Source organism: Phyllostomus hastatus, unplaced genomic scaffold (assembly GCF_019186645.2).
Source record: "Phyllostomus hastatus isolate PE091 unplaced genomic scaffold, TTU_PhHast_1.1 phas_scaffold_345, whole genome shotgun sequence".
NCBI lineage: Eukaryota > Metazoa > Chordata > Mammalia > Chiroptera > Phyllostomidae > Phyllostomus > Phyllostomus hastatus.
This window is the reverse complement of record NW_025334024.1, coordinates 17,095,506-17,601,555: the sequence shown is the minus strand read 5'-3', so window position 1 is coordinate 17,601,555 and position 506,050 is coordinate 17,095,506. Positions and strand designations below refer to the sequence as shown.

Sequence of the window (506,050 nt, the reverse complement as noted above, 5' to 3'; positions counted from 1 at the left end):
ATGTGATAGAGTTCTAAGCTTGGTATTGGTACCAAACAGGTCTAAACAAATCCTAAAGATGTCCGGGAAAGAGGTGGGGCGTGTCCTACTCTGGGGAATGGAGAAGGCGTCAATGCGGACTTGTTTGAGTGGAAGCTTGCAGAGCGAGTAGCATGGGAACAGGTAGAGGATAAGCAGAGCCTTCTCTGGCAAACAGTGGGAGAATCTGGGGCCCCCAAAGGGATCTAGGGCAAGGAAGATGTGGGCCATAGTACCGTAAGAGTATGTAACAGGGAGACCAATCCTAGCCTGGGAGGTGTGGTGTCAGAAAAATATCCACTAAAGTATGATCTCTCAACTAAGACCTGAAGAATGCGTAGAAAGTTACCAGGCAAAGTACAAGGTCTAGAGCAGAGGCCATGGGGAGAACTGCAGAGAGATGCAGCATATGTAAAGGCCACGGGATGGGAAGGAAGATGGTCCATGGAACCAAGGGGCTGAGAGGAGATAGGCAGGAGTGAGGCTGCATGGCTCCTCCAGGATTGCAGCCTGGGAAGGCAGAGGAGTGGCAGACTGGTGTTTGAGAAGCTTTCTCTGTAAGAAGAAGGGAGTGACGGTTGTGTGGAGTGGAGAAGGACCTGTGAGGAGCTAGAGAGATGAGAGAAAGGGCTGGTGAAGTCCAGACGAGGTTAGCTTTGGGCTCAGGCGAGGCACCATCTTTCTTTTAATCCTGGCTGATGGGGCATTCTAAAAGTCAATGGGAAAAGGTAATGAAAGTGGTACGTCTCTGCCTCAGAGTCACCGGGGAGCTGATGTTGCCAGAGGGCATGTAGAGGGCGAAGGACCGAGACCCAGTGCCGTGTTGTACTTCTTCATCTCACGTCAGAGAGAAGCAGGGGGAGAGATCAGATGCTTGTTTGCCCCTCTGACCCAGGGGCTGTGCAGGGCAGAAAAGCTATTGCCATAATAATGAGATGTGAAGATTACAGCTAAGATCACACATTTCTAAGTTATAAATCAAATCCATAGATTTCTGGATTTTATGTGGGCTCCCAAAGGAGTATGTACAGAGGAGCCATACACTTCTCTGAGCTGCATGGCTCTGAGGGAGCTAGAGCGAGCTTGTGCTCTGTGGGAACGCCAGTAAGAACGCCCGCCACTACCAGCCTCCCTTTCCTGGGCCTGTCCTCCAGAGAACCTGAGTAACCTTGAAGCCCTGAATGATCACATTTCAGGGTCCCAGCCCCAGTACACAGGGGAGCCTACTGGACAGACTGTTGTGGGGGAAAATAACACACTTCTTTCCACAACCCCAGCCCTCCCTTCCTTCCCCTGTGAACATCTGATAGTGTCGGCCCCAGAGCCTGTTCAGGGTAATGCTAAGAAGGAGCAAAAAGCCTGACCCAGACTGAGTAACTTTCCACCGTATTTTCTAATGTCACTGAAAGTGGCTGGCCCTGCCCCAGGCCAGGTACCTCTCTAGGGTGGATGGCCATCCCTGGGGAAGTCAGCTGTGTTTCTGATTTTCCTTGTGTGGCCCTTGTTTCAGAGGGCAAGGGTAGGGATTAAAGGTGTCAAAGAAGTGTTGGGGCTACGTGAGCTCAGCATGGAAGGGGGATGGCTCCTGACACAACAAGAAAACAACTGGAGAAGAATTCCTTGCTCAAGGCACCTGACATTATTGGGAGAAAGAAGGAAAGAGGGCTGAGTCCTCCAGGAAGTTCTGTGCCCAAAAGAAGGGGCAGAGCCACTCTGACAGATTTAGCCTTCCCACCAGCTATATGTAAAAGGTTTTAGTGGCTCCATCCCGCAGATCCCAACCACTCTTTCTGGCCCACCCGGCTTTGCTGCCAGAGGCTCCCAAAGCTTTCCACCACGGGGAGGCTATGGAGGGCGGTCACTATAGGGCCACGTGCCTTTGTACCAGATTCTGCTAGTAGACTCACTGGTCTTTAAGGTTCTTCCTCGCTCTAGGTGGGTCTTGATTTCCCTTGGGCCCCATGACCACTTTCCCAGAAGAGGGGGCTTTACTCCTACAAGGTAGTTTCAGGGTTCAGCCAGTTCTCTGTCTGGGTTCCTCTGACCCATACTGCCAGTCACCCCAGGGGCTGAGCTGCTGCTCCCCACATTGGATGGTACTCTCACTTGTAATTTAATCACTTAATAGCCTGGACCAATTTGCAACCGAATTAAATTCTTTTCACTGTGAGGATATTTTAGCAAGTGAAAGCCAGAAGGATTGGATTTCACTCCCATTATGCTCATTTAAGCAAGCTTCCGTTGAAACAAGGTCCCCAAGGCTAGAGGAATCATTTTTGCTGGTGGGAGAGGTAGGGCTCTCTGGAACTCTTCCCTGGGCAGTGCCAGGCAAGGCGGTCAGCTGTTCATCAGGGCTCTGCTGTGGCCAGGCGTGGATCCTCTGCCCTCCAGCTCCCGCCTCACCTCCCCGGCATCCCAGTCCGGAGCCACGCTATTCCTCTGCACCCCCACTCCCAAGAGAACTTAGGTTCAAGGAAGGGACTCTGGGGCCACGTGGGGCAGGAACATCCCAGAACAGTCTGTGGAATGAAGGAATAAGCTGTTGTGCTACTTTGCCATGTTAACAGGGCTGGGAAAGAAAGTATCTGTGAGTGTGTGCCTTTGAGCCTTTTCTAGCCCCCTCGGGAGCTGTCCTCTACTGGGAAGGCACTCAGTCCCATCAGCCTGTTTGTCAGCAGGAAGGAGAGCTGGCCCCAAAGCCTTGGGCTTGTTATATCTGGCCTAGCAACCAGAGCCTCAGAGAGGAGAAAGGTGAGCCCAGAAACTCCCAGGAGTCCTTAGGTCCAGAGAGGTCCCCGTACCCTCCCACCCTGGGATGCTGAACAGATGGCAGGGAGTCGGCAAGGAAGAAGCCCCTTCACTGTGGGATGCCCTGCTCACCTACCAAAGGCTGGTGTTGGGTGCCAGGCTCTGTCACAGGCCATCAGTCCCATTTCTGGAAGTTCTGTTGGGGCTTGCTGTGTTAGAAAGAGCCGGGCCTCGGAGTCAAGTGGCATGGCTCTGGCCCCTCTTCTGCAGAGGCCCTGCACTCTGGGCCTCAGTTCCCTCAGCTATAAAACTGTGGATTGGGGCCCCCAAAGTTCTTTCTGCATTTTCTGATCATCTGAGCTGGTGCCCAGAATGACTCGCCTTGGTAGCCCCCTGGAGTGGGGGCCTATCAGCAGGCTAACGCCAAGGCCTGGCACCGGGCACCCTGCCAACACTTGGCCCAGGCTGAATCTGCTGTCTCATCCCTCCTGCTGTAAAAGCAGAGAGGCTGAGGCTGAGGCCCTGACTGCAGGAAGGCAAGCTGTGGTGCCAGGACTCTGGGTCAGGCTTCAGGTAGAAGGCTGTGATTTCCCTAAGGAGCATCCTCAGGCAGTCCGGCTCCGTGCTGATGGAAGGGACCTGTGTGTCTTTTTCTGGGCAGGGCTGCCAGTGAGAGGATCAACAATGTCACAGGCAGGTAGGTGGTGACACTGAGGGGTCAGAGGGGTGTGAACATCATTATCCTCATTGTCATATATGTGGCCGGGCCATGTTGATACAAAAGGTGTCTTTATTGAGGTCTGGGTAAGAATTAGGCACTTGGCCAGAGCAGCAGCTTAAATATGAGGCAAGCAGTCAGGGGTTTTAGCCATGCCCGGGGCTAGGTTGGGGCGGTGAGGCTATAGGCACAGGCTGTCCCTAGAGGGACAGAAGTCATGGAGGAAAGGGGAAGGTGACACCGAGCAGTCTGGGTCAGAGACCTGGTGGGCTGGCCCAGTGGGGCTGGGCAGGAAGCTCTGGATGGCAGTTCCAGCAGGAAAGGGACCAGGCTCTCTTGTTCCACGAACCCCTTAGACCAGGCCTTAGCCTCTGGATGGGGCTGCCATACTGGGGGGCTCTTCCCAGGCCTCACTTCTTCACCTTGGCATCATAGGTGCCTGCATTCTTGTAGGCACTCACATAGCCACTGTCATCAAGGATGTCCTGCCGCCCAGCAATGCCCTTGCCCTTGCCACTCTCGTCGAAGCGTTCCTTGTGGGAGCCGGTGTACTTGCTTGTGTCCGTCAGCCGTTCCACAGCTCCCCCTGTTTTTGCTTTCTGTTTGGACAGAGTGCCCCCAGGAGCACCTGGTTAGGGAGCCCAGCCCCTCCCACCCCAGCTGAGATTCCCCACATGCCCCTCAGTATCTCCCTGAGACCAGCAGGGCACTTACAGTGACGCCCACGTTGGCTGGTTCCTTGCCTGCTACCAACTGGCAGATGGCATCGAAGGCCTCCTCCTTGCTCTTCCCCTTGAATCGCTTGGGTGCCAGCTCTTCCAGGGCCTTCTTGAACTCCTCATAGTTGATGACCCGAGCAGACTTCCCCCTGCCAGGTATGTGGGCACCGTGAGTTTCCCCCCTTCCTGACGTCCTCCCTGCTTCCAGCCCCTCAACTCCCACCTTCTGGGAACATCAGAAGCAGAGACTGCCTGGGGCTCACTTGACTTTGGAGAAGACGATGTCGACGTCGGTCCCTGTCACGGCCTTTCCGTCAGCCACCTTGCAGTCCTTGCACAGCTTGGCCCAGTTCTTGCCATTCATCTCTTGCCCACTGGCCTTGGGGTCACCGTGGATGGCAAACTTGCGGAAGCTCTCCTCCAGCCCAGCCACGTCCGTGCTCGCTGCCATGCCACCCTATAGGGACCCACCTCAGTCACCTCTGAGTCAAGCTGCTCCCCCGCCCCCAAGGCACAGAATATCACTACCTCAAAACCTGCAAGGTCTGAGTTGGGGGCACTCAGGATACATACCCTCAAGAGCTGCCTGCAGAGAGGAGCCAGCACTCAATGTTTCCCTGGGCCCCCAAGCCCTGAGAAAGAGCCCCAAGAAGAAAAGTCCTGTTGCTTAATGCTGCCCCTGGCTTGAAGTGGAGTTCAGAAGATGAAATCATGATGCCCACACCAGACTGAGAACAGAGTGGCCCTGTCCCGAAAGACTGTGAGGGCAGCAGCTGGGATCATGGCTTTGTGTGGCCCTGGCACAAGGCCTGCTTGGGTAGAAGTGAGAGTGGCAGAGCAGGCCTCCCTCCCTCCCTGGGAGTTCCATGCCAAGCTGGGTCAGGGCCAGGCTAGGCTGCTAGTTGGGCAGGTATTTAGTCAGGACAGTGTTTGTTAGGGTCATGAGGGCCCATCAAGACCCAGCCCTGGGTGAGAAGGGCGCCAGAGCACAGGCAAGGGTGCATGCCCTAGGCAGGGGAGCAGCTGGCCCAGCCAGGACCTTGTTACTATTTGCTGTTAAACAAAAACATGAGGGGAGCGGGAGCCTGGGGCTGGCCTGGCCACAGTTTGTGAAGCCTGGAGACGGTTGCTAAGGGAGGGTGGTGCTACTTGGAGAATGTTGCTAAGGGCAGGATGGTGTCAGAGTGGCTCAGGGAGAAGCTCCCATTGCTGCTGGGCTGGGTTGGGCTGGGGAACAGGGACCCACGGGTGGGGCACGCTAGCACTCCCAGCACCTGGGGCACAGCCATGGCTTCCTGGTCCCTTGCCACCCATTGGGGCTGTAACCTCCCAGTCTGTGGAATGGAGGAGGAGCAGGAGATTGGGGGACTAGCCTAGGGTAGGGGGACTAGCCTAGGGTAGGGGTTGTAGAGTTATAAGCCCCCAGATGCATGTTGATGAGTAGGACTATGGCCTTGGCCCTGTGATCCTCACGCCTACACCCTGCACCAAAGCACACTTCCCCAACACCATCAGCCCTCTGCTGAGACCCCTTGGCCATACCCTGAGCACCGCCACACCAGTCCACACTCCCATAGCTGTAGGCACTCAGCCCTGGCCCTCCACCCCCTCGGCCTTATTCCCCCGATCACATCCTTCCCCTGGTACTCAAACCTCCCTCACAACACCCACAGCACCCCCCTAAAGTGCTCCTCTCAGACCCTCCTACAGTCCCCTGCTCCCACCAGCTGCCCCGAGACAGGGCTTGGACCATTCTTTCAGCATCCATCCTTGACATATATACTAACAGCCCTGTACTGAAGACTTCCCCAGAAACATGCTCAGCCCTGCATTGAAGGGTGCCCCCCACCCCCACAGTCCCCCTGCAGTCCTCTGACCACACCCACAGTGCTGCACTGGAACAACCCAGCGCTGATGCCTCCCTGACCACACCCTCGGCCCTGCATTGTAGCTGCTCCATCCATGCACCCACAGCCCTTCCTGAGACCCCTAACCAGAGCCTTACACCCCACTCTCCTTCCACACACCCTCAGCCCCAACCACACCCATACACCCCCAACCTTGTTTGTACATCCACAATCATCTGGCCACACACTCAGCCCTGCACTGAAGCCCCCCAGTGTCTGCACCCCCAGACCTGCATTTTCCAGACTCCTAGGTACTATGTTGGGACACCCCCTGCGTTGAGACCTCCCTGAGCAAACCCACCTCCTCCACTACAGCCTCCCAACCAGTCATGTCTTCAGCAACCATCTTATACCTCTGCCTTTCATACTAGAGCCTCCAGTGACCGTGGCCTCGGCCTCTACCAACTACCCGCTCTTCTGCTACCACTGGCCAGTGACCACACTCACCCACCTCTAAGTCCCAGTTTCTGGAACTGGGAGCACCCACAGCTGTCACTTTGCAGAGACTCTGTCCATAATCCCAGTGCACACTGCACTAAACTTCCCTCTCCCTACACTGCAGCCTCCCATCAAGGACTCCACAGACCTAGCGCTTGCTCATGGAGTTTAGAGCCTAGGGGAGCTTCCATGCCACAGGATGCTGGTCCTAGAGACTGGCAGGCTCCTGAATCCAGTGTTCACTCCTTTCTGTGGGAAGATGCATTCTTGGTAATTTCGGGGCTGATCAGATAGAGCCAGGTCACAGGCTGTAGTCCCAGGGGCCTGCAGGCCATGGATGGAGCAGCCACGCCCAGGGCCACCAGCTTGCTCCCGCTGGGACAGCTGGAGTCATCAATCAGCCCAGCAAGAAGGTGGGGGTGGGAATGGAACGCTAGGTCCCAGGGCAGGGCGCTCAGCTGGCGTCTTGAGCTCGGTACCCTCCAGGGTTGGGACCCCTTCCGGGCGGCTCCCACCCCCACCCCTCTTCCTTATCATGCAGGATACTGTTTAGGGTGGTTGGCGCAGGGGTTCTCCTACCGACTTCTACCTCGTGGCTGCTCCTGCAGCCCGCGTTCGACGGACAGAAGGACACAAGAATGGACCCACGGACGCGGGAGACCGGGCGGCTCTGCAGCTCTGCTCCCTGCCGGCTCCTGGGCGGGACTGCAGCTCAGGCGGCTCTGCAGTATTATCCCCTGTTTCTCGGTCTCCATAGAGACGGCGAGTCCCACCCCCGGGGCTGTCTCAGCGGGAGAGTGACCAAGGTCAGGCTGGCTCCACCCACCGGACCCCGCCCCATCGACGCTGGGAGATTCGCGTGGGCAGAGCTGCCAAGATTGCCGCCTCCTTTCGCTTCCTGGGCAGCTCCGAGGCCTCCGCCGCCCGGGAGATCAGCCCTCTGCAGCGCTGGACGTCCCCGATGGCTTCCTAATGGGAAAGCAGCCCCCCATTCTGTGCTCCACCCTAAGATCAAGGCCTCCGCCTCCTACAGACAGCCAGCTTCCCAGAGCCACAGCTGAAGGAGGGGGGAGGGGGGAGGGGGGAGACCGGGAGGGTGAGGGGCGGGGCAGAGGATAGGAGGATCCCTTCCCTCGGCGCCAGTGGGTAGTGGAGGCTATAGCTGGCTCAAGACCATGGCTCTCCAATTAACGTGTGGCATCCCCGGGTCACAACTCAGGAGCACTGGGGAGAGGGGACAATGGGCAAATCAAGAGTGCCCAGTCCCACCATCCTGGTACACCTAACGGCTCATCCTTCGCCAGGATAAAGCTCCTGAACCTCCCGGGTCTCTGCTCTCTGCTGCCTCCCGCACGCAAAGCCTGCTTCCCCTCTGGTCTCCAAGTGAAAACGCTTATCTTAAAAAAAAAAAAAATAGCCTCCTCCACGCAGCCTTCTAGGATCTTTTCTAACCAGGAGCTTTGTGCCTGCGCACCTTGGGTCCTCGTTCACCTCCATATGACAATCTGGGTGGCCGCATACTATAAGGGGGCCCACCCCATCCTCGGCCCCTAGGCTGGCGGGCAATGGTCCAATTCCAGGAGGGCCCACGGCCCTTGCTATTCAAAAAGTTTGCAGTAAGTCCGCAAAAGCATAAAAAATGTTTATTGGAGCATCATGGCCAGTGGGGCAGGTATTGCTGAGTCGTGGGGGCGGGGGGGCCGATCCTGCCGGCAGTAGGGGCTCCTAAAGTGCACTCGTTCTGCGAGGGTGGGGGTGTTGCATAGAGAGAGTCGGGTCGGCCCGGCCGGCCGCTCCTCCTCAGCCCTCCTGCCTCTCGGCCCAGCTAAGCCAGGCCAGCCTCCGGGCCGCCCGGTGCCCCGGGCTCCCCGCTGCTCGGACTCACGAAAACAGCAGGCAGCTGTGCCTGCAGTGTCTGCAGCGCCAGCCCGGGTTCTCCGCCCCTGCCTCCAGGAACCGCCAGGGCGGCGCTGCCCAGGCGCGTCTGAGCCACGGGAATCTCATCCATGGACTCGGCTGACGCCGAGTGGTAGGTGCCTGCAGGGCCGGCAGCGTGTACCGGGCTAGCGCTGGCAGAATCCGACGAAGAGCTGGAGCGGTGGCCCGGGGCCTGGGGCCCTGCGGGGTGGATGGAAATGTGAGACTAGGGACCGCGACACTCTCGGGCCCCTACCTTTCCTTCCCTCGGAGCTCCCGGTGCAGGATCCAGTCAGGAAGGGCCCTCACCCGGCTTCCTCTTTTTCTGCAGAGACAGCAGGGAGCCTGAGTGCCCTTTCCCCAGGTCCCTCATCATCAAATGAGGCAGAGGAGTGAGGCAGAGTGGAGGCTTCGTTCCCATCCCCTTCCACCCCGGGGCAGGGGGCCCAGCACAGTACCCAGTACCTGGGGTCGGATCCCAGGGGGCAGAGCGAGAATCTCTGGGGAAGAGGGTGGTGGAGGCTCCTCTTGGCCGCTGGTGGCAAGGAATGGGGAGGAACTGAGGGTGAAGTGGGAAGGTAAACTCTGAATGTGGATAATCCCGCAAATCCCACCCAGATGGAGGTCCTCAAATAAGCCTCCCTTCCTAGGAGACAACAAAGGGGCACTGATCTGTCCAAGGCCAGGGTGAGCAGGATCCAGACCCTTGCTTTGGTCTTGGCATTGGCCTGCCCCCTTTCTCCCACCTCAGATGGCCCTGCCATGCCCATGGGAGATGCCCAGATGGCACATGTCCAGATCACACTCACTTGGCATTCACTGCAGCAGGCCTGGCCTGGCCAGGGGGCTCTGGACGCACGTGGCTGAAGGTCCGCATGTAGAAGTCTGTCCCCTGGGGAAGGTGGGGGTGAGGGGGGCTGGGATGCCAGGTGTGGACCCAGGGTCTTACAGGTCCTGAGACCACCCAGTCCTGGACATAACACCCTCCAACCAGGCCTCTGTGAGAGGTCTGGGTGCAGAGGTCTGCTGTTTTCCTCCAGGCTCCCCAGCTCTGCTGGAAAAACCCCTTTGCAGGACGAAGCTTAAAACACCCATTTCTGGACCTCACCCCATCCCCACAGACCTCCTCATTTCATCTAGTCAAACTCTTCCTCCAGGAAGCCCCCCAGCCTCATGGGTCCAATGCATCATCAAGAGCTGCTCTAGACAAGGGTGGTGACGGGAAGAGGTGCTCAGATCTGCCCTCTTGAGCTCCTAGCCCCTCCCAAGACTCCAGTCTCTAAACCGATTTTTCCCCAGCTGAGACATGGTGCAGCCGGCTGTGCACAAGCCAGGTGTGCACCCAAGGTTGTGTGCATGGCTCCACAGTTCCCGCCAAGCTGAATTCTCAGAGTACCAACCACAGTCTTGGCTGCTGGGGAATGCTCGGTCTCCCCCCACCCCTAACCAGAAAGGGAAGGCAGTGGGGTGGTAGAAAAAACAGCACCAGGACCCCATCCAGGACCAGGCTTATGGGTGAATTCTGTCTTGTTTAGAAGCTGATCCTAACAGCAACCCTGTTTGTTGCAGAGACTGAAAGCGGAGGGGCCTGAAGTTGGGATGTCACAGGAGTGACCTAGGCCTGCACCCCAGCAGGCAGGACGTGCTCCAGCTGCGTGCCTATGCGGACTGCAGGTGAGGAAACAAAAGCCAGGAAAAGGCAGCCTGGCAAGGCCTGGTGCCAAGGATGTGGGGCGGGGCCAGGACCATGACAAGGCCCCGCCCCACAGGGTAGGAGGTGGGTGGGAGGAAGGGGAAGGCACTGGGACAGCTGTCGCTTGCTCCACAGCTGTTTCCATGGAGACCCAGGCGTCCTGACTAATGCAGAGACGACAATGTAACAGCACACACGGTCTCTAAAACAAGGCTATGTTTGGGGGCAACGGCTCCAGAGTGGGGCCCCTTCCGCATTCCTGCTCAGGGTGGGGGTGGGGAGGCTGCCTGGGGCACTGGCAGATCTAGGGGACGGAGCCTAGCTGGCCACAGGCAGCTGCACAAATGCAGAGATTGAAGCCTCAGCAAGCTGCACGTCCAACCTCTGCCCAGGCTGGCCCTTGGGGTAGGAGTGTGGGGTGCCAGCCTAAGCAGAGGAACCCTGGGAAAGAGGAAGGGGTCTGAGGCCAGTCACAAGGACTGGGACCTCAAGGTAATCCTCCTTCCACATCTTTCCCCTTCCCCATTGTGAACCTAGCACCCCTCCAAGGCCTAGCAGAGAGGGGCAGAGCCTGCCCTGACGTCCCTGGACTCCAGAAGGGTTGGGCAGAGGAAGCTGGTAACCGGAGAGGATGGTCCCAGAAGCCCGAGGGGCCAGAATGGGACAAGAGCTAGGCCCTAGCTGGCTGGGGAAGTCTGAGGGTGTCACCAGGGTGTCCCGGCTCAAATCCTCCTCCTCTCACCACAGCTGTCCCTAGGATCCTCTGAGGGAGGTCCTTGACACGTGCACATTCTTGAATGGTACCGTGGCTCCTCTCAGCCTCTGCTCTCTCTCCCGCACACCCACTGGGAAGGCCTCCCTCAGGTCTTTCACAGATGACGCTAACTGTCCTTGCTGCTGGCACATCTGGCTTCAAAGTCTAGGTAGGTCGTGACTACAGGGCAGGGGACCAGAGCTCCGGAGCTGGGACATCTCAGGGCTAGCCCTGCCTCAGTGGGCACCGCTGTGCCGCTGGAGCCTCAGACTCCTCTGTGAAGCGGAGATGGGGATGATGCCCAGGCCCCAGGATGGCTGCCACAGTGCTGGCTCACACGGGGTTAGTGCCCAGCACCAGGGCAGGCACACAGTGGTGAGGAAGGGGGTCTCCACCAATAGCCACCACTGCCCCGGCCCTGACAGCCTGGCCCGCCCCCAGCAATGAGAACGGGAGAGGCAGGGTCCCGAACCCTCTCCCAACCCGCCCACCAGCCTGTGTTTGTGTCTAGTTGCCATGAGGACTTGGGATCTAGGGCTCAGCCTTCCCAGCAAGGACCTGCCTGGGCCCCCTGCCTTCCCAGTCCCTGGGGGCTCTGAGTACTGGGCCTCCCCTCCCCTCAGCTGCTGACCTCAGGAAGCCATGGGGCGTGGGAATGGGGATAGGCTGGGCAGCAGCTGGGCTGGCCAGGCCCTAGCCTGGGTTGGAGGGTTCCTGCTTCAGAGTGTCAAGACCTTAACTCTTCCCAGACCCAGCTTCTGTTTAACCTTTCTTGACCTCAGTGTGCTCATCTGCAACATGGATGTGGCCACATTACCTGCCTCGTGGGCTGGTTTAAGGATTAAATAGCGTATAAGGGCTCAGGGTATAGGTGGAAATAACTGCTGACCCAGTCACTGGTCCATCCCTCTCTTCCCCCGCAGCTCCAACCTGCCTGGTTCTGGGCTCCCACGTTCCCGACCCTCCAGCACATGCTTGGAGTGCAGACCGGCACAAACAGAGGGTCAGGGAAATGCAGGGCTCCTTTGTGCTGGGCCCACACTTGAGCAAGCAGGCATGTGCTCAGTACAGGCTTGGCTTCACCCCTGCTACCCGGCACCCCTACCCCAGCTGCTGTTCCAGACCTGCTTCCCTTTGTCGTTGCTCGTCACTGGCTGCGAGCTGCACAGCCCACCCCCCCGGTGCCCATCTCCCACCCCCTCAGCCCTCTGGGCCACTTCTGTACCTGAATGGTCCGCATCTTGGGGGGACATGACTCGAGCTGCCTGTGGGCCCCCCTTGCCTCCTGTGGTGGACGATGCTGCACGACGTACTCGTAGGTGGTGAGCTTGTGCCACACTGAGGGGTGAGGACAGGGCTCAGTGCAGGGGAAAGGGGACCCTGGTGTTCAGGAGGTGAGGGAGGGTCCCAGGTCCCAGGTCCCAGGCTGAAACCACTGTCCCCATACACACTAAGCCATGGAGTGAGACCAGGCCACCACAGAGAGCCAACAGTGGGTAGGGGCATGGCTTCAGGGCTCTACAGCCCAACTGGCACCTCCCTGCAGTCTAGGGGCCCCTACCCTCTGCAAGGCAAGTGTGCCAGGGGTTGGGGAGGGCACTTACTGAGATAAATGTGGAAGCAGAGCAGGTGGCCGAGCAGGGCTGTGGACAGCAGGCCCAGAAGGATGAGCAGGGCAGCCAGGGCCAGGATAGCAGGAGCCTGGGTCTCCACGGGGGCGGCAGGCAGGAACACGAACCACACATCGGTGTGGTTCTTCAGGACTGTGAGGCACAGGCAGCCTGTGCTTAGCTGGGGCTGTGACCAGTGACCAGAACAGGCCCGGGACTGAAGGGTGGGCGCAGGCCTGGAGCCCAGACTGACCTTCAAAGTGGTGGTTGGTACGCAGCCTCATGGGATTGACAAAGAACTCCACGAAGACATAAGTGGCCACCAGCACGAGGAGTAGGACACCCAGTAAAGCAGATGCCACACTGTGTAGAAAGAGCCTGGGCCCAGCCGTGGGCAGCTGTCAGCACCCAGGTGCTCCAGCTGGGTAAAGGGCCCAGCACTCAGAAGGACCCATGGTTAGGATGGGGAGTGAGGCCTCTGATCCCACAGGCCCAACTCCTCACCCAACTTAGGGCAATGGCAAAGATGGGGGGCCACCCCCCAGGTCCCCACTTTCCCCTGGTCCAGCAGAGGGAAGACCCCAAACCCGCCCTCAGCAGCCCCAGGAGGCAGCCATCAGGAGCACACAGAGATGCACACCAGCACGCAGCTCCTCCACAGACCCCCGTCCCCGCCCCACCCCACTGCAGTCTCAGTGGCCCGACTCACACTCAGACCCGCACATGCCCAGGCACCCGTTCAGCCTGTATCCGCTCTCACCGGTAGTTCCTTTCGCCCACACAGTTGTTGAGCCACTTGCAGTGGTGGTCGAAGCCGCACACACACTTGTTGCAGGCACTGCAGTGCTTAGAGCGAGCACTCCTGTGGGAGGGGAGGAGGAACAGTGCGATTGGCCCCCTCGTCCTCCCCTTTCCTCCCCTTGGCCGCTGCAGCAGTTGGCTGGAGCAGTGAGAGTCCTAGGCCTGGAGCGGATTATCCACCAGCACCTCCCAGGGACCACCGAGCTCGGTGCTGGGGAGCGTGCGCGCCCTCTGCTGGCACTGAGTAAGCGAGGCACCTGGAGGAGCCAGTGTTTCTGAAGAGCTGGGGACCCAGAGGCAGAACAGGTAGGGGGCACTACATCCTCCCACTTGGGAGCTGTGTGCCAGGTGACGGTGGTGTGAAACGGAAATGGGACTTCCCTTTCACGCAAGGACCCTTGTGCTGAACCAGGAGACGATGCAGGTGTGGGGCCAGGATGCAGAACAGAGCAAGGCTGCTAGGTTCAGGGCCTGCATTGCTCTTCCAGACACCTCCATTTTCCCAGTGCCCGTTTCCCTACAAGTCTATGGGACTTATGCTGGCATTCTTCCAGAAAACCTCAGCTTGTTGGGGCTCATCCAAAGGGCGCCAAAGGAAGACAAGCAAGATGACACCCAGGTGAACGTGGGGCAGTTCACCAAAGATCAGGTGAGGTCACATCAGGAATAGGAATCTCCCAGCCCCAGCGAGGGATTGGGGAAGCCCAACCGAGTGTGGAAGAGTGGGGAACCCTCCCCCAGAGCTGGACGGAGCGCTGGAGTGGGCAGCAACTGCCAGAGGAGCACCACGCTGACTGGCGCCTAGCGAAGGGAAGGACGGTCGGATGCCAAAGTCCTCAGCACCTTACTAATGCTATGGGCTCTCTCTCGGTCCTCTGCACAGGCCCTCTTCCAACAGGCTGCCTGCGTCTTCAGATCAGAGGCGTGGAGCTGCCCTCGGACCACACGCCCATGCCCAATCCTCCACCTGAGGCTGGGAGGCAGGAAGCTCTAGGAGCAGGGAAGGGCTCTAGGGAGGAAGTCTGGACCAGCCAAGGGGGTATGGGCTCCGCACGGACTCGTCTGCCCACTAGGAGTGTGGAGCAGGAGCAAGTCACCCGGCCTCTGTGGGCCTCAGAGTCCTCGTGGGTAAACGGTATCGGCTCAGGCACTAGGCAGGCTGGCAGTGACTCTGGCTCTGTTGCCCAATAGCCATATGACCTCAGGCAGGCCTTTCAGCCTTTCTGAGCTTTGGGCTCTTCCTCCTCTGTGGAGAAAGATGCTGCCCACCCTGTGGTGGTTGTTCACGAGCACTTGGCACACGGTAAGCACTCAAGTGTCAACTCCCCTCCTTGTCCCTATCTGGGAACGCTTGTGAGATTGGGGTGGGGGGTGGTGACTGGCCATGTTATTCATCAGAAATGTTTGTGGGTGTGGGGTCATGCCAACTGTTTCCTACTTTTACTGTTGGAAATGCTATTCCTCATCTTCTGTTTCCAATCACCTTCTCCTTACCTTCTCCTTCACCCAGTTCTCTGTCACTCAATCAAGATTTTTGACTGTATAAAACACATGTGTGGCTGCGAACCAAAGTGTCGCAGGTTCGATTCCCAGTCAGGACACATGCCTGGGTTGCAGGCCATGGCCCCCAGCAACCACACATCGATGTTTCTCTCTCTCTTTCTCCCTCCCTCCCCTCTCTAAAAGATAAATAAATAAAATCTTTATAAAAAAACAAACAAACACATGTGTTGTTAGGATGGCTGGAAAGCCCTGGGCATGCCCCTTCCCTCTCTGCCTCGAGTTCCCGCAGACAGGTTCCCCGGCACACTCATCGCCCACACACGCCCTTGGTCCACGTGAGCACTCACACATCCACGTCGCACAAATTGCAGTGCAGGTCTTCAATGACGTGTGCGTGTTGGCTGCGGTTGAAGATGGGCAGGGGCCCTGCGTAGCTCTTGTCCCGTACGTTGGCATCTGCTGGATCGATGGAGACAGCAGTCAGGTGCACCACGAGGTGGCCGGCAAAGATGGCGCCCATACACTCCACAGGTTAAAGGTTCACTTCATACACTGCCAGCTGGGAGCCCACCCCTGCTTCCTGTGGCCGGAGAACTGTTCTCCACCTCCATGTGACTCCCTCATTAAGAGACTCTTAGCCTGTGCCACCCCCTTCCTCCTTGTCAGCCCTCTCCAGCGCACCCAGCCCCCGAGGGAGGAGGACAGCAGCCATCTGGTAACAGAGCTCACAGGCCAGCACCGCCCGCAGCTGCCGAGGGGCCGAACACAGGGCCGTGGCCTCACTGTCCCAGGCTTGGCACAGGCCCTGGCTGGTCTGACCTCCAATTCTGATTTGGTTTCAGATTCCAAAATGAGAAGTGAGACTGAAGGAGACCATCCTCTAAGGTCAAGGGACCCAAAATATAAGCCCTAAGCTTGTTTGTCTTGCTCTCACAGGAAGTCTGTTCCGAGAGGGAAAAGGCCATCCTTTCTCAGTAGCTGGGCCCAACAGACAATCACTGCAGACAGGGCCTCACGCACCCACTGCCCCCCTGACCTAGATAGAGTCCAGGTACTTGGACCCCTGGGGCTGAGCATCTGGGACGTCCTGACACGTGCAGGCCCTGACCAGAGACAGCATATCTAATTCCTGGAGCTGAAACACAGCTCTTCCAGGACCTATCTGCTCAGTGATTGGACCAAATGCTGGAGATGAGTAGGCTGACAACGCACTGTAAAGTCTAACTGTTTAAAAACTCACCAACAGGTTCCACCCAGGCAGCCAACCATCCATTCATTTACCCTCTTGCTAGCCAGGCAAAAACATCATGCCTCCATCATTCATCTTCCATCCACCAGCTGTCCAACCTCCTTTCCTCCCTTCGTCCTCCTCCTCCAAATTTCCCTATATGTGTGCACAGGCCAGGCTCCACCCTGATGTGCGGTACATAGTTGAAGGAGACAACCCTGTGACCCACCAAAACCCCTCTCTGGCCCTGGCTGTGGGTCAGGCCTTTACCTCTTGCCTGGGCTGTTCCACAGCCTCCCGACTCTGCTCCTCCTCTCTCAGTCTCCTTGAGTCCGCCCTTCACTTGGTCCCAAAGTGAGCTTTGAAGAACTTCAACCTAAAGCCTTGCCCTCTACAATGGCTTCCAATGGCCCTCACGCTAGAGTTTACTCTCAGCTCAGTGCCCAGGCCCCTTACGCTCTGGCTCCTCTCAAACCCCGCTGGTATCAGCAACCACTACTCCTCCCCATTCCAGCCTCTCTTCCGACACGTTGAATGTGGGCAGGCATTCCGTTTCCAGCCTGTTCCAGCACTTCTCCCGCCCCCACAACCTGGTTCATTCATCCAACTGTTCACCAGGTCCTTCTCTACGCCAGGCGCTGAGGGGCATGGCAGGAGCGAAACAGACATGGTCCCTAGCCCCCGGGAGCCTGCAGCCTGCTGGGAAACGCAAATGTTCATCAAATGACGGGTTGATTACAGTGAAGACAGTTCATGGGACTGTGTGAGTTTGTGTGACCCTCAGCTAGCCTGAAGGGACCCAGAAAGCTTCGCTGAGAAAGTATCGTCTCAGCTGAGACTTGAAGAGGAATGGGTAACAAGGACCTGGCTCGTTACTGGGGGCAAGCAGAGTCCCAACCAGAGGGGTGACTCCGGCTCAGCCCAGGGCTGCCATGCGAGATTGAGGCCCCGCCCCCCCCCAAAAGGAACCAGGGTCCATGCCACCAAATTCTGGCTTTTCTAAAGGAACCAGAAATCTGGATTTTTATGTGAGGCCTCTTATTTTTTAAATGTTGACAAGGAAATAATTTTTTAAAACCCACCTGCCAAAGGAACATTTAAAATCTGTCCTTCTGTGTGTTAATCATCCCTCAAAATTTTAAAAATCTGTAGGCCAAACTGCTTTGTGGGCTGTCAGTTCTTGACCCCTGACCTAGCTGGGTGTTCGGGGGGAGAGAGAGGCCGGGGGCTTGCAGGCAGAGGCTGGGGTCACGGCAGAGAACAACGGAGGACATAGCATAAGGGGCTGGCGAGACAAGCAGAGGCCAGAACACAGCCTTGAGCGTCTGGACCCTCATCCCTCAAGGCAGAAAAAGAGCCATTAGAGGGTATGTAGCTGGGGAGCAACTTCGTCATGTCTGCTTTTTGGAAGGGCAGTGTGGCTGCAGGGACCCAGGCGGACTGGCCAGGGTGAGAGCGCGTGTCGGGGGGCAGGTTAGGCAAGGCAATTGTCCTGGAGAAAAGAGAGGCGGATGGCAGTGGGGGAAAGAGGGCGATTCGATGGCCATTTAGGAGGTAAAATCAACAGGACTGGATGACGGACTGGATACAGGTGATGCAGATAAGAGGCGGAGTCGAGAGCAACTGGACAGGTGGGTTAAGCACTGGTGAGGGGGGACGCTGTGGACAGCAGGCATGCGTCTGGGCCGGTGGCGATGCTGGTCTGGTGGCCCTCCTCCTGCATCCACACGCAGTATCCTCTAGGAGCCGTACCTCCACACTCACCACAGGACTGTCCCTGGTCTACAAGGCTTTCCCCAGCGGGAGGCTGAGCACCCAGGGCCGGGGGTCTGTCTTGCTAGGCTTTGCAACCCTAGGTCCCAGGCCAGATCCAGGCCCGAGGTGGGTACTGGGTACCTATCGTTGCCCTACCTCACCTGCGGGAGCCCGCAGAAGGACGGTGGCTTTGACGGAAGGAAGGAGAGCCATCCAGGCCTGGACGGGGTGCCAGACCTGGTGGTTCTGTGAGCCGCCACGTCACCCAAAGCAGTGAATGTGGTGAGGGCAAAACCCTCAAACCGCCCCGGAGCCTGAGGATCGCTGCTGGCCTCGCTAGGTACCAGCTGTGTGACCTCGGGGAGTCACTTAATCTCTCTGAGCCCCAATTTCTTAGTAGAATGGGAGGGATACCTTCAAACTATTGAGGGTCAAATAAGATAATCCTGGTACAGGGGTCGGCACAGGCTTCACACATAAAAGTGCTCAGCAAGTGACGGTTCCTTGTCTCCTGTTATTTGTTCCGATTGCACTCACTTCAGACCACATGGCACACGCCCAGCGGCTCCTGAGTGAGGGGTGTGCCCGTTCCACATCCCGAGAAGAAAATCCCACGAAGCATTCTAGTTAATAGCCTTGACTAAGACCTACTGGCCACCTCAGGGAAAGTCCAGTTTCCCACTTACGGAGCTGGCGAGGCCCAGGAAGTCCCCCAGCAATACTGCTGGTGCCCGAGGGTGGCAGCCTTCTCTGGAGTCCCTTCTCCACACACTTGCCCTTGTCACTCACCAGCCCAGCGCTCTGTTATTTCTGCCACGTGCCCCGTGCCCCATACAAGACAGTGTGCTCACAATTAAGGCTCGTGCGCTCTGGAGCTCAGACACACGTCCTCGCGTGCTCCCTGTCCCCACCCTGGAAAGCAGGCAGGACTCTTCCTGTCAGACAGCTGAGACCCAAAGAGCTGGCAGAAGCTGCTCAGCCTTGGGCAGCACTGAAAGGGCTGAGCTGGGACCAAGCTCCGCTGCTGACTCTACGTCTGAGGCATTCAAGTTCATCCCTGCGAACCTCCAGTTTGCCCGAGCTCTGCTCCCTGAGAATCGTCTCCATGAACCACACACGCCAGGGCGCATGCGCACGGGCGCCCTCTGGGCGGGGCACGTGTCCGCCCCCTGCGCTCCCATCTCTGAGCCTTGCGGCTTCGTCCACTGCAGTCTCAGCATTAGGCTCCTGCAGGTTCCTGTTTGTCATTGTTCCCAGGAGCCTCCAGGGCACTTTTATTCCCTCCTGTCAATTCAATCTTACCCTAAAAGGGCAGGATTTACAAAATCAATGAGTATAGCATAGCATAATAACCTGTCCAAAATAAAAACACACTTTAAATGTACCAGAAACCTTACTATGTACAAGAATTCTATGGCCCTTTTTGAAAAGTGAAAAATTATTTCATAAATGAAATAATTACTCTCTAACTTATTCCTTATTGAGCTCTGGACACAATTAACCTAAAGAGAGCCTTCAAGTGGTACCCTGGTTGACGGGGTTCCCTTCTGCTGTGGGGCTTGAAATGCTCCCAGGGACCTTAGTCTGGAGGGTCACCACATCAGGCAGAGGGGCCACATGGAGGCTGGAGGCCAGGCAGGGAGGCACCTGGTCCCCTCGCCCACCCCGGGAGGAGACAGCACCTGCCCGTGCTGCCTGAGGCTCCGGAGCCCACCCTCAGGCCTCTGCCATGTTCTCCATCCACTGCCCCCACAATCCCCTGCACGAGCCCGACACTCTCCCAAGGATACAGCATAGCCAGCGGGCACCCAGTTGTGAGGCAGGAGGGGGACAAGGACCCCAAAGCCGATCACAGCGAAGAAGAGGTACAGCAGCCAGGCCACAATCTGGAGCGGGTGAGGGGGCCAGCTCCACCCATTCCGGCGTGACCGCTGGCCCTGCAGCTCCGGGGAGGGTCCGCTGGCCTGCGAGGGCGCTGTCCACACACTCTTCTCAGGGGCTGTCTTGTTGGAGGGCTTGTTGCAGATGTTCATCTCCAGAGGGAGAAAGAGCAGAGGCAGCATTAGCCTGAGGAGGCCTGGGCTGGAGCCCGGAGCCCATGCCTGCAGCCAGCTTTCAGCAGTGGGGGAAGCAGGCTGGGGTGTAAAACCACCTCCCAGCTACTCTGCAGGGGAACCCGGTGCCCTAGCATGATGAGGCCGAGCAGTGGGGGAGCGTGGTAGTGGAGTGTGGTCTCAAAGCCCCAGAGCCAGCTGTGGCCCCGGCCCCGGCCAGTGCAAGGTAGCAGGGTCCAGGGTTTACTCAGGACACAGTGGGGCTGCCTGTTACTCCAAGTGTTCTGTCTCCACAGCCATCAAAGTTAAACCCAGTAAGACATGTTCTCATCTGGTAACAATATCGAGCCGGGGCCAGAGCGATGAGAACACATGCTGATTCTGTTACGATTAGTCACCTCTGTCCTGTGGCCCAAATGCAAGTGTCAGAGAGGGCCCCCTTACCATTTGTTAAGGGAAACAGGGAGTGGAGTTGTTCCGAAGGGGAATCTGCCCTCTGCCCCGGGCAAGCGTGTAATTCCTTTAGGGCAGGGAGAACCGAGGAGTCTCCCCTGTGCCTCAGAAGAGCTGCTGAGGATTCTTGGCTGGGGAGGAGCTAGCACACAAGAGCGAGGGGAGGGTTCCTCCTGGGTTCCCTCCAGCAGAGGAAATGGTCATGCTCCTCCAAGTAAAATCTGGGCCTGGTGCACTGAGCGCAGAACGGTGGGCTGGCCCTCGCTGGTGTGGCTCAGTAGATTGAGCACCAGCCTGCAAACTGAAAGGTCTCGGGTTCAATTCCCTGTCAGGGCCCATGCTTGCTTGGGTTGCGGGCCAGGTCTCTAGTTGGGACGTGCAAGAGGCAACCGATTACTGTGATCGGTTTCTCTCTTGTACTGGTTTCTCTCTTCTCCCATACATGGATGTTTCATGGATGTTTCTTGCCCTCTCTTTCTCCCTCCCTCCCCCTCTCTCTGAAAATAAATAAAATAAAATAAGGAAAGGTGAAAGGTGGGCTGACCTGAGGGAGCTCAGGGAAGGCCAGGCCTTGGCCAGAACTGGCCACCAGATGGCAGCACTACCACACAGCCATCCTTAGGCCCAAGAGCTGGCCTGGTGGCCAAAGTCACAGGCAGGGCGGGCAGGGTGGGCCTATCATTACAGGAAGAAGAGCCCCAGGCCCCCTAGTATCTTCTGGGCCTGAGAAGGGACTAGAGCCTGGATAGGCAGCACCATATCGGAGAGACAGGCCCAGTTGGAGTTCTTGCAGGGAAGGCCAAGAGCTGGAGACAAAGCCCTGGCAGCTGGACTCTCGGGAGTCCATGCCTATGCGCCTGCCTCACTTCTCAGCCCAGCAAATGGAACTTGACCCTAGGCCCACTGAAAGTGTCTCCTGGCGGGGGGGGGGGGGTACTCCAAGTGGAGCCAGGGCCCTCATGCTCAGTCTTTACCGGGCAAGTGGCTTTGCCATTTGGAACACTGCCATACCTGTGTGTTTGCACCCCCTGCCGCCCTGTTTCTCCAGCTTCCCCTAAGGGCAGTAAATACACTGTGATTCATTCACCTCTGCTCCCTACATGCCCTCCCCCAAGGACCCAGAACATACCTTGTACACAGAAGGTACTCAGTGAATGTTTGCTGACTGGAGAACATCTGCAATAAAAGGAAATGTGGGCACAGTAAATGGTGTGGAGCCCCGGCCCGCCCGAAGCCATCTGGCCCCGTCGCCCTGCCTCCAGTCTGCACAGCCAGCACGCACCCACAGCTCCCGGGTCCCCATGGACACCACGCACCCATGCCTCCTCCGCCCCAGCGCCCCTGCCCACTGGCTGTTAGCCTAACTACTGAACGCTCATCCCACCCGAGGCTCAGAGCCTCCTGAAAGCCAAGCCTGGCATATCTGCAGCCACTTCTGAGTAGCTTCATCTCAAGGCTAAATGAGATGATCCTAGTTTTCTTCCAGGGATTCAACTGGAATCCTTGGGTCATTGGCTTTGTCTTCAATAAGCAGCAGCAAACGGCAAGAAAAGGGCTCCAGCTTTGGAGGCCAAAGATCTGGGTTCAAGTCCCGGCTCAGCACCTGCTAGCCGAGTGCCCTGAGTTTCTTCCTCTGAAAAACGGGATCAGGGTTGCCTACCGCGGGCCGCGGACAGATCAGCGACACTGCAGGTGAAGCCTGCCACAGAAATGCTCCCTAAATGGTAGGCATCAGAACCACCCTTAAAATAGCCCTTCGGGTGGGCTGTTCTCACTTCTCCAGACTGAGGCACCTGATATCTGGCATTCTATGAGGTGTAAGGCCAAAGTGACGGGGTTGGTGGAAGTAGCTTTCTTACAGCAGTGGTCTCAAGGAACAGTGTCACAGGAGCTGGGCCGCGGGGTCGCCATTCTAACCCTCTCACCTTCAATCAAAGGTGACTAAAAAGCTGGCATCACTTTCTTTTGGATGTCCCCAGTGGTAGGAAAGTTTTATCCTTGGCCCTGGCTGGTGTGGCTCAGTGGTTGAGTGCTGGCCTGTGGGTCAAAGGGGCGCTGGTTCAATTCCCAGTCAGGGCACATGCCTGGGTTACAGGCCAGGTCCCCAGAAGGGGGCGCATGAGAGGTAACCACATATTGGTGTTTCTTTCCCTCTCTTTCTCTCTCCCTTCCCCTCTCTAAAAAAAAAATCAATCAATCTTTAAAAAAAATTGTTTTGTCCCTGATTTCTGGAAATAGTCAAAGGTGACCAGCTCAAGCCCAGTGAATACAGTTCAGCCGATGGTTCTGCTTGGAGGAGGGGCAAACCCCCAGGCTTGCACATCGCTTATCTGGCGACATCATCACCAGGGCAGTAACTTTAAGGGAACCCACGAACTAGGGTCCCTAAGTCCTGGCTTTCTTTTCTTTTCTTTTCTTTTTTAAAGATTTTATTTATTTATTTTTAGAGAGAGGAGAAGGGAAGGAGAAAGAGAGGGAGAGAAATATCAGTGTATGGTTGCCTCTCATGTGGCTCCCACTGGGGACCTGGCCCGCCACCCAGGCATATACGCCGACGGGGAATTGAACCAGTGACCCCTCAGTTCATAGCCCACGCTCAATCCACTGAGCCATATCAGCCAGGGCAGTCCTAGCTTTCTGTTTGCCATCTCCCCACCTTAACAGCCCTACACCTTGAGGGACTTTCTAAAGAAAGAAGCAGAGGTACAAGGCTGATATGCTCCTGCTGCCAGGAGTGGCCTCACAGTTACCACAGGCACCCCCAGTCCTGCAGCAGCCAGACACCCGAGGCAGCAGGAGGCACCATCTGAGGCCAGGAGCCTACGCAAACAGCCTCTCAAGTGGCTCCGACTCGAAACCAGGGCACCCTGGCCCAGAGAGGTACCTGGGTGAGACTGTGGATGAGGGGACAGCGCTGGTAGGTCTGAGTCCCTTGCAGCTGGAGCAGAAGTCTGGACACCCGATCCGGTCAGGAGACATGCCACCTGCCCCAAAGCCTGGGCTGGCCAGCTCTTAACTGATGACATTTGCCCTTGTAGAGCTGGTAACCACACATCCTTTTGGCCCAAAAGATTTTGATCAAAAAAACTGGGAGGTCAGAGAGAATCCAAAATGGGACCAAGCACTGTCACCTGACCCAGGGTCACTCTGGCCCCTCCTCCCCTCTCAGCACTTCTCAAGGAGACCAGAGTGAAAGATCCGTGGCTCTGCTCCTGGACAGTGTGACCAGCCTGCACACTCATGCCTTGGCCCAACCAGCACGTATGGGGGCCTGGCCCCCTATGTGCACTGAGTTTGTAAACACAGGTGAGACCAGGCTCCAGCCCTCTGGGGCTTGCTCTCTGGGTACCCAGACAGACGTCAGGGCAATGCGTGAAGGGGTATTTTAGCAGCTTTGCAAGGGTCTGAGGGCAAGGTGAGCAGGCAAGGGCAGAGAGGAGAGGAAAGGAGAGAGAGCGAGAGAGAGAGGGAGAGAGAGGCAGGCCCTGGGGAGCTGCAGGGTTAGATCCCAGGGGGCCAGGTGAGGAAGTGGGTACTACTGAAAGAGCCACAGGGAGTCACAGGAAGTTTAAAGCAGGAGAATGACAGAAAGGTGATAGGAGTTTTGGAAAGCTTTCTCTTTTTAAAAAAAATTATTTATTTTTAGAGAAAAAGGGAGAGAAACATCAATGCACAAGAGATAGGTTGCTTTCCACAGGCCCCAGCCCACAACCCAAGCACGTGCCCTGCCTGGGAGTCAAACCAGCGACCCTTTGGTTCACAGGCCGGAGCTCAATCCACTGAGCCACACCAGCCAGGGCTGGAAAGCTTTCTAGGCCCAAAGCTTTGACTTTGTGGGGGAGTGAGCACGAGCGAGAGAGGAAAAGGTGTGGGGGGCGGTAACACCACAGCAACTAGCAGCCCTGTACACTGGGAGGAGATGGCTGGGAGGTGGAAGTCAAGTCCATACGCTCCCTCCAGCCCACTGAGTCCCCAGCTGCATCTTTGGCGGCTGAGAGATACACAGGCCTTGGTAAGACTCTTCACATACCTTCTGCTGCCACGGAACAAACCACAGAGTCAAGCTGGCGGAGACAGAGGGAAGGCGAGAGGGAAGAGGCCCCATGGAATGTCAGCGCCAAAGGCAGCTGTCACCTTGGTAAGCTAAGGACCCGCCTGCCATCTAAGGCAGGCTCAGGGGTCATGCAGGACGAACCCCCCGCCCTGTCCCAACAAGGTGAAGCCCATTGCCAGGATGACAGTAATCTGTTCATGTTAACATTCAACTGCTAAAAGCCTGAAATAGCATCTCCAAATAAGGCTGGGCTACCTGGAAGGGGAATCTTAACATTTCGAGTTCTTTATGAGAACTGTAAAACATGCAACTATAGAATAGTTGCATGACTGATCCACTTTCCCCTCGCCACCTCCACTCCAACGGGAAAAACAGTGAGGAATGTGATTCTGCAGCTCAGGCGCAGAGTTGTCCAAAGAAGCAAACTGAGGGCAAGTACCAGCCCTGGAGAGGGCACTGCGGGAGTCCTGCAAGATGGCTGAGGATTTCCACAAGCGATTTCCACCAACTCAACTACCAAAGGGAGCTTGTGGAGAGAGGCCACCGGATGGGGAGAGAGGGTCAGAGGAGGGACGGAGTCAGAGGAGAGGTTTGGACGGCCCAGAGACCTGAGCCGCCAATGGGGCGGTGGGGCGGGGGCGGGTTGGAGCAAGGTTTGAAGGGCTAAGCCCAGAGACAGAGCCTGGTTCTGGACCCTGCACTGCAGCTCACAGGTTGAGGAATTCGGGCAGGGGGTGCAAATGTCACAGAGACACTCTGGGTTTCCCCTTCTCCCACCTTTCAAACACATTTAGCTCGAAGGCAATGCTTACCAAGCTTTAGAACACATGCACCTTCAGGCCCACATTTGTACAGATGTATCCCAGACGCACACTCACAAAGTGTACAAAGACACACTGAGTCTTGTTTGTAATAATAAAGGACAAAAAACAATACAAACAAACCATGGCACATCCACACAACAGTACTCGACTCCACATTAAAAACAGGGAGGAGGGAATGACAGGTAAGTGGAAAAGCAAGGTGTGCGGTGGCTGTGGAGCGTGCTACCGTGCGAGCAAACACAGAGGCGGTGGCCAGACATCTGTGTCCCCGTGTGTGCGGGTTCCCTCTGGAAGGAAACACAAGGACGCGAACAGAGGGTCAGCCTTTGGGAAGGGGATCTAGTGTCTGGGGGTGAGAAAGAGATTTGCTTTTACTATGTACTCTTTGGTACTGTTTACTTTTTTTTTTTTAGCCACGTGCATGCACTGCTTTTGGGAAAAAAAAGAAAAAACCTGTCAAATAATAAATAATTGCACGGTGTCACCTTTTGCCCTGCTGGCCCCACGAGCAGGCCAGTGAGGACCGAATGTGCTCGTGTGAGCCAGGGCCTGTACTCCGCCAAACAAACAAGGAGCTCCTGCCTGACAACCGGGCAACGTGAGTGCTCAGTTTCAGTTCAGCGTTTTCTCATCTCAAGAGCAGTTCCGACTAGTCCAGCTAAAGGGCCGTGAGCAAGCGCTGCAGAGCTCCCCACGGGCCGCTGGGGTCTTGTTCAAGCCGGAGGCAGACAACCAGGCAGTGCAAGGAAGGAGATGCTGGGTGGGACCTTGTTCTAGGCCTTGGTCAGGGGCCCACGCAGCTCCGAACCCAAAGGGAAGGCACGCGCCACAGAAAAGATGCTCCCGGCCTCTCCTGGTTTAGCGAGAGGGTTTATGGTTGCTGTGCGAGAGGTTTTCTATGGATATTTCTAAATAAGGTAAATGTTTTTCTCCCGGGATCTGCTTTGGAAATAATTTTCACCAAGAGTTAACAGATGCCCAATTTAACCACCTAAAGGAGGGCAGGGTGCCTTGTTTTACAGTGTAAAAAGTCTTTAAAAGGAACTTTGGGGGGCAAGTACTTTGTTGATTAAAATTCCCCACAGGTCCCAGAGAAGTCTGTGGCCTTAAAATTCTAGAAGGTGCTCTAGTCTGACTAAGAGATGCACACCACCACAACTCCCAGAAAATAAACTGGAGCTCCCAGCCGTTCTCATAGACCTGCCCCCCAGGCACCGGCCTCAGGGGAGGCTGGGCTTCTCCCTTTGACAACGTGCAGGGGTCCGATGCTGTGGCAAGGGGAGCTGGGAACCTCCGTCATTCCCGAGTTGATGTGGCCTGCAAACATTTTCTGTGCCATTCTCCTCCAGAAGCAATGGCCGCAAACTGGGGACAAGGACGGAGTGACAGGGAGCAGAACCGTGGCCAGTGAGTGGAGGCAAGGGTTGTTGACTTTAACCAGGAAATCAACTCACTTGATTATAGGGAGCAAGCCCTGAAGACCACCCGCCAAGAAACAGTCATTAAGAACAAAGTTGTGACAGAACAAAGTAAGAAAAACAAAAGGGGGGAAAAACTGGTTAATTAAGCACCGATATTGCTTTTATTCCATCTTATGAAGATTATCTGTTTATAAACCCGTCCCCCACGGTGAACCGCCAGCTCCACAAAAGTAGGGACCACCCTCCATCCACTTCTAAAGCCGCCTCTCCTTCCGTGAGGGAAGCTAAGCCACTTCTTACCATCTCCACGGCCATCACCTTAATCCAAGCCTCCATGATTGCTCCCCCACAGGGCTTCGATGATAATAACCACCGCTAGCATTTAGGGGTCACTTTGGTGCCAGGCACTGCCTTAAGTGCTTTGAAGGAATTCACTTAGTAAAACCCTCGCCACTCTCTTGAGTTACATCCTATCATTTCAATCTGTTCTCAGAGACCTCTCCAGACACTGGCCTCAGGGGTAGCTGGGCCCTCACTTTCTCTCTTAGAAACACCGTGCAGGGCAACATCCCCCTTTCACCGATGAGTAAGGACACCGAGGCTCAGAAAGACTGAGCAAGTTCACCTGGGAGGCACAGCGAGACTGGCAGAACCAGGATGACCCTCAACTGACTTCCTGGTGTGCCCGGTCGTGCCCACAGCAACCAGAGCGAGGTGAGCTTTTCAAAACTTGAAACTTCATCAAAACTCTTCAACGGTTTCCTCCTCCTGCTAGAACAAAGTTGAAACTCCCACCACATCCTCCAGGGCTCCCTCACCATAGTACTTGGCTGACTCCAGACCTTTGCATTTGCCTTTCATTCTTCCAGAGACACCCCTCCCCTGCTCACGATGCTGGCTCCTTTCCAACCTTCAGCTCGTACCTTCAGTCAACTTTGACAACAGACCCTCCTCGGCCACCTTCTTCCATTTCACCTCCCGAGCCCTTATCCCCACCTCAAATCACTTCAGTCGTGTATCTGGCACCTGTCCACCCCCGCCCCCGCCCTCCACGGGGTCTGGAGATTGGCTGTTTGGAGCCCCCCGTGGCCCCTCCCCTGCCACACAGTAGGCACTCAATGCAGATCTGTGAGCCTGGTAAATACTAGAAGGGAGCCCCGCGCTCTGACGGATCCCTGCGGCCAAGGCCGCGGGCTCCAGGCCCAAGCGAGGCAGAACACCGCTGGGTGGTGACAGCCGCAGCCTAGTGGCTCAGGCCAGGCTTCGAGGTGAGAATACCGCGGCGGTAGCTCCTCACCTGCGCGTCATTTAGGCCAGCCAGATCGGCCCCGCCAAGGTCTCCCAGAGGTTCAGCCCTCGCGCCTGGCCGTCCACACGCCCCCCTTCCCCGGGCGGCCGCGCTTCAGACCCTCGCGGCCCGGACGGCCCCCGGGAACGGGCGGCGGCGCACCCCGGAGCCGAGCCCCATCCCGAGCTGTGCGGCGGAGATTAGGACGGCTAGTCCTAGGGCTCCGGATCCAGGGGTCTGATGGCTGTACAGCCGGGCCGGGCCGAGGCTGGCTGGGCCTCGTCCGGCGCTGGACCCGTTCCCCTGGCAACGGCGCGAGCTACGGCGCCCCACAGCGGCCAAACCGCGCTGCCTCACTTCGCGCCTGCACCCCGGCTGAGCCGGCCGGTTCACCGTTCCTTTACAGCGTTTCTGCTAGAAAACTCATTCTCCCACCACTCCAATCCAGTTTGTCTTCTCGAAACCCTAAAACTTGTTCCAAAACCACCCTCTTCCAGCTTCTACCGAGACCACCATTTTCAGGGATATTCCTGCACATTTTAATGAGGCTGTGCAGGGCACTGGGTATACTGTGGAGACCACCCATGAGGCCCCTGCTAAGGGGACGATAGAACTAAGCAAATAAGTAAATAAATATGCAGGTGCCCCATACTATACAGTGTGAAGTATAAGAGCTTAAAATGTGTTGTGCAAAATACCTCCTTCCTTTATTTCCTGTAAATCAAGCATAAATCCTACTGGGAGCCCCCATCTTCCAGGCTGGTGGGAAATTCAATCTTGGTCTACCCTGAGCTCCTCTTACCCAGGTTATTCCAAGGATCAGGATCACCTATAGCAATAAACAGGCTGAAAAGTGTCCTGGCTGATGTGGTTCAGTGAGCTGCGCTCCAGCCTGAGAATTGAAAGTCACGGGTTCATCTTGGTTCAATTCCCAGTCAGGGCACATGCCTGGGTTGCGTGCAAGAGACAACCAATTGATGTTTCTCTCATACACTGAGGTTTCTCTACCTCTCTTTCTCCCTTTCCCTCTGTCTAAAAAATAAGTCAAGTCCTTTAAAAAAAAACTTTTTTAAACAGTCTGATAAGTACCCTCTAGGGCACCAAGGCCATAACCTAAGCCGCCCTGGGGGCTGACACGGGAGGCACCTGTGTCCTCTGGTCCAGGGCCTGTGGACTCTCTTCTCTCTCCCTGCCTGTGGACCTCCCTGTGGACCTGGTTTCCCTGAAAGCCATGAACTCAGGTAAAAACAAAACAAACAAACAAACAAACAAAAAAAACCGAAGAGCCTTTGTTTTCCACCAGCCATTGAATCCATATCTCCAAGGCTCTAGAGTTGTTCAGCAGCCAGCTGGTTACCTGCTCAAAACATCCCAGTCTCTAACATCTCTGCTCAACAACTGCTCTATTGCATGCCGGTTGAAAGTCTTGTGCAAGTGACTATCTCTCTATGATTGAAAGTCATGTTTCCAGGGCTGATAAACTCCAACTTGATGTGAAATATGTGTCAGTGCCTACTCTGGCCTCAGAAATACAAGATTGCTCCTCAGCTCCTTTGTGGAATGGAGAACTTAGGGTCAAACAGAGATGGTAACCCAGAAATCAAGGTGGAGAGTGAGGCCATGTATGCCCACAGGGAGAGAAGGCTCCAGGAGTCACAGCTGGGTCCGCCTGCCTCCTGGGCACCTCTCCTGAATGTCCCGTGGGTATCTAGAAGCAGTGCATCCCTACATGACCTGTTTGTCCTCGCCACAAACCTGTTCTTCCCCTTGGGCCCTACGAGGAGGCACTACCATCTACCCAGTCTCCTTCTAGTCTTTGCCCATCTAAGCCCAGCAGTTCCCAGGACCAGGCAATCCTCCCTCCGAAACATGTCCTGTGTTCGTTCTTCCCCCTCTACTCCAGCCCAAGCCATCAGCATCTCCCTTGCTGACTCCACTGCAGCCTCTGGGCTGGTCTCCATAACATCAGCCTGCCTGCTTCCAGTCCACCCTCCTCCTAGCTGTCAGTCTTTACTTTAACTTGAGAAAGTGGGTGGTAGTCCCTCTTTAACAAATTAACTCCCCAAAATAACAACCCCCAAAGATGTCCACATTCTAAATCTCTGAAACCTATGAATATATTATCTTACATGGAAAAAGGGACTTTTTTCCAGGTCTGATTAAGGATCTCGAGATGGAAGATTATCCATGTAGGCTCAGTACGATCACAAGGGCCCTGAAAAGAGGGAGACATGAGGTTCAAAGTAGGAGATACGACGTTGAAAGCAAAAGTCAGAAATGTGAAGATACTACGCTGCTTGCTTTGAAGAAACTATGCAGCTGGCTTTGAAGAAACTATGCAGCTGCCTTTGAAGAAACTATGCAGCTGCCTTTGAAGAAACTATGCAGCTCCCTTTGAAGAAACTATGCAGCTCCCTTTGAAGAAACTATGCTGCTGGTTCTGAAGATAAAGGAAGAAGCCACGAGCCAGGGAATGCAGGAGCCTCAGAAGCTGGAAAAGACCAGAAAGCATACACCCTCCCGGAGCTCCAGAAGGAATCAGTCTGCTGACACCGTGACGCTGGCCCAGTGAGACCCTTCTCAGACTTCCAACCTCCAGAACTGTAAGATACTAAACATGTTTGAAGCCACTAAGTTTGTGGCAATTTGTTTACAGCAGCAACAAGAAACTAGTAGAGTAGGTTTCAAACAGGGTTCAGTACACATGCATATAACCAAATAAAGCTGTTTTGTTTGAAACAAAAATCCAAAGGACAACTCAGATTCCCTTGATGTCTGTCTGAGGGCTCCCTCGGGCCAAATTTGTTGCGTAAAGGCAGTTTGATCACATTCTTCTGAGCCCATCGTTATCGCGTGGTCTCCAGTCCGGAGCCTGATACTGCCCAGGGCGTCGCCTGCAGAGTAAGGCCACACACTGCCTCCTCCCAGGCAGGCAGATGGCAGAAATGTTTCTAACATGAAAACATCACCTAATCAGTCTTTGTACCTTGGGACATTTGTGCAGCTCCTGGAACCTGCAGCGTTCATTCCCGCCCCGAGGCCTTTTCCCACCGCATTCCGTTTACTCCCGAGTGTTGTGGTTCCAACTCTTCCCACCCACTCTGGCCAGCTTCTGCGAAAATGTGACATTTTTCTGGAACAGAAGTCAGCCCCTTGGGCAGGAATCTGCTGCCCAGGGCCTACAAGGCAGGTCTGCCCTAGATGGAATAACCCAGAAGAAAAAGCCCAGCTGTGAGTGGGAAGGCTTTTGCACATGCACACACGTGTGGGAGAAGGTCCCAAGCTGGCTATTGCCAGAGGACACTCCTGGGTGGGCGGACAAAGGCGGCTCCTGCTGCCCTGGGCTGGAACCAGCAGCCAGTCCTTAGAGCCAGTGTATGCCTAGGTTTCCTGGGACTTACTACTTGTCCCAGGGCAGGCCGGTGCCTACTGTTTCAGTCCCGGTTCTGCCAGTCACCAGCTGGGCAAATTCCTCGACGTCGCTAAATCTCAGTTGTGACAATAGCTACTACACGCACGGGACTGTAACGTGACCTGGGAATGTGGCTGGGCCTCTAAACACACGGAATACTCAGGTGGTAGTAGCTGTTAGTACACATAATCCAGACCTGATTTGCCTTTCCCCAGGGAGGATGCTATCCATTTCATCAACTGATAGAATTAAGTTGTAATGATCAGATGAGCCTGGGTGGGATGTGGTCAGCCCCAGCTCTTGCCCTCTGAGTTCATTTCATCTGGGTCACAGTGCTCTCTCCGATGAGCCCTGGATGAGTCAGCCCGTCCACTTGGCTTGTCCCCATGACCACCAGCAGCTCTTGCCCAGCGAGCACAGTGGCCTCCTGACTAGTCTTTCTGCTTCCATTGTGAGCTCCCCACACTGTCAGCCCATTCTCCGCACAGCTTGTGGCTGTCGTCTTCTTTTTTTTCTTAAGCCAAGCCGATTATTTTACTTCCTGCTTACAACCCTCAGTGACTCTCCCCGCTCCCCCAGGGAGCAGTATTTCTATATGCCATAAAATTAGAATCAAAACCTCCTCCTCACCACAGCCTCCGAGACCTCCTTTGCCCCGTGGCTCCGGCTGACCTCTGCAGCCCTATGGTCTCCCGTTCCTCAAAGGGCCAGGCTCCTTCTACAGAGGGCCTTTGCGTGTGATGTGCTCGCTACCTGCAGTCACTGCCTCCGGGACAGCTTTCTCTGACCCTCCGAACAGAAGGAGCTGCCATAGCACCACGGGACTCTGCCTTCTAGATCCTTCTGTCAGGGGCTCCTTCAGTAAGGGCTGATCTGATCAGGGGCTGTCCCTCCAGCCAGCCAGCCAGCCAGAGTGACCACGAGGGGAGGAAGGATGTCTCACTCACTCACCGTGGCTTCCCAACACACAGTGTGTACCCAGGAGTCGTTTGCTGAATGAAGGAAGAAGGGCAGGGGAAAAACAAAGGACAGATAGGGCTCTTTAGAGGAATCCTTCCGTGAGGCCTTTCGTAAATACTACTTGTTGAATTATTTTTGGTGTAAGATTTACGTCCCAATGTTACCATCCCTTCATAGTAAATCTATTTTTTCCATGTCCCTCATAAAGTTTTTTTTATTTGCTACATTCAAGACATTTTCCTCCCATTAATTTTTCCTTAAGTGGTTTTTATGACCACTCTGTGCTTTAAGCAAGAACCGCCATCCAGTATTTAGACTATTGTACTCGCTTCCTCGGTGAGAAGGCTCTGGCTACTTTCCCACTGTTGACTATAACCAGGGCAGCTTGGAACACGATGTCACCCCTCCAGAGTGCTCTCGGATCTAGATAAAACTTACTCTGTGTCTCCAGTTGGGAACAAGGTGTTTGGAAACAGCACCTTATGCAACAGAGCTGCTTCAGGCCCGTCCCTTGGAGGCAAATGAAATAAAATCACGGTGTGTGGAAAATGTGTCCACGCAGTCCTAGGAACCAATGGTTTTAAAGCTTCTCTGCCAGTAATTCAGGTTTTTATATTATGTTTCTTGGAAAACCGAAGGCTTATATTTACCACATGTGTTACCTAAGATGCAGAAAAGGAGGACTAAAGGTGCCCTGGACTGCTCAGGATTTCCAAGGCAGCCTGGCAAGAGCTGCCCTTTTTGCGACAGACGTCCGCCCCACCCAGCACGTGCTCCCTGGGGAAGGGTATTTCCACTCGCCGTGAAACCTATCTCTTTGCCGGCTCGTTTCTGTGGGGAAGGGTGCCCACACGCAAAGATGTTGGCTATTCCTACTCTATTTCAGAAATGTGCAGAGCTGAGATACCTGCATTTTTCCTCGAATACTTTAAAGCAAATTATATGCGGGCACTTCTTAGGCCTGCTCCCGGTGGAATTTCCTTTGAGCATTCATGTCTCAAACGAAACCTTATGGAACCTTATGTAACCTGACACATTTCTCTGAAAAGGCTCGGAATCCAAAAGAAAAGTGTTCTGAGCTAGGAATGAAGGTCGGAGCTGGGAAAGAAGTGTTCTCCCCTGCCTGGGGACTGGGTCATACTTCGCTATGACGATGCCCAATTCACGGTCCAAAGAAAAATGCGAAGCCCCTGGCACTGTGACCTGGGGCCGCCCTTGCTTCATGTCCGTGAACAGGGAATTGCTTAATGAGGTGCACCGGGGACATAACAAAGCCCTCCACCTGTCTGGTGGTTAAAAATATTTCAGTAACCACCTTGAACAACTGGCCTTCCCAGGATGGAAATGAGAGTGGCTTGAGCCCCTTTGGAGGGGGCTAACCCTCTCCACGGGGTCAGATCAACCTATCCTGGAAATTGGGGTCTCCTGCCGGCAGTTAGCGCTGGAAGTGGCATGTATGTGGGGGTCTGGAATCCCTATTTTCACCAAGTGATCAGTCCAGGTGATTCCGGCTCAAGACCCAGCCCAGAACGGAAATTAGGAGATAACCCCACCGGCCACCCCAGCACCATTCCCGGGAGCCGTTGGGCCTAGAAAGCTTTTTTTTTTTCCACCTCCTTTTGTTTTTACTTTTAGAAAGTGCCGACCCTGCTCACTCTTTGCACACCAGCAATGAGGGACCTCTGAGGAGCAGAGCCACTGCTGGTAGGTGGTTGGCTTCTCAAGGAACTTTGCTGGAGAAAATCATAGGCCGGGCTGTGAACAAAGCCCCCTTCCATCTGGTTTCGGTTTATTTAAAAAAACAGCACACGCAGGCCTCCCCACCAGCAATCAGAAAACAGCCGCAGCTTCCCCAGGCCTGGTATTAGCCACCAGGCGTGGGGCTGGGTTATGTATATACAAATAAATTAAACCAGTCAGCCAACAGCAACTAATTTTTGTATCTTTTGCGGCTGTTCTGCCAAGAAAAGGCCTGCAACGGGGTGATGGAAGCTGTAAGGAAGCAGATTTGAGAATTAGTTTGAACAACTTGTCTTCATTCTACCGTTGGGAGACACGTTTCTCATCCAGGAGCAAATTTTAAGACGGGGATGGTCTCTGGCCCTGGTACTGCCCACTGCACAGTGCCGACCTCCTAGGCTGAAGGCCCGGGGCAGTGCTGCCTAGCGGTTAGGAGTGTGGTGTCTGAAGGACTGTGCGACGTGGAGCATGTCGTTTAACCTCTCCGAGCCCGGTTTCTTCTGTACAACATGGAGGTAGTGATAGCGGCTGCTCTATAGTGATGATGTGAGGGCAGGAAGTAAATAAAGTATGAGTAAGCTGGACACAAGGACCGGCATTCAGCAAACACAGTAAACAAGCAGCTCAAGGCCATTCAGCGGGATCCAAGAAGCCCGGTTCCACCTGGAGTCAGCCAAGCTCTCCCTGCAAGTGTCCCCAGCTGGGACTTGCCTTTCCCCTGGGACTGGCCCAGAAAACCCTTTTAGGACACGTTGTCTTAGTGTTTCCCAATCCTGAGGGCCCTAATTTCCGAACACCTGTCTCCAATCCTGGAGGCTAAACGGGAGCTCAGAGGAGGGTGCCACACACTGTCTGAAAACTCAGTGACGCTCCCGTGCCTCTCTTTCTCCTCCCCCAGGTAACCCCAGGTAACCCAAGGGCCTGATATCCAGGTACACAGCCTAGATAGGGTTCCTAAGAAAATGGGGAGGCAGTTCAGCTCATGCCCAGGGCATGAGGAAGTGAGATCTCCCGGGCTCCCAGGCCACGTGAGTGATATGCTGGGGTCCACAGGCATCCGGCTACCTCGGGGCTCAACCCTTGCATGTCCACAAGCACCTCAGGCTCAGTTTGTCCAAAAACAGACCTCCGCTTCTGTCCCTTGTCTGCATGTAGCGACAGGACTCCCAGCTTCCACTCTCCCCCCGCCCCTCCACTCTGCCCCTGCCTACACAGCCATTACCTGGCCAACCAGAGCAGGCAGCTCGTTTGCTCGAGGCCATCCCAGCTCTCCTTTCCCTCCCGATGCAGTCTATGAGGCCCCGCAAACAAGGCCCTGCACCAACCCAGTTGTCGAGAGCCCAGACTTTGGACTCGGGGACATCTGAATTTGAATCTTGGGGCTGGCCCAAGATTCATACTCAAGTGTACCTGAGTTTGAGACCTTGAATAATTTTCTTAGCTGCTGGAAGCCTCAGTTTCCTTGAATGTAAAATAGTAATAATGCTCCCTACTGCAAAGGGCCAGTGTGAGGCCTCCACACCGAACCGAGGCTTGACTTCAGAGCCGGAGGCTTGGAGTCTGGTTCGTGGAATGAAGAATAAGCACGATGCAGGGGGAGGGTGGCTGGCAGAAATAAGGAAGATGATGAGACCATCTTCGGCATGCTGAGTGTAAGGGGCCTATGGGCGTCCAAGGCAGGCGTCCAGGGGCAGCTGGACCTGTGGGCCTGGAGTCAAGAGCAAGGCCTTGGCTGGAGTGGAGCGTGGGAGTCACCGGCACGTGAGCAGGAGGATGAGCTCGTGCTGGGGGAGGGGTCTCCGCAGGCAGAGGTCCACCCAAAGAAGGAGAAGCTCCAGAAGAGGGGCCAGAGGGCCAGGGGGCCACCCGCAGCGATAGCTCCACAGGCACCCAAGGGAGAAAGGGGCAGGGGCACGAGGACCAGCCACAGGGCTGAGGCTTCCAGGAAGCCAAGTTTGCTGAAAGCAGAGAGGAGTCCAGGGTGTTTGGGGGGCCAAACTCTCATTTGCTGGTGACTTGCAGTGAGGTCAGGAGGGGAAGCTGGCTCCGAGCTAGACTGGGGGGAGGGGAGAGTGACGACGGTGATTGTAGACAATTTTAGAGAAAAGTGGCTGAGAAGGGTGGCGGCGTGGGCAGGGAGAGATGCATGAGAACAGTGTTTGAGGGAAGGGATAGAGGACGAAGATGCAAGAAGCTCTTTGCTGTGGTTACTGGCGGGAGAGGCCAGAGGCTGCAAGCATGATGCTGGGAAGGGGCCAGTGGTTAGCGTTCATGTCCACAGTGCCCAGCACAAGGCCTGGCATGCAGCAGGAACTCAATAAAGGTTTGCTGTCTCCCAGGCTGGGATCCAGAACCCAGGTGGAGGGACTGGCCACAGAAGCCCCTCTGCCATTGTGCCAGGAAGGAGGGGAAATGCGGTGCCAGGGGTGCCAGGGGTGAGCAGAGTGTGGGGCAGGGCCTCCCTGGGACTCGCTGCCTCCTCTGAGCTGGGCCACAGAGGGAGGCAGAGGGCAGTCAGGGGACAGAGCCTGAGCTCTTGAAGACTGTCACTTGGCACTGCGCACGCCGGCACTTTTGTTCCCCCATTCTCAACTCCAGCAGTCACCTGGGCTTTATCCCCTTTAGAGCCACGGCCTCCCCCAAAGGCCAGCAGATGGTGCCAGTGAGCTGATGGACTCTGCTGGAGCTGACCAGAGCAGGGGGGTGCCCCTTCCAGCCACCCTGTGGCCCTCCAGTGCCTGGTTTCTGACCCGAGGGAGCACTAATAATGAAGGGAGGCTGTGGGCTGAGGGCCTCGGGGTGGGGTGGCTCAGGGGCTCTGCTCCTTCCGGTTGCCCTTCATTCCTTTGCTCCTGCCAGGCCCTGCCTTATCTGCTGGGGCTACAGCCCCCCTACCCTTCTTTTCCCTAGAGGCCCCTGACAACCCAGACTCCTGGGTCTGGCAGAGGTTGGTTCTCTGGCCCTGGGCAGGGACAACCTGGCACCAGGCCTCAGACAGGGCTGGGCCAGCCACTCCTCACCCTGACTGCCTGAACCACCTTCCTTCTACTTCCAGAACATTTCCACCTGACAAGGGGTGAGGGGTCAGCGCACCCCTCGAGGAGGTCACGAGGGCTGAAGCGCAGACCCTAGGAAGGAGGCGTGGCCTCCTGGCCCAGAGGTGGGAAGTGTGTCAGGAGGGCATATATGTAAAAATGTGGCAGATCACCTAGTCCCACAAGACCCAAATGTTGCAGACTAACGGTCCTGTCCGAGGTGGCAGTGCCCCAGAAGCTGGGCTGCAAACACCCGCTCCCCATCCTGGCCATCCTGTACTTTGTGGCCAAAGGCATTTCCCTATAGCACCCCAACTCAGTGGGTCTCTCTCCCCATGGTGGACATCCCAGGGAGTCAGGATCCTTCCCGGTGCCTTCCTGGGACAGCGTAGGATCCCGTCTCTCAGTCTCTGCTCTCACCTTGCTTCCCCACTCCCACCTCCCTATCCTTCAACACCTGCTCTTGACAAGTGCTGATATTCCCTATGTAGCCTTGGCCTTGAAAGCGGCCTGGGATCCCCATCTCACCCTCTCCTGCACACCCTCTCCCCAGCCCCAAGTGAGCCTTTAATGGACTGAAGCTGGAGACACCACAGCCAGACTCTGTGTAGGAGACTAGAGCTGGAAGAGGGGCAGGTCCCTCCAATCTGGGCATAAAGCTCCGATCAGTGGGCCAGGCCAGGGGTGCCTACCTCTGTGTCTCGGCCATAGATTCAGGGCAACAGGAGTCAGCAGATTTGGGAAAAGAAATGTTTCCCTGAGTTTCCAAAGGATAACCCAGACCAAGGAAGAAAGAGTTACTTTACTGGAAGCACACACACAAATGTACTCACAGGCCAGCGTTACGGCACAGGGAGACACTGCGTGTACGCATGGACAAGCCACGGAGCCCGTGCATTTGAGTGCATATAAATATAGGCACACAAGGTCATGCGCCAAGGTCAGAAATGCACACCCTCTCAAGCAAGCCCTGCCTTCCATGGCCAGAGATAGTCTGTCATCTGTTCTTATGGGAGGAATAGACTGGGGCACAGGAGTGTTCTGGGAAGGAAATGGATCCTCACCCAAAGCCTATCCCCTTAAGTAGGTCTGGCTCCCAGCTCCCTTACTGAAAATGCCCTGGACCGCCAGGGGGCCATGCCTGGGTGGCAGAGAACCGTTGGTGGAGGCACTGCTTTGAAGCCATGGCACAGCCCGGGCACCTAAAATAGAGAATGGGTGACAGAGCTGGGAGGGGTCCATAACCCTCTAGCACCTAGTGTGGGCACGGATGAGACACCGGGCAAGGCCCAGAAGCCCACAGGAAGCAGGGAGCCTCTCTACCATAGGCTGCACCTACTGCCCTGGGCGCAGGGCCTGGCAGCCAGGTGCTGGCAACAGCTACTGCCTGGCAGAGCCCTGGCATGAACGCTAAGACAGGGTGCCAGACACGGGGGTGGGCAGGGTGGGGGGCCGCCAGGCCACACACAAGCACAAACCTTCATACACACAGGGAGGGAACTGCACCCACATTGACACCACTCACTTCATCTGCTGGAGAATCACCCTGTCCCAGAGGGTGCCCTCACTGACTCTCCAGGTGTCCCCACTGGCCTGACTCTTGGAGTCCCTGGGGTAGGAGTCTGGGCTAGAGGTAATGGGAGGCTTAGACATTTCCTGTGACTGCTATTCTGCCTTCCACAAACACCCACACACCCATAAACTTGTGCGGCAGGAGGAGGTGGAGCTGGTGCATCCCCAGGGCTGGGAAGGGGAAGGCAGGTCAAAGACGGGCAAGAACCCGGATGGTTACCTTGCTTCCCCCAGCCCTCGCCCCAAGCCGGTTTTGTGGCCCCAGGACGCTTAGGTGTGAGTGCGCGTCAGGGCGTGTGTGCGATGGCCCTGCGGCCGCGGACGGCGTGGGAGTGCGGCGCGTGTGCCGGCGGCGGCGGCGGCCGCTCTGCCGTGAAGAACCGGCTGGTTCCCCGCGGTGTCCCGGCAGGTCTGGGAGCCGCTGCAAGCTGTCGATGTGGGGTGCTTGCGAGGAGGTTGGGCGTGGCCTCAGTCGTCCCAAGCAAGCGTTCACCTGGGAGCGGTGGCTTAGGGGCGGAGGAGTGGGGCGGGGGGCGCAGAGGTGAACGGATGCGGACCACCAGGGATGGACGGACTGGTCCTCTCCCTGGCACCGCCCGTGGCGAAGCGTGGTCTCCCTCAGCCGCAACTTTGGGACTTTGTTCCGGCTTCTTCGAAAGCAGTTCTGCGGGCGGGGGCGGGGCGGGGGCGGGGGCACCTGCCCAGCGCGGGGGGCCTGGACCGAGGGGGGAAAGCCACGCCCCTCCCCGCCTCCGCCCCGCCTTCTCCCCGCCCCCGGGGCTCTTTATAAGCTCGGCCCGAGGGCTAACCGAGAAAGCGAGTATCCCTCCCACTCCTGGCTGGTTTTCTGCTGCACCCTGCACTCCTAGCCCCGGCCCCGAATTTCTCTTCCCGACCCGCATCCCAGACACCGCCCCGGCTCTTCCCAGCCCGACCGGCAGCTATGGAGCAATGGCTTTGGCCGTCGGGCGGCGCCTGGCTGCTCGTGGCGGCCCGTGCGCTGCTGCAGCTACTGCGCGCAGACCTGCGTCTGGGCCGCCCGCTGTTGGCGGCGCTGGCGCTGTTGGCTGCCCTCGACTGGCTGTGCCAGCGCCTGCTGCCCCCGCTGGCTGCACTCGCCTTGCTGGCCGCCGCCGGCTGGATCGCGTTGTCCTGCCTGGCGCGCCCGCCACGCCTGCCCGTGGCCACTCGCACGGTGCTCATCACCGGTGAGTGCGCGGAGAGCGGGGACTCCAGGCTCTAGGACGGGACCGGACACCCAGAGGGATCCCATGGGCACCCTAAGGCAAGGCGGGCCCCCCCAGCGCAGGAGTAGGAGGGTCCCCTTCTCCTGGGTGCAGGGAGAGAACTAAGTGGGAAACAAGGCACCTCCCCAAGCCTGAGTTAACTATGTGCCGCTGCGGGGATGGTCGGAGGGAAAATGAGGCAGGGAGTGGGCAGGTGCGCAGGGGAAACTGGTGGCTGAGAAAGATGGAGTGTTCTGGAGTTTGGGGCTTATGCTCTGCCGCTCCCCAAGAGAGCAATCTCTAAGGGATTTAAGAGGGTGGTCACCCCTTGAACTCTGTTAAACATCCCCATGTGGGATGGCCCCTCTCTTCCCTGGGGCCAGAGAAAGGTGCTTAGACGGGTAGTTGGGGCCCTCACCACCCAGTTGGCTGGGATCCTTAGAGTCAAGAAAAGCTCGAGGTCACCATGAGAAGCAGCTAAGCATTCAGCCGCCCCTCCAGTCCACTTAACTACCCTCACACTGCTGAGGTGGAGTCCAGAGTCTGAACCCCTTTCCCCATTCCTCCTGGTCCTCTGTGCCCAGGAAGGAGGCCTTAGAGTGGTAGGCTCAGGTGCCTCTGGCCGCCTGGCTGAGTCTCCTTTGTCTGGAGCAGGGAATAAATCTGTCACCAGATCGAGGGAAGGGAAAGGGGGAAGTGGGGAGGGGGAGAAAGGCCAGGGGGCACTGGCTCCATTGTAAGAGGGGAGGGTAGCCTAGTCTCCTCTCCAACCCCAGTGGCTACGGGCTGGTGCTCAGGGCCCTGCCTTTGCATTGGGCTTGGGCTGGGGGGAGCCACCAGACTGGTTTCTCAGAGGTCTGGGTCCAGTAGGGGGCCCTGCATAATCATATGGAGCTGGGAGAACTTCCCAGAGGAGGCCAACCCTTGAGCTGGGCCTCGGAGGATGGGTGGAGATAGGTGGAGTATGGAAAGTGTTTTGTATGAGACAAAGGGTGTGGAACAAAGGCTTGAGGCAGGAATGAGCAAGGTCTGAATAGGGGATGATCAGTAATCAGTCTGGCTGCTGAGATGTGGTGGGATGTGAGGTTATTGCCTCAGGTGGGGCCTTGAACGCTGAGCTAGAGGCCAGACCGTGCTGGGGCAGGGTGAAGGGGGCAGGTGGGCTTTGGGCTTCAAGCAGAGAGTAGAGAGAGCAGGGCCCAGCCTGGATGGGAGGGACCAGGGCTCGGGGTGCAGTGCGAAGCCTTTGGGAACCCCAGTTTCAGGGGTTTGAGGAAGGAAGATGATAGACCATCCTGGTATGAAGCAGGGACTAGATGGTGATCCATCCCCAGAGACAGGGTGGCTCCCACCCCGTGTCCTCAACAGGTCCGAGGCCTCTGCAGTGCTGGTGTCTCTCCTGAGCTCAGCCCAGGCTTTGGCACCGCTTCTTTGTAGCCTTGGGTGTGAGAGGGAAGTGAAAGGAAGGATGTCTTCCATGACCTGGGTGCCCCCATCCCTGGTTGCAAAGCTCCATGATGGGGGAGGGGAAGGAGACTGCCCATCCCCTCCCATCTAAGCATCAGATATCAGGCTCCAACTTCCCCTGTGCCCCAGAACTCTGGAGGTCTCTCACAATTTGAGTGTGAGACAGGTAGGTGACCAGACCCTGCCCCACCTGCCAGAGCTGCCACCCACCCCTCCCTGGGAGCCACTGGCCAAGGCTCCTCACTAAGCTCAGCCCTGGGGTCAGGGTTCGGACTGAGTGGCTGGGGGCATAGCTGTGCACTGATTGGGCGGCAGGGGTCTCATGGGAGTGAGCCGCTGTGGTGTTCATGGCTCACTGCAGGTAGGTTGGAGGTGTGTACAGGTATGTGTGTGCAGGTGAGTAAAGGGGAAGGGCCCCCCTCTGGCCTCCACAGCCTAGGCTGGCTGGCAGGCCCCCAGCAACACAAAGCCCAGCTCGAAGCCCCCTGCCCAGCTCTGCTGTCTGCGGCACTGCAGGGAGCGGGTGCAGAGCCATCCACCAGTGGAAAAGCAGAGTGGCTTTGCAGCTTCTGCTCAGGGGGAGGAGGAGGTTGTGTCCACAGAACCAAAATGGGAAGGATCAAGGAAGCAGGGCCTTATCGGACCCCAACTCTAGCTCTGCCTGGTTGTTTCTCTCTGCATACCAAAGACAGAAAGTTAAGCCTTCAAGAGTGATAACTGACCTCAGGTCACCCTTGGTGGGTGTGGGAAGGGACTGAAATGCAGGTCTGTTCTCCATCCATCATTGTCCCTGTCCTAAGGGCAAGTGGTCTGGAGCTCAGAGAATGCCCCACTGTCGCCACTGACTGAAATTCCAAGGGTGGGGGTGGGGGTGAGGTGGGGGTGGGCCTCCTGCTTGCCTAGAGGGTGGAAGGGCAGTAGGGTTGTCCAGATCAGGAAGGCGAGCTAGCTCAGGTTGGGCAGGGCCTGGAGGATGGGAGCAGAGGGCTCGGGCTTCAGCCAGCGCACTGTGGGCGCCTGGGGAAGGTTTTCCGCAGCCATTGCATTGTCATTTTTGGAAAAATCCCTGTAGCTGTTCAGGTAGAGAAGGGATTCGAGGGATTAAGATGGGACAGGGCTGGAGAGGGGGCTGCTCCAGCGTCCAGGTGGGCGGAGGAAGCCTGGGCGAGAACGGGGAGGACCGGTGAGGACGGCAGGGAGGCTGTGCGGCAGCCCCGCACGCGTTTGAGCAGAAGCTTGATGTCCAGCAGGCAGAAGGACGTTAGGGCTGGGACGGGGTCCCAGGCCGACCTGGGATAGAGTCCCGAACTCACTCAGCGCTGGCCGAGTGACTGTGCAAAGCAGCTTAGCATGACTAGATCTGTCTCCTCATCGGTAAGGTTGGGCTCATGAGGCGTGTCTGATGGGGCTGCCATTGGGAGTCAGGGAGACGACAGCTGTGAAACAGTTGACGCGCAGGTGCTCGGCCAGGGAGCACCGCCTGCCGGAGATGGAGGGTGGGCTGCGGACTGCTGGGAGTTTGGGTGACCAGGGTCCTGGATTCTGTCTGGACCCTGGTGATCCTAGGGTTGTCTCAGGCTGGACTGGGTCACAGTGGGAGTTCACTGGCTGCCCTGCCCTGGCCAGGCTGTGACTCTGGTTTTGGCAAGGAGGCGGCCAAGAAGCTCGATGCCATGGGCTTCACGGTGCTGGCCACTGTGTTGGACTTGGAGAGCCCTGGTGCCCTAGAGCTGCGTGCCTGCTGCTCCCCTCACCTAAAGCTGCTGCAGATGGACATGACCAAACCAGCTGACATTAGCCGGGCCCTGGAGTTCGCCAAGGCGCACACCAGCAGCACAGGTCAGTGGGCGAGGCCCCTCGAGGAGAGGGGTGGCTGGGTGGCTGCAAAGGGGCAGTGACTGTAGGTTCGCTGCAGGGCTGAGCGCCAGCTTCCCTCCCTGCCTGCTCCACCTCCTCAGGCTTATGGGGCCTGGTCAACAATGCGGGCCTCAATGACATAGTGGCCGATGCGGAGCTGTCTCCAGTGGCTACGTTCCGCACCTGCATGGAGGTGAACTTCTTTGGCACGCTGCAGCTGACCAAGGGCCTCTTGCCACTTTTGCGCCGTTCCAGGGGTCGTATTGTGACCCTGGGCAGCCCGGCAGGTGAGTGCATGCCCACACTGCAGCAGCAAAGGAGCCAATGGTGGGGAGGGATGCTGGAGCCCCTGGCCCAGGCTGAGCTGCCCCACCCCAATCCATCCCCAGGAGACATGCCATTTCCATGCTTGGGGGCCTATGGGACTTCCAAAGCGGCCATGGTGCTGCTCATGGACATATTCAGCAGTGAACTTCTGCCCTGGGGTATCAAGGTCAGCGTCATCCAGCCTGGCTGCTTCAAGACAGGTGAAGGTCAGAGATGGGTGGCAAGGGAGCCCTGGGGCTGGAAAAGAGGCATGGTCTCATGTGGGGGGAGGGTCAGGTCTATGGAGTGGGCGTGGCTTTGGCAGGAGGTGGGGCACTGGGGAGTTTAGCCTGGGTCTTTGGCTTCCCCAGCTGACTGGCTGCATGCTCATGCTGATTTTATCACTCCCCCCCGCCCAGGGTCAGTTAACAACCTGAACTGCTGGGAGCGGAGCAAACAGCTGCTGCTGGCTAACCTGCCCCAGGAGCTGCTACAGGCCTATGGCGAGGATTACATAGAGCACATACACAGGCAGTTCCTGCATTCGCTGAGCCTGGCAGTGCCCGACCTCAGCCCAGTGGTAGATGCCATCGTCGACGCGCTGCTGGCCGCTCAGCCACAACACCGCTATTACCCGGGCCGTGGCGTGGGGCTCATGTACTTCATCCACTACTACCTGCCCCGGGGCCTGCGGCGCCGCTTCCTGCAAGCCTTCTTCATCAGTCCCTGCGTGCCCAGAGCACTGCGGCGGGGCAAGCCTGGCCCCACTCCCGCCCAGGACGAAGCCCGAGAAGCAGACCCAAACCCAGGCCCTTCCCCCGCAGTGGCCGAATGAGCAGTGTGCACACATGGGGCCTAGCTGTTCCAGCAGAGGAGGTCCTGTGAGCCCCTCGCCCTCCCCTGGACATTGTGGCCCCAAAACCTGCCCTAGAGCCTGCCCCACAGGACCCCCAGCCCCATGGACTGCCGATGCCCCAGGGCAGGCCTGGTGAGGCTAAGGCTTCCCGGGGAACTGGGCCTCTCTGCTGTTTCTCGGCCCCAGACATGCTCTCCAGGGCACACCACCCCACCCTGTAGTGTAGAGAACCCAGCTGGAAGGGGGATGTAGTGCGAGACGTAGCTGTAGCCTTCGATAGGACCCCACAGTCAGTGCCTCTGCAAACTAAGACGTGACAGGGTAGGTTGGGCACCCCCTCAGGATTATTTCTCAGCACTGGTGCCTCAGTGCTGCGATTCAAAGGGTGAATCCCAGCTATTTCTTGACTGGCTCAAGAATCAGGGTCCCGACCACCCACCCCAAGCCACAGGGAGGCTGCATACCCTACTTGCCTGACTGCCATTTAAGAAATAAAGACACATTTTAATTTCTCCTAGAATGGGGTAGACACTGTGTTTGGGGGTGAAAGGCTGTGGCTGTGTGCCACACGGGGTACTGCCTGGGGGACCCCCGGGCTCAGCGCGGGGACGAGGCTCTGCACGCAGGCTCTGGGTCACAGCTGCCCGCCGCCTGGGCCTTGGGCAGATCTGGGCTGACCGCAGCGCTGGGTTTCCTCATAGTGAGATGGAGGCGAAAACCCTGGCCCGAGGAATGGCGGAGCTCAGTGAGCAAACAGGCCCGGGGGCCCTCCCGGCCACCCGGACCCATGCCCCCAGCAGAGGCAGGCGCTATCCTCCAGCCCTGAGGAATCTGCCTGCTCAGCAGAGCGCCGGCCCGGCGCTGCCCACCACGCCGACTGCCGGAGTTAGAAGGCTTAGGCTGGGCGGGGCTGGACTCAGTGAGGGTACATCCGAGGCAAGCTGGGGGGTCTGGGAAAGGGGCTAGGGTTCAAAGGAGACAGCAGACAGCTGGACTTCGAGAGAGGACAGTTTATTGTTCAGAGGGGCAGAGCTGAGAAAGGGATATGCACAGCTACCCACACCACACCCCAAGGACTCACACACACGCACACACTGCTTCCCCACGGCTCTGGGGGCGACCCACAGAGGGGAAAGGAGGCTCCCGCTACCCCCAGGGGTTCTCAGGTTAGGAAGGGGCACAAAAGTGACCACATGCTTCTCGGACAGATCAGTGGCTGTAACGGGGCTGAGGGGTCTCCTTGATCTGGAGGGGGGGCTTGGCCTGCCCTTGGTGGGGGGAGCAGGAGCCCAGCCCCTCGCAGGCCCGGAAGGAGCCTCTGAAGAGCGGGGAAGCTGGGCGGCCACTGCGACAATGCGCTGCCCCAGGGCAGGCACGTGAGCCGCGGCCTCGGTCCCAGCACACACAGACGCGCGCGCGCGCACACCATGGGGAGCCCCAGGCCAGGGCGCTAGAAGATGGGGATGTAGTTGTCGATCTTGGCGCGGTGGCGCTGGGCGATGCACTCAGCAATCCACACGATGTTGCGACACTCCTGCTCCTTGAGCTTCACAAAGGCGTAGAAGACACCAAAGTGGAACTGGTTCAGGAAGGCCAACTTGTTCAGTTTCACCTGAGGGCAGAGGCAGGCGTGGTGTGTGGGTGGCCGTGACCACGAGAGTCGGGCCTGAGCCACCGGCCCCTCCGTACGACGGGCAGGCCCGGTACCCACCTCGTGCTCAAAGAATCGATCCTCCAGGGTCTTGTCTCCGGGGTTACTGCCTGCACCCTCGAAAAGCAGCTTGTACTCCTGGCCCGGGGGCATGGCGGGAAGCATAAGCGTGAGGGGGCTGTTGGGTGTGGGGGGTGGAGATTCAAGCGCCAATCTGCCCACCCCTGGGTGCCGCAGCGGGAGCACTCACCGGGTAGTAGTCGGCCACGTTCTTAACCTGCTCGTAGTCGTCAGCCCGAGCTAGCTGGGCCAGGCCCTCCGGGTACAGCCGCCCGCAGTGTGGGAAGAGCTTGGCACGGTCTTCCTTGGACAGCTCTGTGCCGAAGGAATTGATGGTGATAATGAAGGCTCGGCGGTCTGCTTCAAACTGTAGGGCCGCGGCACAGCCAAGGAGAGAGGGAGGGGAGGGAGGCAGTAGCCAGTCAGTTGGCAGGGCTTGCTCGAGGCCTGTCCTCCCCAGGGGACCAGCGGGTGGGAGGGTGGGCAGGCACTCACCTCCAGGATGGGGCACATGGCGTCAGCCGTGGTCCCGCCCAGCAGCGTGCAGAACTTGTAGAAAGACTCCAGGTAGGCCTGTGCGGAGCATGGGGCTCGCTCAGGCCAAGCGGGAAGACTCCGTGGGCTTGCCAGGCCTCCTACGCATAGTCCCCCTCCCGGTCCCTTTCATGGTGAGTCCAAATGTCACACCCATGGTTTGGCCAGGGCAGCCCCCATGTGAGAGCCCACGAAACAGCCACAAACTCCAACTGTTAACCAGTCCAGCAGTGAAAGCTGGTAGCCTTGACCCCAGCCGAGGGGTGACAGCAATTTCTGGCCGATGGTCTGCTTCATGATGCAGTACCCCCCTCGCTCTCATCCCACAGCGGGCCAGGCTCGGAGGGGCTCTGTCATTCCCCTGCTGTTCTGCCTGCCTTTCCCCCGCATCTTCCCCCCTCAGCCCCAGAAAACCACCTGTCCAGGGCTGGTGCAGGAAGGTTACTCCTGTGAGTTCACAGAGATACGGGCTGGACTGGACGCCCTGGTCCCTCCTGGCACCCCACCTCACAGAACGCTTTCTCCTCCCCCCGCCCCCCAGGCATCACACAGCAGGAACCAAACGGCCTGCCCAGCCCCTGCAGAGGGACGACTGCTGCCTACATGGATGTCAGCCCTGCAGAGCGATGGCCAGACGTGCTGAGCGCCGGCGGGAACAAGCACTTCCCGCCCAGGCAAATTGGATCTGCCGGGCACGAGGAGGAGACAGGTCAGTCCAGGCCCCAGGCCCCTCCCGGCACTCACTCCTAAAGGCTACCAGGCACGGGCTTCCTCCCCATATCTCTCTACGTCCAGGAAGAGGGCTCCCTTCGCTCAGACCCTCCTGGGTCCCCCTGGTGGCGTGATCACAGAGCCTCTGGCTTCACAGGCTGGAGGCTAGTTTGGGGGTGAGGGCTGGGCAGCACGGAAAGCTCTCCACGCTAAGGTCCGCCCTCCAAGTGCAGAGACCTTTGCACCCACCGCCGGCTGACCTGGGCCACCAGCTCTGCTACCCCATGGGAGGCGGTGGGACAAGACCCGGGCATCAGCAGCCCAGGCTCATCCTGGCCGGCAGCACTGGGCATGCTAGGCTCAGAGAAAGGCCCGAGGTGACCACTGAGGCCACAGAAAACAAAAACTCTAGGACAGGTCAGGGAGTGAGAAGCTGGAAGGGGAGAGTGGGCTGTAGCACAGCGGGTCCACGGGAATCAGAGAGGGCAGCGAGAAACAGCTGCCAACCCCACCGTGGCTGGCGGGTATCGCTCAGTCCTAGCACGGTCCCCAGCCACCTCCCTCCCCGGATCCGGCCATCTAGCTGTGCCCAAATCCCCAGGCCTGCACCACCCAGTGGGGTCTGCAGCTCCTCCCTATGGGGGAATCCACCAGCTTTTGCAGAGAGGCTGACCCCAGGGTGAAGGAGGCTGGGGCAGCTGGAAAAGCTGGCAAGACCCCAAAGGCCCAGGTACCAAGGTCACATCCCCACTCCCACCCTGTGACCTGGAGGAGTCTGCCAGCTCACGGCTGTCGTGCCCGCTGCCTGCAGTTCCCACCCGGTACACGGATGAGGGTCTGCCTAATCTCCCATCTGTGGCCACTGGGCTGGGACGCTGCCGGCTGGGTGGGCGGTCTGGCACGGCGCCTGCAGCACTGGATCAGAGTTTACAAGCTGGTGCCCAAGCAGCCCCAGCCAGGGACTCCAGGCAGAACCAGTCAGGGCCGGTGAGGGTGTGGGTAAGGCTGGGGGGACAGCCACACCCCTCACCCTGTCTCAGGGCAGGGATCCCGGCAGCGGGCCAGCTGGGCGGGCAGGAGGGTGCGCGCACTCTCTCTGCCCACCGGCTGGCCTGCCTCCCTGCTAGCGGGTGGAGGGGAGCGCTTGCTCTGCAAACAGGCTGAGCCAGGTGCGATCCCCAGTGCTGCCGGTGTCTAGCGAGTGGCTTCGGGTAGCCCGCCTGACTTCCCTGGGCCCTCGGTTTCTCCTCTTACAAAGGAGAAGACTGATGCCTTCCTAGCTCCTAGGGCAGTCTTGAGAACTAAAGAAGCTGAGCCTTCCTCCAGGTCACAGGGTGGGAGTGGGGATGTAACTTTGGTCTCGTCCCCTCCAACCTTGCCCTCCACACTGCAGCCAGAGGGGCTTTCTGATACTTTGACCACCAGAACCTTTACTGGCTGGCCCTGCACACAGGATAAAGTCCAAACTCCGGGCCTGGGTGACTTGATCCTGTGCCTGCTTCTTTTTCCACCTGGAACCTGCCCTTCCACGGCAAACCTCACGGCCACTTGGCCCACGCTCCACGCTTGCTTCTGCACGTGCTGGTCCCCTGCCTACCCCACTGAGCCCCCAGGCAGGTGCTTCCCTACCACCAGGCCTGTCCTGCACCCTGGCCGAGAGCCCTGCAGGGGGACGGGACGGTCTGGGCACAGCCGGCAGCCAAGAGTCAGCTGCGAACTCCGACCAGGGCAGGCGAGGATCCTGGCTGTAAAGATCTGAGAGACGCCCTGGCTGGGCGACTCAATTGGTTGAAGTGTCGTCCCACACACCAAAACACTGTGGGTTTGATCCCTACTCGGGGCACAGGCCTCGGCTGTGGTTTGATCCCCAGTCGGGGAGCATTGTGGGAGGCAACTGATCAATGTTTCTCCCTCATGCTAAAAAAATCAATGAACGTGTCCTTGGGTGAGGGTTAAAAAAATAAATAAATAAGGATCCGAAAGACAGATGCTCTCAGGGCCAGGTGGGCAGGGCCCTTGGCCAGTGCCATCCAGGGCCTGGCCGCTGCTGACCCATGCTCCTGGCCACAGCCCGCCGGCGTCCTGGCACCACAACCTCACGCCTCACCGCACTCACAGCCCGGTCTGTCCCAGACAGCCCTCGCTCGTCCCTGGCTAGCCCTGCTCTTCACCTCTTTAGGCCAGGACAGCGCTGACCTAGGAATCCCAAGCCCACTCTGCCTCCACAGCCTCCAGGGGGTCGCCAGCCTGCGGCAAAGGCTGGCGGGAAGCGGAGGGTAGGTGGGGGGGAGGATGATGAGGCACGGCCCTGGCTCTAGGCCTGGGAATGTGACAGGGACACAGGGACACAGTGACCTGGCTACTCCTGGCAGGGTCCCTCCCCTGCCCAGAACAGAACTCTGTCGCCTCTGCTCCTGTGCCGGGCCTCGCTGGCAACACTCTAGGTGAGGTCAGCCTGAGAGCTATGGCCCAGAGGGTGGCTGTGACCCTCCGGGACTCAGCACAGCAGTCGCCCGGGAGCCAGCTCTGACCAGCCAGACTGCGGGGCACCTGCCACTCTGCGGATCGTATCCAGGCTCACCGTGGGCCCCTCGGGCAGAGAACCTGTTCCAGGCAGCCTCGCACCCATCACGGGAGCCAGAGTAAGTGGGTAAACCCCCAGGGTTAGAGCCTAGGGCTGCGCCCTCAGCCCCTACAGAAATCTCAGGCCCACCAGGCCCACAGCCCCCCGCCTGCAGGCCAACCCCCACTGCTCACAGGGTCGGGCGGAGGGGCCCTACCTTGTAGAGCGTGTTGCGGATGATCTCGATGTTCATCTCATCGAGGTCCTGCTCTGAGATGCAGTCCTGGAAAAACGCCGCTGGGGAGAAAAGACTCGGTGTGAGGGGTGAGAGAGACCAGGTCCGAGTTCTGCTGGTGTCCCACCGCTCCTGCGGGCACAGGGGCCCTGCCGCAGGTCCATCTGGCTGGGCGCGGGGGACCGCCCGCCTTGGTTATTGCCTTGGAAGTGGTAGAAGCAAGCCTCTGGACTATGTACCCTGACCGGAGCTTCTCCTGACTCTTTGCTCCTAAAACGGATTTATAAAGGAGGCAGCCAGCCATAACATGACCTAACCGCTGCTGGGGCAGACCCAAGGGACCACTGTTAGGCTGGAAGTAGAGATCAGAGCAGGATTAAGCCACCCCACTCCAAGGGGAACCTGTGGACTCACTGGTCTGTCTCTTTTTTAAAGATGGAGAAATGGAGGAAGCCACAAACAGCTCAGAACTACTGGGGGATTCTACGATAGATGAGGCCAGCAGGTAGGGCTCAGGCCTCTGTGTAGGACCAAGTGCAGCTTAGAGCCCAGTGGCTCAACCCCGGTGGCTTCTTGGAGGTGGTGCCCAGGGGACTAGGACTCTGGCTATGAAGGCACTAGCTGGTGACGGCCTTAGTGCCTTCCACCCAGCCGACACAGCAGGCAGGAGCCAGCACTGCCTAGGCAGGGCCCTGGGGGAAGCTCCCAGTTCCCCTTCCTTGGCCTCTAACATGAACCCTGAATCCAGGCCCCTGGGACCTGCTTGGGGAAGGCAAGCGAAGCCATCTGCTTCCCTCCTCTGCTCATGGGCGGCCTGTGGCTCCCACCCTGCTTGAGGCCACAGCCTGACAGGCCAGCACCGCCAAGGCTCCGGGGGGCCCAAGCCTTGCACACTCCCCTTGAGCTCAGCCCTCCTCTGCATTCTGAGAAATCATCCAATCTCTCGAAGTTAAATGGTCCGAGTTGGGCCCTGGGGGTAGCCTTCCTGGCCCAGCCAGAGCAACAGCAAAGGAGAAGGCGGGGTGAGGAGGAAGGAATGGGAGGGGAAGTCCAGGGGAACAAAAAGGTGAGCAGCAGGGGGCAGGCCTCTACTTCTGAGCGAGGTCACCCCCAGGGGTCCGCAAACCCCCCACTGAGGCGCTGACACTGATGCCCACCTCCTCCCTCCTCCACCACCGCGGCTCACCCAGGGGCGTGTCCACCAGAATGGCGTTGTAGAGCTCGGCAGGTGTCTGCGCAATGTTCACGGCCTCCATCTGCTCAAAGCTGCCTAGTGGGTGGCACTTGGGCACGAGCTCGGCGATAGAGCGCTGGTGCAGTGTGCCCGTGATGAGCAGGATCACATTGTCAATCATGTAGCTGTAACTGCGGGAGGAGGCACACAACAGCAGGCAGCCTGTCAGGGTGGGGCTGGAAGTCCTGATGCCTCGCCCCTGCCCCGCCCTGCACAGCCCACCAGCCCCTTGACAGCAGGCGCGGCCTCGAGGGTGCTGTGGGGAAGCGCCACGGGCTCCGCTCCCCACCCGAGCTCGCTCCTTTCTCCACTGCAGGAGTGGGAGGCAGGCAGGGCCCCTCCCTCGGCGGAGGGAGGGTGGAATTCAGGCCCCACCAGTGACTGCAAAACGGGTGTGAACAGTGTTCTGGCAGGACACGGGGACCATGGGCACACGGAGGTGAGGCGCCCCAGCCAGTCCAGGGGATGAAAGAGCTGGGAGATGAAAGCGTGTTCTGGGAAGAGGGAACAGTGTGTGCAAGAACCTGCGAGCATCCACTGAGTGACAAGACGCATTCGAGGAACTGAGCACGGCCGGGGCTGGCAGGAGGAAAGGAACCAGGGCAGTTCTGCCAGCAGGCTGCGGCCTGGAGACCGGTCCTGCGGGCGAGGCTGGGGGGGCCGCCTTCACTCTGGGCACAGGGTCCCACGAGCAGGACGTAAGCAGGGAGATCCAGTCCAGTTAGGGTCACTTTGGCTGCTGGGCGGGAACGGAAGGGAGGGGAGGATGGCAAGGGCAGGAAAGTCTGAGCAGTGGGGTGAGGAGGAGCTTCTCTAAGGAAGGTCGGAGGGGAGCCGGTGGGAAGGCACCTCTGGAGTGAGGTCCCAGGGCAGGCAGCGACGGGCAGGCAGACAGCTGTCTTGAGCACCACCTCCACCGTTAGGCCTGAGGCCAGGGCCAGACGTCTGCCCCGATGGCCTGTAGGAGAGAGACCCAGAGACCTGGAGAGGAGGCTGGGCTCAGGTCAGCCCCAGGCTCTCTGCTCTGGGGAGTATATGGGCAGCAGAGGGGGCTGTGGAGCTGGGGACGGGTGGGGCGGCCCCCGCTCAGACTTGGCAAGGGGCAGGCTCTGCTTCTGACCATGAAGACGATGCCACAGAAGGGCTGAGGCAAAGTCTGTGCAGTCACCTATGCGAGGATGGGGTGGAGAGTGGAGAGCGCTTCAAGGCCACAGTCAAGCTGCCGTAGCCACAACATTCCTCCAGCCTAGCAGCACCAGTGATGAATTCAGGGCACAAAAGAAAAGTATGAGGCCTGGAGGACATCCCCCAAGGCCAAAGTGGGGCTCCTGCTGAAGGGTGCAAGCTGGGGCGGAGGCTGCTGCCCTGAGTTAGGTGCTGAGCATGGGCCCCACCTGGGCATTTTTGTGCTACAGCCGGGCCCCTGCCCTGTGACAGCTATCTTGATCACCAGTGTGATGCTGTCCAAGGAAGGCAACCCTGGAAGGAAGTGGTCCCCAAAACCAAAGGAAGAAAGGGAAGGAGGCTGATGGTCCAGGCTTCAGCTCAGAGGGCTGGCCATTAGGGGAGCTCCCACAGGGCCCTCCAGGAAGGCGGCAGGAGGAAGAGGCCACAGCTCCTGTCCTGGTCTGACCCCCACTCCGCCTGCTTGCTGCTCCCCCAGCTCCCACCCGGCCCAGCGCCCTGCTACAACCTCTGCTCTCCTGGGCTTACAGCCAGGCAGCTGCCCTCCCTCCACCCCGAGTCTGGCTGGGTCAGCTACAGGATGTGCGCTAAGAAGAGACAGGCCCCCCTGCCCAAACCGAGGGCTTCAGGCAGGGCCCGTTTGCAGCTGCAAGCTGAGAGACCCAAATGGCCAGCCTTCTGACCCCGGCCTGACAGCTGGCAAAGTGGAGGCACCTCGGAGAGAGCTCTGTGCCTTGGTCTCTGGCCCCGGCCTGCATCTTCTCTACATTGGACAGCACTGATATTCAGTGCTGGTCCAGCGGCAATCCTGCCGCTGACGCCTGCAGGGTTTCAGGGACTCAGGACCACATGACACTCCACCTCCCGCGACACTCGGCCTGCACCCATGCAGCCGCATTCTAGCCAGCATGCTCCTTGAAAGAGCCACAAAGACCCCACCCCCAAACCTAGAATGCTCTTTTACGCTCTCGAGACCCTCTGGGTAGGGAGGGGGGAAAGAGTCCTCTCCATCTGACTCCACCACCACCTGCATCGCCAGCTGTCAGAGGAAATAAAGCGTGGAGAGTGCAGGCACCAAGCTTGTCATAGCACGAGACACGGCCAGTGTCCACTCACCGGCACCCTGCCCAGGGCCCCCGTGCCCTAGGGCTGTGCAATCCCCATCCAGCCCTGTCTTCTCAGAAGGATCCCCACAGGCCAGTCCCTGTTATCCAAGCAGCTCCACTCCTTGCTCCCACAGCTCAGGGTATTGGTTTGCACAGGGAGTGGGACTGAGGTCAGAGCCCAGGGGAGGTGTCTCAGGGTCCTGGCCCCACCTCAGAGGAGAGCCCTGTGGGAAGACTCTGCCGTCTGGCCTTGCTGTCATCCCTCCAGTGATGTGGAACAGGCCAATTATGACTCACTTTTCAGGCTTGACAGCAGACGGGGGTCAGTGGTAGTATCCCCTGGCTGCCCCCAGCCTCTCCTGCTAGAAGACCTAGCTGGGTACCAAAGAAAATGCTAAGCCAAGTAAGGGTCACTTGCGATCACAACCCCCCCAGGCCGTTCCACGGCCCCCTTCCAACCCAGGCTAGGCAAGCCCTGAGCGGTCCTGTGCCAGGCCCAGCACTTCCTCCCCTCGGGTCAACTACAGGGTTGCTGCAGCAGCAGCCCCTGGTTCTCTCCCTTGCCTGATGAGAGCCAGAATCTTCCTTCCCGGGAGAAGGAAGGCAGGGCAGGCCTGGTGGAGACAACGCTGGCCCAACTGTCTGCTTCTCTCCCAAGGACTTCGGCAGGCAGGGCAGTCCTCCTCTTCCTCCTCCTTGCCTGGCTTCAGCAGCTGCTTCCCAGCCCCCAGAAAGGCACTCCACCGTCCTCCCCTCATTTGGCCCCAGGAGGAGAGACCGAGGTTCCAGCTGGTCAGTGTCTCCCTCCAGAGGAGGACAGCTGGGGAGTGGAGAGGCAGCTGCCGCCAGGCCAGAGAGGCCCGCGCGGGGCGGGAGTGCAGGAGTCTGTGTTCCTCTGCCCAAAGGCTCCCCCTCACCCTGTGCCTGGTCCATTCCGCCTGGGCCCACAGAAATCTCAGGTTGGAGTTCAGGAAGACACTTCCTCCAAGGAGTCTTCAGAGTCCCCTAACCAAGCCCTGTCCTTCTGCTGTGCCCTTTAGCGCCACCTGCTGGAGCACCTCGGCTCCTACATCCTCACCGTCCATCCCCCTGGGGGCCAGCCTGGCCCTGGTGAGGTCATGATGAGTAGGTGCCCCTGCCAGTCTGTCCATTCACATCTTCCCAGCAGAAGCTGCTGCTTAACGGTATCTGTGCTCGGTCACATCTGAGTCCTTCAGGACCCTGCCCAAGGTGGAAGCTACAGTCTCAGCATGCCAACTTTCACACCCGCTTCCCTTCTGCAATCGGGGTGACTGTCGTGTGGCCCACAGCAGAACCAGGGAGGCCCCGACCTTCTCGATCGAAGCCTGCCCCAACCCCAGAGGAGCAGCTGGGTCCTCCCACGTGACCTGAGCCTTTGGGGCCTTGAAGGGCTCCTGTGTGCTCTTCCCAGGCTCGGGAAGACAGTGTGGTTACTGGCTCCCCCTCAAGGCAGGAACCAGGTCCAGCCCAGGACCCAGAAACCACAGCAGGTCTAGATCCCTGACCCACAGAGACCCTGCGTCAACGCAGAAACGTGAGTTGTGCACAGCAAGGGCTGGAGGGCCAGGACACGGGCGACCCATCCCGGAAACCCGGTGCAGCTGGGCCCAAGGTGGGAGTGAGGTGCCCTGGGGAGAGCGGCAGGTGTGCCACCCGGCCCACCGGGCACTCGAGGCTACTGTCCCGACACAAAGCTCCCTTCCAGCTGCCCACTCCAGGCTGGCGGCACTGCGGCCCTGGGCCAGGAGAAAGACGGTCGCCACGCCCAGGCTCTGCCAGCGGGTACCCGGGGTGCAGGTACTGCTCACAGGGAATGGCCCCCTTCAGGGAGGCTCACTCGTGTGAGAACAAGGGCTTTGGGGCCCACCCGGGAATCCCCAGAGACCAGACTCACTTCTCCCACAAGCGACTCTCCCAGCTTCGCTCCCGGGCCTGCCTTCACATGGGAAGCCATCACGGAACGGCCCAGACCAAGACCTTCTCCAAAGTGAAACACCCTGTGAGAGGCTCTATCCCAAGTCACACAGCAAGATGGTGGCTGGGCTGGAAGAAGCCCTTGGTACAGTGACATCTGTGACATATTACGTGTGACTGCACGGAGACCGAGCTCAATCACCTCAAGACCTTATGACTGATAACCGTCTACCTCGGTGCGGGGGGCCTCTCTCACTTGGGGTCTGCCTGCCTCATGCCTGGCAGTTGTCTCCGCTCTGGCCAACCACTCCCCAGTGGCCTCTCTAACCCCACCTGATCCTGGAGTCCTCGCGATACTGGGGAGCCTCCTGTGGCCCCTGGCTGTCCTGTGACAGCTGCTCACAGGCCTCTCCAGGAGCTGTTGACACCACCACTGGCACCGGGGCCACTGCATCCATGCATCTCCCTCCCTCCCAGCACTGGGCCTGGCCCTGGCCCAGAGCTGACATCGGTCACGTGTGGTGGCTGAAGGCTGGGTGGGAATCTGCAGAACCACTGGACACTGTCTCTAACTACAAGAAGGCAGAGAAAGCCTTGATCAGCTTCCGCGTGCACCTCTGCCGTGACCAGGAACTCCCCGCCCCCTGCAGAAGCCCGCCCCAGCCACGCCGGGGCAGCTCTGAAGGCACGGAGGAGACCCTGAGCGGCAGAGCTGAGGGCTGACCTCTCTGATGTCCCCAACCTCAGCCCTGGTGGGGCCAGCTTGGAAGAACAATGGCATCGTCCTTCAAGTCTTCACACCCAGGATGGCACCTCCAGCCGACACTTTCATCACCGGGGGGACTGCACTCGTCTCTCTAGGATATGGGGGCCCCGTGCTCCAGCTGCTCACGCTGGGTGTGTGGCTCCTTCAGTCTAGAATCCTGCTCCCCTAATTCCTCCTTTAAGCACTCTCCCCCTCAACCACGTAGCCACTTCCTCAGAGAAGCCAGTTCTGAGTCTCCAGACTGGGGAGGTCCCAGGCCCCAGTTCACCCCTTTCTGCAATGCCACCCCTCATTCCGGGTCGAGCCAGAGAAGACGAGGTGGAGGGGTGGAGGGGAGAAGAGCAGCCAGGGAGGCAGGAGTTAAGTCAGAGACACCCTGGGAGGAAGGAGACTGCTGCAGCGGGGGCGAGAGCGGGGTGGCTTCCGATTAGCCCTGGAGACTGTGGCCACATGCAAGTCAGTGGTGCCTCTAGCCAGGGCCTTGTGGCCGAGTGATGGGACTGTGGGAGCCGGCTGGAGACTGGAAGGGTGGGGAAGGTGAGGGAACAGACAGTGCATGTCTAAGTTTAGGCCCCAAGAGATGGGTTTTTAATGGTGTGAGATTTGAGGGTTTTTAGATGCTGATGGGAAGAATCGGGATGGGAAAGCGGCTGCACAGACAGCTGTGCCGATGAGCAGCCACTCGGGGTCCAGGGACTGGGGTGAGGGGATGGTGGACATCGGTAGTAGGGCCAGAGGCGTGCGCCTCTGCCACTGGACTGGCCTTGGAGGTGCAGATGCAGTGCTGGAAGACAGACCGGCCTCGGTGTCTCTGTGGAGCGGGAGGCGGGCCGTCAGCCCGGAGAGACGGCTGGGGGATGCGAGAGGGACGGCGTTTAAGATGGGGAGGTGGTCTTCCCACCTCTGGAGGGAGGCCACGGGGTGCTGAGTGGGAAAAGCAAGCGGCTGCCGGCCAGGGGCCAGCCAAGGCCAACTGAGCCGGTCTGCGTGCATGCCTGGCGTCAGGGATCACCCGCCCAGCGCTGCCGGTTTCTCCAGCTTTGCTCCCAGCAGCGGAGATGGGGGAGGGCGCCTCCAAGCTGGAGGCTGCTGGGATTCCTCCAGGGCTGGGGGGCTGCCAGCCGGGCGGGACCATGAGATGGGCGGCCAAGAGAGCTGCGGATGTTGGCAGAAGAGTGCTCGAATGATGGACCAGGGAACCTCAGCTGGGGAGGGAGGGAAATGAAGACAGAGGGGCAGCAGGGGAGGAAGCAAGGCCCCGTGTCCTGCTGAGTCCGGAACCCGCGTCCCACAAGGGACCACGAGTGGGCCGGAGGGCCTGCAGGCTGCGGGCAGAGAGGGGGTGCCTGACTCAGCGATTTCCAGGGCGGAGCAGTTCCAGGTGGTGACACGGCCCAGAGCGGCCACCCCTGGGGGCGGGCGGCTGGGGTGGACGGCAGAGGAGCGAGCCACTGGATGACGACGAGGTCACGGACCGACACGTGGCTGCTGAGCTCTTCCCGAGTGAGGGCAGGAGTAAGGGGACGGGGCGTCTGCAAGCCGCGGCTGCCCGTGAATGGACGGGGCGGGAAGTGACGGCCTGCCCCGGGACAGCGCTTGGCTGCTCTCGGCGCACTTGGTGCCTGCAGCCAACCTCCAGCAAAGAGCTGGCGGCTGTGCAGCCTCAGTCACGCTCAGAGCTTTCTCCGGTTTCATGGCCTGGCAGGCCGAGACCAAGTCTCCGAGGGCACCAAGACAAGCTACACAGGCCGGTGGCCAAGCGGGATGGAGGACATCTGCCCTCTGACCACTGGCATGGGGCTGGGTCAGGCCTCCTCTGGCCAACCTAGATAGAAAGACCAGAATGTTCATCAGGAAACTGAAGGAATCTTATGCAAACAAGGTGAAGGCCAGGCTCTGGCAATAAACACACTGTTTCCTTGTACGTCCTCAGCTCTGGCCTTGAGGCAAGGGATACACAGGCCCAGGCTAGGGACTGATTGACAGACAGGGTTCTGTGGCGTGATTCCCCAACGCGGCAGAGTGAGACACACCTCACTGCTGGCCTCTGGCCCCCGTAGGACCACATTGGCTGTACTTTGACTGGGGCTGGGGCAGTGATTGTGGGCCCAGCCAGGACAGCAGGGACACCTCTGGGAGGAAAGCCTGTGGCCAGGAGAGAGCCTGCTTCCCAGCCTGGGCAGGTTCTCTGAGTGGACCAGCCTACGACCCTCACATGAGGATGGTGCCCTGATAGCCGATCTTCAGAAAGTGGCTGCTCCTAGTGGGTGGGAGTCGCGGGGGGAGGTGCGGTATCAGGCCAGGCAACAGGAATCTAGCCCTGTCCCGGCAGGAGACAAGCGGGACAGGTATGTGAGGTCTCAAGGAGGAAGGTAGGGGCACCGCAGTCGGGCAATGGTAAAAGCTAGGTGGTACCCGGAACACGCACTCGCACTACCAACTCAGAGGCCACTGACACAAGCCAGCCACGGACCACACCTCTGCTCACCACGGTGTGAGGCAGCTCCATGGACAGTGGCCACCTCTGTCCACCAGGCCCGCGCTCATGGTTCCTGGGCCACCACCACCTGGGGGGTTCTCTCTAGCCCCCCGTTTCCATAGGTACACCTGGCAAGCAGAGGTTGCCCTGTCCAAGTGCAGGTCCTGAATCCTTTCCTCTCTCAGCAACTCCAGGGCTCAGTAGAGGCAGGGCTGTACCCCAGGGTCAAAGGGGAAACTGGGCACTCAAGCGTCACAAGCATCGAGGCCAGCCAGGACTTGGAAAGGCAACGACGTGTTCAGCCTCCCTAGTTCCCCGACCCCACCACCCCCTCTCCCTGCATAGCCCCCTCTTCCTGGGCTATGGTCAGAGCTGGGGAACGGGCCTCAGCCCAGACAGGACCAGGGCCAGAAAGCCTGAATGGTCCGTCCCAAGAACCTGGCTCTTCAGAGCTCTGTCCATCCCGAGCCCTGCCCTGACACGGCGGTTGAAAACCCGGTGAGTGTTCACTGTGGGTGCTGGAAGGTGAGTGAGGAAGGATCACCGTCACCCCTGGTCTCCGCACCCCAATCTCTGTAGCCCCCGAGTGCAGCACTACAACACGGGACACTCGCCTGCCCACCAGACTCCCAGCCAGCAGTGACGTGCTGGTGACCCTACTCCATGGGTGGGGGCCCGGAGGTCCAGCCCAGCCACCCAGTCCGGGAGGGCTCTACGGGAAGCTGGCCTCAGCCCGTGCTGGGCCAGGCCCACCGGGGACGGCTGAGCCGCCCGGACGGGGATGGGGTGCAGCGCTGCAGGGCACACTCACGTAATGAAGTCCAGGAAGCTGGCGAGCGGCTCGTAGGCGTGGTTCCTCATGTGGCGGAACTCCACCACCATCTTCTCCTTGAGCCGGTCATCAATGACGGACACCGTCAGCGGCGACGCCTCATTGGCCAGGAAGTTGCCGTAGTCAGTGCTCTGCAGGTGCAGCTTCAGGTCTGAAACCCATGGGCAGGGCGTGAGGGCTGGCCCGCTGAGTCTCCCTGGGGCCTCCCGGCCCCATCCCCACCCCGATTCCGGGGGCCCAGCTTCCCCCCTGGAGTCGTGTCCTGCTGCTACCTCGACTTCCTGTCTCCACTTCCTGTCCCCACTTCCGCCTCCCCGCTGGCCCCGAGACTGCTCCAAAGCAGCGAGCCAAGGCCCTGGAGATGCCCCAGACCCTTGGACCACGAGCCAGCCTACTTTCCAAGTACAGTGCAGAGTTGAAGCACAAGTACAGCCATTGTTCCTCCAAATGACAAGGCCTGGGAAACCCCAACTGGAGGTGCCATTCACAAGCCTTCGAGGCCTTTCTGCATGGTGGGCCCCAGCGTGACCCTAACCTGGAGCAGAGAAAGACACAAGCCGTGCCTTCCAGGGCCAGCGGAGCAATCCGACATACCTCCAGGCAAAAGTATCGCCCGTGAAATAAAGGAGAAGCCACAAGCCCAGGGACTAGAGTGCAGAAGGCACCCAGACAGGGCTGAGAGGGTGAGAGGGCACGCCAGCCTGGGCCACAGAAGACGCCAGGGGCGGGAAAACGCGGCAGCAAATAGCCAGGGGGGTGGTGTAAGGGGCGAGCGGCCTACAGGGCAAACGTGTGAGGGGGAGGAGGCTGGGAAAAAAGGCTGACCTCGCCCTAGGGGTGGCTGGGGGCAGACAAGCCCATCTCACAGACTCTCCTGCGCTCACAGGGACAGGTGTGAAGGAAGAGAGAGGAAAGGGCGGAGGCAGGACGGGTGAGACCTGGGAGATCAAGGCAACGACCTGGCAGTCTCCCAGCCTTTGCCCTTGCTTCTCACCGCCCCAGTCTGCTCTCCACACACAGCCAGCGTGACCTTCTTAAAACACAAAGCGGACCACGTCAACGGTCCGTACACCCTCACCCCAGGGCCTTCCCTGCCCCCTGCCTGCAGAGTGACGATCGTGCCGCCCCTCAGATACCCTCTGCGGAGGCCTCTCCTGCAGCCCCATTGGCCTTCACTGGCACCACTGTTCTCTGTCACACGTACCCCACCTCATACAGGACACACATGCACCATGACCGCAAGGACTTTTGGTCACTGAGGTGTCTCAGAACCTAAAACGGAGTAGTCCTGGTGCATCTGGACGCTCGGTAAATGGCTGTGTAATGAATGAAAGGCTGGGCAGAGGGTCACTCCTGACTCTGAAACGGGGACGCTGTGGCTGTGAGGGCACACCAAGGATGGTGGCTGAGAAGGGACCAGGTGTGCACGCACGCGAGTACCAAGGCCGGACAGCTGGGGCTCCTGCGGTGGGGGACGGCATGCCCCCCCGTGCCCTGGGGAAGTGGCCCAGAGGACAACAAGGAAGGTGAACACTTCTGCAAGCCCCTGAACAGGCCTTCCTGTGCGTCTGGGAGCCTGCGCCACCCTGGGCTGCTGAAGAGGAAGGGGGAGTGGGGCACGTAACCCATCCACAGGCTTGGGGGACCCCTGTGATGCCCCAAGAGAAGCACCCCAACAAGAGAAGAACGCTCCCAGCCTGGAATCGGCTGTGCTATAGGAGAGATGGGAGAGTATGGGGCGGGGGCGGGGGGGGGGAGGAGTGTGCATGCCGCCGGGGTAGACCCCTTCCACCTGCATCTCTGGGTGACACCTGGGGGCAGGCAGCTCTCGAGTCACACAGAGAGTGGGCTTTAAGCTCGAGAAGCCTGCAGGAGGCCGTTACCACCTGCTGCTTCACCGCGACTACCATCCACACCCGCTTGTCTCCCGTGGCCGACCGCAAGGGGGACAGAACCGACGGCCAGGTGGGACAGGGAGAAGCCCACAGCCTCCTGCTCTGCCCCACGGACCCTGCCGGCTGCCTGTCTGCCCCAAAGATGTGCACACTGTTGTCCCCGCCCCGGCTCTGCTGCTCCCCATCCTCACCACGGTCTCCCCCGCCACGGGAGGGAGAAGGTGCTTTGCTCAGCAATGCTGCAGTTGTTGCAATATCAGATTATCCACTCAGTTGTTACAGAGAAATTCTTAACTGTGACTGATGGGCGTTGGCATGATAGTGTAGATAGTGTATCATGATAGTGAATCACTTGTATTTCTACAGAAAGCAACGGGCTTTCTGTGATCGATGTTAATATTCTTGACACCAGGCGAGGGCATGAGTCATTTTAAAAGAAACTTGGTTGACCTGCACAAAACTGATCAGTTCTGAGAGATCGGGAATGCCACTGAACTGGCTTTTGTGGGGATGACACGAATGGTGAGAATATGAATTGGTCCCTCTTTTTATAGTATGAAGTCTAATTAATTTACTGAGTCACATTAATGCCCCGATTTTATATTCTTTTATCTATCAATAAACACTGTGATCCTTTGGAGGGAGAAAAAGGGGGCGAGGGTTCCGGTCCGGGCACAGGAGGTGCTCAAATCCCCACTGGGGAGGCTGTGGAGCACACAGCAGCTGGAAGCTTAGCACGACCCGAACCTGTCCACTCTTCTCCCTTCGCTCACTCCACAACCTCCCCTCTCCAGCCCCCACCCCACACCCGGCACTGGGCAGGTGGGAGTCAGCACCCCAGCATAAGACGGAGGCAAGACCACTCTAACTGGAAGCAGATGGGGCCCCGGTGAGCGCTCAGCCCCTGCCAGGGCATGCCCATTTCACAGACCGAGAAAACGGAAAGCAGAGGGAACGTGAAAGCCAACGGTCAGGCACAGAGGGGCTGAGATGCGGGTCAGGCCTCGTGGGTTCTGTCGGCCCCCAACTCTGACCTCCTCTCCTTCCTGCACGTCCTTGACCACACTCCCCCACAGACCTTGGCCCAGGACGGGCCTTTCAAACATAGACTTTGGTCCCAGCAGACTTTGGTCCCAGCAGAGCGGGCAGGTGGCAGAGAGGTGAGAGAGGGCATGACCTCCGAGGCAGCCGAGACACTCACTGTCCCCCTGACAGAGGCCTCGTCCTGTCACGACTCGGGGACAAGCCTCTGGCATCACTGGTGGTGTCGGCCGTTCCTTGAGAAGCTAGGAACGTGTGCACTTAACCAAGAGGGGCAAAGCCAAGGGGTGGGCTCTCCTTTGCCTGACCCCCAGCCCCCGGGGCTTAGCACGGCCTGAAAGCAAACACCCCTGTGTCTTGGCCGCCTCGTTTTGCTGACGCTGCATCTGGGGAAGCCACGGCTCCCAGCGCTGCTGGAAGGCAGACAGCCGGGTGGTTTCTGCTGGCGTGTGTCAGGTCAGAGCAAACCCGGGAGACTCTACCGAGAATCCTGCCCAAGGCCTGAGAGTCTTCCTTACCAGGAACTCATTTTTAAAAGTCCCCAGGGACGATGTCAAAGGGCCATTCCAGACCACTTTCCCTGGCCAAGCCTCGTGTCTCCCTGTGACCCAGGGAGAGGGGACAGCCTGCCAGCCAGGAAGGCGACTTGGATCCCTCGGCTCGGCCCACACAGGGCTTCTGAACCAGCTCTGACCCCATTGGAGAAACCTGGCGCCCGGGCCCAGCGGCTGGCAGCCCCGAGCCCTTTAGACCGTCCTCGGGGCTGGGACAAGGCCCATCAGAAACCTCCCCGCCACCTCCCACCCCAGCTTCCTGCTCTCTCTGAGGGTTGAGAGGAGGGGGGGAGGGGGTGGGACTGGGGGGTGGGATCTGAGCACAGGAGGAAAGGCTTGGAACTTGTTGAGAGCTTCGTGGGAGACCTGGCCACCCAGCCCTGGCCCAGCCCCCGAGGGCAGCCGAGGACACCAGGGGCCCTGGAAAGGCAGCGGCTAGTTCTGCTCTGCGCTCAGCAGCCGGACAGCCTCAGCAATGGCCCCAGAGAGCCCCAGACGTGCCTGGGCTGAGGCTGAGCAGTGTTCTGGTTAGCGCAGACTCGGGGGACCACTCTGGTCTACCCACATGCCCAGCTGTCTGCCCCAAATCCTCCCATCTGTGGCCGGCACCAAGAATAATCAGCTTGGGATCTCTCACGGCAAAACACTTCCTCCGAGGCTGATTTCTCATGTCTAAGAAGATGCTGCTGCCCTGGCTGGTGTGGCTCAGTAGACTGAGTGCTGGACTGCAAACCAAAGGGTTGCTGGTTCGATTCCCAGTCAGGGCACATGCCTGGGTTGCAGGCCAGGTCCCCAGTATGGGGTGCATGAGAGGCAACCACACATTGCTATTGTTTCTCTCCCTCTTTCTCCCTTCCCTGACTCTAAAAATAAATAAAATCTTTTTTAAAAGAAATATTTTAAAAAATGATAAAATTTTTTAAAAAGATGCTGCTATCAGGTAGTTCACTCTGCAGTCTGACCCACACCCGGGACCTTCCCATACCTCCTCTGCTTCCCGGTGTCGTTGGTCCTGACGTTCTGGCGACTTTCCCCACAACCCCCTTTCCTGGCCCCACCCAGGCCTCCGCACCGCCAGTGCCCTTTTGCTGGCCTCCTGCCCCACATCTTGGCTCCCTGCTCCGAAGTCCACTCTCCACACCTTTATGAGAATAAAATGCTCAAACTTGTCATTGTCACCTTTACCCAGCAGCCCCCGTGGCCCCAGAACTAGAGCCCCACCTCCTCCCCACAGCCCACGAGGCCCCATGCCCTCAGTCTCCGAGCACTGCCTCGGCCTCAGCCCTGGGCTGGCTCTCCACCTGGGGCAACCTGCCTGTGATCTCTGCCCCTGGCACACGCTCCAGGGAGGGCCTCAAGATGCCCTGAAGAGAAACCCTTGAAATGCAGGAAACAGGGCTGCTTCCTAGGCCCAGCGCAAAAGGCTGAGCTGGGAGGGCGCACCCCTAGCCGAGAGAGCCCCGCCCTCCCTCTTCTACAAGGCACCACTGTCCCCCTGGGGGCCGACTCCGTGAGAGCCCACTGCCCCAGCTTCAGCAGGACCCAGCTGAGCAGTGTGCAGGCACTGGGGCAGGTGGCAGCCCCGCCCCCACCTGGCGTGGCTCTTCCTCCCAGGGCTCCTGGTTAGGACCACACCAGAAGCAAGCTGGCCCCATAGCTTCCATCTGTCACTCCATCTCCTGGCTACTCCTCAGCCCAGGTCTTCTGGTCCAACGCCCCTCAGCAGCAGAGCCCGGGCCCCAGCTGGCATCTCTGTCATCACGCCAGGCCCTGGTTAACAGGAGGGCATGAGGACCCCTGGCCTGATCTTCACTCTTCGGGACAGAGTGTGAGCGTGGCAGCCAGCCGCAGCCAGGCCTTGAGAGGTGGCAGCTGGGCAGCCCGCCCCCCATCCACTTTCTAAAACCTCTCCCTGATCCTCCAGGCCTGGAAGTGATCTTTCAGCCCCTCAGGCCTCCCAAAGGCAGAAGGCACATGGCCTCTTTAGCCTCCACACCTCCGCAGCCCTTTCCAAGGGTCCCAGAAAGATAGGAAGGGAGGGCCTTGGCCCCACGATGCCCCAGGGGCCCAGCAGGCATGGAGGCAACCCTGGGCACAGTATACTAGGCGGGGCAGCCCCCTGCTCCACACTCACTCATGGCCCACGGAGGGACCCTACTGGCCAGCTGGCCGCATCAGAGTGTGAGAGGACAGCGTGTTCCCAGACTTTACTTCTGCTTTTCCAAAGGTCACTCAACGACACTCTCCTGGGGAGCTCAGGGGTTTTCAGGAATTGTGGCCTGCTGAGTGAAACCAGATGTGCAAACACGCCCCCTAGAGCCCGGCGTGCCCACCCAGCCACTCCCTGCAAGGCTGGCAGGGCTCTGGAGCCCGTCACACCTGTCTCCTGGGCCCAGGTGAGGGGGCTGCTCTGAAGGGCCTGGACCTGGGCTCTCGCTTCGACACTCACTCTGCCCCGGACGCTCAGATGCTGCAGCTTCCAGGGGCTCAGAGCAGGGAAACTCAACAGATGGCCAGATGTGGCCAGATGGCCAGACCAGTGGCCCAGTGGAGCCGGAGCCGCCCCCTCGGCAAATGTGCTGCGCCTGAGTCTCCTCCCCTGGCTCTGGGGGTGGGTGACAGATCTTCATGTCAGCTCCAAAGCAGATGTGTCCACTGGCTGCCTGGCTCTGCAGGGTCAGAGCACTGCATCTGGAATTCCCTGTGCGGGAGCCGCAGCACGGACACCATTAACCCTGGGTTTACCTGCAGCCCGCAGCACAGGCTGGGAGACCCCTTTATCTCCAGGGCCCTGCCAGGGCCCACCACGGGCTCCTTGCACGCCTCATGAAACACCAGCGCACTCTGGGTTTCGACTCTTCCTAGCAAACGTCAGCCCTTCCTCCCCTCTCTCAGGTGCCGTCTGCCATTCCACACCCAGAGCCCAGGCACTGACCCCGTCCCCAACGAAGGTGTCCGTGGCCTCTCTACCTGGCCGGAGCAGGGTCCACCCATCACCCACTGGGCGGCGGTCCATGCCACAGCCCCAGGCCCCCTCTGAAGCCCCATACCACTGGTTTCAGGATGCTGCTCCCCGGGTGGCTGAGTGGGCTAAAGGAGAGAAATCCTGGGCTCTGAAGCCACAGTCTGCTGGGCTCAGCCCCTATCCCACAGTCTGGCCAGGAGCAGCCTGTGGACTCTTTCTGAACCTAGGTTCCAGGCCGGTCACCTAGTGGAAGTCCCCATCGTGCCAGCCTCCCAGCGTACCCGCCACAGACCCTGAACAGAGGCAGTGTTGGACAGAGAGAACCGAGCACGGCCCACCGCACCCACCTCTCCTGGCAGAAAGGATCCTACCCAGGGCTCCACAGCTTAATGCCCTCAGCCCTGGTCAAGTGATCTCCATGCTTGGCTCCAGGCCACTGCTCAGGCTGTCCTACTCGGGGCTCCACAGAATGCCCCTGCCCTTCCTTCCCACGGTCTGTCCCCTTCCCCTCCCCGCGGGACTCCGGCACACTCTCCTCCCCACCATGAAGGCTGTGGGGCCTTGTGCAGCCTGGGCACGCGCACACACAGGCCCCACTCTATCTCCTGGCAAAGGAGGGACGGAGCTGGCTTGAAATTTGGGACTCTTGCCCCCAAGCCCACGTCTCACCTTACCTACCAGCAAGATCATGTAGAGCTATGGGCAGCCCCAGGGTCCTGGTCAGAGGCTAGGCCCCAGCTCTGCACCACCTGCTATACCACAGGTGGCAAACGCAAGGCCCGAGGGCCGAATTGGCCCTCCACCTTATTTCTACCAGGTGGCAGCTCCAGCTCCTTTCTCCTAGTTAGGGAGTAGTTACATGTATACAGTCCTAAAAGTACATTCGGCCCTTTGAAGGCAATCTGGAGGCTGACGTGGCCCCAGGTGAGAATGAGTTTGACACCCCCCGAGCTACACCCTGAGCTGCTGCCCTGGGGGCCACGGGAGCAAGCAGAAGGTGGGGCAGCCAAGGGCAACTTTTGCTCCATGGGAAGCCCCCAGGCCGGCGGGCCAGCAGTCTTGGGAAGAACCTGGAGTCTGCTGCTGGCACGGCCACATGCAAGTTACTGGGTTTCAGCTGGCGCAAGGCAGAGCTCCTGCAGGGAAAGGACAGTCAGTTCTCCTTCCTCGCTCCCCACACCAGCATTTTATTTCATGCTGGAGGACTCTCATCGAGGTGAGGCATTTGCGGAAGGGGAAGGGACTGAGCTGCAGAGATGGCCCCGCTGACGCCTGTGGCCAGCGGCACCACCCACCAGCATAGTAGACACAGGGAGCAAATGGGAGTGTCACTCCCCATGTCCAGGAGGCAGCAGGACGTCTGACCCAGGTTCACCACCCTTCTCCCTGTTCCGAGACAGGTGGCAGGTGGTGGCGGAGTCACATTTAATTGCCCTCCTGCTCTCGAGAACACCTCGTCCCTGTGGCTGGAAGAATAAAGCATCTCTCACATCCCATGAGGAAGTCAACCCATCCAACAGTCAGGAGGGTGCCAGGTAGGTGGCGGTCCCATGTGCCAAAGGGAGGGGCAGGACTGGTTACTGCTGCACCCAGGGCAAGTTCCAAGAAGTTATCCTCTGAGCGGAGAGCCACAGATCCGCCTGGAGAGGCCCTTACCAGGACACTCCACCCAGGCCCCGCAGCTCCACACCACATGTCCCAGGAGACGTGAGGCTCGAGGGGCCGTTTCCCTGTGTGTTGCTGCGCCACAGCCCTGCCTGGGACTCAGGAGACCCAGCCTCGCCCTGCAAGGCAGGGCCACACCTCTGCTGCTGTCCCGTACTTAGACCTTGAGCAAGCTCTTCATTCTCCAGGTTCGCCACTCCAGTTACAGAACCTGGAGGTTGGCGTGGACCTGGGGTTGTGAGGAAGAGCTTCTTTTCATTTTCCCAAAGACGCGTGTCTGCCTGGATGTGGGTGGAAGAGATGCAGTGGTCTGGAGTGGCCAGGTGCCGGGCAGCCAGGGCAGGCCAGCTGCGGCAGCAAGCTTGCTCAAAAGCTGGCCTGTGCCGCGTCTGGCCCCCGGGTCTGCTGGCACTCACCACCTGGGCAACCCTGTCAGCCCTTCGTGCTGGGTGTCCATTCCTCACACACAGGCCTCTGGAAGAAGGACACTAAGGAAAACTAGAGCTCACTTGGATTGCGGAGGGCAGCTGTGTGGCTCCTGGAGGCTGTGCAGAGTGAGAGTAAGCCAGGCCAGGCTGGATTCTGGCTGCAGCATCCTGCCATCCCCGTGGTGCCTAGAGCTAAAGCTGTGGAAATACTCATTTTGCCTAAACTTGGACCTTATGGATGGGCTCACAGAATCAGCCCCCTGTGGGGTTGCAAGCCATGCTGCTCTCAGCAGGAAGCCTCACCCCCTGCAGCTCACAGAAACTGTGCAGCCTGGGCCAGGAGCAGAGTTGAGCCATTCCCTACCTGTGCCCAACAGAGCCAACAGGCCTGAGCCCGGGAGGAAGTGGCAAGAGCAGTGAACATCCACACTGGCCCTGCAGAGGACCCCAGGCCCCTCGCACACCCTGATCAAGGGCATGGCAGAGCATGCACCAGGGTCACAGCAAGCGAAATGCCACACTGAGCACGGTCAGCCCAGTGCACGCAGGCCGGCCCCTGGCAAAGAGCTGGTTGCCTCACAGAAGAAGCTGGGTCTAAACGATGGAAGTAAGGGAGGAATGGCAGTGACATGGAGCCCGGGCCAGGCCTGAAGGGTAACACTCCAGGACCCTCATTTCTCCCGGGCTTAAACAGTTGAGGGTCAGAGAAAATGGAGCCACAGTCCAAGACCTGGAAGCCTCAGGGCCCTGCATGCCAAGTCACAGGCTGTGGCTCATCCATATTCCTCAACTGCCAAACCTTTCACCTCCAAGCTCGACGCCCCGTGGCAAGGCCTGGGTAACTGCAGGGGCCCCAGAAGCAGGGCCTCTTTCACCTAATCAACCCTTCCTGAGTTGGGGGCCAAGGGCACAGAGGCCCAATCCTTCAGTAAACGAACGGAGGAATGAATCAGAGAATGTAGGGATTCTATAGGAGGAGCCAAGATGGGTGTCAGGAGGCCACAGACAAGCCCTTGAACTTCACCTCAGCCCACTTCCCAGGTGAAAACAGAGGGGCCTGGCCAGCTCTGACACCCTACCTGGTCAGGTCCGGATCACACTGCTTCTCTGCAACCCCAGCTCCTGTGGGTCACTCAGGAGCTCGAGACGAGTCCAGAGGCCTGAGTGTGCACGGAGCAGCCCTGGCAGAAGAGCCGGGGGGAGGGTGGTGCAGGAGAGGCCTGGGGCTGGGGAGTATCTGAGCACCACCAGAGAAGGGGCAGGCAGAAAGGGCTGAGCTGCAGCGGCGAGGCACCTCAGATGACTCCTCAGAGGGGAAAGCCCCATCCGCCGGCCAAACACAAAGCCTCGGCTGAGGTCAAGGCCTGAAAACCGCTGCCTGACTGGCCAAGGTCTGGAGAAGTGCCAAGGGCCAGGTCAGAGCTGGCCAGGAAGGTGGTGCCCGGCACCCAGTCGGGGCTGTTCCTCCACACACCCCTTCCCCAGCCACGGTTCCACCTGCCACTGCTCAGGACTGCCGTGTGCACGCAGGGGCAACCTAGCCCTGCCCCCAGAGCCGCAGGGTGCACTGCAGCGTGCTGGATGCCGACAGACAGAGCAGGCATCAGGCTACACCACAGCAGCCTCGCCTACTAAGTAGTCCTTCAGGGCCTTGATTTTCGTACCTCTAACAGGGGAGGAATGCCCACATTCCAGTGAAGGATAGATATTTTCCTCAAAAACCATCCAAGGAGTGGTTGTTGAATGAGGCAGGAGCCAGGGAGGCCAAGTGAAATTGGGGAGCAGGAGGAGAACTGTCAATTACCCAATAACAACCCCATTCAAGCATGACTGTAACTACAGAACCTACAGAAGAGTGTGGGGTGCCTGGTGTGGACCTCTTCCCGAGTCACCCTATGTGCATATACCTGCCACACACACTCCTGCCTGTCCCCCAACGAGCCGGAGGAGACCGGGAGGAGTCTATCCTGAGGCTGAGCTTTCCTTCTCCTGGAGGGGCCGTGCTGGCAGGTCAAGGGCGGAGCCCACCTGGAGAGGAGGAGTGCTTCCGGGAGCCTGGAGAGCACGGCCCTAACCCCTCGACAGCCTCAGGCTTCTACTTGGTGCCCCCAAGCCCCTGGTTCATGGCTAGCACACAGTGCTGTAGCTGCTGCTCTGACTTGCAGAGCTCCCAGCATGCCTCAGGCGGAGGTGAATGAGGAAGGTTTGGTGGTCAAGGCTGGAGCAGCCTGCACTGGGCACCAGGACAGACAGTGTCAGGGAACTGTCCCCTGGCCTTCTCCTTCCCAACCCAGGAAGCTGGGGCACAGGGAAATGAGGGTGGGAAGAGATGGACACATAGGAGACCATGTCAGGAGCCACACTTAGTCTAAGAAGGCCAACTGGAACTTGCGTGAGGGAAGCAGGGCCCAGGGAAGAGACCACGCAGGGAGAGCAGCCTTAGACGGGTTCCCTGCAGAAGAGCAGAGGAGACTCAGCTGACTCGCTGTTCCACTACAACCCCTACCTAGCTCTCTGGCAGCTGAGTGGTCCTGGTGCACCCCCTTGTGGCCAAAGGGAGGATGGCACTTTCATCCTCTAGCTTGGGCGCTCTCGCAACCAACCCTCCAGTTTAATCACTGCCTCAGCCTCCAGGTCTGCATCTCCCCCAGACACCGGTCCCTGGAGGAGTAGGCTGCAGGCACCCACAGAAGCACACAGGAATGTGACATAAAGAAGAGGGAATGGGCCCAAGGTGGACATGAGTCTGAGGAAGCCAGAATGGAGACAGGGTGGGTTTGAGTCTGGCCGGGAAGGATTGGTGTGTCTTGTGTTGAAGACAGAGGCTTCTGAAACACAAGACTGAAGAGGATGTAGAGGAAGCCTGTACGTCCTCACCCTCTACGCTCTTGTTCTCCAGCTCAGCCAGACCCTCCCAGGTTTCCAAATTCCTTTATCCAGCTCTCTACCCCATCTCTACTGCCCCGTGCTGTATCTTAAAATATCAAGTGCTTAATAGCCCAGAAACAGGACATTCAAAGACATGGTGCACCTCTCCAGGATGGGGGGGTGCTCAGCTTCTCCTCCTTGGTACCTCAAAACCCGGTACCCTGCCAACACCAATACAGCACTGTCACTCATCTTATCATATAAATAGCTATTGAGCATTCACTCTGGCTAGGCACAGGCATTGTGCTGCAGAGTCCTAACAAAGTGCAAGTGATTTCTGGTTCATTCTGCAGGTGAGCAAATAAGCTTCAAGGCATTAAATCACATGCTTAGCCCTGGCTGGTGTTGCTCAGTGGATTGAGTGCGGACTGCGAACCAAAGGGTTGCTGGTTTGATTCCCAGTCAGGGCACATGCCTGGGTTGCAGGCCAGGTCCCCAGTGGGGGCCACGTGAGAAGCAACCACACATTGATGTTTCTCTCCCTCTCTAAAAAAAAAAAAATCACATGCTTAGCATCACACAGCTGGCCAGACAGGGAGCCACGGTCTGCCTGCTGCCTGGCCTCACAAAGAACTCAAGAAAGGCGATTCAGAGAGGCCCCAGGGTCCCGACCCTGAGTGGGGGCAAATGATTCACCAGAAAGACAATGACATCATGTTCATTCTTGATGCATGTGTCTGGCAGCTGAGCCCAAAGCACGAGAACAGACACAAGTAAGAAAAGGGGTCTGGGGTGCTGTAGCAGGCACTCTGACCACGGCAGGAAGGGTGAGGGGGCAGCCTGCCAGGGGGCCAGGCACAAAACTATTAGAGGCTGACCCGGGCCGTCAGGGACAGCAATTCTGTTCCATCTCACTTCAAGTCTAACAGCCCTCATGCGGGAACGGCTCTGTTATGTGCAGTGTATGCCACTAGGAAGGAGGGAAAGTGAGAGTAACACATTGTAGAAGTGTGTTATGCAGAATGTTTAAAATCAGGTGTTGGGCCCTGGGGTAGCTCAGTTGGCTAGAGCATCATCCCAATATGTCAAGGTTGCAGGTTCGATCCCCAGCCAGGGCATATATGAGAACCAACCAATGAATGCATAAATAAGTGGAAAACAAATCAATGTTTCTCTCTCCCTCTCTCTTTTCTCCCTTACTTTCTCTCTAAAATCAGTAAATTAAAAAAATTTTTTAAATATTTTATTTATTTATTTTTTAGAGAGGGAAGGGAGGGAGGGAGGGGGGGAGAGAGAAAGAGAGAGAGAGAGAGAGAGAGATACATCAATGTGCGGTTGCTGGGGGTTATGGCCTGCAACCCAGGAATGTACCCTGGCTGGGAATTGAACCTGGGACACTTTGGTTCCCAGCCCGCGCTCAATCCACTGAGCTATGCCAGCCAGGGCAGTAAATTAAAAATTTAAAAAGTAAATAAAATAAGGAGTTGGGGCCTTTTCCCCTCTGCCATGCAGAAACCCTGATTATCCAGAAAGCCTTATCATCTTCGAAGGTCCTGGATGGCTGACATCTGCCTGTGCACCTCAAAAGGCCCTAGGCATGAGTTCAGACTCCGGCGCCACCTCAGCAGCCAAGCCCAAGTAATCACTGAGTAAATCCGAGAGGAGGCATGCTATCACCCACTGGGGCAAGTTCTGACACAGCCTCCTGCGTAAAGCGGGGGGTTATCAGGTCTCCTGTGGACGGCTGCTGTCTTGACCATAAACAGCTCCCCAGACAACACCAGGCTAAATAATACACCAGTGCAAGATGCAATCTTGTAAAGGGAATGCAAGGCGTGGCTCGGGGAGGGGGGACGAAGGAGAGAGAAAAATGACCAGGTGAGAGGTAAATAGGGGAACTGCACCCCAACAGGGGCCTGGGGCTCTGGGGCCTGGGTGATGTGAAGTGTCCCGCCCTGGCCTGGGCCCTCACACACGGTCCCCAGGGCTCTAAGCCTTCAGCTGTCACGAGAAAGGGCCTGATGCAGGCTCCCTACGACTCAGACCAGCCCTATGAGGCTGCGGACCAAAGTCTAGAGGTCACATTCTCAGGGTCACTAGCAGGGGCCTCAGCTTGGACGGCTGTTGGTGTAACTTCTCTTTGTTTACCTTTATGTTCTAACATTCCTTATTTTAGAGGTCTTTATTAAATGTCTTAATCATAAAATATCTGTCTACTGCGATACATTCAAACAATGGAAGTGTACACAAAATGGAAATGGAAATATTCCCCTTTAGGCTGCCACGTTAAACAACTTGGCATTTATGCTTCCAAATGCTCTTCCACGGGCATTCACCTGGTATTCTTCTAAAATGGGAATATATTATACTAATGCTTTGCAACTTATCACCTAACAATGTATTTCTAAATCAGTCCTTATGGAACTTCATGCTTTTGAGTACATGCACAGTATTTCCTTGCAGGCCCAGGTGATGGTTTATGTAGCCATGTCCCTGTCGATGGACAGCCCGTCGGTTCTAACAGGTTCCTGGCACCTACGAGGCCGGCATGAACACCTCTGCACATGCCATCTAATGCTAATCTGGGGGTACAATTCTGTAAGTGGAGCCACAGAGTTACACAGTGCACACACGTGCAACACTAACAAGGTTTGAAAATCTGTCCTTCAAGGGATCCACACTGAGTCACTCTTCCCCCAACTTTAACTTTCGGGATTTAAAAATACATATGTTTCGTTTTTTAAAAGGTCACTGTGCCCAGTCACGCAGGGGAAGGCGTGGCAGGCACCGGGAGGGGGAATCCCTGGCTGCTGCTCTCCCTGTCCACTTGCCAGATTGGGCTCCGGGCCAGGTGTCCTTGTCAGGCAGGCCTGTGTCCGCTTGTGTTCACTTGGCCCACCGTTGAGGCTGCTCTCCAGCCTCCTGGCAGGACTCCTGGGCAGGACGAGGCTTCTAAGGGAGGCTTGCCCTGACCTCGAGCCAACAGATGGCCGGGCGTGGGCTGAACTGCCGCCAGCCAGCACGCTGATGACTTCCAGAGTGCCCCGGGGCCACACGGCCACCTCCCTCGCACACTCCGACGCAGCACAGCTCCGGCAGGACCCCTCCCCTCCCCCAGCCCGTCCACATCCCGAACCTGCTCTTCCTCTGGGGGTCCCCACCTCAGAAGCAGCTCGGGTCACTTATTCACCAGAAGCCTGGCTTCTAACCCCTCACACCCTCCTATCTAGTAAGAACTGGCCCAATCCAGCGTGTTCCACCCCTTAAGGTTGCCTGTGACTCAGACTTATTCCCCCACATGCGGCGCCTGCCCCAGTGCAGCCCACAGTCTCCCTTGGAGGCTGGAACAGCTGCCTGCTTCCAGCCTGCCTCCTTCTAAATCCATCCTCCAGGGCCCCAGACCAAATTTCTAGTTGCATCATACCATCAATCTCCACTCCCACAACTTCCCCCTTCTTCACCCACTGAGGGATCAAGTCCAAGCTGGCTCGTGGCAGCAAGACTTCCTTCCTGCCGATCCCTAGCTCCTCCCCTGCTCAGGCGCCTCATCCCCTTGCAGCAAGATCTAGCTGGAGAGGGACAAACAAGGCAGTAGGTTGCCATGGTCACCACCAATGATCCATGCAAGATCACTGATCACAGGGCATCAGGGGTCTCTCCATGCAGTGATGCCATTACCCAGGGTACTCGGGACAACACAGACCCTCAAACACAGAGGGAGAAACGTCAGGTATGTGTGGGGCCCAGCTCTCATAGCTCAGAGACTCAACCTGCTTGCTCCCTTCCTTCCACAGTTACCCCCTTCAACACGCCCTTCCCCCAAGGCCCCCTGATCCCTTTCTCTCGCCTGTGACCAGCGGATTGTCAGGACTGTGCTACCTCTTCCTCTGGACCAGATTTGACCCTGAGGGACTTTGGACTGAACTAAACTTGTGTTCCGTCTGAGCAGTAGTCACCTAATATCACCAATGTCAACAGTCTCCTCTACAAACAAAACAGAACATACAGAATGTTTCCAGGCAAGAACATAAACAGAAAGTCTTAGGCAAGATACTTCCCACACATTACCCTTGACCTAACTGAAGGGTATGTGTCTCTTTTTTTATTTTTATTTTTTATAAGATTTAATTTTTTTAGTTTTAGAGAGAGGGGAAGAGAGAGGAACATTGACGTGTGAGAGATACACCAATCGGCTGCCCCTTACACGCCCCCAACTGGGGACCTGGCCCACAACCCAGGCATGTGCCCTGACTGGGAATCAAACTGGCAACCCTTTGGCTTACAGGTCGGCATTCAATCCACTGAGCCACACCAGCCTGGGCAAGTCTCTCTTTTTAAATCATAGCCCTCATCCCTCCCGAGCTGCATGTCCTTCCATGACACCCACGCCCTTGCATGAACCAGCCGATGCTCCTCTCCTCGCTCAGCCCTTGCACTCCCCGGACACGGGCTCTCCTCCCTCTTCCCACTCTCTGAAGCTCCTGATCCTCCACGCAGCTTCCTGTTCCTGAGACTGCTAATGCCACTGCTTCCTCCCACCTCCTTGGCCTGGCTATTTTTTTTTCTATAACAGTTTTACTGAGATATATTTCACATACCATACAATTTGCCCATTTAAAGTGTACGATTCAATGGTTTTCAGTAGGTTTACAGAGTTGTGCAACCACCACCACAAGCAATTTTAGAACATTTGGTCACCCCAAGAGAAACACTAACCCTCTAACTGCCACTCCTCACATGCTCCCCGTGTTCCAAAACGTACCCTGCGCCCACTGTCCGTTCAATGCCGCCGAGGTCCGGCAGCCTGCCCATTGGACAGGGACACCTGCCCCCGAGCAAGGCCTGTGTGGCATGTTTTCATCAGGCACTCCAGGCCCAGCATGGCGCCTGCTCCCTCGGAGTGACAGGAAGGAACAACCATGGTGGGAGCGGCAATTTCTCTGACAGCTCACTCGGGCCCCCCCTGCCCCCCGGCCCTGTGCTTACGCCTCGCTAATATTCCACAGAGCTCCTACTGGCTATGTTCCCATTGTATAGCTGAGAGTAAATGACTGGCCCAAGGTCACAAAGCCAGTAAGTAGCTGGGCGGAGACGAGCTGATCGGTGAGCTCTGCTCTGTCTGAACGCCGAGCACTGCCATCAGCCACGCACTGCCATCAGCCGCCAGCCCCTCTTGCCTCTGTTCTCATTAAAGTTGCTAATGACCTTCGAATGGCGAGACCAGATGGAAGGCTGTCTGACTTCAACTTCAATGTCTCGGCCACGTTTGGCACTCCCCACCCCCTTCTTTTTCAGGTCCTCCCCGGTGGCTACCCACCTCTCAGGGGCTGCCTTCGGCCTGCTGGCAGACCATCTTTTTCCCCATCTTGCTTAGCTGAAGTCCTTCCCGGGGGAGGGTCTCGTGTTTGGCCTCTCCTCTTCTGACTTTCTGCTCTCTCTCGGGGTCAACGGCCATACTCCTACCCCGACTCCCCAGGCTGTCTCCCAAGCTCAGACCTCACAGCTGATTGCCAAAAACAGCCTCCAAATCTCCACTCGAGTGGCTCACAGATCCCTCAGTCCCGTCTTCTCACTCCTTCTCCAACCTGTTCTGTCTGGATTCCACCCGTAAGTCCACGCTGCCACCTGTGCGACTGCCTAAGCCAGGGATGAGGACATCAGCCCTGACTCATCCTTCCTCAGAGCCTCCTTACCCGGCCCTCCAGTCCGACCGAGTCCTCTTCCCGAAATTCCCCCACAGTGCTCCCGGACAACGCCTGCGGGCAGACTGCCGTGCCTCGGGCCTGGGTCACCACGGGACCCCGCAGACTGCTCTTCCCACCTCCGGTGTGGCCGCTTCCTCCAATCCGCTCTCCTTTTCTTTGTTTTGTTTTTTTTAGTAGACAGGCTTCCAGATGTTGAGTGCCAGGACCTTCTGCTCACGGTGAAAAAAAAATCCAAACAAATGCCACGCTCCTCTCCTGCACCTGCCACCTTCACCAGAAGCTTCTCTCCAACCCACTTGTGAAACTGCAGATGGCCCTGACTGGTGTGGCTCTGTGGGCGGAGCACTGTCCTGCAGATCGAAAGGCCACCGGTTTAGTTCCCACCCAGGGCAAGCGAGAGGCAACCCCAAGTGACATTTCTCTTGCACATCAATGTTTTCTTCCTCTTTCTCCCTTCCCCTCTCCCCAAAAATAAATAAATAAAATCTTTTTATAAGAAAAAAACTGCAGACACATTCTAAAGGGTCAGTCCAACAGTTTTACCCCCCTGTCAGCTACAGTCAGGAAAAAGCACGTCCTAGGGCTTTTGCAATCCTTCAAGAGCTGACTGATGTCTGTGTGACTTCCCAGTCCCACTCCTAGCCACACCACAACTGGTACGGAGTGACCTGCCACTCCCGGAGGACACCAGCTACATCGGCACCTGCAGTTTCCCTGGGCGAGCCCAACCCGGAGTCTCGCTTTCTTCTTCCCAGGTGAGACAGTCTCTTACGAAACAAGGCAGAAACGCCGAAGGAGACGCTGTGATGAACAGAAGACAAGTGCCTCTGGACAGAGAGGGATACAGTGTTCTGAAAGGCAGCCAGCAGATCACGCATGGAGCTCTTCACCCACAGTCCCCAGGGATCTAGCTCACCCCGCCCCCCCGGAATATTGGTGGTGTTTCTTCACAACAGGAAGGAGATGCCCTGACTGGCCCAAGCATCAGGTAGGGCCTCATTCCAAATTAGGAAGGTGGCATCTGATAACCATCCGCTGAGCTGTGGCTGCATAATCCAGCAAGCTATGTGATTTTCTGTATCTTCCAAGTTTCTGAGTAATAAATGAGCTAATCCATAGAAAAATCCTAGATACAACGACCAACCCAGTAGCAATGAGAAACCTCTGGACTCCGATCACGGTCTCCAAATATCGTATCTCAACACAGAGAACCAGGTCCCCTAAGAGAAACGGTGCCTCTAGGTCTGGGTCGGGAAATGTGCAAAGACAGACGAGGACACAGTGTCCTCCAGAAGTGAGGGAGCTCTCAAAGGGTACAAGGTTGTGTCAAAAAGGCTTGGCGGGCTGCTGAACATGCTCCCGCCGGCCAGAGGACACTGTGAACACCAGTCAAGTCAAAGGACTAAAGCACAACAAACACACTGAAGTACACGGTGCGTTATGATACCGAAACAAAAAGAACAAACCCACCTCGGCAGTCACCTTTGGAGGGTGTTGGAAAACCAACTCAATTATTTTGAAAGCTGGGAAATATGGACGAGGATCAGGCATTTACCCTGCCTCCCTCATATAAACTATTTCAGGACAACCGAGTAGTTGATTACTCCAAGTTTCCAGGTATAAAAGTATCCAAACTAGCAACTGCAGAAGGAAACGTGGAATACCACCATTCCGCAGCCCTGCTGAAATAATGATTCTAGGCAATAAATGTCCGTGATTCCTCATGTCACAAAAAGAGAGACAGCTAGACATTATGTGCCTCCCAAAGAAAGTACAAATATTACCTATTAAATATAATTTTTTTTCTTTCCTTTTTTAAAAAAGATTTTATTTATTTATCTTCAGAGAGGGGGAGGAAGGGAGAGAGAGGGAGAGAAACATCAATGTGTGGTTGCCTCTCATGCCCCCCTTACTGGGGACCTGGCCCACAGCCCAGGCATGTACCCTAGACTGGGAATCAAACCCTTTGGTTCACAGGTCAGCGCTCATCTGACTGAGCCACGTGAGTCAGGGCTAGTAAACATTCTTTAAAAAATGGAATCTAATCAAGCCTTTGTATCTAACTACTAGTTTACAGGAAAAACAGGGGACAAAGGAACATGTTAAACTAGATGACAGGAATGTAGTTAGCAACATTGAGATGGAGGGGAAATCTATAAATCAAATGACCTGGCTTCTTCAATAAGTAAAAGGAAAACTAAGAGAGACAGAGAACCTATGTATTAAAAGGTCAGAGATAGCTTCAGCCAACTGAAATATATGGATCATATTTGTATCCTGATTGAAATAAATGTTTTTAAAAATTTGAGTGAGAAATATGAACACAAAATGGATATTTGATGACATTAACAAGCTATTGTTGATTCTTCTATTTGTTTAAAATATTTTATTTATTTATTTTTTAGAGAAAGGGGAAGGGAGGGAGAGAAACATTAATGTGAGACAGATACATTGACTGGTTGCCTCTCATGCGCCCCCAACTGGGGAATGTGGGCCACAACCCAAGCCTGTGCCCTGACTGGGAATCAAACTGGCGACCCTTTGGTTCACAGGCCAGCACTCAATCCACTAAACCACAACATTTAGGGCTAAAGAAATCAAATCAGTAATCAAAAAGCTCCCAACAAATAAAAGTTCTGGACCAGATGATTTCACAGGTGAATTTTACCAAATATTCAAAAAAGCATTAAGACCCATCCTTCTCAAACTATTCCAAAAAATTGAAAAGGAGGGAAGGCTCCCACCTTCATTTTACAAGGCCAGCATCACCCTGATTCCAAAACCAAAGACATTACAAAAAATAGCACAAAATTAGAGGCCTATATCCCTGATGAAAATAGATACAAAATCCTCAACAAAATGTTAGCAAACCAAATTCAGCAATTAAAAAGATCACGCACCATGATCAAGTGAGATTTACTCCTGGGATACAAGGTGGGTTCAGTTTCCGCAAATCAATTAGTGATACACCACACAAGCAAAATGAAGGATAAAAATTACATGATCCCATCAACAGATGCAGAAAAATCATTTGACAAAATTCAGCACCCATTTATGATAAAAATCCTAAGCCAAGTGGGAATAGAGGGAGTATACCTCACTGTAATAACGGCCATATATGACAAACCCACAGTTAACATCCATGATACTCAGCAGTGAAAAGCTAAAAGCATTTTCCTTAAGATCAGGAGTGAGATAGGGACGTCCACTCTCACCGCTCTATTCCCCACAGTACTGGGAGTCCCAGTCACAGCAACCAGACAAGAAAAAGAAGTAAGAGTATCCAAATAGGAAGCAAAGAAATAAAATTGTCATTATTTGCAGATGATATTATACCATTGAGAGAGAACCCTAACAAGTCCACCAAAAACCAATTGGGAAACTGATCAGTTCAGTAAAGTAGCAGGATAAAAATTTAATATTCATAAATTGGTTGTGTTTTTATACACATTATCAGAAAGAAAAATTAAGAAAATAATCCCGCCCTGACTGGTGTGGCTCAGTTAACTGGGCGTCATCCTGCAAAGCACAAGATCGCTGGTATGCTCCTGGGCAGGGCACTCGCCTGGGTTGCAGGGCCAGCTCCCGGCTGGGGTGCAGAGAAGAGGCAACCAATCGATACTTCTCTCCCTCTCTTTCTCCCTCCATTCCCGTCCCTCTACAAATAAATAAATAAAATCTTTTAAAAATAAAAATTAAAAAATGATATTGTAATAACTACATATGGTGTCAGGGGGTGCTAGACTTATCACAGGGATCACTTCCTAAGTTACGTAAATGTTTGGCCACCACATTGGACACATGAAACTAACATAATAGTGAATGTCAACTGTAATTGAAAAAAACTTATTATACATCTCTTATCTATATTTTGTTTCCTTACATACAAATTAGCATTTTACATGCCAAAAACAACTGAAATACTATTTTAATAATTATATTAATTATATGGTTGTACCATAATCTACTTGATCGACTTTCTACCATTACTTATTACTTAGATAATTTCTAATATATAGGTGTATAAATAAATTGATTTTTAACTTAAAAAAAAGAGAACATTCAACAAGGTATCTCAGCTCTTATGGCATAAAATAGGCGCTCTGTAAGTACATGTTGAATGAATGAAAACATTAAAAGTCAGTTATACTGCCCTGGCTGGTGTGGCTCAGTGGATTGAGTGCCAGCCTGCAAACCAAAGGGTTGCCGGTTCAATTCCCAATCAGGACACATGCCTGGGTTGTGGGCCAGGTCCAGAGGCAACCACACATTGATGTTTCTCTCCCTTTCTTCCTCCCTCCGTTCCCCTCTCTCTAGAAACAAATAAAATCTTTTCAAAAAAGTAAGCTATATTGTATATTTTCTCTTCGTACATCTCTGACCCACCTCCTTTTGCCCACGAGCTGCAACCCAGCTCCCAGAAGGTACTCAGTCAGCACAACCAGAAACACAGAGCTGGAAAGAGCTTTTATGGCCATTAAGCTTTCCTGTCCCACCAACTCACCAAAGGGGTAGGACCTCTCCAGGTTCCTTATCCTACCTCGGAGAAGAGACAATCAAGCAAAAATGGACTATGGAGGACATACAGGCTTCGGAGATGCTGAGACCAAGAAGAGGTCAGAAGCAGACGCCCTGTTCGAGTGGCATCCGTGGAGGAAGGCCGGGGTGTGGTGGAGGTCTATATTTGCCCTGAATTGCGGAACAAATAAACCCCCTCTGACCAACATGCTGCACCTTCTGAGAAATGTCAAAACACTTGAAACTGTTCTTTGGAAATCTCATCACCTCAGGACACAGCTACAGTCTCACTAGGCACCACAGGCTTCCTTGGTCTCCTCTTCCCACCCCCTCTCCCTTCCCCTGGGGCTGGGGAGGCAAAAACATCCAGCAACAGAGGCCTACAGGACAGGCCTCTGGTGTCATCTTCAGAAGCAGAGAAGGCCTTTCTGTAGAGAATAAAATGGTGTTTCTGATCACTTCTTCCTGCTTCTGTTTATCCCCAAGCCCTGAAAGCCCTGAGCATCTCCAACATACACGGTACCAAAAACCCCAAACTCTATTTTAAGAAACGTCTAGAAAAGCAGCACAGACACCAGAGGAGCTGTAACTGGGTACAGAGGACCATATTCTAGCCTAGCATGGCCACAAAGAGGTTCTTAGGTGGGGTGCTACGGGGGCTGGGCCTTGAAGGGTGAAGTCACCGGGCTTCGTGATTCCAAGAAGGTAGCAGATGGAATGGCAGGTGCGAACAGTACTGAAAACAACTAAAATTTGCCCAGTGCTTACTCTGTGCTTGCTGCCACGCTAAGCATTTTACCCAAAACAGTTGATATCTCACAACCTTCTGAAGTAGGTACTGTTTAATATTCTAGATGAAGAACCCAAGGTCCAGAGGGGTGAAATAATTTGTCTAAGGTAATGCACTAATTGGAAGGCTGGGATTCAAACTCAGATTTGTCTGACTCCAAAGTCCACCACACTACATGCACCAAGAACTGGGGGCGTGGCTCGTGGGAGGGAAAGGAATATGCGTGAAAGAGCAAGAAAATCCCTGAGTGTCACGCTGAAGGTTCCTATGGCAGGCCACAAGGGGACCATGTCCCGAGCAGTGCTATAGGAAAAATGGAAGGTTTGCTGGGAAAATGGGAACCCTATGGCCCCAGAAGGTGAGGGGATCAATGGGCGGGGCGGGGGGATAGGGAGGAGTCAGCAGCAAGAGTGAGAAAAGCCTGGAAGAGGAACAAGTTTACCAAATGCCAGTTGGCAATCAATGGAGTCCGCCTCAGATTTAAGCAAACAAAGATCTTCCTCCAGTCCCAGTCAGTCCACGAAACTCACATTAAGTGCCAACTGTGTGCCAGGCCCTGCCCCACAGCCTCCCTGTTTCTCCTCCTTTTCCAACAGAGGACAATCAGGCTGCTGACAGGCTGCTACAATCCAGCACCCGACGTGCTCTCCTTTCCTTCCCCACCTCCTCCACTTCCACAATGGAGGTGAACCACCTTTTTTCCCCCACATATATGTTAAAACCATAAAATATACAGCCTGACTGGTGTGGCTCAGTGGATTGAGTGCCGGCCTGAAAACCAAAGGGTTGCTGGTTGGACTCCCAGTTGGGGCACATGCCTGGGTTGCAGGTCAGGTCCCCAGTAGGGGGCGCTCCAGAGGCAGCCGCACATTGCTGTTTCACTCCCTCCCTACCTTCTCCTCTCCAGAAATGAATGAATAAAAGTATTTTTTTAAGAAACCCTTTTAAATAAAAAAATAAAACCATAAAATATACTATTGTATTTTAATCTCAGTTTTAAAATTTAAAGGTATGTATCTTTGCATTGTTGCAAGATAAACAAAAACGAGTTTTTAAAATTGAGCTCACTTTTAACCTCAGTACACTTTTTATTTGAAAATTTCCTCCAGAGGGTGAATCACATCTAGTCATCTTCCCCCTCCAGCCACCACGAGACTAGCTCAAGAGTACACTTAGGGGTCAGGGATGGGGACTGACATCCTAGCCACAGTGCCCTTCCCTACCGCCTGGGGGACGGGGAGGAGGCGAAGACTGGAATCAGCGACATCTCCAATTCAGTAAATTTGATGCTCTGTGTGCTGTGAAGGGGGAACTCGGCTTCTCGCAATTCTTGTGCTAAGAAACCCTATCCCAACAAGCATCCTCTTGCTGAGGGTTTGCGTCTTACAGGCCAAATACAAGTGTATGATCTTCCAGACCTGTAGGGCCACGCCTTGCTCTCCCAAACACTGCCTTCGGAAGACTGCTCGGCCAGTGGTTCCGCGATGGGAAACTCTAAGCAGGCTCAGCAATTCCCCAGGAAGCTTCAATGATCACAAGCGCCTTGGTGTACGTGTTAGTAGGGAAGTGGGGGACTTTTCCGCTTTGTTTCCCCAAACGTTACCACCGGACAGCTCACTCTGGCGCCGTCAGGGTAAAGGGACTTACATGGGCACATCTCACACCGACCAACCACTCCCGAGAGACCTGAGCGGGTCCCAGCAGAGACGAACCACAGTGATTTTAAAGGCTTGTTTGCGTTTGGGTCTGGGCCGGGCCGCAGCTGGAGGCAGATCCCCCTCCAGCGCCTCCATCAGCCCCCGAAACCCCAGTGAGGCCTCTCGGACCCTTCGAGAGCCCCCACATTCGCCTTCCCTTTCACAGCCGGGCATCCCGGCCCCACGGCTCACCCTCGAGCGTCTCGCACTGCACCAGGTTGAGGTAGTCCGCCTGGCTGAGCACCCCGGCCTTCAAGCCGCGCACTAGTCCCTCCAAATAGCCATTGTCCACGTTGAAGTAAAGCTCCGGGAAGGACGACATGGCTGCGGCGGGGGCTGTGGAGCCGGAGAACCCCGATCAGCAGGCTCACAGCGCAACTCCTAGATCAGCTGACTCCGGGCCCGCAACCGACAGTCAAGCGCGTCAGGTGACCATCATGAGTGTCACGTGATAACGGGGCTGTTCAGAGCGGCGCTGGCCTTCCGGGTGTCATGGAAAGGACGCGTAGAGCAAGTGTGGGCTGGGACGGCTCTCTGGCGCCTGCGCACTGAGGATCTGCTGAGTGTCCCTAGCCCGCCGCGAGGTGGCGCTCGTAGCCGTGAAAATTGGATTGGGCCCTCTAGCTTTCCCGGGTCTGTCGAATCTGGTATTGTGGGGCGTGCAGAGTAAAGACGGGAGCTATTTATGCTTGGAAATGTTCCAGGCTGTTGAGTCAGCCTTCTCCCAAGGGGAGCTGAAGCATGGCAAGGGCGACCTTCGCTAGGTGTCACACATCGAGTTGGCTGCAAGCAGGCTCTGGAGCCTAATGCCTGTACGCCAGCCAGCAGTTGCCGGCCCTGCCCTGTGCTGTGTGCCCCTCACCCCTGCCCCTCATTTATGGTACAAGATTTTGAGGGCTGGAGAGCAGCTCTTCTCTTTTTCCCTCAACGGTACCTGGTGCCCTAAGAGCGTGCATGTAAGTCAGCTTGATGGGGTAACACAGGTCCTGGTGTAGGGTGTGTGGTTTCTAGGTTTGCCTGCATCCCCAACCCTGCCGTGACCTACCCCCTCCAAAGGCCACGTTCGAAATAATGCCACAGCCTTGGAATTGGTCCCAAACTTTATTCACGCCCCCCCTCCCAAATCCAACTCTGACGTTGACCAGTTAGGTGCGGCTGCAAGGGTTCGCAGAAGTACCCAGCTTGCGGCAGTAGCAGAAGGCGTTGAAGAACCGGCAGTAGCACGTGGCACATGGGTCACAGCATGGTACTTGTTGTCCCAGACAGGACTCATGCAGCCTCAGGCAGCGACGGGGGGAGCGTGGCTCGCGTCCTTCCGGATCTAGCACCTGCAGGGTTGCGGGAGTATGGGCCTCTGAAGGCAGGTCCAGAGACCTCACCTGCCCCCATTCAAGTGGGATGGTAGTGGAGCATGGGGGTCTGCAGTGTCATTCCATGCGAGGAGGGCACGAAATGGAGAATGGGGATGATGCCTGACGTCCCCTCCCCAGACCTGTGGCCTCACCCATTTCCCTGAACAGTTACCTCTGCCAAGTCCTTGGCCCCCTGCAGCAGATCCTTTTCTGCCTGCTCTGCAGTTGTCCTCTTCAGCCCAGGCTGCAGGCCCAGGCCTGGGACAGCAACGTGAGGGCAGAACACACGCACCTCCTCTCCCCCATGCACAAAACCCCCAGCTCCCAGCCAGGGATTGGGAAAGGAGAAGGACGGCTCTTAATGGGCAGAGTAGTTTGTGGCCAAAGGATTCCAGGCCCCACCCAGACCCACCCCTGCCCACACTGACCTGACAGCTCTGGGAACAGGGCCTGCTCAGGCCTTCTGATGCCCTCCGGGGGTGCCAAGCTCATCTGGGCGCCCTGCATGGCAGGTAGCACCAGCAGCAGGGCACAGCTCAGCACTGCAGTCAGCATGGCCTGGCTCAGCAGGAAGACCCACCACTTAGTCCCTCCTAGTCCCTGGAGAACCCTCTAAATGCCCAATCCCCAAGAGGGGTCCCCCAGAGAGGAGGCGTCTCTGCCCCACCAGGGGACTTACTTGTGCTTGCTGGGTCCTTGCCCGGAGAGTTCCTGGCCACCCCGTGCCCCCAGCTTATATAGCAGGGTCTAATGAAGGGCTCCCATGTGACTATTCCCCGCAGCCAGGGCATGGGAGGCCCTCCCCAGAGGCAGGGGAGGGTAAAACTTGGGCCTGTCTCTCTGGAATCTGAGTTTTGGGTGCTCTACTAGGTGACCATCTCCAATCACTGTCGAGGTCTCCAGGAGCCAGTTAAAGTTTGGAAACAAGTTAGGGTGCCAGAGCCCCCCAAATTTCTACAGGTCAGGGACCTGGGTAGGGGGGTGGCTAGGCTGGAGCCATTAGCAGTAACAAGGCAGGCGGCCCTGAGAGCTTAATTTAATTTGTGGCCCCGGAGATGCTCACTCAGACATTATGTGGCATGTTGTTCGCTTTGTTTACAGGAACATGGGTCCAGGACATTGAATTGGGTGATGGGCCAGTGGTCAGAGTGGGGTAAAGATGCGGTACAGATCTAGATTCTGGGTTTTTTGGGGAGGAGAAAGGGACAAGAGAAGCCTGCCTAGCCAGCACAAACCCTCCTGCTTCCCTCCCTAGCTCTGCCTCCCCTCCTCCTTCTCCCTCCAAGCTTCTCCAAGACCCCCACCCATTTTCTGGTCCTCAGATCCCTTTCTGCTTGGGGTTCCTGGAAGCCAAGTAAGCAGAACAGATTGTTCCCTGGGTGGGCGAGCAGCTTCACAATAAAAAGCTTTCAGGCCGCCAGCCTCATTAGTGCTAATGGTTGCTCCCATCCTTCCTGTGTTGTTAGGTCTCCGCCCACACCTGGTCTCATCAGCAAAGGCTGCAGTGAGAACAGCTCTTTCATGGAGATGGTGGGACACACGGGACCGCTGCCTTCCCTCAGCCCCCCGGAGGGCGGTTTATCACACGCCTTGCCCAGCAGAGAAAGGGGTGCAGTGTGAGTCAGCTGCAGGGCCTCAGCGTACAAACTGGGCCGGCCCAGGTTCCCACCAGATATTCTGACCAGGCAAAGACCTGAGGAAGTTCTCTCAGCAGCAGGTGGATGTCATAGGTTGTCATCTGGCAGCCTTTGGCCTGGCGTCAATGCCAACAATTGGTGTTGGGGTGCGGGGTGCCTGGGGAGGGGCCACCCTCTCCCCAGAGGGTGGCCTCGTGGCAGCTTCTTCCACAGATGGGCACTGGTGTCTAGTTCTAGGATCAGGTTGGCACTGGGCTCACTTATGCTTGGCTCACGGTAACGGTCTTGGGAGCTCAGAGGGTTACAGTGCTTCTGAGGGTGGGGCAGGGGACTGGTCCCCGGTTCTCCCCTGGGAAAGGTGCTGGCTGTTTTGGTGACAGTCACAAAGCCAACCTGGTGTCAAGGCCTCCCTGGACGTGGAGCTTTCTCTCCTATAGGCTGGAACAAGGCCTGGTGGTCACTCCAGAGCCTCCTCCTCCCAGAGCGGTGTGGGATGAAGGTGTCCGGCACCCGTGTGACCCCATCCTAGTGGGGCCACTTGGGGGTAGGGAGAACAATGCATCAAATACACTTGAGTCATGTTCCCCAAATCCTTGTGCCCGGGGCCCCATCTTGGAGGTTCTGGCTAAAGAAATAGTGGTGGGGAGGGAGCAGGGACTGTGGTGGATTTTAGAAAGGCAAAATCCGGGCTGGGTGAGTTACAGCGGGACTGGTCAGCACTGGTGCTAAGGACAGCTCTTCATCGTCTGGGGTGGGGCCTCCAACACTCAGGCACTCCCTGTCTTCACCAACTGCAGCACACTGACTGTCTTCACCTGGGCATGTGCATACAGGTGGGTCAGCCCCACAAACACGATGGACCAGCGCTGAGGCACTCACTTCTAAAAATGTTCCGAGGACTCATCTTTTAGAGAAACATAATGACATATTTACTGATAAAATGATAGGAAGTCTGGGATTTGCTTCAAAATAGCCCAGGGTAGTGAGGATAGTGGGAGGTGATGGAGATGAAACAAGGTTGTTTGTGAGTTGGTAATTGTTGAAACTGGGTGGTGGGTAGGATGGGTAGATGGGGTTTCCAGGATGAAAATTAAGAACAAAATAACATTTTAAAAATGCAGTGGGGTAAGTGCTTTGATTAAAGAATGTCCCAGGAGTGTGTGGCCTCAGGGTGGGCACCTACCCTAGCGGAGGGAGGGGGAAGGAAGTTGACTAGGGAAGGGCAGGGTAGGAGAGCTTTACTCAGCCATGATGCCTGAGGAGGAGTCGGGGAGATTCCAGGCAAGGGACACTGTTCATTTCCTGGATTTATAACGGGCACACAGTTTGTCAAGCTGCTACTTCTACAGCTCAACAGACACAGGCTCTGCCCCAGTCCTGGTCCCTGCCTGAAGGGCCCAGGCTGGGAAACAGTCAGCAGAGTTTTCTCTCTCCCGCAGTCAGGGAGTCAGCTGTCCCCAGAGCTGAGTCAGTCCCTGAGTCAGTCAGCAAACACCCATAGCCACCTTCATGGTGTCCAGCTACCGTGAGTGTGCATGGGCTCCGACCACAGCAGCACCCATGCCACCCATAACCCCGAGTGTAGTCCAGAGGTGGAAATCACGTTGGTCCATGCCCTTCCCCACCCCATCCTCCTTCTGTCCTCCAGCAGGCGTCACCCCTCTCTGGACACCACTGAACTGGCCCCAAAATGGCTTACAGGTTTCTCATTATAACTCTCTCAGTACATCTATCTATACCTACGTATATAAGTGAACTTTTCATTAACTTTTCAAATTTTGTTAGTTTTTGCAAATAACTAATCTTTGGCTTGATTTACCAGATTTTGTTACAATTAAGTTTCTATCATTTTCTGTTTTCCTTGGGTTTGTCAGCTGAAGAACATAGTTGCCTACCCGCGGTCGTCCGTAAGAGACCCCTCCTCAAGAGCCCCTTTCCTTCCTAACTCAACGAATGGGCGGTTTCACTGTCAGGAACTGACCCTGTGTCCCGAGTGCCAAGACTGCTCAAGAGTTAACAATGAGAGCTTCAGTCATAGTCGATAGGCTTCAGTGATTAACGCATGTGGAGAGCTGTCATTCCAGAAACTGGAATGAATGACCTGGCGACTCCAGGAGGCTGACAAGCAATTCAACCTTGTGCCCCAGGGGTTCTGCAAGGGATGGAGAGGGTGTCCGAGCCACTGTGTTCCGGGGAGGGAACATCTGTGACACAGACACAGAATTGCTGATCAACAGATAAAGAAGCACTAGGAAAATTGCCACCAGACTGCAAGTCTTATCCAGTTAACCTTTTCCCCAAACCCCTTACCTACACTTTTTTCTCCTTATACAAAGGTTGGCTTGAAATGAGATGTTAAGATAAGATGTTAAGAGGTTTTGAGGGTACATAACCCACTGTCTTCTCAGATTGCCAACATCTGAATAAAGTGCCCACGAAGAGTCAATCCTTGTCTCTACTTACTGGTTCTGGCAGTGACAGGCAGCATGAATGCCAACTTTTCCCGCTTCACCAGGACGATGCTTGTTGGCAAAAGGACCTTCAGAAATGTGTGGCATGTTCTGGGTGAAAGCTTTGGGGTACCTGGGGGGATGCAGAACCTATTTCATGAGGTTGGAAACCCCAAACATAAGGACCCTGTCTTCAGGAAGGAGAAAGGGGAGAGTGTGAATGCTCTGCCAAAGACCAAGTAAGAGGACAAGGAGAGGTGCTTGAAACCACCCCCTCTTTTTCCTCCTGCAAAGTAGGGTGTTGTTCCTGATTTGTCCAGCAGGGGACAGCAGAGCCATAAGCACCCAGTGGCTCTACCTAAATCCAGCTGCATTCTGAAACCCAGGTCCCCGCCCAGAGGGCGCTGCCCCTGCCCCTGTAGCTCATTTGTAAGACTTCCAAAAGGCAGAGGTTGCCTGGAAAGACAAGGTCCCCCAGTCATCGGAGGAGGGGAGCAGGATGGATAGGGGTTATTTCAGGCTAGTGTCTTGAGCCCGCAGCTGGAGGGGGTCCCACTGTGATCAGGAGCTCCAAGAGGGGAGAGTCATGTTTGTTGCATAAATGCCAGCACTTGCCATTCTCCCATTCATTCAAGAACTATTTACTGAGGGTATGCTACATGGCCAGCACTATGCCAAAGCATCTAAACTGAGACTAGGTTAGAGGCCATGGTGACCCGAAGCTCTTGCTACTGGGGTCAGCTAGGCCTTGTGGACTTGCCCGTGGCCAATGAAAGTGTAGGCTGGAGACAAGCCAGGGAGAGAGGGGTGAGGTACAGGACCAGCTGGTGGCAGAACACCCCTTCCCCAGACTGTAAAGAGGTCCAGGGATTCTGAGCCTTGCCGAACTCCCTCTCCCTCTCCCCCTCAATCCTGGAAATGGGGCCTCTGGGGGCTCCCAGAGCAGCCGAGCTGCGGCTGGAGTGCTCAGACGAAACTTCACAAAAGGCTCGGGATGACGAAGACAAATAGCCCAGCCAATCTGACTCATTAGCTATGACTTGCCGTCTGGATCAGGGGCCCCGCTAAGTCGGCAAAGGCCATCCTAAATTCCAGCCCAGCCCCTGCTGCAGACATCTGCCACCCACCATGTCCAAATCCTCAGAAGGTAGCCAGTCTTCCCTGCTGCCTGCCAGGTCCCACTTTTCTGGGTGCAACCTCGTTTCTGGGGGGTGTTGCAGCACCCTACCATCTGCCTCAGGGTGAGTCCTCACCCTCAACATGCCCAAAACAGGACATCAGCCCCCACCCTCACAGGAACCTCGCACAAGGCGGTGAGGGGCTTGTTCCATTCCAGGTGGTGAGAGGACCCCTGAGGGTTACAGGGTTTCTGGGGAAGTGCCTTTTGAGTGCCCAGCAGGCCCCCGCAGAGGCATGGCACTGTTGGGCTGGGGAGGGAGCACTCAGGATGCCCCCTGCATTGCTCCTAATCCATCCGCAGAGACGCGAGCAACCCTACTCCCTGAGGATATTCAGTGGCTCAACTAAAGCCCCAGGAACAAAGGTATTTGCACAATAGGAATTACCGAATTACCTGGAAATCATTCTCAACTTAGAAACCATTCTTTCTGCTAGAGATCCAGGAGCTCTCCAACCTGCTCACTCAGGGTCTGGGAAGGCGAGAACAGAGGCTGCAGGAACTCGGGACATAGGCTAGGAGGTGCTGCCTGGGGTGCGAGGCACAGGGATGAGTCAATGCCTGGCTTTCAACGGGTTCAAGGTGAGCTCAGGATCAGCTGGAGAGAGCAGAGACCTGTAGTGGTCCCCAGGGTTCTCTGAACCTTCTCCTTTCTGCTTTTACCCCATCCCATCCTCTGTGCTTTTGGCTGCAAAGCAGGCCTTGGATGTGGAGGTATGGGAGCCAGGAGGGGGTTGAGTCACACGAAGGAGCAGTCAGTCTGGAGCACTAAATGGAAAGAATAAACCAGCTTAAACCAAGCCCGCTAGGGCACAGCCATCTCCTCAGCACGAAAGCCCAAGCCCAGTATGGAAGGAGGAGCTCACAGGGCGCCCCCTCCCCTGCTAGCAGTAGGCCGTGCACGAACCGTTTACCCAGCCCTGGTAAGGGTCCTCCACCCGACTCCGCCCAAAGCCAGGCTGTGCATCAGGATCTGGCACAGAGGCAAGTTTTCCTCCCTGCCTCATTCCTTTACTTGCTACACGTGGCTCCACAGCAAGCTCCCCATCTCATACATTTGACTCTCAGCAGAACATTGAACTAAACGTTATCATCCCCGCTTTAAAGTTCAGGAAATTGAAGCCCAGAGGTTAAGTGTCTGCGATCACTCAGCTAGGAAGGGGCTTGCTTGCTTTCCTTTCTTCCTCGTATAGCCCAGGGAATGTTTTAATTTAGAGTTAGAGAAGGATGGGTGTGTGTGTGTGTGTGTGTGTGTGTGTGTGTGTCTGGGGCAGGAGGGTACATCAGACACCTGCTGTAAGGTGTCTCCCACCACACCTCTCAATTGTGGAAACAGTCCGCCCACCCACAGAGTTCTGGCGGGGAGCGATGCACAGACAAAAGCAAGCAGCCGCTCCGCCCACCCTCAGCTCATCCCCCATGAGGCAGTGGGCCGAGCTGGCTGCCAGAGCTGTGCTAAGTGTCCTTCTACTGTCAGAGACATTCCTAAATAACCCATGGATCAGAGAAGAAATCACAAGGAAAATGGAAAGTTTCAAACTGAATGAAAATGCAATACAATGTACCAAAACGTATGGGATACAGCTAAAGCGATGCAAATATTTAAATGCACATGTTGTAAAAGAATGGTTGAAAATAAATTATGTAATCTTCTTTAAGTGAGGGAAAGATGTTTTCAATGAATGGTGTTGGAGTGAGTGACTGTTTTACCTGTACCTTGCAGCCTTCACGATAGTTAACATGGACCATAAACATAATTGTGACAGCAAAACAATGAAGCTTCTAGAAAAAATATTTTCATAACTTTGAAATAAGCAAAGATTTCTTAAACAAGACAGAAAGTACTCACCATCACAGTGTGATAAATTAGATCATTTAAATTAAGACCTTCTGTTCATTAATTAAAGATAATTAAGAAAGTCAAAAGAAAAGAGCACTGCAATACATATACTCAAAAAACATACTCATGCAAAATATGTAAGGAATTCCATCATCATTAAGGAAAAGGACAAGAACAAGTATAAAGGACACGTGGATGAAAACTAGGTGGGGGGTGAAAATGGGGCGGAGGTGGGGAGGACTGGGGGTTGGGCTGGGATGGGAGTAAAAGGCAGAAAACTGTACTTGAACAGCAATTAAAATAAACAATAAATAAATAAAAATTTTTAAAGATTTTGTTTATTTATTTTTAGAGAGGGAAGGGAGAGAGAGAGATATCAATGTGCAGTTGCTGGGGGCTGTGGCCTGCAACCCAGGCATGTGCCCTGACTGGGAATCGAACCTGCGACACTTGGGTTCGCAGCCCGAGCTCAATCCACTGAGCTACTCCAGCCAGGGCATAAATAAAATTTTTTTAAAAAATTTTTTAAAAAAAGAAAAGGGACTTGAACAGGTCCTTCACAAAAGGGGATTTCCAAATGGCCTATAAGCATGTGGAAAGGGGTTCAACATCATGGGAGAAATTTAGTCCTTACAGAAATGCAAACTAAAACCACAATGAGTTACTACTGTACACTGACTAGATTGCCTAAAATGAAAAAGATTGACAATACTAAGTGTGGTCAAGAATATGAAGCAACTGGAACTGGTAAGAGGTAAATTGGCAAACTGTAGTGTTTACTGTAACTACTACACCTGACCTTCTCCCCAGCAAGTTTACCCTTTGATACAAACCCAAGAAAAATTAGTGCAGTGTCTAGTAAAAGGCACGTGTAGAATATTTTCAGCAACTTTACTCATAATATTCAAATACCCATCAAATGGACAAAGGGTATATACATACAACTGGAAACAAAAACAACTTTAAAATGAATGAAATGGTATACACCACATGGAGGAATCTCACAGACATAATACTGAATGAAAGATGCCAGCCACAGAAAGGTAAATAGGATACGATTCTATTTACATGATGTTCCAGACCAGGCACAACTATAATAGATGGTAATAGAACTCTGAATAGTGGCTGGGGGAGAGGAATGAGGAAGACTTCTGCAGTGCGGGAAATATTTCGGACACTGCTTGCCCCTTGTTTGGTGCTGGAAACATTTTGTACACTACTTGCCCCTTGTCTGAGGCTACAGTTTCCGAGATTTCAGTTACCTGCTGTCCACTGAGGTCCAAAAATATTAAACGGAAAATTCCAGAAATAAACAATGCCTCCGTTTAAAATTGCATGCTGTTCTGAGCAGCATGATGAAATCTCATGCCACTCCACTTCGTCCTGCCCAGGACGTGAATCATCCCTTTGTCCAGGGGAGCCACGCGGCAGAGCTGGCCGCCCGTGAGCAGCCAGCGTGGTCTGACGGAGCTTGTGTTCCAGTAATACTTGTTTTATTTAACAGCGGCCCCAGGGTGCAGCAGTAGTGATGCTGACAGTTCAGTACGCCAAAGAGAAGCCACAAAGTGCTCCCTACAGGTGAAAGTGAGTGCAGTATAATAAGGTGTTTTGACAGGGAGACACACGCTCACCTAACTTTTATTACAATACACAGTTATAGTTGCTCTATTTTATTATTAGTCAGTGTTGTTAGTCTCTTCCTGTGCCTGATTTATAAATTAAGCTTTACCCTGGGTATACACGTATAGGAAAAAAGCAGCACTACCCGAGGTTTCAAGCATCACTGGGGGTCTTAGAACGTATCCCCTGGGGATAAGAGGGAACTACTATCTTTTGATCTGGGTGGTGGTTGCACAGGTTTCCTTTCCATTGTGGGTTCTTTCCTGACTTTGCACTTGGGCATGACTCTTATTCATGCTTGAACCTTTCTCATTGCACCTCTCCTCAAAATAGCCCTTGTGTCATTTGAAAAGATTCTTCAGACACAGACCAAAAAATCACCCCGAGAGGTGGCGGCAGTGGGCGGGTGCTGGGAGGAAAAGGGCACCTACTCTCTGAGTCAGTGGCACAGAAAATGGCTTTCCCCAGCTTTCTGTCCTTATCTATGCTTGTCTGCCTCTTGTGACACTTGTTTTTCTTCCCTGTCCCCAGGGGTTGTCTTCAAGCTGTTGACTTCTGGGGTTTGCAGAGTTCACAATGTGGTACTACTTTTTTGTCTCTAGGTTATTACTAGGAGGGAAAAGGTGATAATTTCATAAAACCCATACAAATGTGAAGGAAAACAGTGTGCTAGTGGTTGTTGTGTTTTATTATGCCTCATAAAAGTAGTAAAAGGAAAAACAAACAGTACCCGTGAAATGATGTCAGTTGTAATGGACAGAAAATTTGATTCAAACTGTCTTAAATTAGCCCTGGCTGGTGTGACTCAGTGGACTGAGCACTGGCCTGCGAGCTAACAGGTCACAGGTTTGATTCCCAGTTAGGGCACATGCCTGGGTTGCAGGCCAGGTCCCCAGTAGGGGGCGCATGAGAGGCAACCACACATTGATGGTTCTCTCCCTCTTTCTCCTTCCCTTCCCCTCTCTCTAAACATAAATAATTTTTTTTAAAATCCTAAATTAGAAAAATAATTTATTGGCTCATATAATTGAACAATTCAGAAGTAGGGCTGGTTTCAGTGCCTCTTGATTTTATAAGGATTTGGTATGGCAGACACAGCTGGTTGCCTCATTTGCATCTTACTGACCAATCAGAACAGCTCCATCATGAAAATCTGGACGTATGATTCCAACAGATGAGGCCAGTGTTATTTGGACCAATCAGACTGTGCAGATTTGGAATCCTCATTTGCATAGAAATGAATCAGTCAGAGACCAGGTGGGAACTTCTCTATAAAAGTGGGCATTCCCTTTGCCTCTGCAGAGCACTTTCAGTTTCCTCTGGGAGACTGTCTCTCTTCAGTTTGCAAACAGTTTACACGAATAAAGATTCTCCTTTGACCACACCCCAGACTGGGGACTCCTGTTGGCATTAGATGGGTGGCAGCAACCTTTTGTTGACACTGGCAGAGGTGCCTCCCCCTTCTGCTTCTCTTCCCTTTGAGTTCCTGCCCAGAACATGAATGTATGCTTAGAGCTGCAGCAGCCAACCGTGAGGGAACAGCCTCGGGGACAGACTAACTTGCTCAGGATGGCGGACAAGAAAAGCGCCCTGCCTCCGTGGTATCGTAAAGCAGTCGCACCGACCCTGGTCTGTCCCCTCCTAATGGTATATTTATGAGACAAACAGGAGACAAAAATCTGTTTAAGCCATTGTTAGGTTTTCTAGAGAACACATGGTGAATTCCTCTGATCTGGGTGAAGCTTCATGGTACTGCCTTGACCTTCGCTGAGCCCTCCAGGCCCTAAGCGTCCCCAAAGGTCAGCCTGTGACTTCCACGAAAGGCCTGACCTCCATACCCTTGCCCCTGCTGTGTCCTTGCAGGTAGAGTGGGTCACCTGGGCCAGCAGTCTGCCCTTGGTAGCCAGGTTTAGCTTTCGGGCTGAGCAAGTATTGACTTTGGGAAAATGCCCAACCCAGAAAAAAAAATGATTTTGGATGTGGGATCTCATTCTCCCTCAGCACAACCTTGAAAGTCACGTGCTCAGGCGTTCTGAAACAAGGATAAAGAGTCGGACTGTATTTGAGCAACCAGGAAAGGGCTGCATTGCAGAGACATTTGAGTTTTGCCACAGTTTCGTGTGAGATCACGACATAAGTCACGGGACCGAGTGAGTCAAACTGAGGAGTCCAACGCGCCAGTGAACTTCCCCCCCGCCGCAGCCGTGATGCTGAGACACAATGGCGCTGGGCACCATACATAGACTTCTTAACACAGACCTACTTTGACTGTATTTTAAGTATGCAGGAATATTCTTCAATTCCACAAAGAAATGTGCCTGCTCCTGTTTTCCCTGAAGCACATGACCCTTTGGCCCCTCTTTCATGGTCACCTTTTTTTTTTTTCCCCAGAGACGCAGTTCCAGACAATTGCTTCTCTGCTTCAGCATTGGCCATGGTGCAGGAGAAACACTCGAAGCAGCGCTCAGACTCAGTGTTAAGGTGTGAGAGTGCACACTTCGCCTGCAAGGAAACGCCACTGATGACAGGCAGAGATACAGGCCCGGAAAAGCCAGAAAACTGAATTTCTCCATGCTTCACACTTTGGCTCGGAAAAGCGGTGTCAGGTTCCCACTGCCAGGGTAACGGTGCAGAACTTCCGTCCTCGACGTGCTTCTGGCCTGAAGTGCTGCTTGGAGACCCGGAGCGATTTCTCTCTTCCTGCAGTCCTGGTAGATTTCTTGGAGGAGGTGGTATTCAAGAGGGGCATTCCCAAAGGTGGAGGGAGCTTCCCAAAAGGAGAAAGGCAGGGAGTGACTTCCAGTGCAGCTTTTGCATAGTTGTTCACCGCAGGAATGCTAACGGGCCCTGCAGTTGCCAGCCTCATGACCCTTCAACCCGCGTTGGCCCAAACCCTTAGCTTCCAGGTTCCAGGCTCTAGGGACTCTGCCCGCTTCTGCCCTCTAGTTTTCTTCTTGGGAACCAAGGAACAGCCGGACTCCCAGGAGTCCTCTCAGATCCTCCCAGCCAACCTGCGACAGCAAAGGGAAGCCCAACTCTCAGGACCTTCCCCTTGACCCTTGAAGGTGGGGTAGCAAAGAGGAGGGAAGACAGCCTGAGGATTTCCCCTGAGTGAGAGTCATTTGCCCCAGGCTAGCGCTACTTTTCAGGAAGGCTAAGCCAACCAGGGTGGCCACCTACAGGCCACACTTGGGCAGGTGGGATGTGGGAGGCCGCACCTTGCTCTGTCTTCCGAACTACATTATCATCCAATTTCGACATCATCAATAACACAAGCACCTCCTACTATGGGCTTCCTGATGTGATGCAATAATCACCAGTGGAGTATTCTTGCCAAGAATGTGTAACCTGAATCTAATCTTGGGGAAGAAATCAGATAAGTCCAGAATATGATGCTATAAAACAGGCTGGAACTATTCAAAAAAAAAAAAAAGTAACAAGGATGCAGACAAACAAAGAGGCTGAGTGGGGGGGGGCAGGGAATACTCTTCTGCATCAAAATAGACTAAAGAGATATAACCAAAGGCAATACACAAACCTTACCTCCTGAACTAAAATTTAAATGCTAAAACGACATTCTTTCTCTCTCTTTTTTTTAAAAAAAAGACTTTCTTGAGATAAGGGAGAATGGTATCACCGAGTCACTGTCGACTTCCTTCGGTATGATGATGGTGCTGACCTTGTGGGAAGCAGGGTTTCTCGACCTCAATGCGTGACATGCGGGCCAAATGGTTCTGGGGTTTTAGCCGCATTTCTGGCCTCTGCCCACTAGATGTCAGGAGCACCGCCCCCTGGATTGCAGCAAGCAAAAATATTTTAGATAGTAATAATATTTGCATCATGTCATGAATATACTAAAACACTGGACTGTGCACTTTTTAAAACAATGAATTATATTATGTGAATTTTTCTCAATAAAAATGTAATTTAAAATGTCTCCATTTGACATTCTCGAATGTCCCCTGGGGGACGAAACCCACCCCCAGAGGAGAATCACCGGTCAGAGAGTGCGCCGCTGGGGGGCGGGCGATGCAGGCTGAAGGCTCTGGGAGAGTGATGTCTTGCTTGTAACTCACTTTCAAAGAGCAAATGTGGCAAAATATTAGCCATTGGTAAAAAGAGGTGACAGGTGTGTGGGTTGCTTATTTTATCATTATGTCGACTTTCAATAGATTTAATTTTTTCAAAACCAAATGAAAAGAATTCAGTTTCAAAATTTCTGTTTACAGCAGCCCAAGGGACCCATGACAAGTGCCAACTGAGTGGCCTCCTTTCGGAGGGGATTACTGGGTCTGCACTGGCCCAGCTGCTCGGGGCCTTCAGCCTAGGAGGGAAGACTCCTGATCTCTCATCTACTCTCCTCCCTCCCTCCCTCCCTCCCTCCCTCCCTCACCCTTCCTCCCTCTCCCTCTCTCTCCCTCCCTCCCTCTCCTCTCCGTCCCCCTCCCCTCCCCTCCCCTCCCCCTCTCCCTCCCCCTTCCCCTCTCCCTTTCCCTCTCCCTCTCTCCCTCTCCCTCTCTGTCTTCCTCAGCCCCCTGCTGCCCTGTCCTGCTCCAGGACTGCCCTGGACATTTCCGTCCCACGCTGCTCACTGACCCTTGGAGAGAAGGACATCCTCTGTACCATCATTCACCCAAACTGGGCACAGATGAGGAGCTATGTCAATTTCTTTTTGTATGATCTCCTGCGGTGGCTTTAAAACATGGCCACAAAGTTCTGTAGCAGTTGCCCCATTAAGAGATGGGGTCTGCATTCCCTCTTCTTGAATACGGGCTCTGCAACGGCTTGACTAGTAGATCATGGTAGGAGTGGCCCATTACCAGTATTCAGATGCAGGCTGTGAAAAACTGACATCTGCCATTTCCTATGTCTTTTAAAATACTTGCCCTTGGGACCTAGCCACCATGCTGTGAGGAAGTGCAGCCACCCTGTGGAGAGGCACGTGTGGAGAGTCTGGCACACAGCACCAACTTAAAAGCCCTGTGAGTGAGTCATCTCGGAACTGGATCCTCCAGCCCCAGCTGCTGCGGTGTGGAGCACAGACAAGCTGTCCCTGCAGAGCTCTCCCCGACTGTTGCAGACTTGTGGGCAAACTGCATGATTGATTGCTGCTAAGGCACTAACTCTTGGAGTTGTTTGTTCTCAGTGATAGGGAACTGATGCATCCCCCGCCCCGCCAAACTGGGGGCCCCAGGCTTGGAAGGTAGGAAATGAACCAGCTCTTGATCCCTAAAGCTAGGACCTAGGACCATACTTATTCCTTTAACCAGCACTTACTGAGTGGCCACCAAGTGCTAGGCACTACACCAGGGGCTGAGGAGTCAGCAGTGAAGGCGGTAGACCACCCTACCTAGTGGACACAGCTCAGGCGCAGTAAGGAGAGGACTGTAGCCTCAGGCTGAGGGAGGGGGAGTGAGAACTGTGTTCCTGGGGGAGGCTATTTCTGAGCTGACACCTGGCCCAGGAAGAGAAGTTGGCCATGCAGAGTGGCAGGGAGGGGACAGATGGAACACCATGTGCTCGTGCTGGGTGAGGTTGCCAGATTTAGCAAATAAAAAATAAAAATTTAACTCCCAGTTAAATTTGAACTTCAGATAAACAATGAATACTTTTCAAATATATGTATATCTGTCCCATGCAACATTGGAGATACACTAAAAAGTTATTCATTATTTCTCTGAAATTAAAGTTTAATGGGAGGCCTGTACTCTACCTTGCAACCCTAGTGCTAGGGCAAAAAAAAAAAAAGAGGGAGAGAAAATGTATGATTTCAGAGGAGAGTTCAGGAAGCTGGACGCAGCACAGGGGCCAACAGGGCATAGCACAGGAGGTGGAGGTGAACAGGAGCAAGAACGTGAAAGGCCACCTTTACAAGGAGCACTTTGAATTTCACCCTGAAGCAATGGGGAGCCATGGGCAGGTCTACAGCAGGGGAGCGACACAAGCGGAATTGTGTCTTAGGATGAGGTTCTGGGCGACCATATGGAGGGGGGTGGAGAGTCAGTAGGCAAGGAACGAGGGGAGGAGTCCCTCGCCCTGCAATGCCCTGCTCTGCGCTGGAACCACAAGGCATGAGAATGTTGGGGGACTCATCCCCACTTCGCTTTTTTTTCTACAGTGTGTTTTAGGCTATACATATTCCTCTACCTCCTGCTCCAGCACATTCCACCAGTTTTCGTATGTTTTGTTTTTATTATCGTTCTGCGTAGAATATGTTCTCATTTGTCTCCTTTGACCTATGGATTCTTTAGATGCGTGTTTTATAATTTCCAAATATTTAAAGATCTCATTGTTATCTATTTTAACTTCCTTCCATTGTGGCCAAAGAACCTCCTCTGTAGGTTCTTTAAATTGTATTAAAATCATTCGGAGGGTGAGCCTACGGCCTGCCATGGCAAAGGTGCCACGTTTGCTGGGAGAGAACAGGGCTGCTACAGCTGCTGAGTTCACTGTCCTATAAATGTCAGTGACCTCAGCGTCGTTGACAATGTCCCTCTGGCCTATGTATTTCCTCCTTTTTCAGTCTCGCTGTCCTATCCACGGGTGGGGGTGGGGTGCGAAAATCTTCAGTGATTTTTATAGATTAGTCTAGTTCCTCCTTTTTTTTTGTCAGTTCTTTTCTTCAGCTATTTTGAAGTTCCGTTATACTAAATATATACATATGTATGATTATTACGACTTCTTGGTGAAGGGACCCTTTATCCGTATGGATTTCCCTCTTTAGCTTGGGTGTCACCCATTCTCCTAACGTCTGCCTTCTCTGAGGTTAATAAACCCACTGCAGCTGTCCCGTGCTCACTGTTGGTGCGATGTGTCTTTACTCCTCCATTTACTTTTGTCTCGTTCATGTCTTTATATTCAACGTGGGTACAATCATAGACAGCACATAGGTGCATCTTGCTTTTTTATTCATTTGGGAATCTCTGCCCCTTACCTGGCATTTTAGTACATTTAGATCTAATCTTTACGTGTTTTTTATGATTGGTTTGGTTCTATGATGTTACTATTTGCTTTCTATTTTTCCCCCTGTTTTTCCTTTTACCTCTGTTCTTGTTTGGGTTTTAGAGGGAAAATTGTAACATTTTGGCTTACTGCTTAGATCCATTTTTCTCAGGTGTGTGGAAGGTTGCTGATTCTGAGTGGTTTCTGGAACAAGCGCAGACTCCGCTGCAGGTCCCGGCTGCAGTGTGAGCAGCCTCGCCCCTGGAGGCCGCTGACCCGGCAGGTCCCGAGGAAGACGCCGCAGGAGCCTTGGGCAAGGCCCAGAAAGAGAGTCACAGGCAAGACCTCTCACTCTGGCGAGGACCCGGCTGTCCGCATTAAAGAACTCTACGGCATTAGAAGAGTAATTCCTGACCTTGGTATTGACTGACTTCATGATCATGGGTTATCATGTGACCACGTGGCTAGAACTGACCGTCAGGAACTGAGTACAGGCAGAGCCACAACATCATTAGCTCAGCCGGGCTGAACAGCAAATCCGTCATTATTTAGATGTGCATCCCAGCTCAAGCTGAGGCAGGAACAAAGAGTACAAGTGCGGCGTATGAACAGGCGGCTCAGACACCAGTGTCACCCCCCACTGTCACCCTGATGCCTGTCACTCAGCTCACATCTCTGCCCGGTGGCAGATGTCTCTCGAGCTAATGGAGGGGGAGAAAGCCCAAGCTTAGTTTGAGGATGCTGCGTCTTGGTGTGAAGGAGACAAAACGAACTGCTCTCTGCTATGCCCCCAGCTGTGCGGGGAATCTTCCCGGTGGACAAAAGTCTGAGTGATGAGCCCAGTCGTTTGGAGGTGAAAGCAGGGCCCAAGGGCTGTGCAGTTACACAGGGCTCCCGGTCAGAAGTGTCCCAAGGTTGTTTGGGGTAAACGCTCTGCCGCAGCCATCTCGAAATTCATAATAATTTTGAACAGGGAGTTCTGCATTTTTATTTTGCACCGAATCCCACAAATTATGCCCCAGATCAAAGGTTCCAAGGCCAGGGTGGAGTAGAGGACTTAGGATTTACAGGACAGAAGGCTTGCATTTGCCATGATGCAGACTTGCATTTGCCTTGACTTGCATTTGCCATGATGCAGAGAGAGAGAGAGAGAGGGAGAGGGAGAGGGAGGGGGAGAGAGGTGTGTCTAGTACATATTAGGGCCTCAAAAGTGATGGCTATTGTCACTATATGTTGTTGATGATGATGACGATGAGGTTATTGGACTCCTCCGGCATTGTTTTTCAAACTTTATTTAAAAGCCTCCGCACTGTCTGGTGTGGCTTAGACTATTGAGTGCCAGCCTGTGAAGCAAAGGGTCGCTGGTTCGATTCCCAGGCAGGGCACATGCCTGGGTGCGGGTTCAGTCCCCAGGTGAGGGCAAGGCAGGTATGAGAGGCAACCAGTGGATGTTTCTCTTTCACATCGAATTTTCTTGCCCTCTCTTTATCCCTCTCTTCCTCTCTAAAAATAAATAAATAAAACCTTTTTTTAAAAGAAATGATTACAAATAGAATGCGCGTGTGTGATCTCTGGTGGCTAGGGAGGATGAGAAGACTTGGCACCTTAAAAGTGCACTGGAAGCCCTGGCTGGCGTAGCTCAGTGGATTGAGCATGGGCTGTGAACCAAAGTGTCACAGGTTCAATTCCCAGTCAGGGTACATGCCTGGGTTGCAGGCCATAACCCCAGCAACCGTACATTGATGTTTCTCTCTATCTCTATCTCCCTCCCTTCCTTCTCTAAGAATAAATAAAATCTTAAAAAAAAAGTGCACTGGATATATTCGTACAGTTTTCTAGATTTCCATGGAGAGCCTGAGGTTGTCCTTATGTGGAAGCTTAGCCAGGGAACAAAGGTGATTTTGTGTCCTTGTGCAGTCTGGGGATCTTGGAAGCTCTGCAAGTGCCCTGGGGTGAGCCCCTGGGGGTACAAGGACCCTGGCTTAACGAGGACTATGTCAAGGGGAAAACCAGCAATTTCACATCCTCTCAAGACACAACACACCCGGGATTTTAGATAAGAGCAGGGTGGGGGTGCAAGATGATGTCGCCCGATCCTCTCACATTTCCTCCGAGCAGTCACTGCGGGAAAGAGCCTCCTGCTTCAGTACGTGAGTCACTGGCTCTAGAAGCCAAGAGCGAGGGAAAGCAGATTCCAGGAAATAAGCAAGGAAGAATCTTGGGGAAGGTTCTCAGCTTTAGTGTGAAACTGTCAAGCCTCTGTGGTCTTGGGGGAACTGGAGGAGGAAAATAGCAGTGAGAAAGACTACAGGACTATTAATAGCAAGGAGCCAGATGGAGCTCAGGGGAGGACCTGTGCCTTTGGGCAATTTGGAATAACCAACCGAGATGACCGTGACTCAGAAAAGTATCCACGCCGCTTCAGAAAGGGAGAAATATCCCAGTGTTGTAAGGTCTGCAGTCATTCATAATTTGGCAGATATTAAGATATTTATTGAGCATTCTTCAAGTTCCTGTGGTGGGTGGACAGTGGGTGTGGAGTAGTGAGTGAGGCACCGTGGATCCTGGTCCTTCAAGGGAGTCATTGCATTTTGCTAAGTGACAAGGAATGGGGGTGGGGGTGCGGCCACTGTGGGGATCCTGGAGGGCTTCTTGACACCGAGGGTAGGATTGTCCAGACACGAAGAAGGACGACAGGCTAAATTTCAGGCCTGGAGCAGAGGAAGCAAGGCTGTTTGAAAGAAGTGAGAGGAGTGTAGTTTTGGGAACAGAGGCACCGGGAAAGATGGAAGGGGCCCTTTCTCTTCTCTCGTGTTTCGTGTTAAAGATGGAAGGGGCCCTTTCTCTTCTCTCGTGTTTCGTTTCATGTTTCGAGTTGTTTGTTTGCTTAGCGAATCTGGGGAGGCGGATCTCCTAAGTGTCAGGCGGGGGTTTGGCACTTTGTTTATTTACAGAGCGATTCAATTCACCAGTGTTTACTGAGCGCCCTGAGCACATGAGCCAGGACCAGCTCTGGAGCAGGCAGAGGGCACAGCGAGGCCAAAGGCCCAAAGGTGAGACCCCAGGAAGCAATCTCAGGGGCTGGCGTCCTCTGGCGCTGGAGCAGGTGAGGGAGCTGAGGCCCACGGGAATATCAAGATGGTGGTCTTCAGACTTCAGTCTGGTGGGGAGCGGGTAGGTCCTGGAGAGACCTGTGCCCTGAGAAGCTGAGGCCGAGTGGGGGACGTCCCACCTCAGCACATTCTCTTCTGCGTGACGTTGGAGGTAATTAGCCTGGGGACCCTAACAGCTGGCACCACCACCCTTCAGGAATTCTGGCCCTCCCTGCATGACATCTGGGCCACACTCCCACTGCAAAGCTCTGTGGGAGAAGGTAATCTCATTAATCTTTTCCTCAAATGTGCTGACCTGAGTCACCTGCATACCAGTCCCCTCTCTGAGAAAGCTTCTACCAGTACTCTGGGCTCTCAAGAGCCTGGGCTGATGGGCGCCTTCCCCCCAGGCCAAGAGCCTGCCAACTCTCTGCTGGTCCAGGTCCTCGTGGCTCTCAAGGATCCTGACTCAGCTCACCATGGCATCCAGGGCAACAGGTGAACCCTGGAGGGGAAGGTAAGAGTCTTGGGTCCCACCCCAGCCTGGCCACTGGCTCACTGTGGTGACCTGCAGGCATGGCCTGGTTCTCTCTGCACTCGATAACTTTTGAGATCCAGGACTTTTGAGATTGGGAATCAGGCACAGAGTGACTCGACCTGAACCTGGCCTTGGTGTGCGGCACCCTGAGGAGCCGTTGGCCCTTTCAGAAGGGGCTGCAGACAAAGGCTGTGATGGAAGAAGCATGGGTCATTGTGAGAGCCAAGAAGAGGCACCTGACCGAGCCTGGGGTCCAGTAAAGGTATCCCACAGAAGTGGTGTCTGAACTGATACCTAAAGGGCAGGCAGGAGTTAGCCAGGTGAAGGAAACAGGGGACAGATGCACAGAACAGCCTGTGCAGAGATGTGACGGCTTGGGAAAGCAGGGTGCATTCGGGGAACAAAGAAGTTCCGCCTGGCTGGAGCCAGGACCTCCGGAGGAGGAACTGGCCGGAGATGAAGGGCCGAGGGGAACCTGAGAAGGGACAGGGTCGGATACGCAGAGGCCATGCAGCTGCATGTGGAGAATGGACCGGGCCGGCTGAAACTGGGGACAGTGAGGGGCCAGACAGAAGGTGCAGGTGGTACCCTGGCCAAGGGTGGGATGGCAGGGCTGGGGAGGACGGGGCAGACCTGGTGGCTGATGGGGTTTCAGGGGGAAGGCCACCCAGACTAACATCAGGCCTTGGGAAGGGGAACATTTCTTAGGAGAGGAGACGAGGGTCGACTTGACACAATGAGTTTGGGTTGCCCAAGGGTCATCTTTTTTTTAAAGATTTTATTTATTTATTTTTAGAGAGGGAAGGGAGGGAGATAGAGAGAGAGAGAGAAACATCAATGTGCGGTTGCTGGGGGTCATGGCCTGCAACCCAGGCATGTACCCTGGCTGGGAATCAAACCTGCAACACTTTGGTTTGCAGCCTGTGCTCAATCCACTGAGCTACGCCAGCCAGGGCTCCAAAGGTCATCTTGAGTCAGGAATGGAATGAGAGATAGGCGGCTGAGTCTCAAGCATCCCCGTGGGGATAGAAACAAGGCCCCAGGAATTGTCAAGATGGCCTGGAGAAAAATATCAAGGTTGAGGGAAGGGGGCCCAAGACCCCGAGGTAGCCCACCGAGGGGCATGAAGAGAGCCAGAGAAACAGCTGGAAATCCAAGAGGAGCTGCCAGAGGAACCAGAGGGAGTTTCAGAAGTGGGAGCTAGTCTGCCTCTCTGTCCCGCACTCCTGGGACAGTCAAAGGATGGGAGGCCCCAGAACTGGAGGGTCAGGGAGCATTCGTTGACAAAGAGGCTGCAGAGTGTGGAGGACGTTTTAATGGTGGTGACAGGGTTCCCAAGGACCATGATCTGAGATCGGGTATGAGTGTGAGCAGGCACCACACGGGGCTGAACAGGTTGTGCAGGGCACACTTCAGGGATCGTCCATTAAGGGAAAAACTACTTGGGGCCAAGGGGAACCTCCTGGAGCTGGCCCGGGGTATTTTGTAAAGCCTGTAACTGCAGTGTGGATACTCCCCACACGGTGGCGCCAAAGACCAACGTTGTACTTGGGCTTGACTGGGCCAGGGATGGGGTCAGTTTGGGGGTCCTCTGCCTAGGGTCACCGTCAGATGGGTGGAGGGTATTACCAGATGCCCGTGGCTAGGACTCTCCCCACCACGATGGCCTCCAAATCTCTGTCAGAACAGTTCCTAGCAGTAGGAACTCAAAAATAGACGGTACAACGCACACTGCAGCCTTTGTCAGGGGGCACCCCACCCCCTCCGCCTGAAAGGGTCCCTGGGGAGCAGCTCATCCCATGATCTGAAAGAGGCACAGGCGTCCCTCCCACTTGTCCCTCAGGAGAAGGGAGTCAGGAAGGAAGGAAGGACGGCTGGTCCAGCCGGCAGGACACAGACACCCCACCCCAGCACGGCCCTGCTCACAGGTCCCCCTGGAGGCTGAAGCTGGATCAGCAGGGCCGGTAGGGACAACACAGCCCAGCCCGGGGCAGAGTCCCCAGGGAAGTCACCAGTAGAGCCTGACGACTCTGAACTAGAAACTTACACCTACCAGCTGCAGGGGCTGGCCTGGAAATGCCTGAATAAGCAACAGTTATGTTGTCTTTGAAAATGATAACATGTTCATTGCAAACCATTTTTTTTGTATAAGTAAATATGAAGAAGAAAATAAAACCGAGTGAAATCACAATGCCCAGAAGTGACAGCCACTGCTGGCTCGGGGATGAGCCTCCTGACAGCTCTCAGGGCCAAGGGATGCAGGTTGACCTGGGGAGACTCCTGCTACCGACCAGCCAGCTGCTCTGGCATGATCACCACTGCTCTGTGTCTGCTGTGTTGAGTGCCTTTCTCTACTCACATATAAAACCCTGTCTCCGCCCTGGCTGGTGTAGCTCGGTGGATTGAGTGCGGGCCTGCAAACCAAAGGGTCGCCAGTTTGATTCCCAGTCAGGGCACACATATGGGTTGTGGGCCAGGTCCCCAGTTGGGGGCACGTGAGAGCAACCACACATTGATGTTTCTCTACCTCTCTTTCTCCCTCCCTTCCCCCTTCTCTAAAAATAAATAAAACCCTGTCTAAAACCCTGTCTCCCTGCCCTCCCTGGCCTGACCCTGCCACCTCTCAGACCTCCCCTTCCTTTCTACTGCAGCCCCTGAGACTCAGCAGGCTTACCTTTGAGGTGTTGCCCCTGTTGCCCCCTCTGCCCCTGCTGCTCCCTCTGCCCCTGCTGCTCCCTCTTTATCTGGATTATTCAATGACTGCTCCCTCCTTGTTATTCTCGGCTACGACGGCACTGTCTCAAAGAGGCCTTCCCCGACCACCCTGACCAAAGTAGGTCCTCAGCCCTGTCACTCCACAGCACATCACCGGGTTCATTTTCTCCACGACTCTTCCTCTCTCTGAAGTCATCTTACTAACGCATCTCCTTCGGCCGGAGTGGAAACCCCTGAAGAGCAGAGACCTTGCCCATCTGGCCTGCCTCTGTGACCCTGGCATGCAGAATGACACCAGGCACATAGTAGGTGCTCAGCCCATGCTTGACATCCATTTTCAGTGCCCAGCGAGCATCTTAGGGTATGCACGAGCCCCCTGCAGCCCTCTGTCTCCCGCTGGAGGTGGTCGTCCCTTGATCCCTGAGTAAACAAGCCTTAAACGGATCTTTTCTTGCCTCCACAACTCTTTGGAATGAACTTCTTGAAATGGAACTGAAGGGTAAAAGGGGAGTTTGCCCTTGACATCCTGAAAATACTGCTCTTAAACACTCAATTCCCACTCTATTGGGGGGGGAGCTCACTCACACGTCACGTCCATCACTGCCTATCTCAGAGGCCCAAAACTAAGCGTGTCTCCTGTGGCTGTTTACATGTGCATTGTGCTGGTTATTAATGAGACGAAGTGCCTCTTAAAATTGCGATTTTAATGAGTGAATGGATGGGTGCGGTTATAGCATCAAAGAATAGAAATGGCTCCAGGAGCCACAAGGTGACAGTGGTGAAGGCAGGGCTTGACCGTGGGGCAGCATCCCGGCCCTTGTCCCTCAGTACACACGGTGGGAAGCAGGGTCCAGGCTGGGCCGAAGGTGGGCAGGGGCTGACGGCAGGTACAGGCGCACCCACAAGTCCCATGCTTACCCCTCCTGAGCCTGCATCTGCCCCCACCACTCACTAGAGCGCTCCAGCAGGGCACGGCACGTTTGGCCCTCTCTCCCTTACCTCTTGGTGAGCCAGTTGACCATTGTCCCCTCCAAAAGCTGTCTCCAGCTTCTTCCCCTACTCACACGTCCAGCTGCCTTCTGGACACCTCCTCCTGGATGGACAGTCCCCAGACTCTTCACATGCCACCTGCCCAAACCGACCACTTCACCTTCCCCTAACTTGATCCTCTAGGCCTCCCCACATCATTGTGAAACACCAGCATCTCCCCATCACCCAGGGCCCAAACCCTGGCATCATGTGGGCTGCCCCCCCTCCAGACCCCCTATCCCATCAGTCACTCCGTTCTGCTTTCCGAGCATCTCTCGAACGTCTCCTCTCCACCCCCTCTCCAAGGCCACCATGACCTTGGCTGGAAAGTGACAGCAGCGTCTTTTTGACCCCTACCTGCCCCCTCTGTGCTCTGCCTGAGGGACCCCTGCAAAGCACAGCTCTGACCACAGAGTTCCCCAGCTCACAGCGCAGGCTCCCCATCACCGAGGGTAGACTCCCCGTCACCTCAGCCAGTTCCCAGGGCCTCTCATGACTGGCCCCATCCCCGGCACAAACTCACACAGTTCCCCGGCCACATCACACTTTTGCTCCTGCCAGCAAGGGAGGCCTTGAACTGTGCTGTACTCTCTGCCCCAGATGCTCCTCCAAGAACGTGCTCCTCTGCCTGCCTAGGGAGCCCCAACAACTTGCCATGTTAAGGGCCCCTTCCCTACAAAGCCCTTCCTGACCAGCGCACACTCTCTCTCACACCCACACATGTGCACACAGGCACAGTCGTGACCACGCACACACTCGCAGTGGTGACAGAGGAGGGGCAGAGACTCCGAGATGTACCTGCCCTGACCGACAGTGAGCCTCCTCGGGCAGCGACTAGGTGGCCTCACTTCTGGCCCCCCATGACTGACCCCCCCAGGGTGGAGCACACAGCACCTTCCTTAAGTGCTTGCTGAATACCTGGCAATGAACCCTACACTTGGTCTGAGGCACGAAGACACGGGTGCCATCAGGGGCAGGCTTTCTTCCGTCCCCTCACAGAAAGCTGGGGGGCAGTTGCATACCAGAGGGTTGTAGCCATGGGGCCTGTGGGGCGGGGTGAGGGATGCCTCCATTTTTCTGGGATTTGGGACTTGAACTGCAGTGCTTCCAAAAATAGAACTAGCTGTGCCGTAAGTGAGGGCCATAGGTTCACTGTGGATCTCGCCACCCTCTGCCATCTACTGAGGAATTCTTCCGAGGCCAGAGCTTATCCCTGCAGGAATATGAACTGCTCGAGGTGGAAATGGTGAGGATGGGAGGTCTGCCCCAGCGCCCAGCCCAGCGCCGGGCAGGGCATATGCTCAGGGAATGACTCCTGACTCAGATCCCGACTGTTGAGGACTCAGTGCACTTAGCAGGAGCTCGGAGACCACCCCTTTCGGACGACAGGACCATAGAAAGACTCTGCCTTCCCTGAGCCTCAGGTGACAGTCCTGTGAAATGGGTTGCAGCTGTGTCCTTCCTCGCCTGGCTCACTGGTTGCTGGGGAGAGGCCATGAAGGCCTCCAGCACCCTGTGGCCCTCAGATGCTGTCCCTCACTCAAGGCCTCTGGACAGGCGGAGAGGGCCAGGTGAAGGAGTGTCCCGTCTGCTCGCTATAGCCCCACCATGCCTGGCCCTGGTGGCCACAGGTTGGGGAGCCAGGCCTGGTCACGGAGAAGGAAAATAGGCAGTGATGCATGCCTAGAAGGGGTGAATGGGCCCTGGCCGGGTAGCTCGGTTAGTTAGAGCATCGTCCTGATATGCCAAGTTTGTGGGTTCAATCCCTGGTCAGGGCACATACAAAAATCAACCAGTGAAAGCATAAGTAAGTGAAGCAACAAATCGATGTCACTCTCTCTCCTCTCCTCTCCCTCTCTAAAATTAAAAAAAAAATTCAAAAGACAAAAGGGGGGGCAGTGAGTGGGAAGCCAGAGCACAGGGGTTTCTTGGAGGAGGTGACATCTGAGCTGTTTCCCAAATAGATAAGGGAGAGCGTGACCCCAGGCAGAAGGGAGGCTGAGAAAGGAGGCAGAGGCCAGAGGGCAGGGCCACGTCCAGGGATCTGCAGGTGGGTTGGTGCAGGGGGACTAGAGAGGCAAAGGCCGGCAGGACGGGCTGGAGAAGAGGGGATGAGGCACTGAGGTGGTTGTGGCCGGATGTCCTGGCGCACCAGAGTCTGGACTTAGCCTGAGGGTGCCAGGGGTCAGCATGAACTGATTTATAGTTTGTTTGTTTGTTTTTAAGATTTTATTTATTTATTTTTAGAGAGAGGAGAAGGGAGGGAGAGAAAGATCAATGTGTAGTTGCCTCTCACGTGCTCGTGTAGTTGCCTCTCACGTGCTCCCCACCAGGGACCTGGCCTGAAACCCAGGCATGTGCCCTGACTGGGAATCAAACCGGCGACCCTTTGGTTTGCAAGCCAGTGCTCAATCCACTGAGCCACACCAGCCAGAGCTTTTTGTTCTTTCTAGGTGATGTGCAGTTCATTTTTAAAAAATTTTTCCATTGTTGTTCTATTATAGTTGTCCTCATTTCCCACCCTATTACTCTCCCCTGCCCTGTTATTTCTTAAACTCCCACCATGAGCCAGAAACGTGGTGATGAGGACTACCATGGCTCTCGCCTCCGCAGAGCTCAGAGACCCACAGTGAGGTGGGTTTGGGCACATGAGCACGTATGGGCACGCATGCTACCTGGTGGTGATGAGTGACACAAGGGCAGGAGTCCACAGGACACGGGGGCCAAGGGCCACGAGGAGAGGCTCTCTTCAGGCAAGGTGGTTGGAGGATGCCTGGCTGAGGTGGGCAGGAACCAACAACGCGTGTCAGTTCTGAGGGCTCTGGAGAGGTCCAGCATGCGGCTCAGGTGCAAGCTTGGGGGGACAGCAGTGCTTTGTAGGGGTACAGATGAAGGAAGAAGAGTCCCTCCAGCGAGGGTCAGGAGATCTGGTGGGCCACCCAGGAGCCCTGGAGCAGGAGAAGGCTCTAGGCGCACAGGGCAGCTTGGGGTGGATGGAAACCCTGAGATGGATCATATCTGGGGGAGGGCGGGGAAGAAGGAACTCAGGCCTGGGAAGCCGTCCCCAGGCCTGAGGACTACAGAGAAGGGAATGCTGCCAGGGGAGATGAAGAGGGGGCGCTGGAGAGCAGGGAGGAGGTTAGGCTTGTGCCTGGTAAGACCTGGGGAGGGACAGGGTGTTAGCGCCCTGCGGGCCTTTGTGCCCCTTCCCCCAGCCTCTCAGGAAAACATTCAGGAACCTCTCGGGAGTATACTGAGGAGCCTCTCAAAGCCCTCAGAGCACTTCTGGGTACGTCCGTGCTACTTCTGAAGGTGACCAGAGCATTCAAGGTTGAAGAGGGCCAGTGGCGTCTCATTGAGGGGAGGGGTGGGGGAGTGGAACTGGCCCTTTGACAGAAATGTGGGGGCAGCTCTCAGCTCCACTTCAACCCACTCTAGCGGAGTGCCAGTCAGCATTCCGGACCTCTCAGTGGAAAAAACTGGGCTCCGGCCCCCATGGCCAACAGGCGTCCCAAGCCCAGATAACTCATCCATGCTAAGAACAAGACCTAAGACTTCGCAGAAATCACACCCAGTGAGTGGCGACTGCATGGCCTGGCTAAGAGCCTAGGCGGTGGCAGGACGGCTAACCTGTCTCCACAGGAGAGAATCCCAAGCTGGCCTGGAAATCAGGGTTGAAAGGCCGCGTCTGGACTCAGAAGGGGTTCGAGGACTAGGATTCGGGCCTCCCTCCCTGTTCCCCTCCCAGAAACAGAACTGGCCCTGATTCCTTCTTCCAACCCAACCCAACCCAACCAACACTGGCAGCTCCAGGACCTGTTTCAGGCGGTCACTGAAGGGGGTTGGAGGGAGGGGCGCTGAAAGGTCTCTAGAGGCTACGGAATCTGAGCAGGGGACCGGCAGGCCGGGCTCTCCGACGAACCCGGTTTTGGGGTCTGCGTGGGAAGGAAGGGGACTGCCTTGGCGACTGGTTCTCGGGAAGCCGTGCTGTACCCTCCGATCCTGAGCGCTCCCGCCGCCCTAGCGTCCTCCAGGGTCCCGCCTACCCGCAAGCTGGTGGACTCCGGGGGCGCCAGCTGCCCGGCTACCCGAGAGGGTGGAGCGAGCTGTAGGCGCCTCCAGGGGTGCTGGAGCTGCGGGAGCGCAGGGGGTGGGGCCCAGAGGGCCGGGGGAGGAGCGGGACTGCAGGGCGGCAGGGTGCTGGGAGGGGCGGGCGCCGGCGGCGGCGGCGACAGCAGCTGCAGCTGCGGTGCGACCAGGCCGGGCAGCGAGGAGCGCACCGAGAGCTCGAGGTCCGCGTAGCCCAGCTCAGCCATGTGAGTGTCCCCGCGGTATCCGGGAGCCATGGGCCGGGAGGGGAGCTGGAGCGGCGGTTCCGGTGCCTACCCCGCCAGTGCCGCTCCGTAGGGAGATCTGTTGTCCCGGCAGCGGCCCTGTCCAAATCACCTCGGACCCGGACCCCGGCCGCGCGGTGTTGTTCCTCCCCTCTCTCTGCGCGCGGAAAACACAGCTTCGCCCCACAAAAGCCGCCGCCTCCGGGCCTGCCGCGCCCGGCGCTGCCTCCTTTCAACCCACTGCAAGGCCCAGGCGGCCGGTGCCCCGGGGCTCTGGAGTGGGCCAGGCCTGAGGGCGGGCCCTTGGCGCCAGCCTGGGCCCTGGCACGGTCTCTTTCCGGGAGCCCTAGCTGCCTTCGACGCTGGGGAAGCTGAACTAGGAGTGGGGAGGGGTCGACAATGGGCGCAAGTCGGCCTCCGAGATGAGCTAAGCTTCTCGGCCCTACCGGCCGGCCTAAGCCGCTTTGGGGCCCTGCCCGTGGTGTCCGAGCCTGGTCTGGGGGCCGGACTCATCGCCCAAGCCTGGTGCTTCTGAAGCCGGAGAGGATCGCTCCTGAGCGGTGGGAGGACAGACCCGGTCCCTGGAAATGGGAGGCTGGTGTGGGGTCTCTGCAAGCAGCCAGACCTGGACGCCCTGCAGAACTGGTTTGGGGAAGGGGCTGCTCACCAGGGCTAAGTCGGGTCTCAGCACCCTGTTTCCTCCTCTCCCCGATGAGGCCTGAAGGCAGCTTCTGGGGACTGACCCTTCCCGGCCAGTTCTGCTGGGTTGCTCCTAATGCGTGACTAGGCTGGCTGGCTGAGCACCTACTGTGTGCAGTCTAATATAACAACAACAGTGCCTTGGGCACCATCAGTGGGGCCTGGCCCTGAGCCTGCAGGGTTCAGCGCCGGCACAGCCTTCTTAGGAAGGTTATGACAATCTGTCAGATGCAGAAACAGGCCCAGAGAGGTTCAGTAATGACCTAAAGGTCACACAGCTGATTTGAGGAGATGTGGGAATTAGATCCAGATTTGAAATCTTGCCACTGCAGTGTCCACCTCCGTGTCATGGAGGGGGAGGGGCGGGGGGAGATGAGAATGAGACTAGGGAGTGAGGCACAGAATACTCCAGGAAGACTTAGAGCCCACTTCAGCCCTCACTCTGGTCCTGGATTCTGTGGGGCAGCAGCCAGAGAGCGGGGCCTGGACTTGAGTGGGGGTGGGAGGATCACAAAGGGCGCCAGGATGGTTCCTCCCGGGTGGAAAAGCCGGCAGGGGGGGGTGCGGCTGAGTCAGGCAACCCCTCGCAGAGGCTGGGACTCACGCCCCTGGCCTGGCCCAGGGGAGGCCACTAGGTTCCAGCATGAAGCCTGCCCGTTGGGGAATGTGACCAGCTGACCAGCGAGAGGGCCGGCAGGAAGTGAGGCCACCCGGCTGCCTCCGCCTGGTTCCGGGGTGGGGGGTCCCGGGTCCTGCAGCGCCCCCCTCCCTCCCGGTTCCCGAAGCTTGGCATGACGTCAGCCACCGGGTTTGGGGCATTGCTATGGATACAGGGGCAGGCTCAGGAGGGACCCCATTCTCCCTTACAGCCCCCCTTGCCCGGATTATTTTTAGCTTCTGTTTACCTCAGTCGGGGCTGGGGCTCCGCCGCTGGGCAGCGGGGCGGAGCTGGACTGGGACTCCCAGCCAGGCCATTGGCTTGGTACACCACTGAGCTGGGCAGTGCAGCTGGGGGGACCTCCTGACCCACAAAAGTGCACCAGTTTGGCGGGGGGGGATATTGGAGGCCGCAGGACTGGAGCCATGACGTGGCTGGAGTTCCACTGTGGGCTGCCCCAAGAGGCTGCCCTGCCGGCCGGCTCTGTCACCTTTGGGACCTGGGTCTTTTCACACGCCCAGAACAGACTTCAGGGCTTCAGAGTCCAGAGAGTCCACTGGTTCTTAACAGCCAGCCCCCTACCCCAGTTCAGGTGGATTCAAGGGGTTCAGTTCTTTCCCTCCTCTGCAGCAGGGGACATCCTGCCTATCCACTCTGTGAAATGCTCGCTCAGATGGATATTCTGAAGGTCATTTGGGAGGAGTCTGGGCCACCAGTAACACATCCTGGTCCCCGTGGGACTGGGGGGTTGGTGGGAGCAAAACCCCAGTCAGAGAAAGAAAATTGATGGGACAGTCAGCTTACTCTGAGTTCAGTGAACCCACTCAGTTCCAGAATTCCAGGGGACCCCCACCTTGCCTTGTCTCCAGGGAGCAAAACCTGACTTGCTGATACAATCAGGAAGTGGGGAAGGGACAAGGAAACTTATATGTGGGGTAGGAAAGTTAGAGTGGACCAGACTTGAACTCGACCCCTCCAGCAGCTCAGCCTCTGCTGTTCCTGGGTCTGGGCAGCCCGGGGCCACTCAGCCCCCCACACGTACTCTGCTCCCCACCTCCTTCATCGCCCTGGTGTGTGTCCAGAGGGTGCAACAGGGAGCCAGGCGGGCTCCAGCCCCTAGAGTTCACTGCCTGGGTGGAAGACAGACCCTAAAGGAGAACTGGCAACCTAGTTATGTGGCCTCAAGGATGAGAGGGAGGAAGCTATGAGAGGCCCGAAAGGGGAAACCAACCCTAGGCAGACTTCCTGGAAGAAGAAGTCATGGGGTATAAGACTTGAAAAAGGAGAGGGAGCTGGTCAGGGTGACAGTAGTCAGAAGAGGGTATAGGAGCAATGGGGGCTGCTGCTCAGATGCGGAAGAGCCTGACACGCACTGAGAGAGGGTCTCAGAGCTGGAACAGAAAGACCGCGGGGCGGCAGGGGCCTGGGAGGAAGGGGCAGTCTTGTGGGGCATGTCAGAGAGTCCGGACGTTTATCTTTGGGGCAGGAGGTTACCCATGGATGTTTCATAAGAGTCAGACTTGAGGGACACTGAAGATTGAGAGTCCTGGGGCTGGCCTCCTGGGTTCGAATCCTGGCACTGCCATTTACCAGCTGTAATATTGGGCAGATGAATACATGTTAACAACAGGAGTTAACATTGGTTGTGTGCTTACAGAGCGAGTGTGTCCACCCCAACTTCCATACCCCACACACGATTCTCCCTTCCCCAGATCCTCCCTTTAGAGGGAAGTGTCTCATTTCACTGGTCCAACAGCCCTGTGGGACAGTTGCTGTTGCCATTACTGTTAGTATTACCCTCGTTTAACAGATGTGGGCCTGAGGAACGAAAGGGCGAAGGGATGCCTTGCTCAAGGTCACACAGCCAGTTAGCTCAGGTTTCTCATCTGTGAAACAGGGCTGATGGGACTTGCCCCTGTAGGGTTGTTGCCAGAATTAAATGAAACGATGTTTGTTAATTAAGCCCAGTGTCCAGTCCATAGAAAGCACTCAGTAAAGCAGTTTGGGGCATTGTCAGGTGACTGGAATTTTAAGAGAAGCAATATTGTTCTTGAATAAAGAATGGGCCATTGTGGGTAGCAGTGGAGACACGGAGTCCATCAGGAAGCTACGGTGGGGTTCGAGGTGAGTTGGTGACAGCTTGGACCTGAGTCTTACCCGTGCAGGTGGAGGACAGGGGGCAGGATCCAGAGGTGGCAGGAGTGGGTGGCTCGGTGGAGGTGGAGGGTAACAGAGCCTGTGGCATCCAGGATGACTCCCGGTTTTTCTCTCCTAGAAATGAGTAAACAGATAGATGGCGGGTGGGCTGTTGTGGAGAGGGTGAGACTCGGGAGAGTCCAGTTTGGGGAGGAAAGTGGGGAATTCCGTCTGGGGACTCCCAAATCAGCGCATCCCTGATAGCCGGCCCTGCACTGTCATTCGGCTCCGGGAGGCAGCGGGCGCACAGCTGGATATACAGGCCTGGTGCTCAGAATAGCCATTTGGACAAGGATGCTGGCGACATTTGGATGACATTGAACTGTGGGAGGTGCACACAGCCCAAGAGCGGGGAGAATGAGCCCCACTTGAGGACAGGAAGGTCCTCTGTGGGAAAAATAAGATGTGCAGCCAAGGAGATAGGTGGCAAAGCAAGGTCACGTTGCCTTTTGAAATGCAAGGGAAGGAAGGGCCTAAGGAAGAGGAAGAGAGCCACAAAATGAAAAGCTTTGTGAGATCCAGCAGGATAAGGACTAAACAGTGGACACTGGGCTCAGCAGCAGGGGGACACTGGTGACCTCGTCCAGACCGTCGGGGGTGTGGGGGGTGCAGAAGGCGGTCCGGGATGGGAAGAGGAGTGGGTGGGCGTGGAGAGGAAATGGAAGCACACATCTCTTCCAGAAAGTTGGCTCTGAAAGGGGGTGAGGGGTGGGATCGGCAGAAAGAGACACGGGAGGGGCTCGTTTCTTTTTGTAGCTATTTATTTACCTTATATTGAAAATATAATACCCATACAGAAAGGGTATGTGTCCTCAGTAGTACCACTTGATACATCTTCACGAGGGAATACAGCCCTATAGGGTTAGGGACTAGGACCCAGATTAAGAAATAGAACATCACGCCCTGGCTGGCATAGCTCAGTGGATTGAGTGTGGGCTGTGAACCAAAGCATCGCAGGTTCGATTCCTAGTCAGGGCACATGCCTGGGTTGCAGGCCACAGCCCCCAGCAACCACACATTGATGTTTCTCTCTCTCTTTCTCCCTCCCTTCCCTCTCTAAAAATAAATAAATAAAATCTTAAAAAAAAGAAATAGAAATCGCCACCACCCTGGAAGCCCCCTTGTGTCCCCTTCCAGTCACTGTTCCCAAGGGTAACTGCTACTCTGATTTCTATCACCGTAGAGAGTTTTGCCTGTTTTTGAACTTCGCATCAAAAGAATCATACATATCCTCTCTCGTAGTTTTACTTCTTTCACGCCACATCACATCACGTCTGTAAGATTCATCCATATTGTTGCATGTGGTTGTACGTTCATTCTTTTTGCTTTAGAGCATTCCATTATCAACTGATGGGCATCTGAGTAGTTTCCAGGGTTGCCTTCATTCTTCTGTGTGGGAGAGGCTTGTGCTGGTTTGAGGCTGGTGGAGAAAGTCTGAAACACTCATTTCCTGTGAGAAGGGAGAGAGATGACTAGGATTTCCCCAGTGGGAAACAAGAGCCTGGCTTAGGCTGAGAATTGCTCTGTCGTTCCAGCTCAGCTCCTGGGCTAAGTAAGACCTCTGGCGGCTCCTGCCAGCCTGCGTGCAGGTGCAGAGAAGACAGGGAGTTGGGTAGCCCGGGGCTGATTTCCGCCAGGTAGGAGAGAAGCACAGAGTGCTGGGCACATTAGCTGCAGGCAAGTTGACAGAGTCAGGGCTGTGGATTCAGGCTGGGGAGGAGGGTGTGCGGGAAGGTAGGGAAGAGAAGGCAGGAGGGAGCTGGCAGGGAGAAAGGAAGCAGAGGCGGATGGTGAGCTCTGTGCAATCTCCAGTGGCTGGCACATGCTGCAAGCATGTGGGTCCTCTTCCCCGGAGTCTGGTGGTGGGTCCCGGGTGGGGAGACGGGGAGAGTGCTCAGCGCTATCACTCAGTGAATAGTGGCATAAATGAGGTCTCAGGTAGAAGGCAGGTGAGGTGGAGGTGATGGAGAGAGCCTCAAGGTTGTAGTCAGTGTGGTTGTGATTTAGGAAAGGAATATTCCAGAGCCAAGTGATAAGACTGTTGTGTCCTCTGGGTGGGGGGTGTTGGCTGAAGGATGGAGAGAGGCCAGTGTTGGGCAGGCATCCACTGCATGCTTACTTGCTGGTGTAGGGTGCACAGCACCCAGCTTTCAAGGCAAGAGGGTGGCATTTTCCAAACTGGGGTCCTTGAACATCTGGCCTCTGAATCTATAGGGGGTTGGTGGGCTTGTTGGAAATGTGGACCCCTGGGTCCACCCCAGCCTCATGGGGAGAAAGGCAGCCCAATGCAACAGAATTGAGCATCAAGAAGCAGGAGTGTTTAGGGGGTGGGAGGGCCCTCAGCGCCTCCAAAGGCATGGGATGCTCAGTGAACCCTAGGCACGGTGGCCTTTCTCCTGGCTGGAGGCAGGCAAGGGATATTCAAGGAAGAGATGCTGGGGGCAGGCAAGGGCTGGCACTAAGAGGATATAGCCCCAGAGAGCTGGAGACCAGAAAGATGGGACTCCACCGCAGGATGCAGCTTCTCTTAGAGGGGAGGCCCTGGTTGAGCAGCGGGTTCTCTTCCCGGGGACCTGTGGGGGAGGGACAATGCCCCGATGGAGTACCCCCTCTGTGGGTGTAGCTGGGGGTGGGCGGGGTGCATGCGGCTGTACCCAATTCTTTGCTTCCTACTCCGGGCAGCAACACAGAATAGCGCCACGCTTTTAGCTCCTTCACTTTCTCAGCCTCTCGGACCCCTCGCGCTCAGCGCCTGACTCTACGCCCTACACGGGCTAGCCCCTCCTCTCAGCGCGCAATCTCTTGTCTTCGCACTCCTATCCCCAACTCTGAGCCCTCTGTGTGTTCAGCCCTTTTCCAGCACCCCTCAACAGCCACCCTGTGAACCCCCTACTCTGTTCTCATTCTCTTTATTCCCTCCATATTCACGGCTCAACTCCCTTTACCCACACTCCCGATCCCAGCCCAGAAGACCCCCGTCAGTCCCTTCTCCGAGGGAACCCCCAGTCACCCCTCCCAGGGGCGGGGCAGGCCGAAGCCCTGGTGCCCCCGAGGTCCTCCCGTCCCGTCCCGTCCCGCCCCATCCCGGCGGGCTGAGTCAGGCGGCAGGAACTGGGCGGGGGGCGGCGCCGGGAGGAGCTGAAGCCTAAGCCAGAGTCGCTGGGAGCGAGCGCGGAGCCCAGCCAGGCGGGCACCGAGCGGCCCTGGGCCGGTGGGGACACGGCGGGGGGGCAAGCGCGGGGGGGGGGCGTGGGGAGCTGTCCCGGACCCACCATGAACTCCAAGAAGAAAGGTAGGACCCGGCCCTGGGGCTGCGAAGCCTCCGGGGCAGTCTCCAGGGAGTGCGGGCGGGATTCTGGGGGCCAGCGGCGCGTGTTTCTCCGGAGCAGGGTGGGGGTCTGCGGAAGATCTCATCCCGCTAAGGGCTAAAGGGTCTGTTTGTGACTCAGTTTCCAGGTCCGAGTTGCAGGAAAATGGAGGGGGCGGGGCACTTCTCGGCACTGCCCCCCACTCTGGGAATCCCCCGGCTCTCAGCGCCGGGAGGGTTCAGGCGTCCCGGCGCCTGGGAACTGGTGGGGGCTGGGAGGGAGCAGCTTACCCGGAACGGGGGGTCCCGGGCGCCAAACTCGCGCTGGCGGGGCCTCGACGACGGGCAGCTCCACTGGGCTCAAAGCGCGCACCCCGCCTGCCAGGTGACCTCCAGCGGCCTCGCAGGGTGCGGGCCGGGGCTCCTGATCCACTTTGGGTGGGGGGGGGAGACCAGGGGCAGGTCTGGGGAGCCTGCCCCGCCCCCGGGTAAACAGGCGCTTCCGCACATTCTTCGCGCGCCCCGCCTCTTTCCTGCCCCTTCCCAGCTGGAGGAGGGTCCCCGCGCGACCCCCCTTCCTGCCCCAGGCGGCAGGCGGAGCCAGCACCTCTGCAGGAAGTGGGGGCCGAACCGAGGCCACGCTGAGTCCGAGGCCGAGACGCCCGCGGCAGTCCTGTCATTAGCGCCGTGGCTGGCGGTGTTGTGGGACTGCCGGCGTCAGGCCGTGTCCGGCGGGACTAAGATACGGAGGATGGGCCGCGGGGAGGGGGCTTCGAGGGCCCGACTGGCGCTGGATACCCGCCCTCGCCACCCCCAGGGAGCCCCGCGCGGACTCATTCCATGATGTCCCTGTCGGTGCGGCCGCAGCGCCGCCTGCTCAGCGCCCGGGTCAGTAGGAGCCAGTCCTTCGCAGGCGTCCTCGGCAGCCACGAGCGGGGGCCCAGGTACGCAGAACACGGGGGCTGATGGGGTCACGAGTGTCTGGCTGGGTTGGAGCTGTGTGTGCAGTGAGGGTTTGGGGGACTCCTTCTTGGCCCTTTCTGAGTGCAGCGTCTTCTTCAGGAGCTTCGCGGCCTTCAGTCCCCCAGGGCCCCCACGGAAGCCCCCAGCGCTCTCCCGAGTGTCCAGGATGTTTGCCGTGGCACACCCGGCCCCCAAGGTGCCGAAGCCAGAGCGGCTGGACTTGGTGTACGCTGCTCTCAAGCGGGGCCTGACGTAAGCAGCTGCCTCCCAACGCTCTGTCCCAGGATCCCTCCCCTAGCCCCATCCTCTTTCTGCTAGTGAGAACTTTCCCCGATCTCACACCCTCTCCTCACGGTCTGTATCCTTGGCAACAGGAGTCTGTGGACGTAAGCTAATTCTTGTCACCCCTTTTCCCAGGGCCTATTTGGAAGTACACCAGCTGGAGCAGGAGAAACTCCAAGGGCAGATAAGGGAATCCAAGAGAAATTCCCGCCTGGTAAGTAAAGGATGCCCTGTATTACTAATGCTTTTTGCCCTTGGGGGGTTGGGAGCTGGGTAGGGCCAACCCTGGGTGACATCAAGGCTGTTTTCTTGATGTGACTTAGTCCAGGTGTGACTAGGAGAGGGGATGTCGGGAAGGGCTGGGGAGGTTTCTACCCCTCCATTCCTCAGGCTGTGCACACGTTCTGCCTGGGACCCAGCGCTTGCCTGTGGGAGCTTCCAGTGGGGTGGGTGGACCCCCACAGACATGACCAGCGGGAGATTATATTGTAGTGGCACTGAGGGAGAGCCATGGTTCTTCCTGGGGAGCAACAGCCCAGGCTTCCCAAAGGAGGAAACGCTTCTGCTGGGTCTTGACGGATGAATGGGAGTTTCCTGGCAGAGGGAACCACGCATGAGGCACAGAGCTCTCTTCCAAGGGGATGCAGAGTTGCAGGAAAGGAGTGGGCTCGGGGAGGGACCTCAGGGAAGAGGTGTGGGGAGGGGGACTGGAGGGGTCTTGGGAACCACATCTATGTCACTAGTACCCACCAAAGGCCAGGCTTGTGGGTCTATCCCTGCTTTGACTGGAGTGGCTGTGGACTGTGGTGTGAGGGGGTGGAAGGCTGTGGAGAGGAGCAAGGGGGGTCTGCTGGAATACTTCCCATGCCTCCTAAGTGCCCCTTCTCTTTTTCCCCTGCAGGGCTTCCTGTATGACCTAGACAAGGTGAGTGTGTAGAGACCAGTGTCGGAAGAGGTTGGCTCATGGGGAGGGTGAAGGGCCCTGGGCCTCAGGCTCCACCTGACGCACTTCTCCCCCAGCAAGTCAAGTCCATTGAACGCTTCCTGCGACGGCTGGAGTTCCATGCCAGCAAGGTACGGATGCAGCGTGCGCGTGTGCGTGCGGTGGGGGCTGCGGGATTGGGCACCTTAGGGACATGGGGCAGATGTTTGGCTCCAGGTTTGTGACCCCTGTCGTGAGTCTCCATCCCCTCACTGCCGCCCCACTCACCCGCCCAGATCGACGAGCTATACGAGGCATACTGTGTCCAGCGGCGTCTCCGGGATGGTGCCTATAACATGGTCCGTGCCTACAGCACCGGGTCCCCAGGGAGCCGTGAGGCCCGGGACAGCCTGGCCGAGGCCACGCGGGGACACCGAGAGTACACAGAGGTGAGGGATGGGTGCCCATGAGGCGCAGGCTCAGGGTGTGGCAGAGCTGATGAGTGGGGCCTGGTTTTTGACCCCGTCCTGTCCGTGCCCGTCCCTCCCAGAGCATGTGTCTGCTGGAGAGTGAGCTGGAGGCACAGCTGGGCGAGTTCCATCTCCGGATGAAAGGTACTGAGTGCTGGGGCAGATGCGGGGGTGGGGTAGTGCGTGTGCCTGAGCCCCCGCCCTCAGCACGGCTCTTCTTTTCCTCCACTCCCAGGGCTGGCTGGCTTCGCCCGGCTGTGTGCGGGTGATCAGTACGAGGTATGAGGATGTACAGGGAAGGGCTGGAATGGCAGGGTCACAACGCCAAGAGCTGCCTCATCCTGCTTGTTCCCCTAGATCTACATGAAATATGGGCGTCAGCGCTGGAAACTACGGGGCCGCATTGAGGGTAGTGGAAAGCAGGTGTGGGACAGTGAGGAAACGGTCTTTCTTCCTCTGCTCACGGAATTCCTGTCCATCAAGGTGATGCCTCTGCCCAGGACCGCAGGACACATGATCTTGTGACTCCCTGACCCCGTGACCCCCTCCTGGCTCCATGGCCCTGGGAATGTGGGATCCCATGACTTCATGACCCTGTGATTTCCTCATGACCTTCCGACCTTGTGCCTAAACCCTTATGAGGCTGTAAGCCCCATCAGCTCAGTGATTCTACAAACTTAGACCGCCATGGTCACTGTGCTTCTAGGGTATTTCAAGCCTCCATAGCTCCATTACCCCCAAAACTCCAGTCCCTGCAACCTCCTCATGACCCTGTGACTGTTTTGGAACCTCTGTGCAAATTCAGACCTTTGATCTTCCACGATCTCATGATTCCTATACTCTTGTGACCCCATGATGTGTTCTTGGCCGTAGGTGACAGAGCTGAAGGGCCTGGCCAACCATGTGGTTGTAGGCAGCGTCTCCTGCGAGACCAAGAACTTGTTTGCCGCTCTGCCCCAGATTGTGGCTGTGGACATCAATGACCTCGGCACCATCAAGCTCAGCCTGGAAGTCACGTGGAGGTTGTTGGGGTGGAGGAGCTTGGGGACAGGGCCAGGGGCCAGAGGCATCTGCTAACAGCCTGTCTCCTCCCCAGCCCCTTCGATAAGGATGACCAGCCCTCGGCTGCTTCGACTGTCAACAAGGCCTCCACAGTCACCAAGCGCTTCTCCACCTATAGCCAGAGCCCCCCAGACACACCCTCGCTTAGGGAGCAGGCCTTCTATGTGAGTCACAGCCCGGGCTCAGGCCCCACCACCCCCTGGGGCCTGAGGGCGGTCCTGAAATGCCGATTCCTCTCTCCCAGAACATGCTGAAACGGCAGGAGGAGCTAGAGAATGGGACGGCATGGTCCCTGTCGTCCGAATCTTCAGATGATTCCTCCAGTCCTCAGCTCTCGGGCACTGCCCGCCACTCCTCAGCCCCCAGGCCCCTGGTGCAGCAGCCTGAGCTTCTGCCCATCCAAGTTGCCTTCCGTAGGCCCGAGACCCCCACCTCTGGGCCCACAGATGAGGAGGGAGCCATGGCGCCAGCCCTGGCCAATGGGCACGCGCCCTACAGCCGGACTCTGAGCCACATCAGTGAGGCCAGTGTAGATGCCGCCTTGGCAGAGGCTTCAGCAGAGGCTGAGGTCCTAGAAAGCCAGGGGCCTAACCCACCTGCACACCCAAATCCCATCCATGGGGAGCGACCTGGTCCTGCCCCTGCTGTCCTGGACCCTGATTCTTCTGTCACAAGCTCCACTGTCAGTGCAAGAGGCCCTGCCCACATGTCTACAGACCCTGCCCCCTCTGTACATTTAAACTCACTTCACAAGGTCACAGACGCTAGCTCTCCTGAACTACCAGGTCCCACTCACACCACTACAAGCCCCACCTGTAGTACTGTAAGCCCTTCCAGCAGTGCTGCAAGCCTCACGCACACTGCCACAGACTCTGCCCACAAGTCCAAGCCCTCTACCCTCACTGCTACAGGCCCTCCCCCCAGTGCCATGGGCCCAGGCCAAACCACAACTCCCACCCAGGGGCCAGTGCTTTCTACCCTCACTACTGCGGGTCCTACTCCCAACACTACAAGCCCAGTCCAGACCGTAAGCTCCAGCCACACTGTCACAAACCTGACAAGTACTGTCACAAGCCCCACTGTCAAGCCTTTGCTCTCTGCCCAAGCTACACCAGGCCCTATGCCAAGTGCCCAGGGCCCCGCCCCACCTACTACAAGCCCCACCCACACTACTGCAAGCCCCACCTGTACCACAGACCCCATCCACACCACCACCAGCCCTACTCACAAAGCCAGGATGACCACTCACATCACTATAAATCCAATCCCCAATGCTAAAGGCCAGGTCCAAACCACCAGAAGCCCCACCCACCCTGTCACAAGCCCCACTCTTACAACTGTAAGCCCTTCCACTCCTCTAGACCTTGCCACGCTCCCCAACCCCTCTGCACACACAGACCCCAACCTCCCAGGCACTGACCCACTGTCCTGTAACCACCCAGCCTCCATGCCCTGCACTCAGGCAGCCCCAAATACCTCCTACCCAAGTCCTGCCTGCTCTAATTTGGAACCCCTTACAAGCCCTTCCCCAGAGTCCCTAGGGCCCACCCTTCAGAGCCCAAGTTCCCCCTCCTCACCCTTAGCCCCCGTGCCCCAGCATTCAGACAATGTTAGCATGGCCATGGCTACTCAGGCCCCCCCAGTTCCAGGAGCAGCTGGAGGGGCTGGGGACAGGAGGCTGGAAGAGGCACTGAGGGCCCTAATGGCTGCCCTGGATGACTATCGCGGCCAGTTCCCGGAGCTACAGGGCCTGGAGCAGGAGGTGATCCGGCTGGAGAGTCTGCTCATGGTAAGGAGGGCTGGGCGGGGCTGTGACAGCGCAGGAAGGGCGGCCAGGCAGCCGCAGCAGTGCTGACTCCCTTCACAACCCCAGCAGAGACAAGGCCTGACCCGGAGCCGGGCCTCCAGTCTTAGTATCACGGTGGAGCATGCGCTGGAGAGCTTCAGCTTCCTCAACGAGGATGAAGATGAAACCAGTGATGGTCCTGGAGACAGGTGACAGGGGCTAAGTGAGATGGGGCTAGGTGAGGAGGAAGAGGTGAGGAGGGGGGGCAGGTAAAGGAGTAAGGCAAGAAAGGGGAACAGGTAAGGTGGGGCCGAGTGAAGCTCACGAGGAATGTGGCAAGACTGGAAGTGGACAGGAGGGGAGGACCTGCTCGTGGGTGCATCCGTGTACTCCTCATGTGTCCTGGATGTCCATGCTTCTAACGCCATCTGTATCATCTGTATCCCCAGTGTTTCTGACCACCACCCTCCTCCTCCTCGTTGTCCTTGCAGTGTCTGCTTCCCTCACCAGTCCGCATCAGCTCACGAGCCCTTTCGTTCCCCCTGGGCCCCCAGCATCAACCCTGTTTGTCCCGTACAGCCCGGCCCCTCGGCTCTGTGTCCCGGAGTGGCCTTTGCCAACTCCCAGCTGAGGGTCATGCCCGGCCCCGCCTCCCTCTGCTGCTGCCCAGGTCACAGCCCTGTCGGTGCCCTGAGCCCCTTGGGCCACAACCCCTTGCGCTCCACATTTTGTAGACTATCCCACCTGCAACCCCGTCCCCTGCAACCCCGTCCCCACCCGTCTCTGCCAGGCAGTCCCAGCCGTGCTAGCTGGATGTTGCACAGGGCAGATGGACTCCGAAGACCCCAGCCACCACCTGTGGGTCCCAGCCCTTTCTCCTAGAAGTTTCCCGTGAACGTACCCATTGTCTGTTGTCTGCATTGTCTGTTATTCCCTTCAGGGATGGGGGAACTTAATAAAAATACACTGGTGACCAGATAGTAATGCCTGCTCCTAAGGTGGTTGACCCCAATTTTCTCTCAGGCTCCCAAGCAGCCTGGAGCCCGGGGCTGAGGAGAGCCTCAACTCACCCAGTGCCCGCCCACTCAGCACAGAGTGTCCAGCTCTGGACACTGCCTTGGTCCAGCACCTGTACTACTGCAGCCGCCTCCTGCTGGTGAGGCTAGGGGCATTCCCACCACCCTCCCTTTATAGCCTTTTACCCCAGGGAGCCCTCCACACCTGTGAGTTCCATGCCCCAAAGCCCAGGTCCCTGGCATCTGTCTCTTACTCCCCCACTCTGGTTCCCTCCAATCTCTCCTAATGCATGCTGGGACTTGTAGTCCCTGGGCTCCACCCTCAAGCTGTACCTTGAGGTCTGAGCTACTTGGCCATGCCTATTCTCCAGAAACTGGGCACATTTGGGCCCCTGCGCTGCCAGGAGGCATGGGCCCTGGAGCGGCTGCTACGGGAGGCACGAGTGCTCGAGGCAGTATGCGAGCTTAGCAGGCGATGGGAAGTCCCTGTTACCTCTGCCCAGGAAGGTAAAGGTCCTGTGGGCTCTGGCTTGGTGTCTGCCCTGAAGCTCCTTCCTTGCTCTACCTCACCTGTCCTTATCTGCCCACCTGCCTGCTCTGTTGCTGATGGTTTCCTGCATCTCTTCACAGTGGTGCAGTTCTCGGCCTCTCGGCCTGGCTTTCTGACCTTCTGGGACCAGTGCACAGAGGGACTTAGCCCCTTCATCTGCCCTGTTAAGCAGGTGCTGCTCACCTTCTGCAATCAGTATGGTGCCCGTCTCTCCCTGCGACAGCCAGGCTTAGCTGAGGCTGGTGAGTGGGCTGCCTGCTTGCCCCCTCTGCCCTCCCTTCTCAGATCCCCAGTGATGGGACTGTAGGGAAAGCCAGGTTAGCCCACACAGACATGCTGAGCTGAGCACTGGGAAGAAATAGCAAAGGCTTGTGCCTTGGTGCAAGAGGATCCAGTGGGGTAGGGTGTGGACAGGGACCCCTGGACCTGAGCCTGGGGTGGGAACACTCTTCCCTCTGAGGGCCTGGGTCCATCCAAACCCTGAGGCCGGTGGCACCGCTTCCCACAGTGTGTGTCAAGTTCCTGGAGGAAGTGCTGGGGCAGAAGCTGCCCAGAAGGCCCCAGCCGGGCCCTGGGGAGCAGCTCACTGTCTTCCAGTTCTGGAGTTACGTGGAAACCTTGCACAGCCCATCTATGGAGGCCTATGTGACTGAGACCGCTGAGGAGGGTAAGGCAGTGCCCCTCCCCATCACTAAGTGGCCTGACCCCAAGGGTGGGCCGTATGGTATGGCTGATGACGTGAGCGTGCAGAAGGAGCTCCTTGTCCTGCCACACTGTTCCAAGCCCCCTCTTTCTTTCAGTGCTACTGGTGCAGAGCCTGAACTCAGACGACCAGGCTATTGTGCTCAAGGCTCTAAGGTTGGCGCCTGAGGGGCGGCTGCGAAGGGACGGGCTTCGGGCCCTCAGCTCCCTGCTTGTCCATGGCAACAACAAGGTCATGGCCGCTGTCAGCACCCAGCTCCGGAGCCTGTCGCTGGGCCCTGACTTCCGGGAAAGGGTGAGAGTTGGGCAGGACTCCCCTGAAGGCAAAGGCTCGGGTCCCAGGGTCCCAGTGTCTGACTAAGTCAGCCATCACACCCTTACCCAGGCCCTACTCTGCTTCCTGGACCAACTCGAGGATGAGGACGTGCAGATGAGAGTGGCTGGCTGCCTGGCCCTAGGCTGCATCAAGGTGATCCCTCCCACCCTCCCGCCCCCCAGCCCTGGGCCCTGGGCTTTCACCACCTGCTCCAGTGGGCCCACCTCAATGCTGCTCCTCTGGTAGGCTTCCGAGGGCATCGAGCCCCTGGTGTACCTGTGCCAAACGGACACAGAAGTCGTGAGGGAAGCTGCTCGGCAGAGCCTGCAACAGTGTGGTGAGGCTGGGGGATGGGAAGTACAGTCCTGGGACATTTTGGCTGATGGGAGTTAGATGGGGTCAAGGGCGGATGGACCAGGGTGGGGGCTAACACTACTCCCGACCCCATCCTTAACCGTTACAGGGGAAGAGGGACAGTCTGCCCATCGCCGGCTAGAGGAGTCACTGGACGCCCTGCCCCGGATCTTCGGGCCTGGCAGCATGGCCAGCACGGCATTCTAAACTCCCCACCCACCGGCTCCCAGTGCCCCCTTCCCCCACTTTCAGGGCTCACCAGGCACTGGCAGGGAGGGTGAGGGCTGGCTCCAGACACCCCTCCCCCACAGATTCCTATCAGTGAAAATCCTAATATATTCTTCTGTTGCCCTTGGGGTGGGTAGAGTCAGTGCCTGCAGTCAAGTGCCTCCCAGCCTCAGCTCAGCACTCTTGCCACGAATCAATGCTCCGGGCCTGGCCATCCCGCCTCTGCCCCACCGCATCCCTTGGTTTTGTATTTTATTTACAGAGTTTTACAGAAAATAAAAAAACCAAAATGCCTTTCCTACATGGGCTGGCCTAGTGCACTCCTGACCCTGGGGCTCCAGCACCCTTTGGCTGTGGCCCTTCCTGACACCAGTGTGCCCACACTCCCAACTGTGACGATGGCATGTGCTTTTGCCCTGGAAATCTGGGTGGGAGAGAGCCCAGAGGCTCGGAGAGGGCAGAGGAAAAGGGTGGTGGCATGTTGCTGAGGAGGCTCAGCCTGCTGGCTGGGCGTGCCCTGGGCCTGGAGGCTGGGGGCTCAGGCTGGAGCCAACGTGTGGAGTTGGTCTGGAGAAGGCCTAAAGGGGGCGAGTCCCGGGAATGGGTCCCTAACAGCTAGCACCCTGCCGCCAAGAGTTAAAGAGGAAGAAGCAGGGAGGAAAAAAGGCGTGGTGAAGGCTGGAGCTTCTTGCCACCAGGGGGCAGCAGAACCCCTTCAGAGAATGCCAGGCTTCTAGGTCTTCCCTTTAGCACTGGCAGCTGAGCACAAGAAGCTCCTTGAGGCCTGGGTACTAGGAGAGAGGAGATCCTCAGGGAAAGGAAGAGCTAGGGCCTGGGAGGCAGGAGCCCCAGGTGGCTTCCCTCTGACCCTGCACAGCAAGTCCCTCCACTCCCAGAGCCGCCTCCTCTCTGTAATAACAACCTGACTGAACCCTGTGGCCCCCACAGCCGGTTGACCTGTTTTGCTTTAGGAAGCAGGGCTCCAGGGAGAAGGTTCGTCTCCCCCCAGAGCTGCCTGGAACATTAAGCGTGTTAGCTACAGAAAGCTGAGTTGCATGGGAGGAACTGGAAGGTGGGGCGGGATTTCAGGATGGCAGGCCTGTTCTATGGAGGGCCTAAGGGAGGCCCACCCAGAGGCAGGAGAAACTGGCCCTCCACCCTTCCCCTCTCACTCCGGAGCTGAGTATCCAGGTGCAAGGGAGACAGTGCACAGGCAGGGCCTTCCCCACTCCCCGAGTCCCCTCCAGTGTCCCAGTGCCTGTGGTGGTAGCACAGCAGTGTGACACACTGGGAGAAAGTGTGCACCTGCACTCAGGCAGAGCCAATGAGGTGCCAACAATCCCTCCTGGGTGTGTGTGTGTGTGGGGGGGTGACCCAGATCCCCGGGGAGCCCTGTGCTGCCCCCCCCACCCCCCGCAGTGTTTTAGAGCTGTGTATAAAGAGGTTTGGCTGGCCCTTAACCACCTGCTGGGGAAGCCAAGCTGAGCAGAAAAAAAGTAAAAAAATAAAAAAAAACGGCAACAGGAAGGCACACAGGAAACACCTGTGTGTGGATGCAGGTGGCTCATTCCAGACGGGTGGGGCTGTGGGCAGGCAGAGGGCCCTCAGCACATCGGCCCGCTCTGTGCTCCCTCTCTAACTGAAGGGTTAGACGGTGGTGTGCAGTTCAGTTCTTTGGGTGGTAGGTGGCAGAGGGTGAAGAAGGCAAACAAGTGATAGAGACCAAGACAGCACCCAAAGCTGGCCACAGCTGGGGCCTGCCTTATGGTCCCCTGTGGGAGGGTTGCAGTCCAAAGCCAACCCCAGAAGACCCTGGGGCCCCACAAGAGGTCCACTGATAGGGCAGGGCTGTCCGCTTGCATCCAGAGCGCAGCCTGTGTGACGGGGAAAGAGGAAGTACACGCTGGCTGACCAGGTCCTGGGACAGTGCAGGCCGGTGGTGGGGCCCGCACGAGCTCACACTGCTCAACCCACAGGAGAGGGCAGCCTAGGCAAGACATGTAGGATGGAAAAACCATCCCAGTCGGGGGTCAGCTGGGGCCGTCACTGAAAATCTGAGTGGCCCTACATCACTGCCAATGTTGGAAACGGATAGGGCCCCTTTCTGCCCCCTACAAGGAGGATCCTAAGGTCACAGCCTAGTATTCAGCCCTAGCCAAGGGTGAGTGTGAGGGTCAGGGCGGGCACTCTGAGCACAGTCAGGTACAGGTAAACACTGTCAAAGCCAAGACAAAAAGCCTTAGTGCTTTGCCCCATCAAGCCTACCCAGCTTAGAGAGGGTGAATCAACCACTCAGTGGCCCCTCAACCCCCTCCCTCAGTGACCTGAAGTCAGGCTGGATGGCCTCCTACGTCCAGGCCCGTGCCCGCGTCTGTGAGATGGTAGAGGGCAGAGAGAGCCCTTGTCCACCCGCCTGTGCAGCCTCCACCCTCCAACACACACAGCCTCACGGGTGCCCCCCACAGGTCTCCCCTTAGGGCAAAGCTGTTCCCAGCACTCCCCCACCTCCTACCCTTCAGTCATACAGGTTCAGGGAGGCGTTCGTTCCTGCTTCCCCACGCTCCAGACAGTCAGGAGCCTGCTGCCCCCGCTGATCGCAGGCTGACGATGCCACCCAGAGTCCAAGGCTGCAGGGCAGGGAAAGCCTGTGCCCACCACCTGTCCTGTGTAGCCTGCGCAAGCCCCTGGGGGGAGAGGGGGACAGAAGGGAGTGAGCCTCCAAGGCCTCTGACACACTGAGAAGTACTCCATTGTCAAGGCCATCAAGGCCACAGCCACGCCTTGGCCAGTATCCCTGGGGCTCTTCCTGCGAGGAAACCGATCGACGCGCACTGCAAAGAAGGGGCCAGGCCGAGGTGGTCCAGGGTCTGATTTATTGCGTTGGTGGTCACCGGATGCTGTCCCCGCACTTCCCTCCCTCCCTCTTCCAACCTTCTCCTCCTGTCTCCCACTCTTCTTCCTCGTGTATTCAGAGCTGCAGAGAACAAAAGAGGAGAAAACACATGTTTGTGAAGGCAAAAAGGCAGATGGGCTGGCACATGGGAAGAGGACTGCTTCTGAGTCTCACCCACAGAGCGGGGGTGCCTGCCTTGTGTGTTTCTATGCCTGGTGTGGGGGACGATTTGCTGAACCCTAGGCAAATGATGCACTCCCTCCTTTCCTTCCACACACCCTCCGCCCCCACCCCTGCCAGCTCCGGGGTGTCCCGTTCAGGTCATACATCCCCCACGGACAGAAGGCCTGACCGCTGGACCTGGGTCTTTTGGGCCTGGGTAATACAGGGAGATAACCTTGGGAAGGACTCCAGGGCCTAGGGAACCGCTAAGGAAGTACAATCTACCGTTAAGGAAGTAAGACTGTCAGTGGCCTCTTGCTTCAGAAGGTTGTCATGGGGTGATGGCCGTGGTTTAAGTTTGATGTCAACAGTCAGGTCTCACTTGTCTCTGAGTACACCCAGGACATACAGACTCTCAATAAATGCTGACTTATGGCAGCTGAATAAGCGGATGAACTGCTGTAGCTAACACCTACGTTTCTAGTTATTTCCTCTGAATCTCTTTAAAACCTCCTCCTCCATCTCCTCCTTCACCTCCTTCTCCTCCATCACCGTACAAATAAATAGCGCTCCACAGGATTCCGTTCTAGGCCCTGCTCTCCTTGCTCTTGGTGCACACTCCCGAACCACCTCACACAGGCCCGTCTTCCCTGTGTGTGCCGGGGCTGCGTGCCGGTCACTTCCCATGGCTCTCTCCTCTCCTCCAGACCCCACAGCCAACTGCTGAACGACTAGACACCTCCTTTTGAACGGCATGCCCCGAATCACAGTCAACATGGCCAAATCTGTTTCTCCTCTGGGGCTCTTGGGATTGTTACCAACTACCCACATACCCAAGCCACACACAAGTGAGCCTCGTCCTTGACTACTTCTTCTGTCCTCTCATCCCAGCCATCAGAATCCTCTCAATTAAATGCCTCAAATTCATTTATTCATTCATTCTCTCTCTCTGTGTGTGTCTCCCCCACTCTCTCCCTCTACCCTTCTCCATTCCTCTCTAAAACCAATAACCATATCCTCAACTGAGGATTAATTTTTAAAAAAGATAAAGAAAACAAGTGCCCTAAATATTTCTAAATTCTACCCACTTCTCTTTCCCCACGGACACCACTCAGACCCAGACACGCTGACCTCTCACGGAGACACCAGAGCTGCCTCCTTGTAGGCTTCCCGCCCCCTGTCCCGCTTCCATCTGTTCCCCACGGGGCAGTCCGAGTGGTGTCTAAAACACCAACCCACCGCTGGGGGTGGGGGCACGGGGGGGGGGGCAGGCTCCACCCCCCTCAGCCTGGCTCACATAGCCCTCTGAGCCTGTTCCCCTCCCCACCCTCACTTCTGCCACCGAACTTTTCACACTGCACTGAGGCCTCACCAAGCGCCGGCAGGGCTCACTTGCTTAACCACGGTCCACTCCTCCTGCCCCTCATCTTGTCTTGCTAATAACGCCTGTTCACCTGACAAGCTTCACCCTAGACATCACAGACTTCTTCCGGAAGCTGCCCCTCCACTACGCTGTCACAGGAGCCTGTGCTTCCCTAATATAACACTAATCACACCCTACCGCAACTGCTCATTTACTTTGTATCCCCCGATGTACAGGGTGGGGCAAAAGGAGGTTTACGGCTGTGAGTACACAAACAGTATATTCTTGGATTATATTTATCATCATAATATTTTCCATACAAACAACTGTAAACCTTCTTATGCCCTATCCTGTATATATCCATAAGTATTTGCTGACTGTGCTACTAGGTTACAGGGCACCACCCAAGTCCTTTACAGAGGCCGATCCAAGTTTTTTGTTTTACTTGGTTTTAAATGGCTTTACTGAGATTTAGTCCGCATGCCATACAATTCACCCATTTAAAACATACAGTGCAATGGCTTTTGGCATGTTCACGGAATTGAGCAATCGTCACTGGAATCAATCTTAGAGCATTTTCATCAACCCCAAAAGAAACTGCACTCCTTAGCGATCTTCCCCAGGCCTTGTCCTCCCCCAGCCCCATCACCACCCTGAGGCCACCACTAATCTACTTTCTGCCCACACATTTTCCTATTCTAGATATTTCTTATAAAGAAAATATGGTTAGGTCTTTCCAGGTTACCCAGTACAAAGAGTCACCTGAGAACTTTCCTGGAGATTCCAATTCAGAGGTCTGGGGTGGGGCTAGGGAATCTGTATTTTTAACACGTGTTCCAGGCAATTCTCTACTTAATTAGGTTGCATCTGCTTTGACTATCTCCAGCAACCAAGGCCAAATACACAGCAGGTGATAAGGATTAGCTTTTGATGATACCTCTAAAACTTGTATCTAGCTCTTAGCTCCCTATATTCAGCTCCCTAAGTGATGTCTTGGTCTTATCTCAAACACAACCTGAAAACATTTCAAGTACATTCAATGCAGAAAAAGCCTGGACACTGAAAACATTTGCCACAGTCCCCATAAAGCACAGCTCTTAAGAGCGCACTTGCCCCACTGGGACCCCAGTTAAGAAATGGAGGGGAAGGCTGGCTGGGGCACAATACAGAGAGTGAGAGCTGTCAGACTGGTGGAGGAGAGGCAAACAAATCGAATCCACAGGGGTAAGAGGGGCAGCTAGAAATGAAGGGAAAGAGGTGATCAGGGGCTTGGTCACAGAGGCCCTCTGGAGAAGCTGAAGAGTTTGGGATTTTCTGCCAGGGCACTGGGGAGCCATCCTTAAGCAGGGGAGTTTTGAGATCGCGTCTCTGCTTTGGAAAGGTCACTTAAGCAGCTGTGTGGAGGCAAGAAGACACTGTGATGAGAGCACAGTTCTGGTCAAGAGAAGTGATAGGAACCTGGGCTAGGGTGGAGGCAGTGGGGATGGAAAGGTTAGCATGAAGAGATGTTCTGAAGGCAGAAGAGGCGGGATTTGGTGATTGATAGGATGTAGGAGATGAAAGAATGAAGCCCAGGTTTCTGGCCTATGGGAGGGAGGGAGGGAAGGAGGGATGGATGGAGGGATGGTAGTATCTTTCATTGAAAAGAGAGAGCCTTAGAGAAGCAGGTTAGGAGAATGATAAGGTCATAAGGGTGGACTGGGAGCCACCCAGGAGGAAGTATCCAGAAAGAAGCTGGATATGTAGATCTGGGGCAAGAAGAGAAGGCTGTGGGTGAGAGGCAGAAGTTTGAGAGTCATTCTTGCTTTACTGTGAAATCTCACAACTACTGTGATGTCCAGTGAACAAATGTCCCTCCCATACCTGTAGTCCATACCTTTTACCTGCCTCTCCACTCTTGACTTTTACCTAGTAATGCTCATGAGATTTAATGCGGCCTGCCCAGACTAATGTAAGGAAAAATATAAGGTACTTGAGGACTAAGGATGTCTCCTATCTCCAGTATTACCTAGCCTCAAGCATAGACCTGGGTCTCAGTTCTTCTGGACATACTTGTAGATTAATGTCATCACTCCAAACACCTCTGCTACCTGCCTTCCATCATTAAAGGCCTTCCTTTGGGTTAAGGCAGTAGTGTCCACCTTATTTTAGGAGCAGAAACCATTTTTTTCCCTGAACAAATCACATAAACTTTGGAGAAGTGGGGGAGGGTTGGTGGAGCCTGTCAGCTTGACCTCCCTTCCCCTCCCCTTCCAAAGCAGCCCCTGAGCTAAAGAGTCACACCCAGGGGATGGTAGAAATGTATCCCACAGTGAAGACCTCTGGGCAGCCAGAGAAAGAACAGGAAGGGAGAAGGTGAGGCCAGAAGGTCTGAGTACTCACTCTGGTTTCGCCAATGAGTTATTGGATGACTCTAAGCAAGTATTCATTTCTTGAGTTTGGCACAAAACCGTGTCTGGCTCTTTAGACAGAGCTGTGAACATCAGTAGAAAGGGCAGCCACAAAAAGGTGTTTTGCAAAATGAGATAATTAAAGAATAATCGATGCCCATTTGAAAAATGCAGGTAAGAGCACAAACAAAAGTAACCTACTTCCCTATATCCTACTCCCCAGGACATAGGTCTAGGTAGAGTCATTTAGACTTTAGAAAGTGGTAATTTGAACTGAGAGGTTAAAACAAAAAGACTTTTACAGGGGTCCAAAGAAAGCATACATCAATAAGGATAAAAAAATCCTGTGATCTCAGTAGAAGATGGTGTAGAAGGGCAGCTCTTTAAAATGTCAGGAGAAAGTGGTTGGCCTTGGCAGTTGACATTGAAAGCCCGGTCAAATGGTGTGGGATGACTTGCTGTCCCCCTAACACTCTTGTGCCCTTTCATACCCTTGATTATGACTCTTCACCTTATATGCCTTTCCTTTCTTGTTAATTCCCAGCTGAAACAAGATACTCCTGGGAATGATTTGCTCCTTTATCTCCTGATCCATTTCTTCCCATAACAGTTATTGCATTAATTTTTTGTTTTTGTTTTCTAACCAATCTGACCAGTTAAACTTTTGAGTTCAAGGGCAGGAACTTGGGTCATCTCTATATCCCCAGGGCCTAGAACAGGGAATTGAACCTAGATGGTGCTCAATAAATGCTTGCTGAATTGGATTATGTCTCACACATGTACCCCGGTAGATACAGAGGCATCAGGAGTATTCAGAGATAACTTTAGGTCTTATCCACCACAGTGGATAGGAAGATTCTCACCCGCTGTTACTTCATCTCCCCTTCATTTGTTTCTCTTGCTTAGAGAGTAATTACAAAACAAACAAACAAACAACAACCATGATTATTGCAAGCTTTACGGGGCAACTTGTGGGAGCAAGGAAGATCTTGGAAATATAATTGTTCTCCTGAGAATTATAGCACAAAGTACATCTTCCCCAGTGCACTCCCAGAAAGAATGGCTCCCAGGTTAAGGAAAGCAAATGCAGTAACTGATTCTATTAATGAATCTAGAAAGAGCATGTCTATCAGAAGTAGATTTGGGAGTGAGGGTAGGTAACAAGAAGCATAAAAATAAAAGAAATAATAACAATAATGGAAAAAAACAATAGTGTACATTTACTGTATGATTACTGGTGCCTACGGTTATGTGAAAAGCTTTATTTGCATTGTCTCATTTAATTTGAACCACTGTGAGAATTAATTATCATCCTATCTTATCGAGAAGAAACCTGCAGTTGAGTGGTTAGTAATTCACCCAAGATCACATAGCTAATAAGGAGCTAAGACTTGAATGCTGGACAATCTGACTCCATCACCCAGTTATATAACATTTAAGTTATATAACTAACATTTCTGAATCTAATTAACCATTCACCAAAGCTTTCTAGTAATTTGACTTCCCAAGAGGCTCTCCCATAGAGAGACTCTGCCAGCACAAGAGCATTGGTTCACCTGCCACTTAGTAAAACAGCACTCGGCTCATCCATCAAGTTCGTACGAACCTACCAAGTCCCTAAGGGAGGAATCCACTCTGAGGCTACAGGCTACATTTCTGGTCCTATCTGTGAGGCTGAAGGCCAGATCCTGGAACATGGTGACTTCACTGATGCTGTGTGGTAAGCTGACAGCCTTCTGCCAATAATGCCCTAACTCTTATGGACTACAAACCTAAGAGATGGTTCACAGAAAGAACACTTCCTTAGATCAATGAGTGGTTTTAAATCACCAAAGTTCTCACTGGTGAGGCAGTTTGGTGTGGTACTGCAGCAAACAAACCTGTCCTTAATTTTACCATCCTAACTATTTCACAGACTCTCATCATATTACTTTTCCCTCTCTGCTTGTTTCTGTCCAGCCTGAAAACTTCTTTTTGGCTTGGCTTTCTGTTCCTTGGTTGATTCCACAAAGTAGGACACACCACAACTTCCTACAGGGGAAAGAAAATATTTCCTTTTGTTCCTTCCTAGTGATCCTCAGCATCTTCTCAGCCCTGTGACAGAACAGCACACGGGATCTTTGTCTTCAGACAGCAGGCTCCAAGGCCACTTAGACACCATTCCTGGCTTCCAAGTGATGACTCAGAGGTCATATAGTTGTAATTATAGTTGATATAATATAAATATAGTTATCTTAGTTGCTATAACAAAATACCACTGACTGAGTGCTTTATAAACAACAGAAATTTATTGCTTATAGTTCTGGAGGCTGGGAAGACTGAGGTCAAAGCACCAACATGGTCATACTCTGGTGAAGGCCCTCCTCCTGGTTCATAGCTGCTACCTTCTTATTTGTGACTCCACATGGTGGAAGGGGCTAGGGATGTCTTTGAAGCCTCTTTTAAAAGGCACTAATTACATTTATGAGGGTTCCATCCTCATGACTTAAGAACCTCCCAAAGGCTCTACCTACTAACACTATCATATCTGGCAATAGAATTTCCACATATGAACATGGGAGGGAATACAAATATTCTGACCAAAGCAGTTATAAATTTAGATGTAAATATAATTGAGGGTTTTTTTTTGCCATCAAAATACACTGCCTTGTATTTGTCTACATTAAAGTCTTAGAAGATGTACTTAACTCTTAAAGATAAGGAAGATGGTTTGAAGTAAAACCTTAGAAAAGTGAACTAATCAGATTATTAAAGATACTAGTGGCTGGTGTGGCTCAGTGGTTGAATGCTAGCCTGTGCCAGGCTGTGCCAGGCTGTGCCAGGTCCCCACTGGAGGTGTGGGAGAGGCAGCCACACACTGATGTTTCTCTCCCTCTCTTTCTCCTTCCCTTCTCCTCTTTCTAAATACATAAAATCTTTTTAAAAAGATTATTTATTTATTTATTTTTAGAGAGGGAAGGGAGGGAGAAAGAGAGAGAAACATTAATGTGCAGTTGCTGGGGGCCATGGCCTGCAACCCAGGCATGTGTCCTGACTGGGAATCAAACCTGCGATGCTTTGGTTTGCAGCCTGCACTCAATCCACGGAGCTACACCAGCCAGGGCTCATAAATAAAATCTTTTTTTAAAAAAGATACTAGCAAGAAAAAGAAACTAATGATTTAAGTGCAAGTGAGCTTTGTTGCTTCTAGTACATAGTTCTTAAATGCTACCAGGAGCTGTTTGGGGTAGAGGGCTGAAGAATATGTAAAATGCAAATATTCCAGAGGTAATTTTTCTCTAAGTTTCCCTTTTCTCTATGTTTGAGTCTTAGGGTGTGTATATGAGACAATTAGGATTATTTGGTTCCTAGAAAAGGGGTCACGTGTAAATTTTCACAATATTTCACATATTTCTACAATAGTAACTAATCAATAAGGCAAGTGCCTAAGATGAAGAATCAGATAATTTGGGTCCTGGTTATCCCAAATTATCCCTCTTAATGTTTGTACCCAAGCAGTTGAATGTTGCTGGAGAAAAACCACACACTGGGACAACTGGTTTAACTTTACACTCATGATCATAAACTTCGAATGGGTACCCAATGCTGTCAAGGCAGTCCTACTAGGAAAGCTGGAAATTTGCTTTTTCCTTTCCCCTGAATTTGCATCATCTTCACCTTAGTTACCCTGATTATCACAGTGGAAGCATCCTGTTCCTATACAAGGTCAATCCTCCCAGTTTCCGTATATCCTTCCATGGATTCTACTCCTATGTAGGTCAAGTAAGCTTTCTCTCTACTGTATTCCTCCCGATGGCATAAAAACATGCTCTACAACCCTACCATTTTTTAAAACATCTCTTGACCCCATATTCTTCCAGTCATGCCTACATTTCTTTGCTCCCTTCACAGAAAACCTCTCACGTTGTCTACATGTGCAGTCTCTATTTTCTCACCTTCCCCGTTCACTCTTCAACGCACTGTAGTCATGTCCAGATTTCAGATTTACCTACATGAATCAAGCCAAGGCCTCCAGTGATACTCTTAGTGATCTCCAAGGTGACCAATCCAAACCATATCTGTAGCCCAAGTATACCTCTCAGCAGCACTAGACACAACTGACCATACCCCTCCTACCTGAAACCTTCTCTGCCCTTAAATTTCACAACTCAACACTGTGGATTTCCTTCTGCCTTCGTGGCTGCTCCCTCTCCATCTCCATTTACCCTCTCTCTAAATGCCGGAGTGCCTAGTATCTGACACCGGAACTTCTCTTCGCTCTTTCCCTTAAGTCAGATTAAACCATCTGTATAGTTTAATCAGCACATACAGTTTAAAAACATCTACTTGCCAACGTCTAAGTATCTGGAGATTTTACATTTAAAAATCGATTTTTCTGATTACCTTTAAAAAAAAAAAAAGACCTGCCAATATTGGGGCAGTATTCTCACAATAGAAAAAATGGAGCAGAAGCTGTCCCCTTCACGCTAGGCTCGTTTGTTATCCACATCTAAGGGAGCTGAGACCACAATCCTGAATCAGATCCCCCAAAGTACCAAAGTCTCTCCTCGCGGAGCCACCAGAGTACCGTCTTCAATCAGCTTCCTCGCGGGTTGGGTCAAGTCCGCAGGTGCACCTGGTGCGCGGGAGGGGCGACCGCCATCTGAGCGGCTGCAGGACTCCGCCCACAGAACATTTATCAGCCCTCAGGACAAAAACAAGAAACGCACATTCTGAAATACAGAATTACACCGCGCCAAATACGAAAGTCCCTTCGGGAGAAGACGAGTGCTATGACCGTGCCAAAGTATCAAGTCTGGTCTTTCGCCGGCCTCTCCGGGCTGAGGTGGCTTGGGGACAGGAAGAAGCCCTCTTCCAGGGCAAAGGGACCCCCCAAAACTGCTGGTCAAAAACAGCTCTTCTCGTTGTCACTCGCCGACGGTGAATTGTTTGAGATGAGAATTCGCGAGGACCGGACGGGCCTTACACTTTGGCGGGATGCGGTGCGGCGCTCAAAGAGCCGGGCGGGCGAGGCCAGGGTGGAGACTGGGGCGGGGACTGCCCCAAGAACCGCCTCTGCCCCACCACCTAGCCCCACACAGGCTTCCTTCAAACACCCTCCACCCTCTTTACGGGTTCAGGGCCGGAGACCGCAGCTAAGGAACCGGGTTAAGAGGTACCGGAATCCCGGGCCGCCTACAGGCGACAACCTCCGCCCAAGAAGCCCCACCCAGCTGGAGACCGGACGTCGCGGCGCCCGCTGAGCCCACGCGCGACCGGGCGAGAGCGCGGGAGGGCGCGTGCGGCGTGACGTGACTCGCGGCGCGTTCCGTTACGCCATCGCGCCCGCTTTTGAAAGTTGGCGCCCGGGGCCGCCTCCCATGCTGCCCTGCGCCAACCCCTCCCCTCACCTTTCCTCCCCCGCCCTCCACTCGTCGCCCGGCCGGCCCCCCCCATCCGTCCCTTCCCTTATCAGCACCCGCGGCCCCGGCAGCGCCGACGCAGGCGCACTGCACCGCACCGCCGCCATTTTGTGTCCGAGCCTGTGGAGCGATTAAACCGTGCGCGGAGCTGCTTCTTTGGCGGCAGCGGCGGCGCGGTGGCCGGTGCGGGTGCGCGGAGCTGGCCGGGGACGCCAGGTGGCCGGAGCGGTGGAGCGGCGGCGAAGCGAGCGCTGCGGGGGGTGTGGCGCGGAGGTAAGGGGGCCCCGGGTGGAGGAGGTTTCGCGGGCCGCCTCTAGGTGTCACGATGGGGCCGCTCCGGTCGGCGCTGGCTGCAGCCCGGCGCCAGCGCCGCCGCCGGGGGGTGTTTGTCTCCCTCTACCGTCCCTGCTGCGGCGCGGCCGCCGCCATTGCCCGTCGCCGCCACGGCCCGGCCGGCCCCCCCTAACACACACCCGCGCGCTAGGCCTTCCTCCTGGCTACGCGCTGGGCCTCCGGCGGCGACAGAGGCCCGCGCGCTAGCGACTCCATTTTCCTTCCTTTGTCTCTGCCCTCGACACCGGTTCTTGGCCCGACCGATTGCCCGGCCGTGGCCCGCCCTCTGCCCTCCGCCCCACCCGAGGCGGGTGGCCTCAGCGGAGAGGCGATCTCCGCACCTCGGCTTCCGCGCCCGCTGTCCTCAAGGGTCCCCACTCACTGCCGCTGCGCGCGTAGCCGGGTCTCCGTGCAGTATGGGTGTCGGGCCCTGGCCAACGCCTCTCGGGCTGCCCATCCTCCAGCCGGCCGGGTCCCCAGCACCTACCCGGTCGCCCTGTGAGGTTGCTCGGCGGTCGCTCCCAGTGCGCACGTCGTCGCCGCTGGTCTCCGTCTCCACCGAGTGGCGCAGGCGGCGCTGCTGCGAGCAGAGGGACCCCAGAGCTGCCGAGAGCTCCCTCTGCAAGGCTGGCTGAGCTGCTCGCGCCTCGACGCCGCCTGAGCGGGCGGGGGGACGCGCGCTCGCCGCCCCCGCCGGGCCCCGCTGCGCCCCTAAACTAGTGTCCGGGCTCTTTGTCGGACCCTACCGGTGCGGCCCTCCACGGTGAGCGGAAAAGACACTAGTTACAGACCAAGTAGTTTTATTGGAGCCAGGGTCAGACTCCTCTTACAGTGAGGGATAGCTTGACTGTGCGCTAAGAGATCTCAAAGGGATCAAAACTTAGTTTCACACTGATCGCAAGTGACGTGACAAATTCCTGAATTCGGGGTTATGGGCTGGCCAAGTTAGGCAGGCGACCCTTGAGTTTCCCTCGTGCTTTAATATGTCCTAACCCTAACTTAGTGCATTACTTAGTACCTGATGCTCTAGGGCTAGGCTAAGGTAGTTCTCCGGGATTCGGCAACCCGATCTAAAGCTCCAGTAGGGCAGAATGAATTTATTCTTGACTCCATTGGTAATTTGCCCATACGCTGAAATCTGAGGGTTGATGTTGTAATTGAATCTTGGGTCACTAGCAGCAGTTGGTTTATAAATATCTACGCCTAATGTAACTACCATTTAGTAGCACACTTCCTGCAGCCCTGGGTTCAGAATTAAGTAAACATTCGCATACTTAATCTTTTTGCTCTTTCCTCAAATACCTTAATATAGTATGGTGGTGCATTTGACGTTTAACAAACCTGGTTGCTTTAGAGAGAAGAAAGTCCTGAATAACTTCTTTTTCTTTGAAAAGAGTTACATTAACTTTATGAGGAAATTAAAACAGTCTGGTGCTAAGCAAAATTGTTGGTCCACTATGTGTAATCTCAATCTGTAGGTTTTTGCAGCAATCTGCCTCCATAGGAGAGAGAGTCTTTCACCATCCCTTTCTGAACCCTACAGAATGTTACTTCTTGCCGCCTCCCCGGTAAAACTGCACTAAGTAACTAAATGCAGTAGTGTTGATGGAGTGTCAGGTTTGGGAATAGAAACACACTTAATTGTCTAATATAGTAGTCCGGTTGTGTGGATTTTTTTTCCCCCATTCTTGTGATTTTCAGCATTATTTTCCTTTTGAAATTGTGGATATTTTACTTACTAAATAAGATCCACACAGGTTAAAAATTAAAATCCCGAAAGTCTGTAATTGAGCCAGGAGTAAAGCTTGTTTTTTCAGGTTAGCATTGTGCTCCATGGACCACATTTTGCTTCTTGATTCATTTGTGCCGTATGCAGCCACTAACTTTACAGTCTTATACATCATTCATGCTGTTTTAATGGTACAGACCTTACTTACAGGGTTGCAGTCCTTTGAGATTTCCCGTATGTCAAGATTCATACTTTGTTTTTATTGGAAAAGTAAATGTACAGATAGAATAAAGTGATGTTATAAGGCTAACCAAAGGAACTTATTACTTAAATCAGCATTATGAGGAGGATTACAATATAACTGTTTTTCCACATAGGCAAATACTGCTTATTTAAGAGTGGTTGTAAAAGTTATTTTAAGAATTTGTTGAGCCAACATAAAATTTAGGAGCTGTAAAAGTTATCCTTAAGATGCATTTAAATTCTAAGGTATTTAGGATTTTGCTTTAAAGAACACACACAAATGAGGGCACCCACCTAAGACTTCTGGGTGACTTAGGGAGTTTCTTCAGAGCGGTGGAGGCCACCTGTGGCTGACAAATGACCTGAGGAGGAGTCTTGAGGCAGAGCCTTGCACCATGATGCTTGCTGACAGAAATTCACCTCTAGAGACTTTTTTCTTTTTGTTTCAGGGGTACTGCTGGCGTTAAATTCACTCCACATCATCTACTTTACAGGCTCCATTTCATTTTTTTAAACCAGAAACTTAGTTGACCATCTATCTACCGTATCTACCTATTTTGATTCAGATGACTTCAGGCTCCTTTGCCAAAAATTAGGTCCCAGAATTGTCATAACTTAGTATTTGAAAAAGAGCATACAGGTTTAGAAAGAATAATAGTGGCAAATAATGTATAACTATGAAGACCATGGTCCATAATTAGATAGATAGATAGATAGATTTGGCATACCGTATTTTTTTTAAACATTCCTAAACTTTCTCTAGTCATTATCTTCAGATCTTTCCCGGCAGTATCTTTGTGCATTTTCTCAATGGTTAGTATTTGGGTGCAAAGATTGGCATTGCATATAGGCTACTGACATATACCTCAAGAACAGTAATTTTTCCACACTTGATCCTCATTTTTAGTTATCCTTAGAATTTTCAAGGGCATAAATTCTCATTCCCTTTGAGGCATGCTAGTGACTCTAGTACAAAAGTGTTTCTTGAACCATTGGGTTGGCCAAAAAGTTCATTTAGTTTTTTCCATACAATGGCTCTGCTAGTGCTTAGTTGTCTTTAACTTCATTTGAGTTTTGTTAGATTGTCTTGTGACAGCTGTCCTGTCAGCACACATTAAAAAAAAAAAACAAAAAACAAACCCTAACATTGGTGAACTGTTACACCACCATAAGATTTGTGCAGTATATGGAGAAGCTGTTGCAGCTGATCAAATGTGTCAGAAGTGTTTGTGAAGTTTCTTGGTACTATTGACATTTTGCCCAAATAATTTTTACTTTGGGGCTGTCTTATGCATTGGAAGATGTTTGGCAGCACTCCTGGCCTCTAGCCACTAGAAGCCAATAGTGAGAGATAACTGACATACTCAGAATATCCAAATCAATAAAGTTATTTGTGAAAATGAAAAAATGTGCCTTTTATTTTATAGAAAAATCTAAATGGACTTTTTGGCCAACCCAATAAATACACTAGTCCTGTGTTTTAAATTCCCTCTTAACAGAGAAGACTTCTTCAGCTTCATCTAAGAAAGTATTCTATCAGCTTAGTTTTGTGGGCTTTAGTTAATTATGAATTGGAGTCCCTCTTAATTGGACCTCTTAGGTCAAATTCTTTGGAAACTCTTCATTTAAATTTAGCTCTTTAATTTCACTTGGGAGTTACTCCCCCCCCCCCCCAGGTAAGTTCCACTCTACCATTGCCTGAAGCTTGACAGTTCATTTATGTGTAATTTAGAGAGAAAAAATGTTTGTTTATTTTTCCTTTAAAAAAGGGTATTTCATTATTTGACTTAAAAAATATTTCAGTGCTGTGCTTCTGGAATTTTTAATGGTCAGTGAATCCCCCCATAGTTATCTTATTAAACTGAAAAATAGTCTTTACTCATGGTACAACTAACTTAATCAGTAAAACTGGCATTTGTAAAGATAAGGAAATAAAATGTTAAGGACTATTACTACATCTATAGAATTAATTTTTTGGTATTGGATAAATACATGGGGTTTGTCCAGAAAGTATCCAGCCACACACTGAAAAATAGAAGCATTTATTGAAGACACAAGAAACATTGTATTGTACATAGGACAACTCAGTCCCCTTTAAAGTAGGCACCTTGGGACCTCACATAGTTCTCCCAATCACCATCAGCTGCCCTGTCGTATTTTCCTGAATCTTATCCACAGTCTGAAAGTTTTTCGCTTTCAAGGGTGTTTTTAGTTTTGAGAAAAGCCAGAAGTCTCAGGGTGTGAAATGTGCACTGTAGGGGGGCTGAGTCACGTGGGTGATATGATATGTCACTGAAAAACTGCACCAGATGCAATACGTGAGACATGATGCATGCTTGGGTGTGTGGTGGTAATGAAGCTGCCAATCACAAGTTGTCCATGGCTTCAGCCTTCTGAATCATCTGAATAGTTTCGAGTTAATGCAAAACTTGATGCAGATTTGTTGCTCGCTCTGTCATTTTGAATGAGACAGCCACACAGGACATGTGCTCACTCAGCGGTGACTACCGCCCCCACTGACTGGTACAGTGAAGTCCTCATTGTTTGCATGCACAATCCAGTCCACTCTCCTTGGCTGCCAAGTTACATTGAAGCTGCACAAACCGTTCTTGTTATATTAACAATGGTTGGACTTTCCCCTGACAGACCTTGTACATATACCATTATTTGGTTGCAATGTTTGAGTTGAGTGCTATTCTGATAATCATAAATCTTTGGTCCTTTATATATTTAGCAAATGTCTAAAAAAATAACTGAATGTTTTATTACTGGCTTGATAGATATTTAATGGAATGGCCTAATTAGTAAGATGACATTTTAATTTTTTTCCCAATTTTGTTAGTCTTCATTTTGCTCTGTTTGTCTTTCATGCTATATGTGCATTTATGTGTATTTAATGTTCATAAAGTGATTTGTGCTTTATTTTAGAATGGTCGAGGACCTGGGGCAGAAGAACAAAATGAGCTAGTGGACAAATTGCTGACCAAGGGCTTAAGATCTGGGTTCTGTGTTTCCTCTTCAAACTGACTTTGCAGCCACGGAGAGGTAAATGTTATTTTCATTTCTTGGTCTTAAAAATAGTAATAAAACCCTCCTAAAGTTGGAGGATTTGTTGGACCATTCTTGGGCATAGGAGATGCAAGAAGGTGGGTGGTTGAGGACATATGTATAGGCTTTGTGATCCCAGAGTCCTGAGTTTGAAACTCTGCACTACTATATACCAGCTGGATGACACTGAGCAAGTTATTTAACCTTTCTATTTCTCATTTGTTAGAGAGTAACATCAATTTCAGAGGTTATTTTTGGAGTTGAGAATGGATAAAGCATTTTCATTTTGAATGTGGGTCAAGTGTTTCTATCATTTTAAGCCTGTACATAGAAAAACTTCAAGAAATGGTGGGTGCTATGCTATAGAACCTTTGGAATTTATATTTTGACTCTTAGCAAGTGATCTCAAAAGTCTAGTGTGGCAACTTGTAATTTTAAAGAGGACAAATAGATAGAATCCTGTTCTTGGGGCATCTGGTATCCTGGATTAAAATTAAAATTGTCATAATTAAGTTAACCTAGCTAATGACCCAGGTTTGCAGAATGTTAGTTAATAGTCGTTATCAATATTTTTTCTTTTAACATTTGAAAGTATCACTTAAAACTTACTTTAGCCTACAGTTTCTGCTATAAAATACAGTGGATATAACAGGGAACTTGAAATAGGCTTCTCATAAATGTCAGAGTCTACTAGGCTTTGGGATCTCACAAACAACAAAGTAGGGTTCTACATGTAAAATTATATCTTCTCAGGCTACCAGAAAGCACTTCTTTCTTATCCCCCAGAAAATGTGAAAATTGTTTAACCGCACTTGTGTATTGGCTAAAAGGATTGTAGAGGTGGGAATTACAAATGATGAGATTAAGATAAACATAAATCATCTTAAGTGACTACTAAGATTTGTCTTACAAGCTATGCCTGAAGCAAGTACATGGAGGAAGGGAACAGGAGTGAAAGCTCTACTATTCTCAGATCTGTTTTCCAAGTGGGCATCTTTTTACCTCCGTGGATGGGAAGGGCAGGGTCTTTGTGCTGGTTTTCTGTCATTCCAGAAATAACTTGTGCTCTACAGGTTCTTTTAGAATTGTTATTGAAGTGTTTAGAAGTGTTAATATGTACACAGAGTACATATTAATGAACTGCTGAAAGAGAAACGATACTGATTTCAAGAGCTGTTGAGAAAACTAAATTTAAGAGTTTGGGAAATTGGAACATGTTGGTCACTTTTAAGTGTTGTGGCTAGTTTAATCCCTGTTTCTCAAATTGGGATATGAATACCATTAGGGTACAAAGTGATATGATTCCGGGGTACTTGAAGCCACAAGATAAGCATGACTCATCTTCTTGGAGCTTCAGTTGTGCTCATTGAGGGGCAGTGAGTTAAATAATTTAACTGGTAAGTAATTTTAAATTTTTTACATTGAAACAAATATGTATAGTTCTAGGAACAGAATATGTGCTCTTACTGTGTCTGACCGTCTAAGATGACACAACAAAATGGGGCATGCGTGCCTGTAGTGGGAAGTGTTCTTTGTATAGGTACTGCAGGGGAGGCATTTGAGGAGCAACACTTTAGAGCTGTAGAACAGCTGTACCATCCAGCAGCTTATTTTGTTGCCTGTAGTGTCCTACTGTGGAATATTTCTATATTAAATCGTGTTAAGTGGTGCTTGTTTGCTTGCATGCATATTCCTACACATGTGTGACGTGTGCAAGAGCTCAGCACAGTTGGTGGGCAGTTCTGGATAGGTGAACCAAGTCAGAAATATTGTAAAAAGGAAAGAAGAAGCAATGAACAAAATCAGGTCTAAGACTATAAAGTAAATTCTATAAAACAATTTTTGAAAACAGCATGTTCACTCAAGCATAATTAACAATTTATACTGATTTTTGCCCTCCCCAACCCCTTTTGTAAATAGTCAGAGTCATAATAAAATGGCTAAATTCTAAGCTGTGGACCTTGAAACTCCTAAGATTATTCAAAAGCATCTGTTTTTAACTGTTTGTGTGTTTTACAATTACTAATTGGTGTTACTAATACATTCTTCTTAACGTAAGTAGAACTTAAAAATTACATGTTGTATATTGATGTTTGCTCTTTGAATAGAGGTTTCATATTTAAACCTAATTGGTTCTATATATATTGAAGTTTGACTTTCTCTAAAATGATGTGAATTGGATTAACCGAGATTATTTAGAGAAATGCAGTATTTATTGAACACTGATAATGTACTCGTTCCATGCTGCAAACACTTACCTTTCTGCCTTGTGCTAGGCACAGCATTAGGTATTGGGGATTGAAAGATGAATAAGAGCCCTGACCAGTGTGACTCCGTTGGGCATAGTCCCGCAAAGTGAAGGGTTGCAGGTTTGATTCCCAGTCAGGGCACATGCCTAGGTTGCGGGTTTGGTGCCAGGCCAGGCACATACAAAAGGCAACCAATAGCCCTGGCTGGCGTAGCTCAGTGGATTGAGCGCGGGCTGGGAACCAAAGTGTCCCAGGTTCGATTCCCAGCCAGGGTACATTCCTGGGTTGCAAGCCATAACCCCCAGCAACCGCACATTGATGTTTCTCTGTCTCTCTCTCCCCCTCCCTCCCTTCCCTCTCTAAAAAAAATAAATAAATAAATAAAATCTTAAAAAAACAAAACAAAAGGCAACCAATGATGTTTCTCTCACACGTTGGTTTTTCTCTCACTCTCCTTCCTTTCCTCCCCCCTCCCTCCCTCCCCCACCCCCCAGCCCCTATCTCTTTAAAGATTCTTTTCCTGAAGATGGAAATTAGACTATGGGGCAAGACATCTGTAAATACGTGTTATTGATGTTCTGGTAAAAGTGTGTTTAGGGAGCAGAGAGGAATGGTCAGTTATAGGAGTTGGTGAAAGATGTTGGGAAAAGCTTTCTGGAGGAGAAACCTTCATCTAGGTGTATCAGAAAATACAAAAGAAGCATTAATTTTTATTTTAATCCTTTTAGGCCACCAGAGCTGAGCTGTGCAACTCAATAACTATATGGCCTTGGGTGACTTCCTTGTACCCTTTCCTCATTTGTAAAACGACAGATCTACCTTGTTACAGGCTTATGCCGGTTAATGAAGTGTTGTTAGAGGGTAATATGTGCAGTTGTCCTTTGAACAATGCAGTTTTGAACTGCATAGGTCCATTTATACACGGACTTTGTTTTTTCTTAATAAGTACAGTTGACCTTTCATATCCATATTCTATCAACCACAGATTGTAAACAGTATTTTCATGTTCCCACCTATAGACCAAAAATATTGTTTTTGATCCACATGTGGGAAGGGCTGACTATAGAGTCAAAGGTTACACTTGTATTTTCTCCTGTGTAAGAATCAGTCCCCCTAACCATTGTGTTGTTCAAGTATCAGCTGTGTGTTTGTAACTATAATGTGACATGTAGAGGTAAAGCAATGATCTTTAAACTTTGGCAGTAACTGGTCATTTTATATGAGGGGGGACCCCCCCAAAATTTGAATTATCTTCTAGAGAGCAGGCCCCTTGTAGTACAAGTCCCCCCCACCCCCACCCCCCCCGGCCCACTAGATGAGTATTCTAGGAAACCATCTGTATCAGCTGGTGTAAGTGACTGCTTCAGTGAAAAAAGAATTTTTTCCCTGAAGACTCTCTGAAAGCTTTTGCCCTTTTTATGATGGGTGGGAGTACACCTGCCCACACTGCACTGAGTGCTCAGTTTTTGACCAAAAATGGCATGACCCCCTTGCCTTGCCTGCCTATTCATCCAATCTTATGCTAGCAGCCTTTTTTTTGTATCCCCATATGAAAAAAAGTCCTCAAAGGGAAACGTTTTTTCCATATGGAAGAGGTGAAACAAAAACCGGTAGAAGCACTAAAAGACATCAAAATCAACGAGTTCAAGAACTCTTTTGAGCAGTGAAAAAAGGCTCACTAGGTATATTGCATCATCTAGAGAGTACTTTCAAGGTGAATGAAGTTGAAACGTGAGAATAAATACAAGATTTTTTATAAATAAGTTCCGGGGGTTTTTGGAGTTCCCCTTGTATATGTTGCATTAAACCAAACAGGGGTGACCACCAGACAGTACAGAAATTAAGTGAATTAAATTGGGGTTTTACAAATGAGGGAGTTATTTATATATTTTATCCATTACCATTTAGTACCCTTACACTCTCTACTCCCAGCAATCACCACACTGTTGTTCATGTCCATGAGTCCTTTTAAATTCTTTTTAAGATTGTGTTTATTTTTTTAGAGAGGGAAAGAAACATCGACATGTGCTAGAGACACATTGATTGGTTGTCTCTTGCACACCCCCACTTAGGCATGTGTCCCAACTGGAAATCGAACCAATGACCCTTCAGTTTGCAGACTAGCACTCAAGCCACTGAGCCACACCAGCCAAGGCTGTGTCATGTAATTTTTAAAGGGAAACAGGGATCCAATACAATAGGAAGGAGTACTGAAGCTTTCCGACACCCTATATTAACTTCAAATTACTAGGAAGGTACTTCCTTATTGCTGGATGTTAATCTGTTCCTTTGAGGGCAGCAGTCCCTTGTTGTTGGCCTTAGCTTTTTGCCTCTAATGCTTCATTTCTCCTCCTGTTTCCCATTGTTTGAATTATTTCTAACATTAGAGTAAATTGAGTGAGAGACAAATTAATTGTAAATTTGGGGGCATAGATTTTGAAATGTCTGTTTTATATATTCAGAATCCTTTTTGATCTTGTTCTTGACTGTTCTCAGTAATAGATATTTGTAGATTTAGTGACTTCTAGATTAAGTGTACATATAAACTAATGGCTAAGCAGGTTATCCCATCAAGTATATAGCTAGCTCTAAGCATGTGTTACACGGGAATTTCTTACTTTGAGAGAGGTAGGTGATACACCAGCTTTCCCAACAAGGAAGGAGGAAAAAGAGTCCTAAAATGTTCTGGATGGATGAAGGCTTTTGAACAAAAGAACAGACAGATATTGATGCTCTTTGTGCAGTGGCGAGGGAAAGGTGGTTACACAAACAGTGATTGTATCCTGACTTTGAAAAGTCTTTCTAGTTTAAAACGTATTGTAATGGAGAGAGGAAGAGCCAGTCTAGTAGATTGTAACTTAAGTTTGTGGCATTTTTGCCCCGTACAGAGATTCCTCTTTACAGTTCTTGGACTTCAGATGTAAATGCCACTCAGTAGAGTGTGGTGTGCATTAACTGTTTTCATCTAAATAGGATTCAGAGACTTCTGCTTGGTTCTGGGTTACAGACAAGGAGACTGCAAAGCTAAAGAACCACCCTTTGCTTCACTCGGTGTACAACTTCACTATATATGCAGCTGTTGAAATTTCCTGTCTGATTTTCTCAGCTGGAAAGTGGTGGTACTTGTTCCTACCCTACCTATAACGATGAATGTAATTGATAACCTAAAAAAGAGTGTAGGATGTTAAAATCAGGAGAAATTTTAAGTCATCCGGCAGTCCCCTCATTTTACAGATGAGAAAGCTAAGAGGCAAAGTGATTTACTGAAGGTATTGGATATAGGACAAGTGCATCTGCCTTGCTGGGGGGGTTTTTGTTGTTCTTCCTCAGACTGGCTCTGAATAGTCTCTGGGTTTCATAGAATATCTTGCATTTAGTTCTGTGGCTAATTATCTGATATGCATTAGGTTTTTTACATCTTTTGACAGGGAAATGTACATCAGTGTATATCTTTAGAAAAACAATTTGGAGGTTGTACATTACTGCTTTCAGTATACTTACACCTGTTTGCTGGCACACGTCGGGTTTTCCGTATATATTTTTAAGAAGTTTTTGAAATACTGTCACCAACTTTAAAGTTTATCCATGTGTTCAATGCATTACTAGGCTCTAGCTGTCACTAATATTAAAGCTTGGTATCTAATACTATGGGTGTCAAGATTTTGAGCTTATTCAGAACTTTTCAGAATCCTTCAGTAACCCAGAACTTCTTCAGAATCCTCTAGTAATTTCCCTAAGATAAGAACAGACGATCATTGGAGGGGCTGGTTTTGGTTAGCACCCCTATTTTTAGTATAGACCAGTTAGACCACTGAAATTTCTAAATTATTTTAGCCCACTACTTTTTTGTTTAGATAAACTTTGGTATAACAAAACTCTGGCATAGCATAGTCACTATGACATATCATAGAGCAGGTACATGCTATTTTGCGTTCACAGAGGTATGATATAGAACTCTTCTATAACAGTAGGATACTCTAATTTGTTTTTAGTATTTTTATTTCTATTTTATTTGTATATTGAACTTTCTATTCCTAGTTAAAAATTTTTGTTGTAAGTATATGTTGAGATTATAAAGTAATAGTGACTTGGTTTCCTTTTGGGAATAAATTGTTTTTCTGATCTCTTATCAGAGTCTTTGCTTCTTCTTTCCTTGTTGTGTTTTTTTAGGTATTTGTAAATACATAACCCCCGCTCTCCACCTGATTTCTTGGTTAAGCTATTGCCTGTATTTCTTTTTTTTCCTATGTTTGTTTCCATTTTTCTAAGGAGCAACCAAGTTGACAGATTGTTTTTATAATTTGATCTTCATTCAAAGGCATTATATTGCCATTTATTATTACTCTTAATATGCCTTTTGTATACATGTGCATTGTTGAATTTAAGCTATTAGCTTCTGATTTAACATTGACCTTATAGGGGACCTCATTTACCAAATAAAATAGTCTTGGTTCTACCAAGTAGCCTTCATGAGTGAGTACCAGGTTATAGAGACACTAGAGCAGTGGCCACATGGACACTAATACACATTACAAACCATGAGTTCACTAGGTTATTATGTATGCCATTTCTCTTCCTTCCTTTTACCTCATATGAGCTTATCCTGTATAATCTAGAGAGATCTTTAGGTATTGATGGTACCCATAATACCAAATAGGCTAAACCTTAGAATGTCTTTCTTGAATTATACATTCTATTATTGCTTATGTGGGAATCATAGTAGTATTGAGGTAGGCTTTGTAAATTTTTTAAAAATCTAAGTAAATAAGCAAAAAACAGGTTTTTTTGTATTAAAAAATGAACTAAACATTTTCATAGTAGATCCAAGAGTAGCTTGGACCTTTGTAGACCTGTATATTTAGGATAATAACTATTGTACTCTATGTCAGTCACTTCCAAGCCCTAGTCAGCAGAGATTCTATATCAGAATCATTTGAGAACCTTTGAAAGAAGGTCTCTTCTACCCCAGAGCTACTGAGTCAGAATCTCTGGGATCTATGTATTTTAAAGTTCACCAGGTGATTCTGGTACCAACCAGGTTTAGAAACTACTGCTCAGGTAGAATGTGCACCAAAATCCATAGATGTGCCCTGGCTGGTGTGACTTACTAGATTTGAGTGCTGGCCTGTGAACCAAAAGTTCGCTGGTTTGATTCCCAGTCAGGGTATGTGCTTGGGTTGCAAGCCATGTCCCCAGCTGGGGGAGCGCAAGAGGCAGCTGATCAATGTCTCGTACATTGATGTTTCTCACTCTCTCTGTCTCCTTCCCCTCCCCTCTCTCTAAAAATAAGTAAATAAAATACTTTTTAAAAATCACTAGATGTGCCTGTTCTGTAAATTTTGTGTGTGTTATGTACTCTGTTTTATAACATATTTATTCAAGATTATTTCTCAGCTAGAATGCTCCTCTCTTACTGTAGCTTGCCTGACCAGGTGCATCTCACCCTTGAAGATCAGCTTTAGTGATTCCTCTCATTAAAATTCTCCTTCACCTACTTAAGCCACCCTTCGTGCCAGGATGGTGGGAAGTGTGTTAGCCCCTATTGTAGCAGTTATAGCACGCTATAGCTCCTGTTTGTTTTATCTGTCTCCCTGCCAGATGAGGAGCTTCCTGAGAACTGGGCCCTGTGCAGTTATGACTTTTTCCCCCCCAAGTAATTAAAAGGAAATTCATCTCTGTGTACTTAGCATCAGGCACTTTTTGGTGAAAGAATTATTGATTTAACATTTCTTATTCATTGTAGCAAAAGAACTCTTTCACCTCCTTCCATGGTAGTTTCACTGTTACCGTTACAAATATTTTATTAGTATTTCCTAGATTCAAAGCTCCTTAAATATATTTTTCAAGTAGCTGTTAGAATAATTATTTTGTTTTGACTACCTTTTTTACAAGATTTATTTATTTTTAGAGAGAGGGGAAGGGAGGGAGACAGAGAGGGAGAGAAACATCTATTGCTTGCCTCTCTTACGCTCCTAACTGGGGACCTAGCCTGCATCCCAGGCACATGCCCTGCCTGGGAATCAAACCAGTGACCTTTTGGCTCACAGGCTGGCTCTCAGTCCACTGAGCCATACCAGCCAGGGCCTGACTACCTTTAATATTAACAAATGGGGAGAGGGATTGTTAACAAGACTGGGATGCTTTTAAGTTTTTTCAACTTAGAAGATATTTTATTTCCCTTTTAATAATTCTCAAAAAACGATCCTCCCGCCCTGGCTGGTGTGGTTCAATGGATTGAGCTCTAGCCTGTGAAACAAAGGATCACCGGTTCAATTCCCAGTCAGGGCACATGCCTGGGTTGCAGGCCAGGTCCCCAGTGGGGGTCACACGAGAGGCAAACACACATGGATGTTTCTCTCCCTCTCTTTCTCCCTCCCTGCCCCTCTCTCCAAAAATAAATAAATAAATAAAATCTTTAAAAAAAAAACAAAACGATCCTCCCAACTATTTAATGTTAATGACACAGAACAGGGAAGAGAGGTAGGTGTACATGTTACTGACTAGGTAAGTGCTACTTCAGATAAAGGCTGCTTCCATTTCCCATCACCCTGGAGTAAATGGTCACTAATATTTTTCTGCTTCTCAGACTGAGTCATCATCTCCACCCACCTCCACCCCATTCTTCATTGTAGTCTGCAACTTTCCTGGTACTAATTCAAGGCTATTAATGGTTGTGATACTTTGCTTTGATGTATTTTAAGCTCTCAAATAAGATGATGGTGTATATATTTTCAGGAATAGCAGAGTAAAATGGTTACTTTATTTGACTTTTTAAACCTAATTTTTGTTCCAGAAGGGTGAATAATTTTTATTCTTTTTGACTAGTGCCTGCATCTAATAAAAGTCACTTAGCTTTTCCTTTCATTCTCAGGAGAAACTGATTATCTTTAATTTTTTCCCCCTCTTGTCATAATGGCACTTAGCATTCCCTGCAGTCTATAATGAACTAAATTTTTCAGTCTTCTGGGTAAAAACATTCTTTTAATTTAAAAATCTCAAAAAGATAAAGCTATAAGGTATCTCTTTTCGTCTCTTCCTTCTCATGATGTTTGATGGTTTATATTGAGCAGCATGAACCAGGCAAATTGGTAGATGATCTTCATGTTAGACCATTTCAGAATGGCTTTGGATTATGGAAGCTCATGGGGAATTAAGGGTACTGTTTCTTGCCAGGAATATAGACAGTCTTCTGATGTGCTTCAGAAATAGATTGGGGTTTTTACTAGTATATTAAACAAAATGCTGTGGTGGTTTTATTTATAAAACAGACTCCTGGAAATTGTCCTTCTCTACTGTCTTATTTCTCGATACATATATATTGTTCTTTGCACATGTGTACTTTATAATTAACCAATCTCCCCAGATGACTAATCTCTGCAGTGATGAGTATTAAAGGTTGTTTTCCTTTGGGAAATAACCTGGCACATTTGCTATACAGCCATATAATGTGATAAATTACTAAGTCGAAACATCTTCAAAAATTAGTGTATTCACAGTTAACTTTTACATGGCAAGATTCTTTTAAATGTAACCTATAATTGTGTTAGGACTTAATATTTTTTTGTTTAAGAAATGAATAAATGTAGCAATAAAGAAAGTAAACTTTAATGGAAAAAAATGCAATAAAGATTAAATTTCAAAAAAATTACTGGGGGAAAAATACCTGAGTACAGTCCTTCAGCAGCTGATGGACAGAGAATTTTCTAAATAAATATTTACTGTTGGAGGGAGGGAGAGAGGGAGGAGGGAGGGAGGGAGGGAGGGAGGGAGGGAGGAAGGAAGGAAGGAAGGAAGGAAGGAAGGAAGGAAGGAAGGAAGGAAGGAAGGAAGGAAGGAAGGAAGGAAAAGTTTCTAATAGTTAAGTTTCTACTTAGCACACAATGTTTTTCCGTGTTCTTCCTGCTCTGGTCATGTTCAAGAACCATTTGTGCGTGTTGCATATGACAGTGGCACCAACATCCATTGTCTGCTGCTCACCTCACACTATTTTATATTCATTGATGCAGAAGTAAAAGTCACAGTGCCTGCCCTTACCGTTAAGCTAAAATTTTATTTAGGGAAAAGACACAGACAGAGCAATTGACTAACAATGGAAACAAAACAAACGAGGTCAGTCTGCACTGGTCAAGGTTGAAGAGACTTTGAGGGCAGTGATTTTCAACCTTTTTCATTTCATGACACAAACTATTAAAATTCTGCAGCACACCAAAAACTAAGTTTAAGTATAATTTTGATTCATTCACACCAGAAAGCTACTGTTGTGTTAGCTCTTGGTATTTTATTTGACAATCTAGTGCGGAAGAGGTCAGTGCTCCTGACTAAATAAATAGGTCAGGTGTTGCATGCTTTAAAAGTGCTTGTGGCACGACAGTTGAAAATTGCTGATTTAGGAACTGACTTGAGCTGGGAGAGTGGGGGACAAGGTAGTAGGCATTTGTGTGGAAGATACCCCAAAGGCGGGTGGTGGAAAGGATAGGAACAGATTGGACAGAGGTCTGGGGGCAAAGACAAGGAGTTTGGAGTTGATTCAGTAAGTCTCAACTATCACACGTTGTTTCAGGAAGATTTAGTCTGGCAGCAATATGGTGGATAGATGAGTAAGGGAGACCAGCCTGGGAAGCTATTCTGTTGTCTTTTGGGTTTTGTTTGGTTTTGGGCTCTAATTTTCTTTTTTTCCCTGGGTTTGGTTAGTTACCAGGTTCTGTTAACTGGTTGTTGCCTTTTTCCTTAAGAAATTTAGTAGTTTATCAGAAAAGTCATTTTTGTGGGGAAAATTTACCTAAGGCTTGTGATTAGAATTCTAGGAAACTGAAATGTCATACATTTGTTCAGCTAACATGTATTCACTGCCTTCATTGTTTTTTGTTTGTTTGTTCTTTGTGTTTCTTTTCTTTTTTTATTTTATTTTAATTGTTGTTGAAGTACAATTTTCTATCTTCTATTCCCATCCCAGCCCACCCACCCAGCCCTCCCCACCTGTACTTTGTGTTTTAAATATGGAACAAAATTTTTCTTCGTATTATTACATTAAAAATGATTGTTAATGTCTGCGTAGTATTCCATCTTGTGGGTGTTATCATTTATCAGGTTTAACTATTCCCCCATGATTTTACTTTTAGGTTATCATTATTTGCTTTGATTAACATTGTCCTTATAGTCTTGGTGTTCATCTATGGTTATTTCTGAGTGTAAGGTCTGAAGTGCAGATAATGGATCACAGTTTGAATGTTTTAAAAATTCTTGATTCAGATCACCAGTTACCTTACTGATTTCACTGCACTATGACCAACATTGGGGATTATCCTTTAAAAGAGCCTTAGCAGTTTAACAGAGGTAAAATGCTGCCTCATTTTAATTTGTATTCTTTTTAGTATTGAGATACAGTTTTGTTCATTCATCTGCCACTTGTATTTCTTTGAGTCATCTATTTGTTTCTTTTGCCCAGTGTTCTCTTTTGGTGTTCATCTTTTCCTTATGAAATTTAAAATTACTTATGTAATAAGGTTTTTAATCTTTTGTCATGTATGCTACAAATACTGTGTTGCTGATGACTGTTTTCTTAATTTTGTTTAGTATGTTTTATAAGGTTTTTTTTTTTTTAACTTTAACTTTAAGATGGTCAAAATTTCAACAATTTCCTGTGGTTTCTCCTATTTTCTGTGCACCTGAGCACAAAGGTTTTTGGTTTTGTTGTTGTTGTTGTTTGTTTGTTTCCATTTTGAGATCAGAAGTCTGTTCGCCTGTATCTTTTTAGGGGTTTTGTTTGTTTGTTTCTTTGTTTGGTTGGTTGGTTGGTTGGTTGGTTGGTTTGGTTTGGTTGTTAATGTTTCTTTATCTCATACCACAGCAGGATACATCTTGATGGATTAAAGGTACAACAGTATTTTCCAGTTTTTCTGGCATCTTTTATGAGATAATCTCCTTTTCCCCACTAATTTAAAATGACAACTTTTTATAATTCTAGGGGGTTGTTTCTTAGTTTTATCTTCTGGTTAAATTGTCTGTAATAGTGACAGCCCTATATTATTCATTCTTGTGGCTTTATGATATATTAACACTTCGAAAGAGAAGGTTGCCTTTGTTTTTCAGAAATTTTATTGTTACCCTCAATATCTTGTTTATTTCTAGCAGACTTTGAAAACTGCTTTCTATAAAAAATAGAACTAACATCTTTACAGTGTTTGGCCTTTCTGATCATGGATGTAGATAGTAGTGTCCCTGTTTAGTGAGGTCTTTTATGCTTCCTAGAAGAGTTTTGTAATCTTTAGCTGTGTCTGCACATATTGAGTTGAGATTATTTTTATTTTGATATATTTGTTAAGAATAGCATAACACTATATTTCATTTTCTTTTTATTGAATATATGTATACTCATACAATTTCACTTATAGCCTATCTTATTTGAAAAAGAATCTGAAAATGATAGAAAATATAAGCAATAAGTTATATATAAAGTTATTACCACATAGTTTGAGAAGAAAATAATTGGCCAATGTGTGGTCAACTAAAAAAAATAGTAACATGATCCTATTACATAGCTGTCACAATGAAAGGGGAAATTCTTTAATGAAAAGCTTTTTAAAGTATGTGATTCCATATGAAATTTCTTCCACATACCCTTTAATGTAAGCCAAGGGCATAATGCCAAAACAAAACAAAACTTGGTGAAAGCAGTTCTGTAGGGAATAAGATCGCGTGACCCAAGAATACCCAGTTTTCTGATGGTTTGGCATTTAATTCTGAGATAGAGACTAAACTAGAATTCTTAATTGCACGGAGAAGTCAAGTCAGATAAGGGCAGGAAAGTCTTTTGGATTTACCAGTTAAGGGCCATTACTGATTTCAGTGGAATTCAATAGAGTATTAAAAAATAGAAACCAGACTGGTGAACCAAAGTGTGGAAGAGAAATAAAGGAGTGGTGATAGCTACTGTGGGGTTGAGCATGGAGGGAATACAAAGGTGGCAGAAGCTAAATTGTCAGGTGGAGTTAAGGGGAGTTTTAGCAACATAGAGCTGACAAAGAGGCTGAGGCAAGATGGGGAGGACTGATCTAGCAGGCTCCCCAAGTACGAAGGCCAAACTAGTGGCGTAGGAACAAGGGCAGACCTTAGGACCTTTTGTGTTTGGGCCTAGACCTCTGCATCCTCCAGTGAAGCATTCAGGTGCCCATTTTCATTTCTTCCCGCCCCCTCACCCCAGGTGCCAGGATCACCCTACCTCCATCTTAGGGAACCTCCTCCTTCCTACCTTCCACCTAGAAGTTGATTTGAATGTTTTTGTTGTTGTTGTTGTTGTTGTTTAATGTTTCTGAGCTTTACTTTTTCACCAAGGTGATAGAGAATACAAGAAGTATCTGGTTTTCAGAGCCCCATTTTTATGTGTGATATTGTAGCTCAGAGAACTAACTGCTTTGCCAGGCTCTTTCTTGGTTGGAACAGAGCCTTGATGTACTCAGAGGAAAGAGTTCTCCGAGTCAAGGGAAGAGACCTAGGAAAGGCAGGAGCCAAGGGAGTAGTAAAGAGGCTGATGGAGGAGGAGTATCAGTTTCATACTGTTAGGCATCAGAGAAACTGAGGTTGAGGATGAGGGGAAGGCCTTTGAATTGACTGGTGTGGTTCTTGGAGAGTGGTGCTTGTGGACCAAGCAGGAGGACCACAGAGGACTAAGGAGGATTGAAGTCCTTTTTACTGTTTAGTAAGGACAGGTTCTTAAAATAGAGTGGAGCCATATACAAAAGTATACAAACTATATTTATAATGTAATATCTATGTAAAAAACACATAACCATAACAGGAAAAAACAAGTACTAGGTGATTATCTCTAGGTTTAGAAATTATGAACAACTTTTAAATCTTTTATGTGCTTCATTTTTCAGATTTCTATAAATAAGCTAACATACTTTGATAATCTGAAAAAGTGTTTTGTCCCAGTATTAATATAACCCCCCTTTTAATGGTGTGGATCCACAAAAAGATTTTACAAAACCTAAAAAGCATGGCTAACTCCAAGGAGAGTGGCAGAAACTCTAAGAAAAAGTATCATGTGCACACAACCTTCTCTCCCCTCCCCCTTCAGTGAGCAGAGCTGAGTCCTTAAAGGAAGGGAGGAGATGGGTCAGAATTGCCGACAGGGGTGGGGGTGGGGTGACACAGCTAGGAGATCCCAGTCCCCAGGGAGTGGGTCAAGTCAGACCTGGTCCGTCCAGCCTATTAGGTTAGTTATTGATTCAAAGGAGAGACTCCCTTCTGGAGGAAGTTAGGTAAAGTGATCCACTGCTTGAGGGGATTCACTGAGATTTCTAGGCAGTGTCTGCCAGAGGCTAGTGGCTTGCTACTTTGTACCTAATTTTTCTGTCAAAATAGAAGCTACTGCTTTAAGACCCTGAGGAGATGCCGAGAGGTTCATGGACCTAATACTCTTGTCAGCTCAACTCCCTGGCAACACAATTGGTTTCAACTTGTACTCCTTTGTACCAATTCTTTTTCTACCTGGTTTATAATTCCATGACCTCTTTTCAGTTGGATTTGGTTATTTAAAAGCAATTTCTAACATTTTAAGTTCTCAAGATGGACAAGATGGGTTTTTCTGTGTTCTTCAAATTATTGTATGCTACAAAACCCCACAGAGCTCAGAGATTAAATGTTTTCCCTCCACCAGTTTTATTACAGAGGATATCTAAATAGCCTAGGATTATGTAGTGATTTTCTGGCAGAGCCAGCATTAGCATTTACAGCTTGTGAATTTCTTTTCTTTTGTCCTTTGTTATTTTTCTCAAGAGTGTTGTCAAGGTGAATGGGGCTTGTTCTCTGTTCCCTAAATCCAACATTTGGAGTTACCATCTTTTCTGGGGTCCTAATTTTGAGACTTCCATGGTCTGGGGAAAAATTTTTTTTCTTAATGTGTAAAGAGTAATGGTATAAAATAGTACTTCTTAAACTCGAATATATGAAACTACTTGGTGATTTATTAAATTGCAAATTCTGTCTCTATGGGTCAAGGGTAGGGCCTAAAGTTTTGTGTTTCTCACAAGTTCCAAGGCTATGCCCCGGCCTGTGTGGCTCAGTTGCTTGGAGCATTGTCCCATAAACTGAAAGGTCCTGGATTAGATTCCCCATCAAGGCACATACCTAGCTTTTGAGTTTGGTGCATGTGAGAGGCAACCAATAGATGTTTCTCTCCCCCTCTCCCTCAGTTCCCTCTCTCTAAAATCAGTGAGCACCCAGGCTGGTTTGGCTCAGTAGATTGAACTCTGGCCTGTAAACCAAGAGGTTGTTGGTTCGATTCCTGGTCAGGGCACATGCCTGGGTTGCGGGTCAGGTCCCCAGTGGGTGGTGTGTGAGAGGCAACCAGATCTCTCACACATTGATGTTTCTTTCCCTCTCTTTCTCCCTGCCTTCCCCTCTCTGTAAAAGTAAATAAATAAGATAACTCTTTAAAAAAACTTAAATAAAATCAATGAATATGTCCTTGGGTGAGAGCTTAAAAAAAAAACAGCACAAGTTCCAAGGTTATGCCATTGCTGCTGGCTGTCAGACCATACTTTGAGCAACAAAGGTATAAAGTGCTGTCCAGTACAGTATAGCCCTTAGCCACATGTGGCTGTTGAGAACCTACAGTGTGACTAATTCAAAATGAGGTGTACTGTAAGTATACAGTATATACCAGATTTCAAAGTTTTATTATGAAAATATATATAAAATATCTCTGATTTTTTTTACATTGGTTACATTTTTTTAATCCTCACCTCAGGATATGTTTATTGATTTTTAGAGCGAGTGGGAGGGAGAGAGACAGACACACAGACAGACACCGATGTGAGAGGGAAACGTCAACCAATTGCCTCTGTATGTACCCTGACCAGGAATTGAACCCGTAACCTAATGGTATATGGGACAGCATTCCAGCCAGCTAGGGCATATGTTAGTTACATCTTGAAGTGATCACATTTGGGACATACTGGATTAAGTAAAATAGATTACTAAAATTAATTTTACCTGTTTCTTTTTACTTTTCCTGATATAACTACTAGAAAATTACACATGTGACTCACATTTCAGGTCTCACTTTTGCCCTTACATTCCATTATATGTCTACTGTAGAGTATTCCTAACTCAGGAATAATTAGGAATAATCTATCTGAATAATATTGATTATATAAAAGAAATTATAGTTAGGATCATACTCAAAGTAGTCTTTATGATTAGAAATATAAATGAGATCTTGGAATAAGGACACTAGTACATTGATGTTCAAACATTTTTAATTGATAGGCCAGTTATAAAGCACTCTACAAATGTCCTTTGATGCTTACCTTCTGCAGTAACATTTTGTTATACTTGTACTGGCTTCTAATGGAATAGATACATGGATAGCTAGTAAGAGGTCTTTGCATTGAGCATTGTAGTACTTTTTTCTTCATTGTTGAGAGCAGGGGACTAATGAAAGTAGGTAATGGCAAAACAAATCAGACTGATAGCCAGCAACCCATGACGTTTTCCATCAGCCGTGGTTTTGTTCTATGCAGATAATGGGGTTTGTTGAATCTATTAAAAAAAAAAATGTATGTACGTTGCTTCAAGCTTGTCCTTTGCCCTCAAAGAGATTTCATGAGCTAGCTAGGGAAATGGATAATTTTGAGAAAAAGTTAATGTACAAATTAGTGTGATCATTGTATCAGCAGACACATTCAGAGAAAAGTAATGGCTAAAGAGCAACAAGTCATAAATCTGAATGGGTTATCTGGAGTTAGATAATGAGGGGCCTTGAAAGCCATACATCTCTCCCTATTGCCAGTAAAGGGATACACTTTGTTGTAGAAGTCAAGCAACAGAGTAAATCCTTAACTTTCCCTGCCCAGGAAACACTGTGGTTCCCAATGCCACCTATATCAATCATATGGTCTTTGTATTTTGTCAAGCAGGACCATTCAAAGGATGGCTATAACCAACACATCTTTCTCTTGTCTCTTTCTATTCTTTCCTTGGTCCCATGCTTTAAGCCAACTGTTACTCTTTCTTATAACCAATTCCCTCATATATTTATTCTGTGTAAGGGTACAACCCCCTCCCCTGCAACATATACACACCATTCTGCCTCTTACACCAAATTAGATAGGGTTCTCTAAAACTACCTAATTTTACCTAGAACCATCGTACCTGTTCTGTCCCTTATGTTAGACAGTAACTCTGAGAATGTAGAATCTTGCAAGTGGTCCTGGCTTAAGAGCCTTCTGACTCTTAGCATGGGTACAGTGTTAAGGTGCCATAGCAGAGAATTAAAGGAATGCACTTCTAACAAAAGTAGCAAAAGCTTTGTTTCAGACTAGGGCAAGAATGCAAAACACATTATTTTTAAAGATTTTATTTATTTATTTTTAGAGAGAGGGAGGGAAAGAGAGAGGGAAGGAGAAAAACATCTGCATGCAATAGATACATCGATAAGTTGCCTCTCACATGCCCCTAACTGGGGACTTAGCCCACAACCCAGGCGTGTGCCCTGACTTGGAATCGAATCAGCAACCTTTTGGTTCGCAGGCCAGCGCTCAGTCCACTGAGCCACACCAGCTAGGTCACAAAACACTTTAAATTTTAATTTTGAGTTAGTCTTATATATACTTGCAGGTTTTAAGTCTTATTATTGCTATCATTTAGATGATTGTTCAGACCCATTTTAATCTTAGGTACTATGAGTACTCACAAGACTCAAGAGCCAAAGCTATGAATTGGCTGGGGTTTTTTTCCTGTTTTTTACTGTATATTCAGTTTGCATTTATCAAGTACTTACTAGTCTAGGCATGGTGCTAAAGAGTAAAAACTTATTATTATACATGCTCCCTGTCCTCAAAGAACTCTTCATATCATAGAGGAGAGAGGTACATGAATATTTATTGATGTGACACAGGAGGTGGTACTGGTGGTAGCTACAAGCACGGTCATTGGCGTCTGTGTCCAGTTCTGATTTTGGCTTACCCCCAAAAGGGTGAAAAAACACAATGACAGCACGTTTTCTAAGGTAAAATTTAGCTAACAGCAAGAAGGCCCTCTGTCAGCTTTTCATAAATAGTTACATGAAATATATAAGATTTAAACTGGTTTTATTAATTCTTTAAGATAAAATGTACATAGTTGAATTTAATTGTCTGATGTTATATTTTTTTAACCATTTATTGGTTTAATTCAGGATCCAAAGAAGACCATACGCTGTGATTGAGTGCTACATCTTTTCAGTCTCTTGTCTATATCACGGTTTCGGACTGACCTGTGCATATAGCAAGATGTTTAGTAATAGCTTGGGCCTCTGCCCACTGGATGCTAGTAGCACACCCACCCCAGTAGTGACAACCGAAAAATGTCTCCAGGTCTTGCCAAATATCCCCTGGAGGCAAAGACATCCCAGTTTGAGCACCACTGATCTGCAGATCCTCCCTCTGTCCTTCCTGTTTTTTCACCTGGTGGCTTATTTGCAGAAGAAACTGGATAGTTAATCCTGCACAGTTTTCTTTAGTCTGGGTTTCACTGATTTCATCCCTGTAGTGTAATTTAATATTCTCTGTCAACAACTTCCTAGTAATTGGTAGTTGGATCTGGAGGCTGTATTAGTTTCTGAGTTTTTTTGCTTTGTTTGATAGGACTGCTTCATAAGTAGTCAGGAGGCACATAATGTGTGTTGTATGTTTTTGTACTATTAATATCCATTGATGCTTAATTCATTCCTCAGGGGTCTTTGTTTTAACATGTATTATATATATTTTCATTTACACAAACTTTATTTTTAAATAACAATCTGTGTTCTCCCTTAATAAAGGAAGGGGAAATGGAAGGTGAGGCGGTTGAAGCCATTGTGGAGGAATCTGAAACTTTCATTAAAGGAAAGGAGAGAAAGACTTACCAGAGGCGCCGGGAAGGGGGCCAGGAAGAGGACGCTTGCCACCTACCCCAGAACCAGACGGATGGGGGTGAGGTGGTCCAGGATGTCAACAGCGGTGTGCAGATGGTAATGATGGAACAGCTGGATCCTACCCTTCTTCAGATGAAGACTGAAGTAATGGAGGGTACAGTTGCCCCAGAAGCAGAGGCTGCTGTAGATGATACCCAGATCATAACATTGCAGGTTGTAAATATGGAAGAACAGCCCATAAACATAGGAGAGCTTCAGCTTGTTGAAGTACCTGTTCCCGTGACTGTACCTGTTGCTACCACTTCAGTAGATGAACTCCAGGGGGCTTATGAGAATGAAGTATCTAAAGAGGGCCTTACAGAAAGTGAACCCATGATATGTCACACCTTACCTTTGCCCGAAGGGTTTCAGGTGGTCAAAGTGGGGGCCAATGGAGAGGTGGAGACACTAGAGCAAGGGGAGCTTCCACCGCAGGAGGATCCTAGTTGGCAAAAAGACCCAGACTATCAGCCACCAGCCAAAAAAACAAAGAAAACCAAAAAGAGCAAACTCCGCTACACGGAGGAGGGCAAAGATGTGGATGTGTCTGTCTACGACTTTGAGGAAGAGCAACAGGAGGGTCTGCTGTCCGAGGTTAATGCGGAGAAAGTGGTTGGTAACATGAAGCCTCCAAAACCAACAAAAATTAAGAAGAAAGGTAAAGTTGTTTTTTCATTATATTCTTGTAAAACCAATTTGGAATAAAGTACATAACACAGTGCATGTGCAGGTTATTTTATACTAAATGGATTTGTTTTTAAGATTATGATGTTAGTGCTAGTCTTTTTAGCCACTCTAAAAGAAGTTTTTCCAGATTGAGTACTAAGTCCTGAAGAGAAAGAAGTAAATCTGTTAGTGGCATGAGATGATTATGATATTTGTAGAAATTTAAGATTGGGATTAGACATAACACTTTTTAACCTGACAACAAGTAAGTGGGTTTTTTTTGCATATAGGTGTAAAGAAGACATTCCAGTGTGAGCTTTGCAGTTACACGTGTCCGCGGCGTTCAAATTTGGATCGTCACATGAAAAGTCACACTGATGAGAGACCACACAAGTGCCATCTCTGTGGCAGGGCATTCAGGACAGTCACCCTCCTGAGGAATCACCTTAACACACACACAGGTGCTGGATAAGAATGTTGGGGACTACAGCATAGCAAAGGTTAAAACTTGGGTTTTAATTATCATCCAAGCTGGTTCCAGTAGGAAGTTAAAAGATTTTTGTTCATTCTTATGGTACCCTATTTATGCTATGATATCTTGTAAGCAACTGGACTTATTTATAAACAAATGTAAAGAAAATTTAGTGGGAAATCATCCAAATTACGTAAGGATGATGATCCAGAAAAAGATTATCTGTGGTAGTTAACCTGTCATATTTCCTGAAGACATCACCATTGTATTGCCAAGGTTTTGACAATGATTGACAAAAAATGACCCCCAAAATTCCTAGGCAGAAATTACCAGGCACTATGGTGAAGAACATTAGAAATAGAAGTGAAATCCTATCTTTGTAAAAACCATGGTTTCTGGTTGTTTTGCCTCAAGGAAGATAAGTAATTCATAATCTTAGAATGGAAAGTTTAAGGCATCATTCTAGCAATTCAAACATTTGTTCATTCACACTCCATACATACTTCCATATTCTCATATTAGCTTCACCTTGACTGTGGTCAGGTTTCAAAGGCACTAAAGTGGTGGGACCATGCACTGGATCTCTTTAGGCTCTCTTCCCGGCTCTTTGCATTTTCATGGTTGGCACTTGACTCTTAAGTGCTAATAATGAGACTTCTTTCACCCAGTTCTTTATGCAGAATAGCTTTCCTCTGTTCCGGTGCTCCACCTCATTTTCTGTGATAATGAGCATGAATAAGTGGGCATTGGCCTGTAAGCAGTGGGCTGTGTATTTGTATATTTTTGGCTAATGTGACTTAGTCACTTTTCACCATCTCCGTAGTTTCTGCTCAGATACTTTATATGTTTTGTTTGGTAGTTTGAAGACACTGTAAAGGCAGCATATGACTAGATAAAAGCAGCTGGCCTCATGGTAGGACTTCCCAAGATGAGAGAGGACACTGTGTCATGGTCTAGTCTTCAGCTTTGAAAATAAGAAGTTCAGTCTGTCCTGTTACTCAGAGCTGATTTGGCAGGACTCATTCATACTAACATTAAGGGGTCAGGTTTATATCAGAAGATCGGTTATGGTGAGAATACACCTTTTCATGTTTTAGATGCAGTTGTATTGCATTCTAGGAGATGCCCTATGTCAAAATGCTTAGCAATTGAAGTGTGACTTGGTGAGCCTGGATCTTGAGCAGAGAGACATACGTGGGCACATGGTGCGACCTGATGAAAATCTCTGTCCCACGGCAGTGTACACTTCTTCCTTAATTGCCATGTTTATGTCTACCAGAGGCAGGCCTCTTTCTCTCCTCTAGAGAGTACTAGGTAAACACTGGAGATTCTTGCTTTTCAGGTTACCTTGCCATGAGAGAAATGGATGCTGCTTTTCTCATCCTATTAACTATTTTACTTACCTATCTGTACCACCAGACTATACATTTTTCGTAGACAAAACTCTATCTTTCACTCCTGCATCCTCAGTGCTACTAAAGGAGCAAGTTGAGCAAATGAACGTACCTTGGAATTTCTCAGTTATGATCATCACAATTCCCTCTCCATGGTTCTCTCAGTCTCCGGGAGAATCATTTCTGTAATGGCTACCTCCCTGCATTCATTACATTGTAACTCTTCCTGATTCCGTTCTCAGAGGTAGCCTGCCTTTGGTTTTGGTGGTTAGGATTAACTTGCTATCACCGCTTTACCTTCAGCTCACAATTAAGGATGATCCCTAGTTTCTGAACGATAGTCTGGGAAAACAGCATTCTGTTCTTCTGTCGGCTCTATTTCCGTATTGTCATTATTACCTGAGCACGATGTTTCCAATGCAGTATTCAGAATATAAAGTAGCTCGAAGAGGTTGGCCATAGTAGTATGGAACATTAAAAACAATAAGATATTTCAATGAATGGAAAAAGAAATGTAGAGGGTATATATATAATTAGTTTATAAAGTGTTCAAATGTTCCATGAATTGACATGCAGGTCATAGAATGTTAGACATAGATGTTGGAAAGTGTTGAACATGATCTATTTAAATCACATAAAGTCAATACTACTTTGTAAAGCCTTCGATAAATCTCTAGAATTCTTTATCAAAACAAATGTATTTAGAAAACAAGCCATTATATTTGTTTTTGTTTTTGTTTTAAGAAAGAACTTGATCCTGGCTGGCGTAGCTCAGTGGATTGAGCACGGGCTGCGAACCAAAGCATCGCAGGTTCAATTCCCAGTCAGGGCACATGCCAGGGTTGCAGGCTATGGCCCCCAGTAACCGCACATTGATGTTTCTCTCTCTCTCTTTCTCCCTCCCTTCCCTCTCTAAAAATAAATAAATAAAATCTTTAAAAAAGAAGAAGAAGAAAAAACCTGAAGCACTTTTTCTCAGTCTGTTGAGATCTTGCTTCTAGGTGTATCTCCTCTGTTGGGCTCAGATAAATTATTACAAAAAATTTTTTTAAATCTGCCAAGAATATGGATGGCCCAATGACCCTTATGTCTAATCATAATACAGTAGACTTAATGTGCAAAGGATCTGAAGTCAAATATCTGTTAACTTGGTGACCTATATTGGGTACTACATTGAGATTTAAAAGATTTTCTGTATTTTTTAGCAAGGGTTGAAACAGAAGTTGTGTTTCTATGAACTTTTAACTTGTATTGCCCAGAATATTCACAAAGTAGGGATAAAAAGCATTTTGTATTTTAAAGGCATGCCCAGGTGTGTGATTATGAGAAACCAGGAGTTGACATGTTTCTGGTATTCTGGAGTTAGTGTGGTAGTAAAGTCAGCCAGTCCCTCTCGTGGCTCTTGGACCTGCTCTCAGGCTAGTGCAGAGTCGGTGAAATAGCCAGGATTCATTCTTGTGCTGCTAGCAGTTGAGCTCTATCTCTAACTGTGCCCTTGATCTTGTCTTCCTGTTATACCCTCCTTTCTCTTAGGTACACGTCCTCACAAGTGCCCAGACTGTGACATGGCCTTTGTGACTAGTGGAGAATTGGTGCGGCATCGTCGTTACAAACACACCCATGAGAAGCCATTTAAGTGTTCCATGTGCGACTATGCCAGTGTAGAAGTGAGTGTTAAGCTTTTTGTTGATTCCTCTTAAGAAGACCGTGATTGCAATATGAGGATATAAGCTACCCCAAACTGATTTAAGATGAGATAGAAATCTTACTAGATTATTAAACATTCCCACTCCCCTTCCCCACCGCTAAAGGAAACTGTAGTAAGTGTGAAAGATTTACCCATTAAAAAAGAGCACTAGTTACACGTCATCACAGGTAACTTCTACCATACTTCACAGAAACAGTGAAAGAATTTATCACCTTTATTATTTGAGACAACCCTGTCAACAAAACTGGATAAGAATACTACCAAAAAGATAACTGTCATATTCTCACAAAAAAGCAAAAATTCTAAGTGAAGTTATTTTTAAACTTGAATTTGATAATATATTTCAAAAATAAGTGGTTACTAAAAAGAGTATATCTAAAATGCAGGGACAGTTCAACATTAATGTGTACAACAACATTGAGAGACTAAAGAAAAACCATATGATAATTTCTATAGATTATTTAAAAACTAATCCTCAGCACTCAGTTATTGTCTAAAAGTCCTAGCAAGTGAAGAGTAGAAGGAAATGTTTTTAGTATAAGGCACCTATACCCAAAACCTAGAGTAAACCCATCCGAATTAACTCTGAAACATTGGAAGTAGTTCCATTAAAATTCGAAACGACGTCCATCTTACTGTTATTTTAACATTGTATTGGGAATCTTAGCTAAGAGAACAAAATAAGAAATAAATGACAAATGGAAAAAAACAAAACTGTCGTTTGTTTCAGACATTCTTGCTTACAAAGAAAATTCAAGAGTATTAGCTAAAAACCTAGAGTAGTACAAGTTCATTTGGGTGACCAGATACAAGGTTAAATACACAGAAATCAGTGACTTAGCTTATACTATCAATAGTAGGGAACAGGTTCAAATTCTAACAGCAATATGATGATGAAACTGAAGAACAAAAACATCTGATACCTGTATGAAAAAAAACTTAAAACTTAATTTTTCCGAAAGACACTGTTAAAGAGACAACACAAGTTGATTCCACATTTCAACTGCAGAGTCAATATGAATAAGAACATTTTGAAAAAAGAAATGAGGGGGTTGTGTTACAAAACCACACAATAAATGAAGACAGTGTGATATTGGAGCAGAAATAAACAGATAGCTTGTTCGGACAGAATAGAGTCTTGTGCATGTAAGAATTTAATGTGTGGTAAGTAGTGAATTATTCAGTAATGCTGTTGGGACCGTTGTTGAACTACTTACAGTTTGTGAAAATTTGCTGTGTAGCACTTATAAGTGCAAGGGGATTTTTATTGTGAAATTTGGAATACTTTAAAATTTTTTTCAAATCAAAGAGTAGTGAGTGTGTTCAAAGCACTTTTTAGAATCAGTTTGAAACTCACTGTTTTGTTGGAAATGTACCCACAGAAACCAAAAAGGATAGTCAGTAGTGAGGAAGGTAATTGAGAGGCTCCTGGAGCGTGGCCGGTCTGGGAAGTGCTGATGACAGGAAGAGGGGCTGGAGGGAGTCAAAACATATGCTCAATAATTCGGATTCAACATTTGAAAGAAAATTGATCCATAAATAAGCGCAGGTTATTTTAAAATTATTGTGGAAAATTCAAACATATAAAAGTAGATTGAATAGTATAACACACCCCCATGTCCTTATCATCCAGCTTAAAAGTTAATAATGACCAGTTTTGACTTGTGTGTCCCTGTTTATTTACCCCCCCTTTTTTTGGTTATGATACGGATTTGAGAACAAAAATTACAAAGAATGAGGAAGAAATACTATGTTTTAGACTTTTTCTATGCTCTGAACTTGAGTGCCCAGAAGCTAAGCTTTTGTGCCTCACCCACAGCACTCACATTACAGTCTTTGTTAACTGTAGTGTAAGAGGTTTGGTTGCTTTTGTGCTTCAGGTCAGCAAATTAAAACGCCACATTCGCTCTCATACTGGAGAGCGTCCGTTCCAGTGCAGCTTGTGCAGTTACGCCAGCAGGGACACATACAAGCTGAAAAGGCACATGCGAACCCATTCAGGTAGGACTGCTCCCTTCCTTGTTGTGTCAGTGAATTAATTGCTTTTCAGTGGGTCTCATGGCACCGTGTGAACCAGCACATGCCCCCGTTGCTTATCTGAATGGAAGCTGGCATGAAAGTATGGAATTCATGAGGATTTCTCCAGCATATCTTGTGAATTCATTGTTCTGAATATACTTTGGAGAACAGAAAGTTTTTACTGTAGAAGTCTGAGTAGACTGCATAATCCAGCACGTTCAGTTTTCCTAAGGACTGTCTTTTCTTTAAAGAAAATCCTACTTGTAGGTCGTCCTCCTGTAGTCCCATCTGCTCCCCCTCAGAGGCAAGCATTGCTGCAGGAACTACTCTCTAACATACATGACTCTGTGGCGAAGTTGAGCAGAGCAGTGGTGGCGGCGGCAGTTTAGGACTTGTCTGTTTCTGAAGACAGGCATGAGCCAGGCAGTGGGCCTGAGCCTTGGCCTTCCTAAGACCTGTGGATCTTCTGTGGCTTTGCATGTCTGCCACCTGAATTACCCTCCAGTTAGGGGTAGTATTTAAGTCATTTAATCTAATTTATCCATTCTATACTTCCTTTTAAGGGGAAAAACCTTATGAATGTTATATTTGTCATGCTCGATTTACCCAAAGTGGTACCATGAAGATGCACATTTTACAGAAGCACACCGAAAATGTGGCCAAATTTCACTGTCCCCACTGTGACACTGTCATAGCCCGAAAAAGTGATTTGGGTAAGTACATTAACCAGTGGCAAATGAGAAAAAAATATTTTAAAAGATTTATAAAAGTATGAAGATCATAAATAACATTTTCTTTTGGAGTTGTATAAGTTTGTGTGTGTGAATGGCCTGCCACTTAATAAAAGCCATTGCTTAGCTGCTATTTTTTCTATCTCTTTTTTTCTCTTACTACAGTCAGGCCACAAGATTCTTTCCTGAATGTAGCTCATCTGTAAATTAATGGGAGCTGTAATGAGAGGAAACAGAGTATACCTTTAATTAGTAGCCAGAATGTTAAAGTCCCCAAATAGGCAAGTGACATAGTATGATTCAAACTAAGGTCAGTCCACTTCAGATTTTTCAGAACATTTGTACTTTGTCTAGGTAATTGCACTGTTTTATTGGTAACTGATTACTACATTAAGCTAGAATTTATATAGAAGCAGAGTTTAGCTGTAGAAATTTTAGTACTAATAGTTAAAGATATGGTCACTTGGATTTCTCCCTTTGTTTTTCTTATTTAAAGGAAAATTTTTAAAAATATTGCCCTAGTATGTTTTCTGTCCTTGAAAATAATTCTTAAAAACATTTTTACATTTGGGTAAATTACTGTACTTTACAAATTGCCTAGGAGCTGTCAAATAGTAGTAGTTTTACTTTTACTCTTTGGATCTTTGCAACAACCATATGAAGCCATCAGGGCGTATATTCTGGTTTCATAGGTGACGGACCTGAGGCTCAGACAGGTGTCTTGAACCAAAAGACAACACAGCTTACAAGTAGCAAAGCTGGGTTTGCGTTCTCTCCAGTCATTTCTCACAACCAGGTGGGGGGATGTATAAGTACTCGGGTCACATTAGGAACATAGATTTAAAGGCGCTGTCCTCTAATAAATGAAAGTTTTACGGTTCTTGCCAAATAAAAATGAAATTCTAATATATCCCCTGGCAGCCTGTGTGAGCTATTAGGCTACTGTCTAGATTATTCAAGTTTCTCTCTCAAAACCAATCCCAAAGAAATCCGTGTTCTTCTTTGACTTGATTTCACTCTACTGTGTGGCACATAAAATTCATTCTTTGTGACATAGGAAAGCATGGGCTTTGGAGACAGACTTACTAGAGTCAAGATTCACCTCCAAATACTTAGTGTTATAGAAAGTGAATCATCCCTTCCCTTACCTCATTTCCATTCCCCAGAGTTGGCCTTCTTTAAGTTTGCTGTATAACCTTGATGGATCAGAGTGGTAGCACCATAAATTTATGATCCCAAATGCAGCCCTTCCTGCTCCTGGACAGTCCCAACTATTTATTTTTCTCAGGAGTGTCTCCATTTTCCTTGGCAAGTTTGTTCACTGATTCATTCCACAAATGTTCAAGTGCCTGCTGTGTGGGAGGCACCATGACAGTTAGGTAAATCACTCTTCCTTGCTTTAAATCTCTGATCTTCCTCCCCTTTTCTCTCTGTCTCCCTTGTCTCAATAAATTACCTCTTTTCCTACTTAACAAGAAAATTAAAACAACACATTGAAACTCCAGGTTCCCTGTTATCAAACCTACCTGCATCTGTATTCATCCTCTTTTTTCCCATCTGCTACTAGAGAGTTGGTGTCATTCTTCTTGGCTGTGGCCCGTCCCTTTGTGTTTGTCTTGATCCCACTCTCCTGTCTCCTTGGCAGCTTTTATACCACAGGTGGCAAACACAAGGCCTGCCCGGGTCGAATCTGGCCCTCCACCTTGTTTTATCCAGCCTGGCACCTTGTTTCTACTCTGTGGCAATGCCAAGCTCTCGCTTAACTGTTAAGGAGTAGTTGCATTTATATATACAGTCCTAAAATTACATTCGGCCCTTTGGAGGGAACCACAAGGCTAATGTGACCCCTGGTGAAAATGAGTTTGACCCCCCTTGCTTTACACCATCAGTATTGCCGCTCTGCCTTCCTCACATTTTCACCCCTTTGTCTTTCCCCTGAACTCTAAGCATTCTTACGTCTCTCCTGTCTTTTTAAAAAATATTTTACTTATTTATTTTTACGGAGAGGGGAAGGGAGGGAGAAAGAGAGGGAAAGAAACATCAGTGTGAGAGAATCAACTGTTGGTTGCCTCTCACACACGCCCCAGCTGGGGACTAGCTCGCAACCAGGCTTGTGTGCACCCCAGGCATGTGCCCGGACCGGGAATCAAACCAGAGACCTTTCACTTCTCGGGAGGACTCTCAACCAACTAAGGCACACCGGGTCAGCACTCTGGGTTTAACTCTTACCTCCTACCTAGCCAACCCTCATGAAGAGTTACATCCCTCACATCCTCTCCCTCAGCTCCTAGTTCCCCTCCCATCCGGCTTGTACCGCCCATCACTCTGTAACAGTGATTCTGCTAAGGTCACTGATGACCCCATATTGCAGAATATAGGGAACCTTGCACTTTCCATCTCCCTTGATCTCTTAGCATCGTTCTTTGTAGTGGACTGTGTCCTCCTCCTTTCTTGTTTGTTTTTGCCCTCATCCTCGAAACACTTTTTTCCCTTGGCCTCTGTGGCACCATACCCTGTTGGCTTTCTTATTTTCTTTAACTGTTTCTTCTTAGCCTTCTCTTACTTTAACGCTTTTTCGTCTCACCCACTTTAATCATTAGGTTTCTTAAAACATGACCCATGGCCTGACCAGTGTGGCTCAGTTGGGCATCATCCCACGAAGCTAAGAGTCACTGGTTCCATTCCCAGTGGGGGCATGTGCAAGAGGCCACCAACTGATATTTCTCTCCCTTCCTTCCTTTCTCTCTAAAAATAAATAAATGTTTTTAAAAAGGGATGGTGGACACCTTAAACAAAAAACAAAAATCATGATCCATACTCTTTTTCATTTTTTACTTTTTTTGCCTAGTGATTTCATCGGTTCCGATGGTCTTGCTCAAATTCTAGCAACTCCGTCCCTATCCCTACTTTGATATCGTCGGCATTCAAAATTCAACATGTCCAAAACTAAATCCTTAAAATTCCCTTGAGCTCTGACTAGTGTTGCTCAGTGGGTTGGGCATCATTCTGCAAACTGAAAGGTCACCATTTCAGTTCCTGGTCAGGGCACATGCCTGGGTTGCAGGCCAGGTCCCTCAGTTGGGGGTGTGTGAGAGGCAACTAATCAATGTTTTTTTCTCACATTGATGTGTCCCTCACTGTTTTTCCCTCCTCCCCTTTCTCTAAAAATATAAATAGCTCTGGCTGGTGTAGCTCAGTGGATTAAGCACAGACCTGCAAACCAAAGTGTTGCCAGTTCAATTCCCAGTCAGAGCACATGCCTGGGTTGCGGGCCAGGTTCCCCCAGTTGGAGGTGTGTGAGAGGCAACCACACATTGATGTTTCTCTCCTTCTCTTTCTCCCTCCCTTTCTCTAAAAGTAAATAAAGTTTATTTTTTATTTAAAAAAATAATAATAAATAAACCTTGCCCATACCTCTTCCGCCAAACACACACAGCTTGGGCTTCAGCTCTCTTCCACTGTTCTTTTTTTATATATGTTACTGATTATGCTATTACAATTATCCCATTTTTCTTCTCTCTATTCCCCTCTGCCCTGCACCCTGCCTCCCACCAGCATTCCCCCACCTTAGTTCATGGTCATGGATCGTACATATAAGTTCTTTGGCTTCTCCATTTCCCACACTACTCTTAACCTCCTCCTGTCTATTTTGTCCCTACCATTCATGCTGCTTATTCCCTGTACCTTTTCCCCCATTCTCCCCCGTCCCGGCTGATAACCTTCCTTGTTCCTTGTTTCTGTAAATGGCCCCACTGTCTACTTACTTTTCTAAGCCAGAAACCAGGTCCTTGTCCCTGACACCCAGGTTCCTCTTCCACACTGTATATTCTCTCACTGAGTCCTGCTGATTGAGCTTCCCAGATCTCTCGTCAGTTCTCCCCCGTCCATACCCTGTGCCGTTACCCTTTTCTAAGCCACCATCTCCTCTTACCTGTTTTGTTTGTGTCTTAACTGGTCTCCTCACATCTGTTGTCACTTCTCCTTTTAATTCACTCTCTGTGTAGCAGTCAGAGTAATTATTTTAAGAAGCAGAAAAAAATGTATTATGAACTTGTTGAAATGCTTATTTGTGTTTTCGCAAGTTAGACTCGGCTTTATATTTTGCTTTCAGGTGTCCACTTGCGAAAGCAGCATTCCTATATTGAGCAAGGCAAGAAATGCAGATACTGTGATGCTGTGTTTCATGAACGCTATGCCCTCATCCAGCATCAGAAGTCACACAAGAATGAGAAGCGCTTTAAGTGTGACCAGTGTGATTACGCTTGCAGACAGGTAGAGACTCATAGTTAGAAAGCAATAGATGGCTCATGGGTATCAGGTTTCATCAGCAGGTTCTCACATACCTTGTTTGGTGGCTATTTTTAAGGGTACTATTTTCCAACGGTGATTTATGAGGAATATCACCAGATCGTATCTTGGTCTGCAGCTGATGTTTTATTCAGTCATAGCCTGCCACTGTACTCCCACTTCAGGCAGACTACTGACTTCTTCCCTGGAACTATGGGAATTGAGTGCAGGGCTTCAAAGAACGGAAGAACCCGGTCTTGGAGCCTGATGCTTGGGAATGGTCTAGAGGATCAGTCCAGAAGTGAACGGAGCTACCTGGGATTTGTGAGAGCATTATTGCACCCCAGTGAAGATCAGTTTGTCCTCCCAGTGGGCCTAGGTCTTGGGAGAGAAAAGCCTGTTGGCCACATGCACACAAGTGGTTGCTGGCGGGTGGGGGTGGCAGCCCTGTGACAGTCTCTGCAGCCTCTCCCCCACCGCGCTGTCTTTCAGGAGAGGCACATGATCATGCATAAGCGCACCCACACTGGGGAGAAGCCTTACGCCTGCAGCCACTGCGACAAGACCTTCCGCCAGAAACAGCTCCTTGACATGCATTTCAAACGCTATCATGACCCCAACTTTGTCCCTGCAGCCTTTGTCTGTTCTAAGTGTGGGAAGACATTCACACGCCGGGTAAGAGTCACAGCTGTACGTCCTCTGTCACGGTTCCTAATAGCGTGTTCTGGGTCTTCCACTGCAAAGCAAGGCAGTTCTTCCCACCAAGGTAATGAACATAGAGATTCTCTATCCTTTGGGAAGGGCCAGTCATCCCCACATCAAGGTGTGGTATCCATGTGTGAACCCTTTTGTTGATGGGGACCTCCCTGGTAAGTCTGTCCTGGATCTTCCTTTGGGACCAAGTTAGTCAGGTCTGCACAGGACGGGGAACCTGCCCTGACCGCCCCCCGCACCTCCAGCCTGCAGGCTGCTGAGCCCTCTGCTCGAGGGACCCAGCCTCGTCTTCTGAGAGCCTCTTCTTTCTCTCCCCACCTCCTCTCTCCCCCTCCAAATGGAGGCAGTTTCCCCTGAATGAGGAGAGCATGTTTAGGACATGCTTTAGCAGACATTCAGACTTAATGCGCTCTTTTTTTTATTTTATTAAACTAAAGAGAATTTCTAATGCTGATCTTTACTTTTTTAGTAATGAGAAAGAGGGTTTGTTCCTTTTGTTAGAATACCATGGCAAGACATGCTGATAATTGTGCCGGTCCAGATGGTGTAGAAGGAGAAAATGGAGGAGAAACGAAGAAGAGTAAACGAGGAAGAAAAAGAAAGATGCGCTCTAAAAAAGAAGACTCCTCCGACAGTGGTAAGTGACTTGTTTCTCGGTTCCAGTGCGCACGGCAGGTTTTGGTGTCTGGCGTGTGTGCGGACGCGCCGGGATGGAGACGCGGGCCGGTCGCTCTCCCCGTAAACCTCTGGTCTTCCTGACAGGGGTGTGTGCAGCAGCGGTTTGTTTGTTCTTCGGGCCATTTTTCCTTCTTTTCTCCTCACGGCATTCGAGAAATTGCTTAATGATATTTTATGTTATATTCATTTAAAGCCAAAACAAAATTAATACCTTTACTCAGTTTACTCAGATTAGTGGTATTTTAAGGCCAGCAGAGTTTCTTTTCTATGTTCATAACGTTTACGTTTAGGAAGCTGGTCTAGATGTGAGCAAGGAATCTAATGGACATGAAGAGGGTTGCATAAGCATCTCAGCCAACTTCTGGTTTGACTGCGTCTGTCAGCCTGGCCTTGAGATGTGTTGATTAAATTCAGGAAGGTCAGCATTTCTTTCTTTCTTAATCTCCACTTATGATTTAAAACTTGGCCTGTTTTCCTACCATTGATGCTCTTTGAGGTATTTTGCCTTTCTAATGAAATCCAGGCAGAAGGTATGCTTTGAGGTGTTAGATTCATAAAGAGGGGGAGAGAACAAAAGTGTCGGTAAGGGTATTGGTAATGTAGGAGTCACATCTGAGGATACAAACTAGTTCCAGAGTGTTGGATTCTATAACGTGGTACTTGGGCTACTGGCACCCGGTGGAGAAGGCACAGCTGTAACCACAAATACAAGCTTTTGATGAAAAAGAATGTAGAGGGGTTTCATTTTGGGAAATGCACTTCCCCAGAAGCACCACCAGCCTGGAGAGATTACAGATGGTGCCTAGTGTATTTCCAAGGATTCGTCATTCAGTCTTCCATGTTGCTTGTTAATCGGAATAATGGGAAAGGAATGAGATTTTTGAAAATTGAATGCATTAAAGAACTCAGTCACTTTATTGTTTTATTGTAAAATTTGCTCATTTTTTAATATTTAGATCTGTAAGAAGGTCCCTTTAATTTGTGTTTATTTTAGCAAAACTTTTCTACTCAGAACGTTAGCTTTTTCTGGGACAACAGTTATTCAGTAAGCATTACTTTTGCTGCCCTTTTTAGTGCAAAGTGTATTTTAAGCAGTATCTTCAGTCAGTTAAGGTACAGGTGGCAAACACAAGGCCTGAGGGCCTATTCAGGCCCTCAACCTTGTTTTATCTGGCCTGGCACCTTGTTTCTACCCGTCAGCAGCGCCAAGCTCCTTGACCCTAGTTAAGGAGTAGTTACATTTATACAGTCCTAAAATTACATTTGGCCTTTTGAAGGCAACCGCTGGGCTGATGTGGCCCCTGGTGAAAATGAGTTTGACACCCCTGCTTTAAGTTGTAGCTGAATACCTCCTTTAAAATGTCAGTGTGCTTAATTCTTACAAAGCACGCACCACCACTCTCTACTAAGAATCTATGCTTTGGGGATGCCTTTGTTTGGCTAAGAAAATGTGTGGACTGTTGGGAGGTGCCCAGGAAGGTCAAAAGGCTCCAGATATCACCAGAGACCCACAGAGAACCTTGAGCTCGAGGGTCCCTGCAGTGGCTAGTTGCAGAGCTTCATGCTGCCACAGACGTCCCCTCTTTCCCATGGTACTGGCCTGTTCATTCCTGTGGGTCAGTCCCTAGGGGTACTTCACCAGAGGCATTTCTTAGCTGAAGAGTTCCTAGTGCATTTCCACAATTCCTCCTTTTGTCTTCTACACTGCTAGTTTGTAGAGCACAGTTTGGTTCTGGGCCTCATACCTAGTCCTAGCCTCTCACGTCTGGGCTTTTCATCCCACTACGTACAAAGGCCAAGCAGGCATATTCGTGCCCTCCCAGAAGGTCCGCCTGTGGGCTGTCTGCAGAGATTGACCAGCAGAGTCTACTGCTGTTCTCAAGGCTTTTTGCCAAAATTTGTCCAAGCCAATTAGCCTTTGACCCTATTAACTTATTTTATGCACCCCGCCCCCCCAATTCTGACCGAATTCATTTGGTTTTCTAGGCATTCTGCCAACTTAGGCAATAGGGGGTTTGAATAAGTTCAGTAGGGAAGTTCTTGACACATTGCCACATTCTAGTATGTTCCCCACATTTTCATTTAGGGTTTCAGTCACATAAGTGGTCCAGTTTGTCCTGAAGATCAGGCATTTAACCACAGATTTTTAAATTGAATAAACATTTGATTTCCAGAGAAGGAGAATGTGCCTGTGCTTCTTGGAGGAGGGCAGGCAGGGTGCACCTTGTCCGGCAGCAGGGAGGGGTGGGGGGCGGGGCTCGTTGGCTGGCTGCAGGGGTGGGCAGCAGAGCAGCCCCACATCGAGGTCAGAGGTTTGGTTTCCACCTGCCATGGCTTAGCTGAGTCTTACAGATCACTTACCTTCTCACTTTTTTTATAAAATGAGAGTAATACATCTTATTAAAGAGTACAGCCTAAATGGAATAATGGAGACATTTTAAACTGTGGTGTATGGTGTCAGTAGAGCTGTGTTTGTGTGATAGAGTGTAAGTTACAAAGCATGATTACATGTATTATCTTAACCCTTTTGATCCTCAAATTACTACCAAATAGGTTGAGAGCTTTAGAAATCACACAAGGAAACTGAGGTCCAGTGTGGTCATTGTCTTAGGTCTCATTCCTAGTAAGAGACCTGGGGCTCAAGTCATATTATCAGGCCTCATTGATACTCTTTTTACAATAGTTCCTCTCCTTTTATGTGATTATGGCACTAGGGACAAAGTAAGGGAGTTAAGAATGACCCTTTGGATCTGGTACTTAAATTAAGATGGGAATTAAATTAAGTCCAAAAACTTGGCCTTAAAAAAAGCCCATCAATAATCCTCCTAGTAAACAGGACCTCACCGTGCATCAGGAACCTCTGTCTTGTTTACACGCATGCGCACGTGTATGCACACGTATACACCCCCTTCTACCCCCTCAGACAAGCAGGGCCACGTCTTCAGGGGTCCATCTCAGCCTTCATTTCCTGCTTCATCCTTGTATAGTAGAAGCTATATTTGTTTTATTTTCAACTTAAACACTATTTGTGGTTTCATTATATAACTGGTGTGCAGTGGAGTTTCCTTTAAGACTTTGAAACTCAATATTCTGATGTCCAAAGCTTAAAGAAAAAAATATCCAATCCACGTAAAATATTAACTATAGTCAAGTTCATTTGCTTATTAATTCTGCCATAATACCAGTTTACTTTGTTATAACTGATAGCAAAAATTTCAGCAAAAGCATTTTAAAATAGGCTTTTAACAGTGAAAATAAACACATAACTAAACTTCACAGAGTGTATGATTATTTGTGTTATTTTTTTCTTTTACCACCTGTTCTCCCTGATTTCATGAGAAGAAAATGCTGAGCCAGACCTGGATGACAATGAGGATGAAGAGGAGCCTGCTGTGGAAATTGAACCCGAGCCAGAGCCTCAGCCTGTGACCCCAGCCCCACCACCCACCAAGAAGCGGAGAGGACGCCCCCCCGGCAGAACCAACCAACCCAAACAAACCCAGCGTAAGTTCTTTGTCTCAGCTCAGTAACTGGCTGGCATCCTGTCAGGTCCTTGTTCTCGGGGAAGATGGGAACTAAGCCATGAGAACAATTTAAGGTCATACCAGGAACAGACTCTTAGGAAGCTTTTTTTTTTCCCCCTCCCTCCTTTTTTCCTGGGGAACAGCTGAAGCCTGTTCCATTTCTATGAATAAAAGGTCAGCATAGAAGGGAACTCACGTTCTACACTATGAGCCCTGTTAACGTGGGAGGGTTTTACAAACCAACCGAAGACACAGTCTGTTGGCAGAATTGATGCGGCAATAAATGTGAAACAGCCAGACTCTAAAGGGTAGAGAGGGAGCAGTTTCTGTGCTGAGGTTGCCCCTCCTCTTACAACACCTAGGCCTGTGGATTTAGTTGCTGGCCTTCAAATTAATGAGAGGACACAGGAGGTGTCCACCCTTCACTTCATACCGCATATGACAGTGCACAGCAGCCCTGGACTAGACCCGCCCTTGTGACAGCAGGCTCCGGGGGACTCAGGTGTCTGTTCTCCGCGCATGTTGCTCTAGGTCTCCTGAACGCTGGCAGTTTGTTTTGACAAATACAGGGTTAATCCCCCTGTTTAATGTGTTTCCTGAGCCTCTTGTGTAGGTGTGTGCCACAGCAGGGTGGTTGACCGTAGACCTGGGTGCATTTCACATGCACACCCCTGAGTGAACTAACTGCTGGGCAGGCCCTGGGTGTGTGCACGAGCTTCAGAATCAAAAACATCAGGTCTGGCTGTGGGCGGGTCACCTCTAAAACACCTACATCACACACTCTGATCCTGGTCATGTGTCGTCCGCATCTGTTGCCTGTCTCAAACTATTGTAAAGGCCAAATTATGACAAAGGAAAACTAAGACCTTTTAATGTGTCGTTTGGGAGGCATATGGAGACGAATGCCAGCATTTTGTTCCTTGATAGTTTCTAGAGTGTTCGGGCTTCATGTAGGACCACATTTTAGATCGTTAAGCCTTTTCTTGACTTGCTGCATACCATTACTAAGGCTTTCTTTCCTGCATTGTTAATACCTATTTAGTGTTAAGTCTGAAAAGACCTTTGCAGTATTGGGGGCTTTAATGGTGTGTTTTGTTTTGTTTTATTTTTTGTTTTGTTTGTTTTTTATTTTGTTTTGGTTTGTGGTTTTTTTTTGTTTGTTTGTTTGTGCTCTTTTTTGCCACAACAGCTATCATCCAGGTTGAAGACCAGAATACAGGTGCAATTGAGAACATTATAGTTGAAGTCAAAAAAGAGCCAGACGCAGAGCCCGTGGAGGGGGAGGAAGAGGAGGCCCAGCCAGCCGCCACAGACGCCCCCAACGGAGACCTCACCCCCGAGATGATCCTCAGCATGATGGACCGGTGATGGCGGGGCCACGTCGTCACCAGGACTGCTCTGGGCTGTGTTTAAACGGCCTGCATCTTAATTTTTCTCCCTTTTTTCTTCTTTTGGCTTTGGGAAAAGCACCATTTTACACCATTTTACCAAACATACTGAGAACTAAAACTTCAAAGATGATGTTAGAAAAATGTGATTTAACTAGAACTTGCAGTTTGATGTTAGCCAATCATGGAATGTTCTGAGTCCCTGAGGGTTTACTGTGAAGTGCTGAGGACAGTGTTGACGCCTAACTGGTTTTCCTAAATGGAGACAGAGACAACATCGAACCCTCTCTCTTGCGATGGTAAACCACTCCAGAAATGGCCGCCGGGTTTCCGAGACTTCTCTGGTCCTCTTCCCAGGAGAGTTTTTAATTGTAAATGCAGACTTGGGAAGGGCGTAGACTTTTAAACTGGTTTTTGCTTTTGCTTTTCCCCGACTCCCTTTGCTCGGAGTCGGCCGCACACCGACAATAAGGCATGCTACGGTCGGCTTTGTCCCGAAGGCTTTGCCTTTTTCTTGGCGAAGCTTCTGGTATGGTCAAGCCTGTAAATAACTTTTTTTACATTTTAATCTTTTCCATTAATTAAGAGGTTGAAAAGACGTGCAGTGTAAGAAAACCCAGCATTTTAATTACTTGCAAATTAAGTTCCGACGGACTCGAGTGTGAAACGCTGAGGATTCGGACCGCAATCATGAGGCGGGACAGCGCCCAGACGGCTGCCGCTGCAGACGGGCCCCGCGTTGGGGCTCAGGGCCTCCAGCCCCCGGAGCCAGCGTTCGAGCCTTACACAATTAATTTTCGGTTATGATTTCCCATCCACATTTTCTTTGCTCTGTTTGTAGCTGAATTTTGTGTTTTATAAATCTTCTGTTAAAGCAGAAGGGTGATTATGAGTGGGTCACAGCCGCCCTTAAAAGCTGGGCCAAAAAATTTCACTAGGTCAGTAATTTAAACTTTGGATCTTCAAAACAAAAGTAATAATGTGAAGCAAAACCAACTAAAGAATGATTCTTGCACATGAACTGTCACATGTTTAAAATGTGTTTTTTAGAGAGCCTCAGTCTTGTTGATTTCAAACACTTTTTCTCTTCTGTGTATTGCTTTTAAGAGAGCCATCAGTTAGCTATCAGACTCTAGGTTGATGCATTTTGTATTTAGCTGTACTGTGTGATATTTTTCATTATTTTAGGACACCAACATGAGACCTGTAATATGTAACGGGATTGAAAGCTGGGGAGGAGGATCTACTGCTGTACAGCTAATAAATCATAACGGATTAACAAGTGCTCCAAATACTGTCTTGCATGGTTCCTGCTTAATAAGGTGCCCAGAGGAGTCCTGCATGTGTGGCCTCAGGTGGCACAGGCCTGAGGCACTGGCAGGCTGTATGGCCACTTCTCTAGCAGATGGGAGGTGACCTTGGTGGATGATGGGATACTGAGTACATTCTGCTGTAAACTTTAACTCCCCCAAAGAGTGTGAGTGGATGGACACCTGCCAGCCTCCATGGTCCACTCTAGGGAGTGGATTCCCCATGGCAGAGGGAGTGGGCCCAGAGCTTAAGGTAGAAGGGACTGATGGGTCACTCTGTCTTCAGAATCTCAGCTCAGAACAAGGTTGGGATCAGTACCTCCGACTCTGCCAAGTGCAGGGGAACAGAGAGAAGCTGGGCCAACTCTGCCCAGGGAAACTGATTTGAGAGGGGAGACACGGGTGACCACCAGGAGAGACTCCTGGGCAACACAGCTGCGTGTCAACGCCACAGGAAGCAGGACTCAAAGGGACTTGTTTGTGTTAGGAAGTTTACACATTAGTGAGCCCGCATCATCGTGCTGCTGCTGGCCATTTCTAGACTGATTGCTTTGGCAACCCATTTTGGTAAAAGCCTCAGCCACTAATTTTAGGGGGGCGGGTTTTGTTTTGCTTAGCTTTTCCAAATTCTCACTGGAGGAACTTTTTTCATTGTTTTTTAAAGAGCAAGAAAGGGAGAGAAACTGATGAGAGAGAAGCATCCATTGATTTGCCTCCCATTACGGGACCAGCGATTGTGTGCACCCAGAAGGGGGCTGCGGCCACGGGGGGTTGAACAGGCAACCTGGGTGTATGTTCCCTGACTGGGCATCAAACCCACAAGCTTTCAGTTACAGGATACCAACTGAGTCACACCAGCCAGGGCTAATTTTAGGTGTTTCTAACCAGAATTCCAACTAAACCAGTTTTCAGTGGGAAGTAACAGGACAATATGTATGTAGCCTTTGGCTGGCTTGTGCTGTCCAGGTTTCCAGGAAAACATGGGGTCTCAAGGCTAAACCAGGCAGGCAGAGCATTGGATCTCCATCCGATCCATGGGCCAACCCCCCCCCCCCCCCAGGAACCAGAGTACCCCTGCCAGAATTGTCTTACTGGGTACATAGCTCTTATCAACTGCTAGGTCTTTACAGTAGAAAATCTCTGCAGAACCGAGATGTTTACCTTAAGCAGAGCTTTTCATTTCTCTGTGTATACACTCAAACGTTTGAAAGGTTAAACGTGGATTTGTTTTGGAGGGCAGGAAAAGTGACATGCTCATGGGAGTTAAGGCTGAAAAGGAATCCCCCATTACATAGCTTGTGATAATCCTGTGTGACTTCATTAAAAATAAAACCTTCAGCCCCAACCTGTGTGGCTGAGTTGGTGGGGCATCATCCCGCAAAGGAAAAAGGTCACCGTTTTGATTGCCAGTCAGGGCACATGCCTGGGTTGGGGATTTTGTCCTGTTGGGAGTATGTGAGAGGCAACTGATAGATGTTTCTCACACCGATGTTCCTCTCCCTCTCATTCTCCCATCTCTTTAAAATCAACTCGATAAAATCTTTAAAAAATAAAATCAGCAAAAGCCAGTCCTCACTATTGGTGCACACCTGAGACCTCACGGGGAGGTGACCTCGCCTGTCTGCAGCAGTCCGCCCCACCATTCAACAGCAGTGCGCACTGCGGTAGAGAAATAGTCACCCCGAGTGCGCTGCCAGTCCGCTGCGGCCCAGCTCAGCAAGTGCCAAGCCCTCTCTTGCTTTGGAACAGGATTTTAGTCTTTTAAGACCATCTGGGGGAGCCTTGTGGCAGCCCTGGGACACGCAGCCTGGCCTGGGCTCAGCCTGTGCTACTGGAGTGGGCGGGGCTTATCGCTCATCATGAGCTGTCAGCGTTTCCTGGGCGCCCACGGGCTGTCAGGCTGTCTGGAGCACAGGGAAGGGTTTGAACGCGCTGAAGGCCTCTCCCCCCTCACTGCTTGTTAGAGTTGAGTCCCATGTGCTTACTTGGTCTATCTTGATAGCAGTTCTGTTTGTCATTGCCACCCTGCCCACCAGCAGTTGGGGGGCTTAGTCCAGCACCCCTGTCCTGAGCATGCTGATCCCGGTTTCCCCCCAGGGGGCCCCCTGCCTGCCTTCAGAGCATCCAGTAGAAGTAGGGACTGATGCCACCAGTATGGTCGCTGGCCTCGAGAGTCCCTCAGCCTGGGGAAGAAAGAGCTCGAGCCCTTTGGCTGCCATTCCCTTCTTCTCTCCCATCCTCGTCATTCTAAACAGAAAGATCCCAGCGAGGCGGGTTTTCTGTGGTTCTGTGGTTCGGGTCGCCATGGTGGACTTGGCGAATGTGAGCACCAGGCCCTGTGGTGAGCACTTCTCATTATTACCTCACTTTGAGGTAAGTAATAGCTCCAGCTGCAGCAGGAAGGGGAAGCCCAGAAAGGCTGAGTAACTTGTTCAGTGTCAAACAGCTGAAAAGAGGTGGAGTCGGGAGTTCGATTCAGGTAGGCTGCTTTTGGAATCTGCGTTTTTGACCACTTGGCCATCGTGTGTGAGACCTATTGAGTTCTCACCCTAAAAGCAGTTTGTGGTTTTATGTCCTCCCGTCAGCCCTCGACTATCACAATCTGGGCCTGTTGCTTAGGGGAGATGGCTGCCCCCAAGTTGTTAAGATTCAGTTTCTACTTTCCGCTTTGTCCTCTTCCTTGGTGGACCTCAGCAAAGGGAGACGAGAGGGTGCTCCCACTGGCTCTGAGCCCCAGGGCGCAGAGGGGTAGCTGGAGACAGGAAAGAAACCAAGGCATTCGGCCGAGTATCTCCCACCTACTCAGGGTTATTTCACCTCTGCCGGCTGAGCTCTGGGAAGGCCAGAGGCTGCTCCTTGTCTCATAAGTGGAGTTGAATTATATAGTAACGGATGGGGAAAAAAATGTAATCCCCTTCTGTGAACCTTCCAGAGTCTAGGTCCCTGGTCTTTTATAAGGCAGCGTGCTTCTCAGGCCCCTGAGCTATGACCTTCTGACCCCCCCCCCCCAGCCCTGAAGATAGAAACCTCCCTCTCCTAGTGGCTCCCTCTCCCCAGACTCCAGGTCAGGGAGAACGCACACTACCCAGAGGACTCATATACCTGGCCTTCGTGCATGAGTCAGTCACTCCATCCTCCCTGAAGTGTGTGGGGTTCACGCTTTACCCGGAGGCTGCCCCCACCCCCCAGGCACACATCCTCACCTTCTGGCCTTGACTCAGCCGGAACCTGATGAAAGCTAAGAAACCTCTGCCCCAGAAAAGGGCATCTGGGCCCGTCTAGATTTTTTTCCACCCTTTTAACAGTTCCTGGATGCCCAATGGAGTCATGGTCTCCTTGTTAGAAGCGATAGATTAGGTCCTCCAGGTTAGGACCTGGGTGTTGGAAAAGATCCCACCCTCCTGCTGAACAGACACCCCTTCCTTCCCCCCACTGCCCAGGGTCCACCTCCCCAGCTGGGCTTTGGAGGGTACAAACTGAGGTGGGCCTCAGAGGGAATCACCGAGCGGGCAGCACCCCCTGGCGCTCGCGGCAGGGACTGCGCTATGGGGTAAAAGTAGGGGGCTAAGAACCGAAAGAGGCTACGACACGCGCGACCCTCCTAGCCACACCTGGCCTGACGGGGTATTTCCTGCGCGATAGAGTAGACGGGCAGCTAGGGCTCTGCCCTCCTCCCACACCCTGTACCCGGCCGGCATCTCCAGGCCCGCGGAGGCCAGGGCGGGGAGGAGCCGGGCCGGGGGCGGCCTGGCAGGAAGCAGCGCGCACCTTCCGCTGCAGGAGGAGCAGGTGGCTGCACTGAGGGCCGGGGCCCCAGGCTTCCTGTGCGCGCCCGCCAGTTAGTTTCTCATCGGAGCTCCTTGGGCCGCCCCGGCCTCCTGGCCCGGCCCCATGGCCCAGACCCCCGACGGCATATCCTGTGAGCTGCAAGGTAAGCTCTGGCCCTTCTTGCCTATTTGGCTGGGAAGAAGCAGCGCAGCCGCCAAACCAGAGGCCGACCCGGTGCCCTGGGGATGCCGGGCGAGCGTTTCTCTCTGCTCCTTCAGAGGGCTTGCTGCCCCGAAATCTACTCCACTCCTTCCTTGCTAGTCCACAGATGAGCCCAGGCCCTTAGCCTGGAACAGTCAGACCATGAATTGACAGGTCATGAATTGACCTCCGTGGGAGGACCAAAGTCATCCAGCGGGCTGCCCTTTCACAGGCGAGATCACCAGGTTCCTGTGGCCCAAGGAGGCAGAAGTGCTGCTGAAAACCTGGCTCCCCGAGCGGGAGGGTGCTGAGCAAGGTCACGTCCTGGTATGGCAGGGGGCAGGGCCTGGGAGGACGCTGGGCCAGCAGAAGGAGCCCCTTGCCCTGCCCAGGGTGTCAGACACTCTCTCCCCCCAGGCACTACTTCGCTGGAGAGCCTACCTGCTCCACACCTGCCTCCCACTGAGGGTGAGTCGGTCTCGGGGCCTGGCCCACACCCATCTTGCCCTCCAGCAGCCTCCTTGACCAGAGGACTGCATCTGTAGCGTGTTCATCTTGTCCTTACGGGCCCTGCCCTCCCAAGAGCAGGCAGGACTGGAGTCTAGCCCCCAACCCCCTGCCGCCCCCAGCTCTGAGCTCTAGGCTGCACAAGGGACTGGGCTCCCAGGAGGGTGGGGCTCAGCCCTCGGGCCAGGCTAATCCAGGCACTCCACAGGTGGACTGCACGTTCAGCTACCTGGAGGTCCAGGCCATGGCACTGCAGGAGACGCCCCCTCAGGTGAGACCCTGAGTACTGGCTAGGGCCTGCCTTCCCCTCCCCTCTCCCGCCTCCCCACACGGAGCCCAGCCCAGCCGCCTGCCCTCCCAGGTCACGTTTGAGCTGGAGTCCCTGCCAGAGCTGGTCCTGGAGTTTCCCGGTGTGGCAGCCTTGGAACAGCTGGCCCAGCACGTCGCTGCGGCCATCAAGAAGGTCTTCCCTCGCTCTGCCCTTGGGTGAGGCCCAGCAGCTAACTGCCTGGGGCTGGAGACACAAGTGGGCTGCTCCACATCCCAGAGGCTAGAAGTCCCTTTCCCCTTCTCCTTTATTCCCTCCTCAGGAAGCTATTCCGGAGGCCCACGCCCCCCTCCATGCTGGTTCGTCTAGAGAGAAGCAGCCCCTCTGAGACCACTGCACCCAGTAGCCCCTGTGGTAAGGGCCTGGGCAGGGCCACACGGGGCTCCCTGCTGCCCCCTCCCTGCAGCCCCAGACCCCTGGACTTGAAGGTGTCCCAACCCGAACAGAGCCATTCGAAGTGCAGCCACCACCCAGCTTGGGTCTGATCTTCACACATCTCTGACCTTTTGTCTCTCTCCTCCCCCCACCCCACCCTGTCGTACCCTTGGCACCTCCCCAGGTGGCTTCTCGGAGACATACGAGGCTCTGTGTGACTACAATGGCTTCCCTTTCCGAGAGGAGATTCAGTGGGTGAGGGTAGGGCCCTCTCTGGGGGGCTCTGAAGACATCCGATCCCTGTGTGCATTGAGTCCCTCCCTGCTCCTTGTGCCCCAAGCTAGTGGGAGACACTTTCTTCTTGTCCAGGACGTGGACACTGTCTACCACCGTCAGGGCTGCCGCCATTTCAGCCTGGGAGACTTCAGCCATCTGGGCAGTCGGTGCGTGGCCTGCCAGGACTGGGAAGGGAGGAAGATTCCACACCCCACATTCCCGGGCCTCAGCCTCTCTCCAGAGGGGGACGCTGGGCCCAGGATCTGGCCAAAGGACCCTGAGCTCTGCCCCTGCCCCTTCGCCCACCCAGGGACCTGGCGCTGAGTGTGGCTGCCCTGTCCTACAACCTGTGGTTCCGGTGTCTCTCCTGCGTGGACATGAAGCTGGTGAGAGTGCAGGCGCAGGGAGGTGTCAGGGGTGTGGGGACCAGGGTGCAGCCCACTGAGCCCCCACTCTGTTCTCAGAGCCTTGAGGTCTTGGAACAGATTCTGCACATGATGAGTCAGTCGTCTCACCTGGAGGAGCTGGTGCTGGAGACCTGTGGCCTGAGGGGGTATGGCGGGGCAGGGGGGCAGGGAGGGCAGTCGGGATGGGGAGGAGTTGGGGATCCAGGGTCAGAGTCTCACCCCTGGGGTCTGGTCCCCAGAGAGTTTGTGAGGCGACTGGCTCAGGCGCTGGCAGGGAACGGGAGCTCTGGGCTTCAGGAGCTCAGCCTGGCGGGGAACCTGCTGGATGACCGAGGTATGGCTGAGCCTGGGGAAGCGCCTGGGGTTGGTGCGGGAGAAAGCGAGACCCACGAGGTTTGCCCCCATCCCCAGGCGTGGCTGCGCTCAGCAGACACCTAGAACGTCGGCCTGGAGCCCTGAGGAGACTCAGCCTGGCACAGACAGGGTTGACGCCTCGAGGTAGGGGGAGCCCAGAAGGGGGTAGGGTCGGCAGCGAGCCCGGAGGTGGGTCTGCGGGATCGCCCAGCCGCACTGCCCCCTCCACCAGGAATGAAGGCTCTAGGCCGGGCCCTGGCTTCCAATGCGGCCTTTGACTCTGCCCTGACCCACCTGGATCTGTCCGGGAACCCGGGGGCACTGGGGGCCTCGGAGGATAACGGGGTGAGTGTCTGTCTTTAGGGGCAGTGATTGGCGGCACTGCCGTCAGTGGGGTCTCAGGAAGTTCCTGGTGAGGCGACCCCTGACTCCTTCCCTCTCTCCCATCCCCCTTCCCTCTCTCCCATCCCATCCCGCCACCAGGGACTCTACAGTTTCCTGAGCCGCCCTAACGTTCTGACCTTCCTGAATCTCGCAGGCACCGACACCGCCCTGGACACTGTGAGGGGTGGTCAGGGGGTGGGGGGTGATCGGTAGGGCTGGTGGCCCGGCCTGCGGCCCGAGGGTGGACTGGAGGGCCAGGCTGGCGGCGTGGGCGCAGTCCTCCGGCCGGTGCAGCCCACACCCTCTTCCTGCAGCTCTTCGCCGCCCTGTCCCGCGGCTGCTGCGCCAGCCTCACCCACCTCGACGCCTCGAGGAACGTCTTCTCCCGCACGTAAGGGGGCGGGCCTGGTGCGGGTGCGCGGCCGCGGGCGTCAGGGGCCGGGGGCCGGGGGCCGGGGGCCGGGGGGAGGAGGCATTGCCCGGAGCTAACTCCGGGCGCCCCGAAGCCCACTCCTCCGGCTCCCCCGCCCCAGGAAGTCCCGGGCTGCGCCCGCCGCGCTGCAACTCTTCCTCAGCCGCGCCGGGACGCTCCGGCACCTGAGCCTGGCGGGCTGCAAGCTGCCCCCGGACGCGCTCAGGTGAGTGTCGTTGCCCATGGCTACGCCCCCGCCTGTGCGGCCACCCCCCAGCCCGGCATCCGGGCCCTTCCTCCTTGGTATTCGCGCCCTGGGGCCCCCTTTCCCATCTCCCCTCACCTCCCGTGACATCCCCTCCCAGGGCCCTTTTGGAAGGTCTAGCGCTCAACACGCACATAAGCGACCTGCACCTGGACCTCAGCGCCTGTGAGGTGAGCGCAGAGCCCCGACGTGAGCAGTGTGCCCGCACACAGCGAGTGGGGCTGCGGGGGGCGCGGGCCGCGGCTGCCAGATCCTCCCCACCTGCGGCCTGCTGGCCTGAGCACGCCCCGCCTTCCACCTTCAGCTGCGCTCTGCGGGCGCTCAGGTGATACAGGACTTAGTGTGCGATGCTGGCGCGGTGAGCTCCCTGGATCTGTCAGACAACGGTGAGGCCGCCCCGAAACCCGTCCTCCCCGCCCCACCCAGGTCCCACTCCAGCCCCAGCCCTGCAGCCTCGCCCGTGCGTGACCCCAACCGCCCCCAGGCTTCGGCTCTGACATGGTGACTCTGGTGCTGGCCATCGGGAGGAGTCGGTCCCTGAGGCATGTGGCGCTTGGAAGGAACTTCAACGTTCGGTGCAAGTAAGCCCCCATCCCACTCCCGGGCCTCCCAGACAGCACCCCCCTATCCGGGCTTCTCCCCCAACCACGGCCCGTGCCCACAGGGAGACCCTGGACGACGTGCTGCACCGGATTGTCCAGCTCATGCAGGATGACGACTGTGTGAGTTCACGGGCCACGCGGGATCCTCAGTCAGCGGGCCCCTGTGGCCCCTCTGACTCCTGCTCCCTCAGACCCTGCGACCTGGCCCTCCTTGCTGACTCCAGGCTCCAGCCACAGATGGCTTTCTCTTCACCCCAGCCTCTGCAGTCTCTGTCTGTGGCTGAGTCGCGGCTGAAGCTGGGAGCCAGCGTCCTGCTTCGGGCTCTGGCCACCAATCCTAACCTGACAGCTCTGGATGTCAGCGGCAACGCCATGGGGGACACGGGTGCCAAGATGCTGGCCAAGGCGCTTCGGGTTAACACCAGACTCCGGTGGGCGGGGTCTGGGGGTGGGACCTCCGGGGAGGAGGGCGTGGTGTGGAGAGGCTCGCAGGGCTGAGGGGTGGGGCTGACTGGAGGTGGGTGGGCAAGGCTTTCGGGTTGGGTGCGGCCTGGCAGAGCTCCGCCCCCAACTGAAGCTCCTCCCGGCCCAGGTCTGTAGTCTGGGACCGTAATCACACGTCTGCTCTGGGCCTGCTGGACGTGGCGCAGGCCCTGGAGCAGAACCGAAGCCTGAAGGCCATGCCTCTGCCACTGTCCGATGTGGCCCAGGCGCAGCGCAGCCGCCCGGAACTGACAGCACGTGCAGTACATCAGGTGTGTGTGTGTGGGGGGTCCCTTCGCTGCTCTGCCCTGTGCGGTGGCCCTGCTCCCCAGCACCTACCCCTACCCCTTGTCCCCAGATCCAAGCCTGTCTCTTGAGGAACAACCACACAGACCACGACTCTCCTGCCAGCCCCTCCTACCAGCAGCCACTGGGTCTGGTCTGCAGCCCCTCTGAGCAGGTCAGCGGCCCCTCCCTGACCCTGAGTACAAACAGAAGATACAGGGATGGGGGGAGCTGTGGCACCTGGGAGCCTCCATGAGTCTGAAGGTTTGACTTTCCAGGGCCAGGAAGCCTAAACCCCGCTGTGCCAGACGACACTCTCTCCTCCGTGTGGAGAGGACCCAACTGCTTCTGAAGTAGCTCCCCCAAACGCCACCACTGGCTGCCTTTTTAAAGCACTTAAATAGGCTCTCCTGTTAAAGACAGGAGGCATTTAAACATCTCCCCTGACCCCGCCTCTCTTGTAGTTTCCCATTCACAGGGCTCCCCTCCCCTCTACACTGACCTCTGTCGTGGCTTCATTTCCCTCCACTACCTTGTCTTTGTGAGAAACCTTCCCCACCTCTTATTCCTAAACCCCACTTCTCTCCCTGCTCCAGAGCCCAGGCATCCAGACCCAGACACCCTGCAGGGCTCCACATTCTGTACATCTTCAAGTGATCTCATTGTCTCCCACAAACTTTTTTTTTTTAAGATTTTATTCATTTTTAGAGAGGGGGAAAGAGAAGGAGAGAAGTATCAATGTGTGGTTTCCTCTCACGTGCCCCATACTGGGGACCTGGCCTGCAACCCAGGCATGTGCCCTGACTGGGTGACCCTTTGGTTCGCAGCCCTCGCTCAATCCACTGAGCCACACCAGCCAGGGCTCCCATGAACTCTTCTCTCTGCCCTGCGGCCCAGCCTCACTGGTGCCCACGCCCACCAGGTGCTGTGGACAGAGGGTTGCACCAGGCTCCTGGCCATGTTAGAGCCTCACTCCCACTTCTCCCCGCCTCTCAGTCTATCCTCCAGGTGGATGGTGAACAAACAGAGCTTCTAAAACGTAGGCAGGACTGACAGTTCCTTTCTTTCCTATTCTGTGCACTTGGGAAGTATATGCAGAGTCCCTGCAGGGAACCAAAGGAGACGCTGCTCTTTCTCCTTGAACAGATAGGCTGGCCTGACGGTACTGGCCTCAGGACCCCGCACCCTGGCGGAGACCCTGGGAAGGAGGTAGTCGGGGTCTGGGAGACCCTGGGGAGACGGACTGGGACCGATTCCCGATGTCTCTCAGGAAGTGAACGAGCTGTGCCAGGCAGTGCAGGAGCACGTGGAGCTGCTGGGCTGCGGGGCCGGGCCCCAGGGCGACGCTGCTGTGCACCAGGCCGAGGACGCCATCCAAAATGCGAACTTCTCTCTCAGCGTGAGCAAAGCCTCCTGCCATGAGGACCCTTCCCCTCCTAGTGAGGCGTCACATTGCAACTCCTGTTCCTCCTTGGCTTCCAGATTCTCCCCATTCTATATGAGGCGGGAAGCTCGCCAAGCCATCAATGGCAGCTACGGCAGAAGCTGGAGGGCCTCCTGGGGCAGGTGGGTGAGGTCTGCCGCCAGGACATTCAGGTGAGATGGTCTCCTTGTTCCTGCCCCACTTGTTCCTTATGCAGGCTTGACCCCGTCCTATAGGCCTGACTGTGATATCCCCTGAGTCAATATTCCGTGGAGGTCAGAGCCTCCAGCTGTTCCGTCTGGGCCCTGGCCGCAGCCTCACCATGCTCTGGCCTTTGCCCAGGACTTCACTCAGGCCACACTGGACACAACAAGGAGCCTCTGCCCACAGATACTGCAGGAGCCCAGGTGGAGGGAGAAGCTAGAGGGTGTCCTGGCGGGCTCAAGGGGCCTCCCAGAGCTGCTCCCAGAGCACCTGCTACAAGATGCCTTCACTAGGCTCAGGTAGGCTGGACGGGGAGAGCTGGGCCGGGCTGGGCAGGGCAGGGCAGAGAGACGGAACACTAACCCCTACCCTTTCTTGCCCTCAGGGACATGCGGCTGTCGGTGACAGGGTCCTTGGCAGAGAGCATTGTGGCTCAAGCGCTAGTGGGTCTGAGTGCAGCCCTGGATCGGCTGGTGAGGGCACACACGCACAGCCACCTGGCCACTGCCTTGCAGGGGTTCCACATTATCTCCTGCGTAGGGATATTTTAGGGTTCCCTTAGCACTGATGGAACTGTGACTGGGGCCCTACCTGCCCATCTTAAGAGTGGCTGGTGTTGCAGGTAGAGAGTCTGGCTCAGCAGACAACAATGGCAATGCCCTCTGCCATACCGGCCCTGGAAGAAGGCCAGCCCCCCCACTTTGGTCCTGGGGAACTGGAAGGCCTTTTCTTCCCTGGGGAGGACAAGGAGAAGGAGGATGAAGAGAAGCAGAAGGTAGGTGGTGCCAGAACTCTGGGCCTGGAACCCTAGATCTTCTCATCTCCTTCTGGGGTGTGGAAAGTGGGGAAGCAGCTCCCTCGCCCCAGGCCTAGTTCGTGCCCTCCCCAACAGGATGACAGTCCTCCACAGAAGTGGCCTGCGTCCAACCACTGCCTTTACCCGGTCCCCTCCACTCACAGTAAGTCAGGGCCTGGGAGGCAGGAGTTACTGAGTTGGGCTGAAGCTCCATTAGACTTGGCCACCTGGCCACATTCATTCAGCCCTGTTGTCCCGGAAACTCCCTGACCCTTTCCTGGACTGGGCAAGGACCCCGTGCATCCAGCAAGAGTGGGGTCCGCTGTGGTCAGTCAGCATGAAGCGAAACCTGGGCATACCAGAGCCGGGACACCGTCTCCACTCGCGCCCCCCCCCAACCCCAAGTCTACCCCCAGGACGCGCATGCTTGGTGGCAGTGGCGCGCGCCGCTCGGGGCCGCGCTCAGCACCACGGACAGCGGCGGTGGGGGAGGGGCTGGCGGGGGGAGGGGAGCGGGCCGCGTTGCTGGGCCCCTCCCAGCGCCCTGGGCGGGTCCCCTGCCGCCCTAGCGCCGCCACTGCCACCTCCCCAGGCTCTGCTCTCTGTGCTCTTCTGGTGCTCTCCCCTCAGGTGCTGCTGAGGAACCGGAGCCCGAGCTGGCGGCTCCTGGAGAGGATGCGGAGCCGCAGGCGGACCCATCTGCACGCGGCTCTCCGAGCCCCGCCGCTCCCGGGTCCCCGGCCGGCCCGCTGCCTCGCATGGACCTGCCACCCTCCGGGCAGCCTCTGCGCCATCCAACCAGGGCCCGGCCACGGCCCCGGCGTCAGCACCACCACCGCCCGCCGCCTGGGGGCCCCCAGGTGAGCGCCCTCCCCCCATTCCAGAGTGGTAGAATTGGGGGTCGCAGGTGGCCTCACAGATAATGGCGGGGCAGGGAGGTGGGTTGTGGGGAGCTCAAGATCACAAGGTTGTGTGGCCACGTCCTGCCTTCTTCCTGGCCACCCCTCACCTCAGGCCATTTCCGTGCGGGGTCGTGAGTGGTGGGCTTTCTTAAGGGTGCACCTGGGTGTAGAACTCTGCCTCAGGTTGGCACACTACGTGGGTAGATGGATAAGAGAGCGGCTGTCTTATCCAGCATCACCCAGGGTTACTGAAAGACACTGGACTCCCGGACTGCAGGGACAGTCCCGTGTCTACTGCACATCTGGCCAGTGTCTGTGTGGGCAGGCGTATGTGTGCACCAGGGGCTGGCCGGGTAGTGGGCACACGCGGAAGGGGAGGGGAAGCTGGCTTAAGGCCCCCAAAGAGGGTCTGACGCAGCAGGCCGTGCGGGGCGGCAGCAGGCCTGGTGGGGTGGAGCTGGGGGTGGGAGATGCTGCAGGAAACTGTTTGGAGCAGAGGGGTGGCAGGTGAGAATGTGTGACCCAGGGGGTGCGTGGGCTCTAGCCCGCTGGTGACCGACCAGGTAGCTCAGGATGTGTAGGAGACTCCTCGGGACAAGCATGGGTGTGGGCTGGGTTTGTGTCCAAAACCAACTGTGGGTGAGGAGGGGTTATGTGAAACCAGTAGCTTTGCCCACTAGCTGGGCAGAGGGAGACCTTGTGTGTCAGTGGCCCCCTAGAGTCACCCCGGCTCCCAGGTCCTGGAGGTGCCGGAGGCGGACTGCTGGACAAGGGAGGTGGGGAAAAGGCACAGTTGCACTCACCCTGACCCCTGACCGGCTGGTGTCCACCAGGTTCCCCCAGCCTTGCCACAGGAAGGGAATGGGCTCAGTGCCCGTGTGGATGAGGGCGTGGAGGAATTCTTCTCCAAAAAACTGATCCAGCAGGATCGCCTGTGAGTGAGGGGCAGTCGCAGGTGGTGGGAGAGGGTGGGCTGCTCCATGGGCCTTCCTGCTTACTACTGACTGTCCCCACAGCTGGGCCCCCGAGGAGGACCCAGCCACCGAGGGCAGCGCCACCCCTGTCCCCCGTACACTACGTAAGAAGCTGGGCACCCTCTTTGCCTTCAAGAAGCCTCGTTCAACGCGGGGGCCGCGGCCTGATCTTGAGACCAGCCCTGGGGCAGCTCCCCGCACCCGGAAAACCACCCTTGGGGACCTGCTGCGGCCCCCGGCCCGTCCTGGCCGTGGGGAGGAGCCTGGTGGGGCTGAGGGGGGCATCGGCAGCCCCGAGGCTGCCCGCAGGAGCCGGCCGCGCTACACGCGGGAGAGCAAGGCCTACTCGATGATCCTGCTGCCTGCCGAGGAGGAAGAGGCGGCGCTGGGCGCCAGGCCTGACAAGGTGAGGCCCGGTGGCGGGGCTAGGGCTCTGCTGGAACCGAGGGCGCTGGGCTGTGGCCCCACTCCAGCATCTCTGTCCCCAGAGGCGGCCCCTGGAGCGAGGAGACACAGAACTGGCCCCGTCCTTTGAGCAGCGGGTACAAGTGATGCTGCAGAGGATTGGCATGAGCAGAGGCAGTGGGAGCGCTGAAGGCAGGAGGAAACAAGTGAGTTGGGAGGGACACGAGTACGGAGTGAAGGGGCAGGTGACAGGTGGCTTGTAGCAGTCTGTGGGTGACATTTGTGACCGGAAGACTCACGGGTCTGCCAGTTCCACCCCCTCTGCCTCCAAATAGTGACCAGATCCAACTGTGTTTCCCTCTGGGCTCCTACCCTGGCCCAGGCCACTGACATCTCCACCTTGGAGCCGTGACGGTCCTTTCTCTGCAGATCTAACAGAGTCTGACCTTGTTACCCACATTTGAAACAGCAAGTCGCCCAGGGGCTTCCTCTGCAGCCACTGCCTCCACTCCTCACCCTGCCCAGGCCCTGTGGGGTCTCAGGCCTGCTCTCGGCCCTCACCTCACTGCTCCCAAACCCTGGTTGCGCTGCAGAGCCTCTGCTCACGTGCCGTGTGGAGCACGTCCCTGACCTGCTTCCAGCCCCTCACCACCACCCACGGGTTACACCAGGCTCCTCCGCGTCCATCCCTGCGTTTTGCTCTCTTCCACGGCTCTCCTGCTAATGCCGCTCTAGTCGCCACAGTAAAGTGAATCAGAAAATGAAGACATCACGTTGTCTATGTGTCTCTGCGTGCATACGGATGTCTGTGCTCACTGTCCACCATCCCCGACTGACTCTGAGCTCTAAGGCCAGGACTGGGTTTGCCACATTGTTGCCCAGCCCATTCAGCGACAAGAACAAAAGAATGAGCCTGGGCCGAGGGTGGTTCAGTGCTGAGAATCACTTCGGTGCTGAGTTTCACTTCCCTGTTTCCCACAGAGCAAAGATGGAGAGATCAAGAAGGCTGGCTCCGATGGTAAGTGGGAACCTGGGCCAGGGAGGTACATTTTTTGGCGGAGAGGGGGCAGGGGATGATCTCCGTGATAAGTCCCCAAGGCACTTGCTGTCCTGGGGGATGAGGGGGGAAGCCAGGTCTTTCTTCCCCTCACCCCCACGGCCTGGTGCCTGAGCCCCGAGTCCCACTTGCAGGTGACATTATGGACAGTTCCTCGGAGACCCCTCCCATCTCCATCAAGTCCCGCACCCACTCTGTGTCTGCAGGTGAGTGGGGGCCACCGTGGTGTCGGGGGCCACGCAGGTCAAGCTCACTCCCGATGCCTGGCCCCGGTATTGGCTGACACCCTTCTCCTTACAGACCCCTCATGCAGGCCTGGGTCAGGGGGCCAGGGGCCCGAGTCCTCCACCTGGAAGACGCTGGGGCAGCAGCTGAACGCAGAGCTCAGGAGCCGTGGTTGGGGCCAACAGGATGGTCCGGGACCTCCTTCCCCTTGTCCCAGCCCCCGAAAAGCCAGCCCATCCCCAGACAGTCTGGGCCTCCCAGAGGATCCTTGCCTGGGCCCCAGAAATGAAGGTAAATGGGCAGCCTAGCCCCCACCCCAATACGGGCTGGGGACCCTGAAGGTGGGAGGCAAGGGCTGGAGTAGGGACCATACCCTGATACCACGGCCTCCCCCAGATGGCCGGCTGAGGCCGAGGCCTCTCTCACCAGGCCGACGGGCAGCGTCTGTGCACGAGGACCAGCTCCGGGCCCCTGTCGGTGAGGGGAGGCACTGCCACGCTTGCTTGAGTGCGGGGGGAGGGGAAGGGGGACTCCAAGTCTCCTTTCATGAATCTGGACCTTGGAGGGGCTGCTGGTAGTGCGAGAGGTGAGACACCGGGGAGCCAGGAGCAAGGGTCCGACAGCCCTTCTGACCAGCCCAGTTCCAGCGCCGGAAGAGCGACCTCTGCTGGGGTGGGAGGACCCAGGGTGGGAAGGGGGAGGCTCTGAAAGCATGCACGGTGTGTCAATGTGTGCATGCGAATGTGCATGTGTGCGCCAACACACACTGGGGACAGGGTTGGGAACCGGCGACAAGACCTTAATGACCCACCCCATGCCTCTCTGTGTCCCCAGAACGGCCCTTACGGCTGCAGCGCTCCCCCGTCCTCAAGAGAAGGCCAAAGCTTGAGGCACCCCCATCGCCAAGCCTAGGTAAGAGGGGGCTGGGCCGGCTGTGTGGGCGCGGCACCAGTCAGCCCAGTTCCGACCTTCCTCTCTCTCCCTCTCCTCCCGCAGGACCTGGCCCCGGAGCCGAGCCCCCGCTCCCACAGTACACAGAGCCCACCAGCCCAGTGCAGAGCCCACCCTCCCCAGTCACAGACCAAAGAGGCGGCCCCAACCCCTGACCTTCTCCTTTCTTGCCGCATGAGATTATTTTATTAAAAAAGTCAAGGAAGCAGAGTGTGAAGTGCTGTTTGTCCATCCCCGGGCACGGACCACAATCTCCCACGTGGTCCCTCACACCTGGGTGTGCTCGGATTCCGGCTGCGGCTCCATCAGAAAGTGCAAGGCCCAGGCCAGGAACTGCGAAGGGAGCCTGGGAAGAGAACCAGAGCTGTAGGTCGAGGAAGACTGGGACTAGTGACCAAGAGAGCGGGGCTGCCCCAGGCACTCACCTGGCAGCCTGGACCTGGGCACAGAGGGAAGTGCAGGGCGGGCCGTATTCATACTGGAAGGCGGAGCCATCTCGATGCTTCTTTGGGGGACCCTGGAGAGGATGCAGTATTTGCAGAGGGGCCAACAAGGACCCCTAACCCCCTCCAAGCCTACCCCAGCCCCCCTCCCAGCTCTGTCCGAGGCCCACCTTGTCCTACCCTCCAGTTGTACAGGGCTATGCTCACCCAGACAGGACTGGACTCCAGGACTCCCTCGGTGGTGCTTTTCCCTGGAGAATGCTGCTGGTCCTTGGGAGGCAACCCTAGCTCCTTGAACTCTAGTTTAGACTTCTGGGGCCTGGTCACACGGGATGGGGCCTGGTCATGTGGACTGGGGGTGTGACCAAGATGCGACAGACTTGCGGTACAACTCAGGAGTGGGGAGTTGGATACGTGGCTTGGGTGTGGGGAACTAGGGGGTTGGGGGCGAGGGGCTGAGCAGATGGCTGGAGGGGGCTGGGAGCTGGCCTTCTGCCCTGTTTCTGGAGCAGCCAAAGACAGAGCAGGAATAAGGCTGACACTGGCACCACTTTCCTCTGACGACACGTGGTTGGGTAAGGCAGGGGTTCCTGGGGAGGAGGGGACTCACTGTGGGCACAGCCCTCTCAGTTCAGACTAGCTGAGTGGCCTGTGACCTTAGGCAGGCCTGCAGGGACCACGCTGGTCCCTCTCATAGCATCCTGCATGACCTGGGCAGTGGGTGAGTGTGGCTTTAGCAACACCGTACCTGAGGAACTGAGTGAGGAAGATGATGAGGTCAGGGTCAGCGACAGGTCCTGAAGGACCAGGTCTGGTGGGGACAGCTCAGGGCCTGGGGGTCAGAAAAGGGTTATTAGCACTGTAGGCACCAGGCCCCCAGATATTCCCCTCTGCAGCTCTTCAGTCCTCCTTACTCTGTGTCCTCTGACCTGGGCCTAGAGAGTTCAGAATTCGTTGGTCACTCTCAGAGATGTGCAGCCATTGGCTGGGGACAGTGTATACAGCTTCTCCCTGTGGAAGTGAACTGTGAGCCTGGCCCTTGCCCAACTCCTCGCCCTGACATTTCCCAAGGGCAGCCCCAAACTGACCATGGCCAAGTGGCTGGAGGCAGCCCAGCGGGTGAGTGGGGGCATTGTGCAAGGGCCTGACAGCATCAGACAGCTCTCGGCCAGGCGCACTAGTGCCTCTTGATGCTCCTGTTCCTCCTGCACCTCATCCAGAAGTTGGGACAGTGAAAGGCCTGGGGTCAGAGGGGCAGAGGCCGGGCTGGAGCTCAAGGAGGAGGAAGGGTAGGGTGGGTGGGGAAGGGGGCTTGTTAAAGGAGCAGAAGGTGACAGCTGGAGAGTCATCTATAGGTGGTGGTGGCTACAGAGAGTTAGGGTCAACCCTACAAGTACCTGCATTGGAGGAGGTGGACTCTGAAAGGTGCTCCCTATGGAAACAGAAGGGACAGGCCTCAGGGACAATCCTGAGGCCTGTCAATGCATTTGCCACCTCTGATCCAGGCACACCTGGTGGGAGCCCAACCCCAGACTCACTCCAGGCAGTCTTTGAGCTTTCTCTGCACATCTGGATCCTGGTTGCTAGGACAAAGATGGTGATAAGCCCGCAATGTTACTTGGGGTCCAAGCCCTCCCATCCAAAAGGCCTATGCCAATGTCAGCCAGGCCCAGGTGGAGAGAACAGCTGGAGAGTGGAGGTATCACTTACCAACTAGTCACCCAATCCCGGGGCTGCTCTGTGGGCATTAGGCTGAAGCGATGCACCTGGAGGTAGAACTCTGTGGGCTGGAGGGGTGAGTTCAGGGTTGGGTCTCAGGGGTTCTCACAAAGACTCAGGCCCAGTACCCCGTCCAAGCCAGCCTGACCACTCACCGTGCCACCCTCGGCCACTTGGATTCGGACCTCGCAGTCTCGCAGCAGCAGCAGTCGGCCTTCAGCCTCTCGGAAACCAAATTCCTTCTCTTCCCTGCGGAGAGCACGAAACTGACAGCCTAGACCTCGGGAACTCGGCCCCGCCCGCTTGGGGCCCCGCCCACGTCAGGCTCAAGCCTCGAGCTCCCGGCCGGCTTCAGATCGCCTACCGCCCCGCGGCACCTTTCTCACCAGTCCGAGGCGTTCAGGACTTCCTGCGTCATCAGGCATCGGACACTGTGGGTCCCGTCGGACACAAGCAGCAAGGCCCCAACATCAGAGGTGTCAGGGGCACGGGACGGGCCAGGGGCTGTGGCCTCCTGCAGCACCTGAGGACAGCGACCTCAATCCCACCACCCTGGGGTCCCACCCTGGTCTCCGGGCCCTGAGGGGGTGGGCAGTACCCACCTGGAGCAGCTGCCCCACCCGTGGACTTGAGAGTCTCTCTGACCCCAGCACCAGATCTCGAATCCAGGGCCGAAGGACCACGCTTCTCAAGCCTGCCATTCCCGCAGCTGAGTTTAGAGGAACACCTCTCGCCCGGGTTTCCCGCTGGCGCTGCGGCTCCGCCTGTTGTCGGAAGAGGAAGCGCATAACTGCTGGGCGGGACCTGAGGGCGAGTCTCCGCCCCCGTGTGTCCCGGCGCGTGCTCGCGAGCGCGTACTGATTGGTAACTTGTGTGCAGCCTCCTGTTGGTTGAGCTGGATGCTGGCTTACTTGTTCTTAGCTCTCCAAACAGCGGCGCCTCTTTTGGACGTTCATCAAAGATACCTGGGCACCAGACAGGAAGGGGCCAAGGGCTGGCGCAGATGGAGAGGGAGGAATTTGGAGCCTGAGGCTGCGGCCTAGGGTAGTCCGAGCGAATTGACTCAAGGCCACTTCAACGCCGTGCGACCCCGAAGGATTCAACAACTATTATAACTCGTTTTTCTCGTCTACAAAGTGCGCAGTCCTGTAAGGCTAGGAGAAATAGTAGATAGCATTCAATAAATACTTCCCATCACTCTGCCCTCGGATTGGCCGAGCCCCTCCCCCAGGCTACAGGAACACGCTGACCGTAGCGTAATGACGTAAGAGCACACGAAGACGTCTCCATCCCCATCACCGTTTCCTAGGAAACGTGGACTCCGCGTGCCACTCTCCGTAGTTGGCCCCTTGACGTCATGGTCTGGATGAGAGGACCCGGCCAGGGCTACCGCCAGGGGCGGGGTGGTGCGGGCCGGCCAGGCGGCCGGGCTATGCACCTGCGCCTCCGCGGGCCGCCCGGGGCACTGTCCGCGGCCCGCTCGGCCCCGCAATGGCCAGGCCACAGAGAACGCCGGCGCGCAGTCCCGACAGCATCGTGGAGGTGAAGAGCAAAGTAAGGGCCCCTCCAGTCCCGGCTCCGGTACTAGGTGCTTCCATTCCCTCATTCTCCTCTTCCTGGCTCCTTAGTCCCACTTTTTTCTTTTCTCTATCCTCCATGTCCCATTCTTTGGCCTTTCTTCTCATTTCCCCGCACCCAGCCTTTTTCCTTCCCCCAGCCTCTAGAATCGCTCCGTGGCCTGGGTTACCTGGAGGGCGGGGAGACCTTGGACAGCGCCCCCTGTGCAGGGGGGGGGGGCGGTGGCGGTAGGGGGCGGTGGGCTGAGGTCTGGGCTCAAGTCGGCAGCTGTTGCGGCAGCCGCTTTCCCACCCCTGCCACCCTCGGACCTGTGGTGGAAAAGGACTCAGGCTCTGTCCTGACCCCTTCTCTTTCCCCCACTCCCTGCCTCCAGTTTGACGCCGAGTTCCGACGCTTCGCACTGCCCCGTGCTTCGGTGAGCGGCTTCCAAGAGTTCTCGAGATTACTGCGTGCAGTGCATCAGATCCCTGGCCTGGATGTGCTGCTTGGCTATACAGATGCTCACGGCGACCTACTGCCCCTTACCAACGATGACAGCCTACACAGGGCCCTGGCCAGCGTGCCCCCGCCACTGCGCCTGCTAGTGCAGAAGCGGGGTGAGAATGGGGTACAGTGGGCAGCCTCTGTGGGGTAGGGTGACAGGGCAGGTCTGTCATGCCCAGGATACCCAGGCTTCACCCTTTGCATACCCTGCCCTTGGCCTGACCTCCAAGTGGTAGAAAATAGCTACAGTGTCCGCTTCCCCCAGCCTGGTCCTGATGGAAAAGGGCAAATGGGAGAGAAAGGTCTCTGATCTCAGCGTCTCTCTCTCCTACAACAGAAGCTGACTCCAGCAGCCTGGTCTTTGCCTCCAACTCACTGCAGCGGCGTAAGAAAGGTCTTCTACTTCGGCCAGTGGCACCTCTGCGAACCCGGCCACCCCTCCTAATCAGCCTGCCCCAAGACTTCCGCCAGGTTTCTTCAGTCATAGATGTGGATCTACTGCCTGAAACCCACCGACGGGTGCGGCTGCACAAGCATGGTTCCGACCGTCCCCTAGGTTTCTACATCCGAGATGGCATGAGCGTGCGTGTCGCTCCCCAGGGCCTGGAACGGGTCCCAGGCATCTTCATCTCTCGCCTAGTACGAGGGGGCCTGGCTGAGAGTACAGGGCTACTGGCAGTCAGTGATGAAATCCTTGAAGTCAATGGCATTGAGGTGGCTGGGAAGACCTTGGACCAAGTGACAGACATGATGGTCGCCAACAGCCACAACCTCATTGTCACTGTCAAGCCAGCCAATCAGCGCAATAATGTGGTGCGCGGGGCATCTGGTCATCTGAGAGGGCCTTCCTCTGCTGGGCTTGGGGCTGCCGAGCCTGACAGTGATGATGACAGTAGTGATCTGTCCATTGGGAACCGCCAGCCTCCCTGTCCCAATGGGCTGTCTCGGGGGCCTCCATGCTGGGACCTGCCCGCAGATCGCCTACTTCCCAGTGCCTGCGGCTCTCTGCCATCCCTAGATGATCAGGAGCAAGCCAGCTCTGGCTGGGGAAGTAGCACACGAGGAGATGGTAGTGGCTTCAGCCTCTGACACGCATGGAAGCAGCCCCTTGCCACTCCAGAGGACTTCCCCAGTGGGGTTTTAGCTTGCTCACAGGGCCCTCTCAGTCTGGGGAGCATTAAAGGTTTTCTACAAATGTGGTTATGGTCCTTCTGTGTCCCAGTCCCAGCTTCTTCCCTGATCCCACAGTCTTGCCTTCTGCCCTGCACGTGAGGCAGAGGCAACGAGGGCAGCAGAGACTTTCCTGCAGTTGAACAGCCGGAGGGCCACCAGGCTTGGAATTTCTAGTGTAAGAAAAGCTCTATGGAAAGAAACCCCTCTGTGTACAAAAAGTTTAATTTTGACAAAGGGATAAAGAGGCTGGGCTAGGATGGCCCCTCTCCAGCTACCGGTGGCTAGGAAAAGTGCTCCGGGGACACTACCACCAACTGCTCCTGTCTTTGGACTCTGTGATGCGGCCTGGTCCTGTCCTTTGCATTCATGAAGCAGTCCTCAACCAGGACCCCCATCACTACCCCTATAAACAGGCTCAAGCATCCATCTTTATGAAGACCTTGGGGCGGGAAAAGATCTTGATGGCCTCCTCTACCTGCACCAGCTTCCGATCCAGCTCAGCACGGTGACTCTGGGCCCTCAGCGAATCTGCCCTGGCGGGCAGTAGCACCAGCTCACGCAGCAGCTGGCTCTGGCCTACAGGGGGCCCAGGAACAGTTAGTGTAAGGCAGGGGTGCATGGTCCCCAGTGGGTTCCCCATCCAGTCCCCCTTGCCCACATACTCACTCTGGAGTAGATTGCTCAGGGTCTCCAGTCGCTGGTTCTCAGGCATGCGAGTGTGGCCAGGGGGCATGGCGGGGTCCGGCTGGCTCCGTAGGTGGGCTTCAGCCTCCTGTCGCCACAGATCCCTACGCTCCAACAAGCTGTGGATGTACAGGCTCAGGGTTGATGATCCCAGGACAGATGTTGGCTCCCACCTACCACACGCACCTGTCACCCTGGGTAGTGGGACCTACTAATGAGGCACGTGGCCCTTCTGTGTGGCGTTGTAGTGCTCCTGGGCTTGTCGTTGCTGCTCCAGCACCTGTGCCAGGATCTGCAGCGAGCGGGAATGCCGCCGGGGGGCCCTCTTGGCAGTGCGGGCATTGTGGCTAATGAAGTCCACACCCAGGCCTGGCACCTACAGGACATGGCAAGTGTGGTGGGCAGACAGCACTGCGTTGTGCCCCCAAACCCCCAGGATCCTTGCCCCACCTCCCAGCCTACACATACTTGCACCTTGGCGTTGGGATCTGACGGGGTTGGCTGGGGACTGGGGACACGGGGAGGTGGGAGGCCAGGGCCGCAGCGAGAGTGTGCCCGCAGGAAGTGTGCCGTCTCTGTCCCAGAGGCAGGACCAGGCTCCTGAAGGGCAGGGCATAGAAGAGGGATCAGTCAGGCTGTGGTCAAGGTCTTAAGACCTGTTCCTCCCTAGCCCTATGCACCTCCGCCCTCTTGAAGGAGCACTTCTCATCAGCATCTGAACACATGTGTCTCTTGTATCCTTAACGACCAACCAGTGCTTCTACCTAGGTCTTGGATCTAGTTACCGTTCTCTTTTTCTCTCCTTCCTAGCCAAACTTCCTGGATCTGCCCCTCTCAGGGTTACTGACAGCTGGCCTCAAGCCCTTAAACCCAGGATCACTTCCCTGGTCTCATTATCCTCAGCCTGATCCTCAATAACTCCTAGGTCTCACTCCTCAGATCCAGACCCAACTCTCAGTTTGCTTCCTGGACACACTCCCATCTCCTGGTAGTCCCACAAATGCTTCAGTTTTAACACATCCACATATGAACTTACTGTCTTTTCTCTCAACCCTGCTCTTCCTTCTGAGACCCTTTGATAGAGAAACGGTGCCACCATCTAGTCAAGACAGAATCCCACCACCATACATACCCCTGTCCCTGGCCTTCCCACTGTCCTTAGAAGTAAAGGTTGAAAAGTGGGTTATGTGGTCCTTTATGATACGGGTCCCACTGACTTCTTAGCCTAACTGCATGCTCTCACCCCTCACAGTAAACTGTACACAGCATCCCCACTGCCCACACTCCCTCCGATCTTAGGATTTCTGTCTGTGAGGTTTCGTCTGCATACAATGTTCTCTCCCATTCTCCCCTTGCCTGATTCCTACTCGCCCCTCAGGATCACCCAGCTGCCACCACTTCTGAGAAGCCCCTGTGGCAGAACGAGCTCTCTCTAACTCTCCTGTTGCCTTAGTCCCCCGTGATTTCCCTCTCTCCTCATAATTCAGGTCAGGGTATAATTCGCCTCCTGGTAGATAAGACGGCCAATACTTCCGGGCCCCTGAGGCAGGCAGGTACCTGCAGCTGGGCCTTGACCCGGGACTGAACTTTGTCGTATTTGGGCGAGCGCCACAGAGCCTTCAGGGGCCTGGGCTGGCCCTGTTCCCGGCTGCGCTCCTGCTCACGGAAGCGCTTCTGGATCTCCTTGATCCTCCTCAGGTTCTCCTTCTCATGGTCCTTAGGGTCCTTCCCTGGGGAAAAGATGTTGCCAGGCCCAGCCCATGAAGTCCAACCCCCACCAGGTCACATACAGGCCCGACCTCGCTGACCGAGACCCCGTACAGATTCTCCACCTCACCGTCCCCGTCACCTTCCCGGCATGACAATTATCTTCTATCTCTGATATTTTCTACATTTGTATTGTGGAGTTTATCATTAATCATCTTGTATATAATATTCATCTCACTTGTTATTGTCTTCCACATTGACTCAGTGATGGCTCACGCCTGTCTTCAACCTGACCTGTTTTCATAGTACGTATTGGGTCTGGCACACAACAGGCACTAAAGAACCCGTTTCATTGAGGCACGAATTCATGAGGATGAGCTAGGGTTTCCTGGGGACGACCTCATTCAGTCCTCTTCTGCTGGAAGGTAGTGCTTCCCCCTCACCCCCCTTTTATAGTTCGGGAAAGTGACACTCAGCAAAGCCCGAGCCCAGCCCAGGGCGGGAGGAGCAGCAGTTTTTGATCTCAACTTTTGATCTCAGATTTGCTTCCCTGCCCCTCCTGCCTGGAACTTACTTTTGGGAGAGGCCCCTGGGCCTAGGGAGATATCCCCAAGTTGCAGCAGCACGCCCCCCACACCACATCGACCACGTTCTAGGATCTGTCTGGCTCCAGGACGTATGCGGGGGCCGCGGGGAGGGGTGGCGTCCAAGTCTGGGTCCGAGGTCAGCAAGTCCAGCTTCAGCGCGTTCCCCTCAAGGCGCCCTTGGGCTGAGGGGTTGGACCGGGCGGAGTGCGGGGGTCAGTGGAGTGGAACCCGAGCTTCACTCTGGCCTCGCTGGGCCGTGGCACCCCCCAACTCACCCGAGGCGGGCCTCCGGTAGTAGTCAGGACAGAGCGTAGGGTCTGGGGGGATGGGCCCCGAAATGCGGGACGGGCCCTCGCACATGCCGCTGCCGTCGCCCTGTAACGGTGCACCGAGGCCTGCCAGGTTGCTTATCTGGAGCCCTGGACCTCCTTCCTCAGCCTTGTGCCTACTCTCTGGACCAGACCTTGACTCCGGCCGCCTGTACCCTCCATTCCCTTCCCGGGCTTGCACTAGCCGCCTCCACTCCTAGCCCACTTCTCGGACTGTTCGAAGCCCCTCCCCCTCAACAACCGGGCAAGGGGCTCACCAGAGCAAGGTTTTGCAGCTTGCAGCTGCTACCCGACGGGTTTTGCTGTTGCCAAGCAACAATAGTTTCCGTCTCTGAGTTCAGGGGCCAAAACCCTTGGCGCAAAGCTTTCTGGGGCTTGTAGTTCTAGATGAGGGTGGATCTGAGCGGTTGCCGGCCGCTCATCCCATCCTGGCTCTTGCCTACCCATCAGTCTCTCCCGGGTACACGTTCCGCCCCTTGGGATCGCCTTAGCCTTCCCCCACCCCAGTCCCCCAGCAACTGTCGAGGATGTGCTGACACCGCGCAGCCATGGACTCAGCAGGAACTGAGAAGCAACCTGGAGCCCAAGAGGGGACGGCCGAGGGGGCTGCACAGTTCACGGAGGCACCCGGTGATCACGCTCAGGGCTGTGAGGTGACTACCAGGGCTATTTAGTCTTTAAACTCGTGGCCTCGGCGCTTTCGAAGGCCAAACTCTGTGCGTTGACCCCCTAACTGCCAAGACGGGCTCGGCAGTGGGGCAGGAGCCTGGGCTGGTGCCCTTCATCTGCATTTGGTGTCTAATGTCGAGTGTCTAAATGATTAATCCCATAGCTTCTGCCTGGCTATGACGACCTATGTGTCACCTCTAGTGTCCAGGAATGAGAAACCAGGGCCTGGTGTCAGCCCCTGAGGCCTGTGGGACCCAGGGTGAGGACAAGTGTCCAACAGCACCCGTCTCAGAGCCAGAGCTCCAGGAGGAGCGACTCAAGCTGGAAGAAGAGAGTCTCAAGCCAGAGGTGGAGGCGCTAGAGGAGAGAGGCCCCAGACCTGTGGCTTCCGTTGTGAGGTCCAGCCATGGTCCCAAGAGAAAACCTGTCAAGTGAGGGGGCTTTCTGAGGAAAGGGGCAGCAGGGCTGCCAGGGATGGGGGGGAGGTGTCACACCCCAACAGGATTCTGAACTCCTGCATGCCTGTAGGGTGTGTCCTTAGCCCCTGCCATCATCACCACCACTCCGCATCCCTTCTGTCCTTAAGAGAGCCTCAAGACCTTGTCGGGGACTGAGCTCCCATGAGCTTTAAGACTTGTCCAGCCTGGGGGCCTCACTGACAAGAATTGGGCCTGGGGTGGTGGGCATGTGGGCCATTCTCTAGGCTCAGCATACAGGAGACAAGGCTGCCTCTTCAGGCCTCCTGTCCCCCAGCTCCCCAGGGCCTAGTCACCAAGCCCACCATCCTAAGGCTGAAGCTGAGCTGTCCCAGGGGCTGCCATTGCAGAGGGAGGACCTGGAGGGTAGCCAGAGCGAGCCCTCACCATCTGCCAAACAGCACAAAAAAGCCAAGAAACGCAAGAGCCTGGGGGCCCCAGTGCTCCCAGCTGTGGCCAACACAACGTCTGCATCGTCGGAGACCTTGGGGCTGGAGCGTGAGTGGTAATCCCTGGGCCTTCCATTCTCCCGCCCCCGCCCCCCCACCTGCTGGACCCCTGACGTGGCACAGCTTGGCACTCCAGCCCTTTCTCTGCCCCGTGCCCTTGCAGGAAAGGCCCAGCGCCTACGGCCCCTGTACCAGTACATCAACTATTGCAACCCTGAGCTGAACGAGGCAAGGGAAGGGGATAGGGAGGCTGAGGTCGAGGTGGAACCTCAGCCGGAGCTGACCCTGGTCCCCGAAGAGGCCGGTCTGGAGCAGCTGCCAGCTTTGCCGCCTGTGGCAGGTGAGCCGGGCTCAGGGCTCACTCTGCCCCGCCCCAAGATGCTCATGTCTCCCACCCACGCTCTGATTCCCCTTGGAGAAGAGGCTGGAGAGGAGCCTGGGGGTTTGCCCAGCTTGGGGGTCAGCGGCTTGCTCAAGACTGAGATGGATAAGTCAACTCAAGTGGACATCAACAAGATGCTAAGTGTCTGTGCTGCCCCGCTTGTGCCCCCGCTCTCCCCTCAGTACAAGTGACTGTCCCACCCCATGCGTGGCTCCTCTCCTCCCAAGCCTGAACCAGAGAAGCTTATGGGCTTCGGCCCTCAGGTGGAAGGGGGAACTTGGGCCCTGTCCCCACTTGGGACCTTGGACTTGCCGAAAATAAACGTTTTTCCTTTTCTCAGACTTTGACTCCCCAAATAAGATGCCTGCAGAGGGAGAGCCTGGGAAGAAGGGTGGAGGATTCCCAGTGCAGGGTTTGAAGTCTGACTGGTCACCTGGGTCACCCAGGAGTTCCTATGTGACAAAAGTAGGGATTCTTGAGCTCTGCCTCAGGTCTAACTGAATCAATCTGCAGGGGTGGGTGGGACCTACCTGCATTCAGAGGCTCCTCAGATACACCCGGAGATCAGACAGGAGGGCGGTGAGGATGCAAAGGGAGCTGACGAGGAACCCGGGGGCAGAGAAAGGAAAGGGACTGTCAGGTCACGGGAAGCAGGCGTGTGCACCAAGGAAGGGCCTGCATTCGTTCTGGCCTCGAGGGGACCAGCAACTGGGATACTGTCCCGCTGAGGCGGCCAAGTTCATCCGCCTGCCCCAAGCCTGGCAACTTCAGAAGGCTTTGTTTTTAGACCACAGCTGGACTAGACTTTGCCCCCAGAGTGGTCCCTGGTGACAGAGGGTTGGTGCCTTTTTCCTGGCAGGCAAGGGATGGTGGCTGAGGCAAAGGATGGTGGTTGAGGTGAACGTTCGGTCTCCTTGGAGTCTTGCAGCCAAGCCACCAGGTGTCCACTGCCTCTCACCTGCAGGGCTCTCTGGGAGGTGGTGGCCAGCGCTGGCCATTTTGGAAACCCTCCTATCCAGCTGCTTCCTGGTCCTCCTGCATGTCCCTCCAATGCCATCCACAGGGGACTTTCAAATTAAACAAATAGTCTCTCCTTCCTTCCAACCTGCTTTCCCTCCTGTATCTCACCTACACAATCGTTCAATCGCAGATCCTGGGTGTCACCACAGACCCTCCTCCCATTCGTGGCTCACTGGCCCCTACAAGCTGATTAGGCATCAAGGACGGTGATTTGGCTGCACACCCCCCGCGCCCGATGGCGTTGCTCCCCCTCTAGGCTCTGCTCCTCTTACCTCAGCTGCCTCGTAACTTTTCAGCGGTTTCCTCTCACTCCCTGACTAGTACACCCTTTCTTACTTTCACTCCCTGCACATGGGGTTTCTGTGGCATAAAATGCCTTTTTTCCTCCACCTGGCTGGTGCACACAGACCCCCGAGGACTCAGGGTGCCCTGTTTCCGGGCGAGCCCGTGCTGCCCTACATGGTAGTGCCCACACACTGCTGTCCTGTGGTTACTAACTGTCTGCAGGACTAGACTGTGACTTCCCCAGGGACCTTGGTCACCACATCACCACCACCCAGCAGAGGGCCCCCAGGGAAGGCACCTGGATGAGGAGACCAGGATGAGGAGCTGAGGAAGCTACAGAGGGGCAAGTCAGGATCTGAAAAGCTGAAGCTGTCCAAAGACCACGCAGCTGTGTGTGGGACCCCTGGAGGGAGGGCCCGGCAAGGTCACTGAAGGGCATGGGGTGGGCAGGCCCGGATGGAAGCAGAAAGAAGTCGGGCATCACGTGAGGCTGCTCCCTCCTGTGGGGATCGCTTGGAGGCTCACTGGCCCCATGGCCACAGGATGACCAGCCACGGGGTCAGGACGCTTATTCCTTCTCCCCATGCTTTTCCCTGGCTGGTAATCTGACCACCCCAGGACATACTGCCCACAGGGACCACACTGACTGAATTATACCCACAGGGGTGAGCACGGATTCTCCAGGACTTTTCAGAGGTAGAGGGCCCTTCAAGATAACTGAGTCTGACCTCCTCACTTTATGGCTGAGGAGGCAGCAGCGTGGACAGAAATGGCCTTGCAGGAGGCCCCACCCTTTCCTGAGCCCTGCGGATCCGAGGATCCTGCAGCTCTCGGGCTAAGGCCTGACCCCAGAGGGCCAAGCATGTGCTTTCTCTGTGTGGTTTCCAGGGCTGGAGGTGAGGACCAGGCCGGCACTGACAAGGGAGCTCTGTTCCCATCTTCCAACAGGTAATGTAGGAAACAGCAGCCACAGAAGAAAAAAAAACCATCTATGTATCCTGAGGCCCATTAGCTGACAAGCTTGTCTAAGCAGGGTGGGTGACAGCAGCCACAGAAAGGAACAAGCCACACCACCCCTAGGAGATCAGTCTAAGGGGGAAATGCAGAAGCAGCACGGTGCGGAGAGACATGCTACGAAGGGCGGAGGACCCAGTCTGCGGGACCATAGGCGGCAGGGGACTGTTACTATGCTCAGGACAGTGTGACGAAGCAGCCCTCCAGCTGACTCCTGGTGAGCTGGGTGATGTGCCAGGGACAAAGCCTTGCTCGTGTGGAAGATGCCAGCCCCAGGCAGGAGGGCCACTTGGCATGGCTGGAGCAGAGGCACAGCCATCAGGCCATCGGGCTGGGCGAACCTGGAAGTGGTGAGGAGTGCAGTCAGGGAGGGATCTGGCCTGGCACTGTGCAGGGCTCACCTGGGCAGCAGTGTGGAGGTCAGAATGAGAAATGGGGAGACCGCAGACACTAAGGTGAGGAGACTGCTGTTTCTGTCTGGGTAAGAGGCCTGGATTTGGCTGGGATTGGAAAATAAGCAACAGGTGTTTTGGAAGTTGACTTCTAGTTGCTGTAACAGAGAGGAAGTTGACTGCACTTTCACTGGTTGGAAAAACTTGATTTACTTTGACCCAGAGAAGATCCTGAGGTTTGGGACACAGGTCCTGGGAGGTGATGCTGCCTTTCTCCAGGAGGGGGCAGTGCAGGACAAGCCTGGAACAGTTGCAGGCTCAGTTACCCCTGGGGACTGAGGATAGGCTTCCTTGGCCGCAGGCATGTGGGCCACTTCGGGGCACATCTCTTCCCCGGTACCAACCCAAGAGATACAGGACAGTAAAGATGTCCGAGGGCCTGGACTGTGGGGAGTGCCGGCAGGGGACCTTAGTTACCCTTGGGGTCCTCATGAAAGTAGCTCTGTGCTAAGTCCACTGTAGTCTGCCCCAGGACTTCTGGGAATACATGTCTGCACATGAGGGGGTTTGTTGCAGAGCTCTACAAACCTAAGCGGTGCCACTGTGAGTCAGCCTGAATCGGGCGGAACACACGCAAGCGCTTTCTCAGTCAATCCCCACATCGAGGACGGGTCTCGACATCCTAGTAACACACAGAGGGACTGACCTGGAGCCGAGCTGATGGGCCAGAGGAGGCAGCGGGCAGCTTCCTGAACTCTACCAGCATCCTGACCAGTGGGGCTTTCTTTGCCGTCTGCCTCCCGGTTCAGGCCAGGCTGAGATTCTTGCTGCAGGGAGGACGCACTGACCTGGATGGGGAACCAAGCGAGGAGGGGCAGTGTCTGCGCACTTGGAGTCTGCGGAGCCACAAGTGCTGGGGAGAGAGTAGTTCAGGGTCAGGCTCCGCAGTCAAATGACCCTGACCAGGCTCCGGACTGCGTCACTTACGACCTACAGGAGGGAAGTAACTTGGTTCCTCTCTGCCTCAGTTTTCCGATCTGAACAGGGCAGTGTTAATACTAGTACCTCACAGAGTGGTTTGGATATTACATAATACACATGATACACATAAAACGTCTACTCCAGGGGGCCCAGCGGGCAAAAAGCTCGCTCTAACACCAGTCATTGTTATGTTACCTCACGAAGGCAAAGCATGAAACCAGGATAGTGTGGGAACACTGGCCTGGTGACGTTCATAAGGGGTGCCAAGAGGCAGAGGGAGCCCTCCACGAGTCTTTGTCTTCCTGGCAAGGCGCACAGGGCAGGGCAGAGAGGGCAGGGCAGAGGGCAGGGCAGAGAAGGGAGAAGTTTGGTTGGGGCTCAATCCTGGCAGGCTGGCAGTGGAACAAAGGGTTGGAACACGTCCTTGCCCGCCACCCTCCCCCTCCCCCCTCTGACCGAGGGGCTAAAAGGCTAAATGCATGGCTGAGGACTGGCTGGCTGGGCCAGTCCGTGTTTGGCCATACCCACCCCAAGGGGAAGTGTGTGGGGCCTTCCCCCTCAAGTTCACCCTGTCCAGCCTCCTTGGGGCCACCCCTCACCTTCCCTCTCCCAGGGCTCCCCTGGAGCCAGCTGCACAGTTCTGAGAACAGAACCCCTCCTGGCTTGCAGCCCAGAGAGGCTCCAAACTCTCCCCCTCTCTCCCTGGACCAGCAGGTCTGATGGGCCCCCATCAGGAGGCCTGAGTCCTGTTTTTCGAGGAATGACTTTTCTTTGGAGGGCTCCTGGGGTCTGGTGCCGAGGGAGGAAGCTGGACGCTGAGGGTGGGTGGTGGCGGGAGCCTGTGTGGCCCACTGGTGATGGATCCGGGGTCGGAGCTGCTGTGGAGCCACCAGGAAAGGGGAACACATTAACCATCTACAGTGATCAACAAGCCTTTCGTTATTAAAGAAACCTAACGTACCAAAGAGCCAACAACCACGTGCCACCGTGCCCAAGTTTGATTTATTTATTAACATTTATCAGATGTTCCAGAGCGGTCCCTTGTCTCCGCTCTGGCAAATTGGGGGCCCTCTGCTCTAGTCAACAGCCCCCCGAGACCCTCCTACTGGAGAACCCATCCTCCCTGCTGGAGAAGGGGAAGCCCAGAGGCCGGAAGGGCCTGGTCGCATGGGAGGGAGGGCAGGTGCAGCTCCTTGAGGCTCGGTGACTGGTCATCCTCCCCGCTCCTGAGATGCCCTGGGCCCACGCGGGGTGTGGACACGGCTTCTCGCCGTTTCTCCCCAGGCCTGAGCAATCAGCCAAACCGGCTCCTCACTGTGCTTTCTCATCCAGTCAGGACCACGACAGGCTGAAGAGGCCCCTAGTCAAGCTTCTGCTGGCCCTGCTCACTGGTATTAACGACACAGAGACCTGGTGGCAGCTCTGCCTCTCACTCCTCGTGCTGGGCCACTCGGCCGCGGCCACGGGAACGTCACTGCCCTGCAGGCCTGAGGAGGGAGTGCGTGCTGGAGGGGGCATTTTCCCCGGGCCACCTTGGGCTCCACCTGGACCCTGCCCAAGCTGACTTGTTAAATAAGAGACACTGTCTACGCTCTAGCCAAGACCTCCCACCTTGCTCCTGGCCCCTCCCTGGCCGCTCCGCCCCACGGCAGGGAGCCCACGTGCAGGCTCACAGGTTATTCCGCTGGAGCGCCTCGCACAGGTTCTGGTTGGCATCGGGTTCCTCCGTCAGCACCTCCACAGCTTCCCACTCCCCGGATCGGCTAGACCTTTTGATGGCGTCCACCACGCTCTGCATATACAACCCATCCTCGAATGAGGCGGCCATGGAGACGGGTGTGTGGTCCCATGTGCGGCGGTCCCCCTGCCCCTGGAAGGACTGGCGCAGGGCCTGCACCATGTAGACCATGCCCTTCAGGTAGAGCAGCGGGACATCCCGGGGCCCTTGCTCAGGCAGCCCTGTGTCCACAGCCAATGAGTCCCTCAGGAGCAGCTCCTCCTGGGGGGCAGAGTTCTTCTGCCCATAGAGGTCCGCTCCCCGGGCAACAAGGCGGCCGGCAGAGCCTACTACCATGACCTCGTGCACAAAAGCACCCGGCATGTTGAAGTTGAGCGTTACCGTGCTGCACACCCCCCCGCCCATGAGCATCTGGAAGAAGCAGAAGTCATCGCTGGTGACGTGCCGGATGCCACGGATGGCTGCATTCTGCCTCACAAAGGTCTTGAGGAGCCCATGGACCTTCTCGGCCCTCCGGCCAGTCAGGTGGGTCAGCAGGTCGACGATGTAGGTGCCCATGGTGTGCAGGCCCCCGCCGCCCATGAGCTCGTCACAGATCCAGCCGTAGTTGGGGCTGAGCAGGCTGCCTGAGTAGATGCGGGCGTCGCAGATCATCACCGCACCCACGTAGTGCTCGGCGATCAGCTGCTTCATGCGCACGAAGGCAGGCAGGAAGCGCAGCACGTTCCCCACCAAGCTCATCAGCTGTGGGTAGTAGCGCGAGGCTGTCACCATCCGGAAGGCGTCCACCGAGGTTGCTGCCTTCTCACAAACCACATTCTTCCCGATACCTGAGGATAAAACACAACAGGAAATGTCAAAGTCCCAAGGCCTTTACACTGGGAAAACACACTGTGTCTCTGGAAGGCAGACAGACGCAGGAAAGCCTCCTGTGAGACCGGATGGTGGCCTGGGACAAGAGGAAAGGTGGCTCCAGCTTGGATAACAATGGTACCTGGAGACTGGGGCTGTAGAGGTACAGGCTGGAAAAAGAAGAGTAAGTTCTTGCGGGAAAGTGAAAGGAGCAGAGGCAGAAAGCACAGCCCAGGAGTGGAGACTAGAGGTGGTATGATGATAACTTTATGTGTCTACCTGGCTAGGCTATGGTGTCCATCACATACCTCTAGACACTGCTGGGAAGGAGTTTTTTTAGATGTGACTGACATTCAAACCAGCAGACTTTGACTAGAGTAGATTACCCTCTGTGGTGTGGGTGGGTCTCACCCAATCGGTGGAAGGACTCAAGAACGCTCCCTGAAGACGAAGGAATTCTGCCTCCAGACTGCCGTCAGACTCGAGTCTGCAACATCTACTCTCACTGGAATTGTAATACCGTTGTTCTGCCCTGTGGGTTTCAGATTTGTCACCTCCTACAATCACATGAGCCCATTTCTTAAAATAAGTCTCTCTACATCCATCCTACTGGTTCTACCTCTTTGGAGAACACTGCCTGACACAAGTGGTCTGGAGAGGCAGACATGCTTCTCAGACATGCCCGTGTGCCGCTATGCATTTATTAGGTCACCAGCTTGGGCCAAGGGAATCTATGTTCTGGAGGATGGACACGGCACCCTCAGGCACACCTGCAGAAAGGGCTCTCGGGCTCCCTGCAGACTAGACTGTTCTTTGGACACCTTGGATCGGTAAGTTAGTGCAGTCACAAGGCCAGAACGTACCTGGCCCCAATGGGCGGGGAAAGGGAGTGAAAACATCCTTTCTGCCCTCACACCCATTCTGAGTCCACTGCAGCTGGAAGGCACGGAGTAAAACAAAGCTAGACAAAACCCGATGAGAGAGTCTGAGGACTGAGCAGCTTACTTCCATATGAGGGAATGGAGAAGATCAACATTCCTCCATGTTTCAAAAAGAAAGTTTATGAGGGTATGAGCAGCCATAAGCCACCAACACCTGAGGCACTCCTGTGAGCTTGGGGTGGTTCAATTAGAAAGTAGTCCTATGCTAATACCCTCCAATAAAAAAAAGCTTACAAAGCCCAAGAAGTGGTATGGACTAGACACACACACAGGTACAGATGGCAGGACCAGAGAGGCCTTCACAGGGGAGTGATGTTCCAGGGAGCACAAGGGGGAAAGGCCATCAGACACAGGGAACTGCATGTGCAAAGGCACTGAGGTAGGAAAGGCTGAAGAGCGGAGGTTCCTATAAAGGTCCTGCGTGCACTCCAGAAAATGAGCTGGAGGGGTTACACAGGGGCTACAAGTGACGTGGGATATTAGATAGTTGGCAGACATTCAAGGTGAAGAAGTGGCAAGTTTGGGGTAGAATCCAAAACTGAGCTCTTGATACTCCCCTCCCCAGGTCCTCCCTAGCTCAGTGACAACTCCATTCACCCAGTTTCTCAAGCCAAATCCACCAGCAGCATCTCTCACATCCCACTTCCTACCATCAGCACATCCTGCCCGCTCAGCCTTCACGCTGCGTGCGGAATCTGACCAGTTCGCACCGCCCCACTGCCACCTTCCTCACTCAGGCACCCCTGTTTCTGCCTGGGTTGTTTCAATGGCCCCCCTCTATTTTTTCTCAACAAAGCAGCCTGGGCAATACTCTTAAAACTTAAGATGGTATAAAGGACACATGGACAAAAACTAGGGTGGGAGATAGAAAGGGGAGGGGGGTGGGGAGGGATGGGTGGGTGGGCTGGGATGGGAGTAAAGGACAGAAAACTGTACTTGAAAAGAGAAAATTAAAAAAAAAGAAAGTCTAAGAAAAAAGTTATTAAAATTAATGAAGAAATTTAGTAAGGTTAGTTGAATACAAAGCAAATACATTGGGTTAGCCAAAAGTCTGTATGATTTTTTTCCATAAAATAAAAGACATTTTTTCATTAAAATAAAGGTCCTAGCAGATCAATTTTTAAACACACACACACACACACACACACACAACCTTAAGATGGATCAGATCGTGCCCCTGCTTTGCACGAACCCCTCTGAATCAGCCAAAGTCCTTATAGTGGCCTATGCACAAGGCCGCATATGGCCTCTCCACCCCTCCAAAATTTACTTTTTGATCTCTCTGCCTACTGTGGTCCCTCCCCTGCTCATACTGCTCTAGCCACTGAATGCGAGACGGGGGATGCAGCGCACAAAGGCCTGGCGGGTGCGGAGAGGCGATGATCGCTAAACAACAGACAGGCAGGGCCAGGCCTATCGACTGGTCGGCTCCCAGCATCTTGGGCTAGACTACCACGTGTGCTTAGTCTCCTTGTTGAAGACCATCTTGAACAACGTGCACATTCAGGTTTCTACCCTCAAGGCCCTGCAAGCTCCACCCTCACACTGCACAGGCATTTCCTGGATGGAGGGGCAGGTGCCCAGCATGGAAGCCTGCATTGCAAAGCAGCCAGGTTAAGACCGTGCCTTCTTTGGGTATGTGCATCCCCAACAACCCTGGTGTGCATTCCCTTGGTCCCCTGAAAACTTCCCAAGTGCCTTCAGGTGGGGTAATGACTGGAACCCAGATATTTCTGGTGGCCCAGTGCAGGGTGCAGCTTCCCCTGACTCCATTCCAACAGGCTCAGGAGGGGGAAGTGGCTGGCCACTTTGCTAGAAACAACGGCAACTACAGGCCATACAACCTGCAATAAAAAAATAAGAGAACTTTATACAGATGACTGCTGTCCCACACAGACAGCTGACCACCTCGGAAAGGCCATTCATTGGTGCTGGACTCAAGCTTTGGGGCCAGTCATTTCTGTTCAAATGCTGGTTCTTTTGCTTCACTGCTAAATAGCCTGAAAAATTTCTGAACCTCTCGGGGCCTCAGTTTACTACCCTGCACTGTAAAATGAGAGGCATATCCACCTTGAAGAGCAGAGGAGAAGACATCAAATGAGACAGTAAGTGTGACATGCCTGCCCCAGCACAGCTGTCAATGGTGTATTCTGCGGCCATCACCATGGGAGAGGAGACCCAGCAGATGTCCTAAATGCAGAAGGGCCCACAGTGACGTAAAATTTAAGACTCACATGGGAGCTACATTTTCCAGGCCAATAATTTTGGTGTTCAGTATTTTGGAAGTTTTATTTTTTAAAAAAGAGGTTTTAAAATCAAAGTGAACACAGATGAGTTTCCATATTATATGTGCTGTTCATCAGATAGCCCTCTGGAGGCTCACACCCTAACAAAGCCCACGGGAGGAAATCTGTTGCCTCTGGCCTCTCCCTCCAAGCTCTCCTCACTTCCTGCCCCACCTCCCTGCTACCCCCGACCCTCAAGAACCCCACAGAGCACTGCCATGTGCACTTACGGGGTTCTTAGGCAGGAACTCCCAGCGTTGTGAACCCCAGTGCTGTAGCAAGGAGGAAACACGGAGATGAGTAGCCTGTGACATAATTCAGTCTCTTCCCTCGACAAAACTCTTAAATCTCTCGCTCTTCTCTAGATAGTAACAAAAGCTTTATAACAGGTGCTGGCAGGACAACAGGAGACTGGCTAGACAAGTGTCACACGCCCCGGGCAGGGGGCCAAGGCGAGAGGAGAGTTCTCACACTGGGGTCTGGCAGGAGGGGCCCTGCAGGGAATGTCACCCGGCTGCTATCACTGTCCGCTCTGGGAGGTCTCCAGTGCTTCTTCACACTGGTGGGACTTCAGGGTGAGGACTGGGGAGTCACAGCACAGGGTGAGGGTTTGGCCACTGGGCGGTACAGCACGTACGGTGAACCAGGAAAGTAATGAGGGGATCAGGTCCTCAGACACAAACACCCCACCTGTGGGCTGTAGATCTGGCCAAACCAGAGGCTTCCTGCTGTGACCACTCACTCTGGCAGCTGGGTGAGCACTGCAGTGTGGGGAGAACGGGTGGGCTGGGAGGAAGAGGACTTTTGTGGCTGCTGAGAGTTTGGAGGCGGAAAAACTAGGACGAGTAATCTCTGTTTCACGCCAGAAGAGGGCAGGAAAGGGGGAGACACCTCCCTTCCTGAGCCTGAACAACAGGAGATTTTGAACTCAGGACCCAGCAGTACTATCCGTGTGGGAGCTAAAGGCCATTTTGAGTTAAATGCAGGCCAGCTATATGGGGTCTTTACCTGTAGGAAGACTGGGATTGCCTCGGAAGACTTAAGTTTATCTAGCTGTCCTGCCAGGAAGTCAGAGGAGAGATCAGCGGAGCTGAGAACTGCCTTCTGTCTCCAGGGAACAGGGAACGCACGGGTGCTGAGTGCTTCTTAGCTCGGATCTTCCGTGGGGTGAACGGTTTCAGGCTACAGGCCTCTTTCCAGCACACACTCCCCGGACTACTCAGGGGTGACGTGCCCTTGAGCACCAAAGGCCCAGAGAAGCTGACTCGACCACCATCTCGTTCCCCGGTAACACACCACAGCTTCACAGCTCTGGGACCACAACACCTGTGTTGCCCTATTTACAGGAGTGGGACTAGGTAAATGATTTCAAATAGCAGGGTAGAGAAGCCACCCAGAAAAAAAGCAGGGAATAAATATATATATTTTTTAAAACAGTAAAGGTTCTGCTACTAGAAAATAAGTTTGAAAACGCCAGAATGATTCACTCTCATTCACGGCCTCCTCTCCACCCTTTCCCGGGTCTCAGGCCCCTGCTGGCTCCCTGGGTCACATCAGCCGACCGGGCTTGCAGGGGCAGAACTTGTGAACGTCTTCATTCATCCAGTGTGCTGGGCCCTGTGTCAAACGCTGGGGACACGACATCGGGCATGATCTCTACCTTCAGAAAACTTCACATTGAGTGGGACAGCCAGCCAGTGATTAAATTATAATATAAATACACACAGAACTTCACCTGTGATAAATGCCAGGGATAGGCTATAAATAACACTATGAAAGCAGACAGCAGGAACCTGGCCTGGACTGGGGGTCAGGGAAGGCATCTCAAGGGACTGGTGTTCTTGGGATTGAATTATCTAGGTCAGGCTGCTTGAGGGACGATCTCGTTATCTCAACAGCCCATGGGGAAAGAGCTGGCAAACTTGGTGTTTTTCTAATGAAGCGCGTAAGTGCCAAGAACTGGGGACAGAAACTCACCTTTTAGCGACTGAGTTCAGAAAACATTCAGCTGTGACAAAGATGTTAGGGCACTTGGAACGTTAAACTGTATTTTTCTGAGCTGAGAAATAAAACGTATTAGGCTCCCTCCCTCTCCTTTAAGGAATTTATGGGAAAGACTTAAAGATAAAATTGGAAGTGGAAGAAATTTTTTGAAAAAGAGAAAGAAACAAAGGTCAAACAAAAGCAGAAAATAAGATGCCACAGAAAGAGTTGTGAAATGAAAAGAGCACCTCTGAAGGATAAGCCCGCGAGTTCATTTTAGGAAAAACTAATGAGAATGAGGGCAAGAAACAATCCTTATAGCCTCAGAAGTCAGGTAAAATGTAATGATCTAATGAACTGAGGAAAATGCAATTTTGCCCACAGCATTAAGACTTAACGAGAAGTAAACTTACTATTCCTGAGCCTCGGCTTCGGTAACTGCAAACGAAGGCACCGGGTTTGGGTCGGTGGCCCCCAGTCCCCGGTGTGCACCAGGATCACCCGGAGGGACCGTTCAGACCAACTGTGAGGCCTGACCCCAGATTGAGAAGGTCTAGAAATGGGCCTGAGACTCTGAATTTGTACCACGTCCCCCGGTCACACTGATGCTGTTGGCTCAGGGGCCACATTCTGAGAGCCGCTGGACTAGAGACTCTCTCCACAGCCCCGCATGAGTGTGAATTCTAGAAGAAGAAACACAGTACCGCAAGTGCTATGGAAAGTTTCAGCAGAATCAGTCTCCTAAATGACACGTCCTCACAGGTGCAAATCTCTGTCGGTGCCGCACGCCCCACATGCTTCGCGGTCTCCAAACTTCCCTTTTGTGATGGTTAGCACAGCATGGTACCAGAGGACCCGCAACTACATAGAGGCTTTAGGTGACTGGATAAACTTCTCATGGGCTCAAGGTCTGGAAGAGCTAATCGAAAATTAGAGTACTTCTCAAAAGCTATAGAGCTAAATAATTATGGGGTTTTTTTTTAGCTCTAAAAATACTGAGAATCTAGCCATGGTTGGTGTGGCTTGGCTGGAGTGTCGTTCCCGTACACTGAAACACTGTGGGTTTGACTCCTCGGGGCACACGCCTAAGTTGGGGGTTCAACCCCCAGTCGGGGAGTCTATTGGGGAGGGAAGGGGCAACCAATGTTTCTGTTATAGCAATGTTTCCCTTTTTCTCTATTTTTTTTAAAGGAAGCAGGATTTTTTAAAAGATTCTATTTATTTATTTTTAGAGAGAAGGGAAGGTAGGGAGAAGGAGAAGAGGAGAAACATAGATGTGAGAGAGAAACATCGGTAGGTTGCCTCTCACAGGCACCCCACCTGGGGACCGGGCCCACAACCCAGGCATGTGCCCTGACTGGGAATTGAATCAGAGACCTTTCACTTTACAGAGGGTTGCCCAACTGAGACACACAGGTTAGGGTGCTTCCCCGCCTCTCTAAAAGCAATGAAAAAATAAGCCCTGGCTGGTGTAGCTCCATGGACTGAGTTCGGGGTGGGACCAAAAGGGTTGCCAGTTCCATTCGCAGTCAGGGCACATGCCTGGGTTGTGGGCCAGGTCCCCCATACGGGGTGTGCAAGAGGCAACTACACATTGATATTTCTCCCCTTCTCTCTAAAAATGAATAAATAAAAAAAATAATAAAAAAGATTGAGTATATAATGTCTAAAGCTTAGACACAGCCCCCAATGACAGGAAAAAAATAAAAAGAGAGACCTAGGTAGGAAAAACATAGAAAAATATACTCTCATGCACATCTAAGTCACGCATGGGAATCCACAGCAGGGTGGAAGGGCAGCAAGGGGCTCCAGGGTCATTGACTCTAAAGACTTACATATGCTGTATGGGAAAGGCTGGCTTCCCTCGTAACGTGAGGCTTTCCTGGGTGTCTGTCTTGGTCAGCACTTGGAGGCAGTCATGTGCAACGCTGGAAAGGCTGAGTGACACCCCTGCTCACCCCCATTTCACAGGGGCCCACGGAGGTTGAGAGGGGCAGAAACAAGGCCAGAAATGGGGTCTGACGTCAAGTCAGTTTGGTGTTCTGTGTGGAGCAGTTTGTACACTCACACCCAGCCCTCTGGGAAAACCAGGAGTTCTGGCTTCTCCCATATGTGCTAAAGTCAAGTCAGAATTCTCACTAAAAAAAGTGAAAGCACTCAGGGAGTGAATTTCATGGTCACACAGTCTCAGTGACTCCTCTGGGGACGGAGGGGCAGTGCCTGAGGGCAGGTCAAGCTGACACGAGCTCTCCCAGGCCCAGCATCCCCTGGGACCACATGCCACCAAGGACGCCCATCCTCGCCCTCCTCCTCCTGACAACAGACTGTGGAGGGAAGGTTGAAGGCCTTGCCCCATCAAGGGCTGGGATACAAGACCCCAGAAGTTTCTGACATCCCTGTACTTCCTGTTTAATTTCTTTATTCATTGGTTTAGAGAGAGAGGGAGGAAGGGATGGATAAATAGAGAGAAACATCGATCTGCTGTTCCACTTAGGTATGCATTCACTGGTCGGTTCTCGTGTGTGCCCTGACCAAGGATGGAACCTGCAACTTTGGTGTACTGGGACGACGCTGTAACCGACGGAGGAACCCAGCTAGGGCTGTACTTCCTGTGTATAGTACATGGCCCAAAGTCCAGCACATTCCCATACCAGGAACCTGAACACAGCGGGCTTGTGGCCAAAGAACCTGGGTTTCCCCTTCTTCCTATACAGCCTGGAAATGGTTTCTGTGGGGACCCTAAAATTCAAGAAGACTGAAAGCCTCTGGACATACCTGATCTCACTGACAAGAAATGGCCAAATGTCAGGTGACCGTGGTAGCTTGATTCCTCTTGAGCCAGCCCTCTGTTAAAGTGTTGACCTAGGCCTACTTCGGAACTCAATCTGGGAGCCACTATTTGCCCTCCTAAGAATCCAGAGCCAATGAACAGCTCTGGCGTCACACATCCCCAGAGAGAAAGAGAGAGCTCTCTGGAGAAGAACGCTCAAAAACTAGCCACCTATAATTTTTGGTCAAACCTTACATGACCCGAATGAACAACCAGAGACTCATGTTCTTGCTCACTTCTATGAACATTTATCCTTCCCCACCCATTGGGCCGAAAGTGACAAGACACTCTCTTATCTTCAGAACAAGAAAGAGCCCTGGATGGTGTGGCTCAGTGGATTGAGTGCTGGCCTGAGAACCCAAGGGTCGCCAGTTCGATTCCTAGCCAGGGCACAGGCCTGGGTTGCGGGCCAGGTCCCCAGTGGGAGGGTGTGTGAGAGGCAGACGCACAATGATGTTTCTTTCTGTCTCTTTCTCCCTTCTTTTCTCTAAAAATAAATAAATAAAATCTTAAAAAAGAAAAAAGAACAAGAAAGAAACAAAGAGTAGAGCCTTGGTGGTGGCCAGGAGGCCTGGTGGTCAGCTTGGACTCAGGGGCCTCCAGCTGCATTTGAAAGACACATGGCTCCTATCGACTTAAACACCCAATTGTTTTGTCAATTAATTACATGCTACCTGAACTGTTACTTAAGTCTTTTCTCGTTTACTTTGTAATGTGTTATTTCTAGGCTCTTCGATTCCACTGTGGAACTGGAAGGCGAGGAGAGCTCTCCGGTGCAACGCTGCCCTGAGTGTCCAGAACGACATCGGGGCAGGGCCTGGAACACACGAGGCACTGAAACAAAACGGCCGGGTGAGTGTTCACTGATCCGTTTTCCTATTAAATTAGCTTCTGGTTTATGTAAAGCAAAGAGAAGAATTTTTCTACAAGTGACAGGAAAGAGAAGCCTAACAGGAACTGCAGGAAACCGGCTTAGTGAGCTACGCCCAGCCAGGGGCAGGAGGCTGCCCGGGCAACCGCTCCCCGAGGCAGCCCAGCCGTGAGTGGGCTGTCCCGTGGGTCCTGTCGGGGGAGCCTGCCAGGGAAGCCCGGTGCTGACGGAGAGCCTTCCTGCCCTCTGGCACGCAGGGTGTGTGCTCAAGCGAGTCAGGGCCTGACAAAACAAGGGAAATGGCACCCTTGCTACACCCCCCTCCCCTTTCTGTGCTGATGCATGCCACAGAAATGGAAGAACAGATCTGTCGATCACAACCGATTTCCCAGTGTCCGGGTCTTTGAACTCTGACTTCAGAGAGGCAAACTTTTTACATTGCCTAAAGTGTAATAAACCCTAGTCCCCGTGACAGGCCAACTCTTAAAGCATCTGCTTACTCTTTGCTTGAGATTTACTTATGGGGGGAGGGGAAGGTGGTCTTCCCCAGCCACTATAGCATTTGCCCCCACAGCGGCAGGACTGCCCGGCGTGCGCTGCCCAGCACTGCCGCAGAGTGCCAGCACCTGCAGGCTCAAGGCCAAGAAGGACAGCCCAGAGAGAGGCACAGGCTGCCCATGCTACGGCCTGACCGTCCGTACCTAGAGCCTTCACAGATATCTGCCGGGTGAGCGGAGGGGGGATGTTGATGCACACCAGGTCCACGTCCTGATGCAGCAAGACGTCATCGGTCCGGCTGGTGTAGAAGGCGATGTTCATCTCCTCGGCAAGCTGTTTCGCCTCTTCCTCCGTCTTCCCCCACAGGGCCTCCACGGTGAACCCTTCTGCCCTCAGCAGTGGCACCAGAACCCGGGCGGAGCTGCCAGTCCCAAACACGCCCACTCCCGGGAGCATCTTCATGCCGGCTTCTCTGTTCACCAGCTCATCTCCTCACCGGAGCCTCCAACGTGAACATGACCGTCCCACAGTCCTGGTCAAACATGGCTCCTGGAACAGCAAGCAGTACACTGGCTGTTAGCAGAGGGCACACGCGGGTGACGTTTTCTGGCTTGTGCGGAAGCCACAAGTTCTCTGCCCCAAAGCACAAATGAAACCCTGCTGTGAGACGAAAAGCTGCAGAACCTTCTCCCAGAGAGACCTGCGGATATTAGCAATATCCGTCTCCTGGAAAATGAAAACAACGAGTAAAGCTGGGTTCAAAGAAATCCCCGTTCTGTCGCTCCATTTTCTGTGTGACTCCACTCGACACATCCTACTTTCGGGGACTTAAGGGTAAAAGTTCATGATTCTACATTGGATTACAAAAAAAACAAAAAGAGCAGGAAAACAAAAACCAGTTAAAGACTGAAGAGAACTACCTAGGTGTTATACAGATTATAATTTAAAAATGTATGTTAGCAAGAATAGGAAAATGTTCACTAGAAACAAAAGATAAAAATTTTTTTCAACTACCTAACTGGCCACAACAAAAGCAACAGTGAACCACTATGAAATAGTGGTTTTATGTATTTTTATATAGTTATTTACACCAACATGGAATATGGTAGTGAAAACTGGGAAACGATCTAGATGTTTGGTAACAGTGATGGGTCTGATAGGTAACACTACGGTGCCGCTGGAAACCATGCCGCAGAAAAGGTGGCCCTGGGTGACCTGGAAGACATCACCACATGCTTGTTAAAAGTGAGAAAACAGTGGGGAGGTGGGTGGTGGAGGCAGAAGGGGGTATAAGGCGGATAAATGGTGATGGAAAAAAACATAATAAAAAATAAACTCAGAAAATGATGGTGAAAATGGGAAAAAATGGGAAAAACAAAACAATATGTGAGGTGTGATCAATTTTTTAAAAAAGTATAGGCGACATATATGCAAAACATACATTGACATGAGAATACACAAGGACATTAATAACATGTCTATAAATATATTACAAACCTAACAACAGAAGGACCAGAATACACCTGAAGTTCATGATCACTCAAGCCGATGGGACTCGGGATGTTTCTAGTTTTTGAACATTGCCAAGTTTTCTACAATGGATATGTTTACCTATTTTTCCTGATCACAAGGGTTATGCAGTGAAATAGAGAATTAAGCCGAAGAAAACTCTCCTCAGACACCAAGACGAACTTCGGGTGTGCCCAGGGAACCAGGCTTCTCCGCCAGCTGAACCAGGGGTCCCCGCTCTGGCTGTGTGCTAGGGCCACCGGCGAGCCCAGACCCACTGAATCAAACCGCGGGGTGAGGCTGGGTCACCATTGCTTTCATTGTCTGTATTATTATTATTTCTGTGTGTGGTAAAATACACAGAACACTTACCATCTTAACCCAGAAGTGGAACTGCTGGATCATATGGTAAATCAGCTTTTAACTTTTTGAGGAACCACCATACTGTTTTCCACAGGGGTTGTACCATTTTAAATAATAATTTTATTAACACTTTACAATCCTTTACTCCACCAATTATCTTTTAAAAATCTGACTATTTCTGATCTTGGTCACTGCAAGTCCAATTTTTTTTTAAAGATTTATTTATTTTTAGAGAGAGGGCAAGGGAGGGAGAGAGAGGGAGAGAAACATTGATATGAGAGAAACACTGATGGGTTGCCTCTCACACGCCCCCAATGGGGACCTGGCCGCTAACCTAGGCATGTGCTCCGACTGGGAATCGAATTGGTGATCTTCCAGTTGGTGATGCCCAACTCACTGAGTTCCAGCCTGCGGACCAAAGGATCACTGGTTTGATTCCCAGTCAGGGCACATGCCTGGGTTGCAGGCCAGGTCCCCAGGTGGAGGGGCATGAGACAGGCAACCACACATTGATGTTTCTTTCCCTGTCTTTCTCCCTCTCTTCCCCTATCTCCAAAGATAAATAAAATCTTTTAAAAAAAGTTTTATCCAAATGTATGATTTTGCTGTTCTACTTTTATCCACATAACATTGCTTCACCTACATCTATCTCCTCACATTTCAGAGTCAACCTACTTGTCAGTTCCATGGAGACATGGCACTCTTGTTGTAAATGCATCACGATTAACTGAGTATGTCATTCCCAACTGTGAGCCCTAGAGCTGTATATACTTTTCATCGCTTCCTCCTCATCTATGACATCCCCCTACCTTTCTGGTCCTTTTGGAGTGCCACTTTTGGGCTCCCCTGTTCTTGCCCCGGCTCCTTCAATGCTGAGGTTCTTGAGGTTCTGTCAGAGGCACCCTCTTTTCTCATCCCACATGCTCTCTACTGCTCAGATCCAAGGCTTTAGTTGGTATACTGGTGACTTTCAAATCTGCAGCACGAGCCTGGCTTTCTTTCCAGAGCTTCACACCAATGTATTCTACTCCTGAATACACACAGGTGTTCTACACGCCCCACAAAACCCACAGGACCTATTCTGAACAGCAGTGGTACCGTGAGACGGCAAGAGCACATGCAGTGAAGTCACTGGAGATACTGGGTTCAAATCCTGGCTTCACCACTTCTTAGCTAAATGCAACTCTTTTCATGGGTAAAACAGGTCTAATGCTATACAGCTCCCAGGGTCTTTCGAAGACTAAATGAAGTCCAGCTTTAAATTAGTAGTAAAGTATCTGGTACATATAGTCAGCATTCAATAAATATTATAAACCTTCCTTCAAACAATTCCTTCCTATATTCTCTCATGGAATGAATGTCATCATCGTCAACCAAGAAAGCCAGCCAGCATCCGCAACCTCCTCTATTCCTCACCCTACAGGCAACTCAACATCGAGTCTGGTTGATCCTAGGTCCTTATTATCTCTCAAGTCCACCCCTTCTTTGTCATCCTTTCTGCTCCCAGCACCACTCACCTGAACAACTGCAACTTGATCTCTCTGGCTTCCACGATTTCCTTCCTTCATCCGTTCCTCATGTTGCACACAGATCGTTCTGAAACGCTAATAGGTTCTCATCACTCCCTTCCATTTTAAACCCCTCAGTGACTTCCCATTGGACTCAGTATGACTTACAAGGCCTGGCAGGACCCACAAACCCCAAGGTTAAGTCTGGCTGTGTGCAGGCACTCTCAAGGGTTATCTTCCCAAGCGATGAGTTTCCAAAACACAGAGATAACCCAGTAAAAGAATGCCCTGTGAACCAGTTAGAAGTTGGGAATACAGTTACCCGAAATGACAACAATGGCTTTCAGAGTAAGTGGTGATGAGTGGGTTTTATTTTTTCTGGGAGAATTAAATACGTAGTATGGAACCGTTGTTTACTGAGATTCTTCCAGATCATATTAACACCAGATCCTCTTACAAAAACTTGTACACAAATGCTCACAGAATTACTCATAACAGCCCAAAAGTGGAACACCCAAATGCCCATCAACTGCTAAAAGGATAAACAAAATGAGGTATATCCATATAATGTAGTATTATTCAGCCACAAAAAGTAATGGAAGTACTGCTACAAACTACAATATGGACAAACCTTGAAAACATCACGCTAAGCAAAAGAAGTTAAACACAGAAGGCCATAGAGTGTATGATTCTGTTTGTATAAAGTTTTCACAAAAGGGAAATCCATGGAGACAGCAGACCAGTGACAGGGGATGAGGGAGGGAGAAACTGGGAGACACTGGGACCTGACTTTATTCTTCCGCTTGTGGTTATTCAGTTGTTCTAGCACCATTTACTGAAGAGACTATTTCTTCCTCTGGAATGACGTTGGCACCTTTGTTGAAAATCAACTGACCATAAATATATAGGTTTATTTGTAGACTCTCAATTTTACTTCATTGATCTGTACGTCTAGCCGTATGCCAGTACCACCCTTAGCTACATTAGCTTTTTTAAAAAAAGACTTTCTTCCTTTTTGGAGAGAGGGAAAGTGAAGGAGAAAGAGAGAGAAACATCAACGTGTGGTTGCCTCTCACTCGCATGCCTTACTGGGCACATGGCCCGCAACCTGGGCATGGGCCCTGACTGGGAAAGGAACCAGAGACCCTTTGGTTTGCAGGCCGGCACTCAATCCACTGAGCCACACCAGCCGGGGCTAAATTACTTTAGCTTTATAGTAGGTTCTGAAATCACAGCAAGTGTGAGTCTTCCAACTTTGGTCCTTTTGGCTATATTGTTTTGGCTATTCTGAGTCCCTTGTATTTTCCTATGAATTTTAAGATCATTTTGTTAATCTGGGATTTTGATAGAGATTGCTTTGAATCTGTAGATCAACTTGGGTAAAACTGTCATCTTAATATTGAGTTTTCTGATCCATGAGCACAGGGTGTCTTCTTTAATTTCTTCCAATAATGTTTTATAGTTTTTGGAGTATAAATTACACACTTTAACTTATTTTTAAGTATAAATTTTGTTTGATGCTATTGTAAATGGCAGTTTTTTCTTAATTTCATTTTTAGATCCAGCATCTTTTACTTGTAAGGGAGACATAAGTGTACTGTGCAGAGCACATGTCTGTGTTAGGAGCCGTTGTGCCAGTGTAGCCCAGCAGAGCGCCCTGTACTGCTAGATCCTACAGGGAGGACACCTGTGCCTTTGGGAACCACTGAAACAAGCATGGCCTGGGCCTCGTCTAACTCCAGACCCCTGTCGGCTTCCTGCCTCCTCTGGTCTCTACTGCCGGGGCCGTGGAGCTTGGCTCCCCCTGAACTCTGCCCTTGGGTTTTGGCTGAACCACCTTCCTTTTTTTCTGATGGTGACTAATGACTGTGGCCTCAACCACTCCTCCTCCCTCTCTGCTGATAATTTTTCTGCCCCTACAGGCTTCCTTTCTAATTAGAAAACAGGTTAGTCACATACAATTTTCTGTAATTTTCATGTCCTGGATTCCCGTCAGCAACTTTGGTCATTTTCTGCATTTATGGGTTCTTGTGTTTTTATCTCGAGAGTACATTTATTAAAGCTGGGGACAGTGAAACAATGAAGGGCTTGGGACAGAAGAAGCGACAGGAGAGAACCTAGGCGGGGCTGCTCTGGCTCCCTGAGAAGTGAGAGAAAAGGGGGCCTTGGAGACAGGTTCAGGGGGTTAGCCCAGGACGAGCTGCCTCGGCTTATTGCTCCCCTGGTGGCAAGTCTCGTGGGGACCCTTAGAGGTTGGGAGGTGCACACCCATGAGTGGGGAGAAAGGGAGAGGGAAAGGCACAGGTGTGCTCCTGGGAAAGAGAGCACACCTACAAGTCCTTTTTGGTTACTTACAGGTCACAGGTATCCTGGGCGCTGCAGTGCCACATCTGTTGTGCTAGATAAGCAAGATTCTGCTTAAATTTTGTGGGTCATTAATTATCAAAAGCTAAAAGGGCCTGGGAAGTGAGACACAGCCACCACAGCCAAGGATGGCCGTGTCCTCTCTAAATTCACACCCAGGACACACTTCCTCCTCTCCAGCACCTCATTTCTTCATGCTCTAGTCACGTTTGGGTGTATGTTTGCATCTGTGGCTTAAAACAACAGAATGGATTAGAATAAATTTCAATAACCCTTGTTTTATTGACACTGACTCAAAGAGAAGCTTTACCAACACCCATAAAGGGACATCAGCTGGGCTCTGAGGAAGCCAGATGGCATGACGCCGGGCAGGCTGGATAACCAGGTACTTCCTGCTCGAGCAGGCAGAGCTGGTTCTCCTCATTTATTTCTCACCCCTCTTACCCCTAACACTTCCCTACCGCTTGCCCCCAATATCCTTGTATATACCTTTCCTGTGCCTCCAAAGATCCCCATAAATGCAGGCCTAGCTCACATGCATTCCCATCACCACATGCTAGTCGAGAATAAGGTGTAGCAAGTACCTTGGAAGGGCTGGCTATACGTACTTTGACAAGGCTACAGGTGATGGGGAAAGTACCACAGAAGTTAGAGGCATGGAATCTGCAGCCAAACTTGCCTGGGTTCAAGTCCTGGATCCACGGCTCACCAGCCTGGTAACTCCAGGTAAGTTTTTTTTTCTTCTTTTAAAATATTTTATTTATTTTTAGAGAGAGGGGAAGGGAGGGAGAGAGCAAAAGTAACATTGATGTGAAATAGAAACAATGACTGGTTGCCTCTCACATCTGCCCTGACATGGGGCTTAACCCACAACCCAGACATGTGCCAGACATGTTTGGGAATCGAACCAACGACCTTTTGGTTTGCAGGACAATGCCCAACCAACTGAGCCAGACCAATCAGGGATCACATTTCTTAATCATTTCATGCCTCTGTTTTCTCATCTGTAAAATGGAGATAACTCTATCTACCTCTGAGGGGACTTAAGGATTAAATGATTAATATATCTATAAAGCATTTAGAACAGGTCCTGGCCCATGGTAAATCACTTTTAAAGTCTTTAAAAACGATACACATATATGACTGACTTAGATATTTCCCCTTCAAAAGCTGTGCAGGAATATGAAGATAATAAATATTCTGAGCTACCATGTAGCGAGTGATTGGGCCGGGCAGTGTTTACTGGAATGTATAGCACCTCTCTCTAAGTCCATGCAACCCTGTCCCACAGACGAGGGAACAGAAGCTCAGAGTAGCTAGGAACTTGTCCAGGGTCCCGTGGCTGGCTATGAGGACGAAAAAGGGGTTCTGCAGAAAGCAACCTCACAGGGTGATCTGATCCTAACTTCCTACGTGGGTAGCCAGACAACTTCTTCTGTGAAAGGTTTATCTTTACCTTAAGCAAGTCCGCCCATTGTTTCTGTGCATCTAGGTCAACATCTCTCTTCTTCAGAGTAACCATTCTGAAGAGAGCACATGACCTTGTTAACTGTCCTGTAATCCAATCCCTGCCTTGCTTTCTCCCACTTAAAAGTAATCTGCCTCACCTTCCCCTCCTTGACTCTAAAAGCACAGAAGCAGCTGCAAACGGCCCTCCTCTGACAGCAACTTTCTGTCTGTTGAGCTCTTGTTTCCAGGTACATCCTGTTTGGCTCAAATAAAATTTTATTAAAATTCTCCACAGGTCTGGACCTTCTCACATTGATAGCTGTGTGTGAGTGACCTGGCACAGCCAGCTGTGAAACCCTGGGCGGGTTACTCAGCTCTTCTGAGCCCCTGTGAAAACACAGGCTTGTGTCCCAGCTGGTGTGGCTCAGGGGACTGAGCGCCGGCCTGCGAACGAAGGGGTTGCCGGTTTGGTTCCCAGTCGGGGCACATGCCTGGGTTGTGGGCTTGCTCCCCAGTTGGGGGTGTGCCAGAGGCAACCACATATCGATGTTTCTCTCCCTCTCTTTCTCCCTCCCTTCCCCTCTCTCTAAAAAGAAATAAAATTTGAAAAAAAAAAAAAGGAAAAACGTCTGAAGTTCAGAGATTTAGAAAACCTGATATCAAATACTGAAAAGGACATGAGGCAATTGTTCAGTGTTGGTGAAAATGAAAAACGGTACAGCCACTCTGGGAAACAGTTTGTCATCTTACAAAGTTAAATATATACTTCATACAGTTTAGTAATCCCACTTTTAGGTATTTACCAAGAAAAATGAAAACTTATGCTCACACAAAAAACCTGTATGTGAATGTCTCCTGTTTAATGTTGGTTTATTCACAACTGCCAGAACTTGGAACCAACACAAATGTCCTTGGGCGGGTGAGTGGGTAAACAAACAGCAGTAGTGTACATCAGCGCGATGGACTACTTACTCAGCAATAAAAAAAGAACAAACCTCAAGTGCACGCAATGTCACGGGTGATTCTCAAATGCATTATGCTAATTAAAAGATGCCCGGCTTTTAGGCTTCATACTGCGTGATTCCACTTACATGACATAATGAAAAAAGCAAACTACAGGGACAGAAAATAGATCAGTGGTTGCCAAGGGTGGGGAATAGGGGCAGGATTTGACTGCAAGGGGCCATAAGGGAATTCGGGGTGTGTATGTGAGGAAACTGTTTTATATCTCTTTTTTGAAGCAAGGAGAATATTTTAATTTTTATTGAATTTATTGGGGTGACATCAGTTAATAAAATTATATAGGTTTCAGTTATACAATTCTGTAACACATCATCTGAATGTTGTATTGTGTGTTCATCACCCCAAGTCAGGTCTCCTTCCATCACTATTTATCGCCCCCTTTACTCTCTTCTACCTCCCCTCACCCCCAAAACTGTTCTATATCTTGACTATGGTGTTGGTTACATGATTATACACTTTTGCCAAATCTCACAGAACTGTACATTAAAAAGGGTGTAAGGTTTACTGCTATGTAAATTATATTTCAGTGAATATGACTCCCTCAAAAAATGATACTGAAGTTCTAAACGTAAGTGACTGGGAAGCCGTAGTGTCATTAAGAGAAACCGGGAACCTGAAGGCCTGACGAAGCTGTGCGTGGAAGCTGGGGTCTGTGGACTCTTTCTTCCCACGCTGGCTGAATCACCACCTCGCCCCCTCTGTATGTCTCGTGTGCGGAGCCACAGCTGCTGCAAAACCACAAGACCAGACCCACTCCCTAGCCCAGGGGTGGGCCGAATCCCATCTGACACCTGCTCTGTAGATCAGGTTTTACAAGGAACACAGTCACCCCAGTCCTTTATCCATGGTTGCTTTTGTGCTACAACCGCACAAGGGTGCAACAGGCACTCACAACCCACAAGCCTAAAATACCTGCCATGTGGCCCCTTGCAGAAGAGGTCTGCTGACCTCTTCTATCCCACGGGGATATAAGGCCAGGAGCTCCAAGTGACAAGAGTATAGTCATGAAGGTAGCCCCAGGATTCTGACAAAAAGAACACGCTCCTTCACTGTGGGTGAAGAACCTGGGCATTCTGGAGTGAGCTCATACCTTCAAAGAGGTCGCTCGTTCACTAGGCAGCTGGAGCAGGGGCCACACCCTGAGCAGACGGTGCCTATGAATCCTTCCTTTCCTATCAACGATCCCTTTACAGTGCTGGGGGTTGCAATGTGCAGCTTACAATCATTTAGAACTCAGACAGCCACATCTTCCTGACACACAGGATTTTTCACAGGTCCTACTAAATAATCTGTATGTAGACGGTTAGATTTTTAAAAAAATTTAATTGTGGTTAAATACACAACATAAAATTTACCATCTTGCACATTTATTTTTTTTAATCCTCACCTGAGGATATGTTCACTGACCCTAGAGAGCGAGCAAGGGAGGGAGGGAGGCAGGTTTTTTCAGGTGTCATTACTTGTTTGGGGACTGTGTGTTCCCGATCCTATTAAAAACGTCAAGATCTCCAGAAGCTTAGAGATGGATGGAGCTGGAGGTTGCAGCCAAACTATTAAAAAATGTATCTATAATAGCCCTGGTTGGTAAGGCTCAGTGGATTGAGCCCTGGCCTACGGAGGGTCACCGGTTTGATTCCCAGTCGGGGCACATGCCTGGGTTGCGGGCCAGGTCCCCAGCTGGGGTGCGCGGGAGGCAACTGCACATCGATGTTTCTCTCCCTCTGGCCCTCCCTCCCTTCCTCTCTCTCTAAAAATAAATAAAATATTTTAAAAATAAATGTATCTGTAATAATTTGCCTTGTAACTATCCTTTTTTAAAATTACAAATCATGCTTTCTATTTTTCAGTGCCAGGCTTCAAAAAGAGCCATTAAGGGATTTCTACAGACAAAACTACTGCCCTGTAATACTATCCTTTACCCTGCAAGCCACACAGATGCAGCTGATTGATTTTTCAGGCAAAGCATTCAATAAATTCAATAGGGAAACACTCTTTTTTAAAATATGGTGTTGTTCCTGGTGGGTGTGGCACAGTTGGTTGGGTGTCATCCTGAAAACCAAAAGGCCACTGGTTCAATTTTTGGTCAGGGCACATGCCTGGGTTGCAGGTTTGGTCCTCAGTCAGAGTGTGTAAGGAAGGCAGCCCATCGATGTTTCTCTCTCACAACGTTTCCCTCCCTCTCCTCCCTCCCTTCCCCTCACTCTAAATTTAAAAACTTTTAAAAAATTATATATATAGCCCTGGCTGGCGTAGCTCAGCGGATTGAGCTTGGGCTGCAAACCAAAGTGTCACAGGTTCGATTCCCAGCCAGGGTACATGCCTGGGTTGCAGGCCATGACCCCCAGCAACCGCACATTGATGTTTGTCTCTCTATCTCCCTCCCTTCCCTCTCTAAAAATAAATAAATAAAATCTAAAAAAAATCTTATAAAAAATTATATATATAAAGAAATGGCCCTGGCTGATGTGGCTCAGTGGTTGAGTGCTAGCCTGAGAATCAAAGGGTTGCCGGTTCAATTCCCAGTCAGGGCACATGCCTGGGTTGCAGGCCAGGTCTCCAGTGGGGGTGTGCCAGAGGCAACCACACACTGATGTTTCTCTCCTTCTCTTCCCCTCTCTAGAAATATAAATAAATAAAATCTTTAGAAAAATTTCACACCTTGTTCTTGTATAGTTAGTTAATAAGCCAACACATACACACTGAACTCATCAAAACTATATATAATTCAGTAGTGTCTTAGAGTATGTTCACAAATTGAATAGAAATTATTTATATCGCTAATCTAACGGTTTAATGGTTCAGGAAAGAAAATAAGCATCATATGATTAACAGAATGGCTCTGCCTGCCCTTGGGATTAGGAAAATGAGCGGCTGCTCGCAGCCTTAAACTACAACTCAAACTGCTAAGCAGGTGCCTTCACTCGGAATTGTCTTTCCAATGGCCACCCCTCCCCCACAGGACAGGACTCACGCTTATCAGTTAGCTCAGTCCCCCTGCAGTCAAGTTTCCTCCCTCCTGACAGAGAAGTGGCTGTGTGGCCAGCCTTGCAGGAGGGACCACAGTGACTCAGCGCCTGGGGGCTACGTTCAGTCAAATGCCAACGCACAATGATGAAGCGAAGCCGAGTGATCGTGATTCAAACCTGACCAGTTCACAAGGAAACACTCTGGCTGCAGTGAAGCCTTTCTGCCCCCACTACCAGTCCATCACCGCACCCAACAAGTGGACACTGTAATGCCCCTTGAATGCACCCACTGCTCTGGTTCCCGGAACACCCACGGTTCTCCTGCTCCTAACCATTTCCTTCCCCAACCTTTAAATGTCCCCAGGACACATGCCTGATTCCTTGATGGGCTCACAAAGCATCTCCCCTGCGTGGGTTGGACCCGCCTTAGCACTTGTGCCTTCAATTGGCTCAGCATGCTACCAAATCTAACTCCCTCAGTCCTGCTTTGAGATGCTGGTCCAAGCTGTTTGCTCTGCCTGGAAGAATATTTCCTCTCCCTTCCTCAGGCTAACTCCTTCTCAGGAGATCTGCTAGGTCTCCATTTCTTCAGAGAGGCCGTGCCTGGGCTGGGTTACGTTCTCACGGTTCCCGAGCAGCCTGGGCTCTGGCTTTCACGCACTTCATTGCAATCACCTGTTTAGTTTCTGTCTAGGACCTTGCCGGTTCCACGAACCTGTTGGGGAAACAATCAGGAATGCCCTCCATGTGGCCTTCGACACCAATCATGTTCCAAGAATTAATTAGGAAGGTGTGTCTCATTGTCCCCCAGCCCTCCTTGTGGCCCTCCAACATCTACAACGGAGCCAGAGTGGCAGACAGGCCATCAGTGCCTGCAGAGCTGGACCCAAACAGGAGAGCTGACCACGCCACGTGACCAGGGCCTGAGCAGGAGCCGGGAGAAAGTGCACGGCCTGAGCCTGGAACTGCAGGTTCACGGCCGCGCGACTACCTGCAGTACAGTCACAGCTCCTCACCATCCAGTTTGTTCTTGGAGCCCGAAACAGCGACATGAGTGCTTCCAGCAGGACTGTTTTTGGATAGATTTGAAAGCGTTTCCCTATCTGCATTTATGTTCCCAAGGAAGAATAAAGCCAAACTAAAGCTCAAACAGGTATTGAGCTTTACACATTAGGTATGACACATGCTTTGGTCTCTGGGTTTCTATGGAGAAGGTTTAGTTTTCCTATGACTCGTTTAAGCGCCTACACTGCCTCAATGACATGCTCACCGACTGCTGCCTTCTCATTGACAGCAAAGCACTAACAGGACAAAGGAGAACAATACTATTCCTCCAGGCCCCCACGCTGACATATGGGATAAAACTGCTGGGCAGCCACCACAGAGGGAGAGCGCACACCCAGCCCTGGCCAAAGACACCAGTTCCCCCTCCCCCGGCCCACACCCACACAGTGTCCTAGGAGGGACACTAATGAAAGACCTAATGGCCTGTCCAATGAGGCGTAACTACCCAATGTACAAAAGGGTCAGCTAAACCAAGTCATAAAGAAGTAAATTAAACACCCACAGAAGTATCTGGATCACTATTAGGTCTAAAAGTTAGCTTTAGGCCCCGCTTGGTGTGGCTCAGTGGACTGGGCATTGTCCTGTAAACAGAAAGGTTCGATTCCCCACGGGGGCACACGCCTGGGTTGTGGGCCAGGTTCCCGGCTGGGGGAGTACGAGAAGCAACCCAAACATTGAGGTTTTTCCCAAACATCAATGTTTCTCTCCCCCTCTTCCCCTCTAAATATGAGTAAATAAAATCATTAAAGAAAAAAAATAAGCCCTGGCTGGCGTAGCTCAGTGGATTGAGCGCGGGCTGGGAACCAAAGTGTCCCAGGTTCAATTCCCAGCCAGGGTACATGCCTGGGTTGCAGGCCATAACCCCCAGCAACCGCACATTGATGTTTGTCTCTCTATCTCCCTCCCTTCCCTCTCTAAAAATAAATAAATAAAATCTAAAAAAAAAGAATAAAAATAAAAGTTAGCTTCAGCTGTTGATTACAGTAGGAAAAAGTACTCATCTACCAGCTATATTAATTCTTTATTGTTTCTGAAAATCTGACCTGACAACAATCAGATTACTTTTTCTGAGATTACTTTAACAGTGAGTTCCAGACTGACATTCACCCGAAAATTCCATCCTCAGCCCTACTTTCTCCCAGAGCAATTTCATCTAACTCTTCAGCTTCACTATGACCTCCCTGCAAAGATTCTTAACTTCCCATTTCCAGCCTTGACAATGCTCTGGATCTAGTTCTATACTCCGGAAATCCCACCCAAGTGACTTACCAACTTCTCCCAACCCAAATTCACCTTTCCTCTCAAACTCGAACCCCCTCCTGTGCTCCCCACCCCTCCTTCCCTAACGACACAATATCCAGGCATCAGAGTCCTTTCCTCATTCATTCTCCAGCATCTTTAAAGCCCCACAATGAACTCGGCATTATGCCAGGAGCTGAGCACACAGCAGTTATCAGACAGGCCAGGTCCCTGCAGGTTAGTTTCCATTTCTTGCTACACTCATAGCTAAATACCAAGGTCTGATTTAACACAGGGACCTAATGAGTGTTCAAAGGTCTTTGTCTGTGGCAACCAAGTGAAAGAAAAAAAAAAAAAGACTGTCTTTGCACACTTGGCCATGATGCTTGTGAAACAGTCAGCCCTAGAGAGAGGTGTATTATTTATTTTGGTTTTACCTGTGGTCCCAGAGAATGAGATTTCAATTATAGTAATAAAATTTTTCAATATGCAAACTTAATTTACTGAAGTTTTCTTAGTGTTTTCCACGTTCTATACGGACACAAGTATTCTGATCCTGTGAAAACTCCTATTTCTATGGCAACAAGAGACACTTGAGAGAATCACCGATCTGCCTGCCTTCTCTAGCGTAGGACATTTTTTAAAAACATTTTATTTATTTATTTTTAGAGAGAAGGGAAAGGAGGGGAGAAAGAGGGGGAGAAACAGATGTGTGAGAGATACATTTACTGGTCACCTCTCGCAAGCCCCCAGCTGGGGGCTTGGCCCGTGACCCAGACATGTACCCTGATGGGAATTGAACCGGCAACCGTTTGGTTCACAGGCCAGTGCTCAATCCACTGAGCCACACCAGCCAGGGCAAATGTAGGACATTCTTAGGGCACCTCAGAGCACGGCAATGCTGACCACTGTTCTACTTGGATGCAGAAAACTGCTGACCAACTAGCCCATGACCATGCTCAACTGTAATTTAACAATCTTCTGACTGTTAAATGTGAGATGTAAAATAATCAATCTAAGCTCAGGACAGTCTGCCACATTAGCCCCTTTTTTCTTTTTGGTTAGCGTGTAATGAAGGAGGCTGTTTATAAAATACAATATGCATATGGGATATACCTACCTGGAAATAGCAATTCATTTCAGTATTTTAGAACTTCCTAATTACTGTTTAAATGATGCACAATGTCTTGTCTTACTACTGAGACTCTAAGCTCCTTCACGATCAAGACTGGGTTATATATGGTATTAAGGAGAAAACAGCCTGACTAGTGTGGCTCAGCGGGTTGGGCGTCATACCTCAAAGGTAAAGGTTGCTAGTTTGATTTCTGGTCAGGGCACATGCCTGGGTTGCAGGTCCGGTGCCCAGATGGGGCGTGTGCGAGAGGCAAGCGACTGATGTTTCTCTCCCTTTCTCCCTCCCCTCCCATGTTTCTAAAAAATAAGCAAATACAATCTTAAAAAAAAAAAAAAAGGAAAAAACAGTTCCCTGAAACTTAAAACTTCAAAATATTTTGGTAACACTCTTAGAATGATTTGGGAATTACTCAAAGGCACTTAAATGTTCTTTGCACAACAATATTGGTATGTCAGGGATATTAAGCACTGAAGTAACGAGAAACAAAGATAATATAATCGAAAGAATAACCAGGAGCAAGCCCAGGGATGCGGAAACCTAAACAGCCATTTAAACACAATGATTTACTTTTAAAAATAACATCAGATAAGAAGTACTGTGTTGAATCGTTTCTCCCATTGCTCCAAAGTACAAGTTATGTCCCTTTAGGTCCTGGCACAAGAATGTGAATTCAAAAGGCTGAAAAGTAACAGGAGGTGTAGCTGATCTCTCTACCATCCCCCAACTCCTGGGCAATCGGAGGATGTCTGGCATGACAAACACGCCATCTCACATGCTCCCAGAGCCGCCCCCAGAGAGTTTCCTCCGAGACAAAAGCCATTTCCTAGAGAGAACCACCACTGGGTTGCAGAAACCATTAACCACATGAAACTTCCTATAATATGCCTTGGGACACTGTCCTACAAAACCACCTGACAAGCTCCCAAGAGACCATAAGGGTGGAAACTATCCATCAACAGGCACCAAAGAAATATCAATTTTAAAAAGCAGCACAAGATCTGTATGTCACCTTCCAATTATACACATTTAAATTCATTGCCTAGGTAACCATACTACCTTTTGGTTCACTGACACCTGAGGCAGGAAGAGATGTTACTGCTGCCCAGACCCTGCCATTGTTCCCCCAACCTCTCACTTTTAACACAGTCAACAAAGCCAGGAGGGGTGAAGGCCAGCATAGAGAAAACAAGTTCAATGTCATCCTTTACACAAGCACAAAGACACTTCGGGGGGTGGGGGATTGATTGTCTCAAAATGGGAAATATACTTCAAAAAAATTATTTTTGTCCTGGCTAGCATGGCTCAGTGGATTGAGTGCCAGCCTGGGAACCAAAGGGTCACCGGTTCCATTCCCGGTCAGGGCACATGCCTGTATTGCATGCTAGGTCCCCAGTAGGGGTGCCTGAGAGGCAACCAATCAATGTATCTCTCACACATTGATGCTTCTCTTCCTCCCTCCCCCTCTCTAAAAGTAAATTGAAACAATCTTAAAAAATAAATAAGTAAAAAATAATGTCCCATTACTATACTGTACATGAATTCTCAAAAAGAGCAAAATCTCCATTTTTTATCCCCTAGATGATGTCCCATTCCAGTGGTGGATTTTTTCCAGAACTGGACCTTCCATAAATACGCGTGAGTGACGTCAGACATCAGAAAGGCTCTTCTAAGGTCTCCATTGTTTGGGTCCTCTATTTTCTGAACACTGATGTCTGTATTACAACTTCTTCCATCAGATAGCACTGCATTTCCACTTAACTTTTCCTCTTACTGTGTAACTAGAAAATCAGTTCAGTGAAAGTAAATCCTGTTAGCATTACTGGTTTATCGCGTACCTTGGCCTATTAAATACTGTTGATTACTTTATTATAGGCCAGATTTGATAACTGTCCTCAGCTGCCCCAGAAAATAGAGTAGATGTTAAGTAATTATTTGTCAAAGGTTTCACTGCCATAGAAATGAGGAAACACTTAGAGTGTCTCTAAGTCCATCTTTCTCCTCTGAAAACTAATGTCTTTATGATTATTGAAGCTCAAAAAATGCACACAAATCCATGGGGCACACTCACTACATTTAAGCAGTATCTTCTCCAAATGCTCATTCAGTAATGTATCTCCCCTGGCTGGTGTGGCTCAGCAGATTGGACGCCAGCCTGCAAACCCAGAGGTCACCAGTTCAATTCCCAATCAGATGCCTGGGTTGCAGGCCAGGTCCCCGCTTGGGGGCATGTGAGGGGCAACTGATCAGCATATCTCTTGCACATTGAGGTTTTTCTCCCTCTTTCTTCCTGCCTTTCCCTCTCTCTAAAAATAGATAAAATCTTAAAAAAAACACCCCTGCACATACATTCAAAGCATGCTCCCACATCTCATCCAGCTCTGCAGATGGTAATTGATTGCTCCCTGTCAATCTTACCTTGATTGTGGCCTATTCATTTGTCTTCTTTCTGGGCTAGTGATAAATTAATGAGGACTTCTACACAGAATACAATGACTTTCATGAAACTTTTCTGACAGGATTTGGTTAGCAGTATGAATTTCAGCCACAGATTACATACCCTTCTGATAATACCCCATATTTCTCTTGATGCAAGAAAAGTCAATAGAATGCATAGCTGTGCAATGTTAATAACTATACTGGATACCTGAAACTAATGTAATATTGCATAGTTACTATATTTTAATTAAAATAGATTCACAGCCACAATATAGACCATATTCACAGGCCATAACAATAGTTATGGTCGGGCATTGATCTGTGAACCGAAAGTGATCTTCTTTAAACTATTATGGTCTATTAACATTATCATACTTTCAATGTATTTTGTCACTCTGGGAGTGAAAAAATGCTGCAAAGTTGAATATACACTGAAGATTAGTTTTATCAAGCTAGCAATTGACTTTTTGACTAGAATCAGTGACCATCTGGTTTAAAAACCGCATATTTCTTTCCCCCATATTACAAATCTTTGTTTCTTTTTTTTTGGTGAGGTTTTTTTTCATTGCTAATCCTACTACTAGTGGGTTCTAGTATTATGACAGAAATCTTATATATGAATTTTCTGAGGAAATAAAAATAACAACTGATCAGACCCAGATTAATCATTCCACAGGAAAAGTAGGGCAACCAGGTGGTAAGAGAAAGCCTCTCACAACAGAATGTTTATCTGTAAAATGGGGACCCCACCAACAGAACTGCCTGCTGAAAAATGTCCCCCCTTGGTCCAGACTCTCTAAACTCCTAGTCCAAAGGCAGTTGTTTTTTCACACTTTTTGTAAAATGGACAGCCTTGAAACTCTTGTTCCCTGGTACAGCTTTTCAGGATGAAATGAGTTTCCTTATGAAGAATGAATCTAGCTTCCGCGAACTCGCAAACACAACCAACCCCACAGCTCTTCATATCACAATAACACATGTCTTCTTTAATAACAGTTGTTCCCTTCAAAGGAAGGGTGATACACTAAGGGCTCCTCCTCCTGAGACCTTTGTGCCCAAAGCTTACAAAGATCCTCTGGGTGGTGGCTGGCCCTGGTTCTGGACTTTCAGCGGGCACCCACTTTTTTCCAGTGTCTCGCCCTCAGCATGACACTAAGCGGGAAAAGAACATAAGCAAGATGGTTTATAAGCTGAGTTGGTCTATCCAAGCCAGCTTCAAACTTTTCCCTTCCTGTCCTGTTCTTCCGATTCGCAGTAGTTGGGGAGGGAAACTTCACATAGTCCTTCCTAAGTCCTGATCTCTCCGCCCCCTCTTCCTTCCTCACCATTCACGTCACAATAGCTCCTGGATGGAAATGCCTCACCTCACCTTTGTCTCCGCAGGTCCATCTGCTTCCTCCCTGAGCTTCAAAGGTAGGCCAGGGCCCTTGAGACATGGCCCGTGGGCTCTGGGGCTAGCAGAGCCATCCGCACCTCCTGGGGGGTCCCTTCTCCCACCTGCCACCTGAACACTCTTTCCTTAAATAAAGATTTACCCCTGCTAAAAGTCCCATCTCACTCTGAAAGGGGATGGCCCGCTACCTCACCAGCCCTTTGTCTGAAGCATCCAGACCTCACATCCTCACCCACAAAGCGTCACTGCTCACACAGGTAGGTAGGTCTACTCTGCACAGGGCGGGGGAGCCCGGTCCTGTAAAGGGATGGGGTTAGAGAAGAGGTCCCCCCAGGAGCCAAAATTTTACGACCAAACTTGCAGGTCCTACTTCTGAGGTGGGGAGGGCGAACTCCAGGGGCGACCCTCGAACTCCGCGCCGGTGCCCGCAGTTCGAACGACCGCCTCCAGCCCCGACTCTGCGTATCCCCGCCTCCGACCTCCGACGCTCGGCCGCGGTAGAGGCCCGGCCGACGCCCGCTCGAAGCCGCGCCATGCCCTCCTCCATCCTCACCCGCTGCCGCAGGCCGCCGCTCACCTGGCACGCTGGCATTGCCCGCCCCGCTCCGCACAGGAGACCTTGGGTCCGGACGGTCTCAGCGGACGCCAACCCCCAGTGAAGGAGGCGGGCAGGAATTCGCCCGCCACGGAGTCTAGCGCTCCGCTACCAGAACGCGCCGCCAGGTTTCTAAGGAACCGGGGGCTCTAGGAAGGGAGGCGGGGAGGGAGGGGGGGGCGTGGGACGGCGGGAGATCTGCGCATGCTCCCTGACGGGGGGCGTGGAAGCGCGCAAGGAGGAGCCAAGACCCGTAGTTGCGCAAGCTCGCGCGCGCGCGCGTGTGTGTTCGTTCGCTCGCTTGTTGTTTGGGTGTGTGTGTGTGTGTTCGCGCGCGCGCGCGCGTGTGTTGGGGGGTGGTTAAATAGCCTGGCTTAAGTCCCTGGTCATTCATTTCCGGTGGTGGAGGGACTGAGAGATCTGTGTGACAGCCTCGGATCCTTTCTAGTTGCATCAAGAGCAAGGTGGTTCTGCCCTAGCCAAGTAATTCAGTTGGTTGGAGCATCGCCTGGAAGCACCAAGGTTGAGGGTTTGATCCCAGGTCGTCAGGGCATATACAAGAATCAAACAATGAATGCGTCAATAAGTAGAACAACAAATCGATGTTTCTCTATCTTAAAACATACACATAACACACATAACAAAGACAGAGTGAGCAGAGATTGTAAAAACTGGTGGTTTGGGGTTGCCCAGGAATGAAGGAAGGGCTGCTGTAGGACACGCTCTATCTTTGCAGAAGAGCAGTTCTCCTGAGTCTGCTTGCCGAACTTCACTGCTTCCTAGGTGTTTAGTTGTTCCGTAGGTATTAGTACTGTTAAGGACTGCGATCTCAGTCCCCATGATTTCTTTATTGGAGCCTATACCCACCCCCACAAATAAATACCATTTTGTAATAAGACCATCTTTCATTCACCAAATCCAATACGGTAGTGACACCTGTAAACCTTAGTGTAAAAGGCTATGTTGGAATGTAGGATTAGGGGTTATTTCTGCATGGGGAGCCCTCATCCCTGTTGTCTGACTCTCCTGGTGAGTCTGAACCCCTTCTCCCTCTCGCTCAGTTAGCCCTCTTTCCAAAGCAGCCTGTAATGATAGAACATGTCAGTTGAGCTGAGGCAGTTCCCACTGAGACCAGCTGACCAGCAGGGCTGTCCCTGCTTTGGCAGCGGACAGAACTTCTCACAACTACTGCCATCTTTGTTAGCATGGGGGGCTTCCAGAGTGAGGAAAAATTGTAATCTCAAAGCTCATTTTTCTGATGGGATTTTATTCCCTATTTCTTCCCCTGGATTCTGAACAGCCAGACATAAAGGAGGCAGAATCAAAGTGTGCTTATGTTTGATCAGTTTGTCTTAGTCATTGTTCAAAATTTTACTCTACAGCAGTTTCTTAACAGTGGCACTGTTGACACTTTGGACCTAATTCTTTGTTGTGTGAACTGTTTGTGCATTAGAGTGTTTAGTGGCATTCCTAAATGCTACCCACTAGGTATCACCCTATCCCAGCTGTGACTAAAAAAATAACTCCTTTGCCCTGGCTGGTGTGGCTCAGTGGGTTGAGTGTCAGCCTGGAAAACAGGGGGGCACTGGTTCAATTCCCAGTTGGGGCACATGCCTGGGTCTCCAGTTGGGGGAGCAGGAGAGGAGAGGCAACCACACATTGACCTTTCCCTCCCTCTCTTCCCCTCTCTAGGAATAAATAAAATCTATTTTCAAAAAGAAAAAGAACTGCAGACATTGCCAATGTCTCCTTGGGGGCAAAATTGGTCCAGGTTGGGAAACTAGTCTAGAGGGAAATCACTCCAGCTTTCCTTATGGAATCAAGGACATTTGTGCCTATCTAGTACTCCACTCTTCCCTCTATACTAGCTTTTCCCTGACAGTTCTGTAGAGTCTAGTTCTGTAAAATGCTTGAGTGGAGCATTCTATTAGTAAGTCTGGAAGGGCTGGGTTCAGCTGCACATCTTTACATAGGATTTTTAGAGCTTTTAATTAGCTGATGATGTTCCCTGTGACCATCCATGACAGTTTCCTTATATACTGGACCAAGGAACCCTTTTCCAGTTCCAGGAACGATGTCTCTCTGATACGTGGATCCACTTGCCCTCCAGCAAACCTCACCCACTTGTGACTTTTAGCTGCCACCTGTTCCCTTCTGTTCCATATACTCTTACCCATCCCTTCGCCCCAATCAAAACCTACATTTGCCTTGTCTCGTGCTCACCCCATCTCCCTTACATCTAATTGCTCATCATGTTGTGCTCAACACCTCCTAAATATTTCCCAAACCTGTTCTCTTGTGTCTGGCCTGCTGCAGTAGCCTCATAGTTGATTTCTTTCTGTTTCCAGTTCCGCCTGCAGGTGGACAGCAGCATTAAGCTACTGCATCCCTCTGTTGCATCAAACCCTTATACTGTGGGGGCAGGGGAGGCAGGATGAGGCAAGAGCAGGCCAGTCATCCCAAGGAGCATCCTCATGGAGGCAGGGCAATCACCTGTCCTGCATCCCTATGGGCCAAACACTCCCCTATGCATGCTAGAATCTTCTACCACCACGGGGTAAAAGAATGGACCACATTTTAAGGATGAAAAAACTGAAACAGAGGCAGGTTACTTTTCCAGGGTTACCCCATTAGTAAACAGAACAAGGATTTTGAACACGAGGTCTTTCTCCTCAGACTGACAGGAAGGTAACCTCAGTACCCCCTCAGAAAAGCTCTTTTTTACTGTCTATTGTTTGCGGGGGGAACGTTATTGGCAATGTTTTAAAATCTTATTTTGTGGGTAGGAGGTCCTGTGGCCCAACTTTTTGAAGGTGAATTTGCTTTTTCTTTGACTCAGATAAGTTGTTTTTGAGGGAGAGAATTGAAGCTTAAGTACCTATCCTCTTTAGGGTGCTGAAAACACCCAAAGTCTTTACAGACCTTGGGGCACCAGGGGCCCAGACACTCGTGAGTTGGGCTGAGAAGAGGCAGAACCCCCTGGGACACTGCACGACGCCCCGAGGGTGCTGGCCCAATGAGACCAAAACAGAGACCAGGTACTCGTGACTCCTCATGATGCGTATTTTAATAAAAATAATTCTGTCAAAATACAACAGGAGTTTTTCATCTCTCAAGTACAATTTAATAGGATGTTTTGTGTTAGAATTCTCTCTAAACCCTCCCACACCCACGAGTTTCATGCTAATGCCAAGTATCGACTTGCGAGGACAAAGGCAGAACCAGTGTGCACAATGCGGAGGATGTCTGTGTCGGCTGTAGTCACTAATGGAGGAAAACCCGATGCAGGAAGGTGGCGCCTCAGGCAGCCAGAGTCCACCATCTGGCTGCGGGTCCGAGTGCACGGGACTGGTGGCCGCGTGGGGCCCCGCTGCCCAGCTGCCACACCGTGTGCATACCTGAGTTGTGAGCAACCGTGGGAACGTTCGGCTCTGACAGTTCTCTGCCCCATCTTCTTTGTGCTTGCGTAAGGGGGAGGAAGGTGCTGAGTGGACGAGCAGGCCCGCTTCTCCATCTCTCGGTGCCCCCTTTGAAGGCCTGCATCCAGGCACAGACCCACATAGGTGAAGATCGGGGGTTCTGCCTTTCTTTGTGTGATCTGCCGGTTTCCTTCCCCTCTGGAAGGAGCAGTCGTTTGGTGGCACAGAGGAAAAGATAAGGACAGCGGCTTCCCCAGAGCTGGACAACCCATCAGGGCTAACTCTTCCTCCTGACCCTTTGGGTCGAGTCCAGTTTTTCACCGGGTCTCCTCCCAGGTGCTTTCCCCACTCCTGGCTCCTGGGAGCAGGCTGGTAAAACTGGGTGTGCATAAGGGGCCCCTCGGGCTGGCAGGCAGGCCTGAACTATCAGCAAGACAGTGGGCTCAAGCAGCTTGGTTGTGGTCCTCTCCACGGCTTGTGGGGCAAAGGCTTATGTCCCAAAGGTAAGCTGTCCAGCTGGGACAGAATGCCCCTCTGGAGAGGAACAGAGTAAACAACTTGGACTCAGCTGAAACAGTGAGATAAGGCACAGAAAATGGGGAGATGGTCATGGGTACTGAGTGCAAGCCAGGCAGACACCCAATCCCAAGCAGCACATAGCTGTCCCGAGCCCTCCTGGACCCTCTCTCAGATGCTCCACACCCCAAGCCCAGGCACCTATCCCCATCCCTGACACACCCCTGAAAGTACCAGCTGCTCAGACCCTGCTGGAGGCCTTCCTCACACTGCGAGCCTAACCCCTAACCTGCCATTCAGCTTTCAGGCTAAACTGCGTTGCCTAACCACAGGGATGAGGTTAGTCCCAGCTCTGGCGCCAATCTGCTGTGTGACTTTGGCCAAGTCACTTAACCTCCTGGACCTGTTTCCTTATCTATAAGAGAGAGAACTGGTGGAGCAGATGTTCTCTGAACCCTTTCCAGCTGCAAATGCCTCTGATTTTAATTCCCAACCTGCTTGGCTCCGACCCTTTTAACGGACTGGTATTTCCAACCTCTGGGTTTGGGGGCTAGGCATCCTCAGCCCCGCACAACATGCGTTTTGTTTGCAGACAGGACAACTCCCCTGATGGGCCATGGTCTGTGGGCTGTCAGCTGCCTTGGTGGGGACCAAGAAAACACAGCAATGTCTAGGATCAGGTCCCAAGGCAAAATTCTGAGACAGCCCAGAGCCAGGTCCTTGACGCATCCACCACTAGCAGCTGGTCCAACTCAATCATTTCCCTCACTGGCCAGCTGTGGGCTCAGCAAGGCCTGGTGGGCACTGAGCATCTCGGGCCATCCCACCCTTTCCTGTGTCCACTGACAGAGAGCAGAAGCGTGCCCAGGCGAGATCCAGGCAGGGAATGGAAATGCAGCTTCTGACCTCGCCCATGTGCAGGGGCTGCGTGTGTGCTCCCCGCACCATCAAACAGGTGGGGACATCGCAGGCCCCGCTGGTGCTCCTCCGAGGAGACCTCCTCCCCTTCCTCTTCCCGGCTGTCAGTCCTCACCACAGATGGCCCACCCATGTCCTGGGAGCCAGCTTAGCCCTTCCTTTCCTGATTCCCTGATGGCAGTACCAGGACTGTTTTTGACCCACCAGCCATAAGGGTCCATCTGACAGGGCTGGTGGGACGCTGTAAAGCCTATGAGGTTCCTTCCTCCAGCCAGCAAATACTCAGAACAGTCTGTCCTAAGAGTGGCTGGGGCCAACTGCAGGGAGCTGCTTGGCACAGCTGCAGTGAGGCCTGGCCTAGGGGGTCAAAGGGGCCATCCACTCCAGCGACGGGGAGCCCAAGAATCTGCCTCCACAAGGTCCTGGCTTCTCAACAGAAAGCGTCGATTCCATCTGAGTTGTGCAGAGCCAGTGAAGATCCACGCAGGAAGAAGGCAGCCCCTGTATTCAAGGGCCTCAGTCCTAGGAATGGAGACTTCCTCCCCGCAGCCTGACACACAGCAGCTCTCAGGTCGAAGGCAGGTAGTTTCCAGGCAATCAACTTAGAGTAAATGAATTATTTGGCCATCTTAACAACAGGAGAAGGCAGGATGTTGAAAAGGAAAGAGGTGCAAGGCAGGCAGTGAAAGGCAGGGTAGAATGGTAGATAGCGTGCTGGCCAAGGACTCTCTGCTCCTCTGCTTTGCTGTGTAGCCCTGGGTCAACTCCTCTCCTTCTCTGGACCCCTGGCCCGACTGGTTTTCCGCTCAGTCCGATTCTTTGGGGCCTGGGGACTCATACCTCTTGGATGCTACAAACCAGCTCAGCCTGATCGGCCCACTGAGTGCCCCACCGCAAAGCCTCTTGGGCTGCCCTGGGCTGCAGCTGGACCTGTGGCTCAACAAAGGGAAGCCTGAAATAAATCACTTGGCTGAGGTTACAGAGATGATCCTTTTTTAATGAATTGGACTCCAATAAAAACATATGGTGTCTGGATAGCCTCACCCAAGAGGTGCTGGACTAACACTACGATAAATACTGTGTCTTTTTGTAATATATATATTTATATATATAATCTCATTTTTTTTACTTATGAAAATAATAAGCTATCACCAACTTGGATAGGCTTCATCACTAAATTAGCAGAAACCAGCTCAGCACAAACTCTCCAGAGATAAATACTGGTGGCTCAGTCATGTGGGAAAAAAATGATTAAAAAAACTCAACCCCTCCTCAAAACAAAACCCCCCTTTCAAAGTAGAAGGTGCTACATGAGAGTAACCAGCCGATATTGCGTCATAGGCCGCTGCACGTGAAGGGGGGATGGGGGGGAGAGACTGAGGTGGGGAAAAAGGAAAAAGGAAAAAGGAAAAAGGAAAGGAAAGGAAAGGAAAGGAAAGGAAAGGAAAGGAAAGGAAAGGAAAGGAAAGGAAAGGGAGGAGGCCAGGCAGGAGGAGTGGACTCTGCCCGTGGCTTCCAGGTCCCTGCGCCAGGTGCCTATGGAGGGCCAGGCTGCTCCAGCCCTGGGCCGAGGGAGGGCCAGGCGGGGCCAGCCAGCACGGTCAGCTAGTGCAAGTAGTCGTCGACTCTGGCAAAGGAGCAGGATCCCAGGCCCGCTCGGGCCATGAGCCGTAGACATTCAGTTGCCTGGCCCAGGGCGAGCATCAGCGGGGGCTGCTTTGGCAGGTTCTGAGACTCTGTGGAGGAGAGACAAGGCCTAGTCACCACTCTGCTCAGGGCTTGGGCCCGGGTCAACGCTCCCTTGGGAGCACACCGCAGAAAAGAGTGAACAAAACCTCCTGAAGGGAGTGTTCACCTGTGTCTGTGAGCATGTCCCAGCCACCAGGCCATGGCCCTGTGGCCATGCTGGAAACCCAAGGACCTTGGCCTTCTTCAGGGCAATGGGCTGCCCCGGGCCCACAGGCACAGCCTAGGGCCCATCACAGTGCAGCCAGACAACTCAGCTGGGAGAGGGAAGTCAGGATTTGGGTCCAGCCACTTGAGCCCAAGAGCCCTATGGGCCACCAGAGAGCTCCTGGCAGAGCTCACTGCCCCGATTTGGATAAACATCAGCAATTCCTCCGGAGGGAGGGGAGGGGGCCACCCAGAACTGATGGGCAAACTTCTACTTTTGTCAGACCCACTTACCTAAAATGGCGCTGTTGAGGGCAGCACACACAGGCTCCCTCTGGATGGGGTCAAGCTGCTGGCCAACTGGGCAGCTCCAGGGGTCAGAGTACGCCAGCAGGCTGAAGGCATCCTAAGGGACAGGGCGCTCTTAAAGGGACTGTGGGCACACCGCACACACACTTCCATGGCCCCACAGGACTCAGGGCTGCGTGGTGCCCAGTGAGGGTCCCACACACCCCACTGCTGGGTCAGGGACGGTTGTGCCCTCCCCAGAGCCTAGAGAGGCCGGCGCACAGCCTGGGTGTCCCATTTCCCATTGCAGACTTGACCGGAGCCCACTCTGTGCTGGTGCTGCTGTCCCAAGGGCCCTCCCAGAGCCACCCTGCCCCCATTACCAAATGGGGACCCTCTCCGTGTAAGGCGCTGACTTGCTCTGTACCTGCAGCATCTCCGTGTGGGCCAAATTCTTGCCATACTCCCTGCCCAGCTGCTCACTCAGTGCCTGCAACTCGCGGCCAAACAGGATTATCCTTTCTGTGGCAGCCTGGTTGCCCCCACAGAGCTGCCGCCGGGGATGCCCATCATCTGCACCCAGAGTCCAGCAGAGAGCACATCAGGAGGGGTGAGGAGAGAGAGGGAGGACTTGAGGGGGCCCCAAAGAGAACACGGCAAGAAGGACCCTGGGGGTGAGGGGGTGCAGCTTCTGCAGGAGGCAAGCGAGGGCTGGGAGGGGCACGGGGGCCATCCATTGCGGAGCTGCCCTTAGTCCACCTAGCACGCGCTCTTCAGGGACTCAGAAGCTTTCCCTCTTCCCACCCTGTACAGATGCACGGGGGCTCATAAGGGTGCCCACTCTCACGAACTCCTTCTAGCACAGGGGCCCCGGTGTTGGCAGCAGGCCGGGCCTTCCCACCTCAAGTACTCACTCATGACTGGCTGAGGAGGCAGCGGGCCAGATCTGGCCAAAGCCTCTCAAGCTGCCAAGACCTGCCCGTCCCAACCCCCTCCCAGGGGGCAGGGGCATCTGGACTGAGTGTTACGCCCATGGGCCACCACGCTGGGGCACAGCCCTCACCCATGCTTGACTCATCTGTCTGCAGGTCCTCATGCTTGTAGGCACCATTGACGATGCGTGTGGACATGCTCTCCAGCACACCGTTGGGGTAATGCTCCGCCTCCATCTCCATCTCACTGTCGCTGTGGAGAAGGGTTGGGTTGGGGTGGGAGTTGGCCAAGGGGACGTGGTCGGGGTGGCCTGCTGGGGCCTGCCTTCAGGCTTTAGCCCCAGGTTGCTGTGGGTAAACTGAGGGCCCCTGGGAACATGAAAGGACCGCTGGGGCTTCCTAGGCTCCAACACTTGAGGCCCTGCTGTGACAGCAGCTATCCCCGGTGGCCTGTCATTCGATTCCTACTCTTGTCCCAATGCTGCCTCTGTGACCTTCCTTTCCCTGACCCTCCTCCAAGCTGGCACACTCCTAAACATCCCCCACTCCCAGATGATTGGGGCCTGTGAGCCACAATAGGCATCTCTGGGAGTCAAAATCAGGTCAGCCCTAAGGCTCGCCTGGGAGCTGCGAAAAGTCCCCTGTAGCCTGTAGCCTGAAAACCCTGCCTGCCCCACCTGGGTGACCACAAGCTAAGCCCCAAAAAACTCCTTTAGCATAGACTTTGGGGGTTCTAAGTCCTGATCTCCTTGAAAGAGACCACATTCTCAGCCAGGCAGTGCCAGTGTCTCTGGATAAAGATAGGGCCAAGAAGCCCTGGTGGGGTACCTCCATTGGTTATAGTGTCACCCTGATATGCCAAGGTTGCAGGTTTGATCCCTGGTCAGGGCACATGCAAGAATTGACCAATGAATGCATCAATAAGTGGAACAACAAATTGATGTTTCTCTCTCCCTCCCTCTTCAACAACCCCCGCCCAAATCAACAAATTAAGGGGAAAAAAAAAAGGGCCAAGTGAAGTGGCACTTGAACCACGGGTGGGGTCAGAAGCTGGCGCCAATGCCTGGCAGGTCTGCAGCTACTACTCCAGGCACAGACCAGGGGTGGAGGTGGGGGACAAGTGCAGGATGCAACACTCAAAAGACAGGCAACAGGGGCCCCGATGGCACAGAGCAGAAGGCAAGAGGAAGCAGCAAAAGCAGGTAGGCACCTGGTCTCCTGGTTACTGGTACTGCTGTGGGGCTGGGACTTGGTGGAATCTGTTGAGTTGGACTCGGAGTAATTGACGGAGGATGGGGATGAGGAGGACGAGGAGGACGAGGAGGAGGAAGAGGAGGAGCTGGGTGCAGGGTATTTACTGTGGTTCTGCTTGCTCTTGGTGGATGCGACGCCATTGCTGCAGCTGGGACTGTCTGCACCTGTAAGCCAGGGGTCAGTCAGGAGAGGAGGGGCAACTTGCTGTCAAGTGGGGCCCTGGGAATGACGACAGCGGCCCCATTTCCCTTCCCCCAAATCCAGCAGTGAACCCTAAGCCCAGCCCAGGGCAGAGTATGCAGGTGGCCTTTCTTCTCCACACCAGTACTTCCCAGAGCCGTCTGGAGAGTGGCTGACCTGTGCTGTGCATGTGGGAACTACTGGGGCCGTGTCGGGGGCTGAGGTTGGGGGAGCCAGGATAGCTGTCCTGGGACTTGGGGCTTCGGGAGCTCAAGCTGCGGACCTCACTGTCGGTCCCATTCACCATCTCCACAAATTGTCGGCACCTGCAGAGGGAGCGGAGCGGCACTGCTCTGGGCTCGGTCCAGGCTGTATGTTCCCACCACCAGCTGACAAGGGCTGGGCTATGGGGGAGCTGGCAGGCCCCAAAACTTACTTGAGCATGAAGAGCAGGTTGGGATTGTGCTCCAGCAGCCCTGGGTAGAAGCGCTGTGTGGTCTCAATGGCCTCGCCCACACGGCCCTCTAGCACCAACTTCTGGATCTCTGCAGAGAGCAAGAACACAGCAGCAGTGAGCGAGGGGCCGCAGAACTTCCTCACAGATGCACATCCGCACAATGCCAGGCCAGAGCACAGACCGGCCGGCAGTCAGGTGGGCTGGCTGAGCCGCCCGGCTGAGATGCTCACAGAAGAGGCCGAAGAAAGAACCTGGCCGCCCAGCCCCACACAGAACCTGATTTCTGCCAAGTGTTTGGGAGTCCTCAAAGCATAAGAGGGAAAAACAGAGCAGGGACTCTCAGCCCAGAGGCCAGAGGGCAAGTTTGGAGGCATGCTCCTGTGGAGCGCAAGTCACCAGGAACCTGGGTTGGGGGAGACCCCTGGCTGTGGGAGCACAATCTGCAGGTGGGCATCCAGGCAGCTTGACAACCCTAGGGCCTCCTCTTCAGACAAATCTCTCTCCTTTCAGGCCTCACAGGTGAGTGGCAAAGGGAGCACACAGGTCTCTGGGCCCGAGCCCATATCTTGGCAATGTTCAGGGGCTGCAGCACACTCCCTGCCAGGAGAGGAGACCATCCTCCTCACACTGGCATCTCTGACACTGACACCTCTCAGGCCATCAGCAGCTTGCTCTTGCCCTGGGGCCGGGTGCGTCTTGCTGGGAGCGACTTCTGAGTCTGAGGCTGTCATTCATAGATCCCAAGTCTGGGATCCCTTTCCGTCCGTCTGTCTGGGCGCAGCTTCTCTGGGAGACACAGACACATGCGCACACACAGAGACGACAGGCTCAGAGAGACGCAGGCAGGCACACACAGACAAACACTTCCACACACGCCCATTCCCCCTCACTCCTCTCTCTTCTTCCTAACTCTTTCCTGGGTTCCGTTTCCTCTCTCCCAACACCCTCTTTCCATAAACAAGCCCCGAACACAGTACACAGGCCAGTATGAACACCAGGGAAGTTTCCTTTGGCTCCTTCCTTTGGTTGTCTGCAAAGGGCAGGACCAGAGGTGGGGAGCAGAGAGAGGTGCTGCCGCAACAGCCACTGAGCACAGCCCTTGCCCTGTCTGATGACTCAGCCCTCTCTATGACCAGGAGCAGGCAGAACTACTAACGTTGAGTAAATAGTGTGGAAGGCAGGGCACTGGTCTAACATACAAAGACACTTCTTTTCAGAAGACCATGAACATGACGCTGAGTAGAATTCAGATTTCAGAGGGGAAGGGAACAAGGAGGAGGGGAATCCAGCCATGCCAGGCCTCAGCCCATGCCGGGCCAGCAGAGCGTGCCTGGGGCTGAGCTGGGGCTCTGGGCTGGCCTTCTGGTGGTGAGGGACAGAGCTGCATGGGCTCCTGACAGGTCACCCAAGGCTGGCAGGAGCCAGAGAGCACAGTCGAGGACAGGTGAGGGAGGGAGAGAGAGGGAAGAGGAGAATCAGCCTTACTTTGTCGGTTCTTTATAGATGCTTGTTCTTCCTGAATCGGGGTTTCAGTCATTCGGGCAAAAGCTGTGGCTGTGGCACAATACCCATGATGCACCAGGTAAGATGAGACCATGCTAGAAGAAAGGAAATGCCCAAGGTGACACTCCAGAATTGCACTTTTTGGACTTACAGCATAGTCACAGGAATGTATGTTACAGCACAGGGAAAGCAGTCAATCACACTGCAATAACCATGAATGGTGTCAGGTGGGTACTTGAAATACTGGGGGGACCCCTTTGTAGAGTATACAATTATCTAACCGCTATGCTCGACACCTGAAACTATACAAAACAATACTGAATGTAAGTTGTAATTAAAAATTTTTTTTAAACAAAAAAAAAAATCCCTGCATTTCTCACTGACCACCTGAAGGAACAATATCCCTCTTAGGTTTCCCTAAATTCCTTTTAAAGTGCAACCTCCATAGAATGAGAATATAAGGGATGAAACAAAATGCAAACTTCCCCCGGTCCTTATGGAGTCAGGCCGGGCAGGGGCAGGTCCCCACGTCTGTTCTGCAGCTTGGAGGAGCAGCTGCCGTTTCTCTGGGATGTGCTGCCCACAAGTGGGCAGGCATGGTAACAAGAGCACACACAGGCACACACCATCTTCCTATGGAAGTGGTTGCCCCTGGGAACTGCACCAAGTCCAGAGATGGTCAGTAGCGTCTCTGAGGGCTTCCCGGCAAGGCAGCCTGCCAAGCGGTCTGGCAGCCGCCCAGCCAGGGAGGATGCATGCCACGTGCATACCTTCCACAGACACAGGAGCTCCTCTGTGGGCTGCCTTACGTGCTGGCAGGAGCATTCTAGCTCATAAGGCACACCTGGCCCCCAGGGATGCCGGTTCCAAAGGGGAGCTAACCCATGAACAAAGTTACTCCCCATATGCCACAATTCAGGGGCCCGGGAAGCCAAGATATCCGGCAACAACCAGGCCGACAGGAATGCTATTTTTGGGAAATAGTCCCGAGAAGCCCGAGGCCCAGTGGCCCTTTAATTTCCCCAAAAGCTGGCTGAGCAGTGGCCTGAGAGCACGTGTGCACCCACATGCAGGGCGGAAAGACAAGCCCTCATGTCTGATGTGCACGGAAGTGGGTACCTCGGCATGTGTGTGTGCCTGACAGCATTCCTGCACTTGCCAAAGCCAATGTCTGAGGGGCTATTGTGCAGAAGGCACAGAAGTTCAGCTGTGTGTCCCGCTGTGTTTTATGGGGCAAATGAAAGGATACACACAAAGTGCCCAGCACAAAGCACAGCCTCTTATTATGGAATTACGTATTTATAACAATGTTCTAAGTAACAATTCTTATAATTTATTATTATTATTATTATTATTATTATTATTATTGTTGTTACTACTACTACTACTATAAACACAAGGCAAACCTTTTTGACAACACATGGCTCAGATGTGCACAACAGACTCCACTAAGATGTATGACCCCTTTGATTAAATAATTCTCCTTTTTGAAAGGGCACCTAGAAAAAAAATCTTAAATAAGAAAAACTTGCCCTGGCTGGTGTGGCTCAGTGGACTGAGCATCAGCTTGCAGACCAAAGGGTCGCTGGTTCGATTCCCAGTCAGGGCTCATGCCTGGGTTGTGGGCCAGGTTCCCAGTATGGGGCACTCAAGAGGCAACCACACTGATGTTTCTCTGCCTTTCTTTCTCCTTCCCTTCCCCTCTCTAAAAGTAAATAAATAAATTTTTTAAAAAAAGAAAAAAGAAAAAAGTCAACACACAAAAGGATTACCTACATAAGCAAAAGGGAGGAAATAACCTGAACCTCCCACCATGGGAAGCCAGCCCAAGAGCTTATGGCAAATTTGTCTCCATAATATAGCCATTAACAATATCCGTAAAATGAACACAAGTAATATGCAGGTGCTGGCAAATACTACATATGAACACACACAGGCACACACATATAAACAAATACACCCATGTGCTGCTGATCCCAGGCCTTGTAAGTGGAGAGCACCGGTCCCTCCCCGACACAGCTGGGACAGCGCCAGCTCCCCCTCGCCCATCCCAGCAAGCCTGCTGCAGGGGCTGGCACTGTGCTGGCCCTCCCAGCACAAGCTTCTCGTCAGCTCTGGGGATTGGGAACCAGACGCAGCTGTGCTGCTCTTCTTTAGAAGGGTCTGGCCACTTCGCCCCTGCCTCAGCTCTCCCTGGGCCCTGGCTCAATTTCGATCCCTTAAGAAAGGAAAGCTACACAAAGAACCCAGGGTGCACCTAACCCAAGGGACCAGGACTAGTAGAAGCCCAGTCCTTCACTGCCTAACCTTGGGAGCCAAGCTAACAAGCTAACCCACCTCCTGGCAGAGTGGGTACTGGTCACTGCCTCACTCAGGCCTGCAACTGGTCAGTGGATGAGAGACCCAAACCTGGCCTCCCTTGGGATCCTCAGTAAGACTGGCCTGTAGGACAGTCTAGGGATTAAACAGCCAAGGGCTACTAGGCTGGTCCAAGGAAGGACTCTCTTCCTGCCACCACTGCCATGGATGTGGGGGACTTAGCTAAATGTTGACCCTGAGAGGTGACCTCAGGCCAGAATTATAGCATGACAGATACTGGCTATGGTAAAAAAAAAAAAAAGTCTAAAGAGGAAGAGACCAGGTGGCATCCTAGGACACCCTCTGCAAAATGAGCTGGGGAGGGAAACCAGCCCTGCTAGAGATATTACATAGAGAGCCACCAGACCCACTTGGGGTGGAGGGTGGGGTGGGCAAACGTTTAATTAACAGCAGACGTGGAGAACTGAGCAGGAGCCATCCATCAGATAGGAGGGGAGCAGGAGAGCAGCAGGCAGAGCCACCCTGGGAGAACTTTCCTGAAGGAATGCTACCCACTGGAGTTCATGAGTGGCTCGTGGCAGTCCAGGGGCCTGCAGAACAGTAAGGGCCCTGGGATGGGGCAGGGCTGGGTAAGGGCGGGGGCAGGGCACTCACTTCTGCAGCACTGCCTGCCACTCGCCAAGCTGGGCACTGATGGGGAAGCAGTGGACAGTGCCCTGGACCTTGGCACGCCATTCCCGCATGTAGTCCTCAATGTCAAACAGGAAGGGCTGCTGCCCAAAGTTGGCGTCCACAATCTCCCCGGGTGTCTGCAGGCCTACGGTGGGGTAGAGGTTGGCCTGAGGAGGAGAATGAAATGTCAGTCAGGCCCTGAGGGCAGTGGGGCAGCAGGCCTTGCCTCGCCTCACCTCACCTCCTCCGGTGCAGATGCAGAAAGGAAGGCACTACTGCTGCCGGCTGTTGCCCCCACTTTGAGAGAGCTGCGGCGAGGCTGGAGGAGGTGGGGCTAAGTCACATTCCGCCCACCCCCTTACCAGACACTATTGCCCAAAACTTGAGGGAAAAATGCAAAAGGAAAGCAAACTGGCCGAACATGGAATCTCCTTTCCTGCATCAGAGGCTATGGTGTCCCCGAAGCCCAAAGCCCAAGGTCCCGTTTTGGGACTTGCCCAGGGCATAAAAAGGCACGTGGGGACCCATGACCCTGCAGGTGTGCCCGTGGAGATCTGCTGCAGGGGTGGATAATGGCTCCTCTCAGGCTGATCCAGGACCAAGGATCTCTTTGCCACAAAAAGGGGTACATGAGGGGGGCAGGAAGAGATGGGGGGAGGCAGGAAGGGAAGGGAAGAAGAGAACATGGCAAAGAGGTTAGGTGGTTTAGATCCCCTGACACTGGCAAAGGGTAAAGAGAGGCCATTGCCCTTCCTGTCAGAGACGCACCAAGAGGGTCTTCTGGCCAGTGAGGTTTGGGCATGTCCCTTCGTGCCATCTGTCCCCTGCCATAACCAGCTTTTGCCCAGCCACTCCCTCACTCAGTACCTCCTGTGACTCCCCACTGCCACTGCCCACATTCACGTCCGCTGTTTCACATCTTGCCAGCCTCCTCCCCACTGTCACTGGGTCCCAGTCCTCTCTTCTGCTTTCTGTCCTCAGGCCATGTGTCATTCCTGAGCGTCATGTGCCTGTACTGCACGCTGGTTTCAGCCCACCATGACCTCTGAACCTACAAGACTTCTTGCTCCCATGAACCTACAAGACCTCCAGCTTCCTTCCTTCCCCGTCCCTTCGTTCAGGCCACAGGCAAAGCCCACCGCCTCCAGGAAGCCTTCCCCGGACCTGCTCACTTTCTAGCACTAGCACTTATCCACATGTCCGGCTGTTTCCTGTCATGTCTCCACAACTCGACTTCCCCAGCCAGGGTCAGCGTTCTCCTCCTGTGTCTGTTCACTTTGTCCAGGACCACAGCCCCGCTCTGGGGCCTCCAGGTAGGAGAGAAGGATTCTGACCCACAGACAAGAGGCTCTAACAGGATCCTGGGTGCCGCAGCCTGGGCGTCAGAAGGCCCCGCAGATCACAACTACACTTCTTTGGGCATCTCAGGAGCACCCAGGGTCCCAAAGAAGCCACCAGAGTCAGCAAACCTTTCCTTTTTCCAGAACCCGGCCAGGGAAGACAGAGCAGGGCACCGGGCTCCCAGAACTCTGGGTAGGGGTCCTGCAAGTGACGAGGCCTGTGACGACTATTAATAAAGGACTTGGGTATGAGACCTGGGAATGGGCCCTGAACTAAGCCAGCCAGAACCTTGCCCCCTTCCAAGAGGAGAAAACCCACAAAGCTCGCCTCTCTGGCTCGGGGTTCCCTGCGTGCTAGCAGGTCCAGTCCCCTAGGGCACTGGCTCTCCACAGGGGGCTCGAATGCGGACGCACAGGGCCCACCAGTTCAGGAACAGTTCCCCACACTCTGCACCCAGCCCACTGGCTGCAAGTCACCTAGAACTGGCTCTGGCCAGCTGAGCCATGGAGCTGCCCTCATCTCCTCACCCCCAGCTGTCTTTAGAAATGCCACAAATCACTGTCGCCTGCTAAGAGTCATGGAGGAAGCCCAGGCCTTGCTACTGGAGAGAGAGAGAAAGGCCAGCAGGTACCCCTACTGGGACCGTCAGGTAGACAGCACAGCACACGTCCCTGGCTGGGAAAAGGAACAGGGTCTATACCCTGGGCCTGCAGACACCTCCGCACCCCGACCCAGTCTGCCCCCGAGAGTCCGAAGAGGGGAGACCCAGCCGCAGCACTTACCGGGAGGTCGGTGAAGGCTATACCTGTGGAGGGAAAGAACAGTCATCAGTGCACAGGGGGTCCATCGGCACAGCTGGGAGGGGGGAGACTGGGCACCACATCTACCCTACGGTGGAGGCCAGGCACCCATAGTTTCGGACCCTGGCCTTCCATTCGCCGGGTGGCATGGCCAGAAGAGAAGTCAGATACGCAAATATTTGCCCACAGCCCTCCCACCCTCTCAGGAAAAATCTCTTAGAAAGGACTAGAATCCTAGTGACCTACCACTGGGGCCGTTCCAGGCCTGACCCTTCTCGTGATCCAGCACGTATTTATGGGGACCTACTATTATCTGCCAGGCTCTTTCCCATTCATTACCTCATCTGGTCTTCATACCAACTCTGGGGAGCAGGCTTCCTACCCCCATTTTACAGATGATGAAAGTAAACCTCAGAGGTTAAGCAATTTGCCATTTAGCCATAAAACTACCAGAAGCGGTGCGGCTGGCCTCATCCCTAGTCTGACACTCCATATCACCTCTAAGCTGACCGCAGTGGGGACAGTGAGGGTGGCAGCCGCCCTTTTCCATCCCATACCCATCCAGAGTCACCAGGGCTTCCAAGCTGGCAAAGCCCGGGTTAACACTGGCCTGTGTACCCTCTGAACTCTCCTGGCAAGAGAAGAGGTGGGGGTGGAGGAGAACGGGACCCCAAGTGTATGAGCAGGCCTGAGCAGGCGAGCGGCCTCAGGATGCCCACCAGAGTACTCGTGTCCTGCAGACTGAGAAACGACAGGGCCAAAGGAGACTAACCCTGGAATCATAGCCTTCCCATTTTTTAGGTAAATTCTTATATCTTCTAGAAACTCCTGACCTTTTTTTTTTGGCCCCAAACCTTCTCAAATCACTGCCTGCTCTCCCAACTCCACCCAGAGAAGAAACTGAAACCCCACAAAAGACAGCAGCAGGTGAGGGATGCGAGCACGGGTTCTCCCAGACACCTGGAGCCAGAATCATGCCAGCCGGCCACTGTACACCATGTGCTTCCTCTGCGCTGGGCACCGGGCTCCAGATCTAACAAGAAACCATCCGTTCCTCAGAACAACCTGGAAGGTGGACACTGTCTCTGGCACCAGTTTACAGATGAGAGCACCAAGGCACGGAGCGACTGTTCATTCTCTTTGCTGGGCTACTCTGCTCTGCAGTGAAGGAAGCTTATAAACTCCGTGACCTGCCTGCCTAAGGCTACTTCGGAGTCCCCCACGCAGAGCCAGCGGTCCCAGAGTTGTTGGGATGAAAGCTAGGAGCCCCTTGGCACCCATGAGACCGCAACACCCACCCTCCAGGGCTGCGTGGGAGCTGCCCTCATGGAGCTCAGTGTGGCCAGGTAGCTGATGGAGGCGGCCCACAGGACCCTGGAAGGAGGGGGAGTCCAGGCTCCAGCAGTTATCTGCGGTGTGACCTGTGGCGAGTTAGCCAACCTCTCTGAGCCCATCTGAAAATAATGGGGGAACACTAATCCTGACCCTTGAGAGAGAAACTGAGATACTTTGTGAAAGCTGCTTCATAAACTGTGAGGTCTGGGTACAAGTTGGCTGCAGTTGAGCCACTGGGTGAGGCAACTGCCATGCTTCTAGGCAGGGGGTGACCTACCCAAGCTCACCAGCTCTGTCTCACAATGGCACTCAGGAAGGATAAGACCTTGAGGTGCTTCCAGGAGCACGAGGGAAGAGGCTACTCCACTCCCAACTGCACTGGACAAAGGCAGGACCACTCCCCTGGGGCCCTGCAGGTCTCTGGGAGCCACTGCAAGGCCACTGCGATGAAAAAATCTGAGCAGGCCACAGGAAGGAGGCCCAGGCAAAGATTCGGGATGCAAACAGGGCACTCAAACTTGCTACTACGAACTGCCCTGAGACAGACACACACAGGGTGCTGAGACTGAGGGTGTTAAGAAGCTGCGAGAGAGCACAGAACTGGACAAAAGTGACTGCAAGTGCTCGGAACACCTGTGGATGAGCCGTCGGGCTCCTGTCTCATGCACCTGCCAATTCATCCTTTGTCAAGTTTCTGCTGAGACCCCCCAGGAGCCAGGCCCTGTGACAGGCACTGGGAAATCAGCTGCAAGCCTGGCCTTCAAAGTGCTGCTGACTCCAGCAACAGAGATGGCATGCGACTAATAATCACACAGACAACTGATTAATGACACACAGGGTGAGTGCCGTGACAGAGCACAACAGAACAAAGGAAGGGGGAGGTCAGGAAGCCACCTTCTCTAAAGAGGGAAAGGCTCTGAGGTTAGAGAACAGTGAGTGACTGGCTCCTTGATCCTGTGGGAGATTCTGAAGAACACTTACTGATAAGCTGGCTTGTGAAAAGGAAACAGTCATTAGAAGATTAACCAAGTGGTCTATCACTCCAAGTTCACTGCCTTACCATTAAAGTTCATGATCTAGAAAATGCAGGTGATATCCAATTTTTAGTAAGGTCTCAGTAGTATCCTTGTGGAGAAGGCAGAAGAACGTGAGTTTCAAAATAACATAACGAAGTGATTCTTTTTTTTAATTAAGATTTTATTGATTTATTTTTAGAGAGAGGGGGAGGGAGGGAGAGAAAGAGAGGGAAACATCAATGTGTGGTTGCCTCTCATGCATCCCCTACTGGGGATTTGGTCCACAACCCAGGCATGTGCCCTGACTGGGAATTGAACCAGTAACTCTTTGATTCGCAGGCTGGTGCTCAATCCACTGAGAGATACTAGCCAGGGCCCATAACGAGGTGATTCTTCAATGGTTGGTGTCTACCCGAACAAGCTATAGACTAAAGGGTTCAAATCTCAACCTTGTTCTCCTCCAATATTTTTTATATCTTAATGAAAACATACATAAACAAGTTTATCGAATTTTAGGTTAATGCAATGCTGAAAAGACTACCAAATATTTGAGATAGAACAAGCAAGACCATAGAAGATCTCAACATGCTGGAAAAATAGGCAATATACTCCTAAATGAAGTTTAGTGATAAGATGCATGAGGTCTTGCATGCAGGTCTGTAAAAATATGCACCAGGAAGATGACTTCTTACAAACAGTGTGAGGGTCTGGGTTGACAGTAAGGTGTCCATGAGCTCCTTATGGACCTGGGGACCCGACAAAGAGCTCATGGGTCCTAGTACACATCTAGGGCCCAGAGGAGGGAGGTGTGGATGCACAGGGGACAACCTGTGGGTCCCACAGCAGGGGCCATGCTCTGACCAAGCTGTGGACAAGCTGGAGAAATGTGAAGAGGGAAGGAATCCAGAGCAGAAGGGACTGGCCTGGCTGCAGAGGGGCAGGTGAAGGGCAGCTTGGGTAAAGAGTGAGAACCACAGCAGTGGCCCCTGGGACTCTGACGGCAGAAAAACCCAGAGCCGGGAAATAGCTAGAGTCAGAGAACAAAGTAGGAAGTGAGGAGCCATCTTGAGACCTTGGCCTTGCCCTCCAGCTGCTAGCACCTCACCAGCTGGATACTAGCAACTGTAGCCAGGTGGCCAAGGATTTCAGAGGGGAGTTTCTCTGATGTGCACCCAAGTCAGCTGTGCAGTGTCTGTGCTAAGCTCTCGATGCCCACTCTGGCCTGTGGCATCTGACTGCCCCGTCGAGGAATGCTGGCTCCTGATCACACAGCCCAGCCACCAGCAAACCCGATTTCCAACAGGTCCCTTGATTCTGCATGGGCTCATCTCCTGGAGAAGCCACAGAAGGGCTGTGGGGAATGGCAGCCCCCTCTTAACTGCCGCTCAAGTCAGTGGGTCTCCTAGGAGTTGAATTCCAAGTAAAAAGCCTAACATCTTTTCCTGGCAAGGCTGGTATAGTTCTGCGAAATCAGAGAGCTCTGCAAATCCAGGCAGGAAGGCCCAGCAGCTAGGCACCACCAAAGAACCACTCTGGCCAAGGACTCCTCTCACTCAAGGGCCAAATACCAGTCAGTCCTAGTAGGGCAAGTCATTAGGACAGCCAATCTCCCCCTCTCAAGTTCTAATCCTAAATTTCTCTGCATTGAGACTGCTCTTTCAAGGGACCCTCCAGGGGCCCCTCACCTTCCACTGATTGCTGCTTCTCCTGGGTTCCTAATCCCAGTAGACAACACCACTAATTCAGCCACTTTTCCATCTTCACTTCTTGCTAAGGCATCCCATCCCATCCAGGACTAAACCCTGCTGGGCCACCCCTGTCCCCCGCTTCCCCTACTGCCTTGCCTCAAGCCACCTGCCTCTTCTGCTAGCCCTTGCTCCAGTCAGTCCATCCTTCCCAGTCTCACCAAAGAGACCTTTTTAAGTATAAATCTGTCCAGGTTGCTGTCTATTAACCATAAACAGGCCAGAAGAGACCAGCCCCATCTGACTCCAGCCTGTCTGTCCACCTCCTCTATGGAAGCAGCCCTCACGGTTGCTCCGTAGCAACCATCACCCTGAGAGTCAGAACGGCCTGACAAAGTCTGGGCCCAGGCCCTGGGCTCAAAAACCAGTGCCACTCAAGTATGTAACTGGGATCCTCAGGCTTCTCACCGGCCCCAAACAGTGCTCCAGCAAATATCACACAGGCCGGGGGCATGACTGCGACACTGCTTCTCTGTCGGCACTGACCCTGGGCTCGATAAATGCTCTCGAATGAATGGATTAACAAAGAGGGCGCCCATGCTACCCTCCCTTCACCTTGCAGGGCTCCAATGCCTGGCAATGGCTGAAGTTCCCCACCGCTCAGCAGGGGATCTGTGACACTGCTCTGGCTTCAAAGCCTGCCCTTGGCCCTCTCACCAACCGAAGTGGCTCCACAGGGTAAACCCTCCAAGGTCCCCTATGTACCCACCAAGGCTGTGACCATTCTTAGTGTAGAAGCAGGTGCCGTTGATGAGGTTCACGCAGCAGCCAATCACATCTCCTGTGGTGAATGTGGGGCCATAGGGCTGGCCAGTACCGGAGGAACAGAAGGAATGCCCATCATCTCCATGGTAACCATAGGAATGTTTATCCCAACCTGTGGGGGAAGAGAGCAGCCACAGCTGAGTAGAGGCACTTGAGAGAGAAGCAAGGCAGCCACCAAAACCCGCCCAGGTCTAAACTCCTCTCTCCAGCCTGCCGCTTCAGTCAGCATTGCAGGGTCTGGCTGTGCCGAGTGGGCAGTGAGTCCAGCAGCTCACCACCCTGAGGAGCTGAGGCAGCCCTACTGAAGAAGCCCATGCTGTGGTCAGCAGGAACCCAAACTGTGAGTGACCTGGAAGGGACTTGCCAGAAGTCTGTGCAACAAAAACATGGATAAGAAAGCCTAAAGGAGAGGAGGCTTGAAATGAGCCTCTGAAGTGTATCATGGTGGGTTTAAAAAAAATTTTTTTTAAGATTTTATTTATTTATTTTTAGAGAGGGGGAAAGAAGAAGAAAAAGAGGGAAAGAAACATCAATGTGTGGTTGCATCTCGTGTGCCCCCCTACTGGGGACCTGGCTTGCAACCCAGGTGTGTGCCCTGACTGGGAATTGAACTCGTGACCCTTTGGTTTACAGGCTGGTGCTCAATCCACTCAACCATACTACCAAGAGCTAAAAGAAATTTTTTTTAATTGAAGTATAATTTATATGTAATGAGATTCTCCCTTTTTAAATGACAGGTCCATGATAAGTTACACATATGTAATATGTGTAACCGCCACATATAGATACATTATAACCACTGCAATCAAGATACAGAATATTTCCATCAATCCCAAAAGTTTCCTCATGCCTATTTGCAATCAGTCCCCTCCACTTTATCCCCAATCCCTGGCAACACTGACTTGTTCCTATGGTCTTGCCTTTTCCAGATGTTGTATAAATGGAATCACAGAACATGGAGTGTCTTGTGACTAGTTTTTTCACTGAGTGTAATGCATTTGAGATTCATCCACATTGTCAGAAGGACCTGTACGCTGTTTCTCTTTACTGCTGAGTGGACTCCATTATGTGGTAGATACACAACAGTTTGTCAGTCTGTTCACTAGCTGCTGACATTTGAGTCATTTCCAATTCTTGACTATTATGTATAAAGCCGATATTCACATGTGCTTGGCACAGACACGTGTTTTCATTTCTCTTGGGTAAATACTTAGAAGTGGAACTGCTGAGTTATAAGATAAAAATATGCTTAACTTGATAACAAACTGCCAAACTGTCTTCCAAAGTGGCTGTACTGGTTTGCATCCACCAGCAATGCATGAGGTTCCACATCCTCACCAGCACTTGATATTATTAGTTGTCTTTTTTTCTTCTTTCTTTTAGCCATTCTAGTAGGGCTGTAGTGGTTTTAGTATCATTTTGGCTTTAATTTGTATTTCCCCAATGACCAAGGATATTGAGCCTTTCATATACTTATTTACTGTTGGTTTATTAGAAAATTATTGAACTGTCTGTTCAAATCTTTAACCCTTTTAAAAACACTGGGTGGTGTGCCTTATTAAGCTGTAAGAGTTCTAAATATAGCTTGGATATAAATTCTTCTGTGTGCTTTGCACGTGTTTTCTCCCAGTCTATAGTTTGTCTTTTCATTTTCTTAGTGTCTTTCAAAGGCAACTAAGATTTTGATTGGGATTGTGTAGAATCTATAGATCAATTTGAAGAGAATAGACAGCTTAATAATATTGATTACTCCAGCCCATGGACATAGTGTATCCCTCCATTCATTTAGATCTTCTTCAATCTCTCTCAACAATGTTTTGACAAATTTATCTCTTAAGTACTTTGTTTTTTGGTGCAATTATGAATGTTATTTATAAATTTTAACTTTCAATTGTTTTTTGCTATTATAACAAAATATAATTGATCTTGGGGGGTGGAGAAATGGGGTCAAGGTTTCTTTTTAAAGTAATAAAAATATTCTAAAATTAGGTTATGATAATTTGCATAACTGTAAATGTGCTAAAACCATTGAACTGTATGCTTTAAATGGGCACATTTTATGCTATACAAAGGTCATCCCAATAACACTATTAAACATACACACATATATTTGATATTTTATATATTCACCCGATGTCCTGCAACCTTATTAAACTTACCAATTAGTTCTGGTAACTTTTATGAAGATTCTTTAGAATTTTAAAAATATATTATCTGAGAATACAGTTTTATTTCTTCCTCTCCACCGCATACTTTTTATTTCTTTTTCCCAACTTACTGTCCTGACCAGACCGCCAATACTATGCTAAACAGAAACGGTGAGAACCGAAGGACACCACGGCTTAAACAGGGCAGAGAGCGAGGGAGGCCACTCAGGAGGGAGGAGCACAGGTAAAGGCACAGATGCAGGTAAAACCGGAGGTTGTGCGCTGCACAGGGGCCTGCGTGCTTGCCTGCTGGGGAACAGCAATGGAGCCCATGGGGCCGTGTGGCAAGCCCAGGACCATACAGTAGGCAAGCTGAGGGGCTGGCAGGCAGGTCTACCCCCCAAGGCAGCCCCTCCAAGAAATTTTCTCAGCCTCTGCTGCCTCCTTGGTGTCTGAGAAGCATGCCCATGTGAACATGCTCCTTAGTGACACCCCACCCCTCCCAAGAGGCACGGGTAGGAGCTCTCCCCTGGAAGGGAAAGGTCAGTGGGCCAGGGTGCGTGAAGATCTGAGTGGCTCACAAAGGGAGGCAGCGCTCAAATACTCACTCTGTGTGGTGTGTGTGCATGCACAATGCTCGAAGATAAGGGCTGTGGGTAGCTCTAAGCAAAGGTGTGGGGGTGAGAGCAGATGGATGGCAGGGCCAGGGGCTGGCAAGGGAGACAGAGGGCATAACTGGAGAGGCAGAGCTGACCAGACAGACCGTGGAGCCCAAACTCCGTTCTGCATTCAAACCAGCGGGCTCAAGGGCAAGTTGCTCCTCATACTCACAGCATCCATCCCAAGCCTTGTGTGCCCTCAGCAAAGATTTACCCCAGAGCCCACAGTGGGAAACAGGCCACAGCCGAACGGCTCTCACTAACAGATGTAGGGCCCAAAGCTCTGCTGCTTCCCTCCCAGCATCTTCCCACTACATCACAAGGAAGCTGTCAGGAGAACTGTCCAGCACTGGCTGTGAAAGCCCAAGGCCTGGACCTGGAGCCAGGCTCTGCTCTCCCTCTCTCTACTCCCTAGAGACACTGGGACTGCCTGGCTCAACCCAACTCCAAAGCTCCTCATGCCCAGGAGTGGGCAGGGCCTTACTGTTGCTAGTGGGTACACAAATCATTTGACCTCAGGAAATGACTCTCTGGGTCAGCGAGGCCCATTCCCCCACCGAGAGGCAGGCCGATGAGGCGATCGTAGGCAAGGCCTCTCCTTGGGCTTCAACATAGGCAGCCCTGCGGCTCCTGGTGGCAGCAGCAGCAGCAGCAGCAGCAGCTGCTTCCCTGGTCTACAGAAGGCCACAGATGAAGAACGGCCAATTGGACAGCAGTGAGGACCAAAGTGACAACCATCCCTCCAAGTCTGGCTCAGACTGGGCTTGGTGGCCCCAGGCATGCCCACCAGCTTCCCCTGACTCAGGATCCACATCCACGCCGATCATAGCAGCCTCCCCCCACCTCCCACCTGGATTCCTCAGATGGAGTGTGGGGACTTCCCACTTGTGACGGAGTTAGCTGACCACAACATAGCAACCTACTAGGAAAGCACTGTAATAACCTCGTATGTCGGGCACAAGTGCTGCCACCTTCACCTCTCAGAGAGACTAGGGGACTTGCTAACCCGCCCACACAGTTGACAAGTACCAGAGCTGGGATTTGAACCTAAATCTTCAGGTTAAAAAACCCACATTCTCCCGGCCACAGGAACTGTCTCATTTGGGATGGTGACTATCTGGCAGTGAAACCATTCCCTAGCCCTTGCCCCATCACCAGAAGAGTGATCGGATGCACTGTTTTAGGGAGCTGTGGACCTGGGATCTCTGTCTGGCAATGAGTCACAGGGCCTGCAGGCCAGCAGCAAGGGAAAGCCCACGGCCACTCATTTCTGCTTTCCAGGGCACACCCACCCCTCCTGCCTCGCCAGGCCACCAGGGCCAGCAGACGAGGACACACACCTCCACACGACCCCAGCCCACTTCTTTCACCTGCAAGGATGATCCTGCATGGTGAATCTTCATTTTTTTTGTTTTAACATTTTATTTACTTTTAGAGAGAAGGGAAGGGAGAAAGAGAGCAAGACAAGCAGCAATGTGCGAGAAACACATAGATTAGTTGCCTCTCACACACCCCCAACCAGGGACCTGGCCAGCAACCCAGACATGTGCTCTGACCAGGAATCAAACTGGTGACCTTTCAGTTCACAAGCTGGCACTCAATCCAGCCTGTGAGCCAGTGAACCTCACCAGCCGGGGCATGGTGAGTCTTTAATGCAGATTTTACTATCTAGAAGGTAGAAGACACAAACTGGAAAGTTTTCTTTTTTTGGATTTCTCAGATTGAAGCAGTAGGTACTCTAGAAAACTTAATAAAAATGTAGTAATTTGATTTATCAAAACTACTGATATAACCTGGAAGAACCATTCCCTACTTAGTGACTCAAAGAAATTTGGGAGACATTTTTGTCTCCCATGTATGGGAGCTCATAACTTCTACCAAAACAACACGTTTACATTTTCAAAGATTTACAATAAAAACTTAAGTATTTTGTATACTTTCTTCAAAAATAACATAATTATTTTGACAAAACTACCACAGAATTGTCCTGGTTGGTGTGGCTCAGTAGACTGAATGCCAACCTGTGAACCAAAGAGTCGCTGGTTTGATTCCCAGTTAGGGCACATGCCTTGGGTTGTGGACCAGGTACCCAGTAGGGTACACAAGAGAGGCAACCACACATTGATGTTTCTCTCCCTCTCTCCTTTCTCTAAAAATAAATAAATACTCTTTAAAAAACTACCATAGAATTTTTAGATTTTTAATTTGAGCTATAAACATGGATTCAAATTTTTTTAAAACTGAAGAGCTCAATAAAAAACCAAAATATTTATTTATTTATTTAGTCCTGGCCAGGTGGCTCAGTTAGTTGGAGCATCATCCTGTACACCAAAAAGGTTGAAAATTCAATTCCTGGTCAGGGCACATGCCTAGGTTGTGGGTTCAATCCCCACTCAGGGAGCATGTGAGAGACAACTGACTCATGTTTCTTTCTTTCCTTCCTGTCTTTCCCTCCCTCCCTTTTTCTTTTTTTCTTTTCTCTTTTCTTCTCTCTCTCTTTGTCTCTCCCTTCCCCTCTCTTTCTCTCTCTCTCTCTCTCTCTCTCAAGTCAATGAACACATCCTCTGGTGAGAATTTTTTTTAAATTTTATTTTGCCCTGCTAGTGTGGCTCAGTGGATTGAGCACCGGCCTGTGAACCAAGGGGTTGCTGGTTCTATTCCCAGTCAGGGCACATGCCTGGGTTGCAGGCCAGGTTCCCCAGTGCAGGGCACACAAGAGGCAACCATTCATTGTTTCTCTCCCTCTCTCCCTCCCTTCCCCTCTAAAAATAAATAAATAAAACCTTAAAAAAAATTTTATTTAGAATCAGTTCAGGTTTTACAATCACCTCAATTTGTCTGGAAAACAGATACATTTTCCTGCCCCCCACCCAATTCCACAATGATTTATCTATTATATAGGTTTGCCCAAAGGAAGAAAATTCAGTTCCTGTGCTATACCAAATAAGACCTCCCAAAGACGTTCTTGTCCTAATTCCCAGAACTGTGAATATGCTTCTTTACATGGGGGAAAAAAGAAAGAAAGAAAAGAAAAGAGAGGGAGGGAGGGAGGGAGGAAGGCAGATGATTCTGCATAAGTGAGTAAATCAATGCTCCTGAAATGGGAGACTATCCTGAATTACGGGGTAGTGGGTTGCGCAGTGCAGTCACACGGATCCTTGTAAGAGGCAGGCAGGAAGGTCAAGCGAGAGAAGGTCATGCGATGATAGAAGCAGGGAGACATTAAAAGATGCTACACTGCTGGCTTTGAAGTGGAGTGTGAGGCCAGGAGTCACGGAATGTAGGTGGATTCTAGAAGCCAGAACAGACAAGGAAACAGATTCTTCCCCAGACTTCAGAAAGAATACTGCTGACACCCTGATTTTAGCGCTTCTGTTCTCTGGAAACATCAGATGATTATTTTAGGCCACTACGATTGTTACAGCAGCAGCAGGGTACTAATACAGTCCCCTACGGCTATGAACATCAATGAGTGTCTGGAAAGACTAGTAAAGAGAAGCAACACTGCACCTCCTTGTCTCCTCACAGTGCTGTGAAGTCAAAAGCTTTAAAAAAAAAATCAGAGCTATAATGTATCTTCAGACGAAGCTTTCATGTCAGAGCCAGTGTTTTCTCAGACAGAACCAAGAGTCAGTGTGTGCGCGCAGGTGTACACGTACCTGCGCTAAAGGCAGCTCGGGGTTAAAAACAGAATGTTATCATACCCTTCATTTAGCAACAGCTCTGCAGAAACCGCCTGATTCGGGGCCACTGTGCTAAACCCCCATCCTCTGGAAAGGAAAAGCATCACCCACTTGCTGCCAGTTAGATAACAAAGGCCCACTCCATGGAGGTGACGAGAGGGTGTGGTGGGTGGTGTGAAGGGAGCAGGCTAGATAAAATGCATAAAAAAAACAACTGGTAGATAAAATGTGTGTTGCTATCAGTCTCAGGCTAGGGTCCCACGGAGTGCGGTTTGACCTTGTCGGAAAGAGGCACTGAGCCCTGGGTGCCAGGGCAGCCGGTGTGGGCTGGCCACAGCGGAGGTCTGGCCCTGGCCACAGTACTGTCCCTCCAAGATGGCAGGCCCCAGGCAGCCACTCACCTCCCCAGACCTTGGTCCCCTTCTCTACAAAACAGGGGGAGAGCAAGCAGACATTGCTGTCAAAGGGTGATAGGTGTTCACTCGTGAGAAACACTCCGAGTCTCTGAGCTAGTCAGTAGGCTCACCATCTGAGGGCGAGGAAACCGAGGCACCGAGAAGCTGTATGTACAGATAACTCTGGTCAGAGGCTCAATTTCCCTTCCTCTGAGGGAGCACCAAGCAGATAACCGCAAGGGTGAAGCCGCCACCCTCGCCCTCCTGAGGTGGCCCCTGATCCACACCCAGGCAAGAGAAAGGGGCTCTAAAAGTAGAATAGCACGAGCGCCTCGAGACTGGGCTCCATCAGAGGAAACTCCAGGTAGCCCCTACCAGGTTTCTGGACACCAGGCTCGGCTGGCCTGACACTGACCTGACAATACTGCTCCGTATCAGTGCTAAGGCTGGGTTCTGTAGACTCTGGGAAGGGAAAGGCACAGAGCCTCCCGGTGCCCTTCCCCCGAGGCCACAAGAACAAACAGCAGGGTAGGCAAACCAGGAGTGCCTGAACCTGTCTATAGTCCTGCCTCTCGGGGAGATAGCCCTCGCCCTCTCTGTGGAAGTAGCTCCTCCCTGCACCAGCCCTGTGGCTTGGCGGGGACTGCTAACCCTAGCAAGCCCTCCTCCCTGAGGCTGGGCTGACAGGCTGACCCAGGCTGGGCCCACTAGAGATCTTCTGGGAATTTTTCTACAAAGGAGCTGGGAGGAGAGTGGGTCTCAAAGCTGCTGTCATTCCAACCTCATGTGGAAAGCCGGTTTGACAGACTAAAGCTAATAAAGCAGAAAGCAGGGGCAAGAGACAGAGACAGAGAGAGAGACCTGGTTTCTCTGCTTGCCCTGCCCGAGGTCTGGTAAAACAGGCTGCTTAGAGGTGGGTTTCTCCCTCCTGAAGCAACCGAAGTTCTCTACTGAAAGGGACCACACCTAAGCATCTTTCTGTTCACCTTGTGTAACACCTGGCCCGCAGCAGGAGGTGCTCATGAATTGTTTGTTGACACGAAGAGGGAAATGTGGCCACAGCTGGCAGGAAACCTGGAGCACAAGACTGTCAATGTGTCAGACCACATGTGACACATCATCTGTGGGCAATCCTGAGCTTGACAGTGAGGAATTTTGTTGTCATCAAAAAAAATATATTAGAGCCCTGGCTGGTGTGGCTCAGTGGACTGAGTGCAGGCCTGCGAACTGAAAGGTCGCTGGTTCAATTCCCAGTCAGGGCACACGCCTGGGTTTCGGGCCAGGTCCCCAGCTGGGGGCATGTGAGAGGCAACAAATAGATATCTCTCTCGCACATCAATATTTCTCTTTCTACCTCCCTTACTTTCTCTCTAAAAATAAATAAAATCTGAAAAAACAATGAGAGCTGCCCAACTGCATCATGCCTCTGCGTGCACAGTCTAACGGTGAAGCTACTTCCGGGCCCTGGAAGGAGGCCTGCAGCCAGGCTGCAGACCTGGCTCTCCCCCCACCCCAGGCCCTCCGGATCAGCTGATGAGCAGGGCGGCACGGTGAGGACACTGCTCCGGCAGAGGGTGCCACCTGACTACCCATTCTTCCTTCTCCATCGAGGGTAAGCCTCACCACTCCCAGAGGTAACTGATGGGTAGCCAGCGTGACGCCCACACAGGGAAGCCTATCTCCTGCCACATCAGACGCCAGTGACACAAGAAGAAGCGAAGCCATATTCAGGCCAGGAGGCCAGAAGTGCCCAGATCAGATGCTCTGGCACTACTCACTTCCCCTTACATCATCACTCAGAGGGCAAGTCTCAGTCACAGAAGCACGGGGGTGGCTGAGGAAGTGGCTTATCACCTTGGCGCTCCCGCATGCCACGCCCCGTTACAGTGCCCTAGAGGTGGGAGACTCCTCATGGGGGTGCCAGGGAATCCAGCATGATTGTTCCAGGGGCCCACCCCACACCACTCCCATCGCCCGGGACACGTCAAGAGCTTCAGTCCCGGGGCCACTAGGAATGAAGAGAACTCCTTTGCTGAGTGCGAAGATTTCTGCATCACCAACCAGCACATTAGCACAGAACCCTGGGAGGGGGCCAGTGCTGTGCCTGCCCGATAGTTTCCAGTCCTGGCTCAAGGCTGACCAGGACAGAGTCCAACCCATGTCTTGGTCACAGAGATAGCTTACGAGCTGACCGCCACGCCACCAAACCAGCCCTCTCCGCCCAATAAATAGGTCCCAGTCATCACTGGACTCTGAAGTCACAGCCTTGGGTTTGAATCCCAATTCTGTCATTTCTTAGCCCCTCTAAGTCCTCCTGGCCAAACCTCTCTTTGGGGCTGGTAGGAGGAGGAAATGAGAACGGGCATGGAGCACCAGCCCACGGAGGCTCTCATCTGCGAGTCTCCCTTCCCTCCCCATCTCTGGCACCAGCTCAGTGATCAAGCCTGGGTGCACAGACATCCCGCTCCCTTTCTGCCCGAAGCAGCAGACAGGGGAGGAACTAGGAACCACCCACCTCTCCTAAGAGCCCCCTGCGAGCAGCCCCAGGCCCGCTCCACTCTTGCCTGCTCCCAGTTTCGTGGGGAGGCCACCTGACCGCTGGAGCACTTGGCAGAGCTCCAGAGCCATGCCCGGGGGTGCCCAGAATGTTCCTCTTGAGGCTGGCTATGCAGGAAGGGGCTGGGCTGGCCTGCCCAGGGTGCTTCCTGAGCCTGGGCTTGCTGTGGAGAGGGCGCACATGCTGGGGGATGGGGGGACGACCCTCATGGCAGGGCTGCTTCTCAAGGGTGATCACTCACAGCCATCATTCCCTGGACACCCATCAGATAGATGCGCTTCCCATGCCTCATATCATCTTTAAAGATCTGACAGAAGCAATGCCTGGAATAGCTTGACAGTGGATAACAGGAAAGCAAGAGAGAGTTTTTCACCCAGCACTGTGGGGTGACCTCAAGGAAGGCCTGCCACAGTACTCACGGGGCTGTCACCCTAAGCCAGGGGATCACGGGCTGGGATTAACGTACCCTTAAGAAGGCGATGCCTCTGGCAGCTGTAGGCCAAAGGAGCCAGGGGTTCCCTGGGCTCTGCTTTTCATAGTGCTCAGCATGGAGGCCCAGGTAAAAGGGGCACAAGGAAAAGGCTGACTGCAGGTAGCTGGTGACGCCGGAGGGGCACACCAGGCACAGGCTGTCCTCACAGGGCACCCAGGCCTTACTCTGAGACAGGGCCAGGGGTCAACCTGAAGCCTGAGCGGCAGGAAGGACTACACACCAGCACCGGCACACAAAGAGGTCTTCCATGAGTCAGAGTCCTTCCCCAGCCCGAGAGAAACAGACGCCTGACGGCCAGGAGAGGCCCCAGATGAGTCTAGTTGGGTCTGGCTAGGGCACGGCTCACATGGTATCTGGCACATCTGGCTGGCCGGGCTACCTGCCTTCACCTCAGGTTCCCACAGGACAGTCTGGGTCTGTCACGGGTGTTGAGTCAGGCTAAGGAAAGGGATGTCACTATCCCATAAAACTACGGTGCAACCTCAGCTCCCAGGCCTTGGCATGTCTCTTCTGTGACTTTTTGGCTTTTCCTTGTTTTACACTGAGCTCCTTGTAAACCTTTAGGGAAAGGCAGGGGACGTATAACCCCTGGTAATGTCGGAGCCTGTGGCTTCACACACGTCACCGGACCCTGAGAGATGCGCATGCGCAAAACCCCTCCCAAAGGCAGGCCCAGCATAGTGTTCCGTATTTCCGAGACCCCTAGATACAGTCTCCCTCTGCCCAACACCAGGGAGGCCAGGGATCGAGCTGTAGCTGTTCCAACTCATCTCCACCTCAACGTGGCCCCAGCCTCCAGTCACACCAGAGGACACTTGAGAATCTCTGTTTTCAAAGACTGACAAACTCGGGTTTCAGAACTGGCCCTTCTGCTGTCGATGAAACCTCTATCTCAAAGAACTTAACTTGCCCTGAAAATAGTTTTTACTTCTGTGCTACAGAGAGGTGGGAGATGGTGTTTGGAAGAAGGAAATAGGATAAGAAACCCCCAAGTCCAATAATTTTCAGGTCTGACTTGGTTGCCTCATTTCGAAAGGCTGCCAGGCAGCCTTAGGATGCAGTAGTAATACAGGTCTCCCTGTAGCTGAGGGGAGAGGCACACGGGAAAGGAACACAGGCTCAGCTGGCCTTGGGGCCAAGGGTGCTGCTGACCCAGGGAAGAGCAGCAGGGAGGCAGAGCGCCTCTTACACGAAACAGGTCCTGTAGCACCGGCACCATCGACCACCACATGAACCACCAAGGGCTTTGACCAGTTACCCGGCCCTTGGGCCCAACTGCCAAACCCTCCAGTCCTGAACTGCCCTTTGGACAGAACCTACTGCCAGGGATATAAGGCCCTGAGTACCAACCCCACCCAGGTCTCTTCCCAGGGACATCTCTGACAGAGGAAGAACAGCGTGATAAAGGCAGCAAGGGGCCGGGCAGCACCAGGCACACAACCCCAATCCACGTTCCCACAGCCCTGGTCCTGGGCAGCTGCCCAGGGGCTCCAGAGAGTCTCCTGGCTGCTCCCCTCTGAGACAGGGCTGCCTTGAGACCCCCGCTGGCTGACCTGCAGTGCTATCACCAGCCGGTGTCTTCCCTCTACCAGCCTGACACCCACCTGGAAGTGTGTCACTTATACAGCACCTGCAAGCATTCAAAGGATGCTGAGGCCTAGTCCCAGGTGCTCTGCCAGGGTGAGGAGCAGATACGCCCAGATTCCCAGTGGGGCCCTGACGACTCAACCAGCCCGCTGGAGAGCAGCACGGCTTCCTAGATGGAACTGGAACTGAGCTACCCCAGGGAAGACCCCTGCAGACTCTGGGATGAGGGCGCTCCAAGAGAAGCAGTGGTTACCTGGCTGGCATAGCTCAGTGGATTGAGCGCGGGCTGGGAACCAAAGTGTCCCAGGTTCGATTCCCAGCCAGGGTACATTCCTGGGTTGCAGGCCATAACCCCCAGCAACCGCACATTGATGTTTCTCTCTCTCTCTCTCTCTCTCTCTCTCTCTCTCTCTCTCTCTCTCTCCCCCCTTCCCTCCCTAAAAATGGATGAATAAAATCTTTAAAAAAAAAAAAGAGAGAAGCAGTGGTTAAAGGTGGACACAGTGGGGGCACCTCAGCTGTGAGCAACAAGGGCACCCAGCCATCATGGAATGGGACGGAAGCAGTACCTGTTTGGCAGGTACAGACGAAAATAGCATTTCCAAACTCCAGGAAACCCACCTACGTGCTAGTAATCGCTAAGGCATCTACTACACTAAGCCACCTGCTATTGAGACATCTCACACGGCATGTGCTGTACCCAACAAGGACAGGGCGGAAGGACATGGAACAACAACACCCTGTCATTTATTGTCAGGGCCTGCCACACCACCAGCAGGGGCTGGCCTTGCCCTTGTGAACCTGGCACAGACCCCCACTGTTCTGCCCTGATCTCTGCTATCTGCAGTTGCTCTCCTGTGGCACATGCAGATATGAAGTATCAGCTGTTTGCAGAACGTGTCCCACCCAGCAGAAGCAGGGCCCAGGCACGGGGATCAGGACACAAACACTCCTGGGGGCATGTTCTTCACAGCCCGCTCAGAGCAGGCTTGGTCAGGAGAGCTCGAGGGAAAAGAAAAGATGCTTGCTTGAACATGGCCGCACTGTGGAAAGGAGGCAGACAGTCCTTCTCCATCCCAACCCCATGCCGAGGCATGCTCACCAGGTGTCATCTGCTTCAGGGGGCATGCCCTTCACTCCTAACCCCCCAGCTGTGGTTCCCACAGCTGCTTCTTGTCCAACAGCTCAAGGGAAGCATACCTCCGTGGGCCTGGGTTCTCCTTGGAGGGGTTGTGGTAATTAAGGTGATACGTGCCACACCAAGACAAGAGCTGCCCCCTCCACAGAAACAGCAAGGGGGAAGTTAGCAGCTACCCACTTCTGAGGCAGACGGGGCCGCCTACAGCACAGCCTGAGTCTCCCCTGCTCTGTCTGACGTACAAGGTCAGAAGGAATACCTGTCCTGCCCCCACCCCCTCAAAGCACCCAAGGTGGAGAGAGGTCCAAACCCTGCCATCTACCCACGGCCCTGCCTTTTTCTCCCGGCTTCCCTAATCCCAGGATCCCGCCCATGCCGTTCGCTGCCAGCTCACTGACAGATGGGCAGGGCTGCAGGTGCCTCACCTGCCTGCAGCTCACCCTGCCCTGCTCCCAAGCCATTTAGCCAAGGGTTCTGACATTCTTACTTAGGGCCACACCTGTTCCTTGGTTTCATGCTCAAGGAGGCCAAAAACACCTTACGACACGTAAACAATAAAACTTCCACATCTTCCAACAGAAACCTCTGACCGCACAAGTTAGGACATGCCCGCCTGCTCCCAGGAAAGTCTGAGCGCCACAGCCTCATGCGAGAGACACTCGCTGTCACCCTCTGCTCGGGGGCCAGCACAGCGGCCCTCCGCCCCGACAGCCCTGGAGGGCTGCTGCTAAACCAGACAAGGAAAACACTCGGAACAACAACATCCTGACTCCGGTGGCTGTGCTGTCCTCTTCTTCCACGACGCGACTGCAGCTAACATGTCAGCTCACATCCAGGAGACACAAGCGCAGCAGAGAAAATGTAGTTGTGATTACAGCTAACTGCGCTCTGATACACAAACATTCACGAAAGAACCTTTGATGTATACAGGTAATTCCTCCCTCAGGTAGAAAAAACAGCCAACTCCACTCTGATACACAAACATGCGGAAAAGAGCCTTAGCTGTACAGGTACTTCCTTTGTCAGGTAGGAAAAAAAAACCTTTCTCAATAACGACAGTAGCTAAAATTTATGTGCCCTTTGTGCCCTTATGTGCGTGTAACAGGCACTATTATAAGCACTTTATAGGAATTAATTCCCTTAATCCTCTTAACTATCCCATATATGAGTTAGGTACCAGCATCACTTCCACGTTAAAATGGGGAAAATGAAGCACAAAGAAGTTAAGAAACTTGCTCCAGGTAACACAGCTGCCAGGATGCAAACGCAGACAGTGTGTCTCCAGAGTCCAGGTCCTTGACCACTGAGCAGCACTGCCCCACCGGAGCCCTGAGCAGCGCTGCTCACAGTCCTCCCAAGGCCAAATGCGAGCCAGTGACCGGGTCAGTGACCGTGAGCCTTAACATACGGAAAGGGGGGACTAGTCATGCCTCCTGCAGGTGGAAGGTGGTGACAGAGACCGCACGCACAGTCAGCGCCACAACTGTTAGGGTGGCTCAGTTCCAGAAGAAGGCTTTCTCACCTCCGAAGGCAGGCTGCAGGCCAGCGGGGGCGTGACTCAAGACGGGTCCCACCACGCCTGGCTCGCTGCAGCCACTGCGTGGAGCACAGCGCAGCGCAGGAAGGGCCGCTCCCCACAGCCCAGGTGCACCGATGCGCACTCTGGGAGAGAGGTGACAGAAAGACACAGTCCGCGTGTCCAGTGAATGCATAAACGAGTGAAACGGCGAACCAGTGTTTCTTTCTCTCGCTCTCTAATAAATAATAAATAAACAGACAGGTCCCAGTCCCACGGAGCTCACAGCCCAGGGAGGACATGGCCGGGCAGGGTCGCACAGAGGGTCCCAGGGCGAGACAGGCACCTGCCAAGGGGCAGCACGGGGAATGGGTGCGGCACGGCTGGGCTCCGCACAGACATGCTGGCGCACGGTGTGTGTGGAGGGCCGAATCATGCACTTCTGTTTTTAAATCCTCACCCGAAGATATTTTGTTAATTGATTTGAGAGAGAGAGAGGGGGAGGGAGGGAGAAACATCAATGTGAGAGAGAAACAGTTCTCTCCTACACACACCCTGACCAGGGACCTAACCCGCAACCCCGCGTGTACGAGATGATGCTCCAACCAACGGAGCCACCTGGCCAGGGCTACACTGAGCATTTTCACAGGGGTGAACTGTATGGTGTGTTAATTACAACTCAACTTAAAAATTAAGAAACATTAGATTGATAACAGTAATCATTCTCTTTTTTTAAATTAATACACTGGATTCAATTACACTAGAAGATCAATGAAGATGGTTTTTTAAGGCTTTGATAATATTAATCATAGCTGTTTTTCTATAAATTAAGAGAATCATATGGCCAAAGCAGAACATACTGGAAGTGATGCCACTAGAAACCCGTGATTTGAACATGCTAACAAGAGAGGAAGGAAAGGCCTTCTAAAAACTTGCATGCCTCTGTGTCCTCTCCAAAAGACCAACCGGCCCTCATGGATTCATTGATAAATTTTTCTAAACTTGCAAATAGGAAGTTCTCTACATATACAACCATGAAAATAAGAAACTCCTCCCAATGAGCTAGTAGAATTCTTCTCAACTAAACCATATATTACCTCACAGGCATTTATAAATTTAACCATCCACTCCTGATTAAATGCTTCCCATGAAGTATTTCAGACAAGGAAAGGAAGTCTTTTCTTTAACCACCTCCTGAAGTTCCCCAACACACCCAAACTCTTCCAGTTCTTACTGCCCAGGAGCCCCAGCCCAGCACCTACCCCGCCACCTCACCCCGGAAGGCCTCCTCTGTACTACTAGCGCACTCCTGAGCTAGCTGCTTCTTAGCAAATCTGATCACATCCGGTCTATGCTCAAAACATTCCTGCAGCCCCCACTGCTTACATAAAGAAGTCCAGCCCTGGCTGATGTAGCTCAGTGGATTGAGCACAGCCTGCGAACCAAAGGGTCACCGGTTCAATTCTCAGTCAGGGCACATGCCTGGGTTGTAGGCCAGGTCCCCAGTGGGGGCCACATGAGAGGCAACCACACATTGATGTTTCTCTCCCTCTCTTTCTCCCTCCCTTCCCCTCTCTCTAAAAATATATAAATAATTTTTTTAAAAAATTAACAAGAAGAAGAAGAAGAAGAAATCGTCATTAAAGTCCAAACCACTTAAAATTAGACACAAGACTCCTTCCTCAGCTGGCTCATCCTGCCTGTCCTCAGGAAGCCATCCCAGCACACTCACAACTTACATGGAGTTACTCACAGGCCTTACTGTACCATCGCCCAGAACCACCTGGTAAACTATCTGCCCCTCAACACCTGGCTGACACACCACTGTGAAGCTACAGTAATCACACTAACCACTCCTTCCACCAAACACACTTGTATCCATCGAGGAGATACATCAACCCTCAAACATCTCATCTAAGGTTAAATCTCAAACTGTAGACCCAGCCTAGGCCCCCGCCATCACTAACCTGCCACCGACCATATAGCCACACAGTCCAAACAGCCTTCATCTCAACCAAGGGCCTCTTGGAAACCAAAGCAACTGGCAGGAGGCTCTGTCTAGCTGCTACCATCCTCCGCCTCCCCTCCCCACTGAAATACATGCAAGCCACTTCAGGTCCCACTGTTCATGAATGAGGAAACTTTCAGTGTTGGGGAATATATGCTCCTTACCACCATTTTTTTAAAAGTGAGCCCAGAAAACAGAAAGCAGCAAAGGGTATTCTGATCTTCAAATCCAGCACTGGGATGAACAGCAGCAGGCCCACCCTCATTCCTAAGAGAGGTCCATCCCTCTGTCTCTCTATCTGTCCTGCGCTAGGTCTGCCCAGCCACTCAGCCTGCCCTGGATCCTGGGAAGGCCAGAGGCATCCATCCTTCCCAGGGGGAATCCCTGTCTAGATGCAATCTGATTCATGCTTTCCACCTTAATGAAAGATCAGGGAGAGATTGGGGATTGCAGGAAGGAAAACCCTCAGGAGCTGGCAGACAGTGAAAATGAAAAAGGGTACACTATCCATGGAACACTGAGGCCCTTTCTCTTGCCAAAAAAGAGAGGCACCAGGGAACGTGTAAAAAAGTGCCAGCTCTCCTGTGTTAGTGTGGAACCAAACACCTCGTTGTCTCGAAGCCCCTTCTCCCTACGGGCCATGCCTACACCCACCTGATCAGGGTCTGACTTCACAACGGCCAGGTGCATTTCCCTACAACTGCACACTAACGACAGCAGAGCGAGTGCCCAGTGGCTGGCTCCATCGCCCCGGAGTCCCAACTTATAACCCAGGCAAACAGACTGGGGTGGCTCCACATGCCTCTGTCTCAAAGAGATTTGGTCACCCTGAATCCTGAACCCTTCCCACCTTGTCTGCTCCACTCCATGGATCCCAAATCCACGAGTCAAGCAAAAACAGTTCTTACTAAAGAAGAATAAGCAAATGAAACTCATAATACCATGCCTACCACGTGACAAAAGGCTGCATTCCAAGACTCCTCAGAGACAGGGATGAGGGCTGCTTGATGCAGAGGGTACTTGTTTATTTTGTCTTAATGTCACTTATATTTTTAAAACAGAAAATATATTCACAAGGAAGAAAATGTAAAAGCCTCAAAAGTGAAAAATTTCCTTTCTAGTCCTATCCCTAGCCACACTGTCCTTCCTAAAAGCCAGCCAATATTATACATTTTTCTGTAGTTTTACAAAGATATACCACCTATACATGTATAAGCAGAAACCGATATGTTCATTTTCCCTTTGTTTCGTATTTAGTAGAATATTATACACTGTTTTATGTTTTATACTTTTCACAACAATATATACTAGAGATTACTTCAAATAAGCACCTAAAGAACCTCCTCATTTTTACAGCTGCATACTATTCCTTTGTGAAGATTAACAAAAATGTATTTAATTAATGTTCAGGGTTACTTACAGTGCCATCCAATAACAGATGATAATCATTTTTGTATAATAAGCCTATAAAAGCCTCTTTCCTGTCTTACCAAAGTGTGCAAAAGTTCAAAAAGTACATTTAGAGCAAGAGAAAGATTAAGAATCAGCTTCCCCTTGCCCTGGCCTGGTGACTCGGTTGGCTGGAATGTCATCCCATACACCACAAGGTTCCGGGTTGGATTCCTGGTCAGGGCACATACCTGGATCCCCAGTCGGGGGACGTACAGGACACACCCGATTGATGTTTCTCTCTTACATCGATGCTTCTCTCCCCCTGCCCACCCTTCATCTATCTCTAAAATCAATAAACATATCCTTGGGTAAGGATTTTTTAAAAAATGAGATTCTAGAAGAATCGGTTTACCCTTGATGAGAAATTACTGTCCTGAGCCAGGAGTCCATGAAAAGGCTGAGCTGCAGACACCGCAGACACATCCGGTCAGCCGAGGCTGGGAGCGTGCACAGCAAAGGTCACAGCCACATGCCACACAGAGGCCAAACACGCGGCATGTATTCTGATCAATAACAAAAGGCCAGCCCTGGCTGGTGTAGCTCAGTGGATTGAGCATTGGCTGTGAACCAAAGGGTCACAGGTTCGATTCCCAGTCAGGACACATGCCTGGGTTGTGGGCCAGGTCCCCAGTGGGGGGGTCTACGTGAGAGGTAACTACACACTGATGTTTCTCTCCCTCTGTCTCCCTCCCTTCCCTGCTCTTTAAACAAACAAACAAACAAACAAACAAACAAATAACATCTTTTTAAAAAATAACAAAAGGCCAATTTTCACTCAGATAAAGTTTAAAAAAAAAAAGTCAGGCTCCTAACAATTAGTTGACTCCTAAGCAAGTGTAGATTTCCAGTATTTGAAATTAGTCCATTGGGAAAAAAAACCTGCTATTAATATGAAACCGACTGGAAAAGACATAAGGTTTAAGTGCTGCTCCCTCTTTGGAAAAAGCCAGCTGCCTTCTCCATGTCACGGACACAGAGAGTGGACAGGGCCACAGCAAAGACACAGGGACTTCGCCTGCCTCCACGACAGTGTCAGGGCAACATGCACCACGGCACTTCTGCCACTCAAGGCCAATAGTGGGCCTTCTGGTGGTGGCTTTCTCTCCCCTCAACTGTGTTCAGCCCAAGGCTGGGCATGACCACGGGGCAGAAAACAGCTGGAGGGGGACTCAGTCGTAGAAGAGTCCCATCTGCAGGCCCCTAAACATTCCACAGATCTGAGGCTGCTTCCAGCCCAAGTCTTGTACACATCCTCCTATTTATTAAGAAGTTGCCTCTCCCTGGCTGTTGTGGCTCAGTGGATTGAGTGCCGGCCTGCAAACCCAAAGGTTGCCAGTTTGACTCCCAGTCAGGGCATAGGCCTGGATTGCGGGCCAGGTCCCCAGGTAGAGATGTGCGAGAGGCAACCGATCAATGTATCTACCTCTCGCACGTCGATGTTTCTCTCCCTCTCTCCCTTCTCTCTAAAAATAAAGAAATAAAATCTGAAAAAAAAAAAAAGGAAGAAATTGCCTCAACTGAACACGGGAGGCCACATGAAGACTTTGGTCTTCAACGTGGTGAAGCAACAAGGAGCCAGTGCTGGCAGCAGCCTCACTCCCCGTGTACGCCTGAGTCCCAGGCTAGTCAAGCAAAGGCCAATGGGAGTGAAGGCTACTGAGGTGTGGCCCCACTGAGAACAAGTTCAGGTCACTTGGTTTTGATCGCAAACAGTTCAAACTCCATGAATGACAATCACTTGCCAATTAATTGTTGGAATGGAATGGGCCATCCTGGCCCAACCTTTTAGGACCCTCTACCCGACAGCCTGGTTTGCACGGTCCTTTCCAGCCCCTCAGCTGCCGCCATGACTCTCATCACAGAGTGGATCAGGAGAGCAGAACAAATGTTCTCCTAACCAGTGACTCACCAGGAAGTCTGTTCATGTTGACGCCTTGAGCTGAGAGTCCTATTCCCATGTACCTTCAAAAGAGCACACACAAAGGTTTTGGTTAGCAAATAATTATGCATTTCCATCTTCAAATACTTCTTGGTAAAGGACAGAAAAACAGGAAAAGCAATGCTCTTTTAACATACTAGTGGTTCCTGGAGAAACCTGACATTTTGATTTTCCATGGAGTCATCTCAGTGCCTTAGGCAGCTGAAGAAACAGGAGGTTGTACCTGTAACCAGGAACCACGGGCTTCAGTGTCAAAGAAAAGTTTCCTGAATTCACTGCTTCCAGTCTCATGGTTTCGGGCTCCAGCTAAGGCAGCAGGGTCTATTCCTAAGAAGCGCCTAAAGTAAGGAGCTCAATTCTAGAAAAGCGCTTGGCAGAGCAGTGCAAGATCAATCCCACAGAGACAAGCCGCTCTGCAGCGAGGACCCGGACGTGGAAAGGGTGCAGCCAGGCACGATCTCTACAGGATCTCCAAGACCCCTTGTACAGAGCTTCTTGTCTGGGCCTCTCAAAACTCACTACCCTTGTCCCGTACATCCCCTGGCCTCCCCAACCACCCCAATGGTGAGCCCCCCAGACGCACTCTCTCACCTACCCCACCTATCCCCCTACCCCAGGTGCTGAAACAACAACGCCACCCACAGCCAGGCGGGGCCCATGCTGGGCAACTCTGCCAAAGATACCTCAGTGACACTCGGGAGAAAAAAGACATAGGGTTTTTTTTTCATAAGGCTAAGCCAAAAAAGGAAATGAAAAGGTTTTTTTAGTCTAAATGTTTGTAGTGTTCAAAGAAATAGTGAGGTATTTCCCCAAGAACTTAGGAATAAGAGAATCAAGTCATCACCTTCTAAGAGTAAAATAGTAGAAGCCCGCACGTGATGTCTGATATTAACCACATGTGAATGTCAACAAGCAGTTGAGGGCTGAAGGGTAACTTCATGGTTGCATAACAATGTGAAGGTACTTAATGCCACTGAACTGTGCACTTAAAACTGGCCAAAAGGGGCAGAGCATTTAAGATCTTGCTTCCTGGCAACTACTGTCAGTTTTGCTCAAATAAACTCTTATAAAAATCCAAAATGGCAACTTTCATGTTATGTATATTTTACAATAAAATATATTTTTTAAAGCAGTGACATAGGGTTCTCTTATTTTGACCATTTCCCAAGTGGCTGTACACTTACATTTTGATTATTTTTTTATTTTTTTTAAGGTTTTATTTATTCGACCTTTAGAGAGAGGGGAGGGGAAGGAGAAAAACAGGGAGAAAAACATAAATGTGTGAGAGATACATCAATTGTTTGCTTCTTGCATGCCCCTAACTGGGGACCTAGCCCACAACCCTGACTGCGAATCGAACCAGCAACCTTTTGGTTCGCAGTCTGGTGCTCAACCCACTGAGCCACACCAGCCAGGGCTTGATTATTTTCTATTGTAAGTAATTCTGCAAGGAACCCTTCCACATACATTTCCCTGTGTTGGACTATTTCTTTCCTCTCCCAGCACGTTCCATGCACCCGGGTGCCTGTTTCCTAACACCACCCGAGTCCCCACAACATGGCACTCCCCTCCCTTCTCTGGATGGCCACGCCACTGAGTTTTAGAAGAGCAGCCCCGACCACCCAAATAAAGGATCACGCAGGGAGGAAAGGCTGTGATGCAACCACCTTCTCTGAAACCAGCTACCCCACCATGGACGGCAGGAAGCAGGAGAAGGCACCAGCCAACACATGGCCCTGGTAACTTGGTCAGCAGGGGTTAGAGGAAAGGGGAGAAAGGGGAAAGGAGAGAAGAAGGAACAGACTTCAAAAAGGGACTTCCATGGTTCAAAGGACCTGGAGACTCACAAACTGCCTGCCTACCTCCTGACAGAAGGGGACCTTCAAGGACCATCAGGAGCAGACGCTGTGTAAGCCCAATGGCAGGATTCCCACATTTTCCCAGAAAAACTTTCCCAGGCCAAATAATTAGCTTCCTTACTTTACGTGTTAGAAGCTGCCAAAAGCTGGTCTTCATTCCCTCAATGCCTCAGCTGACTCATCAGCAAATGACCCCAACTACTCTGCAGCCATCAATCTAACACATACAAGTGCAACAGAGCCAGAGGTTTACCTGACTTGGGTGCCAGCCCAACACTCTGCCTTGCCGGGAGGGGCCTGGGCCTCTGCCCGACACCACCTGTGATACAATCCCTGGCTCACAGGCTTCCTGACACTAAGATGAGGCCTTGTGTTTGGAGCTATGTGCTCCTGGGTGACCCTTGACAGCTAAGGCTAATGCAGACAGGGCAAGTCAAGGGCCACCCAGAAAGGGGATGCTTGGTCATCAGCAACAGGTCTCTGGGTCTACGACTTTCCATGGGAACGGGGAACTGCTAAGGCATGTGTGCTCAAAACACAAGTTGCTCAGGCCTCCCCATAGGGGATGCTTCTTTAACCTTTGGCAGCTAGCCCTCAACACCTTCCTATAGGCTCTCTGCCCCACAGGTCAGGTAGTGTTTACTAGCGAATAGCCTGGGAGCTATACATACTCCAGGTTCAACTTGCAAATCCAAGTGGGTGAGCTAAGGACAGAGCAGCCAAGGAGGCCAGTACCCACACTTGGGCGTCATGCTACCGCCAGGTGTCAATGACACCAGGCACCGCCCCACAGGAGCCTACGCTGCTTACCAGGTGCAGTCGGAGCTGAGTCGCTGTTCAAGGGAAATGAATCCCATCTCTTCAAACATCAGGTGACACTAAGTCTTCTCCAAAAACATGATATTCTAAAACTACAAAAAAGATGCAGCCTTCCCTCTTCTAGCAAATCTTCATGCACTTGAAAACTTTCACCTAACCAGTCTGAGATAAGCAGAGAGGGTAAAGCTGACCCCACAAATATACTAAAAAACACTAAATTGTATACTTTAAATGGGTAAATTATATAGAATGTTAAATTACATCTCAATAATACCACACAAACTAGAAATAAAAGGGAACATCTCAACGTAATCAAAGCCATCTATGAAAAGCCTACAGCTAACATCAAAGGTGAAAGACTGAAAATTTATCCTCTAAGATCAAGAACAAGACCGAGATGCCTGTTTTGGCCATTTTTATTCAACAGGGTATTGAAAGTGCTAGCTAAAGCAATTAGACAAGAAAAAAAGGCATTTAAATTGGAAAGGAATAAGTAAAACTATCTGTTCACAGACGGCATGAGCTTACATGCAGAAAACCTTAAAGATTCCACAAAACAACTGTCAGCAAAGACCAGCATACGAAATCAACAAAGTTGTAGGATACAAAATAAACACACAAAAAGTAGTTGTGTTTCTATACACTAACACTGAACAATCTAAAAAAAATTGGGTTGCAGGTTCAGTCCCCGGACAGGCTGTGTTTGAGAGGCAACTGATCAATGTTTCTCTCCCTCTCTCCCTCCTTTCCCTTCCCTTCTCTCTAAAAAGAAATAAGTAAAATTTTTTTAAAAAGAAGTATATCTCATTTTTTACAAATACTGTTAAGATGTCAGTACTACCCAAGAATACATACAGATTCAATGCCATCCACATGGGATCTCAAGGGACACTGAATAGCCATAACAATTTTGAAAAAGAAGAAAAAGTTGGAGGAGTCATACTTTCTGATCTCAAAATTACTACAAATCTATAATAATCAAAACAGTATTGGTATTGGCATAAGGATAAACATATAGACCAATGCAACAGAGTAGAAAGCCCAGAAATAAACCTTCAGATATGTGGCCAGCTGATTTCAACAAAGGTTCCAAAACATTCAACTGGAAAATGATAATGTTCTCAAGGAATGTTGTCAATACAACTGAATACCCACATGCAAAAGAATGAAGTTGAACCCTTACCTTGCATCATATGTAAAATTAACTCAAAACGTGTCAAGGATCTAAATGTAAAACCTAAAACTGTAAAACTCTTGAAGAAAACATATGAAAAAATCTTCCTGACATTGGAATTGGCAAGGATTTCTTTGATATGACAGTCAAAACACAGGCAACAAAAGAAAAAACAGATAAACTGAACTGCACCAAAATTTAAAACTTTTGTATATCAAAGGACATAATCAACAAAGTGAAAAGGCAACTCACAGAATGAGAGAAAACATTTGTAAACCGTGTATCTAATAAGGCTTTAATATCTAGGATATACAAAGAACTCTTACAACTCAACAACAAAAAAGTTGCTCAAAAATGAACAAAGGACTTGAATAGATATTTTTCCAAAGAGATACAAATGGCGACTAACCACATGAAAAGACACCCAACATCACTAATCATTAGGGAAATACAGACAAAACCACAATAAGACACCACTTCACACCCTTTAGGATGGCAATTATTCGAATAAATAAAACAAATGCTGGTGAGGATATAGAGAAATTGCAACCTTTGTGCATTGACGGTGGGAATGTGAAATGGTGCAATCGCTGTGGAAAACAGTATGGCAATTAATTATATAGTAATTACAAGTTTGAAAAATTAAACATAGGCCCTGGCTGGTGTGGCCCAGTGGACCGAGTGCTGGCCTGCAAACTGAGAGGTCGCCAGCCAGGTCCCCAGTCGGGGGCGAGCAAGAGGCAATCGACTGCTTCACACACCAATGTTCTCTCCCTCCCTCTCTCTCCCCCTCCCCCTCTCTCTGAAAATAAACCAATACAATCTTTTCTAAAACATCAAACACAGAATTAGTATATGACCCAGCAATTCCATTTCTGGGTATATACTCAAAAGAACTGAAAGCAGGGACTTGGGCAGATACTTGTACACCCGTACTCATAGCAACGTCATTCACAATAGCCCAAGGGTGGAAGCAACCCAAGCGTCCACTGGATGACTTGATACAAGAGAATGTGGTACATACACAAAGCAAAACATTATTCATTCTAAAAAAGGAAGGAAATCTGACACATTCTGTAACATGGAAGAACCCTGGAGGACATTATGCTAAATGAAACAAGCTAGTTACACCCTGGCAGTTACGCCCCGGCTGGTGTGGCTCAGTGAATTGAGTGCTGGCCTGCAAACCAAAAGGCTGGCAGTTTGATTTCCAGTCAGGGCACATGCCTGGGTTGCAGACCAGGTCCTCAGTTGGATGTGCAAGAGGCAACCAATCAATGTTTCCCTCGCACATCAATGTTTCTCTCCCTCTCTTTCTCCCTCCTTTCTCCTCTCTCTAAAAATAAATATATAAAATCTTAAAAAAAAAAGGTAGTCACAAAAAGCCAAATACTACATGATTCCACTTACATAAGGTATCTAGAGTAGTCAAATTCATAGATAAGAAGAAGAATGGTGATTGCTAGGGTCTAGGGGGAGGGGAGAAGAGGGAGTTAATGTTAATGGTACAAAAAGTTCTGGAGATGGATGATTGGTGATGGTTGCACAACAGCATGAACTGCCTTAACACCACTAAACTGTACACGTAAGGATAGTTAGCCCTGGCCCAGTGGCTCAGCTGGGTGTCCGTGCACCAAACGGCTGTGGATCCCAGCCCCGGTTAGCACATAACCTGGGCTGCGGGCTGGACCCCTGGCTGGGGCGCACACAGGACACAACCGACAGATGTTTCTCTCTCACATCAATGTCTCTCTCTCCCTCTTCCCCTCTTCCCCTCTCTCTCAAACATATCCTTGGGTAAGGATTTTTTTTTAAAGAATGGTTAAAATAATAAGTTTTATGTTATGTGTATTTTACCATGATGAAATAAAATACATACATATCAATACTACTGTTTTAAAAATAAAGTTCAAGTCCACTATCATCAACTGTAACATCTGTTATTACATAAAGTCTTTTTTTCTTTTCAAAACTGGGAATTTAGGATCTAGGGAGACAATACTGTCACCTGCCCTTTCACAGGTATCATCTTCAGCTAAAACCAATAAAAACCCAGTTCCTGGACATGTGCTTATTCAGTTCTGATAACCCCCAAAGACCAAGCCCCAAACCCAAACACCCAAGCACAAGAGATAGAGCCTAAGGTTACAGGCCCCAACCCTGGGTCTCGTACCACTTTGGACAGAACAGACGCAATGCCTTCCTCCCACCTCAGAATGCAGGGGCTATGGGAAGAAGCCCCCAGCCCTCAGAGAAAAAGCAGAGTCACAGCAGTGCTGGGCACCTAACGGACACTCAATAAACCCTGAGGTTCACCCACTCTCGGGCTGGCGAAGAACCTTATCACCCAAGTCACAGGCTCTCTCCCAGCCACATTTCAATGGAACTGCAGTTTCTAGCTGGTGTGAAGTCACAGCAGAGGTGTGTGATGGGTGAGTGAGCCCTGAATTCAGTTTCAGTGTCCCTAGTACTCTTCTCCCCTCTTGCAGTCACCTCACTTTACCTCTGTGACATTACATGACTTACAGCCACAAAGCTAGTGATATACAGGCAGAGGAAAATTCACTTCTCCATTCACTCAAGAAAAATCTAAGCAGACCTGAAGTTCCCTCTCAACAACAGTGGGTAACGTGTGTAGCGCTTTGCTAAGTTCTGGACCAATGTGGTCCCGGCTGCCCAATAAGCTGCCAAGAATGAACCAAAACAGTAAGAGAGGGCCTAACAAAAACCCCACACCCAAGAGTGTTCTCCAGGACACTTAGAGTAGTACCTCTGCATCTGCTGATCTCCAGTGGTCCTTGAAAATAAATGGGTTATTGAGAGCTGTTTGATCCTTGCAAAAGTTGAGTAACTCAGTAAAAACAGGTGTGATAACTCTCTCTTTCCAGAAACCCTTCCAGACATTCACCAGTTCCAGAAAAATCCTCTGTGCCCAGTGTGGTGCTAGGGACACAAGGGTGGAGGCTTGGACTCAGCTCCTGCCCTCCACTGGTTCCCAGTGTCAAGTCAGGGGCAGGCCAGGGAATCAGGGCCTGCTGACCTGGGGACCCCAGAGGCACTGGAGGCTAAGCCAAAACCTCAGAAAGGAGAGGAGGGGAAAAAGAGGAGTGTGCTCCATGCAGAGGCAGAGGAATGTGCTGAGGCGCACAGGCAAGAGAGCAGCCCCATGGTCGAGGAACTGAGAAAAGATCAGTGTAGATGATGGGTCACAGCTTGGGCAGACCTAAAAGGAGCCAAAGCTGAAGCAGGAAAGAGAGGCTATTCACAGCCACCTCCAGACTAGTTGAAGGAGCCCGAACTTCATAGGAGATCAATGGGAAGCTACAGAAATAATTTAGAAAGGATGCAGCTGATCAAATACCTGATATTTGGAAAATGGATGGAAGAGGCAAAACTGGAGGCTGTCAAAATCGCCCGCGGAGGAGGACAGGGCTGGACAAGGCCAGGAGCGGTGGGGACGGAGAGACATGGGAAGAGCCAAGTCCTCTTTAGAACCTGGTGAACTCACTGGTTCAAGGAGCAGCTGCCCGGGACACCGTCCAACACAGACCCGTCACCAAAGTAGGGGCAAGTCTCTGAGACCCGCGTGGAAACTCTGCAGCCCAAGTGCTTAGTCAGGTGGAAGCAGCAGCCTTTCCCCAGCTCTGCTCTGTCCCTAACATTTTACCCTCTGCACAAACATCTGAACTGGACACACACCTGCATCACAGCAAATGCATCAGACAAACCCAGATTCAAATCCAACCTCTGCCTCTAAGGTCCTCATGTGCCCAAGGGAACATCACATGGCTTAGCCCAGAGAGCCCTCAGTGTGGCCACCGAGCAGGACCTAAGGAGCACCCGGGCACAGAGCCGGGAGCACTGCTGGTGGACGACTCTCCATTACTGCATGCACTGGAGGTTCCTCTAGCGTTGGAATCCGATGAAGGATAGTAAGCCGTTCTTGAAGGCCCAGATCTTGGGACACCTAATGCCTGTTTACTTGGGACTGCAGAGCTGAAAGCAGGTGAGCATCTGCTTCCTTCTTGGTAACAGGTCAGGTGGTACTCAGGGACACTAACCTAATATACAGATTGCCTTGGACGCCTGGGAGTGAGGCAACGAGGGCTCTCGCCCCCGAGCAGGTGACTGGACGAGACAGAGCTAAGCTCCTCCACACTTCACGTCTCCACCAGGGCCCTCTTTTCAAGCAACAGCATATATCTGAGGAGCCTGGGGAGAAAATAATTTACCCCCTCACAAAATACAGCAAAGTGGAGAAGAAATAGTGTTTGTCAGAGAGGTGAGGCAGCCATAGTGCAAAGGGACAACAAACGAGTTCTTCGTGGCAGTGAGGCCATGAGTCGGCCTCTACCTTCTCAGTTTCTGCCCTGCATGCCAAAACCACAATGCAAAGCTGGTGCTAGAAGAGTGACTCTGCCTCTCTGTTGGGCACCAGAGAGAAGAGGGCAGCAAGCAGGCGCTGCTCAGGCCAAGCTGGTCTGAGATCTACCAGAGAACAGGACAATGGGGGGGGGGGGCGGGGGGCAGCAATTGCAGCAAAGGCACTAGGCCAGGGGTGTCAAACTCATTTTCACCGGGGGCCACATCAGCCTTGCAGTTGCCTCCAAAGGGGCCAAATGTAATTTTAGGGCTGTATAAAGGCAACTACTCTTTAACAGTTAAGCGACGGCTCTGCACTGTTGCAGAGTAGAAACAAGGTGCCGGGCCGGATAAAACAAGGAGGAGGGCTGCGTGTTTGCCTAGGCTGTGCCCCAGGCTGACTCAAGAGCCAGGTCCACCCCGAGGCTCTCACCACCCACCGCAGGCAGTGGGGCCAAGCTGGGGCCCTGGAGAACAGCCTGCCTGGAGAATGAACTGGTGGCTTCTACACTACCCTCCACCCTCCTCTGCTGACTCGCTCACAAAGCAACTGTCTGCTGAAACCGCTGCAGTCATGCGGGGATGCGAGCACACTTGTCCACTTGGATCCTGTTTTTCTCTTTGTTTTCCAGATTTTCTATAATTAATAGAAATTACTTTGATAGTCATAGAAAAATGCATTTCAACAGCCAGCTGATGGCCACATAGCGAGGTGGTCACACATTTCAGAGCCAAGGGAACGCACTGGGGCCCTGGCCTTCCTGGTCAGTTTCTCGGTACATCCAGTTCCCTGAGTCTTGGCAGGAAGGCAGCACATCTTCAGAAGCAGCAAGAAATGGTAAAAATCCCTGCTTAGCCCTGACAGGCGTGGTGCAGTTGGTTGAGCGTGGTCCCGCAGAGCAAAAGGTGGCCAGTTCGTGTCCTTGCCAGGGCACACGCCTGGGTTGTGGGCCTGGTCCCCCGTTGGGGCGTGTGTGAGAGGCAAGCAATCGGTGTTTCTCTCCCTCTCCTTCTCCCTCCCTTCTCCTCTCTCTAAAAATAAATAAAATCTTTTTTAAAAAGTCCTGTACTCCTGGCTGGTGTAGCTCAGTGGATTAAGCGCAGGATGTGAACCAGTGCCGCAGGTTCGATTCCCAGTCAGGGGACATGCCTGGGTTGCAGGCCATGACCCCCAGCAACCGCACATTGATGTTTCTCTCTCTCTCTCTTTCTCCCTCCCTTCCCTCTCTAAAAAGAAAAATAAATAAAATCTTTAAAAAAAAAAAAGTCCTGTCCTGGCTCAATGAATTGAGTACTGGCCTGTGAACCAAAAGGTTCCTGGGTCAATTCCTGGCCAAGGCACCTGCCTGGATTGTGCACCAAGTCCCCAGTTGGATGTGTGCAAAAGGCAACGGATACATTGATGTGTCTTTCTCTCTGTTTTTCCCTCCCCCTTTCTAAAAATAAAAAAATAAAATCTTTAAAAAATAAATGAAATACATTTTTACTACACTTGATCTAAGCCAAAAGGCCGAGAAGCGATAAAAATAAAATAAGTCCTTGCTTGGCAGCGGAGCTGGGGCTCCAGTCCACACAGCACCCCAAGCATCCCAGGCTCGACCCTGAGCACCCACTCAGAGGACCTGTTGCCATGATACGGGATGAACACATCTCCAGCTGACTAGATTTCTTCCACAACCTAGGCAGTCCTGGTGGTAGACAAAAGACAGGACCTTAGAAATTGAACCTCTGGACTCTCACACCTTCCAGAGACCTACAACAAGGCCTGGAAGGAAGACCAACACTTTGCTGTAATCCCCCACCCAGTCCTGAGAGACAGTTTGGAGCATTCCACAAAAGGAAGGTCTTTGGCAGCAGTCTGGCGTTCCCTTTCTGCCTCCTGAAGAAAAGCACCTGAAGAGTTTTAAAGTGACAGCAATATTTTACAGCAGGGGTCCAGAGACGACACCCCAGACCTGATGCCTGGTCTCAGACACTCCAGCTAATTCAGCACTGTGGGTCTTGGATTTCACCCCACATCTCGGGGTTCCTATCAGAAGAGGAAAGATTGGACTAATGGGCTCCTGAGTTCCTTCTCAGCTCTGACCTCGAGACTTCGGTTCTTGGCAGAATAATGTCTGTGTACGGTTGCAAATGTGCTATGCCCAAGGTGGGGCAGACGCTACAACAGCAATAGAAGTCCCCACAAAGACATTAAAAGAAAAGTACGGAGCAATACTCATATGCCTTAAAAATATAGATGCAAACACCCTCCATAAAACAGTAGCAAACAAAATACAGTAACATTTTAAAAGGATTACACACCATGACCAAGTGAAATTTATCCCAGGAAAGCAAGAGCGGTTCGACATAAGAAAATCAATCAACAGAATAAACCACGTTAGTAGAACAAGTGAAAGAAATCCACATGATCATCTCAATGGACACAGAAGCAGCACTGGACAAAATCCCACATGCCTTCATGACAAAAATACTCGAAAGACGAGGAATGAAAGGGAACTTCCTCAACCTAACAAAGGGCATTTATGAAAAACCCACAGCTTCCCATCTCAATGGCCAAAGACTGGAGGACTTCCCCCTGAGATCAGAAACAAGACCAGGAGGACCACCTTCCACCACTGACACTCAATACCTCATGGAGGTTCTAGCCAGTGCACTCAGACAAGACAAGAAACAAAGAGGCATCGAATTTGAAAGGAGTAAGTAAAACTACCTCTATTTGCAGATGACATGATTCTATATATAGAAAATTCCAAAAAGTACAGAGAGCGCCTACAAGAGCTAATATACAAATCAGCAAAGTTGCAGGATACAAGATCAACATACAAAAAGCAGTTGTGTTTCTTTTTTTAAAAGATTTAATTTACTTATTATTACAGAGAGAAAGGGAGGGAGAGAAACATCAATGTGTGGTTGCCTCTTGTACACCCCGCACTGGGGACCTGGCCTGCAATCCAGGCATGTGCCCTGACTGGGAATTGAACTAGAGACCCTTTGGTTAGCAATCCAGTGCTCGATCCACTGAGCCACACCAGCCAGGGCTGTGTTTCTTTTATACACTAACACTGAACAATCTAAAAAGGAAATTAAGCCCTGGCTGGCGTAGCTCAGTGGATTGAGCGCAGGCTGCGAACCAGGCATCGCAGGTTCGATTCCCAGTCAGGGCACATGCCTAGGTTGCAGGCCATGACCCCCAGCAACCGCACATTGATGTGTGTGTGTGTCTCTCTCTCTCCTTTCCTTCCCTCTCTAAAAATAAATAAATATTAAAAAAATAAAAAGGAAATTAAAAAAATAATTCCACTTACAATAGCATTAAAAGATACTTAGAAATAAATTTAACCAAGGAAGCAAAAGACTTGTACACTAAAAAGTATAAAACACTGTTAAAAGAAATTAAAGAAGACACAAATCAATGGAAAACTATCCCATGTTCATGGATGAAAAAATTAAAATTATTAGCCCTGGCTGGTGTGGCTCAGTGGACTGAGCATGGGCTGAGAACCAAAGGGTCACCGGTTCGATTCCCAGTAGGGGCACATGCCTGGGTTGCGGGCCAGATCCCCAGTGGGGCCACGTGAGAGGCAACTACACACTGATGCTCCCCTCCCTCTCTTTCTCCCTCCCTTTCCCTCTCTATAAAAATAAATAAATAAATAAAACCTTTAAAAATTTAATATTATTAATATGGAAAATATTGTTAATACTTTCCAAATTGACCTACAGGCTGAACACAATCCCTACCAAAATTCCAACAGTCTTTTTTGCAAAAATAGAAAAGCAGATCCTCAAAATCACATGAACTTGCGAGGGACCCCAAGTACCTAAAACAATCTTGAAAAAAGAACAAAGTTGAAGGATTCATAATTCTTGATTTCAGAGCTTACTAAAAATTACAGTAACCAAACATTACTGGCATAAGGTAGACATACAGACCAATGAAATACAATTAAAAATCCATAAATAAACCCATAAAACTATGGCCAAATTACTCATGACAAAGATGCCAAGTCCATCCACTGAGGAAAGAATAGTCTCTTCTACAACTGGTGGTGGAACAACTGGATGTCCACACGCAAAAGAATAAAGTTGGACCCCAACTTGCTACCATACATAAAAATTATTAACTTAAAAGGAATCAATGATCGAAACTGTAAGAGCTAAAACCATAAAACTCTTAGAAGAAACAGGGGAAAAGCCTCACGACCTTGGATTTGGCAATGTATTTTTAGGTATAACACCAAAAGCATGAGCAACAAAAGACAAAATAGACCCTGGCTGGCGTAGCTCAGTGGATTGAGCGCGGGCTGGGAACCAAAGTGTCCCAGGTTCGATTCCCAGCCAGGGTACATTCCTGGGTTGCAGGCCATAACCCCCAGCAACCGCACATTGATGTTTCTCTCTCTCTCTCTCTCTCTCTCTCTCTCCCCCGCCTCCCTCCCTTCCCTCCCTAAAAATAAATAAATAAAATCTTAAAAAAAAAAAAAGACAAAATAGATAAACTGAACCTTATTAAAATTAGAACTTTTATGCATCAAAGGACATTATCAAGAAAGTGAAAAGATAACCTACAGAATGGGAGAAAATATATGCTATTCATATATCTGATAAGGGTTTAAGATCCAGAATATATAAAAAATTCCTGCCCTGGCTGGTGTGGCTCAGTGGACTGAGTGAAGGCCTACGAACAGAAAGGTCGCTGGTTCAATTCCCGGTCAGGGCCCATACCTGACTTGCAGGCTGGGTCCCCATTTGGAGCATGCGAGAGGCAACCAGACGTTTCTCTCACACATCAATGTTTCTCTCCCTCTCTTTCTCCCTCCTACACCCTCTCTAAAAATAAATACATAAAATCTTTTTTAAAATTCCTGCAAATCAACAATAAAAAGACAAACAACCCAATAATAAAATAGGCAAAGGACTCTCCAAAGAAGATATATAAATAGCCAATAAGCACATGAAAAGATGCTCAAGATCACTAGTCATTAGGAATTGTAAACCAAAACCACAATGAGATAGCTACTTTACATCTAGGATGGCCACGATAAAAAAAGTGCCGGTGAGGGTGTGGGGACACTGGAACCTTGGTGCTCTGCTGGTGGAGAGATGTACCATGGTGTGGCCGCTGTGGAAAACAGGTGGTTTCTCAAATAGTTAAACACAGGATGATCCAGCAATTCCCCTCTTTAGGGCCCTGACCAGTGTGGCTCAGTGGACTGGGACCAAAAGGTCGCCAGTTCAATTCCCAATCAGGGGACATGCCTGGGTTGCAGGCCAGGTCCCTGGTTAGGGGCGTGTGAGAGGCAACTGATCCATGTTTCTCCCACACATGTACGTTTCTTTCCCTGTCTTTCTCCCCCTTCCCCCTATTTCTAAATAAAAAAATAAAAATTAAAAAAAAATGAAAAGAGCAACTCAAACAGGTACTGGTATGGCAATGCTCACCCCATCATTATTCTCAAGAGCCAGAGACGGCAGAAACCCAAGTGTCCATCAACAGATGAACGGGTGAACAAAACGTGGTTCACACAAACTGCCCTACAAAGGAATGAAATCCTATTACGAGCCACAATATCGATAAACGTTGCAAACCTCACACTAAGTGAAACAAAAAGCCAGACATAAAAGGACAAATGCTGTCTGACTGCACTTACATGAATTATAGCTAGGCAAACTCACAGGGGCAGAAAGCAGACGAAAGGTTACCAGGGGCGGAGAGGAGGGGGGCACGGGGAGTTATTGCTTAATGGGTACAGAGTTTCTGTTTGGAGTGATGGAAGTTTTGGAAATAGATAGTGGTGATGGTTGCACAACACTGTGAATGTAATTAATACCACTGAACAAACTATTTAAAAATGGTTAAAATGGCATATTTTATGCCATATACATTTTAACACACACACACACACACACACACACACACACACACACACAGAGTCACCAAGAACACCCCTTTGGCTTTGCATGCCAGCATGAACCCCATCTGGCTTTTCTGGGGGAGACGAGTAGGCCTTGGCACGCAGCACAGTGGAAACCATCAGAATATTCTGGCCTCACGTCAAGGCCAGAAAAAAGAAGTCCCTTGCTGCAAGTACACAGCAGTTGACAAAAGTGAAAAACAAAGACCTAGCTCTTTTTACTCTCCATCAATGTCTTAGTTGGAAGGTGGATTTCATGGGCTGGCACGCACATAGGCACTTTTAGTAAATGTTGCATAAGGTATATGAACTAATGACTATGGAACTTAATCATTGTTAATTTAAGCTCTATCAACTGCATGTCTCCAGGCCTACAGTGCTCTGGTAGGGAGTGACAAAGAGATAAGAGACAAGCTCTCCAGCCTCAGGGCGGGTGGCTTTTGGGGGACTGTAGAAAGGTACCAGCTCTGCTGTCATAGTCTGGTGAAAGGGCCAGTCACCGGAAGTCCCTATCCCCTGCCCCAGACCCCCAAGGAGTTACTGGAATCTCACCTGACAGTTTGATCTTGACATCTAACACCTTAGCCACAGCTCAGCAGCTGGCAATCTTGTTCCCATCAGAACCTGCCCCAGATAAAGAAATCAACAGCCTCCGAAACAGAGATCTCAGGGACCGTGGTTACAAAACGCTCCCTGCGAGATGTTTCAGGTAAAACACCAACGGACATTTAGGTCTGAAATGAGGGCTAGTATTTGGTGCTGAGGGTTTTATTTCATAGTCTGATGGTGCTGCTTGAAGCCACAGTCCATGACACTGGCTACTGTGCGAAAGCTGCTCCCCCAGCAGCCACACCCCACCCTACCCCTCTGCCAAGAAGCCACCCAGCCACCCACTGAGCCCAACTCTGTGCAGGCCCCCAGTGAGAAGGAGGCATTGCAGAGATTAATGAACCAAGCATGAACACCATCCAAGGAAGAAGAGGCCTGAAGACAACGGGACTTTAAGACAGGATGTGCTTACAAGGAAGGTAGGTCCTTCAGAAGATGCATCCACTGCCACCAGCACCACCAAAACACCCAGAGCACTGGCTGGGTGGCTCAGTTGGTTGGAGCATCATTCCATATACCAAAAAGGTTGTGGGTTCGATTCCCACTCAGGGCACATACGTAGGTTGCAGGTTCCATCCTTGGTCAGGGCACATACAGGAGGCAAACCATCAATGTTTCTCCCTGTCTCTCTACCCATCCCTTCCTTTCTCTTTAAAAAAAAAAAAAACAATGAAAACATCTTCTGGTAAGGACTAAACAACAACAACAACAACCAGCTATAACTACTGATAAACTTCTGGCATAATAGATGTTACGAAAACATTCTATAAAAGATCCATGCTGCTCTGGCTGGTGTGGCTCAGTGGATTGAGTGTCAGCCTGCAAACCAAAGGGTTGCCAGTTAGATTCCTGGTCAGGACACATGCCTGGGTTGTGGGCCAGGTCCCTGGACCTGGGTGTGCAAGAGGCAACTGATCGATGTATCTCTCACGCTTTGATATTTCCCTCTCTTTCTCCCTCCCTTCCCCTCTCTCTAAAAGTAAATGAATAAAATCTTTACAAAAACAACATAAAAAATAAAAGTCGCATGCCAATTTCAGACACATGGTTTTGTAAACTGGATTATAACCAGTTCTATTCACCAAACCATCCCTCTGCTTCTTTGTTTTTAGTTCGGCTCCTCCTCAATATCGTCCTCGAGCTGGGCTCCTCAGACCACATGGGCACAACCGCCCTTTTCCTCTCTCCACCTCTTCTCGCCTTCCAGCTGCCCCCGCCCTGAAGGCCAGTCTGTTTTGTCTCATAATGAAACTCTGACCAAAAAATAGCGGCTGCCTGGTGCACTGTGCAGTGAAAAATCTTCTGGGGCTCTGTCCGGACAAGAATGAATGCTGCTTCCCCTACCCGTGTGGCTCCGCTGGCTGGGCATCATCCTGCAAGGCTAAAGGTCATCAGTTCAGTTCCCAGCCAGGGCACACACCTGGGTTGCAGGTTCAGTCCCTGGTCAGGGTGTATACGAGAGGCAGCCAATAGATGTTTCTCTCTTATGTCGATGTTTCTCTCCCTCTTTCTCCCTTCCTTCCCCTCTCTCTAAAAATAAATTAAAGGCCCTGGCTGGCATAGCTCAGTGGATTGAGCACGGGCTGGGAACCAAAGTGTCCCAGGTTCGATTCCCAGCCAGGGTACATTCCTGGGTTGCAGGCCATAACCCCCAGCAACCGCACATTGATGTTTCTCTCTCTCTCTCTATCTCCCTCCCTTACCTCTCTAAAAAAAAAAAAAAGTAAATAAATAAAATATTTAAAAAAAATTAAAAAAATAAATTAAAAAAAATTAAAAAAAGAATGAACGCTGTTATCAGTAAAGTTTTCCATGGAAGCTGAGTGGCCAGTGGGTGTATTTGCCTCACTTGCCATCCAGAACCTAAAGCAAACTTCCCTGGCATCCCAGGCCATCCCTCAGGTCCCAGAGGTAGGAGAGGAAAAGAGCCCTCGAGGTGTGCAAGAGACTTACCCAGCCCCCACCTTCCCCTCCACAGTACCCTGGCCCCTTCATGACAAATGGGCTGGGCCATGTTCCATCAGCAGGCCCTCTAGCCCCATTTCTAGCAATGGAGCCATGACCTTCCCTTTCAATTACAACAAAACACTGAGGATCCTGGAGCCACGATGACATTTCCTGTGAATTTTGCACAGAATTTCTGAAGGGGCAGAGTGACAGCCCTGCATTTAGCCATCGTGTTACCTGTCCCTTCCCAGTGATCACTCCCTTCTTTCCAACCTGATCCTGGACAGCAGAGAGCCAGTCTGGGGCCCAGGCTTCCTCCCAATGAGCCCAGAACTGGATGCATGCTGCGCCTGCCGTGAGGAGCTGCGTCCACCCTCCTATGCCCCAGCCCGGGGAGCTCCCATTTCCCCGCTAACAGGGGATCTCCCTTACACGGTGACCCACCTCAAAAAAAGACCAAACATTCCAGAAAACAAAAAAAGAAATGGGGGCAGGAAGCAGGGAGGGTTGTGTGAAATGAATTTTAGAAACTTCTCTAGAGGCTAATCCTTGACCAAGGAAGTCCCCAGCTATAAGGGAAAAAGCCACACACACCGCACTCTCAGCCTGCAGTGGAAATCAGATGGTGACATATGTTGAGGTGGGGGGGGTCCCAAGGAGGCCCAGACGTGCTCAATGCAGGATTGGGTCCTGCCAGAGAAACAGACACGGTGTGGACTCCAGGCCTCTCACCCTGTGGCCAAACAGACCTGGGGATTAACCCCCAACACAAAGCAGCAATACAACGCTCCAAGATGCTCCGGAGCCCGAACGCTCTGTGTCTCCGTAACAGTGCACTGTGTTACTAGGGAGAGACGCCGTCCAAGGCTCAGCATCTCCCCATTACGCCGTCAGTGTTGGGGGCAGTCAAGGAGAACAGGGCACAACTGCCACCTGTACCTGCCTTGGGCAAGGACAGCACCTACTTTCCAGGGCAGGCAGAATGAGGCCTTTCCCAGGTCCACAGAGAAGTGCCACACTTCTCAACAGCACTATCCAGTGCACCGAGATTGAAGTGGGGGACCCAGGGGCACGGTCCCGACGTGGACAGGAGGACCTGAGCTCTGGTGGCTCGCTACACCAGAACTGTGGTGGGTGAGATCCTAACTGAACGAGCGGCTCTCTGCGGTTCCACAGAAAATCACAGATAGTGTTGTCTTTCACTGCTGTCTTGGCAAAACCAAAACGCCAGAAATACCGGCATATGCAGAGTCCTTTCACCTCTGAGAAGCCTCTCCAGCTACCAGTTTTCAACATCCCACCTCTGCATCTCACCCCGCAGAACGAAGGCCAGCCAAGAAAGAGAAAAGACAACTGCTGTCGGAAAACCAGGCACAGAGGCGAGCACCTAAAGCCGCTGGCCCATGCTGGACAGGGCTCTCAGCCAGAGGGGCCTGGCTCACCCAGGCCAGAGAAGTCTCTTCTCCCCCATCCACTCTCGGAAGTGTAAACAGATCCAAAGTCCTCATACCCTGCTACTGCCCTCAGGATAAAGCCCATGCATGCTCCTTGCCCACACAGCACACAGGATATTTCTGATCTGGCCCCTGCCTATTCATTCTCTGTGTTCCACATCTTTTATGCACTGTTCCTTTTGCCTGGAGCATCTGTTTCTCATTTTATTCACTGGAACCAACTCATCCTTCCAGATTTAGCATCATCAGCTCTCTGTGAAGCTTTCCCCAAACTCTCAGGTACAGGAGGAAGTCCAACCTCTGGGTTCCTCCTGGGTGTAGTACACACCATGACTGGCCTTTTCTTCACCACTCTGTGAGTTCAAGTACAGGTATATCTGCCTGCTCTCTAAGCGGACCTCACGCCTGTGCTCCTGGGGCCCAGGCCTAGAACTGGGTAAGACAATGGGTGCCTCGCTGTGGTACACGGAATTCATGGCTGTATGCACTGCTGCCTGGCCGAAGGAAGTCAGCCTGCAAGTGCAAGCAAAGGTGGCGGCTGTGGCCGGAGGCCCTGCTCAAGGCCTGTGAGCCAACTGCAGAGAACCCCCACAACTCCATCCTGTGCTCCAGCCCGGGCTTGCTGTTCTTGGGTAGAGCCACCCATCACATGTCAAAAGGCCGCCACCGCTGGGATGAAGTTACAGTCTATTTTGAGGGTCACCCTGGAGCATCTGTCAGCCCGGCCAGCCACACCCTCCATGTGTCATCACAAACTGCCAGGGACACCCACAGGTCCACGAACTCTGAGCAAGTCATTTCCCGCAGCGACCCTCGGCCTCAGGGCCTCCTTGGCTTCCTAATGAGACCAGCCCAGACACCCTTATCTCCTGGCCCCACTGGCAGGGCTCCGATGTCTGCTCACCCCGGCAGACCTGCTCCTGGGGCTCCCAGCTCTGGTGACTCGGCAAAAAACAGCTGAATCCCATCGGCCCATGCCACACTCTTAGCTCAAATGTAAGCCCCTCCTTCTCCACTGTCTCTTATGTTTGGGGAGCACCCAGCAACCTAACTCAAGCTAGTTACCAGCCTGGCTCTCATTTTAGGTCCAAGAGTTCTCACCTGCTGGGAAACTCATACCCATCCCTCAGAACCATGCCCAGGCTCTGCCTCCTCCTGCAGAGAGCCTTGCGGTCCATTCTCTGCTGAGTCGGTCACAGGCTCCTAAGGATAAGGCTGGCCTGGGTTGGCTGTGCCTTTGTTCGCCCTGCACCTAGCAGGGCCTAGCACCCAGTAGGTATAAATAAATACTCTATGAACACTTAAAATGAAACTGTTCCAATTAGATGAACTTAGTGTACTTAGTATGTTTTTCTATAAAGGTATCATAGAACAAAGACCTTTCTGGAAAACAATGATACTGATAACAGGGTTCACGAACACCTTTTACAAAAGAGGCTCATGCTCAAATTTATAGAAAAACACATTTACAGCCCCGGCTGGTGTGACTCAGTGGATTGAATGCTGGCCTGAGAGCTGAAGGGTCGCCAGTTCAATTCGTAGTCAGGGCACATGCCTGGGTTGCGGGCCTGGTCCCCAGTAGGGGGCATGCGAGAGGCAATTACACATTGATGTTTCTCTCCCTCTCTTCTTCTTTCAAGAAATGAATAAAACATTTTAAAACGAAAAAAAGGAAAAAATCACACATTTACAGATTCAACGAAATGGTAAGTCAATCAAACCCAGTCCAGACTTGTCCGGCCCCACTCAGCACTAAGCACCTTTTACTCCTGTCCCCTAAGAACACTGTGATCCCCTAAGAATCCAACTGGACATTCTATCACTCTACCCCGGGAAGGAATGCAATAAAGAAAGGCAGTGGCAGCATGGAGAGACATATGTCTGGGATCAGGCAAGGACATCTGACAAGTGAGGCCACCCTACTGAACACCCTCAGCCCTGAACACCCGCAGCCAGGGCAGGTCACCAAACATCTCAGGGGCTCAGGGCTCACCCACAACACAGGTCCATCATCATCTGTCCCAGACACTTTCCAGAGATGCTGTGTGTATCAACCAGATGATGCAGAAAAGCTACTCAACCAGCTAACACTTGAGTCATGCACCAAACCTGGGGCAGAAACACACCTCTAACACTGACAGGTAACAGGAAACAGGCAGATTAATGGTCTGTCCTGACACTGCCCTTGGTCTCCTGGAAACCACGACTGGCCCATACCAACATCTGGCTACACCCTGGCCACAAGAAGGCGCTCAGAAACTCCCTAAAAAGGCCACGATGGGCTGTTCACATACTCCCTATTTGACAGTGGTCAACTGAAGCAGGCCACCAAGGCATACATGACCTGGGACCTTTTTAAAACTGAGGTTTCCAGGTCAGCTCATTGGCTACAATTACTGCATGTAAAAATGCCAAGAACAGAACCTGGGAGGAGATGTCCAACTTTGTTTAATTTTACAGGCAACACCTACAGTGAGGCAATCTAACAAAGACTCGGGACCTTTCCAGCAAGATCCACTTACAGCTGAAACATTAAGAGTCAGCTAAAGGAACCTAGGTCTCTACGTTTAAACATTCCCCTTCTGAAAAACGGTTCTCTTCTCTCATTAACTCTGCTGTTTTCTATGATAAGGATTACAGAGAAAACAATCCATTTTCCTTCCTACAAGTTTAAGAAATGCCCCTTGGTTTCCTTGGCCATATGAGACTCCAGCGCCAACATTTCAGTCTATACTGTAACTCTTTTTGCAGTGTTTCCTTTAAGAAGCCATTCTCATTCACAACAGTTCAAACACATTAATAATCCATGCTTTTATCAGAGGGTGGAAAGGGAAAATACAAGTTTTAAAGCTCTCCAATAATACAATATGTTTCCTATCTGTAAACACACTAGATGGATATAAAAGTAAAAAATACAGTAGCTTGCCATGATCAGGATTCAGGATCACAGAATTCTGGGATTAAAAGCAGCGTACATGCAGGCCAAGCTCCCCACAGCACAGAAGAGGCAGGGATGTTACCATGTCACTGAGAAAGCAGGCAAAGCTCTGACTCTGGCAGTTCTGCCCCCATTATAGCCCCCTGGCACCACAAGGGGACAGTTGATGTCTAAGAACACACAATCAGGGCTGGCACGAAGGTCACGGTGGTGGGGTGGGGGTGGGGGGGCAGTTGGCAAACTTCCTACATCAGACCTAAGAGGAAAGCCTTTACAAGACAGTTGCAATCATGCTGTTTCATAACTTCAACACCTGCTTTGTCACAATCACTGGAAAAAAGGGAGACTGGGAAAAGGAAGAAGAAAAATGAAAAATCTTCCCTCTGATTTCCTGTCTTCTTAGATCACCCTAAAATAGGGAGCCTCCCTAATGCTGACTTCAGTGAGGGCCTTCCTAAAGCTGGTCCAACTGGTGTTCGAGTCCCTAGAAAAACAAGTTTATGCACAGCATAAAGTCACCTGACTCTGACCCTGTGCCTGCTGTTTACCTGGAAATGACAGGCCAGTAGCTGCCGCAGCCGTGATGAATGCTGTGGACACTCTACTATCCCTTTGAAGGCTACTGGGGCCTCTTTATGATCACATGCCATAAAAAAGAGAACCTTAAAAACAGCAAGGGTGTGAAAGGAGGGAAGTCACAAACACCACACTTCAGTGGGGGGAACCCCAAGCTGGACGCTGAATTGTTAATGCAAACTTGTTACTTGTCTCCCTGACCTGTAAGGTATCTCATTACAATATCACTAAAGAGAAGTCCCCTCCTCTGCCCCGCAATGCACCTACTTGCCATCAAGGACTGATGCTTAGACCAGGCCGTGCCCACAGTCAGGTGACAGAGGTGGCCCCACTATTCAACCCTCTGCAGCCCAGACCCATGTGGCTCAGCAGCTTACAACACTCATGAGTGTCAGCCAGGAGACCTGGAACTCTGACCACGGGGAATAGCTTGGTGTTGGGGGAAAGAAGCGGCAAGGAGGGACTTACCCATCTCTTCCTTTGCTGACAATCTTCACCTCAAAGTAATAAATGCCACAAGCAGCAGGTATGGGGTGGGTGGCACGCACTGAGGCAGCATCTTTGTGATTTTTGCCATGACCTAATTGGAGAGGGCAAGGAATACATTTCAGCACAAGAAAATGCAAATGGGGACCTCATTCTTCTCTGCTCCATGGCAACTTCAGCACTCCATGGCCAGAGGAAGCCCTTACACAGTCTAAGGAATAATCAGACAACAACTGAGCAAACACATGGACCTCCCACCTTCGGCTCACCTCCTCCTGAGAATAGCAGCCTTGCCTGAGACTTAGCTGAATACAAACCAAAGGAGGCTACAGGCAATGTGGATGCAAGAGAGAGATTTCCCACTGCTGTTAGCAGTCGTCTCTCCAGAATACAGGCAGCCCACCTGGGAGACCAGGAGAGGAAGAGGCAGCCCTGGAAGACACCCCCCCAAAACTTTAGCACAGAACCCCAGGAGCAGTCTGTGAGTCTGCAGGTGAGCAAGCCCCTAGGCCTCTGGCTATTGGCGAAGATATAATCATCCCTTTCTTCAGACACTGCTGAAACTAAGCAATGGTGAAGAAGGGCCCAGATGGAGTTGGAGCCATCCCAGGACAAGCAGAAAGGCTCTCAGGAGGGAGGTCCAACCCAGCACTGGGTCTGGACACCTGTTGCAGTTCTCTTGACATAGGTGCCTCTAGGATGAGCAGACGAGGCACTCGACCCTCGGCCTGGTCAGTCCAACCACCCTGGACACCCGCAGGGGCTGAGGCCTAACTCGGAACACAGAGCTGGGGAAGGGGCGTGGTGGGCTAGGGGATGGGCAGCACAGCCTCCCCACAGAGGCTCTGGCCTTTCCCCCCGCCGCGGCAAAACAGGCCAATACCTTTGTAGTGGACGCGGAGGTTGCCCTGGGAGAGGCCGATGTAGTTATACTTGTCCTTGGGGCTCCAGGAGCGCGGCAGCGGCGTCTCGTGCTGGTTGACCGCGGGGTACAGGCGCTGCAAGCGCCGACTGAGCTCCTGCTCCCCTGGGGACGGCAGCCCGCCCCCAGCGGCCCCGCCGGAGGAGTCTCCAGCCTGCGGGCTCCCAGCTCCAGTGTCCGCCGTCGCTGCCGCCATCTTGGAGGGAGCTGCTATTGTGTCACTGGGGGCGGGGAGGAGCGGGACCAGATCCGCCCCGCTCAGCCAATGATCCGGAGGTCTACCGGGGCCGCAGGGAAACCGAGTCCGAGTCCCGCATCTCGCTTTGGACACGGCCACGCCTCGCCGCATTTCGAACTCTATATCCCACAATGCAGAGCTCCACAGAGGCGGATCGACTCGGACTGGTGAGGAACTTTGGGAGCTGTAGTACAAACCTGCTTAGCCATGACCCTGTTCAGCCGAAACTTTGGGACACTGAAAACTACCATTCCCGCTAGCAACGCGGCTCGGGCCCGTAAGTTTAGCTCACTCCCCCAAGGCCTCTGTTTAGCCCCGAGCTTCGGTTCTGGTAGCTAGGGTCAAATCTGCTGTAGTGATTGATTTTGAGGGTACCCCGCTCTCAGGTCCGAGTCCTCTTTTGTTACTTTGCCTTCCTCCCAGCCGCGGGCAAGGGACACGAGGGCGTGACACAACCCTGACCCCGCCCGCGCCATTGGGCTGCTGGGGCCTGGTCGCCATGGCGACGGACTGTACACTACCTCAGCTTCACAGGCCGCGGGTGTCGGCTGTCGGAGGGTCATGGCCTCTCCTATTCCACGGAGCTCCAGCATCGCGACCACGTCCAGGTAGGCGCTGGCCGGGCTGAGGGCGGAGAAGAAGGCTCAAATACAGAAAAAGAAAATGATACGTGATCCGGACCTCTGCACCCTCCGCCTCTGTCCATTGATCTGGGGCTCCAGCACTGTAAGATCGGTGGTGCAGAAACAGAATCTCGGGTGAATTGTCAGCCCAGTGAGGACGTTACGTGCTAGGAAAAGGACAGGCGCACTTCGCCACTAGTAACAGCTAGCTTGTTTGTATTGAGTGTCTGTTATGTGACAAGTGCTTTATATTCCACATTTAACCCTCACGACAACTCTGCGAGGTAGTAACATCACCATCTTACAGATGAAGAAATAGAAGCCTGGAGAGATCACGTGTTTTACGTATGTTTGTAAGTGGTGGAGCCAGGATTTGAATCCAGCCATGTGAGACTGAACCTGAGCTCTTTGATAAACTCCCTCTTCACCCATTGCTTATGACAGATACTTGTCAAATTGCTGGTGAACTCCAGGCAGACCAGGTACATGCCACAGTCTCAGGGTAGCCCCTGCCTGTATTCAGAGGTAGCCTCTGGGCATTGAAAATTAGCCAGGAAAGCCACAAAGCAAACAAACATTTTGGCTACTTTTCTATCTTTGGGACCTCAGAGAAGGCCCTTAAAGTTCCGGGCCTCTGCTTCTATATCTCATACATGGGGATGAAGCAGCCCACATCACATCGTTGGGAACATTTAGGCAAAATATGTGTTCTCATCATAGCCTTTGCATATAACAGGCATCCCATAAATGTTGAATGACTGTAGTTTCCCCCTTCTACTCATTCCCAAAGTAAAAAACCTGATCTCACCTAAACTCTAATTCTTCAAGGTCTGCTGCCTTGACAGGGAAAGCCTACACAAGTCAGGAAATTAAATGCCAATTTGATTATTTGATCCAAAGCTAAGATGAATGTACAAAAACCAGACGGTAAGCTTGAGTGCTGTCACCCAGCCGGGAGTGATTCTGGAAGCTGCAGCCATGTTTGAAAAGGACATGACACAGACTCAGAAAAAGAGTTCCCATTTGTTTTAGGAAGGAAGCATAATGTAATCGCTGAGGCTGAATTTGGTGGCAGTACAAAACATTCCTTCCTGTCCCTGTTCTTCCTTCACCGATATTTGACGATGTACACGGAGCCAGGTTCACTGTTTGCTTTAGAGGCACAGTGGAGGGTGTCCTGCTCCAGCCCCGCTTAGAGCAGAGTCAGTGTGATGAAGGATAGGCCAGAATTTAGTGCTATATGTCAGGAGGACCCTCTAAAAGGGACCTTCGAATTGTGCATTTCCCTGGGGCAGGTTTCTCTTCTCCATTGGCTTTCTCCTTTCATCCTCACATCTGGGCACAGCGACTTGGTGGATGGAACTCAGCACTTGAGTTCACCCGATACCAGGACATAATTACCCCCTGACAACCCCACTGTCTACTGTTATTTAAATAACTCCATTCTCTCCACCTTTAAAGTAGAAATATAGATGTCTGTTTCCTGCCCCCCCCCCCTGAGAATTGGTGTGAAATATTTAATGTAATACTGAAGGAGCTTGGGGTAGTGAACACATAATACGACATACAGATAACAGATTATAGAATTGTACTTCTGAAACCTATATACTTTTATTAACCAATGTCATCCCAATAAATCCAATAAAAATAAAATATTAAAGGAGCATCCTAAGCTTTTTGGATAAGTATATAGTCTCTGCCAGGTGTTTTTTAAATTACTATTACTTGCAGGTGTGTTTTTGCCTGTTGTCTCCTTTGACATTCAAACTAACATCTGTTACATACTGAGCCTTTCCACGTGACAACTTCCCAGAATTTGGAGAGCTCCCCCAAATCTTCTTGCTTACCTTGCTGTACGTGGTAGCTCCAACAGAAGTAAGAAAAACAGTTTGGGAAATGGATTAGTCTTGACAGGAAGGTATTGATTTGACCCCAGCGAGCAGGAGTGCTGATCTGCTGTATCCTGTCTCAAAGCCGGGAGCATCTGGGCAAAAGCCCTTCCTTTTCCACACCAGCTGCTTTTCAACATGGTTTGCTCGCACTTGCTCAGTATAGAGACAACAGAGATTGGAGTTTGGGGGGTCGCTGCTCCATGGAGTAGGACTGAGAAACCCTATTGGGCAGGGTTTCCCAATGGGGTTCATATTACTGTTTTCAACTTCCCTGGAGTTTGAATAGACCTACTCTCGCCTTTATGGACAAAGACACTGAGTTTCAGAGGTTAAACCACATGCCCAAGGTCACCAGCTAGTAAGAGGAATGAAGACAGAAGTCTGTCTGGCAGCATAAATCACCTGTCCTCCACACCATGCATTGCTGGAATTACTTCTTCCTTTTTTTTTTTTTAAAGAATTTATTTATTTATTTTTTTCAGAGAGAGAGGAAGGGAAGGAGAAAGAGAGGGAGAGAAACATCAATGTGTGGTTGCCCCTCGCACACCCCCATTTGAGGACCTGGCCTGCAACCCAGGCATGTGCCCTGGCTGGGAATTGAACCAGTGACACTTAGGTTCACAGGCCCGTGCTCAATCCACTAAGCTACACCATCCAGGGCTACTTCTTCCTTTTCTTTCACCTAGATCTGCTATTCACATGCAGCTCTCCCTGAGGACCCTGAAATGCCTTCCTAGCTTGACCAAGGATGGCTCTCCCAAGAGGCCTAGAGTTAAAGACCCCCTTAGGATCCACTTTTCTCCCATCCTGCTGTCATAATTAATTGTGGAGCTCCTTGCAGTTTACAGCCTATTTTTGCATATCTCTTTTGCGCTTTTTTAAACTTCACAACTTTGTAAGATAGGAAAAGCAAGAATTGTCTCCATTTCCTTTTGAGGAAACTGGGCTTAGAGAGGTTAAATGATTTGCCCAAGGTGGGTTCTGTTGGAACCGCAGGTGTCAGCCGCCAGGCCCTATCAGCCAGTAAGTGTAAGGTTGAGATTCCTGACTTTTAGGCCCCAGACCCTGTTCTTCTTGTCCTATATAGCACCTGCCTTTCTTAACACACCCCACAGTGTGCCAATCACATACACGAAACTCATCTCAGCCACAGTTGAACACTGAATGGAAATATAGGTCCACAGTGTTCTCTGGGTTCATGGTGAGGGTATAGCACCACAGCAGGAGTTGGTGAGACTCTGGTGACAAGAAGGTTTCTGGGAATGTGGGAAACTGGTTTGGGATCAGGACCAGGAGCTTGTTGGCAGCATCACTGGAAATCTGGAGGCAGCACTGGGAAGACCCAGAGCCTGGCTCTGAGATCAGAGGAGGTCATGCCTTGTAGGTCAGGAAAGGGTGGAAGTGCTCTCCTCACTCAGGGTTCTATCACCCACCATTTTCTTCCCCTTCTCTGTGCAGAACACCCCTGCGGCCTTCAAAAGTGACCATAGATGACTCCTGCCAAACAGAAGCCGATAATACTCAGGAACAGGAAAAACAGAAACGCAAGCTTTCTCAGAAGCAGAAGACACTGGTTAGTGGCGATGTCCTATTGAAACCCCAAACGTCAGTCCCCGGATCTTACCTGCTTCCCTCTCTGCAATGCAAAAACGCCGCCCACCTGAAACATGCCCCATCAAACTGTTTCTCCCCTCAGGGGAGTGTAGCTCACAGAACCCAGGGCTACCAGGATTTGGGGTGAGAATGTGCACATGTGCCAGGCCCCATCCCAGACTCCCCAGCAAAGACTCAGCCTGTGACCATAGGCATCCTTCACCTGCAAGTCAGCATTCTGGAATCAACCTCATTTCTTCTTCTTCTTTTTTTTTATTTATTTATTTTATGGGGTGGGGGGTCGATTTGTTGTTCCACTTACTTACGCATTCATTGGTTTCTTCTTGTATGTGCCCTGACAAGATATCAAACCTGCAACTGTAGCATATTAGGACTATGCTGTAACCAACCAAGCTACCCAGCCAGGGCTACGGACCTCATTTCTTCATCCAGCCTGCCATGTGTCAGGCACTGTGCTAGATGCAGGGAGGGTCCCACCACATCTGCTGAGGTCCTTCAGGGCTGTGACGTTTTGTCTTTATGACCCAAGTGCCTGATAGCGCGCTTGAGTGGCTGGCATGTGCGCTCCATAAATACTGCGAGGAGGTGTGTGAAGGCAGGAATAATGGGATGCTCCTTTATTGCATTGTGGGCTCTGCATTAGAAGTAAAGGCTCTTTATCAGCCTCAGGAAAGTTCCTTCCTCCATTCCTCTTCTTTAAAGTTTTTATATAAAAATGAATGCTGTCTTACTAAGTAATTTCGGGCTTTTGTTGATATAAGATTTACAGCACTTATCCAGATCTCACAGATGAAAAGAACACATCTGAGCAAACACAACTCCAACTCACTGTCCAGCTTGCAGTGGACAGTGAAGCACTGTGGGTTGTGTGGTGGTTATCCTTGTGTGAGTATGTCTTGTGTGGAGGATTTGGGGGCACATGGATGTGAGGTTGGGGACTCCCAACACGTGGACCCTGACTCCAAGGAGGTGAAGTGGGGTAATGTGGGCTCTTCGAGGGTCACCGGTTTGATTCCTAGTATAGAGCATATGCCTGGGTTGTGGGCCACATCCCCAGTAGGGGGTGCGCAAGAGGCAACCACATATTGATGTTTCTCTCCCTCTCTTTCTCCCTCCCTTCCCCTCTCTAAAAAATACATAAATAAAATCTTTTTTAAAATGTGGACTCTTTGAGGATACCAACTACAGCCACAGCCCAGCAAGGCCCAGTGATTTTGGGTGCCCACTCCCAGATGCCCCTCAGCTGCCACTTACTGAGTGGACCTGTGGCCAAGCTGTTTCGCTCCTTAGCTTCCCTGCGGTGGCCGCTATGCTGTGCGCAACCACCAGGGGGCGATGTTCCCTCCTGCTGTCCCCACCCACTAAGCAACCCTTCCTGTTTTCACCTCCTAGCAACCAGCTTGCTGAGGCCTTCCCTAAAAATTACATCAATTTTGATAGTCTTTAAAACAAAACAAAACAAAACCCCTTTTATTGGCTTGATTTTTAAGTTTAGCTTCTCTCATTTTTCCAGTTTGTCTATTTCTATTCTTGTTTCCTACTTTTAAAAAATTTATTATAGTTCTTTTTTTTTTTTAAAGGTTAGTTGTTGTTTTTTTTTTTTAAGATTTTATTTATTTATTTTTTAGAGAGGGAAGGGAGGGAGAAAGAGAGAGAGAAAAACCTCAATGTGCGGTTGCTGGGGGTCATGGCCTGCAACCCAGGCATGTGCCCTGACTGGGAATCGAACCTGCGACACTATTATAGTTCTTTTTCTTTTCAAGCAACTAGTCTTAAGCCTTTCTTTTTAACAGGAAAAGAAACTTAAGCAATTAAGATAAATACCTTTGAGTGCTTCTCTGATCATGTTCCATACAATTTGAATGTGTAATTTTAACATTTCTATAACATTTTGTATTTTTATTTCAAGTAATAAATGGGTCAGGAAAAGCCCTGGCCAGGTAGCTCAGTTGGTTAGAGCATCATCCCAATGTGCCAGGTTGTGGTTAGATCCTGAGTCAGGGCACACAAGAATCAACCAATGAATGCATAAGTAAGTGGAACAACAAATTGATGTTTCTCTTCCCCTCTCTCCCTTTCTCTATCTCTCTAAAAAACCTGTTTTTATAAAAAAGATCAGGAAAAATATGAATTTATTTTTAAATTTCTAAGTGGTCAAATTTTAAGAGGTGCATATATATTGTCAGTTCCTATTCTCATTGCATCACATCAGCAAATGCAAGGTGCAGTGGACTGCCGAACCGTGTGGGTGTGAGGTGCACAGGTCCGCTGATGTGCAGGGCTTTTCTCAATAAATAAATATATTGGAAAATTTTTTAGAGATTTGCACCAATTTGAAAAAACTCACAACCAAATCTTTGACTTCTTTCCTTCCTTCCTTCCTTCTCTCCTCCCTCCCTCCTTCCTTTCTTTCTTCTTTCCTTCCTTCCTCCCTCCCTCCCTCCCTTCCTTCCTCTTTCCCTTTCTTTCTTTCTTTTTTTCTCTTTCTTTCTTTCTCTCTCCCTCTCTTCCCCCTTCCCCTCCCTCCCTCCCTCCCTTCCTTCCTTCCTTCCTTCCTTCCTTCTTTCCTTCCTTCCTTCCTTCCTTCCCCAATGACGTACTTCCTTAGATAAAGAGGAAAGGAGGGAAAAAAGATGCAGAGAAACATCAATTGCAAGAAAGAAACATTGATTGGTTGTCCCCACTGAGAACTGAACCTGCAACCCAGGCACTTGCCCCCACTGGAAATTGAACCCATAACCTTTTGGTTTCCGGGACAACACCCAACCAACTCAGCCATACTGGCCAGGGCACACTTGATTTTCTTAACATTTTTTTCCTTTACCTCACTTTATTATAAGAATACAGTATAGCCCTGGCAGGTGTGACTCAGTGGATTGAGCACTGGCCTGCAAACTGAAAGATTGCTGGTTTGATTGGTTCATTTCCCCATCAGGGCACATATCTGGGTTGCGAGCCAGGTCCCCAGTAGGGGCAACCAAGAGGCAACCAATTGATGTTTTTTTCCCCTCTCTTTCTCCCTCCCTTCCCCTCTCTCTAAAAATAAATCAATGAAGTCTTTTAAAAAAGAGAGAGAGGTGTTGGGGTAAATAATCACAAGTGGAGGAAGGAGGATGGAGAGGAAAAGCAGGAAGGGGAGGAGTGTTACCGTGGTAATCCCACCTGTACCTTCCTGCAGTCTCTTTGTCAGTCATCCATTGTCGGCCACCTGTCCCCATGGCCCACGTACACCAGTGGCCAGACCATTCTGCATAATCGAAAGCCCTGTTCAGATAACTGCTGGAAGAGAGCAGGGTAAGCCAGGGTCAGCCGGATGGTGGGTGGGCTGGTACAGACCCCACACTGGGCTCAGAGTGAGTGCAGGGGTGTGTGCTGCCCCAGACCGAGGATGTTAGGGCCCTCTGGGGTACCCATCACAACTCAGCCCACCACCCCCTGCAGTAGCTGGCGGCAGCAGCCCCTGGGCATTACCAAACCGAGGTATCTGGAGCAGCTAGAGAACTACCTACGCAAGGAGCTCCTCCTGCTGGACCTGAGCACAGATTCTGCCCAGGAGCTGAGGCTGCAGGTCAGAGCCACGGAATTACTGTAGGGAGGGGAGGGAGCAGATGGGAGGAAACTTTACTCACTAGGACTGAGCACTTCAGACTTTCAGGAGAGAGCAGCTTGTCCCAGCTATTCTAGGTTCTCCTTCCTGATAAGAGAACCATATTCTATGACAAAGCCTTTCCTGTGAGCAGGAAAGTCTGCCAGTATGGAAGCAAAACTCTCCTGAGTATTGAGTTTCCTTACCTGAGTCAGGTGAACTGGGTGCTGTTTCCCTTCAGCTGTGACCCCTAGTGCCCAGCTTGGGTCATTGGATATCAGGAAATGGAGCCTGAATCCTGGCACTGGGCAAGCAGGGGTCCTACAGTGTCTACATCCTGGTGACAACAGCCCCAATCTCTAGGAACTTAGCCCAGCTGCATAAAAAGAGAGAAATCTAGATGCAACCTAGATCCTGGTACATATTAGGGAGGGAATCATCAAATCCCTACTAAAATGGGAATAATGATGGGGAACCCCTCACTTCTGACTTAGTCACTGACAAAGGCATTTGCTGCGCACCCTCTGAGTGCCAGGTCCTGGACAGGGCCTTATATAAGAGCTCACAGGCTGAAATCACCTCCCCAACGAAGAAGCAGAAGCTCAGGTAAAGCATACAATTGTGCAGTGGTGGGGCTGGGATTCAAATTCAGGGCTGATTTAGGAGCCTGTGCTCACACTTGGAGGTCAGAATGCAAAGCTAGACCCTTCAGTCTCCTGCTCTCACAGGGCTACAAGATGGGGGGTGGGTTGCTGGTGGGAGGCCAGCTGAGGCATGGAGTATGGAGGCTGGCTGCCTGGAGAGCCAGAGATAGGGCTCAGATACAGAGGGGGGAAGTCCTGACCCAGGTCATCTGCCAGGTCTCAGAGACAGCACCAGGAGAGGACTCCGGACAGCAGTTGAGAGAAAGCTGCCCCTCAGGTCCCTGGCTCTGTGATGCCTGGGTGGTGCCTGGGGCATTTATTTGAATGTGGGTCGCCTGGCAGCTTCATGCTGCAATACTACTAAACCAAGTAAAGAAAAACTCAGGGGGAAATGGTGGGCGGGGGGGGGGGTAAGGGGAAGAAATGCAGACAACTGTAATTAAACAACAATAAAATAATTTTTTTAAGAAAAGGAAAACTCAGATCCCACTGAGGGTGGCAGGTATAGGTCAGAAGGTGACAGCTTCCCTTTTCTTGCCAGCCTTACAGAGAGATCTTTGATTTCTTCATAGAGGACTTCAAAACATACAAGCCCTTGCTATCCTCCATCAAGAATGCATATGAGGTGATGCTGGGTAAGACTGCAGCCTAGCTGCCTGGACCCAGACTGGAAGAGGCAGAGAGGATCCTACTCTGGCCTTCTGGGGTTCTGCAGCAGCTCGGGGACAGCTACCAACTGAGCCTTGAGGTCACCAAGCCCTGCTTAGCCTTTTTGCTTCCATTGTCCTGAGACAGGGCACCTGACCACCTCCTATCCTTAGGAAACACAGTGAGGCAGTATCTGTAGGAAATAGAGCATCTTTTCTATTGAAGTGAACCCAGAACAGAGGGAGTGCCTCTGTGAAGTAAGGAGGCTCCCCGCAACCAGGCTCGGGAGGTGCCAGGCATGGTGCGTGCAACACTAAAGGCTGCAGGGAGAAAGGGTGTAGGTGAGACCCCAGTCCTCATCTGGACTATGCCTTTGGTTTAAAAGCAAATGTGGCCCTGGCTGGAGTAGCTCAGTGGATTGAGCGCGGGCTGTGAACCAAAGTGTCGCAGGTTCGATTCCCAGTCAGGCCACACACCTGGGTTGCAGGCCATGGCCCCCAGCAACCGCACATTAATGTTTCTCTCTCTCTCTTTCTCCCTCCCTTCCCTCTCTAAAAATAAATAAATAAAGTAAAATAAAATAAAATAAAGAAATATTTGCTTTAAAAAAAAAGCAAATGTGGGAAGGCCTTAAGCAGGGCCAATGCTTTGAACGAGGGAGGAGTAGACTCCTGGAGTTTGTAAGGGATGTAGCCACCCCCTGTGACCTTAGGAAGTGTCTCCTGCTTGTTCTCCATGGCCCCAAAGGGTCTCTCCCACCTTTCCCTGCTTAGCCCACCAGAGGGAGAAGATCCGGGCTCTGGAACCGCTGAAGGCCAAGCTTGTCACTGTGAATGAGGAATGCAACGAGAGGATCCTGGCCATGAGGGCTGAGGAGAGATCCGAAATCTCCCTGCTGAAGAAAGAGAAGATGAACCTGCTAAAACTCGTTGACAAAAAGAACGAGGAGAAGATCTCATTGCAGAGCGAGGTGAAACGGAGCACAGTGGTGACCAACTCCCTGAACCCCTGCCATCCCAGGGGTGACCCTAGACCTTGGGCGTCAAGGTGACCCCCTAACTCCCTCCACTCCTCTGCCTGGAATGACATACTGAGCCACCACCTCCCCAGAGCCCCTACGACCCCCACACTCTGTCTGGACTCAGCACTGGCTCAGTGTAGCCCCAAATGCCAGCATAGTCCTGCTCCTTTGCTGCCAGACTTTCTCCACAGGACACATGGGCACTTCGCTGACTCTCAGGAACGGCCGGTCTCCCTCTACCTCTAGCTTTCTTGTTCCCAGGCCTTGATGGGGCCACCCTGCACGCATCCCACCCCCTGTGGTGACTAACTGCAAACAGGGGTCCACAGACAGCCCTGACCATGCAGCTACCTTCCCAACAGGTGACCAAACTGAGGAAGAACTTGGCTGAGGAGTACCTGCGCTACCTCAGTGAGCGAGATGCCCGGAAGATCCTCATTGCAGACTTGAATGAGCTACGGTACCAGCGGGAAGACATGTCCCTAGCCCAGTCCCCAGGTAAGCCGAGGTGGGTTTCTCCCCCTTCAGGAGGTGCTGGAGAGGAGTTGCCCCCACTGCTCACCCTGATTTATTCAACTCTCCTAATAGCTGCTCATTTTGTGACCATTCATGATGGGAAATGTTCCAGCTGCCGCCTGGATCTGTGGCTCTTCTGAGCTGGACTAAGAATCAGAGACTCATTGTTTAAGTAGGAAAGAATTTCTGGCAGCTGAGGCAGAAATTGTCCCTAAGGGCAGGACAGAGCTGGTACCCCTTGTGCTGGGCTTCTCTATTTAAGTCCTCAGCCTTAGGCTGGTAGCACTGTGGGGAAAGACCCGGGGGTTCCCAAGCAGGGAGAGCAGAAGGACCTGGGATGTACCCTGAGGGACACTCTAACCCTGCCCTGGGCTATAGGCCCCAGAACCGGGGTGATTCGAGCTGGCATGCCCCCTGGTAGGCGTCTGGGGAGAGGACCCCGTGAAGTTAACGCTGGCTCTGAAGATGACCCGGCAAGACTTGGCACGCACACAGATGGAGCTCAACACCATGAAGGCCAATTTTGGAGATGTGGTGCCCAGGAGAGACTTTGAAATGCAGGAGAAGACCAACAAGGATCTTCAAGAGCAGGTTCTGGGGGGCAGGCAGGCCAGACAGGGTAGGGCAGGGTCATGCAGGTGGGTAGCAAGAACCAATCACCTTGCGCACAGCTGGACAGCCTGAGAGACGACTATGAAGAGGTCCGCAAGGAGCACGAGATACTGCTGCAGCTGCACATGAGCACGGTAAAGGAGCGGGACCAGTTTTATTCCGAGCTGCAGGAGATCCAGCGCACCTCCACACCACGGCCTAATTGGACCAAGTGTGAAAGTAATGATGGGCGTTGAAGGTAATTGGGGTCCCAAGGATTGCTGGAGTGTGTGGTCCGGACTCCAGCTTCCTCCCTCCACTTGCAGGTGTGGTGGCCGGGGGCCCAGATCGCTGGCACATGCTGGCTGAGGGCAAGAATAGTGACCAGCTTGTGGATGTGCTCCTGGAAGAGATTGGCGAGATGCTGCTCCAGGAGAAAGATTTCTTCCCTGGTCTGGTAGGGGAGTCCCTGGGCTCAGGAGGCTTTTGGCCAGAGTCAGAACGGCCAGGCCTTGCTGCCAAGACTTGAGGTTTTGGGGGAACCCTCTGGGGTTCTGCCCTGCTTAAGGTGGGGGCCACAGGTGAGCTCAGTGAGGAGCTGACATTCTCCCTTCCAGGGCTATGCGGAATCCGTGCCCCCTTTTCTTCGGGTTGATGGCATTGTGGAGAACAAGAAGCCGACAAAGAAGGATGTGGTAAACCTGCTCAAGGATGCCTGGAAGGAACGTCTTGCCGAGGAGCAGGTCAGACCTCACCAGCCATTCTGGCCAGGTGTAGCCTCCAGAGTCCTCCAAGGGGGTTCCCTCGAGGTGCCGGGGAGCAGGGTGGAGGGCCACCCAACTGTAGGATGACTAACGGACAAAGCAGTTTTCCTCTACCCTGCAGAAAGAGAAGTTCTCAGATTTCTTCTTCAGTTTCTTGGAGCGTCGCTTTGGGCCTGCTGATGCCATGGCGTGGGCTTACACTGTTTTTGAAAATATTAAGCTCTTCCACTCCAATGAGATCATGAGTCATTTCTACGCAATCTTGATGGAAAAAGTGAGCTTGGGTCTGGCTCCCCACCCTTTTCCCCAGGACAGGATCAGCTCTGTCTCTACTGCTCCAAGAAGGAACCAGTCAGTCATTGCTCCCCCCACCCCCACAGATGAGTGAAAGTGTTTACGTCAAGCACAAGGAGACAATATCACAGCTGCTGAAGGAGATGACAAATGTTGACAGTCAGAATGAGGGACTACTAACTATGGAGCAGTTCAGGTGAGAGGCTGGCCAGGCTCCCTCCATCTCCTGCCCATCATGTCCTCTGGCCATGCTCCCAGATGTGCAGGGAAACGGGGAACTTGGTGGCAAGGGCCACAGCCTTACTGCTGGCTACCCTTTTGTGTGCTGGTGGGGCTGGAGGAAGGGTGCAGGCAGATGTATGGGCTAGCCTCAGCCAGGCCCTTGTGTCTCCCTACAGCACTGTCCTCAGGAGCATCTTCTCCTTCAAGAAGGAAGAGAAAATTCAGGAGCTGATGGAGGCAGCGGGCTGGCAAGCCAGCAGCAATGTAGACTGGCTCAGCTACCAACCCTTATTTACGGAGGTGGGTGGGTGGGGGGTCCAGGAACTTGCCTAGTCTTGTCCTAGCCTCTGTTAGGCCCTAGCACATGTGCCATCACCTGTTTTATGGTCCATCCCAGGATGAGGAGGGCCAGGTTACACCCTTTGTGCGAATGCTGTGGGAACAGTATGTGGAGGAAAAGGATGAGTACTTACAGGAGCTAAAGCAGGACCTGGGCCTGGAACTGTGAGTGACCCTGGGGCCCTTAGGCCCACTTAGCTATAGGCGAGTCCCACAGCCTGTGCCACAGGGTGGCATCTCAAGCCCCTGGTCTCCCTGTGTACTGAGCTTGCCACTGGGCACTACACACTGCTCAAGCCCGGCAGAAGGCATCTTGGAGCCTGGGGTGCAGGGTTGGGGGCAGTATCAAGGCCTATCTCTCTCTTTTCTTATGGGGTAGCCATGAAAAAGTGACCTTACCCAAGGTACGTGAGGCCCTGATGACCATCGACCCCAGCCTGGACAAGCAGACCCTGAACAGCTATTTGAGCCAGGCCTTCCAGCTCCCTCTGACAGAACTGCCAGAGGAGAGTGAGGAAAAGGAAGAAGACATTATGATAAAACTCCAGACTGTTCTGGAACGGCTTCAGATGATTGACATCAGGCGCAGAGGACCTCGGGAGCAGGAGCCTACAAGCTAGGGCCACTGTGGGCAGCTAACCCCTGACATTCAGTATAAAATTGTTTGTCTGAACCCATGCTATTCTCCAGGTTATGCTGGGGAGTCAAGGGGAGGGGGCTGGTCTCTGCCTCCAGGATATGTATCAAAACACAGCATATTATGTTTGTGACACTTTATTAATGGTGGGGTGTGGGGAGGAGACCTGGAAGAGTATATGGGGCCAAGGGGCCCCCAGTGGGGACAGGACAGGTGTCAATGCCTGCCCACTACTGAGCAGGGAAGACAGTGTTGCCACTGAATGCACAAGGGATGAGGAGCTGCCGGTACTGCAGGGGCAGGTGCCGCTCCACGAGCACATGCAGGGAGACTTGGTCGGTGACCAGGCCCTGCCTGCAGCAGAAGAGGACAGAGACAGAGTCAACATTGGCATCAGCATTCCCACAACCAGAACCTCCCTGCTTCCGCCCACTTACCGTCGCATCAGCAGCTCCAGGTCTTCCGGTCTCACAGTCTTGCGGCCAGCATGAGCAGCAAATACCTCCAGGTCATCACAAAGATGTTGAAAATACTTGTCCAGGCTGCCAAGGTTGGGGTAGAAGAGAGTGAACAGACTGTTCATGATCTGAGGAGGAGCTCCTCTCCTCAGCCCAGGGTCCAGGACTCACCACTTCTCCACCATTTCAAGAGCCGCCTTCTCCATGGGCATTTTAGTATAGAAGCTGAAGAGCTTAGCATAGTGGCTCAGTCCGGTCTTGTAAGGATCTTGACGGAGTCTGGGGCCAGCAGTTCGGGCCCTGGGAGGACGCCTGGCTGATAGAGGCTCTGGAGGCAAGCTGGGAGCAGGAATGGACTGCTGCCTGAAAAGGCCCCTAATCAAAGATAAATCTTGCTGGCTCCTGCCAAGACTGGGGCCCTTGTGCTCCTTGGCCAACCTGGACCAATAGCTCCAATCATCTGCTGGGAGGGAATGGGGACAGAGGCCACGTAGATGCCTTGTCTTTCCTTGGGGACCTGATCTTCCACAGTCTAGACCCAGTGAATATCCCAGTATAGCCTCATCATACAAACTGGTATTTGCTCAGGCCCATGACCCTTAAGCCTCGGCATGGATATTCCTCCCCTTAGCCCATTGTTGCCTGTGTGATTCTACTAAGCCTCCTCTAGGAAACCATCTCTGACCTAGCCACTTCCCCCTACCCAGGCTCCTCTAAGCACCCGGAAGCAAGCATAGGGTGATGTGCTCTCAGTGAGCCCCATCCAGCCCACCTAAGGTGCTTTGCTGGGAATCATCTGCCTACCTGTAGGAAGAGGGATAACCAGGTGGTGCCCAATGCCAACCTCAGTGCCTGCCCTCTCCCAAGAGGCCCATGTGGAACAGGGTCACGGGATCTTACACTGCAGTGCTAGTCGGTTGGGCTGGCTCAAGAAACTCAAGTTGTCTGGCCTGCTGAAACTCCAGGGTGATGGAGGTCAACTCTGGACTTCCTGTAGAGAAAGGACAGGAAGGGGCTCAGGCCTAACCATTTCACACAACCCTGAAGGCCCACAGCGTCCTTGTCCTGTTCATCGAGGGCCCCATGTAGCTCTGACCAGCCAAGCAAGGGGCACCTCAGAGTCTTCCAACACTACCTGTGCTCGAAAAACAACCCAGGTAAGACCCTCCTCCAAGGCCAGGGACTGTCACTTACCCACTCACCCCCAGATCCCTGCACTGGGCCCTTTACCTGTCCTACCAGCGGTGTCCTTATCCCTTGAAGGTCCTTCTGGCTCCTTGGCCTCAGTAGCCCCCCAGGATCCCTCTGCTTCTGTTCCTTCTTTGTGTGTCTCGGGCCCTTCTGCTCCGGCAGATCCCTGTGCTCCTGCTGCCTCCTCCTCATCACTCATGCTCAAGCTTTCTTCCATCACATCCTCTGCCTCCTCGCCAACTCCATCCTGTAAGGGCTGTAGTCCATCTTCTCCAGAGCTACTATTGCTGGTGTTTGGGAAGCCCACAGCAAGGGCATCGACCTCCTCTGCCTTTCCTACCAGAAGCTGGTCTGGTCTGCCAGGGCCTGAAATGAAGGGAGAGAATATAGGATGCAGAAGCAGCAGGCAGCCCCAGGGCACTAGTTTGGAGTCTCATGGCCACGTACTGACTCTACACTTGGGTGGAGGACAGACCAATGGCTGTTGGACTCTGAGGGGACTCATGGGTCCTGAGTAGGGAAAACTACTAATACCAACTCTTGCCCAAGCTTTGCTTGGCTCCAGGCCACCTGCCTCACATACTCACTGTTGTTCTGCAGCCCAGGCCCACTGCTCCGTGTCCTGCGACCGACAGTCCTCTCAGCAGAGGAAGAGGGGCAGGGGAGGGAGTGGCGCACACTGGGGGAACGGCCGATCAAAGCCTGGGAGAAGGGCTGGGTGTCCTCCAACACGGTGTCTGTTGGCAGGGTAGCAACAGCAGTTCTGAGGCTGTCACCTGGAGATCAAGGGCCAGATGGCACTCAGTGTACTCCCAGCCCACCTGCTGCTACCTGGTCACTGGGGCCTGGCCATACATGGGCCCCATAGGTCTGCACCGAGTAGCTTTCAAAGAGAGACCACTACAAAGCACTCTTATCTCTCTAATACAGCTCTCCTTGCTTACTTTCCTGCTAAGCTGGCATTCCCAGACTTCACTGCTTGCCCCACCCAAACTGCTCACTCATGCCTCCACTCTCAACTTTTCCCTCCTCCAGAAACCCTCCTCTTGCCCTGCGACTTGCCTTCTGGTATCAGGTTCCCAGGTCAGTTTGGCCAGCTGATCCTGATACTTGGCCCCTTTCAACCTCCCAAGAAGCTCCAGCCACCCCTTTCCTACCCATAGCCTTGTAGCTCCTCAAGGATATGGGGTCCTGGAAGACCCTAAGGGACTAGGACTAGGAACTATCAAGACAATGGCACCTTATGGAAAGAAAGCAGAAACTCCTTATAGACCTACTTGCCAGGTTTGTTCACTGGCCTTGACCCAATGAAGAGGGGAGCAACCCTGGACATAGGAGCACCTTCTATCTGTCATGGGGGAGAGCTTTCCCCACAGGCTAGAAGAGGGAAATCTCAACCTTACCTGGAAGAGCCAAGGCCACAGAGGTATCTTGCAGATCCTGCAAAAATGCACCCACATCTACAGCTCGGCGTGTAGGAGGTCTGCGGGCCAAACCAGGCCTCTGCACTGATTGTGGCACGGGAGGTGTGGCCAAGGCCAGGTTGAGGGAGCTGGGAGAGAGAAGAGGCATAAAGGAAAGTCAGCTACCTGAGGCCTATCCCCCACCCGCTTTCTCCATCTGCCTTTGTGCCCTCATCTTTTAGAACACGGCTACCATGCTGTGATGCTAACATTGGCAGGGAGCAGTGTGGCCAGAATCCATTCTAGTCAGCCCTTTTCCCCCAGGCCCCAGAACAGGCAACAGCACCTGGTGAGGGAAGAGGCACCAGCATTCCCATGAGGTTCTGTAAGAGGACCTAAAAAGAAAAAACTGTAAGTTACCCAGGCTCAGGATAGTCCTCTCTCAGGCCTCCTAAGCCTCTACAGAGGACAGGCGAGAGAGGATGGCCATAGGTGTGGTGCAGGGCCTCACCAGGGGAGAGGGGCAGTTCTTGGTCCACTCCTTGCTGAAACTCTGACAATCTGAGCCTCTGCTTCCTCTTGCCAAGAGCCAGCAGCAGACCTGGAGCCAGGGTTGTGGGGGGTTTGAGCTCAGGAAGCTGTAGCTCCAGGCTATAAGGATGGAGTTAATCTTAGACAGACCAGAAAGCCCAAATACAGCTGTAGGGACTGCCAAGAGGCTTCCTGATCAGAGCTGCCTGGCAGCCCAGCCCCAAAGGGAGAGAATTCACCGTGCACCTGCCACGACTGCTTTCCCGGCTGGGGGACTGGACCACCTGTGGTGCTGGCACTGGCTTCACCGCTGACTCTGGCACAACCATGGAAGATTCCGGTGCTGCAGAAATAAGAGGGTGGGGCTGGCAGGGCACCCTGCCCTGAATAAAGGATACCATGGGCCGATGCCTAACTCTGATCAGCAGACCAGTGCTCACTTACCAGTTAGTAGAATATTCTCAAGCAGCGTCCGGGGTGTCTGTTCCTTCAGACGTCCACTGGTTTGAATGTGGGCCAATCTGCCAATAGACTTTGGGCAAAAGCACCAAGCAAACAGTCTATTCCTTTGCCTTGGAATTCCCTCAAGGTGGGCTCCAGAACAGAGTTAGACCTTGGGGTCCCCTGACAGCAGCCAGAGTCCTATAGTGGTCAGTGAGTTGGGCACTTACCCTGGCTCCATGGGAATGTCGTCTGGCAGTAGTCTTCGTCTGGCTTCTCAGCCTCATAGAGAAAGGTGTTTCAAGCGGGGTTCTCCGGGCACTGTGGAAAGACCAGCAGCTCTGAGAATTGCGTAGGAAGGGGGAACTAGAGGATGCAGAGGCGTGTCTTCATCAGGGATCTTGGTCTGAAGGCTTTTTCCCTCAGTGCCGGGGACCCAGAAACCACTGTCGTTCCCATAGCCTGTTCCCAGCTGTATGTCACTAGGGTTGTGGATGAAAAGGAGCCCAAGGGGTATGGGAATAGAGAGAATATGATGACCCAGTCACAGAGAGGGGTTGAGGAACGCTTTACAGAGGTGACTTTGGCAGAAATAGGGGTTAGTCACACTGACAAGAGAAGTAATTGGAAGAGTATCCATTCCAGACATTAAAATAATTCCAGAAACCCATTTAAATATTTTTAAACCTTTTAAGTACTTGTCAGGGTCTGACAGCAACCTCCACATGGGCCACTCTAGCCCTAGTCTCTCCAGTCCAATCTCTCTGATTCCAGAACCATGCAAATGTCCCCAGAGCACAGCTCCCACCTCATCAACATAGGTCTAAAACCTCTGCTGGAATGAATGGCTTTCCATTGCCTGTAAAGGAACTGCACTGCCCCAGTCTGGCAGATGCCAACCACCACACCCTCTGCACCATGAGCTCGCCGCAGCTTTCACTCACTGACACTCCCATCAAGTCAGGCCAAAATTCGTGTTCCCTACAAAGAACCCTTCCTGCCTGGCTCCTGACTTCTGCCCCGGCTGTGTTCTCCAGCTCCTTTCCCACCTCCCAGCTGGGAACTACGAGGACAGTAGGATAGAAAGTTCAGGGAAAGGAAGGAACCACCTGGGAGGCAGTTCAGAGCAGATGCCTCAACACACTCCGGGCTGGTTTGGGATGAAGTGGCCTAGAGAACAGGGCGGAAGGCAGGATTCTGAGCGCCTATCCTTCACTTCCAGAGGCGGGCCACCTAAGACGCGGGCATTGTTGAACCCTAGTCCCGAGACCTGGCGGCCTGGAGTTCTGGGGGTGGGGGCACGAACAAATGACCCGAGCCCATATATGGGCGTGGAACCAGTTCTCAGGGTCTTGGGCTCTGCAACTCTCTGAGACTCAGTTTCCTTCTCCAAACTGGGTCAGAGCTGGATCACACCGAAACCCCACCCGCCAGTCCCTCCGATTGCTCAAGGGCTTCGGGCAGTACCCTCACATACCTAGCCCGAATACTTTGGCGTCCCCGCGGTGTGTGCGGGTCCTCTGTATCCAGCAGGCGCCGCAGCAGCGTGCGCGTCGTAGGCTCGCTGTCAGGGATGTAGCTGCCCTCCATCGCTTCAGAGGTTCGCTTCCCAACTGCTTGGGTGGCGGCGACGGCCGACTTCCCGCCGTCGCATTTAAGCCTACTCTCGCGATGCTGCCGCACAGCTCCACGGGAATTGAAGTTTTAGCTCTATCTCCCAGTGGCCGGGGGCGTGTACAAAGGTGACTGCAAATGCTAAATTTGGAGGCGGTTTTACCGGGGAGGGAGCCTGGGCAAATGTGTGCAAACAGTCGAAGCTTGGTTTCCTTATCGGTAAATTGGGGATGATACCCAGCTAATAACGGGCTTGTAATGAATCCATGAGATAATGTTTAACTCAGGATTTGATATATATGAAGTCAGGCCATCCCATCAATAAATGGTGGTCACTTTTTAAAATAAAACCTATTATTTTATTTTCTTATAAACTTCTTTTGAAGATTTTATTTATTTACTTTTAGAGAGAGGGGAAGGCAGCGAGAAACATCAATGTGAGAGAGAGGAATATTGATGGGTAGCCTCTCATAGGCACCCAGCCAGAACCGAACTGTGACGTAGGCATATGCCAGGAATCAAAGCGGGGTCTTCCGATTTGCAAGATGATGCCCAACCACCTGAGCCACAAATGTCAGGATTTATTTTATTTATCGTTGGCACTCTTACAGATGTCCCCCATTCCCCTCCCCCCCCCCACCTTAGTTCCCCTCTACCCACCTCTCTATCCCCCTTGGTGGTCACTGTTAATACCTCTCATTCCCCTCTGGCTCTCTGAAGGTGAAGAAACACGCTTGGGGGAGGGAAAAATAATCTCATCCTACAGGTGATTTGGCCAGATTTGCATTTGTATAGACCACTCTGTAGGCTCATTATCAGGAGACCAGTTTGCAAGGCTTGGAGGCTAATAGGCTGTGTGTGACTTGTCAGAATAAGTGCAATTTTGAGATGAATTCCCCTCTCAAAAGTTCTGTTAATGTCGTAGATTCTATTACCATATTTTTCACCAACTGACGCCCCCTCCCACCTTAAATGTTCATGGGATCTGATGTAGAACTTGAGTTCTGAGCCTCCCAACATGTTCTCCTTTTTGTTCTAAAATCAGGTGTAATCGAGTTACTTGAATATCCATGGGCATATTTGTGCTTGAATTAAAAAATAAAGCAAAGAAAAAAATTAGATACTAGCCCTGACCGGGTAGCTCAGTTAGAGCATTGGTTAGAGCATCCCAATACACCAAGGTTTTGGGTTCCACCCCCAGTCAGGGCACATACATCAACCGATGAATACATAAATAAGTGGAACTACAAATCGATGTTTCTCTCTTTCTTCCATCCTCTCGTTTCTATGAAAATAAATCAATAAAAAAAAATAGATTTTCGCTTCTCAAAGTAAGAGAATTGCAGAGAAAAAGCATATCAATATTTCATTTTTAAAGATTGTATTTATTTTTAGAGAAAGGGGAAGGGAGGAAGAGCAAGATACATCAATGTGTGGTCGCCTCTTGCACAGCCCCAGCTGGAGACCTGGTCCACAGGATGTGGACCCAACCATCCAACCATATGCCCTGACTGGGAATTGATGCCCCCAGCACTCAATCCACTGAGCCACTCAGTATTTCTTGTCATTAAGATCTGACCTCTGTGTTATCTCACTGAACTTGCTAGCCCTTTGCAGGTACATTTCCATGGTCACCATGGAAATAATTTACTTATGTCTTTCTATTTACTTATTTATTGTAAAGCCTTGAACTAGATAATATGAAAAAAAAAATCTTTCAAAACAGTTTGAGACATGAACTGAACTTACTTTTTGCACGGCATTATTCCATGCATTTACATAATTGATTAAACTTTATATTTACTACTTGTTTAAAAAAAACACTGGGCTCATGAAATGAGGCAAGGAGGAGTAAGATTCGCAAGGGCCAGACCATGTAAGTTCTTGCAGGCTCTGGAAAGAACTTTGGACATTACTATAAATGCAATAGGCCACTGGCAGGATGTAAGCAGACATTACGTAATCATATTTTCTTTGGCAGCCACATGGACAAGAATGTAGGAGAGGCAAGACTGGAAGTAGGGAGACCTGTGACAGGTTTTTGCCTTTCTCAGAGATGATAAGATAAAGGGTAGGCGGGGCAGTGGGGTGGAGAGAAAGCCATGCATTTCCAGGTATGTTTTGAGTGCGGAGGATTAAGTGTAGATAAGAGGTGATTTTATGTACTAAAAAGTAGAGTTTTATCAAGCATAATCTTCAATGTTGTGTGTATAAAGAAATTATAACAATTTGTCCTCTTACCACTATTTATCAAGCAAGGTAGGCCTTGAGACAGGTAGGAGAACCATATCAGTAACTGTATGACACTGAAAATACATAACATATACAATAAACTTTTGCTCAATTTTATCTCTACCACACACATTTTATAAACATTTCACCATAACAAAGTGTATATTCATATTTTTATCATTGCACAAATGAATGCACATCTTTAGAGAATGCATTTCTGAATTTGAAGGAATTCAAGCTGGGGACATCAGCTTCAGAGGCCAGGAGTGATGGGACATTCTCCTGTAATGGGTCTGTGAAACCCATTTTTCCCCATTGTCCTGTATTTTTTTACATTTTAGGTATGGGTCCCTTTCATAATAAACAACAAGAAACTAAAAAATTAAAAAGTTAGCTTGGAATGTTATTTTCTTTTACAAGCTTTTAAATGCCCAATCTACTTAGTTTTACACCAAATAATTACAAGTAATATAAATAATATATATTAGGCTTCGATTTCATACCTGTGGTCTGTAATGGGGAGAGGGAAGGCAAAACAAAAACGAAGAGGAAAAGTCAGGAGAAAGGTGAAGAGCAAGAAGTAGGACAAAGGGGGAACTCCGCAAAGGAGGATTAGCTTGCAGGTAATTCTTCAGGACGACTGCCTGGCCTCCTCCCCAGTTTTTCCACAGTTTCTCTTGCCGTTTAGAACATTTTTCCCACAGAAGTCGAGGGAGGAGGGAAGTTTCTTGTTAAACTCCTGTCCATCCTCTTGTTTAACACTTTTTAACAGCTCTCAGTCGCCTGCAGATTAAAATTCCAAATCTTTTAACATGGCTCAGTTTGCTACCTTTCGGCGGCTTCTCCTACCCGGCCGCCCCCTTCTAAGCACTTTAAGAGCGGAGCCTAGCTTTTTCTTGCTTTTATGGGCTGGTTTCCGGTACAAGAACTAGCTACTCCTCCCCACCCTAACTTTTCCTCGTTTTTTTCTTCCTGGGCCTCCACTTCCCATTTTCTCCTCTGCCTAGTTGATTCCTGCGGAGCGTTTAGTTCTGTGATTAGACATTCAGTCGCGTGCATTCATATCTATTATCCAAAAGTCTGGTCCTCATCTTTCTTGGTGGTCAGGCGTGATGGGTCTGGCTCCTGTAAGGTTCCAAACTCTTGGCACTGTGCCCGGCACACAGTAGGCGCCTACTGGTCACGATGTTTCAGTCAGTAAATACGTAAGTCAACGCAAGCAGTGGCTGAGTATGGAGAAAGTCCCCAAAGAAGAGAAAAAGGATCCTAATGTCGTTAGGGGTACTGAGGCACAGGTCGCCCGGCCCTACTCCCAGAGGAATGCAGCACCACCGCCCAAATCCTGGTCAGCAATAACCCGACCTTTCCCTTAGGCGGCGCTCCAGGCCACAGCCGCGGAGTTCAGCGCAGGGCATTACGGGACCTGTAGTTTCCGGGGGGCGTATCCCAAGGCGCTTGCGTGCCGGAGGAACGCGCGCCGCCCGACCCCCACCAGGATTTCGGGTCTTTTTAAAGAGCGGTCCAGGTGACAGAGTTCCAACCGAATACGACTCTTTAGTCCACCCGGTTGAACCAGGTCAGGTAAAGAACCTGCTCTGCGTGGAGTGTTGCGGTGCCTTAGAAAGCAGCCGGAATAAGCATACCCCCACTCCGGAAGTGAGCGGCCTCTGGCGCGGTGCATTGTGGGGGGCGTAGTCCTCCTTCCCAGGCGGTCCTTCGCGGCGTCCCCGGGGCCGACTCCCGAGCGCAGGCGGGCGGCCTGGCTGGCTGCGCGGCGCGGGCCGGCGGGAAGCTTATTCTGGGCACGGGGCGCCAGGTCAGGCGGCTGCGCCAGGCGAAACTAGTGAGGAGCCGCTAAGGCCTCGCGCGGCGCCTCCCGTCGAGGGGCGGGCGGACGGCGGTGGACGACCGGGCCGTCGAAGGGCTCAGGAGGCCGGTGGGCCGGGCCGCGCGGCGCAGCCATGCCTGGCTTTACGTGCTGCGTGCCAGGCTGCTACAACAACTCGCATCGGGACAAGGCGCTGCACTTCTACACGTTTCCCAAGGACGCCGAGTTGCGGCGCCTCTGGCTGAAGAACGTGTCTCGCGCTGGCGTCAGTGGATGCTTCTCCACCTTCCAGCCCACCGCGGGTCACCGTCTCTGCAGCGTACACTTCCAGGGCGGCCGCAAGACCTACGCGGTACGCGTCCCTACCATCTTTCCGCTGCGCGGTGTTAATGAGCGCAAGATAGCACGCAAACCCGCTGGGGCCGCAGCCGCCCGCCGCAGGCAGCAGCAGCAGCAGCAGCGACAACAGCAGCAGCAGCAGCCGCCGCCTCCGTCGCCGTCAGCCTCCACTGCCCAGACCACCCAACTGCAGCCGAACCTGGTGTCTGCCTCTGCGGCTGTACTCCTCACGCTTCAGGCCGCTGTAGACAGCAGCCAGGCTCCTGGATCCGGGCCGCCGGCGCCCACTACTCCCACCGGAGAAGATGTGAAGCCCATCGATCTGACGGTGCAAGTAGAATTCGCGGCCGCAGAGGGTGCTGCCGCCGCAGCCGCCGCGTCGGAGCTAGAGGCTGCCACCGCAGGGCTGGAGGCCGCTGAGTGCCCTATGGGCCCCCAGTTGGTGGTAGTCGGGGAAGAGGGCTTCCCTGATACTGGTTCCGACCACTCGTACTCGTTGTCGTCAGGCACCACGGAAGAGGAGCTCCTGCGCAAGCTGAACGAGCAGCGGGACATCCTGGCACTGATGGAGGTGAAAATGAAGGAGATGAAGGGCAGTATCCGCCACCTGCTTCTCACCGAGGCCAAGCTGCGGGAAGAGCTCCGCGAGAAAGATCGACTGCTGGCCATGTCTGTCATCCGTAAGAAGCACGGAATGTGAACCGGTTTCCTTGTGGCCTGTGGGACTCGCTGGCCCCTGCCAACCTAGGAGGCCTGCAGGCCGCTGTTGCAAACTACCCTGTTCTCCTGGGACACGGGTTGACTGTACAGAGGCTTAGGGCAGCTGGACTGTTGCTGGTTACCTGGCACCCTCATTTCTTCCTGATGTCTGGAACCTCGGACTCTGCACTGGTGACACCAGCAGTTATGACTTTGTCTACCCTCTCACCTCATCCCCAGTGTACGTTGCAGGTTCTGGTTAAGCAGAGGCTTAGGAACTGCTGAACTTGGAACTTATCCTCTAGGGCTTCAGGGGGGATGCCCAAGGACTGTGGGTTTGGGAAGACAACACCTTGAGGTTGGCCAGCAATCACTGTGGACATTTTTCTGTGTGTAGTGATAAGGGAGCCAAGTGACATCAGTTCTCCTTTTCATGCTTTTCTTCCCCAGGTGCAGCCTGTGATTCTGATGGGGACTGGCAGATCTGTGCCTCTGCCTCTTAGGACCTCCCTCCCCAGGAGGCCACTTACAAAGGGATCTAGGTGATGTGCTGATGGAGATCCAGCTTGCCAGGGACTTAGGTTTATCTTGTTATGTTTGCTACTGGTTACAAATTCTATTTTCTGTACAATTAGTTAGACTAAAGTTTTCACTGTGTTTGTTTGGCAAATGAATTAAACAGAAAGTAAGGTTTTTATTTGGGTTTCGCCATTTTATTTTCATGAGGACTCAGCTAAGTGGCCCTGAAACATGGGGAAATACGCCTCAAGACTTTAGGTCACAAGGACTGGGCTCACCCTAGGAGCAGAGATGGTCTCTCTATAAAGTAGTTCTAAGCACATGGATCCTGGCTTCTTAAGGTCCTCACAGATTTTCTGGTTCCGCTCTTGCCAGTTTGGAAACCAAACGGTGCCAGTTTGTGGGTTAGCAGCCCGTGTCCTTTCAACAGGGAGAAGGAGCAAAAGAGGCCTAAATTGAATTGTGACAGCCGCCTTCTCTGAGAGTTTTGAATTCTTCATGAGTTTTCAGCTCACTATTATAGCTCTTAGCCTAGTGCAGTGCCTGACACACTTGGACGTGTAATTACTCAAATCAGTGAAGACCTCAGCTGGAACCAGCCATTGCTCCTGCGGGCACAAGGACTCTTGTGTAAATACCTTTGGCCTTGGTACTCTTTTTAGTATGAAGGAGCTAGATCCATAGAAGGCTTCTAGGATTTGGGATTTATGACCCTTTAACTTATTTTCTAGGTTGCTTCCATGTTTTTTTTAACTTTTATTTTTAGGGGAAGGGAGGAAGAAAGAGAGAGAAACATCAATGTGTGGTTGCCTCTCACGTGGCCCCCACTGGGGACGTAGCCTGCAACCCAGGCATGTGCCCTGACTGGGAATTGAACCTGCAATGCTTTGGTTCGCAGCCATCTTTTTGTTTTTTTAAAGATTTTATTTATTTTAGACAGAGAAAGAGAGGGGGAGAAGCGTCAATGTGTGGTTGCCTCTTGTGTGCCCCCCACTGGGGACCTGACCTGGCCCACAACACAGGCATGTGCTCTGACTGGGAATCGAACCGGTGACCATTTGGTTTGCAGGCCGGCACTCAGTCCACTGAGCCACACCAGCCAGGGCTGCTTCCATCTTTCTTTAAATTGGATATTGTAGGGATGAGATGACATTTTTATCTATAGCTCCAAGTAATTTTGCTCATCTAGTAGGGAGAAGCAAAGACCTGTAATGCTAGCTCTGTTTACTATGGGTGTTGGGCACAAATGGACAATTCTTGGGCTCCAGAAAACATCATTGCCTAATCTGTTACTTCAAGAAAAAGCCAATTGCCTGGAGGCTTTCCCTGTGGCTGCAAACTAAAAGGACTCTAAAATGTTTCTTAATCTCTGCTCTCTTCCTTGACACTGACTTGAGAAACAAGTCTTTGGTGGGGAATAGGAGTGGGGCATAGGTTGTGAGGGTGCCTGGGGGAAGAGACTGGATCTCTGCCTTTCTAGGGTTCTCTGTTCTTCCAAGCTAGCTGGGACTGAAGCCCTTTGCCTGCAGCTATCGTGCCAGTCTCTTGCATGTCCCCACTTTCCTTCACTAGGAATGAGGGCTTTAGGAGGCTTGAGCCATGCTCTTCAGTGTATCCTTTAGTTCCAGTTTGTTGAAGGGAGCTCAACACTGTTTCTGCTTTGGCCACGTGAACCTCTCAGCAGCATTCCCAGGAAAAGTGTGAGGGCCATCTCTGGCCAGGAATTCAGTGTCTGGAGGTTATGTGTACACAACCTACCCAGTGTTTTTGTTTCCTGTGAGAACGACTGCTCAGAGCTAGAGAGGTCCCAGATGTACCACAAGCAGGGCAATGTAGAGTTCTCACTGGCCGAGTAGTAACAAAAGCATGAGGCAAAGCAGGACAAGCCTGGGATTCGATAAGCTTGGCCTGGTCTTACCAGCCATTCCTAGGAGGGTGGGGTGGGGTTGGTGAAGGTGCAAAACTCTTCTGGTACAACAGGAGTACTGAGAGATCTCTGGCCAGGAGGGAAGGCATGGAACTGCCAGAAGCAGCCTTGTAAAAGCTGCTTACCTGTGTCGTTTCGCCCCCATCCCCTCCCCTGTTTAGCTGTAGGGCATTTCCATCAACTGACCTGACCTAGAGGGAGGCCTTCAATGTTTGCGTTGCCCAGGAAACAACTAAAATGGGCGTTGAAAGCAAAGGGCAATCTGGTCATTTAAATCACGGAGAAACTTTGAGTGAGTCAGTTACTTCTCTTTCCTTGTCAGTAAAAATGAAAATCTTAGGAGGATGTCTGGGAGACTTCAACTGTACAAAACTAAGAGAAATTTGTCTCCAGCCGAGTCCCACTTGAGGTTCCACAGCCCCAGGAAAGCCTCCCGTGCTTGAAATTCGCTGTGGGCCAGAATGGCGGTGTGCAGAGCGCAAGAATGTTGGGACAGCAGCAGCCCCGAGCTGGTTTTTAGCACCTCTCGGAAAGAGCCGAAGGGGCGGCCCTAGCATCAAAGAGAAGAAGGGGGTTCGGGAGCGGAAACACTCCAGGGGCCCTAGGAGGGGCGGCTGGGCCAGCTCGGGGCCAGCCAGGCTGAGATCCCACGGAGGCGGGGCCAACCCCAGAAGGCTGCGCAGGCTGGGTGGGGCCGGACCAGCTGGGACCCGGCGACAACAGAGCCTTGACCCTCGCCTGGCGCCAACCTCGGGTGTTCCAGAGGCTTCCGCTAGACCACAATTCTCAGGGGCTCGCGCCGGCAGCCTCCTTCCCTAGTTTAGCCTCACCTCCCGCCCGGCGGGCTGTGTCTGGGCCTCGGCGCACAGCACGCTGGGAATTGTAGTTTTCTCTGGGAGGACCTATGCCAGGAAGGAGCGCAGGGGACTGCGTTTCCCAGAGTGCAGTGGGGTGGCGAGGGAAGGCAGGGGGGAAGGGACAGTCGGTCGCAGACCGCGCTGGGTTGCCGCCGCCGCTGCCGCCATCGTGCCAGCCCCTCGGGTGAGTGTCTGGTGTAGAGCGCCGGGGCGGGGGCTGGGACGCAGGAGCCGCTCTCCCGGCCGCCTGGAGCCTCCGCTGCGAGTCCTTGGGCGGCCCCTCCCCTCCCCCCTCCCCCCGCCGGCGGCCCTAAGCCGCGCGGGGCCAGGGCCATGTGTCGCGCGCGGCTCCGCCTCCCGCCGGTCCTCTTGAGGCGGCGGCTGGGGGAAGCAGAGAGACAGCCAGGCGCCTATCCGGGCCGTATCGTGCACATAGTGGGTGCATCGGCCTGCGCTAAGATCGGCCTTTTTCTCTTGTCCAGACCATTCGGATGGGGCTCTCAGGTCCCCGCCCGGTCTGGCCTAACCCGGCCTGCCCGAGTCCCGCAAGCTGTGCAGGCAGGCCACTGGGGTTGACCCCAGCCTTACGTCCTGCTACCTGCCTGGGAAGGATCTGGGGGGCCCCCAGCTCACTCCGGAGTCAGCACTGGGTAAGGGCGCCTGCCTGTTTCAGTCTGGGCTTAGGGCTCTTACCCGGTTCCCGACCATAGCCTGGCTAGGATGTAGGTGAATGTTCCTGTGGCTGTCTGCCCGCTGGGAGTGAACGAAGCCTATATCCTCCTCTCCCAACTCTGGAACTCATGTGTAAGTTCTCCTGCATGGAGGGGAGGGGGTTCCACATGGGACTTTACTCCCGACCAGCCTTGGAGGATCTGGCCTGATGCGATGAGGCAGCTCCAGGCTGGATGGCTCAGTCCCCGCCCTTCTGCCTCTCAGTGACGCGCAGGGCCCCAGCTGTGGTGGGTTGGCCCGCCCTGTTAGTGGAGGAAGGAAGCCAAGGAGGTGAGGTTGGACGTCTGAGCCTGCAACACATTGTTAGACCACCCCAGCACAGCCTAATCCTCATATTTGCCCCTCCCAGAACATCTGTCTTCCTCCCGCAGAGGAGGATGATTCCATAAGAATGGTGGTGATAAGGTGTGATTCAGTGGAGAGGGAAGTAGTATCCATGCCTGAGATCCATGAGTCCAGTGTCAAACAAGAGGCTGGGCTGGGAACAACATTTGGGGTCAAGCACATTTGGGCTGTGGGACTCCTATTCAGACTCTCTGGGGCCTTCTGAGACCCAGGTAGCAGAATTAGAGTGGAAAGCTGTGGAAAATCAGTCTTCCCTCACTTGCTTGTTCATTTCCCTACAGTTGGAGTAGTCTGTGAACAGGTAGTAAGTTTGGTTGGGCCTTGGGAAATTGTCCTTAATAATGACTCCAGCAGCCCCATTGAATTTTAGGAGAAATGGCGTATCTAGCCATAGAGTAGTCATCTGACAGGTTTTCTAAAGGCACATTTGATTGAGCGATGATATAAGGGACCAGGCCAGAGAATACCATGGGATTTTTGGGAGAGACAGTTTGTCGAGCCTTGATTTCTCCGACCCAGTATGGCTTCTGAGCCACAGCTCTTGCAGGAAATATAAAGGCAGCTCAGTCTCTGCAGACCTGGCCTCAGTAGCAAGCAAGTCTCTTAAAAGAGTTGAGTTAGGCCCATGGTGCAGAAAGTCTTCACCTCTGGATGACCACCCCCTCTCCCCCTGCTTGTGTATCTTTCCAGGTAATTTTTACTGATCATTGTTTTTTTTTTTATTATATATATATATATAATCTTTATTATATATTTTTCCTGTTACCATTTAGTCTCCTTATCCCCGCCCCCCGCCCCCGGCAATCCCCCCCTGATCATTGGGTTTTAGCCTTGGAAGTTTTCCTGCAGTTGAATTGCTCTGCCTAGTCATTCTACCTGGTTAGGGAGGGTAGGTAAGGGTTAGGATTCTCCCTGAACTCAGCGCTCCTAGTTCACATCCCAGCACATGACTACATGGAAGTCATATTTATTCAGTGGGCTCAGTAGAGGCCTGATTCGCCAGTGGAGGTGGGCAACAAGGAGGGACTCCTCACAGGATGTGTACAGGATCAGTGTGGTGGAATCTGTTAACAGTAGAACCGGTTTCATGACCCTCTCTGGATCAACTGGATTAGTTCTTTCTAGGACACAGATTTCAGGTGAGCTAGGCTTAAGGCTATGGATTAGTTTTGCACATTCCAAGACCCTGGGTGGCTTGATCACAGGGGTTTTCTGCAAGGTCAATAAGATACTGTTCCTTCTCCAAGGTTACACAGGAATAGGAGAAATTCCATTCCCTTCCTCTTCATTCCAGTCCTGTAACTTCTGTGCCTGGAGTCAGCAAGGCATTGCTAGGCATCTGGATCCCCCCAGAAGTCCTTGATCTTTCTGGAACTTGGCAAGCCATATGGGTTTCGGAGATAAAAGAAGAACCATGAGGTTCTCCAGAATCATTCTGTACCTTCTATTCTTGTCAGGCTGACTTGGAAAGTGGGCCCTGGCACAGGGCAGTTGGGATGTGGCTACTACATAAGCATAGGGGCAGGGTGTGGGGATGACTGGGTTCTCAACCAGCTCAAAACTAGGTTCTTTAGTGACCTGGAGCCCGCCTCTCCACTCTGAGCCACGACACATTTTATTCTGTTGGCTTTATAGTTGGTGGGCTGGGATGGGACGAATGATTTAAGAGATGGGGAATTCTCACATCTTAGAACCAGAAGGTACCTTATATCAAAAAATTCTAGGATTCCCTACTCAGGCATTAGTGTATTCTTTGAAAGGATTTTTTTTTTCTTCTTTCTCACCAATGATCAGTTTTATTCAGCAACCATTCTTTGGGCCCTTTCTGTGTGTCAAGCTCTGGGCTGAGGCTGGAGGTAGAAAAATGAATCCTATCCAGTCCTGGTACTAGGGAAAGGAGGTCATAGTAGTGGGGTAGATTGGTAAAGTTGCTGTTACGTGCTATCGCTAAGTTGAAAGGACCTACAGCGGTTCTGGGCTCTGCACAGAAGAGGGGACTCCTGAACCATGAGAGCACCAAAGAAGAAAAGCTGCGGGCGAGCCTACTCTCCTCTTCTGTACACAGAGCAAGGTGCACCTCCAGATGGTGGGCCCAGGAAAGTCTGGGGCCCCTTGAGCGAGGCTGTCATTACCTGAAATTGCTATGGCTGTCAAATCTAGCTGCTGTCTTCTGTAGCCTGCTCTTTCTCCATCCTTTAGAGGTCTCTGCTGGGTGTTCTCCCAGTGCCTGGGAATCTCACCAGCATTTTGTGGTCTGTGGCCTTCCTATTATTCCCTGCCTGGAGTCTGAGTTTGTGGCTTCTGCCCCTTTAATGGAGACCTTCTCAGGTCACTTTATTATTATTTTTTAAATCGAGATTCCCTCTGTCATTTGGTAGTTTAACCCTTTGGTGTCTCGTTGTCAGTCTCTTTGACTTTATCCTGTGGGAGTTCTTTGAGCTTTTCTCATGTGTAGATCAATAAATTTGAGGAGATTTTGGCTATTTCCTTAACTATTCTTTCTGTCTTACTCTCTCAATCCTCTCTGCCTGGGACTCCCTGCATGTGTATGCTGGTATTCTGATGGTATCCTAAAAGTCTCTAGAGTTGTTCATTTTTCTTTTTTTAAATTATATTTTACTGACTATGCTATTACTAAAGAGCCTCTCACACACCCCCAGCTGGGGACCTGGCCCGCAACCCAGACATGTGCCCTGACCCGGAATCGAACCGGCGACCTTTCAGTTAGCAGTCCGACAGTCCTCTGAGCCACACCAGCCAGGGCCCTCTCAGGTCACTTTTATTCAAGTGCCTAGTGCTCCTGGAGTGGTACCTATCAGGATATCTTCCCAGAGTGAAACACCGAGCCACCCTCCCCAGGATGAAAGGGAATAGTCCTTTTGGAGAGAAAGGGGTGCATCTGAAAATTTTTCCATGGAACAGACATTGAAATGAAAGGTGGGCAGAATTTATGGGAGTTGAATCTCCTCATGGGCTTTTTTTTCTTGTTACTTTTCTTCTGGTGGGCCATTGAGGATGTTTGTGTGTTTCAAATTGGTTTTGCATGGGCTACCCTTTCCCCAGCATTGAGATTCTGTGATTCTCTTGCTTTGGTCGTCGTGCCAGGAACTCTTGACTCCCTCCATGAGGGAAGCGGGCAGCATGTCCAGGCCTGCATGATACTCTGGTCAGCACCCTGACGCATTCCCTTTTCTCCCTCTACCAGCTGGAATGTGTCTCCCTGGAAAGAGCCCTTTGTTCAGGTCTGACTGTGACGAGGGAAGTGTCTTAGTGGCCAGGGAACAGGGACACAAGAGGCCTAGGGGTGTCCCTGCCGCTGGCCCCAGGGCTCCCATCACTGGCTGTTGGGGAACTTGCTGTGACCGCCCTGGGCCTTATTCCTTATTTGTTGCTGGTCTCTGCTTTGTACCAACTCCCTAAGCTCAGGCTGGAGAGGGAGCTGCCTGGAGAGAAACCCCCTGAGGAGAGGGATGTTTCTAAGGTGCTTGGGCACTGAGGGCTGTTTGCCTCCGTGGATGGGGAATTCTGGAACGTTTCTTCCTTGAAGCTTCAGATAGGCCATCAGAGCCTCTGGGCAGAAACTGCTTCCTCCCAGAAGTGTGTGTAGAGACATCAGTTCCACTTGCAGAGGCAGATTCAGGCTCAGGGGAATGCAAGTTCTGTTTTCCCTATGGTATAAAACCGACCAGCGAAGCACGTGCTCAGGGGCTTCGTGTCCTGAGGGTTGTGGCGCTCGCTTATTTCAGAGAAGAAAAGGTCTGGGCTCCGTCCTTCACCACCTCATCTTGCTGCCTGTATGCCTCTTGCTATTTGACGTTGGCTCTTAGCTACTCCAGTCCAAGCCAATTTTGTGGACCTTTTAATGCTGGCTATGCCAGTGGCCTTGCGTAGCCTTGAGTTTTTTCTTAACCTCTTAATTTCCTTATCCACAAAGCTATACTAATCATACCTGTTCTACAGGGTTGAGGGACTCAGACAGTGAAACACACAGAACTGGCCCTGGCTGGAGTGGCTCAGTGGGTTGAGCACCGGCCTGCAAACTGAAAGGTCACCTGTTCCATTCCCAGTCAGGGCACATGCCTGGGTTGTGGCCCAGGTCCCCGGTTGGGAGCATGCGAGAAGCAGCCAATGGTTGTTTTCTCTCCTTCTCTTTCTCCCTCCCTTCCCTTCTCTCTAAAAAATAAATAAAATCTTTAAGAAAAAGGAAAGAAAGGAACGCAGCTGTTGGGCTAACAGGAGGCATTCCCTCCACCACTCCGGGAACTCCATGTCCATCCCTTTATTACCCTGCTCGTTGCAGTCACAGAGTGTCACGGTGATGTTGGCCAGGCATGGTGGTGGCAGCAGAGGATGGGGTGGTCGCTTAAGGGCTTCATACCACATTGAGGGAGCCCCGTCTGTGTGTACTTAACCAGCAAGTCCATAGATGGGAGCTGGCTGGGCCCCAGGCATCGCTGAGCCACCTGGGAAAGGGAGGCTACTCAGGGACTGAGTACAGAGCAGAGACTGGAATGTGAGTCTCAGAATGTAGCTTCTGGGCCAGCCAGGGCAGCCCCAAGGAGCCCTCCCTAGGCTGAAGTGGACAAGGCCATCTGGGTCCTGGAGGCACCTCAGCCTCGGGGGTCTGCCCCAGGAAGGGTTCAGTCCTGGCCAGCTGTTCAGGCATCAGACCTTGGCTGATTTCTCTCTAAGACTTCAGGCAGAGAAGTGGTGACAAGGCAGTTGCTCCTAGGTCGAGGCTTCTTCCTACCTTCTATCTAGTGTTCACCTAGGACCTCACAGTGGCTCCTTACAGCTGAGTCCTGCTTTATACCCTCAGTTGACTACCCCTAACGTCCCCACAATCACTGATGCGGAGATGCCTCGAAGGAGAAGAGGAGGAGCAGGGCAGAGATCAGGCCTCTGAGTGTGGAGTTGTGTGCCTGCTGTGCAGCCACAGCTGTCCCTCAGGTGACTGACCAGGACCTTGGGAGGGAGAAAGGGGGTTGCCAAGCCCCACTTGCTTCATGCCTCAGGCAGACAGACGGCTGGGTGGACCACAGAGGGTGGTCTCCTGACAACTTGGACAGAAGACGTAGGTGGAAGGGAAGTGGGTCACTTGGCCACTTCAGTTGAGCAGGGTTTGCCCAGAACTACTAGTCCTCCAGAGAAGGTCAGGCCTGGACCCTGCGCGTTCCTGGACTTCATCAAACTGTTGCTGAGAGCCGAGCCAGGCACCATGCAAGCAGGGATGCCCTGGTCAGAGACACAGGCCATAAACAGGGTTGGGCAAAAGTAGGCTTACAGTTGTGAGTGTACAAAACAGTTTGTTTATTTTTGTATTTTTTTCTGTACAAACAACTGTAAATCTGCTTTCCCCCACCCTGTATGTAAGTGTGACAATCTCATGCAGTGACGAATTCTAAGAAAATACCTAATGCCCTGGCCGGATGTCTCAATTGGAGTGTCGTCCCGTACACCAAAAGGTTGCAAGTTTGATCCCCGGGTCAGGGTGCATACCTAGGTTGCAGGTTTGATCCCAGTCAGAGTGTACAGGAGGCGACCAATTGATGTTTCTCTTTCCTCCTCTCGTCTTCCCTTCCTCCCTCTCCCTGTAAAATTAATAAACATATCCTTGGATGAAGATTTTAAAAGAAAGAAAGATACGTGATGGTGAAATGAGTACTTGGGCAGCTATTGTAGACTTGGTGGTCAGGGAAGGCATCTGTGAAGAGGTAACATGTGAGCTGACGCATAGGGTACAGGGAGCCAGGCACAGGAAGGTTTAGGGAGAAGAGCAGGCAGGTAGAAGGAGCAACAGCTGCAGAGCCCTGGGGTGAGAACAGGCTTAGTGTGGTCTGGAACAAGAAAATGCACAGTCTGTAGAGGAAGGGGTTGGGAGGGTCGGTGGCAAGTGACAAGGCTGGGCAGCCCAGAGGGCAGGTCCCTCAAGGTTTCGAAGTCAAGGTAAGTGGTTCAGACTTCATTGGTGGGGAATAGGAAGGAAAGTCACCGGAGGGTCACAGGGAAGTCAGAGGTGCAGTGTGTTCCTGAAGAACAGGCACCGTGCAGCTCTGTCTGGTGGCAGTACACTGCGTTTCCCTTCTTTCCCTGTGATACATGCCCGGGCCCTGGAGGTTTAAGCCAAGGCTGGCGGCTGTCAGTCCCACCTGTTGGAGGAGCTCTTACCAGCCTGTATGCTTCAGGGCTGTTTGGGATATGGCAGAAAGTAGATGTGAAGGTAATGGCCACCACTGGTCTCAATTTCAAGGACCCCACTATGAGCTCGGCACACTGCTGACAATCCAGTGGCCTCAGTGGTGGGTCCCTAAACATGTGAGCATCGTTCTGTGTTCCAGTCTGGAGTTAGTGACATCCTCTTCCCTCTCGCTCTCCCGCCTCAGTCCCTGCCCAGGTTCAGCTAGGCCAAGATCTCTTCGCTTTGCTGAGATAGAAGAAGAGAGTTGTGACTTTGAAGGTTTGGGGGAAAGGTGAAATCATCTCCCATGAACACGCCTACTGTTGAGTGTGGAAATCTGCCGGGTGTCTGTCTTAAGAGGCAGAGGTCCTGGTTCAGGCCTCTCCTGCCCCGTCTGAGAAAGCCACGGAGCCAAGAGAACAGGGCCCCAGCTCTTGGTGCAGTTCCACGTGCTTTTCTTTCTTGTTTCTCTTCATTTTTATCTTCAGCTGTTGCTGGGGGTCTTGGCTGTGGAGCCCACTGGTTCCATTCAGTTCCACCATCTATTAGGTTAGTGGCCTTGAGTAAGTTCAAGTTAGCTAACATCGCTGAGCCTCATTTTGCAGGATGTGAGGGACAAATGCATGTAAAGCCCTTAGCACATTCATCTTTCTACCTAATATGCATTAGTGAAAATGAGGTGTTATCAGCTGGACACTGCTATTTCAAGTTTTGTCACTGGAAACACCCCGAATTTTAGGGTAAAAATGAAGTTTTTCTGTTGCCAAAAGGCATCTCCTGGGCCAGCAGTTTCAACCTGGGGTCTACAACTGAACCTCAGGAAATGTAAACAACCTGAAATTATTCACAAGGCTGGGGCATCCTGCCACCGTGCAAATTTATCGGGAGAGGGCTACCGTTTTTTTAGACATTCTTAGAGGGTCTTTGAACCCACAGACCTAAGGGTCAGAGGACACTGATGCCCAGTGACTGAGAGGCCATCAAGGTCATTTGGGCTCCTCGAGGAGCCTGACTTCAGTCAGCCTGTGGACTGCTGGGGCGAAGCAGGAAAAGGCGTGGTCAGTGGCCCTCTTGCAAGAGCTCTAGGAGAAGCCACCATGAAGGGCAGTCCCCAATCTGCTGGGAGGCTGCCTCTGCACCTTGGCATTTTGTTTCTTTCCAGGTGTGTAAGCGCTTGGTTGGTTCTGGTGTGGAGCTGGACTGAGATAGGAGAGAATGGCTGGAGAGGCAGGGACAGGTGTGGTTGGCCACCTGTGGGGTTTGGCTTTTAACCCAGAGGCCAAGGTGGTGCTGTAGGGGAGGGACATGGCCAGCTTTGTGGCTTAGAGCTCATGGATGCAAAGGTAGTGAAAAGAAAGCACGGGCCTCAACCGGAGGACCCAGTGGCAGCACTGATCCACTGGATGAACTTGGAATGAGACAGCCCACATTGCTGAACCTGTTTTCCCACCTGTTAAGCGGGGTGACAGTGGAATCTGACCATATGGCTGTTATGATCATTACGTGGAAATAAATCAAAGTCAAGCAGACTTCAGACGACATTGATACTGGCTTTGGGATCCCTGCTTGGCATTTTTAAAACAAAAGTCTCAATCCACATATTTTTTTTTTAAGATTTTATTTATTTACTTTTAGAGAGAGAGAAGTGAGGGAGAAAGAGAGGGAAAGAAAAATTGGTTTCCTCCTGCATGCCTCCAACTGGGGATCTGGCCCACAACCTGGGCGTGTGCCCTGACTGGAAACCAAATCAGCGACCTTTTGGTTTAGAGGGTGACGCTCAGTCCACTGAGCCACACCAGCCAGGGCAATCCACTTAGTTTTGAGGGTTCCTTCTCACACTTTCTGGGAGACCCTGAGCTATCCAGTTTCTCTGGAAAGTTCACCCTGTCCTGCCCTGCCCCACCAGACCAAAGGGTTCTTATATCCCTTCGTTCCTCCACCCTTTTCACTCCACCACCACTTCTACCAAGTAGTTTTTGTATTAGCAAGTTATCACATCATTTAGAACAATATTGGGGAAAAAAACACACCCACACACTTCCTCTGCCTCACCAACCCACCACAAGTCAGCCCTTGTCTTTGGATCAGCTTCTAACCTTAGTTCCTCTTACCCTCCAGCTCTGGCTTCCCAATTTCCTGCCCTTACCTCTTTTCCTTTTCCCAGATAATTACTTGTGCTGTTTCTTCCGATTAGCACACTCTTTCTCCAAGACCTTCTCTGAGGGCTGCCCAGCCTTGCTGAAGGCAGAAGGAGAGATGGCCCTCATCCATCCCTTCAGTTATCCCCTGCCCCAGAGCTCTCAGGGGCTGGGCGCAAGGCACCTTGCAGGTACGAAGCAGTGGGGTCGGGCTGTAGCAAGTGAGCTAAGTGAAGTGAACACCAGGGTAGAAGGGGCAGGGATAAGTGGGGCTGTGCCCTGCCTCAAGGACTCCAAGTCTGTGTGTGGGTTTCCCTTGGAAATGCCACCAAGACAACACTGCCGAGACTGGCTCTCGGTCCTGTGCCTTTCCCATTTGTTGATTTGTTTCTTGGCAGAGTGTGAACTGGGACATACCTTGTGTTCCTGTGTAACAGGCGTGGCCCAGTCCACGTTTTCTCCTCTGCTTATTTTAGACTTTCCTGGACATTTCTTAGTCATCCCAGCACTGAGCTGCTATTTTTAGTGCCACCACCTCCTAGGAGACCTAAAATAAAGCTGGCTAAGCTTCCTGGCCCCTCATTGGCTGGAGTTATTGGTCACAGGGTAGAAGATTAGCTGGATTGGGGATGGGCTACTGTCCCTCCGCACTGGCTCCTTTGGCCTTGGGTGAGGTCACAGGGCCTGGAGTGAACTAGCACTTACCTTACCGAGCTGAGGGCTTGACCAGGTTCCCTTAGTGAGGCTTCACACCCACCTCCACTTTATGGAGCAGGAGGAGGAGGCCAAGGCCCTAAAAAAGGCAGTGACTTGCACCACCTCCTACCACTGTTACTGGTGGTCTGCCAGGCTCGAGCCCACCCGCTCACGGCTGTTTCAGAGTCCTGTCGTCAGGAGAGAAGGACCGGGCCCCTCTCAAGTCTGGCAGCTACAGGGCAGCACATGGGTCTGTTGTTGGAGATCCCGCAGTGGGATTTGGACTCCCTCCCAGGGGGGGGCCTACCAACACCAGAGCAACTCCCTTATCCTGCAGCCTTGGGCGGGGCCATGGTGCCTGTAGCTAGGAGTGGGGCTTCCCCTTCCCCTAAGAAATTGGAGAGGAACAGCCCATCCCAGCAGAAGCAGTGCTAAGGGATGGGGGGGGTGTGAAGAGATGAACTGTTTCCTCCTCGCAGCTCGCTCCCCACATCTCTCATCTATTATTTTGTGACCCCCACCCCCCGAACTGTCCCTGTTGAAGGTAGGGGCACCCCCATCAATGAAGAAATGCTCCAGAAAGGGCCAGGCGTTACTGGCCTCAAAAATGGAAACTGCCGCCTTAAGACTGCAGGGAGGGGGTTGTCATTTGCTGTTCTTGTAGCAAATGGGGCCTTGAGGAACCATCTCCCTTACTTTCACTGGGTCTTTCTCTACCTGCCAAGAAAGCACTAGGGAATTGTTGAGGCACTGAGGGCTGTAATACCGGCGGGGGGGGCAACTCAGGAGTTTACTTATAAAAGATTGTGTATTTATTCTTCCATGTTTAAACTTCAGTCACCTTCAAAGTACTGTCCATTTGATGCAATACACCTATCAAGCCATTTTTTCCACTGCTCACAACAGTTTTTGAGCTCATTGATTTTGATGTCTTTTAGTGTTTCTGCTGTTTTTCATTTCCCTCTGAGGATTTTTTTCACCTGGGGAAACCAAACAATGTTGCTCAGAGTGAGATCGGGTGAATAGGGAGGGTGGGGCACAGGGGTCATGCAGGTTTTGGTCAAATACTGCTGAACACTTACCACAGTGTGGAGCAGATGCGCTCATAAGTCAACCATCATGAAATAGGCAAACACACTGAAAGAGTCTTTCACCAAAGCTGAATGCAGCCTCTCACAACAAAGCCAGCTGGTATACTGATACAGATGGGTTCCTACAACACTCACCTAGCTGGGGAAGCCTATACTACAAGGGGCCCACCCTCCAGAAGATAATTCTGGGTTTTTTGGGGGTTTCCCCATTGTTGAAGACACTTTACACGTAGACACCAGTAATTGCTGACCCACAGGGTGGGAAGAATAGCAACAAGTCTTGCCTTGCAGGTCATTGAGAAGATTGAATGAAAACCTATGGGGAGAGTACGTAGCTCCTCCTTAAAGGTCCACCCCATTACTGGGCTTTGAGAGACCTGCTCTGCCCTTCCTTTGTCCTGGGTCCCCCTTTAGGACCCATCGTGTGTGCTCCATGACCCTGGCACCTCTCTGTCTCATCAACCAGAGCTCCTGAAAGGAGGGGCTGAGTCTGATCCATCTCTAGACTTCCTGCACTGGTCTGTGTTGGGAGAGGTCTCTGCCAATTCTCTGGGGCCTTTCCATGTTCCCTCTGTGAACAGACCTCAGCAAAGGACTTCCTGCTCACGGAGACCATGGAGGGGGGTGGGGTCAGTGGAGAGACAGCTGCTGGCTACCTACCTCTTGCTCCCACAGTACCAACGCTTCCCTTCCCTGTCTCTGGTCTTGCAGGTCTCAACAAGGCCGGGTGAAGCTCCAGAATGGGAGACAAGCCAATTTAGGAGCAGACTGGATCCAGCTTCACTCAACATTATGACCAGTTATTTGATAATGACAGAACCCAATTAGGCGCAATTTACGTAAGTCTGCAGCTCTAGGACCAGAATGGGACTCCAGGGAATTAGTTCTGTGTTGGGCCACTTCATCCAGTTCACTAGTTCTGGTAGCCCTCACTGAATGTGGTTGCGTCCTTCTGTCTGAGCTGTCCGTGGGATGGGGGGCCTGAGGTCTGGCCCCGCTAGCTGGTTTACACATTTCCTTCTGTCATGTTCCACAAGAGTAGGGATTCTGGTACCCTGATCAGGGTGTTCTGGGCTGGCCATCCATGGTTCTGGACATGCCAGTGTTCTAGATTGGGAAGCAGAAGGTAGAGGCTAGTGCTCATGGTGCCCTCTGGAGGCAGCTTGACCCCTCTGGGGTCATGGCCTGGCGCTCTCCTGGAGGCCCCAGGTCCAGCTTCTTTTGGGGGGCCAAAGGCCCCTTAGGACTCATGGGAAACAAATAGGGTTAGCCCAGAGAAGCTGGTATGCCTTTGAGAAACCCCTCCATGTAGGCAGAGGGCCAAAGTCAGCACAAGTGCTATTTGATTGTCACTATCGTAGATCAAGAATTTTGTTTTGCTTTTGTTTCATTTGGTTTGCAGGTCGGGGCTCAGTCCACTGAGCCACACCAGCCAGGGCTTGTTTTTGTTTCTTGTATGTACCCTGACCAGGGATTAAACCCGCAACCCTGGTGTATCCAGATGATGTGATACTCTAACCAGCTGAGCTATCCAGCCAGGGCAGATCGAGAATTTTTAAAGCTTGAACTGATTTGACTCTGGGATCCTGGCACTTTTGCCTTGTTGCTTTTGTTTTTTTTATTATTATTTTTTAATTTTTTTAATTTTTATTTTTTTGTTTTTTAAATATTTTTTATTTGTTTGTTTGTTTGTTTGTTTGTTTGTTTGTTTGTTTAGAGAAACATCAAAATGTGCGGTTGCTGGGGGTCATGGTCTGCAACCCAGGCATATGCCCTGACTGGGAATCGAACCTGCGACACTTTGGTTTGCAGCCCATGCTCAATCCACTGAGCTACACCAGCCAGGGCTAGATTTAATTTTTAGAGAGAGGGGAAGGGAAGGAGAGAGGGAGAGAAACATTGATGTTCGAGAGAAACACTGATTTGTTGCTTCTCACATGCCCTCAACCGGGAACCTGGCCCTTGACCCAGGTGTGTGCCCTGCCCAGGAATTAAACTGGCAACCCTTTGGCTTGCAGGCTGGCACTGAATCCGCTGAGCCACACCAATTAGAGCACCTTGTTGCTCTTTTTTTTTAAATTTTTATTTATTTATTTTCAGAGAGGGGAAAGGAGGAAGAAAGAGAGGGAGGAAAACATCGATGTGTGGTTGCCTCTTGCGTGCCCCCAACTGGGGACCTGGCCCACAACTCGGGAATGTGCCCTGACTGGGAATTGAACCAGTGACCCTTTGGTTTGCAGGCCAACTCTCAATCCACCGAGCCACACCAGCCAGAGCCTCGTTGCTTCTTAATGTCAATTAAAGCAGGCCTAACCCAGAGAAGAGAGTTAGCGAAGTTTTAAAAGAACACTTTGTGTATCTCATTTTACATAATCCTCAGCTCATGTTCCCTTTGAATATCAGGAAACTGAGACTCAGAAAAATAAGTAACTTGCCTAATGTCACAGTTAGTGAGTAGTAGCAGAGGCACTTTTGAAGTCTGCTCCTGGCGGCTGTGGCAGGGAAGGTCTGCAGGGGAGGGGCAAAGCTGGCAGGTTGCTTTGGGAGGCTTTATCAGCTTCCATCTCTCCCTGACCTCATGGCAGCCCCCATAGAAAGGGCCTCAGTGGAACTCTGCCAAGGCTGGATAGATAGTGATAAACATAGGCTGTTCCCAAGTTGTTTCTGACTGCTCTGGGACTGGTGCCGATTGACCACACAGCTGGATGGTTTTAGCTGAGCCTTGGCCACATATGGCCAGCCTGGGGCTCATGCATATCAGAGGTCGGATGACTTTTTTTTCTTCTTCTTCTTTTTTTTTAAGATTTTATTTATTCATTTTTAGAGAGGGAAGGGAGGGAGAAAGAGAGAGAGAGAAACATCAATGTGTGGTTGCTAGGGGCTGTGGCCTACAGCCCAGGCATGTGTTCTGACTGGGAATCAAACCTGCAATACTTCGGTTCACAGCCTGCACTCAATCCACTGAGCTATGCCAGCCAGGTCTTCTTAAAGAAAGATTTATTTGCTCACAGTTCTGGAGGCTACAGTTCTGAGATTGAGGTGTCAGCAGGCTTGGTTTTTTCTGAGGTGTCTCTTTTTGGCTCTAAATAGCTGTCACCATCCAGTGTCTGCATATGGCCTCCCCTCAGTGCTTGTCTGTGTCCTCATCTGCTCTTCTTATGGGGACGCCAGTCCTGTTGGACTGAGGGCCAGCGTAATGGCCACACTTGACTCTGATTGCTTCTTTTAAAGGCTCAATCTCCAAATACTGTCACATCAGGAACTAGTGGAGGGTCAGGACTTCATGTGAATTTGGGAGAATGCAATTAAGCCCGTAACAGTGTTTCAGTGTCATTTAAACTCCTCCTCTCATCGTAAGACCTTTTTTTTTTTTTTTTTTTTTAAGATTTTATTTATTTGTTTTTAGAGAGAGGGGAAGGGAGGGAAAAAGAGGAAGAGAAACATCAATCAGTTGCCTCTCTCACGCCCCCAGCTGGGTACCTGGCCCACAACCCAGGCACATGTCCTGACTGGGGATCCAACTGGTGACCTTTTGGTTTGGTTCACAGGCTGGCACTCAATTCACTGGCCACACCAGCCGGGCTATATGACTTCCTGAATAAAAACTGAGAATTGGACTTATTTAATAAGTTTATATTACGTTAATTTTTCAGAGCCTGAGCTCTGGGACGGTGGGGTATAATTAAAGAAACTGTTAATATTGTAAAGTTTGGGAGCTATCCTCAGTTCCCTCCTTTACAGACAGGGAAATCGAGGCATGGACTTATTTCCCCAAGAAAGATTCTCTTTAGGGGTCTTTTCAGGACCTCAGAGGTACTTTTGGTGCCCTGAGGCCCTGACCCCATTTCCTGATTTTCAGATTGATGCGTCATGCCTTACGTGGGAAGGACAGCAATTCCAGGGGAAAGCTGCCATTGTGGAGAAGTTGTCTGTAAGTAAAGGCCAGGGCGGGGCTACAGTCAGCTCCTTCCCTGCTGGCTGCAGCCCATCTCCCGTTCTTTCTCTTGCAGAGCCTTCCGTTCCAGAAAATCCAGCACAGCATCACGGCGCAGGACCATCAGCCCACGCCAGATAGCTGCATCATCAGCATGGTTGTGGGCCAGCTTAAGGTAATAGTGCTGCTAGGAAGAAGCGGGCAGGCAGAGGGCAGCCCTGTGCCCCTGCCATCCCTGCGATGGGACCTGCTTATCTAGGGACACCCAAGACACTATCTAGAGCAGTTCAATGTTACAGTTCAATATTACAGCAACCAGCTACATGTGGTAATTTTTTAATTACATTAATTAAAATGAAATAAAATGTGGTTCCTCAGTTATACTAGCCATGTTTCTTTCAAGTGCTCCATCACTGGTGGCTGCCTATTAGACAGCACAGACATAGAACATTTCCATTACTGAGGAAAGTTCTAGCGGAGAGCACTGGTTTAGATCCTTTTTGGTAAAGGGACAAAAGGTATAGGAGCCAGATGAGGCTGTGGTGCTAGGCGACTGGGCCATGATGCTACCCCAAGGTGCAGGTGAGTCTTCTGTAGGCAGTGGCCCTGAACATGCCCTCCTGGAGCCCATGCTGCCGCTCCCTGAGCCGGCTGCTGAGCAGAGCAAATTCCCAGAACTGCTTCTCTCCACATTTTTCCTTTCCCCTTCTCAAGACCCATCATCTTCAAAGGCTTCCTGTGACCTCGAAGTACCTCTGTCCCCACCCCCCATGAATTCTCCCACAAACTCCTACCTATTGTGCTTCAACAGACTGAGGCCAAATTTTTGGTTTCCAGAAAGCCTCCTCCCCAGAGCAGAACAATTGGCTGCTCCGTGACAAGGTCCCAGTCTCCTGGGATGTGTCCCGGCAGGGCTCAGACTAGCAGGCCTTCTCCCAAGGGCAGGCAGGGCTTCCTTAGTCTAATGCAGGGGTTGAGGGAGCCCTCAAGGCTGTGCATCGGACTCAGAGGGACCTACTCATGGCCTGGACTTCCCTGTGGGTGTCTCCTGCCTGTCCACAATGCCTTGCTTGGAGGCTATACTCACATAGGCCCTTGGGAATGAGGAGGTCTCTCCACGGGGCTCGGTGCCCCCTTTCCCAGGCTGTGCTCAGTAAGCAGTGCCCTTTCCCACATGGCTTCAGGTTCTTCTGTTTCTGTCCCAACTCTGAGTCCTCAAAAGACTGATTTGCTTCCTTGCTGATAATAATTCCCAGAAAAACCAGTGTTATTAGAGACACCTCCTACCCCATCCTGGTGTGCAGTTCGACTGGAGGTCTCTTTCTTTTCTGTTTTCAGTGGATCACCTGATGACAAAGGCTTATGTGTTGCCCCTGCAGAGCTGTGATTTCAGTGTGAACTGGGTTTTGAGCCATTTCTCACATGTTTGGCCACAGTCAGCATTTAGCAATTGCTTGTCTTGATTGGATTAACTGGCATAATCATACACAAAGAGTGTTAGTTTTTGCCCTGGCTGGGTGGCTCAGTTACTTAAAGTGTTGTCCCATATACCAAAAGGTTGTGGGCTTGATTCCTTGTCAGGGGAAGGTTGCCATTGTGGAGCAGCCTAGGTTGCGGGCTCAGTCCCCATCAAAGTGTGTAGGGGAGGCAGCCAATCAGTGTTTCTCCCTCTCTCTCTCTAAAATCAATTTAAAAAAACATACCTTCATATAAGAATTAAAAGGGTGTTTAGTTTTTACAAGACAAGCGTGCAGAACTCTTTCAAATTGGTCACTTGTGCCCAGAGGCATGGGTTTGGAGGCAGGTACGTTCTCTGCTCTTTAGCTGTATCTAACCGGTGAATCGTTCTGCAGTCTATGCATTTAGCAGCATGAGCTGCTGTCTGTAGGCCCCTGTGTGCCCAGTGTAGTGTTTCATACATTCATATTCACAAGTATCCCTTGTCTCTACTGGGATTTGAGTCCAAGACAACAGAGCCTGATCCCAAAGTCAGCATTCTTTGCCCTGTGACCCTACCACTGAACTCCCTTCCTGTTCCCAGGCCCCCTCACTGAATCATGTTTCTCTCCTTACAGGCCGATGAAGACCCCATCATGGGGTTCCACCAGATGTTCCTATTAAAGAACATCAACGAGGCTTGGGTTTGCACCAATGACATGTTCCAACTTGCCCTGCACAACTTCGGCTGACCTCCTCCCAGCCAGGCACTCATGCTGTTTCCTCCTCCCTCTCTTCCCGATACTATTCACACTCCTCCAGATGCTCCAGATATCACACCCATGTGAGCAGGGCCGTGGTGGGAGTGGGCGCAGTGCGCTGCTGCTGCCTAGGTTTTGTGCATGATGTTTGGACACTAGACTAGTTACATCTGACAGGAGAAGTTTGTGTTGTACCAGCGCATGCCTTGGAAAGACTTAAGTAATGCAAAAGGTTGTCTCTTTTTTTTTTTTTTTTTAATCTACTGACAAGTTGCTCTAGTAACCCAAAGAAGTGAAGGAGAAAGCAGCTGCCTCACCGCCCAGACATTGATTTGTTCAGATGTTTCAATGCCTCATGATACAATAAAACCACAAAAGTTTTCTTAACAGTTTAAATTGTTTTAATTAGTTTAATAGTTGGCTGGGCATCAATAACTACCTTGCCCAATTGGCTCTCATGTCTCACCCTCCCACCTCTACCCCAACTCAGCAATGCCTATTGCGAGGAGAAGACTGCTGAAGCAGCACTCTGAGCTAGCTTCTCTCAGAAGCCCTGTAGGGCATAGTGCTCCCCTCCCCAGCCCACCTGGTCTTGGGAAAGTGAGCTGCAGACAGGGAGAGCTGCAGTCTGGCCTGAAGCTTCCCTTGCACTGAAGCCTCTGTAGTCAGTTCTGACACCTCCTGTGACCTCTACACTGGGTAGGGTCAGGGCCCTAGTAACAGGACATATGACCCAGAGTCCCACTGAACATGGAGAGGCCTTGCCAAAAATGGCACATCAGGTCCAGGTCCTCTGAGCAAAGGTTTGAGGGAGAGGGGCCTATTTTATCCCCAGAAGGGTTAGGATAACACCCAGGGTGCCCCACAAATACCAAGCCAAGAAGAGGGTAGTTCAGATCCTGTACCACCTGCTTTATAGATAGCTTTGCTCAAAGGCAAGTGTCCAGAACAACCAGCCTCCAACACCCACAGATGCAGACCTGGTGGTTTGGAGTATAGATCAAGAGCTATGAAGGAAGGCAATCTGAGTTTGAGGGATTTGTGCTCTACAATTTCTCACCTCTTAGACCTCAGCAAGGCATCATTAGGCCTCCTAGTCCCTTTCTAACCACACACCTCATTGTCTTCAAATCCCAGGAAGTCTTAACTATTGGGACAGTTTATGCTCCTCAGTTTTGGGGGACAGAGGCCTTGCCTATGGCAAATCTAGCCCTTTAGCTCTGAGGCCTGGTGGTGTAAACCTGGTGGCAAGGTAGCAACCACAGGCTAAAACCAAACCCAGGACTTGGGGTTGGTGCCCTGTTAGGGATTTTAGGATTGATGAGGGCACCACAGCTATGCCTGACCTGTACCCCCCTTTCCCTCAGCTATGGATGGAGGCCAAGGACTTCCTCAGACCCCCAGAGGTTGCCTGGCTGTACTGGGTACAGGGCTGGATGATGTGCTGTTTGGTAGAACAGCACATTGAGCAGATTTCAGTGGGACTGATCTAGGTTGCTGTGTGTTGGGGGTGGGGGAGAGAGGTAGGTGCCTGCTGCCTCTTAAAACCACCCTGTATAAAATCTGCAATACAGCTTTTTCCATGTATCTGTGCCTGAAATGTCTGCAATAAACAGGTGTTTGTAAACTGTTGTTTGTTTCTTTTTGCCTGAGGGTATAAGGTTGGGCAATCTGAATGTTGTCAGAGGCCTATTACGGAACAATGTGAACTTTTTGGTGGGGTTAGCTCTCGTGACCTTGGAATTCCTGGACCTTCTGACATTGTGGGTCCCCTCAGGAATTGGGTTACACTGACCTATTTCCTAAAGGGTAACTCTGGCTCCTGCCAATTCAGCTTGTTTCTGGAGGAGTCTGAGAACAGTCTGGGTGGCCGAGTAGACCGGGTCCTAGGCCCATCAAGAGCCCTTGCCTTGGGAGTGGGCATGGACGGGCGGGGTATTCTGAGGCTAGTATCGCTTTGCGCGGCCCAGTACGTGGACATTTGCTTTGACTCGGCCCTGTGAAACTCACCGGACTTCGTTGGCATGGGGGTGGGGTAGCAGAGGGAGACGGGCTCCGGGACAGGCAAGACGTAGTCCCTCAGCGCGGAACCTTTCTTCTCCTGTCCATGCAGGTTCCGGGAGCCGAGGCTCAGCGGGCCGGAAGTGGAGGCGGTTGGTTGTGTTGGGGGGTGGTTTTAGGGACGGGGTGCGGGCGGCGGTTTGTGCTCTCCGGGTGGACCGATTGTAGTGATCCGCGTCCCGTCTCTGGTCCCGGCGCTGCTGTGCACGGCTGGTGCGTGGCGTCAGCGAAACGAACGCGGCGCGGACAGGGAGTCTGCGGCTGGGCCCATGGCCTCCTGCGCGAGCATCGACATCGAGGACGCCACGCAGCACCTACGGGACATCCTCAAGCTGGACCGGCCCGCGGGAGGTGAGCCAGGACAGCGAGGGTGGGCTCTTGCTGAGCAGGCAGAGGAGCGACTTGGGTCAGGGTCTCCTCAGAGCCCCCAGGTCCCTCCCGACCGACTTTGCATCCTCCCGGCTGGTGAGGGCAGACGAGGGTTAGAGCAGTAAATCTCTGAGCATGTTCCCGGAAGGGCGCAGACCCCCAGTGCGATCCCTCCCCATCCTGGCGCCGGGCCGTTCTGCCTCGTCCTTCAGCGTCTCGGCTGAAGGTGAGGCTCCCTCCCTGAATCCGCAGGGCCCCGCTGGTGGCCTGACCCCAAGGTCTGTAGTGTTTCTGGTACTGGTCTGGGTTCCCAACCCGTTTGCCATACTTCAGAGGCCTAGTCGGTTCTATGTATTCTGAGTTCTGTGTCTAGACCTAGGCGCTGGGCTGAGAAGCTGCGGATCCGCCTCTGCAACTTGCCCGTCCCCTCGAGAACACAAATTCCAGGCGTGATTCCTGAAACTATTTTCTGGAGGGAAGTGTCCACCCCCAATTCCACGCCCTTTCTGGGATAAAGGCAAATCACAGACTGCATGGCCCTGATTGGATTAGACTACAAACATCTGCAAACCAAAGTTTGTTTCCATTCGTTTAAACTTTATTTGGGCTTGCAGTGATACCTCTGAGCTGCTCCTACCCTCAAGGAGCCTAAGGACGTTGTAATGTAACTCTGTTGACATGGAATGAGAAGATTGTTTTGGTATTTTGATGGGGATTGGGTAAGCGGGATCGATGCTGGACAGTGACTGAGAACAGGGTTGAGAAAGGAGACAATGTTTAGGGTAAGTCTTGTAATATGAACAGGAGTTGGGTTCAGTTAGAAAAGCATCAACAAAGCGGAAAGAGCATGGGTGAAGGTACGAGAAGTTCCCAGCTGGATCAGGGACCTGTGAAAAGTTGCAGTGGTTGAAAGACCAGCTGGTGATGGTGGTTTAGGTGTGCAGTGGCCATAGCTGAAAGAACCCGTGTTTCCTCAGGCCCTGTTCTTCACCCTGCTGGGAGGCCCCGACTGGCTGCTGCTGGAAGCAGGCACTGGTGCTCACTCTGGGTGGGGTTAACTATTCCCTGAGAAAATTCATCTACTACCTGAAACCACTGACTCTTTGCCCCAGGCCTGGAGTGTGCTCCCTTTCACTCATGTACTTGGCTTGGGCCTCTCCTGCTCATCAGCTGCTGTGTAGGCTAGAATCCACAAAGTTTTGATAGAGCTCGGCGCGGCTACCCTTGTGCAGTTGTTTGTTTGTTCTCACGGTAGCCTTCCTGGGAGGGAGAGTGGTCAGCTTACCCCTGAGCAGCTAAGGTGGCTCTGATCCAAGTGAGGTGGCCTGGAGGCTTTCCTCTGAATTCCTTGTTTATTGATTGATACTTGATTCTTCTGTTTGCCGGGGAGCTCTGGCTTGTCTCCTCTCACTGGTGGTCTGTGTCAGACCCCAGACTTATGTGTCTAGAAAAATTTGATGTGATCCTCAATGTGAAGCCCTAGTCTCCTTGCCACCTGGGAATTTTGGAGTACTGTCTGAGCCTATAAGGGTGCTTGGAACTCAGTGAATGGCAAACCGAAATGCTGTCTTTCCTGACTCCACACACTACCCCATATGTTCTCTCCCCTTTGTCCAGCTCCTTCATGTCCATTCATTCTGAGTTTACCTTCCCAAGGTGGCATCTTCTGAGCCGTTTCTCTGTGGGGCAGGCTCCTTCCTTCCTTCCACATCTTATCAGTGTCCTTCCGTGACTTAGAAGCCCACTCTTTCTTCTCCAGCCCCTGGCACTACCTTGGTCTAGGCCCTTGTATCTCTCACCCAGATTCTCAACTATCCTGCATGCTGCCTTAGAGCAGTCAGCCCTCTGGCCAGTGCTGACCATGTTATCTTCCCTTTTAAAACTCTTCTGTGGCCCTCATTGCCTCCTGGAGAACCTAAGTGCCCCAGCCTCATACCTGAGACCTCTGCAGCCGAGTTTTCTCTTCATCTTTCCCATGTTTGTGTGTTCTAGCTACAGTGGCTCTGATGGTGGTGACTCTTCTGTGAAGTCTGTCCTGGCCCTTCCCATGCCCTCCCTTAAGTACACAGAGCCCCTCTGTGCTGACCTGGGTCTGAGTATTAATTGGCTTCAGAGGATCCTTGATAGCTTGCACCCCTCTCCCAGATAGAAGAGCCTCATGCTCCTCCTCAGTCCTGGCGTACAGCAAGCGGGTCCACTGTCAGTGTGTATGGAATATGAGAGATGAACAAGGGCCCTCCTTCCCACAGACAGGCCTCACTTGAGTGTTGCTGCAGTGCCTCATGGTCCTGAAGGGGAGCTTTGCATTAGGAGAGGCTCGTAGGCAGGTGGAACAAGCTCATGACAGTGGCCCTCTCTGCCCCCAGGCCCCAGTGCAGACAGCCAGCGGCCATCTAATACCTACAATGGGGACCTCAATGGGCTCCTGGTTCCAGACCCTCTCTGCTCAGGTGATGGTACTTCGGCAAACAAGCCTGGTCTCCGGGCCAAGCCATCTATTAACCTGCAGGAGAAGCAGGTCATGTGAGTGCCTGGGAAATAACAGTGATGGCGATGGGGTGTTTGGGGTGTTTGCTGGCTGAAGGCATGAGATGAGGGGAGAGAAGGGCCAGCAGCCTTTACTGCTCCTCTACTAGATGTCCTGGGCTGGAGCACTTTAACCACACTGAGCTTGCACTGGGATGAGGGGTGAGCACAAGCTCAGGGGCTTGGTCTGGATCTGATGTTTAGGTACTTTATTTAGCATTCCCAAGGAGGGAGGTGAGCAAGGGGAGCTATGGGTCTGGGGACCAGTGCACCCAGAACTGTGTATTGGGATTGGACAACTGCCCTATAGTGGTTGTATCCTCTCCTCATTCCAACCCTGCCCATGGAGACTTTGGGTGAACAAAAATTAAGCTTGTGCACCCCTCCCTGCAGCTGCCTCTCGGGAGACGACAGCTCTACCTGCATTGGGATCTCAGCCAAAGAGGTAGAAATTGTGGCCAGCAGTGAGTCTAGCATCTCAAGCAAGGCACGGGGGAGCAACAAGGTGAATACCAAGATGTTGTGTCATGTACGGTGGATGGGGACACACAGCCTCTCCCATGCTGCCAGTTCCCATGGGGACCACCTTAACCGGCAGCTGATGTGCCTAGTCTCAGGAAGCCGGGGTTGGCTACCAAGTCTGTGTGGGAATCTCACACGAGGAGCTGTGATTGGGTGTCTGGGCTTGCATATGTGGCCTCTATTGTCCCTGGGAATGCAGGGGACCATCTAAACTCCAGGAAAGCTGCCCCAGCCCTCAGCTTCTACTACCTTCCTCACCCTTGGTCCTCAGGTGAAAATCCAGCCCGTCGCCAAGTATGACTGGGAGCAGAAATACTACTATGGCAACCTGATTGCTGTGTCCAACTCCTTCTTGGCCTATGCCATTCGGGGTGAGTTGGGGCAGGGGACAGGAAGGAGGTGTTCTGCTAGAAGCCCCAGAGATGCAAGTTTAGTGTAAGGGCTCTCAGCCCACTCAGACCTTGGGGATACAATGTAAGGCTTGTGTGTGCTGCCCCGACCTCTGCCAGGCCTTGGGGAGCCAAGTGGGAAAACCAGGCTTGAGGCTGGTGGTGGCTGTGAGGCAGGCAAGGGCAGGGCTTCTCTGCTGCTGCCTGGGCCTAGACACCCACTCACAGCCAACCGCCATCCTGATTCCAGCTGCCAACAATGGCTCGGCGATGGTGCGGGTGATCAGCGTCAGCACTTCGGAGCGGACCCTGCTCAAGGGCTTCACGGGCAGTGTGGCTGACCTGGCCTTCGCACACGTCAACTCCCCACAGCTGGCCTGCCTGGATGAGGCAGGCAACTTGTTTGTGTGGCACTTGGCTCTGGTTAATGGCAAAATTCAGTATCCTTTTCCAGGGATGGGATGGGGGACTGAAGAAAGGTGGGCAGAGCTCATCATCCACCTGGTTAGCCCTTAACGCTTTGTTCAGAGAAGAGATTTTGGTCCATATCCGGCAGCCAGAGGGTACGCTGCTGAACCACTTTCGTAGGATCATCTGGTGCCCATTCATTCCCGAGGAGAGTGAAGATTGTTGTGAGGAGGGTAGCCCAATGGTGGCCCTTTTGCACGAGGACAGGGTGAGGAGGCTGGGCATAGGGGAAGGCGGTGGTCAGAGCAGCCACGGAGTGGGCATGAGCTGAACACTCACTTCCCTGTACCCTCCAGGCTGAGGTGTGGAACCTGGACATGCTCCGCTCCAACCACAGCACCTGGCCTGTGGATGTCAGCCAGATCAAGCAGGGCTTCATCATGGTGAAAGGCCACAGCACAGTAAGCCTGCAACTGACTTCCTTCCTTGCTCTTCTCCTTTACTTATGTCCCTTCTCTATTCCCCATACCCAGAGCTGCTCAGGTAGCTGTACTGGCATCCTGCCCACTGGGACTTGGATCACAAATTGACCTCTACCTGTGGGGCTCACGCCTGTGTGGCTGCACCACATAGCCTGGTCTTCTCTCTGGCCCCCATTCATTTAGTCTTTCACATCCACACGCAGATCAACTGTGGGTCAGCCCAGCTCACTGTCATTCTCATCTGAGATGGGCTTGCTCCCACCTCTGGTCTGGTGGAAAAACAAGGCTCTTTGGGTTCTTCCCAGTACCTGAGTGAAGGGGCCCTCTCACCCGATGGGACTGTCCTGGCTACAGCGAGCCATGATGGTTTTGTCAAGTTCTGGCAGATCTACATTGAGGGACAGGATGAGCCAAGGTAAGACGGGGCCCGAGGGACCGGGAACCCCCAAGTAGGGGACTAGATCGCCCACTCAGGCTCCTCATCGGCCTGCTTGCAGATGTCTACATGAGTTGAAGCCTCATGATGGGCGGCCTCTCTCCTGCCTCCTGTTCTGTGACAACCATAAGAAACAGGACCCTGAGTGAGTGAGTGGGCAGGCAGGCGGGCGGTGGGCTGGACCTTAGGCTCCTGGCCAGTCACTCAGTGCCTTGTGGCTTTGCAGGGTCCCTTTCTGGAGATTCCTCATTACTGGTGCTGACCAGAATCAGGAGCTGAAGATGTGGTGCACGGTGTCCTGGACCTGCCTGCAGACCATTAGGTAAGCATAGGCTGGGGAGCAGACAGGGGTAGGCAGTGGTGGGGGTATAGGTTCTTTCCACTCTTTTAGTCTCATTCACCCTGCCTTGTGGCCTCCCAGCTTCTCCCCAGATATCTTCAGCTCAGTGAGTGTGCCACCCAGCCTCAAAGTTTGCCTGGACCTCTCAGCAGAATACCTGATTCTCAGCGACGTGCAGCGGAAGGTAGACTGCGTTGGGGGCACCCCGGGCAGAGGTGGTGTCACTGGGGAAGGCAGGGGTATGTGGCACATCCACAGCCCTCACAGCCTCTGAGCTCAGCTGTGAATGCACTGCCTGCCCAGGTCCTTTATGTGATGGAGCTGCTGCAGAACCAGGAGGAAGGCCGTGCCTGCTTCAGTTCCATCTCTGAGTTCCTGCTCACCCACCCTGTATTGAGCTTCGGTATCCAGGTTGTGACTCGCTGCCGGTTGAGGCACACGGAGGTGCTGCCTGCTGAGGAAGAGAATGACAGCCTAGGGGCTGGTGAGCTGCTCAGGGTCGGGGCTGTACCTTGGTATGTAGGGAGTACCAAGACACAGGGCCAGGGGCTCAGTTGTCCACATTGTCCTTGCAGATGGGAACCACGGAGCTGGCACCACAGAGTCTGCAGCTGGTGTGCTCATCAAACTCTTTTGCGTGCATACTAAGTGAGTGTGCCCTGTCAGTGCTCCTCCCCACCCTACTGACTCCGGCCCCTTCGAGCTCTCTCCTATTCTCCTACTCTTCCTGAAGGGCATTGCAGGATGTGCAGATCCGCTTCCAGCCGCAGCTGAACCCTGATGTGGTTGCCCCACTCCCCGCCCACACTGCCCATGAGGACTTTGGTGAGTGAGGGTGAGAGGGAAGCAGTTTAGATTGGCCAGGGTCTGCAGTCTGACTGAAGTGGCAGATTTCCCCACAGCATTTGGAGAATCTCGGCCCGAACTGGGCTCTGAGGGTCTGGGTTCAGCAACTCACGGCTCCCAGCCTGATGTCCGACGCATCGTGGAGTTACCTGCTCCTGCTGACTTCCTTAGTCTGAGCAGTGAGACCAAGCCCAAGCTGATGACACCTGACGCCTTCATGACACCTAGCACCTCTTTGCAGCAGGTGTGCTGGGGCTGGGGCTCAGGGCAGGGGGACCTGGGAATCCCTACCCATATGCCACAGCTCTTACTCTGCATCTCCCCAGATTGCCGCCTCCCCTAGTAGTAGTAGCAGCAGCAGCAGCAGCAGCAGCTCCAGCTCCAGCTCCTCTCTCACAGCTGTATCAGCCATGAGTAGTACCTCAGCTGTGGACCCCCCCTTGCCCAGGTGAAGTAAGGATCAGAGTTGGGGTTTGGCAGGGGCTGGTTCCAGGTGATGCCAAGCTCTGACTGCTTATACCTCAACCTTCTTGCCACCAGGCCACCTGAGGAGCTGACCTTGAGCCCCAAGCTGCAGCTGGATGGCAGCCTGACAATGAACAGTGGCAGCAGCCTGCAGGCAAGCCCACGCAGCCTCCTGCCTGGCCTGCTCCCAGGTGCAGCTGACAAATTAACTCCCAAAGGGCCCGGGCAGGTGCGTGTGTGTGAAATGCAGGTTAGCAGGCTTATAGCAGCGGGAAGGTTGGCAGCAGTCTTCTTTAGCACCCTGTCTGCTTGTCCTGTTCTGCCTGTGGTGGCCCATGTTTCCCTTGAGGTCATCTCAGCCTCCCACGTTCCCTGAAGGACAGCTCCTCAGCCTGTCCATTCCCACCTCCTCTCCTCCTGAGCTGTGGCTGTTTTTTATTGCATCCCCTTTCCCCACTGTTGCATCTCTCATCACTACAAATACCAGTGCCTCGTCTCTGTGCTCCCCCCACACCTGCTTCCCTCCACCTAAGTCCCCGTTTTGGTCCACCTCAGGTACCTAGTGCTGCCTCTGCACTCTCCCTGGAGCTGCAGGAAGTGGAGACCCTGGGGCTACGCCAGGCTTCCCCCAGCCGTACGCGCTCCCCCGATGTTATCTCCTCCGCTTCTACTGCCCTGTCCCAGGACATCCCTGAGATCGCATCTGAGGCCCTGTCCCGTGGCTTTGTTGCCTCTGCTCCTGAGGACCTTGAGCCAAACAGTATGGCCTCAGCTGCCTCAGCACTACACCTGCTGTCCCCACGGCCCCGACCAGGGCCTGAGCTTGGCTCCCAGCTTAGCCTGGATGGAGGCCCTGGGGACGGGGATCGGCATAGTACCCCTTCCCTCCTGGAGGCCGCCTTGACCCAGGAGGCCACAGCCCCTGACAGCCAAGTCTGGCCTACAGCACCAGATATTACTCGGGAGACGTGCAGCAGCCTCACAGAAAGGTGAGGAGCGTGGGAGGGGGAAAGTGCCCCAATGGTAGGGGCTTCAGCTGGAGTCATTCACTGCTGAGTCAGCCTGTCCTCCCAGCCCCAGGAATGGCCTACAGGAAAAGCACAAGAGCCTGGCCTTCCACCGACCACCTTATCACTTGCTGCAACAACATGACAGCCAGGACGCCAGTGCTGAACAAAGGTAGATGCCGCCCTACACCCTCTCTCTCACAAGGGCGGGGCAGCAAGTGGTAGTGCTTATGCCTCTCCCCCTTCCCACAGTGACCACGACGATGAGGTGGCCAGCCTCGCCTCTGCTGCAGGGGGCTTTGGCACCAAAGTTCCCACTCCACGGCTGCCTGCCAAGGACTGGAAGACTAAGGGATCCCCTCGGACCTCACCCAAGCTCAAGAAGAAGAGCAAAAAAGATGATGGGTAGGAGGGGTCCTGGGACCAGGGAGAGGGGTGGTCCCCAGGCTGCCTGCATGACGTGGCCTGAGGTGCTTCTCGCCTATGGCAGGGATTCAGCCATGGAATCCCGGCTCACGGAGCGCCAGGTGAGTGAGAAAACACCGTTTCTACTTTTAGGACTCCTTTCGGAGGGTGGGGAAGAGATCTGGGCCATTCCCTGGTCTAGTGTGTGGGGACAGGTAGGGCAGGTATCATGCAACTATCGGTGCTACTGGCAGGTGGCAGAGCCCTCTGAGGACTGGCCAGCACTAATCTGGCAACAGCAAAGAGAGCTGTTGGAGTTGCGGCACAGCCAAGAAGAGCTGCTGCAGCGCCTGTGCAGCCAGCTCGAAGGCTTGCAGAGCACCGTCACGGGCCACGTAGAGCGTGCCCTAGAGTCTCGGCATGAACAAGAGCGTATCCTTGTGGGCAGTGGCCCAGCATGGAAGGAGGGCAAGGGGCAGCTGCAGCATTCTTGGACTGAGAAGGGACATGGGACCTGCTCCAGGCCTGTTCCTTAGCTACCACACAGAGCGGCGACTAGAACGGGCACTGGCCGAGGGGCAGCAACGGGGTGGTCAGCTGCAGGAACAGCTGACACAGCAGCTGTCCCAGGCACTGTCTTCAGCTGTGGCTGGGCGGCTGGAGCGCAGCATACGGGACGAGATCAAGAAGACAGTGCCTCCATGTGAGTTTTGTGTGAGACTTCTCTGGGTGGGCTGGGTGAGAATGGGGCCCCTACCTGTCAAGCTTCCTCTAATGGCTCCACCTCTCCCTCCTCACCTTGCCCCAGGTGTCTCTAGGAGTCTAGAGCCTGTGGCAGGCCAATTGAGCACCTCAGTGTCCACCAAGCTCACAGCTGTGGAAGGTAGCATGAAAGAGAATATCTCCAAGCTGCTGAAATCCAAGGTGCTATAGGGCCAAAGATGAGGGAGGTTGGTGGTTGGTGTGCTTGGTCAGGCCAGCTTAGACTCAGGCTTTTGGTTCGGCCCTTCCCTTTACCCCCAGAACTTGACAGATGCCATTGCCCGAGCAGCTGCAGATACATTACAGGGGCCAATGCAGGCTGCCTACCGTGAAGCCTTCCAGAGTGTGGTGCTGCCCGCCTTTGAGAAGAGCTGCCAGGCCATGTTCCAGCAGATCAACGATAGCTTCCGACTGGGCACACAGGAATGTGAGTGGGGCCCTGTACTCCAAGGTGGAGGGGCTGTCCTCTTCTCCCTCACCGCCCTTCTCATGGCCCCCATGGTCACCTTTCAGACTTGCAACAGCTAGAGAGCCACATGAAGAGCCGGAAGGCACGAGAGCAGGAGGCGCGGGAGCCTGTGTTGGCCCAGCTGCGGGGCCTGGTCAGCACGCTGCAGGGTGCCACTGAGCAGATGGCAGCCACTGTGTCCAGCAGTGTTCGGGCCGAGGTGCAGCACCAACTGCACTTGGCAGTGGGCAGGTGTGTGGGCAGGACACTGGGCAAGGTGGTGGGTTTGGAAAAGGCCATACCAGACTTCCCATGTACCTTGTCTACCTTGTTTCCCTTCACAGCCTGCAGGAGTCCATTTTAGCACAGGTACAACGCATTGTTAAGGGCGAGGTGAGTGTGGCACTCAAGGAGCAGCAGGCCGCTGTCACCTCTAGCATCATGCAAGCCATGCGCTCAGCTGCTGGCACACCTGTCCCTGCTGCCCATCTGGACTGCCAGGCCCAGCAAGCCCATATCCTGCAGCTGCTGCAGCAGGGCCACCTCAATCAGGCCTTCCAGCAGGTATGCCAGGCCCAGTTAAGACTCAGGTGCCTCCCGACGAAATCCACACACTAAATGCTATCCTCTACCCAGGCCCTGACAGCTGCCGACCTGAACCTGGTGCTATACGTGTGTGAAACTGTGGATCCAGGCCAGGTTTTTGGGCAGCCACCCTGCCCACTCTCCCAGCCCGTGCTCCTTTCCCTCATCCAGCAGCTGGCCTCTGACCTTGGCACTCGAACTGACCTCAAGCTCAGGTGAGTGGGTACAGTTGCACCAGGAGATGGGCTGGGGCAGAGGTAGGGGAGCAGTTCAAAGCAAATACTCCCACCCTAGCCTTACTCCCTCCCTAATGCTTTCCACCAGTTCCCTTTGTCCCCCACCCATCTCAGGCTCAGAGGCCTCCTTTGTCAGCTGTTCCTCTGGGCCTCGGTTCCACCAGGGGGCGCTCCCATCTGCTGGAACCCACCTGTAGCCTGTCCCTTTCCTCCTACCCCCAGCTACCTAGAAGACGCTGTGATGCACCTGGACCACAGTGACCCTATCACTCGGGACCACATGGGCTCCGTCATGGCCCAGGTGCGCCAGAAGCTCTTCCAGTTCCTGCAGGCCGAACCACACAACTCACTTGGCAAAGCAGCCCGGCGTCTCAGCCTCATGCTGCATGGCCTTGTGACCCCCAGCCTCCCTTAGCTAAGCCTGCCTTGCCCAGGGGTGGGGTGGCACTGAAGGCCAGTAGACAGGCCTAGGCCAAAGCAGGGTCATGTCCACCTGTTACCTGCTCAGGCTTCCACCTCTGGGGTGTTTCGGGAGGAGCACTGGTTGTGGTTATGGTAACCAGCAGGTTTAGGCTGGGCCCAGGGCGGCTATTGTGCCTTCTTGGGTTCTGCCATGCCTGGAGCATGACCCCCGAGATTGTGACACCACTTGAGTTGAATTTTCCATATTTCTTTTTACCTCTGTTTTGGACCTTTTTTGTTTTGAAAAACATTGAGAAACTTAATTAAATGCTTTTGGAATAAAATGGAGTATGTGTGCTTTTAGTGTGTCTTTGGTGTGACTTTGATAACTGCCCTCTGTTCCCTGGCCTCTGTCATCTCCCCCTTTGGAGCTCTGTCAAGGCCAACCCAGAGGCCTGGACACCTACATTCACCTGCACAACTGCCTTCCTAGATCCCTCTCCATCTTTGGAGTGAGAGTCCAGGGCCCAGGGCTCAGCAGGACCCTGACTCCTCTCTGTGAGCTTCCTTTCCTTTGCCTATTTGAGTACTGGTGGTGGCTGCCTGCTGGCCTTGAAGCCCCGCCTCCAGCTCCCATCCAATCACAGTCCCTCCTTTCGGGGGCTGGGCTGAAGGGCTGCACTTAAGGCTGTTAGCTCTCTGGCACTAGGCTCCCAGGCGGGGATGATGCGCTGCTGCTCCTGCTGCTGCTGTTGCCCCTGCCAGCAACTGCCCTGTGCGGTGGGGCTGTTGCTGCTGCTGCTGTTACTACCATTAGGTGAGTTGCAGGTGTATGGGACCAGCCTGGGCCATACAGCCTCTCACCAGGCTGGGTTGGGTGTGTGGGAGCTGAGGCACAGCCTTGCCGAGCACTGGGAGCCAGGATGGCAGGTAGGTGCAAGGGCTCCAGGGAGGGGATAATGTATACCAGTGGCTTCAGAACTGAAAAGAGGGGGGTGTGAACTGAGCCCTGGTTGTGGGGGAAGGACCTCAAAATTTTGCAGCCCCCATTCTGATAAAGGAAGACTTGGCCTTTGAGGAGAGAGACTCCTAGATCAGTCTTGGGATTCCCTGAGGTCCCGTTAGGGTCTGACCTGGATCCTGACACCCTGTATCCTGCCCCAGCCATCTGATAATACCTGCTTTGGGATGGGGTGCAAAGGTGAAGCAAAGCTTATTTAGACTACAGAGCCTGGATACGGTGCTAAGGAGGGGGAGTGTGTTCCTGGAACCTGCCCCACTTTGCCCTGTCCTGGCTCCTTCACTTGGACCATTTTCATCCGATTTGGGTCTGCAGAGGTCTCAGAAGCTCAGAGGAAGAGCTGACCCCTGGAACTTGAGGACACCTACTGCACCCTGCTCCACACTTACTCTATTCAGTCCCACCTAGCACAGGGACCAGGCAGGTGATCCCCAGATGTACCCTTTATTTCCCTGGGGTACTTCATTCACGCTGAGTCACGTCCCCAGAGCATGCCAGGGTAAACAAGCCCCTGGGGATTGGGCAAGCTCATCCTATTAACTATTTTCCACCCCCCACCCCAGTCCCTGTATCTCCCCTGGAGGCAGCTGCTGGGGGCCCAGACCACTGTGAAAACATATATCAGGGCTTCGCTGAGTGTCTCATCCGCTTGGGGGACGGCATGGGCCAAGGAGGTCAGCTGGAGACCATTTGCAGGTAAGAGCAGGTACAAGGGCAGCAGTATGACCCTCACCCCCACCCCCCCACTGTTACCCTCTATCCCTGAACCTCTTCCCATTCCAAAGCCTCTTTGCCCCTCCTAATTCCCTTAACCCCACACCCTTAACAGGTCTTGGAATGACTTCCACACCTGCGCCTCTCGAGTCCTGTCAGGCTGCCCAAAGGAGGCCGCTGCTGTGTGGGAATCCCTACAGCAAGAAGCTCGCAGGGTCCAGCACCCAGATAACTTGCACACCCTGTGTGGCGCCCCTGTGCATGTCCTGGAGCATGGCACAGGTCCCGAGGTCAACCAGGAGACACTGAGGGCGACAGCACCTGCCACCACCCCAGCCCCTGCTCCCTTGCTGCTGGGGTCTGCTCTGGCATTTGTTTGCCTCCTGGGGTTCCTGGCCTAGCCATTGGGGTTGGGTAGCAGTGCCCCTGCCGCCACCCCTGCCCCGGTGGCTTGCCCTCCGGGCTCTGCAGAGTGCGTTCAGCTTTCATTAAAAGTATTTATATTTGTACTAAGCTGCTTCCTTTCTTCCGGCCGCTCACTGCTTGACTCAGATGGAGGCCTCCCAAAGCTGATTCCCTAAGACAGAATGGGCAGGGCCTAAGGCTGCCACAGGGGACTCCATCTTTCTCCTTACAAACACTCATTTCCCAAGGGCAGTGCTGAGCTTTCCATTGCGTGTAGGTTCCGAGAGCTCTAGTGGTCTGTCCTCCCTGGTTGGTATTCCTAGCCCTGCCTGGCCCCTCGGGGCCTTGTGAGGTGGTGGAGTCTCTCACCCTGCTCTCCACTATGGCCACCCTCATTCCCCAGGTTCATTCTAGCCTCCAGGATCCTGACGGTCTCACCTCCCCTGCTGAACTACCACCTTAGCCTTTAAGACAGCTCAGACTAAGTGCTCAGTCCTCTCCTTCTCTGGGGTCCTGGTCCATCTGAGGGGAGCCTGTTCCAGAAGGTGGGGAGCCCCTGTTGGAGTCTACATTCAGGTCCCTGATGTGACCTGGAGCTGCAGATACTGGGGTCACAATGAGGGTCCCACTGTCCTCTGCTCCCCACAAGCTTGTTCACTGAGAAGAGGTCTGCAGTGTGAAGTCAAAACAATCCCAGAAGACATTCTGGAAACACGGAATGGGTGTGTGGTATGAGGTGCCCCATCCATCCCGGAGGAGAGGAAGAGCAAGATTCAGCCTGGGCAGATCCCAAGGAAAGGAGGAGTCTCAGAGAGGGTGAGCTCATCTTCTGATCAGGCTTCTGCCACCAGCACCAGGACCCTATTCCTAGCTACCGCCCACAGTGGGCACTGTCATGGCCTCCTCATTGCCTTCTAATCGCACTCCCTCCCCTTCATTCTCCATTTTCTGTATTGAAAAACTGATCCTGCTATTAAGCTCCTTCTCATGGTCTAGGAGGCCCTACATAAGTCAGCTCAGCCTAGTTTATTCAGTCTGCTCCTGCAACTCCCCTCTGTAGCAGCACAGAGGAGAGGAGTGATCCACCTATCTAGGCCTTGGGGCCGGGGCAGAAGCATGCTCTGGGCGATAGGAGGTAAGGATGGAGACTCACAAGTGGTTGGGGAAAGGTGGGGCTGCGATGGAGAGGGTTTTGTGAGAGGGGCCCAAAGGAATAGGTAGGGAGAGAGGGAGAGAGGGGTGGGAGCCGAGGTCTACGCAGGCCAGATTGACACTATGGCCCATGCTGGGAGGCTGTGTCCCAGGGCAGAATCTGGCCTGACAGGACCCTCGCAGAAGCTCCAGGGTGACAAGTGCTTCCAGAGACCTTCACCCACGTGTGTAGGAGCTGTACCGAATCCATGCTTCCCAAACACCCTCCCATTTCAATTAGGTCAGATGCCTCCATTAACTCCCTTTCTGCTGTGTCTTTGCCCCTGTGCTTCATTTGCCTGTCTTTTTATTCCCGCTTCTCTCTCCCCCAGCCAGCATTACCCATCTTTTCTCATAACCTGAGAAAGTTCAGAAAAACAACCCTCCCGGATCTGCCCTCCTTTGACCATCAGAATTTTCCAGTAGGAAAGGCCATGCTTTTATTCCTCTGAGTCTTTGTACATCTGTTCTCTGTGCTCAGGATACCCCTCCCCATTTTCTCCTGATGGAAACTCCTTTCTTGTTCAGCACCACCTCCTCCAGGAAATATTCCCTAACCCCGACTCCAAGCTGAATCAGCAGCCTCCTACAGGTCCACACAGCTCTGGGCTCTCTTCTGTCTCAATACAGATAGCACTAGCATTGTTACTGCCTAGGTCCAGGTCATAATTCCCATCTGTGGACTCCCCAAGGGTCTTCTTTGTGTCTCTAGCACACAAAGAATGTACAAAGACTGTATTTTCTGGGTTCAAAAAGTGTACCTGATAGAATATCTAAGTCCAGAATAGAAATGTTACAGTCAGCAAGAGCCTGGCTGAGAATGACCCCAGTGTGGAGGATGTATTATCTTGGGGCAGCCCCCTCTGCCTGGGCACACTGTTGGGAGTGATGGTGCTGGGGCTCCAGACCAAAAGTCTTCCCAGAGCCACTCTTCAGGGGTGGCCAAGAGCAGCCTACTTCAAGTAGCAGGGGCCAGCCATGGTGGGGAGATTACCATCCTCCTGCTGTGACCTACTTTCCCCTGATGTTTGCTCCCTAAATCCTTGCTCTTCCCTGGAATTGAGTGACTTGGTATATGTGTATGGGGTTGGGGGTGGGGACAGAATCTGCTCTCTGGCCAGGGGCTTAAAAGCTTTATGCATTTGATCCTAAAGCTGGGGGACAGTGGTAAGCTGAGAGCCAAACTGACTGGGCCCTGGACACAGCTGCCCAGGCCAGAGCATCATGGGGATGGTGTTTCTCACATTTGCGGCTCTGCAAACATGGAACAGCTTATTGTTCAGGGGAGATTCTGGGGGCTGGATGTGCTGAGCCTGGTCCCCTCTGCATCAATATGCTTCTTCACCTCATGTTCTTTACCAGAGCCAAGGTCAGCACCTGTGCACAGAAAGGCCTCAATAAACTGTTGAACTAAGTTGCTGAGTCTCTGTAAAAGGGCAGTGTTGTATGGATTTCTAAGCCCCATTAACCCTGATTTTCCATGTTGCCTTAACCCTCACAACAACTCTGTGGGGTTAGGATCATGATCCTCATTACACAGATAAGAAAAAATGAGGCTTAAGGGAGATGTCTTGCCTGAGGTCACACAGCTATGGAAGTGTCAGACCTGGGATATGATCCCAGGTTTCTTTGGCCCCCACACCTATGCCCATCCTCATCACACTAGACTTTTAAAAGCAATTTCTAAAGTTTTTCTTTCTTTAAAAAAAACCTTTATAATTCCCTACTAAATAAAACAGACAAAATGATGTTTATTGGTGTTATTTTTAGGATTAAAGTATAACATTAGTGTATATCAGCGATTTTTCAACTGTTTTCATCTCATGGCAACATAAACTAATTACTAAAATTCTATGGCACACCAAAAATACATTTTTAATGATATGACCAAAAAATTAGGTATAATTTTGATTCATTCACACCAGACAGCTATTGTTGTGTTGGCTATTGTCATATTTTAAATTGATAATCTAAGGGAAAAGAGGTCATGTATTGCATGTTTTAAAAATGCCTGTGAGCCCTGGTTGGTGAGGCTCAGTGCATTAAGTGCCAGCCTATGAACCAAAACATCACTGATTCATTTCTGGGTCAGGGCACATGCCTGGGTTGCTGGCTAGGTCCCCAGTTGGGATCGTGCAAGAGGCAACCAGTAGATGTAGCTCTCACATGTCATGTTTCTCTCCCTCTTTCTACCTCCCTTCCCCTCTTTCTAAAAAATGAGTAAAATCTTCAAAAAAAAAAATTCTTGTGGCACCAGTGTACCTGCTGTGGCACACAGGTTGAAAATCGCTGGCTCGCTCTGGCCTGGTAGCTCACCTGGTTAGAACTTTTTCCCGATGCACCAAGGTTTTGGCTTTGATCTCCAGTCTGGGTACATACAAGAATCAACCAATAAATACATAAATAAGTGGAACAACAAAAATTGGTTTCTCTTTCCTTTCCTTCCTCTCTCTAAAATCAATGAAAGAAATATTTTTGTGTAGCCATTTTAATATAAAAAAGAAGGAAAGAAAGAGAAAGAAAAAGGAAATCACTAGTTTATATAATCCATTAAAGACAGTTCTATGTGCAAGTAAGTATTCATTCAGTAACAATTTGTTGAATCAATGAACAGACCAAAGTGAGGAAGATGGAGAGAGATTACAATCCTCTTATTATCTGCAACATCTGTTTTTCTGCCCCTGCAATTTGGGTGGTCTGTAAAGTAGTGAGACAATGCTGATCTTACAGAGAAGTCATTGTGAGTAATAACAAGCTTTTTCTTTTTTCTTTTTAAAAAAATCTACTTGCTTTTCAGTCTTCGGCTACACCTAAATTCAGTTACAACAAATACATGTTATTCCTAAATTGCCCAAGACTGACCACCAATCCCTCAAGTACCATTTTTAACTTCTCTGAGATGGAGGTCAAATTTAATGCATCCGAGTGACTGAGTTATTTTAACTGCAGTTTTCAAAAAATATATTTGTTCATTAAACTTAAATCGATCTTTTGCGGAGTTTCAGAGGCACTTCTGCGGAGTTTCAGAGGCAGAAATCTGTCGACAGGCTTTATGTCCTCAACCTTGTATGACAGAGGACCCTCTCCCGCTTATCAGAAACTTGAACCTTCTCTCTACGCAGTTCCTCCTTTTTCTTTAAATTTAATCTTTTTACTTTTTCCGTTATAGTTGACATTTTATGTTATTTTATATTAGTTTCAGGTGTACCTTCTTTTTCTAGAACAGGTTCCTCCGCAGGTTACAGGCGAACAACAATTGAGCAACAATTAGACGCCCCCTAACCCCAGAGCGCGCGTCCCCGCCCTGAAGGCGTTGATTGGCAAGCCAGGCTGGAAGCGCCCCCAACCGCGTCGCCCAGCCCTCCCGAGGGCCGGCCCCCGCCCTGCCCCGCCCCGCCCCGTAGGCGGCCCCAGTTTGTTTTGGCGTCAAACGCGCTTGGTGATGACGCCACGACGCTAACTCCTGAGGATGGCGGCGGCGGCCGCGGCCGTGGCCACGGCCCCGAGAGGGTCAGCACAGCCGCCAAGACGCCGAAGAGCCCGCCGCCCCCGCGAGGTGAGGCGGCCCGGCCCAGGGCTACGGCCCAACCGGCGGGAGGGGCTGACGAGTTGCGACCACGGTCGCTTCCTAGCGCACCGGGCCTGTCCTTTCCCAGACCGGAGCCCTCGGCCCGTGGCAGGTGTGCCGGGGCCTACGGGGCTGGGGAGCAGGCCATGCAATGGCTGCTCGGGGTCCCCGGTGTCCGAGGCTGGAGTGGCCTTGAAACGTGCTGCCGCGCTAGGTAGTGCTTCTCTGGGGCCTCGTGGGCCTGGTAGACGTGGTCCGCTGCCCTGCCTGCTGTTCAGCCAAGCCGGCGTCGGTCATGGTGAACTAACTCGGCTGTCCTCACTCCCTTCTCGTGTCCAGCACCTACTCCACACCCCTCCTTTGCGAGTGAACGCCACGGGCTGGCGGGTCGCTTCGTTATTCAGTCTGGGAAAAAGCAGGCCTGAGTCCAGCCAGGTCGCCTGCCCTGCAAGCCAGTCAGTCATCCCTTTGTTTAGAAGGGGAAGCCCAACTGTCCATGCTCACTCCCACTAAATGAGACTGCCGAAGTGGTAATTCTCAGCTAAGTAAGTCTTTCACTGCCTGAAACTGGCTTCTTAGCGCCGATAGGCTAAGCTTATTATAAAGCATTCAGGACTCTTCATAATCTGATAGAGGCCTAACCCTGAAGTCAACACCTGGGCATTTTGACTTCTGTTTACATATTTTGTTGTTGGGCATGTGAGCCTTCTCACATGGTTTGATACCTTTGTGCTTTAGATACCCAGTTTTCTCATTTTTAAACAAGTATTTTATTTATTTTTAGAGAGGGAGGGAGGGAGGGAGGGAGGGAGAAAGAGATGGAGAGAAGCATCAGTGTGTGGTTGTCTCTCACAAGCCTCCCCACTGGGGACTTGGCCTGCAACTCAGGCATGTGCCCTGACTGGGAATCAAACCCACGACTCTTTGGTTCACAGGCTAGTGCTCAGTCCACTGAATCACACGAGCCAGGCAGTTTTCTCATTTTTTAAATACTCTTCTTTCCCTTTCCACCCATCAATATGGAAATTTTACATCTGTCCTTTAAAATTCACCTTAGATTTTATTTCCTTGGAAAAACCTCCCTTGCTTCACATATAACCAATGACTCCTCTGTACTTTTTTGTAAAATATGGAACACTTCACGAATTTACATGACATCCTTGCACAGGGGCCATGCTAATAATCTCTGTACCAGTCCAATTTTAATGTATGTGCTGCCCAAGCAAGCAGTCCTCTACTTTTACTTATGAGACTGCTGTTAACTAGATCATGTTGTGTCGCATGGCGGTGAGTTTGGGGATAGTGTTTTTTATTTGCACCCAAGTGTCTGGCTCTGCCTGGCATAAAGTAGAAGCTAAATGTGCACTGTGATAGATTGCTGGTTTAAGAATGGACAGGGATTCAGCTGTATTGTTGGGCACCTATCAGGGCCCAGGATCTGAGATGAGCACAGGTAACCTGTGTTTTATGTTGCATGTGTGGTGGGTGGTGTGGCCGTGTCAGCCTTTATGGTCTAAAGTAGTTTTTCAAGATACAAATTCAAGAGCCTCACTCCCTGAGACTGACTCAGAAGATCTGGAATCTCGATATGTATTTTGAAAAAACTCCCATTTACTGTGCTCCCTGGTTGAAGATCTCTGTCACTGCCCCCAGGAAACTGTTGTGTCGTCTTTGCCCAGTGGGAAGGGCTAGCTCTGCCTTGCGGCCTCCCCTTGCAGTCCTATTGCCCGTACCTTGGGTAGGCAGTACGATCTGATGGTAAGACATGAGCTTTGGTGTCGGAAAGACAGCGAGTCAGTTCTTGGCTGTTACGAGATCTTGAGGCTCTTGGAGTCCTACTTTGCTCATTCCAAAATAGGAATAATCATGCCTTTATGTGGTTGCAGAGAGAAGAGTGCATATAAACCACTCAGCAGATGAGAGCCTCTGTGTTTCTAGTGGCTGTTCTCAGAATGTGTCCCTTGTTATAAGTAGATCTCATCTTAGTAAGCCCGTTTTCTCTTCGGACTGGGCCCCATGTAGGAGGCTGCCTTGTGTTGTGATTTCCTCAAGGGAATCAGGGAAAACTCTGACAAAACTGCTTCTACGGAGGGCAGTTGCAGTTGGCCATTCCCCTAGGAATCCTGACTCACTAGAGGGTGAGTTTGCTAAATAAGCATACTGTCCAAGTCTAATTGCAGTTCTTGCACTTGCTAAGTTGTATTAATGGGCTAGAGAAAGTGCAGCTTTCAGGAAATCTGTTTGCTTCTGGCATTGAGCTAGACTTGCCTCACCTGGACTGGAATACCCCTGCAGATCTTAGTGTCTATAGAATCTGAACTAGATACTGAGGGTTCTTTGTCGGTCATGTGAATGGATGAGACTTTGATTTGGCCTTCTGTTTTACTCTGTAAATGTGAGCATGTTATGTGGGCACCTTCAGTCCTCTTCAGAGCTTCCCAACTGTATGATGTGAATGGGCTGTTGGTGTTCCAGAGCACTGACCCTTGAGCTGGGAGATAGCTGAGAACATCTGTCTCCATTGACCACAGGGCGCACAGAGAAAAATTTGAGAAATACAGCTGGGAGAAGGGAACCAATTCTGTTTGTTGAAAGCTGGAGAGAGACTTACTGTACTTACCTGAACTTCTTTTCCTTCCAAGAATCTTGTTCAGTGAGTATTAAGCTGATTTGTGTTGGCTAGGTCATCCCTGAGCTAATTCTTGGTACAGCCCTCTGTTGCCATGGTGTCTAATGTGATGCTAAAGTAGAAAAATGTGATGTTTTCGTTTGTCGGGGAAAGTTATATCAGAGGGACCCTTTTCAGGCTGGTAGTGTTTAAGTGGCCTCACAGGACATCTGAAGGGTAATGGATTAAGGGACTCTTGGTGTGGAACTGTCTGGGCTTAAGTTCCTTGAGAGCAGAGACCATGGCTACTTTCTTTGTGTCTGGCACAGCCTCTGGCAAAGTTCCTGGCTCACAACTGGAGCTCAGTAGATGTTTGTGGGTCAGACCTTGGGATTTTGGAAGGAGAACCCCAGGTACATTGCCAGGGTCTGTATTTCTGACAATGGGAGGGACAGCAGGTGGGATGTCTGAGGTGGAGCTGGGGTCACGATAAAATGGAGAGGACACAAACTTTTGAGCTTCTCTCCTTCTCTTAGTCATAAGGAGGAGTCTGCTCACCAACTATTACAATGTCCTTGAGAAGCGGGTCCCAAGTTATTCTAAAAAGAAGTCATAACAATTTTCATATGAAATAATGGTAACAGTTAAAACATCACCGAGTGAATAAGTGCAAGTGTCTTTAGACACAAAACACCGATAATTTGGTGTATGTTCTTCCAGCTTTTTTCCCTTATGCATATACTAGTCTGTAGATTTCTACAGTGTATATTTTTGTTAACTTAAAAATATAATATGTGGTGATGATTTAAAAACATAACAACAGCACAGAAGTATATAAAGTGAGAAGTAAAAGCCCCCCGGCCTTCCTTCTGCCTGTTCCCCTCCCATTTCCGCACCTAGAGGTAATCACTGTCAACAGTTTCTCTTCTACCCTTACAGGATATTTTTTTTCCATGTATATGTCTAACTTTTTAAAACCCCTCTTGGGATGTATGCTTTATATTACTATTTTAAACTACTTAATACATCACAGACATGGATCCTGGTATGAAACCTCTCAATAAAATTAAGTAACTGGTGTCTTTCTTTGTCAGTATACATGGATTTACCTCATTCTTTTCAATAGCTGCAGCTCATTCTGTTATATGAATATATTTCAATTTATTTAATTATTTCCTTATTGATGGGTGTGTGCGGTGTTTCCAGTTTTCCTTTTATAAAGAGTGCTGCTTAAACTTTCTTGTACAAATACATCTTTGCATTCTGTGAAATGGTTTCATAGTACTAGTTCTGAACATGCAGTTGCTGATCCCACGTCAGACTTCCTGTTTTAGAGAGCAGAATCATATAGTTCCCCCTGAGGCTGCAGATGTCCTTGTTCGGGGGTTTTGTCTAAAGTGACAGGCGACTTTGCCTGGTGTATCTCTGCTTGCCTCGTGATGTTTAGACATGCTGTTTAGCAGTTACTTATTTCTGGGATTACTGAGAGATCACTGCCTACTTCATTTTGGTAGGTAGTCTTCAAAACATGGGAGCAAAATATAGAAATCTTTGCAGGTAAAAGGTCGTGAAGCTTTGCTGTGAAGAACAATCTTAAGGAATGTTATCAGAGAGGGCTAGGTGTCTGTGGGCCCCAGTCTGGGAGACATCCACAGACCTAGCTTCTGTGTTTAGGAAATTGTTCCAGAATCCATCCTCACCCCCTGCCCCTAGGCCCCTGGCCTCCCCGACTGATGGGGTGAGGTCCGGCAGCTGGTGGACACACTAGCGTTGGAGGTCAGATAACAATCTGTAAGACCCAAATAGACCTGAGAGTTCCGGCTTCCTTTGTTGTTCACATTTACACAGGTGCCCAGAGACCATGGCTCTGGTTTAGCCATCAATCTAGCCTCTTTCTGCCACTTGAAATTTCTGAGGTCCTGGGGTTGTTCCCTCATGACAAATAGAAATCTGAGAGCCCGACCACCTTTCATTCATTGTTAACAAACACTGAATGCCTGAGCTGAGCTCAGTGTTTTGCTGGGTGCCAGAGAGTTCTAGAAGTGGCCCCTTCCCTCAAGGGGCTGGCAGCTGTAGTGATCAGAGGCAGTCAAGAGTGCAGCAGTGGGGGTGAGTGGGCGTGGAAGAGAATATTGGGAGGATAAATGATAGTGGAAAAAATATGATAAAATAATAAATAAAATAAAGCACAAAGTACAGCAGTGAGCAGTGTGACCCAGATTGTACTTGGCGTGGAGGCTTCAGAAGGCAGACCCTTCAAAAAAAGGTTTGTTGACTCACCAGCTGAGTGGTGTGAAGGAAGATTGAGGCCCTGACCTGGTTAGGCCCAGCTCTGGTTCTTCCAGAGTCTTTTCTACATAATGGAAGCTCTGAGCTCTGGATAGAAAAACTGTGAGATCTGGGTCCATGCCTGCCCGTCACTATTTAAGTGGTTTGGGACAAGTTTCTGCCCTGAAACCCAGGCATGTGCCCTGAGTTGGAATCAGCCCAGTGACCTTTTGGTTTGCAGGCCAGTGGTCAATCCATCAAGCCACAGCAGCCAGGGTAGCCTACACCAGCCAGGGTAGCCTGTCATTTCTGTAGAGCATTACTGAAAACAGTAGTGTTAAATACTCACACCCATTGCACACCCATTATGTAACAGTCTTGCCTCTTTCTAAGATTTTATTTATTTTAGAGAGGGAAGGGAGGGAGAGAGGGGGGAGAGAGAGAGAGAGAGAGAGAGAGAGAGAGAGAGAGAGAGAGAGAGAGAGAAACAGAGAAACATCAATGTGAAGTTGCTGGGGGCCATGGCCTGCATCCCAGGTATGTGCCCTGACTGGGAATCGAACCTGCGATGCCTGATTCGCAGTCCACACATAATCCACTGAGCTACGCCATCCAGGACATTCTTTCTTTCTTTTTAAGATTCTATTTTATTTCCAGAGGGAAGGAGAAAGGGAGAGAAACATCAGTGTGTGAGAGATACAGTGATTGGTTGTCTCTTGCACACTGCCAACTGGGGATCCTGGCCCACAACCCAGGCATTTGCCCCTGACAGGGAATTGAACCAGCGATCCGTGGGTCTCAGGCTGACACTCAATCCGTTGAGCCACACCAGCCAGGGCAGGATTTTTCTTTTGTAAACCTTAGTGTTTTTCATCAGGACTCGACTAGGTATGCACATTTAAACAAAAAGAGCCAGTGTGCGTGCCTGGAGATATTTATTTTGTGTATCTAGGGTTCTGCCTCCTCACCAGGAAGGAGTGACAACTGAGTGGCTGGGCTGGGTCACCCATGCAGTTTGTCTTTTCTCTGGGTGGTGGTAGGCGTTGCTTACCATGTGCTCTTGGGGATCAGGGGCCTGCGATCTGCCTCAGGAATCCTGGCCCACGAGCTCTCCTTTCTCTGAGCTGTAGCCCTTTACTGCATTGAGGTCTTGTGTTTTCCCTGACGGAAGAGATGAGTTTGCAAAATTCCAGAGTTCATAGTTCTAATCTGTCTCTGTGACAAGGAACCTTGTTTCTAAATGCCTTTGTTTAAATATAATTTCCTAAACTCCTGTGTGGGATCTTCTGGGCATTTGGGTGAGAATCGTAGTAAATCCTGAAGAGCCTTGTTTTGGTGGAGGAATCTTTTCATCTCGTGAGGGAAGATAAACCTCATACCGCTGAGAGTCATATTGATTTAAACATACTGATTTAACATACTGATTAAAAACCTGTAGCCCTTAATGTGTGGTCTCTAAATTCCTCCTTTTTATCTGATGGGTTGGCAATCAAGGTTTTAGGTATATTTCTGAGATGAGTTTGTTCCTTGTAAGAAATTGGCTGCATCGGTCAGTATCATCACCTTGAATTCAGGCCCTCTGCTCAGTGGAACCTAATGGCCTCTGTGTCTTCTCCCTGACCTCCAAAGTGCTGCAGCAAAACCTACCTAGGTCTCTTTCTGCTGCCTTTAATGGGGTATTTTGCTAGCTTTGCAAGAAGGTCCGGGTGATTATTAGATGTTGCCCCTTGGCACCAAGCACCGCCCTTGGGCAACTATGGAATCTCTGAGCCTGACCAGCTCTTTTCAAATATTAGATTCTGCATCTAGCAACCTGCATGTAATGTCACGTAAATGTTCCACATGCCAAAACTGAACTCTTCCACTCACTGCTTTCTGAACCTGTCCCTTTTGCTGTACTCCTAACCCTTTTGCCTGGGAGCCTGAGTAAGGGGCTGGAGTGCTGCCCTCACTGCACGCTTTCTGCCCTTATGTCCAGCCTCCAGTCCTGATCAGTTTTCTTGCTGACATCTCTGCATTCCACCCCACTGCCTGAGCCACTACTCCCTCACTGGCCCTTTTAGTCCAGCTTGACCCTGCTCCAATTTAGCCAGCTTGCCTGCCTGCTTTCCTTCCTTCTTCTTTCTTCTTTGATTTTTTCTTTATTTTTAGGAAGAGGGAAAGGGAGGGAGAAAGAGAGAGAGAAACATCCATCATTTGCCCCTTGTACTCACCCAACCTGGGACCCGGTCCACAACCCAGGCACTTGCTGTAACTGGGAATCAAATGGTGACCCTTTGGTCTGTGGGATGATGCCCAACCCACTGAGCCATACTAGCCTGGGCCAGCCTCACACTTCTTTCTAAATACAGATTGAGCACCACTCTTTGTAAACCCTTTGATAGCTTCCCCTCACCTTCCAGAAAGGTCCTGGCTCCTCACCATAACTTGTGCTACTCTCCACAACCTGGTTCCTGTTTACCTTTCAAATCTTAATGCCCCACATCCCCTGCAAAGTCTGTTTTTATTCTACCAAAGTGCCTGTTTCCAGGCACAGGGTGCTACTCTGGGTCTCTGGACAGTTCTCTGCCTGAAACACCACTCCTACCTTTCCTCACCTGACTCGTTCCTACTTAAAATTCAGTGTGGGGGTCACCTCCTTCAGGAATCTTTCCCTAACCCCTGCATAATTCTACATATATTTACTATTGTTTCTCCAGCCTAACACCATTTGATACTGAAATTATGTTTTTATGCTTTTCACTTAGACTATGAGTTGACTGACTATGTTTTGCTTGTGTGTGTGTGTGTGTGTGCTGAAATATAACCTCCTTTGGATGTCTTCATTCCTGTATGTCTAATAGATGTTCAGTAAATATGTGATCTGAGCTGATCATTTTATCCTTAATTCTCTGTGTTATAATTAATAGGAAATTCTCGGCTCTCTTTTTCACCCACGGTGCCCTCACATAGACTTAGAGAGGCGCAGCCTGGGTAGAAGGGTCCTCTGGAAAGCAGTACTTCCACACTTCACCTTGTCCAGCGTCCCGCCAGCTGCATGGTATTAAGGGATTGGAACATCTCTGTCTGAGAAGCAAATGGGAAAGGCTCCTAGATCTTCATCCCAAGGAAGAAGAGCACCCTGATCCACACCCTGAGTCGCATTTGGGTGGGGTTGCTATTGTCCTTTCTGAGCTTAAGGCTCCCTCCGCCTCTTGAATGATGCCTAGTTTGGTGGCTACCTGGTGGCATTGTGCTAAGGCTTGTGGTCCCAAGTTCACTGGAATTTTTTTCAGCTAGCTCTGGGACTTAGGTAGCATTTTAGCTATGTACGTACGTGGCAACTGGGGATGTGAAAGACCCTGAAACAGAGTGTTAGTGCTGTCAGGGTGAAGTTGGTATGTTAGCAAAGCAGTGGGAGCTGTTTGGGAAAGGGTGAGGTCAGGGCAGAGGCCCAGGGAAGAGGTGGGTGCAGAGGGATCAGTGCCTGAAGGAGGCACAGAGGGCCAGGAAAGGTACACATGAGGGAGGCCTTGGAGAAGCAGCGCTCTGAGGCCTGGTGAGTGATAGTGTTGGAGAGCAGGCCTCCAACACTCTACACCCCCATTGCAGGAAAGATGAGTCAGAGTAATAAGAGGACGATTTTAACATTTAAAATACTTTATTTATTTATTTTTAGAGAGAGGGGAAGGGAGGGAGAAATAGAGGGAGAGAAACATCAATGTGTGGTTGCCTCTCTCACGCTCCCTACTGGGGACCTGGCCTGCAACCCAGGCATGTGCCCTGACTAGGAATCGATCCAACGGCCCTTTGATTTGCAGGCCCATGCTCAGCCCACTGAGCTATACCAGCTAGGGTGGATGACTTTAACATTTAAAAAACATAGAGCTTGAACTAGAATAAGGCACTCAGGCAGGGTAGGGAGGAAGGTGGGGGCAGTAACAGCTGAGCCTGGTGCATGTTCCTGCCCTGTCTCAGGGTTGAAAAGCAGCATGAGAGTAAGATCCACGGAGATGGAAGCCAAGACCGTGATGCTCAGATCCAGTCTTTTCATCTGGACTCCCCACTGAGCCTGGGCTCGGAGCGCTCAGGGACCAAAGCCATCTTCCCTTCCAGGAAACCATATTAGAGCCAGGTCTTCAGGCTAGGACTGTTGAGGGACAAGGAGGAGTAGGGTGGCTGGTATTCCTTCAGAGGTGTCCCCAGCTATGCTGAGTTGTCCTCTCTTCTGTCTGCATAGGTGTAGACGAGGCGCTGCCTGCAGAGCAGGTCCTGCCAGCCTCGCTGGAGAGGATGCCCCCGTGTCCGTGATGGGCTGTGGGACAAGCAAGGTCCTTCCTGAGCCGCCAAAGGATGTCCAGCTGGATCTGGTGAAGAAGGTGGAGCCCTTCAGTGGCACCAAGAGCGATGTGTATAAGCACTTCATCACGGAGGTGGACAGCGTTGGCCCTCTCAAAGCTGGGCTCCCGGCAGCCAGTCAGTGTGCAAACTCCTGTCCTGGTGCTCCCACTACTGGCCACACAGAGCCTCCCTCAGAACCACCACGCAGGGCCAGGGTGGCTAAGTACAGGGCCAAGTTCGACCCACGTGTGACAGCCAAGTATGACATCAAAGCCTTAATTGGCCGAGGCAGCTTCAGCCGAGTGGTACGTGTGGAGCACCGGGCAACCCGGCAGCCATATGCCATCAAGATGATAGAGACCAAGTACCGGGAGGGGCGGGAAGTGTGTGAGTCAGAGCTCCGTGTGCTGCGTCGGGTGCGCCACGCCAACATCATCCAGCTGGTGGAGGTGTTTGAGACTCAGGAGCGTGTGTACATGGTGATGGAGCTGGCCACTGGTGGAGAGCTCTTTGACCGCATCATTGCCAAGGGTTCTTTCACCGAGCGTGATGCCACACGGGTGCTGCAGATGGTGCTGGATGGCGTCCGGTATCTGCATGCGCTGGGCATCACACACCGAGACCTCAAGCCTGAGAACCTGCTCTACTACCACCCAGGCACGGACTCCAAAATCATCATCACCGACTTCGGCCTGGCCAGTGCTCGCAAGAAGGGTGACGACTGCCTGATGAAGACCACCTGCGGCACGCCTGAGTACATTGCCCCTGAGGTCCTGGTCCGAAAGCCCTACACCAACTCAGTGGACATGTGGGCGCTGGGTGTCATCGCCTACATCCTGCTCAGTGGCACCATGCCCTTTGAAGATGACAACCGCACCCGACTGTACCGGCAGATCCTCAGGGGCAAGTACAGTTACTCGGGGGAGGTGAGTCTGCCCTGTCCCGAGGATGTTGGGAGGCCCATGGGTGGGGGTTCTGTCCTGCAGCTTTCCATCAGAGGGATGGCTCTGACGGCAGTGCTGGTGGAGCCAGGCAGGCGAAGTAAGAACTATGAAGTGAGACTGGTGGGGTGTCTGAGTTTGAGTGAATTCTGAGACAAGGACTTGGGAGCAGATAATTTCATTGGAATGTGATTCCAATAAGCACAAGTGAAGGGTGGGGGGAATGAGGCAGAGGCGGGGAAAGGCAATAAAGGATACATTAATGAGTGGACTGCCACTGTGGGCCCCGGAACTCGGTGCCACTGGGGACTCTGAATAATCATGTGGACTGTGTCTCAGAATTGTACCTGTGAGGGCAGGGAAGTGGGTGGTTTTTAATCCATTGACTCTTGTATGAGTCAAGAATTTCTTTGAGGGCTTTAAATCTCTAGCACTTCTGGGCTGTCCTGAATGCCAGCTAGTGCCAGAGGAAGTCTTCTGGCAAAGAAGCAGAGAGCTGCGGGCACTGGTGGTGGGAAGCTGTCAGCACACAGGCAGGAGCGCTGCAGCAACAGGTGCGCTCAGGCGGGGTGACAGGGTGTGAGGCAGGGCTTCCACAGTGTCTGCTCCGCAGGGACTGGGACAAGCCAGAGTGGCCATGCCCTGTCCCAAGGAGCAGCTGCTGCTCATCTCTGCCCAGCTTCGCTGCTCAGCACTGAGGAAGTGAGGACCCCACAGTTCCAGACATTCCAGCTTTTGAAAGAGAATTAGAAAAATCTAATCTTAAAGTGTTGGAATCTAATTCACATGTTTAAGCAGTACCTTGTATGCCAATAAATGCTAACCTGCGGGCCAGATTCAAACAGCTGGCCATCAGTTTGTGTCTTTGGATCCATTAATACCTGGGTGGGGGTGGGAATCCATTAGGTTTCGGCAATGCTGGGAGCTGAAGGAAGGTGCAGAGTAAGTGAGAGCTGGTCAGTGCTGAGGCAGGACACTGACGGGGCAGGAAGTGAGGCTGCCCACAGGGAGCAGCGCTGCAGGCCAGAGTGTAATAGTGTGCTCAGCCAGGCTGTGAAGAAAAGATATGTTTCACGGCTTTATGTAGGAGGAAAGATAAGCTGTGTAGGGCCACAGGATTCTGCCAAGGCAGTGGGGACCCTCCCCTGAGTGCTCCCCACAGTGTTCCCCTCAGCTTTGGGCTCGCCGAGGAGCTGTCCACGCCTCTTAAATAACCAGCATGGTGGGAAGGGAAACTCTGGGACCAGATCCCTTTTGCAGCCCAGCTTTCTCCCAGGGATTTCGGCCTGGGCTCTCTCTGGCCGCAGACAGTTGACCCACAGCAGCATTTCCTGCACAAGTTACCCAGAGCCTCACAACACTTTGCCTTCAGCATTCGAGGTCAATGCTCCATCATCCTCCCTGACAGCTTCCAGACACAGTTGTGGGGTCAGTCAAGGACTTCCCACGTGTGGGTGGGGGCTGTCCTCTGGGAAATGGCAAGGTCATGTTTCTCAGGGTGGCGTGAGGAAGGGAGGGAAGCCTTCCTCTGCAGGCCACCTCTGTGCTAGCCACAGGCAAAGGAGAAACTGGAACATTCTCCAGCTCTTCCCTAAAGTTTCTCATGTTTTCTTCCTTGCTCCAAATGCATTCAACAAAACAGGCGCTGAAGGGGTGGGGGGTGGAAACCCAGGCTGCAGTGGAGTGGTCACAGAGGACATTGTCCTCCTCACTCTGGCCTGGGCCAGGATCTATCATAGGTCAGAAGACCCAGAATCCACCTCACAGAGGCAGTGTTGTGCCTGGGCCCTGCCTGGTTTGCTCTGCTCTGGGAGCTCTAGCCCCTGGAGCTCTGTGTAGTGTCAGGCTATTGAGGGTCCTGCTGGCAGAGGGGGTAGCAAGCTCAGCTATGGGAGGGAGGGAGGTTTCCTAAGAGATGCTGACAAAGGAAAGACTCTTTAGAGAAGTCTGTAGGTTTGCCCAAAAGTTCCAGATTCTGGCAGTTGTTGAACAGGCAGTTTATCTAATTGGAGCTTGTGGGGTTTTGCTAATTGGCTATTGATTATCTGAGGGTAGAGAATGATGAATGGGGTATGGAGTGGAATCAGGCCTCCTGCTCCTACTGTAGCCACAAGATTGGGTCCTCGGTTCTATTTCTTGCTTTATTAGAATCACAGGGCATGAATCTGGGGCTTTCAGAGTTTAGGGGGCACTGCCCAGCCTTTGGCCCTACTACCTTTAATCAGTTTCCAGTTCCAGAGTTGAATTCCTGGCCAGCCCTGACAACACCTGTCTGTTACCAGGAGCTTGGCTGATCCTCAGAACAAATTCCACCGCCAAATGACAGAGAGCTCTGGGTCAGGAGGGACTCGTGTGGGGTGTTTTCTGGGTAAGGAGGCCTCATCATAAGATCAGCCTCTCTGAACTGGAGACCAGTCGTCAGTCTTTCTGTTCTACTGGTCATTGCCTACCCGTAAGTGCACCTGGGGAAGATCCCCACCCCATGGAGCTTAAGATTGCTTGGGGGTAAAGGGCTAGAAATAGGAAGTGTCCACATAATGAACCCTCATTGTCAGGCATGTGCCAGCACAGGCCTTGGCTTGGAGCCTCTGGGCCTGGGCAGTCTGGGTTGTGGGCTGTTAGGCTCAAGTTGGGTGGCTGGCCTGGCCCCCTTCTTAGGGCTGGGCCCTGCCACTGCCCAGTCCAGCCATCTACCTTATACTCTGTGATAGTCATTTGCCTTTATAAAGACCATCTAAATGATTAAGGCCCTGCCAGAAGACCTGTCTGAGAGCTTGCCATGGTGAGGGGAGTGTTTCCGTCTAACTCCTCGTATAAATAAAGGACTACCCACTTTGAGCTCAGCAAGGTTTGGAGGTGTGCATTCCTCTCCTGACAGTATGTTCTCTGGTACTTGGTTCCTTTTTAGGGACACTTTTCCTGTCGCTTGCCCCCTCATAGTGGTGTCTCACGTACTCCAGGCCCTCTCCCACGGGCTGGCTCCCTGAGGGCTCTGTCCGTGCAGCCCCCATCAGGCTCAGTGGTTTCCGTGGGCTTGAACGGAGAACGTCCTGCGGGATGCAGGCTTTGAGCAGGTGGAGGCTCAGAGAGGGGCATTACTGACCGTGCTTCAGAATAAACAGGAGATTGTTTAGGAGTGTGCTGCAGAGGGTGATGAGGGTGAGGCAGGTCTGATGTTTGGTGTCAGGAGCTCTGGAGTGCTGGAGGCTTCTTGGGGATTGGAAGTGTTAGGTGGGAGGGAGCCTTTTGGTTTCTTGATAGTGAAGGGGGCAGACACCAGAAAGTGTCTTGGGAGATTAGCAGAAGGTTTACCTGAGGGCTGTTAGAATAATCCCAGCTTGGCCTCTTGCGGATGTTTGGGGCAGATCCGGAGTCTCAGACAGTGGGCTCCATGTGGTACGCAGGAGCCATCATTTAGGAAGAGAAGGAGTGGGGGGTAGAACCCTCCTGTGGCTCTGCAGGCTCATCAGCTTGTGAGGGCAGATTGAGAGAGCACTCAGGCTGCCCTCTGGGCCAGAGAGTACATAGGGTCCTGCCTTGGCATCACCCTATGGGGGGGCCCATTGGCAGAGGGAAGCACACCAAGTGGGTCCTTCTTTAGTACCCTACCTGCCCCGATCCCGACAGTCTAGATACTCTGGCCCCAAGCCTCACCCCGTTGCCCGTGGCCCACATACCCAAGACATTTGCACCACTTACATACTCCCCACACTAAGCTTTTCTCAGGCTTTCTGCTCTGCTCCCAATCCTTAGAAGAGGTCCATTGCTTCCTTTCCAAATAATGCTGACCGCTGCCATCGTGTAGTGCCTTCTGAGTACCCTCAAAATCTCTAACCTCCACAACAGTCAGGTGAGTGTAATCCCCTCCACGCCTACTTTGCAGATGAGGGAACTGAGGCCAGTGAGGTTAAGTAACTGGTCCATGCTCTCACAGTTAGAAGGGTGTCCAGCCTGGGATTTTTTTTTCCTTTTAAGATTTTATTTATTTACTTTTAGGGAGAGGGGAGTGGGGGGAAAAGAGAGGAAGAGAAACGTCAATGTGCAAGAGATACAGTGATGTGTTGTCTCTCACATGCCCCCAGCTGGGGACCTAGCCCGCAACCCAGGCATGTGCCCTGACTGGGACTTGAACCAGCGATCCTTCAGTTTACAGGCTTGTACTCAATCCACCGAGTCACACCAGCCAGGGCTCAGGCCTGGAATTTAAACCCAGGCCATCTTGGCTTTCTCATCCCCACAGCCTACTGTCTGACAAATGCCTCAGCATGTTGTTGGACTGGTTTTGCACTTTCTTGGGCTGTTGTCTGTGGACATCTCTCTCCTCCCTGGCTTATGAGGTCCTTGAGGGCACTATGTATCAGTGCATATGCTCTCAGTACTTTCTCCTGCCTTCTCCTGAGGGAAGCACCACTGGTTGTTGGCGATACCCTCAGAAGGGCCCCAAAAGTTACTGGCTGGCAGGCAGACCAGGCTGCCCATGCTGGCTGGGTGTGCTCTCTGCTGGGGTCTGGACTCCACGAAAAAGTGGGGAGATTGCTGGTGATATGCTTGGGGGGCTGCTAGCCAGACTTAGAAGCAAACAAAGGTTTCTTGGAAGAGGAGGAGGGAAAGCTGGGAGGGAGAAGGCTGTGGCAGATGGTTCTGAGAGGAGAGATCTGAACACTTACCCAGTGACTGGAGGTGCTAGAGTGGAGAGGGCTAAGCTAGGCTCACAACGGACGCGATGGGGAGACCCACTGATCAGGTGTGAGGAAGGCCTGCATGACTGAGAGTGGTCTGAGACACAAAGAGCCGCCTTGAGAGAGCAGCTTCCTGTCGTGGAAGGCCCAGTAGGGCCGGGGCAGCTGTTTCTACAGGAGTGAGTGACACAGAGAGTGAGTCATCTGCTCCCCCATACTAGGGAATTGTTGTGGTTGCGCTTGCGAATTCTGTGATTCACTTGACATGAAATGTAACACTGCTGGCCTAATGTCATTGCTTTTGTTAAGAGTTCTATTCCTAGAGGCAGGACAGATGAAGTGGCTCTTGGAGGACCGATGGCAGAGAGATTCCATCAGCAGCTTTGCTGCCTCCCTGTGTTTCACAACCTTTAATTGCCATACGCCTCTGTTTGGTCAGTCTCTGTTGTGGGCAAGACTGGGTGATGGCCAGGAACAGATGGGCTTGGGCAGAGCCTTTCAGGGAGTCTCATTCAGGAGAGTGAGGGCTGCTCTGCAGAGGACAGAATCCTCGTGGGACGGGAAGCCCACCTGCAGGACCCGTCTGCCACTACCAGGGGGATAAGTGTTGGTGGGAGGTGGCTCCTCAGGGGTGGGTTTCTGGGCTGTGGGCTGACCATCTACCTGGGGTCCAATGGCAGTTAGTTGGGCCATCTTGTACTTCTAATGGCCCCGTGGTTGGATGAGTGCCAGAGTCGGCACCGACATTCCTGGCTCAGCTCTTCTCCACTTTCTAAAGTGACTGCTCTGAGGTGTTGAGGATGGAATGAAGTGGAGAGGGTGTGGCCCGTCTCGGTGCTCTCTAGGTGAAGGGGCGCCTGCCTGTCGGGGTTGATCTTGCAGCCTGGTTCCCATGCTCCAACAGAGAGTCCCTGGGTGAGGGGATAAGACCTTGCCCCAGAGCCATGGGGAGGGCTGCAGGGGGGACGTGGGAAAGCGGGAGACCAGATGTGCATTTGGGCAGCAGAGGGAATAGAATGCAGGGAGGTGGGTGGCATGTTTCCTGGCTCCTGCTTAGATTCTGCTGGGTGTCTTTAATTGCCTCATGTTCCCACTTCAGAGTATATGGGGGCTGTGATGGACCATCAGTTCTCCATTCTTCTCTCACTGCCCCCTCCTCCCTGAGTCAGAGGATGGCTTTCCTGTGTCTGTTTGAGTAGCTGACATAACAAAAAATTGTGAATTGATTTAGAATTCTTTGCTCAGAGGCATCCCTAAGCCCTTGTTTCCTGCCTGCCCGTTGATGACTGCTGGGTATCAAGTGCTGGATGATGATGCTGGCTCTATGTGAGGGTCCCAGTAAGACAAGCAGTGCCCCCTTTTCTGTTAAGAAAGGATCCCTCGGCAAGGGCCATGTGTCCATACCTCACCAAAGCTCCTGGTACATAGTAGGTGTTCAACAGATAAGTCTCCCTTCACTGCAGGAGCAGATGCCTTCAGATCCCGGTCTGGTCACTGGGAGGTAGTATGGTTTTGTTCACTGGGTGTGGGCAGTGGACCCTCATTGGTCACCGTGGTTGGAAGCCTCCTCTTGGTTGGAGACCTCTTGGAGGAAGACAGGATTGGCTCCCTCCTTGTGGGGGCAGGAGGCAGGCTCTAAGTGGAGAGCCACAGCATCCCCTGTATGTCATCGGCTCCCTGGAGCCTTGCCCTGTCTTCTAGGCATCCCTCTGCCACTGCAGTTCTGGTTGCACACTCCCAGAAAGCAGTAAGCTTCTGTGGTGGCAGAAACAGGTTCCCATCTTTCAGTGTTGCTGTATTCAGCCGTTCCTACCAAAATGGCCTTGCTTTGACAACCTGTAGCATCTTATTGACCCAGGGTCAGAGCTGCTTTTCACGGCTGCTGTTTCCCACCCCCAGCCCCCACCGAGGCCTCTTCAGCAAAAGGGACGTGTCAAGGGTTGTGTCCGGAGTGGTTACTGGTGCACCCTTCCCTTTCTTGCTGTTACTGTCTGCATCGGATAGCTCTGCCCTCTCAAAGGCCCTGTTATCTCTGGGCCCTCACACTGCTCTGGGAGCTGCTGGGGCTGCTGTCTCTCCCACCTTCTGACCTCTTTCAGTCTGTCGACGGCCTCCCTTGCACATCTCCCTCCTGCCCCCACTGAGGTGGAAGCCCCTGGTCCAGCCACTCCCCACTGGCCATACCGCTCCAGGATCTCCGTCCTCGGTCGGTTCTGCCATCATACAAGGTCACCCTTCTCATGCATGCCTGTCTGGCCTCGGTTTGTCTGTCTTCTCGTGCAGTTGTGCCCAGACCTGAGCACCACTCCAGTGTGACCTGGCCAGTTGGACAGAAAGCCGGCACCTTCCTCTCCACTCATCTTGCCACCCCGTGTTGACCAGGTGCCTGCCCTGGGCCGAGTTCAGTGTACCAGGGCTCCAGGGACACAGACCTTTGGGGGCAGAGGCCACAGTGTGAGTGATATGCTGACAGACATTGGGTTTCTAAACTGCCTCAGAAACTAGAATTCTAATTAAAATAGAATTAGAAGTTAAAAAAATAAAAGCCTCCCTGGCTGGCATAGCTCAGTGGATTGAGCATGGGCTGCGAACCAAAGTGTCGCAGGTTCGATTCCCAGCCAGGGTACATGCCTGGGTTGCAGGCCATAACCCCCAGCAACCACACATTGATGTTTCTCTCTCTCTCTCTCTCCCTCCCTTCCCTCTCTAAAAATAAATAAATAAATAAAAATCTTTAAAACAAATTTTAAAAAATAAAAAATAAAAGCCGGGTTGGGCCCTGGAAACCACCTGGCCCCAGCAGAACCCATGGGCGGAGACAGAGGAAACCACTGTGTAGCAGGCTCTGAAATACGGAGTCTTCCAGGGCTGATCCAGGACACTGTTAATTAACAGCAGGTGCTACTCGTCCGCTGGCACAGGTGGTCCCCAGCCCCCGGATTCCACGTTGGGCACACAGCGTGCACGGCATCTCTCCTGACTCTTGAGCATCTCTCCTGTCTCCCTCCTGCCCTGGTCCTCCACTTTGTGGGTGCTGGGCAGGAACCGGTGGAGGTGCAGGATTTCATTTTGTTATTCTTCTCAGAATAAGTTTCAGAATGCAGCTTTACTGACCTCAAAGTTGTGCCTTTTCTCATTTTTATCTTTATTCTCTGCCTCTTTTTAAAAACTATTTATGTTCAAGAGGTATTATTTTTTAAATTTTATGTATTTTTAGAGAGGGGGAAGGGAGGGAGAAAGAGAGGGACAGAAACAGCAATGTGTGAGAGATACATCAATTGGTTGCTTCTTGTACGCCCCCATCCGGGGACTGGGCCTGAAACCCAGGCATGTGCCCTGACTGGGAATTGAACCAGCGAACTTTCAGTTTGCAAGCCAGAGCTCAGTCCACTGAGCCGCACCAATCAAGGGCTCTCTGCCTCTTTTAAAAACTCTCTTACCTTCCTTCTTTTTCTCCCCTCAGGCTCTCTTCCCAACGTCCTTCTCTTTTCTGCTGCTTGGCTCCCATCCACCCCCTGCCAGGTCCCAGGGTGGTGGGTTCTGTCTGGTCCGGAAGCCCAAGCACCAGGATGGTGAGTGTCTTGACCAGAGGAGGGGTACTGGCTGCACTGCCACAGAGTCTCTAATTCTGCTGAAGTTTTCAAAACGCTTTTCCTTGTGGGCAGCATCAGTGTGTGCCGTTCTTGTCACACACCGGTTCTGTCCTCCTGAGTGCACCTGAAGCTCCACTTCCTAGAATTTCCAGTATGCCCTTTTCTCTGCTCTCATTCAGGCCCACGAAAGTACAGGGAGGAGGCCTTTGAGGGTGGGAATTCTGGGTCTGAAAATACATCCTGAGACAAAACTGAGGGAAGAACTGAGTCATGGGAGCAAAGCCCAGGCGTCTTTCTTCCCTTGCTTCCCCTAGCAGCTCCTTGGTGGGGCTGCGTTCTCAATCAGGGAATCTTCCCCAGAGTCATCATGGGCTGGGAAAGAACACATGCACGTCAAGAGGTCACATTGGCTTAAATGTTAGATGCCATGCTTTTTCTCAGCCAAACAAGGAAAAAAGACGGAGAGCCATCTTTTTAAAATCCAGGACTTTAGAAACTGGGAAAGACTTAAGAATTCATTGCATTTACCTCTTTTGTATTAAAAGTGAGGAAACTGTGATTTCTCTAAGATCACATGGAGCAGGTAGAACTAGAACACGGGTTGCTAGGCTTGTAGCACTTAATTTGTCACCCAGATGCCATCTGGAAGAGACACCAGACCTTTTTCACCCCTCACTTGAGAGCGGGCAGACCTGCCTGCCAGAGGGTGTCCAGGGCAAGCCCTGTGAGCTGGGTTTGCTGCTGGAAAGAAGCAGCTTCCTCCTATCTCTGCAACCAAGGCCAGAGAGCTGTCTCTGTCCTTTGTTCCCTTAGCCCTTGAGCTCCAGGTGAGACCACTGGTGGTGGCTTGGGTAATGTTCTTGCTAGGTCCTTGTGACATTAAAGGTAGAACAAGTTGTGCCCTGATCAATGTGACTCAGTTGATTGGGTGTCATCCTATAAGTCAAAAGGTTGCAGGTTCGGTTCCTGGTCAGGCAGGGCACATGCCTAGGTTGTAGCTTCGGTCCCTAGTTGGGGTGGGTACAAGAGGCAACCAATTGGTGTTTCTCTCTCACATCAATGTTTCTCTCCTTCTCTTCTATCCCCTTCCCCACTCTCTCCAAAAAAAAAAAAAAAAATTAGAGAAAGTTAGAGGGGCGGGGCTAGGGAATGAGGAGGTGCATCCTTTGAGCTGGAGTGGAAAGCCCTTTGGGATTTGGTGCCTCCCTCCCCGGGGATTTGGACTCCACTGCTGAGGAGTGGCTGGTCTGGCAGGAGCAGGGGATAAAGAGGGTGAAGTTAGTAATGGAGTGCCCACGGGAGAGGTCCCTCCTCTAGACCCTGTTAGCTTCTCTGCTGTGACAGTATCAACAGTAGCTACCCTAACTGCAAGGGGACAAGGACTCTGGAGGGTACGGACTAGAGAGAAGGGCATCCAACCTGATGGTCAGAGCCGAGTAGAGGTGATGTCCCTCCTCCAGCAGCCTCTCTCTGTCCTCAGGACAGAGCCTGTCCCCCACCCACACAGCTCGTGAGAGACTTGTGGAAAGGAGGGTGTAAGCAGTCCTCCTGCGTGTTACAGCTGTCCTCTGACCCCACCGCAGAGGGAGACCTGAGTGTCTGGGGCAAGGCAGACTGACATTTTAACATTTTCTTCCATGTCCTGTGCTCCACGGCAGCCCAGAAACAGGTGGAAGCCTCTGGGAGACTGACCAGGTTGGTTCCTGGGGCCTGTCCCTTCTGTCAGCCACCTGAGGCCCATATGTGTCCCTGGTCTGGGCCCAAGTATACCAAGGTGAGAGAGAGTTCTGTTCTTTACCCAGAACCTACAGTTAGAGTTGTGGAAACCCAAGGGCGTGACTGTTTAATCATTTTTCTTTTCCTTATGCCCAGAATACTTCCTGGCCAGTCAGTCTAGCCATAGGCTGACAGACATACCCACGTGTCTCCAGAGGCCCAGACATGTTGAGGAAAGTGGTGGGTTGGTCTGTAGGTGCTGAATGCTTCTTAGGAGGTGCTGAATTGGATTTGGGGCCAGAATTGGAATTGGGTTTCTTTTCCGAGCCCCACTGGAGACCGTATAGGGCTCCCAGAGGCCCCTAATCTGGAAGTCAGCCTAAGCTCTGCCCCACTGTTAGTGGGCTAGGTGAGGACCCCTTCCTGTGTCCCGCTTGCCTGACAGCCTACTGCAAGTCCCTCAGTGTGTGAGGGTTAGGCTGGGGGCCATTGGCACAGCCTGGTTTTCGGGTCAGTGTGGCTTCAATCTCATTGGCCCGGGGGACCCACCAGGCCCAGCTACTCACAGCTCTTCCAAGATGGGGAGAACTGGGGCCTGCCAGAGAGGGCTGGGCTGGCCCTCAGACAAATGAGTCCATCTGAATTCTGCACACAGTCTCACGTACACAAGTAATTGGAGAGGCAAGCATTTGGGGGAGTCGGAGGGGCAGATCAATCTGACTCGCTTTGGCACTAATGGACTGGCCACTCGAGAACCAGCAGGGGTCGATGCCTGGTGTGTGCCTGTGCCGCTCTGGAGATCAAGATGCTTAAGCCCACATGGCAGATGTGGTGAGAGGCCTGTCTAAGACTGCTCTGGACTGGTTTGGAGCTGCAGGGGGCCTTGGTTTGGGCGGGTGTGCCTCCAGTCCATCTGTGTTCAAGTTGTTGGCTTCTGGGTCCAACTTTGCAGCTATTTATTCTCTCATCTGCAGAGGAGTCGCCCCTCTTCTATCCTGGCTAGACAAAGGGGTGGGGGCAGAATCCATGTCCTAGTCTCGCTCGGCTAGCCCAGTGTGCCAGCTGTGCCTTGGGGTGTCCCACCAGGCCAGGCTGAGCCACAGTGTGTTCCCCGTGATTTCTCCTTTTCTTTGAAACCATGAAAGATGGAAGGGCAGCACTGCCCTGTGACCCAGCCCACTCAGTTCTAGATACACTGCATCTATCAACAGATCCATTGTGCCTGCTTCTTTACATCTCTTCGTTGAGTGATGGGGGCTACAGTGAGTGTCTGTATGTCTGTAGTTTAGACCGGCTGGGCCCTCACATTTGCTCCTTGTGTTCAGATGGCAGCAGCAAGCCATGGGCTTTCTTGAAATAGGAGGGCCATTGCTCCCTGCTCCCCCTCTCTACTCTCAGACAGCAAGGTATTTATGGGCCTCCTGGGGCTGCATGCTCCTGAGGCCCTGACTGCTCATCCTCCACCTGAGGGCCAGTATCTGTCGCCCCAGAGAACTCTGGGAGCTGGCCCAGTGTTGTGGGAGACCCTATTAGGTGGCTGTTTAGAAATGTGGTCTCTGTTACTTTCTTCCAGTTCAGCTCAGTAAAAGTTGAGATTTGCCTTCCAAAGGGCAGGGAAGGGTAGCAACTACAAGTTGCCCTCCCCCTTCTTCAGGACTCTACATGAGTGGGCTCCCTGCTCCACCTCTGTACACTAGTGGGAAGGAGTTGGAGGTCAAGGAAGCCAAGTTGGGGGCAGCAATAGTTGCCATTTAAGTGTGTCTGCTGAATGCAGGGTGTGTCGTGGTTGCCCACCACTGCTTTGTTAGAGGGAAGGTGCACCCTCTATTAAGAACTTGGAAGTTCGCCTCTAAGTGGCCTGCTGTGGGTATCCAGGGATTGGAGCTTAAGTGTGGCTCTTGGAGCCTGTCAAGGCCTGACAGGAACAGGACTTCTGAAATGACAGATGTGCCTGGAAGGCAGTAAGTGGGGTCTCCAAAACAAGATGGAGCACACAGCTCTTTTTTTCCTTTTCTTAAAGATTTGGTTTGTTTGTTTGTTTGTTTTTTAGAGAAAGGGGAAGGGAGGGAGAGAGAAACACTAATATGAAAGAGAAACATTAATCGGTTGCCTCTCTCACACCCCCAAATGGGAACCTGGCCTGCAACCCAGGCATGTGCCCTGACTAGGAATTGAACCATTGACCTTTCAATTTGCAGGACAATGCCCAACCCACTGAGCCAATCAGGGCAGTTCTTAAAATTAAAGGTGTTTCCCTGACTGGTGTGGCTCAGTGGATTGAGCACCAGCCTGCAGACCAAAAAGTCACTGGTTCAGTTCCTGGTCAGGACACCTGCCTGGGTTATGGGCTGAGTCCCCGGTTGGGAGCATTCGAGAAGCAACCAGTCGAAGTTTCTCTCTGACACTGATGTTTCTCTCCCACTCTTTCTCCCTCCCCTCCCCTCTAAAAATAAGTAAATAAAATATTTTTTAAAAGATTAAAAAAAATTAAAGGTGTTTATGCTTAAACTGAAACAATTCTGTCTAGTCCAATGATGTGCTTGTGTACATGGCAAAGAACAACCCAGTAACTTCTGGTGGCAAACCAAGCAAAACCAGAGCAGTCGGGGGAGGTGACTCATGCGCATAGAAACGGTGGCCTGGTCTGTGCTGCATTCCAGAGCAACCTGCCTGTTAAGGCCATTGTACACAGAATCCATGTAATGCTGTACCCCTAAGGATTTAAACTTATTGAAAACTAAATAGGTAAAAATGGATTTGTTCTCTTGAAAAAGTAAAAATAGCCTGGCTAAGGATATAAATGGAGGTTTGAGTCATTCCCTTTAAAACCCCTGAGTTACAGTGGTCTTGGAGTAAGTTGGTGGTGGGGGCGGGGGGAGGTTCTTGACAGGAGCCACCTTCCTGAGACAGAGCCAGGCTTTGAGTCCAGGAAACCTTAGAAGTTTGTTCCTTGGGGTGGGGCATAGGCCCTTCTCCTTGTCAGATGCCTTGTCAAAACAGCCTCTACTCCCTGGGTGGGGAGGGGAGGCCCAGAATGTCCTACACTGGCAGAGCCAGGCAGTGCCTTTGTGGGGAGAGGGCACACGCTGGGCAGGCCCGAGTGCCGTGGTAGCGGCATTGTTGGCGTAGGGAAGGCACTACTGAGTGCTCTCACTCTAATGCTTGTCCTTGCCTCTAGCCCTGGCCCAGCGTATCCAACCTGGCCAAGGACTTCATTGACCGCCTGCTGACAGTGGACCCTAGCGCCCGAATGACTGCAATGCAGGCCCTGAGGCACCCGTGGGTGGTGAGCATGGCAGCCTCTTCGTCCATGAAGAATCTGCACCGCTCCATCTCCCAGAACCTCCTCAAACGCGCCTCCTCGCGCTGCCAGAGCACCAAGTCTGCCCAGTCTACACGTTCCAGCCGCTCTACACGCTCCAACAAGTCGCGCCGCGTGCGGGAGCGGGAGCTGAGGGAGCTCAACCTGCGATACCAGCAGCAATACAACGGCTGAGCTGCCTGGCCGTGGTCGAGACATGGCATGGTCCCAGCCTGGTCACACACTGCTACGCCATCTGGGCCCAGTGCCCTCTCTGGAGATGGGCCTATATGGTCAGTGGTAGGTGAATGGCCCAGCCACTTCTCTGTGCCTTCAGTAGTCCCTCTCCTCACCCTGGGCCTGGTGTGACAGAATGGAGGGAGCCCAGGGGGCTGGGAGCCCTCTAAACTAGGAGCCTGGCCTGGCACTGATGTTCCTTTAGGTGGGTAATTGCTCTAGTAAAGTTGGGGAGAGGGTAGGGCCTGGCTTTCAGTCTCCTTCACCCCTTGCCCTTGGCTCTTCCCCAGACCAAAGAAGCAGACAGTGCCAGGTAGAGTGTCCTGTGGTTCTAGGACTCTTTGGGACAGTTACTTCTGAAAACCCTCCTTTACCTCCACCAAACCTTCCTGCCTGCCCCCCCCCCGCCCCCACATTCCATGGCATCCTGATCCTCATGATTATGCTCCGGTGAGAGGCCCAGGTAGGCCCAGGTTGTGCCTTGGCTGGACTCTTAGCTGTTGGCTAAGTCTAAACAGACCCTGACCTCTCAGCCAATACCTGTCTTCCTTCATGGAGCTTGGCCCTTCTGGACTGTGTGGCCCTGTTGGTAGCAGGCTTACGCCACGCTCCAGCCTTCCTCTGACTGTGAGAGAGATCCTGCCCACCACTAGCCACTGCTCTCAGTGCCTCCTTTGCAGAGACTACCACCACCTCCCTCTTCCCCTAGATGCCTATTCTATTCTCCAGGTGCCTCCTTCCCAACTGTGGGGCATTAAAGGGAGCCCCACTGCTGCTAGCTGGGGGATGGAGGCACCTGGGCCAAGGCAGAGGGCAGGGGCTTCCCAGGGAGAAACCCCATCAGGGTTCCAGTGCCAGTCCTGGTTCTACCCTTGGTACTTCCACGGCCCTTTCCCTTCGGGCTCTGCTCTTCCGTCCTCTGCAGCTGCATGAAGGCGCCATCTAGTGTCTGGCATGAGTATAGGCAGCCCAGGAACCTTGCTCACCCTTTACCTTCCAAGAGGAAGTGGGAAGCAAGGACTTGCTGCTTTGAGGGAGGGTCTTGGGGCTGCTCTACTCTCCCCTTCTGCTAAGCTGCACAGCTCCCCTGGAACTTAGCCAAACTGTGTGATCAGCCTCTGAACCCTGAGTGCCTGGGGCCCTGGCCTTGCCTAGTCCAGCCTGTCCCGTTTCTTTTCACAGCATTCCCCTTGTAGTCTGGGGCCCACTGAATCTCAGGCTTGAGGGAGCCCCTGCAGGAGGTGAGTGGAATTAGGTGGCTGCTTTCCCAGAGGCCTCAGCCAGATCTCCCCATGTCAGTCATGGTGCCTCCCCCACCACAAACTGGGCTGGAACCCAGACCCCCTCACTTGGTAGCTGCTTTCAGTGGGTGGGGAGGAGCCAGGGCCCAGCTTTAGCCTTAGCTAGAGTACAGGGCCCTCACTCTGTTCCTCCCCGTGATAGCTTTGGGCCAGGCTCTCCTCTCTCTGCATGTGCCACCTCCAGTGGGAAACCAAGCCAAAGAGACCACTCTGGGCCGAGTCGATTGTGCCTTATACACCCCCTCCTTCTGCCCTCAGTGCCCTGGCATAAGGCAGTAGAGAGCCCAAGCCCCATGGCCTCAGAATTCTCCTCACTTTCTCAAGTGCCTCTGAGGGCCTGAAGCCCTGGGAAATGCTTTCCTTTTTTGCCCAGGATAGACCTGGTCTTGAAGGTAGGGAAGAGGGAGTTTTGAGACTTGGGCCTTTGATAGGCCCACCTGGGCCTTAATGCCATGGACTGTGGATGGAGAATGTGCAGTTATTTATTTTGTGTACTCTGTAAATGTATCCTCTGTACTCAATAAACAGGCTGCCCTCCTCAGGGAAGGCTGCCCATTTCGACAGCCCAGGACCGTTACTGTTGGCCAGGGGTCACCCAGGAGCAGGCGGGATGGGGGCCCAGTCTGGGCATGGCTGCTCTAGGAAGATTCTGACCCCTCAACACCTGCCTTGCTGGAGGACAAAGTCCAAGTGGGGAGAGACTCCTGTGAGCCAGGAGCACAAACCAGATGACACGAAAGGATGGAGTCTGGGGTGTTTATGGGATTAAGAAGGGAGGGGCCTGTGGATAGGCTCAGCCTTGGGCTGTGACCTGGTTGATCCAGTTGCTGAACTTGCTAACTCGTGTGTACATGGCAGGTGCTCGCACATTGCAGTTGCTGGTGCCCCAGGAGACGATGCCTATCAGCACCCACACATTTCCCTTCTGGCAGACAAGGGGTCCTCCAGAGTCACCCTGAGGGAGGGAGAGGGGAGAAGTCAGCATGGGGGACTAGGGGATGCCAGAGGACAGGACAGGGTGCTAGTGCTTACCTGACATGAGGAGGCCCCTGAGCCACCTGCACAGATCATGACATCGGTGACACGTGAGCCCCAATACTGCCGGCACTGTTGCACAGTGACCAACGGCAGGGCCACCTGCTGTAGGCGTGCTGGAGTCACATTGCCTGTGTGCCGGGAGGGGGTAATTAGGCCCCAGACACCTTGTCCTCACCCTGGCTCTCCCACCCGGATCTTTGGCCCAAGCTCCCACCTATGCCACTGAGGCGGCCCCAGCCAGTGGTGACACAGGTAAGGCCTGAGGGCAGCGCCTCATTCGAGGAAGCCAGGCAAACCGGGGAGATCTGTTTTGTGTACTTGGCTGGGGAGGCGAGCTTCAGTAGTGTCACGTCATTGTTGAAGGTGTTGGGGTTCCAGTACGGATGCGTGATGGCCTGTGGAGCCAAGAAGGGGCCTCATAAGATGGGGTGAGCACAGGACCCCAGGGTTGATAGGTGCTTAGGGGGCTAGGCTGGGGCATGCCCTGAATTCCTCACCCCCTGATACCACCCACCTGTACTGCCTACTCTTCCTATGTCTGCAGCCCAGGCACTCACCCGTGAGATGGACAGAACCTGCACAGGCTCGGCATTGGATGACCTGTCATACTCGCCCAGGACGACAAAGTGACGGCCAGGGCTGCAGTGAGAGTGGGGTTAGATCGCAGAAGGGAGGGCAGAGCAACAAAGTAGGGGCATCTGGAGGGAAGAAGTGGGGAGGGATAGGCTGCGGAGGGGTGGGCGGTGTGGAAACACTCACACGACATTGCAGTGGGCAGCAGTGACCACCCAGGACTGGCTGATGAGGGAACCACCGCAGAAGTGGAAGCCGCTACTGTCCTGGGGTCACAGGTCAGAAGTAGAGAAGAACTCAGGCTTTGCCTAGGCATGGAACACCTGGGACCCTGCCCCATCCCCAGGGTGCATGTACCTGCAGGGACACCTGCCAGGGCCAGGAGCCTGGCACTGCGTTTTCCCCGTTGACAATTCTCTGGTTGAAGTTCAGTGCCGGTTTGATGGCAGGAATGCCGCAGCCTGGCCATTGGGCTAGTGAGGACCTGTTTTCCATACCCTAGCCCACCTCTCCCCCCATCTCCTTCCAAATACCCCCAGCACTGCACCCCAGAGGAGTCCAAATGGAGAGAGCTTGTCACCACCCCTTCTTGCCTGAGCTCCTTCTGGGCCACTGCACATTCTTCATCTTTCCTGCCCAACTAGCCTCCAGGTGCTGTCCAGTCTCTCCAACCTACTCCTCACTGTTCCCCAACTCCATCCCCACCCTCCAGGCCACATCCTTCCTGACCGCTGGATAGGCTGCTTCTGGCTCTCTGCCCTCCCTGGTTCTGCATGCAGCCGGAGGGCTCTTCCCAAACTACATGTCCAGCCTTCATTTCGTAGCTTCCTAAAGCCTCCCTGGCCCCTGCACCTAGCCTGAGCTCCTGTCTACCTCCTGCCTCCTCACAGCCTTGGCACACCCTTTTCCTTTACCCACTCTGTCCACCTGCTTCCCTTCTAGACAGCCTGGCCCCCTCCCTGAGCCCCTGGGCAGGAAACCTGAGCTGGTGCTGGGAGCCAAGGCTGGTCCAGGCCTACTTACCCCAGGAGGAGCCAAGCAGAATCACAGTGAGGGTCAGGCTGAGCAGCATCATTGTGGCAGGTGTGAGACTGAGAACAGGGCCTGGCTTTATAGGTCTCCTCGTCCTTGGGCTAACGTCCCAGGCATGAGGCCAGACCAGCTGCATGGGCCCAACCCTGTCCCACGCTCTGTTCTGGAGGGGGGTCTCTCTAGGCTAGGGTTCTTGATCCAGGCCTGGACTTATCAAAAAGAGCCCAGGTGTGAGTTTCTCACCTCCTCCACCCTCTAAAACCTGGCCTCTGATTGACTACCTGAACCACTCCCATCCCAAGTGCTGAGCACTCGGCTCTAAGGACTTAACTGTAAGGCTGGTGACAACCTGAGTGCTGGGATCGGGAAGCCTCCCAGGCCTCCCAGGGGCACCAGATGCAGAGAAGCCTGCTCGGCACCCTGGGTGTTCCTGACTGGTGGAGGAAATGTCTGGCTGACCAGCTCTGCTGTGGAGGGTCAGGGTCATGTGGCCAGGACAGGGGTTCTTTTTGGTGCAGATGGGGAGGATGCTTCAACCAACTAAGCCACCCGGCCAGGGCAGTGATTCCTCCTTTTAGAACAGGAGTCCCTGTTTGCTCACACAGATGGTGACTCTCCCACAGCACATGGTATCGTTGTACACAAACCTCATCTGTCTGGCTCTGAAGACCACACACTTAATGATGAAATGCTTGGGAGGGGCCTAGTGCACAGGAGGGCAAGGTGTGTACCCTTGGTGACTGCTGCCCAAGCCTGTAGGGAGGATGCTGGTAGAAGGATGACAGTCATCAAATCTCAGACAACCTTCACACCTTGCAGCTCGTGGGCAAGCCCCTGGTTATCTACAGCCTGTTTGTTGTCGAGCTTGAACCAAGGGAGAGAAGACGCCCCTATGTGCAAAGTTATAATGGCTAAGTTGGCTGACTTCCTTCTAGGTGTGTGAGGCTTTCAACTAATTCAAGAACATATCAGTTAAATAATGAGTTAATGGGTGAAGAGAGGGATGGATGAATAGGTATTTGGTAAAGATGTGGTGGATATATAGGGGTTCAGTATACAATTCTTCAAGTTTTGTTTTAAAGTATAAAATATTGGGGAAAACAGTCGGACCCAGGGATGTCCAGTTTAGAGCAGACCCTCCCCAGAGGTTGGGCAGTTGCAAAACCCCAGTGGAGCTCAGCCATTCTGAGGGCAGGAGGCTGCTACCAGCCTCCAGCACCTGAGCCTGGCACTTAAGGTGATCAGCAAAGATTTGTTGGATAAATGTGTCATGTCATCTGTCCTCACATGCGCTCTGTGACCCGTCAGCCCAGAAAACTTGGAGTCAATCTCCCTACTCACAGCCCAGCTTCAGGTTTTGCAGCTAAAGGCATAGCAGGGATGAGGAGTGCTCTGAGAACTTGCCCTTGGAATCAGGGAACAGCTCCTCTACCAGCAGCACTTTAGCCCTCAGTGGGGTCCAGGTTGGGGGCTTGACTAAGAGGGGATGGGCCTTGTCCTGGGCTACTGATGAGCCAGGCAAAGGCTCTAAGTGGGGGCAGTGCCTGGGACCTTTCAGGTTTCACAATAGCCCTCAGTGGACTAGAGGGCAAGAGCAAGGTGTGGGAGTGGTAGGGGAACCTCCATGGTGTGGAGTCAGGAGGGGGCTTTCCACCTTGAGCCTTCAGTGCTTGCCAGGGCTGAGTTTCTGGAGCAGGGTAGATACCTATGGTGATGGGTAAAGGGCACCTCTTAGACCAGACGCTGGAGCAGTAGGAGTGGCCTCTGCAGGGACGATACCTTAGTCACAGTCCTGCTGGCTGCTCGCACCCTCTACCCAATAACAACATAGCCATCTGTTCAGCTGTTTGTATTTTCTGTGTTTATTCCCCTTGTTCCAAGCTTGAAGCCTCAGCCTGCTTCACTCCACTTCCATGGTCTGCACGGTTTCCTCCACCAGCTCCAGTGGCAGTGGCGTCACTGTCTGGGACAGGACAGCTGTGGTCCCAGGGGCAAACAGGTACTGGCCAGGCCTGGCAGAGAGGAGAAAAGGCTTCTCAATATGCGCCCATCATGTGGCATGTCCTCTTGCAGCCTCCAACCTTATGTACGACAGCCCATCCTCCCCAGTACTTCCCCTGTGTCTCTTGCTCCCACCTTTTTATGGGCTTTGTGGGCGAGCTCAGTGTTCGCAGCATCTTGGCACCAGTCTCCGTGATCACACATGCATCCACATTGCCCCCGGAGCCCAGATCACCCAGGATTCCTGCAGTGATGGCTTCCACCAGCAGCCCCTGCGCGGCCTCCAGCTGTGGTGATGTGTGTGTGAGGCCTGGTGGTACCTTTTGGTATCACCATCAGGCTACAACCTGGGGACTTGGTTAATCTTGAAGTCCAGACTACTTATTTGCTCACAGCTAAACTCCTCTCTCACCCTGCACCCCCATCTTTACCCCAAACTTCCCTCCACTGGTCTCTGCCTTCCTCTCTCCAGAGACCCCTGTTCCCACTAAGCACTGCCCCATCTTCACAAACTTCTCTGGGTCACTTTCCCTTGAGGCTCTGCTTCCAGTGGCCTGTCTATCCAACCAATGTGGTCTTGGCCCCCAATCCACTGTGTCACTCACTGCCTTTCTCTTTCTGGGTTTTAGGCACCCTGGAAACAACATACGTCATCCACTTCCACCCTACCCCAAACAAAATCCAGACTCTAGGCCCACCTGCCGTTTCCCCCCTCAGCTCCAAACGGTCCTCTCAGAGCTTTGACCGCTCCTGGCAGTCCAAAGCTTTGGCACTGACGGTGGTCTGTTGGAAAATAGCACTCCTCTACCCTCACTCTACTGGCCCCTCGGTCGTCACCTCTGAGAAGCCTCCCTGACCTCCATACTAGCCCAGGTCCCTCTGCCCTCCCCCAGCCCCTGGGTGCATTTTCGACCAACGACCAGGTAGGTGGGTGGCAGGTGTCGCTCACCGTCATGTTCGGCTGGAACCGGTCCTCCAGCACCGCCAGAGCTGCGTCCTGGCCGGAGCCTGCAAACAGGAAGGGCATTTAAGATAAGCCGCGGTTGTCCCAACGCAAGACAAACCTGAGGCCAAGGGCGCAGGGGTGGGATTCGTGGGGACCCGGCAGAAGTGCTTACCCAGGGCCGTGAAGGGCAGACGGCTGTATGAACCATGGGGGTGCACGCTGTAGAGCTGCGGTCCTGTCACGTCTAAGCCGCCCACGACCAGCGATGCACCAACGTGGCCCTGGTACCTTAGCGCGGAGTGGGTGTGGTTATGCTCAAGCACTGGGACCCAAGCCCCACTCTCCACATTTCCCCTGGATCTGAGTCCCACCCCTTCCGGTGGTCGGTAGCCTCTTGACGGCACCCGCTCCTTCCTTTTGCCCAACCCCTCTCAGTGTGGCCTCTTCCGGTCTCTGGGGACCTCGCAGCCCCGCCCACCCCCTCCCCAGGGTAATCTTAGCCCTGCCCCAGCACCGGAAGAGCGTCTGGCGCAGAATGCGCGTGACCGTGGCCACGCGGGGCTCTCGGCCCGTGGACAGTGCGTGTAGCTCCATGTTGGACGCCGCCATCCGAGTGGTCATCTCGGCGTCAGCGGCTACTCCAGCACCACAGCAGCTGAGGGCGAAGGAAGAATCGATGTGGGCAGGGCTAGGATGTGCGTTGCAGGGCGGGGAGGGCTCAGGGGATGAGAACCCTGGGGCTGTTCTTGTGTGGGGCTGGGAATTCCTACTAGATTTTCGGCGCGATGAAGTGGATCTTCTCGCAGTTCTTGTCCGCCACGACCGAATCGTTAGTTGCCCGCGTATCCGCGCCCAGGATGACTCCGTCCTGGGGCGTGGGGGGAAGGAAACGGGCTATTGTCTCAGTGCCTGCCGGATCCCAGGCCGCCCCTCTAAGCCTCCTACTCCCAATCCCCTGCTCACTCGGAACACAAGGCCTGCGATGGTGGTCCCGGTCTTGCGTGCATGAGGGACCCGGAGTCCTGGGAGGGCGCGTTCCAAAGATGCGTTTCTGGAAAAGGAACGGAGGGGAATGGCTCATGTTTCTGTTCTTCTGGGCCCCCCATCAGATGCTCAAACTCCAGTCTCAACTCCCTCACCTCCCGGAGTAAGCCTGGGAACTCAAGTTATCCACCACATGCGTCCCCCCCACAGCCCTTCACCACCAGGAACAAAGGCTCTTGGGGCGTCCATCCCCAGGAAGGCCTTGGGAGAGCACAGGCAGCTCGGGACAAACCATCTCCTACCTCAGGCAGTTATCGAAGGAGAAGCCCCCTCGGGGCTCGAGTGCTGTTTGCAGCATCTCGGGGCTGTCGGGGCCGTCCGTGGATTGGCAGTCGGTGGTTAGAAGAGTGGGACCAGCAGGGAGCAAGAAAGGCGGAAGCCTGTTTTCTTCAGGGCTCCACGTATCCTGCAACCGCTTTCGCTTTCACCTTAACTCAGGACGCTGGCCTATTTTTGCATCTCCTCTTTCACTTTCACATCTGGTGCTAAGAAATTTGGGAAGGGGGTGATGCACCTTGCCTGGCTCTCCATGTTACTACTCCCAGATCCTCTGAACAAATGGACAAATCTCTCTCCTCTGTGAGCTCCTCCTCACACTTCCAGTCTGAGCCTCTGCCTCTGATCCTAGTAAGGGTGCTGGGCCTTTTGCCAGGTCTCTGCTTTATTACAGGCCTCCCAACAGCATCAGGCATGGCCCTTTGTCATTTGTCACCCTCCACCAAACTCCTGCCTGTCCTTTGATTCCTTTGCCTCCTACCCTGAAACCCCAACGCAAAGGCTCCATCCTCTGCCTGGTGAGTGGTGATGGTGACGCTGCTGCTGCTGGTCCTTTCATCTTCCCTATCTCAGCTGCTGTCTTTCCTCTTTCAAGAGAGGCCTGTTGGTTGTCCATCTGGTTGCTGTTTCACCTCCCAAATGACCCTTTTTGCATAACTACTGCCTTAGTCTCATTGTCCTCTCCAGCTTCCCCATACTCCCTTGGCCCCCCTTTCCCTACAGCTCTACCCTGCAAGAGGAAATCTGGTAGACTCTTGCCCTGGTTAAATCCTTCAGCAGCTGCATGCTGCTCTTAGGTTCAAACCCAAGTCTTTACAGTGGCTCATGTTACCCTTCTCTTCCGTCTGATCTCAGCAGAGGCACCACCTCCCCTGGTAAGCCCTTCCAGACCTACAGTACTCAGCCCTTTGTTTTCCTTAAACCTGAATAGTAGACTACTTACCTCCATTAATGATTAAAACTTCATTAGTGAAATGATCCGATTAATGGCTGTCATTCTCTGATTCTGATCTCTTGTACTTCTGTCACCCACCTAGCACTCAGAAGGCCCTGTCTAGAGGTGGGGTCTCACCTGCCTTTTGGAAGCTGGGAGAGACAACTCAGATCCTCCCCATCTGGAACCCTTGGCTCCATGTGCCCCCATGCCACAGTGGTGTGTGTGGCTGACCCCAGGCCCCACGCCCAGAGCAGAGGCAGGCACAAAGGCAGGCTGCCTTAACAGCTCAAGCAGGAGAGCAGGAAGCTGTACTTTCAAGGTGCTTAGTTCAGTCGTAGGTTTTACTTAGCAAAGCCGATTTTGCCCTATGCTCCACAAAGCACCAGGCCTGCAGTTACTGATGAATCATGGTGTATGAACCCTAATGCCTCCCCCTCAACCCACAAATCAAGGCTTACAGCAACAAAGGATTATTATTTTTTAATTGATTTTAGAGGAAGAGGGAGAGAAACATCGATTTGTTGTTCCATTTATTTATGCATTAATCGGTTGCTTCTGGTATGTGCCCTGACAGGAGATCAAACTCACAACCTTGGCATATTGGGGACAGTGCTCTAACCAACTGAGCTACCCGGCCAGGGCCAAAGGACAATCTTTATACCGGGGGCAAGGGCCCTGGGCTGGCAGCTGGGGGTACAGAGATGTTATGTCGGTAGGTACCCAGCAGGATGGCATTGATGTGCTCCAGCGTCTGGTTGCTGAAGACCATGTTGAGGTGCTGTGTCCCATTAAGAGGTAGCAGGTGCACAGGCTGTGGCTGGAGGCCCTTCCAGAGGGCACAGAGCTCACTGCTGCGTGTGGCCACAGTGTCATCGCCGTCCTCATAGAGCATGCCCACGGGATCTGTGTAAGGGAAGCCATCGTCAAAGATGTAGGTGCGGGGTGTGGGCAGGCCCACGCCATACAGACAGTATACTTCTACGCCAGGTGCCGGGAGGCCGGCCAGCAGGTCACGTGACTGTAGCCACATGTACCAGCCATCCTCAAAGTACAGGTCTGCAAAGAAGCGCTGGAAGTCACGGCCTGTGTAGTTGAAGCTGGGTGTGGAGATGAACACATGGTCCTCAGGCCACCCCAGTCTGGAGGGAAACATCCAGGGGGACGTCGTCGTTATGCGCTGCTTCTGTTTCAGCTTGATGCTGGACATGATTGGGATGCCCTGGTTGTCACCTGTGGACACGGAGCAAGGTAGGCAGGGAGCCCGGCTTGGCTGCCCCCAGCCCAAGCTCAAGTGGGTGCTCGGTTTTGTCCTAGCCTAATCCAAACATTGACTCCAAGCCACACTAGAGCAAGCCTAGCAGAATTCAGTAGGTGCTTAATGTGTGCTTACTAAATGTGAAGCGCTGACACCTCTGTGAGGCAGGGCTGTAGGGCCTCGAAGGAGGGCAGGGAAGGTTTTCCTGAGGGTGGATATGCGTGTGCAGAAGGTGGGGGAAAGGCTGGCGGTTCTCTTGGGCAAGCGTCTGCTGGCCCTGTGGTCGACGCTGCACAGCGGCCAGAGGTGTGTTCCAGGAAGTGTGAAAGGAGACTGCGTCTGTATGGGACTAACTGATGTGGTCTGAAGAGGGTATCCCGCACCTGACCATGAACCCTACAGGGGAGACCATTTGGCTGTGCCAAGCAGACAGTGGGTGTTCAATGGGCTTTGGCAAATGTGTTTTCAGTAAGGCAGATCCCTGGGGAAAGGGGCTCCTGGGAACAGAAGGCAGCTGAAAGCTGGGTAGGTGCCAGCTGAGGTCACAGGAACAAACCTGAGGCAGGGATTCAGACTGATGGGGTTCACTTCCTTTCTGTCAAACTTTCCCTTTTTCATCGCTAACACAGATTCTGGTGGGAGCCACTCTAATGGTCTAGGCTGGGCTCACTACTCTTCGGCAAATGAGGGGCCCCTGCCCCGTGTGGGGTGGACAACACCTGGGGCCTGGCATTGTAAGCAGAAGTGGGAATGAGGGCGGGCCCAGGGGCAGCTCCATTCCACCCCTCTGTCCTCCTACAGGATGCAGGTGATCAGAGGCCCTCTCACCTGAGGCCAAGACCAGCAAGGGCTTGACGGAGCCACCCCAGGGAGCCCCAAGAGTGATGAAGCCATCAATGAAGCGATCTTTCCAAGACTGGGGCTGGCGCAGTAAGAAATAGAGCAGGTGCAGGCAGCCAAGGCTGTGCCCAATGAGGAAGACAGGCTTCCCATAAGTAGCATGCATCTCTTCCACCAGTCTGGAGAGCTTCTGGTAGTACTCCTCCTGCTGGTCTACAGGGGGAGAGGGGTGTGGATAGGGTCAGGACGGTGGGGGTCAGGGGCTACCTGCCTGGCCCTGAGCCCATCATCCACAGAGGCACTCACTGGGCTCCAGCCGCCAGTCATAGGGGGCGGCCCGCACTGTCTCATCCCGCTCATACCCGTTGTTGACCAGATTCTGCACCAGGGTGTGCATGTAACCTGTGGGGGAGGCAGCAGCATTGGGGCTCTGGCCATGGCTCCTGCAGGCCCCCACAGTCCAGAGCCCCACCTTTCCCCCAGTATACACACCTGCCAGCTTGTTTTTGTCCAGGTACTCAACAGAGTGGGTCTTGCCAAAGCCGGGGACACGGATCTGTACACCAGGGGCATTGGACAAACGCCCAGAGCTTCGGTTGTAAACAACCCTGGGGGCAGTGGGACATTCAGCTGGCCAGAAACCAGTGGCAGGGGCAGGGTGAGGGAGCTGGGGCCAAGGGGATGGCACGTACCTGGTGTTATCGATCCAGCAGTCTACCCCAAGGGGTAGGAACATATTAAAATCCATCCAGATGGTGAAGAAATCCTCTGTTTTGTGGTAGCACATCCAGTTCACCACATCTGGCTTATCCAGCTTGGCTTCCAGCTGATTCCCCATGCAGCCAGGCACTGTGAGCACTAGCCTTCACTCTGGGTTCCTCGGGTTTCCCCAGGGACCCCCACCCCAGCCTAACAGCCACCCCCCACCACTGCACTGACCAGCCTTCAACTCCCACACCCTCAACCCCCAGACTGAGGACCCACCCCGCTTGCCTGCCCAGCAGTGCAAAGCTAGGCTCCCCTCAGGCAGGAAAAGTGCAGAGGCCAAGGCCACTGACCTCCGCCCTCCCAAAGCAAACACTTAGCCTGTCTCCCCGTTACTGCCGAAGTCCAAGGTGGGAACAAGGGAACAAATAGGTTTAGGAGGGTGGGGTGGGGGCTGGGTCTAGGAGCAGGGGGCAGGCCTTGATGGGCCTCTCCTGCTCCCCTGAGCTGAGCATCTTGTCCTTGCTGGGTGGGGGCTGAGGAAGGAGTAGTAGGGCTTGGACCAGGGTCCAGTGGCTGCAGCTGACCACAGCCTATAATGCTCGGACCAAGCCCTCAGGCACACACACCAGCCCCCGCCCCCTGACCACCCCCTCACCACCCCCACCCACTAACTTAGAGACGGAGGAACAGTGTGGTGAGGGAAAGGGATGACTTCTCTGCAGGACAAGCCTCTGGCCCCTCTGAACACTGAAGCAGGTATCAGGGCTAATTCAGGGACAGAAGGGCCTTGGCAGGGGTGACTACCAGGGGCTGGGGCCCAAGCTCCCCAAGGTCTGGCCTGGCACATCAGGGGCCTGGTGGGGGCTTACCGAGGATGACGGGCCGTGTGTGGTTACTGAGCTCAGCCTTGGGCGTGTTTTGCGGGGGAAACAGCACATTGAGGAGCCAGAAGGGGGTGGCAGGGGGGATCAGCAGCCCCAGCAGCAGCAGCACCCACTGCCATGGGGAGCCAGGCGGCCCCATTCCAGCCCTAGTGCCTATTGCCTAGTGAAGCAGTCTTGGGCTGGCCTTATCTGGATGGGGGTGGGAGGGGCCCCGGGGCCAGTGGGAGGGACAGTCTGGCCAATGGGGATGGCCAGAGATTTCGGGAAAGGGGCACAGCCTTGGAGCTGGAGCCGGCTCTGGGCCTGGGTTCAGTTCCGCCTTCTTCCTTTGGCGCCAGGGGAAACAGAGCCTGGGCAGCAGGAGGCCCAGAAGTACACAATGTTTTATTGAAAAAAGTCAGGCCTCAGCTGGCTGGCTCCATTAGGCTCAGCTTGGTGGGGGTCCCTGCCCACAGTAGCCTGAGCCAGCTCTTCTGCAGGCGGGCTGGGTAGGACCCCCTCCCTTGTCACCCTTCTCCTCTCTGATGGTGACATCCCAACAATAAATATTCAATAAATAGCATTCCTGGGCTGGCTGCCTTCAAACCCAATGTCAGCCCCCACCAGTCTTCTCCAGCCAGGGCAGGCCTCCCGGCGTGCTGAGCGGGGAAAGTCCCTGAACTTCTCAGGGTCCCGCAGGACCCTGGATCCATCTCCGTTGCCAGGCCCAGGCCCAATCTCCATAGCAGGGTCCAGGGCAGGGCTGGGCAAAGCAGGACTGGCAGATGCGTACTGGGAGGGGGTGCTACCCTGAACACCTCCACTCGGCCACAAGTCTGTATCAGGCTCAGGAGTAGATAGTGATGACTTCACGGCCACCGCCACGAACCAACAGCACCCGCTCGAGGCCCTCGGTCAGCACCTCCAGGAACTCCATGTCTGTAGATCATCAGGTCAAAGAAGCAGCACCAGGACCAAGGGGAACCCAGGGAAGTTTGGCCCGTCAGTCAAAGCTGGGGTAATCTGGTACCCCCTGCCCGGGGGCGCCCACACTAACCTCACATGCTGGCCACCTCCCCACTGCCTGCCTCTCCACAGAAGGATACAGTTCTCATCACCCTCACTGTTCTTGGGTGGGCCGGGCATGTTCAGTAGGACCAGGCGGGCATCGTGGGAGCGTGTGACAATGACTTCATTGAGCTTCACGGCAGTGTGCATGCGCCGCACATTGGATTGGTCCCTGCAGGTAATGTAGCTGATGATGGGCCCCACCCCTGGCCCACCCACAGAGCCTGTTCACCCTCCACCCCCAGGCCCCAATGTGGCTGGTCTGTTTTTGTGGTACTCACGGCTTAATATGCACCAGTTCTCGGAAGTTGTCAGGGGCGTGGCTGGGGTCCCAGGGCTCAGCTGCCATGTACTTATCCCGTGTCCATGTCATCTGGATCTTGTCAGCCCCAGCTGCAGACTCATCCTCCTCATCTGAGTACAGGCTCTCCAGCCTCAGGGCTGAGTGCCGGTCCTTGACCAGCTGGGCCTGAGGGAAATCAGGAGGCAGCCTCAGTGCCATGGGAACAGAGGGCCAGGCTGGGCCATCTGGCCTTAGGGGCATGGGCACTGACATAGGTGGGGCTGGGGCAACTCATTCTGATGCTCCCATCTGATGGTGTCTCCAGAGGCCTGACCCAGCCACCCGCCCATGCCCTGAACCAAGGCCACTGACTTCTCGCTCCCGCTCTGTCTTGGTCAGCCTCATCTGCCGCAGCATCTGGGACCTCTGCTCCATCATCAGTGTCCGCTCGTAGGTATACGCAGAGATGTCGCTGTTGTGCTGGGGAGAGTGTGGGCCGTGAGGACTGGGCTCTGTGGGGCAGGGTATCCACGGGGCCACACTGGGGGGGGTGGCTCACCATCTCCACCACCTCCACCTCCGCCTCCAGGCGTAGGTGGTACAGAAAGATAGCCAGATCCTTCTTCATCTGAATGCTGTTGTCGTCCATCTGGGCCACCGTGAAGATGCGCATCCGGCACTTCCTCCAAACCTACGGCACCGGAGCAGGCGGGTGTTACAGTCACACCCCACCTCTCCAAGGGCCCAGCCGCTTTCACCCGGGCCCACCTCCCAGGCCCACCTTGTGCTGGCGCAGCAGGAAGGGTAAAAGCATGAGCATGCCACCATCGTGCACGATCCACCACACGTCGATATGACCCTCCAGGTAGCGCTCATGGTTGCTGGGGTAGAAGGCAATGTTCTTGGGCACAAGCAGGGCCAGGTGGGCAGCCGTGGTGCAGCGCACAGTGTCTGGGGAGGAAGGACACTGCTGACTGCCAGCCTGCAGCCCTGCTCTCACTTGAGTCCCAGCCCCTGTCCCCCCCAGCTGAGCCCAGGCCCTGGCCCCTCACGTACCAATAAAGGTCTTCCAGGCACGTGGGTCCTCACTCTGCCGCCAGCCATAGGGCCAGCCCAGCACCACGGAGTTATGCCTCATGCCGCCCAGGCCGCAAGACTGGATGAGGTGGGCCAGCCCCTCACGCACTTTGTTGGCCACCACCACCTGGCAGAAGCCCTTTACTTTCTCAATCTCCATCATGTTCTTGATTGTCTGTTGGGAACACAGCAGGTTCAAGGCTGTCAGCATCCCCTCTGCTGGGGTTGGGGAAGGGAAGAAGCAAGCTGCTCACCCAGGGACCATGTTTTGTAGATGGGACAGCAACACCCATCCTTGCTCAAGCTCTTAGATGGCAGCATTGCTGTCCACCTGGCTGGCCAGAATTGGTCCTCCCTCTGTGCCAGCTGCAGCCTGGACACCTCTAGACCGGCGCAGCTCCCCGTCCCCTGTAGGAGGTACCTGCTCAGCAGCCTGCGCCTCGCCGTAGCTCTCCAAGAAGCTTCCCTGGATGACAGAACCAACGATGGTCAGGCCCTTGCCCGCCTTCAGCTGGGAGGCAAAGGTGAGGAGCCGTGGGTACTTCACATGAAGGTCCTCGTCTAGCTTCAGCAGCACCAGCAGCTGAGGCCTACAGTGGCCAGACGGGGAGGCAGCGTGAGGCCAAGGCCAGAGGTTTCCAAGGAGCCCCTTTTCTTCTTCCCTTCTCAGCTCACAGGCTCGCACAGGTTCGGGGAGCAGAGATCCCAGGGCTCAACAAGCGGGATGGCACCCCTGGCAACCCCAGGATGGGAAATGGGGACCAGGGAGGGGAAGCCAGCAACTCCCAACCATCCTACCCTCACAATGCCCCCGAAAACCTAGAGTGGCCTTTGCCATTCTGGGCGTGAACTCACCGCCAGTTCTTGGTGTGAGGAGGCCCCTCTTCTAGCCGCAACAGCGCATAGCGGGCAGCACTCAGGGACAGGCCTCGGATCCCATCACCCCACTCCTTCTCAGCCCTACAGAGGCCACCATAAGCTGGTGAGCCCATGGTCCCACCCAGGGGATTCTGTGCAGGTAGGTATATGGGAGATGAAGGGGGGCCAGACCCTGAGTCACAGGCCGCCAGCCCCAGCACCTATGGTGGCCAGCAAAGGATGGTTCAGCTCCTCCCCTCCCCACCTACAGACTACCTGCTTGCCCCGACCAGGCGGCAACCCCTCACTCACCCTTGGTACTCAATGTACTTGTAAATCATGCCTGCAATGAGCATGGCGACCAGGGCATAGTACCAGGAGGAGACGAACATCAGGGCCAGGCAGAGGCTCATGCCCAGGAAGGACAGCGCCCTGCACCAGAGAGTGGGGAAGAGCCAGAATCAGGGAAAGACCAGTATGGCCCCAGGCCAAGCTCCCCAGCCCCCCAATTTCTCACCAATAGCAACTGCAGCCCAGGAGACTCAAACATCATCCTGAACGGGCTCCTGGCTTCCCCAATAGCTCTTATGCCAGAGGACTTGGCTCAGGGGTCCAGCGGGTGCTCACCAGTGATAGTACTTGAACCGGGGCCGCCAGTTGGGGGTCCTCAAGAGCGTCTGCACAGCGCAGGCCAGGTTCACAAACAGGTAACACATCAGAAAGAACCTGCGTCACAGGGGTCGGTTGCTACAGAGTGGCCTCCTCGGCAGCCAGGTACCGGACATCCCTATCGTGCGTGGGCTGAGCCAGTCTTCACAACCTCACAACACCCACTCCCAGGCCTGAGGCAGGCAGGACTACCTTGCGGTGTCCTCAGAGCCAGGGCTTAGAGGGCGGGCAACTGTGTGCGGGAAGAGGAGGTGGGGAGGGGCAGCAGGCGGCGGAAAGAGCGAGCGCGGAGCTGTGAACGAGGGTGGTGCCCAGCGGGGCTCTGTGTGGAGATGGCTGGACAACATTCGGCCCCGGCCCGGGCGACTGCTTGGATTAGGGGCTGTCGGGAAGGTGGGGCGGAGCAGGGAGGGAGAAGGTAACAAGGGCTGTTTTGAAGACGATGAACTGGAGACACTTGAGGGGTGTTGTGTGGATGTGGCGAGGCCTGCGGCAGTGTGAACCCTCCCGGAAGACGGCTAAGGAGTAGAGAGCTGAGGGGAGGGGCAGCAACTCCTACCCTCAACTGGCTGGAGAAACGGCAGGCAAAAAGGCAGAAGGACATACCAGAGAGGGCATGTCAGGGGGCAGGGACCCCCATGAGGGGGAGTGGTCAGTCCCGTCAGGGCTGCCAGGAGGAGCCCATGGTAAAGGCTGAGATATACCCTGTGGCTTGGGCAGGGGTCCCCTCCCAAGATGACTGGCAAGCGCAGTTTCAGGTGCACACTCTGTGTAGGCAGGGCTGGGCAGTGGAGCGGGGAGGTGTGTTGGGGGGACAAAAGTTCATTGTGGCCTGACTGTGGCTGGGGTGGGGGGCTGCTGTGAGGGGAAGAGGAGCCTGTCGGGCCTTCAGGGTGAGTGCGCCAGTGAAGGGTGGTCCCATCATAACCAGACAAGCAAGAGGGAACATGGGCAGTAGAGCGAGATATGTGAAGTGTGATGGAGCAGGCCCCAACACTGGCAGGAAGTAGTGAACACAGCGACCACAGGGACCCTGGAAACTGCCACATGCTGGCCACCTCCTATAGGACACTGGCAGGCTCAAATGTGCAGCTGATTCCAGAACTTGACAAGAAAACAACTTTGAGGACAGACAGATGGGGCAATGGTGGCTTCATCAAGGTGCCATGGACCGGGTGCTGCCCTGTCCAGGAGCAGAGGGTGGCCTCTGGCCTGCTCTGGGCGTCTCCCAGGGCGGGCTGTGGGGCCTGTTGGTGTCTTCTGCATCAGTGTCAGGCTCTCTCCTGAATGCAGAGGTAGGCTGAGCTCTGCCAGACACACACCTCCCCATACAGCCTGGCATGTCTCCCAGCTGCACCCTCAGCACCAGACAGGGTCACGGGGCTGAGGCCCTGGGCTCAGGGGTTCAAGGAGCCTTTCCCAAAACCACCCCCCTGCCCTGCCCTGGCCCCCAGCTCACATGGAGAGAATGGGGGCCACCATGTCAAGGGAGGCGATGAGGATGCCCAGCTCAGCGATGAGTGCCGTCAGGAGGAGTGCCCATGTTGGTTCACCGTTCGCCTTCCCGTGGCCAAATACCTGCACGTACCAGGGTCAGTGGGGTCAGAGAGGGAAGACACTGGTCCCATAGCCCTGTTCCACACCTCGAGTCACAAGCCACAGCCTGGCCTCCAGCATCCCCAAGTCTCTCCTCTGGGGCTCAGGCCACATCCATGCCTTTCTCAATAGGTTCCACAAGTTTCTCTGCCCCCTACCTCTCGGGGTCTCTCTGCTCTGAGTAAGCCACAGATTGGCCACGAGGTTTCTGGGTCCCAGTCGCTCTGCCAACAGCAGGCCAGGGTAGCTCTCAGAAACTCCACATGATGGCTTTGTGGCTCTGGGGTCACTATGGGACCCAGCAGAATATAATGCATCTGTATCCCCTATCCTCCAGCCCGTGTGAGGGGCCAGGAGCACCCAGGCTGGGGGAGAGTACAAAAAGGCTCACCCGGAGGAAGGGGATGATGTTGTCCTTGGCAATGGCCTGCAACAAGCGTGGTGCCCCAGTGAGGCTCTGTAGACCAGCGCCACAAGTTGAGAAGAAGGACCCGATGACAATGACCCAGGGCGAAGGCCAGGCCAACGTGCCCACCACAAGGTTTCTGCTGACGCCGTCGCCGTACCTGCAGGGGCCAGGCTTAGGCCATGCTATGTGCAAGGAGCCCCCCAGGCCCTGGGTGGGGCCGCCAGAGTCAGGGATGTCAGGGGTTAGGAAGGATGGCTACGGTGGGCAGAGCTCTCGCCCCTCAGCACTGAAGTCCAGTCCACCAGCCCCTGTCCTTTCTCCTTGTCCCAGACCTATTCTGATGTCACCATTCTCTAAGAACCAAAAGTCCTGATGGGGCCTGACCCACCCAGTGGCACACACTACCACTGGCAACCAGCAGCCTGAGGACATACGCGGGACCACGTGTTCAAGGGGGGCTCATGTCAGAGTCGGCAGAAGCTGGGCCCCTGCCACAGGGAGGGGTCCAGCTCACTCACTTGTCCCGGAGTACCACGCCTTCGATGCAGGCGCCAAAGAGAACCACACTGCTGAAGTCTGCGGCCGCGTCAAGGAAAGCCGGGCCTCCACTGCCACTGCTGCCCCCACTCCTCGCCCACACAGGACCCACGTGCCCCTTGCACTAGCCTTAGCCAGGACCCAGCTGGGGTACCTACAGCTAAGGGTTTTGTGTTGTGCACACACTTGAGTGTGTGGTGAGTGTGAGGGGAAAGGTACACATGTACACATGCGTGTATGGTGTCTGGGCAGGAGAACTGGTGACTGAAAAGAAGGCAAGCACCTCTCGCCCCACTCCCTGCTGGCCCCAGGCCCGGGAAAGGATACACACAAGGGAGGTGGTAACAATGGCCAGAATGGTCCCCACCGGGATGGACTTCTGGGCGTCGCGGAGGTCACCAGAGCGATTTGAGCCAGCCATGATGCCTCCAAAACCAATGAGATTCCCTTAGGGGCTCCCCAGGAGAGCGGGCAGGGCTGGGTGGGCAGGCAGAGGGGCTTACCTGTCACAGAGGGGAAGAAGATGCCAACCAGCACGGTGAAGGATGTGGCAATGTCAGCCACCACGTACAGGGGCAGGTTCTCCTTCAGGCCGAGGGCGTCTGTGGAGGGCAGCCCGTGCTTCTCCACGACCTCACCCTTCTCCAGGTAGGTGCTCCACAGGTTCTCTGCAGGGGCAGCAGCATCATCACCACTGCAGCCCCACCCACTTCCCAGGGACAGTTGGGGCAGCCCGACGAGAGGCTGCAGATGTGAGGGGCCCTGGGGACTGAGGGGGTGGCTTCAGCCACAGGGAAGGAGCTGTCTGGCTAGAAGCCTGACAGGCAAAGGCTGCTGAAGCCAGAGCCCTGTCCCTGCCTGCCTCCTAGACAGAAGCCCTTTATGGCTCCTGGAGAATAATCCCGGGCAGCGCCAGGGGCTGGTGGCTGGGGAGAGAGAGGCTGCCAGAACTTTCAGGGGGCTTTTGCAGGGCTGGGACCCTGGCCAAACAGGCTCTGTTCACCCGAAACCTAGCTGCCAGGGGCCAGGCTGAGAGGACAGCACTGGGCCTGGAAGGCAGCCAGACCTGCCCCCCATTCGTGAGCTGGCCACACAAGGACGGCTCTGTGATTCACTCTCCTTCCACGCTCGTTCCCTGCCTCCTGCTAGGCCCGTGGGTCAGGAGGAGGAGGACAGGAGTGAGGACGTACCCTGGAGCACGCTGGCAGCTGCACCGGGGATGCCGGGGATCTCGGTCACATTGTTGAACAGGAAGTAGGGGTCACAGGAGTCAGCGGTAAGGTTGGAGCTGTGGCAGAAGAGGTTCCACAGCCGGGTGGCCACTGTCTCATTATCCACCATGGCTGTCTTGGCGCAGATGTCAAACTGGTCCCGGGACAGGGTCCTGTTGCCCAGCATGCACACTCTGCGGGGAGAGGGAAGTACCATCACCTGCTCGGCTGGAGGTCCCAACCTGTTTCCACCCTGCAGCCTCCAGGACTCAGGGCATCACAGGCCTTCTACTGGGGAAGGATGTCAGAGCTCGGCCCGGATGTAGTCCCAGATTACTTACGGAAACACGGGAGGGTCAAAAATAGACTTGATGCCCCCCGCATAGATGGAGAGGATGGAGATGATCACACAGGCCAGGAAGAGCGAGGCAAATTTGTTCACATACTTGACGCCAACAAACACCACCAGGGTCATGAAGGTGAGAAAAAGGGTCCCGTACACGCGCATGTTGTTCAAGGTGGCACTGGACGAGTCGTGAGCGCCTGTCGAGTAAAAAATGGCAGCTGGCGGGGCAATGTAGGTCTGAAACAAGAGACAGATACAGAAGTTTCAATTTTCCTATTTAGAGAGTGAATCCCATCATAAAAAAAAAAAAAGCCAGAAAAAGCCAGCCACAAAAGACCACGTGCTGTATGATTCCATTTATATGAAATGTCCAGAACAGGTCAATCTGATTGATTATGGGCAGAGAGCAGGTCAATGGTTGCCTAGGGCTGCGGGGAATAGAGAGTGACTAGCATGGGTTTTCTGGAGCGATGAAAATGTTCTAAAGTTGATTGTGGTGATGCGTGCACAGGTCTGCGAATATACTAAAAACCTTTACATTTTATACTGTAAGTGGGTAGTGGATTGTACAGTATGTGAATTATATTTTAATAAAGCTGTTATTTAAAAAGTATCCAGACACAGGCGTCATCTAGAACAGTGAAGAGCTAAACAGCCAAAGTGGGACAGTTTGAGCGACAAAATAAATAATGACAGTATTGGACCATGAGCCAAGAATAAAATAAATATCCAGGAGTCCATACTGATATAAACACGTGGTTGAATAAATAAGTAAACGGCGAAAAGGATGAATTTTCTTTACAGAAGAAACCCAAATAATAAATGCAGGAATGTGGGAAACAGAAACCAAATACAACCTCCCGGCTCCCCGTAGGGTCCACACTGCAGGCGAGCACCTGGAGATGGGAGGAGCCAAGCAGTTCCTCTAACAGGCTCCTGTTGTCTGGATCCCCGGGAGGGGGGGTGGGGAGGGCACTTGTTACCCTGTGATCCCCAGGGTCCCCCCACGTCTTCTCCCACCAGCTGGGGCAGTTCAGTGGGGAGTGGGAAGCTGCGTCAGAACACGCACTGGGCTCACAGAGGGGACAGTGACCTCCAGACAGGGTCCTGTGGCTGCTTACCCTTATTTAGGGACAAGGATAAGGTGGATCTGAAGGGCTTGGCATGGAAGTCTGGGGGAGACAGACCTGGCTGGAGTCCACAGATGCCTGGGAGGTGGGCTCTGCATCACCACCAAGACCTGTCACTGAGTTAAATGCAATAGTTTGCATTAGTTCAGCCATGGCTGAACTGGGGCCTGAGTGAATGGAACATCCAAGGCCAAGGTGAAGGCAGCCACACTAGGCCCCTTAGCTGCGTGGTCCAAACTGGAAAGGGGTGGAAGGGAAGACTGGCTGGAGCAGAGACCTTTCTCCCTCAAGGAGGCCTCCCACAGTACACGCCCCAGGCCCTGGTTGGAGGTGAGGGAGCATGGACAGCCTGGGCCTGTGGGAAAGGGACTGCCCGGACAAGACCGGAGTGGGCCAGGGCCTTGCGTGACTCACCAGCAAGATCTCAATGGCCCCCAGGATGTACATGGCCGCTGCAAATGTTGTTCCCAAGTAGAAGCACAGGCCCACTGCACCTCCAAATTCTGGCCCCAGAGAGCGGGAGATCATGAAATAGGAGCCCCCAGCTACAACAGAGAAAGTGTACACAGGTCAAGGCTGGTTCTTCTTCAAGGGGGTCTTCTCCCTGACAGCCTCTCACAACCACCCAGAGGGACAGGGATGAATTTTCCCATTTACAGATGAACAGAAGGATGGAAAGATTTGCTTAATGCCGCATAGCTAGTAAGCAGCCAGGCTGGAGCTGGCTCCAACGCCCAGTGCAGGCCAATGAAATGACTTTGCTAGGCAGTTCTAGGCCTGCAGCAGTGCCTAAATGGCCCACCATCCCCCAAGTCCCTACACTTAGGCCAGTCCCACAGCCTCCACTGGCTGGGCATGTCCTCTCTCACCACACCTCACCACTCCCGAGGACTGTGTCTGTTAATCTGATCCTTCCAGACCGGGGCCGGAACTGTGTTTTGTCAACTTTTTTTGTCCCTAGGGCCCAGTACAGGGCCTGCCACTGGGCGAGTTCCCATGGCTGACCCTCCTGCCCTGAGTCTGTGCTGCCAGCAGAGCCCAGTACCCCTGGCAAGATCGACCGAGACAACAATGGGCCGGTGAGGGTGCAGAGGCATGCTGCTAGTTGGATTTGCGCCCAATAAAACATCTCTGTGAAAAATCTGGGAACAGGGATCAAGAAACTTTAAAATGGTTAATCCCTGCCCTGGCCACTGTGGCTCAGTGGATTGAGTGCCAGCCTGAGAACCAAAGGGTCGCTGGTTCGATTCCGGGTCAGGGCACATGCCTGGGTTGTGGGCCAGGTTCCCAAGAGAGGGAGCGTGAGAGGCAGCCAGATATTGATGTTTCTCTCCCTCTCTTTCTCCCTCACTTCCCCTCTGTCTAAAAAATAAATACATATTTAAAAAAACCATTAATCCCTTTCATGCTGCAATCCACCTCCAGGACCCTCTCCTAAGGGAACTGCCAGGGGTGTAAACAGAGATTCGTGTGCAAGGCTGTTCATGACAATAATGTAACAGTGAAAACGTAGACTCCAAGAGTAGAAAAATAATCACAATTAGATAATACAGTATCAATCCCACTAAAAAAAATAAACTTTTCCCAACATTTTGGAAATATACACAGAGTTTGGGAAAATAACACATCAATACTTTATAAGATCATAAGACCATGTACCAAAAGGCTCATAGTAACGAGTTCAGAATAGTGGTATTATGAGTAAATCCAATTTTCCTTTCTATAGTTCTGTGCATTTTCAAGCCCTCTTAGGGGTAAACATATATTGCCTTTCTCCACTACTATTTTTATACTAATATTAATAAAACTCTTATTTAAAAAAGGGATCCAGCCCTGGTTGGTGTGGCTCAGAAGATTGAGTGCCGGCCTATGAACCAAAGGGTCAATGATTCCATTCCCAGTCAGGGCACATGCCTGGTTGCAGGCCAGGTCCCCAGTGGGGGGCATGCAAGAGGCAACCACACACTGATGTTTCTCTCCCTATGTTTCTCCCTCCCTTCTCCTCTCTCTAAAAATAAATAAAATCAATTCAAAAAAGGATTCAACTCTGACTGATATGGCTCAGCTGGTGTGGCATCCCACAAAGCAAAAGGTTACTGGTTTGATTCCCGGTCAGGGCAAATGTGTAAGTTGTGAGTTTGGTCCCTGGATGGGGAATGTGGGAGAGGCAACTGATAGAAGTTTCTCTCCCTTTCTTTCTCTCTTTCTTTCCCCCGCTCCATGATAAATAAATAAAAAATTATTTACTTATTTTTAGAGAGGGAGGAAGGGAGGGAGAGAAACATCAATGTGTGGTTGCCTCTCACGTGCCCCCTACTGGGGACCTGGCCTGCAACCCAGGCATGTGCCCTAGACTGGGAATCGAACCAGTGACTCTTTGGTTCCCAGGCTGGCATTCAATCCACTACGCCACACCAGCCAGGGCTAAATAAATAAAATCTTAAAAAAATAAAATAAAAAGGATCCAGACACAGACACAGGAGCTAAACTGAATAGCTAAACAGGCGAAGTGGAACAGTTTGAGCAATAAAATAAATAATTACTAGATTATGATTCAAAGAAAATAAATATCTGGGAGTCCATACTGATATAAATACATTGTTGAGTAAATTAATAAACAGGGTCTCTGAAAACCAAGTCTAGCCCTGGATGGTATGGTTCAGTTGGTTGGGCATTGTCCCTTGGGGTGTAAGTTCACTGGTTCGATTCCCGGTTAGGGCACATGTCTGGGTTGTGGATTCAGTACCTCAATGGGGAGCATATGGGAGGCAACTGATCGGTGCTCCTCTTTCACATTAATGTTTCTCTCCCTCTCCTCCTCCCTCCCTTCCTCTCTAGATAAAACCTTAAAAGAAAAAAGAAAAGAAAAGAAAACCAAACCCAGTGTCATCATCCCTGCTGAAACCCTCTGCACGGTGCTATAATCCATAGCGTGGACCAGACTCCTTGGCAGGGGCCACCAGGTGCACCCCTGTCACCTTTTCAGACAGCCTCAGTCCCCTTTTTATTTTTAATATTTTATTTTTTGGGTGAGGGAGGAAGGGGACCCCTACCTAGCCAGCCAGATCAGCTGAATCAACCCTGGCAATTAATGGGGTGACAGAGTTGCAGCCAGATCATCCTAACACTCCCCAGCCCACATTTAAAAACAAACAAAAAAACCCCCAAACACAACAGATATCTCAAATTCTGTTGAGCAAGGATGTTCCTACGTGACGCAACTGTCACGGATTCAGGAACTGAGGCCCCATCGAAGAACTGCTTTGACGGCAGGAGCAATGAGGGTTCTGGGTATGTCAGTGTGGATTCTGGACCCACCGCCCCCAACAGGCCCAGGGCAGTGCTCACCCACCTGGAACCACTCCATTGGTGGCGATGGCGCTCATGGAGATGGCTGTCAGCAAGGTCTGTGGGAAGGAGGGACTACATGAGCAGTTCAGCAGGCAAGTCTCAGCAGGTGGCAGTGGCCCTGCCCCAGCCAGGATACTCACACAGCAGCAGCAGATCAGCACAATGAGGAGGGCCTGCAGCACGCCAGCCGTGCCCACCATCCACGTCAGCCGCAGGAAGAGGATCACCCCGAAGATATTCTGCAGGCAGGGCAGGTACACCCCCATGAGGGTGCCCATGCTGGGTGCCTGTGCAGCAGGAAGGGCGGGGGAGACAGAGAGCGTCAGAGGGGCCCAGGTGTACCCTGGAAGGCCCCAGCACCTGGTCACTTAGCCGCTCAGCAGTCCCCAAGGGGTTCTGTGGAGAACAAGCTGGAGAGGTGAATCCTGGGTGGAGTCCTGGGGAGCACAGGGGCAGGGTGACAGCTAGGATGTCTATGTTGACTTTTTTATGTATGGAGATAGTTTGGGACTGGGAGGGTATAAAACCTAATTCATTTCAAAATGCCATGTGTGGGCTTTGGAGCCTCACCTCCTCTTCAAGGTACTGCCACCTTTCCTTCTTCTTTTCTTTTAAAATTCTGGAAAGAGGTTTGTCTCAGACCTCCACCTTCTCACCCAGCAGGCCCCACGCCACCCAAGCCAGAATCTAAGAGTTTGTCCTTGGCCTTCCCTCGGTCCAACCACCCCCGTCCAGTCCAGGCGGACACTAAGTTCTATCCAGCGTGCCTCTCAAGCTGCTCTTAGACCAGCCTGCCTTGCCTCTGCCTTAGTCCCTCGAACCTGAGGCACTACACTTAGGGCAACTGGATGGCGCCCTGCTGGGCCTGTCAGCCTCTCCACACTGCCGCCTTCTCTGCTGCCATAGCAGGGCTCTGAAAACTGAGTCCAGTGTCATCGCCCCTCCCAAAACACTCTGTACTGCCTATCCTGTAATCCACGGCGTGGGTCAGACTCCTTGGTTCGGGCCACCCAGTGTGCCCCATCCCTTCGTTGTCAGTTTCAGTCCCCGATGACACAGGTCCGTCAGAGCCTCTGAACCACCGCATGCTCAGGACTCTCCCTGGAAGGGTTGGTCCTGCCTCACTGCCTGGCACGATCCTCTTTAGATAAACTTTCCGGAGGCTTAACTATGTTGCCCCTTCCAGCAAGTTACTCTGGGTTGCCTTAGGTAGAGTTGGCACTTCCTCTTCCAGCCCCTCATCATTTGGTATACCCTTCCATCACAGCGGTCACTTACAGGTCATGGTTACCGTTCACTCGAATGTCTCATGACCATACTGGGGTAGACTTGGCTTGTTCACTGCTGTATCACCAGCGGGCCCTGCAGGTACCCAAAAGGTGCTCCTAAGCCCAGTGAGTGGTGCCTTGGAAGGCCCCTAGGACAATGTGTCAGGAAAATCCTACATAGAGTAGAGACTCAAGGTTGAAGAGAAGATCAAGGGAAAACACACACACACACACACACACACACACACACACACACACACACACAGGAGGTCTGTCTGGAAAAAGTCCAGCCATTATTAATATGAGACTGGTTTGCATGACATCGATGTAACCTGGCAGCCAAGGAGGTGGACTGGAACGTGTGAACAATGACAACTGCACTATGCTAGTCAGTGGGGGAGGTAGATGCCGTTGAGTGAGCATGCATATTGTGTGGATGTCACATTTGAAATGACTGAGTGAGTAGAGCAACAAATCTGCATCAAATTTTGCTTTCAGCTTGAACATTTCTCTGAAGAAACTATTCGGATGATTCAGAAGGCCACAGCTATGGGCAACTGGTGACTGGCAGCTTCATCAAGACGTGTCCACTCATGCATCACGTTTTGTGCAGTTTTTTGGTGAAACATGAAACGACCAGGTGACTCAGCTACAGCCCAGATTTCATGCTCTGTGACTTCTGGCTCTTCCCAAAACTAAAATCACCTTTGAAAGGGAAGAGATTTCAGACTGTTGATGAGATTCAGGAAAATACATGGGGCAGCTAATGGTGACTGGGAGAACTGCGTGAGGTCCCAAGGTGCCTACTTTGAATGGGACTGAGGCATCATTGTCCTATGTACAATGTTGCTTGTATCTTCTTCAGTAAACATCTCTCTTTTTCATATTACATGGCTGGATACCTTCTGGACAGGCCTCGTACATAAAACATAGGCAACAGTGTGATGATAGCCAGAGGGAAAGGGGGCTGGGGGTAGGTGGAGGTGGGCAAAGGGAGGAGAACGGGGATGGAAAGAGGCTGCTTGGGGCAATAAGACCAGGGTGCAGCGTACAGATGATGTTTTGTTGAGCTGTACACTTGAAACCTGTATGGTTTTATGAACCAACATCATCCCAATAAATTCAATTAGAAAAAGTGGAAGGTGCAGGTGAAGAAGGTCCAACGGGCATATGCAAGCAGGATTTCTCAGCTATCTAAGGGCAGAATAGCGGCCAGCCAGAAGGCCAGGGCAGAGGCTAAGGCACAGAGGCAGGGCGGGTGAAGGTGCCTCCTTGAAGAACTGAGTCCCCATGAGTGCAGCCTGGGGTAGTGAAGCTTAAGAGTTTCCAGCAGAGCCCTAGACAAGTCTGTGGTCCTGGAACTGGGGTGGGGGACAGAACTATGTGGCCACAGGAACTCCTCTGAAGGGTCCAGGCCTGGGGCAGGATCTGTGCGCAGCCAGAAGGACCTCACAAAGTCCTGAGTAAGAATGAATGGTTCCTCAAAGTGTCCTGCACAGTGTAGGTGACAGACATACCTCATCTGGGCTCTCTGACCCCTTTTCAGAGACCTTGGACCACCTACTGTATAGGGGCAGCTCCCAGCCCCACTTCAATTCTAGGCTGAGTCACTCTGGAAAAAAGGCAGTGTGGGAAAGGGCAGGGCCGGAAATGCTTTCTGCATCTCCAAATAACCTCTGGCAGCCTCAGAAGGTCACAAGGCCAGAGCCAAGTGCAGTTGCAGTGGCTGCTGTGGAGAGGTTGCGTAGGGTCTTGGCATGGTCTGATTGGAGACCTGCCCTTCCTGCTTTAAGCCTTACTTTTCTGTGGCCCAGCTCAGACCCACCCTGGGTAAGGACCACAGCGTAGCGGCCCCCTCCCCCTAGCTTCCTACTGACTCACTGTAGACTTGACCAGGCTTCTCTTTCCTTGATGGAAAAATCACTGAAACTGGGACACTCAGGCACCTTCTCCCATCCTTACTCTAAGGTGAGCTGGGCAGGTAAGCTAAGGGTGGACCCCAGCATCCTCACAGGCTCCTCAGAAGGCAAAGGGACCACACCCCTTTACCAGCCCAAACTTCCTTCCAACGCTTGTTGGGTTGTGCACTAGCTTTTCTTTTCTTTTTCTTTTTTTGTAATAAAAAAGAGTTTGCCCTGCCTGATGTGGCTCCATGAATTGAGCGCCAGCCTGTGAACCAAAAAGGTCACCAGTTCAATTCCCAGTCAGGGCACAGGCCTGGGTTGCGGCCAGGTTCCCCACTTGGGGGAGTGCAAGAGGCAACCAATCAATGTATCTCTCACACACTGATATTTCTCTCCCTTCCCCTCCCTCTAAAAAGTAAATAAAGTCTTTTAAAAATAAGTTTATTTAGAAAGCCACAGAGGTAGAAGAAATGCGCTCAGAAAACAAGGGCCCTTGGAGCTTAGGGGAGAGAAAGGTAACAATGTGCCTACAAGAAAGGAAGGGAAAGGCGCTGGTGTGTTCCCAGTGAGGGAGAGCCACCTGTACTGCAGCCTTTCTCAGGGACCTTGTTACTCCCAGCCACAGTTCCCAGGACTTGGCCTTAAGGGACCAAGGAAGAGGCACTTACCCAAGGATCCTACTACCCACATTAGGCAACAATCTAGAGGCTGAGACCTCACTGCAGGGTTGAATAGCCACAGATAGCCAGGGTTCTCTGCTATCTGCAGTACAGAAAATGCCAGCAAAATCCCCACCAGCAAGATATGGTGGAGGTCAGATCTGTGTGACCTCAAGATCTCAGCTGCCCTCTCTGAAGTGTGGGTTGATTTGTCTCTCAGAGAAGCAAGGTGAGGGGTGCACATCAGCCTGCTCTACCCTCTCTCCTTGGTCCAGCCCAGCAAGGCCCAAAACTCACAAGCAGGTCTAAGGCTGGGGGCCTGGCTTATCCCAACCAAGTGCTCTTTCTGCTTTTGCTGACCTCCAGCAAGAATACTATAGCTAGTGCTGGACCCACACCCCTTCCGATCACATCTGCTTCCCAGATCTCAGGGAGTCAGTAGGTAGAGAAGGAGGGCTCCTTGCCCAGCCCTCGGTTGGACTGAGTCCCTTCACACAAGAGAGTTAAGATCAGCAAAGTCATACACCGGCTGGTGTGGCTCAGTGGATTGAGCACCAGACTGTGAACCAAAGGGTCGCTGGTTTGACTCCCAGTCAGGGCACATGCCTGGGCTGGGGCGCATACGAGAGGCAACCACACACTGATGCTTCTCTCCCTCTCTTTATGCTCCTATCCTTCCCACCCCCACCAGGTGCTCAAGGAACCTGGGAGCAGTCTGCCAATGAAGCTAACATAGGAAGGTGCAGAAGCATTTGGTTACTGACTTTAGGTCACACAGCCCCAAGGGACAACCATGCTCCTGGTTCCAAAGGTGGCACCCTTATCCACCCTGATGGGATGCTAGTGATTCCCTACATAGTTGCACATCTCACAATAAAGCCACAAATGTGTCCACCCGGGTTACACACTGATCTTGGGTGGCTCGGTCATCTTAGGCAAGCTATTCAACACCCCTGACACTTAGTTTCTTCGTCTGTAAAATGGGGATAATAAAAGCACCTGCCTCACAGCTTTGTTGTGATGACTTGCAGGAACCCAGGATTATGCTTCTCGCAGAGGGGGCTGAGTAAAGGCAGCTGTCCCTCTCACTGTCAGTTCCAAGGGCCTCCTTGGCTGTCTGCCCCCTCCAGCCAGCCCTCTGTCCCCTTAAGTCCAAGGGGCTCAGTGTCCATCCTCCATGCACACCACATCTAGCACCCACTTCCCTTGAAACGCTCACAACCATGTGGGAAACTTGCCAATTCTGTGATGTTGAGCCTGTCTTCCCAGGAGTGCCCCCTCTGCTGCCCTTGGCATGCTCACCTTGGACGTCCTCCGGCGGGTACCCTCCCCACTTTCAGCCTCCTCATGCTCTTTGGCGCCCTGGGTGAGGTTGGTGTAGCTGACGAGCTTGCCCAGAAGAGATGATACCTTTGGGCGGATGTCCAGCTCTTCCTGTAAACAGAGCCACAGGGCGGTCTGGCAATGGGCCCAGCTGGCGTCAGGCTACCTGTGTGTAGCCAGCAGCCTGGCCTCTGGCCCCTTGCCAAGCCCCGAGGCAGGCCTGGGACTCATCACAGCTTTTGCCTGGGGAAACCTACACCAGTCAATTGGGTAGTGTGGGCACCACACCCCAGCATTTGGCACTGAAAGGCTCAGCCTAGCAGCTGCTTCTCTCTGCCCCACCTTAGTTACAAACACTACCAACCCATCTGTGAAATCTACCTGCCTCAGGAGAGAGCCCAGGACAGGACATGGCTGGCAGACAGGAGAATGACACGTTTCATCCTGCCTGTTCTGCCTGACCACCTCCTAGCTATGAGTGGGCCACTGGGACCCACATCTGTCCTCAACCCTCCCACAAAAAAGCTACCCCTAGTTACCTCAGGAAACCAAGGAAGTCAGAGAGGATGTCTGGGGCAAGGAAAGTCTCTCTTATTTGCTCAAACCCTGATCCTTCTAGATGGCCCCCACCCCCAGTCCCAGGCCCTGAGAGTAGCCCACTTCAATCCCCAAGGTGGGAGCCTGGCCCCCTAGCTTATCCTCAGGTGGAGCCAGGTCAAGGTCTTTGTTGCAGAAACTTGCTGCTCTTCCAAGTCAGGAGGCTTCCCAGAGCTCAGACTCCCCACCCCCCTACCCCCCAGGGGGGTCTATGACTTCTCCAGTGCCATGTCTCCATGTATCTACACCCACATATAGTCTGTGCCCATCTGCCAGCTCTCCCCTAACCCCCCACACAAGTGGGAAGTGGTTTGGAGTAAAGAGTGAAGATGCAGGTCTTTGGGGGGCATGAGGACACTGAGGAGCTCACGAGACTTCCACGGGGGCAGCTGAATGCATGGGTCTGAGTTTAGGGGCCTAAACCAATGCTCTGAATCTAGATCCAGCTTCTGAGTTTGGGTCTGAAAAGGATAAAATTCACGTTCAGAAGCACAAAACTAGGAATGTTTCCAGAAAGGGGGCAGATCCGGTGAGAAGGGCCTGGTCTGAGTGAACTTGAGAGGGACAGGGTTGGGAGCACCAACCAGGAAGGACAAGGAAGAGTTGACAGGGGAGAGAGGTCTAGGACCACGAGAGTCCCAGAGCGAAGGGGAGAAGGGAAATCCTGAGGCGGTAGCCCTGCTGAAGCGCTGCAGGGAAATCAAAGGTGAATACCTCGGGAGGTGGTGATTGGGTGGGGTCGTGAGTGGTCACTCCTCTAGGAAAGCATTGTCAGTTCAAATGACCAAGGGAACCACAGCCTGGTCGCCAAGGTGAGACAGACGAGGGGAGACTGGAGGAGGAGCCAAGACATAAAGAGGCACAACTGTCCAGCCTGCCTTCTTCGCGATGGCTTGGGTCCCTGCAGGCCCATGCCCGCCCATCTCTCCAACTACCTCAAACAGTGCCAGGTTCCTGTCGTAGTATTCACTTCCTCTGGAAGCCTCCAAGGGGCAGAGGAAAGGGCTGCTCTCTCTGTGGCTGCCGTGTCCTGTGGAGAGAGAAGGACAGAACCCCAGTCAGGGACTACCTCCCGAGTCCTCAGCGTGCACTGCTGGCTCCCTAGCAGGCCGGCCCACAACACGTCACCTCTATGGAGCACTTTGGGGGCCAGCGTTAGCAGTTTCTCCATCAAATCCACCAGCCTCCGAGAAGAGCCAGTGTTGTCTGAGTGGCCAGTTACCAAAACGCAGCGCATCATTTCCTAAGGCGCAGGAAACTGGGGGAAGGCCCCCAGCCTGCCCAAGCACGTGCTTAACACCAAGGGGCGGAGCCAGCTCGGAGGGCGTGGCCCGCCCTCAGACCCCCAAATCCCATTTTCCCAGCCCAGCTGGAATACCCAGTGAGACAGGGGTCAAGACTTTGGTGCCTTCAGGGTCCACCCAGGTGCAGCCTTCCAGGTAGATGAAGCCACATAGGGCACCGTCAGCCGCCATGCTAGTTGCCCCACCGTGCACTGGGCGGGGCCTCCTGGGGGGCAGCCAGGGGCATGCTGGGAGGAGGGGCAAACAAGCTCTCCAGAGAGCGGAAGTGGGCCCAAGACGCCGTCTGGGGTCCTGTTCGAAAGCCCGGGTGGTTGGTGTTAGGACTGCGCAGGGACTGCTGGCAGGAGTTGCTTGTTGGCCTCCCTGCCTCCAGTTCCCGGACGCTTGCTCAGACTAGGTGTGTGGCCGATGTGTCCCCTAGGCTGGTGAGACTACCCCAGCTGCAAAGAAACCTTGTAGAAAAGAACCAAACGCATCTTTTTTTTTTTTTAATACACCTGCCTCAACTCTTAAGCTTGGCTGATTTCTCTGGGCTACCCGGCGTTTGCATTCTTTCCTCTTTTCCAAGCTGTCCCTTGTGAGGCTCAGTAGATGACATTCCCAACTTCCCGTCAAGCAGGTGGAAGGCACCAAGTAGCCTTTTTCTAGTCTGAGGGGTTGGGTTTTGCTTTTTCTCCCTCTAGACAGTCTGGTAGCTGTGGCAGTGGCTGGAGGCCTCAGAGCAAATGGGAAGCTGACATCTTGGTTTAAAGCCGCCAGGTTGGTGTTGCAGTGACTTTGGCAGCAGTGCAGGCCTGGTGTCGACAGAAGTGTCATAATGGACCCAGACTAGTAGGGTATTCGGGCCATGCACTGGCCCTCTGGTTTTGTGAGGGCTACCTGCCAGCCTTTTCTGGTTAGTCTATAATTTCACGTCTCCTGTTTGCAGCTAAGAATGCTGAATGAGGCATCCTCCGCCATCTGATACATCCTCTTGCCATCAGTATGAGACATGACTTGCCTTCTGTAAGCCAACAATTACTCAGCAGGTGCTGCACTGTGGATTCTTTATTACCCAAGGAGATTGACAGGTAAAGCTGATGACAATTTCTGGGGCAAAGTCCCTCTTCCTTCGAATAGCACGTGAAAACGATACATCACTTCCTCTAGGAGCCTAAACTCTGTGTCTGAGTGAGCCAAGCAGCTCAGTCCCATGAGCTACGAGGCTGTGTGAAGGCCAGTACCAATGGCACACTTGACAAAGGCAGCAAGAGGTCAAGCCAGCCCACCAAGCCATGTTAAAGCCATGTGGGGTCACATAAGCTCCTTGGACACCCTCTGACACTTGCTGTGCCCTTGATGCTTGTTCAGGACCAGGATAAGGAGCCACAAGAAAAGTCTGAAAACCCAGTAACTCTGCCTGTTACACTGATGGCCCCTCAGCGAAGAGTGTCTGAAAAGTGCTCTTGGATTTTTGTGGGGGGAATATATATATATATATATATCCCCTAAATAAGTCAGATGCTTCATTTTTTCAGCAAGTGGCAGCTATGGAGCTCATTTTGTTCCCTTTGCCTTGGCTGCCAGGAATCTCCAAGCTAAATTTATTCCTTAGATGCAGTCACCAAGCCCTTGCCGCATTCCTCTGCATGACTTTGATCTTTCTGAAGCTAAGTCCTTTGGGGAGACACTAAGGGGTGAAGCCTGCCAGCAGAGGCATTGTGTATCTCTTCTGGTCCTTTTGTGAAGTTGGCTGGAAATATAAATTACTCTAACCTCACGAACTGCAGTCTGCCTGGCCATTGTTGCTTTGTTTCTCTGAGGAGGCTGAACTAGTATCCTGAAGACTCAGAGCCAGGCAGGAAGCAGTTCCCCAAAGCTGGCATGGGTGGTCCTCTAAGACCCAGCAGACCCCTTGTCCCTGCAGCCAAGACTCCACGGCACCTGAAGGCCCTTCCAAGCGTTGCCTGTAGTCCTCACAGCAACGCTCCAGGAGATACCATTTACTCCTTTTTAGTAGCAAGGAAAGTGAGGCTCCGAGACATTCAGAGGCAAGGTCACCCAGTAGAAGGGCCAAACTTAGGTCCCGGAATCCACTAGAGCCAGGTAGAAGCTGAACTACAGGTTCGCTAATCCTATTCTAGGCCTCAATCCATCCCAGGATGCACCCAGGGTGCACATACCCAGGGCTCTTGGTGCTCAGATGGCTGGCACTCTGACTTGGATTTCTGACCTTCCTTTCTGTGAGCCTGGGAGACTTGCTTACCCTCTCCGTGCTGACTCAGCCTCCTCTTCTATGAAGTAAAGATAGTGACACCCACTCTTCTAATTGCCCGGATCGATCAGAAGAGGGACGGTCTGGTGCCAGGCACCCAGGAGGCATTTCTTGGAGTTCCCTAAAGCCTCATTTAAGGGCAGCTCCCATGGGGACTGTGGGAATATGTGTGTGTGGGCGTAGTGGGGGCGCACTCTCAGCAATGTCTGGGTGCCTGTACTGCCCTCAGCTATTCTAAAAATTCCAGGGCAGGTCTGGGCATGCCTGCCAGGCTGAAGCTGTTCAGATACCACCTGAAATCCCTGGTGAACCAGAATATGGCCTGGGCCTGGGGGCTGCCTGTGAAGGACCCATATATGTGTGTTCCTGGCCACAGCTGTGAATACACCAGCTGCAGATGGGGATCCAGATGACACTCTGGATTCCTGTGCTTACAGGCATCTGCCAGGGGTACTAGAACCTCTACGCCGCTTGGGCAGAGGTGTGGGCCTTGAGAGACCGAAGTGCCAGGCTGGGGATACCCCATGAGATGGACCTAAGGCTCACTGTTTGTGAGCTCCCAACCCTTTGCAGTCCCTGCCAAGAGGAATCATCATCACTTACCAGGGCGCAGGGTGTCCCCCATACCGCAGACACAGTCAAGGTCTGACTGAAAAGGAGTAAGAGGAGGAGGGGTGTGTGGGAGGAGCTGGCCCAGCCAGGACGGACCTGGCAGGACTCAGCCAATGTGGCTCCAGGTCCCTCCTGTCACCCTGTGAGAGGCCAAGGCGGGGCCAGAGGCTAGGCTCAGCTTTGCCTGCCCACTGGTCCAGGCTGATCCTAGGGATGCAGTTCAGCCCAGCCTTTGGGAGAGCTAGGGGAGCAGGGATGCTGGCACCTGCTCTGACCACTGGAACAGGGCTAGGAGTGGGGGGCTGGGATGTGCGCATGGATACAGCTGTCCAGCCTGTAACGTCCCATGAGGTCCCGCAGCCCATGCTAGTAATCTGTGCCATCTTCCCACATGGCGATTGGGTGACTCGCATATAGCCATCACCCACATTGGGTATGGATCACCTCAGTCACCACCGCAGACAACACGGAGCTAGGTCAAGATTGCATCACCTGACACATGCCACCACACATGTGTTCTCTGCATATCTCCATCATGGTCAGTCACAGACACAGGCACCTGTCATCAGTCATATCACCATTCTCATCAGTGACACCCCTGCAGGAAAGTGGCCATGAAAATGTGCTACCCTGGGGCCACCTCCACCCTGTGATAAAGGCTCCACCACTTGCACAAGTGCAGTTACACATGCATATGACACTATTCATGCGGACACACACTGCAAGAGTGGGCCGTGCAAGGACAGCCACCTGGGGGCTCCCCTTCAGGCCTGGTTCTAATACCTAGGCTAAGAGTTAGGGTGCGGGAGTCTCTAGCCCTGGGTTTGAATCCCCTGGTGCAAACAGTATGACTGCTCCCTGTCTCAGTCACCCATTCCTAAGTGTAACAGGGCCTATCCCATGGGGGGAGTTGGTTTGATTAAGCGAGTCAATTCACATAAAGCACCTAGACGAGCCCGACTCCCTGTGAATGCTCCTCAGACGCCCACTGTGCCCACAGATCTAGGAGGGGATCAACACGAGACAGCGCACAGGAGGTCACGCACAGACCCCCTCGGCAGGCACGCTCTCCTCTCCAGCCCGCCAGAGTTTAGGAAGGCACAGGAACAGGGGAAGGGAGGGGAGTCTTAGGGTCAGAGGCGGTGAAGCACAAATGGGGAGGCGAAGAGAGAAGAGGCTGGAAGCGGTTCACAGAAGGTGAAGGGGCTGGGGTCCAAGCAGCAGCTATGCTCCCAGTCCGGAAGGGCCGCTATTCATGCGCCTAGCAGCCCCGCGGGAGCCTCTTTCGTCGGCCACGTCTGCAGCCCCCGCCCGCGGCCAGTAAGGGAGGAGTTGGGCTGGGAGGGCGTCCCGACAGCGGGCGCGCCGGGGCCCAGGAAAATCGTGTCCGCGCTCGCGGAGCGAGGGACTGGGAGCGGAGGCGCAAACTAAGAAAAGTTGGGCCCGCATCGACGTGTGCGCGATCGGGCCAGGTGTTCTGTGGGAGCGCGGGGCTCCGTGTGGCCCGTTCCCCTGTCCCCGCCAAGGCCCCATCCGGGCGCGCCCTCACCGTCAGAATCATCCCGCTCGGCGCGCTCCCCGTAGTCCACCCAACTGAGCCCCTCGAGGTTGTCATAGTCGCCGCGCCGCGGCCCGTCCACCGGCACCACGGTAAAGTGAGGCATCGCACGCTCTCGGCCTTGCCTCTCCCGCCGCCCCAGCCGCCAGCCCAAAAGTCCCCGCCGCCCGGGGCAGGCGCACCCCTCCCGCTCGCATTCCTCCCCGCTGCGCTCACTTCCTCCGCCCGCCCCCCGGGCCGCCCCTCGGGGGCGGGGAGCAGGAGGGGCTGGGCCAGCTCCTCCCCTAGGGGGCCCCCGAGGAGTGAAACCCCTCTGGAGGGGGCGTTACTGGTCGCTCCACGCCCTGAAAAGGGCCCGAATGCTGTGTGGCCTTGGGTGAGGAACTGCCCTCTCTGAACCCCAGATGTGGTACTTTAAAATGAGGAAATGTGCTTCCATCTCTTGGGGCTGTTTGAAGCAACGTGAGGTGGGGCGCGGGGTGGCCTGTCTCTGCGCTCTTGTGCCTAGTAAACTTTCAGCGACATTTCTGTTACTCAGGGAAAGGGAATGATTGGCAGGATCTGCCCAGGATGGCGGAGGTCTGTCGCTGTCCTTCCCAGGGCCTTCCACCATTCCTCTGTACCCCCTATCCATTTCCATCCTCTCTGTCTCCCACCTCTCCTCCGAGTCCCTCCCGGGTGGAGGCAGCCGGGGATTCTGGCTCCTTCCCCAAAGGCTGCTTCCTCCTCGGTGGAAAGGACACCCATCCCCCTCCTGTCTTTTTTTTTGCCCCTTTGGGATGCTACATTCAATTCTTTAGGCAAATTCTTTCGTCCTAATTTTGTCTTTTACTGTCTCACTTCCTGAGGGTCCCTTTACCTAAATCGTTTCCTTATTTGCTCGTACTTTTTCTTTCACTTTGCACACTGCTTCAGATACTTACGCAGTCGGCTTTACTTCAACATCTGCATCTTCCTCCTTGCCCTTTCAGCTGCTTTTCTGTCAGAAAACCCCAGAGCCCACCTTGTCTGTCTCCATTTTTCTTCCCTTTATGGTTCATGGGGCTTTAGAACATCAGAGTCAGTGGTGTCCTCCCATCCAGCCTCTGACTGCCACCTCTTCCCACCCTTCAGCTCTGGGGCAGAAGCAGGAATCAGAGTCCCTGGGCCTTGCAGAAGGACCTCTGAGCTGACCACCACCCTGGCCCCAACCCCATAGTCATCCCACTCTACCTCCTGGGCCTGCCCACTTGACTTCCTGTCCCTCATGCTACCTTCAGCTGCCCACAGTAGCAGCCTTCCAAACGAACTGCTTGCTCTCTCCCCGTGCTCATGGTGGAGAGAAAGCCCAAGCTCTTCTCTTGGCCCACAAGGCCCGGCTCCATCTCACCCCTCCAGCCTCTCCAGCTGCACCTCTCCCCATCCTCCCTCCCAGCCTCAGCCCTTCTGGCTTCTTTCACTTCCTCAAACTCACAGAGTTTCTGCAAATCACCTACTGTTCACTCTGACAGAATGCCTTTGGACTCTCTGCCCCCACTCGCGCTTACTAAACTCCTCCAGAGGGAAGTTGTTCTCAGCCTGGAGCACCACCTCCTCCCCAGAAGACTTTCCCCACACGCACCCCACGCCCCACCTTACCCACCCTGGATCGTGTTCCCCTGGGGCACTTTCCCTTCAGAGTCCCCACTGCAGCAAGAAATGCATTGTGGGGGTTCTTTGGCTAATGTTTTTCGTGCCCACTAGACTGGGTATTTCACAAAAGCAGGACCCTTTCCGTCTTCTCACTTTGGTATCCTCAGTCCCTGGCCCCAGGGTGCATGCCAGGGTGCAGTACGAACCCTTAACAAGAGGAGAGTGTCTGGGGTTTATAATACAGCTAAACGCATGTTCCCAGCAGCGTCCCCACTGCTCCTGCCCAGCCACCACACACAGCCTCTCTCCTCAGGGGTGGGGTCACACACTGTGTGGGGGAGATAGGCCAGTGAAGGCCAGCAGACAAACTTAGCTCCAGGGAACTCTGTGCCCAGGACACGACTTCTCCCACACCAGCCACTGACTGATCCAGCAGCCTGCACCGACTGGGCACTCCTCACAGGCAAAAAGAAAAATACATCTGAGGAGCAGAGATGTTTCAAAAGAAAACATCTATCGGGAAAATTATCAGAACACATTGATCAACAATCCGAAATTAGCCTAACAAAAGATAAGGGGGAATATTAGCAATTGGAAACAAGAAAATATAAAAAAGGAGAAAATATAAGATATGAAAAATAAAATTGTTCCAGTGACTCATTGCTACCTAAGAAATTACCCCAAAACATAGTAGCTTAAAACAGCAATTAACAAAAATTTTATTTTGCTCACACACCTTCAAGTTGAGTAAAGCTTATCTCTACTTCTCAGGGGCCAGAGGATTTACTTCCAAGACGACTCACACACATGGCTAGCTAGTTGTGCTGGCTGTGGTCAGAGAGCTCAGCGGGCTGCGGAGCAGAGCACCGGCCCTCTGCACGCAGACTCCTCTATGGGCTGTGTGGCTTCCTCATGGTGCAGCAGCTGCAGTCCCTGGGTAAGTGCCCCAAGAAGCAGGGAGTAGACGCTGAGGGTTTCTCTCGGCCTTGGCTGGGAAACAGGTATAATATCACTTATGCGTACTTCACTGGCCAAGCAGTCACGAAGCCCAGATTCAAGAAGGGGTGGGAAGGCACAGAGCCTATCTCTGGATGGGAGAAGAATCAAAGCAATATAGAACGGGGGGTAAAAAGTACTGCAATCATATTTGAAACAAAGAACACAGTGGGTGATCTAATGGCAGAAAGCTCTACTTGAGAATGAATTAGAAAGTTGGAAAGGCCAAATTAAGGAATTCTCCCAAAAGAAGAAAGAAAAATAAAAGAAAGAGAAAATAGAAAAGAGACATGGAGGATAGAAATAGAAATTCTAACACCAGCACAATAGGAATCCCAGCAAGAGAGTGAAATAAAAATGGAGAGAAAAGACCACATGAATGAACCTTGAAAATATTACACTCAGTGTAAGAAACCAGACGCAAAAAGGAACACTATATGATTCCACCTGTAGGAAGTACCCAGAATAGGTAAGTCCAGAGAGACAGGAAGTAGACTAATGATTAGGGGGGCCCGGGGGAAGGGGGAGTAACTGCTTAATAGGCAAGAGGCTTCCTTTTAGGGTGATTAAAATGTTGTGGAATTAGAGGGAGGTGGTGGTATTGAATGTAGTAAATGCTACTGACTTATTCACTTTAAAACGGTTGATTTTATGTTATTAACTGTTATTGTGTTGTTGCATAACCGTTATTACATTGTTATGGTATGTTAATTTCATTTCAATAAAAACTTTCTAGAACTAAATATACCGTCTCAGTAGAAAATGTCAACACAACTGTCATGGTCCCAAATAAGTCAAGAAAAAAACCAGCAAGGATAAGAAAGATTTTAACAACACAGTTAATGAGCTTCACCTAGTAGACATGTATATAGTTCTATTTCCAATAATTGGAAAATCACATATTTTTGTCAGGTATACTTGGCACACTTACAAAAACTGATTATTGGTTATGAAAAATACCTCAATAGAACTTCTGCTTCCAACCATGTTGGCCTAAATAGGGGCCAAATTTACCTTTCTGTGCAAATGAAATAGAACTGCATTAAACAATGGTTTTCAGACATTAGGCGATGGTGATACAGGACTGTGATGCCAGGTGAAAGGGATGTAAGTGATGTGAGCCCTGTGATTGTACTGGCCTATTCCCCAGAGATACATTCCATGCTGTCGTGAGGGAGTGTGACAGTGGGTGGGGAACCTCAACTCAGAGCCTAATGGTCCTGCTGAAATGAGGAGGGAGTCAGAAAAGAAACCCTGCATTTGGGACGGCCAAAGCAGCTAGAGTTGCAGGGCAGACAGAATACCATGGAGGAGGAAGCTACATGAAAAGAGAAGCCTGGAGATCCAGATAGGGTCCCCTTGAGTCAGCCAGAAGATCGGCCTGTGCACACAGAAGAGGAAGTTGCCACAAGACCAGAGAAGCTTCTACAAGTCCACTGGGAAGATATTGGCTGAACAATTCCTGGAGCTCACACAGTTGTGTTCCAGCCAGCTGGAGCGAAAGCCCTTTTGATGCATGGAACATTGATTAGATTCCTCAGAAAGGCATTGCCTTAGCAGTCAGGCTAAATTAGCTTTAGATGAAATAACGGTTGTCCTGACAAAGCATTGAGGTCACCTGCAGAAGCGGGATAGACCCGTGCTCCCCAGAATTTGGCTCGAATGTCAAGACTGATAAGGCTACATGCACTCCGAGAGGACAGAAGCGTTATTACATCATGAGGCTTTCTGGGGAGAACAGGATGACCGCCCTAGTCAGTCCAAAAGTGGCTTCAGAGAGCTGAGGAAGGACACTCACTGACTTGAAGCTTAGAGATATACAAATAAATAGCCAATAAGCACAGGAAAAGGTGCTCAACATCATTAGCTATTAGAAAAAGCAATAAAAAACCACAATGTGAGATTGGTGGTTGAGATATCATTTCACATCCTTTAGGTTAGCTATTACAAAAAAGAAGAAAAAGAAGAAGAAGAAAGAAAGATAAGTGCTGGGGAGGATGTGGAGAAACTGAAACCCTTGTACATTGCTGGGGTGGGGATGTAAAATGGTACAGCTGCTATTGAAAACAGTCCAGTGGTTTTGCAGAAAAAGCTAAAACTAGAATTACCATAAGACCCAGCAATTCCATCCTATGCATACACCCAAAAGAATTAAAAATAGGGACCCAAACAGATATCTGGTCACTGCACAGCCCAAAGGTGGAGGCAACCCAAATTTCTTGTCCATCAGCAGGTGAGTGGATAACGCGCTGTGATCTCTGCACACTGGGGACTATCATTCATCCACAAGAGGAAATGAAGTCTGATATATGCTGCAGCATGGATGAACCTTGAGGACATTATGTGAAATGAGTGAGCTAGATGCAAAAGGACAAATGTTGTATAATTTCCCTTTTATACATTGGCTGAAATAGACAAAATCATAGAGACCAAAAATAGAATAGAGGCTACCAGGGGCTGAGCTCAGGGCCAGTGGGGACTTATGTTTAATGAATGCAAAGTTTTTGTTTGGTATAATGAAAAAATTGTGGAAATAGTGGTGATGTTTGCACACCATTTGTAAGTGAAATTAATGCCACCAATCTGTGCTCTTAAAAATGTTTAAAATGGCCCTGGCTGGTGTGGCTCAGTGGATTGAGTGCTGGCGTGGACCAAAGTATTGCAGGTTCGATTCCCAGTCAGGGCACATGCCTGGGTTGTGGGCCAGGTCCCTGGTAGTGGGTGTCAGAGAGGCAACCATTCAATGTGTTGCTCACACATCGATGTTTCTCTCTCTCTGTTTCTTCCTTCCTTCCCTTCTCTAAAAGTAAATAAATAAAATCTTTAAAAAATATAAATAAATAAACAAATAAAAACCTTTTATCGAAGAAAATGTCCACACAGAAAGTTTATATATCGTAGGTGGATAGAACATGCTGCACGTTCACAAAATGAACACATCCATGTATCCAGGACCCAGGTCAAGACAAGGCACTTCACTAGCAACCAGAAGGCCCTCCTCAAGCCCCTTGCCAGGCATTACCTCCCCCAAGGACAACCCTACACTGACTGTGACAGCAGAGATCTGTTTTAACTTTTTAAAAAAATACTTTTTATAGGTGGAATAACATGATGTGCATTATTTCATGCCTGGCTCCTTTCACGCGACATTATTTTGAGATACTTGCGGGCTGCTATGCGTTACTGCCGTTTGTTCCTTTTCATTGCTGTATACTAGTCCACAGAGTGAATACCTCACAGGTAATTTCTCTGCTGTTGCATTACTTTCAGTTTGAAATTGTTAAAAATAATGCTTTTATGAACATAGACGGCCTTGTCTTTTCATGCAGGCATTTCTGCTGAGACCTTAGGAAAAAAATTGCTAAGTCCTTGGACAATATCTTCAATTACAGTAAATAATGTCAAACTGCTCTCCAAAGTAATTTTTCTCCGTTTATCCTGATGCCAGCAGGGTGTGGGAATGCCTGTGGCTCCACATCTTTGCTGCCGCTTGGTAGCTTGGTATGGTTCATCCGTTAAATTGTAATTGTCTTCATTATGAGTTTTAGTTTGCATTTCCTTAGGATTAATAAGATTGACTATCTTTTTTGTATTCTAACTGGCTATTTGTGTATCCTTTCTTGTAAAGTTTCTATTCACATGTCTTGCTCACTTTTATTTTTTAAATTTTTTTTTCTTCCTGGCTGGCGTAGCTCAGTGGATTGAGCACGGGCTGGGAACCAAAGTGTCCCAGGTTCAATTTCCAGCTAGGGTACATTCCTCAGTTGCAGGCCATAACCCCCAGCAACTGCACATTGATGTTTCTCTCTCTCTCTCTCTCCCCTCTTCCCTCCCTAAAAATAAATAATATCTTTAAAAAAATAAAAAAAATAAAATAAAATAAATAATAAAATATTCACCAATATCTATACCAAGAAAAAAAAATTTTTTTCTTACTCACTTTTATATTAGGTTGTTGGCTGCTGAATACAAGCCCTTGGTCAAATGTGTGTGTTGTAAATTTCTCCCACTTTGTGGCTGGCCTTCACACTCTTTTTGGTGGTAAATTATGATAACCATGTTATTAATTTTAACATAATTGAACTTATCAATCTTGTTCTTTGTCATTAATGCTTACATCCAGTGTCTCTATGTTGAGATCACAAATATATTTTCCTACACTACCTTCTAGGAGTTTTATTCTTTTGCCTTTTGCAGTTAGATTAATGACATATTCAACTTAATTTTGTATGTTTTCTGTGTGGTGTAAGCTAGGGATCAATACTCTACTTTTTTTTTTTTACATATTTGTCTACTTCTATTTTTAGTAATTTTTTTCACATTTTTTATTGTTGTGCAAGTACAATTGTCTCTATTCCTCCACCACCCTCCCCCCTACCCCAGCCATCCCCACTTCCCACTCTTGATCCTACTGCCCTTTGGTTTTGTCCATGTGTTCTTTTTCTCTTTTTTGAATATATTTTATTGATTATGCTATTACAGTTGTCCCATTTCCCCCCTTCACTCTCCTCTGCCCTGCACACGCCCTCCCACGCACATTCCCCCCCTTTAGTTCATGTCCATGTGTCATACATATAAGTTCTTTGGCTTCTCCATTTCCCATACTATTCTTACTTTCCCCCTGTCTATTTTCTAATTATCATCTATGCTACTTATTCTCTGTACCTTTTCCCCTTTTCTCCCCCTCTAACTCCCCTGTTGATAACCCTCCATTGGATCTCCTTTTCTGTGGATCTGTTCCTGTTCTAGTTGTTTGCTTAGTCTGTTTTTGTTTTGGGTGTGATTGTTAATAATTGTGAGTTTGTTGTCATTCTACTGTACATGTTTTTTATCTTCTTTTTCTTAGATAAATCCCTTTAACATTTCATATAATAAGGGCTTGGTGATGATGAACTCCTTTAACTTGACCTTATCTGAGAAGCACTTTATCTGCCCTTCCATTCTAAATGAAAGCTTTGCTAGATAGAGCAATCTTGGATGTAGGTCCTTGCCTTTCATGACTTGGAATACTTCTTTCCAGCCTCTTCTTGCCTGCAAGGTCTCTTTTGAGAAATCAGCTGACAGTCTTATGGGCACTCCTTTGTAGGTAACTCTTTTTGTCTTGCTGCTTTTAAGATTCTCTCCTTATCTTTAATCTTGGGTAATGTAATTATGATGTGTTTTGGTGTGTGCCTCCTTGAATCCAACTTCTTTGGGACTCTCCGAGCTTCCTGGACTTCCTGGAAGTCTATTTCCTGTGCCAGATTGGGGGAGTTCTCCTTTATTATTTGTTCAGATAACTTTTCCACTTGTTGCTCTTCCTATTTTCCTTATGGTAGCCCTATAATTCGGATGTTGGAATGTTTAAACATGTCCTGGAGGTTCCTAAGCCTCTCCTCATTTTTTTGAATTCTTGTCTCTTCATTCTTTTTTGATTGGATGTTTCTTTCTTCCTTCTGCTCCACTGATTTGAGTCCCAGTTTCCTTCCCATCACTATTGGTTCCCTGTACATTTTCCTTTATTTCACTTAGCGTAGCCTTCATTTTTTCATCTAATTTGCGACCAAATTCAACCAATTCTGTGAGCATCCTGATCACCAGTGTTTTGAACTTTGCATCTGATAGGTTGGCTACCTCTTTGTCACTTAGTTGTATTTGTTCTGGAGCTTTGATCTGTTCTTTCTTTTGGGCCTTTTTTTTTGTCTTGACGCGCCTGCTACGTAGTGAGGGGCGGAGCCTTAGGTGTTGCCCAGGCGGGGCAACCCAGGTGGCTGGGTTGTTACGCTGTACGTGGGGCCTGTCCGAGAGGGAACAATGGTGCTTGCTTCACTCTCTGCTGGATTTCAGTCACTTCCTCCGCTATCCACAATCAAATTGGGCTCTTCTGGTGCTGATTCCCGGTGAGTGGGCTTGTGTACGTTCTAGGACCCTGTGGGTCTCTTTGTTTCCCTGTGCTGGGGCCCTGGGTTGCGTGGTCTGTGTCATTCCCCAGTTTCACCTGGTTTATCTGCGCGAATGTGGGACCGCCCAGTCCGCCAGCTGCCTTGCGAGCTGTGCCGGGCTCCACAATCTGCCACCTTGTTGGGTCCACCAGCCACCGCTTTGCCACGAGTCCTCTCTGCCCAGCTGCCCATCTCCGCCCTTCCTACTGGTCTGGATGAGTGTTTCTTCTTTAACTGCTTGGTTGTCCGACTTCCATACAGTTCAATTTTCTGTCAGTTCTGGTTGGTTTTTGTTTTTAAATTGTTGTTGTCCTTTTGGTTGTGTGAGGAGGCACAGTGTGCCTACCTATGCCTCCATCTTGGCCGTCAGTCCTTCAATATTCTTTTTTTTTTTAAGATTTTATTTATTTATTTATTTTTAGAGAAGGGAAGAAGAGAAGGAGGGAGAGAAACATTGATGTAAGAGAGAAGCATGGGCCACTTGCCTCTTGCATGAGACCCGACCAGGGCCTGAACCCACAACCCAGGTAAGTGCCCTGACCAGGGACTTCCACTTTGTGGGATGATACTTAGTCAACCGAGCCACACCGGTCAGGGCCAATATCCTTTTTTCTTTTCCCCAAATGGATATCCAGTTGTTGCAGTTAGCTTTTATGAGTTCATCCTTGTTCTCCTCACCTCGTATCCATCTCCCCTTCCTAACTTCTGGCAAGGTTTACCTATACAGACCTAAGACCCAGCTCTAGACGTACAGGTAACAAACAGCTTTGCATAGATTTTTCCATGCTTCCTATATGTGCATAAAGTCTAATCCCTATGATAATGTCTCATTTTATATTATTCATAAGGGATCTACTTATCTGATCAAATACTGACTGATATAATACTATTAAAGTGGGAAGACTCACTCTACTAGATATCAGGACTTGTTTTAAAGTTGCTGTAATTAATGCATTTTGGTATTGATACTATGATAAACAAATAATCCAAATAAATGGAACAGCTTTTGAAAACAGACCCACATATATATGAACATGACTTATAACATACGGTGGCATTATAGTCTGTCTCTCTTTCTCTCAATTTCAAGTTCCCCTGGAAGGAACTTAGGTCTGGCTGGGGCCCTCCCTCATGAACCGAGAGAGGAAGGTGGCCAGAGAATCTTCAGTGAGCCAAGCAGTTGGCACTACCTTCCTTTTCTTTCTCTTTTTTAAGTTTTTAAAAAATTGTTTTTAAGACTTGATTTTCCCCTTCCACTAAAAAAATCAGTTAAACGAAAAAAATCAGAGGACCTTATCTGAAAAATCTAAAATCTTTACACACTTTCTCTCAGTATTTCCAAACAAATTACTATTTCTTCGATAAATGGCACCAGCTTCTTGAAAAAACAAACTTAAACCTTTCAGAGAGAGAGTAGGGATGGACCATCACACTCCATGATGGGGTCAATCTGGATTCCCTCCAGATAGGATTCAATTCATTGGTGTTCTGTGGGCTTTCAGCACAGAACATGGTAAGGTGCCTCTGCCTTCTGAGATGAGACAAAGCTGGGGGGCAGTGGGAACCACTCACCTTGAGCAGCTGGAGCTAGACCACAAGGCCCCTTGCCACCCCAGAGCCTCCTGGATCCCACCCATCACCCCCCTCACGTCAAAGAGGAAGGACACTCACACATGGTTTCATGCCCAAAATCTTTATTCTTAGCATATGCTTGTGCCTGGTTAACTAGGAGAAGGACCTTGTGCGACTTTGCTAAGGTGACCTCTGGGGAACTGACCAGGTTACCAGAGCCACAGGATGAGGACTGAGAAGGTGGCAGTAGCCAAGAAGGCTAGAATAGGGTGTGGGGAGGCTTTTGAGGGTCTCTGGAGAATATGACTGGTTGGCCTCTTGGTCACCTCCAGGTGTGCGGCCGGGTGTTCACGCTGACACTGAGACAGGAGATGGGAGTGGCAGGACCTGCCCCCCTGCCTGTCTGGAAACTCATCCTCTGCAGGGCTCTGACCACTGCTTTCATCTCTCACCTGCAGGTGGGAGTCGTCCGTCAGTGGCTCCCCCAGCGCACCCCTCACTTGCTCAAACCACCGAACCGTCCTTTTGCCCAGCTGAGCATAATACCAGCTCCACTTGTCTGAAGACCCGCAGCAGGTTTCCTCGAAGGACACCCTGAAGCTCTTCCTCACTCCAGCCCCGACTCAGTAACTCTTCTATCAGAACCGGGTATGTGGATACATCCTCTAGCTCCAGAGGGAACCTGTGTAGACACCAGCCATCCAGCTGTGGGACTTGGGCCCTAATTCTGGTCTTGGGCCTCTGTCCCAATAGCCCCAGTCACTTATGGGAAATTGAAGGCCATGTTCTTCAGGCTACTGAACGCAATTTAGGAAGCTCCTTGAAGACTGGGCCTCTGCAGCATCTGCCCACCAAGCAGATGATCAGCCCACAGCAGATCTGCTGGGCTGGGAGTGGAGCTTGTGAGGACAGATGAGCTCTGCCTGGGGGAGGGGAGTTCTTAACTAGGGTGAGGACCTGGAGGGGCAGTGGGTCCAGCAAGCCACAGAAGGGACAGGGAGAGCCCAGGAAACAGGCCCTGGGAGTGGGGAAATGTTAGGTTGGCCAGAAGGCAAGAGCCTGTGATTGAGGCTTGAAGGATGGGGAATTATAACTCCCTGCTACAGTACGTCCCGAGAAAAGCCCCAGGGAAAACCACTCACCGGCCAGACCCGTCATAACTTCCACCAATCCCAATGAACTCGGATCCAATGACGGCCCTGATGTGGTCGAAGTGGTCTAGAGAGGGGAGGTTCGTGGTGGGCAGCACTAGGCTGGACAAGCCCTGGTCCGGGGAAGCTCAGCCTTGGCCAGTTCCCTGCTCACACTACTCCAGGCCACGGCAGCTGACTGCAGAGAGCTCCTGGCCAGTTGCGAGTTCTGAAGTGGCTACAGGCTGGACACTGGACCTAGAGTGAATCTCAAAGCCACTCCTTTGGACGTTTTCCTGCCCAGGAGCCACCCTGCCTCTGAGTTCCTTGGGAGCCTGGTTGGGGCCCTGCCTATCCTGTCCAGAGGGGTGGGAGTGAAAATGAGACTCAGAGGCAGAGGCAGCTGCCTGTCCAGCCCCATCAGTATTGACTATGGGTCCAGACCTGAGAGGTAGTGAAGAGCTGCGTCTACTCCCCTGGGTTGTTGGGAAGGCTGTTCATTGCCCAACAGGGGTTCTAGACAGCCCGAGCTGTCCTGAGCCCCGATGGCCACAGGCCCAAGCTAGAACTGCCCAAGGAATTGAGGTGGGGCTCACCTGCCACAGTGGACACATTAGCAAACAGGTTACACTGTAAAATCCCCATGGACAGCGTCACCATCACAATGCCACCATTCTCCTTCTGCAGGGATAAACAAAGGGATATTTAGTTTGGCCCTTCTGGCCTAACAGCCTGCCTTCTTGTGCCCTAGGGGCCCTGGTAGGACAGTGCTCAGTCCCAGCCTTAGGGGTTGGAAGACACTTCACCTCCTGTGGGTTTGTGGGCTCCTGGGTGGAACTGATTGGACTTGAGTTTCAGAGATGGGGAGGATGAACTTGCTTTGGGACTGAAAGTGAGGCCCAGGCTGGTAGCTTTGATCAGGGTCAGGGATCTTTGTATGAAGCATGCTTAGCCCTGAGTTTGAGGGCCGAGGTAGCCACTCACCAGAAGATGCAGGATGTCATCGGGAACATTCAGCAAATTGTCACACACAGCCCTGGCAGCTGAGTGGGAGAAGATCACAGGAGCCCTCGACACCTTCAGCACTTGTTGCGCCAAGGTGTCCGACGCATGGGACAAGTCCACCATCATGCCCAGGCGGTTCATTTCCCCTATCACCTTCTGCAGGGACAATGTTTTACAGGTTGGGGGAGGGGGTGTGTCAGGGATGCACATGTGTGCACGCATCTGTAAGGAAGGGGTGGGTTACGGTAGGGAACAGGAGTCCTCACCTCACCAAAGCTTGTCAACCCACTGACGTTGGTGTAGAAGTGGTGCTTAAACTTGGTGGAACTCTCTGCCCTGCAAAACAAGCAAGGGGAGGACAATCTTGTGGGCCACACCTTGGCTATTAGAGCCTGGGGACCCTGCAGTCCTTCTGTTCATCCATCCCACCTCCAGGCCAGGGTAAGGACCGAGGCTGGCTGCTGTCTGGGAGTGTGAGGGACCTGTGTCAGTCCAGCCTCCCTCTCTGGACCCCTCTGTCCTCACCTCTCTGGCAGTCTCCCTGCCAAGCCATCTACCATTCCACTGTGCTCACCAGGGTGTGCTGCAGGTGAAGGTGAGGGTCAGGTAGCGCACTCCCAGCAGATAAAAACTCCGCAGTACAGAGAAACTGCTGTCCAGTGAGTGACCACCTTCCACGCCAATGAGGCAGGCCAGCTTCTGAGTGCTGTTCAGACCTAGAAGAGGGTAGATAATCAAGTAGTCAGGGACCAGAGCCAGAAGCACCAGAGTAAGCCCTGACTACTCCCCCATCTGACAGCCCACCTTCAGCTGAGGTCACAAGCTCCAGTTCAGTGTAGGAAGCACACATGCGACGAATGAGATCGATCTGCTCCAGCGTGAGGCGCATGGCATCCTGGTCCTGGGTCTGGCAAGGGGCGTCGGCTGACCAGAACTAGGGGTAGGGCCCAGGGGTCCAGAATGAGATCAGACCTTGACCTGGCACTCCTTCTCAGCCCCCACAGCACTCATTTGGGTCAGTGGCCCAAGTGAAGCACTGTATAACCCAGTGGCACCTTAATGACTATCCAGCTTGCAGCCAGCAGCCAAACCGTGGACTCCCGACACACCACCATGGCCTGCTGTTTTGCATGTGCTGTGCGAATGCCCCAGGGCCAACCCACCACGTCCTTTGTGGTTCCGGCACCTCCCACAATAACAGGGATTTTCTGGTCACTTTCTCTGTGTCTCCACAGAACCTAGGAACCCATGTGGCCAGCTTGTCTTGGCCTCCAGTGCTCCCAAACTCCCCAGCGGCCATATGATGACACATTGTATGTCCTGTGATAGAAGACTGCCTACCCACGTTTCTGTGGCCTCCACATTCCCCAGAAGCCATGCTGTGGCACCCTGTGTGTCCCTGTGTTACCTGGGCTCCCACGAGGCCATCCCCAAGCTTGTCCAGGTTGGTCTGGCTGTGACTAAAGTTGCGCAGATTAACATTTTGTAGTCTGTTCTGAAAATGCTCTCTCAGGACCTGGGGCAGATGGTTGTGGCTGGGGGCATCAAGGCAAGGTTAGAGTAGGGACATGGGCTCCAGGTCAGGCAGGAATGGAGACATGCCTGGGCCTGTTCTCTCCCACTGTCCTGTCCTACTTCACCTCCCCACCTCACACAGACAGGACAGAGACCTCTGCAGGTCCAATTTAGGAGTGGGGGGGGTGCCACCAGAAATGGGATAATGGGGCAAAGGAGGCCTATGAATGATGGTGGAGTGTATCCAGGGGCGGTGTGAGGGAGCCTCCTCCTTGGCTCTGCAGGCTCAGGACTCCTTCCCCTCCCTAGGGGTGAGGTCAGCCACCACCGGTCTCCACCCCGCATCTACCCACCCATCCACTAGTGGGAAGTTCTGCATCAAGGCCTGTGAGCGCTCCTGCAGTCTCCTGGCTTGAAGGGGTCCTGGCGGGGTTGGGACACTCGAGACGCTGGACGTGGTCATGTCGCTGTTGGTTCCCAGCGCTGTTGGGGCTCTGGATGCAACCGGCTTGGTCTGGGCGCGGGTTACTGGCTGTGGCAGCAGAAACAGCAAGAACAGCAGGCGCAGCAGATGCTGCCAGCCGAGCACGTGGAAACACTCGAGGCCGGTGGGCTGCATGCTGCGCAGGTCCTGGCAGGCGGGCAGAGTGCGACAATGGGGTCCCGACCGTCGATTTAGGTAACTCAGCGGCTTGGCCTCGTGAGGAGAGTCAAGACACTGGAAAGACTTCACAACGCCGTCGCACTGCGTGGCCGCCAGGGGGCGGTACGGCCCTCCTGCCCTCAACCGGAGAGCACCCCAATGGGCCAGGCCGGCCTCCGCCGCGAGCGCCCTCTGGCGACGCATCGTGGGCTCTATCCTGTCGGGATCCCTCTGCCCCGCTCCTCGTCCAGACGGACAGACTGACTAAAGGAGTGGGCCCTTGGGGGAGCTGGAGCTCAGGAGTGTCCCTAATCTCACCCATAATCAGACTAGCGGAGTTTTAGTTGCAGGGATGTGCCTCACAGGTCAACTCTTCCATGAAATTCTAAGCCCCACCTCAGAAGAGTGAATTACCGGTAGATCTGTTTGACAGAAAAAAGATTTCCTGTGTGTGTGTAATAAAAATGAAATTTAAAAACAGTATTTGTGGGAAACCACTTTGTGTTAGCATCTAGTGTTGAAATGTGCTTCTGTTCATGTTAATATATATATGCAAAAAAAGAGAGACTCTAGAGGAGTATGCATACTAAACAATATAGCCATCTTGGGAAGTGGGGTACCAACTCCCTGGTCAATTGATGTGTTCTCTCTCTGTGATAGTTATCCTGGCTGAGGGAATCTGTTGGTAGTGCTGGTGAGGGCTGGCCAGGGTGGGAAGGCGTTAGTGGAGGCACCAGAGCAGTGGCTGAGCCTTGGAAGGAAGGGGCCTGGACCAGGTCAGGGGAGCCGAGAGGCATCCCAGGGTGGCCAGTGGCCCAGGCGAAGGTCTGGTGGGGGCAGGGTGACTATGCTGTCGGGGAGGAACTGGAAGACCCGAGGGTGTTAGGTTTGACACATGACCTCACCTGGGGCAGAAAGCCTCTTTCAAGACAAGGTGGTTTCCAGGCTGGCCATAGTCCTGAACGATGTAATTCGTTGTTTTCTGCAGAAAAAGCCCCAATTTAGGGAGAATTGGTCTCAGAACTGCATTTGGCTGGCATCTGAGCCTGCTGGGCCTGTACCAGATCCTAAAAGGCTGAGGGGCCAACAATGCAGACTGAAATGAGTTGTCCCCCTGTTTACATCTGTGCCTGTCCCCTGTTCTCCCAGCTGGCTTCTCGATAAGGGGGCCTCCCCTTTGGACGCCAGGAGAAGGACCTTGGCCTCTGGTGACCGCTGCTCCTGTCCATTGCTGCCCCCTCTGCATGCCTTGGTGTTAAGGACCAAGTCTGACGCAGCTACCTCCAGCTTTGGCTCTCTCAGGAAGAGGGTGGGGAGAGAGCAGGGGGAAATAAATGTTTATTCCAGCCTCTTACACAGCTTAGCCGACTTCCACGGAGGTCTTCAATTAAGTGATATTAAACAACATGATGATAACCTTGCTGATGGTTTACTAAAAATGCAAAAGCACTCACTGCACATACAGCTGTTTCCTATATTAGTCTAGATGAAAGGCGAGGGTGTAATGTTTACAGTAAAATTTTAAAATGTTATCCAGACATAAACAATTCCAAATGTCTGGTTTTGGTTGACTAAGTAAATCAAAGTTACACTTCTTTTGACAACAACTAGAAAGTTGGGGCCCTGGCTGGCGTGGCTCAGTGGATTGAGCACGGGCTGCGAACCAAAGTGTTGCAGGTTCGATTCCCAGCCAGGGCACATGCCTGGGTTGCAGGCCACGGACCCCAGCAACCGCACATTGATGTTTCTCTCTCTCTCTTTCTCCCTCCCTTCCCTCTTTAAAAAATAATAAATAAATTCTTAAAACACACACACACACACACACACACACACACACACACAAAGAGTTAGAAAATTAAAAAAAAAGAAAGAAAAGATGGGCAAGATACAAAAAGGGTCTTCTTGATGACATCAGTGAATTAACACGCTATTGAAAAATTGCTTGTCAAGGACCCAGGGAGTGTGGAAACCCAGAGATGCATCCAGCCTTTGGGCCATTTCTCCCACTAGCGGCACTGTGGGGCTAAGAAGACAGATTAGCATCCAGGGCCCAAGGTAAGGAGAGCCATGATGGACACTCCTAAGGTGAAACACCAAAGAGTGAAATCAGGCCTGCAGCAATCCGGGTTAGTCAGCTCCAGGTCCAGCCTGCTATTTTCTGCTCTGTGAGGCTGGGGCTTGCAGGAAACTTAAACCCAGGGGGAAGAGAGAGAAATGTTTTTCTTGTTCAGGTCAGTGCAGCTCCAGCAGTGGCAGCTGGCTGCAGTCTCCTACTTGTGGCCAGCACAGAGCAGCCCTGCTATGCCCATTTAGAACCCCTGCACCACCTGGGTATTCAGCCGGCCTCAGCCTCCTCTCAGAGGTCTGAGCTCCAGCAACACAAGGCCCTCCACCAAGCTTCTGTCTTCTAGTAAGCCCTAAACCACAGGTGGCAAACACAAGGCCTGTAGGCCAAATCCGGCCCTCCACCTTGTTTTATCCAGCCCCACACCTTGTTTCTACCCGGCTGCAGTGCTGAGCTCTTGCTTAATGTTAAGGAGTAGTTACATTTATACAGTCCTAAAATTACATTCAGTCCTTTGAAGGCAACTGTGAGGCTGATGTGGCCCCCGGTGAAAATGAGTTTGACGCCCCCCTGCCCTACACCTTCCCATTTCTTCCTAAGTGGACCCTGAGCTGGATCAGCTAAGGTTAGAAGGATCTTAAATGGGATTAAGGTGATTTCAGAGTGCTGTTCAGTTGCTTCAAAAGGAGTCAAGAAAGGAGAGAACAGGTGAAATGAATGGAAGGCACTACTACAACTCTCTGAGTGCCGGTGCAGAGCCCAGCCAACTGGGAGCCGGGGGGAAGAGGAAAATGTGCCCTGATGTACATTTTAGGGTATTTTTTAGTGGCTAACCTTTCTAGAACATTAGCATAGTTGAAAAATATTAAAGAGCTAGAAAGTAGGTGTATTAAAGCTCATGACATTATTTCGCATTTCCATAATTTTGTGTATCTCCAACCAGAATCATAATTTTACCATCCTGGCTTTAACGGAAGCAAACTCATAAAAAATATTTGCCAAACCTACTTCTTCACTTAGTTCATATTCTGTTGAGAGAGTGCACATGTGACAATTTCTCCTGACCAAATAATTTTTAAGTAACTGCAGTTCACTGTAACTTCTTTTACAAGATGCCACTATGATGGTATAGCTACTTTCATTCATGAAGTTAAAGATATTCCACTGTGTATATATTTCCATTATTTCTACTGAAAATTCAGGTCAGTATTGTTGTTCCTCAGGTTAATATGATTTTTTAAAAATATAACTGCTTTTATGACTATCAGTATTATTTTTATTAGCCATTATCAATGATCATGTTTATTATTATTAGCTGTGATTAACTCTTTTAAAAAAGATTTTATTATTTTTAGAGCAGGGAAGAGAGAAAGAGAAGGAGAGGGGAGCATCAATGCGTAGCTGCCTACCATGCGCCCCCTACTGGGGACCTGGCCTGCAACTCAGGCATGTGTACTAGACTGGGAATTGAAATGGCCAAGGGGCCCTTTCATTTGCAGGCCAGCATGCAAACCACTGAGCCACACTAGCCAGGGCTGATTATTAACTCTTAATGTATTAACTCTTAATTTTAGCAATAAGTGCAGTTGCCATTACTATTAATGCCCTGGGGGTAAGATGGGGTGGTTGTCTTTAAGTAGCCTGTGACTCTCAGAGAGGAAGTCCCTGCAGAGCCAGGGACAGGTGGGCCTACATCCAGGGCAGTACAGCCATTGGAGGCCCATGGCCCATATGTAGCCTGACATTCTGGGCTCTCTCCAAATAGGCACAAAAGTCATTTGTAATCCAGGCAGGTTCCCTTCTTGGGGATGTGAACTGGAATTCCCTCAGTGGGTCAAAATGGGGACTGGGAGGAGCTACTCAGAGGGTACCCAGAGTAGGGTCCACCTTCTTGTGGCCAGAGCCACCCATGTCTTCCTCCACTACTGAGCCCAACCACCAGGGTTTCTTCAGGCCACTACCAGCAGGTCTTCCTGGTGGCTGGCCTGCAGGGTCCCCACCAACCGCCAGCATTGGGAGCCTGCGCCATCAGACCCACACAGAGAAAGACACTCACACCTGGTTCCAGTCTAAAATATTTATTTTCAGGAAATACTTGTGCCTGCATGAAGGGGGAACTTTGTGGGGTCTCCACAGCTACTAAAGTCACATCTGACAGGATTAACTGGGTCACCAGAGCCACAGAATGACAACTGGGAAGACAGCAATAATTGTGAGGCTTGGGATCATGTGGGGGGATGAATCTGAGAATGAATTCTTAGATGACAACTCAGACATCCTATGCCTAGGAGTCTCGGTTAGTTTCTGGTCTGGAACCATCAGTTTCTGTCTCTGAGGTGGCTGTGGGAGGACGGAGCGGCAAGGGCTGTCCAGCTGCTCAGTCGGGAATTCATCCTCTAACGGCCTCTGCTCCTTCTTTTTGTCTCGCACCTAGAGGCAGAAGTTGGTGGTCAGCAGCTCCCGCACCTTCCCCTGACACACCTGCTTAGACCCCTGAGTGACTCTTTTGCCCAGCCCAGCATACCTGTTCCACTCGTGCGAAGACCCGCAACAGGTTTCCTCGAAGGACGCCCTGGAGCTCCTCCTCACTCCAGCCCCGTCTCAGCAACTCCTCTATCAGTACCGGGTATGTGGACACATCTTCCAGCCCCTGAGGGAAACTGTATGGCCGCCAGGCAGCCAGATGTTGGAGCCCAGACCTGTTCCCTGCTCCTGACTCAGAACCACAGCGCTATGTGTCCGAGGTCCACTGAACCCCAGCCCTGGTCAGATATGGGAAATGGAGGCTGGGAGACAGTAAATGATTCACTTCCGTGATTCATCTTTCAGAACCAAGACCTCCTTGAATACTCATCAAAACTCATTTGAATTGAATTGTTAAGATCTATGCCTTTCACTGAATGCAAATTTCTTCTCTATATATAAAAAGAAGAAAAGCTTTTTAAAAATTGGGTTGAACCTCTACACGCACAGACCCAACTACAAGCAGAAAAGATGGTCAGCCTGTACCAGACATTGCTAAAAGTCTGCTCAGATGCAGTGTGTCTGCCTGCACCCACTGGGGATGAGTGCACATGCTGGGCAGATGAGCACTGTCTGGTGGCTCAGCCAAATATGATGACCTAGAGTGTGGCTAATAGGCCACAGACAGACAGGAGGGCCCAGGAAACAGACACCGGGAGGGAAGATGCCAGGTGGGCCAGCAGGCCTGTGGCTGCAGTCAAGGTCCAAAGGCCGGGAGGACCAGGCTGTGGTGGGCACAGAGACTGTGAAGGCCCCACTGCTGCACAGCCAGCCCCTGACAAGCCACAGGCGAGCACTCACCGGCTGGTCCCATCATAATCTCCGCCGACACCAATGGACTTGGATCCAATGACTGCCCTGATGTGGTCGAAGTGATCTAGGGGACAGAGAGTCAACGATGCGGGGCTTCCCAGGCTGGGCTGGGGAGTGGGGACTGGCCTCTAGCGATTCCCCTTCTTGCAGCCTGTAGGCGGTGCAAGCCAATTACTTCATGGCCTGGCGCCCAGTGTGCCAACCTGAGAGCCCTGAGGTTTGACCTGATGTGATCCCAGCTGGCTCTATACTGGACTTCACATCTGGGGTAGATCCTGGAGCCACCAGTTTGGGCCATTTCACATCAGGATTCTCCCTGCCTGAAGTCTCCGTGAGAGCCCGTGAGTGCTCCCTTCCATTCGTGTGGAAGAGGAGAGAGGGACAAAGAGTACAATGGACAAAGATCACTGAGACCCAAGGGGCTTCCCACTCCCTTGGCCAGAGGCAGGAACAGGGCACTTTGGGAGCCCCTACAGAGGCTTCATGTCCGACTGCTTATAGTCACCGGTACTGTGCTATCCACTCTGCAGCTCCAGTTCTACGTGGCAGCAAGGTGCTGTGTGCTGTCTGTTTTGGGGTTTTTGCTTATTGCCAATGGGTGGGTCACATGTGTTGGCTGCTCTGAGGTCCCCCTCCAAAGCTTCAGGTCCAAATCAGAGCTGCTCAGAGAGCTCAGGGTGGGCTTACCTGCCACAGTGGATACATTGGCTAACAGGTTGCACTGCATCACCCCCATAGACAAGGACACCATCACGATGCCACCATTCTTCTTCTGCATGGGTAGACAAGTGGACTCTCAGCCTGGTCTCCCCCCACACCCAGCACAAGCACCTGCCTGTCCACCCGCTGGGCCCCTTTGAGGAAGGTGTTCAGCCCTGGCTCTGAGGTCAGAGGAGACTTCATCTCTCTGGTTTTTTGAATAGAGGAGTCTCGGCCCTGGTTTAGGTGGTGTTTTGGCCCTGGGTTTGAAGAGTTAGAGGAGTATTTACCACCTAGAACCCTCTCTTTGGTTCAAGATTTCAGGGATGTGGACTGGGAATTTGTGGGGCAGATGTCCAGCCCAGGGTTTGAGGGAGTTGAAGGAGCTGGGGCTCATGTTCAAGGACTCTTCGTTCAAACCTCTTGCTTTAGGTTCAAGGGCCAGGGCAGTCTCTCACCAGAAGCTGCAGGATATCATCAGGAACGTTCCGTGCATTCTCGCACACCCCCCGGGCGGCCGAGTGGGAGAAGATCACAGGTGCCTGTGACACTTCCAGGGCCCGTCGCGCCACGGCGTCTGAGACATGGGACAAGTCTACCATCATGCCCAGGCGGTTCATTTCCATCACCACCTTCTGCAGGTACAGGTTGAGGAGAAGGCATCAGGGGTGCACATGTATGTGCGTTTATTTGTAGGAAACAGGTGGGATGTGTACATGCATGTGGGGAGGGTAGGAAACTAGGGCTCTCACCTCACCAAAACTGGTCAGCCCGCTGACATTGTCGTAGAAGTGGTGGATGCCCTTAGCTGAGCTCTCTGCCCTGCAAGATGGCCGGAAGGCAGTCTGACTGGTGGCCAGGACTTGGCCACCAGAGCCTGATGCCCTGCTGAACCCTTTATCCCCACACCCCCTTAGAGCAAGAGCAGGAACCCAAGCTGGGCTGTGCCTGGCAGTAGAAGGGCCCTGCTGGGGATCCAGTCTTGCTCAGTTTACCCAGCTCCCCTCCCCACTTCAGGGTCAGAGCCAGATCCCAGGGGTCAAGTGTGGTCTGGGTCCCAGTGCTGCAGTGGGCCCGTGCCATCTGTGCTGTGCTCACCAGGGTGTGTTGCAGGTATGGGTGAGCGTCAAGTATCGCACACCCAGCACATAGAAGGTACGCAAGACGGAGAGGCTACTGTCGAGTGAGTGGCCGCCCTCCACACCAATGAGGCAAGCCAGCTTCCGGGTACTGTTCAGAGCTGGGGGCAAGTAGGTCAGGTGGTCACTTCCAGAGGCTAGGGTAGCGCAGTCAAGTCCCTAACGCCACCCCACCAGCCTTCCTACCTTTAGCTGAGGTCACTAGTTCCAGTTCAGGATAGGAGGCACACATACGGTGGATGAGGTCAATCTGCTCCAGGGTGAGGCGCAGGGCATCCCGTTCCTGCGTCTGGCACGGGACGTAGGCTGACCAGAACTGGGGAAAGCCAGGGATCGGCTTGGGCAGGGGCTTCTTTGGAGCTCCTCCTTTCACAGCTTCCATGGCCCTCACAGCACCCGGTGGACCCAGAGTTCACATGTAATGAACTGCTTGTTCCATGGTACCTGGATACGCACCAAGCTGGTTCACCATGGCCCCACGCAGCCCCCAGCATCCATGTCGTGCCACTTTTTGGGTCACTATGGTAACTGAATTCCCATGTAACTAACATATCATGATCTCTAGGGCCCAAGAGATTCCATATTCCTAAGCAGCCAGTGGCACCTTGTATGTCCCTGCCCCATACCTGTGCACCCACGAGACCGTCTCTGAGCCTGTCCAGGCTGGTCTGGCCATGGCTGAAATTGTTCAGGTTAACGTCCTGTAGCTGGTTGTGGTAAAACTGCCTCAGGACTAGGGGCATGTCGTTGTGGCTGGAAGGAGGTCAAGGAAAGGTCAGGTCAGGGGCAAATGGGTGGACTCCTTCAGGCCTGGGGATAAGCTAAGACATATTGCCCTGCCTGGGCCAGCCCAGGCGTTCCCCACCCCACACTGTCACACAGACTAGTACACTAGGACCCTCCAAGGCCTGGGCTAAGGCATTCCCACTAGGGAGAAGGTGACAGAGGAGGGGAAAGGGCTTCCATGAATAATGAAAAAGGGCATCGAGGAACAGTGTGAGGGAACCTCCTCATTGGCCCTGCATGCTCAGGACTCCCTCCTCAGCCCAGGGGTGAGCCTGGCCTCCACAGCTCCCTCCCAACACCCACCGCACTTACGCACCCATCCACCAGTGGGAAGTCTCGCATCAAGGACCGAGCACGATCCCGCAGATTCAGGGCGTTAGGAGTTCCTGGCGAGGTGGGGGCACTAAGGGTGCCTGTCGCAGTAGAGTCAGTAGGGGTTCCTGACCTAGTTGGGGCACTGGAAGTGCCAAGTGTGGGTGGGGTGCTAGCGGTGTCCAGCGCTGTTGGGGCGCTGGTGGCGCCCGGCGTGGTCTGGGCGCAGGTTACTGGCTGCTGCCACAGCAGCAACAGCAGGAACAGCAGACGCAGCAGAGGCCGCTGGTCGAGCATGCGGGGACACTCGAGGCCCGCGGGCCGCATGCTGCGCAGGTCTGGGCAAGCTGGCAGGGGCTGGTCTCGAGGGCCTGAGAGAGGCAGTAGAAGCGTAGAAGGCGACGAAGGGGTCCCAACGGTCGGCTCAGGTGACTCAACAGTGCGGCCTCGCGAGAGGCGTATGAAGTCACAGGACCTTGCTACGGGAAAGCAGAGAGCTGCGTTGCTGTGCTGCGCTCCCACCAGGAGGTGGCCCCGCCCTCCCGCTTCCGGCCCAGAGGGCGCCCCGGTGGTGCTGGGTCGGCTTCCCGTGCTTGCGCCAACTAGCCTCCCATGGCAGGCGGGCTCCGCATCCTGCCCCTCTCCCTACACCCACTGCTCCGATGGAGCTGACCCAGGTTTCTTTTCCTCCCACTTACTGGAGCCTTGCTCTCAAGAAAGAGGGCCTGGAGTGATTCTGCCTCAGGGTGGTCCTCGGCCCTGTGACCTCTCCCAACCACATCATGTCCCATCTGCCTGTCGTATGTCTTAGACACGCCTAGGGCCATGCACCGGTGCCTCTGTGATCACAGTGTTCTCTGGGCATCCTGTTTTCCTGTGCTGGGTCACTTGGGTTGAGTGTGGGGGAGGAGATAGACTCTGGACACAAGGGGTTAAGTTTATGGACTCTGGATTCAGGAAAAACCCCCTGCCCCTGACCTTCTCTTTCCCCTACCTTATTCCCCAACCTGCCTGTCCACCCCTGGGGACTCCAGTCAGGAACTGGGAAATGTCAGAAGCCCCTCTTCCCCATCTTCCCCAGGCAGCCTCAGGAAAGAGCTCTTTCCTCAGTACACCTACATCTCCCCAGGGTCTGAATGGAGGGACTTTGGGGATGTGAACTGGGCAAGCATCTGGAGAAAGTCAGGAACATTAAATTTACACAACAGAGCAGAAACGGAGATACTAGGCCATTGTAGTGGAAGGAAATGAGTCATTTCCAGGGCAGCAGAGCCCCCAATCCCAGCAACATCTCTCCCAGAGCTGGTGGCTGACCTGCTGGCCAGGATCCCTCCTACCTCAGCGTGGAAGCCCCCAACCTTGTTGAGGTCAGCAAGAAAGGTTCTAAGCAAAGGCCTGGCACTTTCTGTGGCACCACCCACCTTATCCTGTGGCTCCTCTGGCTCTAGCTCTCTCAGAAAACGTTGAAGACTAAGTTCCTGTCCTTGCGTGACAAGCCCCACCTGATTCCCAGACTCAGGTTCTCATTCTAGCTGTCTCTTCCAGGAACCTCCACCCACGCACCCACACCCTCACACACACATGCACATACATATATGGAAGATATGCCTTATCACAGTTTGCATATTTTCCTTCCTCAAAAGGCAGCCATTGTTGATCTTGCTAGACATGCAGTAACGACAAAGGCATCTCACTTCCATTCAGCCTTCTCCCTAATCCCTATCTTTCTCTCTAGCACTCTTGCCAGGATCTGCATCCAACACTCTTAGGGCTGCTTTTTAATTTTATTTATTTTATTTATTTTTAGAGAGGGAAGGGAGGGGGAAAGAGAAGTAGAGAAACATCAGTGTGTCGTTGCTTCTTGTGTGCTCCCTACTGGGAACCTGGCCTGCAACCCAGGCATGTGCCCTAGACTGGGAATCGAACCAGTGACCCTTTAGTTTGCAGGCCAGCACTCAATCCACTGAACCACACTAGCTAGGGCAGGGCATGCTTTTTGATAGAAATGAATGATGACTCAGGTCCTCTAGCAGCCAGACTCTTCCTTATCAGTCAGTGCAGAAGCTCCAGCACATAAGGTCCCCAAAGCAAAGTTTCAAGTGGTATCTGACAGGTTTGACATGTCTGACTGGGCTGCTTCTGGGGACCAGATATTCTGGTGACTTAGGTGTGAAGCCCACAGGGTTTGGGACTCTTGTTCTGAGGTTGGTTTGCATGCTGTCCCATGTCCTTGAGGTAGTGCCATAACCTGGGGTGGGGGGGGGGAGCAGGTTGGAAGGCCCTCAGGTATAGGAGCTTGAGGTATACAGAAATGTATTTAGCCATCTGTTATCCTACTGTCCAGGGAGGCCCTCCACAGAGTCTCCAGGATTCAGATAGCAACTCCTGAACTGTGACATTCAGTTGCCTAGAGATGGGGAGCATATCATGGAGTACTCTGCCAAATCCAGAGTCTTTTGGTGACTTACTCTCTGTAAAAACAGGGGCATCTGGATTGCTCAGGTTCAGGTTTTGCTGACACCTCTCCTTCCTCCTCCTCATCTTCCTCCAGACAGCAGTCTGTGTGGTTGCCCCTGCTGGAGGTGGCAAGCAAACTCAGTGAGGCTACGGCCACTTTTTTCCAGCACGTGGACTACACCTGCACACAGAGGATGCTCAACAAACATCCGTTGAAGAACGGGTAAACTTGGAGCTCAGGAGGCTGCCTTCCTGTCTTTCACAGGGCAAAGGCAGGTGACAAGAGTGCCGGCACGTCAGAGCAGCCAATGTTGCTGTGTACTTGGAGCTGTGCTACAGGTTTGATGAGCTTTCCTCACGATAGCCCATGGGGTAGGGTTCTGGCCAGCCTCCTATTCTAGGAGAACACTGAAGCTCAGCTAGATAAACCTCACTTTCTCATCCGAGAGCTGGCAGGTGGAGCTGGAATCTAAAACTAGTTTCCTTAACCCCAGGCTTTTCAAGCTTCCCCCCCACCCCCCAATTCTATTCTCCCTCTGTGATAACTCTAGGTACAAAGCAGTTGCCCAAGCTGATGGATGCCCTTTGCTGACATCTGAACTCCTCTGTCTGGAGTCCTCTCTGAATCCAAATCCATAATGCTGGGCAAGGGAATTTCTAAATTTGGGGGCAGCTAGTGAGGACAGTGGAACTGAGAGTTTGTGGAGGACAAATGTATTTAGCCATCTGTTATCCTACTGTGCAGGTGCTTCAGGCCCCAAGGGGACAGAACTTTGGAGAATGCCCACGAGTCACTTGGTAAGGAGGCCTGCCCTGTCTGCTTCTGCACATGCCCCATCATTCCTGTTCACCACTGCCAGGCTCACCAGGGTTGGCTTGAACTGGCCCTATCTTCAGTGAGGGTTCATGGGACACAAAGAAGCCATCTGGAGAAGCCAGCAGTGGTGGGAGAGTAGTCCATTGGCCCTGGAACAGAACTCTCCTTGAATCTGGCTGAGGGGGAGGACAGGTGTGGGGAGAACGGTTGCTGAGAACGCAATGATGCCCTCTTGGGCAAGTTAGACAAGGATTCCTTGAACTTCTCAACTTCCAGTTTCTGCCTCTCTCACCAGAAGAAGCCTTGACTACCTTACATACACCCATTTCTCCAGATATCCTTTACTGATCATCAGCTGGCGCTGGCTCTTTGCTTGGGGTATACAGTAAAGGGGCTGGACGAGTCTTTTTTTAAAAATTTAAGATATATATATTTTAAATTTTATTTTAATCGCTGTTCAAGTAGTTTTCTGTCCTTTGCTCCCATCCCAGCCCATCCACCCTGGACAAGTCTTCAGCTATCTATCGTACGTGCTGTCATAAGCACGAAGAAGGGTGGGCTGTGAGGGCACCAGGTGCGGGCAGCCACTCTTGACCAATCAAACATTTATTTCACGGGACATGTGATTCCTCATTCAGCCTTAAGTTAAAACTTGCTATCTCTTTGCTCAACCTAGCCTGCTCATCTCTCAGGCTTGTCAGACCTGTCTTCCGTAATGACATGCTGTGCACCGCACACCCTGTCCCATAGGCCTCTGTGCTTCTGGTGTTTAACTCAGTGAGCCAGCCCTCCTCCGCCTGCTTTCCACAGTGCCCGCGGGCCAGTTCACCCTGTGAAGGTAGGTGCCCTTCTGGGGCCTCACTGAATCCAAATCTGGCTGAACATCAGGCTGCACCTGAGAAACTCTTACTTTTTGTTTCTTTTAACTTTTTAGGTATATTTTCAAATAGATGAAACAAGTAGAGAAAAGAGTATATTGAACCCCAGCTTCAACAATTATCGACTGATTGGCCAATCTTGTTTCATTTATACCATATACATACCGTTCTACAGAATATTTTAAAGGAAATCAGACATTTATTTTAGCCATATTTAAGTTTGTATTTCTAAAAGGTCCTAACAGGGACTTTGAGTTTGATCAAGGTAGAGAATCTGAATAGGCATTTTTCCAAAGATGTACAGATGGTCAACAGGTAAATGAAATGGTTCTCAACATTAGTAATCATCATGAAATGCAAAACAAAACCACAATATCACCTCACATATTAGATACCACCTCACACCTATTATTTTTTTTAGATTTATTTATTTATTTTTAAGAGAGGAGAAGGGAGGGAGAACAAGAGGGAGAAAAACATTGATTTGTGAGAGAAACATCCATCAGTTGCCTCTCACACGCCCCCAGTAGGGGACCTGGCCCGCAACCCAGGCATGCACCATGACTGGGAATTGAACTGGCAACCTTTTTTGGTTTGCAGGCTGGCACTCAATCCACTGAGCCACACCAACCAAGGCCTACTGTTAAACAAACAAACAACCAGATGAAATAACAAGTGTTGGCAAAGATGTGAAGAAAAGGGAACTCCTGTGCGCTGTTGGCAGAAAAGAAAATTGGTGCAGCCACTATGAAAATAGTATGGAAGTCCCTCAAAAAATTAAAAACAGAATTACCATATGGCTCAGCAATTCCACTTCTGAGTATATATAGTCGAAGAAAAGAAAACGCTAACTCAAAAACGTATGTGCACCCCCTTGTTAACTGCAGTGTTTTCTCCAATAGTCAAGATATGGGAATAGCCCATCTGCCTATCAATGAGTGAATGGATAAAGAAAATGCGGCATTTATATGATAGTGGAATACTATTCAGCCATAAAAAGAAGGAAATGTTGCCATTTGTGACGTGGATGAATCTTGAGGGCATTATGCTAAGTGATATTAGTCAGACAGAGAAAGAAAAATACCATGATATCATTTATATATGGACTCCACAATAAAAACAAAAATGACCTCATAGATACAGAGAACAGATTAGTGGTTGTCAGAGGGGAGGAAATGGGTGAAATGGGTGAGGGGGTTAAAAGGCACAAACTTCCACCCTGACCAGTATGGCTCAGTTGGTTGGGTGTCCTCCCGCAGAGTGAAAGGTCACCTATTTGATCCCCATCAGGGAACAAGCCTGGGTTTCGGGTCTGGTCCCCGGTCGGGGTGTGTTCGAGAGGCAACCGATCCATGTTTCTCTCCCACATCAATGTTTCTCTCCCTTTCTCTATCCCTTCCCCTTTCTCCAAAAGTAAATGAATAAAATCTGAAAAGGTACAAACTTCCATTCATAAAACAAGTCACGAGGACGTACTCTACAGCAAGGTGACTGTATTAATGGTATGTATTGTATAGCTGAAAGTTGCTAAGAGAGTACATCTTTAAAGTCTCACCATTGGGGAAAAATGTGGTAACTATGTATGGTGACAGACATTAATGACTCACTGTGGTGATCATTTTATAATATATACAAATATCAAATCATTCGGTGTTGTATACCTGAAATGTATATATCCATTATACCTAAATATAAGTACAGAAAACTCACTTCACTACCATGCTATTATGGCACCTCAAAAACTCAATACTTCCTTAATATCATAAATCACCTATCATGTTCAAAATTCCGACTCCTGATTTTTAGATAACTTATGTAGATAAATCCCCCCCGTCCTCACCATGGGTTGCTCTTCCTTGTAATCCTTTAAAATAATTTTTTATTTACTGTGTAATTCTGAGCAAGTTCTTTTTATCCCCCTGAGCCTGTTTCTTCACATAAAAAAATAGGGCTTCACTGTACATTTAGCACAATATTCTCCTTTGGCAAAGGTTTCCCTGGGCCCATTTCTGTTCTCTACAACCTGATCCTTTCCAGCGTGTAAGCACTTTTAAGTGTTTTGTGGAGTACTATATTTGACACTGAAGTAGTCATCATTTCAGGCGTAGCTTGTATAACATTGCAGAGCCTGGAGCCTAGGAGAGGGTGAGAGGATGCTATGTGCTTAATTTGCCAGTTTGGTAAAATACCGTACTCCTCTCTCCTCTTCCGCCATCACCAACAGATGAGGAAAAAGGCAGACTAGAAATGTACACCAAGCAATACTTCTGTATCAGTCCACCTTTTATTTTTTCACCAGGACTTCCCAAGGCTAATTTCACCAAGAGTGCTCAAGCTTTCCAAGTATTGATAAAGAAAACTCTCTACTGCCAGTCACATCAGCTTTCCCTTTTATGGGGGCTTAAAGAATGTTGTGGAGGCAGAAAATAAAATCTAAGTGTTACAAACTAAAAGTTGAAAGAGACTTTATCTTTGGTGTGCATTTTGGAATGTGAGTTTTCTCAATCCAATGAGTGCTGCCCCAGTGGTAACTGTTATTAGAACTCAGAAAAACATCATTTTTTTGTTGGAGATCATGACATAATATAAAACCAAAGTGTACTTTATTTTTCACGACTCGTGAAAGATTACAAAGAGTCATACTTAGCTGCTCTCCAGACCTGCAGGGAGGTGAGTGGGCAGCCCGCAGCATCCTACTTTGGAGTGTGCTCATCCCCGCAGCAGCACACAGGGAAAGATCACTGTTATGGCACCACATTCATGTCAGCTGGGCCAAAGGCTCTCTCACTGAAGACCCCAGTCCTGGAAGGCTTCTCTTCCTGCGAGCTGCCAGTTCAATCTTCTGAACCAGGCCCACATCCCAGGGGTGAGTAACAAAGCTGATGATGGTGCCTGGCAACTCACTCCCTACACGGCCCACCCTCCCGGCTCTGTGGATGTAGTCTTGCAGGGTGAGAGGGAAATCATAATTGACAACTAGCTCCACATGGGTACTGTCCAGGCCCCGAGAAGCTATATCTGTGCAGAGAAGTATGTCTCGGTAGCCCTTCTGGAAGCTCTGGAAGATACCTGCCCTCATTGAGGCTGGCATTTGTCCCTGCAGTCTTAGGTGTTGGATTTTGTGGTCATCCAGAATATAGCCTAGCCAGTTCACAGTGCTAGAGCTATTACAGAACACCAGAACAGTTCCTGAGGAGCAAGTCCTATCTGCTCTGTCATGCCGCTTGAGGATCTGCACCAACTCAGCTACCTTCTCTGCTCCCTTCAGCCTCATGAATGTCTGTCTGACATGTGGCATGATACAGTGGAGCTTGGAGCTGGTGATAGTGGTTAGAGACTCTGAGCTGGCGACTTTACTCAGCAGCTGGTCTACACCTTCGGGAAATGTGGCCCCTACTAGTACCAACTGAGCTTTAGGATTAAAGGGGTCTTTTAAGTCATCTGGGTCTTCTGCTACATGGCTCTTCCCTAAGATGTAGTCCACGAGTTCCAGGAAACTTTCATCCAATAGCGTGTCTGCCTCATCCAATACCAAGAAGGAGAGCTGCTCCAGGCTGATCAGTTGCCGTTTCAGAGTCTTCCACAGAGCTCCCGGAGTGGCCACTAGTACATCAGCTAGAGGCTGTTTGCACAGTTGCTGCGTGATCCTAGCCATGCCACGGCCTCCCCTTAACTCCTGCACCTGGAGTCCCAGGAAGTTGCCTAAGGGCTGGGCCACGATCCGCACCTGTTCGGCTAATTCTCGCGAAGGCACAAGGACCAGGCCTCGAGGAGCTGGGATACTGCGGGGGTCTGGTTTTGGCCGGGCCAAGAGCTGCTGAAGCAGAGGGAGTAGGTAGCTGAGAGTCTTGCCACTGCCTGTTTCCGCTGCGCAAAGGACGTGGCGGCCGCGAAGTAATGGGGGGATGGTACTCGACTGCACCGTGGTGGGTCGAACGACTTCGGGAGCAACCTCTTGTAGTGCGCGCAATACCCGTGGCTCCAGACCCAGATCCGAGAAGCTGCCCTCGGATAAGTTACGCAATGCTGGTGTCTCGCGTTGTGAGCGCTCGATGGAGAAGTGGTCCCAGCGGGAGCGCCTATTCTTCCAGCCCCGCGAAGCGAGTGGCGCGCTCTCCCAGCGAGGCAGCGTGAGGCGCGCCGGCTGGTTGAACTCTGGCCGTCGCGCTGAGATCAGCAGCGGGCCGGGTCGCACCAGCACCGGCCGCAGGGAGTTCCGCCGCCCACTCTGCAGCTGTTCCTGCCGCCGCTGTAGAGCCCGTGGGATGCGCACCACTGGTAAGGGCTCATCGGGACCGCTAACCGCCAGGTCCCGTCGAGGTGCCAGAAACAAACGAGGCGCAAGCAACGAAAGCCGAGACGACCATACTAGAGCCATATTTACCTCGCTGCTGGAGAGGCGCACGGTACTGACGTCACTGGTGCGCCAAGGCCTCGCAGACGGTGGCTGGAGTGGCTCAGTACCACACGCGGAATTGGCGAACCTTGAGAAGAAGGGAGGTTCTGTAGAATTCAGCACCGGCGAGGTCTGTAAGTCCGAACAGGGGTCGGCGACGTCCAGACTCGGGCCAGCCTTGAGGAAGGGTGCACAATGGAGGCAGGACTGGGGTCAGACGATAAGCGGCGACGGGGCCCTGGCCTTAGGGACCAGGAGGGTGGAGGGCTTCTGGCGATTGGGTGTCCGATCCCTGCTGTTCTCCTTTGTCGCGCTCACCACCCCGGTGATAGCTTTTTCAGTGCTGGTCTGCCACTGTAAACTCCGAGGGTGCGGCGATATTTTTACAGATGTGGTCCTCGCACAAGGTCTGGTGATAAGTGTTTAAGAGTATGAATGATTGACAGTGCCGGGGGGCCGAGACAAGGGCCAGGTGTGGTGGATCTAGGCTGAACCTCCCCTGCCCCCGACCCCCCGGACTCCCGACCCCTGCCCAGCTGGGATCCCAGACGACAAGCTGGTGGCCTTCAGCTCATTATGTCAGTGAAGGTCTTCAGACTTTATTTGCAGCGTACTTGTCTGTTCACACATTTTCTTTTATCACCTGAGGTTCACACTCCACTACATTGTCACCCCACCCACCTTCTCATCCTGAACTCACTTTTGCCTTCCGCCCGCCTCCACTGGTTTCCAAGTCAGATAGTAAGTTACTTGAATAGTAGTGAGGAGGGTACTGCTACTCTACGGAGTGATCAGGTACGTGGCTTGTCTCACACGGCCCATGTCAGGCAGAATATTTTACATGAATTGAGATGTTCAGGTTGCAAATAAACCTTATACTAGTCAAAATTCTTTCATAGAGCTGGAAAATGGGTGTCATCTTTTCTGTAGTTCCCAGTGCCTGGGGTGGGAGATAAGGTAAGTGTGGATTAATTATCTGGGAGGTTCTTAGTATCTGGAGAAAGTGTTTTGTTTTTATTTTTTAAAAAGATTTTATTAATTTATTTTTAGAGAGAGGAAAAGTGAAGGAGACAGAGAGGAAGAGAAACATCATTGTGTGAGAGAAAAACAGTTGCCTCTCACATGTTCACAACTGGGAACCTGGCCCACAACCCAGGCATGTGCCTAACTGGGAATCAAACTGGTGACCCTTTGGTTTGCAGGCCAGTAGTATGGCTCAATCCACTGAGCCACACCAGCCAGGCCTGGAGAAGGTGTTTTAGTTTCATCAAATACCATGAAAAAGATAAGTACTTCTAAAATTTCAAATACCATTTTGATACATGAGTAGACTTTTCTGGAGAGTTACCTGTTAAAGCAACAGAGAGAGCTTCAAGTAGTGACAGTAGTCATTAATTTTACCTCCGTCACCCCACTTCCCTCATTTGACACTGTCTGGAGACATTTTTAGTTGTCATAACTGGCATCCACACATCGTGCAAAGCTCAGGATGGTTCCTCACAAAAAAGAATTACCTGGCCCAGATGTCAAGTTTGCTGTTGAGAAACCCTGCCTACAGGATGGGGACTGAAGAGAGGCTGAGATTACCACGTGTACTTTTACTTCAGGAAGGCTTATTTGCCAAACTGTTGTTCTAGCCCCAGCCCAGTCCCAGAATCTGTAGCAGGCACACTGATGCCATGCTGGTAATGCCTTTGGGGGCCCCTAAAAATCATAAACATAGGAAGGAGTGATTCAAGAAGGTAAAGCTGCAGAAGAGAAGCTTTAGGGAGAACGAAACTGTCCTCATGTATTTGGGAAGTGTGCCAGATGGGAAAGAGATGAGGTATGCTGTGGGGTGTCCCCTTCCACAGGGCAAGACTGGGACTAGTGGGTGACAGGGAGGCAGATTCTGAATTCGATATAAAGAACTGCTGTAGCAACTGGAATTGCCCTGATCTGTCTTGAGAGCGCTGAGATTTCCATCACTGAAAAGTTCACACCCATGCTGGATGATCACTGATGGGTGACATATTAGAGGGTATTTGATATCAAGGATGTTCCAAGATAATGTGATTCTGTACAACTTTTATAATTCTAAGAACTCAGGGTTCCTAGTCTCTTAGCTAAATAGCTCATTGAATGTCTGATCCAATAAGTTTCGTTCATTTGTACCAAGCCAGAACAGATACATTGAAGAATTATTTAAAAAGAATAATACATAGATATGAATTTGCATTTGGGTTTTGTCCAAATATTTAGGGCAGAGTAGTTGGTTAGTGACTGGTTTCTCATCATTCCCGAGCCATTACAATGTGATTGCCTCAAAATCTCACAGAGATTGGAGCCTGTCTCTGCCCATAGTCCCTAATTTTTTCTTGTCAATTCATCAATTACTGCTTAAGTCCCTCTCCCTCAACTCACAGCAGACATTAAATAACTTCTAGTTGTTATTGAGATACATATTTTATAGCATAGTGCTTTAGAAATATGAAGGATTTATTTATTGTGGAAAAAAAAGGAAGCTTCTGGAAATAGGGGCCTAACTTGGTAGTATTTTTTCCCAGGGCTCTATGGTAATTTACGTTGCCTGTTTACTCCCTAAGTTTTAAAAACAGTTGTTCCTTGGATCTCAGGTGATAATGACATTCATTTCTTTCTTTCTTTATTTTTTAACCTTCACTCAGAGGACATGCTTATTGATTCTAGAAAGAGGGGAAGGGAGGGAGAGAAACATTGATTAGTTGCCCCTTGTACATGCCCTGACCGGGGACCAAACCCACAACCCAGGCATGTGCCTTGACTGGGAATCGAACTTTTGACCTTTCGGCTTATAGGCTAACACTCCAACCAAGTGTGCCACACTGGCCAGGGCAAGTTTGGGTGGGAGACTTTAAAAGAAGACCATGGTGACTTTAGCTGGTGAGGTTGAGTGGATTGAGTACCAGCCTGCGAACCAAAGGGTCACCAGTTTGATTCCCAGTCAGGGCACATGCATGGGTTGTGGGCCACATCCCCAGTAGGGGGCACACGAGAGTCAACCACACATTGATGTTTCTGTTCCTCTCTTTCTCCCTCCCTTCCCCTCTCTCTAAAAATAGAAAAAAAATTGTTTTAAGATTTTATTTAAAAAAGAAGAAGAAGACCAGATATGCCAGAGCAGAGAGTGAGGGGGAGAGGGACTCAAGGTGAGGCTGGAGAGGTGGGCGGGGACATGTCTTGCAGAGCCTTATGGGCCATGAGAGGGATTTGGAATTTATCCTAACCTCAGTGGGAAGCCGTTAAAGGGGATAAATAGAGAAGTGGTTATTGTGAACACAGTGGATAGGAGGAGGCAAGAGTAGAATTGGGGAAATCCAGTAGGAGACTGGCTTAGTGTGCAATGGTAGCAATGGAATGAAGCAAAGCAGGTAGACGGAAGTTATATTTTGAAGGTTATTTCAGCTGGAGTTAATGATGGATTGGCTGTGGGAAATGGGGGGCATTGCTTCTAGGATCCCCACAGATACCAAAATCCTTATCCCCATATAAAATTGGGTAGTTTTTATATACAGCCTATATTTGTATATAGGCTACAGCAGGGCATGCCTACATATCACTCACACCAATTCAGTGTAGTGCATGGCATGTGGCAAACTCAAGTTTTGTGTTGTGGAACTTTCTGGGATTTTTTTTTTCCTGCTTATTTTTGATCTGTGGTTGGTTGACTTCATGGATATGAAACCCACAGCACAGAGGACCAACTGTACTGAATTTACAACATACTGTCTAATTTACTTGTTTGTTATGCCTACTGGGTTTTTTTCCCCCACTGTGTTCCCTAACTAGATTGAAAGCTCTACCAGATCGGGAATTTTTGTCTGTCTTGTTCGTTAATGTATCCCCAAAGACTAAGATAGTGACTGGCACGGACTAGGCACTTAATAAATATTTATTGGTTGAATGAGTGAGCATGTGTTATTTTTATGATCAGAGAAAAGGAAAACAAAGTACTATTATGTTGGAAGGAAGGAGGAAAGCTTGCCCTGGATAATAGAAGAGATATTTCTCCATTTGAATTTCTGACTCTTGTGTTCCCTTTCTTCAGGCTGGAGCAGAGGAGGAATGATTGTGAACAGCCTCTCACTGTGCTATCACAACAAACTCATCTTAGCTCCTATGGTTCGGGTAGGGACTCTCCCAATGCGGCTGCTGGCCCTGGACTATGGAGCGGACATCGTGTACTGTGAGGTAAGGGGCTGTTGATTTCCCCAGAGAGCTGTCCAAGCGCAGTTTCCCTGTCCGGGGGTAGAAGTGGTCGGGGGGAGTGGGGGTGTGTGGCAGAATGGGCACTGACTTCACAGGTGCTCTCTGGAAGCATCAGGAGATGAAGACCCATGACATGTATGAGCTCCGTGAGCCCTGCTGAGGACCTGCAGCCCGGGCAGTGTGGAGGCAGTGCGGGGTACTTGGGTCAGGTGGATGGACGAGTGTCATGTCAGGTCCCTGTAGAATTTCGCACACACTCAGTACATGGATGCATGAGCTCAAGGCTATGAGGAGGAGGAAGAGGCCCAGATTCAGGTCAGGGAAGTCGGATAGATTTGGTTTTGGGGAGCCATAGGATTTTCTGGTGGTGGTAGCTAGTGGGCCAGTTCCTTGTTGGCTGCTTGGGAGAATATTAGGGCTTCAGACCCAGGTTTAGAAGGCATCTGCTAGGAAAAATAGAATTGCAGGAGTAGCTGGCCCTGGATAATGAGGGAGTATGAGCAGTGGTTCTCAACTGGGCATGTGTCAGAATGATCTAGGCAGCCTCTCCCCAACCCTGTTATGTCCCTTTAGTGGATATGAGACGTTTAAGAAGAAGCTGCCCAAGTGCTTCTGATAGTTCCACCTTTAAAAGCCACTGGGGGTAGGGTGGGATGGAGTGGGAACTGTGGCTAAAAAGGACAATATTTTATTTTTAAATTGAGTTTATTGGGGGTGACATTGGTTAATAAAATCATATAGTTTTCAAATGTACAGTTCTATGATACATTTTCTATATATTGCATTGTTATAACCTCCTAGAAACTTTATTTCTTTAACATGGCCTTTTCTCCTTTCTTTCCTTTTGATTTAAACTGGCCTCATCCATCATCCCGACTCAGTTCCCTTGCACAACTACTTCCTTAATCATTAAGCTCTTGGGACAGTGAGGTTCTGATAGAATATCAGATAATCTTGGGAACAAAGCCTGGGGCCTGTTGATTCCAGAGAGAGAGTTTAGGTCAAACTAGAGATGTCTAGGTCTCATTTGTGTTTCAGCTCCAGGCCATCTGTGACACCAGATGAAGTAACACCAGGGCTGACAACAGGACACTAGATGCAGTGATCAACCGCCCCCTGCCCTCTCAACGACCACTCAGTAGAGACTGTGACCCTGACTAATGCCCTTAGGCACCATGACTCATGATCTTCCCCTATAAAACCCATTCCCTGGAAGCCACTGAGGATCCAGGTCTTTAGCATTAGCTCACTTGTGTCTCTGGGCACCGGCCACTTCCTAAAAGTAAGCTCTTTCTTTGCTACAAACTCCTGTTTGTGTCTTACTGGGCTTTGGTGACCAACTAGGTCCTAGAGGATGACTTAGTGTCAAGGGTGAAGCCTCTGGCTTTTTTCTTGTTGCTCCAGCTCCATCTCTGTCCAGCTGTCCCCTCCCCATGATCACTTTGAGACAGAGTATACGGCATCCCTCTCTTCTCTATCCATGCTTTGCATGCTGTCGCCATTGGTTATCTGCTTACTCTAATGACTCTCTGTTCTCTCCCAAGTCTTGCACCTTCAGTGGAAGTAAGAGTTGGTCCTTGAGTGTTAGCCCTTTGTTTTTAGATTCAGTTATGCCCCCACCATCCTGCTGGATTCTTCTCTTGGACCAAGTGGTAGTAAGGGATTCAGGCCTTTAGAACCACCAGCTCACCTGGGCTCAAACCTATTCTAGGGAGAGATTCTGGGGATTGCTTAAATTGAGGAAAAGGCAGTGGTGCCTACATATCCAGCTCCCTTGGTTTTCACGTTTCCTGTGCAGGTAGCATTTTTCTGGGACCCTAGAAAGTGGGATTGATTCACTGGGAGGGGCGTGGAATGAAACACCAGGATGGAGTGACTGGCTGCACTGTAGCACAGGGCCGGCTCTAGACCCTGTCTGTGTGTGTGTGGCCCTGGGGAGTGGTCTCGGTGATGGGGTCATGGAAGCTGGGCTGTGGGAGCAGTGCTGCCACAGGAAAACAGGTGACCTCTCAGGTTCCAGAACTTCCATCAGCTACTTGGAATTTCTTAGGGTTGTTTTCAAGCACTTTGGAAGTCTTGGGCACAGGATTTATGTGATGGCTTCAGAACGTGGCCTTCCTTTCCTCCAGGGCCTTCCTAATTGGTCAGAGCTTGGCTCTTCTAATGAGTGTGATCAATCCTTTCCTCAAGGGCTGTGCAAAGTTAGGAGAAGAGCAAAGACTGATCAAAACTATTTGGTATGTTTAATGTGCTCATACTCTGGAAGAGTCAACATGGCTTCGGAACAAAGGGGCTTCTGGTGGAGGAGACCTAGGCCCCCCACACAGACGGAGCCCCTGTGCATAGCAGAAGCAAGAGACACAGGCAGGCGGCCCCTGTTTGGTGTAGTTCCTTGGCTGGGCCCTAAGTACTGGGCATGACACAATGTGGTGCCTGGTGCCCCCTGGTGGATTCAGAGTTCCTCTGCAGGCCAACGTTGTACAATATCAGCTGCCTGGATGATCTTAACTGGTTTCTCCTGAGGAGGCCTGATTGTGGGATTGGATGGCCAGACCCCCTCCCACACACACTTACCTCACAGGACCGGATATAGGGCAGAGGGTATACAAGGCATTCAGGCACCTCCTTCAAAGCCCTGTAAAGCCCTCTGCAGCTGGAGGCGGAGAAAGGATGAACCAACTCCGCAAATGTCTAGGGAGCTGTTATGGTCACTCCCCACCAAGATCTGCCCTATTGGCGGTTTTTCAGGAATTCCTCATGTATTGTGTTTCTGTTCCTTTTTATAAGAACAACGGGACTTCAGTGGCCCAGACTGGGAGGGGTCACTTAACTTTTCGATCCATACCTTTTAATAAGCAAGATCAAGGGAGAAGGCAGTGTTCTTAAGAGGCCCAGATACCAGCATAGGTACTTAAAATTTTTTACTTTTATTGTGGTGAGAAACATATAACACAATTTATCATGTTAACTATTTTTATTAAATTTTTTTTATCCTTACCTGAGGACATTTTTTTCATTGCTTTTAGAGAGAGAGGAAGGGAGAGCGAGGGAAACATCAATATGAGGCAGAAACATCGATCCAGGGATTGTATGTGCCAGGAAGGGGATTTAGCTGCCACCTTGGGTTGTGCTCTGTCTGGGGATTGAACCTGCAACCTTTTGGTTATGGGACGATGCTCCAACCAACTGAGCCACACCAGCCAGGGCCATCATGTTACCTACCTATTTTTAAGTATAGTGTTTAAGTTCAGTAGTGTTAACTACATTCACATTATTGTAAAACCGATCTCCAGAAACTCTGTACCCATTAAACAGCTCCGTGTTACCACCTCCCCGCAAGCCCTGGTAACCACCATTCTACTTCAGAAACCTCATACAAAGGGAAACATGCAATCTTTATCTTTTTGTGTCTGGGTATTTCACTTAGCATAATGTCCTCAACATTCATCCACGTTGTTGTTTGCAACAGGATTTCCTTCTATTTTTAGGCTCAATAATCTATTGTATGTATATAGTACATTTTGTTTATCCATCTGTTGATGGACATTTGGGTTGTTTCCGCCTCTTAGCTGTTGCGAATAGTGCTTCTGTGAATATTGGTGTGAATTCCACCACTTTGAGACCCCATTTTTAATTCTTTTGGATATATAGCCAGAAGTGTGATTGCTAGATCATATAGTATTTCTGTTTTTAAGTTTTTGAGGAACTCATACTGGTTTACACATCCTATCAGCAGTGCACAATTCTCCGCATCCTTGCTGAGACTCATTATTTTCTGTTTTTTTGTTTGTTTGTTTTTTGATAGTCATCCTAATGGGTTTGATTTGCTCATTGTGGGTTTGATTTGCATTTCTCTGATCATTAATGATGTTGACCATGTCTTCATATGCTTGTTGGCCATTGGTTTATCACCTTTGGAGAAATTTCTATTCAAGTCCTTTGCCTAGAGTGGGTAACTTTTTAAAAATTAAAAAATTAAAGTTTATAGAGTTTATAGGAAAGTTGCAGGAATAGATAAAGAACATTCATATACCCTTTACCCAGATTAACCTGTCAATATTTTCCTTGATTTGTTTTATAATTTGGACTCTCTCTCTCTCTCTCTCTCTATATATATATATATATATATATACTTTTTTGTTAACTATTTGAGAGTAAGTTCCACATGCTATGATGTCTTCTCAAATACTTCATTGATATTTTATAAGGTCATTCTTCTTCTTTTAAAAAAAATTTATTTATTTATTTATTTTTAGAGAGGGGAATGGAGGGAGAAATAGAGAGAAACATCAGTGTGTGGTTGCCTTTTGCATGCCACCTACTGGGGACCTGGCCTGCAACCCAGGCATGTGCTCTGACTGGGAATCGAACCAGCAACACTTTGGCTCACAGGCTGCCACTCAATCCACTGAGCAACACCAGCCAGGGCAGGTCTTCTTGTATATGGCTATTATACAGACATTATCTTCAGTGACTTTAACATTGATACAATATTTTTTCTAATCTACCTTCCATATTCCAGTTTTGTCAGTTGACCAGAAATATTCCTCTATACATTTATAAACATCTTTTTTTGAGATATGGTTCACATGTCATATAATTAACCAATTTGAAGTATACAATTCAGTAGCTTTTAGTATATTAACAGGGTTATGTATCCATCCCACAGTCACTTTTTTTAATTTTTAAAAATTTATTTATTGATTTCTAGAGAGAGAGAAACATCGATTTGTTGTTTCACTTATTTATGTATTCATTGGTTGATTCTGGTATGTGGCCTGACTGGGGATCAAACCCACAACCTCGATGTATCTGGATGAAGCTCCTACCAACTGAACTGCCGAACCAGGGCACGCAATCAATTTTGAACCCTTTCATCACACCAAAAAGAGACCTCATATTCATTAGCAATCGCTGCCCAGTTTCCCCCTCTCCAGTCCCTGGCAACTGTTAATCTACTTTCTGTCTTTATAGGTTTGCTTGTTTTGGACACTTGCTATAAATAGAATCATACAATAAGAGGCTTTTTATGTCTCATTTCTTTCACTTAGCATGTTTTCCAGGTTCATCCCTGTCAGAGCATGTATCAGCACTTCATCCTTTTAATGTCCATGGTTTGTGTGTGTACAACACAATTTGTTTATTCCTTCATCAGCTGGTAATCATTTAGATTGTTTCTGCCTTTTGGCTATTGTGAAACATGTTATATGAATATTCATGTGTAAGTTTTTGTGTGGACGTGTATTTTCACTTCTCTTGGATATACACCTAGGAGTGGAGTCGCTGGGTCCTATGGTGACTCCGTGTTTACCCACTTGAGAAACCAGCAGCCTTTTCCCTCAGCAGGTGCGCCATGTCCCATCCTCACCAGCAGTGTGTGAAGGTTCATTTTTTCACATCCTTGCCAACACTTGTTACTACTTGTCTTTTGGATTATAGTTGTCCTGGTGGGTGTGAAGTGGTATCTCATCATGATTTTGACTTGTATTTCCCTAACCATCAATGACGTGGAGCATCTTTTCTCATGTATATTGGCCATTTTTATATCATGTTTGAGAAATGTCTATTCAAGGCCTATGCTCATTTTTTAACTGGGTTCTTTGTCTTTCTATTCTGACAGTTGCAAGAATTTTGTATGTCTGGATACTAGACCTTTATCAGATGTATGATTTGCCAGTGTTTCCTCCCATTCTGTGGGTTGTCTTTTCACTTTATCGATAGTATCCTTTGATGCATTTTATTTGCATGCATGTATTATGTCCCTAGGAAAAGAATCCCAGGATTTTTCCTCATGTATTTTCATCTTCTTCTTGGCCCATGAGGCCTGCTGAGGTTGTCCGTACAATGAAATCAAACTGACGGGACAGGAGAGGGTCTCTGAGCTGCATAGCAAACCCAGGGCTGATCACTGCACACTTGTTCAACCTGCCCAGGAGGTTCACGACAGTTTTCCCAGCTCTGTGATCATCAGTAATTTCAAATTCGCCAGTGTAACCGCGCCCCATCATCACAGTGAGAAACTGGGTGATGACTTCGGAGCATGGCCTGATGAGAACCTAGCATTTGCCTCTCTTTTTGGCACTGTTGATACTCTTTAGAGTATCCGCCAGGACGTTCATGCACAGCAGTGTGGTGGCACGGGAGGACGGCGGGAAGAGCTCGTTGTACAAGTCTTCCGCTTCCTTGTTTCTGGCCTGTATGGTTTCCCATGAGAAATCTTACTGAGGATCCTTTGTACGTGGTAAATCACCACTTTCTTGCTGTTTTCACTGTTCTCTTTTTCTTTGACTTTTAGCAGTTCGGTTATGATGCGTCTATATGGCTCTCTTGGAGTTTCCTGCTTAAGGTTTGTTGAGCTTCTGGGATGCATGGAGTAATTTTTTAAAAATCAAAATTGGGGATTTTTTTTCCTTTTTGCCATTGTGTCTTCAAATGTGCTTTCTATACCTTTGAGACGCTCATTCATTTTGTCAATCTTTTTTGGGGGGGAATTTGTCCTTTTTTTTAGATTTGTTTTTTAATTTTTAGAGAGGGAAGGGAGGGAGAAAGAGAGACAGAGAAACATCAACGTGCGGTTGCTGGGGGCCGTGGCCTGCAACCCAGGCATGTGCCCTGACTGGGAATCGAACCTGCGATGCTTTGGTTCGCAGCCTGCACTCAATCCACTGAGCTACACCAGCCAGGTGTCAATCTTTTTTTTTTTAAGGGGGGAGTTTTAGTTGCTGGGTATGTTTGTTTTTCTGAAATTGGGATATACAAAAGACCCTTTAACCAAACCAGAGAGCAAAAGAGTACCTGGGTGTGCCAGCGGTGGGGGTAGAGAGGTGGCATGGAGGGACACTGGCGATAAACTAATGGGTTAGCTCAGACAGAGAAAGCACGCCAGCAGAATGAAGGAGATGAAGGTAGTGGGATATATTTCAGGTATCAGAACATAACTCATGACAGATAAGGAAGCCCATACGTGATAAGGCACTTTAAAAGTAAATGCTATTCAGAACATTGGGTAGCTACGTGAAGAAAAAGTGACTTATAAATGGCCTTAATTTTCAGATAAGTTAAAAAGCTAAATCACTTTCACCCTGGCTGGTGTGGCTTACTGGACTGAGCACCGGCCTGCAAACAAAAGGGTCGAGGATTCAATTCCCAGTCTAGGGCACATGCCTGGGTTGTAAGCCAAGTCCCCAGTAGGGGGCATGTGAGAGGCAACCATACATTGATGCTTTTCTCACTCTCTTTCTCCCTCCCTTGCACTCTGTCTAAAATAAATAAAATCTTAAAGAAAAGGTAAATCACTTTCAAAGAGAAGAGAAACAATCAATTAAAATTATATTCCTCATAATAGATATACTAAGAAACTAGAAGGCATTGTTTGTGGCAAAGTTGGGGTGGTCTCTTCAATAAAAATAAAATGTTAATTATGATAAAAATCAAGGAAGTGATGTTGATATAGGAAAAATATTTGTGATAATTGAGACAGAAAAACTCAATATCCAGCTTGGCCAAGAGTGGGCTTTCCCGCCCCTGCACGTTGTGTATAGATGTAAAAGGCGGTGTGCTGTGAAGACACATGGATGATAAACCCTACCATGTGGACAAGCAATGTTTATTTTCACTAATTGAGGAAATACAGTAGGAAAAAAACCTGTGTGTACCCATATACTGAATACAATTGGTAAACAATAGTGTTGAGGGTGTGTGGGTGGGCAGGAACATTTGTGGTTTTTATTGGTGACAGTTTAAATTAATTTCTCCGTTTTAACAAACAGTTGGACATCTGTGTGTGAGGTGCTGAAGCAGGCTGCAGCAGACGTTTAGTGAGCACTTGCAACGTGACAGATGCTAGTGGTTCAAAGGTGACTCAGATCGTGTCCAGGCCCCAGAGGCTCTGCTGGCGTAGTGAGGCGTCGGAGAGGAAAACAGGGTGTTTCAAGGGCCATTTTGTGTCAGCTCCTCCTCTTGGAGCTCAGGCTACCTGGCCAGGGTCCTCCAAGCCCACCTTTGTGTGGACACAGGACCTTCCTCAGGGGGTTCAGAGTCTAATGGCAAAGATGTGACAAGTGCATCAGCAACTAGCATACAAAGAAGTGGTAAGTGCTATAAAGGTGAACTTGACAGGGAGCTTTGGGAATCCCAAGGAGGACAGGCTCCTGCTGGCATGGCCAGGGCCCCAGCAAGGGCTTGCGTCGCTTTACACTGCTTGTTCCTGGCCAGAGCTCCGCTGGGCAGCAGAGCTGCTTTTTGTAAGCACAGGCCACCCAATACCGCCCACTCATACACGTGCCTTCTTGCGCCTGCTGCTGCAGCGAGGGTCACTGGCTACAGGGGCTCTGTCTATCCCCTGGGGCTGGGGGCTTGGTTGCCAGCCATGTATCTGTATGGCTTGGTGGTGGTGATTTGTTTGGTTGGGCCTGGTGGGCATCAGATATGTGGTGACCCGAATGCAACATGGAGAGAATAGCTACAGAAGCCCCCTGAATGTGTAGTAACCTGGATTATGGGTATGTTGGGGGGAGCCCCATGGATGCCATTGGGTCCTTTGACTCTTGAGCCCGACATCCTCCCATGAAGGAGCAAAGGCCATCGTGCCCACCGGCTGGGTTGTGACTTGCTGAGGCTCCTAAGGAGACAGTGTGGGGATGAGTACCAGGGCTGAGTTTCTTCCCATCTTCCTCCAGGCCCCCAGAACTCTCCTGGGTGTGAGCTTCTGATTTGGCTCCCACATCTATTGAAATGATCACTGCACAAGCAGAGCAGTATGTCTCCCACCAGCACTCAGTCCTTCAGGAGACATGAGCTCTCCCTCCTTGCGTATGATCCTAATTTTGAAGAAGCCCCGTTTTTCTTTCTTTTGTGAGTCCGAGTATCTCCAGAGCTGAGGATCTCACCGCTTTCGTTTCCACACAGTGTGACCCATGTAGAGGAGGAATTTTAGACTTTTGTTTCCTGTGCCGATCTCAAATTTTCCTCCCTGTGCTTCTGGTTCTACTTTTGTCCTTGGACATTTCCTGGGATGAGGCGGGAGGTTCTTAGAGAGGATGCACCGGAGCGGAGACTAGTAGGTGAGAAAGGTGTGCAGGAGTCCACGTCCTGGACTCTTGTCTTCGCTCTGGCTCCCTGAGCTGCTCACCCTGTCTAGGTCCCAAATATCTCCAAGGACCTTGGGAGGAGCAGCTGATTGAGGGAAGCTCATGCAGGTCCCTGCTTGCCATGCTTAAGTGGAGAGGACAGCACTACATGCCCCAAAAGCCGTGATCTGTTGTTGGTAGTGGGGTGACAGGCCAAGAAGCCCCCATCAGATGTGCAGTGGAGGTCCTCCCCCAGGGCCTGTATCCCTGGACTGATAAGTGCTCTCTGGTTCCTCCACAGGAGCTGATCGACCTCAAGATGCTTCAGTGCAAGAGAGTTGTCAATGGTGAGTGCCACTGTGGCCCTAGGGTTGCGTTTGTGCCCAGGCAGAACTGAGCCGTGCTATCACTACCTTTGTCCGTGGTGACAGGGTCCTCCCAGGGTTCTCCTTGCATGGCTCTGTAATTTTGTGGATCCTGTGTTCCTTTGACAATAGCTGCTGCTCTCCAGAGACCCTGACAAGAGCCAGGTATGAAATAGACTAAGAACGCCTTGTGCCCACAGGCTTGCTGGCGTAGAAGTTGCCAGGTTTCATAGTTACAGGAGGGACCCTAGAAGCTTTGGGTTGGGATGGCATTGGCACTGGTTCTGGCTCTGCCACTCGCTAGCTGTGTGATCATGGTCAAGTCACATGACCTCTCTGCCTCAATTTCTTTAGCTGTAAAATGAAAATCATAATCCCTGCTTTACTTAAATCATAGGGTTGGAGTCAAAGAAGATAAGGTACATGTCAGTACTTTGCAGATGAAAGTGGTTGGTACTGAATTGTGATTTTATTTATATTTAATTAATGAGGCTGAGTCTGCTTTGATTACGGCTGTGGTGTTGTTTGAGGTTTTTGAAATGGATATACATTTGTCAGATCTTAATGTAAGTTCACTAGAAGTTGTGACTCAATTTTGTCTTTAATTTAATGTTTTAGATTTATATTTTCTTTGTGTTACAAAAAATTCAATGTGACAGACCTTTGCCAGCCAGAAAATGAAAATCCCCCATAATCTCATACTTGAAGAGGCGATCATAAAGAGGAATAATGTACTGGTAGATAGATTTTTACACATTCAGTAAAGCATGTATGTAAACATAAATGTGTTTGTATATCTCCCTTCCTGCCCCCTTGGTATCAGGCTACATGTGTTTTGCCAGTTACTTTTCTACTAGGACATTTTTCCATGTCGCTACTTACAGATGACTGTCAGGATTGATTTCACCCGTGCTTTAACAGGGACGTTGGTGTTTTGCTGTTACAAATAAATAGAGCTCTAATGTAAACACACTGAGCTTTTATTCTCCTCTCAGACTTCCTGCTGCCAGTCACGCGCCGGCTCTGCTGCGGCAGATTGCTCTGTTCTGCTCTCCCTGCATGTCACTGCCTCCGGTCCACCCTTTTGATCTTCTAATCAGGGCTGGGATGATAACCACAGCTTCTATTTATGGAAGTGCTTTCACACCAAATGAGTGAATACTGAACCACTGCTCTAGGAGAAATACAGGCATATGTCATTTTACTGCACTTTGCATACTGTGTTTTTCACTGTTTGAAGGTTTGTGGCAACTCCGCGTTGAGCAAGCCAATTGGCACTGTTTTTCCAATGGGCTCAGGTGATGGTTAATTTATTTGTTTTTTAAATATTTTTAAATTAAGGTATCTACATTTTTTAGATATAATGCTATGGAATAGTAAGTAGACTACAATATGAACGTAACTTTCTCATGCACTGGGGAACCAAAACATTTGCGTGACTGGCCTTAATTGCGACATTTACTGTCTTGTGGTGGTCTGGAACTGAGCCCGCAGTATCTCTGAGGTCTGCCTGTCCAGGTGTGCGTCCCCGCAGACCTCTGGTCAGATGTCATTAACAGATCAATGTGTGATCTTGTTCTATGTGTGCTTCTGCTTAAAGACATGCAATTTAATATATTCTGTTGATTCATTAACATAGAACTCACAGCCAACAGCTCTGTGTATAATTTTGCATCTGCACAGAGTGTGTTGGACACGTGGGTTTTCTCCATAAGGCACATCGCAGCCTTCTTGTGCACAGGAGCACTGGGTGGGGCTTCCGTGTGCGTGGGGCCACTTAAAACAATGAGATTACCTACAAACAGGCAAAGATGCGGCACTAAATGTCCCATCAAAAAGACACTTGTTTACAGTGTGAGAGCTAAAGCAAGGAGACAGAGTGTTGCCTTGTTTGACTCTGGCTGCGAACCTGTACATTAGGTGACCGGAATTTTCTGTAATTCTCTGCGTGTCTGAGAATGACGATGTAAGTGTTGTGAGTATGGATTACAAATAAATTTTAGCGAGCAGGCAAATCTGCAGATACACAATGTCAAGCTGTAAGAATCGCCTGGAGTATAGTAAATCTCTGCTCACAGTGTCAGGCACCTGACAGGTCGTTAAGAAACAGCAACTCTGCTGAACTTCAGAGTGACATCTGGGAAAACTGGGTCGAAATCTGAAGCTCAGACACAGTGCTCTATCTGCACATTTTTAAAAAATGTTTTAAAATTGCAAAACGAAGCCCTGGCCGGGTGACTCTTAGTTGGAGCGTCATCTCACACACCGAAAGTTGTGGGTTTGATCCCTGGTCAGGGCACACACCTGGGTTGCAGGTTCTATCCCTGGTCGGGGCACGTACGGGAGACAACCAGTCAGTGCTTCTCTCTCACTTTGATGTTTCTCTCTCTCCCTTCCTCTGTCTCTAAAAACCAGTAAACATATCCTCAGGTGAGGATGAATAATAAATAGGGAAATAAATAAATAAAATCGCAAACTCCAATAGCCACACGGAGAAATTACGTAAAACACAAGCATACAGTTTAACAGATAACTGTGAAACAACCGTGTAACTGGCCGCCACCAGGTCAGGAGATAGAACCTCGTCAGCCCCTCAGGTGTCTCCCGTGTGCACACTGATTTCTTTTAAGAATGGTGTACTTCCAGCATCCTTTTTCTTCCTTTAAGCTGATGCTTTTGCTCTGTTTTCTTGCAGGGATCATTCCAAGTGAGCTTCCTTACTAAGCGGCTGTGCCTGTGTGTTTGTGTTTTCTTGCAGAGGTGCTCAGCACGGTGGACTTTGTAGCCCCCGATGACCGAGTCGTCTTCCGCACCTGCAGAAGGGAGCAGAGCAGGCTCGTCTTCCAGATGGTAGGACGGCCCGGCCCCGCCCGCTGCCCAGATTTGCTGTCACATGCCCTGACCTGGGCCGGTTTACTGCATGGGAATGCAGTGGAATGCCTGGGCTTCAGTGCACAGCGGCAGTTTCCTGAAGTTTTCAAGTTCAGGACATTTTTCAAAGATCTGCTCATGAGTGATTACACTGTTGGAGAGAGTTTATGGAAATCAAGCTATAGTAGTCTGTTAAATGTCTCTCATCTCAAATTTAATTTTCTTAATTATAGGAATTGTCTGTTTGGCATAACTTACACGTTGTTAATCCCTAGCATTAGTTATTCAGGGTAAGGTCTTCGTTTTTTTGTAGTCTGTGTATATCTCCCACATAAAGAAATCAGGTTTGCTCAAGAGTAGTTAGTATTTATGTCAGGGTTATAATGACTCTGTAGCTCTCTCCTCTCACTTTGGGCATTTTCTGGTGCTTTTCAGAATAGCTCCTGAATTAGATTTTTAAAAATCGACAACAATGGGTAGATATATGATAAAACAAATGCCAAAATGTCAATTACAGATTCTAAGTGGTGGGTATATGATTGTTTACTGTAAGAATTTTTCAGTGTTTTTGCATGTTTGAAAGTAATCATAGCATTGATGGCATTTTGACATTTTCTTGGCCCTCCCATCCACTTCTGGCCTTTGACGGAGGGCTAGTCTAGTGGACGGGATGTTGAGGAGACACCAGCTGGACTCCACTTGCTGATGTGTGTGCGCATGGCATGCATGGGTGTGTTTGCCTGTGCGTGTGTGTGTGTACGTGTGTCAGGGTGGTGGTTGATGCAGCCTTTTGTGTTCCCAGGGGACTTCGGACGCAGAGCGAGCCCTCGCCGTGGCCAGACTTGTGTAAGTTCTTCCCTCTTCGGAACTACCTTTGCCGCTCCTGTTGGCTCTGGGGCCTCACTGTTCCTCGTGATGTTGCAGGTGACCGCCCTTCTGCCTTCTAGTTCAGTACCTTCTGTTTCCTTTCTGGTTTCCTTCTCCGCGGTGTCCAAGGCTGCTCTGGGCCTCTCGTGTACCCCCTATGCCCAGATCCCAGATAATCTCTGTGTGGGTGCCTCTTTTTTTTTAATGTTTATTCATGAGGTTCCCTTTCCAGGACTCTTGTGACCACGAGCCCTGAGGTTTTGAATCTCATGAAGTGTAGGTTAGACTTATTGCTTCCTAAATTAACGAAGGCGGAGAGTGTTGTGGTTACGGAGTTAGATGAACCTGGGTTGTAATTTTGTCTGTGGCTTTGCTACTTGTTAACTGTGTGACCTTCGGTAACCTTGCTGAGAACTTAAGTTTCCTCATCTACGGAGTGAGACCAATAGTATTGCCTGCCTCTGTCATTATAGGGAAAAGTAAATGAAATAATGCACGTAAATGTCTTTGCAGTGTGTGGCACATAGTGAGTGCTCAGTAAGTAGTCACTATTGTTATCAGTTACAGTGAGGCTGAGAGGGTATTCACACAGTAGTTGCTGCTGAATCACAGCCTGTGAACTGCATATGTTCCAAAAGGTGAGGTCAGGGTCCTTTCTGCATCTGAGAACTGTCTGGAGTAAGCCAACTGTGTGACCCAGCCAGTAAAGGCAGTCTTGTACCTCCCACCAGAACTGGTGCTCTGGGCCCAGGGTCTCGTGCTCATGTCACTTTTCTGCATGGACGAATGGCCTGCACTGCCCCAGTCAGAACCGGAACTCTGGGATCGCGTTCAGTGTGACTTCACTCAGGATTTGAGCTATCTGATAGAATTCCAAAGTAGCAAAGTCCTCGACAACTAGCTCTGTACATGTGCAAGCACCTTATTCCATGCCTCTTGAGCTTTGCTCTGGGGAGGCAGTTGTGCATTTTAGAGTAGGTTTTTTTCAGCTTCTGACACTGAGGGTTGGTGTGTTTCGCACCAGGGACGCGGTGAGGGATTCAGGAGCACTGGCCCATGCCTTTGACTCCACCTTCCCTCCTCACATTGAATGTTTACTGCCACCTTTCCCACTTCGTGTCGTTCCAGAGAAAATGACGTGGCTGGAATTGATGTCAACATGGGCTGTCCGAAAGACTATTCCACCAAGGTAAACTGCGCCTTTTATGCCCCCCAGAGACAGGTGCGGATTAAAGAGGATGGGTGAGACATGATGACTGAGTACAGTGTCTGACTCCTGTTACTGTGTGGGAAAAGGCTCAAGCGGATATTATTGGATCAGTGGGCAAAATTGGGAGTGTGGACCACGGTAGATTAGCTAAAAATACTGGATCAGTGTAAACCGATAAAGTTAACAGCTCTTCAGTTTTGTAAGAATATCCCTATTCTTAGAAAATACACACTAAAATATATTGGGGTCAGGGGCTATGATATATGTAACTTTCCCCTCAGATGGTTGAGGGAAAAGCTTGTATACACATGCATATACATATATACATAAACATACCCACAGAGCATTGTGCCCATTTGTTTTAAATGATGTAAATGGTAGAAGAAAAAGTAATGTGAACAGGGTTTTGTCTTTTCATGAATAACACCAAGACGTAACATCTTTTTAGGAATAGAGGATGTGGCCCTGGCCAGTGTGGCTCAGTGGTGGGAGCTTTGTCCTGTAACTGAAGGGCTGCGGGTTCGATTCCTGGGCAGGGCACATACCTGGATTGTGGGTTTGCTCCCCAGTCTGGGTGTGTATGGGAGGCACCCAATCAGTGCTTCTCTCTTGCAACGATATTTTACTTTCTTCCTCTCTCAATTCCTCTGTCTCTAAAAGGAATGGAAAAAAGAAGTCTTTGGGTGAGGACTAAAAAAAAAATTAAATAAATAAAAATGTTGCGAAATATGTCCCCATTTTCGTATCAAAAGCTCAGACTAGAGTACTAGCATAGCTCAGAAAGGAGCTGAGAGGCAGCACTTAAACTTGGGATTTCACAGAGAAATGCGGTCCTCGACGAGGAGGTTTGGGACCCTGCAGGCAGGAGGAGTGCAGTGCAGAGCTTAGGTGCCAACATGAAGTGGAGGCAGAGAACCTCGATTTGAGCAGAGGGTTGGAGAGAGGGAGACGACGAGGAAACAGAGGGATGCAGGGTTGAAAATCTTGGTTGGGACCACAGTAGCTGGATCTGGATCTTCGGTATCTCTGGCCTTTTGTGAACCAACAGAAAGGCGGGTGATCAGAAACTTAGTTTCTTTCCCCAGGGGAACCAGTGTTACTAGTTTCTTGTGTATCTTTCCAAATGCATCCTGTGAGTAGAAATGCTCATCTGGGAGCCATGTGTCTTGTGGACTGAAGTGGAAAGAGGCTAGAGGTGGGGGCATAGACATAGGAGGTGAGTGTTGTGGGTCCACAGGAAAGACTAGGGGGATAGAGAGAGGAGAGCCCAGCTGGAGTAGCATTTGACAGGACTTGGCTGGCAAATGATTGGACTGGGCGTGGGGGTGCGGGGTGAGTGTTGTGGGTAGAGAGAGGAGAGACTGGCAGCCAGGAGGGCGGTGAGTCTTCCATGTCAGTAGGACCGGCAGAGGAAAAGCACGTTTGGAGCAGATGACAAGCACAGCTTGGGGCTGGGTGTGTGAGAGACACCAGAGGGACTTCTGTGTGGCTGCCCCTGGGAACCTTATTGTAGGGTGTGTGGTGTAGGCCTAGCAGGTGCCCCCCCAGGCCCACTGCCCAAAGTCAGCCACTTTGTTTTCAGCAGTTACGTGGCCTGGGGACCTTTCCTTTAAGCCAGGAGCCTGAAGACCACCTGAGGAAAAGGCTCTTGGGGCTCTCGAAACCCAGAAGACCTGTAGGCAGCTGCTTCAAGGAATTGTGGAGATTTGAAATCGTCTGTGGGAAGCTGCAAATTTTAGACTCTGTTGGCTGTTTTCAAATTACCTCTTTGTGTTTGTGATTATGTAAGGAGCAAAACTGAAATTATTGGAATAATCTCCCTGAGTTCATGGAGTGAAGAAAAACAAAGGACAGAATTGTATGTGGTGTATTACCATTTATGTGTGGGGGATGGGAAATGAATATTCATATACATTTACTTTTCATAGAACATATTTGGAAAGACACACAAGAAACTAGTAACACTGGTTTCCCCTAGGGAAGGAAACTAAGTTTTTATGTGGTTTTGCACGGGAATTAAATTCCCTCTGCCAGGGTGCTACTCAGAATAATTAACCCCTTAGCTCAGCACTGGCGCCGACCGGCCAGAACAGCTCAGCGGTGTGCCATGCCAGTGCGCACCGCCTGAGTGTTAGTGCTCTTCCGGTGGCTCAGAAATCGGAGCCATGTAAAAAGTATAAATTGAAAAGTTTTCTGTTCCTCAAGGGAGGGAGAGTTCGTGCTTTTTACCCTTTTGAATCTTAAAACATTTTTCATGTGTTACCTATTCAAAAAAGCAAATAAGTAAGTTAAATAGAAGGAAGGAAGGAAATACCATTGAGAAAGCCATTGTTGTGGAAGGGGCAGTGAGACTGTATTTTATTTTTTTAATAAAGGTAATTTATTTATTTTTTTTAGAGAGGGGAGGGAGCAGGAAAGGGAGAGAAACATCGCTGCTTGAGAGAGACATTGATTGGTTGCCTCTCGCACTCCTCCAGCCGGGCATTTGGCCTGAACCCCAGGCATGTGCCCTGACAGGGAATCGAACTGGGAGCCTTTTGGTCTGCAGACTGGTGCTCAGTCCACTGAGCCACACCAGCCAGGGCAAGGCTGCATTATAGAGCCCATGATTCCACAGGGAAGGGCTGAACTGTGTATGAGCTGAAGGCCAGATGGGTCTGGGGTGGCCAGGGTTTCCTTAACGCCTCTCAGCAGGTTTGTATCCGTGACCAGGGCTAGTCCCCTTCTGCCCTTCCCGATTTCCTCTGACATGCAGACTCAGGCTGGCTGAGTCCGTCAGTGTTCTCTCCGATTCTAATCTGTCATCCTTTAAAACATGTAATCACTGAACTTAAACCGTCTGAGCACAGACTGTGAGCATTTGTTAGTATGTGCTCTATATGTGCTGACAGCATCTATTTATTGGATTTGTTTTTCTCCCCTTCACCTTGCTCTTAATGGGTTCAGATTTTTAACACCTGCCCCCATGCCATTATTAAAATGTCATGCCATTGTCCAGAACTTGGGTAGTTTGAAAGTACAAAAAAGAGCGGGAAAATTACCAATAATCTCACCATCAAGAGACGCCCTCTGTTGTTAAAGTCAAGATTCATGTGGCTCCGTGGGCTGTTGGTGTCCCTTAGCTGGGGCTTTGTTGGTGTTTGCCATTGGTCTGGGTGCTCAGGGTTGGGCTCTTGTAGCTGGCAGAGAAGGGGCTGGAGAGAGTCTGCAGGTTGCACGCCCCTGAGTGGCTTTGCTGACGGTGTCGGCACCAAAGCAAGTGATAGTAGGATAGAAAGAAGGTGCATTTGCTTTCATTTCAAAGGAAGAGTGTTTCATTATTTTTTTAAGGGCTTGGCAGATTGGTTTAGTTTATTAAGGCACTGATACCCTGGGTAGGGAATGGGCAGTCCTGAAACATTATTTTTGTAGAACCTGCTTCTAGCTAGATCTGTGGCCTTTGCTAAGTCATCACTGTTAGAATTCATCAGACTCTGATCCCTGTTTTTGTGGGTAGGGTGCTGCCACTTTCCTACTCGCTTAGGAGACCTACCGATTGCCAGTGGACCTTGGTCCCTTGGAGACAGGTGCTGGGGTGCTGGTGTGTTGCCACATCATGTTGCCATATCATGGGGAGGGGCTGTCCCCGTCCAGCTGTAAGAAGCCCCTCTGTGCTTTTCCTTAGGGGGGAATGGGAGCCGCTCTGCTGTCTGATCCCGACAAGATTGAGAAGGTAAGTCCTGCATGAGTGAAAGCAGAGGTCCTGAAACATGGCACACTTGCCACTCCCCTCTCCCAGATTTAGTGAATCAGGCACTCCACCTGGGGTCTGGGAGATTTGTGAAAGTCTTCTCAGTGGTTTGGACATGCAGCCAAGTTCAGTAACCCCTGAGCCAGCCTACAGTTGACTTGGAGTTCCTTAAAAGCCCAGGGCTGGTGACATGTTAACTGAGAGCTGGGGTGGGGAGGAGTGGGAGGGCTAGACTCATTTAGAGCCTCCTCTGTATTGCCTGTCTCCCTTCTGAGAAGATCACTAGAGTGCAGGACCTGCGACCTGTAGGTGTGGACAGGCTCCGTGGGTGTGGACAGGCTCCGTGGCTGTGGGGGTGGGTTGGGGAGGATTGGCCCCTCCCCGGGGCTTGATGAGCACCGCAGTGGGTCCCTGAGTGCTGCTGTACTCCACCACCAGCCTTTGAGAGCAGGCCAGGTCAGGGTCATACGAGGCAAGTTGAATTTAGTCTCCTCTAACCCTGTCCTTCAATGATTCTGGTGGCCAGGTTTATGAGGCTCCGGGGACAGGTTGCCATTTGCCACCCAGTATTGTGAGCTGTCAGGGCATGTGGGGATGTCATTTTCTGCTGCACTACAGACACCTTTTACTTTCCTCTCTCATTCCACCAGCTCTCTTCTTAGCTCCTTGGACTTCCTTTTCATTCTCTAGCCCCCCTTCCCTGCTGGGTGTTAAGTCTCCTAGTGCCTCCCACAGGCTACATTCAGTGACTTGGGATAAAGCACCACCGGTAAAAGCTGCCACTGTTTGTGCTGGCTGCTGTGTCGGCAGGTCGTCCTGTGCGTTCTTCTAGCCCCACTGTCTCTGGGATATAGGAAGGCCAGCGTGTTTATGAGCTAGGTGCCTTTTCATTTTTCCCACGTGCAGGTAGGTACATATAATGTGTTTGTAATGTGCCTATAATGTATCCTTAGAGTTTGCAGAGTACTCTTTCCAAAGGATATTCCAGCATTTATTCCATTTGTTCTCCAAATCCCTTGAAGTAGACAGCAAAGGCATGCGTTATTTTCATTTGATCAAGAATAATAAAACTAAAGCACAGAGAGGGAAAAATAATTTGCTCAAGATCATGTAGCGAAAAAGCAGGCAGAACTGAGGCTAAAGCCATGGTCTTCTGACCTCTCCCCTAGCATCAGTGACCCCTCGCGATGGCATATCAGGGTAAAAGGTGTCGGATGTAGTTTATACGTGTCTAGCCCTAAGTGTAGACTCCTGGACTTAGGAACCTCCAGTTGGACACCTCTCTGCGGGATGGAGTGGTTGTGAATGACTGGATGTCAAATGTATTACCGTACTTAGGCGAGGGGGCCCGTTGGGGGTCTTTTCTTTCCATCATTGCACACGGGCATTTCTATTATGCTCTGGCCTCCTGGCTTCTCCTGTTCACGCTGTTGGCTCTGTCCTCTCACGGTCCCTCTTCAGGTGCATTTCACGTGTGAGGCTCAGTTCATTCTCCTCCTCTGTTTGGTGGGATGGATGGGTGGGTGGGGTTTGCCTCATGGAAGGGAGCTTCCACAGTAAAGCCAAAGGGGACCTGGGAATAGTGGGCTGGAGTAGGTCCGGGCTCAGGCTGTGCTGGTGCACTGGGAGGCTGGGGTGAGAGCTTTGTGCGTCCCCACAGGCTTGATGTTTTAGGCCTGTGGTTTCATCTGTGGGAACATCTCAGGGGCACCGGCAGAAGTTTTTTCAAAATAAGGATGCTTGGTTGGAGCGATGAAAATTTTTAGAAATAGGATAGAGGCAGGGAGAGGATATCAGTCTTTTGACAAAGCTTCCTAGGTGTCTCTGATTACCCTCCCTGGATTAAGAATCTCAGTTTTAGACTCTAATTCGGTAATGTCCTCTCTCTCACCCTTGCCCAGGATTGCCCGGGCCCCCTGCTGCCCAGGGCATCCCCCTTGTGCACGCTGCACTTGGGCTGTGACTCACAACTGACAGGGCCAGGACTTGGACTCTCACTGATTCCAAGCCTAAGCTTTCCCATCCTCCTCCCCAGCCTGTTCCCAACAACTAAGAGAGCTTTTCCTGAGTTACTCTGTGACCTGGTGAGATGAGCCTGCTTGCCAGTAGATGTGCTGTAATCTGCTCAGGCAGGGGTCTGTTGCAGGTCCTTCTCCCCACGGATGTGCACATCCCAGAGGTGTGGTATCACTTGGATCGAGGAGAGTTGGGTCCAGGACAGTTTCATGCTACAGCCTGGCCAGAAGACAGTCGCTAGTGCCCTTTCCTCTCAGTGTGACCCTTGCAAGGGGCTAGGGCTTTTAGGGCTTGCTAATCTCCTTCCTGGTCTTGAACATGCGTATGAAATAAACAGAAATACTAAAGAAGATGCTTAGAGCTACTTAGATAAGACACCAAAAGGAAGCTCTGCAAAACAGAGGACTGGATCAAACCAGCCAATGATACTTATGTCACTGAACACCAGAGGGTTCTAAGGCAGCACTTGCAAAGGAACCTCTCAGAGACAGTGCTGTCCGATCGAGGGAAACAACTGGAGTGAGAACTTGTGTTGTGTATCTCAGAGGGTCTGGCAGTTCCCCCTTAAAGGACAGGTGCTCCTTGAAGGTCTGCCAGAGAGACCCTAGGACCTTAGGCCCAGTCTGCCCCCTGGCAGTTGTGCCTGGGCCAGTGGGCCTTGTCTCACCCATTATCTGTCCTCCAGCCTGTCAGCTCAGCCTCTTAGTCTGATGTCTCCTGAGGGGCCTGCCTCATTTTGTCGCTGCCCAAAGGGCCTCCACTGCCACAAGCCTGGCTCTCTGCTGCCCTCACCTGTCTGGAACCAAGACTGGCAGCAGCTGTCTGTATGTCCCCTCTGCTCTGCTTGCCAGCGACCCAGTTCTTGAAAGAGGGCTCTTGGGATCACCTTCCATCCAGCTTGGCAGGCCTGAAGTTCCTGATGAGGGGAGAAGGCCGCAGTGCCTCGGACTTGCAGTGTCTCCCACATCTCTCTTGACCTCTGACCCTTAGGAGGTCTGGTCTTGCTCCCTCCCTGACACTTTCCTGTATGGCTTTCTTGATCTGTCTTTGAAGTTCTTTGCAATTACCATGCCAAGCAAACACTTTTTACTCTGTTGACTATGTTGTCTTTTCCTTTGCCCATTTCATTCCTGTACATCTGACTCCCCTAAAGACGGGGGTCCGTGAAGACAGGGCCCAAGGTCTGGAAAGCCTCGTGCCCCCTCACTCCGCAGACCCCGGAACGGCACTAAGGGAGCATTGCCTTCAGGCAGGAGAGAAGCTGTGAGCCGTGTGCCCTCTACCGGGCGAGGCCGCAGGATCATGCTGAGGAGGGCGTGTGTTGGGCAGAGCCTTTACAAATTCCTAAGCCCTGCTTGTAGAGACCCATTTGGGAAATATGAGGTGGGATCTAAGACTCTGTATTTCTTAGGCTGTCAGATGTTGGCCCTGGCAAAGGATCACTGTATTTTACACAGGCATGCATGCAGATCCTCACTCATTCATTCATTTACCAACTATATGTACACCACTGTGTGCCAGGCAAGGGGCTAGCATAGAAAAAAGTTGCACTCCTTCCTTCATGGAGCTTACATGTATATGCGTGCAACAGGTATGCATGTGGACACATCATGGACACAGACATGTCCATGCCACTGGGACACACGGGTCTGTAGCAGGAGTCCTTCGTACAGGTCATTGTGGGGTTTGCTCCAGAAGAGGCAGGTGCTCTTGTGTTCTCTCTGCAGATCCTCAGCACTCTTGTTAAAGGGACACACAGACCTGTGACCTGCAAAATTCGCATCCTACCGTCGGTAAGGATGGGGTGTTACATTGAAGGTCCATTTTCTCTGGGGATGTCTATTTGGGGTGTCAGTAATTTTTGAGGTGTTGCGTTAGGTTTGGAGGAGGGGGCAGAGCTGAGCCCACTTGAGGACAGCTGACAGCTGCTCTCTCTTTGGCTTCTGTAACCGCCCTGCGCGGGTCTCTTCCTCAGCTGGAAGACACCCTGAGCCTTGTGAAGCGGATAGAGAGCACTGGCATCGCCGCCATCGCAGTTCACGGGAGGTGAGTGGTTGCTTTTCTAGTGACTGACTCGCAGCGAGGTCCTCTGCCACCCTAACGGTCCTTCAGCAGACCTCAGGGGTCAGCTAAGTTCTCTTCGACACATGCCCCCGCCTCTGCCTAGCTCTTTGACATCCCGGGGGCGGTTAAACTCTTACCAGCTTGCATTTTCCTGTGTTTCAGTCACTGAGCATCTACTGGTGGTAGATGCCGCACTGAGCTTTAGAGACAGGGAGACCAAGGAGGAAAGAGAAATGCCCCTAACCTCAGGAAGTGTAAACGGTAGAGATGGAATGATTTGCTCAAAATTGCATCATGCAGCCAGGAAGTGGTGGAATTAGAACTCTGACTCTGAGTCTCCTTTTCTTTCCACTACGTTGAGCAAGAGCTTCTGCCCTGAATGACCCCAGGCAGACTGCTGTTCATCTGCGGGCACTGCCTCTTCGGTCTGCCCCTGTAGGATTGCCAGCTGACACTGCGACTGCTTTAAACAGTCCTTGTGTCCGTAGCTTACCACACTCTGCTGAGAGCTGAGGTGTTGCCGGAGGCTCCCCTGGGTTTCCCAGTCAGACTTGCCCTGTGTCCAGGCTGTGCTTTTGTACAGAATCCCAGGTCAGTGGACTTTGGCCAGAGTGACCTCTCTTCTCTAAGTGATACTCTTTTGGGTTCAGGGGTCTTGTAGGAACAGCACATCTTTTGCTGATTGTGTCTATTACAGCATTTTCAGAAAAGGGAACCCAGAAGTCCAACATGTAAAAGAGAAAAGCATAGCTGTACTGGTGGAAGCTGGCAGGGGGACGTGAAAGGCCACACCCATTACAAACCCTGAGGCCACAGGCCCTGGGCTCAGACTGCCTGGTTTCAAATCCCAGCTCTGCTGCTTGTTGGCTCAGTATCCTTGGACAAATCATTTAACCTCTCTGTGCACCACATTCCTCATTTGGAAATTAAGGTAATTTCTGCTTTACAAGGTTCCTTTCCACCAGTAGTTGAAACACTAGGAAGTCAAATTTCAGTGACTTTAAGGAGAGACTTCTGACCATTAAAGTTTTTGAGGATGGCTAGAACTGGCTGCTGGGGTGTGGGGAGGTGAAGGTGGAGGCTGGGTTGGCTGAGCCTTCTGAGGCCCGTGGCCTTTTGTTGAGGGGCGTGACAGGGGGGACACACCAAGACAAAACCTGGGTGAGGACTATGTGGTCACCCACCTCTCTTGTTCCTGAGTGCGGCTCAGGTCAGGGCTCACCTCAGCACCCCTAAGGCTCAGTCTCATTCACAAGAACTTACAGTTGACCTGGGAGGGAGGGTCCCTGGGTCATGGTGCTGCCTCCCCAGTGGCTCCTTGTGGCAGCCATGGTCTGCGGCCTGCCCTGGCTGCTGGGTCTACCTGTGCCAGGTTCCTACCCCCAGGGTCAGCTGCCCATCTTGGCCTTAGAATAGGCAGCTGTGTGGGAGTGGCCAGCCTGAGGGGCAGCAGCTGTTTCTAGTCCCATGGGGAGGGCAAAGCCGGGACAGTAGAGGTAGCATTCTTATGGCACTGTTCTTCATCTCTGGCAGAGGTGAGGGGAAGTCGTGGGGAGGTGGCGTGACCTTGGAAATCATCTCCCCACCTCCACCCTCTGCAGCCATGACTCACCTGTAGGCCTCCAAGAGCTGAACTTGCCTTCTCAGCATGGATCTCTGTGCTGTCTCGGACCCTCCCAGCAGAGGTCATGGAGAGCCATCCACTGCAGCCTAGACCCCTGTCTCTGATGGCCACGTGACCTTCCTGAGATTCAGCAGGGAGGACCTTAGGGCTTGGTTATAACATAACCCTGTGTGAACTGTGACATGGCCTTGGGCACTCAGCCCTCAGCCCCATCCTTTTTGTTTATCTCCAAGGAAGCGGGAGGAGCGACCTCAACACCCTGTCAGCTGTGAAACCATCAAAGCCATTGCCGAAACCCTCTCCATTCCCGTCATAGCCAAGTAAGCCTCCCCTCCCCATCATTTACTTCCTCACGCCTCACCTCTCTCAGAAGGGATTTAAGCTGGCATATGAAAAGGGAAGGAGATGGCATTAAAAATTGACCTTAAGGAAAAAGAAAAATGGTGGGGTGAAAAATGAAGTCGGTAATGAGGCAGACGCAAGTGCTTGCCATGTTCCTTGGCCTCTGGTGAGTGGCTGATGGAGGTGTGTCGCAGGCAGGGGCCCAGGGCACTCTGATGGGTGGGCTGAGGGCAGGAGGGTTCAGGGAACAGGGAGCAAGAGCGTGGCTGCTGAAGCAGGCCCAGGGGAAGGTGAGGTCGCATTGGAGTTAGGTGTGCAGGGTGTAGGGTGAGGAGGCCCAAGCCAGAGCACGTAGAGCAAAAGTAGGTTTCCAGTTGTGAGAACATAAAACAGAGTTTATCCTTGTATTATTTATTAATTGTTGTGTAATTTTCCATATGAATAATTATAAACCTACTTTTGCCTAACTCTGTATTGCTCAGGAATCATAAGGCTGGTCACAGTCCAAAGCCCAGCCCGCACAGCTACAGGGCCTGGAACCTAGACTGGCAGGTGTGAGGTACCAGTGACCAGCCCAGAAGCTTAATAGCCAGACAGTGTCCAGTTGCTTCTGGGGAGCTGCAGGATGGCACAGAACCGATGGCAGGATGGGAACACAGAAGTTCCAAAGCCCCGAAGCCCTGACAAAAGGCACACCTGGCTGGTGGGAGGGAGGGAGAGAGCCGACGGTGGGGGTTGGCAGCCAGGCCCGGGCTTCCCCAGGCCAAGGAGTTTTAGGGAGAGGGTCGGGCTCCTCCAGACACTGGGCCCTCTTACTGCTGCTCCCACCTGAGTGTGTGTGTACATGTCCCCCACAATGCTGCCTTTGGACTGAGGCTGCTGCCTGGCTCCTAATGGAACAGATGAAGACAGAGCAATTTACAAGGGGGCCCTTGGGGCTGCATGGCGGCGGGAAGGGAAATTGCAACCAAACCGGGCCTCCTTCCTTCCTCTCACAGTCGCCACCGCATCTGCTCCCTCTCTAGGGTTGTGACCCAGCCCTTAGTGGTCATATAGTGGGGTGGGGGTGGGGTTTCCTATAATCCCTTTAGCCACTGTTTAGAATGAAATGGCAGGAATGTAAAATCTCAGGGATACTTATTAAGTGCCAGGCATGGTTCTAGCTGCTTTCCTATATTATCTCCCTTGTCACTCCTAAACCCTCAGTGGGGTGTGTGTGAGAATCTCCAAGCTCCAGAAGTGCTTCCAGCTGAAGGACCTAGCCATAGCCACACAGCTAATGGGAGGCAGACCTGGGAGTTGCCTGGTTCTGAAAATGCTGGGGCAAGGATGGGGACACCCCTCATCCCTGTTGCCTTTCAGTGGAGGATCTCACGACCATATCAAAGATCACTGGGACATCGAGGACTTTCGACGAGCTACAGCAGCCTCTTCAGTGATGGTGGCCCGAGCTGCCATGTGGAACCCGTCCATCTTCCTCAAGGAGGGTCTGCGGCCCCTGGAGGAGGTCATGCAGAAGTACATCCAATACGTATGTCTGTGCGCTTTTTTGAAATAAGCATTGCTCCCTGTCTGCCACATTCCCGCAGAAAGTGCTTTGGGTGAGCCCCAGCCACCAGCTGCCAGCAGCCCTCGTTGTCCCTCTCCTTTTCTTTTCAATTCTGGTCACGCAGCTTTGGGTCTCCCAGGGGGTTGGGGAGGCATGCCGCCCATCACCTCCTTCTAGAGCTTCTCAGATGTGGGGTCATAGCAGGGACCTCTGGAACCAGGATGCTTTTGGGGCCCCAAACACATGATCTCTCTCTTTTTCAACTGCCACACATACACATGCATGCACAATGACAATGGAGTCTGTGTCACTGAAGACACCCATGCCAATGCATTGGTGCCAGAGCAGCCACAGCCAAGAGGAACCATTGTAGCTGTTGTTGTTGAGGAGAGATTATCTCCATGGAGACTTCTCACCTTGTCATCAGTCAGAATCACTAAAGACTCTTCTCTTGCTAATTCCCAGAATGCTTAACCCCTAACTTAGGGCATAGCTGAATGCTAACCCTCTACCTAGGGAAGAGCTTTTTCTTCTCAGTGGGAGCTTGATGGTAGTACATTTTCCTGTAAAGGAGTTTGTTTTTTGACAAGGTAACTTGCCCTGTCCCTTTTGCACAACCCTGGAACTCCGTGGGACTTTGTGATTAGCTGTGCATGTCTACAGGTGGAGATAGTGAATGGTCCTCAGATTCTTCAATGAGTAGGGCCTGAGCCTTCACTGAGAGCAGACTTCTACCCTCCTCTTCAATCCTGGGGCTCACAACCACCTGGGAGGGTCAGGGGCATCTCAGACCCTCAGACTGCCTCTATCCTCTTCAAGCCGTGGCCATGCCCGGGCAGTTGTGGCTGTGGAAGCTGGGGACGGTAGGAGGCCTTGAGGCCTGTGTCCAGAGCTAGGCAGCCTCCGTCCTGGAGTCTGCTTTGCTTGATGCTGCAGCTCTCATTCTCTTGGTCCTGGGTGTCCTGTTGGGCATGTTGGTGACCACCAGCTTCTCCAGTGGCCTGGGTCAGCAGAGGCAAAGGGGGCTTGCTTCAGCCCAGGTTGGCTGTCTAGCTCTTCTGGCCAGCTGGCAAGTCTGTGGCGGAGAAGACATATCCCATTGTGCTGAGCTTGCTCACTGGGTGAAAGGTGCTGTTATCATTCCTGCTCAGCCTGACCCTTGGCAGATCCTCCAGAGTGTTGTCCTGGAGAAAGGGACCGGCTTTCAAACACAGGCAGGACTTTTTCGGGTCCAGCCAGCTGTTTTCTGACCCAAATAAGCTGAATGAAGGCCTTACTGCTGGCTGGGCTTACCTGCATATCCCTGCTTTGTCCTGAGCGTGCTGTGGCACCTTCCCAGGCACTGAAGATGTAGGCCTAGTGTTGACGTTAGATAAGTGTAGGGGGCAGGGGTTAGAAGGGGTTCTGGAGGGCTGGGGCACCCTTCGAGCATACTCCCTGGCCTACCCTAGCCAGGCAGACTTCTCCTAGGTACCCTGGACGGTCAGTTATCTTGCCTCCCTAAGCCTGTCCTTACCAGTTTGTGAAGTAATGGTAACAGCTGCACCTCTCGCTTGTATTGCTCAGGGAGGTAACAACACATGTGAGCACGCTCTGTAGATGGTGCTCTACTTTATCCATGTAGGGGAAATTGGAGACAGGTCAGTTCAGATGTGGGAAGGGAGAGTACCTGTGTGGTTACAAGGAATAGAAGAATCTCACCCTGTCCTGAGGCTGGTCCTGCCACACCAGAATTTGTCTTGTTTTCCTCCCCTAGAAGATGCTTGGCAGCAGGTCCTTTCCGGTTAGCTGTGGTGGTGGAAGCAGGAAGGGCTCCCTGCATGTTCGGACTTCAGACAGGGTGTCCAGTAGGGTGTGCTCCTGGTTGTGGGCTTTGGATGTGACCCTTGAGCTTTGTACCACTAACTGGAGGATCAGATGGCCCGGATGCAGGTGGCTCTTCTTATGGGGTCCCACTGTCTCAGCTGCAAGCACACCGCTGGTGCCCCCTGGGCTCCCCTTTCCCTGCATCAGAGCAAAGCCCAGGCCTCAGAACCTGCCTGGGCAGCAGGTGGGCTCAGGTGGGTTCTCCTTCCAGGCTGTGCAGTATGACAACCACTACACCAACACCAAGTACTGCTTGTGTCAGATGCTACGAGAACAGCTGGAGTCACCCCAGGGAAAGCTGCTCCACGCTGCCCAGTCTTCCCGGGAGATTTGGTGAGAGGGGCCATGGGCTATCCACCTGTCCTGGCAGACATTGCCCCGTTTTGACTCTGAGCCCTAGCTGACTCTACCAGGGGACGGAGGACATAGCTTCTGGAGATGGATGTGCAGTAGTGGGGTCATCTATAGCTTTGCCTGACAGAAGGGGATACTTTCAGAGCTTTGGAACTTTCTGTCTCTGGACTGATCTCAGAGTCTCGGGAGCTGAGGCACTAGTAGGATGGAGGAATGCCAGGCCTGGGCTTGGGAATTCCTGGGGAGGAAGGGGCTTCCCCAGTCGCAGATCATGCCACCAAGACCCAACTGTCAGGAGAGTGGGGGTTGCGGAATAGGGCCCCCAGCCTGCGCCTGTGCCCACACCCATCGCTCTGCAGTCGGAGAGGCCACCCCTAGCTCCTCTGCTCAGGTGGTTGACATTTGGGGCCCCTCACAACTAGCCTAGTGCCTGCTCCCACAGCTCCGTATTTACTCTTGTTCCCACTTGCACAGCTGTGCTCGTGCTGAGTCTTCTGCCCGAACGGTCTCTCCCCATCATGTGGGCTGTGTATATCTTCTCTCCTCCAAAGGGGCCTTTCTGAATCACTCTCACCCCCAGTCATCCATCTTTGTGAGTGTCCTCCAGCCCTCAGGATGCTTCCGAGAACAGAAAAGCCTTGCCCAAACCCTCCTTGTCCTGGGCTTGTGGTGTTGGTTCTGTCCCTATGCCACCTAGCTTAACCGGCTTGACCCGAGTGTCTGGTGAGCTCAAGAGTATAATTTTCAAGAATATAACTGTGTAGCTCTGGGTGGTACCTCGGTTTAGGTGAGGCCTAACTGCTTGTGGCTGGGACAGGAAGTGGGGAACCACTCAGTGGTCAGGCCGCCGTCTCTTCCTCCCACGGGCCCACATGAGGATGAGGCTATGCATGCCTCCCGTACTTGATCAGCGTAGGTCAGCTTACTCATTGCTGGCTGGGGACAGCTGCCTGTATGCTCTTCCTTGGAAGAAAGGCTGGGCTCAGATGGTGGAAATGACCTTTAGAACCTCTTCCACCCTGCCCTGCCTGCCTTACAGTGTTTGCCCTCAGGGGCCCACAGTCACTGTCCATCTGCCAGTCCAGACTGATCCCAAGGGTGAGCAGAAGGTACCTTCTGATGGCCAGGTCCTAGCGGCATTTCGGTGTGTACGGATGGCCATTTCTCAGTGGTGTGGCCCTGGGCTCCTGCAGTAGTTCCCTCATTGCTGGTTCCACTAAGGGGCTTGTCCCACTCGGCTTGTCTTTCCATAGTGAGGCTTTTGGCCTTGGTACCTTCTATGAAGAGACCACACAAGAACTGGACTCCCGGCGGGCTGAGCTCTTGGCCAAGACCCCAGAGGAGGTGATGGAGCCAGCGGAAGACCCCTCTGGTGTCATTAAGATGGCTGTCAAGTTTGACCGGTAGGTCTCCAGGTGCCTCAGCTTGGGCCAGGGCCAGGGCCAGGGCCCTTGGGCTGACTGGGCTGGCAAGCTGTCTGCTGTACTTGTTAGGGACAAGCTTGGGGACCACAGGTGTCTTTGGTTTAGGCACTTGTTCTCAATTTCCAGCAACCCAGGAAAGGCACTTTGGAGAAGATAGCTCTGAAAGCCCAGGCAGCGCTGTTAAGGTTGCACGTGTTGTCCCAGGGGACGGAACTCCACCTTTTCCCTGCCCCACCCCCTCCCACAGCTTGGGTGAGAGGACTTGTCTCCTTCTGTTCCTGGAAGTCTGTGCTTTTTCCCCAGCCCAGAGGAACTAGGGGCCTACGAGGAGCTCCCCAACAGCAGCAGGACCCTGGCCCTTATCTGGCTGTGCAGTTCCTGCCCACACCCACTGCCCCTTACTGGCTCTGTGGTGTCCCCTCTCGGCAGGAATACCTCAAGCTGGTTATTGCCTCAGACTGTAACTCAGCTTTGACTGGGTCCCTCATCCTTGTCCTCTGCAATCTGGGATCTAAGCCTTTCTCAGGTCCCCAAGCCCAGACCAGGGGCCCGTCTTGTCTGGTAGGGGCTTGGGAGGAGGGGTGCAGGATCAGCCACTGGGCAGTCATACTCAAGGAGAACTCCTGGTAGGAAGTTGGGACATGGTACAGACTAACTCTGAAACCAGAGTCCACTCTGTATAAACAGTGGATCATCTTGACACTCTGTAGACATTAGGGTGGGTACTAAGCTAGATACCTGAGCCCTTTGTATGGCCACCTGTGTTCCCTACCCCTACCCACTCTCTTCGGATCTTGTCTCGAGGGGCAAACTGGACCTTCCTCCTTGGCTGTCAAAGGCTGTTTTCCAGGCTGGAGCTCAGAGTGCTGGGAGTTCACTTCCCACCCAAGTTCCCCAAGCATACTGAAGCCCATTGTCCCTTTGGGCTGAAGCAGCCCCAAGCTGTGGTGGGACAGAAGTGGGACGTCAGGAAATAGGTACAGGAGTCTTAAGGCAGCAGCTTGATGTCTCAGTCCCACCAGGAACTGAGTAGGGCCCCTGCTGAGAAATAGAGTGATGATGGGTGGGCCCTGACTCCTTCCCCTCCTTTCCCCAGGAGAGCATACTCTCCCCAGATCACCCCGAAGACCTGCCTGTTGGAGTGGTGCCGGAGGGAGAAGTTGGCGCAACCTGTGTATGAAACGGTGAGCTCCTGGCCGTGGCCTGCCCGGCATCCAGCCCTGTAGCGTTCCCACAGCTGGTGCCAATGCCCCCAGCACACCTACAGCTTGTACCCTGGACTCCAGGCTGTTTGGCTGGAGCCTGGCTTTGCCCTCTGTCAGCACACAGTGGTACTGGTGGTTGAACCAGTTGCTGATAGAGCCTTCCCTTTGATAGTGGGCCTGTTGTTAATTCTGTCCACATTTCATAAAATTGAACTAGAGTCCTAAGTAAGGGGTTACTTGGGCCAGTCCCTGCCAGTGGTGTTGCTTAGGGAGGGGAGACGTCTCTGGTGAGGGCCAAGTGATTTAGGAAGGCTGCCCAAACCTGGAAGTTAGACAGACATGTTTTTGGACCAGGCCGCAGCTAATGGGGCATAGAATTGGGCCCACACACGGGGCCCCTCAGTCAAAACTGAGACAGTATTGGTTTACTAAACGATGTCTTGTTTAGGTGGCTCTGTCTCTGGACTTCTGACCTCCCAGCTTGTATCTTCTGGGCCTTGTGTCCTCTTCTGCCAAAGTGACATTTCTAAAGTGAATCTGAACTCTTATTTCCCTTGCTCAAGTCCTCCTCAGCTCAGAGCATGAGACACCCGCCCCCGCCCCCGCCCCCAGCGCCTTTCTGCTTCAGGACTCGGGCGCCCAGCCCTCTGTCCTGCCGTATCACCTGGTCTCTCTGCCAGATGGGTCTTCTTTGCCCCAGTTCTTGTCCCTTCTCACCCCGTTGCCATCTGGTGAACTTATTTTGGGGACATGGCCCATCCAGATATCAGCAGGAGGAGACTCCATAGGTACAGCTAAGGGCTCTGATGGCCCTGTGCTCAGGTCCATGACAGAACTCCTGACTTGCTGCAGTGTCATTGTCTTTGTGTATCCACCTTTCTCCCCTGGAAGATGCACCAGCCACTTCTTTCTGCTGGGGAGGAACATGTAGAACAGGTAGCTGTCATTGACTTGGATGGGAAGGACTTCCTTTTCTCTGCCTTCCACATGACCCCGGCAGGTGGGCCTCCAGGTTTGTTCTTCCCCTCCTGCAGCCATCCCCACTTCTTTTGCTCTCTCCGTACCAGGTTCAACGCCCCCTAGATCGGCTCTTCTGCTCTGTTGTCACTGTTGCTGAGCAAAAGTACCAGTCCACCTTGTGGTGAGTTTCTTCATCCATGGGCGTGAGGCTTGGAGTGGAGGGCCTGATCCAAGCATTGGCCAGGGAGGGTTGGGGGAATGGTGTCCCTGGGTAGTGGCATCCCTGGGTGATGACCCCTTCCTCAGTGTTGTCAGAATCTTTGACAAGGGTGTCGAGAGTCAGGTCTCCTAGCCTCTAGTCCTGTTACCATTGTGTCTGCCTACCTGCCTTATTGCCCCATGCCTCATCTGCCCAGGGACAAGTCTAAGAAACTGGCGGAACAGGCTGCAGCCATCGTCTGTCTACGGAGCCAGGGCCTCCCTGAGGGTCGGCTGGGTGAGGAGAGCTCCTCCTTGCACAAGCGTAAGCGAGAGGCACCTGACCAAGACCCTGAGGGCTCCAGAGCTCAGGACCCAGCAAAGCCTGGGGATCTGTGCAAGAAGCCCTTTGTAACCTTGGGAAGTACTAAAGAGAGTCCTCTGGAAGGCTGGTGACCACTGTCTGTTCCCTGGTCACCACCGCCTGACTGCGGGTCTGGCCCTGAGATGACTGTGGGTACAGAGCATAAACCAGATGCTGTTGGACAGTTTGCTGCCCCTGCCTGACAGGTGTCAAGAAGTTCTGGCCTGGCCCATCAGCCTGGAGCATGGGCCAAGGGGTGCCCAGAGTGCCCGTCTCTCTTGGTTGGTTTTAGTAGCAGGGCCAAGTTCCCAGTGACCTCCGTATTTTCTTTGAAAACAGGAGCTTTTTCAGTGGCACCTCCCTCATCTGACATTGGTGCAGTGCAATAAAGACACCCTCTACTCTCACCCACGACTGGCTGCTTCAGCCTTGGGCTTCTTCACATACGGACTGGTGGATGACCTGGCATAATTATTCTACTCCTACCCTTTGTGAAGATCTGGAGCTTCCTAAAAAGCCTATCTCCTCCCTATCCTTACAAGTCTGGGTGGAGGTGGGAGGCAGGATATCACCTTTAGTGCTCGATGGACTTGAGCAGAGCCAGGAAGGCCCAAGAAGCCCATTCTCCTGAGGACAAACCTGAGGCAATGGCCAGCGGTTGGCCTTCCTGATGAGAGACCATATGGAATCTGGGGGAACGACTGGGGTGTCTGGACCTACTTGGGCAAGCTGGGAGTGCTGGGTGAGCCCAGCTGTCTGGAGCCCACACCTACTAAGTGCCTGCTCTGGGCAGAAGACTGGAGACTGCTGATGACAACAATTTGGGGCCCTTGCGATTGCCTGCCCACACCACCTCCCACCCCCACCATCCGGTTTGAGCCGGAAGTGGCAGATTCTCTTTAATTTCCTCCTGGCAGTGAGAAGCAAACAAACGGGCTACCACAACTCAGCTTGTGGGGCCACCCCCGCTTACTGGGAGGGGCATTCTGACCAAAGGTCCCTGCGCTTCCTCAGCTGTAAACATGCTGCTTCTCCTCCCCTTTTCCAAGCTCTGTGGGAAGAGGGTAATCCCCTCTGGGCCAAGGCCGTGCTCCTCTCGCATGACCCCAAGGTCAGGCCCCTGCACCAGCCAGCAGCCCCTGGCCCTTCCAGCCTGACTCAAGTGTTGAGCTGGTGAGGCCTCTGTCTCAGTCCCGGACCGCTTCATTGCTCTTCTGTGTGCAGATAAGGATGCCGCACCAACAGTGGCCTTCCAGAGTCCATGGCTGTCTGATCTTTGGCAGGTCAGTTCTAGTCCCCTCTGGGGCCAAGGGCCCTCCTCTGAGAGTGGGATCAGCTGTTCTCTGCCTGCTTGAGGTCGGCTGGAGGATAAACAGGCTAGTCCTGTGATGGGACACTGCCATGCTGAGCCTGCTCTCACTGCCTGGACGTGTGCTCTCAGAAAAGGGACCCCAACCAGGAGAGCGAATGAGGCTTCATCTGGTTTCAGCCATCAAGGCACAATTTAGGCACAATTTACTTCTGATTTTTCCTACAAAAAACTGTTGTAGTCAAAATGCCCCCTTTGCCATTCCTTATACCCCAATAGGAACAGAGCAGATAGCAGGGCCCCTGTGGATGCCCCCCAGGCATCCTGAGCCAGTCCGAGCTTATAGGAGGGCCCTTGTGGGCTAGGTACCCAGTCTTAAGATCTACTTCCCCAGCAGGGTTGGGCTTTGTCCTCCAGTCTCTTTGCCCACTATTGTGGTTTCCTGGGGAAACCTCTTTGGCAGTGTCAGATTCCTTTCTAGACTATGGAGAAGGAGAGGCAGGGGTAGAGGTCATTTGCTAAGATAGAGGATGGACTGTGGGGGACCTGGAGGGCCCAGGAGAAGTATTGAGGGGAGGGTCATTCACGGGAGCAGGTAGGTAGGGGCTAGTGTGTGTTCCATGAGTAAGGATGCCTGACAAAGGTCCCAGTTGAATATGTTGGCTCACAAATGGTTTCACTTCAGTACACCTCAGTGATGCCCGCCTTGGTCTCAGAGTGACCTACCTAAGACCTGGTGCTAACTGGAGGGCCCAGTCAGGTCTGAAAGCTCCATCCACTGTTCTCATCTTGTCCACCTTAAACTAAGGCTTCTTAGACACCCAAACCCATCTCTGGACTAGTGGCCACAACACTTATCCATCCATTCCAACTTTCTCAATTGAGGACTTCCTCTTAACTCATCACATTTTGAGGACAAATGGTTTTAATATGAATATGAGAGGGAGGGATGGGTAAGGCTAGAGAGGGTGGCAGGTCTTCTAAAGACCACAGCAAGAAGATTGGACTTTGTGCAGATGAATGGAGAGCCTCTTACCCTTGTAGTCCTGCACTCTTAGTTCCTTCTAGGTGTCACTATTGCTCAGAACTCTTCCATGGCTCTCCACTGCCCTCTGGATCAAGTCCAAACTCCTTAGCCTAGCATTTGAGGACAAATGAAGTAGCCTGTGCTGACTTCAGCAACTGATTGTCTTGGATTGTAGACTGGAGCTGCTCAAGGGCAGTCCTTGTGTCCCCTGTGGCCAGCCTTGTCATGGGGGTGGGGAGCAGGCACAGAAGTATCAAACGAGAGCTTGAGGGGAAGGGACGTGCGGCATGGAGAGGAAGTCTTCTAAACTTTGACTTTCCTCCAAGGCTCCTGTTTCTTCTAATGTGGAACAAAGCTGGTTGTACTGGGCTAAACTGTATCATCCCATGGTTCAGAGGCCATAAGGAGAGCCTTCAACAATGGGGGCTCAGAGCTAGGCCTGGGGCAGCTGATGAAATAGATGGCTTTCCCTAAATCTCAGGCCTGACTGGTATTCACACAGGATCATGATGGGGCATCCAGGGACCTGCACAGCTGGCCCAGTCTAGGGTTCTATCTATTGTACTGGTCCCCTGAGCTTCCAGGTTTCCCAGGACTCTGAGAAGGCTGGAGGTGAGTCATATGGCCTCCAGCCATCTAAAAGAGCTTTGGAGCTGGCCTGAGAAAGAGCTCATGGGGGAAGTCCCACCCTAATTGAGGAAAAGGGGTGGAGTCAGTTTTCCTATTGGCCCGTGTATATGGCGTTGGGGTCCTATCACAACCTGTAGAGCTTCCAGTCATTGCTGCCTTATAAAAATGACATTCTTCCTAAAGTTGGTTCCCACCACTAGCCCACCCTCATCACTCCATGGTAGGTAGGAGTCTCAGTTTCTTCCAGACCAGAGATCTTCCCCAAGACCTGAGCCCTTGTAAGTTTTTTTTTTTTTAAGAATTTATTTATTTTTTTAGAGAGAGGGGAAGGGAAGGAGAAAGAGAGGGAGAGAAACATCAGTGTATGGTTGCCCCTTGCATACCCCCAATTGGGGACCTCGCCTGCAACCCACGCACATGCCCTGACTGGGAATTGAACCAGCGACCGTTTGGTTCACAGGCCCATGCTCAATCCACTGAGCTATGCCAGCCAGGGCCCTTTGTAAGTTTTTACAGTGGCTGAGAACACAGCTACATCACCCAGCATTTCAAGTCATCTACAGCTTCTGTGGTCCCTTCCTAGCAGCGGGACTGACAGGCCCTGTCTCCCTTTTGCCTTTTCCCTGGCCTTACTGGCTGAGTCCCTGGTTCAGGTAAAGTCATGTCCAGAGGGCAGAGAGGTTGGATAAAGGTACATCGGTAACCTGAGAGGTGTGTATGGGGGCAGGGGCACACATCTTGACATTGCATTATTTTATGGGGAGGGGAAGGTAAGTTGGACAACCTTCTGGGGTCTTTTACTCTACTGGGGTCATGGTACATGTGGTACTAATTGGCAGGCCAGCCATCTGCTGGGGCAGAAGCCTGCAAAGTTAGCGTGACTTTCGGTCACTAAGTTCTACACTCAGTCCTTCAAGGTTGGAGATCCTTTGAAAGCAGCACAGTTTATTGGGAGGATGTTACATCCACTTAATACCATTTGCTCCCTCTCCCTGACCACTGTTATTCTTTCCTACCTCTAACCCCCACGGCTCCCAGTTCAATCTGGTGTGATTCAGATTTCTGAATATGGAAGTACCGTGCACTAAACCCTTCTGTCTCCCTACTGCCCTCAGGATAAAGTCCGTATATCTTGCAGTGTGACTTGCAGTTGATTCATCTGGCCTAACCTTTGATTTCCCACTGCTGTTACTTTTGGTCTCCAAGTCCTTGGAAATCTGTTCTGTCTGGAACCATCTCCCTCAACTTTTGTCCATCTCTCCAATTGGTAATTAGCCCTGTGGAGGATTTGTAGCCAGCGGGATTATGAACCTCTGAACACATGGCACAACCCTAATCTCTGCACGTAGATTTGCTGGCCTCTCCCCCACCTCTAAAGGGAGACTAATTTATTTCTGCGTTCCCACTGGGTTCCCCGCAACGTGCTTTGTAAGGATGCTACTTGATGCTACGTCCCGTGGGACCCGGAGCTAGGGGAGTTGGTCACCTCCATCTCTCCCAGCTTCCCGTCCAACCTGCACCTTGGAGCAGCTGTAAGTAAGTAAACAAGCCTGGCTCGTGTTCCCCTGGCACGGCCTCTATCATGGGCCCCAGGAGGAGGCTGTCTTGGGTAGTCTCAGAAGACAGGCCTGCTGGGGGGGTTGAGGAGTGAAAACGGTTCCTTAGTGCCAACTCCCTACTAACAGCCACTCGGTTTGGGTAACACGATCCTGCCCGCTTTCATTTGTACTTGGGTGCATATGTCATGACGGGCTTTTCAACCTCCAGCAGGGACAGGCTGTACCCCTCAGGCTTTGCCGAGGCCTCGAATGAGCGGCCTGTTCTCGA

General features: G+C 51.9%; 28 protein-coding genes, 2 long non-coding RNA genes, 1 other non-coding gene and 2 pseudogenes across 62 annotated transcripts; 14 read left to right on the top strand and 19 right to left on the bottom strand.

Annotated features, from left to right (window-relative positions):
• Positions 1-3,523: 3,523 nt before the first annotated feature.
• TPPP3 (tubulin polymerization promoting protein family member 3) lies at positions 3,524-7,287 on the bottom strand. 3 transcript variants are annotated; one of them, XM_045818777.1, is made up of 4 exons: positions 7,128-7,287; positions 4,467-4,660; positions 4,199-4,352; positions 3,524-4,083 (listed from the first exon to the last, which is right to left on the bottom strand). In XM_045818777.1, the coding sequence occupies exons 2-4, from the start codon at positions 4,652-4,654 to the stop codon at positions 3,895-3,897; spliced, it is 531 nt and encodes a 176-aa protein (XP_045674733.1). In that variant the 5' UTR covers positions 4,655-4,660; positions 7,128-7,287; the 3' UTR covers positions 3,524-3,894. The 3 variants fall into 3 exon arrangements, with proteins under 3 accessions (XP_045674733.1, XP_045674734.1, XP_045674735.1); XM_045818778.1 differs by having other exon boundaries at positions 7,138-7,284; XM_045818779.1 differs by lacking the exon at positions 7,128-7,287 and adding an exon at positions 4,777-4,928.
• Positions 7,288-7,666: 379 nt separating this feature from the next.
• On the bottom strand, positions 7,667-28,201 carry ZDHHC1 (zinc finger DHHC-type containing 1). Of its 2 annotated transcripts, none has more exons than XM_045819133.1 (12): positions 27,913-28,201; positions 21,446-21,492; positions 19,600-19,842; positions 15,174-15,349; positions 13,283-13,384; positions 12,776-12,900; positions 12,517-12,675; positions 12,138-12,250; positions 9,275-9,357; positions 8,931-9,024; positions 8,775-8,790; positions 7,667-8,666 (listed from the first exon to the last, which is right to left on the bottom strand). In XM_045819133.1, the coding sequence occupies exons 3-12, from the start codon at positions 19,840-19,842 to the stop codon at positions 8,374-8,376; spliced, it is 1,404 nt and encodes a 467-aa protein (XP_045675089.1). In that variant the 5' UTR covers positions 21,446-21,492; positions 27,913-28,201; the 3' UTR covers positions 7,667-8,373. The 2 variants fall into 2 exon arrangements, with proteins under 2 accessions (XP_045675089.1, XP_045675090.1); XM_045819134.1 differs by having other exon boundaries at positions 8,931-9,000.
• An 11,239-nt stretch (positions 28,202-39,440) lies between these two features.
• On the top strand, positions 39,441-44,851 carry HSD11B2 (hydroxysteroid 11-beta dehydrogenase 2). 2 transcript variants are annotated; one of them, XM_045818771.1, is made up of 5 exons: positions 39,441-39,830; positions 42,942-43,154; positions 43,274-43,459; positions 43,562-43,699; positions 43,898-44,851. In XM_045818771.1, the coding sequence occupies exons 1-5, from the start codon at positions 39,566-39,568 to the stop codon at positions 44,311-44,313; spliced, it is 1,218 nt and encodes a 405-aa protein (XP_045674727.1). In that variant the 5' UTR covers positions 39,441-39,565; the 3' UTR covers positions 44,314-44,851. The 2 variants fall into 2 exon arrangements, with proteins under 2 accessions (XP_045674727.1, XP_045674726.1); XM_045818770.1 differs by having other exon boundaries at positions 43,562-43,705.
• A 478-nt stretch (positions 44,852-45,329) lies between these two features.
• On the bottom strand, positions 45,330-84,178 carry ATP6V0D1 (ATPase H+ transporting V0 subunit d1). The gene is made up of 8 exons (XM_045818965.1): positions 83,944-84,178; positions 59,605-59,776; positions 51,275-51,453; positions 50,071-50,150; positions 46,541-46,618; positions 46,236-46,412; positions 46,046-46,123; positions 45,330-45,946 (listed from the first exon to the last, which is right to left on the bottom strand). The coding sequence occupies exons 1-8, from the start codon at positions 84,071-84,073 to the stop codon at positions 45,785-45,787; spliced, it is 1,056 nt and encodes a 351-aa protein (XP_045674921.1). The 5' UTR covers positions 84,074-84,178; the 3' UTR covers positions 45,330-45,784.
• Positions 84,179-84,896: 718 nt separating this feature from the next.
• LOC123806171 (agouti related neuropeptide) lies at positions 84,897-85,658 on the bottom strand. The gene is made up of 3 exons (XM_045819206.1): positions 85,532-85,658; positions 85,276-85,361; positions 84,897-85,079 (listed from the first exon to the last, which is right to left on the bottom strand). The coding sequence occupies exons 1-3, from the start codon at positions 85,656-85,658 to the stop codon at positions 84,897-84,899; spliced, it is 396 nt and encodes a 131-aa protein (XP_045675162.1).
• Positions 85,659-104,227: 18,569 nt separating this feature from the next.
• RIPOR1 (RHO family interacting cell polarization regulator 1) lies at positions 104,228-128,289 on the top strand. Of its 4 annotated transcripts, none has more exons than XM_045818642.1 (22): positions 104,228-104,378; positions 120,155-120,281; positions 120,400-120,552; positions 120,718-120,796; positions 121,484-121,507; positions 121,603-121,656; positions 121,801-121,953; positions 122,055-122,118; positions 122,210-122,253; positions 122,332-122,457; positions 122,848-122,996; positions 123,071-123,200; positions 123,281-124,825; positions 124,910-125,031; positions 125,846-125,978; positions 126,210-126,345; positions 126,469-126,630; positions 126,897-127,055; positions 127,189-127,385; positions 127,476-127,559; positions 127,653-127,743; positions 127,870-128,289. In XM_045818642.1, exons 2-22 carry the CDS (start codon positions 120,178-120,180, stop codon positions 127,965-127,967), a joined length of 3,807 nt encoding a protein of 1,268 aa, XP_045674598.1. In that variant the 5' UTR covers positions 104,228-104,378; positions 120,155-120,177; the 3' UTR covers positions 127,968-128,289. The 4 variants fall into 4 exon arrangements, with proteins under 4 accessions (XP_045674598.1, XP_045674599.1, XP_045674597.1 ...); XM_045818643.1 differs by lacking the exon at positions 104,228-104,378 and adding an exon at positions 112,317-112,459; XM_045818641.1 differs by lacking the exon at positions 104,228-104,378 and adding an exon at positions 119,265-119,322 and having other exon boundaries at positions 124,913-125,031.
• Positions 128,290-130,844: 2,555 nt separating this feature from the next.
• LOC123805851 lies at positions 130,845-141,293 on the bottom strand. 2 transcript variants are annotated; one of them, XR_006783388.1, is made up of 3 exons: positions 140,914-141,293; positions 139,332-139,480; positions 130,845-130,962 (listed from the first exon to the last, which is right to left on the bottom strand). It is a non-coding gene; the product is annotated as an uncharacterized LOC123805851 (long non-coding RNA). The 2 variants fall into 2 exon arrangements; XR_006783387.1 differs by having other exon boundaries at positions 141,019-141,285.
• On the top strand, positions 140,256-183,609 carry CTCF (CCCTC-binding factor). Its single transcript, XM_045818644.1, has 12 exons — positions 140,256-140,471; positions 145,432-145,548; positions 164,605-165,394; positions 165,693-165,863; positions 168,802-168,935; positions 170,857-170,977; positions 171,559-171,708; positions 175,838-175,998; positions 176,506-176,688; positions 177,229-177,364; positions 180,748-180,909; positions 182,119-183,609. Exons 3-12 carry the CDS (start codon positions 164,614-164,616, stop codon positions 182,295-182,297), a joined length of 2,178 nt encoding a protein of 725 aa, XP_045674600.1. The 5' UTR covers positions 140,256-140,471; positions 145,432-145,548; positions 164,605-164,613; the 3' UTR covers positions 182,298-183,609.
• Positions 183,610-187,355: 3,746 nt separating this feature from the next.
• On the top strand, positions 187,356-199,412 carry CARMIL2 (capping protein regulator and myosin 1 linker 2). Of its 4 annotated transcripts, none has more exons than XM_045818855.1 (39): positions 187,356-187,558; positions 187,829-187,923; positions 188,014-188,064; positions 188,312-188,374; positions 188,465-188,589; positions 188,694-188,785; positions 188,991-189,061; positions 189,176-189,249; positions 189,393-189,468; positions 189,547-189,635; positions 189,729-189,823; positions 189,901-189,987; positions 190,076-190,188; positions 190,327-190,404; positions 190,542-190,618; positions 190,761-190,865; positions 191,005-191,074; positions 191,209-191,290; positions 191,389-191,485; positions 191,569-191,626; positions 191,765-191,937; positions 192,099-192,261; positions 192,348-192,449; positions 193,545-193,673; positions 193,757-193,870; positions 194,088-194,200; positions 194,287-194,374; positions 194,524-194,676; positions 194,794-194,860; positions 195,328-195,557; positions 196,433-196,533; positions 196,616-196,979; positions 197,062-197,184; positions 197,960-197,996; positions 198,170-198,241; positions 198,336-198,551; positions 198,657-198,737; positions 199,095-199,172; positions 199,257-199,412. In XM_045818855.1, the coding sequence occupies exons 1-39, from the start codon at positions 187,519-187,521 to the stop codon at positions 199,364-199,366; spliced, it is 4,152 nt and encodes a 1,383-aa protein (XP_045674811.1). In that variant the 5' UTR covers positions 187,356-187,518; the 3' UTR covers positions 199,367-199,412. The 4 variants fall into 4 exon arrangements, with proteins under 4 accessions (XP_045674811.1, XP_045674810.1, XP_045674809.1 ...); XM_045818854.1 differs by having other exon boundaries at positions 194,040-194,200; positions 198,690-198,737; XM_045818853.1 differs by having other exon boundaries at positions 194,040-194,200.
• Positions 199,377-202,399, bottom strand: ACD (ACD shelterin complex subunit and telomerase recruitment factor). Of its 3 annotated transcripts, none has more exons than XM_045818857.1 (13): positions 202,285-202,399; positions 201,976-202,137; positions 201,760-201,896; positions 201,529-201,622; positions 201,365-201,441; positions 201,193-201,237; positions 201,052-201,086; positions 200,743-200,894; positions 200,569-200,665; positions 200,403-200,486; positions 199,862-200,244; positions 199,637-199,728; positions 199,377-199,557 (listed from the first exon to the last, which is right to left on the bottom strand). In XM_045818857.1, exons 2-13 carry the CDS (start codon positions 202,072-202,074, stop codon positions 199,479-199,481), a joined length of 1,374 nt encoding a protein of 457 aa, XP_045674813.1. In that variant the 5' UTR covers positions 202,075-202,137; positions 202,285-202,399; the 3' UTR covers positions 199,377-199,478. The 3 variants fall into 3 exon arrangements, with proteins under 3 accessions (XP_045674813.1, XP_045674815.1, XP_045674814.1); XM_045818859.1 differs by having other exon boundaries at positions 200,584-200,665; XM_045818858.1 differs by lacking the exon at positions 202,285-202,399 and adding an exon at positions 202,232-202,270.
• A 364-nt stretch (positions 202,400-202,763) lies between these two features.
• PARD6A (par-6 family cell polarity regulator alpha) lies at positions 202,764-204,606 on the top strand. Its single transcript, XM_045818860.1, has 3 exons — positions 202,764-202,927; positions 203,325-203,547; positions 203,772-204,606. Exons 1-3 carry the CDS (start codon positions 202,865-202,867, stop codon positions 204,521-204,523), a joined length of 1,038 nt encoding a protein of 345 aa, XP_045674816.1. The 5' UTR covers positions 202,764-202,864; the 3' UTR covers positions 204,524-204,606.
• Positions 204,607-204,811: 205 nt separating this feature from the next.
• On the bottom strand, positions 204,812-208,211 carry ENKD1 (enkurin domain containing 1). Its single transcript, XM_045818864.1, has 8 exons — positions 208,172-208,211; positions 207,861-207,960; positions 207,573-207,767; positions 206,849-207,021; positions 205,760-205,891; positions 205,504-205,667; positions 205,274-205,410; positions 204,812-205,183 (listed from the first exon to the last, which is right to left on the bottom strand). The coding sequence occupies exons 2-8, from the start codon at positions 207,943-207,945 to the stop codon at positions 205,023-205,025; spliced, it is 1,047 nt and encodes a 348-aa protein (XP_045674820.1). The 5' UTR covers positions 207,946-207,960; positions 208,172-208,211; the 3' UTR covers positions 204,812-205,022.
• Positions 208,212-208,332: 121 nt separating this feature from the next.
• On the top strand, positions 208,333-210,127 carry CUNH16orf86 (chromosome unknown C16orf86 homolog). Its single transcript, XM_045819151.1, has 4 exons — positions 208,333-208,567; positions 208,785-209,014; positions 209,337-209,557; positions 209,672-210,127. The coding sequence occupies exons 1-4, from the start codon at positions 208,463-208,465 to the stop codon at positions 210,079-210,081; spliced, it is 966 nt and encodes a 321-aa protein (XP_045675107.1). The 5' UTR covers positions 208,333-208,462; the 3' UTR covers positions 210,082-210,127.
• Positions 210,128-214,573: 4,446 nt separating this feature from the next.
• On the bottom strand, positions 214,574-244,788 carry GFOD2 (glucose-fructose oxidoreductase domain containing 2). Of its 2 annotated transcripts, XM_045819172.1 has the most exons (3): positions 244,608-244,788; positions 225,784-226,129; positions 214,574-216,150 (listed from the first exon to the last, which is right to left on the bottom strand). In XM_045819172.1, exons 2-3 carry the CDS (start codon positions 226,040-226,042, stop codon positions 215,252-215,254), a joined length of 1,158 nt encoding a protein of 385 aa, XP_045675128.1. In that variant the 5' UTR covers positions 226,043-226,129; positions 244,608-244,788; the 3' UTR covers positions 214,574-215,251. The 2 variants fall into 2 exon arrangements, with proteins under 2 accessions (XP_045675128.1, XP_045675129.1); XM_045819173.1 differs by lacking the exons at positions 225,784-226,129; positions 244,608-244,788 and adding an exon at positions 219,629-219,729.
• LOC123806156 lies at positions 243,975-244,600 on the top strand. Its single transcript, XR_006783430.1, has 3 exons — positions 243,975-244,050; positions 244,204-244,287; positions 244,394-244,600. It is a non-coding gene; the product is annotated as an uncharacterized LOC123806156 (long non-coding RNA).
• A 2,886-nt stretch (positions 244,789-247,674) lies between the features above and the next one.
• Positions 247,675-308,858, bottom strand: RANBP10 (RAN binding protein 10). The gene is made up of 14 exons (XM_045818437.1): positions 308,578-308,858; positions 307,677-307,788; positions 285,523-285,575; positions 265,923-266,090; positions 261,100-261,122; positions 258,959-259,143; positions 255,968-256,080; positions 254,462-254,570; positions 254,203-254,351; positions 253,802-254,009; positions 252,723-252,844; positions 252,087-252,232; positions 251,666-251,777; positions 247,675-251,214 (listed from the first exon to the last, which is right to left on the bottom strand). The coding sequence occupies exons 1-14, from the start codon at positions 308,810-308,812 to the stop codon at positions 251,084-251,086; spliced, it is 1,866 nt and encodes a 621-aa protein (XP_045674393.1). The 5' UTR covers positions 308,813-308,858; the 3' UTR covers positions 247,675-251,083.
• On the bottom strand, positions 295,141-295,288 carry LOC123806203 (annotated as a pseudogene).
• Positions 308,859-308,908: 50 nt separating the features above from the next.
• On the top strand, positions 308,909-322,347 carry TSNAXIP1 (translin associated factor X interacting protein 1). 4 transcript variants are annotated; one of them, XM_045818434.1, is made up of 17 exons: positions 308,909-309,021; positions 309,278-309,462; positions 312,828-312,942; positions 316,162-316,277; positions 316,425-316,551; positions 317,755-317,848; positions 318,635-318,831; positions 319,245-319,380; positions 319,820-319,989; positions 320,070-320,229; positions 320,316-320,446; positions 320,607-320,732; positions 320,875-321,027; positions 321,134-321,243; positions 321,446-321,569; positions 321,667-321,773; positions 321,988-322,347. In XM_045818434.1, the coding sequence occupies exons 2-17, from the start codon at positions 309,416-309,418 to the stop codon at positions 322,226-322,228; spliced, it is 2,154 nt and encodes a 717-aa protein (XP_045674390.1). In that variant the 5' UTR covers positions 308,909-309,021; positions 309,278-309,415; the 3' UTR covers positions 322,229-322,347. The 4 variants fall into 4 exon arrangements, with proteins under 4 accessions (XP_045674390.1, XP_045674389.1, XP_045674391.1 ...); XM_045818433.1 differs by having other exon boundaries at positions 308,993-309,462; XM_045818435.1 differs by lacking the exon at positions 316,162-316,277 and having other exon boundaries at positions 308,993-309,462.
• Positions 322,348-322,366: 19 nt separating this feature from the next.
• Positions 322,367-327,874, bottom strand: CENPT (centromere protein T). Of its 3 annotated transcripts, none has more exons than XM_045818438.1 (13): positions 327,747-327,874; positions 326,500-326,590; positions 326,273-326,360; positions 326,075-326,171; positions 325,809-325,948; positions 325,644-325,692; positions 325,298-325,446; positions 324,482-324,670; positions 323,934-324,260; positions 323,604-323,694; positions 322,875-323,078; positions 322,683-322,787; positions 322,367-322,599 (listed from the first exon to the last, which is right to left on the bottom strand). In XM_045818438.1, the coding sequence occupies exons 1-13, from the start codon at positions 327,857-327,859 to the stop codon at positions 322,476-322,478; spliced, it is 1,767 nt and encodes a 588-aa protein (XP_045674394.1). In that variant the 5' UTR covers positions 327,860-327,874; the 3' UTR covers positions 322,367-322,475. The 3 variants fall into 3 exon arrangements, with proteins under 3 accessions (XP_045674394.1, XP_045674395.1, XP_045674396.1); XM_045818439.1 differs by having other exon boundaries at positions 322,875-323,066; XM_045818440.1 differs by having other exon boundaries at positions 322,875-323,042.
• Positions 327,875-331,569: 3,695 nt separating this feature from the next.
• Positions 331,570-333,678, top strand: THAP11 (THAP domain containing 11). Its single transcript, XM_045819162.1, has one exon. The coding sequence runs from the start codon at positions 332,077-332,079 to the stop codon at positions 332,980-332,982; it is 906 nt and encodes a 301-aa protein (XP_045675118.1). The 5' UTR covers positions 331,570-332,076; the 3' UTR covers positions 332,983-333,678.
• Positions 333,679-348,204: 14,526 nt separating this feature from the next.
• On the top strand, positions 348,205-355,223 carry NUTF2 (nuclear transport factor 2). The gene is given in 4 exon segments (XM_045818656.1): positions 348,205-348,303; positions 351,324-351,395; positions 351,475-351,573; positions 353,474-355,223. Coding segments are annotated over 4 exon segments (384 nt in total). The 3' UTR covers positions 353,588-355,223.
• A 504-nt stretch (positions 355,224-355,727) lies between these two features.
• EDC4 (enhancer of mRNA decapping 4) lies at positions 355,728-366,629 on the top strand. The gene is made up of 29 exons (XM_045819055.1): positions 355,728-356,008; positions 358,393-358,549; positions 358,946-359,057; positions 359,346-359,445; positions 359,714-359,903; positions 359,992-360,139; positions 360,228-360,332; positions 360,659-360,768; positions 360,851-360,934; positions 361,016-361,111; positions 361,211-361,313; positions 361,433-361,613; positions 361,705-361,777; positions 361,863-361,954; positions 362,032-362,219; positions 362,302-362,423; positions 362,516-362,669; positions 362,996-363,429; positions 363,515-363,619; positions 363,700-363,852; positions 363,938-363,974; positions 364,107-364,284; positions 364,400-364,555; positions 364,661-364,776; positions 364,876-365,041; positions 365,128-365,314; positions 365,407-365,626; positions 365,699-365,862; positions 366,106-366,629. Exons 1-29 carry the CDS (start codon positions 355,927-355,929, stop codon positions 366,296-366,298), a joined length of 4,206 nt encoding a protein of 1,401 aa, XP_045675011.1. The 5' UTR covers positions 355,728-355,926; the 3' UTR covers positions 366,299-366,629.
• A 364-nt stretch (positions 366,630-366,993) lies between these two features.
• Positions 366,994-368,490, top strand: NRN1L (neuritin 1 like). The gene is made up of 3 exons (XM_045819106.1): positions 366,994-367,102; positions 367,870-368,002; positions 368,136-368,490. The coding sequence occupies exons 1-3, from the start codon at positions 367,009-367,011 to the stop codon at positions 368,419-368,421; spliced, it is 513 nt and encodes a 170-aa protein (XP_045675062.1). The 5' UTR covers positions 366,994-367,008; the 3' UTR covers positions 368,422-368,490.
• A 4,551-nt stretch (positions 368,491-373,041) lies between these two features.
• On the top strand, positions 373,042-398,711 carry PSKH1 (protein serine kinase H1). 3 transcript variants are annotated; one of them, XM_045818842.1, is made up of 5 exons: positions 373,042-373,172; positions 382,280-383,306; positions 391,464-391,572; positions 393,252-393,367; positions 396,488-398,711. In XM_045818842.1, exons 2-5 carry the CDS (start codon positions 382,350-382,352, stop codon positions 396,803-396,805), a joined length of 1,500 nt encoding a protein of 499 aa, XP_045674798.1. In that variant the 5' UTR covers positions 373,042-373,172; positions 382,280-382,349; the 3' UTR covers positions 396,806-398,711. The 3 variants fall into 3 exon arrangements, with proteins under 3 accessions (XP_045674798.1, XP_045674800.1, XP_045674799.1); XM_045818844.1 differs by lacking the exon at positions 393,252-393,367 and having other exon boundaries at positions 396,488-396,676; XM_045818843.1 differs by lacking the exons at positions 391,464-391,572; positions 393,252-393,367.
• Positions 374,308-374,410, bottom strand: LOC123806214. The gene has a single exon (XR_006783449.1). It is a non-coding gene; the product is annotated as a U6 spliceosomal RNA (small nuclear RNA).
• A 179-nt stretch (positions 398,712-398,890) lies between the features above and the next one.
• On the bottom strand, positions 398,891-400,930 carry CTRL (chymotrypsin like). Of its 2 annotated transcripts, none has more exons than XM_045818847.1 (7): positions 400,783-400,930; positions 400,117-400,220; positions 399,946-400,025; positions 399,744-399,825; positions 399,401-399,581; positions 399,181-399,314; positions 398,891-399,103 (listed from the first exon to the last, which is right to left on the bottom strand). In XM_045818847.1, exons 1-7 carry the CDS (start codon positions 400,925-400,927, stop codon positions 398,942-398,944), a joined length of 888 nt encoding a protein of 295 aa, XP_045674803.1. In that variant the 5' UTR covers positions 400,928-400,930; the 3' UTR covers positions 398,891-398,941. The 2 variants fall into 2 exon arrangements, with proteins under 2 accessions (XP_045674803.1, XP_045674802.1); XM_045818846.1 differs by having other exon boundaries at positions 400,117-400,232; positions 400,783-400,849.
• A 1,699-nt stretch (positions 400,931-402,629) lies between these two features.
• On the bottom strand, positions 402,630-405,333 carry PSMB10 (proteasome 20S subunit beta 10). The gene is made up of 8 exons (XM_045818820.1): positions 405,025-405,333; positions 404,702-404,789; positions 404,509-404,606; positions 404,253-404,393; positions 403,911-404,026; positions 403,742-403,800; positions 402,928-403,079; positions 402,630-402,803 (listed from the first exon to the last, which is right to left on the bottom strand). The coding sequence occupies exons 1-8, from the start codon at positions 405,078-405,080 to the stop codon at positions 402,692-402,694; spliced, it is 822 nt and encodes a 273-aa protein (XP_045674776.1). The 5' UTR covers positions 405,081-405,333; the 3' UTR covers positions 402,630-402,691.
• Positions 405,334-406,514: 1,181 nt separating this feature from the next.
• On the bottom strand, positions 406,515-409,856 carry LCAT (lecithin-cholesterol acyltransferase). Of its 2 annotated transcripts, XM_045818537.1 has the most exons (6): positions 409,668-409,856; positions 408,783-408,939; positions 408,583-408,698; positions 408,397-408,492; positions 408,079-408,303; positions 406,515-407,225 (listed from the first exon to the last, which is right to left on the bottom strand). In XM_045818537.1, the coding sequence occupies exons 1-6, from the start codon at positions 409,819-409,821 to the stop codon at positions 406,651-406,653; spliced, it is 1,323 nt and encodes a 440-aa protein (XP_045674493.1). In that variant the 5' UTR covers positions 409,822-409,856; the 3' UTR covers positions 406,515-406,650. The 2 variants fall into 2 exon arrangements, with proteins under 2 accessions (XP_045674493.1, XP_045674492.1); XM_045818536.1 differs by having other exon boundaries at positions 408,397-408,698.
• Positions 409,857-410,046: 190 nt separating this feature from the next.
• SLC12A4 (solute carrier family 12 member 4) lies at positions 410,047-433,876 on the bottom strand. The gene is made up of 24 exons (XM_045818535.1): positions 433,667-433,876; positions 428,883-428,977; positions 427,330-427,461; positions 422,337-422,483; positions 422,198-422,252; positions 419,260-419,390; positions 417,711-417,952; positions 417,349-417,563; positions 416,662-416,826; positions 416,486-416,584; positions 416,140-416,197; positions 415,604-415,778; positions 415,076-415,194; positions 413,575-413,673; positions 413,260-413,379; positions 412,945-413,049; positions 412,511-412,679; positions 412,069-412,264; positions 411,794-411,963; positions 411,572-411,703; positions 411,385-411,492; positions 411,011-411,198; positions 410,768-410,901; positions 410,047-410,600 (listed from the first exon to the last, which is right to left on the bottom strand). Exons 1-24 carry the CDS (start codon positions 433,779-433,781, stop codon positions 410,509-410,511), a joined length of 3,261 nt encoding a protein of 1,086 aa, XP_045674491.1. The 5' UTR covers positions 433,782-433,876; the 3' UTR covers positions 410,047-410,508.
• A 10,108-nt stretch (positions 433,877-443,984) lies between these two features.
• LOC123805982 (dipeptidase 3-like) lies at positions 443,985-448,289 on the bottom strand. The gene is made up of 10 exons (XM_045818911.1): positions 447,779-448,289; positions 447,319-447,445; positions 446,715-446,844; positions 446,485-446,626; positions 446,177-446,246; positions 445,890-446,066; positions 445,502-445,586; positions 444,918-444,993; positions 444,322-444,457; positions 443,985-444,227 (listed from the first exon to the last, which is right to left on the bottom strand). Exons 1-10 carry the CDS (start codon positions 448,270-448,272, stop codon positions 443,985-443,987), a joined length of 1,680 nt encoding a protein of 559 aa, XP_045674867.1. The 5' UTR covers positions 448,273-448,289.
• Positions 448,290-452,206: 3,917 nt separating this feature from the next.
• Positions 452,207-463,311, bottom strand: LOC123805980 (dipeptidase 2-like). 5 transcript variants are annotated; one of them, XM_045818906.1, is made up of 11 exons: positions 463,201-463,311; positions 456,410-456,884; positions 455,934-456,060; positions 455,494-455,623; positions 455,267-455,408; positions 454,921-454,990; positions 454,627-454,803; positions 454,157-454,241; positions 453,458-453,533; positions 452,658-452,793; positions 452,207-452,563 (listed from the first exon to the last, which is right to left on the bottom strand). In XM_045818906.1, the coding sequence occupies exons 1-11, from the start codon at positions 463,268-463,270 to the stop codon at positions 452,303-452,305; spliced, it is 1,749 nt and encodes a 582-aa protein (XP_045674862.1). In that variant the 5' UTR covers positions 463,271-463,311; the 3' UTR covers positions 452,207-452,302. The 5 variants fall into 5 exon arrangements, with proteins under 5 accessions (XP_045674862.1, XP_045674863.1, XP_045674864.1 ...); XM_045818907.1 differs by lacking the exon at positions 463,201-463,311 and adding an exon at positions 457,827-457,958; XM_045818908.1 differs by lacking the exon at positions 463,201-463,311 and adding an exon at positions 457,104-457,223.
• Positions 463,312-464,330: 1,019 nt separating this feature from the next.
• On the top strand, positions 464,331-501,664 carry DUS2 (dihydrouridine synthase 2). Of its 5 annotated transcripts, XM_045818903.1 has the most exons (17): positions 465,049-465,087; positions 466,156-466,238; positions 469,020-469,162; positions 478,550-478,595; positions 481,372-481,463; positions 482,287-482,330; positions 483,480-483,540; positions 487,226-487,273; positions 491,035-491,100; positions 491,283-491,353; positions 493,229-493,315; positions 494,700-494,868; positions 496,964-497,085; positions 498,360-498,509; positions 499,627-499,714; positions 500,803-500,876; positions 501,112-501,664. In XM_045818903.1, exons 3-17 carry the CDS (start codon positions 469,037-469,039, stop codon positions 501,347-501,349), a joined length of 1,482 nt encoding a protein of 493 aa, XP_045674859.1. In that variant the 5' UTR covers positions 465,049-465,087; positions 466,156-466,238; positions 469,020-469,036; the 3' UTR covers positions 501,350-501,664. The 5 variants fall into 5 exon arrangements, with proteins under 5 accessions (XP_045674857.1, XP_045674860.1, XP_045674859.1 ...); XM_045818901.1 differs by lacking the exon at positions 466,156-466,238 and having other exon boundaries at positions 464,331-465,087; XM_045818904.1 differs by lacking the exon at positions 466,156-466,238 and having other exon boundaries at positions 465,007-465,083.
• Positions 474,943-475,320, bottom strand: LOC123806096 (annotated as a pseudogene).
• Positions 501,665-506,050: the final 4,386 nt, after the last annotated feature.

Excerpts from the sequence above, each read along its gene's own strand:
- CARMIL2 (XM_045818853.1), top strand. The coding sequence starts at position 187,519 with ATGGCCCAGACCCCCGACGGCATATCCTGTGAGCTGCAAG. Across the intron at positions 189,469-189,546 it reads CCTGCGTGGACATGAAGCTG|AGCCTTGAGGTCTTGGAACA; the intron begins GTGAGAGTGCAG and ends CTCTGTTCTCAG. Across the intron at positions 194,861-195,327 it reads CCCGGTCCCCTCCACTCACA|GTGCTGCTGAGGAACCGGAG; the intron begins GTAAGTCAGGGC and ends CTCTCCCCTCAG.
- THAP11 (XM_045819162.1), top strand. The coding sequence starts at position 332,077 with ATGCCTGGCTTTACGTGCTGCGTGCCAGGCTGCTACAACAACTCGCAT.
- HSD11B2 (XM_045818770.1), top strand. The coding sequence starts at position 39,566 with ATGGAGCAATGGCTTTGGCCGTCGGGCGGCGCCTGGCTGCTCGTGGCG. Across the intron at positions 39,831-42,941 it reads TCGCACGGTGCTCATCACCG|GCTGTGACTCTGGTTTTGGC; the intron begins GTGAGTGCGCGG and ends TGCCCTGGCCAG. Across the intron at positions 43,706-43,897 it reads CTGCTTCAAGACAGGTGAAG|GGTCAGTTAACAACCTGAAC; the intron begins GTCAGAGATGGG and ends CCCCCCGCCCAG.
- ZDHHC1 (XM_045819133.1), bottom strand. The coding sequence starts at position 19,842 with ATGAACATCTGCAACAAGCCCTCCAACAAGACAGCCCCTGAGAAGAGT. Across the intron at positions 15,350-19,599 it reads GGGTGCCCGCTGGCTATGCT|TGTATGGGCGCCATCTTTGC; the intron begins GTATCCTTGGGA and ends TAACCTGTGGAG. Across the intron at positions 9,358-12,137 it reads CCAAGATGCGGACCATTCAG|GGGACAGACTTCTACATGCG; the intron begins GTACAGAAGTGG and ends CACCTTCCCCAG.
- CENPT (XM_045818438.1), bottom strand. The coding sequence starts at position 327,859 with ATGGAGGGCAGCTACATCCCTGACAGCGAGCCTACGACGCGCACGCTG. Across the intron at positions 324,671-325,297 it reads TGTGGCCTTGGCTCTTCCAG|GTGACAGCCTCAGAACTGCT; the intron begins GTAAGGTTGAGA and ends CTTGATCTCCAG. Across the intron at positions 323,695-323,933 it reads GGACACCGCTGGTAGGACAG|GAAGTCCAGAGTTGACCTCC; the intron begins GTAAAGGGCCCA and ends CTTTCTCTACAG.
- NRN1L (XM_045819106.1), top strand. The coding sequence starts at position 367,009 with ATGATGCGCTGCTGCTCCTGCTGCTGCTGTTGCCCCTGCCAGCAACTG. Across the intron at positions 367,103-367,869 it reads GCTGCTGTTACTACCATTAG|TCCCTGTATCTCCCCTGGAG; the intron begins GTGAGTTGCAGG and ends CCCCCACCCCAG. Across the intron at positions 368,003-368,135 it reads CAGCTGGAGACCATTTGCAG|GTCTTGGAATGACTTCCACA; the intron begins GTAAGAGCAGGT and ends CACCCTTAACAG.
- LOC123805980 (XM_045818906.1), bottom strand. The coding sequence starts at position 463,270 with ATGAGCACACTCCAAAGTAGGATGCTGCGGGCTGCCCACTCACCTCCC. Across the intron at positions 456,061-456,409 it reads GACTTCCCACTGGTGGATGG|CCACAACGACATGCCCCTAG; the intron begins GTGCGTAAGTGC and ends ACCTCCTTCCAG. Across the intron at positions 455,624-455,933 it reads ACGGTCTCGTGGGTGCACAG|TTCTGGTCAGCCTACGTCCC; the intron begins GTATGGGGCAGG and ends GGCTTTCCCCAG.
- PSMB10 (XM_045818820.1), bottom strand. The coding sequence starts at position 405,080 with ATGCTGCAAACAGCACTCGAGCCCCGAGGGGGCTTCTCCTTCGATAAC. Across the intron at positions 403,080-403,741 it reads GGTTCCAGCCGAACATGACG|CTGGAGGCCGCGCAGGGGCT; the intron begins GTGAGCGACACC and ends ACATCACCACAG. Across the intron at positions 402,804-402,927 it reads CCCACAAAGCCCATAAAAAG|GCCTGGCCAGTACCTGTTTG; the intron begins GTGGGAGCAAGA and ends CCTCTCTGCCAG.
- DUS2 (XM_045818901.1), top strand. The coding sequence starts at position 464,463 with ATGGTACTCGACTGCACCGTGGTGGGTCGAACGACTTCGGGAGCAACC. Across the intron at positions 465,088-469,019 it reads ATTCAGCACCGGCGAGGTCT|GCTGGAGCAGAGGAGGAATG; the intron begins GTAAGTCCGAAC and ends CCCTTTCTTCAG. Across the intron at positions 493,316-494,699 it reads TCCATTCCCGTCATAGCCAA|TGGAGGATCTCACGACCATA; the intron begins GTAAGCCTCCCC and ends GTTGCCTTTCAG.
- TSNAXIP1 (XM_045818434.1), top strand. The coding sequence starts at position 309,416 with ATGGCCTCTCCTATTCCACGGAGCTCCAGCATCGCGACCACGTCCAG. Across the intron at positions 316,278-316,424 it reads AACTGCTGGAAGAGAGCAGG|TAGCTGGCGGCAGCAGCCCC; the intron begins GTAAGCCAGGGT and ends CACCCCCTGCAG. Across the intron at positions 321,028-321,133 it reads ACGCAATCTTGATGGAAAAA|ATGAGTGAAAGTGTTTACGT; the intron begins GTGAGCTTGGGT and ends CCACCCCCACAG.
- PARD6A (XM_045818860.1), top strand. The coding sequence starts at position 202,865 with ATGGCCAGGCCACAGAGAACGCCGGCGCGCAGTCCCGACAGCATCGTG. Across the intron at positions 202,928-203,324 it reads TCGTGGAGGTGAAGAGCAAA|TTTGACGCCGAGTTCCGACG; the intron begins GTAAGGGCCCCT and ends CCCTGCCTCCAG. Across the intron at positions 203,548-203,771 it reads CCTGCTAGTGCAGAAGCGGG|AAGCTGACTCCAGCAGCCTG; the intron begins GTGAGAATGGGG and ends CTCCTACAACAG.
- PSKH1 (XM_045818842.1), top strand. The coding sequence starts at position 382,350 with ATGGGCTGTGGGACAAGCAAGGTCCTTCCTGAGCCGCCAAAGGATGTC. Across the intron at positions 383,307-391,463 it reads AGTACAGTTACTCGGGGGAG|GCTCTCTTCCCAACGTCCTT; the intron begins GTGAGTCTGCCC and ends TTCTCCCCTCAG. Across the intron at positions 391,573-393,251 it reads GAAGCCCAAGCACCAGGATG|CCCAGAAACAGGTGGAAGCC; the intron begins GTGAGTGTCTTG and ends GCTCCACGGCAG.
- EDC4 (XM_045819055.1), top strand. The coding sequence starts at position 355,927 with ATGGCCTCCTGCGCGAGCATCGACATCGAGGACGCCACGCAGCACCTA. Across the intron at positions 362,220-362,301 it reads CTAGCACCTCTTTGCAGCAG|ATTGCCGCCTCCCCTAGTAG; the intron begins GTGTGCTGGGGC and ends GCATCTCCCCAG. Across the intron at positions 363,975-364,106 it reads CCCGGCTCACGGAGCGCCAG|GTGGCAGAGCCCTCTGAGGA; the intron begins GTGAGTGAGAAA and ends TGCTACTGGCAG.
- SLC12A4 (XM_045818535.1), bottom strand. The coding sequence starts at position 433,781 with ATGCCTCACTTTACCGTGGTGCCGGTGGACGGGCCGCGGCGCGGCGAC. Across the intron at positions 428,978-433,666 it reads CGAGCGGGATGATTCTGACG|GACACGGCAGCCACAGAGAG; the intron begins GTGAGGGCGCGC and ends CTCTCTCCACAG. Across the intron at positions 413,380-413,574 it reads CGGTTCAAGTACTATCACTG|GGCGCTGTCCTTCCTGGGCA; the intron begins GTGAGCACCCGC and ends TCTCTGGTGCAG.
- GFOD2 (XM_045819172.1), bottom strand. The coding sequence starts at position 226,042 with ATGAAGATGCTCCCGGGAGTGGGCGTGTTTGGGACTGGCAGCTCCGCC. Across the intron at positions 216,151-225,783 it reads GATATCTGTGAAGGCTCTAG|GTATCGGGAAGAATGTGGTT; the intron begins GTACGGACGGTC and ends TTTTATCCTCAG.
- LOC123805982 (XM_045818911.1), bottom strand. The coding sequence starts at position 448,272 with ATGCGTCGCCAGAGGGCGCTCGCGGCGGAGGCCGGCCTGGCCCATTGG. Across the intron at positions 444,994-445,501 it reads TAATGTGTCCACTGTGGCAG|ACCACTTCGACCACATCAGG; the intron begins GTGAGCCCCACC and ends TCCCCTCTCTAG. Across the intron at positions 444,228-444,321 it reads TCTTCAGACAAGTGGAGCTG|GTGAGAGATGAAAGCAGTGG; the intron begins GTATTATGCTCA and ends TCCCACCTGCAG.
- ACD (XM_045818857.1), bottom strand. The coding sequence starts at position 202,074 with ATGGCAGGCTTGAGAAGCGTGGTCCTTCGGCCCTGGATTCGAGATCTG. Across the intron at positions 201,897-201,975 it reads GGGTGGGGCAGCTGCTCCAG|GTGCTGCAGGAGGCCACAGC; the intron begins GTGGGTACTGCC and ends CGCTGTCCTCAG. Across the intron at positions 201,442-201,528 it reads AAGTGGCCGAGGGTGGCACG|CCCACAGAGTTCTACCTCCA; the intron begins GTGAGTGGTCAG and ends TCACCCCTCCAG.
- CTCF (XM_045818644.1), top strand. The coding sequence starts at position 164,614 with ATGGAAGGTGAGGCGGTTGAAGCCATTGTGGAGGAATCTGAAACTTTC. Across the intron at positions 165,395-165,692 it reads AACAAAAATTAAGAAGAAAG|GTGTAAAGAAGACATTCCAG; the intron begins GTAAAGTTGTTT and ends TTTTGCATATAG. Across the intron at positions 170,978-171,558 it reads GCACATGCGAACCCATTCAG|GGGAAAAACCTTATGAATGT; the intron begins GTAGGACTGCTC and ends CTTCCTTTTAAG.
- RANBP10 (XM_045818437.1), bottom strand. The coding sequence starts at position 308,812 with ATGGCGGCAGCGACGGCGGACACTGGAGCTGGGAGCCCGCAGGCTGGA. Across the intron at positions 254,010-254,202 it reads TTCCCACATGCACAGCACAG|GTGCAGACAGTCCCAGCTGC; the intron begins GTCAGCCACTCT and ends CCTGGCTTACAG. Across the intron at positions 252,845-253,801 it reads ACCAGTAACCAGGAGACCAG|CGACAGTGAGATGGAGATGG; the intron begins GTGCCTACCTGC and ends CCTTCTCCACAG.
- CUNH16orf86 (XM_045819151.1), top strand. The coding sequence starts at position 208,463 with ATGGACTCAGCAGGAACTGAGAAGCAACCTGGAGCCCAAGAGGGGACG. Across the intron at positions 208,568-208,784 it reads ATCACGCTCAGGGCTGTGAG|TGTCCAGGAATGAGAAACCA; the intron begins GTGACTACCAGG and ends TGTCACCTCTAG. Across the intron at positions 209,558-209,671 it reads GGAGACCTTGGGGCTGGAGC|GAAAGGCCCAGCGCCTACGG; the intron begins GTGAGTGGTAAT and ends GTGCCCTTGCAG.
- ENKD1 (XM_045818864.1), bottom strand. The coding sequence starts at position 207,945 with ATGTGCGAGGGCCCGTCCCGCATTTCGGGGCCCATCCCCCCAGACCCT. Across the intron at positions 205,892-206,848 it reads GGGTCAAGGCCCAGCTGCAG|GAGCCTGGTCCTGCCTCTGG; the intron begins GTACCTGCCTGC and ends CCTGCCCTTCAG. Across the intron at positions 205,668-205,759 it reads ATCCCAACGCCAAGGTGCAA|GTGCCAGGCCTGGGTGTGGA; the intron begins GTATGTGTAGGC and ends CATGTCCTGTAG.
- CTRL (XM_045818847.1), bottom strand. The coding sequence starts at position 400,927 with ATGCAGCTGGTCTGGCCTCATGCCTGGGACGTTAGCCCAAGGACGAGG. Across the intron at positions 399,582-399,743 it reads AGGTTCTGTCCATCTCACGG|GCCATCACGCATCCGTACTG; the intron begins GTGAGTGCCTGG and ends TTGGCTCCACAG. Across the intron at positions 399,315-399,400 it reads GGGCCGCCTCAGTGGCATAG|GCAATGTGACTCCAGCACGC; the intron begins GTGGGAGCTTGG and ends CCCGGCACACAG.
- TPPP3 (XM_045818777.1), bottom strand. The coding sequence starts at position 4,654 with ATGGCAGCGAGCACGGACGTGGCTGGGCTGGAGGAGAGCTTCCGCAAG. Across the intron at positions 4,353-4,466 it reads ATCGTCTTCTCCAAAGTCAA|GGGGAAGTCTGCTCGGGTCA; the intron begins GTGAGCCCCAGG and ends CATACCTGGCAG. Across the intron at positions 4,084-4,198 it reads CAGCCAACGTGGGCGTCACT|AAAGCAAAAACAGGGGGAGC; the intron begins GTAAGTGCCCTG and ends CTGTCCAAACAG.
- ATP6V0D1 (XM_045818965.1), bottom strand. The coding sequence starts at position 84,073 with ATGTCGTCCTTCCCGGAGCTTTACTTCAACGTGGACAATGGCTATTTG. Across the intron at positions 46,619-50,070 it reads TCCGCAACACGCTCTACAAG|GCCTACCTGGAGTCTTTCTA; the intron begins GTAGGGCCCCTC and ends TGCTCCGCACAG. Across the intron at positions 46,413-46,540 it reads CCATGTGCCCCATCCTGGAG|TTTGAAGCAGACCGCCGAGC; the intron begins GTGAGTGCCTGC and ends GCGGCCCTACAG.
- RIPOR1 (XM_045818640.1), top strand. Across the intron at positions 121,954-122,054 it reads GACACCGAGAGTACACAGAG|AGCATGTGTCTGCTGGAGAG; the intron begins GTGAGGGATGGG and ends CGTCCCTCCCAG. Across the intron at positions 127,056-127,188 it reads GACTGAGACCGCTGAGGAGG|TGCTACTGGTGCAGAGCCTG; the intron begins GTAAGGCAGTGC and ends TCTTTCTTTCAG.
- LOC123806171 (XM_045819206.1), bottom strand. The coding sequence starts at position 85,658 with ATGCTGACTGCAGTGCTGAGCTGTGCCCTGCTGCTGGTGCTACCTGCC. Across the intron at positions 85,362-85,531 it reads CCTGTTCCCAGAGCTGTCAG|GCCTGGGCCTGCAGCCTGGG; the intron begins GTCAGTGTGGGC and ends TTGCTGTCCCAG. Across the intron at positions 85,080-85,275 it reads GGGCCAAGGACTTGGCAGAG|GTGCTAGATCCGGAAGGACG; the intron begins GTAACTGTTCAG and ends GCAACCCTGCAG.
- LCAT (XM_045818536.1), bottom strand. The coding sequence starts at position 409,821 with ATGGGGCCGCCTGGCTCCCCATGGCAGTGGGTGCTGCTGCTGCTGGGG. Across the intron at positions 408,699-408,782 it reads TGCTGGATCGATAACACCAG|GGTTGTTTACAACCGAAGCT; the intron begins GTACGTGCCATC and ends CACTGCCCCCAG. Across the intron at positions 407,226-408,078 it reads CTTGCTGGTCTTGGCCTCAG|GTGACAACCAGGGCATCCCA; the intron begins GTGAGAGGGCCT and ends CCGTGTCCACAG.